Source organism: Urocampus carinirostris, chromosome 16 (assembly GCF_059441175.1).
Source record: "Urocampus carinirostris isolate Australia breed hairy pipefish chromosome 16, RoL_Ucar_1.0, whole genome shotgun sequence".
In the NCBI taxonomy this organism is placed as follows: Eukaryota; Metazoa; Chordata; class Actinopteri; order Syngnathiformes; family Syngnathidae; genus Urocampus; species Urocampus carinirostris.
The window spans coordinates 4,379,454-4,867,040 of NC_142364.1; the positions used below are offsets into that span (position 1 = coordinate 4,379,454).

A 487,587-nucleotide genomic window follows, 5' to 3' on the forward strand; every position below is an offset into this window, starting at 1 on the left:
TATTTAAAAAAATAGGTAAGGGGTTAGTATGTCGAAAAGGGCGAAAAAACACGAAATGAAAAAACATCGAAAAAATTGAAAAAAAAACTCGTAAGGGGTTAGTATGTCGAAAATGTCGAAAAAAGACGTAAGGGGTTAATATGTCGAAATTGTTGAAAAAAAATTAGGTAAGGGGTTAGTATGTCGAAAATGGCGAAAAAACACGAAATGATAAAAAATCGAAAAAATTGAAAAAAAAAAAACACGTAAGGGGTTAGTATGTCGAAAATGTCGAAAAAAGACGTAAGGGGTTAATATGTCGAAATTGTTGAAAAAAAAATAGGTAAGGGGTTAGTAAGGCGAAAATGTCCAAATAATTAGGTAAGGGGTTAGTATGGCGAAAATATCTCAAAAAGACGTAAGGGGTTAGTATGTCGAAAATGGCGAAAAAACACAAAATGATAAAACATCGAAACAATTGAAAAAAAAAACACGTAAGGGGTTAGTATGTCGAAAATGTCGAAAAAAGACGTAAAGGGTTAGTATGTCGAAAATGGCGAAAAAACACGAAATGATAAAACATCGAAAAAATTGAAAAAAAAAACACGTAAGGGGTTAGTTAGTATGTCGAAAATGTCGAAAAAAGACGTAAGGGGTTACTATGTCGAAATTGTTGAAAAAAAGACGTATGGGGTTAGCATGCCGAAAATATTTAAAAAAATAGGTAAGGGGTTAGTTAGTATGTCGAAAATGGCGAAAAAACACGAAATGAAAAAACATCGAAAAAATTGAAAAAAAAAACACGTAAGGGGTTAGTATGCCGAAAATATTTAAAAAAATAGGTAAGGGGTTAGTATGTCGAAAATGGCGAAAAAACACGAAATGAAAAAAACATCGAAAAAAATGAAAAAAAAAAACACGTAAGGGGTTAGTATGTCGAAAATGTCGAAAAAAGACGTAAGGGGTTACTATGTCGAAATTGTTGAAAAAAAGACGTATGGGGTTAGTATGCCGAAAATATTTAAAAAAATAGGTAAGGGGTTAGTATGTCGAAAATGGCGAAAAAACACGAAATGAAAAAACATCGAAAAAATTGAAAAAAAAAACACGTAAGGGGTTAGTATGTCGAAAATGTTGAAAAAAGACGTAAGGGGTTAGTATGCCGAAAATATTTAAAAAAATAGGTAAGGGGTTAGTATGTCGAAAATGGCGAAAAAAGACGTAAGGGGTTACTATGTCGAAATTGTTGAAAAAAAGACGTATGGGGTTAGTATGCCGAAAATATTTAAAAAAATAGGTAAGGGGTTAGTATGTCGAAAATGGCGAAAAAACACGAAATGAAAAAAACATCGAAAAAATTGAAAAAAAAAACACGTAAGGGGTTAGTATGTCGAAAATGTTGAAAAAAGACGTAAGGGGTTAATATGTCAAAATTGTTGAAAAAAAAATAGGTAAGGGGTTAGTAAGGCGAAAATGTCCAAATAATTAGGTAAGGGGTTAGTATGGCGAAAATGTCGAAAAAAGACGTAAGGGGTTACTATGTCGAAATTGTTGAAAAAAAAATAGGTAAGGGGTTAGTATGGGGAAAATATCTTAAGAAGACATAAGGGGTTAGTATGCCGAAAATATTTAAAAAAATAGGTAAGGGGTTATGTCGAAAATGGCGAAAAAACACGAAATGAAAAAAACATCGAAAAAATTGAAAAAAAAAACACGTAAGGGGTTAATATGACGAAATTGTTGAAAAAAAAATAGGTAAGGCGAAAATGTCCAAATAATTAGGTAAGGGGTTAGTATGGCGAAAATATCTCAAAAAGACCTAAGGGGTTAGTATGTCGAAAATGGCGAAAAAACACGAAATGATAAAACATCGAAAAAATTGAAAAAAAAAACACGTAAGGGGTTAATATGACGAAATTGTTGAAAAAAAAATAGGTAAGGCGAAAATGTCCAAATAATTAGGTAAGGGGTTAGTATGGCGAAAATATCTCAAAAAGACCTAAGGGGTTAGTATGTCGAAAATGGCGAAAAAACACGAAATGAAAAAAACATCGAAAAATTGAAAAAAAAAACACGTAAGGGGTTAGTATGTCGAAAAAGTTGAAAAAAGACGTAAGGGGTTAATATGTCGAAATTGTTGAAAAAAAGACGTATGGGGTTAGTATGCCGAAAATATTTTAAAAAATAGGTAAGGGGTTAGTATGTCGAAATTGTTGAAAAAAAAATAGGTAAGGGGTTAGTAAGGCGAAAATATCTCAAAAAGACGTAAGGGGTTAGTATGTCGAAAATGGCGAAAAAACACGAAATGATAAAACATCGAAAAAAAAAAAAAAAAAAAACATGTAAGGGGTTAGTATGTCGAAAATGGCGAAAAAAGACGAAATGATAAAACATCGAAAAAATTGGAAAAAAAAACACGTAAGGGGTTAGTATGTCAAAAATGTCGAAAAAAGACGTAAGGGGTTAGTATGTCGAAAATGGCGAAAAAATACGAAATGAAAAAACATCGAAAAAAAAAAAAAAAAAAAACATGTAAGGGGTTAGTATGTCGAAAATGGCGAAAAAAGACGAAGTGATAAAACATCGAAAAAATTGAAAAAAAAAAACACGTAAGGGGTTAGTATGGCGAAAATATCTCAAAAAGACCTAAGGGGTTAGTATGTCGAAAATGGCGAAAAAACACGAAATGAAAAAACATCGAAAAAATTGAAAAAAAAAACACGTAAGGGGTTAGTATGTCGAAAATGTCGAAAAAAGACGTAAGGGGTTACTATGTCGAAATTGTTGAAAAAAAAATAGGTAAGGGGTTAGTAAGGCGAAAATATCTCAAAAAGACGTAAGGGGTTAGTATGTCGAAAATGGCGAAAAAACACGAAATGATAAAACATCGAAAAAAAAAAAAAAAAAAAACATGTAAGGGGTTAGTATGTCGAAAATGGCGAAAAAAGACGAAATGATAAAACATCGAAAAAATTGGAAAAAAAAACACGTAAGGGGTTAGTATGTCAAAAATGTCGAAAAAAGACGTAAGGGGTTAGTATGTCGAAAATGGCGAAAAAATACGAAATGAAAAAACATCGAAAAAAAAAAAAAAAAAAAACATGTAAGGGGTTAGTATGTCGAAAATGGCGAAAAAAGACGAAATGATAAAACATCGAAAAAATTGAAAAAAAAAAACACGTAAGGGGTTAGTATGGCGAAAATATCTCAAAAAGACGTAAGGGGTTAGTATGTCGAAAATGGCGAAAAAACACGAAATGATAAAACATCGAAAAAATTGAAAAAAAAAAACACGTAAGGGGTTAGTATGTCGAAAATGTCGAAAAAAGACGTAAGGGGTTAGTATGTCGAAAATGGCGAAAAAATACGAAATGAAAAAACATCGAAAAAAAAAAAAAAAAAAAACATGTAAGGGGTTAGTATGTCGAAAATGTCGAAAAAAGACGTAAGGGGTTACTATGTCGAAATTGTTGAAAAAAAAATAGGTAAGGGGTTAGTAAGGCGAAAATATCTCAAAAAGACGTAAGGGGTTAGTATGTCGAAAATGGCGAAAAAACACGAAATGATAAAACATCGAAAAAAAAAAAAAAAAAAAACATGTAAGGGGTTAGTATGTCGAAAATGGCGAAAAAAGACGAAATGATAAAACATCGAAAAAATTGGAAAAAAAAACACGTAAGGGGTTAGTATGTCGAAAATGTCGAAAAAAGACGTAAGGGGTTAGTATGTCGAAAATGGCGAAAAAATACGAAATGAAAAAACATCGAAAAAAAAAAAAAAAAAAAACATGTAAGGGGTTAGTATGTCGAAAATGGCGAAAAAAGACGAAATGATAAAACATCGAAAAAATTGAAAAAAAAAAACACGTAAGGGGTTAGTATGGCGAAAATATCTCAAAAAGACGTAAGGGGTTAGTATGTCGAAAATGGCGAAAAAACACGAAATGATAAAACATCGAAAAAATTGAAAAAAAAAACACGTAAGGGGTTAGTATGTCGAAAATGTCGAAAAAAGACGTAAGGGGTTAGTATGTCGAAAATGGCGAAAAAATACGAAATGAAAAAACATCGAAAAAAAAAAAAAAAAAAAACATGTAAGGGGTTAGTATGTCGAGAATGTCGAAAAAAGACGTAAGGGGTTACTATGTCGAAATTGTTGAAAAAAAGACGTATGGGGTTAGTATGCCGAAAATATTTAAAAAAATAGGTAAGGGGTTAGTATGTCGAAAATGGCGAAAAAACACGACATGAAAAAACATCGAAAAAATTGAAAAAAAAAAACACGTAAGGGGTTAGTATGTCGAAAATGTCGAAAAAAGACGTAAGGGGTTACTATGTCGAAATTGTTGAAAAAAAAATAGGTAAGGGGTTAGTAAGGCGAAAATGTCCAAATAATTAGGTAAGGGGTTAGTATGGCGAAAATGTCGAAAAAAGACGTAAGGGGTTACTATGTCGAAATTGTTGAAAAAAAAATAGGTAAGGGGTTAGTATGGGGAAAATATCTTAAGAAGACATAAGGGGTTAGTATGCCGAAAATATTTAAAAAAATAGGTAAGGGGTTATGTCGAAAATGGCGAAAAAACACGAAATGAAAAAACATCGAAAAAATTGAAAAAAAAAACACGTAAGGGGTTAGTATGTCGAAAATGGCGAAAAAACACGAAATGATAAAACATCGAAAAAATTGAAAAAAAAAACACGTAAGGGGTTAGTATGTCGAAAATGTCGAAAAAAGACGTAAGGGGTTACTATGTCGAAATTGTTGAAAAAAAGACGTATGGGGTTAGTATGCCGAAAATATTTTAAAAAATAGGTAAGGGGTTAGTATGTCGAAAATGGCGAAAAAACACGAAATGAAAAAAACATCGAAAAAATTGAAAGAAAAACACGTAAGGGGTTAGTATGTCGAAAATGTCGAAAAAAGACGTATGTCGAAAATGGCGAAAAAACACGAAATGAAAAAACATCGAAAAAATTGAAAAAAAAACACGTAAGGGGTTAATATGTCGAAATTGTTGAAAAAAAGACGTATGGGGTTAGTATGCCGAAAATATTTAAAAAAATAGGTAAGGGGTTAGTATGTCGAAAATGGCGAAAAAACACGAAATGAAAAAAACATCGAAAAAATTGAAAGAAAAACACGTAAGGGGTTAGTATGTCGAAAATGTCGAAAAAAGACGTAAGGGGTTACTATGTCGAAATTGTTGAAAAAAAGACGTATGGGGTTAGTATGCCGAAAATATTTAAAAAAATAGGTAAGGGGTTAGTATGTCGAAAATGGCGAAAAAACACGAAATGAAAAAAACATCGAAAAAATTGAAAGAAAAACACGTAAGGGGTTAGTATGTCGAAAATGTCGAAAAAAGACGTAAGGGGTTACTACGTCGAAATTCTTGAAAAAAAGACGTATGGGGTTAGTATGTCGAAAATGTCGAAAAAAGACGTAAGGGGTTACTATGTCGAAATTGTTAAAAAAAAGACGTATGGGGTTAGTATGCCGAAAATATTTAAAAAAATAGGTAAGGGGTTAGTATGTCGAAAATGGCGAAAAAACACGAAATGAAAAAACATCGAAAAAATTGAAAAAAAAAACACGTAAGGGGTTAGTATGTCGAAAATGTTGAAAAAAGACGTAAGGGGTTAATATGTCGAAATTGTTGAAAAAAAAATAGGTAAGGGGTTAGTAAGGCGAAATTGTCCAAATAATTAGGTAAGGGGTTAGTATGGCGAAAATATCTCAAAAAGACCTAAGGGGTTAGTACGTCGAAAATGGCGAAAAAACACGAAATGAAAAAACATCGAAAAAATTGAAAAAAAAACACGTAAGGGGTTAGTATGTCGAAAATGTCAAAAAAAGACGTAAAGGGTTAGTATGTCGAAACTGTTGAAAAAAAAATAGGTAAGGGGTTAGTAAGGCGAAAATGTCCAAATAATTAGGTAAGGGGTTAGTATGGCGAAAATATCTCAAAAAAACGTAAGGGGTTAGTATGTCGAAAATGGCGAAAAAACACGAAATGAAAAAACATCGAAAAAATTGAAAAAAAAAACACGTAAGGGGTTAGTATGTCGAAAATGGCGAAAAAACACGAAATGAAAAAACATCGAAAAAATTGAAAAAAAAACACGTAAGGGGTTAATATGTCGAAATTGTTGAAAAAAAGACGTATGGGGTTAGTATGCCGAAAATATTTTAAAAAAGACGTAAGGGGTTACTATGTCGAAATTGTTGAAAAAAAGACGTATGGGGTTAGTATGCCGAAAATATTTAAAAAAATAGGTAAGGGGTTAGTATGTCGAAAATGGCGAAAAAACACGAAATGAAAAAACATCGAAAAAATTGAAAAAAAAAACACGTAAGGGGTTAGTATGTCGAAAATGTTGAAAAAAGACGTAAGGGGTTAATATGTCGAAATTGTTGAAAAAAAAATAGGTAAGGGGTTAGTAAGGCGAAATTGTCCAAATAATTAGGTAAGGGGTTAGTATGGCGAAAATATCTCAAAAAGACCTAAGGGGTTAGTACGTCGAAAATGGCGAAAAAACACGAAATGAAAAAACATCGAAAAAATTGAAAAAAAAACACGTAAGGGGTTAGTATGTCGAAAATGTCAAAAAAAGACGTAAAGGGTTAGTATGTCGAAACTGTTGAAAAAAAAATAGGTAAGGGGTTAGTAAGGTGAAAATGTCCAAATAATTAGGTAAGGGGTTAGTATGGCGAAAATATCTCAAAAAGACCTAAGGGGTTAGTATGTCGAAAATGGCGAAAAAACACGAAATGAAAAAAACATCGAAAAAATTGAAAAAAAAAACACGTAAGGGGTTAGTATGTCGAAAATGTCGAAAAAAGACGTAAGGGGTTAATATGTCGAAATTGTTGAAAAAAAAATAGGTAAGGGGTTAGTAAGGCGAAAATGTCCAAATAATTAGGTAAGGGGTTAGTATGGCGAAAATATCTCAAAAAGACCTAAGGGGTTAGTATGTCGAAAATGTCGAAAAAAGACGTAAGGGGTTACTATGTCGAAATTGTTAAAAAAAAGACGTATGGGGTTAGTATGCCGAAAATATTTAAAAAAATAGGTAAGGGGTTAGTATGTCGAAAATGGCGAAAAAACACGAAATGAAAAAACATCGAAAAAAATGAAAAAAAAAAACACGTAAGGGGTTAGTATGTCGAAAATGTCGAAAAAAGACGTAAGGGGTTACTATGTCGAAAATGGCGAAAAAAGACGTAAGGGGTTACTATGTCGAAATTGTTGAAAAAAAAATAGGTAAGGGGTTAGTATGGGGAAAATATCTTAAGAAGACGTAAGGGGTTAGTATGTCGAAAATGGCGAAAAAACACGAAATGATAAAACATCGAAAAAATTGAAAAAAAAAACACGTAAGGGGTTAGTATGTCGAAAATGTCGAAAAAAGACGTAAGGGGTTACTATGTCGAAATTGTTGAAAAAAAGACGTATGGGGTTAGTATGCCGAAAATATTTAAAAAAATAGGTAAGGGGTTAGTATGTCGAAAATGGCGAAAAAACACGAAATGAAAAAACATCGAAAAAATTGAAAAAAAAAACACGTAAGGGGTTAGTATGTCGAAAATGTTGAAAAAAGACGTAAGGGGTTAATATGTCGAAATTGTTGAAAAAAAAATAGGTAAGGGGTTAGTAAGGCGAAATTGTCCAAATAATTAGGTAAGGGGTTAGTATGGCGAAAATATCTCAAAAAGACCTAAGGGGTTAGTACGTCGAAAATGGCGAAAAAACACGAAATGAAAAAACATCGAAAAAATTGAAAAAAAAACACGTAAGGGGTTAGTATGTCGAAAATGTCAAAAAAAGACGTAAAGGGTTAGTATGTCGAAACTGTTGAAAAAAAAATAGGTAAGGGGTTAGTAAGGTGAAAATGTCCAAATAATTAGGTAAGGGGTTAGTATGGCGAAAATATCTCAAAAAGACCTAAGGGGTTAGTATGTCGAAAATGGCGAAAAAACACGAAATGAAAAAAACATCGAAAAAATTGAAAAAAAAAACACGTAAGGGGTTAGTATGTCGAAAAAGTTGAAAAAAGACGTAAGGGGTTAATATGTCGAAATTGTTGAAAAAAAGACGTATGGGGTTAGTATGCCGAAAATATTTTAAAAAAGACGTAAGGGGTTACTATGTCGAAATTGTTGAAAAAAACACGTAAGGGGTTAGTATGTCGAAAATGTCGAAAAAAGACGTAAGGGGTTACTATGTCGAAATTGTTGAAAAAAAGACGTATGGGGTTAGTATGCCGAAAATATTTAAAAAAAATAGGTAAGGGGTTAGTATGTCGAAAATGGCGAAAAAACACGAAATGAAAAAACATCGAAAAAATTGAAAAAAAAAACACGTAAGGGGTTAGTATGTCGAAAATGTCAAAAAAAGACGTAAGGGGTTAGTATGTCGAAAATGGCGAAAAAACACGAAATGATAAAAAATCGAAAAAATTGAAAAAAAAACACGTAAGGGGTTAGTATGTCGAAAATGTCGAAAAAAGACGTAAGGGGTTACTATGTCGAAATTGTTGAAAAAAAGACGTATGGGGTTACTATGTCGAAATTGTTGAAAAAAAAATAGGTAAGGGGTTAGTAAGGCGAAAATATCTCAAAAAGACCTAAGGGGTTAGTACGTCGAAAATGGCGAAAAAACACGAAATGAAAAAACATCGAAAAAATTGAAAAAAAAACACGTAAGGGGTTAGTATGTCGAAAATGTCGAAAAAAGACGTAAGGGGTTACTATGTCGAAATTGTTGAGAAAAAGACGTATGGGGTTAGTATGTCGAAAATGTCGAAAAAAGACGTAAGGGGTTAATATGTCGAAATTGTTGAAAAAAAAATAGGTAAGGGGTTAGTATGTCGAAAATGTCGAAAAAAGACGTAAGGGGTTACTATGTCGAAATTGTTAAAAAAAAGACGTATGGGGTTAGTATGCCGAAAATATTTAAAAAAATAGGTAAGGGGTTAGTATGTCGAAAATGGCGAAAAAACACGAAATGAAAAAAACATCGAAAAAAATGAAAAAAAAAAACACGTAAGGGGTTAGTATGTCGAAAATGTCGAAAAAAGACGTAAGGGGTTACTATGTCGAAATTGTTGAAAAAAAGACGTATGGGGTTAGTATGCCGAAAATATTTAAAAAAATAGGTAAGGGGTTAGTATGTCGAAAAGGGCGAAAAAACACGAAATGAAAAAACATCGAAAAAATTGAAAAAAAAACACGTAAGGGGTTAGTATGTCGAAAATCTCGAAAAAAGACGTAAGGGGTTACTATGTCGAAATTGTTGAAAAAAAGACGTATGGGGTTAGTATGCCGAAAATATTTTAAAAAATAGGTAAGGGGTTAGTATGTCGAAAATGGCGAAAAAACACGAAATGAAAAAACATCGAAAAAATTGAAAAAAAAAACACGTAAGGGGTTAGTATGTCGAAAATATCTCAAAAAGACGTAAGGGGTTAGTATGTCGAAAATGGTAAAAAAACACTAAATGAAAAAACATCGAAAAATTTGAAAAAAAAAACACGTAAGGGGTTAGTATGTCGAAAATGTCGAAAAAAGACGTAAGGGGTTACTATGTCGAAATTGTTGAAAAAAAAATAGGTAAGGGGTTAGTAAGGCGAAAATGTCCAAATAATTAGGTAAGGGGTTAGTATGGCGAAAATATCTCAAAAAGACGTAAGGGGTTAGTATGTCGAAAATGGCGAAAAAACACGAAATGATAAAACATCGAAAAAATTGAAAAAAAAAACACGTAAGGGGTTAGTATGTCGAAAATGTCGAAAAAAGACGTATGGGGTTAGCATGCCGAAAATATTTAAAAAAATAGGTAAGGGGTTAGTATGTCGAAAATGGCGAAAAAACACGAAATGAAAAAACATCGAAAAAATTGAAAAAAAAAACACGTAAGGGGTTAGTATGTCGAAAATGTCGAAAAAAGACGTAAGGGGTTACTATGTCGAAATTGTTGAAAAAAAGACGTATGGGTTAGTATGCCGAAAATATTTAAAAAAATAGGTAAGGGGTTAGTATGTCGAAAATGGCGAAAAAACACGAAATGAAAAAACATCGAAAAAATTGAAAAAAAAAACACGTAAGGGGTTAGTATGTCGAAAATGTCGAAAAAAGACGTAAGGGGTTACTATGTCGAAATTGTTGAAAAAAAGACGTATGGGGTTAGTATGCCGAAAATATTTAAAAAAATAGGTAAGGGGTTAGTATGTCGAAAATGGCGAAAAAACACGAAATGAAAAAACATCGAAAAAATTGAAAAAAAAAACACGTAAGGGGTTAGTATGTCGAAAATGTCAAAAAAAGACGTAAGGGGTTAGTATGTCGAAAATGGCGAAAAAACACGAAATGATAAAACATCGAAAAAATTGAAAAAAAAAACACGTAAGGGGTTAGTATGTCGAAAAAGTCGAAAAAAGACGTAAGGGGTTACTATGTCGAAATTGTTGAAAAAAAGACGTATGGGGTTAGCATGCCGTAAATATTTAAAAAAATAGGTAAGGGGTTAGTATGTCGAAAATGGCGAAAAAACACGAAATGAAAAAACATCGAAAAAATTGAAAAAAAAAACACGTAAGGGGTTAGTATGTCGAAAATGTCGAAAAAAGACGTAAGGGGTTACTATGTCGAAATTGTTGAAAAAAAAATAGGTAAGGGGTTAGTAAGGCGAAAATATCTCAAAAAGACGTAAGGGGTTAGTATGTCGAAAATGGCGAAAAAACACGAAATGAAAAAACATCGAAAAAATTGAAAAAAAAAACACGTAAGGGGTTAGTATGTCGAAAATGTGGAAAAAAGACGTAAGGGGTTAGTATGTCGAAAATGGTGAAAAAACACGAAATGAAAAAATATCGAAAAAATTGAAAAAAAAAACCACGTAAGGGGTTAGTATGTCGAAAATGTCGAAAAAAGACGTAAGGGGTTACTATGTCGAAATTGTTGAAAAAAAGACGTATGGGGTTAGCATGCCGAAAATATTTAAAAAAATAGGTAAGGGGTTAGTATGTCGAAAATGGCGAAAAAACACGAAATGAAAAAACATCGAAAAAATTGAAAAAAAAAACACGTAAGGGGTTAGTATGTCGAAAATGTCGAAAAAAGACGTAAGGGGTTACTATGTCGAAATTGTTGAAAAAAAGACGTATGGGTTAGTATGCCGAAAATATTTAAAAAAATAGGTAAGGGGTTAGTATGTCGAAAATGGCGAAAAAACACGAAATGAAAAAACATCGAAAAAATTGAAAAAAAAAACACGTAAGGGGTTAGTATGTCGAAAATGTCGAAAAAAGACGTAAGGGGTTACTATGTCGAAATTGTTGAAAAAAAGACGTATGGGGTTAGTATGCCGAAAATATTTAAAAAAATAGGTAAGGGGTTAGTATGTCGAAAATGGCGAAAAAACACGAAATGAAAAAACATCGAAAAAATTGAAAAAAAAAACACGTAAGGGGTTAGTATGTCGAAAATGTCAAAAAAAGACGTAAGGGGTTAGTATGTCGAAAATGGCGAAAAAACACGAAATGATAAAACATCGAAAAAATTGAAAAAAAAAACACGTAAGGGGTTAGTATGTCGAAAAAGTCGAAAAAAGACGTAAGGGGTTACTATGTCGAAATTGTTGAAAAAAAGACGTATGGGGTTAGCATGCCGAAAATATTTAAAAAAATAGGTAAGGGGTTAGTATGTCGAAAATGGCGAAAAAACACGAAATGAAAAAACATCGAAAAAATTGAAAAAAAAAACACGTAAGGGGTTAGTATGTCGAAAATGTCGAAAAAAGACGTAAGGGGTTACTATGTCGAAATTGTTGAAAAAAAAATAGGTAAGGGGTTAGTAAGGCGAAAATATCTCAAAAAGACGTAAGGGGTTAGTATGTCGAAAATGGCGAAAAAACACAAAATGATAAAACATCGAAAAAATTGAAAAAAAAAACACGTAAGGGGTTAGTATGTCGAAAATGTCGAAAAAAGACGTAAGGGGTTACTATGTCGAAATTGTTGAAAAAAAAATAGGTAAGGGGTTAGTAAGGCGAAAATATCTCAAAAAGACGTAAGGGGTTAGTATGTCGAAAATGGCGAAAAAACACGAAATGATAAAACATCGAAAAAAAAAAAAAAAAAAAACATGTAAGGGGTTAGTATGTCGAAAATGGCGAAAAAAGACGAAATGATAAAACATCGAAAAAATTGGAAAAAAAAACACGTAAGGGGTTAGTATGTCAAAAATGTCGAAAAAAGACGTAAGGGGTTAGTATGTCGAAAATGGCGAAAAAATACGAAATGAAAAAACATCGAAAAAAAAAAAAAAAAAAAACATGTAAGGGGTTAGTATGTCGAAAATGGCGAAAAAAGACGAAATGATAAAACATCGAAAAAATTGAAAAAAAAAAACACGTAAGGGGTTAGTATGGCGAAAATATCTCAAAAAGACGTAAGGGGTTAGTATGTCGAAAATGGCGAAAAAACACGAAATGATAAAACATCGAAAAAATTGAAAAAAAAAAACACGTAAGGGGTTAGTATGTCGAAAATGTCGAAAAAAGACGTAAGGGGTTAGTATGTCGAAAATGGCGAAAAAATACGAAATGAAAAAACATCGAAAAAAAAAAAAAAAAAAAAACATGTAAGGGGTTAGTATGTCGAGAATGTCGAAAAAAGACGTAAGGGGTTACTATGTCGAAATTGTTGAAAAAAAGACGTATGGGGTTAGTATGCCGAAAATATTTAAAAAAATAGGTAAGGGGTTAGTATGTCGAAAATGGCGAAAAAACACGACATGAAAAAACATCGAAAAAATTGAAAAAAAAAACACGTAAGGGGTTAGTATGTCGAAAATGTCGAAAAAAGACGTAAGGGGTTACTATGTCGAAATTGTTGAAAAAAAAATAGGTAAGGGGTTAGTAAGGCGAAAATGTCCAAATAATTAGGTAAGGGGTTAGTATGGCGAAAATATCTCAAAAAGACGTAAGGGGTTAGTATGTCGAAAATGGCGAAAAAACACAAAATGATAAAACATCGAAAAAATTGAAAAAAAAAACACGTAAGGGGTTAGTATGTCGAAAATGTCGAAAAAAGACGTAAAGGGTTAGTATGTCGAAAATGGCGAAAAAACACGAAATGATAAAACATCGAAAAAATTGAAAAAAAAAACACGTAAGGGGTTAGTATGTCGAAAATGTCGAAAAAAGACGTAAGGGGTTACTATGTCGAAATTGTTGAAAAAAAGACGTATGGGGTTAGCATGCCGAAAATATTTAAAAAAATAGGTAAGGGGTTAGTTAGTATGTCGAAAATGGCGAAAAAACACGAAATGAAAAAACATCGAAAAAATTGAAAAAAAAAACACGTAAGGGGTTAGTATGTCGAAAATGTCGAAAAAAGACGTGAGGGGTTAGTATGTCGAAAATGGCGAAAAAACACGAAATTATAAAACATCGAAAAAATTGAAAAAAAAACACGTAAGGGGTTAGTATGTCGAAAATGTCGAAAAAAGACGTAAGGGGTTACTATGTCGAAATTGTTGAAAAAAAGACGTATGGGGTTAGTATGCCGAAAATATTAAAAAAAATATGTAAGGGGTTAGTATGTCGAAAATGGCGAAAAAACACGAAATGATAAAACATTGAAAAAAATTGAAAAAAAAAACACGTAAGGGGTTAGTATGTCGAAAATGTCGAAAAAAGACGTAAAGGGTTAGTATGTCGAAAATGGCGAAAAAACACGAAATGATAAAACATCGAAAAAAATGAAAAAAAAAACACGTAAGGGGTTAGTATGTCGAAAATGTCGAAAAAAGACGTAAGGGGTTACTATGTCGAAATTGTTGAAAAAAAAATAGATAAGGGGTTAGTAAGGCGAAAATGTCCAAATAATTAGGTAAGGGGTTAGTATGGCGAAAATATCTCAAAAAGACGTAAGGGGTTAGTATGTCGAAAATGGCGAAAAAACACGAAATGATAAAACATCGAAAAAATTGAAAAAAAAAACACGTAAGGGGTTGGTATGTCGAAAATGTCGAAAAAAGACGTAAGGGGTTAGTATGTCGAAAATGGCGAAAAAACACGAAATGAAAAAATATCGAAAAAATTGAAAAAAAAAACACGTAAGGGGTTAGTATGTCGAAAATGTCGAAAAAAGACGTAAGGGGTTACTATGTCGAAATTGTTGAAAAAAAAATAGGTAAGCGGTTAGTAAGGCGAAAATGTCCAAATAATTAGGTAAGGGGTTAGTATGGCGAAAATATCTCAAAAATACGTAAGGGGTTAGTATGTCGAAAATGGCGAAAAAACACGAAATGATAAAACATCGAAAAAATTGAAAAAAAAAACACGTAAGGGGTTAGTATGTCGAAAATGTCGAAAAAAGACGTAAGGGGTTAGTATGTCGAAAATGGCGAAAAAATACGAAATGAAAAAACATCGAAAAAAAAAAAAAAAAAAAAACATGTAAGGGGTTAGTATGTCGAAAATGTCGAAAAAAGACGTAAGGGGTTAGTATGCCGAAAATATTTAAAAAAATAGGTATGTCGAAAATGGCGAAAAAACACGACATGAAAAAACATCGAAAAAATTGAAAAAAAAAACACGTAAGGGGTTAGTATGTCGAAAATGTCGAAAAAAGATGTAAGGGGTTACTATGTCGAAATTGTTGAAAAAAAAATAGGTAAGGGGTTAGTAAGGCGAAAATGTCCAAATAATTAGGTAAGGGGTTAGTATGGCGAAAATATCTCAAAAAGACGTAAGGGGTTAGTATGTCGAAAATGGCGAAAAAACACGAAATGATAAAACATCGAAAAAATTGAAAAAAAAAACACGTAAGGGGTTAGTATGTCGAAAATGTCGAAAAAAGACGTAAGGGGTTACTATGTCGAAATTGTTGAAAAAAAAATAGGTAAGGGGTTAGTAAGGCGAAAATGTCCAAATAATTAGGTAAGGGGTTAGTATGGCGAAAATATCTCAAAAAGACCTAAGGGGTTAGTATGTCGAAAATGGCGAAAAAACACGAAATGAAAAAAACATCGAAAAAATTGAAAAAAAAAACACGTAAGGGGTTAGTATGTCGAAAAAGTTGAAAAAAGACGTAAGGGGTTAATATGTCGAAATTGTTGAAAAAAAAATAGGTAAGGGGTTAGTAAGGCGAAATTGTCCAAATAATTAGGTAAGGGGTTAGTATGACGAAAATATCTCAAAAAGACCTAAGGGGTTAGTACGTTGAAAATGGCGAAAAAACACGAAATGAAAAAACATCGAAAAAATTGAAAAAAAAAACACGTAAGGGGTTAGTATGTCGAAAATGTCGAAAAAAGACGTAAGGGGTTACTATGTCGAAATTGTTGAAAAAAAGACGTATGGGGTTAGCATGCCGAAAATATTTAAAAAAATAGGTAAGGGGTTAGTTAGTATGTCGAAAATGGCGAAAAAACACGAAATGAAAAAACATCGAAAAAATTGAAAAAAAAAACACGTAAGGGGTTAGTATGTCGAAAATGGCGAAAAAACACGAAATTATAAAACATCGAAAAAATTGAAAAAAAAAACACGTAAGGGGTTAGTATGTCGAAAATGTCGAAAAAAGACGTAAGGGGTTACTATGTCGAAATTGTTGAAAAAAAGACGTATGGGGTTAGTATGCCGAAAATATTTAAAAAAATAGGTAAGGGGTTAGTATGTCGAAAATGGCGAAAAAACACGAAATGATAAAACATTGAAAAAAATTGAAAAAAAACACACGTAAGGGGTTAGTATGTCGAAAATGTCGAAAAAAGACGTAAAGGGTTAGTATGTCGAAAATGGCGAAAAAACACGAAATGATAAAACATCGAAAAAATTGAAAAAAAAAACACGTAAGGGGTTAGTATGTCGAAAATGTCGAAAAAAGACGTAAGGGGTTACTATGTCGAAATTGTTGAAAAAAAAATAGATAAGGGGTTAGTAAGGCGAAAATGTCCAAATAATTAGGTAAGGGGTTAGTATGGCGAAAATATCTCAAAAAGACGTAAGGGGTTAGTATGTCGAAAATGGCGAAAAAACACGAAATGATAAAACATCGAAAAAATTGAAAAAAAAAACACGTAAGGGGTTAGTATGTCGAAAATGTCGAAAAAAGACGTAAGGGGTTAGTATGTCGAAAATGGCGAAAAAACACGACATGAAAAAACATCGAAAAAATTGAAAAAAAAAAGACGTAAGGGGTTAGTATGTCGAAAATGTCGAAAAAAGACGTAAGGGGTTACTATGTCGAAATTGTTGAAAAAAAAATAGGTAAGGGGTTAGTAAGGCGAAAATGTCCAAATAATTAGGTAAGGGGTTAGTATGGCGAAAATATCTCAAAAAGACGTAAGGGGTTAGTATGTCGAAAATGTCGAAAAAAGACGAAATGATAAAACATCGAAAAAATTGAAAAAAAAACACGTAAGGGGTTAGTATGTCGAAAATGTCGAAAAAAGACGTAAGGGGTTAGTATGTAGAAAATGGCGAAAAAACACGAAATGATAAAACATCGAAAAAATTGAAAAAAAAAACACGTAAGGGGTTAGTATGTCGAAAATGTCGAAAAAAGACGTAAGGGGTTAGTATGTCGAAAATGGCGAAAAAACACGAAATGATAAAACATCGAAAAAATTGAAAAAAAAAACACGTAAGGGGTTAGTATGTCGAAAATGTCGAAAAAAGACGTAAGGGGTTAGTATTTCGAAAATGTCGAAAAAAGACGTAAGGGGTTACTATGTCGAAATTGTTGAAAAAAAAATAGGTAAGGGGTTAGTAAGGCGAAAATGTCCAAATAATTAGGTAAGGGGTTAGTATGGCGAAAATATCTCAAAAAGACGTAAGGGGTTAGTATGTCGAAAATGTCGAAAAAAGACGAAATGATAAAACATCGAAAAAATTGAAAAAAAAAACACGTAAGGGGTTAGTATGTCGAAAATGTCGAAAAAAGACGTAAGGGGTTAATATGTCGAAATTGTTGAAAAAAAGACGTATGGGGTTAGTATGCCGAAAATATTTAAAAAAATAGGTAAGGGGTTAGTATGTCGAAAATGGCGAAAAAACACGAAATGATAAAACATCGAAAAAATTGAAAAAAAAAACACGTAAGGGGTTAGTATGTCGAAAATGTCGAAAAAAGACGTAAGGGGTTAGTATGTCGAAAATGGCGAAAAAACACGAAATGATAAAACATCGAAAAAATTGAAAAAAAAAACACGTAAGGGGTTAGTATGTCGAAAATGTCGAAAAAAGACGTAAGGGGTTACTATGTCGAAATTGTTGAAAAAAAAATAGGTAAGGGGTTAGTAAGGCGAAAATGTCCAAATAATTAGGTAAGGGGTTAGTATGGCGAAAATATCTCAAAAAGACGTAAGGGGTTAGTATGTCGAAAATGGCGAAAAAACACGAAATGATAAAACATCGAAAAAATTGAAAAAAAAAACACGTAAGGGGTTAGTATGTCGAAAATGTCGAAAAAAGACGTAAGGGGTTACTATGTCGAAATTGTTGAAAAAAAAATAGGTAAGGGGTTAGTAAGGCGAAAATGTCAAAAAAAAAACGTAAAGGGTTAGTTACTATGTCGGAAATATTTAAAAAAATAGGTAAGGGGTTAGTATGTCGAAAATGTCGAAAAAAGACGTAAGGGGTTAGTATGTCGAAAATGGCGAAAAAACACGAAATGATAAAACATCGAAAAAATTGAAAAAAAAACACGTAAGGGGTTAGTATGTCGAAAATGTCGAAAAAAGACGTAAGGGGTTACTATGTCGAAATTGTTGAAAAAAAAATAGGTAAGGGGTTAGTAAGGCGAAAATGTCCAAATAATTAGGTAAGGGGTTAGTATGGCGAAAATATCTCAAAAAGACGTAAGGGGTTAGTATGTCGAAAATGGCGAAAAAACACGAAATGATAAAACATCGAAAAAATTGAAAAAAAAAACACGTAAGGGGTTAGTATGTCGAAAATGTCGAAAAAAGACGTAAGGGGTTACTATGTCGAAATTGTTGAAAAAAAAATAGGTAAGGGGTTAGTAAGGCGAAAATGTCAAAAAAAAAACGTAAAGGGTTAGTTACTATGTCGGAAATATTTAAAAAAATAGGTAAGGGGTTAGTATGGGGAAAATATCTTAAGAAGACGTAAGGGGTTAGTATGTCGAAAATGGCGAAAAAATACGAAATGAAAAAACATCGAAAAAAAAAAAAACATGTAAGGGGTTAGTATGTCGAAAATGTCGAAAAAAGACGTAAGGGGCTAGTATATCAAAATTCTTAAAAAAAAAAAACACGTAAGGGGTTGGTATGGCGAAAATATCTCAAAAAAACATGTAAGGGGTTAGTAAGTCGAAAATGTTGAAAAAAGACGTAAGGGGTTACCATGCAAAAATTGTTGAAAAAACCATGTAATGGGTTAATATGTCGAAAATGGCGAAAAAACACAATGTCGAAATTATTGAAAAAAAAAAACACGCAACGTATTAGTATGTCGAAAATTTCGAAAAAAGACGTAAGGGGTTACTTTGTCGAAAATATTTAAAAAAATAGGTAAGGGGTTAGTATGTCGAAAATATCTAAAAAAGACGTAAGGGGTTAGCATGTCGAAATTGTTGAAAAAAACATGTAATGGTTTAGTATGTCGAAAATGGCGAACAAATACGAATTGGGTTAGTATGTCGAATTTATTGAAAAAAAAAACGTAAGGGGTTATAATGGCGGAAATATTTTAAAAAATAGGTAAGGGGTTAGTATGTCGAAAAAAGACGAAATGGGTTAGTTTGTCGAAATTATTGAAAAAAAACACTTAAGGGGTTAGTTAGTATGTCGAAAATGTCGAAAAAAGACATAAGGGGTTAGTTACTATGTCGTAATAATTGAAAAAAAAAAATACGTAAGGGGTTAGTATGTCGAAAATGGCGAAAAAAGACGAAATGGTTTACAATGTCATAATTATTGAAAAAAAAAGACGTGAGGGGTTAGTATTGTCGAAAATGGTGAAAAAAGACGAATTGGGTTGGTATGTCAACATTATTGACAAAAAAGACGTGAGGGGTAAGTATGTCAAAAAAACATGAAAGGAGTTTGTTTGTCAAAAAAACATTAAAGGGGTCTTTATGACAAAAAAAAACACGAAAAAATTGATTACGTCGAGAACAAACACAAAAGTGTTTAGTATGTCAAAAAAACACAAAAAGAGTTAATATGTTGAGAAAAACACGAAATTTGTTAGTACGCTGTCAAAAAACAAGAAAGGGGTTTATATCTCAATAAAAGAAGCACGAAAGTAGCCTAGCCATTACCAGTAAGCCGGACTAGCGGCACCTCCCTTGCCTTTTCTTAGAAAACCCCCTGAGTCGATTCTGGAACCCGATAATAATCCACGCAACACCCGCTGGTGATTACCATTCTTTGCGCACTTTTGACTATCCTCAGAGTCTAATTTAATTGACGAATTTATTTTCAATGAAACTAGCTGCTAAAAGCTAATGGTCACTATACTTCCCAGTTTCTTTACTAACCAATTTTTTTAAAAATCCACTTAGTGAACCAGCGTTAACTGAAGCGTGAAGTAGTGATGGGTCTCTGTAATAGATTTCCTTTTTTTGTACTGCACCATTTCGTGAAGCTATGCGTTTTGAATAGATTGTAGAATTGTTATTGAAACTGTATACAACGAGATTGGACGTGGCACTCCAGGGTAAACATACAATAACAATTTCAAAGAGAGAAAAAACCATATCAGGATAAAGGCAGAGAAAATTTTAGCAAATTTTCTAGCAAGAATATAAAACAAAAAGTCAGAAAATGGTTTCAGTTTTGTGTGCTCATCTAGGGTTGTGATGGCCCAAGGGAAGAAACTGTCTCCAAGCCGGTTAGCCCCTTTTTAAGGGTCTTGTAGCGTTTTCCAGACTGCAACAGGTCAAAGAAGTGTCCTTTATGTTTGAAAGGCGGCAATGTCCTCGAGACTGGGCAGAGAGCAGCTGATGATCGTTTGGGCTGTGCTGATTACATTTTTTCTACATTTGCTTTGCTGCCTTACCTCCTTTGTTGGCCCGTTTTGCACCCACTAGAACAGGGGTGTCAAACTCATTTTAACTCGGGGGCCACACGATAGAACAAACATTCTGTCGGGGGCCGGGCTAGTAGATTAAAGAGAAAGAAAAAGAGAGATAAAGAAATAAGAGAAAGAGGGAGGGAAAAAGAGCAAGGCCGGGACAAAGAAAGAGAGAGGAAGAGAGCGTGAGAAACAAAAGAGATGAAAAGAGAAGTCGTGAGAGAGGGGGAAAGAAAGGGAGAGGAAGAAAGAAATCCAAAGAGAAATAGAAAGACAGAAGGAGAGAAAAGAGAAAAGAACGCACAAAGGGTAAGAAGAGAGAGAGAGAAAAGAGAGAAAGGGAAAAAAGGAAGTTGGAGCAAAAGAGGTTAAAAGACACACAGAGAGAAAGAGACAAAGAGCAACAAAGGAAGAGAAAAAAGAGAGATACGAAGAGTGAAAAAGACAGACAGGGAGTAAGAGAAAAGGGGTGGAAAAGAGAGAGAGAGAAATATATAAATACAAGTACAGTGTCTTTGTTCGAGGCACCTGGCTTTGGCAACATCAAGTGGACATATTTCAACCTGCAGCTTGTTTTTCTCTTGCGCTTCTCTGAGTGTTGTCTCGCAGGCCGGATTCAATTCCTTAGCAAGCCTGATCTGGCCCGCTGGCCTTCTGTTTGACACCTGTGCACTAGAATGTCAGAAAGTGTCGTTTATCACTACCATGCCAATTTCTATCACTTAAAAACACAGAAAAAGACAAATGGATTTCTTCAAATACTTGAGCCATTTATTACCATGATTATATACATACTGTACATGTACACAAAAACAACCACTTTCTTTTGATTTTCCGAGTTCTTGAAAAAAAAAAAAAAAAAAAAAAAAAACAGAAAACTGCAGCACACGTTACATTATAAAATAAACCGTATTTTCCGCACTATAAGGCGCACCGGGTTATAAGGCGCACCCACAAAAAATAGTTTTTGGTCCTATATTTTCCATACATAAGGCGCACCGGATTATAAGGCGCTACAATGGGAACGTCGACAAAACAGTCAGATAGTTCAGTTAAACTTATTACCCCCTTAACATTCCCAAAGCTTGCAAAGAAGCAAATATGTGTCGTAGACACGTGCGGATGCGGTGTCCGTACGATGTCACTCAAATGCTTCGTTCCAAATATCATTCGGAAGGTTAAAGTCTTGGGATTCAAGAAATGCCAACCATTCCTTAGTTTCCATTTTATTTTTTGCTGGCAACTGTGTGGACAGCAAAGTAGGAATTTTATTGTGCAGGGAAACGGGGTTCTTTACTGTGCATATGACAGTAAACACTTTAAATGGAATTTAGTATGAAAACAGACTCATCACAGAAACATCAAGATCGTTCTAAAACAAGATACCGGGAAAATATAAAGCCGCATAGCTCACCTAAGTTCTCTTGCTGCCATCACCTTCAATAATGATACGTAACCATGGTCTTCTTACAACCGTGAGTGTAGTAAATCCAGGAGACTAAAATATTTACAAATACAGAATAGTAAAACATGTTTTCTCTATGCCGTAGTGCAACCCAACTGTGTGATTCACATTCATATTTTTCGGCCAATTGCAGGCTTTGTTTCGCCCCTTTAGCCTATGCGAGCCTGTAAATGATCAAAAGGATCCGCCCCCTTGACCTCCGAATAACTTTAGCCAATAGTGACTGATTCAAATGATGATTGACACAATGGTTAGGAAATGAAACGCCGGTATATAAACACTAATCGACACACAAATCTAGTAGGCGGCTGCTTGCTTTAGTTGCAAGACTTTGCCACTTAATATTGATCCATATATAAGGCGCACTGTATTATAAGGCGCACGGTCAGCTTTTGAAAAAAATAAAGGCTTTTAGGTGCGCCTTATAGTGCGGAAAATACGGTATGTGCAATTTATTTTTACTCCTTTGTTTACAGTCACCAGTTTGCAGTTAAGTAAAGAGACCTAACGATAATTGAAACCAAAAACCAAGGTTTAGCTTGGGTTCCCTTAACAATTTGGATGCTTAACTCATATAAAAATAAGATAAACGTCGCCTATAGAGAAATCCTCAAAGAGTCAAACTCAATAATCAAATACCCTTAGATGTCATGAAATTCAGATACTAAGTCATCATTCTTTGATCACAGGTCCAAAGAAAATTACAAGCCACTTAATCACAATCAGATTTAAAATACATCTTGTAAAGAGATCCTTTTGGTTAAGTCAACTCAAAACGTAAAACATAAACACAGTTCTCTAAAATATTAGAGAAACTTAGATTAGAAAAAATGTATAAACATAAATTGATTAATGAAAGTCAATATGGTTTTAGAGCAAACAGATCAGCAACAATGGCTATGATTGACTTAATAAACTAAATAAAATACCATTAATTATAATATACCATTAAAAAAAACTGGAAAGATATGGCATCAGGGGCGTGGCTTTGCAATGGAAGTTATTTGACGGGGAAGAAGCAATATGTGAAAATGGGAGAGTTGTCATCTGTTGTGGAGTACCACAGGGTTCTATCCTGGGTCCAAAGTTATTGAATTTATATATTAACGATATTTTTTTAAAGTTTCAAAACTATTAAAGTTAGTAAATTCAAAGTCCCAAAGGTGAGAACTACCAGGAAAAGTATGTGTGTGTCTGTGTGTGGAGTCAAACTTTGGAACAATTTACAAGACGATATCAAGCAATGTCCAACTATTCGCGTGTTCAAATTTAAATACAAAAAAAACATTACTGGAGATTGGAAATACTGCGTTTACAACTATAGTTAACCTTGTTGTTATTGTTACTATTATTATATCATAACTGTTATTATTGCTATTGTTATTATCATTGGTGTCACAATGACATTTAGTGACTAGTAGCATTATAACATTAATAGATGGGTATTACGATGATTAGTGTATATGTGACTCTTGTTTTTATCATAATTAATAACATATGACCAAAGTAATATGTATATCCGTGAGATTTTGTTATATTTAGACACAAAAGAGGAGCTATCTATAAAATATAATTAATAGGAAAGATGAAGGGGTAGGGAAAATAAGCGTCTGCTTCTTACTGCCCCTTTTCGAACATCTTATGTTAACATTATTTTTGTTGTTGAGTCATTGTTTTTGTCCTGTTTTTATTTTAGCCGTTCAAAATAAGGATTACATTCATTCATTCACATTCAGAATGTACTTCAATAGGAATCAATATATGAACATATTGAGGAGACATTGTAGTAATTACTGTTATTATGATTTTTATTTATTTATATTCGATGTATCTTAAATAATTATTCATTATAATGATAAAACGTGTAACACAAAAGTCAAAACAATTGAAAACCTAGCAAAATGACTAGGTTGGGTAAAGTTCCTGACCTCAAGGGTCCACAAATCAGTTCATTCAGTGGTAGCTGTGATTTCTTGAATGTAAATGGAAACTGAGTACATATCAATCAGAGAGATCACTGCTAATCTCCCCAGCACACGTGTGATCCTGAGCTTTAACCTGACTTGAAAATCTTTGACCGCAAACGGAACAAGAAAACGGTTTCTCGACAGTGTGGGTCATTGTGTGTATCTTTAAGTTTGTTCTCCGGTTGAATGTTTTACCACAAACTGAACAGGAAAAAGGTTTTTCACCAGTGTGTATTCGTGTGTGTATTTTTAAACTTCCCCTCTGGGTGAATTTTTCACCACAAACGGAGCAGGAAAACAGTTTTTCACCGGTGTGGGTTGATCTGTGGTTTTTTAAGGCTCCGCTCTCAGTGAATTTTTGACCGCACACTGAGCAGGCAAATGGTTTTTCACCGGTGTGAATTCGTATGTGTTTTTTCAGGTTTCCTTGCTGGCGGAATTCTTTACCACAAATTGAGCAGGGAAAAGGTTTTTCACCAGTGTGTATGATGATGTGGCTTTTCAGGTTTCCTTTCTGACAGAATTTCTGACCACAAAATGGGCAGTCAAAAGGTCTTTCACCAGAGTGGATTACAGTGTGTGTTTTTAAACCCCCGCTCTGGGCGAATTTTTTACCACAAATTGAACAGGTGAAAGCTTTTTCACCAGTGTGGTTTCTTGCGTGGTTCTTTAAGGTCTCGCTCTTAGAGAAGTTTTTACCGCAAATTGAGCAGGCGAAAGGTTTTTCAACAGTGTGGGTTCTTGTGTGGCTAATTAAATGCCCTTTGCAGCTGAAATTTTGACCGCAAACTGAGCAGGCAAAATGTTTTTCAGTTCTTGCATGCTTTTTCAGGTGTGATTTCTGGGTGAATTTTTGACTACAAAATGAGCAGGAAAAAGGTTTTTCACCAGTATGGACCATTATATGGGATTTTAAATGATGCTTCTCTCGGAACGTTTTCCCACACTGAGAACATTTGTGACCACCTTCCGAATGTGTGTCGCCATCAGTTTTTGCAGAATCTGAAGGGTCGTCATCATCTGGTGTCGGCTGTTGACGGGAGCTCCTTGGGGACACCTTTTCGTTGCTCTCCTCTTGTTGACATGAATCCTCAGAGCCTAAAAGGGCCTCATTCACGGGAAATTCTGTGAAATGTTCTTCATCTTTAATGTTGACAGGCTCCACGGGCATCTCTGAGAAATTTTCTTCCTCTTTAACAGGAACAGTCTTTAGATCATCCTTCTCTTTTTTAATGTCAACTATCTCTAAATCCTCATATTCCTTCTTTTTGATGCCCGGCAATGTTGGCTCCAGTTGCCAAAGAAGATGCTCTTCACTGTCATCTGAAGGACACAAGAAAAAAATGGTTTTATAAAATCTCTATTCACAAACAGAAACTGCATTTTTTACAGAAAAAGCATTAGTATAAAAAGCTTTTGGGCATTTTTGCAAAAACCACAACATAAAAACCCTTTAGTTTTAGAGGAAAATGGTCAGCGGCCTGATGTTCTGTATCCCATCTTTCCTGTGGGCATCTCTAATCTTTTTTTTAATTTGCACCAAATGCATATTGCACAAAACCCTTACGATATCAACTGTATGTAACATCCTACATGCGTGTAAATTATAACTATAACCTTATCCTCCTTGCTTTATAACCTTATCTTCTCCGTTCCTTCTCTTTTTGGTTTCTTTACCTCACTGTGAATGTGTGAAACTGGAGTGTCATGCCCAATTTCGTTGGCACAATACGTTAACCCATTTTGTAACAATGACAATAAAGGTATATTCTATTCTTTCATCTCTCGTCTCATCTCATTTAGCTGCACCGTTTATCCTCAGTAGGGTCGCGGGGGTGCTGGAGCCCATCCCAGCTATCTTCAGGCAGTGGGCAGGGGACACCCTGAACTGGTTGCCAGCCAATCGCAGGGCACACAGGGACAGACAACTCACTCGTTCATGCACACCTAGGGGCAATTTGGACCGGCTAATTAACCTGAAATGCATGTCTTTAGAATGTGGGAGGAAACCGGAGTGCCCGGGGAAAACCCACGCAAGCACGGGGAGAACATACAAACTCCGCACAGGAAGTCTGGGGCTGGATTTGAACCCACACAGGAGGTTCTCAAGAACTTAGAACTGTGCTGCACACGCGGTAACCACTGTGCCGCCATGCTATTCTATTCTATCTAATAATTTTAACCTATTACTGACTCACCACTTTTAATGGCAATATAGACTTGAAAGGCTCACTGTCCATTAGAGGTAAAATCTTAAAGACGAACCTGACCCGAAATTCAGGTCGGGTTGGGCCTAAAATGTCCATCATTACGTTCAGATTCTTTTGATCTATCTATCTATCCATCTACCTTGGTCATATCCCTCAAGAGGGGTGACAGCAAGACAAACACATACAATAACAAAGAAAATAAAAAAGGAAAAAAATAGCAAGTCAAGTCATTTTTATTTGTATAGCCTTCACAGATTATTACACTATAGCAAAAAACATCTACCATATAAATATTGTAAGAAGGTCGTTTTTGTTTTTTAATTCACAACAAAAATAATGATTGTTAGGTCCGCAATCTGAGACGTTCCTTGTTTTCTTCCTATTTAGTGTAAACTGTATTTTGGATCTGCGTCCAAGGGTTTGCTGCACATATTTTTGACACATTTCACACCGCATTTTTATTAAAAGCACGATAACTGTTTCCACACTAAGACTGCAACAATTAGTCGACGCTTTAAAAATAAATCAATAATAGAAATACTTGGCAATGAATACCAAAGTTGACTATTATCACCGGACACGTTTTTCCAACAGTGAGGCGTCTCTACCAATGTTCCCTGTAATTTTCCTTACGGGTTCACTCAAAGTCGGTGAGCAATGCTTGAAACAACAGTGAGCAACAGCAATCCCGAGTGTGGCAACTAAGTCATTATCAAACATGTCCAAAACTTGACGTCAAGTTACATTTTGCAAAGCAAAAAATGTTTTCACTTTTGAATGAATTGACTCATGTATTATTGCAAAGGTTGTACGACCTAAAAACGTCTTTTTTTTTTACAATTCTTTCACAAGATTTCCATTTCTTTTTTTTCCTGGTATCTTTTGTCGCATAATACTAACATTTCTGGGGGCTTATTGAGTCGGTTGAACGATACACAACTGTATTTAATCACATTTTTTAGTGGAAGTACAATGTTGGCAATAAGATTGACTTGGTATAATTGGAAATTATTTGAATGAAACACAAACTTTTTCTTCTTTTTCCCGTTTTTTTTTCCCTTTAATTCCTTTTAAAAAAATCTCATTGTGTTTATTTTTTCCTAACTTTTACTTTTTTCTCTGGGTTCTCTACTTACTTTTTTTCCTTTGTTTCTTTCTGGCTTTTTTTCTGAATTTTTCCTTTTTTCTCTTCCTTTTGTTTCTTTTTTTTCTCAACTTTTCACTACTTTTTCATTTTGGTATTTTTTTTCTTTTTTGTTCTATTCCGCTTCCTTTAAGTCATTTTGTGCATAATTTTACATATTATTTGGTCATGTTGGGATGAAAGAAGCAAAAACAACCTGAAGAGCCGTTTAGGACCCGAAAGAGCCGGCTCCAATAAGTGAGCCGAGCCGAAGAAGCCGGTTCTCAAAAAACTCTACTGACTTTACTCAACTTCATTCTACTTCGACCTTGACTTCAAAATACCGCATTCAGAACACAGCGTCAGGGGAACCCGTGTATTTTTACCTTCATGCACTGTAACTTTGACATAATTCGCTTCTTAATGAGCAATTTCGAGCCCCGATTTTTGTGAGCTGGCTAGATTTTCTTGTGCGCGGAAAAGCTCTGGGTAGTGTACAATTGTGCACACACGCAGCTTAGAGGGAACATTGCGCTGGATAAATTTTATTGTGCGCTGAGAATGTGCGGGCAGTGCGCGATTGCGCAGCTTAGAGGGAACATTGATCCCAAGTCAACCGATTTACCTCCTGAGCTATTGCCGCCCAAAACATTAGCCAAATACCAGCTAGCAGCGCACAAAAACATGAAAGCCTAGGGAAACGAAAAATTTTAGGATAATATCTTGTTGGGTTATTTCCAAACACCATGTAAACGTGTGAACTTATGCCAGATTGTGCCTTTCAAACTTATTACGGGTATATGGATACTGTCTGAAGAATAAACGTAGGTTGCTAAAGCGTTTAAAACGACAAACTTTAGTTGGTAAAATGATTTGAAATCAAACCGTTTGGAACTTAATTGTTTTTTTGTTTCCGACTTTGCAGTTGAGCACAGAATGTCATTCCAGAAATGCACATAATATGTTATTTACTGTTCTACTGCTGCTAATAATCCTATTACCGGTTTACAGGGGGGCAGCACAGCGGCGCAGTGGTTTGCACGTGAGCGGCACAGTGCTGAGGTCATGAGATCGAACCTTCCTGTGTGGACTTTGCATGTTCTCCCCGTGCTTGCGTGGGTTTCCTCCGGGAACTCTAGTTTCCTCCCACATTCCAAAAACATGCATGTCGGGTTAATTGCCCGGTCCAAATTGTCCCTAGGTAAGAATAAGTGAGTGAGTGTTCTGTCTCTTTGTAACCTGCCTGGCAACCCACTGCCCGAAGATGGCTCCAGCACCCCCGTGACCCTACTAAGGATAAGCGGTGCAGATAATGGATGGATGGTTTCCAGGGATAAAAAACATGTTACTTGAAAAGGGACAGGGGTTAATTTAGTGATTTGTTTCTATTGACCAACCACTGCACCTTATTGTTTTTAGATAAGGCATTTTTATGTACAATTCTGCAGTATTTTCAATAGAATAGGTATTTGTCATTCTACCAATTTTCATTGTGTTCATTTTTCAGTAAATCAACTTCATGTTAAATTTAAGAAGAAAAAAAGGCATTATTCAATTATTCGACTAATAGTTTTGTCAGTGAGTAGTCGACTATTAAAATAGTAGTTAGTTGCATCCCTATTTGACACCTTTGAACGTGAAGCTTACAAACGACTGATAACCAAATTACGATCTTTAAGTGCGCTGTCTGGTGGAGTCACAAGGTAATACACTTCCATTCTTTATTAGCGCAGCTCATTTGATAGCTCCACATAGGCCGACCCGAAGGCTGACGGGTTATTCAATGGCACAAAAATTGACGTTGGGTTTCGATTTATGTTATTAAATCATGTTTTAAAAAAAATGAACCGGCTAAAATAAATCGTGGTTAAAAACATAGCAACTGTTTTCACCCCCGCTGCCGTTTGAATTATCTTTTTCCAAACGAAAGAGCATTAAATCAGACGGAGGATACAATTATTGTGTCAACTAAAACACCACTTATCTTCAAAATTGTTAACTTAAATTTTGGCAACATGGAGGAATCTGCAACACTAAACTGTGGAAATTTGGAGGCCTGCCTCACTGAGATAAAAGAATGGATATCACTCAACTTCTTGCGCCTTAACTCTGAAAAGACCAAAATGTTAGTTATTGGTCTATCTAAATGCCGTGACTTAATCTCAAAAACTGCTCTGAACATTGACAAATGTGATATCACCCAGAGTGACTCAGTCAAAAATTTAGGTGTCATATTTGACCCCAATCTGTCCTTTCAAACACATGTTAAAAATATTACTAGAACAGCTTTTTTCAATCTTCGCAACATTGCTAAAATTCGCCCTATGCTGTCTCAGTCGGATGCGTAGATTATAATTCACGCGTTTGTTACCTCCCGTCTAGAGGACTGTAATGCACTACTCTCCGGTCTCCCAAGTCCAAAATCAGCCTTCAGCTGGTACAAAATGCTGCAGCGAGGCTTTTAACTAACACAAGAAAGTTTGATGACATGACCCCGATTTTAGCTAACCTGCATTGGATGTGATTTTAAGGTTCTGTTGGTATTATACAAAATCATGCAAGGACTTGCTCCCTCATATCTCTCAGATTTAATTTCCTCCTATGTTCCGGTCCAGAGCCTTCGCTCTGAAAATGCTGGTGTAACAGAGTTGAAATTTTATTGTTTTGAATTCTCACAAAATCTTGTGTTTTAGTTGTATTACTCTTAATGTTCCGGTACCTCATTCAAATGTTAAGTCATGGGCGTCTGCGACTGTCTTTTTCGTTTGGCACTTTATGGGCTTCAGCGCTTGCCGTAGCTTCAGCTAATTTGCATCGCGCTGAAGGTAAGATGTGCCCAATATCAGTCGGATAAAAAATACATATTTTGCTAAATAAAGGAGCTGCTTTCACAAATTATTTTTGTATATAAAGATATTTAAGCTGTGCTAAATGATGTATATTAAAAAAGCACTAAATAAGAAGTAAAGTAATACAGCTTGAAACGATGATGCAACATGTTTTGATGCAAACACACCACGAGGTGTGTTCTGTTGAGTGATGACCCGTTTTTGTATTTCTAATGTTTTAGATTATTGCAGTCGTGAACAGATGCCCTGACTTTTGTATTGTTTTGTTTGTTTGGGGCGGCAGTAGCCCAGGAGGTAGAGCGCCCGTCTTGGGATCAAGGGGTCCCAGTTCGAATCCCGGCTTGTCCGTGGTACATGTCGAAGTGTCCTTGGGTAAGACACTGAACCCCTAACACCCCCAATGAGCAGGCTAGCGCCTTACATGACTGCACGGCCGCTATTGGGAAATGTGAAGCACACTGTAAAGCGCTTTGGGAAGTCCTTGACTTGAAAAGCGCTTAAATGCAGATCATTTCATTTCATTTCATTTACTGAATGCAGGCAATAAACCGAGTGACTGTGAAACCTTGTGTCGCGCATGATTGAGGGTCGTTACACTGGTCTACTAGTGATCCCAAGAGCCAAGAAGAGATCCGCAGGTTCGAGAGCGTTCTCCATTCGGGCCCTGGAGCTGTGGAATGCTCTTCCCTCTGACATTCAATCTGCAACCTCAGTGGAACTGTTTAAGCTTAAAACACACTTCTATTCTATAGCATATGAATAACCTATATTTTATGTTGACAATATCTGTATTATCGCAACTTCCATTGCAGCCTGGTCATCCTGGAAGGGGGATTAACTCATGTGTAACCCTTCTCAAGGTTTCTTCATTTTCCTCATGTTGAGGTATTTGAGCTGTTCCTTGCCCTCGTGTAGGTTTTAGATCAGGGGATGGTGTCATAATAGTCTGTAATAGTCTGTGGTTTGCAATAATATGTGCAGCCCTTTGAGACTTTGTGATTAAGGGCGTCACAGATAATCATGACATAACTTGATTTGGTCTCGAAACCAACAAAAATCGACCCCACCGCTTAAGCAGCCACGCGAAGAATATTAATTTTAAAAGTAAAATATATAGAAAATTGACCTAGGAAGTCGAAAATAAGTTGCAAATGAGGTTATATAAAAATATAATCACCAACCTTCTCCTTTCAACACAACTCGAAGCTGTTTGCTAGCTACCTCAGGCTGTCGGTGTTCTTCCTCCGTCTTTTTTTGCGCTCTCCAAAGCTCCTCTTTGGAATCTCCTTTCTCTATTTCGCACATTTCACCCACGTTTAACGAAAACAATTGTTTTTTAAACAAGTTAAAATAAACTTTCCCATGCAGATGAAGCAGAACGCCACGTAGCCCCCCAAAGCAACATCAGAGAGACAGAAAGAACAATGAAAGTGGAAAGAACTCCAAATAAACTACTTCCGGTTCACGACGGTGATGGCCGAAACAGTTTCATTTTATATTTTTATTGTAGTACATGTATTAGTTTTGTATATTTTATGAAATATTTTTAATGACTGAATATTTTTTCCTTCAACAGTTTTTCGACATCGACTTTAGAAAGGACTACAAAGGGAGTGGGCCATCTTGTGGCGAATTTGGTAATAAACTTCCATTCTATACTGGACTGTCTCAGAAAATTAGAATATTGAGAAAAAGTTCTTTATTTTCTGTAATGCATTTAAAAAAACAAAAATGTCACACCTGTTCTTGATCAGCTCCACCTGACTTAAATCAGGAACCCGGTGTTGAAGGACTGTGCTGACAGCAAAAGCTGTCAGATCGTGTTTGCCGTTGATATGCTTCTGCCTGCGTATACCTGGAAGTCAAGTCATGTTTAATTGTATAGCCCTTAATCACAAGGAGTCTCATAGGGCTGCCCAGACCACCAATTATTGCAAACCACAGACTATTATGACACCACCCCCCGATCTAAAACCTTCATGAGGGCAAGGAAAAACTCAAAAACCTCAACATAAGGAAAATGAAGAAACCCTGAGAAGGGACCGCACATGAGGTCATCTCCCTTCCAGGATGACCAGGCTGCAATAGAGGTTGCAATAACAAATAATACACAGATATTGTCAACGTGAAATAGAGGTAATTCACAAATTAGAGAATAGAAGTGTGTTTAAAGCCGAGACTTAAACAATTCCACTCAGGTTGCATATCGAATCTCGGGGGGCAGAGCATTCCACAGCTCCGGTGCCTGAATGGAGAGCGCTCTACCACCTGCAGATTTCTTCTTGGCTCTTGAGGTCACTAGTAGACCAGCATTTTTTAGAGCGAAGGCTGCGGACCGGAACACAGGGGGAAATTAAATCTGAAAGATATGAGGGAGCAAGTCCATGCATGATTTAGTAAAATACCAACAGAACCTTAAAATCACATCTTAAGCTAACAGAGAGTCAATACAGGTTAGCTAAAATCGGGGTAATATGATCAAACTTTCTTGTCTTAGTTAAAAGGCTCGCTACAGCATTTTGAATCGATCTATATTGGACTGCCTGAACTTTGCCTGCCATGAGTGATTATCAGACTTTGATTTCCTGATAATCATTTTCTCACTCTCTCGTGTGCGTAGGGCCTTTTGTTAATTCCCTTTGTCCCCTAATAAACTGCAGTCAGTCAGCTCATGTGTCAGCACTTGAGTCTGCCTCAACAAAAAAATAACAACAGATTGGTCCTCCTACAGAATAGCATCACAAAAATATATAAATTTCCCTCACCCATCTTTTTCCATTTTCAAACATTTCTGAAAAGCACCAGGGAGCACTGTGGCAGTACTAAAGAGCTACAGCCGGCTCTATAGCTGCACGTTTTCGGCAAAGCCTGCAGGGGGCGTTACTCACTTAAAATTGGAACCAGCATGCCGGCTGCCATGCCCCCTTCAGGGCAAAAAATAGCCATGGTTTGAAAAAAAAAAAAAAGGAAATGCTTGGAGTGCATTTTCCAGAGTGTGACACATTTTTTCTATGCGATCAAATATTCCAGACCTTTCTTTACTCAACTTTTTAATTTTTTTTTAGAACTGACCATTGAGCAACGTGCAGCTGTAAGAAGGATATGATTATAATCGAATCTGATCACCAGATATGACTCATTTGTGTCTTGGGGCCTCATGGTGAATCACCAAAGTAGGGAAAAGGTGAAAATACTCCAAAGTGTAGTTGATGGTTTTTATTTATCCATTCATTCATTAGACTTGGTGTCGATTGATGAACATCTTCTAAAAAATTAAGTGCAAAAAATAAATCCGAACCCCTGAAATTGTAGGAGCTGTTTATTAAGCTTGTGTAAAAACAGCTACATTTGCAGCAATCTTCTATAAAACTGTAACCCCCCCTCCCAGTATACGACATTAATCCATGAGGTGGGGTTTGGAAGGTGAAATTGTTGTATAGTGGGGGATAGATATCAATGGTAATTGCTTCCAATCTCCCCTACATAAACTATTAACATAACAAAACAGTATCTCGTAAGTACTACTTATGCATACATGCCAACCTTTTGACATTGAAAATAAGTAGATTTTATCACGCCCTTAATTTTTACGAGGTAAACATAATCAGTCCCCAGAACACAAAAAATAACGTGCTGTTTTAAAACCGGAAGTGGCAAACTTTACCAAATTTGAAATAATTAAGCGGTTTATTCACTGACACAGATTTAGCCTTGCTTAAAAAAAGCAGCAGTAGACTAAAATACTATTCTCAAGTCAAGATTATTTGTTTTTGTTCAAATTTGAAAAAGTGATCATTATTTTTCTAATCTCTGACGCCATCTTCTGGCTGTGATCATAATTGCCGCTGCTTTTGTCACGCGTGCAAGTATGTGAAATTCTTGGATGTACTCGAATAAAGTCTTTCTTTTTTGTCTCTTTTGGGGTTTGGGTTGGCATTTGGAATGTATTTAAAAGCCCTTTTCTTACTTTCACCATTTTACTCCTACAATTAGAGAAAAACAGGACAACGTGTGTGATATACGCTCTGTGGCAGAAACACCTATGATAACAGTAAGGTAAATGTCATGATTACCGATTTGAAACAACTGGCCCGCTCTTTTGGTGCCAGCCGCTGCGGGCTATCTGATTGGCTCCCTGTCCCTTTTTAAGCCCGGTCATGTCACTCTCCTTTTGTCAGTCCGTCTGCGAACCTCTGTTGATACAAGGCAAGCCTTTTTAACCCTGATTCCCGCCTGTCCCATTTTTGCACCTGTTTTTCTACCTGCCCGTTCCTGATCTCCCTGTTTGTCTCTGGCTACGACCCATTTTTGATCCCGACCACGTCTGCTCTCCCGTCCCGGCTTACGACCCGTTTTCGATCCCGACCACGTCTGCCCTCCCGTCCCGTCTTACGACCCGTTTCTGACCCCGACCAAGTTTTTGCTCTCCTGTCCCGGCTATAGACCCGTTTTACTATCCCTGACACCGATCCACTTTCGTATTTGGATCACAATCCAATTGCGAGAGCGACTTGCTTCCCGCGTTCAGCGAGGACCGGATTGCGGGTGCTGCCCTTCCGCTTTCCTTCAATAAAACTTGTGGTAAACGTTACGCAATTGGGTCCTGATTACGTTCTGATCGTGACAGTAAAAGCAGATAGGCGTGGTGAAGAACAATATATATAAAGGCTCTTTGAACTCAGTCGGACATTGTTAACACATGCGTGATTGAGAAAATATTTAGGTTTTAAACTATTTAAGGCAGCTCGGAGGCCTTAGGGTAGGGCGCCCGCCCTGAGACTGGGAGGTCGCTGGTTCAAGCCTCGGCCGGGTCATACCTAAGACTTATAACATTGGAACTTATTACCTCCCTGCTTGGCGCTCAGCATTAGGGGGTTTGGTCACCTAATGACTCCCAACACATCAGTTGGGTTGGGCGAGGGGGCTGGGAATCCCCTCCTCTGTATCGATTCCCCAGAAAGAGTCTAAAAAGACTCTAGCCACCTACCACTAGGGGGACATGGCTCTGATATATATATATATATAAATATATAAACTATTTAAGGACACCTCAAACTGCGCAGCCCACCTTTGCAAAATAAAAACGAAACTTTAACATTTTATAACAAATGCCGTCTCTCGATACCGACTTTAACTACGGTATAAGTGAATATTAACTTTTTGCTCCCAACATTCCTACTCAGAAGAAGCGCTACATTGTGTAGGAAATGGAAGTCTTGCGGTTTTGGCGGTCTGGTGACTCCAGCAGATGACCACAGAACTCGTGACGGAGCTGAAGGCTCAACTCTTGTACACAACATATATCAACAATGCTGGAGTATTACTGGTTTTAGAGTTTGCGGAAGAAGGCCTTGGGATTACAGTGTGACTCATTAAGTGAAGGTTTATTTCAAGCACATGAACTCTTTACTGGATTACCCTTTATTCTAGGAAATGCGCATGGAATGCTCTAGAACAGGGGTGTCAAACAATAAAACAAACATTTTGTCGGGGGCCAGACGAGTAGATTAAAGAGAAAGAAAAAGAGATAAAGAAATAAGAGAAAGAGGGAGGGAAAATGAGAGAGGGCGGGACAAAGAAATAAAAAGAGAGAGAGCGTGAGAAACAAAAGATAAAAAGTCGTGAGAGAGGGGGAAAAGAAAGGGGAAGAAAGAAATCCAAAGAGAAATGGAAAGACAGAATGAGAGAAAAGAGAAAAGAAAGTGCGAAGGGTTTGAAGAGAGAAAGAGAAATGGAATGACAGAATGAGAGAAAAGAGAAAAAAAAGTGTGAATTGTATGAAGAGAGAAATAAATGGAGAGACAGAATGAGAGAAAAGAGAAAAGAGAGTGCAAAGGGTATGAAGAGAGAAAGAGAAATGGAAAGACAGAATGAGAGAAAAGAGAAAATAAAGTGCAAAAGGTATGAAGAGAGAAAGAAATGGAAAGACAGAATGAGAGAAAAGAGAAAAGAAAGTGCAAAAGGTATGAAGAGAGAAAGAAATGGAAAGACAGAATGAGAGAAAAGAGAAAAGAAAGTGCAAAGGGTATGAAGAGAGAAAGAGAAATGGAAAGACAGAATGAGAGAAAAGAGAAAAGAAAGTGCAAAGGGTATGAAGAGAGAAAGAGAAATGGAAAGACAGAATGAGAGAAAAGAGAAAAGAAAGTGCAAAGGGTATGAAGAGAGAAAGAGAAATGGAAAGACAGAATGAGAGAAAAGAGAAAAGAAAGTGCAAAGGGTATGAAGAGAGAAAGAGAAATGGAAAGACAGAATGAGAGAAAAGAGAAAAGAAAGTGCAAAGGGTATGAAGAGAGAAAGAGAAATGGAAAGACAGAATGAGAGAAAAGAGAAAAGAAAGTGCAAAGGGTATGAAGAGAGAAAGAGAAATGGAAAGACAGAATGAGAGAAAAGAGAAAAGAAAGTGCAAAGGGTATGAAGAGAGAAAGAGAAATGGAAAGACAGAATGAGAGAAAAGAGAAAAGAAAGTGCAAAGGGTATGAAGAGAGAAAGAGAAATGGAAAGACAGAATGAGAGAAAAGAGAAAAGAAAGTGCAAAGGGTATGAAGAGAGAAAGAGAAATGGAAAGACAGAATGAGAGAAAAGAGAAAAGAAAGTGCAAAGGGTATGAAGAGAGAAAGAGAAATGGAAAGACAGAATGAGAGAAAAGAGAAAAGAAAGTGCAAAGGGTATGAAGAGAGAAAGAGAAATGGAAAGACAGAATGAGAGAAAAGAGAAAAGAAAGTGCAAAGGGTATGAAGAGAGAAAGAGAAATGGAAAGACAGAATGAGAGAAAAGAGAAAAGAAAGTGCAAAGGGTATGAAGAGAGAAAGAGAAATGGAAAGACAGAATGAGAGAAAAGAGAAAAGAAAGTGCAAAGGGTATGAAGAGAGAAAGAGAAATGGAAAGACAGAATGAGAGAAAAGAGAAAAGAAAGTGCAAAGGGTATGAAGAGAGAAAGAGAAATGGAAAGACAGAATGAGAGAAAAGAAAAAAGAAAGTGCAAAAGGTATGAAGAGAGAAAGAGAAATGGAAAGACAGAATGAGAGAAAAGAGAAAAGAAAGTGCAAAGGGTATGAAGAGAGAAAGAGAAATGGAAAGACAGAATGAGAGAAAAGAGAAAAGAAAGTGCAAAGGGTATGAAGAGAGAAAGAGAAATGGAAAGACAGAATGAGAGAAAAGAGAAAAGAAAGTGCGAAGGGTATGAAGAGAGAAAGAGAAAAGGAAAAAAGGAAGTTAGAGCAAAAGAGGTTAATAGTCAGAGAGAAAGAGCAACAAAGGAAGAGAAAAAGAGAGACACAGAGAGGGAAAAAAAGGGTGGGAGAGAAAAAGAGAGACACAGAGAGGGAAAAAAGGGGTGGGAGAATGAGAGAGAGAGAGAAATAAATACAAGTACAGTGTCTGTGTGAGAGGCACCATGCTTTGGCAACATCAAGTTGACATATTTCAACCTGCAGCTTGTTTTTCTCTTGCGCTTCTCTGAGTGTTGTCTCGCAGGGCAGATTCAATCCCTTAGCGGGCCTGATCCGGCCCGCGGGCCGCCTGTTTGACACCTGTGCTCTAGAAGTATATCTAGAGTGCTCCAAGTCAACAGTGCTCAGATAATCTTTAAGAAAATTGTATGTACTTGGAAAATAGAATAGAGTTTTCTAGGTTTTGATGGTCGATGGACCCTTGTTGGAGAGGCGGGAACCACAGTACTCAAAACAAGGGATTGTATTTAATGACAAAATACGTTAAGTAGCAAACACAAACATGGATTCACAAAACAAGGAAATGTCCAAACCAGAAACAGAGACTGGAACTGGAAAATACATGGAGCAAAGTAACAAATAAAACCAGAAAGAAACAAACCTGATGAGGAAGTAAAAATGACATCCATGATGAAAATGGCAGTAGAACTGAAAAATGACAATAACTCAAAAACATGCACTGATCAAAATGTCCTATTTAATGGTGTAGGATAATTAAACACAGGTGTGTGGTAATTGGACACGCCCATGCTCAGTTCAAACCTGGGGTTGGGGCTCTCTGGTTGTAGGAGAAATGTCTTTGTTGTCATTGATAACAATGTAGTGTGCATTGTTTAAAATGAGATTAGATGTGTCATTCCCGAATAAACATGTAATTAAAAGATTTTAGAGGAAAAAATAAAATAATAAAGAATATTTAAGAATATTATGATAGATAGGTAGTGTTTTAACACTTTTCTTTCCTGAATTATGTCTCATAAAAATATTAAAACCTTGGATACACTCTTAGAGGGCCACAGTTCAAACCTGTAGTTTCCGCCTTACTTCTGATGATAAAAAAAAAAAACACAATCAAAATGTATATGAACCTCATACATTCAAATAAATACATGAATAATACTATTTAAAATAACAAATATGCTTAAAACGTCTTATTAGCTGCACCGCTTATCCTCAGTAGGGTCGCGGGGGTGCTGGAGCCCATCCCAGCAATCATCGGGCAGTGGGCAGGGGACACCCTGAAATGGTTGCCAGCCAATCGCAGGGCACACAGGGACAGACAACTCGCTCATTCACACCTAGGGACAATTTGGACCGGCCAATCCACCTGAAATGCATGTCTTTGGAATGTGGGAGGAAACCGGAGTGCCCGAAGGAAACCCACACAAGCACGGGGAGAACATACAAACTCCGCACAGGAAGTCCGGTAGCTGGATTTGAACCCACACAGGAGGTTCCCAAGACCTTAGAACTTCGCCGACCAAGACCTTAGAACTTCGCCGCACACGCGCTAACCACTGCGCCGCCGTGCTGCCCCGCTTAAAACGAGTTTTATTTGAATAATAAGCCCAAGAAAATTGTAAATAATCAAAATCAGTACAAAAAAATACATCAAGTTAATAGAACACACACACAAAAAAAACTGTATTTGTAGTCCTCTCAATGTGTATTTATAATAACCTATACGTCTCATTAAAACCTCTTTAGTGAGTGATTATTTTAGGGTTATTTGTATTCTTCAAAATACAAATTTTCAATATGATGAAGACATATTATTATGACTCAAAATTATAAAATTGTCACGACCAGCAAACAGGGTAGAACCAATCGCGTAACGTTTTCTCACAATTTTACTGAAGGAAAGAGGAAGGGCTGCGCCCACGATCCGGTGATCGCTGGACGCGGGAAGCAAGTCGCTCTCGCACTCGGATTGTGATCCGAACATGGAAGTGGATCTTCCATAGCGAGCAATGGCGGTGTAGGGGACAGAAAAACTGGTCGGTAGCCGGGACTAGGAGAGCAAGACGTGTTTGGGGTCGGAAACAAGTCGTAAGCCAGAACGGGAGAGTGGACTTAGTCTGGGACAAAAAAAAGGTCGTAACCCTGGACAGGAGAGAAGACATGGTCAGGATCAAAACAGGTCAAAGCCGGAGACAGACAGGAGCAAAAAACGGGACAGGTGGGAGTCAGGGTCGAAAAAGGCTTGCCTAGTATACACTGAGGTTCGCAGACGGACTGACAACAGGGGATTGACAGGACTGGGTTCAAATAGTGACAGGGAGCCAATCAGAACCCGCAGCGGTTGGCGCCAAATGAGCGGGCACAGGTGATTCACATGGGTAATCATAACAACATTTCAGGGTTGATAAATGCATCAGAATAATTTATTTGAACAAAAAGTCGGTGACTTTTATTTCATGCAAAATAACAATGTGATGGGTTTGCTCAATGTTCTCTGGTTGATGAATGTCAGTCAGCAAATACAGCTACAGTGGGTGCCTTACGAGTTGTGAATGGCTTTGGCGACATCCAGTTTGATGCGGGTTGTCAATCTTTGCCTTATCCTGGCATTCTTTTGTATTTTATTAGTCTTTTATTACACGTTTGTCCTAAAGTGCTCGTCTAACCTTGTTGTAAACAATGTCTAGCATGTTGTCAAGACGTGTGTATTAGGAATACAATCAAGTGTAGAACATTCTTTTAAAATGAATGAGAGAAGTTCTTTCCGGCACAGCACAAAAGTATGTTAATTTAACAAAAGGAAAAGAAAACAATAAGCTATCTGCACACAAACAGCTGTACAATACAACAATACAATATTTAACATGTGCCCAAAGGGAATAGGCTGAAGCAGAATCTTTGAAGTGCCCAATCCTGTTACATTTTTCATCATGTGAGAAAAGACTTAATGCAAATCAAAACAGGAAAAATAAAATTTTACCCCACATAGAAAAAGTTAGAAAACAAGGAAATGACATTTCCAACTACTAATAGTATCACTGGTGACTCGTACATCATATAATACCAAAAGTAAACATTGATACAGTATATTCATCTTCTTTCATGTATTATTCCTAATGCGTTTGAAATATATTTTTTCAAATTGATATGAATCTGGGAATTTTTAAGGGCCAGTATCTAAATCTTTCCGTAAATGAATAGCTTCTTGGGTGACACAATGTCTATTCAATGTTGTGTTAAAATATTGGAGCTTGATGTCTGCTCTGTATAGAAACAACTGTGGAATATGCGCTTGAAGTTGTTGCTTAAGAGCCAAAAAGAAATACACCGGTTCAAGAGTGTACTTCATTCTGGTCTGCTGTGGAATGCTCTACTCTCTGTGGAACTGTTTGAATCCAGGCTTAAAATGGTCATGCGTGGCACCTTCTCAAGGTTTCTTAATTTCTTCATGTTCAGGTTTTTGAGTTTTTCCTTGCCTTCATGTAGGTCTTAGATCAGGGGATGGTGTCATATTAGTTTGTAGTATGTACAGCCCTTTGAGACTTTTTATCTATCTATCTATCTATCTATCTATCCTGGTCATATCTCTCAGGAGGGGTGACCGACAGCAAGACAAACACATACAAAAACAAGGAAAATAAAAAAAGGGGAAAAGTAGCAAAATACACACAAATTTTTTTGGACCATGGCCAACCCAAATGCCCAAACACCCAAAGAAGTTAGGCACCCAAGTTAGTCATGCTTTCATTCCTCTAAATGAAACAGGACACAAGAGAGCGGCCATGTCACTCGGGTCAGGGTGACACAACACACTCCTCTGTTCAGCAGCAGGGCCCGACAGCTTTCACTGGTTTACCCCTGCCGCATCATACGGGTGCCCCGCCCATCCCTTAGAACGTGTCTAAACATCCTATGATCCTTTTAAAAACACCTCTCCACTCATTCCTATCGCCAAAAATTCTATACTAATAACAGGAATTTAAATTTCACTATATCTTCGAGTTTTAACATTTTGGATTTCTTAAACAGTTTGCTTGTATGTTCATTTTTCTAAATATGAATAAAATGATGACTCACAACACGTGGTAAGATTTATCTCCTGGCTTTGATCTCTTTGATCTCCGGCAAAACTAACATAAAATGCGACAGAAACACAATGATAATAAATCAAAACAGCTTGCCAACATCATTTTTGCCGTTCCATGTATTCCGTTACTCCCCAAGCCTGCACAAAATTTAGTAATTGCATTCATATTTAGTTTCTTTTGTCGTTTATTAGCATATTTGGTATTGGAGTAATCCAAAAGTAATTGAAAGTGATCCAGTTAAAGTAACCCTACCCAACCCTGGTCCTTGGGCAAGATACTGAATCCCCAAAGCCCCCAATAAGCAGGTAGGCACCTTGCATGGCTGACTCCCTATTGGTCTGTGGGTGTGTGTGTGAATGGGTAAGTGTGAAGCACATTGTAAAGCGCTTTGGGAGGTCTTCATTGACTTAAAACAGGGGTGTCAAACATGCGGCCCGGGGGCCAGATCAGGCCCACTAAGGGGTTGAATCCGGCCCGCGAAACAACGCTCAGAGAAGCGCAAGAGAAAAACGAGCTGCAGGTCGAAATATGTCCACTTGATGTTGCCAAAGCCAGGTGCCTCGAACAAAGACACTGTACTTGTATGTGTTTCCCTCCCTCTCTCTTCCTCCCTTTCCCTCTCTGTCTTTTCCTCCCTTTTCCTGGCTCTCTCGCTCTCCCTTTTCCTCTCTCTCTCTCTCCCTTTTCCTCCCTTTCTCTCTCTCTTTTCCTTCTTTTTTCTCTCTCTCTCTTTATTTTCCTCCATTTTTCTCTCTCTCTCTCTTTTCCTCCCTTTTTCTCTCTTTTTCGCTTTCATTGTCCCACCCACTCTCTTTTTCTCTCCGCTTTGTCTTATTTCTTTCTCTCTTTTTCTTTCTCTCTAATATACTAGTCCGGCCCCCGACAGAATGTTTGTTCTATCGTGTGGCCCCCGAGCTAAAATGAGTTTGACACCCCTGACTTAAAAAGTGCAATATAAATGCGGACCATTTACCCTTAAGAAAAAAATAAATTTGTACAAACATTCTTATACGCACACAATTTGAAATAATCAAAACACGTTTAAAATACGGTAAAAACGTGTAAATTGACAGGTATGTTATCGCTATAACACTGGTCAACTTGATCGGGGATTTCCACGCTACTAAATCGGTCATCCCTGTCTATTTTGGCGTCAACGGTAAGTGGGCGTGGCTTACCACTCCATATCAGGAAGAGCCTCTGTGACGTCACGGCAGCCAGCGCCCCTCACTGCTCAAGCAACTCACGCACACACTCGCGCGCACAGAGGAAGAACCGGAGACACGAAGAGGACATGGCGAAAGACGAATAAGGAGTCCCAAAACGTAGCGCCTAAACCATACTAAAGGATTTACGTCCGTGTACTATTATTTGTACTATTATTTTTTTCTACCCAAGGCGGCAATTTCTGTTTTTATTCCCCCTTCTCTTTCAACTGATATGCCTCGGTGAGCTTCTGTCTCTACTTCACCTAGCCTACAGAATTAATGTTGAGTAGCCGTCCATATTTCTCGCCCGGAATTGATGTTAAATAGCCTGCGGTAGCGTTCTCACAACCTTACCGACATGTCGGACAACCAGAGCTGGAATTCGTCCGGTTCCGAGGAGGATTCGGAGCCCAAAGAGGAGACTGGCAGCCTGGTGGGCGGCGGCGTGTTCAGAGGGGTACTTAGCAAGGTGAGCGGGTTTTCCTCACGTGACGTCATTTTTGGCGTATGCTTCATTTTTTTTTAAACAAACTTTATTAATGTCATTGTAAATTACAACACAAGTGACTAGTTATTACGCTTGGGATACGATATAAATTCGTTTTAAGACGGGGATTGCAAAGTGCAGGGTTGGGTAGGGTTACTTTAACTTGATTACTTTCAATTACTTTTGGATTGCTATACTCCAATACCAAATATGCTAATAAAAGACAAAATAAACTAAATATGAATAAGATTACTAAATTTTGTGCAGGCTTGGGAAGTAACGGAACACATGGAACGGCAAAAATGATGTTGGCAAGCTGTTTGGATTTATTATCATTTTGTTTCTGTCGCATTTTATGTTAGTTTTGCCGGAGATCAAAGAGATCAAAGCCAGAAGAGAAAACTTACCACGTGTTGTGAGACATCATTTTAGTCATATTTAGTTTCTTTTGTCTTTTATTAGCATATTTGGTATTGGAGTAATCCAAAAGTAATTGAAAGTAATCAAGTTAAAGTAACCCTACCCAACCCTGGCAAAGTGAAATAGCTGTGTAGCGGGAAATAAAAAATGTCTGGTGATTAGACATGGTCTGTACCAAGCTAAAAACATTAAAATAACCAAATAGTATATAGTAAGTACTGTATATGACTAGCATACAAACATATGACTAAATCACGTTATCAACAAATATGCATTAGCTTTCGCTCGGAAAGTGCTAGTCAACTAGCGATCCCAAGAGCCAAGAAGAAATCTGCAGGTTAGAGAGCATTTTCCATTTGGGCCCTGGTGCTGTAGAATGTTCTGCCCTCTGAGATTCGACCTGTTACCTCCGTGGAAGTGATGTCTGTGTATGGTCTGTATAGCCTTTTGAGACCATACAAATTAACATGGCTCGATTTGAAAGTAAACATTTCAATGTTTCTTAAAGGACCCGTACAGATTTTTTTTCAAACTTGTGGCCGCCATCTCCTTGCTTTGTGTTATCATTGCATCCTGAGTGTGCTCGTTCATGACTTGCAGGCCTTTTCTAACTTTCACCCTTTTCATGCTAAACTAGATAGATAGTAACTACCCAATAGAAGAAGAAAAACTTGGGGACAAAAATGGCATTACTCTCCGGCACCCCTGTCTCCGTTCCACTTACCTTATTCGTTCCGCTCCGAACAGTTTTCTCATGCTAATAGGCACAGTGGAAAATAAAGCATGAGGGCTCTTTGAACTCAGTTGAGCATTGTTAACTCATATTTCATAAAGAAAATATTTATATTTAATCTTTTTAAGAACACCTGAAACGACGCACCCCACCTTTAAATTTGGTATGATTCAATATGTGCTGGTCGAGTGGAGTAGCGGGTGGATGGAGTGGGGGGGAGAGAAGACCTCGGACTGAAATGAAAACTTATCTTACATTTTTCAAAATGTTCTTTGACTATTTCCTTGCTTTTATCAGCTCCTTATTTTTAATAAAAGTCCTTGTGGTCGATTAATTGTGGCCATGCAACATATCTGTTTGTATCCCTTCTTTGTATTTCTCAATAATTGCAAGCTTTGTTTCTATGGTGATCATTTTTGCCTATCCCATTAGAATCATTTAAAGCCTTGGGTCCGAATGAGAATACATACAGTACAGAAAATACAGTATTTCATCACCAACTCTGCAAAAAACACGAGATATACATTGACTGACTGACTGACGGGAAAAGCATTGTGGGAGGTAGTTCAGCTTCAAAGCATTTTGACATTTCCATAATGCCATGATGCATTAATCTTTTTAGAAGCTTTTGTTTATTTAATGTGTTGTTAAAAGGTACATCTGTATAAAATTAAAACAAGATATGAATTCAATAAAAGTAAACGGTGGCATGTCTTCTCTGACACATTTGGCGGAAGATTTACTCTTCAGTCACTGTATCAGCGTGTCGGAATAATTAAAAAGCCTTATCACGGAGTTTCAGATTAGTTCTAATCTTTCAAAACCACTCCTTAGTTGGATCGAATTTTATTTCTGCTATTTTTTATGAAAAACTATATAACACATGGTTGATAATGTATTATAAGTGCAAATGTTTGTAAATTTGATGATTTTTTTAAAATGAAATACAAAAATGGTTTCCTCTAGTATCCAATGAAAAAGAGACCATTTTTTGCTGTTGAACATCTTTGATACTCTTAAATAGGATTAAAGTCAAAGCTCATTATTCCCCCTTCCCCTCCATTTGGCCCCTTAGTCTGAGATTTTCCCTGTTGCGCGTTCATAATATTGTCAAACATTTGAGCTCTACGATATGGAGAACATCCCAACACTAGACTGCACTTAAAAGTTGCTATATTTTAAAATAATTCACAATCTTGAATCATCCTGCAATGGTGCAATCCAATTATAATTTTTGGGGGACAATGTGCACTGGAAGATTACCTGCACAGACAGAGAAGCTCACCTGCTCCGTGGTGGGACAGACAAAGTCCACCGTGCGTCACTGAGGCCTCTCCGGGAAGGATTAACTAGCCTGCATCTGACACACATTTATAGGCTCCTCCTTTTAGTTGGCTTGTTGACAACACAGCGATCACAATTAAGAACTTTTCATGATTCTAAATAGTTGTTGTAATAGCTGCAGTTGGTGGAATGGAGTGTGAGGTATTGCACAGAGTGAATCAAGGAAGCAAGGTTTTGGGTGCTCTGAAGAGAGTGATGAACAACAAGAGTATGAGTATGGATGTTAAGAGGGGACTGTATGAGAGTGTGATTGTGCCGACTGTGTTGTATGGTGCAGAGACTTGGAGCCTGAACGCAGATTTAAGAAGGAAGTTGAATGTTTTTGAGATGAAGTGTTTGAGGACTATGTTAGGACTGACAAGATTGGATAGACTGAGAAATGAAATTGTGAGAGACAGAACTGGAGTAGTCGTGGAACTGAGCAAGCGTGTGGGTAAGAGAGTACTCGGTTGGTTTGGACATACGGAGAGGATGGATGAGGAGCGAATGTTGAAGAGGATCTACAGAGCAGAAGTCAATGGAAGGAGACCAAGAGGAAGGCCGCGACTGACGTGGATGGATGGTGTTATGAGTGCACTTCAGGAAAGAGGTCTAAATATAACGGAAGCTAGAGCTCTTGTTGGTGATAGAAAGGTGTTGTGAAAGGATAGTGGGATTGTGGACGCGTTCTTAAGGATGGGTTGGGCACCCGTATGATGCGGCAGTGGTAAACCAGTGAAGCTGGGATGGGCTCCAGCACCCCCGCGACCCTACTGTGGATAAGTGGTGCAGATAATGGATAGATAGACGGCAGTAGCTCAGGAGGTAGAGCGCTCACCTTGGAATTAAGAGGTTGCATGATTGATTCCCAGCTCCTCCCAGTTAATGTTGAAGTGTCATTGGGCAAGATACTGAACCCTGAACACCCCCGAAGGGAAGGTACCCGCCTTGCGTGGTTGACTGCTATCTGTGTGTGAATGGGTAAGCTCGGTAGCCTAGATGGTAGGGCGTCTGCTCCGAGACTGGGAGGTCGCTGGTTCAAGCCTCGGCCGAGTCATACCTAAGACTTACTTGGTATGAAATGAAATGATCTGCATTTATATAGCGCTTTTCAAGTCAAGACTTCCCAAAGCGCTTTGCAGTGCGCTTCACATTTCCCAACAGCGGCCGTACAGCCATGTAAGGCGCTAACCTGCTTGGGGGGCATTAGGGGTTCAGTGTCTTACCCATGGACACTTCCACATGTAACACGGAAGACCCGGGATTCAAACTGACGCCCACTCATTGCCTCCCTGCTCGGCATCAAGGGTTGGAATTGGGGGGTTTGGTCAATGACTCCCAACACAGCAATTGGGTTTAAAATGGCGGCGCCCTGTTTGGCTGCGGCTGCATCGGCTCGCTACAGTTAAACTGTAGATTTCGTTCTGTGTGCATGGTTACAAAGAATGACAATGAAGTAAAATTCTATTCTATTAAAAGCGCTTTGGGAGGTCTTTAGTGACTGGTTCCGTGGTCATTTCTGTATGTCACCGCTCTAGAAAGATGTTATTGCGACTTTCAACAGAGATTATAGTCATGTAAGATGCCCCGCTCTTTCGGAAAAACGTGTCTTGCGACAATAATTGTTCTGTTTTTATTTTGATGTTCGAATAAAGTTTTCATTCATTCATTCAATAATAGACAACGGAATTCTTTGTTCCCAATTATCGATTTTTGACGACAACGCTGACTTAATGTTGAAGCCCTAATATAGCGGTGAGATGGTGTCCCTAACAATTTCATTTTCTCCCTGCAGTGGACCAACTACATCCATGGATGGCAGGACCGTTGGGTGGTGCTGAAGAACAACACACTCAGCTACTATAAGTCGCAGGATGAGACCGAGTACGGTTGCCGTGGCTCCTTATGCCTCAGCAAGGCAGTTATCACGGTGAGCCTTCACGACCACACGCTACGCGATTACCCCACACAAGCTGCTGCTTAGAAGGAGACGCCATCGGCTGGTTGCACAGATTTAAATTCCTCATTTAGGCTTGCTTAGGTCAAAAAGAATAAGGCATGATTAAAAATGTATTATTTATTTTGACCACTAACATATTGTAAAGAAAAAAAATCACATATACATGTGATAAGCATTTGAAATATGACCCTGTGCTCTGAAAGTTCTTGTTACAATTTTTTTAAAAATCCCATGCAGCTACCATATTTTCCGCACTATAAGGCTTTCAATTTTTTCAAAAGCTAACTATGGGCCTTATAGTATGGTGCGCCTCATATATAGACCAATATTGAGTCACAACCGGTCTTGCAACTACGGTAACTAGCCGCTTGGATAAAATTTAATGTATTTTTGTGAAATTGTATGTCTTTCTTTCTCTGGATTATATTTTGCAGGAAAGGCCAAACAATAGAAAAAAATCCAAGTATCTGAGTAAATTATACATAGTCACCAAACGGTTCCCATTTCCCGAATCCCTGTCGGACAATGCTAGTTATTGCTCCAGCGAAGGTCGGGGGGTCCCGTCCCTGTGCGTTGAGCCGACCAGATGAACCAGGTTTTTCCAATGCTGGCGGTCTTGTGCCAGCTGTTCTGCATCCTCTACGGCAACTCCGTGTTGTTGGAGGTCGCCCGCAACGACGTCGAGCCATCGAGTGCGGGGTTTCCCTCGTGGTCGTCTCCAGCCTGCGGCCTTTGGGTCAAACTGGAGAATGGCTCGTGTCGGATGGTCTGGTGGTAGACGAAGGACATGGCCAAACCAGCGGGTGCGGCGTTGTGCGACCAAGGAAGATGCTTGGGGCTGGCACGTGCGGGCTCTGAGCTCTTTATTGGAGACTCGCTGGGGCCACCTGATGTTCTCGATGGTTCTGAGAGCCCTGCTATCAAAACCATCGATTCTTGTGGCCAGGGTGTCGTTCAGGGGCCATGTTTCTGAGCCATAAAGCAGGATAGGGAGTACGGCGAGGTTGTAAATGCGGAGCTTCGTCTTGCGTGCGATGGTCTGGTGCCGCCAGAGTGGTTTCCAGAGAGACTGCAGAGCAGATGCTGCCAGGGCTCTTCTGCGGAGAATCTCTGGTTTTAGGTCCCCATTGTCTGTCACCATGGACCCCAGATATACAAAGCTCTTGACAGGCTCTACAATGTCGCTACCAATTTGGATGGGAGGTGGATCTGGTCCATCACCGACATACATGAACTTGGTTTTCGTCCAACTCACTTGCAGGCCAAGCCGCGCTGCCTCTTCGCTGTAAATGCCCAGAGCGTCTCTCAGCTGGCTGTAGGAAGTGCTGAGAATGATGGTGTCGTCAGCATACTCCAGGTCAGTCAGGTGGTAGTTGCCGAAAGACACTCCGGGGATGCGCTCACTAACCCTGAACATCAGATGGTCGATGATGCAATTAAAAAGGTCGGGAGCAGCCACGCAGCCTTGGCGAACGCCGCTGGAGATAGCAAACCAGTCGGAGTCAATGCCGTTGATACGGACACAGCTCTCTGCGTTGCTGTAGAGCAGCTTGAACAGGGCTATGATCTTGGGTGGTGCTCTGAGAGCTTGGAGGATGTTCCACAGTGAAGAGTGGCAGACAGTGTCAAAGGCGGCCTTCAGATCAATGAATCCGATATATAGATGGCGATCTTTACGGAATTCACGGGTCTTTTCTATCAGCAAACGGACGGCAGAGATGTGGTCCGTTGTGGAGCGGTTGGGCATAAAGCCAGCCTGCTGGGGACGGCGGCAGCTTCTGATTGCTGGAAGGGCACGGCTGAGCAAGATCCTGGTAAAAACCTTGCCCGGGATGGAGAGTAAGGTTATGCCTCTGTGGTTTCCACAGACAAGCCTGTCGCCCTTGCATTTCCAGAAGGGCAAGATGACTCCTCTGGTCCAGTCGGTGGGCAGCTGCTCCGATTCCCACACCTGGTTGAATAGGCGGGTTAGCCACTCCACCATGCCATCACCGCCGGCCTTGAGCATCTCGCCGGTAATGGCACAGATGCCGGGGGCTTTCTTGGTGTTCAGCTTCTTCAGAGCAGCTCTCACTTCCTCGGGTGTTACAGGGTCTGTGCAGCAGGTGTCGTTAGGAGGTGCTGTGCTCGCAGCCCCTAGGAGGGTGGGATCAGCCGGGATGGTGCTGTGCTGCAAGAGGAGGCTAAAGTGCTCCTTCCAGCGCTCGAGGCAGTTGGCTTCTGTCATGATGAGGTTGCCGTCTGAGTCCTTTACCAGGGCTGTCTTTATGTGTGGGCCGCTACGGGCTTGGCGTAGTAGACTGAATACGCGGCTCATGTTGTTGTTGTTGGCCGCGGACTCAAGCTGTTGGGCTTCTGCCTGCCAAAACCTCTCCCTATCTTCAGCAATGGCCACATTGCGCAGGCGATTCAGTCTCCGATACTCTGTGAGGTCGCCTCGGAGTCGGGCCTCACGCCGCTGGTCTATGATGTTTAGTGTCCTCTCTGATATCCAGGGCTTTCTCGGGGAGGATCGCGGGCGTCCGAGGACATTGTGAGCAGACTGGAGGACACTTTCCTTGAAGGCCGCCCAGTCTGTCAGCTTGTCAGGAGCCAGGGTATCAAGAGAGCGGCGGATGGAGCAACTGAAGTCTCTGGCGATGTTGGGGTCGCTGAGTCGGGAGGAGTCGAGGCGAGGCAGAGTCTTGTGCTGGTTGGCTCGGAGCTTTAGCTTGAGCTGGGCCACCAGCAGACGATGGTCTGTGTTGCCAAGCTGTGCTCCTCTGAACACCCGGCAGTTGGTTACAAACGACTTCCAGCGTCGTGATATCAGGATGTGGTCCAATGCCTTCCTGGTTCTGCCATCTGGGCTGTACCACGTCCAGTGATGGATGCATTTCCGGGGAAACCAGGTGTCAGCAACACAAAGGTTGTTTTGGTGGCAGAGGAGGAGGAGGCGGTTGCCATTGTCGTTTGTTGTGCTGTCAACGAAGGTGGTGCCGACAGGTGAGCCGGGGGACCGATCATTGCTGGATAGAGTGGCGTTGGCATCAGTGAGGATGATGGTGACGTCGTGTGGTGGGGCTTGGTTGACAGCCTGGTGGAGTTGGTCAAAGAACGCGTCCTTCGCATCCTCATCAGCGACATCGGTGGGGGCGTAGGCGACGATCACTGTCATCTTGCCGTGATGGTGGAGGAATCGAGCAGACAGTAGTCTGTCGCTTATTGGTGTCAATGCTGACTCAGCTTAATGAGCCAGTCTTAAGACTGTTTCGCCTGTTGTTTCACCGATACACGAGTTCCAAATAAATGTCCCGTGCTCCACCCTAGGCCAACATAATGTCTTCATCACCAAATATCCTGAGAAGGGAGCGTGTTTTCGTTCAGCGATTCTCCCCCTACTAAAACTTTTTGATTCGTCCTTATTTGACACCACCAAGATTCGTGCATTATTTTTACCCTGTCAAATAGGATTGCATCATTTACCAACAACAACTTTAATTAGTCACTGTTGTGAGGTACTAGACAATGGTTTTGTTACCTTTGAGTGTATTTGCAAAGCTGTGACCCTCCCTGAAGTCAATATTAACCCACACAATGTAAGAACGCTCCTCTGCCAGCCCTCATTCCAGCGCAAATACACCCAAGCGGAGATAAGAATGCTCTGCTACCTCTCTGTTATCTGTTCTTGCTCAACTAAACATACTAATCAAGGGTGACATAGTCATGGGTCTCCCTCATCAAAGGCGCTGTTGGTGCAGGCGGAAGGAGTGTTCGAAAGACAATGTTGCCACAGGCAGGAAATGTAACTCGTGCCTTTTTTTTTTAAAGTTCAGTAGACATGAAGCAGGACAAATGATCACATTATCCTTTGCTTCATGTTAACTTCCTTCTCGTTTTCATGGTCAACATGTGCTCTGCGTAGAGTCATTTGGGGTTTGTTGTCTTTTAAACACATTTACTGCCATCTTTTGCATAGACTATAGTGATCTATGGATCATCATCACAGTTTCTAAGGCAGGTAGCTCTCACAAAACACCTGGGTGGTCTGTGAATCAGTTCTGAATGAAGCTCACATGATTTTTCTGCTAAATATAAAAGTAAACCAATCAAAAGATGCATTTAAAATGTCTGATTTTGGTGATCACTGTTTCCTGACTGACTATTCTATCTATCTAGCTATCTACCCTGGTCATATCCCCCAAGAGGGGTGACTGACAGCAAGACAAACACATAAAAAAACAAAGAAAACAAAAAACGGGAAAAGTATCAAAAAACACACACAAATTTTTTTGGGACCATGGCCAACCCAAATGCCCAAAAACCCAAACAAGTTAAGCACCTCGGCACCCAAGTCGGTCATGCTTTCGTCCCTCCAGATAAAACGGGACACAAGAAAGTGGCCATGTCACTCGGGTCAGGGTGGCACAACACACTCTTATGTTCAGCACCAGGGCCCGACAGCTTTCACTGGTTTACCCCTGCCGCATCATACAGGTGCCCTGCCCATCCCCTTCTAAACATCCCACTATCCTTTCACAACACCTCTCCACTCATTCGTATCACCAACAAGAGTGACATAAATCATTAATAGGATCAGCACCTTTACAAAAGAGATTATTTTAATAATCCATCTAAATACAGCTTTTTAGAATCAGCCTATCAATTAGACTCTTATATTTAATCCCCTGGTGCCCGTTTACAATGAAGACGTTCGTGTGGCTGGTCCACCAAGGCTATTTCGTCCTGCTCCTTATGATCCGAACCTAGTATTAACCTGTTAATATAATCATAACTACGTATTAGTGACATTATTTAATTCAGAAATTAACTTATAACTTGTATCAGTGTCATAGTAGTTAAAAAAGTCAGTGACCCGAGTGTTAAGGGTTCAGCTATGGTAAAGAGGTGAGCCATAAATAGATAATGTTTAATAGTCAATGAAAAAAATGCACCGCCGGGTATTAGTTTTATATTTCCAGCTTTAGAAATTTCAGGAGAATATTAAAGCACCAACATATTTCATAATTCTTCTAGTTATTAAATAAAAGTTACAAGCCAAATTTCATAAAGACATCCAAACTTTTGAATTACATTATTTTCTTTATTTCTCAATAATAATTAAAAAGAAATATAATTTATATTTATTTTTAAATACAGTATTACAAATACTCTAAAAGCTTATCAAAGTTGTGTCTTGATCTCACCAACTCAATCTCAGACATTTTGTCTCCTGTGGTTTTGTATCTCCTCTCATTCCTATAAGCACTCTTCCCACTGAATTTATGTATCAGGGTTCACTCCAGCCAGGTTAAGAATGGAAAAATCCATAAAACGCAATCCTAACGCCGTCACTCACTTTGTAAAGATCAATAACACATGCAGTGATTTAAACACCTTTACGTTGAATTATGCACGACATGCAATGTGTTGTGTATGCCGATCTTTTAACACGCACATCCAGAGCAGCTGTATTTCTTCGCGCAGCGATGTGACCGAGCTACGAGCAGGTTGTCACTTCCCCCCACTCACGTGTGTTTATTCAGCTTTTCCTTTCATGTCTGATCATGTGTGCTCTATAACTGATGGTTATCGCAAGCCAGGCAGGAATCACAATATTTTCCTGATTGTTCCTGCAGCCTCACGAGTTTGACGAGTGCAGACTGGACATCAGCGTCAATGACAGCGTGTGGTACCTGAGGGCCCAAGACCCTGAGCGAAGACGCATGTGGATCGACTCGATCGAGATGCACAGGGTCAGTGAAAAAGAAAGCACTTTTTTTTAACTATAGGGCGCACCTGATTATAAGCCGCACCCACCACATTTTAAGAGGATAACTGCTTTTGTACTTACACAAGCCGCACGCGCCCACATTAAAACATGTAACACAATAACAAAAGTAACCCAAACCCGACTTTAAGTCCCGTGATTGTAACTGAATATAAAGTACACAATCCAAAAACCACAGCCGGCAAAATGAACGGAATATGATACCGGTACTTAAGGTTTGATGCAGACCTGCAGAGTCCGGGTCCCGTTGAAAGTAATCCAAGGAAAAAAGTGTATATTTCCAAAGGTAAGGGTGGGAAAAATATATATCCACTATTGTCCGCCGCGTTCACAAACACGTCTCACCTTTACTCCACTTCCCGTCAGCCCGCGTTTGTTCCGCCCCTTCTTTCTCATTTGCCCGTGCAAAGCATATCAAAATAAGTTTCTAAAATAAATAATAATAAATACATTACAAAAATATACAGTTGCAAATACATATTATACATGGTTACACATACTTACAAAGAAAGACGGTACACCGAGCGAGTTTTCAAAGCTTTAATAATAATAATATAACTTTCATCCTAAACGGTGCCTGTGACAGGTAGCAACACGCTACTAGAAACACGCTCGCATGACGGTGAACGGGTCTGTTAAAAAAATACACCGTTCTTGTAAAATTCACGGTAAACCATCCTCATCTTCCTCCATATAACTGACGCCATCAAAGTCGTCTTCCTCAGAATCGGAAAGAAACTTTGTCATATTGACGTCGTCCCACGCCCCCTTATTCCAAAACATGCTCGCAAAGTAAAGTTTACGTGCAATAGCTCTGATTCCTTCTTATCGGATTGCTCGATTGCTTTTAGCTTGAAAGCTGCGTCATGAGCCTTTCTTTCTGCAAGTTGCATGATGAGGGTAAGTTTACGCTAATTTAATTTGTGCACTAGCTAAGAAGTTGCAGTCTTCCTCGGCGCACATATTCCAGCGGTCTAAATCTTACCTTTTGTACTCGAGCGCCACTGGCAGAAAAATTACATAAATTGGCCGCATCACTGAATAAGCCGCAGGCTTGAACGTTTGGGAAAAAAGTAGCGGCTTATAGTCCGGAATTTACGGTTTTGTTTTTGTTAACCCTATGTTGGGAAAAAGGTCAATTATATCAATTTGCACTGCAATCATGGTGGATAATGATGCACGCTAGGAAAAATCTTAAAACAAATCACCCAATTCATTTAACAGGTTATGCATTTGAAACTCAGTGTTTCAAACATGTCAAAGAGAGGACAACCAGGCTATTATTTTCATACTTCCGCAAATGGCTTGTTCAGAAATGTGCGTGGTACTAACACATGGCAGAGTAAAAATGGTTTACCGCGGCTAGTCTTTATGACCTGCTCTTTGAATGTCACAACACTCTGCCACTTAATTTATGCTATCCCAAATGTTTTCAGAATGTGTCCTGCGTTGCCAAAACAATTCAGGCACTACCATAACACTGCTCTTTATGTGCATGCAATTATTTAGTCTGAAGGCGATTGAATTATATACTATTCGTCACTCACAAGGTTCTATAAGTGACATAATTGTCTAAACTGAAATCCATAGTTTTGGAAATTGAATTTGTATATGGCGGCATGGCGGCGCAGTGGTTAGCGCGTCTCCGGCACAGTTCTGAGGTCATGAGATTGAAACTCCTGTGTGGAGTTTGCATGTTCTCCCCGTGCTTGCGTGGGTTTCCTCCGGGCACTCCGGTTTCTTCCCACATTCCAATAACATGCACGTCAGGTTAATTAGCTGGTCCAAATTGTCCCTAGGTGTGAATGAGCAAGTGAGTGGATAGCAACCACTACAGGGTGTCACCTGCCCACTGCCAAAAGATAGCTGGGAATGGCTCCAGCACCCCCGTGACCCTACTGAGGATAAGCGGTGCAGATAATGGATGAATGTATGGAGGAATTTATATATTTTTGTATAAATATTAATTGACTGCAATTGTTAATGCAAAGTGTTTCCTGGCTCAAATGAAGGCACAGGTAGTACCTTCGAAATTTGATATGAACGAGTATCAATACCTGGAATCGTGTCGATAGTGGCCCAATACTCGCAGCCATTGCCAATTTCTGAATTGGAAAAGAAAAAAAGACTGATTTTGTGAAATCTAAAAGATTATTATATGTTTGTATAGTGAGTGAAGTAATATATTATAATACTATCTCTTTTTTTGGTAGGTAATTTATTGCATACATGGTATCAACATTAAGTATCAGTTTTGGTCATCAATCAAGCACTTCTCATTTACATTGACATTGGACCATGTTGAGAATTAGACTGCGACCATGGATGAAATATTACCAGTTATCATGTTTTTACAAGTGTTTTAAATTAAATTGTCTTTATTGTCAATAATAATTACGTCGCAAACTTCGTTTGCAACGAAATTAAACGTAATACTCCAGGTTAAATACTTAATTCAGGAATAAAAGAGAGACATAAGATAATGGACAAGCTAGTGCGAGGAGACTTGCCTACATTGTAATTATAGTGCAACGAAAAAAAATAGTGAATCATAACAATAGTGTAATGAAACATTTAACAGCAACAACAACAAAAAATCCCTAATAAGTTGATCCATAAGAAATGAGAACTCAGTCTTCAATGCAACTAGCAACCTAAATATTTTTCAGTTTTTAGCACTTGTTTAGGGTGGTAATGGCCCTGGGTAGAAAAAATCTGAGTATCTTTTGATGTTTTGGTGTGCACGGTCATTAATTATTTGGAAGACGTCTAAAGGAGGTAATAAACATTTTAAAATGTGTGAGAGTTTTAATTCTAGAACATTTTGGGCAAATGTAAAGATAAAAAAATAAACTGACAAAAATAGGAATTTCTGTACGATAAGAGCCTACAAAAATGTCACATCACTTTCCAAAATTTTGTATAAGTGGAAACTGTTGATTATTATGCATTTTTTTGTCAATTGTAGATATCATAACAATTGTTGTAAAACACATGTTTTTGTGTAAAATTACTTTTTATTATTTTGAAGAACTATTTGCAGATCTTTTTCTTTTTTTTCCGTACTTAAATGTTTAACATTGTATTGTTTACCTTATTTACAATTGACTTAATTGTGCAAATGAAAGATATTGCAGTCGTGGGGTTGACTTGTTACAGTTTTAAGTGTAATATTCCGGTTGTGAATAGTTTTTATACTTAATATTAGAGGTGAAAACTTCATATTTTTCTTGTTGATAGTTTTTATTGTATATTTTTCGCCAACTGGAGTGCAGCTGTAATCCTGTTGTAGCAATACAATGATAATTAAGGGGATTCTGATCCTGGCAATAGCTAGCGAGTGGGTTTTTTCTTCTTTGGAATTTTCGGTGCACTGTAATTGAAACAATGCTCTCAATGGAGCAACACTGAAACCGGCATTTAAAATCGAAAGCTGCCAATAATGAACACAGAACGAGCTGTGCGCTGGTTTGGGCCATCTAGCAATTTGAAGTACGGGTAAAACTCTGACTGTGTTGGCCAATTGCAGGGTTAAATTGGAAGTCTGGGTCAGACATTTTGTACTGAGCAGCCAGGACAGAGGGAAAAACATGTTGATCCATGCACCATGTGACTTCAATTATGGACAAAGTGTGTTGTTGTTTTTTTAATCTCGTTTCGCACTACAACATTTTTGCCCTAGCCTCAAATATTCGACGAATGCTACGGCGATGTAGCAAACGAGTGCGAAAGGGGAGAGTGGATGAGATCCAGAAAAAGCCATATGTGGTTTACTTGAACGGAATTTGGAAAACCCCCTTCAAAGCGCCCCACACCCATCTCTTGAGAGCTTCACAGGGGCGTGACTCACCCTCGTGCTCATCCACTAAACACGCATTTTCGTTGTCATTCCATCCACAATGAGTCACCACCTCCCCCTTCCCCCTTACCCTAAACCAGGGGTATTCACTGTTCTCTTGTTAAAAAATCTCGAGGCACACAGTCCGTTTAAAATGTTTAAAATTGTGTTCCCAGCACTAGCTTTTTTTAAGCTTAACTAAAGAGGTCACCTGAAAATAGAGTTTAAAGGTTTTCCTTGTTTCATTTTGGTTCTCAATTTGACTGTAATATTGGATTTGACTGTGTTTTTTTTACCTTTTTACAACATTTTGAAAAATGGGTGTTTATTTTGTTTTTGTTTTTTTTTTGTGGATAAAAATTGCTACACATCAAATGTATTTTTTTCCGTTTTTGTATCGTAAGTCCTAATATGATATATTTGGATAAGATAGATAGATAGATAGATAGATAATTTATTCATCCCCGTAGGGAAATTCACACTTGCAGTAGTACCCTTGTGTTGAAAAATAAAATAAAAAAATAAAGATATAGAATACAAAAATAGCCAATATAAAGTTTTGCTATAGAGTATTTAAATAGTGCTTTGGAAAATACACACTGTCATATAATAGGGTAATATGCAAATGTGGGGGTGGGGTTTAATGTGGGTTTTTACTCCCCGGGTGGAGTTAAAGAGCCTCATGGCATGAGGAAGAAATGATCTCCTTAGTCTGTCCCTAGGTGTTAGGAAAAGCGTATCTTCCATATTTGCAGGTGTATAGCACATATGTTTATGTAAATTTGTTTACCCTGCCCACTGCCCGAAGATAGCTGGGATGGTCTCCAGCACCCCCGCGGCCCTACTGAGGATAAGTGGTGCAGCTAATGGATGGATGTTTATTGACACTTGTTTTTTTTATTATTTTATAACATAGAATATTCTGTTGTTTTGTGCACTTTCTTTGTCTGTCCAAAACTTCAATATTTTGATAATGAGGACATTAAAAATGTATTTAAGAAATCCGAATAATTGAACTATTAAAAAAAAAAAATCGACCTCTTCGTTTATGAAAATAATCGCTAGGTGCAGCCCTAGAAATCTTTCGCGGTAGTATTCCTGTATTGAAGTGTTTTTGGCCTGGACAGGGATGGGCGCCACCAGGCTGGCAGTGTTCTGGTTTGCCCACGTCCCTGCGTCCTGGACGCATCATTTTTGCTGGGGACGCATCGTCTCAAATCAACGTGCGTCCCCGGGACACAACTTTTTTGACACAAAATTGTCATTCTTACCCGATTACATTTTTTTTTTAAACAAAGATTTACCGCACTCCAAACTTTTCGTCAGGCAGATCCGGCAGATGTTGTTTTGGTCTCGCGGTTCGAGTTTTCGTCTGCACGCCGATCTCGAGTTGTGTAGTGAAAAGTCCGTCTCTTTTTAGAGAACCGGCTTTTTCGGCTCAACTCATTCATGAAAGCCGACTCTCAAACGGCTCACTTGCTTTGATGCATTATAATACGAATGATGATGTTGTATAAAGAAGTTAAGAAACAAAGGAAGTATAAAAGGAGAAAATGAAAAAAAAGACAGGTTTGTGGTTATCAAACCAACAATAATTTGATGCAGAAAATGAATTAATAATTTGATGATTAAAATTAATAATAATAATAATAATAATTTCCTTGTATTGTCATTCTGTGTAACAATGTACACAGAACGAAATGTCGATTGCATCTGACCCGATGCAGCCGCAGCCAAGAGAGGGCGCCGCCGACCACTTTTTAAGTCTTAGGAATGACTCGGCCGGGGCGCGAACCCGAACCTCCCAGTCTCAAAGCGGGCGCCTTACCATCGAATGAATACATAGATTTTTATTATATATTTGTCACCCATTTACAATTTCAACCTGGATAACACAAAATTTTAGGGGACCCATAAATCTCTGTTGGGACCCATAGATTTTTGAGCATGCGAGTCCCCGGGACGCATCACTTTTCAGAGGTAAAATGAACACTGCTGGCTGTACTTGCCCAATACACACCACAGGGAATGGTGCCCCTACGGTTCTAGTTTCACGGCAAACTCGTGTGCCCTGGCAGACTGGCTGAAAAACACTGCCCTAAACTACAGCCTGGATTGCTTTAGTCTCCCTGGAAACACAACACGAGCTTGATGATGTAATTGTTGGGATTCCGCCTGGTGCAGTATATTAGCGCCTCCGTGCCATCAGACGATAAAGTAACACAAGAATCAGTTCTGCAATCGACTTCCCTTTATTTGTGTGTGTTTTCCTTACCCACCCAAAACAGCACGTGAGGCATCTAGGTGCACGAGCACTCGTCACATCTGAGCTGATTAATGGGCGCGTGCACGCCAGGCTCTAGAGACAGAAATCCAACAGCTGAGCTACTTCTGGTCAATGACCGATAGTAACCTTCTTGCCAGACTGGAGGGTACTAGATGTCTGTGTGCTGCCCCCTGGCGGCGATGTGAGAAACTGGGCTATGTTTGATGCCATGGTTACAAAGACATTTTCTTTGGAAAAAATGTAACTAAGACCCCAAAAAAGTACAAAGACTGATTAAAAAACAACATATTCTTAACATGCACGGGATGAGATGGGATTCACTATTATCATTATTTTGAATATGGTCTTGTCCAATCAAGTCATGTTTATTGTACAGTCCTTCATCACAAAAAAAGTCTTAAACGGCTGCACAGACCACCATTACACCAACCCTTGATCTGAAACCTCCATGAGGGCAAGGAAACATGAAAAAGCTCCGCATGAGGAGAATGAAGAAACCCTGAGAATAAGTGCAATAACATTTAGCAGCAGCTATTTAAAAAAACGCAATATAATTCACAAGGTATATATTTTCAGTTTCGAGCAATAGTATATATTTTTGGAATAGAATATAGAATAGATTATACCTTTGTTATTGTTACAAAATGGGTTAACATATTGTGACAACGAAATTGGGCATGACACTCCAGTGTCACACACTCACAGTGAGGTAAAGAAACCAAGAAGATAAGGAACAGAGAAGATACGGTTATAAAACAAGGAGGATAAGGTTCTAGTTATAATTTACACAATATTTACACAAAGAAATGACGGCATGTAGGATGTTACATACAGTTGGTAAGGGTTTGTGCAATATGCATTTGGTGCAAAAATAGTCAACATAGTGCAAAAAAAAAATAGTCAACATTGTGCAAGGTGAGCCGTAAACATTGTGCAAGAAACATAGACATGAGTACCATTTTACGTTCGTATGAGGTAGTGTGTTTGCAAGAGTTTTCAGTTTTTTGTGCGGTGTGTGTTTAGGGTGGTAATGGCTCTGGGGAAGAAACTGTCTCTGAGTCTTGTTTGTTTTTGTTTTGTGTGATCGATTTACTGGAGAGACATGTGAAGCCGCTGCACTCGCGCGCGCCGCCATCTTAGAAATAGACTTTCCATTTAAATTTTCTGTTTCATTTAGCAATAATGAACAATAAATAACAAATCATCATGTAATAACTGCTATTTTTATGATGTCACAACGATGTAATGAACAAAAGTAGTTCCAGTTAACTTCTAAAACATCTGATTGATATACAGCAAATTTATAATGATATAATATAATAATAATAATAATAATAATAATAATTTCCTTGTATTGTCATTCTGTGTAACAATGTACACAGAACGAAATGTCGATTGCATCTGACCCGATGCAGCCGCAGCCAAGAGAGGGCGCCGCCGACCACTTTTTAAGTCTTAGGAATGACTCGGCCGGGGCGCGAACCCGAACCTCCCAGTCTCAAAGCGGGCGCCTTACCTAGTATTTAAAGACATTGACCATTTCAATGACCTCAATCGCTAGCTAGAAATTTCCTAAAAAAATCACATCAGGGAACATGCTTTAGCCTATTTGGAAAAAAACAAATACCTCCATTTGTAGTAAAAATACATCAAAATTAAGTATTTTTGCCCTTTATAACAAAATGGTTGCCTATTATAACAGTATAATAAGCAACCCAATGGACCTGGGCACTAGCGGCCGGAGAACAATAACTATTGGAGCAAATGTATGCAAGACTTTAACGTATTCTCTTCACCAGGCTGATCCTGGCTACGGTTCCGAGTCCAGCCTGCGCCGACATGGATCTATGCTGTCGCTCACTTCGGCCACCAGCGGCTACTCTGCTACCTCCACTTCCTCCTTCAAGGTGATAATTTCAACCATTATTAATTAGCCTTCACTCTTATTTACCGTAGACTTTTTGAGATGAGCACTGTTGGGCACATTACTGACAAACAGTAATTATGTATTTTTACTCGATAAAGCTCAAAACAGTCATTTTTGTTAATATTTTTGCTAGATTCAGCTCATAACAGTCATTTTTGTGTATATTTCTGCATTTTTTTGCTCGATTAAGCTCAAAACAGTCATTTTTGTGTATATTTTTGCTCGATTGGGCTCAAAACAGTCATTTTTGTGTTTATTTCTGCATTTTTTTGCTCGATTAAGCTCAAAACAGTCATTTTTGTGTATATTTTTGCTAGATTGGGCTCAAAACAGTCATTTTTGTGTATATTTCTGCATTTTTTTGCTCGATTAAGCTCAAAACAGTCATTTTTGTGCATTTTTTTGCTCGATTGGGCTCAAAACAGTCATTTTTGTGTATATTTTTGCTCGATTGGGCTCAAAACAGTCATATAGGTAGTACTCCGAAAGTAACTACAGTATCTAGTTACAAATTACCGTGTATACACTCTCATAGAAACCAGCTCCTTAAAATCCTTAAAAATAGCCACATAATAAAAGAAATCGAAGAAAACGTGTTCACCAAACTAGAAGCAGTGAAACCTTATTTTTTTCCTGACTTGTGCAATGTTGAGAGTTTGCAAATGAACTCTTTGCCGAGACACTCCATATCAATTTGTTTGAAGATCTCCTTCTCCATTTCTGGATGTTGGCAAATTCTGTGTACATTGTTACAAAGAATGACAATACAAGTAAATTATTATTATTATTATTATTATAAGTTTTCCTTTTTTTTACCAGGAATTTTGTTTTGCAAAAATAATTTTACAAATTATAAGACCAAAATAAAGCACACTATTACCGTATATTATGTGCTTTTTGTCATATTGATTGAGTTGGTTTGTTGTTGCTGTATGAGCCACGTCTCCCTCCCCACGCCCGGCCTAGAATTTGTTACTGGTGACATAAAACCGAATATGCGCACATAAGATGACCCTTGATTTGAGTATTTTTTTTTTTAGTTGTAATTTTGGCTACTTACGAACAAGATTCGATGATCGTTCGTAAGTTGAATTTGTTGGTAAGTTGCTTCAGTGCGATATTTTGTATGGAATGTTAGTTTAAGGTTTATACAAGTATCTTTAAGGCTTGTATAGGGAACCTGTATTGTTTTTTACTAAAAAAATGAACATTTAATAAAATAAAAAGCTCTATAAAGATAAATGAAGATACCTTTATCTTACTCTTGGAAGATGAGCTTCAAGAGTTAGACGACTTCCGCCTCCGTGGTAGAAAGTAACTGAAAAAAAGCGATCCACCATTTTCTCAACCGCATCAAGCTTTCTTATTCCACTTTCATTTCAAATGAAACGGCTCGCCTCTTCTTTACACTTTACACCAACCATATCGAGTGGATGCAACATAAAAATGTCAAAGTTCTTAGCGCGCTGGAGATACAGTATCGTATGTTTACACACAAACTAGGAAGAGGAAGCCAGATTTCTTCGGGGTGGATTCTGCGTGAGCGCTCACAGCGCCACACGCCGGTAGCAGTGGAAAGAAGCACTACAGTACTATCCTGTACCTGGAAAAAAGGCGCACAATAACAAATCTAACTTAGAGCAATGTCCAAGTATTTTTCGACATCCCGAAAAAAATGTTCGTATCTATGGTTTTTCATAACTCGGATGTTCGTAAGTAGGGTAGCGTCTGTATGTACAGAATGAAGAATATCTGCATGAGAAATTCAGCGTTGTCTTGCTAAGCTTGGGACGGCGCCACCACAACTGTATATAGTTGTACTTTGTAGGTAGATATACACGCCCACCTCTAATAATAATAATATAATAATTTCCTTTGTATTGTCATTCTTTGTAACAATGTACACAGAACGAAATGTCGATACACCTGACCCGTTGTAGCGAGCCGATGCAGCCGCAGCCAACAGAGGGCGCCGCCATTTTACCAATGTTATAAGTCTTAGGTATGACTCGGCCGAGGCGCGAACCAGCGACCTCCCAGTCTCAAAGCGGGCCATCTATGCTACTGAGCTGGTATATAATAATAATTTCCTTTGTATTGTCATTCTTTGTAACAATGTACACAGAACGAAATGTCGATACACCTGACCCGTTGTAGCGAGCCGATGCAGCCGCAGCCAACAGAGGGCGCCGCCATTTACCAATGTTATAAGTCTTAGGTATGACTATGACTCGGCCGAGGCGCGAACCAGCGACCTCCCAGTCTCAAAGCGGGCACACTACCATCTAGGCTACTGAGCTGGTCTGTTTATCCTTGCAGATTGGGAATTTTATGTAGAATATGAGTGATGCAGAGTTATTTGACAGAGAAGATAGTAATTAATTAGCTGCATTTACAAGAATTGAGTTACTACATGTGTTACAGTACTCATTACCGAGAAAAGTGAGTAATTCATTTTTGGCGTGTTAGTTTTAACCCCGGAAATTCATTTTTCGATTCTAAGACGACTGCTTTGTTTCTAGAAGGGTTACAGCCTGAGGGAGAAACTGGCGGAGATGGAAACCTTCCGAGACATCCTTTGCCGGCAGGTGGACACGCTGCAGAGGTACTTTGACGGCTGTGCGGACGGAGTGTCCAAGGACGAACTGCAGAGGGACAAAAGTAAGATGACGTCCATAGAGGTCAACGATCTAAGGCTGAGAAACGATATAAAGCATAGAAATGTTCCAGAACACAAGCTGGGGAACAGTCTTCTGTTTAATTCTGTTTCAAGTCAAATCATGTTTATTTGTATAGCCCTTAATCACAAAGACTCTCATTTCGTGTATTTCTTCTATATTTTTATAAAAAATAAATGCATTCTCTTATTAGAGAAACTAAACTATAGGAAGCTTAACGTATTCTATAGCATATGAATAACCTATATTTTTTTGTTGACAATATAAGGTCAATAAAGTATCTATCTATCTATCTATCTATCTCTATCTATCTATCAAAGGGGATGGTGTCATAATAGTCTGTAGTTTGCAATAGTCTTTGATCTGGTGCAGCCTTTTGAATCTCTTTGTGATTAAGGGCGTCACAAATAAACATGACTTGACTTGACTTGACTGTAGTTGAGATTGTTTCCTATACATAGTTGACCGAACTTCATTTATGTTCAGTGATGTCCCAAATTTCCAAGTGATAGCACGGCGGCGCAGTGGTTAGCGCGTGTGCGGCACAGTTCTAAGGTCTTGGGAACCTCCTGTGTGGGTTCAAATCCAGCTACCGGACTTCCTGTGCGGAGTTTGTATGTTCTCCCCGTGCTTGCGTGGGTTTCCTCCGGGAACTCCGGTTTCCTCCCACATTCCAAATACATGCATTTCAGGTGGATTGGCCGGTCCAAATTGTCCCTAGGTGTGAATGAGCGAGCGAGTTGTCTGTCCCTGGCAACCAGTTCAGGGTGTCCCCTGCCCACTGCCCGATGATTGCTGGGATGGGCCCTAGCACCCCCGCGACCCTACTGAGGATAAGCGGTGCAGCTAATGAGATGAGATAAGATGAGACATTTGGTTTTACATTTAACAATGTAGAAAATAATTGTGCATATTTCTTCTTATCTCTAAACCATATGTACTCATGAAAAGAGCTATTTAAGGCTTGCGAGCCATAGTTTCCAGACCCCTGACTTAAAGCCTGCTAGTATACTTTTTTTGATATTCTAATATTCTGGGAAGGGATATTGGAGTTTTTGCCAATATCAGCCATATCAAAATAATAATAAACAATATTTCTGTTGTTTTTTTAATAATCCAGGATGTACTAAATATTGCATTAAATAGCTATCACAATATTCTAATTTTCTAAGACTGTCCAGAAATATTTGGCAATGTTTTGAGAAACACCTCGTTTATATTCACTATTGTGATACCGCGCACATCCCTGTGAACATTGCCGTATGGTTGCGCCTTTCGTTCCCGTCCCCAAGATAAAACTGCCCCATTGTCGCGTCTGACTGCCAGTCGCCTGTTTGTCTTCCAGTCGTGGAGGACGACGAGGACGATTTTCCCAACACCCGCACCGAAGGCGAGTTTCTTCACAGCAACAGCAACGGCAAAGACAAGTGTAAGTCGGGCAATACCGTCATTTTTTTCTATTTTGATTGTTTCATGATTTTGAATCATTGCGTCTGTGCAGTGTTCCAGAGCTCCAATCCCAAGTGTGTCAACGGCATAGACTTTAAGGGTGAGGCCATCACGTTCAAGGCCACCACTGCCGGCATCTTGGCAACCCTGTCGCACTGCATTGACCTGATGGTGAAAAGGGAGGACAGCTGGCAGAAGAGGCTTGACAAGGTGGGTGCACTACTGGCAGCTCTCTTATACCTAGCCACTCCTTTGCACATCTGTTCTCCTCTGCACTATCGTACTCCATTGTTATTGTTATTGTATAGTGACTTGTTTACCTGACTGCCCATTTTGCACATCTGGTTAGCTGCTCCTCTTGCACTCTTTGCACTACTGTATAATACTATACATAGCTTTAATTATCTAGTATATTATTAGTACTTCAATACTCCAACTCAATACAACATTTTATTGATATCTGTACATTCAAGGAAACTGTGCGGGTCAGATGTATCGACATTTCTTTCTGTGTACACGTGTACAAGAATGACAATTAAGTACATCTATATCTGAATCTGAAAGGAAATCGTCTTTTGAAACATCTTGTCTAGGGCTGCAAAAAGGGATAATGGAAATAGTTGACAAGGAATTCCATTGTCTACTATTATTGCCGGTCACGTTTTTCTAACCAAGTGAGGCATCACTACTTGAATATAATTTCTGCTGAGAGTCGCTCATGAGCAATAGTCTCATACTTGTCAACCTGTACGTTTTTGCCATACAAAGTACGTTTATTATGCATTTTAAGACGTGTACGACGTACGAGAAAATCTGTACGGAAAAACGCACATTTGTCAATTATAAGTACCATCCGGTATACACCAACTATCACGAAACGGCAAATCAATCAAGTCAAACGAGTTTGCCGCGGTAGCCTCTATCTCTGTAGTTTTTTTTCGTTGCAAACAAAGCGAGCGATTTGATGCTACTGTGCGCATACGTCTGCCGCCTGTGGATTTCCCATCATGCATCATTGCGTGAACAAAGCGAAAGCAGAGCAGTAGGCCTACATTACAACATAGTTTTGAATTTTCTTTTGATACAATCATCAAGTCGCAATGGCCGAACCTGAATTAAAACGCCGTAAGTCATTCTGATCTGAAAACAACAGGCGGTGTTGATTGAGTAAATTTGAAATGCATGTGGTCTTAAAAAACATCGGATTTCATGTGGTAGTTGTGTAGTGAAAAGAAGTCCGTCTCTTTTTAGAGAACCGGCTTTTTCGGCTCAACTCATTAAAGAGAGTCGGCTCTTAAACGGCTGACTTACTTTGATGCATTATATTACGAATTGTTATGTTGTATAAAGAAGTTAAGAAAAAAAGGAAGTATAAAAGGAGAAAATGAAAAAAGACAGGTTTGTGGTTATCTCTTTAATCAGTATATTACCCACAATAATTGAATGCAGAAAATGATTTAATAATTTGAATAAGAAAATGTATTTTTCTACTTAATTATATTTGCATGTATTTTTTCCTTCTACAGTGAAGGCCAAGCTACTTAATTTTTTTACTTTTTTTATAATAAACTTCATTCATGTCGAGCATCTCACAACAAAATGTTAATTAACAATATATATGATATAACGAAACACATGTGCGATATAACATGTTAAACTATATAAATAAACCCGTTTGAAAAAAAATATGGTGTAAAATTATTTTGTAAGGAAAAATACGACAGTTTGTAAGGGCATGGAGCAGTAGAGGTTGACAGGTATGTAGTCTCTATGTGTCTACATCAAGTATGCCTACCAACATTTTTAAGTTTAGGAGCATTTTAGCTTGGATACTGCGGATAAAAAGAAAATACCTGCAAAGTTTGAAAAGCAAACCTTGCGTATCATGGCAGTACCTTGGTGATGCACAATTATTGTATGAAAACAGTCGTACGGTTCAACGAAAAGAAGTCGCCTCGCTAAGATTTAAGAAACATTTAAGCCAATACGGTTTTGAAGGGATATAATTTTCTTTGTCATTAATATCAACATTGTCAAGTAAAGTCGAGTCAAGTCATTTTTATTTGTATAGTCCTTAATCACAAAGAGTCTCTAAGGGCTTCACAGGTTATTACACAGACTATTTTTTCAGACTATTATTACACCAGTCCCTGATCTGGAACCAACATGAGGGCAAGGAAATACTCAAAAACCTCAACATGAGGAAAATAAAGAAACCTTGAGAAGGGACCGCACATTTGGTATCCCCTTTCAGGATTACCAGACAGCAAAGGATGTTGCAATCACAAATAATACAGATATATTGTCCACGAAAAGTATAGGTTATTCATATGCATTGTGAAAGATTGTATGCAATGAAATTAGATACGGTACTCCAGGGTCAAGTCGTGTTCATTCGTATAGCCCTTAATCACAAAGAGTCTCAAAGGGCTGCACAAACCACGGATTATTACAAACCATAGACTATTATTACACCATCCCCTGATCTAAAACCTACACGAGGGCAAGGGAAAAACTCAAAAACCTCAAGGGTAAAACATGTTATAAATAATTTGAAGAGAAAAAGTTAAAAGACTATCAGGATAAATAGGCTAAATATAAATGACGATTCCCACCCCATCCACCAATCTTTCACCTGTTACCCTCTGTTTAGTGCTACAGGTCCCTTAAAACTAGGACAAATGGGCTCAGAGATGGCTTCTTTCCCAGGGCCATCACCACCTTAAACTAAGGCACAACACTGGAAACATACTTTTATTTATTTTTTTGTTTTAATTGCTGCTGCTAAATGTTTGTTCAATGTCTAAATGTCTTGTTTTCATTGTACTATTGTTAAGATGCAGGAATCCTCATTGCATTATAACCCATTTTTCTAAGCACTATGTTGTAATTATTTTTTGGGCCTAATTACCCCGATAGTCTTTTATCTCTTTTCTCTTCAAAGTCTCTATATTACATGAATGTTCTCAACATTATAGATAGATAGATAGGTACTTTATTCATCCCCGTAGGGAAATTCACACTTCCAGCAGTATCCTTGTGTTGAAAAAAATAAAATAATAAAATAAAAGATATAGAATATAAAAATATCCAATACAACGTTTTGCTATAGAGTATTTAAATAGTGCTACGGAAAATACGCACTGTAATAAGAATACGGTAATATGCAAATGTGGGGGTGGGGTTTAATATGGGCTTTTACTCCCCCGGGTGGAGTTAAAGAGCCCCATGGCATGAGGAAGACATTATCTCAGTCTGTCCGTGGAACAAGACCGTGACAGCAGCTTATGCTGAATTAAAGAAAAAAATAATAATCATCCAATGATTCGTCTTATTGTTTCATGAGTTGTCGACTCGTCACTTCTGAAAATATTCGTTAGTCGCATCCCCCATCTCAGCCTGACTCAAAGGTTTTAAACTGTGCAGGAAATGGAAAAGAGAAGACGAATCGAGGAGAGCTACAAGTCAGCCCTCAATGATCTGAAGAAGAAGACCCACTTTGGTGGTCCAGATTATGAGGTATATCATCATCAACCTTAAGGGATTAGTTTGGGTTCCAGTTCTGACGCTTTTTCCCGTTACCCACAGGAGGGCCCGAACAGCCTCATCAATGAGGAGGAGTTCTTCGATGCGGTTGAAGCCGCTCTCGACAGACAAGACAAAATCGAACAGGTATGCCAAAATGCCCTGTTTCTGACTATATTTAACCATGATTAAAAACTGTTTCAGGTCACAGTAGCTAGCCTGTGCTAAAGATACCTCAATCTTAAACCTTTTTAATCTTGCTTTGTGCAGTCACAAAGAAAATAAGAGATCATCCAATTCATGTATAATGTGGCTGAGAGCTTCTTTTAGATACTGATTGGCACGAAAGACCAATTTGTTATGCATTTCTAAAAGGAAAACCTTTCATTTTAATACTATGTGGTTACTGTGTTCTTACAAGGTTGTATCTATTAGAAGTTGAGTTAAATAGACTGAGTCAACTACTAAAATACATCATTCCAGGTAGGAATCACATTTCCTGGAAAGTTGCAATGATCCATTACTGGTGAGCACCATGCACCATGTTGGAGACCCCTGATATAAACCTTTGTACATTAAATTTGATTTAAATTTGTAATATGACGAACATATGTTTTTGGTTTTATATTTTATATGAAACCATCATGGTGTTTGTATAATGTGCAAAATACTTTGCTAGAAACAATAATTTATTTTTATACAAGGAAATAGCTTTTTTAACAGAACTGTCCTTGGACTGATCGGAATCTCTGTTTTTAATCCAGCCAATAAAGTACAGGCTAGAGACCTCACTGAGCATGCTCTCTAGGTTCTTATTAATAAGTATACTACTAAATGAGCAACAAATATAAACTTTGTTTTCACGGGTAGATGTTCTGAAGTACAACTTATATGTAATATTATTAAATACCATTATAATTAAGTACACATCTGAAGGAAAAAGTATATCGTATTTACCTTTTGTGTGACATGACTTTAACTGGTCAATTGGAGTAGCAGGTGGATGAAGGTTTCTGATCAGGGGTGTAATAATAGTCTGTGGTTTGCAATAATCTGTGGTCTGTGCAGCCCTTTGAGACACTTTGTGATTAAGGGCGTCACAAATAAACATGACTGACTCTTTCAAAAATGACTCAAAGTCCATAAAATCACTAGACATAGGCATAATTGGAAATTGTTTGTGAAGGAAAAACGAATGAACATTTGGTTGAAGTATTGGAAATGGGGATGGACAATTCCGAATAAAGTGTAATCATTTGGAACAAATTGAAGGGTTTACATCAGTGGTATCAAACAGGCGGCCCGTGAGCCGGATCAGGGATAAGGGATTAAATCCGGCCCGCGAGGCAATGCTGAGGGAAGCACAAGAGAAAAACGAGCTGCAGGTTGAAATATCTCCACTTGATGTTGCCAAATCATATCTATTGCTTTCTAAATCCCCAGTAACCCATACTCAAATATCAAAATCACAAAATAGTATACACACTATATAGAACTTACTGTGATATGTGTGTTTATTAAATCACATTGTAAACAAATGTTAAAGAAAAGAAAAAAAATGAATCTTTATTTACCTCACAAATGCTGTACTTGTATTTCTTCTTTCTCTTTCTCTCACTCTCTCTTCCTCCCTTTTTTTTCTCTCACGCTCTGTTTCACTCGGTTTCTTTTGCTCTCTATTCCTTTTTTCCTTTTCTCTTTCTCTCTCTTGCTTCCCCCTTCTTTATTTCTCCCCTTCTCTCCCTCTCTCCTCTTTTCTCTCCTTCTCTCTATTTCTCTTTTGATTTATTTTTCTCTTTCTTTCCCCCCTTTCACTATTTCTCCTTTTATCTCTTTTGTTTCTCACATTCTCTCTTTCTCCCTTTCTTTCTTTCTTTGTCACACCCTTTCTCTTTTTTTTCTCCCTCTCTTTCTCTTATTTCTTTTTCTTTAATCTACGAGTCCGGCCCCCGAAAGAATGTTTGTTCTATCGCGTGTCCCCCCGAGTTAAAATGAGTTTGACACCCCTGGATTACATGAAACATTTTAATATTCTAAATGTTGAAAAGTATGGAAATCTAGTAAAACATATGGAAGAACATACAGCCAAGCATTAAAAAATAACTCAAGTGTATGCAAATGGTAGTAAAAGTCCTAAAATGTATTAAAACTTACTGAAGTAATGAATAACATGCATAATAGCTGTAAAGTAGTGACAGATAGAGAAGCAAATGGAGAAAAATACTTAAAGGTAATGAAAAAATTGTGAAAAGTATGCAGAAGGTACAGAGAGAGCTAAAATTACTGAAAAATATAAAAAAAAATACTGAAAAATATAGAAAAGTAGTGAAACATTTGGAAAAGGTCCTAAGAAATATGAAAATGACTGAAACGTACGGTAAAGTACCCAAAAGTAGTGAGAAATAGTATATCAAGTTCTAGATAAACTACCGTAAATTCCGGACTATAGAGTGCACCTGATTATAAGCCGCACCCACCACATTTTAAGAGGAAAACCGATTTTGTACTTACACAAGCCACATCTGTGTACAAGCCACATGCGCCCACATTAAAACATGTAACACAAACACAAAGTTAACCCAAGCCCGACTTTGAGTCCCGCGATTGAAACTAAATGTCCTTCATTAAAGTACACAGTCCAAAAATCACAGCCGGCAAAATGAACGAAAAATGATACCGGTACTTAAGGTTTGATGCAGACCTGCAGAGTCCGGGTCCCGTTAAAAGCAATCCAAGGAGAAAAGTGTATATTTCCAAAGGTAAGGGTGGGAAAAATATACATCCACTATTGTCCGCCGCGTCCACAAACAGGTCTGTCTGTTCCTCACCTTTACGAGTCCCCACTTCCCGCTACCACGCGTTTTTTCCGCCCCTCCTTTTTCATTCGCCCGTGCAAAACATATCAGAATAAGTGTCTCAAATAAATACATTACAAAAATATACAGTTGCAAATACATATTATACATGGGTTACACATATTTACAAAGAAAGACTGTACACCGAGAGAGTTTTCAAAGCTTTAATAATAATAATATAACTTTCATCCCAAACGGTGCCTGTGACAGGGCAGTTAATGGTAGCAACACGCTAGCAACACAGTATACGGGTCTGTTAAAAAAACATACCGTACTTGTAAAAATCACGGTAAACCGTTCTCATCTTCCTCCTTAGAACTGAAGCCATCAAAGTCGTCTTCCTCAGTGTCATGTGCCTTTCTTTTTGTATTTTGCATGATGAGGGTATGTTTACGCTAATTTAATTTATGCACAAGCCAAGAAGTTGCAGTCTTCCATATGTTCCAGCGGTCTAAATCTTACCTTTTGTACTCAAGCGCCGCTGGCGGCCGTTTGAAAAATTACATAAATTGGCCGCATCACTGAATAAGCCGCAGGGTTGAAAGTTTGGGGGAAAAGTAGCGGCTTATAGTCCGGAATTTACGGTAACCTAATGTGGATATAAATAGGGTATTTCCACACCAGACATCGTATTTATCGGAGGTCCATAATAGGTTCTCATTCATACTGGTTATATTTTTTGCACACTCAAGTGTCAAACGGAGAAGACCAGAATCAAGAGATCCAGTCCACTTCCACCAGCAGACATCTTCTCCAGCTCTGGTTTTCACAGGTTATCCGAGCAGGTTAGTCTACAAAAACCCACATTTTTCCTGCCTCTTATTAAAACTTGTTTTTTCTTTTCTTAAAGGTGGAGGAGATGGTGCAGAGTCACATGACCTACTCACTCCAGGACGTAGGTGGCGATGCTAACTGGCAGCTGGTGGTAGAGGAAGGAGAGATGAAGGTATGTTCCCTATAGTACTGTTAATGTTAATCAGGTGTTAGTTTATACATAAAAAAGGCCACTGTGATATTAACTGTTTTGTCTTGTGCAGGAATTGGGAAAATTTTAGACCCAAAGAGCCATAAAAGCAATACCACACCATATATTTTAACACAAAACCGCCATACCCGCTCTCTGGACGAAAGCAATTGTCCAGATCATTTATTCAATTGTGTCACATTTGGTGAATTGATACAATTTGTGAAATAATAATGCCAGGGCCAGTGCCCCATATCAATATAAATGTACCACTTAAAATGTGTCTCGCTCCCGCAGTTACTTAAAAGTCTGAGGCTCATTTCGACTGACGTTTTTGTCCTAAATGTCGGTTTCAGAACGAGGTGTGAGAGAAGTTATTTCGTGAGAATGTCACAAAATACTGCAAACGAGGATATGGGGTTAGATCATGGCTCAGATCTAACCTCTAAGATAGGGTTCATTGTGTTAGATATAGTGATATGACCTCTGACCAGTGTTCCCTCTAAGCTGCGCAATTGCGCACTGCTCGCACATTCTCAGCGCACAAGAAAATCCAGGCAGCGCACAAAAATCAGGGCTCAAAATTACTAATTAAGAAGCGACTTAAGTTAAAGTTACAGTGCATGAAGGTAAAAATATACGGGTTCCCCTGACGTTGTGTCCTAAATGCGGTACAGTATTTTGAAGTCAATGTCGAACGAAGTTGAAAAGTAAAGTTAGTAGTTTGTTGAGAACGGCTTCTTCGGCTCGGCTCACTAAAAGGAACCGGCTCTTTTGGGTCCTAAACGGCTCTTCAGGTTGTTTTTCCTTTTTTAATCCCAACATTACCTAATTTTATGTAAAATTATGCACAAAATGACTTAAAGGAAGGCGGGAATAGAACAAAAAAGAAAAAAATACCAAAATGAAAAAAGTAGTGAAAAGCTGAGAAAAAAAGAAACAAAACGATGAGTAAAAAAGAAGGAAAAATTTAGAAAAAAGCCAGAAAAAGAATGAAATGTAGGAAAAAAGTAAATAGAGAACAAAAAGAAAAAAGTAACAGCTCGGAAAAAATAAACAGAGATTTTTTTTAAAGGAATTTAAAAAAAATAGAAAAAAACACGGAAAAAAGAAGAAAACGTTTATGTTGCATTCAAATAATTTCCAATGATATCAAGTGAATCTTGTTGCCAACATTGTACTTCCACTCAAAAATGTGATTAAGTACAGTTCTGTATCTTACAACCGACTAAATAAGCCCCCAAAAATGTTAATATTATGCGACAAAATATATCAGGAAATAAAAAGAAATGGATATCTTGTGAAAGAATTGTAAAAACAAACGATGTATTGCAATAGTACATGAGTCAATTCATTCAAAAGAGAAAATTTTGCATTGCCGGAAACTCAGCAAAATGTAAATTGATGTCAAGTTTTTGACATATTTGATAATTAATGATCTTGCCACACTTGGGATTATGGTTGTTCACTGTTGTTTCAAGCGTTGCTCACCGACTTTGTGTGAACGCTCAGTCTATGTAATATCAGCCAGAGTGACTCGAACTTAAATTTAGCTGTCACATTTAACCTCAATCTGTCCTTTCAGTTACATATTCTGAATACTACTTGAACAGTTTTTTCCATCTTTGCAACATTGCAAAAAATTGCCCTCTGCTGTCCCAGTCTGATGCTGAGATCATACCGTAATGTACATTATTTTGTCTTGCCTTCATGTAGGTTTTAGATCAGGGCATGGTGTAATGGTAGTCCCTACAACCCTTTAAGATTTCTTGTGATCAAGACCCATAGAAATAAACTTGACTTCTATGTAAAGGTGTATAGAAGAGAGGTGGAGGAGAACGGCATCGTCCTGGACCCGCTCAAGGCCACACACTCGGTCAAAGGGGTGACGGGACACGAAGTGTGCCACTACTTCTGGGACACGGCCTATCGCAACGACTGGGAGAGTACGTGCATGTTCTCCACTTTCGGTTTTGCTCACGATTGTCTTTTATTCACCTGGTCCTCGCCCATTCCACAGCCACCATCGAGAGCTTCAACATCGTGGAGACGCTGTCTGAGAACGCCGTCATCGTCTATCAGACGCATAAGGTACGACTGGGATGGTCGGGGTTCGGACGGCTGTTTGAAATCCTTGAACATGCTTGAATTCTAATGTTGTGTTTTCTGGTAAATTGTAATGGGAAGAATGGATAATGTTAACTACCGTAAATTCCGGACTATAGAGCGCACCTGATTATAAGCTGCGCCCACCGCATTTTAAGAGGTAAACCGATTTTGTACATACACAAGCCGCACCTGTATATAAGCCGCATGCGCCCACATTTAAACATGTAACACAAACACAAAATTAACCCGAACCCGACTTCAAGTCCCGCGATTGAAACTAAATGTCCTTCATTAAAGTCCACAGTCCAAAAATCACAGCCGGCAAAATGAATGGAAAATGATACCGGTACTTAAGGTTTGACGCAGACCTGCAGAGTCCGGGTCCCGTTGAAAGTAATCCAAGGAAAAAAGTGTATATTTCCAAAGGTAAGGGTGGGAAAAATGTATCAGATGAACACATTTACTCACGCAACTCCTTTTTATTTAACCAACTTTTTACCCCCTCTTCTTTCCTTGTCCGTCCCTCACCTTTAGCGGTCTCCACTTAAACTCGGCACCCCGCGTTTGTTCCGCCCCTCATTTTTCGTTCACACCTGTAAAACATATCAGAATAAGTCTCATCTCATCTCATTAGCTACACCGCTTATCCTCAGTAGGGTCGCGGGGGTGCTGGAGCCCATCCCAGCAATCATCGGGCAGTGGGCAGGGGACACCCTGAACCGGTTGCCGGCCAATCGCAGGGCACACGGGGACAGACAACTCATTCGCTCATTCACACCTAGGGACAATTTGGACCGGCCAATTCACCTGAAATGCATGTTTTTGGAATGTGGGAGGAAACCGGAGTGCCCGGAGGAAACTCACGCAAGCACGGGGAGAACATACAAACTCCGCACAGGAAGTATGGAGCTGGATTTGAACCCACGACAGGTTCCCATGACATCAACTGTGCCGCACAAGCGCTAACCACTGCGCCGCCGTGCTGCCTATCAGAATAAGTGTCTAAAATAAATACAAATAAATACATTACAAAAATATACAGTTGCTGGCGCCCGTTAGAAAAATTACATAAATTGGCCGCATCACTGAATAAGCCGCAGGGTTGAAAGTTAGGGAAAAAAGTAGCGGCTTATAGTCCGGAATTTACGGTACATATTACTGTCATTTTTTTTCAATTGTACTGGAGAAATTGAAAAACTGGCTTTAAAATTCCTTAAAAGTGCTCGAATTCGGCCATGAAGGAGGTATACGAACTGTAAGGTTTTAACATTTACTAAACTGAAATCTGACTCAGAAGACACTTCACGTGTCTTGTCCAAACCCTTACAGTTGGAGCATGTCCAGAAGCCGGACAAGTTATTGAGCAGAGTATAGTCCACATATTTATTTAGCCGAATCAAAGAGTTAAACAAATCGGGTCTCTGTCTGTGCCAATTACAATCGTGTGCAGGAGATGTGGGGGTTTCCGGGTGTTTCTCTGTTATAATTCATGCAGATGAAATGTTCACGCCCCATGACCAAGCCTCTGGCTGATTGGTCCGCACCGTCATCGATGCAAATTTCCCAACCATGATTGAATAATGGGAGGAGGGGTGCCAGGCACATACTCCCCCACTCCAGGCGAGGTGATAAATCATTGTTATCTGCACAAAATGGAAGAAAAGGCACATTCCAAGGCAAAGTGCGGTTCACCACAAACCTCTCATAGTTTGCCCTCAAACACTGAAGTCAGATTTTAGAACAAGTATATTTAGGTAAGATAAAACGGTGTATAAAATAGTATATAACTTCAGAACCCTGAAATATCTGAAAAAATATGCCTCCGATACAAATAATTAACCAACATACCCCCACAGAGAGTGTGGCCGGCATCCCAGCGTGACGTCCTGTACTTGTCGGCCATGCGAAAGATGGTGGCCAGCAACGAGAGTGACCCCGACACGTGGCTGGTGTGCAACTTCTCCGTGGACCACCCCGATGCGCAGGTGAGTGGGAAAAAAACAAAAATTCCAGGTTTCCTTATTCATCCATGAACTCATTTTATTATTGACTGGTTTAGCAGAGCAGCCGCTGCGTACGGGCAAAGATCAACATCGCCATGATCTGCCAGACCTTGGTCAGTCCACCAGAGGGCGACAAGGAGCTCAGCAGAGACAACGTACTGTGTAAAATCACTTATGTGGCCAATGGTGAGGCACACACACAACTATGTACATGTACTCATGTGTTAAACTCATGGCCCGAAAGGCCAAATGTGGCCCGTCACATCATCTTATGTGGCCCACAATACAATCCTGAGAGAAACACAAGAAAAAAACGAGGTGCATTGCGTCAAACACAGAGAAAAGACTCCCAGCCCTCCAGCTGAGGCACAGTCCTTGGCATCTTAATTTACTAGTCCGGACCCTGTGAGACTGTTTTTATCCAAATCAGGTATTGGTACTTTAGTACCCAGGATATGGCATTAATCCATTCTGATATAGGGATCTTAAATTAAAATTGATGTATGGCGGGGATAGAAACCAATGCTAATGTTTTGCAAACCCTGGTATCCTGGGTAAAAACGTTGAAATATTTCTACTCATTAAACAGTAGTGTAAGAATAGTATTTATTAGGTACTAATATATATATATATATATATATATATATATATGTGTTTGCGAATAAGAAATCAAATTGTATTTACCTTTAGGGTGACGTTACAGTAAAGTTGCTGGGTGGATGCAGGGGGAAATGGAGAATTGAAATTAAAACTGATTTTAAAAAAACTTCTTTCAAGGATTATCATGCCCTTAAAATACTTTGCAACAATATTTTAAAACAAGGGAAAATATTAAAGAAACGATTGGACATGTTCCTTTGCAAGGAGAACAATGCATGTGCCTTCTTCAAATTTCTTGCAAGCTTTATTTCCATGGTTATCATGCGTTTACTTTTTCCTTTTGTATCACTGTGAGTCTTGGGACCCATTGCTAACCAAATTAAAGTTTGTTACATGAGATTCCGAACCGAACAAAGACAAATGGAATGTTGTGGTAGGGAATTATCACCCATTCCGATGAAATGTTCACGCCTCATGACCAAGCCTCTGGCTGATTGGTCCTGCGGTCTTGATGCAAATTTCCCAACCATGATTTGAAGAATGGGAGTAGGGGTGATAGGACGGTGCCAGGCGCATACCCCCAACACCCTAGGCGCGGTGATAAGTCATTGTTATCTGCACAGACTGAAACCAAAGACACATTTCAAAGCAAAGGTGTTTTACGACACCCTTCTCTCTGAGTTTGCCCTCAAACACTGAAGTCAGATTTTAGAACAAGTATATTTGACTTTACGTAAGATAAAACAGCGTATAAAATAGTATATAACTTCATTATCGTAGGGTGGGGGGAATTGTAGTAACGTGAAAATATTGTAAGCAAGGGACACCATAACTCGAGAGGCCTCTACAGTTTTTGGTGCTCATAAAAATAAAATCCCACAACCTGATATCCTGAAAACAACCCACAACAGCAGCTTTGTTTAGTAATCAAACGTTTTGTCTCGTGTGCAGTGAATCCTGGAGGCTGGGCACCGGCCTCGGTGCTGCGAGCGGTGGCCAAGAGGGAGTACCCCAAGTTTTTGAAGCGCTTCACTTCCTACGTGCAGGAGAAGACCGCCGGCAAGCCGATCATGTTCTGAGCCTCTCTTCATGTCACACAGCTTCCTTTTTTTCTATGAAGCTGTGGTTGGGCCACACTGAATAGCATGACAAACTACCCAACTTTATTTGGGTTTACAATTGTGGCACTCATATGTGTAATACCATTTTTTTCTAGGAAAGAAATGTAATGTAATAAAAAGATTTAACTATTGTATATTTGGCCAAATATTACTTCTTGGAAGGTAAAAAAAATCCTAAGTATCTGATTTGAGCTTTTTTTAATTTTATTTTTTTATTTCTTTACAAATGCTCTTTACAAAATATTTCAAAAATGATTTTACCCCTTTAAAACAGTACTACAGAATAATTCTGATCAGATATTGAAATTGAAAACAACAACAAAAAAAACTGAAAACAAATCTGCCCAAACTACAACTCTTTTGATAGAAGCTTTTTCCCTCAAATATTCAACTTTTTCTCTTTTTTTTCTTCTCTTAAATACTATTATTTTCTTTAAAGGTACGGTGTGTATTATTTAACACCTCCTAGTGGTTTAAAAAACTTTTATTCTTTTAAAAAGGAAAAAAATGATTTGAATAATGTGAAAAAAATACAAAAACTGTCATAAATGTGAATTTAAAAAAAATACCCATAGCTCAAAAAATTTGTATTTATTTTACATAATTGTAGCCAACACTACTGTCTGCTATCCTGCAAAAAATAAAAATAAAATTATATATCTCATTGTGAAAGGCAGAGCAGAAAAGCAAAATAAATGGTGCATTTTGGTCACTTTGAGTCGCCGTAGTGTATAATCTTCCTTGTGCTTTGAAACACTTGTATCTGGTTACACTGCACAATACAGCGACATCTAGTGGTCAAATATTACAGTGCCCTTTTAAATCTTTTACCCCAGATTGTTTTTCATATAGTTTTTATACTACACAAAAATGACTTTTCTCAAAGCACAGTGTTTTTCTATTTGACGAAAATATGATATCGTATTGATTACAAAAAACATACGATTCTTGTTGAAAAATCCCTGCTTGGAAGCCATATTATATTTTTAAGTCTATTTCAAAATCTTAAAACCACAGTGTTTTTTTTTGAACTTTTCAGTGTGAGCCTAATACCGTTGGATGTCAAAAACAGGATTCTATCCCAGCTCCGGCAATGGCACTTTGCTAACGCTACATGCTAAGTGCATTGGAACGGCATGAACTGTTTGTGTAAAGAAAGTGTAAAAAGTGGCAATTATTTGCTACAAGACTGTTTTCAACTTGCAGTTTTTAGTATGTGAATTGATTTTTTATTTTTATTTCTTTTTTGGTGGGAAAAAAAAACACTGAGGGGACTTGCGAAAACCATGTCCCCTTTGACGTGATATGCTACCCCTGCTAATGAGCGCTAACCGTTTTTAGCGCAGAGGGCAGGAAGAGCTACTATTGAAATTATAAACGTGTCGCAATGACTTTTTCTTGCTTTGTGTATAGCCCAAATGCCTTAGTGGGGTGGAAGGACTAGAAGAGGTGGTTAGAAACTGCCACTTATGATGTCACTGGACAAATACCCCTTTATTAAGAAATAAAATGTTTACTGCTTTGTTTTTATAATAATTCTCATTTGACTTTTTGATTCAGTTACCCACTTCGATCCTTAATTTACGAATTCATTCGTGTGTTTTTACCAGATGGGAATATTGTGGGTTGCATTGACACACCTCCCACTCCAAATCCATTTTTTCCTTCAAAAAACTCCACAGAAAGGTAATATTTTTTCCCCTTGCTGTTATGATACCCGAAACATAACTAAAATGTGGAAATGTTTTATTTCTGGTTCATCATTTCAACTTGTTGGCTAGCGGTTTAGCTAGTTGTTTGTACTTGAACTACATGTACATTGTTTGGGAATGATATATAAAAAAATATATATAATGTGACTCCATTTCCCAGGAGAAATAAAAAGTATTTGATAAACAATGATCATTCTGTCTTTGATATTTCATAATACACATACCACATATATTTCTTTCAAAAATCAATTTCGGGGCTTTTTCATGCTGGTTACCACGTATATCACCCAACTTCTGGAATAAACACACAATGATGGACAATAAATCCATTTTACATCAGAAGTTGTAAGCGACTTAGAAAATCAGCAGGTCAAAATGATCAATCCACCATAAAAAAATGCAAAACATCCAATTTTGCTCAATGTTTTGTGGATTCTTTGTACATTCATAACAAAAACAAATATTGATTTAAGGGCATTTGAAATGTCCTAATTTGTGTAACTCAATACTGACAAGATTTCTCAGGACAGGCCGAAATTAATATGAGTGGAATGAAACGTTATAGTCAAATTTTGTACTAAATTCAAATTGGGTGTTTTTTTCATGGCTAATGCTCTTGTCCAACAACACAATTGAAATGAATAAGTAACATTGTACTTCTGTACTACACGTTTACTGCATTTGATCTTTAGATGGCAGCCGAGCTCAGACAGTTGAGCCTCTGCGATTTACTGGTAGATCACGATCAACTGGTAGATCATGATCGATGCAATGAGCACCCCTGCTGTAATCACTCATTTACCACCCCTACACTGTAAGAAATGCATCATAAATTTACTCCATTCAAAATTAAATCAAATTCATGAGGTGGGCAAGGTACATTTTTTACTGGTGACAGTTTCATCTGGAAGATAAATAAAGAAAAAAAATCATGCCATTTTTGTCACACTCACAAACATTTATAAAACACTTTTTAGGAAAACAAGGGGAAGTTTTTTTTTTAGGGGGGGGGGGGTTTGTAAAAGCATGACAATAATTATGTTCGGTGTGAAGGTCGGCGTTGTTCACAATAACGAACACATAAGGCAACAAGCATTTAGACTCTCATGCATATGATTTTCTCAGAAATTGAACTAGAGCACCCACTTTTGCGCAGAATTTGCACTTCTTTCGACACAGCGCAACTTTTTGTAAAATTAATTTGTTCATTTTATCTAAAAAGGTATTGTTGCTTAAAAACTAGGTAAATACACTTGTATTAACATGCCAGTCACTGGAAAGCTGAGAACTCGTCGCTGATTGGACAACCGTTTTCCAGTAGCATTGGGCCAATCACAGGGGAGCACAGCTATGTATATATACAGTACGTCTTGGAGGCGTTAGTACTATCGACTGATCATCGAACTAAATAAACATGTCTGGACGTGGTAAAACCGGCGGCAAAGCAAGGGCGAAGGCCAAGACCCGCTCATCTCGTGCCGGCCTTCAGTTCCCCGTCGGCCGTGTCCACAGACTCCTTCGCAAAGGCAACTACGCTCAGCGTGTCGGTGCCGGCGCCCCCGTCTATTTGGCGGCCGTGCTTGAGTATCTAACCGCTGAGATCTTGGAACTCGCCGGCAACGCCGCTCGCGACAACAAGAAGACCAGGATCATCCCCCGTCATCTGCAGCTCGCCGTCCGCAACGACGAAGAGCTCAACAAGCTCCTTGGTGGGGTCACCATCGCCCAGGGCGGAGTGTTGCCCAATATCCAGGCTGTCCTTCTGCCTAAGAAGACCGAGAAGGCCGCTAAATCCAAGTAAACGAGCCTTCACCTCATCCCAAAACGGTTCTTTTAAGAGCCACCCACTATACTCAAAGAGCTTACTTCACATGAGACTACACTACCCAAAGATGCTTTATTAACTATTCGTTCAAATCGAGAAAAACCCTCTCGCCCTGGGACTAAGTTTCCGGATGGGCAGGTGTATGAACAATGCCCAACTGAGTTCAAAAAGCCTTAATTTTTCCACTGCTTGCTTTCATTCAAACCTGTAATCGAGCCATGGGGCATTATTACGGTGGGGGGAGGAGTTGTATGATGTGCGTGGATGCAAATGGTGAAAGTAAGAAAAGGGCTGGTTCAACTACCAAACCAAATAGATGAAGAAAAAAAATGTTCCTACAAGTGAGATTCTTAAGTCTGATCGACTAATCCCAAAGCTACGTTGATTTCACTAGTAGTATTTTGTTAGGACTACTTTTAATGAGGGATGTGACCTTTTTAAAACACTTAGGCTTGGAAATGTCCTGATTATTTGCCCAAAATATTAATATTGATCAATGTTTCCATGTATATACAGTACTTGAATTGGACTGATACCAAGTAACACCCATAATTCATCACATCCACTACACAGCATTATAGTATATCCAGACAGAAGAGCAGCTTCAGCGACAGACCGCTGTCACTGTCTTGTACCACGGACAGACTGAAGAGATATTTTCTTCATCATGCCATGAGGCTCTTTAACTCCACCCGGCAGAGTAAAGGCCCACATTAAACCACACCCCGTACATTGCATGTTACAGTACTATTGCAGTGTGTATTTTATGTAGCACTTTTTAAATACTCTATACAACACGCTACAGTGGGTATTAGCACGTCACATTGGGTATTTGTATATTGTATTTCTTTTGCATTATTATTGTATTGTTCTCAGCGAAAGGATGCTGCTGGAAATATAAATTTCCCTGCGGGGATGGATAAAGTATCTATCTATTTGGACTACATGAGTCCGAATAAATACAACTATTTTAGGACTAATTTTGGTTCAGGTTGGATGGTCCTAAACATAACTTAAATGTGTAATCTTGTACTGAATCATGTTTAAATGGAACATCCATCATGTCCACCGCTTATCCTCAGTAGGGTCGCGGGGGTGCTGGAGCCCATCCCAGCAATCATCGGGCAGTGGGCAGGGGACACCCTGAACCGGTTGCCAGCCAGTCGCAGGGCACACAGGGACAGACAATTCGCTTGATCATTCACACCAGGGGACAATTTTTGACCAGCCAATTAACCTGACATGCATGTTTTTGGAATGTGGGAGGAAACCCACGCAAGCACGGGGAGAACATGCAAACTCCGCACAGGAAGGTTGGTCGCTGGATTTGAACCCATGACCTCAAAACTGTGCCGCACACGCGCTAACCACCGCGTCGCCGTGCTGCCCTCATTTATTATTTTAGGTTATTTTCAAAATCTTGAAACATCATTTTCAACCAAATAAAGTAATGTAAAGTAAATCATCACGATTTGTGCATTGTATTCGAGTATATTTGATTGTGAAATCGGTGGTGCTGGAGTCAAATAAGGTGATTTAAAATTGAAATATATCTTCGTGTCGGGAGTAAATGTCCATTAAATAGAAGTTATGGCTATCCAAAAAGACTTGATTCCAATCGTTTACAACGAAAAGCCTTTCAAAAGATTACAACCGTTGGCAAATAATGCTGGTTGTAATTGTAATGGTTGGAATACAATATTTGTTTTTTTAATCTACATATCTGGAAATATTTCTTACTGTTGATTAGTCTTATGGCCCTTTTCAGACAGTTTACTTAAAGATATACTATGCATTAATTTCATACGTTTGTGTAATAGTTGAAAATAAAATAGAACCCCACAAAGATTTGTTTTTCTTCTATCCATAATTTCCACTTTGTTTTAATGTCAAAATATTTTCAATATCCTAAGGATTCATACAATAAAAAATGACGTTTTTTGTGTTTAATTCAACCACACTGGAGAACTTCTTTACTGTATTGAGTTTCCTTTATTGTAATGATAATGTTTGTAAAAATATTTTGTACAAGCATGATACTTAACATCAGGGTTGGGTAGGATTACTTTGAATTACTCTAATACCAAATATGCTAATAAAAGACAAAAGAAACTAAATATGATTAAAATGATGACCCACAACACGTGGTAAGCTTTCTCGCCTGGCTTTGATCTCTCTGATCTCCGGCAAAACTAACATAAAATGCGACAGAAACAAAATGAAAATAAATCCAAACAGCTTGCCAACATCATTTTTGCCGTTCCATGTATTCCGTTACTCCCCAAGCCTGCACAAAATTTAGTCATTTTATTCATATTTAGTTTCTTATGTCTTTTATTAGCAGTTTTGGTATTGGAGTAATCCAAAAGTAATTGAAAGAAATCAAGTTAAAGTAACCCTACCCAACCCTGCTTAACATTAAGAAAAATATATTTACATTTGCAAACTCAAATATTTCCTGGCGATATCTTCTTTGCCGTTGGAGTCCAGTTAAGCTCCCCCCCCCCTAGAATGCATCAGCGGGAGTTGCTCTTTCAGGTCCGCTCTCTTGTTATAAATACAACAGCCAGTGCATCAAGTTACTCATTCTATACTTTAAGTCCAACAACTCAAATATGTCTGGAAGAGGCAAAGGAGGAAAGGGTCTCGGAAAAGGCGGCGCCAAGCGTCATCGTAAGGTTCTCCGTGATAACATCCAGGGAATCACCAAGCCCGCAATCCGCCGTCTGGCTCGCCGCGGTGGCGTGAAGCGTATCTCCGGCCTGATCTATGAGGAGACCCGCGGTGTCCTCAAGGTCTTCCTGGAGAACGTGATCCGTGACGCTGTCACTTACACCGAGCATGCCAAGAGGAAGACCGTCACCGCCATGGATGTCGTCTATGCCTTGAAACGTCAGGGCCGTACTCTCTACGGCTTCGGCGGATAAACTGCTTCATCACAAAACCCAAACGGCCCTTTTAAGGGCCATTCCCTTTACTCAATGAATTTGATTCACTTTCTGTTCCATCATTTGCTACCATCCTTTATTTTAGTAATAAACACTTTACCGTAATAATGTACACTATACACACTTTGATTGAGGGCGGCAGTAGCTCAAGAGGTAGAGCGCTCGTCTTGGGATCTAGGGATCCCGGGTTGTCCGTCTTGTCAAAGTGTCCTTGGGTAAGACACTGAACCCCCAATAAGCAGGTTAGCGTCTTACATGGCTGCAATACAAGGCCGTTATTGGGAAATGTGAAGCACACTGTAAAGCGCTTTGGGAAGTCATTGACTTGAAATGGCTATGTAAATGTTGATCATTTCATTGTGGAGAGGACAAGGGACCTACGACTTTCCTAAATCTCTGAAGCCATTTTATGTTAATCTTGAGGACTGGCAAACCCCTCAAGACTCGTATGATTCTCGAGCACAATGGTGGGAGATAACAAATTAATGCAGATTTTCTTAAAAAATGCAGGAAAAAAATAAACTTAAAGATGAAATACAAGTTGGGACTACAAAGAAGACTAACGCTATTTTGCCCCAACACAAAACGGGATCGAATTTAATGATGCAATCAGATATCAAACAAGAACTAAAAGCTTTGGCGGAAATAAAGAGCAAAGGCAGAATGTCACACTTTCACTTTACCTCCAGAAACTTAGAATATGATGTGGTGTGAATGTGTTTAATTGCTGTTAAGTGTCAATAAATGTGTTCAAACCAAAAACCATGCAAGGGTAATGAACTGCACTGTATAACTCTTGAAGGGCTTTTGAGTGTATCCACTTTTAACTAACCTTGGTTTGTTGTCTTAAGCTTATAAAATAGTTCATCTCTGAGAAACCTGAACTCTTAACGTTTACTATTTGAACATTATGTATTAAAAACAGTCCTAACGAAAACTAGTTCTACAGCTCAGTGTAGCATCATTTGACAGCAATGCCGTTTAGCGTTTAAATATTAAGTCAAGTTTATTTGTATAGCCCTTAATCACAATGAGTCTCACAGGGCTGCATATTATTGAAAAACCACATACTATTATTACACCATCCCCTGATCTAAAACTATCACGAAAGCCCATCAAAACACACTTTTCAGTCATTTCTGCCAGAAATTCCTGTAGATATGTGTCCAAGCTTAGTGTAGTGTAGTGAGCAACTAGAAAATATTCTAATTTCGATGATATATTACCTGAATAAATGCGATTAAAACAAAGGTCCTAACACAGACCCTTGAGGGACTCCACACCTAATGTTTATAAGACTTATTACGATAAAATTTGGTACAAAATTAAATGAGCAATAACTTAAGTCATCAACATGGGGCATGCTCAAATTTGCCAGTTCTCTGAACTGTTAAGGACATGGCCAACATACTGCAAATTAATGTTTCATGCAATCTGTGGTAGGATTTCGGCTATTTTTAGAGAACCGACCTTTGGCTTTGCTCACTAATATGTAAAGAACTGAAAAAATAGGTGGCAGCCAGGTTTATATATGCTTTTGCATTTTATAGGTTCATCAAATTTATCAACATATTCAACATATTTAAATTTTAAACAAATAAATCAGGGGTCATACACTTTGGGGACCCTCGGATGATGGAGGCCTTCCCACCTTAAAGAAAAAAATTAAAGGGAACCATATGTACTACTAGATGTTGTAGTATTCTGTTTTTCAACAGACATTTCTAGAGGTTGCAAGTGTCAAAAAATAGCATTATAAAAAAAGAAGCATTTTTCATCTTTTTTTTTTTTTTTTTTTCCTACGCCTTTCGCCAGATTTCTATTTTGTTTTTGGTACCTGTTGCAGCCAAATTGCGGACAATTGTCATTTCCCTGTTGGTGATGCTCAAGTTATATAAATCAATTTCTTGAACTATACGAATCAAAAACAAACACATTTTTGTGTATCATTGCATATCGTTTAAATCATGATGGTTGTGTTTTAGTTGATGACATTTTTATTGCCTCTAGTAGTCACTTTCTAATTGATTTACTTTCACGATTTTTTTAAAACCCATTCTTAATTTTATATCTGATTCTGTGTAGGGAATTTTAAAAATAATATTTGAAAACGGTAAAATATTTCATCAAAGGTTTTTGTGTAAAACCTGATTTGGTTTAACGTTACACAGACCTTAGCTCCAGTGGCATCCGGGTAATTTGAGATTCAGACCCCTGGATTAAATCTTCCTACTGCTACAAATATACACTTTTGTGATTCTAACGCTTTAATGTGTGACATGCTTTGAAAATCTGACGAATTATGTATAAATAACATTGGATATCTTAACGCCATTCATATGAATCAACTGGTGTTATCAGGGTTGGGTAGGGTTACTTTAACTTGATTACTTTCAATCACTTTTTGGATAACTCCAATACCAAATATGCTAATAAAAGACAAAAGAAACTCAATATGAATAAAATGACTACATTTTGCTCAGGCTTGGGGAGTAAAGGAATACACAGGACGGCAAAAATGATGTTGGCAAGCTGTTTGGATTTCTTTTAATTTTGTTTCTGTCGCATTTGATGTTCGTTTTGAGATCAAAGCCAGTAGAGAAAGCTCACCACGTGTTGTGAGTCATAATGTTATTCATATTTATTTATTTTTTGTCTTTTATTAGCATATTTGGCATTGGAGTCATCCAAAAGTCATTGAAAGTAATCCAGTTAAAGTAACCCTACCCAACCCTGTGTGTTATATATTTATCTACACGTACAGAAAAACGATTAAAAGGTAAAAACAAATTGAATATAAGAAAAAAAACAAATACATGTTTTATCTCCAAAAAGGAGTGGTAAGAAGCAAATCCGTCACGATTGTTGAATCTTCGCGCCATTTTCACACTTACAACAAACTTGGTTCAAATGGGACGTCAGCCAATCAAAGTACAGCGCTACTGCATAAAAATTTGCATAAAGTTCAAATAAATATCTTGGCTCTCTATCATCCTCTATTCACATTACTCTAATAGTAGTAGGAAACATGCCTGATCCAGCAAAGCCCGTTGCCAAGAAAGGCTCCAAGAAAGCGGTCACTAAGAGCGCAAGCAAAACCGGGAAGAAAAGAAAGAGATCCAGGAAGCAGAGCTATGCCATCTACGTCTACAAGGTCCTCAAACAGGTCCACCCCGACACCGGTATCTCCTCCAAGGCGATGAGCATCATGAACTCCTTCGTCAACGACATCTTCGAACGCATCGCCTCCGAAGCTTCCCGCTTGGCGCACTATAATAAGCGCTCCACCATCTCCTCTCGGGAGATCCAGACCGCCGTGCGTCTCCTTCTCCCCGGCGAGCTCGCTAAGCACGCCGTGTCTGAGGGCACCAAGGCCGTCACTAAGTACACCAGCTCCAAGTAAATTGCCGTGGCGATTTCTCCATCCAACGGCTCTTTTAAGAGCCACTCACTTTATCTTTGAGAGTAATGACTTCGTTTGACTCAAGTACCGAACTAGCGGTGAATTGTCCCATTTGAACACGTGAGAGCGCTAACGCCAGTGGGTGAAAGAAGCTCAGAATTGAAAGAATACTGAACATTGGTTACAGGATTTCTCAATTTTAATACCGAGTAAGTCACGAGTAAGAGCGCTTGTTCTCGTATGACTTCACAACAACAGCCGGGGTATATTCTGACCCAGCGCCATTTAGCTGGCATGTTATCGGCTCTGGGTAGCGAAGAGTAAACCCGGGATTATAAAGTAAAAATGGTTTTCTCTTGATGGATTGGGATTTTTCCAAATAATAGTCATATTATCAGGGTTGGGTAGGGTTACTTTAACTTGATTACTTATAATTACTTTTGGATCACTCCAATACTAAATATGCTAATAAAAAAACTAAACGTGACAACATTTTGTGCAGGCCTGGGGAGTAACGGAATTACATGGAACGGCAAAAATGATGTTGGCAAGCTGTTTGGATTGATTTTCATTTTGTTGCTGTCGCATTTTATGTTCGTTTTGCCGGAGATCAAAGCCAGGAGAGAAAGCTTACCACGTGCTGTGGGTCATCATTTTAATCATTTAGTTTCTTGTCTTTTATTAGCATATTTGGTATTGGAGTAATCCAAAAGTAATCCAGTTAAAGTAACCCCTACCCAAACCAGATGATAAGTATCATGCTTGTACAAAATATTTCGCATTTTATGTTAGTTTTGCCGGAGATCAAAGCCAGCAGAGAAAGCTTACCACGTGTTGAGTCATTTTATTCATATTTAGTTTCTTGTCTTTTATTAGAATATTTTGTATTTGAGTTATCCAAAAGTCATTGAAAGTAAGCAAGTTAAAGTAACCCTACCCAACCCTGCATATGACAAAGCTTTTGTCCGAACAATGGAGTTCGCAAGGATACACAGGAAATGGGGGTTGTCCCCTTTATCCTTTTTCTATTTTTACATATTCATTTTAGCGAACGTACGATTAACTTCATGTTTACGTTCATGGTAAACATTCAGGGTGGGTGTTGGAACGGATTAAAACGATTTACATTACTCTCGATTTCGGTGATTGAACAAATCTGTTTTCGAACAGGGTTCTGGAATGGATTATGGTCGAGAACCGAGGTTCCACTGTATATAGAAAAAATTGATGACATTGTATACAGTCGCTGCCCTACTTAAATTCAACTGATCGTAAGTTGCTTCAGTGCTATATTTTGTACTTTTAAAGTGTACATAAGAATGTTTCAGGCTTGTTCATATAACTGGTTTGGTATTGTACTAAAAATATTTCATAAAATATGCTCTATAAAGATAAAGTTGAGTTTAACTTACTTTTGGAAGTTAGGCATCAACCGCATCATGTTTTCTCATTCCACTTTCGTTTCAAAATAAACAAAACACCTCTTTACGCCACCCTTGTTGAATGGATGCACGTTCGGCATGTTTTGGAGGTTTCTCTGCACCAACACAGGTGATGCCAATTTTCATTATCAAGCTCTCACAGAGCCTGCTAACAAGCTGAAAATTGGAGTCACCTGGGTTGGAGCAGAGAAACCTCCAAAACATGTGGCTCTCCAGGACCGGGTTAGACACCCCTGTGCTAGATATCAAACAATAAGAATATCAAAGTTATTAACGCGCTGGAGATACTGTATAGAATGTTGATACATGAACTAGGTGGAAGCAGATTTCTTCTTCGGGGTCGATGCTGGGTAACCTCTCACAGCGCCACATGCTGGTAGTGGTAGAAAGAAGCACTACAGCAGGGGTGTCAAACTCATTTTAACTCGGGGGCCACACGATAGAACAAACATTCTGTCGGGGGCCGGACTAGTAGATTAAAGAGAAAGAAAGAGGGAGGGGAAAGGAGAGAGGGCGGGACAAAGAAAGCGAGAGCGCGTGAGAAAGAAAAGATAAAAAGTCGTGAGAGAGGGAGAAAAGAAAGGGAGAGGAAGAAAGAAATTCAAAGAGAAATAAAAAGACCGAAGGAGAGAAGAAAGCGTGAAGGGTATAAAGAGACAGAGCAACAAAGGAAGAGAAAAAGAGACGGAGACGGGGTGGAAGAGAAAGAAAGAGAGAAATAAATACAAGTACAGTGTCTTTGTTCGAGGCACCTGGCTTTGACAACATCAAGTTGACAAATTTCAACTTGCAGCTTGTTTTTCTCTTGCGCTTCTCTGAGTGTTGTCTCGCGGGCCGGATTCAATCCCTTAGCGGGCCGCCTGTCTGACACCTGTGGTCTAAATGAATGCGATACCAGTTTTAACAGTAATGCAACAAAAACGCGTTTTGTGATAATTCAAAAACTAAAAACAATCACATTTCAACTCGCAACTTTCTAGAACGTTTTACAATTAGCCTTAAAACGTATTAAATACGCCTAATTTTTTATTTCCTAGTTTGTTTCTGGAGTTGCTTCGATTAGTTTAAATGAGTGACGGTTCATTAAAATTGCATGATATTAAATGACTAATGATTTGTGCCGGGCAGCACGGCGGGGCAGTCGTTGTGTGGCACAGTTCTGAGGTCATGGGTTCAAATCCAGCTACCAGACGACCTGTGCGGAGTTTGTATGTTCTCCCGGTGCTTGCGTGGGTTTCCTCCCACATTCCAAAAACATGCATATCAGGCGAATTGTCTGTCCCTGCGTACCCTGCGATTGGCTGCCAACCAGTTCAGGGTGTTTCCTGCCTACTGCCCGAAGATAGCTGGGATGGGCTCCAGCACTCCAGTTAATGGATAATTTTTGCCACCCGGTGGTAAAAAGTCCATACATCAATTGTTTTTACTAAACAAGATAAAAAATGTGTAGTTGAAATCCTTAACCAGGTCGCCGCAGTTTGTCTGCTAACATGTTAAAATAGTAACATAGCTTCTAAATAAAGGTTTTACATTTATTTTCATGATGCAATATTTGTATTAACTTAGTACTTGTGAATTCTACCCTTGAGTAAAGTGGTTGGCTCTTAAAAGAGCCTTTGCCATTCAAGACAGCCCAAGCAATTTACTTAATCTTCGCCTTCTCAGTCTTCTTGGGCAAGTAGTCTTAACAAAATACTACTAGTATTTTTAACACAGCTTCTTTGTGATTGGTCGATTACATGTAAGAATCTCACTTGTACAAACAATTTTTCCCTTCATCTATTTTGGTTTGGGATGGTAGTTGAACCAGCTCTTTTCTTACTTTCACCATTTGTATCCACGCACAGCATACACCTCTTCCCACCACAGTAATATACTCCATGTCTTGATTACAGGTTTGAATGAAATAAAAAAATATAAGGTTGCGCATTTACATACACCTGCCCATCAGGAAACCTAGTCCCAGGCCAAGAGGGGTTTTCTCGATTTGATCGCATATTTTTGGGTATGTAATCTCATATGAAGTATGCTCTTTGAGTATAGTGGGTGGCTCTTAAAAGAACCGTTTTGGGATGGGGTGGAGGCTCGTTTACTTGGATTTAGCGGCCTTCTCAGTCTTCTTGGGCAGGAGGACAGCCTGGATATTGGGCAAGACTCCGCCCTGGGCGATGGTGACCCCACCGAGGAGCTTGTTGAGCTCTTCGTCGTTGCGGACGGCGAGCTGCAGATGACGGGGGATGATCCTGGTCTTTTTGTTGTCGCGAGCGGCGTTGCCGGCGAGTTCCAAAATTTCAGCGGTTAGGTACTCGAGCACGGCCGCCAAGTAGACGGGGGCGCCGGCACCGACACGCTGAGCGTAGTTGCCTTTGCGAAGGAGTCTGTGGACACGGCCGACGGGGAACTGAAGGCCGGCACGAGATGAGCGGGTCTTGGCCTTCGCCCTTGCTTTGCCGCCGGTTTTACCACGTCCAGACATGTTTATTTAGTTCGATGATCAGTCGATGGTACTAACGCCTCCAAGACGTACTGTATATATACATAGATGTGCTCCCCTGTGATTGGCCCAATGCTACTGGAAAACGGTTGTCCAATCAGCGACGAGTTCTCAGTTTTCCAGTGACTGGCATGTTAATACAAGTACATTTACCTAGTTCTTAAGCAACAATACCTTTTTAGATAAAATGAACAAATTAATTTTACAAAAAGTTGCGCTGTGTCGAAAGAAGTGCAAATTCTGTGCAGAAGTGGGTGCTCTAGTTCTGTTTTTGAGAAAACCATATGCCTGAGGAGGGTGTTAGTCTAAATGCTTGTTGCCTTATGTCACTTGTCCAGAGTCCGGTCCGAGGGCCAGTTACGGCCCGTGAGCACCTTTTCACTGACCGGCGGCCTCTGTCATACAATTAATAATTTGTGGCTTGTCGGTAAACAAAAAAAAAAACAATTCATGGGAATAGTCCTTTGGCCAAACGCCCTCGCCTTTCTATAAGATTTGGCGACTGTTAATAGAAAAAAGGATAGTTGACTGTGAGGGCCGCCACTTCCAGGACAACATAAGAGTATTTTTTCACTGATCTCCGAAACAACAAATCATATGATATCAAGAGTCACTGTCAGGCGTCACATGCCGACTACAAAAAGCCGACTGGAAATGAAAGCTGTGAAAATGTGAAGCAACTGGAAGCTGTTTTAGCACCACAGCAGTGCCTTTTCATGAGACCCTTACGGGTCAAATGAAAATTCTGCAAACTTTTCATAGTGATTTAAAAAAACAAACTGTTCCAAATAACGTCATGCTGAATAATCGACCCTCACACATTTTAGCTAACCAAATCTGGCCCGCTTTCTGAAAAGTTTGGACACCCCTGCCTTATGTGTTCTTATGAACAACCTTTAAAGCGAACATAATTGTTGTCACGCTTTTACAAAATTGACCCCTCACCTCCGAAAAATCCCTTTTTTTCTAAAAAGTGTTTTATAAATGTTTGAGTGTTACAAAAACGGCATGCTTTTTTTCTGACTATTACAGATGGGTATTACCAATTATTTGCTGAATATATATATATATATACATTTTTACATTTAAATATTAAGTGTAATGGACATCCATGGTGTTAGGGTCAGTTTCGACCCATATTAACTTCAAGAAAAAGGCTAAAAGAATCAAGTCGGACAACTGGAGTCTACAATTTTGGACTGCCCTTCATCTGCAACATATCAGTGGGTTGATCAGGTTTATTTTATTTACTGTTGACATAAGTTTCCTCCTCCTTGTTGGAGGTCCTAGCTTGTAAAATAATCTCACACCGATTTTGTGGCCCCGCAGACATCACAGGCTGCCCAGATTTCGATGCCACACTCTGGCTTACTTGGTATATATTGGCGGAAGGGACAATTGTTACAGAAATGAATAAGATACTCGTCAACTGACACCTTTGGTCCTGGTTTGAAGACCAGTTTTGAAAAATGTCTCATTGCCCAACATTTGCAGCTGTTAACAGCCGTGCAGCAGAATGACTGGTGAATTTGAGGGGCCACATCTGAAATGTAGAAAAAAAAAAGCTGCAACGAAGAAGCGAAAGCAAAAGAGTCATCATTTGGATGTCATTTCTTGTTGCATGCACGTGTTCTGAAATGCGAGGATTATTTCATACACATTAAGGTCGTCACTCCAGAGAATTTATATGGTTTTGTTAAACTGTCTTTGAAAGTATTATTTTGATATTGTGCAACCGCAGTGTACCCGTCCCACCAAAGATCCACATTCACACTGGGCTGGATGATGAGGTTTTTATTACAGTTGCTGCAAATGAATGAGTCACGCACAATAAGTGGTTAGCTCCTCTGCTGGCTTTAAACACGTTTTAGAATATCAACCATCACAATACATTTTTACATCCATTTTAACAAGATACTTTTAACAAGAGATCGTATAGTGTTGTTTTTTTAAAGTTTACAATGAACTCAACATATTTTTCTTTAAACTGAATTTTAACTAACATCATCCTTTTTATATATATGAGAAAAATAGAAACAATAACAAGTATAAAACGGGTACAATTTACCTGCAAATGAATGTGACACACACAACACGTGGTTAGCTCCTCTGCTGGCTTTCAACACTGTACGGGGAATTAGCATTTTAGCACAACATGCAACGTCCGGCAAAACTAACATAAATGGCGACAGAAACAAAACAAAAATAAATCCAAACAGCTTGACAACATCAATCACATTACTGTGCATGTTGAGAGATTTGACAGCTGTGGTTTTGTGTTTTTGTATAGTGTTTTTTTTAACGTTTATAACAAATTCAACATACTTTTCTTTAGTCTGCATTTTAACCAAAATCATCCTTTTCATATGAGAAAATAGAAATAATAATGAATATAAACACGGGTACAATTTTCCTGCATATGAATGAGTTGAAACACGTGATAAGCTTCTCTGTTGGCTTTGATTTCTATAAGGGGAATTAGCACAACGTGCAACGTCCGGCAAAACAACATCAATCACATTCCTGTGCATGTTGAGAGATTTGTCAGCTGTGGTTTTAATGTTTAAAATTACCTTTTTTTCGGACCACCAAAAGATCGTGGCAGCACGCGGTTAGACTGCCAACAAACCCCTATACCAGCAGGTGGCACTGTTGCAGGACACTTGCACAAAAACTATACAACACATTTCAGCAGGAATTTCAATTAAAAAAGTTATTGTTACACCTGTTACGCATTGCTTTGCTACCCATCACAAAATACCGTTCAGACATTAATAGCCATAGAAGATTTGACCACAAGATGTAATTGTAATGTAGTTCGACAGTTAACAATTGCTGAATGGAAGAATGGAGTACCAACTATGGACTCTTAGAGGCCAAAATCCACCAGGTTTCTTTTAATACTTTTTAATACACTGTCCCGAAGTCATTGAATCCCTGATAAAGTCAACCGCAATCTCTGACAACGCTGTCCTGACACGGTTTCGTTTACAAGTGACATGTCTAGAGCAACAGACACATTCGAGGCATTGCCACTATCTGCACCGTTTGTACTTATAGGATTTTATTGACACTATTAGCAGCAAATAATGAGGGTTTCGATTTTGGAGCCAGCAATCTTTAGGCGGGGGACGCCTGAACCGGGTCCAGGGACACATACAGTTGATATAGTTGTAACGGGTGTCATAACTTTTATTGAAATTCCTGCTTAAATATGTTAGAGTACCTGTATGAGTGTGCTGCAATGATGTGTCCAACAGTGCCACCTGCCGGTACATGGTAGATTTGTTGATGTATTTTCTTACATCTCGATTTGAGTCATTGATTTAAACCAATCAATATCTTACTAAAGGCGAGAAATCGACTCATTTGAACAAAGTGTGTGGCTCTTAAAAGAGCCGTTGGGTTTATGGATGAGGAATTTAATTAAGCCCTCTCCCCGCGGATACGGCGAGCCAGCTGGATGTCTTTGGGCATGATAGTGACCCGCTTGGCGTGGATGGCGCACAGGTTGGTGTCCTCGAACAGGCCGACCAGATAGGCCTCGCTGGATTCCTGCAGAGCCATGACGGCGGAGCTCTGGAAGCGGAGATCGGTCTTGAAATCCTGAGCGATCTCCCTCACCAGGCGCTGGAAAGGCAACTTGCGGATGAGGAGTTCGGTGGACTTCTGGTAGCGACGGATCTCACGCAGGGCGACTGTGCCGGGCCTGTAGCGATGGGGCTTCTTCACCCCACCGGTGGCTGGTGCACTCTTGCGGGCGGCTTTGGTTGCAAGCTGCTTCCTTGGAGCTTTGCCGCCGGTGGATTTACGGGCTGTTTGCTTAGTTCTTGCCATGATGTAGCACGTTCGGACGAATGTGGAAGCCAGTGTGGACTTCACCTTTTTATGCTTCAGATACGCCTCCCCATTGGTGCGTTTGAAATAAACCCGCGCGATTTCTGTTCAACAATTGGACGGCAGCATTTTGAATGAACCAATCACACTCGAGTCAATATTTTGCCGTTGACAATAATAAGTTGGGGGGAAACACATGTATTAGTCGTTAAAATTCCATTTACATAATTGATTAATGTGTTTGAACGCATTTGCAATATGTTTAAAAATAAAACGCACTATTATGTATTTTAGAAAACGTGCCTGTTAACTTAAATGTTGAGTAAAACAGTATTGCTTCCTCTTTGCATTGCGCAATCATTGAAAATAGGTTTACGATAGGGTCCGCGGGCACCCACGAGCCCCTTAATATCAGCCTGCAGACAAGTTCTAATCATGGGGTCATTGTGATTTTCCAGTCATTTTGATTTCTAAGTGGCATTATGTTTTAGTGGTTGAAAACGAGTTGGAGATAACACATTTAGTTATTGTCAAAAGCCCAGTAAGAGGACATTTACAACGCTTGAATACTAGGTTTAGACGCAATATTTTTAACGATACTACGTACTTTGTGTATTTTAGGAAACATGCCTGGAATATGTAACTGAAATGTTAAATAAAATAGTATAAATTCCATTTTGCATTGCTTTTTATTATATATAGGTCTCAAATGTGGTGCAGGCAGGCACCCGGTGGCGTCTTCAGACATGTTATAATGGGTCATTGGGATTTTCCAGGACATTTGATTTATAACTGGCAAGATGTTTTAGTGGTTGACCTAGCTTATTTTTCAAATTGTGTACACCATATAATTATATTTGAAAGGATCTCATCTTGCCTATTTACTCTCTGGTCCGTATTGTCTCAGTCACTGGTAGCAGATAACTTGTAATGCATGGAACATTTTTTAACATGTTTTGTTTTCATTTATACCGTCATGTGTCTGAAATTGTAACAATTGTAAACTGTACACTATTATAATCCATGACGATATTGTATATTATTTAAACATCCCTTATTAAATTTTGATTTTAATCCCCTGAATAGAATATTATAAAATATTTTATTTGTTTCACTTTAATATGGCGTCATTTGTCTTTTTCTTCCCCAAATTGCAGACTTTAAGGGGGAGTGAGCAATTTGTAGTGCCTCTAGGAGTACAACAAAACAACCTTCATTCATTAAAAACAAACAAACAACAAAAAAAACATTGATTTGGACAATAGGCAAAAATACATGAACGATAATACCAATGTCATTTTTTAAAGTGAATATTCCGAGGTGAAGAAATTGGTCATAGTGGAACTCATACCTAGTCGTCACCGCTGTATTTGTCTGGCATCCTGCTGCTACTCCGTGCTCATCTGGCACTGGTTTTATAATGTACCTTTACCTTATTTTCAGTCACTCAATAAAAAAAAAACTTTAATAACATGTGTACAACAAAGAAAATGTGTATGTCTACGATCATAAATAATACTTACTCTTACATAATTCAAGAAAATTCAAAAATAAATCCCACAAACAATTTGACTATATAAAATGGTGATTGTGCTGTTCACGAACATAACAGCTTTATTTCCTCTTGTTTAAAAATTAGCAATTTGTTGACTTTAAACGCATTACAAAAAAAATAGTATTTAATAACTTATTAGTTGTTACACTAAAAAGTCGATTTTTATAACATACATCTGTTTCCTTTTTTTAGGGTGACTGTTACTCGAGGTTGAAAGTTTAAAATAGAATAAATTCAAAAATAAATAGGCTATAATAATGAAAGAATAGTTAATTGTAATATTAGTACAATAACAGTTAGCTTCAACAAAAATCCCAAACACTGTAATCTGCAAGAAAGTCAGTTTTGCGCCCTTGTTTAGGGTGGTGATGCCCCTGTGTATGAAACGGTGTCTGAACTTTATACATATATTGAAAAATAATTGGATTTCATAAATTTTCACTTAAACACTGTGTAATTCGTATCTTTCTCAATAAGGTGACAGACCCAAAAGGTGTGTGATAATGTGTCGCGTCTTCTAGTAGCGCCTCAAATTGAATTCAAGGCAAGTAATATTTGTTTGTATAGCCCTTAATCACAAGGAGTCTCAAAGGGCTGCACAGATCAAAGACTATTGCAAACTACAGACCATTATGACACCATCCCCTGATCTGAAAACAACATGAGGGCAAGAAAAAACTCAAAAACCTCAACATGAGGAAAATGAAGAAACATTGAGAAGGGACCCTTTCAGGATTACCAGGCAAAGGATGTTGCAATTACAAATAATACAGAGATTAGCTGGAGGGCAACGAGCCGCAGCACCCATGTGCGCCGCCATCTTGCTTTTCGAAATAAAAATAGAACCCAAAAAATAATTCATTAATAAAAGATGAGTAGTGTTCCATAGGTATACAAAAAATACAAAAAAAAAAGCATTTTGTTGGTCCCTTATACCAGTTGAGATGCCCACCGATCTCCACTAAAATCAGCTCACCAGAGCTGGTGCATACTTACGGTCGACTGGGTCTGTGTAATCCAGGGTTGTCAAACTCATTTTAACTTGGGGGCCACACGATAGAACAAACATTCTGTCGGGGGCCGGACTGGTAGAATAAAGAGAAAGAAAAGAGAGAGAAAGAAATAAGAGAAAGAAGGAGGGAAAAAGAGAGAGGCCGGGACAAAGAGAGAGAGGGAGAGAGCGTGAGAAACAAAAGAGATGAAAAGAGAAGTCGTGAGAGAGGGGGAAAGAAAGGGAGAGAAAGAAAGAAATCCAAAGAGAAATAGAAAGACAGAGGGGGAGAAAGAGAAGAGAGAAAAGGAAAAGGAAAAAGGGAGTTAGAGCAAAATAAGTTAAAGACACAGAGAGAAAGAGACAAAGAGCAACAAGGAAAGAGAAAAAGAGAGACAGAGGGTGAAAGAGAGTGGTAGAAAAGGGGTGGAAAAGAGGGAGAGAGAGAAATACTTGTGAGTGGAACTTGGCTTTGGCAACATCAAGTTGACATTTCAACCTGCAGCTTGTTTTTCTCTTGCGCTTCTCTGAGTGTTGTCTCACCGGCCGGATTCAATCCCTTAGCGGGCCTGATGTGGCCCGCGGGCCGCCTGTTGGACACCTGGGGGGTGCAATCCTACTTCACACAATTAAAGTGGCAATTAGTTACAATATGCTCTGTATTATTTATAATTGCAACATCCGTTGCCTGGTTATCCTGAAAGGGGGATACCACATGTGCGGTCCCTTCTCAGTTTCATTTTCCTCATGTTGAGGTTTGAGTTTCCCCTTGCCCTCGTGTGGGTTTCAGATCAGGGGATGCTGGAATTATTATCATTAGTCGTCATCCAAATAATTACTTGAGTAAAAGTAAATGCACAAACAGTGTCCATGCTTGCAGATCCTCCCTGAACAACGAGAGAGAAGCCCGGCCCGGGCCCAAGATCATACCTTTACTCACAATACTTTGTTGGAAGTAAGAAAAAGTAAAAAAATAATGTATGCAGAATTTTGATTAAAAAATAAGTGGTGCACGTTATACATGAATAAATGGGGTACTGTGGTATCACCAGTTTGCATTTTCATATTCCCGTCTATTACCAGACCTTTCTAATAATCCCAACGTACCTATTAAGAATATTCCTAAATTAACTTTGTCATACAAAGGCTGTTTGAAAGTACTAGGGTACCACCAGTAAATTTCTGGTGTTACTTAAAAGTAAAGGGAGTAATTCTCAAGATAGATAGCCTCTTTGACAGTCTCTGTTGGACCCAAGAGACTGTTTTGTTCAGTTTTACGGCATTAAAAGCAACATCCATTGCAGCCTGGTCATCCTGAAATGGGGATTACCACATGTGAAGTCCCTTCTCAAGGTTTCTTAATTTTCCTCATGTTGAGGTTTTTGAGTTTTTCCTTGCCCTCATGTTGGTTCCAGATCAGGGGACGGTGTAATAATAGTCTGAAATAATAGTCTGTGCAATAACCTGTGCAGCCCTTTGAGACTCTTTGTGATTAAGGGCTATACAAATAAAAATGACTTGACCCCTAATGCCCCTGATAAGCAGGTAGTTATCTGTCATGGCTGACACCGCTATCAGTGTGTGTGAATGGGTAAGTGTGAAGCACATTGTAAAGCACTTTGGGAGGTCTTCAGTGACATTCTTTCTCTAAATGTTTGTGTGACACTGTGCTTCTGCCATGATAATTGACATCTGCTTTGCAAGTGTTTTTAGTTGCTGTATTCAAGCTAAAATGCTACCAAACTTTAGAAGTTTTGGTACATGCACTTGATGACGCGATAATTTCTGTATGTGATAGAGGTGCTAATGTGCATTTACTACTCTCGGCAGATTATATTCACGTAGAGACGGTGTAATAATAGTCTGAAATAATAGTCTGTGCAATAACCTGTGCAGCCCTTTGAGACTCTTTGTGATTAAGGGCTATAGACTTGACACTTGACTCCTAATAAGCAGGTAGTTATCTGTCATGGCTGACACCGCTATCAGTGTGTGTGTGTGTGTGTGTGTGAATGGGTAAGTGTGAAGCACATTGTAAAGCGCTTTGGGAGGTCTTCAGTGACTTGAAAAGCGCTATACAGACGCTCCCCCTACTTATGAACTGTCCCACATTCTTTCTCTTTAAATGTTTGTGTGACACTGTGCTTCTGCCATGATACTGCTTTTGCAAGTGTTTTTAGTTGCTGTATTCAAGCTAAAATGCTACCAAACTTTAGAAGTTTTGGTACATGCACTTGATGACGCGATAATTTTTGTATGTTACTGCTCGAGATAGATGTGCTAATGTGCATTTACTACTCTCAGCAGAGATTATATACATGTAGAGACGGTGTAATATTAGTCTGAAATAATAATCTGTACAATAAACTGAGCAGCCCTTTGTGATTAAGGGCCATACAAATTGAAATGACATAACGAGCCGTTTGAGATGACTAATGCAGTTAATAGTTGGTTCCCTAATGTCAACAATGATCATCAAACTCTTAAAAATGTGTGATGGCTCTGAAAAGAGCCTTTGTGGTGGAAGCAAGCGTTGATTCATTCACTTCTTCTTGGATACCTTCTTGCCGGCTTTCGCTTTGGCGGGACTCTTGCGCGCGGGAGCCTTCTTCTTGACGGGAGTCTTCTTCTTGGGCGCCGCTTTTTTGGGACTCTTAGCGGCGGGCTTTTTCTTGGGGGAAGCGGCTGCCTTCTTAGCGGCGGGTTTCTTGGCCGCTTTCTTGGGGGTGGTTTTGGCTTTTTTGGTCGAAGCTGCCTTCTTCGCGGGGGATTTCTTAGCGGGGGCCTTCTTGGCTGGAGCCTTCTTGGCGGGTGCCTTCTTCCCCTCGGTGGTTTTGTTCAGCTTGAAGGAGCCGGAAGCGCCGGTGCCCTTGGTTTGGACCAGGGTCTTCTTGAACACGAGGCTCTTCAAGGCGGTCTTGAAGCGGGCGTTGTTCTTCTCCACGTCGTAGCCTTTGCTGGAGGCATACTTCTTGAGGGCGGCGAGGGAGACGCCGCTGCGCTCCTTGGACGCCGTCACGGCTTCGACGATGAGGTCGCTGACTTTGGGTCCGGCCTTTGTGGGCTTCTTGGCCGCCTTCTTCTTTCCGTCCGACATAGTGTTAACTTATCAAATGACGATCGAGTGAGGAAATCTCGGGAAAGGGGGGATTTATAAACCCGGCGTGAGAACCGGAGAGAGTCAACTATGAGAACCGTATAGAGTCAAGCAGCGCGCCTGCTCGACAAAACCTTCTGACTTGTGTTTTCTGGCCTCGCTTTAATCGATTCAAACTTTTTTATATAAACTGTTTTAACACCAAAAATGAATTCCAGTGATAGAAAACACTTGTTTCTTGTCGTGGAACTTATTTATAGCTCGTCAATTCGTTACAACTTTTAATAATCGACTCGTATATCCACCACTCCACTGACATGAGCGGTGGAACTCGGTGACTTTTCTCACTTGTTGCACCTCTAAAAGATTTAAAATCACGCATAGATTAACTCAAAGTATTTTTCCGAAAACAAAACATGTTGGTTTAGTTATCCCAATTCCCCCAAAACACAGAGTGTCTCTGGTTTTTGCAGGAAGATGACTTTCCTCTATGGTAGCAAACACACTGACCTTCCTCAAATTGCATGACTGTTAGGCCTCAGCAAGTGCAAGGTTCGACCATGTTAAAGGCGACTCATAATGTCTAAAACACAAATTTAGAGTATAAATGAGATAGTTCTCACACGATGCATTAAAATCGCCTTTATTGCCATCAAATACAACATAGTGCAATTTGTTTGATCTGTGTTCACATCGAGTTTAGACATGGAACTCCAGGAAATCGTGTAAGAAAATACTTACTCTCTACCCGAATTATATAGATGATCTGAGTTGTAAGTAGATCATACAATACTTCAATAATTGTGCAATGTCATTTACCCGTCCCATTGTGCAGAAATAAAAAATAGTCATATAAAAATTTAGATATGTGTGCCTATTAGTATATCACTGGGATTAAAACAATGTAAACAAGGCATGAAAATATCCCATATATTGTTTGGTGAATTTTATTAATGCGGGGCGACAGTAGCTCAGGAGATAGAGCGCTCGTCTTGAGATCAAGGGATCCCAGTTCGAATCCCGGCTCGTCCGTGTTACATGTCCAAGTGTCCTTGGGTAAGACACTGAACCCTTAATACCCCCAATAAGCAGGTTAGCGCCTTACATGGCTGCAAGGCCGCTATTGGGAAATGTGGAGCACATTGTAAAGCGCTTTGATAAGTCATTGACTTGAAAAGCGCTATATAAAATGCAGATAATTTAATTTCATTCCAACAAAGTGAGAATACACCACTTGCAGATTATTTAACGTATGTTATAGGACAACCTCACTGTTAAGAAGCTATGCAGCAGAGTTTCTTAACTTCAAATGATAATTTTAGTTTATTTTGAATGATCATTTTCTATATTGAAACATTAACACCTTTGAGGTGGGAAATCCCAAATGATGTCAAAAATGGATTAAAACACTGGTTGGTTGGTTGGGACCGCTAACCACACGGGTCTTCGGAGCTATTTCCTGTGGTGTGTCTTGGGCAAGTAATCCCATCCCTCTCCAGGCCAACTACAAGGAAATTATTATTATTATTATTATTATTACAATGTGACCCAAATAGATGTGTCATAAAATCAAGTTTTTTTTGTTTAATTTTTTAAACAAATTTTTGGTTAATGAAAAGAAACCCCTGAGAAAATAAAGACCCATTCAAGCAAACTTTATAGAATCGAATTTACTTTTATTGTCATTTTTTGTAACCATGCACACAGTACGAAATGTCGATACACCTGACCCGTACAGTTAAACTCCCAGCCATCTCCGGGCAGTGGGCAGGGGACACCCTGAACTGGTTGCCAGCCAATCGCAGGGCACACAGGGACAGACAACTCGCTCGCTCATTTACACCTAGGGACAATTTGGACCGGCCAATTCACCTGAAATGCATGTTTTTGGAGCGTGGGAGGAAACTGGAGTGGCCGGAGGAAACCCACGCAAGCACGGGGAGAACATACAAACTCCGCACAGGAAGTCTGGAGCTGGATTTGAACCCATGACAGGTTCCCATGACATGAACTGTGCCGCACAAGCGTTAACCACTGCGCCGCCGTGCTGCCCACAGTTAAACTGTAGCGAGTAAATTGTGTTTGTGGGTGACTTAGTTCAACATCAGTTTGAGTTTGGTGGTTATTATGAATGGAAAACTCGATTCATTTTGACAAATCGACCAAATTGTTTGTTTTCTTACCTTTTTTTAGTGTGGTCATTTTGATGCATTTATGCAGTCTTTGTAAAATTATACATTTTAATATAGATCATTATTTTTACTCTCCCACTATCCTTTTACAACACCTCTCCACTCATTCCTATCACCAACAAGAGCTCTAGGTTCCACTAGGTTTAGACCTGTGTTTGGACACGTTCTAAGGGATGGTAAAGGGATATGGACGTTTGAATTTGGGTTTGTCTGTTGAACTCTTTGTGTTTTGTGCCAAAGTTTTCTGGAGTAAATTTTGACGAGCTGTCTGGGGGCTGACGCGGAGGAGTCGACCAATGAGACCCAGCAAAAGGGCGAAGGAGATGCTTTGCTGAGCAACTCGGAAGAAGGAGAAGAGTCGGTTTTTGGAAGGAGAAGCGTGCAGAGATGTAGTGATTTGTGTGTTAGAAATAAATCCACCCGCGAGTGAAATGCCGGCTTCTGAGAACTTTCTATGCAGAAAAGAGCGCGCAAATTGTTTGGATGAATGGTGATTGGGAAAGGTCACAAATTGGAGTCAGATGATTCATTTAAGTTTGTGTTGATTTAACATAAAATTCCAACAATAGGCAGGGCACCTGTATGATGCGGCAGGGGTAAACCAGTGAAAGCTGTCAGGCCCTGCCGTTGTACAGAAGAGTGTGTTGTGACAGGGCCGCTTTTTTGTGTCCCGTTTCATCTGGAGGGACGAAAGCATGACCGACTTGGGTGCCGAGGTGTTTCACTTGTTTGGTTGTTTGGGCTGGGCATGGTCACACAAAAAATAATTGTGCGTGTTTTTTTTGCTATTTTTACGCTTTTTTTTTTTTTTTTTTGTAATTGTATGTGTTTGTCTTGCTGTCTGTCACCCCTCTAGAGGGATATGAGACAGATAGACAGATAGATTTTTACTCTCGCTCCCCGCAGTGTCTTTGTCCTGTAAACAGAGAAATTAATGGCCACCTCATTAACAGTGAGAAGCAAATTTCGATTCCGATTGGTTGACTGATTTATAAAATAATCGTGTTTGACGTTGATTACAACGTAGTGTCTATTGTTTACTAGATTATACATGACATTTCGGATATTTAAGTAAATACATACGGAAAGCCACATTGTGTAAGAGTTAGTTACTAGATGGCGCTGTGTTGTCAGGTGTGAGTATGCGCTGATGCCGGACAAACATTACGGCGACTTAAGTGCGGATTCCACTGTGTAAGAAAATAATGCTCAACCTATGATTAAAAAAAAAATAACATTGTTATGACAGTTCATGGGCAGCATGGTGGAGCAGTGGTTACTGTGTGTGCGGCACAGTTCTGAGGTCATGAGATCGAACCTCTTGTGTGGAGTTTGCATGTTCTTCCTGTGCGTGCGTGAGTTGCCTCCGGGCACTCCGGTTTTCTCCCACATTCCAAAAACATGCATGTCAGGTTAATTGGCTGGTCTAAGTTGTCCCTACGTATGAATTAGCGAGGGAGTTGTCTGTCCCTGTGTGCCCTGCGATTAGCTGGTCAACCAGTTCAGGGTGTCCCCTGGCCCACTGCTCGAAGACAGCTGAGATGGGCTCCAGCACCCCCGCGACCCTAATGAGGATAAGCAGTGCAGTGGATGGATGAATGACAGTTCATATATTGTTGCCTAATATTTAAATCAATATTTGTTTTTTGAATAATGGAAGTGTGTTTTACCTCTGGGGCACTATTTACCTACTGTCCTTTTAAAATATTCACAAATAAAAAGATTAGAAACAAGATGTCAGGATCAGCAATAGAGTGGCCTAACCTTTCTGTATTTTAGCTTAGTACCAGGTTAATTTGTTACTGGTGACCATAGGCTTTATTGGCTAGGCATTTATTCCAATAGAGCAGAGGTGTCAAACTCATTTTCACCAAGGGCCACATAATGGCTAATGGGCCTTATCTATGCGTAATTGAATAGGATGCAAAACAATGTAAATGTTAATAACTCACACACATTACAGTTGCATTGAAAAATAATGTTGCTAAACATATCTTAACGAATAAATAAAACAATCTTCACGGATAATGTGGGAAAATTGTATTTTTCTCGTGGAAATTTCTTTTGTACATATATATAATGTAGAGCCATTGGCTGCCATTATATTTGCTTAATTATAAATTCAAATCACAAATAATTTTAAATTTGCCTAGAGTAACTTGATCTAGTGATATTTGTCAATAGCAACTATTATAAAAAAAAAATTGCCATAGCGTTCCTTAGCAAACTAATGGATTGTAAATGTATCTGTGTAAACAGGAAAATCAGTACTTGTGCAGTGTAGCTCAAATAAATGTACCATTTATACACTTTTGACTATAACAAGATCTTTGGAAGATGTCCGCCTAACCGGTTTATTTGCATTTCTTTTAATTCAACTCTTGACTGATGCAAGCATTGATTAACCAGGAAATACTCGTAGTTACAATCTAAAACGGGTTACATTTGTTGCAGGTCTAAAATGAACATAAAACAATGTACTTGTTGATCCAATTACGAATATTCAGTATATCGCTCCATTCATGATCAGGGTTGGGTAGGGTTACTTTAACTGGATTACTTTTGGATTACTCCAATACCAAATATGCTAATAAAAGAAACTAAGTATGAATAAAATGACTAAATTTTGTGCAGGCTTGGGGAGTAACGGAATACATGGAACGGCAAAAATGATGTTGGCAAGCTGTTTGGATTTATTTTCATTTTGTTTCTGTCGCATTTGATGTTCGTTTTGCCAGGGATCAAAGCCAGGAGAGAAAGCTTATCACGTGTTGTGAGTCATAATTGTATTTATATTTAGTTTATTTTGTCTTTTATTAGCATATTTGGTATTGGAGTAATCCAAAAGTAATTGAAAGTGATCAAGTTAAAGTAACCCAACCCTGATTTTATGTTCGTTTTGCCGGAGATCAAAGAGATCAAAGCCAGGAGAGAAAGCTTACCACGTGTTGTGAGTCATCATTTTATTCATATTTAGTTTATTTTGTCTTTTATTAGCATATTTGGTATTGGAGTAATCCAAAAGTAATTGAAAGTAATCCAGTTAAAGTAACCCTACCCAACCCTGTTCATGATACATCAAAACCAGTCACAACATCGCCTGGGGTGTCAAACTCATTGGCAGAGGGCTGAAACTCAAGCTACACTTTTGGTGGCGGGCTGTACAAGATAAACATTTATTGAAAAATGCAAAAACTAGTTTTTTTTAATATAAATATGAATTCAAAACGCACAGGATTATCCTTCCAGTGTAAACAAACTTAAACATTAAATAAATCAACATTTTGTTCTCCATAAATATATACCCTATCAAAACTATATAAATGCAAAATATAAATGTAGAAAATGAGTATTTTTTTACCAGAAATGTTCGCTTTTAACATGAAAATGAATTTAAAAAAAGACAATAATATTAACACATTCTCCATAAAACATGTATTCTGTTAAAACTATACAAATTTATCATCTGCACCGCTTATCCTCATTAGGGTGGCGGGGGTGCTGGAGCCCATTCCAGCCATCTCCGGGCAGTGGGCAGGGGACACCCTGAACTGGTTGCCAGCCAATCGCAGGGCACACGGGGACAGACAACACACTCGCTCATTCACACCTAGGGCCAATTTGGACTGGCCAATTAACCTCTCATGCATGTTTTTGGAATGTGGGAAGAAACCCATGCAGGCACGGGGAGAACATGCAAACTCCACACGGGGAGGCTGCAATTGCCAGACCTGAATCTCTGCATTGTGGAGCTTTGCGCTAACCACCGTGCATGTGTATATGACTATACAAATTCTTAATGTAAAAAAAAAAATATATATATATATATATATATATATATATATATATATATATATATATATATATATATATAATTAGTGCTTTTGAATATAGGCTTCTATTCTATAGATTGTTAATGGCCTATATTCCACATCGACAAAATCTGTGTATTTATTCCTGGTCGTCCTGGAAGGGGGATTACCTCAAGGTTTACTCACAATCGTCATGTTGAGTTTTTCCCTTGCCCTACTGTAGGTTTTAGATCAGGGGATGGTGTCATAATAGTCTGTAGTTTGCTATAAACTGGTCTGTGCAGCTCTTTGAGACTCCTTATGATTAAAGGCTTTACAAATGAGCGTGACTTGACTTGAGGTTTTTGAGTTTTCCCTTGCCCTCATGTAGGTTTTAGATCAGGTGATGGCGTCATTATAATCTGAGTTCTGTGCAGCCCTTTGAAACTTTTTGTTGTTAAGGGCTATACAAATAAACATGACTAGAGGTTTTTGAGTTTTTCCTTGCCCTCATGTAGGTTTCAGATCAGGGGATGGTGTTATAATAGTCTGTAGTTTGCAATAATCTGTGGTCTGTGCAGCCCTTTGAGACTCTTTGCGATTAAGGGCTATACAAATAAACGTGACTTGACTTGAGGTTTTTGAGTTTTCCCTTGCCTTCGTGTAGGTTTTCGATCAGGGGATGGTGTCATAATAATCTGAGTTCTGTGCAGCCCTTTGAGACTTTTTGTGATTAAGGGCTATACAAATAAACATGACTAGAGGTTTTTGAGTTTTTCCTTGCCCTCATGTAGGTTTCAGATCAGGGGATGGTGTTATAATAGTCTGTAGTTTGCAATAATCTGTGGTCTGTGCAGCCCTTTCAGACTCCTTTACAAATGAACATGACTTTTCTTAGTGCCGTTTAACATGATATTCTTGAACTATGCCACCTAGCTCCACAAACAAGACACACTGGTTTATCAGCAATTTTGGTTAACATGTATTCAGCTTCCCATCTGTATTGAAAAGCTGTTTTCGGCGTAATTGTTTTTGGTCATTGTGATGGTTTAATATCCACGCCACCAGAAACGCCACCCAGCTCGTTTCCGTTTAGCCTTCCTTTGCAGTGAGATATACAGTATAGATGGCCAATGCGTTGTTAGTAGTTTAGTTCGTAGTTTAGTTGTGGCTACACTCGTAGGGCTTAAGATAATCGATTGACGCAGAAAAGTTTCTAGGTTTTGCGGCGGCGGCAATGAAGTGGGGGGGATTTTGTAAGGTTTATTGTTCTATCCTCTTTATCATTTATCCATTATCGGTCAATACATATTACGCTACAAAGCCAAGGGCCCGAGACAATTGCTATCAGCCAAGAGGCCAAGTCAAGGTCCTAGCCACAGAGCCATGCAGCGATCAGTGCAAATGCACCGTTCCCGGAGGTACTGCAATACCGGGCCGATGCGTGGAGTGGACAGAGCAAGCTCGTGTTGCATGATGGGATTTGTAGTTTGAAAGTTACCAGCGGTCTATCCGGGCCATTATTGATGTGTATACAGACGTCCCCTACTTACGACAAACGATAGCTACGAAAAATAATCTGGGATTTCGAAAAATATCTGGACATTGCTGCAAGTTAGATTTTGTGCACCTTTTTAGTACAGGACAGTGCTACAGTACTTATTTCACCCGAAAGAATAATATCGCTTCCATGTAAAAAAAAAAATATTAACTATCTCCAGAAACTGTGAATATGCTTAATTGCTGTCGAGAAAAATTGTTCAAACCTCACATTGTTTATTTGCTAAAAACCCAAAAAACCAAACCACTAGTTGTATTTAATTGCTGTTAAAAGTGTCAATAAAGACTCATATTGTTGGGATATGATATAGTGAAATTGTGTGTTTAATTGCTGTTAAAAAAAATTTTTTAACGTCATGTAAAGAAATTGTGAATATGCTTAATTGCTGTTAAGATTGTCGAGAAAAATTGTTCAAACCTCACGTTGTTTATTTGATGTTACTAGTGTCAATAAAATTGTTCAAACCAAACAAAAAAAAAACTATCTCCAGCACACCATGATATTCGACATTTTTATTGTTTAATATCTCGTGCATCAATATGGTTGGTGATAAGAGACGAGCCATTACTATTTAGATGAAAGTGGAATAAGAAAGCTTGATGCGGTTGAGAAAATAGTCTGAACTCTTTTTATTCGTCCACTTTCTACCAGATTCGTCTAAATAGTCTGCATTTATATAGCGCTTTTCAAGTTAACGAAGACCTCCCAAAGCGCTTTTACAATGTGCTTCACACTTACCCACACACACACACTGATAGTGTCAGCCATGCAAGGCAACTACTTGCTCTTCTGGGGCATTAGGAATTCATGGTCTTGCCCAAGGACACTTAGTCATCGAACACGAAGGAACCAGGAAATCAAACCAAAGGCACATCTTGACTAATGTTTCAGGTTGTGAGACTTTACTTCACACTGCAGTGTTACCCGCACTCTATATCGTTTTAAATATACTTGAAGTACAGTGGAATATGTCTACTTGAGTAATTGTCTGGTTAGAGATTGTGATATATTCCATTAAGTGAAACGTTATACCGTTTAAAAGTAATACTTGAAGTACAGTAGCATACGTCTACTTGACCTCGGTTGAATTCATTTAACTCACTTTATATTGTAGTTTATTTTTAATCCAATTGAAGAGTAAAATAAGTCTGTTGCTAGTATTATGAGATGGTTCTTCAAACAAACTTTACTGCTTTTAACTTTTTTTCGCGGGTTGGTTATAAGTCTATACCGAAACGATTTCGTTCATTTGGCAGGTACTTGCTAGTTTTCACCAAGGGAATTAAGTGTCCATTAGTCCTATTTATCTATTGTATTGAGAGGCGTCAGAATTGAACTCAGATAAAGTGTGTGGCTCTTAAAAGAGCCGTTGGATGGAGAAATTGCCACGGCATTTTACTTGGAGCTGGTGTACTTAGTGACGGCCTTGGTGCCCTCAGACACGGCGTGCTTAGCGAGCTCACCGGGGAGAAGGAGACGCACGGCGGTCTGGATCTCCCGAGAGGAGATGGTGGAGCGCTTATTGTAATGCGCCAAGCGGGAAGCTTCGGAGGCGATGCGTTCGAAGATGTCGTTGACGAAGGAGTTCATGATGCTCATCGCCTTGGAGGAGATACCGGTGTCGGGGTGGACCTGTTTGAGGACCTTGTAGACGTAGATGGCATAGCTCTGCTTCCTGGATCTCTTTCTTTTCTTACCGGTTTTGCTGGCGCTCTTGGTGACCGCTTTCTTGGAGCCTTTCTTGGCAACGGGCTTTGCTGGTTCAGGCATTATTGCGATCAATCGATTCTAACTGTAGTAGTGAATGAAATTACTGTGAAGAGACCGTGAGTTTAAAACACCTTACATGCCAATTGTACTGTGCCAGCGCTATGTTTTGATTGGTCACAATTGCCATTCGTCACTCTGAAAGCTATCTGCAAACAAAGCATTTATAACATGAAACTATTTTTTTTCCCAACGTGCCAAAACGTTTTAAAATTATTTTGTGATGTTTTTATCCCCTGTATAGCGGAGTTTCAAGCTCAACGGACTGAATTTAAGGCAGGTTGAAGTTGTGTCTCACCAAAAGCCTTGTTTTCCCCTATTCTCAAATATCGTTTTTAAAGTTCCCAACACAAAATAACCACTAAAATAAAAACAAATAATACATAAAAAATGAAATCAACCATTTCGTCGTAAATCAATCAACGATACAGGATTTGAAGGGACGGTGTAACCTAACAGTATTAGTAAGTGCTTCTTAGTGGTGAAAAAAATAAATAAATCATGAAAAAAATGGGAATATTAGCTAAAATGACATCTAAAAACTATTATATAAATGCACTTTAGCAAAAACTACTCGTAGGTCAAAATATTTCTACTGATTTTACAGGACATATACTGTGGAACCTCGGTTCTCGACCATAATCCGTTCCATTTCTTTGTACGAAAAACGATTTGTACGATCACCGAAGCCGTTTTTTCCCATTAAAAGTAATGTAAAATAGTTTTAATTCGTTCCAACACCTTGAAAGATTGAATATTGAATATCTTGAATATTTAACGTAAAGCCAACCCAGGCTAATCGTACGTTCGCGTTAGCGTAATCTTCCGTACGAAAGATTACGCTAACATGAACGTGTAAAAATAAAAAAATCAGGCCGTTTACACGTCATTTAGCACCCGGGTCTCCACAACAAGTGGTGAGCGGTTAAAGGATAAAGAAAATAACTATGAATAGGATTTCTTACCGGTCGGCAGAACCCATGCTGTATTCCTGAAAGAAGGGAAACTCGCACACCTTCTTCATATTTTGCTATTATTTCTTTCTTAAATGCAATAGTTGTACGCACTACTCCTCTTTTTTCACCTGTAGCAACTTTGCTGCTTGCACCAACCTTCTTCCGAGGCATAATTAGGGGTTAAAACACTCCCTTCACCGCTTTTGAAAAACGAAAACAGAAAAGGAGTGCGCGTTGCCGTGACAACAGTTTTTCACGAGGGGTGGGGGCAATCTACACTCGTACGCCGCTCAGCGTCGCCCCTAGCGTACCGGCGTTCGAACTCCGATTTCTTTGAACGAAAAGCGAAGCAAGAATTTCTCGAAATTTTGGGTCGAGAACCGATTTGTTGGAACTGAGAGGCGTTCGAAAACCGAGGTCCCACTGTATATATTATTTGCGCCATCTTGCTGCTATGGGTAACTGAAAAATTAAGAACATGGCCAAAGGCTTTACAGAGAAAAAAAAAGATGAAAAATGGTGTTTTATGGTCACTTCAACTCTTCGTAGCTTGTATTTACTTTTAACATTTTTTATAGATTGATTTTACAAAATGTAAAATGGGCCTAGCATAAGTTTAGTGTCATCAAAATGCCACAGAGGTGGAAGTAACGTGACCACAGTGTACGTTTACATTTAACTAACTTTAATCCCCTCTATGGACGCTGACAACGGCAAAGTATATTGGAATGTATCGAGTCTATAAGCCAAATAAATTCACTAATACAATATATACGTGTTTATACATCATACTGTAGAGCTATTCACTACAGCAGTGATTTTCAGGTCACACTAGCGTGCCGTGAGACCTTGTCTAGTGTGCCGCAAGGAACTGACCAATTTTATCTTTGTGAAAAAAAGCATGCATCTGTTCAGTATCTTTGATTTTGTCGGATCATCAGCCGATTAACTAACATACATCCATAGCAGTAGGTGGCAGTAGATTGCCATTTTTTCATTCCTTTTATAGACTAATAATATACTCATGGGGTAATGCAGAGAAATGTATTAAATAACTTATAGAATTTTGATTAAAAATAGCTTAAATTTTAGTAGACACCCAAAATAGGGAGAAGAGATCACTGGGTTTTGAACTTACAAAGAAAACAGGGAAAGAAGCCTTCAAATAAAGAAGTCAACCAGCTCTACAAGGCTGCTCAGTCCTTTTTATTAGTTTTAGTTCTGCAGATATGATCGATAATACATCAAATAACGCAAAAAAAATGCGAACGTGATTTTGCCATTTTTTTAATTATCACTTTATAAAACCAAAAAATATAGTAGCAAAGAAATCTAGTATTTTTGTCATTTTTAAAATAGCAAAAAATTTCAAAATGACAGCAAAATATACATCAAAACGAATATGTATTACCACAATAACCGCAGAAGATTAAAACAAAACAAAACAATACTGTCATTTTAAGCAATATCTCATCTCATTAGGTGCACCGCTTATCCTCAGTAGGGTCGCGGGGGTGCTGGAGCCCATCCCAGCAATCATCACGCAGTGGGCAGGGGACACCCTGAACTGGTTGCCAGCCAATCGCAGGGCACACGGGGACAGACAACTCACTCGCTCATTCATAGGGACAATTTGGACCGGCCAATTCACCTGAAATGCATGTTTTTGGAATGTGGGAGGAAACCGGAGTGCCCGGAAGAAACCCACGCAAACACGGGGAGAACATACAAACTCCGCACAGGAAGTCCGGAGCTGGATTTGAACCCACGCAGGAGGTTCCCAAGACATGAACTGTGCCGCACATGCACGAACCACTGCGCCGCCGTGCTGCCCATTTTAAGCAATATGATTATTAAATAAAATAATTGAATGGATGGATGAACTTTATTTCGAAACCTTATAAAATAAAAACAGGACAAAAACAATGACTTAACAAAAATAATGTTAACATAACATGTTCGAAAGGGGCACAGACCCTCGTGGATATACATAATACATAGGTCAGATATCAATAATTATAATAACAATAGTCACATATTTTATTCACTAATCATCATAGTACCCATCTATTAATGTCATTATGCTTCTAGTCACTAAATATCATTGTGATACCAATGATAATAGCGATAAAAGTTATGATTAAATAATAGTAATAAAAACAAATAGTAAACAGTATTTCCAATCTCTAGTATCACTCATACGCCATTTTCTTCATCTCTGTATTCTGCTACTAATGGTTTTTTATTTATTTATTTAAACACATGAACAACAAAGTTAACTAGAGTTTGAAAACGCATTATTCCCCCCATCTCTCGTATCACTCATACCCAATTTTCTTCATCTCTATCATTTTTTGTATCTGGATTTGAACAGGTGAATATTTGAACATTGATCTCGTCTTGTGAAGTGTCCGCACACAGACACACACATACTTTTCCTGGTGGTTCTCCCCTTTGGGATTTTGAATTTACGACAGCCCCTTAAGTTATGACTTTCCTCTTTCCGAGTAAATGATTTTTTTGACGTTTCCTGGCAAGTTTTGGTTGAACTTAACTAGCAGTTATGAAGTGAAAAAAATTCTAATATCACCCATTTTAAATAATTGGCTCTGCATGAATAAATATTTGAATATGTGCAGTACTTTACTGCTCACCTTGCACAATGTCTGACCATTTCTTTTTTCTGCACTATGATGACTGTTTGCACCAATGCATATGTTGACTATTTTTGTTGCACTATGATGACTTTTGCACTAAATGCAATTTTGCACAACCCTTACGATACGGTATCACGATAACAACTGTATATAACAGGGGTCGGGAACCTATGGCTCGCGAGCCATATATGGCTCTTTCTATGAGTATCTGTGGCTCAGAGACAAATTTGATTGCATGCAAAATTTCTCCATCTTGTTTATAACTTGAGTGCTCTGGGGTTTTTAAGGATTATTGTTCTATCTTCATTATTCATTATCCATTATCCGTTATCGGTCAGTTCATAATACGCTACAAAGCCTAGGAGCCAGGACACTTACTCTCAGCCAAAAGGCCAACCTAAGGTCCTAGCCCTAAAGCCTTGCTGCTATCATTGCGAATGCACCGTTCCCGGAGGTACTGCAATACCGGGCCGATGCGTGGAGTGGACAGAGCAAGCTCTTATTCCATCTCCAAGCCTTTAGCCGGAATCAAGGCCAAGCTAAGGGCCAAGCCTAGGAGTCGGGACTCTTACTCTCACCCATCAAACTGAAGAGAAATCTCAATACCGGGGGGTTTGGGGTTTTTAAGGGTTATTGTTCTATCTTCGTTATCCATTATCCATTATCGGTCAGTTCATAATACGCTACAAAGCCTAGGAGCCGGGACACTTACTCTCAGCCAAGAGGCCAGGCTAAGGTCCGAGCCCTAAAGCCTTGCTGCGATCATTGCGAATACACCATTCCCGGAGGTACTGCAATACCGGGCCAGTATATGTCCATCATTAAAGTCCACAGTCCAAAAATCACAGCCAGAAATTTCTGGCCGTGAAGCAGATGCCGTTCAAGCAAAGCCAGACCAAAGCTAAATAATGTAATTTTACTTTGCAGTATATATAGGGCACGTTTTTCACTTTACAGTCAAGGTGTCACACAAAAAAAGGGGGAAAAAAACTCGTTTTGGCTGTACAACGCTAAAGAATCCTTTATATAAAAGTTCACTATATAATCTGTGTACCTTATGATGAATACACAGAACTGTAGATACGCCAAAACACCGGAAGAGAACTTAGTCATTTGATTGGGTGAGTGGGAGGGATGGGTGGAGCTATGCAAAAAGTGCAAGCACTCCCTCCCTCCCATCTCTCGCCCTACGCGTCTGTGCCAAAAGTGAGCGCATCAGGCTCCCTATTTGCAGAATGTTGTGACATTTTTACACAATAACTGCTTGCATCTGGTTTTGAAACCAATATGTATGAAAAAAGGGTCAAAAGGAGTTTAACCGATCTTGAGTAATTGCAAGAAAGAGACAAGTTTAAAGTGGTACGTTTGTTGATTTAGGGACAGGGGCTCTGGCATTATTCCCTTTTCATAATTTGAATCAAATCATCAAAAAATAAATGTGCTGAAGACTAAGCTTTTGTCTGGGGCGCAGGTTTGGCAATTTAGTAAATTTGTCTCATAATATATGGTGTGGCTCTTTCCCAAAATAAAATAAATATTTGCTTTTATGGCTCTTTGAGTCATAAAGGTTCCCGACCCCTGGTATAACATCCCACATGCAATTTTCTTGTGTAAATACCATGTAAATTATAACTATAGCCTTATCCCCCTTCTTTCATAACCTTATCTTCCCTATTCCTTTATCTTCTTGGCTCATACCTCACTGGGAATGTATAAATCTGGAGTGTCATGCCCAATTTCGTTGTCACAATACTTTAACCCATTTTGCAATAAGGACAATAAAGGGATATTCTATAGTATACCCGACGGTCGACAAGGTGTATTACGCATATACAAACTGAAGTTTACCATCCCTAGAGCTTAGTATTTTGACCTGAAATTCCAATTTACGTCTAATTATAGTACTGGTAATCTTGTGTTCTAAGATTTAACAACATGACTGATAGCGATAGAATATTCTCTCCAAGAAGTGGTGAGTGGCCCTTAAAAGGGCCGTTGTTTGAAGTGATGGGACCGGTACAACTTATCCGCCGAAGCCGTAGAGGGTACGGCCCTGTCTTTTCAGGGCATAGACGACATCCATAGCGGTGACAGTCTTCCTCTTAGCGTGCTCAGTGTAAGTAACAGCATCACGGATCACGTTCTCCAGGAAGACCTTGAGGACACCGCGGGTTTCCTCGTAGATCAGGCCGGAGATACGCTTCACACCACCGCGGCGAGCCAGACGTCGAATTGCGGGCTTAGTGATTCCCTGGATGTTATCACGGAGAACCTTACGATGACGCTTGGCGCCTCCTTTTCCGAGACCCTTTCCTCCTTTGCCTCTTCCAGACATGATTATTAGTGTGAGATGATCTGAAGATGAAGTGAAGACCTGAGAGCAAGAACTGCTGACTTAAAAATAAACAGCGGACCTAGAAGAGGACATACAGATGACGTTTTCCTGAAGGGGAGGAGCTTCCCTCAACCGGATACCATACACAAATATGCCGGGAAGGATTACGTCACATCTACGCCTGGTGCCATGTCTTATTTCGCTGAAAATAATGTACACTTATGTTGTTTTATCAATGACAATCAAAATTATTCTATCTAGTCTATTAGATTTTGTTATATTCGTTGATTTTTAGACTGAAAAAGCTTCTATTTGTTGATTTCTGAACTCAATTATATAAAGTGTATTCAGTAATCAGGGTTGGGTAGGGTTACTTTAACTTCATTACTTTCAATTACTTTTGAATTACTCCAATACCAAATGGGCTAATAAAAGACAAAATAAACAAAATATGAATAAAATGATGACTCAACACGTGGTAAGCTTTCTCTCCTGGCTTTGATCTCCGGCAAAACTAACATAAAATGCGACAGAAACAAAATGAAAATAAATCCAAACAGCTTGCCAACATCATTTTTGCCGTTCCATGTATTCTGTTACTCCCCAAGCCTGCACAAAATGTAGTAATTTTATCAATATTTAGTTTCTTAGGTCACGTTCCGAATGCGAATGCTTTGTTTAGTTTTGGTGATAACGGGACTCTGACGGACGGAGGAGGCCAGACGCACAAGGACAGACATCGAGGCGAGGGGGCCACGTGGGGGTTATTTCCTGCCGCGCCCATGGGAGGAGCCGGGGCGCCGGCTTGCGGAAAAAGGCGTGGGCCGGCAGAACTTCAGAAGATCGAGATCGGAGAAGATCGAGGGAGAACGAAAAAAAGGCTCGACGAAGACTCGAGCGACACTAATTCAGCTAATCCGATGGAGTTCACTTAGTTAAAGACTTTAAGAAAATAAATCTGCCCTGTGTGGAAATGCCGGTCTCTTGTCCGTCTTTTCACAAAAAGAAACAAGCGCGGATTGTTCGGTGGTTTTTGGTTAATGGAGTCAGATAACTAATCCGAACAATTTGGTAAACGACACATTTTAAGAGTATATTTCCTAACAGTATAATGAAGCATCCACACTGACTTATAAGAATTCGAATTTTTCAAACTGAGGGCTACTTTTTGGTAATAATCAACGGAAAGGGCACCCAGTTTGATATACATTCCTAAAATGACTTACCATGAGGTACTTTTGTTGTTACTATGCTCTTACCGAGTTAATTATTAAAAGTCAAATTTAATAAACTTTAGTAAACTACAACAAAAGTATACTTTTACCAAAACAAAATCACAATAACCAAGCACTGATGAGCTATTATCAGAACAGGTCCGTAAGCACCTCAACTGTCTCAGAGGGCACCCAGGAGCTTGTGGGCACCACTTTGGAGACTCCTGTTATGGACAATAAGGAGACTCAAAGTTATTTTTACACACAAAAAAATGAACATAAAATAGGTTAGGCCAAAACTTGGATTTGAAAACAACCAAATGATACAGTTCCGACATTCAAATAGACCAGAAAACGAGATATAAGATTCCTTAATAGGGCATGAAATGTAAAATATCACTCTACAAAACAAGCTTAGTTGGCTCTACACCACTTAAGCCTGGTGAGCATCATTAGACGCGACATTAAACTTTTGGATACTAAACCTCAGATTGTTAGAACAATAAAGTAACAGTGTGTCAATAGACCTTGCGATACGTATGACCTTCCCTTTTTTCGCTGCTCTACATTTCTTCCATTTTTCAGCTGCAAAGCTTTTCTTTCAGTCTGATTTTCGTAAGGTTTGGTACTGAACTTTTGTACTATTTTATACACTGTTTTATCTTACGTAAAGTCAAATATACTTGTTCTAAAATCTGACTTCAGTGTTTGAGGGCAAACTCTGAGAGAAGGTTTGTGGTGAACCGCACTTTGCCTTGGAATGTGCCTTTTCTTCCATTCTGTGCAGATAACAATGACTTATCACCTCGCCCGGAGTGGGGGAGTATGTACCTGGCACGTCCTATCACCCCTCCTCCCATTCTTCAATCATGGTTGGGAAATTTGCATCGACGACAGGCGGGGACCAATCAACCAGAGGCTTGGTCATGGGGCGTGAACATTTCATCGGCATGAATTGTAACAAAGGAACACCCGGAAACCCCCTCATCTCCTGCACATGATTGTAATTGGCACAGACAGAGACCTGATTTGTTTAACTCTTTGTTTCGGCTAAATAAATTACTATGTGGACTTTACTCGGTTCAATAATTCCTCCGACTTTTGGGCATGCTCCAACTGTAAGGATTTGGACAAGACACGTGAAGTGCGTGGAAAATCTAGCCAGTTCACAAAAATCAGGGCTCGAAATTGCTAATTAAAAAGTAAATTAAGTCAAAGTTACAGTGGATGAAGGTAAAAATACACGGGTTGCCCTGACTTTGTGTTCTTAATGCGGTATTTTGAAGTCAGTGTCGAAGTAGAACGAAATTGAGTAAAGTCAGTAGAGTTTTTTGAGAAACGGCTTCTTTGGCTCGGGTCACTAAAAAGAACCGGCTCTTTCGGGTCCCAAGCGGCTCTTCAGGTTGTTTTTGCTTCTTTAATCCATACACGACCAAATAGTATGTAAAATTGTGCACAAAATGACTTAAAGGAAGGAGGGGACATAGAACAAAAAAGAAAAAAATACCAAAATGAAAAAGTAGTGAAAAGCTGAGAAAAAAAAGGAGAGAAAAAGAGAAAAAAGAAAATTTCAGAAAAAAAGCCAGAAGAAAAGAAAGAAGCAAATAAAGGGAAAAAAGGTAATAGAGAACAAAAAAGCAAGAAAAAGGTAACAACTAGGAAAAAATAAACACAATAAGATTTTTTTAAAAAGGAATTTAAAAAAGAGGAGAAAAAAACAGGTAAAGCGAGGAAAAAGTTTGTGTTGCATTCAAACAATTTCCAATTATATCAAGTGAATCTTGTTGCCAACATTGTACTTCCACTAAAAAACGTAATTAAATACAGTTGTGTATTGTGCAACCGACTCAATAAGCCCCCAAAAATGTTAATATTATGCGACAAAAGATACCAGGAATAAAAGAAATGGAAATCTTGTGAAATAATTGTAAAAACAAATGACGAAAATGTAACGTGATGTCAAGTTTTGGACATGTTTGATCATGATTTAGTTGCCACACTTGGGATTACTGTTGCTCACTGTTGTTTCAAGCGTTGCTCACCGACTTTGTGTGAACGCTCAGACCCGTAAGGAAAATTACAGGGAACATTGCTCACGATCTCTTTTCATGAGTACATATGTATCAGAGATCCAATTGAATCTTTGATTCATGCAAACCAAAAGCACCACTGACTAGTTTGATGGTTCAGTCCAGCATATGTAGAGCACATTCTCAACTATGATTTACAGTCAGGGTGTCACACTAACAGACCAAGGCTTCAGTTTAACTCACATTTCATTTTGTTCTCGTAAAAACGAAAACTTTGACTCTTGTTTTAACACCAGAAAAGAAGATTATTTCATATTTAAGTATATTTGATGAACAAAAGGTGTTGTTGTTTGTTTTTTCATTGTATCATGCAATATTGAATGCATGCTTATTGCATGTTTTAGATATTGATCCGTGGAAACATGAAGATTGTAGTACAAAGACTGTATGGTGACCAATGTTCCCTGTAATTTTCCTTACGGGTCTAAGCGTTCACATAAAGTCGGTGAGCAGCGCTTGAAACAACAGTGAGCAACGGCAATCCCATGTGTGGCAACTAAATCATTATCAAACATGTCCAAAACTTGACATTTTGCTGAGTTTCCGGAAATGCAAAATGAATTTTCACTTTTGAATGAATTGACTCATGTACGATTGCCTACAAACGTCGTTTGTTCTTACAATTCTTTCACAAGATATCCATTTCTTTTTATTTCCTGATATATTTTGTCGCATAATATTAACATTTTTGGGGGCTTATTGAGTCGGTGGGAAGATACAGAACTGTACTTAATTACATTTTTTAGTGGAAGTACAATCTTGGCAACAAGAATCACTTGATATAATTGGAAATTATTTGAATGCAACACAAACTTCTTCTTTTTTCCGTGTTTTTTTTCTACTTTTTTTTTAAATTCCTTTAAAAAAATCTCATTGTGTTTATTTTTTCCGAGCTGTTACTTTTTTCTTTTTGTTCTCTGTTTACTTTTTTCCTACATTTCTTTCTTTTCTTTTTTTTTGGCTTTTCCTAAATTTTTTCCTTCTTTTTTCTCTTCCTTTTGTTTCTTTTTCTTTCTCAGCTTTTCACTACTTTTTCATTTTGGTATTTTTTCTTTTTTGTTCTATTCTCCCCTTCCTTTAAGTCATTTTGTGCATAACTTTACATAATATTTGGTCATATAGGGATGAAGGAAGCAAAAACAACCTGAAGAGCCGTTCAGGACCCGAAAGAGCCGGTTCCCTTTAGTGAGCCGAGCCGAAGAAGCCGGTTCTCGACAAACTCTACTAACTTTACTCAACTTCGTTCTACTTCGACTCGACTTCAAAATACCGCATTTAGGACACAACGTCAGGGGAACCCGTGTATTTTCACCTTCATGCACTGTAACTGACTTAAGTCGCTTCTTAATTAGTCATTTTGAGCCCTCATTTTTGTGCGCTGGCTAGATTTTCTTGTGCGCTGAGAATGGGCGAGCAGTGCGCAATTGCGCACGAGCGCAGTTTAGATGGAACACTGATGGTGACTTATTTGTTTGTTCTATGTTTGTATCCCCTGGCACACCATTTTCACGGTGCTATGGTGAAAAAGACAAGCAGCAATCGAAATTCTGGGAGGGTTGCTACAATTTGAATAGAATTGTGATAAACACGAGAGCTTTTCGCCTATTAGTATTATGTTATGCGCAGGGTTGGGTAGGGTTACTTTAACTGGATTACTTTCAATTACTTTTGGATTACTCCAAAACCAAATATGCTCATAAAAGACAAAAGAAACTAAATAGGAATAAAATGATGACTCCCAACACTTGGTAAGCTTTCTCTCCTGGCTTTGATCTCTTTGATCTCCGGCAAAAAGAACATAAAATGCGACAGAAACAAATTGAAAATCAATCCAACATCATTTTTGCCGTTCCATGTATTCCGTTACTCCCCGAGCCTGCACAAAATTTAGTCATCTTATTCATATTTAATTAATTTTGTCTTTTATTAGCATATTTGGTATTGGAGTAATCCAAAAGTAATTGAAAGTAATCCAGTTAAAGTAACCCTACCCAACCCTGGTTATGTGTGTTTTACGAGATTTGATACTCGTAATCTTTCAGTTATTATAATAATTCTCCGGATAAAGTGAAAAGGAACCTCATTTTAAGTAAATCGGGTACGGTACAATACGGGTTTCAAACTAAAAAATACAAATCATGTCTGCAGTTACCAGGGTTGGGTAGGGTTACTTTAACTGGATTACTTTCAATGACTTTTGGAATACTTCAATGACAAATATGCTAATAAAAGACAAAATAAACTAAATATGAATACAATGATGACTCGCAACACATGGTAAGCTTTCTCTCCTGGCTTTGATCTCTTTGATCTCCGGCAAAACGAACATAAAATGCGACAGAAACAAAATGAAAATCAATCCAAACAGCTTGCCAACATCATTTTTGCCGTTCCATGTATTCCGTTACTCCCCAAGCCTGCACAAAATTGAGTCATTTTAATCATATTTAGTTTATTTTGTCTTTTATTAGCATATTTGGTATTGGAGTCATCCAAAAGTCATTGAAAGTAATCCAGTTAAAGTAACCCTACCCAACCCTGGCAGTTACATAGTCAACCACTTGGTGGCACTGTTGTACAAAGATATTACTAGGCGTGTGGTCCCTTTTTCACCTCCCCGTGGAGATACTCCAGTCATCCGTTTTTAATTGGAAACACACGAGCAGACAATTGATCCCAAATTCATCTCCACCTTTTTAACATATTATGTAAAGTCTGTGAAGTTTATTTATCTCCCCAGTGGAGTTTCTGGGAGAGCTCACATTGTTATGTGACAAAATTGTCTTTGCTGGTCGTTTTAGTGAGCGGTGCAGTGTTCTGGTTTGCCCGCGTCCCTGCGTCCTAGACGCATCATTTTTTTGCTGGGGACGCTTTTTTGACACAAAATTGTCATTATTAACCGATTACTTTTAAAAAAAAACATATTTACCGCACTCCAAACTTTTCGTCAGGCAGATCCGCCATTGTTGTTTTGGTCTCGCGGTTCAAGTTTTCGTCCGCACGCCGATCTCGGCAAACGAGATGTCGTTGCTTCGAAATGACGTCATTGTTGTGGTGGTTGTCGTCGAGGGAAGGTGAAAATAAACAAAAATGTGGTCATTTCTTCAGTCTCAGTAATAAGTCGAAACATAATGCAGAAAGTGATAACAACGGTAATCATTCCGGTACGAAAAAATGGCAGAGAAATTCTTCGGAAGATCGCGGAGGCAAGGAAAACACGTGTGCTGAAGCGAACGACTCGACGAAAGAAATTAAACAAAAGAATACTCCTAGCAAGAAACGGACTTTTCTGCTAAAATGGACTCAATTATATTCCTGGTGACGCTATGAGGAGGATGATAATGGATTGGACCTTGAAAAGGCATTACAACTGTGGCGGGACAGCAAACCACGAAGAATACATGAACTGAAAAATCTGAAGTTGTCATGTCCTGCCCAGCTGGCCCGCCCCTTGACACCGGCTGAGACGCATTGGATTGATTGCTTTTGGAGTACTTAAACGCTCCTTTTGGGACTGCGTTGTTGGAACCCTGTTCATGCCCGTTTGATCTGAGTAATGCCTAGTTTGTAACTTTGATTGCCTTTGAACCTGTTTTTTTTTTGTTTTTGGTCCGTTTGTGTGTTGGACAACTTTTCTTTCCTAATTAAAGTGACAGATCGTCTGCGCATTTGAGTTCCGACTTTCTGCTTCCCGGTCCGTTACGTGACAGAAGTGATAACTTGCTTTGTATTACCAATCAACTGTGATGATTAAAACTGAATGAATATATAGATTTTTATTATATTATTTGTCACCGAGGGGCAGCACGGCGGCGCAGTGGTTAGCGCTTGTGCGGCACAGTTCATGTCGTGGGAACCTGCGTGGGTTCAAATCCAGCTCCAGACTTTCTGTGCGGAGTTTGTATGTTCTCCCCGTGCTTGCGTGGGTTTCCTCCGGGCACTCCGGTTTCCTCCCACATTCCAAAGACATGCATTTCAGGTGAATTGGCCGGTCCAAATTGTCCCTAGGTGTGAATGAGCGAATGAGTTGTCTGTCCCTGTGTGCCCTGCGATTGGCTGGCAACCAGTTCAGGGTGTCCCCTGCCCACTGCCCGATGATTGCTGGGATGGGCTCCAGCCCCCCGCGACCCTACTGAGGATAAGCGGTACGGCTAATGAGATGAGATGAGATGAGATTTGTCACCGATTTACAATTTCAACCTGGATAAGACTCAATTTTGGGGAGCCATAGATCTCTGTTGGGACCCATAGATTTTTGAGCATGCGAGTCCCCGGCACCCATCACTTTTCACAGTTAAAATGAACACAACTGGTGTAATAAGGAACCGTGTCACTTCTTATATTTATTCCCGATTGTTTAATTTCTTCATTAATAATTTATTTTTTAAACTGTTTATAACTTCCTCATTTATTTAGCCATAATTATTTAACTTGAATTATTCAGATGTGATGACACAACTTTTACTTTATTTCGCGTGTGCTTTATTTTGTAGCCAAAAGCAATGTTCCCTGTAATTTTCCTTACGGGTCTGAGCGTTCACACAAAGTCGGTGAGCTACGCTTGAAACAACAGTGAGCAACCGTAATCCCAAGTGTGGCAAGATCATTAATGATCAAACATGTCCAAAACTTGACATCACGTTACATTTTGCTGAGTTTCCGGCAATGCAAAAGTTGTACGGCATACAAATGTCGTTTGTTCTTACAATTCTTTCACAAGATATTCATTTCTTTTTATTTCCTGACATATTTTGTCGGATAATATTAACATTTTGGGGGGCTTATTTCGTCGGTTGTAAGACTGTACTTAATCATATTTTTTAGTGGAAGTACAATGTTGGCAAAAACATTCACTTGATATAATTGGAAATTATTTGAATGCAACACAAACTTTTTCTTCTTTTTTTCGTGTTTTTTTCCCGAGCTGTTACTTTTTTTCTTTTTGTTCTCTATTTACTTTTTTCCTACATTTCTTTCTTTTCTTTTTTTCTTGCCATTTTCTACATTTTTCCTTCTTTTTTCTCTTCCTTTTGTTTCTTTTTTTCTCAGCTTTTCACTACTTTTTCATTTTGGTATTTTTTTCTATTTTGTTCTATTCCTTGCTTTAAGTCATTTTGTGCATAATTTTACATGATATTTGGTCATGTTGGGATTAAAGAAGCAAAAAAAACCTGAAGAGCTGTTTAGGACCCGAAAGAACCGGTTCCTTTTAGTGAGCCGAGCCGAAGAAGCCGGTTCTCGACAAACTCTACTAACTTTACTCAACTTCGTTCTACTTCGACTCGACTTCAAAATACCGCATTTAGGACACAACTTCAGGGGAACCCGAGTATGTTTACCTTCATGCAGTGTAATTTTGACTTAGGTCGCTTTTTAATGAGTAATTTTGAGCCCTCGTTTTTGTGCGCTGGCTAGATTTTCTTGTGCGCTGAGAATGTGCGAGCAGTGCACAATTGCGCACGCGCGCAGCTTAGAGGGAACACTGGCCATAAGTGTCCTTGAGCGCTATGATATCAACCTTACTAGAGGCAGTTTAGACAAAGGGTCACTGTGCAGGGGTAACATCCATCGCTGGACTTAAGTTTTCCTCTAAGGTTTTATTTCAGCTTATGGGCCACAAAAATGGTATCAGAATGATTGTTAACCAAAGGTCTCCGAACCTTTCAGAAATCAGGACATATTTGGTTAGCCGCTCTTTAAACAACTTCCAGTTGCTTCATTTTGCTTTTCATAGTCAGCGTGTTTTGTCTTACAGCGTCTCTTGATATTATATTCTCTGAAAACAGCCACAGTCTCTTGGCCAATTAGGCAGACGCAGTTGTTTCGGATTTACAGTTGTCCTGGAAGAAGCTGCCCTCACAGTCAACTTTCCTTTTTCATTTACAGTCGCCATGTCGGAAATTGGGTGGGCTAAAATTCTCACAGAATTCCAAGGGCAAGATGGCTGAAAGGGCTAGTGTCATCTAGTGAAATAGTGCTTTTTTTTGTATTCAGATTACTTTTATACTGCGGTCAACGTTACTGGCAGGCCTCATATTATCAATTTTATCACAGAGGCCGCGGCCCAGTAAAGTTTTGGAACAGGCCGTAACTGCCCCAGGCTGGACTTTGAACATGCCTGTTGGTGAACCATTTGTGCTCGGAATATTCTGTTGATAAAACCGTCAAAAGAACTGCTCATCATCTCCAGCCTTTATTTTGATAACCGACTTTTTCGCCACCCTGAATGAAATGAACACGTGGAGGAAGCAAAATAATATGTACACCAGTGGCTAGTGAAGTTATATACTATTTTATACACTATTTTATTTTACTTATACTCAAATATACTTGCCCTAAGTTGGACTTCAGCCTTTGAATGCGAACTCTGGCTGAAGTGTGTTGTAAACCGTGCTTTGCTTTGGAATACTTTCTTGTTCCATTCTGTGCAGATAACGATGACGTATCACCTCTCCTGGAGGGTTGGAGTGTGTGTCTTGCCCCATTCTGTCCGGAGGGCGATGACCTATCACCTTTCCTGCCATTCTTCAAAGGAGGACTGGAAAGTCTGCATCGGCAACAGCGTGGACCAATCGGCAGCAGCTTGGTCATGAGGCGTGAACATTTCATCGCCATGTGTTAGGTGTTGTGAAAGGATAGTGGAATTGTGGACACGTTCTTAAGGATGGGCTGGGCACCCGTATGATGCGGCAGCGGTAAACCAGTGAAAGCTGTCGAGCCCTGCTGTTGAACAAAAGAGTGTGTCGTTTCACCCTGACCCGAGTGACATGGCCGCTTTCTTGTGTCCCATTTCATCTGGAGGGACGAAAGCATGACCAACTTAGGTGCCGAGGCGCCTAAGTCCCAAAAATTTTGTGTGAGTTTGTTTTGTTTTTTTTTTGCTATTTTTTCCCTTTTATTTTTTTTGTTATTGTTTGTGTTTGTCTTGCTGTCGGACACCCCTCTTGAGGGATATGACCAAGGTAGATAGATAGATAGATAGATAGATAGATAGATAGATAGATAGATAGATAGATAGATAGATAGATAGATAGATAGATAGATAGATAGATAGTGTTATAACATGGGCAAACTCTAGAGTCTTCTCCACATGTTATTAGTCTAATAAATGTTTAAACCTTACCCTAGTGTGAATTTGGATTAAAAGTACCGTATTTTCTGCACTATAAGGCGCACCGGGTTATAGGGCGCACCCCGAAAAAATAGTTTTTGGTCCTATATTTGACATACATAAGACGCACCGGATTATAAGGCGCTACAATGGGAACGTGGACAAAACAGTCAGATAGTTCAGTCCAACTTATTACCCCCTTAACATTCCCAAATCTTGCAAAGAAGCAAATACGTGTCGAGAACACGTGCGGATGCGGTGTCCGTACGATGTCACTCAAATGCATCGTTCCAAATATCATTCGGAAGGTTAAAGTCTTGGGATTCAAGAAATCCCAACCATTCCTTAGTTTCTATTTTCTTTTTCGCTCGCAACTTTACTGTGCATATGACAATAAACACTTGGAATTGAGTTTAATATAAAAATAGACACTCCATTCCATCCATTATCTGCACCGCTTATCACAGAAACATCGAGTTCAGTCTGAAACAAGATACAGGGAAAATATATAGCCAGAGTAGCTCACCGAAGTCGTTGTGTTCAATAATAATGTGCAGCCATGGTCCTCTTATATCCGTGAGTTTAGTAAATCCAGGAGAATAAAATATTTACAAATACAGAATAGTAAAAAAATGCTTTCTGTATGCCGTCAACCATGTGCTATACGCATTCATCTTTTTCGGCTAATTGCAGGCTTTATTTTGCCGCTTCAGCCAAAGCCAGCCTGTAAATGATAAAAAGGATCCGCCCCTTGACCTCCGAATAACTTTAGCCAATAGTGATCGAGTCAACTGATGATTGACACATCTTTTTCGGCCAATTGCAGGCTTTGTTTTACAGTTTAAGCCAATGCCAGCCTGTAAATGATAAAAAGGATCCGCCCCTTGACCTCCGAATAACTTTAGCCAATAGCGATCGATTCAAATGATGATTGACACATTGGTTAGCCAATGAAACGCCGGTAAATAAATCCCAGCATACACCGCGGACTACTTGGCGTTCGGGGGAAAATCGAGTCGGCGGCTGCAAGTTAGTTGGAAGACTTTGCGATTTAATATTGATCCATAAATAAGGCGCACTGTATTATAAGGCGCATGGTCAGCTTTTGAAAAAAATCAAGACTTTTAAGTGAGCCTTATAGTGCGGAAAATACGGTAATGAATATTGTCATTCAGTTGGTTCCACCGCATTGTTTTCATTCATAAAAAGACCTTCAAATCAAATGATCGTTTTTTTTTTCTGCGGAACGTGTTTTCATCTCTATATACCTTTCGAAGCATAACGGTATTCAAAGAACGGAATCGGAATTCCTCACAAAACGAGGCTTTTATTATAATTTTCATCAGAAACGGCTTTTGATTGACACCCGATTCCAACGCAAAAGGTCAAGCCAGAGAGGAAGTCCAAATGTCAAACATCCCTCTGTGAAGTTTGAACCTTTGTAAGACCCGGGCAGACTGATCTTCTTCTCCGGGCGAGAAAAAAAAAATGTCACTTTCTTGTCAAAGGCTGCTCCGATAGAGGCTTTTCGTGTCATTCCAGCGAGCGCTTATTTTTCCAAGCAAACAATGGAGACCTTTCGTTGCCCTCCGCGTATTGTCAGAAGAAAGATCAAGCGTCACGCTCGCTAACAACCACCTGCTGCTCTCGGAACATTTTTGAGTGGATTGTTAGGTGGCAAATGTCAAAATTTGCATAATGCCGACTGAGTGTTTGGCTAATAGTTTGCTAAAAATAATACGGTAAACCCATATGGTTGCGCTCTTATGTCCGGATATAACCCCGGAATGCGACTGTCTGACCAACATCCATTGACTCGGTCCTGTTTCCTGTTGGTATTTATTGTCCGGTATTGTTCCTGTTTATTTGGTCCTGTTAAATATCGGTTTCCAGTTTTGTTCCCGTCTATTTTTGTCCTGTTTATTATTCTCTCCAGTTTTCGTTCTTGTCTAGTTTGTCCTGTTTAATTTCGATATCCTGTTTCATTATCAACCCCGGGCAGCACGGCCGCGCAGTGGTTAGCGCGTGTGCGGCACAGTTCTAAGGTCTTGGGAACCTCCTGTGTGGGTTCAAATCCAGCTACCGGTCTTCCTGTGCGGAGTTTGTATGTTCTCCCGTGCTTGCATGGGTTTCCTCCGGGCACTCCGGTTTCCTCCCACATTCCAAAGATATGCATTTCAGGTGGATTGGCCGGTCCAAATTGTCCCTAGGTGTGAATGAGCGAGTGAATTGTCTGTCCCCGTGTGCCCTGCGATTGGCTGGCAACCAGTTCAGGGTGTCCCCTGCCCACTGCCCGATGATTGCTGGGATGGGCTCCAGCACCCCCGCGGCCCTACTGAGGATAAGTGGTGCAGCTAATGAGATGAGAGATGAGATTATCAATCCCGTCTGCCCCGTCCTGTCCGGTATCGACCCCAACTGTCAACCCTTACGATACCAAACTGTATTACGATACCAATTTTATGTAACATCCTACATGCCGACATTTCTTTGAGTAAATATTGTGTAAATTATAACTATAACCTTGTTTTTATAACCTTATGTTTTCTGATCCTTTATCTTCTTAGCTTATTTTATCCTCACTGTGATTATGTGAAACTGGAGTGACATGCCCAATTTCGTTGTCACAATATGTTAACTCATTTTGTAACAATGACAATAAAGGTATATTGTATTGTATTCTATTCTACTCTATTCAATTCTATTCTATTCATGATTACTGATGCGAGGCACCTGAGTCTGCTCCTTTGGGGCCAACTGTCTTGGATGCTGATTGGCTGCTTGACTTTTTTTAAAACCCGTCTTCCTGTCGCCCGTTGTCAATCCGTCTGCAAACCTCAGCTCACGCTAGGAGAGCCCTTTCGACCGTGACTCTCTCCTGTCCTGATTCCCGGCTACGACCCCTTTTCTGAACTTGACTACGTTTTTGCTCCCCCGTCCCAGCCATCGATTTGTTTTTCCCCATTCTCGACACTGCCTTCGCTCGCCACAGAAATACCACTTCGGCGTCTGAGAAACCTGTTCCCCACGATCAACGGATCCTCTATAAGACCCTTTCCCTTCTTCCTAATAAAACTAAGAGAAACACACGCAGGTGGGTCCTGTCTTCGTTCCGGTCCTGACAGCTACACTATTTAAACTGGTTAGCCAAGCACAGGGATTGGGAACCTACGGCTCGTTTCATGAGTGCATCTGGCTCGGAAGCAGAATTATAATTCTTCAAGTTTTCATTGAGTCGTCCTTTCGTGATTTTAAACCGCGCGCATGACATGTTTTGCCGAAACAACACAATGATTGCAGAAGACAAGGTCCAATTGGCTATATGTAGGGCACAATTTTAATTGCTATTTACTGTCAAGGTGTCACAACAACAGATCCTTGTTTTGTTTGTACATCGCTGAGGAAGCCTTATGTGGAAGCTCAAATTATGCAATGATTGTTTACTGTTGAGACACATTAAAAAGAAAACCCACAGAACAAACTGTAAACACAATAAAAACACCAGCAAAGTGTCAGGACCAGAACGGAAACAGGACCCAATTGCGTTACATTTCTCTTAAGTTTTATTACGACCCGGTGTTCGCTAGGCGCGTGAGGCAAGTCTCTCTCATACTCTGATTGTGATCCGAACACGGAATTGGATCTTCCGTCGCAAGCGATGGCAGTGTCAAGGACAGAAAAACAGGTCGATAGCCGGGACAGGAGAGCAAAAACGTGGTCGGGTTCAGAAATGGGTCGTAAGCCGGGACGGGAGAGCAGACGTGGTCAGCGTCAAAAACGGGTCGTAAGCCGAGACGGGAGAGCAGACGTGGTCGGGATAAAAAAAAAACAGGTCATAGCAGGAGACAGACGGGGAGATCATCCCAACTGTGGGATATCAACTCGGGCAATTGGTATCGATCTCGTCAGCCTCTGGCTTCCTATCATTCCACGCCAGACTGCTGCCTCACGTGCATGATTCCCCATTTCCCGTCAAAGGCTTGTGTGAGAAACGTCATGCGTTTGGGTCCTGATCCTGTTTTGGTTCTTGCCAGTAGCGTTTAAAATGTAACAAAAAAAGTAGCGCCTATTATACCGGAATTTACAATAGTTTATTCATAAAGCTAAGGTAGTTGTAGGCTATGGCATATAAAGATTCAAGCTAGCCTTACCTAATCATATCATCTTTTATTATCATTTGCTTCTGATCAATGTTCTCTCTAATTTTTCACGGGTCTGAGGGTTCACACAAAGTCGGTGAGCAACGCTTGAAACAACAGTGAGCAACCATAATCCCAAGTGGGGCAAGATAATTCATTATCAAACATGTCCAAAACTTGACATCAAGTTACATTTTGCTGAGTTTCCGGCAATGCAAAATTATTTTTCTCTTTTGAATGAATTGACTCGTGTACTATAGCAAAGGTTGTAGGGCTTAGAAACATCATTTGTTTTTACAACAATTCTTTCACAAGATATGCATTTCTTTTTATTTCCTGACATATTTTGTCGCATAATATTAATGGTTTTGGGGGCTTATTGAGTCAGTTGTAAGATACAGAACTGTACTTAATCACATTTTTTAGTGGAAGTACAATATTGGCAACAAGATTGACTTGATATCATTGGAAATTATTTGAATGCAACACAACTTTTTTTCTCCTTTTTTCCGTGGTTTTTTTCTACTTTTTTTTAAATTCCTTTAAAAAAATCTCATTGTGTTTATTTTTTCCGAGCTGTTACTTTTTTCTTTTTGTTCTCTAGTTACTTTTTTCCTACATTTCTTTCTTTTCTTTTTTTCTGGCTTTTTTCTAAATTTTTCCTCCTTTTTTTCCTCTTCCTTTTGTTTTTTTTTCTCAGCTTTTCACTACTTTTTCATTTTGGTATTTTTTTCTTTTTTGTTCTATTCCCCCCCTTTTTTTTTAGTCATTTTGTGCATCATTTTACATAATATTTGGTCATGTTGGGATTAAAGAAGAAAAACAACCCAAAGAGCCGTTTAGGACCCGAAAGAGCCAGTTCCTTTTAGTGAGCCGAGCCAAAAAAGCCGGTTCTCGACAAGGTACTAACTTTACTCAATTTCGTTCTACTTCGACTCGACTTCAAAATACCGCATTTAGGACACAACGTCAGGGGAACCCGTGTATTTTTACCTTCATGCATTGTAATTTTGACTTAATTCGCTTCTTATTTAGTCATTTTGAGCCCTGATTTTTGTGCGCCGGCTAGATTTTCTTGTGCGCTGAGAATGTGCGAGCAGTGCGCGCAGCTTAGAGGGAACACTGCTTCTGATTCTATGTAAGCATCACTTGACAATTTTACTGTTGTCATAACCAAATTGACTTTTGTTACTTCCACTGCAGCTAGCGTTCCTTTAATCTCCACATCTTTGGATCATTGATATACAAATAGCACGATTCAGTACATGCTTAAAAATAGCCACAATATTTGGCATTACAAAAATAATAAAAAAAATAATATTCAAGCATCTTCTTCTTTGGCCAAAACATTGGACAGTTTACAAGTTTCTTCTTCATGAACTCCCCAATTCTTCTCTGGTAGTTTTCCATTGTGATGGCATCCGATTGTGAGCTGGTAGACAGTCACTCCTGCCAAGGCACCCAGAAACGGGGCAGTGACTGGCACAACAGACCAATAGGAATTGACTCTGCAAGAGAAAAGGAAGTGTCATTTTATGATAGCTTAGCATCCATCCATCCTCAGTAGGGTCACGGGGGTTCTGGAGCCCATCCCAGCTATCTTCGGGCAGTGGGCAGGGGACACCCTGAACTGGTTGCCAGCCAATCGCAGGGCACACAGGGACAGACAATTCGCTTGTTCATTCACACCTAGGGACAATTTGGTTTGGCCAATTAACCTAACATGCATGTTTTTGGAATGTGGGAGGAAACCGGAGTGCCCGGAGGAAACCCACGCAAGCACGGGGAGAACATGCAAACTCCACACAGGAAGGTTCTGTCATGAGTACTGATTCGGGGCACCTGCGGCTGCCCCGTTGGCGCCAACACCCACGGGACCTGATTGGCTGTTGGACTCTTTTTAAACTCCCGTCTTTCGAAAGGAACCCATCCAGTCCGTCTGCGAACCTATGCTCTCAGCTAGGCAAGCTTTTGTACTCTCCGACACTGTCTTGCCCTGTTTCCTGCCTGATACTTGTTGGCGACCAGTTTTCTGGACCTGTTTCTGTTTTTGCTCCTCTGCCCCGGTCATCGACCTGTTTTTCTCGCTGCCAACGACTACCCTCACTAGGCAAGCTCATTCCGTCCGACATTTTCCTGCCCTGTTTTCTCCTGCCTGATACCTGTTGCCGACCTGTTTCTGGACCCGTTCCTGCCCTGATCTACCATCCCGACCACCGATCTGTTTTGCCCTGTTTCCTGCCTGATACCTGTTGCCAACCTCTTTTCTGAACTCGATACCGCCCATGCTCTCCCGTCCCGGCTAGTGACCAGTATCCCCGCAGTCTACGATTATCCTCGCTCGACACAGAAGTGCCACTTCCGTGTTCCTACTATCTGCTAACCGTGAACGACGATCATCCGATCGTGGATGCAAGCACTGTTCTCTTTCTTAATAAAAACTGAGTAAAACGAACGCTATCGGGTCCCGTCTCCGTTCCTGGTCTGTGACAGGTTCGATATCATGAACTCAGAACTGTGCCGCACACGCGCTAACCATTGCGCCTCCGTGCTGCCCTGATAGCTTAGCATACTTGAAAAAAATCGACTGTGACATGACACTACAATTACACCCAAGATTACAGGTGGGTTGCGGCATTTGATAATTTGGGGCTGCAATCATGACTTTAAGCCAGTAGATGGCGACATCATTGCGTGCATTTATTAGATACGCATCTTTTTGGGGTTTGTTCCGCCCCAAACAGGTCTGATAAAAGTAAGATAAAAACAGGTAGAGGCAATGGAATATAAAGCATAAGGGCTCTTTAAACTCAGTTGGGTATCCTTAACACATACTAAATAGTGCAAACTATTGAAAGATTGTATACATTTGACTATAAAGGATTTTATACAATTGAATACAAGTTACATTTATTGAGTGCAATGAAGATTTTCACCGAGTAGGCTATAGTTCAATGACAGGTCGCGGCGTTCCGAATGCAGAATATTTTGTCTAGTTCTGTTGATAACAGGACTCTGACGGAGGACAACAGGCGATGTTTTGAGAACAAGGCCCTGATGACGTAGAAACGCTTGGTGTTGTTTTGGTTAATTCCAGACATGGCGGCGCTCTTTTCCGAGGTGGTGGAGCCCGGGGGCTTCATTAGCATGCCCATGGGAGGAGTCGGCGCGCCGTTGTAGATAATGGGCAATGAGAGGAAAAGCGGGAGGACTTCAGAGAAGGCTTGCCAGAGACTCGGACGACACTAATTCAGCTAATTCAGGAGTTCACTTAGTTAATATAATAATGAAATTAAATATTTTAACATTTAAAACCCAACACTCTGTACTTTTTAACTTTTGAAGGACACGTCAACTACACACCTCACTTTAATACAATGCATCGTGTATTTGGTCTTTGATTTCACTCTACAGCTTTGTGATTTGCTCTCACGTGAAAACTTCGAGGCCCCATCCGGCTACGGCTGTGAAGAGTCTGGGTCCCAGGTCCCGGGCGGGGTTGATGGCGTATCCTGAGTTGAATCCCATAGCCATTCCGATGACCGTCACAACAAAGCCCACGGGAAATGCTTCCCGTCCAGCCGGGATGGAGTCGTTGTGAGGATCGACGATGGCTAGGACGCATGTGACCAGAGCTGCCGTGGCGATAACCTGGAGCACAACCATTTAATACTACCAAATTCGTAAACATGGCAAATACGAGGAAATAGTACACGTTTTTTATATCATATATTCCTATTATTTCGTGAGACGATTCATTTTAAAGACAGCCTGCACAGCATTCTGAGCTGTGACATCATCGGAGGAACACCAGCACCCCAGCAAGCCAGTCGCCATATTGTTTTACATGTTGAAGAGTCCAAGTGGTTATGAGTGTTTTAAGACATATTTTGGTAGTTTTTGCGGCAACTGAAGTTATATAGAAGCTTGGTTATGGGGCGGGGACATTTCATCGGCATGGATGATAACATGGGAAGATCCTGGAATCTCGTCGTCTTCTGCACATGATCGTTATATTGGCATGGTAGAAAGACCTGATTCGTTCAACTCTTTGATTAGGCTAAATAAATTGGTATGTGGACTATACTCGTCGTTCGGCTGATTGCATTTCTCTGACTGAATGTAAGGGTTGGACAAGACACGTGAAGTGTCCTTGGAGTCAGATTTCAGTATAAGAAATGTTAAAACCTCACACGAATTGTGGAGGCAGTAATGAGAGCGAGGGCAACAAAGGGCGAGCGGCCAAAAAAAGGCGCCAAACGGATCAACGAAAGGTTGCTGCATTTTCAGCGGACAAATGCAAGGCTGGCTGACCAAAAAACATCCAGTGAGCAGCCAGGCTAACCAAGGAACCAACAAGGGACAAGGAAAAAACAGCGCTAATCCTAGGCTAGCCAGCCAAACAAGGTGGACAGCCAATGAGCGCCGACTGGAAGCAAACAAAATAGGAAAGCTCTTGGTAGCCCCAAAGCTAACGGGGAGCTAGACGTACATAATGATTGCAACCGCGACACAGCCGGTGTGAAACACAAATAAAAAGCCACAATCACCAACATCCAAGCAGAGATAATTGGTATGCAATCACGGTTCATCATTATCGGAGTCTGTTTCAGGGCCTGCCTCACATGTTGTGTTAATGGGATTTGTGTTGATTCAATTATCTCACAGCTCGAGAAGAAATAAGCCAGATGAATTTATTTTGAGGCTAATTTTCTCGAACCCTCCGGTGCATGGAAAATTTTGCAACACATTTGCACAAGTGTGGGGAGGAACTTTACACTTTCTGTGTCTGATTAATGTCTTCTCTCCTTATTTTGAGTGTCTACTAATATTTAAAATCTTCAGTAGTGAAAACGTAGAGAAAAAAACAGAAAAATATGGAAAAAATACGACCGAAAAGTTTGAAAAAGTACTGAAAAGTAAAGTATGGAACACTATTGATAAGTATTGTATCAAATATATACCATATACATAAGTATAAGAAAACATCAGAAAAGTATAAAAGTTTGCTGTGTTTTACAAAAACGTGGCTCACGTCTAGCATCCCGAACGCTAACGTGGAGCTACCCGGCTTTAGCGATGTTAGGGCGGACAGAGACAAAAAAGCCTGCGGGAAGCGGAGAGGAGGCAGACTCGCTATCTACGTGAACACGAGGTGGTGTGACCCTGGGCGCAAAGATTTCATCTGCTGTAGGGACGTCGAACTTTTGGCCTAGCGTGTGACGTCATCCACTCCTCTACCTACCTACCTACCTACCTACCTACCTACCTACCTACCTACCTACCTATCTATCTATCTATCTATCTATCTATCTATCTATCTATCTATCTATCTATCTATCTATCTATCTATCTACCTACCTACCTACCTACCTACCTACCTACCTATCTATCTATCTATCTATCTATCTATCTAAAAAGTAGTAAAAAGTGCTGAAAAGTAGTAGGAAGATGCAAAAAAGTAAAAAATATACTTAAGTGTCAAAACATTTTTAAGGTGGTGTAACCCTGGGCACAAAGATTTCCATCTACTGCAGGGACGTCGAACTTTTGGCCTAGCGTGTGACGTCATCCACTCCGCTGTTGCTAAACTACAACACAGCACCCCGATGCCATCCTGTTAATCTGTTAATAATAAACACAAGGATACTGCTGGAAGTTGGAATTTCCCTACGGGGATGAATAAATTATCTATGTATCTATCTATGTCATGTCCTGCAAGGTTGTCATGGCACCCAACTGGCCCCGCCCCTTGTCACCGGCTGACCTGCATTTCCTAATTACTCCTATGGGTACTTAAACGTGCCTTTTGGAACGGCCCTCTGCCAGATCGTTGTTTACCCTTGTTGAAAACCTGTTCATGCCTGTTTGATACCTGTTTATTCTTGTTTTGCGTGTTGGACTCCGATGGAACATTCTGAGAGATTCCTGCAAGTTCTGTTTGATTCTGAGAAATGCCTGGATTGTAATTTTGCCTGCATTTGAGCCTGCTTTGTTTTGTTTTTGGTCCGTTTGTGTGTTGGACAACTTTTCTTTCTCAATTAAAATGACAGATCGTCTACGCAAATGAGTTGCTACTTCCTACTTCCCGACCCGTTTCAAGACAGTCCCGTTCCGTTTCATGACAATCTATCTATCACCATCTATTTATCTATCTATCTATCTATCTAGAGTCTAGACATTTATCTATCTATCTAGACATCAATCCATCCAGACATCTATCTATCTATCTATCTATCTAGACATCTAGACATCTATCTATCTAACTATCTATCTATCTAGACATCTATCTATCTAGACATCTAGACATCTATCTATCTAGACATCTAGACATCTATCTATCTAGACATCTATCTAGACATCTATCCATCTAGACATCTATGTAGACATCTATCTACACATCTATCCATCTATCTAGACATCTATGTAGACATCTATCTATCTATCTAGACATCTATGTAGACATCTATCTAGACATCTATCTATTTATCTAGACATCTATTTAGACATCTATCTAGACATCTATCTATCTATCTAGACATCTATGTAGACATCTATCTAGACATCTAGACATCTATGTAGACATCTATCTATCCATCTATCTAGACATCTATCTATCCATCTATCTATATATCCAGACATCTATCTAGACATTTATCTATCTATCTAGACATCTATCTAGACATTTATCTATCTATGCAGACATTAATCCATCCGGACATCTATCTATCTATCTATCTATCTATACATCTATCTATACATCTATCTAGACATCTATCTAGACATCAATCCATCCAGACATCTATCTATCTATCTATCTATCTATCTATCTAAAAAGTAGTAAAAAGTGCCGAAAAGTACTAAGAAGACGCAAAAATAGTAAGAAATATACTTAAAAGTGTCAAAACATTTTTAAAACGTTAAAACATATTAAAAAGTACTGAAAAGTATGGCGAAGTACTAAAAGTATGAACAAATACTGGAAAGCCTGGGAACTGACAAGTTATCTGGTGCATAAATTTAAAAGTCCTGGTAAATTTTTTACATAAAGAGATTCATTTTTGTGTGTGTTGCTCTCAGCATTCTCGAAGGGATTATGGTCGAGTACTGAGGTATTACTGTACTCAGGATTAAAGTTAGGATTAGTATAGACGGGCTCACCTGGTCCCAAAATCCATTGAGTATAGAGAGATGTTTGGAAGAGTAGGTAGCAAATATCCCAGCAGTCGCGTTCCTCCCAACCACCAGCAACTCCTCATTGCCGAATTCCTGTATCACGTCTGGCAGGTTCCAAAATGTCTTCACTGATGTGGGTGGATTGGTTAAAAATACCGTATTTTCCGCACTATAAGGCACACCTAAAAGTCTTAATTTTTTTCAAAACCTGACCATGCGCCTTATAATACAGTGCGCCTTATTTATGGATCAATATTAAATCGCAAAGTCTTCAAACTAACTTGCAGCCGCCGACTAGATTTTCCCCCGAACGCCAAGTAATCCGCGGTGTGATGCTGGGATTTATTTACCGGTGTTTCATTGGCTAACCAATGTGTCAATCATCATTTGAATCAAACACTATTGGCTAAAGTTATTCGGAGGTCAAGGGGCGGATCCTTTTGATCATTTACAGGCTGGCATTGGCTTAAACTGTAAAACAAAGCCTGCAATTGGCCGAAAAAGATGTGTCAATCATCAGTTGAATCAATCACTATTGGCTAAAATTATTCGGAGGTCAAGGGGCGGATCCTTTTTATCATTTACAGGCTGGCATTGGCTGAAGCGGCAAAACAAAGGCTGCAATTGGCCAAAAAAGATGAATGCGTATAGCACATGGTTGACGGCATACAGAAAGCAATTTTTTACTATTCTGTATTTGTAAATATTTTACTCTCCTGGATTTACTACACTCACGGATATAAGAGGACCACGGCTGCACATTATTATGAACACAACAACTTCGGTGAGCTACCCTGGCTATATATTTTACCAGTATCTTGTTTCAGACTGAACTCTTTTTGTGATAAGCGGTGCAGATAATGGATGGAATGGAGAGTCTATTTTTAAATCCAACTCAATTCCAAGTGTTTATTGTCATATGCACAGTAAAGTTGCGAGCGAAAAAGAAAACAGAAACTAAGGAATGGTTGGCATTTCTTGAATCCCAAGACTTTAACGTTCCGAATGATATTTGAAACGATGCATTTGAGTGACATCGTACGGACACCGCATCCGCACGTGTCTACGACACGTATTTGCTTCTTTGCAAGATTTGGGAATGTTAAGGGGGTAATAAATTGGACTGAACTATCTGACTGTTTTGTCGATGTTCCCATTGTAGCGCCTTATAATCCGGTGCGCCTTATCTATGGAAGTTATAGGACCAAAAACGATTTTTGGGGGGTGCGCCCTATAACCCGGTGCGCCCTATAGTGCGGAAAACACGGTAATCTTAAATCTTACCAAGATAGAGGCAATAAATGATGGCAGCCGCCACGAAGGCGCCGAGCGTCTGGAAGAAGAAGAACCACGGGAACTTCCTCCAAGGCTCTCGGCTAAGTAAACACAATGCAAAGGTCACGGCGGGGTTCAGGTGGCCACCTAGAGGTGTGGAGAGGATTTTAAGTGTTCTGGTGTAGCTGTATTTGTGATAGAGAAGATTGGCCAGGATAGTCCTGGAACTTCTAGAAATTTGGAGATCAGAAGTTGATGGATGAATCCGTTTCATCAGAGTTTTAGGTCCCTCACCTTGCATGTCTGAATACAACGCCCAATGAACGACAATGTCAGAATCAGAATAGGAGGGGGACCCAGATGCGTAACGTTTCTCACACAAGTTATATTTTACGGGAATGGGGAAGTCATGCAAGTTAACACAAATGTCAGTGATTCGGCGATCGCTGGGCGGAAAAGGTAAGGCAGAGGGTCCGGCGTGGAACAACAAGAAGCCAGATGCCGACGACATCGATACCAGATACACGAGCAGGTACCGGACCAACAGGGTCAATACTGGACAGGACGGAACGGACAGGATTGTTACCAGATACACGAGCAGATACCGGACCAACAGGGTCAATACTGGACAGGACGGGACGGACAGGATTGATACCAGATACAAGAGCAGATACGGGACAGACGGGATCGAGTTTTAAGAAAAGAAACACAGGGATGATTACACTCCAGAACAGTAGATGACAACAATAGCCCCCTTGGTTTTTTCTTCCTGTTCAGTCAATCAGCGCTATCCCAATTGTGTTTGGAAGGGACCACATGGCATTATATTGTGATTTTGTCGATTTTTTTCCCTTTTTTCTGCCGCTAGTAAAGGGTCTCAAGAAATTTATTGATAAGGAAAAGAGACAACAATCAAGTCAAAGATGGAAAGTATTGCAAAATACGAAAACGGTTTACGAGTAAATAGTTGAAATGTAATTTTTTTAGCTTCATACCGGTGCATAAATCTGTATTGTGTACATAATTAAATAACCATTGTTGTTTTGGAGAGGACGTCGTTGGCTGTCGCCCCAAAATATACGCAGAGACAGAAATATGGCGGAAAGGGAACGTCCTTTATTTTATTCGTTCAGCAACATTCAAGCCACATTCAAAATTCGTCCGAGAGACGCTGGCATTTATACTGTGTTCAACAAGATCACGTGATAGTTTTCTCTGAATCTAAAGTGTTTTTTTCCTGCCTCGGCTTGCTTAGTCGACAACTTGTGATTTCTTGTATCAACAATTATCTCATAACATCCTGCCAGATGTCTGCACACAACAGGCCACCGTCAGCTGCAAAACTGCTGACTTACAGTTAATCCACAACATTTGTTTTAGTACACTCTTTCCTACTATTGGCTATTTTAAATTAGTTTTAGGGTTGGCATATCTGTTATGTGGACGTAAACCTGAGTATATACTGTACTTGAAGTCATTTTGGTCTAGATGTTTTTTGGAATAAAAAAGAATATATTCCATCCCAGCTTTAAACTGCACAATCCATTTCATCTGACAAATTTGAGAAGTGAATTTTTTCTTGATTTGGGTCGCAGCTTATAATTAGGGTACGACGGTGGGTCCTGACGTCGGACCAGTGACGGAACAAATCATTCGCAGGACATGTTTTTCCTCAGTCTCCTTTCCACATAAACAATGCAACAGAGTAGCGCTAGCTTTTTCACTCTTTCCCTCACACTCTGTAAATCGGACAGGAGTGAAATTCCGTCGTGTTAATTACGAGGCCGCAAACGGGGAAAACAAGTCATTAGAGGACTCGGCCGCGCTAACGAACCTTTCGCGGCGCCGACAGGAGGACCGCTCCGACCGACGAGTTCCTTTCAATTACTCGCCGCCTCGCTTTTTACCGGAAAAGCAATAAGCGACAACTCTTTCCAACTCCTCGCATCTTCTTTCATCAAGAAGAAAATAATTCACTTCGCGTAACTGCTAGCCAGGGTTGGGTAGGGTTACTTTAACTGGATTACTTTCAGTTACTTTTGGATTGCTCCAATACCAAATATGCTAATAAAAGACAAAAGAAACTAAATATGAATAAAATTACTAAAGGCTTGGGGAGTAATGGAATACATGGAACGGCAAAAATGATGTTGGCAAGCTGTTTGGATTGATTTTCATTTTGTTTCTGTCGCATTTGATGTTCGTTTTGCCGGAGATCAAAGAGATCAAAGCCAGGAGAGAAAGCTTACCACGTGTTCTGAGTCATCATTTTATTATTATTTAGTTTCTTTTGTCTTTTATTAGCATATTTGGTATTGGAGTCATCCAAAAGTAATTGAAAGTAATCAAGTCAAAGTAACCCTACCCAACCCTGCACATACGTCTTTTTTTGCCATTTTCGACATACTAACCCCTTACGTCTTTTTTAGATATTTTCGACATACTAACCCCTTACCTAATTATTTCGACTATTTCGCCTTACTTGTCATGTCCAGCATGGTCGCCGTGGCGACCGGCTGGCCCCGCCCCCTTGGCACCGGCTGTAGCAGATTTTCTAATTTGCGTGTGTGCTTCTTAAGGGCGGGTTTTGGGGATTGCCGCTTGCGGGTTCATTGCATTACTTGCATTATTCTGTTCTGTTGGACTTGAGGAAACCTGTACTTGCCCGTTCTGAGTAAAAGCCTGTTTTGTGAGTATTCCTAGTCTGAGTTCCTGTTTGCCTGTAAGCCTGTTTTTGGTTTTGTCCCCGAGTGTTGGACGACTTTTATCTCCTTAATGTCAGGAGGACCAGAACAGAGCAGGAGACCCCAGAGTGTTCGTTACAAGTCTTTTATTTGGGGAAGCGTACAAGGTTAGCGGGAGACGCGATGACCGTCGAACGTCAGCAGCAACGCCGTGAAGACAACTTCGGAACACGTAGCCAATCGTAGCGTGGGACGGAAGCAGGTCGAGTTTACCGGGACTGGAGAGAAGATCGTAGCGTGGGACGGAAGCAGGTCGGATCGGAGGCAGGCAGGCAGGCAGAATCAGGTAAACAAGAAGGCACAGGTAATCGGGAGAGTCATACGGGGTACAGAAGTAATCCTCACACGAAGAGGTCTCCGCGTAGCGTGCTTAAAAAGGGAACATAAACCAATCAGGGAGCGCATTCCAGCGAGTCAGGTGATTACCCCAGGTGGCTCCATTTAGGTAATCATGACACTTAATAAAAGTAACTGATCGTTAACGCGAATGAGTTCTCCCTTCCTGCCTCCTGCCTTCGGTCTGGTCCGGTCTCGTGACATTACTAAACCCTTACCTATTTTTTTGAATATTTCCGACATACTAACCCCATACTCAGGGTTGGGTAGGGTTACTTTAACTGGATTACTTTCAATTACTTTTGGATTACTCCAATACCAAATATGCTAATAAAAGACAAAAGAAACTAAATATGAATAAACTGACTCAATTTTGTGCAGGCTTGGGGAGTAACGGAATACATGGAACGGCAAAAATGATGTTGGCAAGCTGTTTGGATTTATTTTCATTTTGTTTCTGTCGCATTTGATGTTCGTTTTGCCGGAGATCAAAGAGATCAAAGCCAGGCGAGAAAGCTTACCACGTGTTGTGAGTCATCACTTTATTCATATTTAGTTTCTTTTGTCTTTTATTAGCATATTTGGTATTGGAGTCATCCAAAAGTAATTGAAAGTAATCCAGTTAAAGTAACCCTACCCAACCCTGCTGCTAGCTGACCCTTTGCTGATGTTTCTGCTCTGTCAAGCCAAGATGATAATGACTCATGTCGGCAGTGGGGGAGAAGAAGTTGCCTTTGCAAAGTTAGCGATGACAGTCACGTGAAGATGATGCAAATGCATGCCTCGTTTCTTCATAGCCCGCTGCTCCGACAGCTGTTATGCTGCAAGTAACCATGGCAACGGGCTAGGTAACTGCACAAGGAATCAGAACATGAGTACTTTACCCAAGTCACACAAGGTAGTTTTCCTAAACCAATCACTTTTAACTCATCCAGTGCCATGACGTATAGGGTTGGGTAGGGTTACTTTAACTGGATTACTTTCAATTACTTTTGGATGACTCCAATACCAAATATGCTCATACAAGACAAAAGAAACTAAATATGAATAAAATGATGACTCACAACACGTGGTAAGCTTTCTCTCTTGGCTTTGATCTCCGGCAAAACGAACATAAAATGCGACAGAAATAAAATGAAAACAAATCCAAACAGCTTGCCGACATCATTTTTGCCGTTCCATGTATTCCGTTACTACCCAAACCTGCACAAAATTTAGTCATTTTTTTCATATGTAGTTTCATTTGTCTTTTATTAGAATATTTGGTATTGGAGTAATCCAAAAGTAATTGAAAGTAATCAAGTTAAAGTAACCCTACCCAACCCCAACGTATAAATCGGTTTTCAGAAGTCAAGTCACATTTATTTGTGACGCCCTTCATCACAAAATGTCTCCAGGGACTGCACAAGTCGTAATGGCAGCATCCCCTGATCTGAAACCAACAGGCGAGCAAGGGAAAACTCAAAATGTCATGATGACTGATTTGGATCACCTGTGCCCGCTCATTTGGGGCCAGCCGCTGCGGGCTACCTGATTGGTTCCCTGTCCTTTTTAAGCCCAGTCCTTTCACTCTCCTGTTTTCAGTCCGTCAGCAAACCTCTGTTTCTACGAGGCAAGCATTTTAACTCTTACTCCCGTCTGTCCCGCTTTTTGCACCCGCTTTTCCACCCGTCAGTTTCCGATCTTCCCGTTTGTCTCGGCTACGACCTGTTTTCGACCCCGACCACGTTTTCTCTCCTGCTCGACTTACGACCCGTTTTTGATCCCGACCACGTTTTTGCTCTCCTTCTCGGCTAACAACCTGTTTTATTCCGTCCTCAACACCACACTCTCACGCTCCGGAAGATCCACTTGCATATTCGGATCACGATCCGATAGTGTGAGCGGCCAACTTCCTGTGTCCAGCGAGCACCGGATCACGGGCGCTGCCCTTCCTCTTTCTATCAATAAACTTGCGGTTAACGCTACGCATTTGGGTCCTGATTCCGGTCTGGTCGTGACACAAAAACCTTAGCATTAGAAAAATAAGAAACCTTGAGAAGAGGCTTCACAAACTGTTATCCCCTTCCAAGATGACTATTGTGCAATAGATTTAGCATTGAGAAACAACACTCAAAACATACTGAAGATCTACAAAAGAAAAAATAGGTAATATGTTAAAATTTGTCCAGATGTGCAAGAAAGCAACGATGCCTCAAATCTGTAAAAAAATGTTTGCTTTTTGTTTTTAAACTCTTATAAAAGCTCTGGTGCATCCCATCAGTAAGTATCAAACCTCTGGGAATGATTTCAGTACGATAAATCACCATTACATAGCAGGAGTAACTCTGTTCAGATTTTTGTCCTTAATTCAAGGAAGACCCCATTTCCTAGTGTTGCTTCCTGTATCTTGAGATTGAGAGTGTGTTGGCGGTCCATATGGCGAGAAAGTGTAGTGAAGCATTGTGGTCAGAGTAGCAAAGATATCTTGAGGTTTTTTTCTAAAAAATAGAACAAAGTCTCTTCGTCAAAGTCGGGACGGAGAGGGATGACGTTTTGTGAACGTTTGCACGAAAGCGATTGCCATGCTAAACAAAATTGTGTGATGAAGTTCAGTGTTTTTGCAATGAAAGGTTATTTTGCAAGCAAAGTGCCCATGTGTTTTTTTATGAAATGAAATGAAATGATCTGCATTTATATAGCGCTTTTCAAGTCAAGACTTCCCAAAGCGCTTTACAGTTCCGAGTTCAGGAGCGACTTGCTTCCCGCGTCCAGTGAACACCAGATCCTGGGCGGACCCCTTTCTCTTTCCTCCAATAAAACTTGTGAGAAACGTAACGTGATTGGGTCCTGTTTCCGTTCTGGTCCTGACATGTTAAACATAAAAACAAAACCAATTGTCACAAATGATGACTGCGATTTTAGAAAATGCCCACTATTGCCATTGAGCAAGATTAGCTAACCTTTGTTTGAGAAATCATATGTGGTTTTAGAGACCAATTTTGAAATATATCACTGACTTCATTTATAAGTTTATACGCTTATCATTTTACTTATTAATAGCTTCAATTATTTAGTCGTAATTTTATAATGTCATGAACCGGAACAGGATCAGGACCAAAATGCGTGAATGGGGAGTCATGCACGTTAGGCAGCAGTCTGGCGTGGAATGACAGGAAGCCAGAGGCCGACCAGATTGATACCAACTGCCCGAGCAGATATCGGACAGATGGGGTCGATACCGGACAGGACGGGACAGGCAGGATTGATACAAAAACAGGATATCGATATTTAATAGGACAAAATAAACGGGAACAATACCGGACAGGAAATACCAACAGAAAACAAGACAGAGTCAGAACCCACGTCTTGCGGGCAGAGGTTCGTTGACAGACTGACAACGGAAGAGTGAGAGCACTGAGCTTAAATAGACGGAAAGCCAATCTGTCAACGAGCCGCAGCTGGCGCCACACGGGCGGGGCCGATTGGGCGCCATGGCAACCGTGACATATAACCTATAACTTTTATTCACTCATGATCGTACAACTTTTTTATGATTTTAGTTGTGCTTTATTTTGTAGCCAGAAGTGACCTTGAATAACTGACAATAACTGAAGTAGTTGCACTACTGCAGTACTCAATCATTACTCACCATTTCTTTCCATTATGATTCCCGAGTGAACGATGATGACTGTATGACACAATTGCACTTGAACATTGACTGATTTAATTATGCTTTTATTGAGTTTTTATGGTACAATGACTGCATATTTACCTTTAATGTGTAAATTGGGTTATCGATGGGTATTTTTAACAATATATAATCTGAATATGTATGGACCTTTGCTTTTTTTTTTAACTGTGTGTCACGGTCGCCATGGCGCCCAATTGGCTTCGCCCGTGTGGTGCCAGCTGCGGCTCGTTGACAGAATCGGCTTCCGTTCTATTTAAGCTTGGTGCGCACACTCACCCTTTGTCAGTCCGTCAACGAACCTCTGCCTCGCAAGGTGTGGGTTTTCACTTGGTCCTGTTTCCTGTTCGGTATTGTTCCCGTTTATTTTTTCCTGTATAATATCGGTTTCCAGTTTCGTTCCCGTCTAATTTGTCCTGTTTTTTTTTCTTTTCGATAGCCTGATTCATTATCTATCCTGTTTGTCTTGTCCCGTCCGGTATCGACCCCTTCTGTCCGATAACAATTCAGGCCATTTGAATCAATCTCGTTGGTCTCTGGCTTCCTGTCTTTCCACGCCAGACCGCTGCCTAACGTGCATGACTCCCCATTTCCCGTAAAATAAAAGGCTTGTGTGAGAACGTCACGCACTTGGGTTCTGATCCTGTTCTGGTTCTTGACACCTTTCTGGATATTCTGTGAATAAAACATTCGAAGAACCTGCTTTGTATCTTCCAACCCTTGTTTGTATAACCTACCATCCTGATACCCGGAGTCAAACAAACACACAGACAAGAAAAAGTCGATTTACAACACTAGCTTAAAAACAATTTTAAAACCCTAAGCATGATTAGAAACATAATTTTAAACCCCCTGCCCTTACAGCAACACCATTAAATTCCATTGATAGTCTGCCACACCTTGATATCAATATTTTCATACTGTCAGGACTGGAACGAAGACAGGACCCACATGCGTGCGTTTCTCTTGGTTTTATTAGGAAGAAGGGAAAGGGTAGTCTACAGGATCTGTAGATCGTTGATCGTGGGGAGCAGGTGGAAAAACAGATCGATGGCAGGGACGGGGGAGCAAAAACGTAGTCAAGTTCAGAATAGGGGTCGGAACCGGGAATCAAACAGGAATCAGGACAGCAGGGAATTAGGGTCGAAAGGGCTTGCCTAGCGTGAGCTGAGGTTTGCAGACGGACTGGCGAAGGGTGACGGGGGTTTAAAAAGAGACAAGCAGCCAATCAGCGTCCGAGGCAAATGGCACCGAAGGAGCAGACTCAGGTGCCTCGCATCAGTAATGGTGACACATTCTTAATATGCTCCCTATCTTGAATTCATCCGTCATGGTCTGAATTCCATTCGCTCAGACCGATTTCACGCTTTCTACAAACCGCTTTAGTAGTGTTTGCCAGTCATTGACTAATCCAAAAGCTTGTACATGTCAATCAACCCTTAATGCATAGACAAGCAACCTATTGAATGAAAATTTCATTCCCCGACTTCTAGTCTTTCCCAATTAGCCCGACCTCCCGGGTGCCACTCACCACCAGGATTAGCGTCCCGAGGAATTCTGCCAGACCTTGGCGGAGGAGCCGGATTGAAGTCCGGAAGGTCCTGTCCAGTTTCCGCAAAGCTTCTTTTTGTCTACCCATGATTAGAGTAACGCTTTGAAAATGGATCAGGCGATGTGTCGACAGTCCGCTCGGAGAAACATCGTGCATATGCAAAGCACTCTATCCATTAATGGTTGACTATGTTTATGCGCTTATTGAACTTAAGCCTTGACACCCTGCCAGCCTTCTCAACCCCGATCAAGTATGCCTTCCGAAAAAAATTAGTGTTAGGTGAAAATCAACACAAAATTGGTCATTTCTTCAGTGTCAGTAATAAGTCGAAACATAGTGCAGAAAGTGATAACAACGGCAAGAATTCCGGCCCGAAATAACGGCGGAGAAATTCTTCGGAAGATCGCGGAGGCAAGGAAAACACGTGTGTTGAAGCGAACGATTCGATGATAGAAAATAAACAAAAGAATACTCCTAGCAAGAAAAGGACTTTTCTGCCAAAATGGACTCAATTATATTCCTGGTGACGCGGAGGATGATAATGGATTGGACCTTGAGAAGGCATTACAACTGTGGTGGGACAGCAAACCTTGAAGAATATATGAACTGAAAAATCTGAAGTGATAACTCGCTTTGTATTACCAATTAACTAATGGTAAAAACTGCATGAATATATAGACTAATATTTCAGCAATATTATTTTGTGTAATGTACAATATTTTTGTGAACTGAAAAATCTTGAAGTGATAACTGATTTGTATTACAAATAAACTGTGATGATTAAAACTGAATGAAAATATAGATCCATATAATTATTTCAGCAATATTATTTTGAATAATGTGCAATATTGTTGTGAACTGAAAATCTTGAAGTGATAACTGATTTGTATTACAAATAAACTGTGATGATTAAAACGGAATGAATATATAGATTTATATTATATATTTGTCGCCGATTTACAATTTCAATTTAACACAAAATTTTGGGGACCCATAGATCTCTGTTGGGACCAGTGTTCCCTCTAAGCTGCGCGCGTGCGCAATTGCGCACTGCTCGCACATTCTCAGCGCACAAGAAAATCTAGCCAGCGCAAGAAAATTAGGGCTCGAAATTACTAATTAGGAAGCGACTTAAGGGGCCGGTCACACAGACATTTGCGGCTGAATCACGGCCAGAAATTTCTGGCCGTGAAGCAGATGCCGTTGGGCGCTGTTGGACGTTTAGAGACCGCCATATAGACGAGATAGAGCAGTGCTTTACTCGCGGTCGGAAATTTTCACGTGGTTGGCCGCGCTCAAAACTTTTGAGCTGCTCAAAAGTTTGAGCACGTGTTAAACCGCGTGCCGCACACGTGGTCAACACGAGGAAATGACGCGGAAATGACGCGGAACGACGTACTCTGGCCGCGGCCAGGGCGTGCTTACACATGGGTAGGACGGGAAATTTCAGCGGGTAATCGTGGGTGGAGCATGGTAATAGCATGTTCTGCGCCTGTATCGCGGTGTTATTACGTGAAATTAGCGTGTTACGCGTGTGACAGTCAAACGCCTTTCTCCGCGTATAAACAGCGCGAATGCCGAGCACACGTCAGTTGTGCTCGTGACGTCAAGGGGGTGAACATGGATCCCCGTCAGCGTAGTTTCTCTTCATTTCGAATAAATCTTTCGGTGCATACGCAATGATCGTAGCACGGCTTTAATGCTAGGACCTTAGCTTGGCCTTTTAGCTGAGAATAAGAGTCCCGGCTCCTAAGCTTTGTAGCGTATTATGAACTGATCGATAATGGATAATGAATAAAGAAGATAGATCAATAACTCTTGAACTCCATTCCACATGATGGTTTTATTGTTATTGTTTGGTTGGTTGGTGAATGTATAATCCTAATGACCTCATCTGTAGATGTTTAGGTTGATTAGATCAGATGTTTGTTTTGTCAGGGGAGACCGGACCAGAACGGAGGCAGGAGGCAGGAAGGGAGAACTCAACTGCGTTGACGATCAAAACTTTTATTTAACAAAATAAAAGTTGTCCAAAACTCCGGGACGAAACAGAACAAAAACAGGCTTTTACTCAAAACGTGAAAACACAGGTTTCCTCCGAATCAAACAAAACAGGACAGAGCAAAACAGAACGGAAAATGCAGACAGAAAATGCAATGAGCCAGCCCCCGCAAAACCCAAAACCCCCCTTAAGAAGCAAACGCGCAAATGAAGCGATCTGCTTCAGCTGTTTCCCAGGGGGCGGGGCCAGCCGGTTGCCACGGCGACCATGCTGGACACGACATGTTTTTTAACTTAAGCATAGCTTTAGACATTCTTAACTCATTCACTGCAGCGGATGTTTAAATCTGTAATCATTGGGTAGGTTGAAGATGAAGCAAAATAGATTTGCGAGTGTCTTTAAACATTTACAGTTATAGCTAGTTGTGAAAGTTGTCTTTATCCGTGACATTAGGATTGTTATACTGCTCCCGGTGGCCAGGAGTGTAATTCATTCTCAAAATACATAAACTAATACGATTTTCTAAACTATTCAGACCTTATTGTCATGGTTGCCATGGCACCCAATTGGCCCCACTTGTGTATCGCCAGCTGCGGCTCATTGACGGATAGGCTTTCCTTCTATTTAAGATCAGTGCTCTCACTCTTCGTTTGTCGGTCCGTCAATGAACCTCTGCCCCGCCAGACGTGGGTTTTGACTTCTGTTTCTTTTTGGCATTTCCTGTCCGGTATTGTTACCGTTTTTTTTTTCCTGGTGGATGTCGGTTTCCAGTTTTATTCCAGTCTATTTTTGTCCTGTTTATTATTCTCTCCAGTTTTCATTCCCATCTAGTTTGTCCTGGTTTATGTCGATATCCTGTTTCTTTATCATTCCTGTCTGTCCTTTCCTGTCCGGTATCAACCCCATCTGTCTGATATCTGCTCGGGCAATTGGTATCGATCTCATCAGCCTCTGGCTTCCCATTATTTCACGACAGACTGCTGCTTAACGTGCATGACTCCTCTTTTCCCGTAAAACAAAAGGCCACATTAAATTAAATAACAATATCACGGTTGCCATGGCGCCCAAATGGCACCGCCCGTTTGGCGCCAGCTGCGGCTTATTGACAGATTGGCTTTCCGCATATTTAAGATCAGTGCTCTCACTCTTTCTTTGTCGGTCCGTCAATGAACTGGGTTTTGATTCGGTCCTGTTTCTTGTTGGCATTTCCTGTCCAGTATTGTTACCCATTTTTTGTCCTGCTTGATATGGGTTTCCAGTTTTGTTCCAGTCTATTTTTGTCCTGTTTATTATTCTCTCCAGTTTTTGTTCCCATCTAGTTTGTCCTGCTTTATGTCGATATCCTTTTTCTTTATCATTCCTGTCTGTCCTGTCCTGTCCGGTATCGACCCCATCTGTCTGATATCTGCTTGGGCAATTGGTATCGATCTTGTCGGCCTCTGGCTTCCTTTCATTCCACGCCAGACTGCTTTCTAACGTGCATGACTCCCCATTTCCCGTGAAATAAAAGTCTTGTGTGAGAAACGTCAGAACCAACCTACCAACCAGCCATCCAACCAACCATTACCATAGTAATGTTTTCTTTTCATAATAAGAGCAAACTTATTTCTGAGGTCCCTGTTTTAAAGCACTAAATTTGTTACATGTATATAGTTTTGTAGTCATTTTATAATAATTTTGTATTAGTATTTTGTTGTAGACACACACCAGGACTGTCACGGTTGCCATGGCGCCCAATTGGCCCCGCCCGTGTGGCGCCAGCTGCGGCTTGTTGACAGATTGGCTCTCCGTCTATATTAAGCTCAGTGCTCTCATTCTTCCTTCATCAGTCTGTCAACGAACCTCTGCCCCGCAAGACGTGGGGCTTTGACCCGGTCCTGTTTCCTGTTGGTATTTCCTGTCCGGTTTTGTTCCCGTTTATTTTGTTTCATATCGGTTTCCAGTTTCGTTCCCGTCTAGTTTGTCCCGTGTAATTTCTATTTCCTGATTTATTATCTATCCTGTCTGTCCCGTGCTATCCGGTATCGACCCCATCTGTCCGATATCTGTTCCGGTAAAGCTCCTGAAAATATTCTATGAGACAGTAGTGGCAAGCGCCCTCTTCTATGCGGCAGCGTGTTGGGGAGGCAGCGTCAAGAAGAAGGATGCCTCTCGTCTCAATAAACTGGCTAGGAAAGCGAGCTCTGTTGTGGGCAAAGAGCCGGACAGCCTAACAACAGTAGCTGAGAGACGAGCACTGAAAAAGCTGAGGTCAATCATGGACAATCCATCGCATCCACTACACAGCATTATCTCCAGACAGAAGAGCAGTTTCAGCGACAGACTGCTGTCACTGTCTTGTACTACGGACAGACTGAAGAGATCTTTTCTTCCTCATGCCATGAGGCTCTTTAACTCCACCCGGCAGAGTAAAGGCCCACATTAAACCACACCACCTACATTGGATATTACCGAATCTTACTGCAATATGTATTCTGTGTAGCACTATTTAGTTACTCTATATAACACGCTACAGTGGGCATTTGCACGTCACACTGGGTATTTGTATATTGCATTCTTTTGGCTTTATTATTGTACTGTTCTCAGCTCAGGGATGCTGCTGGAAATGTGAATTTCCCTTCGGGGATGAATAAAGTATCTATCTATCTATCTATCTATCTATCTATCTATCTATCTAATTGGTATCAATATCGTCGGACTGTGGCTTCTTTTAATTTCACGCCAGACTGCTGTCTAACGTGCATGACTCCCCATTTACCGTAAAACAAAAGGCCACATGAAATTAAATAACAATGTCACGGTTGCCATGGCGCCCAATTGGCACCGCCTGTGTGGCGCCAGCTGCGGCTTATTGACGGATTGGCTTTCGGTCTATTTAAGCTCGGTGCTCTCAGTCTTCGTTTGTCAGTCCATCAACGAACCTCTGCCCCGCAAGACATGGGTTTTGACTCGGTCCTGTTACCTGTTGGCATTTCCTGTCCCGTTTATTTTTTTTCCTTTTTAATATCGGTTTCCAGTTCCGTTCCCGTCTATTTTTGTCCTGTTTATTATTCTCTCCAGTTTTCGTTCCCGTCTACTTTCTCCTGTTTTATTTCGATATCCTGTTTCATTATCAATCCTGTCTGTCCCCTCCTGTCCGGTATCAACCCCATCCGTCCGATGTCTGTGTGGGCAATTGGTATTGATTTCGTCGGCCTCTGGCTTTTCTTTCATTCTGGCTTTAATCTCTTTGATCTCCGGCAAAACTAACATAAAATCAGGGTCGGGTTACTTTAACTTGATTACTTTCAATTACTTTTGGATGACTCCAATACCAAATATGCTAATAAAAGACAAAAGAAACTAAATATGAATAAAATGATGACTCACAACACGTGGTAAGCTTTCTCTCCTGGCTTTGATCTCTTTGATCTCTGGCAAAACTGACATAAAATCAGGGTTGGGTTACTTTAACTTGATTACTTTCAATCACTTTTGGATGACTCAAATACCAAATATGCTAATAAAAGACAAAATAAACTAAATATGAATAAAATGATGACTCACAACACGCGGTAAGCTTTCTCTCCTGGCTTTGATCTCTTTGATCTCTGGCAAAACTAACATAAAATCAGGGTTGGGTTACTTTAACTTGATTACTTTCAATTACTTTTGGATGACTCCGATACCAAATATGCTAATAAAAGACAAAATAATCTAAATATGAATAAAATGATGACTCACAACATGTGGTAAGCTTTCTCTCCTGGCTTTGATCTCTTTGATCTCTGGCAAAACTAACATAAAATCAGGGTTGGGTTACTTTAACTTGATTACTTTCAATTACTTTTGGATGACTCCGATACCAAATATGCTAATAAAAGACAAAATAATCTAAATATGAATAAAATGATGACTCACAACATGTGGTAAGCTTTCTCTCCTGGCTTTGATCTCTTTGATCTCCGGCAAAACTAACACAAAATCAGGGTTGGGTTACTTTAACTTGATTACTTTCAATTACTTTTGGATGACTCTAATACCAAATATGCTAATAAAAGACAAAAGAAACTAAATATGAATAAAATGATGACTCACAACACGCGGTAAGCTTTCTCTCCTGGCTTTGATCTCTTTGATTTCCGGCAAAACGAACATCAAATGCGACAGAAAGAAATTGAAAATAAATCCAAACAGCTTGCCAACATCATTTTTGCCGTTCCATGTATTCCGTTACTCCCCAAGCCTGCACAAAATTGAGTCAGTTTATTCATATTTAGTTTATTTTGTCTTTTTGAGCATATTTGGTATTGGAGTAATCCAAAAGTCATTGAAAGTAATCCAGTTAAAGTAACCCTACCCAACCCTGCGCATGTGGGGAATGATCTCCGCAGGTTCCGGCACACCTCGCTGATGAATACGTTAATTTGTCAAAAGGGAGCACAAAGAGGTGTAACATTTCACCTTGTTGTAACATTCAAGGTTTTATCGCCGCGTGTGCGCGCGCACACTTGTATAATTCGGCGTTATCGGCGTCTCCGAGGGAGGCGTAATGAAGATGTTCTCATTGTAGCCTATTAGAAACGGGACGGCAGGGGTGTTGATGCTTTATCTTCAAGGTTAGTCGGCAGCGAAACTTACAGTGACAAAAAAAATAAAAATGGAGATGATAAATAAATAATAGAGTCAGCATAGCCTTCATTTGCATATTCATACAGATGCTGATTTATTTACCGATCGAGTCACGCGGCGCGTGGCGAGCTCACCTTGTTGTTGAATGTCACGCCGAGCGAGACGTGTTTAATAGAAGTGACATTTCAACTCGCATTATTATTTAAATTCCTCCTATTTGCCGACGTAGGCGCTCAGACTTTGAGAATGTTCGGGGGAAAAGGAGATTGCATTTTCGTTACTCCTTTCACTCTGATAATTCGTGTCAGATGGGGCTCAGCGATCTTCTTTTCACAGTCTAACCTTTTCTGAAAACTCTACGTGTTGTGTACCGGAACTGGAACAGGACCCAAACGCGTGACGTCCTCACACAAGGCTTTTATTTTAGGGGAAATGGGGAGTCATGCGGGCAGCACGGCGGCGCAGTGGTTAGCACGTGTGCGGCACAGGTCGTGGGAACCTCCTGCGTGGGTTGAAATCCAGCTACCGGTCATACTGTGCGGAGTTTGTATGTTCTCCCCCGGGCACTCTGGTTTCCTCCCACATTCCAAAGACATGCATTTCAGGTGAATTGGCCGGTCCAAATGGTCCCTAGGTGTGAATGACCGAGCCTGAGTCTGTCCCCCTGTGCCATGCGATTGGCTGGCAACCAGTTCAGGGTGCCCGGAAATGGCTGGGATGGGCTCCAGCCCCCCCGCGACCATAATGAGGATAAGCGGTACAGCTAATGAGATGAGGGTTGAGATGGGGAGTCATGCATGTTTGGCAGCGGTCTGGCGCGTGAAGGATTTGATACATTTTACTATAAAGGATTTTATACGATTAAATACAAGTTACATTTATTGAGTGCGATGAAGATTTTCACTGAGTGGGCTTCAGGTCACGGTGATACGATTGCAGAATGTTTTGTCTAGTTCTGTTGATAACAGGACTCAGGACGCAGGACGGCAGGCAGGCATTGTTTGGAGAAGTTGTTTCGTTTGGTCCAGACATCGGGACTGTCATGTCCAACATGGTCGCCGTGGCGACCGGCTGGCCCCGCCCCCTTGGCACCGGCTGTAGCAGATTTTCTAATTTGCGTGTGTGCTTCTTAAGGGCGGGTTTTGGGGATTGCCGGTTGCAGGTTCATTGCATTACTTGCAATATTCTGTTCTGTTTGATTTGAGGAAACTTGTACTTGCCCGTTATGTGTAAATGAGCGAGTAAGATGTCCGTCTCTGTGCCCTGCGACTGGTGTCCCCTGCCCAGAGTTAACTGGGATGGGCTCCAGCACCCTCGCAACCCTACTGAGGATAAGCTGTACAGATAATGGATGACTGGATGGATGGATAAATACAGCTACAATGGGTGCTTTGAGAGTGCTGCAGTCCAACTGATTACCCCCTTAACATTCCCAAAGCTTGCAAAGAAGCAAATACGTGTCGTAGACACGTGCGGATGCGGTGTCCGTACGATGTCACTCAAATACGTCATTTCAAATATCATTCGGAAGGTTAAAGTCTTGGGATTCAAGAAATGCCAACCATTCCTTAGTTTCTATTTTCTTTTTCGCTCGCAACTTTACTGTGCATATGACAATAAACACTTTTAATTCACTCAACTCATCACAGCAACATCAAGATCGTTCTAAAACAAGATACCGGGAAAATATAAAGCCGCATAGCTCACCTAAGTTATTTTGCAGCCATCACGTTCAATAATGATACGCAATCATGGTCTTCTTACAACCGTTAGTGAAGTAAATCCAGGAGAGTAAATTATTTGCAAATACAGACTAATAAAGCATGTTTCTTTATGGTGTACTTTAGCAAGCTTAGCTTGCTACGCCATTGCTAAACTCGGCCAATTGCAGGGTTTGTTTTGGCCATCTAGCCTATTGGAGGCTCTGAATAACTTCAGCCAATAGCATTCGATTTAACTGATGATTGACACATCTTTTTCGGCCAATTGCACGGTTTGTTTTGGCCATCTAGCCAATCCGAGGCTCCGAATAACTTCAGCCAATAGTGATCGATTCAAATGATGATTGACACATTGGTTAGCCAATGAAACGCCGGTATATAAATCCCAGCATACACCGCGGACTACTCCACGTTCGGGGGAAAATCGAGTCGGCGGCTGTTGAGTAAGTTGCGAGACCTTGCGAATTTAATATTGAGCCATATATAAGGCGCACTGTGTTATAAGGCGCATGGTCAGCTTTTGAAAAAAAATAAGACTTTTAGGTGCGCCTTATAGTGCGGAAAATACGGTATTCCGTTACTCCCCAAGACTGCACAAAATTTAGTCATTTTATTAATATTTAGTTTCTTTGTTCTTTTATTAGCATATTTGGTATTGGAGTAATCCAAAAGTCATTGAAAGTAATCAAACTAAAGTAACCCTACCCAACCCTGGTTACAGCCCTCGTTTAATGTCTGTCTTTTCTTCACTGACGCAACCAGTAGGCTTCTTTCAACTATTTGATCGCCCCCTGGTGGCTTCATAAATAACACATTCCCTTTTTCATAAACTCTTCTACATTCAACGCACACGGAACCCGGCCGTAAAATTCCAAGCGCGTCTCGCCAAAGATAAATCGACGAATTGATTTTGCGGAATAAAAAATAAATATAGCGGGCTGCTTCAAGTTAAGGCTGATCATCTTTCCTTTTTAAAAATGAAAGCACGCCCCGCTGATGATTTATATTTCATATTGCTGCGCCGGATGCATAATACATCGAGGCTTGTGGGCCTGTCAGAGGTTACCATTAGTTCAGTATAAACAGGGAACAATGTGTTATTGTGCTCCTTTGAGGAGGCATATATCAATGAAATAATGCAATTACTAAAGTAGGGTTTTAATAATGGAGCTGGCGCAAAGCCACAAAGCTACGAGCTCATTGCGTATGCGCCCGCACGCCCGTGCACTGCATTAAAAGCCTCGGCGTGCGCCCATAAAACCAGCCGAGTGTCGGCCATGATGTCGATGTGTCACTCAGTCATTAACGCTTCTTATTCGCCGTAATAAATTCACGTAATGTGAGGCTGACGTCTTTGTCGGTATCTGCGTTACTGGATTTCGTATTCGTGTGAATCCAACCAGTGCGCAATTGCGCACTGCTCGCACATTCTCAGCGCACAAGAAAATCTAGCCAGCGCACAGAAATCAGGGCACAAAATGACTAATTAAGAAGCGACTTAAGTCAAAGTTACAGTGCATGAAATACACGGGTTCCCCTGACGTTGTGTTCTAAATGCGGTATTTTGAAGTCGAGTCGAAGTAGAACGAAGTTGAGTAAAGTTAGTAGAGTTTGTCGGGAACCGGCTTCTTCGGCTCGGCTCACTAAAAGGAGCCGGCTCTTTCGGGTCCTAAACGGCTCTTCGGGTTGTTTTTAGTTCTTCAATCCCAACATGCCCAAATATTATGTAAAATGATGCACAAAATGACTTAAAGGAAGGGGGGAATAGAACAAAAAAGAAAAAAATACTAAAATGAAAAAGGAGTGAAAAGCTGAGAAAAAAAAGAAACAATAGGAAAAGAAAAAAGAAGGAAACATTTAGAAAAAAGCCATAAAAAAAGAAAAGGAAGAAATGTAGGAAACAGGTAAATGGAGAATAAAAAGAAAAAAATAACAGCTCGGAAAAAATAAACACAATGAGATTTTCTTTAAAGGAATTTTCAAAAAAGTAGAAAAAAAACACGGAAAAAGAAGAAAAAGTTTGTGTTGCATTCAAATAATTTCCAATGATATCAAGTGAATCTTGTTGCCAACATTGTACTTCCACTAAAAAATGTGATTAAGTACAGTTCTGTATCGTACAACCGACTAAATCAGCCCCCAAAAATGTTAATATTAAGCGACAAAATATATCGGGAAATAAAAAGAAATGGATATCTTGTGAAAGAATTGTAAGATTAAACGACGTTTGTAGGCAATCGCACATGAGTCAATTCATTCAAAAGAGAAAAATCATTTTGCATTGCCGGAAACCCAGCAAAATGTAACGTGATGTCAAGTTTTGGACATGTTTGATGATTAATTATCTTGCCACACTTGGGATTATGGTTGCTCACTGTTGTTTCAAGCGCTGCTCACCGACTATGTGTGAACGCTCAGACCCGTGGAAAATTACAAGGAACATTGAATCCAATGCTGTTCGCTTCGTTTTAGAGCTGCGTGTCAGTGAGAGGCCGGTTAGCTTTTTGACAACGAGGTGAGACGTCGGAAATATTTGATTTTAGTAAAGAAAATTTTCATTTTTGTCATTATTGCTTATTCAGGGCACCTGACTGCCCAATTGGTGCCAACAGCCCTGAGCTCTGATTGGTGCCCCCCGTCTTCCAAGAGAATAGAATAGAATAGAATAGAATAGAATATACCTTTATTGTCATAGGAAGCCGTCAGACCGTTTGCCAACCTATGCGCCCAGCTAGGCAAGTTCCATACCTTCCTACATTTTTCTGCCCTGTTTTCTCCTGCCTGATACTTGTTGCCGACCTGTTTCTGGACCCGTTTCTGCCGTGCACTTCCATCCCGACCATCGACCTGTTTTGCCCTGTTTCCTGTGTGATATCCGTTGCCGACCTCTTTTCTGGACTCAATACCGCCCTTGCTCTCCCGTCCAGGCTAGCGACGAGTCCCTGCTGCCTACGATTATCCTCGCTCGACACGGAAGTGCCACTTCCGCGTTCCGCATTGTGTCATGATCACAGATTTGAATCAGCTGTGCCCGCTCATTTGGCAGCAACCACCGCGGGTTCTGATTGGCTGCCTGTCACTAAACAAACCCAGCCCTGTCTGTCTTCCGATGTCAGTCCGTCTGTGAACCACAGTGAACACCAGGCAAGCCTTTTTCGACCCTGAATCCCACCTGTCCCGTGTTTTGCTCCCGTCTGTTCCCGGCTTCGACCCGTTTTTGATCTTGATCACGTCTGCTCTCCCGTCCCGGCTTTCGACCTCATTTTGTCCCCGACTACGTCTTCTTTCCTGTTATGGCTTACGACTCGCTTTCGACCCTGACCAAGTTTTTGCTCTCCTGTCCCGGCTACCTACCCGCTTTTTCCGTCCCTGACATCAGCATCGCTCGCCGCGGAAGTGGATCTTCTGGTACCAGAGCGACTTGCTTCCCGCGTCCAGCGAACACCAATAAAACTTGTGAGAAACGCAACGCAAGTCTCCGTTCTGGTCGTGACACATTGATGTTAAAGGGTATGTTGGAAAGATAATTGTTTTAAGTATGGAAAAATGTACCGTATTTTCCGCACTATGACGCGCACCAGATTATAAGGGAAACTCCTAAAAAAAGAATCGTTTGCTTTATGACGTCTATATATAAGGCATACTAGACTATTAGGCCCATTTAGAGTATTACATTTCTTGCTTTAGTAAAAACTTAATCTAAAGTCTAGTCATTTGTGTCGCACTTAATCATAAGAAGTCTCACAAGGATGCGCTGTCAGGACCAGAACGGAAAACCAACAGAACAAACTGTAAACAAAATAAAAACACCAGCAACGTGTCAGGATCAGAACGGAAACAGGACCCAATTGCGTTACATTTCTCACAAGTTTTATTGAAAGAAAGAGGAGGGGCTGCACCCACGATCCAGTGTTTGCTGGGCACGGGAAGCAAGTCTTTCTCGTACTCAGATTGTGATCCGAACACGGAAGTGGATCTTCCGTAGCGAGCGATGGCGGTGTCAGGGACGAAAAAACGGGTCGGTAGCCGGGACTGTAGAGCAATGCGTGGTCGGAAACGGGTTGTAAGCCGGGACAGGAGAGCAGATGTGGTCAGGATCAAAACGGGTTGTGGCCGGAGACAGACGGGAGCAGAAACGGGACAGGCAGGAGTCAGGGTCGAAAAAGGCTTGCCTAGTATACACGGAGAGTAGCCTACGATGAAACCTTGTACATTATCTTGGTTATGTAGATGACTTTACTTGAAACTCTACTCGTCAACAGTAAATTGGGACCTGACGTTCAGGTATGAGGGGTCCATCTTCTCTTTGATATTTATAAAGTTCTAAAAGTAAATACAAAAGCGTTGATTCCAATTGCCCGAGTTGATATCGAACGGATGGGGTCGATACCGGACACATAGTGTCACGGTTGCCATGGCGCCCAATTGGCCCCGCCCGTGTGGCGCCAGCTGCGGCTATTTAAGCTCAGCGCTGTCACGCTTCATTTGTCAGCCCAGCAACTTCGAAATTATCTTTGTCGAAAAAAAAAGTTTTTTCTGATGAACAACCCAAACAGTTCACGTTTTATCCACTGGGGGGCCAAGGTTTTGACCTCGGCGTGACTCTGCCCGGTCGCTGTCATTGGCGCTAAGTGAAGTCGATTGATTCTTTGTGAGCGGTGAGGAAGACGAGGGATGAAGAGCCCAGCCGGTGTCTGACAGCCGCCATCCATCACTGTCGGGGGTTGACGCCACAACGTTGACGACAACATTTACTTTTCGGAAGTTTTGTTCACAATGTGGAGCGCTCGACATTTTCTTCTGACTTTTGGTTTGGTCCGTAAAACTCAGAAGAAGTTTCAATTGGCCAATCAAGTGATACTACATACTTATTTTGGGGGGATTGCATATTTCACAATAAAAAGGCAAGAATCTGACACCTTCTTCACTTGGCCTGTCTCCTAATCTGTGTTAAATATTCATATCACTTGAAGGTCTACTCCACTTTGTGTGTATAGTATCAGGGGTCTCAAACCTTTTTTCAAACTGAGAGCTACTTTTTGTTACTAATAAGCACAAAGAGCACTAGGTTTGATACGCATTTCTACAATAATAACTTATCATGCAGGGTTAAATAGACTTCTTTAACCACCCCAAAAAAATAGTTTGGCTAGAAATGTCATGATTACCGATTGAGAGCACCTGCGACTGTTTAATTGGCGCCAACCTGATGCTCTCTTTTTAAACCCCCGGCTTCCAAGAGGAAGCCGTCAGATTGTTATGCGAACTGTTGCCACCAGCTCAGTAAGCCTCTACGTCCGACTGCCCTGCTTTTCTCTGCCTGATCTTCGTTGCCAACCTGTTTCCGGACCTGACTTCTCCCTGTTCTGCCTGCCTGTTACCTGACCTGTTTTGCCCCGTTACCTGCCTGCCTCCTGTTGCCGACCTCGTTTCCGAACTTGACACCGCCTTTGCTCTCCAGTCCCGGCCAATGACTTGTAAATCCTGCCTGTCTCCGATCCTCCTCGCCAGACACCTTGTCCGTCAGCCATCGGATCGTGGAAGCAAGCCATGCTCTCCCTCTTGCAAAGAAGTGTTCTGTAGGATCAAGAACGCTCTCCATCCGGGCACCGGTAGTGGAATGCTCTTCCCCCTGAGATCCGATCTGCAACCTCAGTGGAAATGTTAAAACACACTTCTACTCTATAGCATATGAATAACCTATACTTTTTGTGGACAATATCTATGTATTATTTGTAATTGCAACATCCTTTGCTGTCTGGTAATCCTGAAAGGGGGATACAACATGTGCGGTCCCTTCTCAAGGTTTCTTCATTTTCCTCATGTTGAGGTTTTTGAGTTTTTCCTTGCCCTCATGTTGGTTCCAGATCGGGGGATGGTGTAATAATTGTCTGAAATAATAGTCTGTGCAATAACCTGTGCAGCCCTTTGAGACTCTTTGTGATTAAGGGCTATACAAATAAAAATGACTTTAATAATAAAAACTGAGAAAACGAGCGCTATGGGGTCCTGTGTCCGTTTCTGGTCTGTGACAACAAAATCCCAATGACATAGCACCTGTGAGCTATTTTGAGAACAATTCCACGGGCATGTCATCTGTTCCAGGGTCACACTCTGGTTGGAGACCCCTACACTGCATAGAGGCAGAAGGTAAACAAAACGCTCTGCCAATGAGAGCGCTACTGCTCCCCTAGTGCAGTGGAGGTTCAATTGCACTCAAGTAAAACGAGAAAGTCTCCCTCGGTCAAAAGCTATTGAGCTTAGTCCTCAATTTGAGAACCCCTGCCTTAGATGAACCTCAATGAAAACCTTTTTTATGTGTCTGATGTCTTATTTGTGGCAACCACCCCAGCTTCCTGGTAAACAGGGAAGAAGCGTGCGGCATTTGTCATAATCAGCCGTAAATTTAATCTCCGACCGCGTGTCTGGCATTGTCGCTAACGAGCGAATCCTCCAAGAAAGTCGTAAAATCTTCCAATTCGCTCCGCGTTTTCCCGATTTCGCCCGTAAAACGTCTGCTGTTTGCCGACAATTATCCGCAGGAAAGCTTTTCACATCATCCGTCACTCAAGAGAGGTCTGTCGGTCCGCCTGTGAGATGAGGCTCCTCGGCAAAGGCTATTTGTCACCGGCCGTTCAAGAGCGGTTTGATTCCGGGCGAGCTCTCGAATATCGTTAGCTCGTTTGCTCGACGATGAAGGCAATCGGCGAGTTTATATTTGACTGCGTGCTCGAGCAGATGGCGGATATTGTAATTTGGGCGCGCGTGCCTGCCGGTTAGATTTTACCGGCACTTTATGTAAACACCGTAGGACGCAATTTGTACCGAAATTGGATGCCGGAGAGCTGAGGTGCATCTAAAACACCGTTGAATTTATTGAATTGTTGAAATGTAGATGCGTGACTTGAATTTTGAATAAATTCTGGGTAAATACTACCTGGTCTTACAGTCAAACCTAGGCTCTCAAATGACTCTGCAACTTGCAGGGGGGAGGGGCATTTGTGGCCCCTCGCGATAATCGTTTGAGGCCCCTGCCTTATTTTATCAGGATTACTCAGTGTGGTGTTATGGCAAAATACAGAATCACAGCTAGTGCAATGGTTTTTATTCTAAGCCGTGTTCGGCCAATGGAGAATCAGGTATCGAGTCTACAGTATCTTGATCACCAGAGGCAGCATTCATGGTCGAGAAAGGGGGCAAGAAGTACAGTACACTGAAAACAAACAAGGCTCTGACAAGATGACTTGGAACGTGGCAAACGAGACTGGTAACTAGCACTGAACTAAGGAAACAGAGGGGTTAAACAGTGAAAAGAGAGGTGAGATTGGAGAGTAAGCAGGACAAGTGACACTAGGTGTGGGTTGGAAGTTAGAGCCAGGAAGTGAGTGACCGAAAAAGGTATGGACAAACAAATAAGGCTCTGACGAGATGGCTTGGAACGTGGCAAACGTGACTGTTAACTAGCACTGAACTAAGGAAACAGAGGGTTTAAACAGTGAAGAGAGAGGAGAGATTGTAATCAGGACAAGTGACACTAAGTGTGGGTTGGAAGTTAGAGCCAGGAAGTGAGTGACCAAAAGAGGTATGGATAAACAAATAAGGCTCTGACAAGATGGCTTGGAACGTGGCAAACGAGACTGGTAACTAGCACTGAACTAAGGAAACAGAGGGTTTAAACAGTGAAGAGAGAGGAGAGATTGTAGAGTAATCAGGACAAGTGACACTAGGTATGGGTTGGAAGTTAGAGCCAGGAAGTGAGTGACCAAAAAAGGTATGGATAAACAAATAAGGCTCTGACAAGATGGCTAGGAAAGTGGCAAATTAGACTACTAACTAGCACTCAACTAAGGAAACAGAAGGTTTAAACAGTGAAAAGAGAGGTGAGATTGGAGAGTAATCAGGACAAGTGACACTAGGTGTGGGTTGGAAGTTAGAGCCAGGAAGTGAGTGACCAAAAATGGTATGGATAAAAAAACAAGGCTCTGACAAGATGGCTTGGAACGTGGCAAATGAGGCTACTAACTAGCACGGAACTAAGGAAACAGAGGGTTTAAACAGTGAAGAGAAAGGAGAGATTGTAGAGTAATCAGGACAAGTGACACTAGGTGTGGGTTGGAAGTTAGAGCCAAGAAGTGAGTGACCAAAAAAGGTATGGACAAACAAGGCTCTGACAAGATAGCGTGGAACGTGGCAAACGAGGCTGCTAACTAGCACTGAACTAAGGAAACAGAGGGTTTAAACAGTGAAGAGAGAGGTGAGTTTGAAGAGTAATCAGGACAAGTGACACTAGGTGTGGGTTGGAAGTTAGAGCCAGGGAGTGAGTGACCAAAAAAGTTATGGATAAACAAACAAGGCTCTGACAAGACGGCTTGGAACGTGGCAAACGAGACTGCTAACTAGCACTGAACTAAGGAAAAAGAGGGTTTAAACACGGAAAAGAGAGGTGAGATTGGAGAGTAATAAGGACAAGTGACATTGGACGTTAGAAGTGAGGGAACAAAAAAGGTATGGACAAGATATTTTTTGACGTAAAATCGAAAATAATAAAACCAAAACTTGGCAAAACTGTCAAGACCAGAACGGAGACAGGACCCACTTGCGCACGTTTCATTCAGTTTTAATGAGAAGAGGGGAAAGGATTGCACACACGATCTGGTGATCGCTGGTCGAGGGAAGCAGGTCGCTCTGAACGCGAAAGAGGCACTTGAAGCGGTAGCCGGGACAGGAGAGCAAAAAAACCTGGTCGAGATCAGGAACGAGTCGAAAGCCATGAGAAAAACGGATTAAAGCCGGGATACAAACGGGAGCAAAAACAGGAGTGAGTCAGGGTCGAAAAGCTTGCCTAGAGTAACTGAGGTTTGCAGATGGACTGACAACAGGTGACAAATGAACGAGGGTTTATGTAGTGACCGGGAGCTAAGGAGCGGGCGCAGGTAAAGCATACCGGTTATCATGACAAAAACTAACAAAATATTTACTTGGAAAGTGGACTGCATGACCTACTCCACTTTGTTATTGATGACATTTCCAATTTTTGATATTTTATTTATTTTTTCACAGGGAGCTTTCAAGTATGAGCAGCCCATCCCTGCCTAAATAAACAAACCAAAAAATAAAGAAGCGAATCAAATCAAATCCCTAGTAGGCTAACGTGCGAAGGCAATAAGGCGAGCAAGGCCGAGTCGGGCCCTCGCGCTAACCGGCCCGGCACCGAACTCGGCAACTGGCCCAGATAAGCAGGCGGAGGGAGGGATTGAAAGCGGAATATCTGTTACATAAAATATGAGTTTTGCCGCACAGCCTCCTGCTCTAACTTATCAGCCGCAGGGCACTGGACCGTCCTGTCTCATCACTCCCGGGTTCTGGCACAGCGGGCCAAAACGCTAACGCTGCCGACGTAGGGAACGGCGATAAGGGGGATGGGAAAAGTCGGGCTGAGGCGTCATCGGAATATTGCCCGTCTCTCGATAATGTCAGCGTGATTAGAGAGTAATTGCTTCTTAACGCTTTTCGGGTCGCATGCAAATGTCACCTGTTGCCGTGGCTCGCCTTAGTCGAGGGCATGACGGTGAGCGATACGTGTCGTGTTCCGCGCTAATTGTTTTGCTATCTTACACGCGGGACAGTGCAATATGTTACATTGTGACGGTTTGAAACTTTGGAGTTCTGAAATTCCTTCCTACCCGCATTGACGTCCTACCGAAGCCCGGTGCACATGTTGCGCATGCATACGCACAACGCTGATAGCGATTTGTTGCTTCGAAAGCGGTGAGTACTTGGGATTTTCTTATTTGACTCTTTCACTGCTTCAAAATACAGTTGTCTTACGTGTTGTGTTGTTTCTGTAATAGAGTCCTAGAATGTTTTTTGTTGATTACGGCAGAGAAGGGTCGTTGCAAGTGTAAGGTTTTGAAATGAAATGAAATGAAATGATCTGCATTTATATAGCGCTTTTCAAGTCAAAACTTCCCAAAGCGCTTTACAATGTGTTTCACATTTCCCAATAGCGGCCGTGCAGCTACGTGAGGCACTAATTTGATTATTGGGGGTGTTAGGGGTTCAGTGTCTTACCCAAGGACACTTCGACACGTAACACGGAGGAGCCGGGATTCGAACTGCGATCTCTTTTCTTTCTTTCTCTTCTTTTTTTCTCTTCTTGCTTTCTCTTCTTTATTTTTTTTCTCTTCTTTCTCTTGTTTCTCTTCTTTCTCTTGTTTCTCTTCTTTCTCTTGTTTCTCTTCTTTCTCTTCTTTCTCTTCTTTCTCTTCTTTCTCTTCTTTCTCTTCTTTCTCTTCTTTCTCTTCTTTCTTTCTCTTTGTGTGAACGCTCAGACCCCTGGAAAATTACAGGGAACATTGGTATCAACCCAATTTTAGGTCTTCAAGTTTTCTTTCCACAGTGGACTTTAAATGCTTTTTGCGATATTCGAAAAACGAATTTATATTCGAACATAACATTATAAAAAGCTATTTCGAAATGTGAAGGTCGAATCGTTGGGAAGAAAAACGAAGAAAATTAAAAACATTTTCTCTCTATTCAAGTTTGGGAAGAAAGACATCGTTCGTCAATGACGTGGTAGCGCGCTTGTCCTTGTGGCAAAGTGTGTGCGCGTGTGCGTCGCGTACGTGCATACGAGCGCAAATGTGCTGACACGCATCACTCAGGCCGGACGCTCGGCAGAAAGCCGATTAAAGGGGCGAAATTGCGGCAGGCTGCTTTCCAGACGCAATTTCGCCTTCTAATAAGGCCGCTCGGGTTAACGAGGGTTAAATGATAATTAGGAGGGAGTTTAAAAAGAGGTAAACACAGCAAATCCACACAATTTGTCAAGTGCACGACTCCATCATCGCTTTTCCCGTCTCATTTGCGGGGCACGGCCTTCTCATTCGTGTCCATTCAACATTTGATAGATAGATAGATAGATAGATAGATGTCTAGATAGATAGATAGATAGATAGATGTCTAGATAGATAGATAGATAGATAGATAGATAGATAGATATGTGTTTAGATAGATAGATGGATAGATAGATAGATAGATAGATGTCTAGATAGATAGATAGATGTCTAGATAGATAGATATGTGTCTAGATAGATAGATATGTGTCTAGATAGATAGATATGTGTCTAGATAGATGGATAGATGTCTAGATAGATAGATGTCTATCTGATGATAGATAGATAGATAGATAGATAGATAGATGTCTAGCTAGATAGATAGATAGTTGTCTAGAAAGATAGAGAGATAGATAGATAGATAGTTGTCTAGATAGATAGATGTCTAGATAGATAGATAGATGTCTAGATAGATGTCTAGATAGATGTCTAGATAGATAGATGTCTAGATAGATAGATAGATGTCTAGATAGATGTCTAGATAGATGTCTAGATAGATAGATAGATAGATAGATAGATAGATAGATGTCTAGATAGATAGATAGATGTCTAGATAGATAGATATGTGTCTAGATAGATAGATATGTGTCTAGATAGATAGATGTCTATCTGATGATAGATAGATAGATGTCTAGATAGATAGATAGATAGATAGATAGATAGATAGATAGATAGGTAGATAGGTAGATGTCTAGCTAGATAGATAGATAGTTGTCTAGATAGATAGAGAGATAGATAGATAGTTGTCTAGATAGATAGATGTCTAGATAGATAGATAGATAGATGTCTAGATAGATAGATAGATAGATAGATGTCTAGATAGATGTCTAGATAGATAGATAGATAGATAGATGTCTAGATAGATGTCTAGATAGATAGATAGATGTCTAGATAGATGTCTAGATAGATAGATAGATGTCTAGATAGATAGATAGATAGATAGATAGATAGATAGATAGATAGATAGATAGATAGATATGTGTTTAGATAGATAGATAGATAGATAGATAGATATGTGTCTAGATAGATAGATAGATAGATAGATATGTGTCTAGATAGATAGATAGATATGTGTTTAGATAGATAGATAGATGTCTAGATAGATAGATATGTGTCTAGATAGATAGATGTCTAGATAGATAGATAGATAGATAGATAGATAGATAGATAGATGGGTCTTTTTTTAAATCATTTTGCTTCTTCAGCTTCTTTTTTTGTCCCTTCTTCCACTTCTTGCTCTTTTTTCTTCTACTCTGGTTCTGTGTTTCTTTTCCCTGTCAGTATTTATCGACACCTCTGCACCGCCACGCCTCTTACCCTGTCCATCAAAGCCGAATGCGTGGAGCGAGTGCAGTCATTCATATTCCTGGGGGTCCAAATCTCTGATGACTTATCCTGCACGACAGATTTAGTCAAGAAGGTCGATCAGCAACTATAGTTCCTGAGAGTGCTCAAAAAAGAACAGATGAGCAAATGTCTGCTGGTGACCTACCCTGTGTCAGTGTGGCACTCTAAATGCATAGTAGAAGACAGGAAGAGGCTACAGAGGGTGACTGGGACTGCATAAAGCACAGGTGTCAAACAGGCGGCCCGCGGGCCAGATCAGGCCCCTAATTAAATCCGGCCCGCGAGACAACACTCAGAGAAGCGCAAGAGAAAAACAAGCTGCAGCTTGAAATATGTCAACTTGATGTTGCCAAAGCCAGGTGCCTCGACCAAAGACACTGTACTAGTATTTATTTCTCTCTCTCTCTCTCTCTCTCTTTCTTTCTTTCTCTTCTTTATTTTCTTTCTCTTCTTTCTTTCTCTTCTTTCTCTTCTTTCTTTCTCTTTCTTTCTCTTTCTCTTCATTTTTTCTTTTTTTTCTTTCTCTTCTTTCTCTTCTTTCTTTTCTTTCTCTGTCTTTCTCTTTCTTTCTCTTCTTTCCTTCTCTTCTTTCTTTCCCTTCTTTCTTTCTCTTCTTTCTCTTCTTTTTCTTCTTTCTCTTCTTTCTTTCTCTTCTTTCATTCTCTTCTTTCATTCTCTTCTTTCATTCTCTTCTTTCATTTTCTTCTTTCTATTCTTTCTTTTCTTTCTCTTATTTCTTTCTCTTTCTTTCTCTTCTTTCTTTTTCTCTTTCTCTTTCTCTTTCTCTGTCTCTGTCTCTTTCTTTCTCTTTCTTTCTCTTTCTTTCTCTTCTCTTTAATCTACTAGTCCGGCCCCCAACAGAATGTTTGTTCTATCGTGTGGCCCCCGAGTTAAAATGAGTTTGACCCCTGGCATAAAGGATCATTGGAAACCCACTTCCTTCCTAACATGATATTTCTAATACCAGATGCCCGAACAGAGCAAAAGGCATCCTACAGGTCATCACTCACCCCGGTTTCCATCAGTTCAGCCTTCCACCCTCTAGTAGGCGATACCGATCCATTTGAGCCAAAACAAATAGACTCAGAGACAGCTTCTTCCCCAAAACTGTCAAAATTTCTGCTATCTGCTATTTGCACTGTAAATAACCGAATATTTCTAATAAGCAGCTTTCAATTCCATGGACACTTTGTGTAATGACAGTAAATGCATTATATTCTGCTCTATCCCTGCTGGGTTTTTTAAAAAATTGTTGTTTGCTATTTCTTATCATTGTCACAGTTGCCATGGCGCCCAATTGGCCCCGCCCGTGTGACACCAGCTGCAGCTCATTGACAGATTGGCTTTCTGTGTATTTAAGGTCAGTGCTCTCATTTTCCCTTTGTCAGCCCGTCAACGAACTTCTGCCCAGCAAGACGTGGGTTTCGACTCCTGTTCCTGTTGTTATTTCCTGTTTGGTATCGTTCCCCTTTATTTTGTCCCGTTTAATTTCGGTTTCCAGTTTTGTTTCGGCTACTGACCCGTTTTTTGCGTCGTTATTAATTTAGATTTTGGGTAATTGACTGTTACCATGTTCCTTATGATGATCTTAGCACTTGCCATTCCAGTTTCTATGTTTCCAGTGATATTTACAGTTATTATTCTCTATCTGTTTGCTGTTGATGGCTATTCATGCTTATTGTTTCTAGTCCCTTACATTTTTGGTTGCTGGTCAGTTTCTATGACCTCAATGAAGACACTGTTAGTTACTATGGAGTTGCATTTTTTTTTTGGTGTGAGTACAAAAGCTGCTCAGGAGTTATGTCTCCTCTTTTCACAATGTATATTTTACTCTCATTTTCACGGTTGCCATGGCGCCCAATTGGCCCCGCCCGTGTGGCGCCAGCTGCGGCTCGTTGACGGATTGGCTTTCCGTCTTTTTAAGCTCAGTGCTCCCATTTTTCCTTTGTCAGTTCGTCAACAAATCTCTGCCCAGCAAGACGTGGGTTCTGACTTGGTCCTGTTTTCCTGTTGGTATATCCTGTCCGGTATTGTTCCTGTTTATTTCGTCCTGTGAAATAACGGTTTCCAGTTTCGTTCCTGTCTATTTTTGTCCTGTTTATTATTTTCTCCAGTTTTCCTTCCCGTCTAGTTTGTCTTGTTTATAATTTCGATATCCTGTTTCATGATATATCCTGTCTGTCCCGTCCTGTCCGGTATCGACCCCATCTGTCCGGTATCAACTCGGGCAATTGGTATTGATCTCGTCGGCCTCTGGCTTCCTATTATAAGACGCCAGACTGGTGCCTAACGTGCATGGATCCCCATTTCCCATAAAATAAAAGGCTTGTGTGAGTAACGTCACGCGTTTGGGTCCTGATCCTGTTCTGTTTCATTACAATTTTATATTTTTTAAGGTTTTTCTACCACGTATTTTGTCTTTTCTTCTGCTTCTTCACGAGATCTATGAGCCTACAGTTTTAAGGCATATAAACCTTTACTGGGGCCACTGAAATCAAAGGTCTTAGACCTGTACTCAATACTTTTATTTGAAGGTTTATACTTCAGGCTTAGCATTCAATTATCCGTTCATAGCCTTGGACTGCATTTTATAAATGCTTTCTGGTGGTTACTGCATTTTGATGTCGATTTGGCCTTGCAAATTGAGAAGCAAAACCAGTTTCTTTATGTCAAGGCTTATACAACCAGTTTTTTGAAAACCCAACCGCAGCATATCAATGGGATGGCGAGGAGCAGAACGGACGGAGGATAGTCGGGTCGGGAAAGTCACGGCGATGAAAGCCAGGGAGGGTGACAAACTGGAATTGATCGTAGTGTCAGGTCCTGACCCTTGTATCTACGAGACGTTTAGTATTCCGCTGCGGGCACCGCGTCGGAGCGTGAGCCGTATCGATCGGCGCTACTGTTTATTTCTCTTTAGTTTTAATTAATCTTGACGCTGATTGCATCTCTTTATTAACACATGGTGATGAGGGGAGTGGGGGATTCCGTGGGGGGCACCTTGCACTTCTCTTTTACCCCGGTTTCCTTTTTTATTCACGCCCGAAGCAGCAGCGCAATTGACGGGTCGGACGCTCGATAATTATTGATCATCGGTGATTGGATTAGCAAAGTTTGGGCGTTAGGGCTGCACGGCGGATCGTCGGTAAGCACCCTTGTCTCAAGAAAGGGGATGACTTTGCATGCTCTGCCTCAGATTCGTCTTTGACATTTGAAAAAAAAATGGACGCTAGCCTCTACTGAATACTAAACTGTCTTTAATGTTTGCAAGAACACTATCTGTCTCTGATGCTAACAAGAAGGGCCCGACCTATCAGTTGCCTAATCAAGCTAATTAGCTAAAGGGCAAATATTGGGCAATTATCCATACTCATCATTAGCTACACCGCTTGTCCTCAGTAGGGTCGCGGAGGTGCTGGAGCCCATCCCAGCAATCATCGGGCAGTGGGCAGGGGACATTCTGAACTGGTTGCCAGCCAATTGCAGGGCACACGGGGACAGACAACTCACTCGCTCATTCACACCTAGGGACAATTTGGACCGGCCAATTAACCTGACATATATGTTTTGGGAATGTGGGAGGAAACCGGAGTGCCCGGAGGAAACCCACACAAGCACGGGGAGAACATACAAACTCCGCACAGGAAGTCTGGAGCTGGATTTGAACCCACGCAGGAGGTTCCCAAGACATGAACTGTGCCGCACATGCGCTAACCACTGCGCCGCCGTGCTGCCCTAATTATCCATACTGAAGGATCTTATACATTTGACTATGAAGGATTTTATACGATTGACTACAAATTACATTTAATGCAAAAGATATTCACTGACTGGGCGGTAGTTCAATCTCAGGGCACCCTGGTGGAAAATGTTGTTTACAGGAACGGCGGGAACGGGACGTAAGGCTGATAAGATAATCAGCACATCCAGACGCAGAAAGGCCCTGACGATGTAGTAACGCTCGGTGTTGTTTTGTGATAACAACGGGAATAATTCCTGCAAGGAAAACAAATGTTTTGAAGCGAACGATTCGATGAAAGATAAACAAAAGAATACTCCTAGCAAGAAAAGGACTTTTCTGCCAAAATGGACTTGGTTATATTCCTGGTTACGCTATGAAGAGGATGATAATGGAGACTACATGTTCCGTGATGCGTGCACCCAGCGTGACAAAAAAACTGGATTGCATGAATCATTTCGCAATACGAACTTTAAGAAAAGCACATTGGATCGGCACGACAATGAAAACCACAAATTAGCGATGGAAATTCCGTTGCTGCAATTGGACCTTGAGAAGGCATTACAACTGTGGTGGGACAGCAAACCACGAAGAATATATGAACTGAAAAATCTGAAGTGATTAAAACTGCAGGAATATATAGACTAATATTTCAGCAATATTATTTTGTATAATGTACAATATTTTTGTGAACTGAAAAATTGTGATAAATGCTTTGTATTACAATTCTATAGATTTATAGATTTATTTATATATTTATTTATATATTTGTCGCCGATTTACAATTTCAACCTCGATATCACTAAATTTTGGGGACCCATAGATCTCTGTTGGGAACCATAGGTTTTTGAGCATGCGAGTCCCCGGGTGTCATGTCCTGCACGGTTGTCATGGCGCCCAGCTGGCCCCGCACCTTGACACCGGCTGAGACGCATTGGACTGATTGCTTCGGAGTACTTAAACTCTCCTTTTGGGACTGCCCGTTGCCAGACCATTGTTTAACCCTCGTTGAAACCCTGTTCATGCCCGTTTGATCTGAGTAATGCCTAGATTGTAATTTTGATTGCCCTTGAACCTGCTTTGTTTTGTTTCTGGTCCGTTTGTGTGTTGGACAATTTTTATTTCTCAATTAAAGTGACAGATCGGCTACGCAAATGAGTTCCGACTTCCTGCTTCCCGGCCCGTTTCTTAACACCGGGACCCATCACTTTTCACAGGTAAAATGAACACTGTACGATTGAAAATCTGTGAACCAGCGATAACCAAAGCGCAAAGTAGTGAGGGGTCTCTGTTTATCCTTTGCCCGTTGCACCTCGGGAGGCGAGGGTTCTCAAAATGAGGCCCGTAATTCCCGGCTGGCGATAAGATGTCAGATAAACGTAATGGCGTTTGGAGGTGTGAAGTTTTCGTTCCCTTTGAAAGGACGGCGCCGCCTCCCGTTTCGCGCCTCCGCCGCTTATTTTCCCAGCCGAAACGTGGTGGAGAATTTCAACCGGGCTCCTCATTCACCGACAAGTTCTTTTAAGTGCGAGAGCAAGAGTGTGACCTGCATCCGCTAGATGCCTCGACCACCCGGCAGGCGTTATGCCGAGAACCGCATCCCTGCCGAGATTTGCATCCCCTAGCTACTATAACCACTTTTACCTGGTTTTATCTCACTTTTATATCACTTTTCGTGAATGTAATGGCGAACATATAACCAAAACCACTTGCATTTGTTGGGAATGTAATACTCTAATAAGGAACCAAGTACCGTAAATTCCGGACGATAGAGCGCACCTGATTATAAGCCGCACCCACCACATTTTAAGAGGAAAACCGATTTTGTACATACACAAGCCGCACCTGTATATAAGCCGCACGCGCCCACATTTAAACATGTAACACAAACACAAAATTTACCCAAACAAGACTTCAAGTCCCGCGATTGAAACTAAATGTCCTTCATTAAAGTACACAGTCCAAAAATAACAGCCGCAAAATGAACGGAAAATGATACCGGTACTTAAGGTTTGATGCAGAACTGCAGAGTCCAGGTCCCGTTGAGAGTAATCCAAGGAAAAAAGTGTATATTTCCAAAGGTAAGGGTGGGAAAAATATATCAGATGAACACATTTACTCACGCGACTCCTTTTTCTTTGACCAACTTTTTTACCCCCTCTTCTTTCCTTGTCTGTCCCTCACCTTTAGCGGTCCCCTCTTAAACTCGGCACCCCGCGTTTGTTCCGCCCCTCATTTTTCGTTCACCGGTGCAAAACATATCAGAATAAATGTCTAAAATAAATACAAATAAATACATTACAAAAATATACAGTTGCGAATACATATTATACATGGGTTACACATATTTACAAAGAAAGACGGTACACCGAGAGAGTTTTCGAAGCTTTAATAATAATAATATAGCTTTGACAGAACAGTTAATGGTAGCAACACTAAATTGGTCGCATCACTGAATCATAACCGGTATCATTTTCCGTTCATTTTGCCGGCTGTGATTTTTAGACTGTGGACTTTGACGAAGGACATTTAGTTTCAATCGCGGGACATAAAGTCGGGTTTGGGTTAAGTTTGTGTTTGTGTTACATGTTTAAATGTGGGCGCATGCGGCTTATATACAGGTGCGGCTTGTGTATGTACAAAATCGGTTTTCCTCTTAAAATGTGGTGGGTGCGGCTTATAATCAGGTGCGCTCTATAGTCCGGAATTTACGGTATTTTCATTTTGTTTCTGTCGCATTTTATGTTTGTTTTGCCGGAGATCAAAGAGATCAAAGGCAGGAGAGAAAGCTTACCACGTGTTGTGAGTCATCATTTGATTCATATTTAGTTTCTTTTGTCTTTTATTAGCATATTTGGTATTGGAGTCATCCAAAAGTAATTGCAAGTAATCCAGTTAAAGTAACCCTACCCAACCCTGGTTTTGGTTGTATGTTCGCCATTACTTTCCCGAAAAGTGATATAAAAGTGAGATAAAACCAGGTAAAAGTGGTTATAGTAGCTAGGGGCAGTGTTCCCTCTAAGCTGCACGCATGCGCAATTGCGCACTGCTCGCACATTCTCAGCGCACAAGAAAATCTAGCCAGCGCACAAAAATCAGGGCTCAAAATTACTAATTAAGGAGCGACTCAAGTCAAAGTTACAGTGCATGAAGTTAAAAATACATGGGTTCCTCTGACGTTGTGTCCTAAATGCGGTATGTTGAAGTCGAGTCGAAGGAGAACGAAGTTGAGTAAAGTTAGTAGAGTTTGTCGAGAACCGGATTCTTCGGCTCGGCTCACTAAAAGGAACCGGCTCTTTCGGGTCCTAAATGGCTCTTCGGGTTGTTTTTGCTTCTTTCATCCCAACATGACCAAATATTATGTCAAATTATGCACAAAATGACTTAAAGGAAGGGGGGAATAGAACAAAAAAGAAAAAAAATGCCAAAATGAAAAAGTAGTGAAAAGCTGAGAAAAAAAGAAACAAAAGGAAGAGAAAAAAGAAGGAAACATTTAGAAAAAAGCCAGAAAAAAAAGAAAAAACTACACAATGAGATATTTTTTAAAGGAATTTTAAAAAAATTCAGAAAAAATACACGGAAAAAAGAAGAAAAAGTTTGTGTTGCATTCAAATAATTTACAATGATATCAAGTGAATCTTGTTGCCAACATTGTACTTCCACTAAAAAATGTGATTAAGTACAGTTCTGTGTCTTACAACCGACTCAATAAGCCCCCAAAAATGTGAATATTATGCGACAAAATATATCAGGAAATAAAAAGAAATGGAAATCTTGTGAAAGAATTGTAAGAACAAACGACGTTTGTAGGCCGTACAACCTTTGCAATAGTACATGAGTCAATTCATTCAAAAGAGAAAAATAATTCTGCATTGCCGGAAACTCAGCAAAATGTAACTTGATGTCAAGTTTTGGACATGTTTGATAATGGATTAGTTGCCACACTTGGGATTGCTGTTGCTCACTGTTGTTTCAAGCATTGCTCACCGACTTTGTGTGAACGCTCAGACCCGTAAGGAAAATTAGAGGGAACATTGGCTAGGGGATTCAAATCTCGGCAGGGATGCGGTTCTCGGCATAACACAGGCGCCCACACACAAAAGCAGACACTAACTTTCAGATAGGAAGACAATAGATAGCGCCTTGCTTCCTAGCTAGCCGCGTCCTGTGCATGTAAATGCTCCCTCAATCAGGTTCGCGGGTCTGCCAACACTTATCATTGCAAACATTTGCACTTTTTTCACTCCGAGTGACACCCCCGCTCGATTCAGGGGGTGGGAAATTGGCAGTTTTCCCCAGGAGCTTTTCAACCTTTTTGGGAAATATGGTTTAGTCAACATTTACCGGACGACATCTTGGTAATGCCAAGTAGGATGAAAGGAGGAGGGAGGAGTGCACACAGGGTCGACGGAATCAAAATGAAATGGTGAAAAAAATAAGGCTGGAGGTCCATTCACTCGTCCGTATGTCATCCATTCATCTATCTTATCCTATCAATCAATCAGTCGCTTGTCATCCAGTTCATCTATGCTTCCATCCATCCACTCCAATTAGTTCCTTCCATCCATCCACCCATCCATTCACCCACTCTAATCCATCGGTCGATTTAAATCCCATCTTTTCTTCCTGTCAGGGTTGCCATGGCGCCCGATTGGCCCCGCCCGTGTGGCGCCATCCATGACTCATTGACAGATTCTTCTTTTTAGGAACGGCAGTGGGTCAGGAGGTAGGGCGCTCGTCTTGGGATCAAGAGATCCCAGTTCGAATCCCGGCTCCTCCTTGTTACTTGTCGAAGTGTCCTTGGGTAAGATACTGAACCCCCAATACCCCCAATAAGCAGGTTAGCGCCTTACATAGCTGCACGGCCGCTATTGGGAAATGTGAAGCACACTGTAAAGCGCTTTGGGAAGTCTTGACTTGAAAAGCGCTATATAAATGCAGATCATTTCATTTAAGCTCAGTGCGCTCTCTCTTAGTTGTCAGTCCGTCAACGAATTTCTGCCCCGCAAGACGTGGGTTTCGACACGGTCCTGTTCCTGTTGGTATTTCCTGTCTGGTATTGCTCCCGTTTATTTTGTCCTGTGTAATTTTGGTTTCCAGTTTTGTTTCCGTCTTTTTTTGTCCTGTTTATTATTTTCTCCTGTTTTCGTTCCTGTCTAGTTTGTCCTGTTTATTTTGGATATCTTGATTTGTTATCTATCCTGTCTGTCCCGTCCTGTCCAGTATCGACCCCATCTGTCCGATATCAACTCGGGCAATTGGAAACGATCTTGTCGGTCTCTGGCTTCCTGTCTTTCCACGCCAGGCGGGCTGCCTAACGTGCGTGACTCCCCATTTCCCGTAAAATAAAGGGGTTGTGTGAAAACATCACGCGATTGGGTTCTAATCCTGTTCTGGTTCTCGACACTTACCTTTGAATGGAATCCATGCATCCATATTTCCATTATTTGACCCCTTTCATTTGTTGTTTTAAACCCCATCCACACCCTCTAATCGCATCCATGCTTCCATTCACCTCGTTAAAATCTCATCAGTCCATCCATTTGAATTACATCCATTCATTTGTCACTTTAAATTCCGTCTGTCATCCATTATCTATATTTTTGGGGGGTTTAAGTTGGCATTTGGACTGTATTTAACAGTCCTTTTCTTACTTTCACCATTCTAATGTTTCACTCACATAAAAAAACATATCCCCCCACCTTCCACCCATCCTTCCGTCTCCCGTTCTCTGCTTCTTAATATGTTGCAAGTCTTGGACAGTTCTGAAGTAAGTAGGATAAAAGCAGTGGTCGGGGGAAATATAAAGGCTCTTTGAACCCAGTTGGTCATTGTAAACACATACTGTCACTCAGTATGTTTTCCAGCGATATTCATTTCATTCTTTAATCATCGCAGCATTACTTCAATAATGACATGACCCATTTAGTTGTTTATGTTCATCCACGTATTTGAATAAAGTATTTGCTTGTTGTATCCTTTCGTATCAGTACTTTCCCAGCAATGGTCTTCCGCCCTTATCACCTCATGCAACCTTCAAAATACAGCAGCAACCAGTTTTAACAGAGGGCTCTTGTATAGAATGTACTCTTATTTTGTCTTTATTTTGAAACGTTGTTAAAATTGTCTTCAACTGAATTACTTCTTCTCAGCTTTATTTTTTTAAAGTCCGAGTATTCGGTCTGGTTCAGGAAAAGAACCCGCGGAGAGACATCGGACATGTCCTTTCGCCTTCGGTATTTAGGGAAATAATCCCACTTTCAAGTTTTTAAGGACATGTCATGTCCTATGCCGCCAACTGCTTTGGACTCTGATTGGCTCCCGATCAGTACTTGCACCCAGTCCTGTCTGTCCCCTTTTGTCAGTCCGTCTGTGAACCTCAGTGAACACTAGGCAAGCCTTTTTCGACCCTGACTCCGACCTGTCCCGTTTTTTGCTCCCGTCTGTCTCCCGGCTTGTCACAGGCCAGAAACAGAGACAGGACCCAGTAACGTTCGTTTACTCAGTTTTATTGAAAAAAGAGGGAGAGCAGTGCTTGTTTCTATGATCCAATGATGGATGGACACAGGTAGCAGGTGGCTGGAACGCGGAAGTGGCACTTCCGTGTCGAGCGAGGATAATCGTAGACTGCGGAGATACTGGTCACTACACGGGACGGGAGAGCAAGGGCGGTATCGAGTTCAGAAAAGAGGTTGGCAACAGGTATTAGGCAGGAAACAGGGCAAAACAGATCGGTGGTCGGGATGGTAGATCAGGACAGAAACGGGTCCAGAAACAGGTCGGCAACAGGTATCAGGCAGGAGAAAACAGGGCAGGAAAATGTCGGACGGTATGAGCTTGCCTAGCTGGGAGCATAGCTTCGCAACGATCTGACGGCCTCCTCTTGAAAGCGGGGGGTTTAAAAGGAGTTTCTGAACCAATCAGCTCTCAGGGCTGTTTGCGCCAATTGGGCGGTCACAGGTGCAATCATGACACGGCTTCAACCCGTTTATGATCCTGAACACGTCTACTCTCCCGTTCTGGATTACGACCACGTGTTTGCTCTCCTGTCCTGGCTACGAAAATAACTCATTACTAATTTGTTGTTTTGTTTATTACCAGGTTAATTATTGGAAGTTGTCATGATTACTGATCAGACTCAGCTCTGCCCGCTTTTTTGGCGCCAACTGCTGCGGGTTCTGATTGACTCCCGATCAGTATTTAAACCCTGTCCTGTCTGTCCCCGTTGGTCGGTCCGTCTGCGAACCTCAGTTTACACTAGGCAAGCCCTTTTCGACCCTGACTCCCACCTATTTTTGCTCCTGTCTGTCCCCCAGCTTCGACCCGTTTTTGATCCTGACCAGGTCTGCTCTCCCGTCCCTGCTTCCAACCTCTTTTTGTCCCCGACCACGTCTACTCTCCTTTCCTAGCTTTCAACTCACTTACGACCCCAACCACGCCTTAATCTCCCAGTCCCGGCTACCGACCTGATTTTCCGTCCCTGACACCGACTTCCGTTCGCTGAGTTCAAATGTTGGCTGGCTCATTCTGTCACGGAATGGAAGGGGTGACCGGACCAGAACGGAGGCAGGAGGCAGGAAGGGAGAACTCAATTGCGTGACGATCCAAAACTTTTATTTACCAAAATAAAAGTTGTCCATAACTCAGGGACAAGACAGGACAAACAGGTTTTAACAAAACGTGCAAACACAGGCTTCTTCCAACTCAACAAAACAGGACAAGGCATAACAGAACGGACAATGTGTATATAATGAGCCAGCACCCGCAAAACCCACAATCCAGCCTTAAATAGCAGACATGCAATTAGTTGAATTGCTTCAGCTGGTGCCCAGGGGGCGGGGCAGACCGGTCGCCAAGGCGACCATGACAATAATTGGAAATTATTTGAATGCAACACAAACATTTTCTTCTTTTTTCCGTGTTTTTTTTCTACTTTTTTTTAAATTCCTTTAAAAAAAAATCTCATTGTGTTTATTTTTTCCGAGATGTTATTTTTTTCTTTTTTTTTCTCTATTTACTTTTTCCTACATTTCTTTCTTTTCTTTGTTTCTGTCTTTTTTCAAAATGTTTCCTTCTTTTTTTCTCTTCCTTTTTTTTCTCAGCTTTTCACTCCTTTTTCATTTTGGTATTTTTTTCTTTTTTGTTCTATTCCCCCTTCCTTTGAGTCATTCTGTGAATAATTTTACATAATATTTGGTCATGTTGGGATTAAAGAAGCAAAAACAACCCGAAGAGCCGTTTAGGACCCGAAAGAGCCGGTTCTTTTTAGTAAGCCGAGCCGAAGAAGCCGGTTCTCGACAAACTCTACTAACTTTACTCAACTTCGTTCTCCTTCAAATCGACTTCAAAATACCGCATTTAGGACACAACGTCGGGGGAACCCGTGTATTTTGACCTTCATGCACTGTACCTTTGTCTTAAGTCGCTTCTTAATCAGTCATTTTGAGCCCTGATTTTCGTGCGCTGGCTAGATTTTCCTGTGCGCTGAGAATGTGCAAGCATTCTGATTGCAATCCCTTTAACAAATATCCCATCCATGCGCCAATGAGATTATCAAAACATCCGACCGGAAAATTCTTCATTGTCACCAGCCAATGCTCTCCAAAGTCATCCGTCATCTTTTAATTCACTCATCCACACCTCCTAACAATCCCTCCATCCATCCAATCATCATCCTTTTCAACGTGTCCATCCGACCGCCATCGATCCACAGTCTTCATCCCCTTTTGTCTCCTTTCTCTACTCATTCGGACCCAGTCCCGCGTCCGGCCCGCTCTGCTGGGATTCGGCCCGCGGGCCGCGTTCATTCACGGCGCTCCACGCGTATTGATTGAATTAGACGGTAAAGAAAAAGAAGCCGGGCGCGTAGGAACAAGAGAAAGAATGCAATCTTATTCCCATTAGCGACCGCCTCGCTCGCGCTAGTCTTTATTCAACATTAATTACTGTTCATTTCACACTCTGGCTCGTTTCCACTTTCCACCACCTCCGCCAACATTCTTTGCATTAAACCCCGTAAGAAGTATCAGCCAGTACTCAGGAATGAATTAAGCTTTTTTTTATATATGGAGAGGAAGCGCCTGAACTGATATTGTCGAGGTTGAGGTTAATGCAGCGCCTGCTTCCTTTGTTAATGGAGCAGCAAAGAAGGGGAATAAAGAAGATAATGGCATCGGGAAAATATATGGCCGGCTTAAGCATTAAAAAAAATCCAAACATGACACCTCTACCTAAATCCAGAACCTTCATTTTGTAACTTTTTACAGCCAGATTTCCGACAAGTGTTTCAAACTCATAGCTAATGTGTTCATCTGATCTATTTTTCCCACCCTTACCTTTGGAAATATACACTTTTTTCCTTGGATTACTTTCAACGGGACCCGGACTCTGCAGGTCTGCGTCAAACCTTAAGTACCGGTATCATTTTCCGTTCGTTTTGCCGGCTGTGATTTTTGGACTGTGGACTTTAATGAAGGACATTTAGTTTCAAACGCGGGACTTGAAGTCGGGTTTGGGGTAATTTTGTGTTTGTGTTACATGTTTAAATGTGGGCGCGTGCGGCTTATATACAGGTGCGGCTTGTGTGTGTACAAAATCGGTTTTCCCCTTAAAATGAAATGAAATGAAATGAAATGAAATGATCTGCATTTATATAGCGCTTTTCAAGTCAATGACTTCCGGACTTACTGTGCGGAGTTTGTATGTTCTCCCCGTGCTTGTGTGGGTTTGTTCCGGGCACTCCGGTTTCCTCCCACATTCCAAAGACATGCATTTCAGGTGGATTGGCCGGCCCAAATTGTCCCTAGGTGTGAATGAGCGAGCGAGTTGTCTGTCCCTGTGTGCCCTGCGATTGGCTGGCAACCAGTTCAGGGTGTCCCCTGCCCACTGCCCGATGATTGCTGGGATGGGCTCCAGCACCCCCGCGACCCTACTGAGGATAAGCGGTGCAGCTAATGAGATGAGATGAGATGAGACTTCCCAAAGCGCTTTACATTGTGCTTCACATTTCCCATAGCAGCCGTGATCTGTGCAGCCATGTAAGGCGCTAACCTGCTTATTGGGGGTATTGGGGGTTCAGTGTCTTACCCAAGGACACTTCGACATGTAACACGGACAAGCCGGGATTCGAACTGGGATCCCTTAATCTTAAAACGATCGCTCTACCTCCTGAGCTACTGCCGCCCCAAAATGTGGCGGGTGCGGCTTATAATCAGGTGCGCTCTATAGTCCGGAATTTACGGTACATCCATAAAAATAAATACAAAAAGTATTTGATTTTTTTCGATAGCATACCAGGTCAAGTAAAGTCGAAACCATTTGCGTTCAAAGGTGAGACGGGAGCGCTGTTGAAAATGGACTTTTAATACAACAAACTGACACATTTGTTTCCTGTTCTGCAGCCCGAGTCATTTTTTATTTCTATTCCACAGTTTTTTTCTCCTGATTCTTTTTCTTCCCGGCAAAATTACCGGCAATTCTCCCTGCGTTGGCTTTGCCGGTTGCCAGCGACCGGCGTCACGAGTCATTAGGAAGGTGTGACCTTCCGGAGAGAAGGTGGTGGCTAAGCAGTGATAAAGTAGGCTCGGCCCACTCTGGAGATCCGGGCGGCGGCGCTGTAATAGGTGCAGCTCGAGTCCACAGAGCCGACTAATGGTGCTGAACCTGCATGTGCCATTAGCCTCGGATAGAGACTGGGCGGGCGGAAGGGGAAGAGGAGGCCGGCTTGCTGGAAATAAGAAACAGAAGTAACAACGGGGACGACGAGACATACAGTAGTAGGAACTTTTCATGTATTCCCAAATAGAGAACTAGTCTCAAAGTTGACCCATCTGGTTTGTTCTAGAGCTGTGTTGGGAAATTCACCAAATTGTTCGAATTAGTTATCTGACTCCATTTACCAAACACAACCTACATTCGCCCAACAATTTATGCGCATTCGTTTCTCGAGGGAAAAGTGATCAGGAAGCCGATACAACATGTCCTAATAAGGGTACGACAACATCTTCTTTGTTGAGGCGTCAGATCTCCTCCGCCTCTTGGGTTGTACTCAAATTGAAGCTATAAAAGCATTGTTATGTCTGGAGTTCTCTGAGTTTCTTTGGGATGACGAAATAAAGAGCTCCCCCTCATGGCAAGCCCCGGTGTACTTTATTAAATCACGTAAGAAGACTTAAAAGATATCGAACCTGCATTTTCTCCTACACGCGGGGGCAGATTTATTTTCCCTAACAATTTAACTGAGTGTACTCCATCAAAAACGGCCGATATACAGTAATCCCTCGGTTATCGCGGTTAATGTGGACCAAAACCACCCGCGAAAAGTGAAAATCCGCGAAGTAGCGACGCCCCTTCAAAAATGCTTAAAATGTTTTATTTATTTATTTTTATTATTTTATTTTTGGAACCACGAAGTAGCGACGCCCCTTCAAAAATGCTTAAAAAAATAAATAATAATGAGTATTTGATTTTATTTATTTATTTTTTTTTTTAGACTCACGAAGCTCTGAACCCGCGAACGTGAAACCGCGAAGTAGCGAGGGCCCATTATAGTGACGTTCGAGTCTCTGGGAAGCCTTCTTCTGAAGTCCTTTAGCTTTCTCCTATTGGCTTGTGTGAGAACGTCACGCATTTGGGTCCTGATCCTGTCTGGTTCATGACAATTTCCCAACAAAACTTCTTAAAATGTCTATTTTAACACGGTCGACATGTTGTTTACCGGGCAGCACGGCGGCGCAGTGGTTAGGGCGTGTGCGCCACAGTTCTGAGGTCGTGGGAACCTCCTGAGTGGGTTCAAATCCAGCTCCCGGCCTTACTGTGCGGAGTTTGTATGTTCTCCCCGTGCTTGCGTGGGTTTCCTCCGGGCATTCCGGTTTCCTCCCACATTCCAAAAACATGCATTTCAGGTGAATTGGCCGGTCCAAATTGTCCCTGTGACTGAGCGAGTGAGTTGTCTGTCCCCGTGTGCCCTGCGATTGGCTGGCAACCAGTCCAGAGTGTCCCCTGCCCACTGCCCGATGATTGCTGGGATGGGCTCCAGCATCCCCACGACCCTACTGAGGATAAGCGGTGCAGCTGATGAGATGAGATGAGATGTTGTTTACTTAATTATTTTTCACATTCTCCTAGTTTTTCCATTTGCTTATTTTCACCTGGCTATAAACCACATAGTCTTCCTGTTCTTAAAGCCGCAGACTCGCTTTCATCCGCTATTAATCGATAAACCGAATACATGCCGGTGTCCTTGTTTTCAGCGCCGAGGTTCCGAACTCTTGCAATATTCATCGGAGATTGCCGCACTGATGCGAGTATACGCCGGAGCTCAACCTTCGCCGTCGCAGCCCCCCGAAAGGAAGCGTGGCGCTCCATTGTCGGAGCAACTCATTCACATTGATTCCGGCATCACGGCAACAAAAAATCTGGTGCCGCCGAGACATTCAATGGCGAGCAGTGTTCCCTCATTCTCAGCGCACAAGAAAATCTAGCCAGCGCACAAAAATGCGGTATTTTGAAGTCGAGTCGAAGGAGAACGAAGTTGAGTAAAGTTAGTAGAGTTTGTCGAGAACCGGCTTCTTCGGCTCGGCTCACTAAAAGGAAGTGACTGGGTGAAAACATATGTTGTTCTGGAGAGGGATTGGCACTACCAGACTGTAGTTACCCAAGACACACCACAGGAAATGTACAGAATATTGAAATGTGTGTGTGTACCGTCTTTCTTTCTCCCTTGTTATTGCATCATTCGTTGCAGCCTGGTCATCATGGAAGGGGGATTACCTCATCTAAAGGTTTCTTAATTTTCCTCATGTTGAGGTTTTTGAGTTTTTCCTTGCCCTCATGAAGGTTTTAGATCGGGGGATGCTGTGATTATAGTCTGTGGTTTGCAATAATCTCTTGTCTGTTTAGGACTCTTTCGGGTCCTAAACGGCTCTTCGGGTTGTTTTTGGTTCTTTAATCCAAACATGACCAAATATTATGTAAAATGATGCACAAAATGACTTAAAGGAAGGGGGGAATAGAACAAAAATGAAAAAAAAAGACCAAAATGAAAAAGGGGTGAAAAGCTGAGAAAAAAAGAAACAAAAGGAAGAGGAAAAATAGAAGGAAAAATTTAGAAAAAAAGACAGAAAAAAAGAAAAGAAAGAAATGTAGGAAAAAAGTAACTAGAGAACAAAAAGAAAAAAGTAATTATGTAGATTATGTATTGTGTTGTTGTACTGTAGTGCTTCTTTTCGCCACTACCGGCATGTGGCGCTGTGAGAGGTCACCCAGCATCCACCCGGAAGAAGAAATCCGCTTCCTCTTCCTAGTTTGTGTGTGAACATGCTACACTGTATCTCCAGCATGCTAAGAGCTTTGACATTTTTATTGTTTAATATCTCATGCATCCATTCGATATGGTTGGAGTAAAGTGTAAAGAAGAGGCGAGCCGTTTTATTTGAAATGAAAGTGGAATAAGAAAGCTTGATGCGGTTGAGAAAACGGTCTCAACGCTTGTTTTGGGCACTTTTTTATCACGGGGGAAGAATTCGCCTAACTGTTGGAGCTCATCTTCCAAAAGTAAGTTAAACTTAACTATATTCATCTTTATAGAGCCTTTTATTTTATGAAATTTTTAGTTTTTGGTACAAAACAATAAAGGTTACTTAAACAAGCCTTAAATATATTTATATAAATCTTCAACATACATTCTGTCACATCCAGAACAAAGGGTAAATTGAATCGCATAATATTCCTCACAAGTTTATTGAGATAGAAAAAGGGCAGCTCCCGCAATCCGTTCCTTGCTAGAGGCGGGAAGCAAGTCGCTCTCGCGATCAAATTTTGATCGGAATACGGGAAGTGGATCTTCCGTAACGAGCGATGACGGTGTCAGGGACGAAAAACAGGTCGGTAGCCGAGACAGGGAGAACAAAAACGTGGTCGGGGTCGGAAACGAATCGTATGCCAGGACGGGAGAGTAGACTTGTTCGGGATCAAAACAGGACGTAGCCGGAGACAAACGGGAGCAAAAACGGGACAGTCAGGGTCAGAAAAGGCTTGCCTTGTATAAATAGAGGTTCGCAGACGGACTGACAACAGGGGATATACAGAACTGGGTTTGAATAGGGACTGGGAGCCAATCAGAGCCCGCAGCGGTTGGCGTCAAAAGAGCAGGCACAGGTGATTCCCATTGGTAATCATGACAACATTCCATAGCACTGAAGCAACTTACGAACAAATTCAACTTACAAACGATCGTTCGGAACCTTGTTTGTAAGTAGGGCAGCGTCTGTAGATTGTACTGTTCCTTATAGTGTGACCAATTTTGGCCACCAGGGGGTCGTCTAATACAATCTTGGTGTTAGTTTTAATACTTATGTTCTTGTTTTATTATAATTTCTTCTGTTTAGTAAATTAGAAAAAAAAAGAAACGAGCTACTTTGAACAAATTTGGGAAAAAAAAACCTCATCGCAATTTTTCAAAACCTGATCGATTTTGAAAAGAAAAGTACATTTTCTGAGCTAGTTTTGGTGTTTTGAGTACTTACTCATAATGACATGCTTTAACCTTGAGCAAACAGCGCCCTCTTCTGTGGAGCTTTGTTGAGTTTGCTAATAATCTAACTTCTGTCAGAACCAGAACGGAGACAGGACCCACTTGCGTCCAAGTTTTTTATTGGAAGGAAGAGAAAGGGCTGGTGTTCGCTGGACACGGGAAGCAAGTTGCTCTGATACTCGGGTTGGGATCCGAACACGGAATTGGATCTTCCGTGGCGAGCGATGGCGGTGTCAGGGACGGAAAAAAACAGGTCGGTAGCCGGGACTGGGAGATTAAGGCGTGGCCGGGGTCGTAAGCGAGTCGTAAGCCAGGAAAGGAGAGTAGACGTGGTCGGGGACAAAAAGAGGTCGAAAGCCGGGACGGGAGAGTAGACGCGATCAGTATCAAAACGGGTCGAAGCCGGGGGACAGACAGGAGCAAAAACAGGTGGGAGTCAGGGACAAAAAAGGCTTGCCTAGTGTAAACTGAGGTTCGCAGACGGACCGACAAATGGGGACAGACAGGACTGGGTTCAAATACTGATCGGGAGCCAATCAGAACCTGCGGCAGTTGGCGCCAAAAGAGCTGGCACAGTCACATCAGTAATCATGACAACTTCCAATAATTAACCTGGTAATAAACACGACAACAAAATATTAATGAGTTATTTTCGTAGCCAGGACAGGAGAGCAAATATGTGGTCGTAAGCCAGAACGGGAGAGTAGACGTGGTCAGGATCATAAACGGGTTGAAGCCGTGTCATGATTGCTGATTCAGGGCACCTGTGACTGCCCAATTGGCGCCAACAGCCCTGAGAGCTGATCGGTTCAGAGACTCCTTTTAAACCCCCGGCTTTCAAGAGGAAGCCGTCAGATCGTTGCGAACCTTTGCTCCCAACTAGGCGAGCTCATTCCATTTTCCTGCCCTGTTTTCTCCTGCCCGATACCTGTTGCCAACCTCTTTTCTGAACTCGATACCGCCCTTGCTCTCCCGTCCCGGCTAGTGTCCAGTATCCCCGCAGTCTACGATTATCCTCGCTCGACACGGAAGTACCACTTCCGCATTCCCTCCACCTGCTACCCGTGTCCATCGATCATCGGATCGTGGAAGCAAGCACCGCTCTCCCTCTTTTTTCAATAAAACTGAGTAAACGAACGCTACTGGGTCCTGTCTCTGCTTCTGGTCTTTGACAAGCCGGGGGACAGACGGGAGCAAAAAACGGGACAGGTGGGAGTCAGGGTTGAAAAAGGCTTGCCTAGAGATCACTGAGGTTCACAGACTGACTTACAAAAGGGGACAGACAGGACTGGGTGCAAGTACTATTCTCGAGATACCCATCGAACTCATAGCTCTTTGGCTAAATAGTTACAAAACAAGCTCTGAGCTTCAAAAATTTGGGGACCTTGACTTAGATGTAAATGTCTCTATTGAAATCATTTTTGCAAGCAACTGCTTATCCTCAGTAGGGTCGCGGGGGTGCTGGAGCCCATCCCAGCAATCATCGGGCAGTGGGCAGGGGACACCCTGAACTGGTTGCCAGCCAATCGCAGGGCACACGGGGACAGACAACTCACTCGCTCCTAGGGACAATTTGGACTGGCCAATCCACCTGAAATGCATGTCTTTGGAACGTGGGAGGAAACCGGAGTGCCCGGAGGAAACCCACGCAAGCACGGGGAGAACATACAAACTCCGCACAGGAAGTCTGGAGCTGGATTTGAACCCACGCAGGAGGTTCCCAAGACATGAACTGTGCCGCACATGCGCTAACCACTGCTCCGCCGTGCTGCCAGGCCCAGTGTTAATTGCCAAAATTTTTAGCGCTCTACTTCTATGCTTTCTTTGCAGACAATAAAGAATATATCCACGTAATTTTAGATTTATAACCGAAGCTGAAGCAGCACATACTTAAGTAGTTTTATCTGATACGGTTTCCCTCGTTTTTTTCCTAGCTACGTTTTTTCCAGGTCTTTTGAGGGGCGCTTGTTTTGAGGCCGATGAAGAGATAGGGCTAAGCAGGAGGAGGTCTTACTCGACAGGAAAAGCTGCTTGCACAATAGCGCCAGGGAAAATGGCTTAGCAGGCTGGAGTGTGTGTCGATGAGGGCAGATCAGGTGATGCTTTGCAACCTGTTTCATCAGTTCTGTAGCCCGGATGCCCTCCCCAATACCGGACTACACCCAGACCACCCCCTCACAGCCCTGCACCTAGCCTCCACTGCGCTTTTTGCTGGCCCGGAGTCATTCATAAAGCGCTCCCCGATTTCTGTGTTTCTTTTTTTTATATTTATCACTCAAAAACAATGTTCCCTCTAATTTTTCCCGGGTCTGAGCGTTCACACAAAGTTGGTGGGCAACGCTTGAAACAACAGTGAGCAACGGCAATCCCAAGTGTGGCAACTAAGTCATTATCAAACATGTCCAAAACTTGACATCACGTTACATTTTGCTGAGTTTCCGGCAATGCAAAAAACATTTTTCACTTTTGAATGAATTGACTCATGTACAATTGCCTACAGGATATCCATTTCATTTTTTTCCTGATATATTTTGTCGCATAATACTAACATTTTTGGAGGCTTATTTAGTCGGTTGCAAGATACAGACCTATACTTAATCACATTTTTTAGTGGAAGTACAATGTTGGCAACAAGATTCACTTGATATCATTGGAAATGATTTGAATGCAACACAAACTTTTTCCTTTTTTTTTCCCTGTTTTTTTCTACTTTTTATTAAATTCTTTAAAAAAAATCTCATTGTGTTTATTTTTTCCGAGCTGTTACTTCTTTCTTTTTGTTCTCCGTTTACTTTTTTCCTTTGTTTCTTTCTATTCTTTTTTTTCTGGCTTTTTTTTCCAATTTTTTCCTTCTTTTTTCTCTTCCTTTTGTTTCTTTTTTCTTTTTTGTTGTATTCCCCCCTTCCTTTAAGTCATTTTGTGCATCATTTTACATAATATTTGGTCATGTTGGGATTAAAGAAGCAAAAACAACCTGAAGAGCCGTTTAGGACCCGAAAGAGCCAGTTCCTTTTAGTGAGCCGAGCCGAAGAAGCCAGTTCTCGAAAAACTCTACTGACTTTACTCAACTTCGTTCTACTTGGACCTTGACTTCAAACTACCGCATTTAGAACACAGCGTCAGGGGAACCCATGTATTTTTACCTTTACCTTCATGCACTGGCTTCTTAATTAGCAATTTTGAGCCCTAATTTTTGTGAGCTGGCTAGATTTTCTTGTGCGCTGAGAATGTGGGGGCAGTGCACAATTGTGCACGCGCCTAGCTTAGGGGGAACATTGCTCACAAAGCTTTCAGATCATTAAAACAATTTTAATAACACACAGAGAAACCAAGGAAATACAAAATACAACTTTGAAATGTTGATTTCATTTATCTAGGCATTAAAAAAAATAAAAACCTACATGGCCCTAGATGAAAAAGCAATTGCCCCTGAACCTAATTGTCACGGTTGCCATGGCGCCAGATTGGCCCCGCCCGTGTGGCGCCAGCTGCAGCTTGTTGACAGATTGGCTCCCTGTCAGTATTTAAACTCGGTCCTGTCCGTCCCCTTTTGTCGGTCCGTCTGCAAATCTCAACCTTTTTTTGATACTGACCAACTTTACTCTCCCGTCCCGGCTTTCGACCTCTTTTTGTCTCTGACCACGTCTACTCTTCTTTCCTGGCTTACGACTCGCTTCCGCCCCGACCACGTTTTCGCTCTCCGGTTCCGCCTACTGACTCATTTTTCCGTTCCCGACACCGCCATCGCTTGCCACAGAAGATCCACTTTCGCGTTCAGAGCGACCTGCTTCCCGCGTCCAGCAATCACCAGATCTGGGGCGCAACCCGTTCTATTTCTTCCAATAAAACTTGTGAGAAACGCTACGCAAGTGGGCCCTGTTTCCGTTCTGGTCCCGAAATTGTGAGTGATAATGCGAATAACACAGTACTCGGGAATGGGACAAATACTTTCAAGGCAGCTTGGGGAATGGACAAACTGGATTTTGGGCTGGACTCTGTTTCAGACTTTGCGGATGCTTCGTTTTCAGGGCGCAAGTAACGTGCGCACCCAATCTGACAGGCGGCGGCGAGCAATATCTTGTCCATGAGATGACAAGAGCATGTTTTATGCTCTTTCATGTCGTGTGTTCGTGCGCTCGTCTGTCCATGCGTATTTCGGAGAGAAAACATCTCCAGCAGGGAATGCTTGGGCTGTAAGGCTAACCCATCAAAAGAGCCCGAATTTCACACTCGAACGCTGGTTAGAATCCTTAAACCTGATTGACAACAGTTTTATACTTTCTGTCAAGAACCAGAACAGGATCAGGACCCAAAGACTTTATTTTACAGGGAACTGGGAGTCCTGCCCGTTAGGTAGCCGGTCTGGCGTGCGAATACAGGAAACCACAGACCGACGAGATTGATAATGAATCAGGAAGTCAAAAGTAAACAGGAAAACTAGACGGCAACAAAAACTGGAGAAACTAACAAACAGGACAAAAACAGACGGAAACAAAACTGAAACCCGAAATCAAACAGGACAAAAATTAACAGGAACAATACTGGACTTGAAATACCACCAGTAAAAGAGGACTGGGGCCAGGAGAGGAGGAACTTACTCACGCCCGTCTCCTGGCCACGCTCCTTAACTCTGGGGGCCCTTCCCCCACCAAACTGTTTTTTTAAGTAGAATAAAGACAAAGAAAGAAAGAAACCACCAATATTTGAAACAGAAACGTCATACCATCTGGTTTAGAAATAAACACTTTTGAGGAATATCCCAAGCCCACCTTACACAATAAAACTGAGAGAAACGTAACGCAAGTGGGTCCTGTCTCTGTTCTGGTTTTCCAGCCTTGATTACATCATCTCTCTCTTGCAAGGAAAGAGTAACAGTTAAAAGTGTGAAAGAAACTGAAGCCGTTTAGTGACTTGAAAGCCGGTTATTGCCCCTGACTTTGTGGCATTTGTTACAAGGATTCGGCCCAAAGTGACTCGATAGGCCTTGGAAGCCAGAAGGAGGCTCGCCGGCCAAAGCAACACCTCCGATGTGGCGCCTCGTCCTTTCCTACTTCGTTAGCGCAAATATGAGCGCTCGCGACGCGGCGAGCCTCCCGGCTTCGGTGAATCACCGCTTCCTCTCCTGATGCAGTGTCTTTAACTTTGCCTCGTCAGACCACGCCTTTCTGTCGTGTTTTCGGTGGCAAAACGTTCCCGATCCCTGTTTGACCCTCGTGGAATTCAAGTACATATCAGAGATTTTAGGTTCAGAACTTTCAGAGGTTCAGGCTGGATTACTTAAAGTGATTTAGATAGATAGATGTCTAGATAGATGTCTAGATAGATGTCTAGATAGATATCTAGATTGATAGATGTCTAGATAGATAGATAGATAGATAGACAGATAGACAGATAGACATCTATCTATCTGTCTATCTATCTATCTATCTATCTATCTATCTATCTATGTATCTATCCATCTAGACATCTATCAATCTAGACATCTATCTATCCATCTATCAATCTAGACATCTATCTATCCATCTAGACATCTATCAATCTAGATATCTATCTATCTATCTATCTATCTATCTATCTATCTATCTATCTATCTATCTATCTAGACATATATCTATGTATTTATCTATCTAGACATCTATCTATCTATCTATCTAGACATTTATCTAGACATCTATCTATCTCAACACCTATCTATCTATCTATCTATCTATCTATCTATCTATCTATCTATCTATCTATCTATCTATCTATCTATCTATCTATCTATCTATCTATCTATCTATCTATCTATCTATCTATCTAGACACCTATCTATGCTATTCTTTATCTGCTGATAGATAGATAGATAGATGTCTACATAGATGTCTAGATAGGTGTCTATAGATAGATAGATGTCTATCTGCTGATAGATAGATAGATGTCTACATAGATGTCTAGATAGGTGTCTAGATAGATAGATGGATAGATAGATAGATAGATAGATAGATAGATAGATAGATAGATAGATAGATAGATAGATAGATAGATAGATAGATAGATAGATAGATAGATAGATAGATAGATAGATAGATAGATAGATAGATGTCTAGATAGATAAATACATAGATATATGTCTAGATTAATAGATAGATAGATAGGTGTCTAGATAGATAGATGTCTAGATGGATAGATAGATGTCTAGATAGATAGATAGATGTCTAGATGTCTAGATAGATGTCTAGATAGATAGATAGATAGATAGATAGATATATAGATGTCTAGATAGATAAATACATAGATATATGTCTAGATTAATAGATAGATAGATAGATAGATAGATAGATAGATCGATCGATAGATGTCTAGATAGTTGTCTAGATAGATAGATGTCTAGATAAATAGATAGATGTCTAGATAGATGTCTAGATACATACATAGATAGATAGATGTCTAGATAGATGGATAGATACTTTATTCATCCCCGCAGAGAAATTCACACTTCCAGCAGTATCCTTGTGTTGAAAAATAAAATAATAAAACAAAAGATATACAATACAAAAATACCCAATATAACGTTTTAGAATATTTAAATAGTGCTTCGGAAAATACACACTGTCATAAAAATAGGGTAATATGCAAATGTGGGGGTGCGGTTTAATATGGGCTTTTACTCCCCCGAGTGGAGTTAAAGAGCCTCATGGCATGAGGAAGAAATGATCTCCTCAAACTCGCTAAGGCCTTTTTTCACCAGACCGAGAGACAAACTAAAGGCCAAGGTCCAACTCCCACAACTACACATGAAAAGTGGAAGTAACCCATACGGGCATGGCGACCGGCTGTTGACTTTTCCGAGTATGAATACGAAAATGATTATCGCGGCTCAGCAGCGTAGCAACGCGCCGCTTCTGAGGCTTAGCGCGCGCATCTGGGAATTTTCCCATTTGGCGACGCCATCAGGCGCAAAGCCGAGCCCGGCCCGGACGTTTATTAATAGTCGGTCAGAAGCGGGCGCCAAAAGCCGTTCCCCGACCGGGCGCCACCAATCGCCGTGTCGGGGGGAAAGTGGGACGACGGCCTCAGAGACTTGAGGATTACCACTTTGTTTATCAGAGGTCATTGGATGTTATTTATGTTGGATTAGGTATCAGGGGGGTAGGTCGGGGTTCGGGTTTTCGCTCAAGGTTTTGGCACAGGTGGGCAGTCAGGGTCTGCAAGGCCTTCTCTGCTGACCTAAAAATCATCTGAATTATGTGTTGTAATTAGATTTTCTTCCTTTAATACTTAGTGAATAAATCCAAATTGTCTGCGTGATTCCTTTTATTGGCAGCCTGTAGAGAATTTTGCTTTAAATTATCTCATTATTTTGCTCTTTCTTCCTCTTTATTTTGCTCTTCCTTTTTCTGTTTTCTATTTCTTCTTTCTTTCTTTCTTTCTTTCTTTCTTTTGTTTTTCTTTTTTCTTTCTTTCTTTCTTTCTTTCTTTCTCGGTTTCTGCATATCTACCTCTGTTTTTCATTTTTTCTGTCCTTCTCTCTTATTGTCTTTCTTCCTCTCTTTTCTCTCTTTATCTCTCTCTTGCTTTTGCTTTCTTTCTTTCGTTCTTTCTAGTTTTCTTTCCCTCTTTCTTTCTTTATTTCTTTCTCGGTTTCTGTATATCTACCTCTCTGTTTTTCTCTTTTTCTGTCTTTCTCTCTTATTGTCTTTCCTCCTCTCTTTTCTCTCTTTATCTCTCTCTTGCTTTTGCTTTCTTTCTTTTGTTCTTTCTCATTTTCTTTCCCTCTTTCTTTCTGTTTTGTCTCTTCTTTCTCTCTTTTTTCCCTCTCTTTCTGTCTATGTACCTCCCGATCTTTCTCTCTTTTTTTTAATCTTTTTTATCCGTTTCCTTCACTGCCTTTTCCTTCCACTACCCTTCTCTCTCTCCCTTTCTCTCGCTCCTCTCTCTTTATTTAACCTACTAGTTTTGGTCCAGCGAGCAGGTTATTTTTTTCTACCATGTGATCCCTTTAAACATAACTTCGAGACCCTAGCCCTGGCTTAAAACCTTATAACACATTTCCAGTTTCTTATGTTGTTGTTCTTGTATGACATTTGTGTCCCTTGTTGCTACATGCACTTCCAGTTTTGCACCAATCAAATGAGATCTTTGTATGAAATCCAAAATGCATATCGGCAGGAAAGACCGACCGCTGGTGATGCGTTACGGCGTTTAACGCCAAACCCGATGTCGGGTTTTCGGCTGAGCAGACGAAAGCTTATTGGAATCATTTAGCGGGGATTTGGAGTCTTTGGCTTCTCCGGCAGCCTCGCGTGTGGCTAAGCGCGCCGCACGGCTACCGCGAGCTAAATAAACAAACGCACCGCTTCTGCGTTCCGCATCAGAGGACAATCTAATGAGTTGTTTGCACGTGCACACTGATGTGCACGCATCTTGAAGCTCGAGGAGCGACGAAAATGTCTAGTTCAACATCTGGCTTGGTCCTTTCGGCAGGATTTCTGGGCCTCACCTTTTCTTCTATTTTTCTTCCAACTCTTTTTTGTCATTTTCTTTTGTCCTCGTACGTCTCTGCCTCCTTCACTCTCGGTCTTTCACAAACAAACTGTCTCTATGAGCCAGTTCTAGGAAGTGAACGGAGGGAGTCGAATCACCACGAATCAATACTAACGAAATATTATAAAAAATACTAATCCAAATTATACACTGTAGTTTTGTTGTATTGTATAGTATGTCTGTTGTATTGTTTTTGTTGTAGCCACACAAATGAATAATGGGGACCAAGTTGGCACCAAAAACATTTTTTTCCATTATTAGTACTTTATTTACTATAATATATATATATATATATATATATATATATATATATATATATATATATATATATATATATATATATCATTATATTTTGACCATTTTTATTAGAACCAGATGAAAAAGCTGACGGGCCACATTTGGCCTGCGGGATGTAGTTTTCCCACCCCTCGGTTAAAACCTCTCACCAATCCTTTGTATCACCACGAATCATCTGCTGGTTCCCTTTCAAACACAATAGTCAATTTTGTGGGATTTTGTGTTGTTGACTTTACATTTTTTTTTGACCATAAGAAAGGTTAAAATGTATTTGATCCGTTTTTGTAGATTTATAAATGTTTAGATGATACGTTTTCCAATGTTATCGTTTTTATATAAAATACAAAGTTTTATGAGGGTTAGGGTTTTTCTTCAAACCAAACCTGCAATTGGCCGAAAAGTATGTGAATCACTAGTTATGATGGTCCAAGGCCTGGACAAAATAATTTTACTACTTTGTTTATTTGTAAACTGGAATTTTGGAGCTTTTGGCTGATTATTTTTTTTTAATTCGTCAGCATGATCGCGGGTTTTGAAGTACTTAAATATTTTACACAGTTGAATTCACTACACACCCGGATGTAAGGGCACCATGGTTGCGTATTATCATTGAATGTGATGGCTGCAAGAGGACTTTGGTGAGCTACCCCGGCTTTATGTTTTCCCAGAATCTTGTATCAGACTGATCATGATTTGAATATTTTGAAATGGTCAACATATCTTGAATCCCAAGAGTTGAAGCTTTCCAATGATACGTGGCATGACGGATTTCAGTGACTGGTGACATGGTACAGACAACGTATCTCAACGTGTCTGAGACATGTATTAACTTCTTTACAGTTAAGGGATTAATAATGTTTGACTGACATATCTGCCTGTTTTGTTGACGTTGTATACTTTCTATGAAGTAACTATTTTTGCAATTGGGAGATGGAATAAGAGCTTGCTCTGTCCACTCCACGCATCAGCCCGGTATTGCAGTACCTCCGGGAACGGTGCTTTCGCACTGATCGCTGCTTGGCCCTGTGGCTAGGACCTTGACTCAGCCTCTTGGCTGGGAGCAAGTGTCTCGGCCTCTTGGCTTTGTAGTGTATTATGATTTGACTGATAACAGATAATGGATAATAGATAAAGAATATAGAACAATAAACCTCTACTACTTTATTTTTGGCATGATCAGGTTGTTTTTGACAACTTTTCTTGTTTGGATTTGTATCCACTTCCGCAACCATCTTCCCCTCTCTTTCTATCTGTACCTCTTCATCTTTCTCTTTTTTTCTTACTTTTTCCCATTTTCTTCACTGCCTTTTCCTTCCACTACCCTTCTCTCTTTCCTTCTCTCTCACTCCTCTCTCTTTATCTAACCTATTATAGTTTGGTCCAGCTAGCAATTTTTTTTATACCTTGTACCTTATACCTTTATACGTTACGCTATTGGGTTCTAAATTCTGTTTCCTGCCCTGGTTCGTGACATATCATGCAGAAACTATGATACTTTTTTAAAGTAGCGTGACCAACACTACGCACAAGCAGGGTTGGGTAGGGTTACTTTAACTGGATTACTTTCAATTACTTTTGGATTACTCCACTACTAAATATGTTAATAAAAGACAAAAGAAACTAAATATGAATAAAATGACTCAATTTTGTGCAGGCTTGGGGAGTAACGGAATACATGGAACGTCAAAAATGATGTTGGCAAGCTGTTTGGATTTATTTTCATTTTGTTTCTGTCGCATTTTATGTTCGTTTTGCCGGAGATCAAAGAGATCAAAGCCGGGAGAGAAAGCTTACCACGTGTTGTGAGTCGTCATTTTATTCATATTGAGTTTCTTTTGTCTTTTATTAGCACGGCGGCGCAGTGGTTATTGCGTGTGCGGCACATTTCTAAGGTCTTGGGAACCTCCTGTGTGGGTTCGAATCCAGCTACCGGACTTCCTGTGCGGAGTTTGTATGTTCTCCCCGTGCTTGCGTGGGGTTTCCTCCGGGCACTCCGGTTTCCTCCCACATTCCAAAGACATGCATTTCAGGTGGATTGGCCAGTCCAAATTGTCCCTAGGAGCGAGTGAGTTGTCTGTCCCCGTGTGCCCTGCGATTGGCTGGCAACCAGTTCAGGGTGTCCCCTGCCCACTGCCTGATGATTGCTGGGATGGGCTACCGCGACCCTACAGAGGATAAGCGGTGCAGCTAATGAGATGAGATGAGATGAGGCTTCATAGGATAAGATCAACGCTTATCCTGAAAACTACTCCGGCAACACTTAGCTTTGCGCTAAAACCCGAAGCACGGATCTTGAAATGGTTATTTCCTATCCCTACTTCCGGCGCACCAGCCAAGCTAGTCAAGGCTCGGTTTTATCATCTTCCTTTCATGTTCCACAGCGCTGCGCCGATTTCCTTCCACCGCGCCTGAATCGCTTTAATTAAATCGCGGGGGTCTCGAGTATAACGTGCGGCTGAATTTCAAGGAGCGCGGGGGGTGCGGTGGTTAGGCCCCGTCGAACGGCTCCGGCTCGGCATTCGAGCCACGTGCTTAATGTAATATCCGCGCCTTCATCAGCGTGCATGTTAATCACAGATTTGCAATCGCCAAATCTCTCGTTCCTTATTTCCTTTTGCTCTGCTCAGGTGCTGACATGATATGATGTCTCTCATCTCATTAGCTGCACCGCTTATCCTCAGTAGGGTCGCGGGGGTGCTGGAGCCCATCCCAGCCATCTCCGGGCAGTGGGGAGGGGACACCCTGAACTGGTTGCCAGCCAATCGAAGGGGCACACAGGGACAGACAACTCGCTCGCTCATTCACACCTAGGGACAATTTGGACCGGCCAGTCCACCTAAAATGCATGTCTTTGGAATGTGGGAGGAAACCGGAGTGCCCGGAGGAAACCCACGCAAGCACGGGGAGAACATACAAACTCCGCACAGTAAGGCCGGTAGCTGGATTTGAACCCACGCAGGAGGTTCCCACGACCTCAGAACTGTGCCCCACCGTGCTGCCCATGATATGATGTGATGTCTTTTAATTCTGTCACTGTCTAATAAATCTTCAGCCTCAAATGTGAAGGGACTTTTGCATAGGGTCTTTGTCCCGCCCTCTCTCCTTTTCCCACCCTCTTTCTCTTATTTCTTTCTCTCTCTCTCTCTCTCTCTCTCTCTCTCTCTCTCTCTCTCTCTCTCTCTCTCTCTCTCTCTCTCTCTCTCTCTCTCTCTCTCTCTCTCTCTCTCTCTCCTCTCTCTCTCTCTCTCTCTCTCTCTCTCCCTTTTTTACACCCCTTTTCACCCACTCTGTGTCTCTGTCTCTTTCACTCTCTGTGTCTCTCTTTTTCTCTTCCTTTGTTGCTCTCTGTTTCTTTCTCTCTCTGTGTTTTTTAACCTCTTTTGCTCTAACTTCCTCTTTCTTTTTCTCTCTTTTCTCTTTCTCTCTTCATACCCTTCGCGCTTTCTTTTCTCTTTCTTTCTTCCGCTCCCTTTTTTTCCCCCCTCTCTCACGACTTCTCTTTTTATCTCTTTTGTACCTCACGCTCTCTCCCTTTCTTTGCCCCGCCCTCTCTCCTTTTCCGTCCCTCTTTCTTTTATTTCTTTATCTCTCTTTTTCTTTCTCTTTAATCTACTCGTCGGGCCCCCGACAGAATGTTTGTACTATCATGTGGCCCCCGAGTTCAAATGAGTTGGACACCCCTGACTTAGTTAATGTTAAAATCCAAATCAGCACGTTCAGCTATGGATGTCATAAATCAATTTGTAGTGGTCTATTTTGGTTGTAGTCACTGTAAAGCTCTAAAGCCGTTGCGGCATCGTTGTTAAAAAAAACAAATAAAATGAATTGATCATTGACAAACAGGGTTGGGTCGGGTTACTTTAACTGGATTACTTTCAATGACTTTTGGATTACTCCAATACCAAATATGCTGATAAAATACAAAACAAACTAAATATGAATAAAATTACTAAATTTTGTGCAGGCTTGGAATATATGGAACGGCAAAAATGATGTTGGCAAGCTGTTTCATTTTGTTTCCGTCGCATTTGATGTTCGTTTTGCCGGAGATCAAAGAGATCAAAGCCAGGAGAGAAAGCTTACCGCGTGTTGTGAGTCATCATTTTATTCATATTTAGTTTCTTTTGTCTTTTATTAGCATATTTGGTATTGGAGTCATCCAAAAGTAATTGAAAGTAATCTAGTTCAAGTAACCCTACCCAACCCTGATTTTATGTTAGTTTTGCCGGAGATCAAAGAGATCAAAGCCAGGAGAGAAAGCTTACCGCGTGTTGTGAGTCATCATTGTATTCATATTTAGTTTCTTTTGAGTTTTATTAGCATATTTGGTATTGAAGTCATCCAAAAGTAATTGAGAGTAATCCAGTTCAAGAAACCCTACCCAACCCTGATTTTATGTTAGTTTTGCCGGAGATCAAAGAGATCAAAGCCAGGAGAGAAAGCTTACCGCGTGTTGTGAGTCATCATTGTATTCATATTTAGTTTCTTTTGAGTTTTATTAGTATATTTGGTATTGAAGTCATCCAAAAGTAATTGAGAGTAATCCAGTTCAAGAAACCCTACCCAACCCTGATTTTATGTTAGTTTTGCCGGAGATCAAAGAGATCAAAGCCAGGAGAGAAAGCTTACCGCGTGTTGTGAGTCATGATTTTATTCATATTTACTTTCTTTTGTCTTTTATTAGCATATTTGGTATTGGAGTAATCCAAAAGTAATTGAAAGTAATCCAGTTCAAGAAACCCTACCCAACCCTGATTTTATGTTCGTTTTGCCGGAGATCAAAGAGATCAAAGCCAGGAGAGAAAGCTTACCGCGTGTTGTGAGTCATGATTTTATTCATATTTACTTTCTTTTGTCTTTTATTAGCATATTTGGTATTGGAGTAATCCAAAAGTAATTGAAAGTAATCCAGTTCAAGAAACCCTACCCAACCCTGATTTTATGTTCGTTTTGCCGGAGATCAAAGAGATCAAAGCCAGGAGAGAAAGCTTACCGCGTGTTGTGAGTCATCATTGTATTCATATTTAGTTTCTTTTGAGTTTTATTAGCATATTTGGCATTGGAGTAATCCAAAAGTAATTGAAAGTAATCCAGTTCAAGAAACCCTACCCAACCCTGATTTTATGTTCGTTTTGCTGGAGATCAAAGAGATCAAAGCCAGGAGAGAAAGCTTACCGCGTGTTGTGAGTCATCATTGTATTCATATTTAGTTTCTTTTGAGTTTTATTAGCATATTTGGTATTGGAGTTATCCAAAAGTCATTGAAAGTAATCCAGTTAAAGAAACCCTACCCAACCCTGTTGACAAGGGCTCATTTGCATGAGACATTCCAGAAATTCTCTGCACATAAAATAATAAACAAGGAACAAAAGCGCAAGCGCTTGCTGAAGCCTTTTTAGTTTGTTCACAAGGTTTGTTGCAACAACAACATTAGTCACAGACCGCCAAGATGACGAATGTTCCCGGCTTCATCTGACTCAGCTTAGGCTGCCTACCTGGGAGCTTTACCGTCGGGGACAAAAGCCTCCAGACGGGGACAGATTTGCATTCGGGCGTAAACCCCTTCAATGCCGACCTGCCTGCTGAGTGCAGCTAGTGAAGTAAGTTAGGGGGAAAAGTTGATCAAGTCCGGTGTTGGGAATTTGATATTAAAATGTACCGTTTACCAAATTGTTCGAATTGGTTATCTGACTCCATTAACCAAACACAAACTATATTCTCCCAACAATGTATGCGCTCGTTTCTTGAGGGAAAAGATGAACAAGAAAGCCGAGATTTTCACACGGGGGCAGCTTTAATTTCATTAAAATTTAACTACCGTAAATTCCGGACTATACAGCGCACCTGATTATAAGCTGCACCCACCACATTTTAAGAGGAAAACCGATTTTGTACATACACAAGCCGCACCTGTATGTAAGCCGCATGCGCCCACATTTAAACATGTAACACAAACACAAAATTAAACCAAACCCGACTTCGAGTCCCGCAATTGAAACTAAATGTCCTTCATAAAAGTCCACAGTCCAAAAATCCCAGCCGGCAGAATGAACGGAAAATGATACAGGTACTTAAGGTTTGATGCAGACCTGCAGAGTCCGAGTCCCGTTAAAACTAATCCAAGGAAAAAAGTGTATATTTCCAAAGGTAAGGGTGGGAAAAAATTTCAGATGAACACATTTACTCATGCAACTCCTTTTTCTTTGACCGACTTTTTACCCCCTCTTCTTTCCTGGTCTGTCCCTCACCTTTAGCGGTCCCCACTTAAACTCGGCACCCCGCGTTTGTTCCGCCCCTCATTTTTTGTTCACCCGTGCAAAACATATCAGAATAAGTGTCTAAAATAAATACAAATAAATACATTACTAAAATATACAGTTGCAAATACACATTATACTTGGTTACACATAGTTACAAAGAAAGACGGTACACCGAGAGAGTTTTTAAAGCTTTAATAATAATAATAATAATATAGCTTTGACAGGGCAGTTAATGGTAGCAACACTCGAGCGCCGCTAGCGGCCGTTAGAAAAATGACATGAATTGGCCGCATCACTGAATAAGCCGCAGGATTGAAAGTAGCGGCTTATAGTCTGAAATTTACGGTTAGTGACGTTGGAGTCTCTGGGAAGTCCTCTTCTGAAGTCCTTTAGCTTTTTCTTATCGGCCATCTTCTCCCCGCATAATGGTGTGCCAACTCCTCCCATGGGCGTGCCAGGAAAGCCCCCCTCGGGCTTCACCATCTCGTCGAAGAGTGTCGCGGTGTCTGGAATAACCAAAACAACACCAAACGTACGTCATCAGAGCCTTTCTGCGTCTGGATGGGGAACGGCAAAAATGATGTTGGCAAGCTGTTTGGATTTCTTTTCATTTTGTTTCTGTCGCATTTGATGTTCGTTTTGCCGGAGATCAAAGAGATCAAAGCCAGGAGAGAAAGCTTACCACGTGCTGTGAGTCATCATTTGAATCATATTTAGTTTCTTTTGTCTTTTATGAGCATATTTGGTATTGGAGTAATCCAAAAGTAATTGAAAGTAATCCAGTTAAAGTAACCCTATCCAACCCTGCATTTTATGTTCGTTTTGCCGGAGATCAAAGCCAGGAGAGAAAGCTTACCACGTGCTGTGAGTCATCATTTGAATCATATTTAGTTTATTTTGTCTTTTATTAGCATATTTGGTATTGGAGTAATCCAAAAGTAATTGAAAGGAATCCAGTTAAAGTAACCCTATCCAACCCTGCATTTTATGTTCGTTTTGCCGGAGATCAGAGAGATCAAAGCCAGGAGAGAAAGCTTACCACGCGTTGTGAGTCATTTAGTTTCTTTTGTCTTTTATTAGCATATATGGTATTGGAGTAATCCAAAAGTAATTGAAAGTAATCCAGTTAAAGTAACCCTATCCAACCCTGCATTTTATGTTCGTTTTGCCGGAGATCAGAGAGATCAAAGCCAGGAGAGAAAGCTTACTACGCGTTGTGAGTCATTTAGTTTCTTTTGTCTTTTATCAGCATATTTGGTATTGGAGTAATCCAAAAGTAATTGAAAGTAATCCAGTTAAAGTAACCCTATCCAACCCTGCATTTTATGTTCGTTTTGCCGAGGATCAGAGAGATCAAAGCCAGGAGAGAAAGCTTACCACGCGTTGTGAGTCATTATTTTCTTTTGTCTTTTATTAGCATATTTGGTATTGGAGTAATCCAAAAGTAATTGAAAGTAATCCAGTTAAAGTAACCCTATCCAACCCTGCATTTTATGTTAGTTTTGCCGGAGATCAAAGAGATCAAAGCCAGGAGAGAAAGCTTACCACGTGTTGTGAGTCATCATTTGATTCATATTTAGTTTCTTTTGTCTTTTATTAGCATATTTGGTATTGGAGTCATCCAAAAGTCATTGAAAGTAATCCAGTTAAAGTAACCCTATCCAACCCTGCATCTTATGTTCGTTTTGCCGGAGATCAAAGAGATCAAAGCCAGGAGAGAAAGCTTACCACGTGCTGTGAGTCATCATTTGAATCATATTTAGTTTCTTTTGTCTTTTATTAGCATATTTGGTATTGGAGTAATCCAAAAGTAATTGAAAGTAATCCAGTTAAAGTAACCCTATCCAACCCTGCATTTTATGTTAGTTTTGCCGGAGATCAAAGAGATCAAAGCCAGGAGAGAAAGCTTACCACGCGTTGTGAGTCATTTAGTTTCTTTTGTCTTTTATTAGCATATTTGGTATGGGAGTCATCCAAAAGTCGTTGAAAGTAATCCAGTTAAAGTAACCCTAGTCAACCCTGCATTTTATGTTAGTTTTGCCAGAGATCAAAGTGATCAAAGACAGGAGAGAAAGCTTACCACGTGTTGTGAGTCATGATTTTATTCATATTTAGTTTCTTTTGTCTTTTATTAGCATATTTGGTATGGGAGTCATCCAAAAGTCGTTGAAAGTAATCCAGTTAAAGTAACCCTACCCAACCCTGGTCACCGTCGGTGGCAGCGGCTGTGCCGAAGGAGACGGATGAGGGACATATTTGCAGAGGCAATAGGCGGCGCCGCCTCATCTTTGATGGACGCCGGCGTTTACGTGCCTTTCCGAAGCGCTTGTCCGCCTCGCATGGCTTCCCAAGCGGCGGCGATTGTTTCATCGAGCGCCTTTGAGCACTTTTACCGAACGCCTTTGGAAAATGAAAAGGTCGGAGGCTCTTGGCCGGGCGGCTGATGAGAAAGCGCGAAAAAAAAAAAAGGATTGGAAAAGTCAACGTTTCCACGACGTCATGCAAACAGCTCCTCCTTTTCTCATCTTTGTGTGAAGACTTTGATATGATGGATTACTCTGTAAAGCGCAGGTGTCAATAAGGCGGCCCGCGGGCCAGATCAGGCCCGTTAAGGGATTGAATCCGGCCCGCGAGACAAGACTCAGAGAAGCGTAAGAGAAAAACAAGGAGCAGGTTGAAATATGTCAACTTGATGTCGCCAAAGTTAGGTGCCTCGAACAAAGACTCTCTCTCTCTCTCTCTCTCTCTCTCTCTCTCTCTCTCTCTCTCTCTCTCTTTTCCACCATTTTCTCCCACTCTCTGACCCTGTCTCTTTCACTCTCTCTCTCTTTTCCACCCCTTTTCTCCCACTCTCTGTCTCTGTGTCTCTTTTTCTCTTCCCTTGTTGCTCTTTGTCTCTTTCTCTCTCTGTGTCTCTTTAACTTCTTTTGCTCTAACTTCCTTTTTTTCATTTTCCCTCTTTTCTCTTTCACTCTTCCTACCCTTCACGCTTTCTTTTCTCTTTTCTCTCCTTCTGTCTTTCTATTTCTCTTTGGTTTTCATTCTTCCTCTCCCTTTCTTTTCCCCCTCTCTCAGGACTTCTCTTTTTAATTCTTTTGTTTTTCACGCTCTCTCCCACTCTCTCTTTTTCTTTCTTTGTCCCACCCTCTCTCCCTTTACCTCCCTCTTTCTTTTATTTCTTTATCTCTCTTTTTCTTTCTCTTTAATCTACTAGTCCGGCCCCCGACAGGATGTTTGTTCTATCGTGTGGCCCCCGAGTTAAAATGATTTTGACACCCCTGCTGTAAAGTCAGTTGGTATGTTAGTAAGTTTCAGAAGTTTGGGGAGTTACTCTAGTCAACCCATTAAAATTGGAAGTTCTGTTGCCAGCTAATTTCAGCCATTTTGACTCTGTATATAGACACTGTATATCGTCACGAACCAGGACAGGAAACAGGTATGAGAACCCAATCGCATAACGTTACACAGTTTATTGGGGAGAAGAACAATGAGCTCACACTCGATCCGGGGATCGATGGTCGCGGAAGTAGATGAGAATCAGAACTAAGGAGTGGTCAAAATCAAACAGATCGGGCCGAAAATAAAACAGGATCAAAACACAGGAAAAAACAGAGTCACAGGATTTGGCATATCACACAGAGTCTAGCAGGAGTTTCGCAGACCTTCTGACAACAAACGGCTCAAAGGACAGCGTTTAAGTACTCCCAGGGAGCAATCTGTCAACACGTTTCAGCCGGTGTCCATGGGCGGGGCGAATTGGACACCGTGGCAACTGTGACAGAACCTGGCGCCACACGGCTGGGACCAATTGGGCGCCATGGCAACCGTGACATATATAGGCATAGGACATCTAAACAGAAAGCATCTTTCGTTACTATTCTTTACTAGCCATGTCATGTTTTTTGTGACACCCTTAATCACAAGAAGTCTCAAAGACCACAGACTATTAGAGACTACAGCCTATTTTACAGACTATCATTACACCATCCCCTGATCTAGAACCTACATAAAAACAAAATGAACCTTCTGAAGTGGTCAAGTCAAAGTCTGGATTTAAATCCAAGTCAGATGCTGTGGTGTGACCTTAAACAGGCAGTGCGTGCTGGAAACCCATCCAATATGGCAGATTTGAAACAATTTTGCCAGGAAGAGTGGGCCAAAATTCATTCACAGCATTATGAAAGACTCATTACCGATTAATGAGTCCCTCCACACTCTCTCAATCACTGGATAGAGGAAGCAGAGCAATATAAAGAAGTGGGAGATCCTTGATGTGTGGACAATGTCCTGATCAATGCCATTCCTGCCATTTAGTGGGGATTTATCATACTAGAATCAATCCCAGAGGCTTAATACTTACTGTTTAGCAGCGCCAAGGCCTTTGGAATAGTTTTTTGGAAATAAAACAAAAGAGATGTATTTTTTGTGAAAACATATTTACACGTCATGGCACTGAATGAGATAATTGTGAGTCAATTAGCTGTTATATCGGACCGATCCATTGTGGGCACAAGAATGCATTTTCACTTGGTCCTTATAGCAGGATTTTCTTTTCAAGGGAAAATTGATGGATTTAAACTGTAAATATGTTATTCTACTGTTGCATACTATTCTTGCTTAGTGTGCCATTCTCGCCTAGTTCATAGTAGTAATATTGTTGATACGCTAACATGTTGTTGTGAGTTTAAACAGATGTTGATACAATATAATGTTGTTGTGAAAACTGTTTTTTTTGTCACTCCTCCTCCCTTTAGCAGAAGAAACCTTATGCAAACTAGGGCGTTCCTAATACAAAAAAAAGGCAAAGACGAAAGACATTTTCAGAGTGACTTTGGTAGACTGTAAGGGCAGTCTCTGGTCATTTCTCCTTGCAAGTAAAGTTATACTCACGTCTCTGTGTCCTCTTTGAGTGCAGGTTTTTTTAAAAGTGTTAGGGTTACCCTAACAAAAATATATTAGCCTGCGTCGTCAGTTGTGTTATAACGATTCCTAAAGAGAAAATCATCAGTGAACCATTTCTCTTTAATGGTAATTTAAGATGAATTTTAAACAAAACGGAAGCGTTTTGGGATCCCGTTTCCGTGTATATTTTTGCCTTAAACCACCAACTTGAAAGATGATTCCAATAACTGGTAGAGTCAATTCGCTCGCAAATAGCTTAACATCTTCATTATTGTAAATTTCGGACTATAAGCCGCAACTTTTTCCCCTAACTTTCAACCCTGCGGCTTATTCAGTGATGCGGCCAATTTATGTAATTTTTCTAACGGCCGCCAGCGGCGCTCGAGTGTTGCTACCATTTACTGCCCTGTCACGGGCACCGTTTGGGATGAAAGTTATATTATTATTATTAAAGCTTTGAAAACTCTCTCGGTGTACCGTCTTTCTTTGTAAATATGTGTAACCCATGTGTAATATGTATTTGCAACTGTATATTTTCCTAATGTATTTATTTGTATTTATTTTAGACACTTATTCTTATATGTTTTGCACTGGTGAACGAACAATGAGGGGCGGAACAAACGCGTGGTGCCGAGTTTAAGTGGGGACCGCTAAAGGTGAGGGACAGACAAGGAAAGAAGACGGGGTAAAAAGTTGGTTAAAGAAAAAGGAGTTGCTTGAGTAAATGTGTTCATCTGATCTATTTTTCCCACCCTTACCTTTGGAAATATACACTTTTTCCTTGGATTACTTTCAACGGGACCCGGACTCTGCAGGTCTGCATCAAACCTTAAGTACCGGTATCATTTTCCGGTCATTTTGCCAGCTGTGATTTTTGGACTGTGGACTGTAATGAAGGACATTTAGTTTCAATCGCGGGGACTTGAAGTCGGGTTTGGGTTAATTTTGTGTTTGTGCTTGAATGTGGGCGCGTGCGGCTTATATACAGGTGCGGCTTGTGTATGTACAAAATCGGTTTTCTTCTTAAAATGTGGTGGGTGCGGCTTATAATCAGGTGCGCTCTATAGTCTGGAATTGACGGTATTTACGTCCCATGAACATTTATGGGGCCCGCCCGGTTGATTCCCTTCTTCCGCTCAGCTCCACAAGTTGCAAATGGAATCGGCGGGGCGGCTGGTCGTTACGACGGAATCCCGGAGGAGGCGAGCGCATCCATCAGGCGTTTGACTCCCGCCGAGATAGCGGCGTGACGGATGGATCTAATGGATTGATTTAAGCCGGCGTTCACCCGCCGAATAAGTGAGCCGGAGCCGCAAATAACTCGGTGTGACGCTCCTCGCTCTTCTTCCTTGCCGCCGTCCACTTCATCCATCACGCCGCTCCCCGATTGGCCCGCTAATGCCCTTCCCTCCCCTTCCGGCGTAGGCTTTATTATTTCGTATTAGGGCTCGGCCTTGACACCTGCACCCTGCAGCCCATTTGTCCATGTGAGCTCTTGTTATGCTGGCAGATGAAATAAGACGGCGTGTTTGCCTTTGTGTGTGTTGCGTCGGCACGTGTGCTAACAAGCATCCTCCTTATCAATCCTGCTCCCGACAAGCTGCCATGTTGTTGAAGGAGTGCATTGACGCCCACCTCACCGCTATCTTTTCGTGAAGCACGAACTGGAAAGCTACGCTAACCTTACTTGGGTTAACGATACACGGACCATTGTGTTGACCGGTGGTTGGCAACATTTTCTGTACCCATGAGCAATGTTCCCTGTAATTTGCCCCAGGTCTGAGCGTTCACACAAAGTGGGTGAGCAACGCTTGAAACAACAGTGAGCAACCATAATCCCAAGTGTGGCATGTCCAAAATTTGACATCGAGTTACATTTTGCTGAGTTTCCGGCAATGCAAAATGATTTTTCTCTTTTGAATGAATTGACTCGTGTACTATTGCAAAGGTTGTACGGCCTACAAACGTCGTTTGTTCTTACAGTTCTTTTACAAGATATCCATTTCTTTTTATTTCCTGACATATTTTGTCGCATAATATTTACATTTCTGGAGGCTTATTTAGTCGGTTGTAAGATACAGAACTCTACCTAATCACATTTTTTAGTGGAAGTACCATGTTGGCAAAAAGATTCACTTGATATCTTTGGAAATTATTTGAATGCAACACAAATTTTTTCTTCTTTTTTTCCCTGTTTTTTTTCTACTTTTTATTAAATTATTTAAAAAATATCTCATTGTGTTTATTTTTACCGAGCTGTTACTTCTTTCTTTTTGTTCTCTATTTACTTTTTTCCTTTGTTTTTTTCTTTTCTTTTTTTTCTGTTTTTTTTTCTAAATGTGTCCTTCTTTTTTTCTCTTCCTTTTGTTTCTTTTACTGAGAATGAAAAGACTTTTCACTACGTCTTCATTTTGGTATTTTTTTCTCTTTTGTTCTATTCTAATCCCCTTCCTTTAAGTCTTTTTTTGCATACTTTTACATAATATTTGGTCATATAGGGATGAAAGAAGCAAAAACAACCTGAAGAGCCGTTTAGGACCCAAAAGAGACGGTTCCTTTTAGTGAGCCGTGCCGAGGAAGCTGGTTCTCGACAAACTCTACTAACTTTACTCAACTTTGTTCTACTTCGACTTGATTTCAAAATACCGCATTTAGGACACAACGTCAGGGGAACCCGTGTATTTTTCCCTTCATGCACTGTAACTTTGACTTAAGTCGCTTCTTAATTAGTCATTTTGAGCCCTGATTTTTGTGCGCTGGCTAGATTTTCTTGTGCGCTGAGAATGTGCGAGCAGTGCGCAATTGCGCATGCGCACAGCTTAGAGCGAACACTGCCATTGACTATCTTCTCGCGCCTCAGTCCAATAATGACATAAGTAAAAATGACAATAATAATAGTAAAGATGAGCCCAAATCACCTATGTTGTCACAGGAAAACTCTAAATCAGTGATTCTCAACTGGTTTGACTTCAAGACTTTGACATTCAGAGCACTTGGCAGAAGTCACAAAGAGTCATCACCTACTTCATGCCCTTGCGATATTTGTCAGATTCCTTGGTCTGCAGCAGTTTTAAGCCAGCTGCCAGGCTCTAGCCGAAACGACCCAATGGGAGATCAGCAGGAAGTATGTCAAAAGTGCCTGCCAACACCCTTGCAACCCTTTGCCTTGTGAAAAAACAAAGAAGAAAATAAAATTCTCATATGGTAACTGCAGTGTTTAAATTGTAGGAAAAAAATAGCAGCTTGAAGTCAGGTGTTCTGAAATTCCTTCATACCTATCGAGACGTTTTAGCAAGGCCTTGAAAACTAGTACAGTGGAACCTAGATTCTCGACCATAATCCGTTCCAGAACCCTGTTCGAGAACCGATTTGTTCAATCACCGAAATCTTTTTTCCCATTAAAAATAATGTAAATCGTTTTAATCCGTTCCAATACCCTGAATGTTTACCATGATTGTTTAACGTAAACATGAAGCTAACCCAGGCTAATCGTACGTTCGCGTTATCGTAATCTTCCGTACGAAAGATTACGCTAACATGAACATGTAAAAATGAAAAAATAGGTCGTTTACAAGTCATTTAGCACCACAAGTGGCTAGCGTTTCATTGGAAAGGGGGCTCCGTTCCAACACCCTGAATGTTTACCTGAATGTTCAACGTAATCACAGAGCTAACCCAGGCTAATCGTACGTTCGCGTTATCGTAATCTTCCGTACGAAAGATTACGCTAACACGAACGTGTAAAAAAAAAAAAAGATAGAGAGAAAAGAATTATGAATAGGATTTCTTACCTTTGTGGTGGTCAGCAGAAGGCGCATGCTGTATTCCCTAGCAAGATCGGAAACTCGCACACCTCTTTCATATTTAGCTATTATGTCTTTCTTAAAGGCAATAGTTGTACGCACTACTCTTCTTTTTTCACCTGTAGCAACTTTGCTGCTTGCACCAACCTTCTTCCGAGGCATAATTAGGGGTTAAAACACTCCGTTCACCGATATTCAAAACGAAAGAAAAAAGGAGTGCGCGCTCACATGACAACAGTTTTTCACGAGGGGTGGGGGCAATCTACACCCGTACGCCGCTCAGCATCGCCCCTAGCGTACCGGCGTTCAAACTCCGAATTTTTGACCGAACAGCGAAGCAAGAATTTCTCGAAATTTCTGGTCAAACACCGATTTGTTCGAACTGAGAGGCGTTCGAAAACCGAGGTTCCACTGTACATCATCTGAGACAACACACATCCTGGCTTCCATTTGTTCAACCTGCTGCCCTCTGGTAGGCGCTACAGGGCCATACGAGCTAAAACAAATAGACTCAGAGACAGTTTCTTCCCAAGAGCTGTCACCATTCTCAACTCCAGTTTGCACTAAGAAAACTCAACCGGAATTAGTCATCATTTTGCACTGCCTTATGACAGCATATTTGCACCTCTTCAGACACTTTATATATAGTCGACAGTAGCTCAATACTGGTTTTACCGCACACATTTTTCTCACCTTATTTTATTCTATTTTTTATTGTACATATTTTCACTTGTGGTGGAGCTCAAATTTCGTTATACTTGTATAATAACAATAAAGGCATTCGATTCAATTCAATTCAATTCGGCTTCTTGTACTTCGACTTTTGGAACTATCCGTTGTAAGGTTTAACATTTACTAAACTGAAATCTGACTCCGAAGACACTTCACGTGTGTTGTCTAATTCCTTGCATTTGGAGCATGTTCTCAAGTCGGTGAAATTATTGAGCCGAGCGCCGAATATAGTCCACATATCAATTTATTTAGCCCAATCAGAGTTGAACCAATTGGATCTTTCTTCCTTGCCAATTACAATCGTGTGGAGAAGACGACGAGGTTCCGGGGTCTCCCCATCTTATCATCCATGCCGATGAAATGTTTACACCCCATGACAAAGCCTCTGGCTGATTGGTCCGTGCCGTGTCGGTGCAAATTTCCCAATAGTCCTTTGAAGCCTGGGAGAAGGGTGATAGATCATCGCCCTACCCCCTAGGTGAGGTAAAAAGTCAGTTATCTGCACAGACTGAAATCACAGACACATTCCAAAGCAAAGGCGGGTTACGACACCCTTCTGAAAAGTTGCACTCAAGGCTGAGGTCAAACTTAGGACAAGTATTTTTGAGTATAAGTGGAATGAAACAGCGTATAAAATAGTATATAACTTCACTGATCAATAACAAACTGGCGAAAATTATGCAGAAATCATCAAACTTTGTAGGAAAACGTTTTCATGAGGAAGTAGAATTGTGGACTGGGTCAATAACGATTTCCCGGGTTTTTGTCCTACCTATTATACGTGCCTTTGAAAGCGTGTGAAACATTCAGTTAAAAGTTGAGTACCAACGATTAGGGTTTTTATTCAGTCTTATTTGACTCTTACGCCGCTTCAAAATTAGGTTTCGGCAGATAGGGCTGTCAGATCGTCCTACGGTAGGACATCTCAAGGTGGTAGGACGTTTCTGCAGAACAGAGGATTTTACGGTATATAAGGGTTGGAGCTTTTTTAAGGGTCATTGATGTGAGAGAGTCTGTTACCTTTTTCAAGAGTGTGAGTGAGAGAGTTGCTAGGTTTCTTATTCAATTCAGAAGTGGTTTACTCGAGTCTTTTTTGATGTGAGTCAGATAGTGTGATAAACAGCGGCCATGGTTTTTTTTGCCGGGCAAACTTTCTCCGCTCTCGTTTTCTGTCTCTGTTAGCCGATTCCCGCCATCTCTCACACTTGAGTGTTGTTCGCGTCCTTGCCGAAGCTCTCAGCTCATCGTTTGAAGACCGAACGCCGGGCTGATTGTTGGCGACAGGTGACTGCTCCACTTTGGGCGGGAGCCAATCGTCACCCCCCGTCTATAGCGTCTCTCTACCTTTCGGTTCAAGGTCGGCACGGGGAGAGGGACGGTTTTGCCCACCGCAGCCCTACCCCTAAGGTGCAATTCTCAGCAGACAAGCAAAATTGATTTAAAACAATGCTACACTCCCCCGTTAGTTGGCAGAAGCCTTGTTCTTGTTGCTCTTCGGCAGAAAAAGGTGTTTTTATGAAGAAATATCAAGCACAAAAACTTCCTCTAAAAGGTTTTGCAGAAATGAATTAGTGCATAGACAGGAACCTGGTTAAGAACTTCAAAATCTTGTCAAATCAAGTCTTGCACTCTCCTCCAGATGAAACTATTAACTATTAACCTTGTTTCATCCCGCATCTCATCTCATTAGCTGCACCGCTTATCCTCAGTAGGGTCGCGGGGGTGCTGGAGCCCATCCCAGCAATCATCGGGCAGTGGGCAGGGGACACTCTGAACTGGTTGCCAGCCAACCACAGGGAACACAGGGACAGACAACTCGCTCGCTCATTCACACCTAGGGACAATTTGGACCGGCCAATCCACCTGAAATGCATGTCTTTGGAATGTGGGAGGAAACCGGAGTGCCCGGAGGAAACCCACGCAAGCACGGGGAGAACATACAAACTCCGCACAGGAAGTCCGGGAGCTGGATTTGAACCCACACAGGAGGTTAGAATAGAATAGAATAGAATATACCTTTATTGTCATTGCTACAAATGGGCTAACATATTGTGACAACGAAATTGGGCATGACACTCCAGTTTTACACATTCATAGTGAGGTATGAGCAAGAAGATAAAGGAACAGAGAAGATAATGTTATAAGACAAGGGGGATAAGGCTATAGTTATAATTTACATGGTATTTACACAAGAAATGTCGGCATGTGGGATGTTACACACAGGGTTGTCGTGATAACGTTGGTATCGTAACGGTTGTGCAATATTGCATTTGGTGCAAAGTCATCATAGTGCAAAAATAGTCAGCATATGCATTGGTGCAAACATAGACATCATAGTGCAGAAACAGGAAATGGTCAGACATTGTGCAATTTGAGCATTAAAATAGAACTGTGCCGCACACGCGCTAACCACTGCGCCGCCGTGCTGCCCTCATCCCGCATCCCTATTCCTAATTATAACAACTTGTATGATTATTAAAAATAACTTATTTTTGTCATGATTACCGGTTTGGAACAGCTCATTTGGCGCTCATTGGCTCCCTATCCCTTTTCAAACCCAGTCCTGTCAGTCTCTTTTTGTCAGTTCATCTGCAAACCTTTGTTGATACAAGGCAAGCCTTTTTGACCCTGACTCCCGCCTGTCCCGTTTTTGCACCCGTTTTTCCACCTGCCCGTTGCTGATCTCCCCGTTCGTCTCCGGCTACGACCTGCTTTTGATACCAACCACGTTTTTGCTCTCCTGTCCCGGCTATCGATCTGTTTTCCAGTCCCCGACACCGCCATCGCCCGCTACAGGGGACTGGAAAAAAAACTCAAGGCTTTTTTTAGTGAGTAAGCTGCAGTTTGCTTTTGCATTTGTCTTTGTATTCCAAGTCCAGAGTGCTTTGTTGCATAGGACAATTTTGCATGAATTAACAGATTATTTGAAAGGGTGTGCATGAGTAATTGGAAAATGAATGGTAACCTAACTTTTTGATTGGAATAAGACCTTAATCGGATTTCTTACCAAGTTTAAATGGGTTTTGAAGTTATATACTATTTTATACACTGTTTTATCTTGCGTAAAGTCAAATATACTTGTTTTAAAATCTGACTTCAGTGTTTAAGGGCAAACTATGAGAGAAGGATGTCGTAAAACGGCTGTGCTTCGGAATGTTTTCTTTGGTTTACTTATCACCTCACCTGAGGGGTTAGAATGTGTGTGTTGTGCCCCATTCGGTCCGGAGGGCGATGACCTATCAGCCCTCCTCCGATTCTTCCACCAGGATTGGGAAATTTGCATTAAGGACGGCGCGGACCAATCAGCCAGAGGCTTGGTCATGGGGCTGGACATTTGATCACCATGTGTCATAAAGGTGGGCAACTCGGAAGCCCCCGTTGCTCGTTCTCTCTTTCTCACACACACGATTGTAAATGGCAAGGAAGAAAGATGTGTTCAACTAAGTGATTCGAAATTTGACGACTCCAGTTCCACATTTACAGTGAGGATAAGGAAACAAAGAGATAAAGGAACAAATAACTAACTGACTTTGTTGTAAGTAGGCTTTGTTTTCCTCCTTGGGGGGTGCTGATGGGGGTGAGGGTCAAACAGAGTTGCTGCATACAACCGGAATGTTTGATCTTTGATCTTACATTACACATAGTCCAGTGTTTTTCCGAATTGCTCAGTCCACAATTGAATGGATTTGGGAGTACAGTCCATAAACATGCCCGATTAAAGTCGCCGTCGACCATAAAGCTCCGTTGGGGTGTGCAAGCTGCTGTTTATTGATAGCAGCGGGCAGGAGATTTAGCGCTATGCTAACGTTAGCATCCGGTGAAACGGTTAGCGGTGTAAAGTCAGCAGCAAACATAAAGACCACTGTTAACTCTCCCGGTGCATAGAAGTGTCTGCACGATACTGCTAGAAACTCCATATCGAGTGAGCAGTGTGTGTCAATGGTTCGTCTGTTATTGTAGCGCGTAGTCTCCTGTTTTTACCGGAGTCTTCGTCTCGTTCGAGCCGGTGATGTAATGCGGCGTCGGGAAAGCCAAGACTCCGTGATGACAAAAAAAATACTCCAACTCCGGACGTTGTTGGTGGCGATCCGCAGCTCAAATTCACTCATTGTGGACGATGGATCTGAAGGGAAGGGACCGCACATGTGGCATCCCCTTTCAGGATTTCCAGGCAGCAAAGGATGTTGCAATCACGACACGCGTGACAGAGATATTGTCCAGGAAAAATATAGGTTATTCATATGCTATGGAGTAGAAGTGTGTTTTAAGCTTAGATTTAAACATTTCCACTGAGGTTGCAGATCGGATCTCAGGGGGAAGAGCATTCCACAGCACCGGTGCCCGGATGGAGAACGCTCTCGAAACACTTCTTGGCTCTTGGGATCACCAGAAAACCGGCGCTCTCAGAACGAAGGGTTCGGACCGGAACATAGGGGGAAATCAGATCTGAAAGATATGAGGGAGCGAGTCCATGTATGATTTTGTATAATACTAAGAGAACCTTGAAATCACATCTTAGGCGAACAGGGAGCCAATGCAGGTTAGCCAAAATCGGCGAGACGTGATCGGACTTTTTTGTCCTAGTTAAAAGTCTCGCTGCAGCATTTTGTACCAGCTGAAGACTCTTGAGTGTCAATCCAAACAACATAGATGTGAAAAAGTAAAGGTTGCTCTGCTTTAATGAGCGGCGTGAAAGGGGTTGCAGATCATGTATGCCTTCTTTGCGTCTGATTGACGAGCAGCTAATGAGGCCTTTGGAGATGGACCAAGATTCTAACGTGAGAGGCGGCACGCAGTCAGCGAGCGCTCTTTGACACTCGACCACTGCTCTCGAGTGACAGTTTCGGCAGACGTGAACGTTTCCCTTTCTTGGCGCTCTTGATCACGTTCGGTCTTTTGTTTTGCAAAGCGGGCGAAACGGAAGATTTGAGCGTGGATGAAACAAACACATAATTGGTCTCCCAGGACACGACATGCCGTCTGAACTTTGCGGCGGGAGATTTGGCTGTTTTAAGAAGAACGTAGCCTGAGGCGTCCCTGGCACACCGCCCGGGTTTGGATTTGTAACACCCCCTCCGCCCGTACGATACACACGCAGTCCCCACAATGCCAACACATACGCAAATCAAAACAAAAACCTGTAGGGGAGAGCGGGTACAGCGGAAAAACATTTTGCTTTCTCCATCCCCGTTTTATGATTGTTTGTTCTAGTCCTCTCCAATGTTCCCTGTAATTTTCCTTACGGGTCTGAGCGTTCACACAAAGTCGGTGAGCAACGCTTGAAACAACAGTGAGCAACCATAATCCCAAGTGTGGCAAGATAATTAATTATCAAACATGTCCAAAACATCAAGTGACATTTTGCTGAGTTTCCGGCAATGCAAAATGATTTTTCTCTTTGGAATGAATTGACTCATGTACTATTGCAAAGATTGTACGATTGCCTACAAACGTCGTTTGTTCTTGAAGTTCTTTCACAAGATATCCGTTTCTTTTTATTTCCTGATGTATTTTGTCGCATAATATTCACATTTTTGGGGGCTTATTGAGTCGGTTGTACGAGACAGAACTGTACTTAATCACATTTTTTAGTGGAAGTACAATTTTGGCAACAAGATTCACTTGATATCATTGGAAGTTATTTGAATGCAATACAAACTTTTTCTTCTTTTTTCCGTGTTTTTTTCTACTTTTTTTAAAATTCATTTGAAAAAATGTCATTGTGTTTATTTTTTCCGAGCTGTTCCTTTTTTCTTTTTGTTCTCTGATTACTTTTTTTCCTACATTTCTTTCCTGTCTTTTTCAAATGTTTTCCTTCTTTTTTTCTCTTCCTTTTTTTTCTAAGCTTTTCACTACTCTTTCATTTTTGTATTTTTTTCTTAATTTGTTCTACTCCCCCATTCCTTTAAGTCAATGTGTGCATCATTTTACTTAATATTTGGTCATGTTGGGATTAAAGAAGCAAAAACAACCTGAAGAGCCGTTTAGGACCCGAAAGAGCCGGTTCCATTTTAATGAGCCGAGCCGGAGAAGCCGGTTCTCGAGACACACAGGACAGCGTTTAAGTAGTGACAGGTAGCAATCTGTCAACGGGTTTCAGCTGGTGTCAATGGGCGGGGCCAATTGGGCACCCTGGCAACCGTAACAGAAGCTGGCGCCACATGGCAGGGCCAATTGGGCGCCATGGCAACCCTGACATGGTACCCATAATTGACAAATTTGCGTTTTTCCGTACCGATTTTCTTGTACGTCGTACACGTCTTAAAATGCATAATAAACGTACTTTATACAGCAAAAACATACAGGTTGACAGGTATGTATTCCGCCAAAAAGCGACCAAATCGTCCACAGCCCGAATCGTTTACGGCCGGGCGCGTTCAGATCTGGACGCCGTTCCCGGGAGGGCGACACGCAAGCGGCTGGTTTTATTTGCGTGCTCAGCGGGCCAGCACCCCTTAAAGGCCGCTTCCGTCTGTCACTTGTGTTTTATACTCGGCCCGCGTCATTAAACTTACATCTGGGGGCTGTTTCCCGACGCACTCGCCGAACATACAAACAAGCGTCATTTCTATTCCGCGTCTGGCCTCGTGCATGCGTGTCCGGTTCCCCGGGACCACGATCCTGGCCCGCTTCCGTGGACTGCTGATTGGCAGTACCCCTGACCAGTGTTCCCTCTAAGCTGCTCACGTGCGCAATCGCGCACTGCTCGCACATTCTCAGCGCACAAGAAAATCTAGCCAGCTCACAAAAATCAGGGCTCGAAATTACTAATTAAGAAGCGACTTAAGTCAAAGTTACAGTGCATGAAGGTAAAAATACACGGGTTCCCCTGACGTTTTGTTCTAAATGCGGCATTTGGAAGTCAAGGTCGAAGTAGAGCGAAGTCGAGTAAAGTCAGTAGAGTTTTTCGAGAACCGGCTTCTTCGGCTCGGCTCACTAAAAGGAACCGGCTCTTTCGGGTCCTAAACGGCTTTTCAGGTTGTTTTTGCTTCTTTCATCCCTATATGACAAAATATTATGTAAAATTATGCACAAAATGACTTAAAAGAAGGGGGAATAGAACAAAAAAACAAAAAATACCAAAATGAAAAAGTAGTGTAAAGCTGAGAAAAAAAACAAAAGGAAGAAAAACAGAAGGAAAAATTCAGAAAAAAGTCAGAATAAAAGAAAAGAAAGAAACAAAGGAAAAAATTAAATAAGGAGCGAATTAAGTGAAAGTTACAGTGCATGAAGGTAAAAATACACGGGTTCCCCTGACGTTGTGTTCTAAATGCGGTATTTTGAAGTCAAGGTCGAAGTCGAACGAAGTTGAGTAAAGTTAGTAGAGTTTTTCGAGGACCTGCTTCTTCGGCTCGGCTCACTAAAAGGAACCGGCTCTTTCGGGTCCTAAACGGCTCTTCAGGTTGTTTTTGCTTCTTTCATCCCTATATGACAAAATATTATGTAACATTATGCACATAATGACTTAAAGAAAGAGGGAATAGAACAAAAAAACAAAAAATACCAAAATGAAAAAGTAGTGTAAAGCTGAGAAAAAAAACAAAAGGAAGAAAAAAAGAAGGAAAAATTCAGAAAGAAAGCCAGAAAAAAGAAAAGAAAGAAACAAAGGAAAAAATTAAATAGAGAACAAAAAGAAAAAGTCACAGCTAGGAAAAAATAAACACAATGAGATTTTTTTTAAAAGGGATTAAAAAAATGGGAAAAAAAACAGGGTAAAATAAGAAAAAGATAGTGTTGCATTCAAATAGTTTCCAATTATACCAATCTTGTTGCAAAGATTGTACTACCACAAAAAAAATGTGATTAAATACAGTTCTGTATCATGCAAGCGACTAAATAAGCCCCCAAAATGTTAGTATTATGCGACAAAAGATCCCAGGAGAAAAAAAATGAATGAAAATCTTGTGAAAGAAGTGTTGTAAAAACCGCACAACCTTTGCTATAATACATTAGTCAATTCATTCAAAAGTGAAAACTTTATTTGCATTGCCAGAAACTGTAACTTGACGTCAAGTTTTGGACATGTTGTATAATGACTCAGTTGCCACACTTGGGATTGCCGTTGCTCACTGTTGTTTCAAGCGTTGCTCACCGACTTTGTGTGAACGCTCCGACCCGTGGAAAATTACATGGAACATTGCCCCTGACCCCCCGGACCCCCTTGCGCCCCCCGCCGATCGGCGAAAACCCTCGTCTTCTCTCTGCACCTTTACGTGAATGTCAGATGCTTCGGGGCAAGATTAGCTGCGGCGTTTCAGGGGGATTCCGGTAAGTCCATTTTGGCATTTGATTTCCGTAAAGCAGGAGGAGTGCTTCTCTGCGTACTGCACGGGAAAAATGCCTCCGAGCCCATGCAGCAACACAAAACCAGCGACGCGGTGATTTTCTGCACGTATAAAAATGGCCACGTGTAGGTTTTAAAACACAATAAGACTGAATACACTGTTCACGAATGATAAATAGTCTCTATGCACATGCTAACGGCAGCGAGATGAGTATGGAGCGCCTCGTGCGACAATAAAACCTATAGAGGTGTCTATAAACAACCAGAACAGTATATCGTCGCTGTCATGTGAGAAACCCTTGGATGCATGACCTACCTGTCACGGTTGCCATGGCGCCCAATTGGCCCCGCCCGTGTGGCGCCAGCTGACGAGATTCTCTTTCCGTCTATTTAAGCTCAGTGCTCTCATTCTTCCTTTGTCAGCCAGTCAACAAACCTCTGCCCCGTGGGTTTTGACTCGGTCCTGTTTTCCTGTTGGTATTCCCTGTCCGGTATTGTTCCCGTTTGTTTGTCCTGTCTATTATCAGTTTCCAGTTTCGTTCCAGGTCCAGCTCATCACTGAAGATCAAGGTAATGCTGAGCACTGAGAAACAGCGGTGACCAGAAGATGAAGTTGCTGTATCTGAGTCAGATCAGGAGGCTTCTCCTGCTACTGGTAACCATGGAAACATGTACTTTCAGTTTCACATGGGGGAGCAAAACGACCCAAAAGTGGAAACTTTTAATGGTTTTACAACCAGGGAAAACGGTTTTCCGTCTATTTAAGCTCAGTGCTCTCATTCTTCCTTTGTCAGCCCGTCAACGAACTTCTGCCCCGCAAGACGTAGGTTTTGACACGGTCCTGTTTCCTGTTGGTATTCCCTGTCCGGTATTGTTCCCGTTTGTTTGTCCTGTCTATTATCAGTTTCCAGTTTCGTTCCAGGTCCAGCTCATCACTGAAGATCAAGGTAATGCTGAGCACTGAGAAATAACGGTGACTAGAAGATGAAGTTGCTGCATCTGAGTCAGATTGGAGGCTTCTCCTGCTACTGGTAACCATGGAAACATGTACTTTCCGTTTCATGTGGGTGAGCAAAACGACCCAAAAGTGGAAACTTTTAATGGTTTTATTTAATATTTTTTCCTAGCTGTTACTTTTTTTCTTTTTGTTCTCTATTTACTTTTTTCCTTTGTTTCTTTCTTTTCTTTTTTTTCTGGCTTTTTTTCTGAAATTTTCCTTCTTTTTTCTCTTACTTTTGTTCCTTTTTTTCTCAGCTTTTATAATAATAATGCATTTTATTTAAAATCGCCTTTCAGGCCACCCAAGGACACTGTGCAGACAATGAAAAAAATACAATTGAAAAAGTTGTAAGCGAAATAATAAATAAAAACAAGACATAAAATCATAAAAACATAGGAAATGGAGAAGCTATGTGTCGTAGGCAGTCCTGAACAGGTGTGTTTTTAGACGGGACTTAAAAGTGGAGAGAGGTGTGCAGTTTTGGAGGTCCGGAGGTAGATTGTTCCAAAGCTTGGGAGCAGCGCGACTGAAGGCTCTGGCTCCCGTGGTGCTCAGGTGGGCAGGGGGCACTGACAGTCGGAGGGAGGACGAGGATCTGAGGGAGCGAGTGGAGACGTGCACCTGGAGAAGGTCGGACAGGTAAGAAGGAGCCAGGTTGTGAATGGCCATATATGTATATAGGATCAGTTTGTAGCTGATGCGATGCTGAACAGGAAGCCAGTGTAGCTGTTGGAGAACGGGGGTGATGTGCTGCTGGGAAGATGTTTTTGTGATGATGCGAGCAGAGGCGTTTTGAACCAGCTGAATTTTATGGAGGGACTTTTGAGGAAGGCCGAAGAGGAGAGCATTGCAGTAGTCAAGGCGGGATGTGACAAGACTGTGGACGATAATAGCAGTGGTGCGGGGGGTGAGGGAAGGGCGGAGTCTGGTAATATTACGGAGGTGGAAATAAGCAGTGCGGGTGATGGTGTTGATATGTGAGTGGAAGGTAAGCATGCTATCCAGGATGACACCCAGACTTTTGACCTGAGGGGAGGGGGACACTAAGGAGCTGTCGATGTTGAAAGAGAAATTGTTTACTTTGGATAAAGTGGATTTGGTGCCAAATCAGTTTCCCTGTCGAATAACATTTTGGTATTTTTTTCTTTTTTGTTCTATTGCCCCCTTCCTTTAAGTCATTTTGCGCATCATTTTACATAATATTTGGTCATGCTGGGATCAAAGAAGCAAAAACAATCTGAGGAGCCGCTTAGGACCCGAAAGAGCCGGTTCCTTTTAGTGAGCCGAGCCAAAGAAGCCGGTTCTCGACAAACTCTACTAACTTTACTCAACTTCGTTCTCCTTCGACTCGACTTCAAAATACCGCATTAAGGACACAACGTCAGGGGAACCCGTGTATTTTTACCTCCATGCATTGTAACTTTGACTGAAGTCGCTTCTTAATTAGTGATTCTGAGCCCTGATTTTTGTGCGCTGGCTAGATTTTCTTGTGCGCTGAGAACACTGCCCTCAAGGCGACTTTATCCCCTTTTGTCCTCGAGTGCAGTGACGGGAGAATTCGCCACAACAGAAAGTGGCGACGGAGAGCGAGGACTCCCGAGGGTCTGATTAGCTCTGCGGACCCTGACCCTGTCACGAGGATGCTCTAGGAGGCTATGGCTGAAGGCCCATAGCACACACACCAGCACACACCCTCTGGATCCATTACCAGATCGAGTGATACACATTCACACAGACTCACACAAAAAAGCATGATGACGACCTTGAATACAAGCGAGGGTCATTTACACGGTGAAAAGAAGCAGCTAGAACAGAATCATCGGTCCCTTTCAGTTGCGCTCGACTGTAATTGTAAAAAAGATGTTATAAATCACACGAAAAGCCACGACATTTTCCACAAATCTTTGATTAATTCCTTTTTTTTTTACCCCTGAAAGCTGTTTTCTCGTGATTAACATGATCGTTGACCTCCCGGGGGTTAAAGCTCTATTGAATTGGAAAGTGAATCTTGGGAGAAAATTCACAGAAGAAAAAGTTTGAGTGAGCTAACTAATTACGTTTTTTGACGAGAAAAACAGTTCACAAGATGAAGGCAAGGTTATATTTGCTCGTATTGTGTCATTAATGAATTGCGTCGGGCTTCATAAAGCTCCCTTTATGCTATAAAACGACTACCGTAAATTCCGGACTATAGAGCGCACCTGATTATAAGCCGCACCCATCACATGTTAAGAGGATAATGTTGTGGAAAATAGACTTGCATTTGTAGAATAGATTTACATACATTTAGAAATGTAGAAAGATTTGCTTACAGTTGTGAGAGAATGTTGACATCAATTCGGGAAGGTCCTTGGCAGCCTTAAAAGGGCATGGGACCTTCGAGGACTCTCTGAGCAAACTGAGGCGAACAACATGTCCTAATAAGGGTACGACAGCATCTTCCTTGTTGTTACTGAGGACTAGGGCCGCCTTTTGGGTTGTACTCAAATTGAAGCTATAAAAGCGTTGTTATGTCTGGAGTTCTCTGAGTTCTTTGGGATGACGAAATAAAGAGCTCCCCCTCATGACAAGGCCTCCGTGTACTTGATTAAATCACGTAAGAAGACTTAAAAGATATCGAACCTGCATTTTCTCCTACATTCAGTGGCGCCCAACATGATTTGGCTTAAATTGACTTCTCGTCGTGAACGCTGCCCCGACGAGCGGTTGAGGTAAGGACAAGTTTTTTCTCTCACATTAAATGTAATATGTATTCAATCGTATAAAATCCTTTATAGTCAAATGTATAAATTCCTTCAATACCAACGGGGAGCCAATCCATCAACAAGCTGCAGCTCGCACGGGCGGGGCCAATTGGGCGTCATGGCAACCGTGACAACAAATACTTCCTTTATAAGGGACTGCATAGCAAATACAAAGTAACTGGCATGACTCAATCCTAAAGAGTTGGACCACAGCCCAGTCAGTGAATATATTTTGCATAAAATGTAATTTGTATTCAATCGTATAAAATCCTTCATAGTCAAATGTATAAAATCCTTCAATACCGACAGGGAGCCAATCTGTCAACAAGCTGCTGCTCACAGGGCGGGGCCAATCGGGCGTCATGGCAACCGTGACAACAAATACTTCCTTTATAAGGGACTGCATAGCAAATACAAAGTAACTGGCATGACCCATTCCTAAAGAGTTGTACCACAGCCCAGCCAGTGAATATCTTTTGCGTTAAATGTAATTTGTATTCAATCGTATAAAATCCTTTAAATTCAAATGTATAAAATCCTTCATTACCGACAGGGGGAAGGATTTTGTAAGGTTTATTGTTCTGTATTCTTTATCAATTATCCATTATCCGTTATCGGTCAAATCATAATACGCTACAAAGTCAAGGTCCAAGCCACAGAGCCAAGCAGCGATCAGTGCGAATGTGATAGTACACAGGGAGCCAGTCTGTCAACAAGCTGCTGCTCACAGGGCAGGGCCAATTGGGCGTCATGGCAACCATGACAACAAATACTTCCTTTATAAAGGACTAGCGACTGCATAGCTAATACAAAGTAACTGGCATGACTCAATCCCAGTTCGATATTTACCAAATAGCGACAAACCAAGGTGTCCACGAGCGAGACCTCCCACACAGGATCTCGGAGCCCGGCTCCTTTTCTATTATCTCCCCAATGCCGCCGGAGCACGGCAGAGGCGAGGACGCTCCGCCTAAACGCTTCTATTCACATCTTTGTGTGTTTAGAAGGACGGGAGGTGGCCGCCGATGAACCCGGCGTGGGCCCGACGCCTCGCCTTTAAGAATAAACACAAATGTCAGAGATGTTTTATTGGCCGGGAATATTTGCCTTCTTTTGAAAACGACACCGGGGGAGAAGCTCCTGTTTGTTCTTTAAAGCTCTTGTTTGCTTGACGCTTACGTAGTGTATGGACCGGACTCTTAATCGATGCCTGAATCAATCGAAGATGGATCCGGACAGAATCTTAATTAAAAGAGATTTGGGCGATTTGTTTTGGTGTGGGCTACTTATGTGATGCTAAAACAGTGTCAGGACCAGTGTTCCCTCTAAGCTGCGCGCGTGCGCAGCTTGCGCACTGCTCGCACATTCTCAGCGCACAAGAAAATCTAGCCAGCGCACAAAAATCAGGGCTCAAAATTACTCATTAAGAAGCGCCTCAAGTCAATGTTACAGTGTATGAAGGTAAAAATTCACGAGTTCCCCTGATGTTGTGTCCTAAATGCGGTATTTTGAAGTCGAGTCGAAGTAGAACAAAGTTGAGTAAAGTTAGTAGAGTTTGTCGGGGAACCGGCTTCTTCGGCTCGGCTCACTAAAAGGAACCGGCTCTTTCGGGTCCTAAACGGCTCTTCGGGTTGTTTTTGCTTCTTTATTCCCAACATGACCAAGTATTATGTAAAATGATGCACATAATGACTTAAAGGAACGGGGAAATAGAACAAAAAAGAAAAAAATACCAAAATGAAAAAGTAGTAAAACGCTGAGAAAAAAAGAAACAAAAGGAAGAGAAAAAAGAAGGAAAAATGTAGAAAAAAGACAGAAAAAAAGAAAAGAAAGAAATGTAGGAAAAAAGTAAATAGAGAACAAAAAGAAAAAAGTAAACAGCTCGGAAAAAATAAACACAATGATATTTTTTTTAAAGGAATCTGGAAAAAAGTAGAAAAAAAACATGGAAAAAAGAAGAAAAGGTTTGTGTTGCATTCAAATAATTGAATCTTGTTGCCAACATTGTACTTCCACTAAAAATGTGATTAAGTACAGTTCTGTATCTTGCAACCGACTCAATAAGCCCCCCAAAATGTTAATATTATGCGATAAAATATATCAGGAAATAAAAAGAAATGGAAATCTTGTGAAAGAATTGTAAGAACAAAGCGACGTTTGTAGGCAATCGTACATGAGTCAATTCATTCAAAAGAGAAAAATCATTTTGCCTTCCCGGAAACTCAGCAAAATGTAACTTGATGTCAAGTTCTGGACATGTTTGGTAATGATTTAGTTGCCACACTTGGGATTACGGTTGCTCACTGTTGTTTCAAGCGCTGCTCACCGACTTTGTGTGAACGCTCAGACCCGTGGAAAATTACAGGGAACATTGGTCAGGACCAGAACAGAGACCGGACCCATTTGCGTGTGTTTCTCTTAGTTTTATTGGGAAGAAGGGAAAGCATAGTGCACACGATCAGTAGTTTGCTGGTCGCGGGGAGCAGGTTGCTCGGACGCGGAAGTGGTATTTCCCGGGTTGTAAGTCGGGACAGGAGAGCAGACGTGGGATCAAAAAACGGGTCGAAGCACTTCCATGTTCTGATCACAAACTGAGTACGAAGAAGTGGCACTTCCGTGTTGAGCGAGGATGATCGTAGATTTGCAGGAATACTAGTCGTTAGCCCGGACTGGAGAGCAAGGGCGGTATCGAGTTCGGAAACGAGGTCGGCAACAGGTGTCAGGCAGGTAGCGGGGCAAAATAGGCCGGATGTCGTGATGGCAGAACAGGGCAGAATCGGGTCCAGAAACAGGTTGGCAACGGGTATCAGGCAGAGGAAAACGGCAGGAAAAATGTCTGAAAGGGTGAGCTTGCCTAGCTGGGAGCATCGATTCGAAACAATCTGACAGTGTCCTATTGAAAGCTGGGGGTTTAAAAAGAGTCTTTTAGCCAATCAGCTCTCTGGGCTGTTGACGCCAATTGGGCAGTCACGTGTGCTTTGAATCGGCAATCATGACACGCGGAAGTGGCACTTCCGTGGCGAGCGAAGACAGTGTCGAGAGCGGAAAAAACAGGTCAGTAGCCGGAACGGGGGAGCAAAAATCGTGGTTGAGATCAGGAAATGGGTCGTTATTTGGGACGGGAGACCAGACGTGGTCAAGATCAAAACAGGTCATAATTCCGGACGGGAGAGCAGACGTGGTCGAGATCAAACAGATCGTAGCGGGAGGAAGAACAGGTCGAGCAGAAACGTAATCAAGTTCAGAACAGGGGTCGGCACCGGGAATCCAACGGGAAACAGGACAGAATTGACTCAGGGTCGGAAAGTGCTTGCCTAGCGTGGGGCTGAGGTTCGCAGACGGACTGACACCCGTTGACAGGAAGACAGGGGTTTGAAAAGAGATGAGCAAAAGGAGCAGACTAAGGTCAGTAATCATGACATTGTCATCCTGGAAGGGGCGGTCAACACTTGTGTGGCCCTTGTCTTTGTTTTTAATTTTTCTCATGCTGAGGTTTTTGAATTTTTCCTTGCCCGCATATCGGTTCCAGATCAGGGGATGGTGTCACTGTGGCCTGTGCAGTCCTTTGAGACATTTTGTGTCCAAGGGCTATAGCTGACTTGACTTGACACTTTCATTTTTATATTAGGCTTTGGAAAAGTGTTTTCAATCGCCCATGGTTGTCCACAAATAGCTTTACTGGGTCAAGAACGAGTAGAACACCGCACCCAAGTTATTTTCAGCCATTATTTCTCAAACGTCAATCAAGCTGTCACACGACAGACGGGTGCCGTCGGATGATGTCATCAGCGGGACAAACGACATCATCTTCAAGGTGAGCGAGCGCCGGCTGGGCTTCGGCAAGACCATAAAACACCGAACGTCTCGCCACAAAACTCGTTTTGCCGTTCTCGCTCCGTCGGGTCCGCTCGATGGCCTCGAGGACGCCGACGCCCCTAGGCCGCCTCCCCGAATATTAGATGCCCGTTTATGGCTGCAGGCTGAAATATTGTCCCGGGGTTGACCTGGCCTGACTGCACCTTTCTGTTCAATATGCTGATGAGGTTATACGAGGTCGAAATGGCAATTTACCAACTGTTGTGTCGGTGAAAAAAAAAAAGCAATATTAATACATAATGCATTGAAAAAATGTAGTTGCATGAGACTGCTTTTATTACAATCGATAGTCAACTCTTGAAAACTCATGGATACTGACATTAGATACTGTTAAACGAAGCTAATTGTCATGATTACTGACTCGGGGCACCTGCGACTGCCCCGTTGGCGCCGTCTTCCGAAAGAAACCCGTAGGACCGTCTGCGAACCTATGCTCTCAGCTAGGCAAGCTTTTGTACTCTCCGACATTATCCTGCCCTGTTTTTCTGCCTGATACCTGTTGCCGACCTTTTTCTGGACCCGTTTCTGCTTTTGCTCCTCCGTCCCGGCCATCGACCTGTTTTGTCCTCTTTCCTGCCTGATACCTGTTGCTGACCTTTTTCTGGACCCGTTTCTGCTTAGGCTCCCCCGTTCCGGCCATCCACCTGTTTTCCACTGTTTCCTTCCTGATACCTGTTGCCGACCTCTTTTCTGGACCCGTTTCTGTTTTTCTCCCCCGTCCTGGCCATCGACGTGTTTTGCCCTGTTTCCTGCCTGATACCTGTTGCCGACCTTTTTCTGGACTCGTTTCTGCTTAGGCTCCTCCGTCCCGGCCATCGACCTGTTTTGCCCTGTTTCGTGCCTGATACCTGTTGCCGACCTTTTTCTGGACTCGTTTCTGCTTAGGATCCTCCATCCCGGCCATCGACGTGTTTTGCCCTGTTTCGTGCCTGATACCTGTTGCCGACCTTTCTCTGGACCCGTTTCTGCTTTTACTCCTCCGTCCTGGCCATCGACTATCCACGCTCGACACGGAAGCGCCACTTCCGCGTTCCTGCCATCAGCTACCCGGGACCGACGATCATCGGATCGTGGATGCAAGCACTGCTCTTTCTTAATAAAAACGGAGTAAAACAAACGCTATTGGGTCCTGTCTCTGTTCCTGGTTTGTGACACTAATAATGAGTTCCTGATTGTACATAGCTGGTATACTTGCCAGACTACTGGATTTTGTCCCTTAAAAACAACTACCGCTTCTGAATAGATATAAAACCACTTTTTTAAATTTAAACAAACAAAAAAAAATCCTTCATTCGAGACTAGTTTTTCAGTCTACCGCTGTTTAATTTCGAAGTGATGTCAGGACCAGAACGGAGACAGGACCCACTTGCGTACGTTTCTCTTAGTTTTTTTGGGAAGGAGGGAAAGGATTGTACACACGATCTGGAGGACGCTGGTTGCGGGGAGCAGGTTGCTCAGACGCGGAAGTGGTATTCCCGTGGCGAGCGATGGCGGTGTCGAGAGCGTAAAAAACAGGTCAGTAACCGGGTCGGGGGAGCAAAAACCATGGTCGAGATCAGGAAATGGGTTGTTATTCGGGACGGGAGAACAGACGTGGTCAAGATTAAAACAGGTCGTAATTCGGGACGGGAGAGTAGACGTGGTCTAGATCAAACAGTTCGTTGCGGGAGACAAACAGGAGCAAAAACACAGGACAGGCAAAAATGGGCTTGCTGTGTAAAAACTGAGATTCACAGACGGACCAACAAATGGAGATTGACAGGACAGAGTTGAAATACTGACAGGGAGCCAATCCGTCAACAAGCTGCAGCTGGCGCCACACGGGCGGGGCCAATTGGGCGCCATGGCAACTCTGACACACGCGCGGGGCCAATTGGGCGCTATGGCAACCGTGACAAGTGAGGCTAATTCTTTTATGCGTGAATAAACCTCTCCAACAGTCATATTAAGATTTGTGTTTTGCGTGGAAAAATAGAATGCATGATACCATTTTCTGCTTTTTAACGTCATAAGGTTCCCTTTGCATTGCGAGTAAAGGTACAGTAGCTCAAAATAAGGATCAGTACCTGTATCACGCACAGCTTTAAGAAAATATGACTTATTAAAATTGAGGCTGGTGTTGCTAATTTCTAAACTTGTATTATTGCATATAACAAATGATACCAATTGTTAGGATCTGGTCCACCTCCTTCCACCAGGGGGCACCAACTGGGCATAAAATTGGTTGCAGGTGTGTCCAATATGTCACAGTTGCCCATAGCCCTCACCTGTGCCCGCTCGTTTGGTGCCAACAGCTGCTCATTGCCTGATTGGCTCCCCTCCTATTTAAACTCAGTGCTCTCATTCACTCCTGGTCAGTCCGTCAACGAACATCTGTAGTTGCAAGACATGCATTCTGACTCTGTCCGGTATCCTGCTCGTGTATCCAGTATCCAGTATCGATCCCATCCGTCCCGTCCTGTCCGGTATCTTGGTGTTGTATCCAGTATCCGGTATCAATCCCGTCTGTCCCGTCCTGTTCGGTATCTTGCTGTCATATCCTACATCTGGTATTTATCCCGTCTGTCCTGTCCTGTCCATTATCTTGCTTGTGTATCCAGTATCGGGCATTGATTCCGTCTGTCCCGTACTGTCCGGTATCTTGCTCGTGTATCCAGTATCCGGTATTGATCCCATTTGTCCCGTCCTGTCCAGTATCTTGCTCGTGTATCCAGTAACCAGTATCGATCCTGTCTGTCCCGTCCTGTCCAGTATTTTGCTCCTGTATCCAGTATCCGTGTCGATCCAGTCCGTCCCGTCCTCTTCGGTATCTTGCTCGTGTATCCTGTATCCGGTATCGATTCCGTCAGTCCCGTCCTGTCCGGTGTCCTGCTCGTGTATCCGGTATCCGGTATTGATCCCGTCTGTCCCGTCCTGTCCTTTATCTTGCTTTATCTTACTACAGAAATACTACATTTGGTATTACTGCTCAATACATTTCCCGTAAAAAAAAAGGCTTGTGTGAGTAACGTCACGCGTTTGGGTCCTGATCCTGTTCTCGTTCATGACACATATATTGTCCTTTTTAAGGAAAAGGGAATTTTAAAAATACTGTAATATTTGGGGATACTCGGGTTGAATTTGGGGGTGCCTGAGCACCTCCAAAATCGGGCTGGTTACGCCCATGTTTACAACGCTTTGAGCTGAGAACTAGTGAGACAAAGTTTTATAACGATTTTTAATCAAAAAGTAGGAGTGAGCGTCATACACAAATAAATACAGTACGGTAAATGTTTTTTCTATTAATAAAATGAATAAAATCTGATATAACACTGCTTCGTGGTCTCAATCAATAAATTGTATAGCTACAATGACGTATCGCGAGATTCGCGATCATTGGACCAATCAGCGGGCAGATGCTCATTAATTAAAAGGAAAACAACACCACGTGACTTTCTCTCTTTTGCGCGCTTTCTCCCTATCTCTCCTCCACCTAACTCTTCCTCCTCCTTTCTTCTTCTTCTCTTTTTTCTTCTTCTTCTTCTTCTTGTCCGTCTTCTCCTCCGCACTGCGTTACCGGCGGGAGGTAGCGCTTCGGTTCGGACACTTGGACCAGCCGAGACGGTTCTGGAATTAGTAAAACAAGTCAAAAGAAGACGAAGAAAAGAGAAAGAATAATAGTGTTTTATGAAGTGTCTTCCATTCTGGTAGCCCACAAATGCGCGGGTGCCCGTGCGGAGAGCCGCTTCGGACGCAGCCGTGATGGGACCCCGGAGCTCCGGGGGACGCGCGACTTCAGCCGCGCCGCTCCTGCCGCTTCTGGTGCTTCTTCTGCCGGCCGGCGCGCTAGGACGAGGTAAGCCCGTCAGCCTTTCGAGTAACGTCGCCGGGGAAGTTGTGCGTGGGAGTTCGGGTCGCGGGTTCGAGTGATGGCAAGTGGACGCGTGGAGTGTGTGGGCGTGGCTGTGTGTGGTTTTGCACGGTGGTTTTGAGGTTCTTGGGTCGAATCCCGGTGGTGTTGGATCAGCGGTCGGTTGGAAAATGCATGGCTATACCTGTCAAGCTCCAGGGCTCCGTGCCCTTACAAACTGTCGTTTTTTCCCTTACAAAATACAAACTAATCTTACTCCATATTTTTTTCCCAAACGTGTTTATTGATGTAGTTTAACATGCTATATTGTACATGTGTTTCATTATGTCATATATATTGTTAATTAACATTTTGTTGTGAGATACTGAGTTGCTGGTTTATTATACAGAAGTTAAAAAATGAAGTCGCTTGGACGTTCACTGTAGAAGGAAAAATACATGTAAATATAATTAAGTAGAATAATACATTTTCTTATTCAAATGATTAATTCATTTTCTGCATTAACTTATTGTTGGTAGTATACTGATTAAAGGGATAACCACAAACCTGTCTTTTTTCATTTTCTCTTTTTATACTTCCTTTTTTTCTTAACTTCTTTATACCACATCATCATTCGTAATATAATGTATCAAAGCAAGTGAGCCGTTTGAGAGCCGTTTCTCTTTAATGAGTTGAGCCAAAAGAGATGGACTTCCTTTCACTACACAAATAGCACATGAAATCCGATGTTTTTTAAGACCACGCTCGCTTCGTTTGCAAAAAAAAAAAAAACAAAAAAAAAAAACGATACGGAGATAGAGGCTACCGCGGCAAACTCGTTTCGAGATAGTTGGTGTATACTGGATGGTACCCATCTTATCTCATCTCATTAGCCGTACCGCTTATCCTCATTAGGGTCGCGGGGGGGCTGGAGCCCATCCCAGCCATCTCCGGGCAGTGGGCAGGGGACACCCTGAACTGGTTGCCAGCCAATCGCAAGGCACACGGGGACAGACAACTCACTCGCTCGCTCATTCACACCTAGGGACAATTTGGACCGGCAAATTCACCTGAAATGCATGTTTTTGGAACGTGGGAGGAAACCGGAGTGCCCAAAGGAAACCCACGCAAGCACGCGGAGAACATACAAACTCCGCACAGGAAGTCTGGAGCTGGAATAGAACCCACGACAGGTTCCCATGACATGAACTGTGCTGCACAAGCGCTAACCACTGCGCCGCCGTGCTGCCTGGATGGTACCCATCATTGACAAATTTGCGTTTTTCCGTACAGATTTTCTCATACGTCGTACACGTCTTAAAATGCATGATAAACGTACTTTGTACGGCAAAAACGTACAGGTTGACAGGTACGGCATAGGTTTCTGCGGTCGGTTGGAAAATGGATGGCTGAACATTGATTGATCTTTACTCGCCGTTGTATTTGTTTTTTTCTGTATGATACCAGTACATATAAACATATTAAATTCGCTCTAAAATGTATCTAACTTACATTAAAACTCGTATCACAAATGTTTATTCCAGTATCGACGGTAATGATATCGGAATATATACATCAGAAAAAACTAAAAATACACAGCTGTGGAATTCACACATATTCGTCCTATATGCATTGATACTGATTCGATACAAATACAAGTTGATTGAAGCTGTAATCACTGAAAACGGTATCAAAACAAATACAATGAAAAGCATAAAGTTGAGTAGAATATGAGGTATCAAATTTTTAAGTGATATCAGTATTTAATCTAGGTATCATTGACCGTTCAATCAAGCATTAAGACTGGTTTCCGTCTAAAATGTGGTATTGAACATCATCTACTGGCAAAAAAATAAGGGCTGCAATTTATTCGAATTTGGATTGATGAATCTGATTGTCATATGTGTAATTTTTCATGAATTACGGTAGTTTTTGTCAATCTGATTAAAAACTATATCTATTCATGAATTTACTGTAATTGGATGCTATCGGTTGATAACGTTGGTCATTCGATCTGCAGACATGTCGTTTTTGAAAGCAAAAGCTAATATTTGCAAATATTTTATTTTGGAAATCACGAATATAATCAGTTTATTTTTATTGAAATCTTTGAATATCTCCCAGTTCTTTGCGTCACGTCTTTTTGGGATCATGTAGGGGCGGCAGTAGCTCAGGAGGTAGAGCGCTTGTCTTGGGACCAAGGGATCCCAGTTCGAATCCCGGCTCATCCGTGTTACATGTCAAAGTGTCCTTGGGTAAGACACTGAACCCCTAATACCCCCAATTAGCAGGTTAGCGCCTTACATGGCTGCAAGGCCGCTATTGGGAAGTAATTGATTTGAAAAGCGCTATATTAATGCAGATTATTTCATTTCATTTCATGTAACCATTTAAAATAGCTACTATAATATGTTTTGATAACAATTACGTATACAGTATTTACTATTAGAGAAAAGGTGAATTAGAAGGGGGATTACCTCATGTGCAGTCCCTTCTCAAGGTTTTTTCATTTAGCTCATGTTGAGGTTTTGAGTTTTTCCTTGCCCTCATGTCGGTTGTAGATCAGGGGATGATGTCATAATAGTCTGTAGTTTGGAATAATCTGTGGTCTGTGCAGCCCTTTGAGACTCCTTGTGATAAAGGGCCAAACAAATAAACATGACTTGACTTGACACGTTAAGATAAATGAAGATCCAAATACTGTAAATTCCGGACTATAAGCCGCTACTTTTTTCCCTAACTTTCAACCCTGCGGCTTATTCAGTGATGAGGCCAATTTATGTAATTTTTCTAGCGGCGCTCGAGTGTTGCTACCATTAACTGCCCTGTCAAAGCTATATTATTATTATTATTATTAAAGCTTTGAAAACCCTCTCGGTGTACCGTCTTTCTTTGTAAATATGTGTAACCCATGTATAATATGTTTTTGCAACTGTATATTTTTGTAATGTATTTATTTTAGACACTTATTCTGATATGTTTTGAACGGGTGAACGAAAAATGAGGGGCGGAACAAACGCGGGGTGCCGAGTTTAAGTGGGGACCGCTAAAGGTGAGGGACAGACAAGGAAAGAAGAGGGGGTAAAAAGTTGGTAAAAGAAAAAGGAGTTGCGTGAGTCAATGTGTTCATCTGATATATTTTTCCCAACGAGACCTGGACTCTGCAGGTCTACATCAAACCTTAAGTACCGGTATCATTTTCCGTTCATTTTGCTGGCTGTGATTTTTGGACTGTGGACTTTAATGAAGGACATTTAGTTTCAATCGCGGGACTTGAAGTCGGGTTTGGGTTAATTTTGTGTTTGTGTTACATGTTTAAATGTGGGCGCGTGCGGCTTATATACAGGTGCGGCTTGTGTATGTACAAAATCGGTTTTCTTCTTAAAATGTGATGGGTGCGCTCTATAGTCCGGAATTTACGGTAGTCTTTATTCATAGGAACAGTGGGTATTATTTAGCGCTTCCCAGTGGTTAAAGAAATACCTTTATACATTAACTATTACCATAGCTAATGATGTAAAAAGCAAAAATACACTCACTCAATTCAAGCGCTTCTTAAATGTGGTTTTGCATTGTCGGGTTTGAGGTTGTGGGTTCGAATCTCCGCATGGGTTTCTGCGGTCAGTCGGAAAACGGATGGCTGAATATTGATTGATGTTGACTCGCTTTTGTTTTTGGAGTATTTTCTTACTCCTCATGTCCCAAACTTCTTGAAAGAGTTCTTAAAAATCAGATTTAAAAATACACTCTCCTGTTCTTTTCCTCACAAGGGCAAATCAACTGAAAATCCTTTGATTGCTCACTAAGAATGATTTATGCAGGAAATGGGACACACGCAATAGAATCTGGTATCAAAGAGATTGATATAATTAACAATGTGTTGATGCGGAGGTCCGGAACCTTTTTAACTCAAAAGAAATGAAAAATATGATTATTATTGTTGGGAGTTACACCATATGTTTTAAGACAAAATAGATAGATGGATAGATACTTTATTCATCCCCCTAGGGAAATTCACACTTCCAGCAGTATCCTTTTGTTGTTTATTAACAGATTAACAGGATGGCCTCGGGGTGCTGTGTTGTAGTTTAGCAACAGCGGAGTGGATGACGTCACACGCTAGGCCAAAAGTTCGACGTCCCTGCAGCAGATGGAAATCTTTGTGCCCAGGGTCACGCCACCTCGTGTTCACGTAGATAGCGAGTCCGCCTCCTCTCCGCTTCCCGCAGGCTTTTGTGTCTCTGTCTGTCCTAACAGCGCTGAAGCCGGGTAGTTCCACGTTAGCATCCGGGATGCTAGACGTGAGCCACGTTTCCATAAAACACAGCAAACTGCACTCCCTGTATGCTTTGATGTTTTTCACCAGCACAGCCAGTTCGTCGGTCTTAATTGGTAGAGAGTTCACATTTACCATGATTACGGATGATACCGAAGGCTTATAACGCCGCTAGCCGCTTAGCCTTCACCTTAGCTCCGGTTCTGCAGCCACGATAGGACCCCACGACAATTGGCATTTGATGATTTCAGAATATCTATGAAATAATACTAATGCCAGAGCCTGTGTCCCATATGAACTTATATACCACTAAAATGTGTTCCCCCCTGCAGTTGCTTAAGAGAGGTGAGGTTAAATTGGTTCCAAAACGAGGTGCAAGCAGATTTCTCTCATAAAAGTGTAACAAAATACTGCAAACAAGAAGGATACCGATGTAGTTAGGGGAGAGCTGTCACTTAGGCAATCACGACAAGAGCGCAATATGTGCAGCGATCCGCCTGCCCCTACCGCTCACCGGATCATTTTGCTCTGGTTTCTTGGCTGACATTTTCGTGTGTTTACAGTTTGTTCTGTGTGCTTTCATTATTAAGTGTCTTACTGGTGAACATGGGGTTTATTGAGCTTCCATGTAAAATAATTTTTAAGACATATTCAGCCAAAACTGGGACTGTAGGTGTCTCACCGTAGGTGTTAATCGTAATTTAAACTTAGCTGTTTTTATTCTTGACTCGTGGAAAACCGCTACATTCATGACTTTTGTACTTCAATCATTGCGGCGACTGTCACGACCAAAACGGAATCAGGACCCAATTGCGTAACGTTTACCACATGTTTTATTGAAAGGAAGAGGAAGGGCTGCGCCCACGATCCGGTGCTCGCTGGACGCGGGAGGCATGTCGCTCTCACAATCAGATTGTGATCCGAATACGGAAGGGGATCTTCCGTAGCGGGCGATGGCGGTGTCAGGGATGGAAAAACAGTTCGCTAGCCGGGACAGGAAAGCAAAAACATGGTCAAGGTCAGAAATGGGTCGTAAGCCTGGACGGGAGAGCAGACGCAGTCGGGATCAAACCCGGGTCGTAGCCGGAGTCAGGGTCAAAAAGGCTTGCCTTGTATCAACAGAGCTTTCGCAGACAGACTGACAAAAGGAGAGTGACAGGACCGGGCTTAAAAAAGTGGAGGGAGCCAATCAGGTAGCCCACAGCGGCTCGAGCCAAATAAGCGGGCACAGGTGATTCAAATCGGTAATCAAGGCAGGCAACATTTCTGAAATGGCCATTACCCGATGCTAGTTGGCCGCTCTCTAAATCGCTTTCTTACTCTGAAGTTTGGTATTGTAAGAGTTTGTGCAATTATACATTTGGTGCAAAAATGGTCATCATAGTGCAAGAAAATAGTTAACATTGTGCAAGGTGAGCAGTAAACATAGTGCAGTCAACATGTGCAAGAAACATAGACATGAGTACCATTTTACGTTCGTATGAGGTAGTGTTTTTGCAAGAGTTTTTCAGTTTTTTGTGCGGTGTGTGTTTAGGGTGGTAATGGCTCTGGGGAAGAAACTGTCTCTGAGTCTGTTTGTTTTTGTTTTTTGTGACCTGTAGCGCTTGCCGGAAGGCAGCAGGTCGAAGAGGTGGCCGGTGTGAGAAAAGTCCTTGATGATGTTTTCTGCTCTGCTGAGGTAGCGAGAGGAGGCAATGTCCTCCAGACTGGGCAGACAGCAACCGATGATTTTCTGGGCTGTTTTGTTGACCCTCTGGAGCATTTTCCTGTGTGCTGCTGTGCACCCATTATACCACACCGTAATGCAGTACGTTAGAATGCTCTCCACTGTGGCTTTGTAAAAGGACACCTGCAGCTGCTGTTTTAGATGATTTTTCCTGAGCACTCTCAGGAAATGCAGTCGCTGCTGGGCCTTCCTTACCACCGCTCTGGCGTTTGCAGACCAGGAGAGGTCGTCGGAGATGTGCACACCCAGAAAGTAGGTTTTGGATCAGGGGATGGTGTCATAATAGTCTGTAGTTTGTAATCGTCTTTGATCTGTGCAGCCCTTTGAGACTCTTTGTGATTAAGGGCTCTACAAATAAACATGACTTGACGTGACTTGACGTTAGAGATTAAAAATGACACACTGGCCCTTTAATCCATACTAAATGGAGAAAATAGAGACAAGTTTGAACTTTATAAGGACACCTCAAGTGAAGCACCCCACCTTTCAAGTGCCCAATTAAAGAAAAAATCAGACCATCGATCGGTTATCCGAACGTCAGTACGATCCTCAACGTTGGAGCCCGGATTCGGACGTTTCTGAGCAGGGAAGATATACGTATTTAGCCTCCGGCAGATTGCGCAAAAAGCTAGCGGCAGCGAACGCAGCAGGAATAAAAGGCCAGCACGGCCTTGTTTTATGTTTGCCTCGAAATGACTTTTCTCGGCCGGCGACTTTGATTGAAGCCACGTCGGGACGGAGACGAGCCGCTCGGCCGCCGTCGCTCGCCTGCTCGGCGGGAGATTGCGACGAGCTCGCTTTCGCTTCTGCATTATTGAAGGAGAACACATTTCTCGGGCAGGAGACATTGAGGTTGGGGGGGATGTAGGGGTGGGGAAACCCCCCCCCCGGCGCTCGGTTATGCTGATGAAGCGGGCCGGACGATGCTGGAGCCGAATATCCATTGTTGCTTTATTTTGAAAGGGGTCGATAGCCATTGTCTGATTATTTTAGAACGGATCGATATGGAGGAAGCTCGGCCTCCCTGGACGGAGGTTGTCGATCGGAGACAATGCTTTTATTGTGAAGGCGATGTATCGGAGTTTCCTTTGTTCTTACGGGTGATTGATGGTAAAACGGTGACGCTTCATTGGCAGCATCGATATGTATTGCAGTGTTTTCGTTTGCCCGCGTCCCTGCGTCCTAGATGCATTATTTTTGCTGGGGACGCATCGTGTCAAATCAACGTGCGTCCCCGGGACGCAACTTTTTTGACCAGAAATTGTCATTATCATTTTTTAACAAAGATTTACCGCACTCCAAACTTTTCGTGAGGCAGATTTGCCATTGTTTTTTTGGTCTCGCGGTTCGAGTTATCGTATGCACGCCGATCTCCAGTTCAAGTCGTGTAGTGAAAGTCCGTTTCTTTTTAGAGATCCGGCTCTTTCGGCTCAACTCATTAAAGAGAGCCGGCTCTCAAACGGCTCACTTGCTTTGATGCATTATATCACGAATGATTATGTTGTATAAAGAAGTTAAGAAAAAAAGGAAGTATAAAAGGAGGAAATGAAAAAAAGACAGGTTTGTGGTGATCCCTTTAATCGGTATATTACCAACAATAATTTAATGCAGAAAATGAATTCATAATTTGAATAAGAAATTGTATTATTTTACTTAATTACATTTGCATGTATTTTTCCTTCTACAGTGAACATCCAAGCGACTTCATTTTTGAACTTTTTTTATAATAAACCTCATTCATGTCGAGCAACTCAGTATCTCACAACAAAATGTTCATTAACAATATATATGATATAACGAAACACATGTACAATATAACATGTTAAACTACATAAATACGTTTGGAAAAAAAATATGGTGTAAGACTATAGATCAACAAGGGAAAACAGAATACAGAATTGCTGTTGATTTTCATAATACAAAGGTACAACAAAATTGGAGAGCTTCTCCTTTCAGTGCAAGAAAACAATTTAGAGAGCAGCTGGCAAGCTTCAAGCTAGCATCGGGTAACGACGACTTTAGAAAAGTCTCGGCTAATATTAAAATGCATGAGTAACGGATGTAGCGTTTTTTTACGAGTTCTAACTCTACGTCATCTGTTTCATGTGTAATGGATCTGTTGTTGGTGACTAGTGAGGCTTGACAAGAGTGGTTTGTGAGAGTTGTTAGGCTAGCCGTAGCAGTAGGCCAGACCTGCAGCTTTGCAAATGCTTCTTTTTCCCGACGCCAACTCAGTCGAACCCAGGAAGCCATAACAATCCACGCAGCACCCGCTATTTCTTTGCGTTCTCCTGACTTTTCTCAGAGTCCAACTCAATTAATTACTTTCTTTTAAACGTAACGAGATGCTTGAAGCTTCTAGCTGTCGCGTTGCTCCGTTGTTTGTTTTGATGGCCAGTTGTTCGCCCTCAAAACCTAAATGTTTGACTAACTTCATATGCCAGGCCATCACAGTCGCACACAGTTGGTGGCATAGTGTGCTGGTTGCCACCTTTGACTCGCCTTAATTGGATAGTGCCGTTAAATTTTTTCAAATCTTTGGAAAAAACGCAGTGTCTTGCGATTACACAATAGCACTATGTCCAGCGCAATATCGATTCGATTTTAGCGCTCGTTTATGCTGATAAAGCGGGAAGGACAACGCTGAAGCCCATTATCCATTGTTGGATTATTTTAAAACGGATCAATATGAAGGAAGCTTGGCCTTTCGGGACGGGGATCGTCGATTAAAGACGATGCTTTTATTTTGAAAGTGATGCCGGAGTTTCCTTTGCGCTTATGGGTGATTGATAGCGAAACGGTAACGCTTCATCGCCGCAGAGCTATTAATATACGCACGTAATTGTGTTGGATTGTTCGGCACATCTTTTCATTTTCCAAAAATCATTAGACAACACCGGAATCAATATTTATTACCGCAAACCACATTTTTTGCAGTTTTGAAAAGTCGATAAATGGATAAATAATTATTCTTTACCGTATCAAGGTTTTTCTTGGCTCTACAAAAAATGTGTTAGAGTAACTCTTTCCGCTGTAGGATCTGTCGCCGGTTCTTTTAAAGCAGGGGTGTCAAACTAATTTAGCTGGGGGGCCATATAGTAAAAAATACATTATTATGGGGGGCCGGACTAGAAAATGCATGGTAAAAAAGTGTGCCTTAGATGGAGGTCTTTTTGGAGGCTCACAATTTTATTTTTATATTTTTTAGAGGGGATCTCAATTTATTGGTTAAATCGCATAGTGCAAATCAAATCACAGCGTGTTGGAAATTCCCCGAATCATATTGCTCTGGGTTGTTGGCTGACATTTTCGTGTGTTTAGAGTTTGTTCCGTGGGCTTTCATTATTAAGTGTCTGACTGGTGAACAGGGTTGGGTAGGATTACTTTAACTGGATTACTTTCAATGACTTTTGGATTACTCCAATACCAAACATGCTAATAAAAGACAAAAGAAACTAAATATGAATAAAATGATGACTCACAACTCGTGGTAAGCTTTCTCTCCTGGCTTTGATCTCTTTGATCTCCGGCAAAACGAACATAAAATGCGACAGAAACAAAATGAAAATAAATCTAAACAGCTTGCCAACATCATTTTTGCTGTTTCATGTATTCCGTTACTCCCCAAGCCTGCACAAAATTTAGTAATTTTTTTTAAACAAAGGTGCTTAAATTGTTTGGGTGTTAGGGCATTTGGGTTGGCCATGTTCAAAAATTTGTTTTGTGTGTTTGTTTGCCACCTATGGGTGAACATTGCTATTACAAGTTAAAACTGAACTTTGTGCGTTGTAAGGCCTCTCCAAGATTGGATTTGGGCGCGCTGCACTTGAACAGGTTATTAAAGGTGCAGTGTTCATTTTAGCTGTGAAAAGTAATGGGTCCCGGGGACTCGCATGCTCAAAAATCTATGGGTCCCAACAGAGATCTATGGGTCCCAGAGGTTGAAATTGTAAATCGGCAACAAATATATAATAAAAATCTATGTATTCATTCTGTTTTAATCATCAAATTATTAATTCATTTTCTGCATCAATTTATTGTTGGTAATATACCGATTAAAGGGATAACCACAAACCTGTCTTTTTTTCATTTTCTCCTTTTATACTGCCTTTTTTTCTTAACTTCTTCATACAAAATAATAATTCGTAATATAATGCATCAAAGCAATTGAGCCGTTTGAGAGCCGGCTCTCTTGAATGAGTTGAGCCGAAAAAGCCGGTTCTCTAAAAAGAGACGGACTTTTCACCACACAACCCGAGATCGTCGTGCAGACGAAAACTTGAACCGCGAGACCAAAACAACAATGGCGGATCTGCCTGACGAAAAGTTTGGAGGGCGGTAAATTTTTGTTTGAAAAAAAATGTAATCGAGTAATAATGACAATTTGGTGTCGAAAAAGTTGCGTCCCGGGGACGCACGTTAATTTGAGACTATGCGTCCCCAGCAAAAATGATGCGTCTAGGACGCAGGGACGCGGGCAAACCAGAACACTGAAGGTGCTTATTAATGTCAAACCGTATCCCTGGATCACAACGTAAGGCTTTTTTCTGGTATGTAGTTTTTTTTTTTTTTTTACATCTAAGCGGCGATTAAAAATACAACTGGAAACATTCGCCAGTGCTGTTTTTGAATTTACATGATTTCCTGCGGGAAATCTTGCAGCAATATTTCTGTAAAGAGTGTAGAACACGAAGAGCGGCGGACAAGATTTTCTGGCTAATAGGCAAACCTCTGTAGTGGTTCTACTAAAGCTTCAGCCGCCTCCGATCACAAATATACAATTGTTGGCGGTTTCTCGGGACTCGTGGGAATTACTTCGGGTAATGAGCCCGGGTGCGACTTCACCCGGTCGCTATTACGTGCAGCTAGCGTTCCATGTGCCACGCCATGGCACCTAATAAACGGCTCGGAGTTCCGCGGGAATAATGGCTTGCCAGTTTAGCCCTTTGACTTTCACGCCGCCCACAGTGCATGTGTGGCGTATAGGGAAAAGAGGCAGGGTGACGGGGTGAAAGGAGTAGGGGGGGGGGTGACGGAGCTAACGGGGCGTCCACAAAGCCATTCCGAAGCGAGCTCAAGGACGTCGCCTCAATGTCGTGATTCAACGACCATATACGGCGATGACAAATGTCCTGACGCGAGGGTGCAACCAGACGGTGTTCCTGGGGAAAAGTAGAAGGCGGGGAATGAGACGAATGGGGCTTCGTTGTGGGGAATGCTTAAAGCGTCTCTGGTGTTGGCCGGGACTGATCGTTTGTCTACCGCGTCTGCTATCAGATGAATCAACTCGTGCATGAATCACACACGAGCATATATTTAACGCGTTTCTGCCCTACCGAGGCCACTTTAACATGTTGACTCAAGGTTTGAAAGTTTCAAACGTTTTGAAACACAGAAATTCAAATCTCCCAATAAATAAGGTGATCAAATAGCCCTGCGCAGCTACGTACTTACCTAACTTACTCCTTCCTACTAGTACTTTCAAAACCTACCCCCCTACTTTTAGACAGACGAACTGGGCAAACACCCTACCATCCACACCTAACGACAGACCTACTCATTGACAAACAATTAATCCAACCGCCTATTACGTCAACTACAACCTCTACTTACCTACCCACCATCCGACCAATGATACAGTAAACCCACCTGGTTGTCTTCTACCAGACCACCCTCCTCATGACCTACTGTTGGGTCTAAATCGACCACTAAAGTGTGGGAGAGCTCAAAATTTTTTTGGCTAACCGTAGAAGAAAATCTACCAGGCAAAGACTTAAGTTTTGAAACCAGTTGAAACCGGGGAGCTGAGATCTTTCGATAATCTCTCTCTTATTGATATCACAAGACATGGAAAAGTACTGGTATGCTGAGACAAAACGCAAAAGACCACCCTCCCCCCCTGGAAAAATACCAACACCTTCAAACTTAGACAAGGAGACTAAGAGACACAAAAAGGGAACATCAAACTGTTTAGAAATACACACCTTGAGCAAATATGTTTAAGCCTACTTTACACCTACCTACCCAGTACCTTTCTACTAACCAACTGAACCAAGTACTTAACATTGTGATTTCCTACCTATTCAACAACTAGCCAGTCACACTATTGTATGAAACACTAGCTGAAAAACTATATTTTGTGTTGTGTTATTATTTGCCAGGCTATCTACTAATTTATCCCTGCTCCTACCTAACCTTACACACATTTCTACCACCAACCTAGTTTGACCAACCCAAGTACCTACTGTACCTGCTATCCTATTTAATTGAACAAAGTACGTATGTTTTGTCCAAAACTCCCTACCTACTGATCAATCTAGCTACGTACAGTCATACCTACCTACTATCTGATAACGTATCCTTGTCCCTACATACCAACCTAAGTACCTAACAACTACTAGAGGTAAGATCTTTGGCCTAGGCCTGAACCTGGCCTAAAACGACCTGAATTTGGACAGAGTTGGCCAAAATCACCTTTCTTCCTCCCTAATAATCAACCTACCTACCAACTGACTTATTGAGCAACTAATTTTAATACTAGCCTTCGTGGTACCAACTTGCCTAGATACTTATCATTTTACCTTCCTATAACTACTCCCCACCTTTCACTTGTTCTTTTTCCTTGCCTTAACTCTGACCAAACAGGGATTGGCTCCCATACACACACACAAAAACTGTGTACAGTAAATGATGCGACGATAGTTCTTCTCAACCGATGTGTCGCAACACGAGTCGCTGGGAGTCAGAGTTGTGACCAGGACCCCCATTCCAAATCCTAATGCCGAGGGCCAAGCAGGAAGGCTAGGCACCAATGTTGTAAGTCTTAGGTATGACACGGCCGAGGGGCGAATTAGCACCCTCCAAGTCTCGGGCTCTGGGTCTACCCCAAGGCCACCAAGTTAACTATATTAATTACCAACCTGGTCCCAAAGTGGCTAAAACCAGTGTCTGAAACTCATGAGAAAAAGTTAGCGGACACCAGGGCAGACAACTCTGAAAAGTTGCCTTGCCCAGCCATAAAGTTGCCTGCCCCATCTTTCAAAACTTGATTACAATAAGACGACAAATTGCAAAAAAAAACTCATCTTCATTCATGCAATGTTTGCGTTGCCTCGTTTGCTTCAAGCCTCGTGAACTCCTCTTTCCACGATGCTTTTAATGTACGTTTACCTTTTGTAGCAACATACATTTTGTTCGCTTCTTTTGAATCTTTTTTCTGGGGCTGAGGTTTTGGCTTGATTCCTAACCACTTATTTATTTTTCTTGTGTTCAATGTGCGTCTTTTTTGGAAAAGGATATGCAAATGCACTACATTACATTGCTCTGGAAAGTCCGGAAGCTCGAAGTTATTCGATGCAGTCTTCTGATTGGTTGCAGAGTATGCAAATTGCCAAACGAACTGATATTCCAAAATTTTCAAACTGAACGAAGATTTCGAAATCGGAATAAAGCAAATGTTTGATCTGACAAAGTTTTGAGAAAGTTTTCGTCCACTCGGGCGGAGACATTCTGAAAAGTTAGATGCCCGACGTAAAAGATGCACACCCCAGGCCTTTTTTCAGACACTGCTAAAGCAAATATTTAGTTTGCTGTAACTTAAGTTAGGACCGCACAATTTTTTAATAATAAGTTTTATTGAAGTTTAAACTACAATTAAATTACTTTAACCTGCTACCCACTGTTTCCTGTCAAACATTTGGTTGGGTAGGCTTAACGTAAAGCTAGGGTACAATACATTTCAATCCATCCAATATATACCGTAAATTCCAGACTATAGAGCGCACATGATTATAAGCCGCACCCACCACATTTCAGGAGGAAAACCGATTTTGTACATACACAAGCCGCACCTGTATATTAGCCGCATGCGCCCACATTGAAAAAAACGCAATACAAACACGAAATTAACCCATACCCGATACAGTCCAAAAAATGAACGGAAAATAATACTGGTACTTAAGATTTAATGCAGACCTGCAGAGTCCGGGTGCCCGTTGAAAGTAATCCAAGGAAAAAGTGTATATTTCCAAAGGTAAGGGTGGGAAAAATATATATCCACTATTGTCGGCCGCGTCTATAAACAGGTCTACCTTTACTCCACTTCCCGTCAGCCCGCGTTTGCCCCGCCCCTTCTTTCTCATTTGCTCGTGCAGAACATATCAGAATACGTTTCTAAAATAAATACATTACAAAAATATAAACACGCTAGCATCAGCTCTGTTTCCTTCCTTATCGGGCTGCTCGATTGCGTTTAGCTTGAAAGCTGCGTCACGTGCCTTTCTTTTTGCAGTTTGCATGATGAGGATATGTCTACGCTAATTTAATCTGTGCACAAGCTAAGAAGTTGCTTTTGTACTCGAGCGCCGCTGACATAAATTGGCCGCATCACTGGATAAGCCGCAGGGTTGAAAGTTTGGGAAAAAAGTAGCGGCTTATAGTCCGGAATTTACGGTACCTACTGCATATTTTTTCCCTTCAATCCAAGAGCATATGTTAATGTAGCATACTCATTTCGACACGCTCGACGAAATGCATTCCCCCCGACGGTGTTAATGCAGACTTGTTAAAGTTGATGCAGTGCACTTGAAGCCGGCGAAGGCCGTTGTCAAGGCAACCCAAGCAAACATTCACCAGCACCAAGGCAGGGTTTTATTCATCAAGTCGTACTTTTAAGACGTCAGCACTTCAGGCTGAACAACTCTTGAAGGGGGTACGCAACTCGGCGGCCATATCCAGACGCGACAATAGCCGCCATGACAGGACGCCCAAATTGAAATGTCAGCGCCCGACAAATGCGTGCTGAACGAAAACCGACGGCGTTATTAAGATGGATGCTAATCCCCGTCGGTACTCGCCGGTGGCCTGGACTCAAAAAGACAAAAAAAGTCTTATTAACGGACAAGGTTCGGTAGGGTTACTTTAACTGGATTACTTTCAATTACTTTTGGATTACTCCAATACCAAATATGCTAATAAAAGACAAAAAAACCTAAATATGAATAAAATGATGACTCCCAACACGTGGTAAGCTTTCTCTCCTGGCTTTGATCTCTTTGATCTCCGGCAAAAGTAACATAAAATGTGACAGAAACTAAAATGAAAATAAATCCAAACAGCTTGCTAACCCCAACCCTAGCATATTTGGTATTGGAGTAATCCAAAAGGAATTGAAAGTAATCAAGTTAAAGTAACCCTACCCAACCCTGTCCAGAACTACTGCTCAATAGAACGACAGTAATATTACGCAAATACTATTATACAATTACTACAAAAATACTTCTGCAGAAGTAATACAAAAATAAAACAACAGTAATACTACAAAAGTACTACATAAATACTACAAAAATGTGTTTATGGAAATGATTAATAAATACTACAGAAATATCACAAGAAAAATACTACAGATATATTACAGAAATTCTACTGTGGAAATACCACAAAAATAATACTCCAGAACCAGGGTTGGGTAGGGTTACTTTAACTTGATTACTTTCAATTACTTTTACAATCCCAAATATGCTAATAAAAGACAAAGTAAACTAAATATGAATAAAATGATGACTCACAACACGTGGTAAGCTTTCTCTCCTGGCTTTGATCTCTTTGATCTCCGGCAAAACTGACATAAAATGCCAAAGAAACAAAATGAAAATAAATCCAAACAGCTTGCCAACATCATTTTTGCCGTTTCATGTATTCCGTTACCCCCCAAGCCTGCACAAAATTTGGTAATTTTTAGTTTCCTGGCTTCTTCTGAATTTTTCCTTCTTTTTTTTTCTTCCTTTTGTTTTTTTTTCTCAGCTTTTCACTACTTTTTCATGTTGGTGTTTTTTTCTTTTTTGTTCTATTTCCCCCCTTCCTTTAAGTAATTTTTTGCACAATTTTACATAATATTTAGTCGTGTAGGGATTAAAGAAGCAAAAACAACCTGAAGAGCCGTTTGGGACCCGAAAGAGCCGGTTCTCTTTAGTGAGCCGAGCCGAAGAAGCCGGTTCTCGAAAAACTCTACCGACTTTACTCAACTTCGTTCGACTTCGAGATTGACTTCAAAATACCCTATTTAGAAAACAGCGTCAGGGGAAGCCGTGTATTTTTACCTTCACGCACTGTAACTTTGACTTAATTCGCTTAATTAGCAATTTCGAGCCCTGATTTTTGTGAGCTGGCTAGATTTTCGTGTGCGCTGAGAATGTGCGGGCAGTGCGCGATTGCGCTTGGCGCAGTTTAGAGGGAACATTGCTCTTAAGTACCTTAACGTTCCTTCAACACAATTATAAAATATCACGAATAAAGCTTTGTCGGATTCACAGGTTCAGGGCCACACCCCTAATAGGGTCGTTCGTTCCTGGGGCCGTCGCGAACGTAACGTTTAATATCATGTGACTGCTTGGAGCGACATCGATAAGATCGCATTTCTTTCCTAAGTAGTTGAGACATGCGACACCCGTCGGACTGGCAGACTGTGGAAAGGATCCACTCCACTGGGACAAAAGTATCAGCGCTGCTCTGTTCTGAAATTCTGTTACCATAGCAGCCAAGAATCCTGGTAATTCATTTATAGGGGGCCAAAAATTGACAGTCCACACAATTGCTGCAGCGCTTGAAATCTCACTTTGAGACTTTAAGCAAGGACTTTTAAACCTACCTTGAAAATCTCCTACAACACCTTGACTGGAAAATCGAATCGAAAATGAAAACCCTGAAATTTACTTGAAGTCCTCAAAACTCAACTTTGAAACTCTTGAGTTTGACTTGAAACCATAGGAAAACCCTAAGCAGGTTGAAACCAAATTGAAATTTTAAAGGCAGAGAGTGCCACCTAGTGGTAACAATAACTTCATTAATTAAAGAAAAAAAACAACATTGGTCTAAATAATATGCTAAATACAAAATAGCTATATATACTTGTAGGTCATTAAATCTTGAGTCTCATTTAAATGGAGCTCACATCATTGTCTGTCATCTTGCTGCTACACATAAAAAACAAAACCTCTCAAAAAGCTTGGCAGAAAATATAGTGCGTTTTGGTCACTTTGAGTCTCTGTAGTTTGTTTTCTTCTTTATGCTTTTTAGCGCTCATTTTCGGTTGCACTACACCATTTACCAACTTTTAGTGGTCAAATAATAAATACTGTCCCTTTAATACCTAAACTTTTTTCTAACCTGAACTTAGAATACCACCCTAGCCTTAATAAACACAATTCAGGATCAAACCTCTACTTGAAAACAGACTTTTCTTACTTTCGCCATTTTCATGCTTGACTAACAAAATCCTGTGGTGACAAGCATAGAACTAGTTTTTCTCTCACGAACCAGACTAAACATATCTCTTACACAACAGCTAAAATCATCGGTCTACCTATACCCAACCTCTCAAACTTAAACAACTAGGTCCAACTAGCAGAAACAATAGTCCAGGATTGGCCGCATCACTGAATAAGCCGTAGGATTGAAAGTTTGGGGGAAAAGTAGCGACTTATAGTCCGGAATTTACGGTAGTCTGCGCTGATTGTCCCACTGTCATATATTTTTGTCATTCTGCTGTTTTTTTCAATGTAAAACTGGTTGTTTTCCCTGGTATAGTCGGTAGAAGTGAATTTCCCTAAGGGGACCAATAATCAAATCTAATCTAATTAATTATCAAGAATTGGACAAATATGGTAACACATTTCCAAGATGCGCACAAGACCAAACGAGTTTGAGTATCTTTAATCACTCTATCTTTAATCTGACTATAAACCGTGACATTTTTTTATTCTTTATGACGCTTTCAACCCTGCGGCTTATGCAACTATCCGGCTAATATATGCCGGGGGCGAGAGAGCAGTAAAGGTAAGAGTGAGACACGTGGAATATACCTGTATATGAGTTGAGGAAGACGCAAGTTTAATCTAACTGAGCTTTGTCCATGAATCAAACTAGCAAGAATAGAACCTCATCATTGAAAAGGTGTCAATCGAAAGGGGAGTGCAAACTACCACGTCGAGAATATTTATTTGTAAATGGAAATAATGTGGCGGGACGAATGGATTACAAGGAACCTCCTACGATGCAGACATGCTTTTAGGTGTATTTTTTTCCCTATCTATCGGCATTTTCGGGTGTTTTAGAGTCAATATTTTACACGGTTGGATTTTATGGATTGGTTTTGATGTAAATAAAGCCATTTTCACGGACATTCATATAGGTTGAAGATGGTTAGGGGACGTAATAATGAGTTACCTTGGCTTCATAGTTTTTGGGTTTCCTGTTTCAGATTGATGAGTATATTTGAAATGATCTCTTGATTTCCAACTTATTACTTATTTGTCCGAACAATAAGGGATTAAGGTACTGTAAGGTTTTAACATTTATCATACTCAAATCTGACTCCCAAGACACTTCACGTGTCTTGTCTAATCCCTTACAGTTGGAGCATGTCCAGAAGCCGGAGAAATTTAATTAGCCGAACGCCGAATATAGTCCACATATCAATTTATTTAGCCGAATCAAAGAGTTGAACAAATCGGGTCTTTCTTCCTTGCCAATTACAATCATGTGGAAAAAGACGAAGAGGTTCTGGGGTCTCCACCTCTTATCACCCATGCCGATAAAATGTTCACGCCCCATGACCAAGCCGCTGTTATTGGTCCGCATCGTGTCCATGCAAATTTCCCAACACCCCATGCGAGGTGATAAGTCAATGTTCTCTGCACAGACTGAAACCAAAGACACATTCCAAAGCAAAGGTGGTTTACGACACCCTTGCACTCAAGGCTGAGGTTAAACTTAGGACAAGTATTTTTGAGTATAAGTGGAACAAAACAGCGTATGAAATAGTATATAACTTCAGTACCGTATATTATTAAAACTCTTTCTTTCTGTGTACCGTCATGTTTCAATGTGGGCACATGTGGCTTATAGTCAGGTGCGCCTTATGTATGTACAAATTTTTTTTTTCTTTAAAATTGTACTGGGTGCAGCTTATAATCATGTAAGAATTTTAAAAAGACGATGAGGTTCTGGGGTCTCCACCTCTTATCACACATGCCGATGAAATGTTCACGCCCCATGACCAAGCCGCTGTGAGTGGTCCACGCCGTGCCGATGCAAATTTACCAACCATGATTGAAGAATTGGAGTAGGGGTTATATGACGGTGCCAGGCAGATACTCCCAACACCCCAGGCGAGGTGATAAGTCATTGTTATCTGCACAGACTGAAACAAAGACACATTCCAAAGCAAAGGTGGTTTACAACACCCTTGCACTCAAGGCTAAGGTCATACTTAGGACAAGTATTTTTGAGTATAAGTGGAATAAAACAGCGAATGAAATAGTGTGTAACTTCAGTACCGTATATTATTAAAACTCTTTCTTTCTGTGTACCGTCATGTTTCAATGTGGGCACATGCGGCTTATAGTTAGGTGCGGCTTATTGATGTACCTAATGTTTTTTTCCTTTAAAACTGTACTGGGTGCAGCTTATAATCATGTAAGAATTTTACGGTAGTCACGATTGTATGATGTATTTCTGTTCGGTTTTTGGGTGCACCTTGTACCGTATTTTCCGCTCTATAAGGCGCACCGGGTTATAGGGCGCACCCCCCAAAAAAAGTTTTGGGTCCTATATTTTCCATACATAAGGCGCACCGTATTATAAGGCGCTACAATGGGAACGTGGACAAAACAGTCAGATAGTTCAGTCAAACTTATTACCCCCTTAACATTCCCAAAGCTTGCAAAGAAGCAAATACGTGTCGTAGACACGTACGGATGCGGTGTCGGTACGATGTCACCAAACAAACATTTCTTAGTTTCCATTTTATTTTTTTCAACTGTGTGGTCAGCAAAGTAAGAATTTTATTGTGCAGGGAAACGGGGTTCTTTACTGTGCATATGACAATAAACACTTTGAATTGAATTTGAATTTAGCTTAAGAATAGACTCATCACAGAAACGTCAAGATCGTTTCTTAAACAAGATACCAGGAAAATCTAAAGCCGCATAGCTCACCTAAGTTCTCTTGCAGCCATCACGTTCAATAATGATACGTAACCATGGTCTTCTTACAACCGTGAGTGTAGTAAATCCAGGAGAGTAAAATATTTACAAATACAGAATAGTAAATATAGTTTCTCTATGCCGTAGTGCAACCCAACGTGTGATTCACATTCATCTTTTTCGGCCAATTGCAGGCTTTGTTTCGCCCTTTTAGCCTATGCGAGCCTGTAAATGATCAAAAGGATCCGCCCCCTTTACCTCCGAATAACTTTAGCCAATAGTGACTGATTCAAATGATGACTGACACATTGGTTAGGAAATGAAACGCCGGTATAGAAATCCCAGCATATACCGCGGACAAGTTGGCGGCTGCTTGCCTTAGTTGCAAGACTTTGCGACTTAATATTGATCCACATATAAGGCTCACTGTCTTATAAGGCGCATGGTCAGCTTTTGAAAAAAATAAAGGCTTTTAGGTGCGCCTTATAGTGCGGAAAATACGGTCGTCTGGAAAACACGGTGGTACACACCCCGACGTTACCGCGTCGCTGAGGTGACTCGGTCGAGTGTGTAGAAACGAAAGCCGTCAAAGGCCGGCCGAGGTGCCAGCGTCTGGCTCGTCGCGGCATCCGACTCATCTCTTATCCGTCCCCTCCGGCTTTCCAGCTCTTTTTCCGGCCAACTGGATCCTTCCTCGCTCCGCCGCTTTCGTCCCCTCCGCCCTCCTCCGCGTCTTACCGGAAAAGTCATTAGACGTTTCTTTTCATCTTTGGTCACGCCTCCTTTGCGTCTCCCCTCACTTTTGTTGCTTTTCCAGTTCGAGGGCGTGCTTCGCTTTCAAGCTATTTCACAGTCGGACGCGTTTGGGTATAAACTTATCTTAAGTTGACCTCGATTGTGTTCCGTGAGATGAAAAAGTTTTTTTTTTTTTTTTTTCTATCCTTCGGTTCATTCTGAAGACAGTTGGGTCAAAAATAAATAGCATTAAAAGTAACTGGCTTACCGAGTTTGTACTGGTGCTTGACATCCTTGGTAAATTAATTTTAACGTTGTATTTTCAAGGTCAGGAAATTGCTTGAATTTTTGGTGAATTACTTGAAAATGCTTGAAATTGTTGCCATTGCTATGTTTCTTGGCAGTCTGACTATAGACTTCGCAATAAAGAAAACCTTTTAAAAAAGGTGCATGAAAATGACGCCAACACGCCTGCTCTGTTGGCTTGTTATTATGGCGTTGTCATGTGAAGCGTCACTGCCCCCTAATCCTTGCACCCAAGAGAACAGCTCTATTTAGAAAACTCTTTTTTTGGCTCAGCTTGCTGAGAAGAAACAGCTCTTTTGACTCCCAAACGGCTCCTCAGATTTTTTTTATTTCAAAATATTATGTAGTAGTTAGTAGTTTCATATGTTTTGCAAGGGTTACCTGCAAAACACATGAAATATAGATTAAGGTATTTGCAGATATAAATTTGTTTTTGGTTAATACAAAACAATTTGAGCTTTTTACTCATTGAATATATTTAAAGTCAAACAGCAGCACAAAATCCCTGGAAATGCGAAACAAAACAAAAATTAAAAATATTAACTCTTCAGTGGTAAAACTAAACGATGTACGATTTTGGGAAAAAAAAAAAGTAATTTTTTTTTTTTTGTCATTTTTGACCCCACTTATACATCCAAGGGTTAATACTAGTGGCAAAAGCGCCCTCTTCTGGTGAGCCTTTGTTCATTGGCTAACACCATTACTACTTGTCTCTGATTGGCCGGAGCTGAGGGCAGCACGGCGGCGCAGTGGTTAGCGCGTGTGCGGCACAGTTCTGAGGTCACAAGATCGAACCTCCTGTGTGGAATTTGCATGTTCTCTCCATGTTTTTGTGGGTTTTCCTCCAGGCATTCCAAAAACATGCGTGTCGGGTTCACTGGCCGGTCCAAATGGTCCCTTGGTGTGAATGAGCGAGCGAATTGACTGTCTCTGTGTGCCCTGCGACTGGCTGGCAACCGGTTCAGGGTGTCCCCTGCCCACTGCCTGAGGATGGCTGGGATGGGCTCCAGCACCCACCGCCACCCTACTGTGGATAAGCGGTGCAGATAATGGATGGATGGATGGCCACGGGCCAGTAACAATTTTATTCCGGGTTGTAACTGGCCCCCGGGTCGGACTTTGGACATACCTGGCTCATACCAACCCTGAACCTACCGGGTTATAGAGCGCACCCCCAAAAAATAGTTTTTGGTCCTATATCTTCCATAGATAAGGCGCACCGGATTATAAGGCGCTACAATGGGAACGTCGACAAAACAGTCAGATGATTCAGTCCAACTGATTACCCCCTTAACATTCCCAAAGCTTGCAAAGACGCAAATACGTGTCGTAGACACGTGCGGATGCAGTGTCCGTACGATGTCACTCAAATGCACCGTTTCAAATATCATTCGGAAGGTCTTGGGATTCAAGAAATGCCAACCATTCCTTAGTTTCTATTTTCTTTTTCGCTCGCAACTTTACTGTGCATATGACAATAAACACTTGGAATTGAGTTGAATTCACTCAACTCATCACAGCAACATCAAGATCGTTCTAAATCAAGATACCGGGAAAATATAAAGCCGCATAGCTCAACTAAGTTCTCACGTTCAATAATGATACGCAACCATGGTCTTCTTACAACCATGAGTGGAGTAAATCCAGGAGAGTAAAAAATTTACAAATACAGACTAATGAAACATGTTTCTTTATGGCGTCGTTTAGCAATCTTGCTATTCAGTCATCTTTTTCGGCCAATTGCAGGGTTTGTTTCGGCCCTCTAGCCTATCCGAGGCTCCGAATAACTTCAGCCAATAGCGATCGATTTAACGGATCATTGACACATCTTTTTCGGCCAATTGCAGGGTTTGTTTTGGCCCTCTAGCCAATCCGAGGCTCCGAATAACTTCAGCCAATAGCGATCGATTTAACGGATCATTGACACATCTTTTTCGGCCAATTGCAGGGTTTGTTTCGGCCCTATAGCCTATCTGAGGCTCCGAATAACTTTAGCCAATAGCGATCGATTCAAATGATGATTGACGCATTGGTTAGCCAATGAAATGCCGGTATATAAACCCCAGCATACACCGCGGACTACTCCACGTTCGGGGGGAAATCGAGTCGGCGGCTGTTGCGTAAGTTGCGAAACCTTGCGATTTAATATTGAGCCATATATAAGGCGCACTGTATTCTAAGGCGCATGGTCAGCTTTTGAAAAAAATTAAGACTTTTAGGTGCGCCTTATAGTGCGGAAAATACGGTACTTTCCCTGTCATTTGAAAAGCGCCAGCACAAGGATCCATTAAGCAGTGACCCGAACGCAGATGAAAGAAGCACAGGATCACACGTTCTTTCTTATTTTGGCCCATGAAAAAATGGACTTCAATATTTAAAAAAGAGATCAAACACTGGAACCTGAATGTGAAATGTGATATTTGAGGTTTGATCCTCTGTGGTGTGCTAATGAAGGCCCTGGTGTTTGCCATGGGAGGGGGTGCATCGGGGTCCCCAAGTGGTCTCCTCCATCAAAGCCAGACACTTTTTGCCTTTTCACACGGCAAAAAGGGTCTCGGCGGTGGTTTGCGGGTTGACTGGGGTCCCGCTGGGCCGGCCCTCATTTGACAAGGTTTGAGGTGAAAGGGTGAAATGTAGATTTTAGAGCTTTTGAGGGCTTTCACTATTAAAGGAAAAAAAAGTACAATATCTTCTGCACAATTAGGCGCACCAGACTATAAGGCACACCCCCAAATTTTTGTCTTTTGTGACCAGGGTTGGGTAGGGTTACTTTAACTTGATGACTTTCAATTACTTTTAGATTACTCCAATACCAAATATGCTAATAAAAGACCAAAGAAACGAAATATGAATCAAATGATGACTCACAACACGTGGTAAGCTTTCTCTCCTGGCTTTGATCTCTTTGATCTCCGGCAAAACTAACATAAAATGTGACGGAGACAAAATGAAAATAAATCCAAACAGCTTGCCAACATCATTTTTACCGTTCCATGTATTCTGTTACTCCCTAAGCCTGCACAAAATTTAGTAATTTTAGCAATAAATACATGGAAGGGGACCACGTCTGTTCTCCCGTCCCGAATAACAATCCGTTTTTGATCTCGACCATGTCTCCTCTACTCTCCTGGCTTTCGACTTGTTTCCGATCCCGACCACGTTTTTGCTCTTCTTTCCCGGCTACTGACCCGTTTTTTTGTTCCCGACACCGTTATCGCTCGCCAGGGTAGTCCCACTTCCGCGTTCAGAGCGACCTGCTTCCAGCGTCCAGCAATCCCCGGATCGTGGGCTCAACCCCCTCCCTTTCTTCTAATAAAACTTGTGAGAAATGTAACGCAACTGGGTCCTGTTTCCGTTCTGGTCCTGACAGGAAATGATATAGCAATAAATTCATACTGCAATGGAAGGGGACAACGTCTGTTCTCCCGTCCCGAATAACGATCCGTTTTTGATCTCGACCATGTCTCCTCTACTCTCCTGGCTTTCGACTTGTTTCCGATCCCGACCACGTTTTTGCTCTTCTTTCCCGGCTACTGACCCGTAACGCAATTGGGTCCTGTTTACGTTCTGGTCCTGACATTGCCTTTAAAAAATTCTTAAAAAAAAAAAAACTAACATTTTTGTATTAAATATTCAGTGAAATTGGGCTCAAATAAATGACCCATTCTTTTGTCTTGTTCTCTACCAAACCAACCCAGATTTCGAACGTTCGTAATACGGCAAAGTTGGCTTCAGAAGAGCGAAGATGGTGAGTTCAGGTCAGCTGGGAAATGTCAGCTCCCGGTGGAGCCTCCGCGCTGCGATCGCAACGGTTTCTCCGACCCTTCCCTTCGCCGGCTCCTTCCTGGAGGCGTTTCACCTCCCGCCCCTCAACGCCTCTCAGCTCGCTCGTTCCCTTCCAGTTGCGTTTTATTTTGAAAAGCGCCGAGGCCAAAGTTCGCAGCTCGCCTCTCTTTGGCAGTCTTGTCCTCATTCGCCACGCAGAATTGCGAACCGATGTTGCTTTCAAGTTACACTGAAACTCTACTCAAACAGGGTTGGGTAGGGTTACTTTAACTGGATTACTTTCAATTACTTTTGGATACCAAATCTGCTAATAAAAGACAAAAGAAACCAAATATGAATAAAATGATGACTCACAACACGTGGTAAGCTTTCTCTCCTGGCTTTGATCTCTTGGATCTCCGGCAAAACGAACATAAAATGCGACAGAAACAAAATGAAAATAAATCCAAACAGCTTGCCAACATCATTTTTGCCGTTCCATGTATTCCGTTACTCCCAAAGCCTGCACAAAATTTAGTCGTTTTATTCATATTTAGTTTCTTTTGTCTTTTATTAGCATATTTGGTATTGGAGTAATCCAAAAGTCATTGAAACTAATCCAGTTAAAGTAACCCTACCCAACCCTGGAAACCACAGCATTAAAATGAAAACATTTTTAAGGTTTTCAAGCACATGCACGAACCCTGAATCCTGTCCCGAACAATGCATACAACATTGTCACCAATGACCAGGGTTGGGTAGGGTTACTTTAACTGGATTACTTTCAATTACTTTTGGATTACTCCAATACCAAATATGCTAATAAAAGACAAACATAACTAAATATGAATACAATGATGACTCACACCATGTGGTAAGCTTTCTCTCCTGGCTTTGATCTCTTTGATCTCCGGTAAAACTAACATCAAATGTGACAGAAACAAAATGAAAATCAATCCAAACAGCTTGCCAACATCATTTTTGCCGTTCCATGTATTCCGTTACTCCCCAAGCCTGCACAAAATTTAGTATTTTAATTCATATTTATTTTCTTTTGTCTTTTATTAGCATATTTGGTATTGGAGTAATCCAAAAGTCATTGAAAGTAATCCAGTTAAAGTAACCCAACCCTGATTTTATGTTCGTTTTGCCGGAGATCAAAGAGATCAAAGCCAGGAGAGAAAGCTTACCACGTGTTGTGAGTCATCATTTTATTCATATTTAGTTTCTTTTGTCTTTTATTAGAATATTTTGTATTTGAGTTATCCAAAAGTAATTGAAAGTAATCAAGTTAAAGTAACCCTACCCAACCCTGTACTCAAATGCAATTTGATGTTTTGAGATACAATATTTCAAAAAGACAAAATAAGCAAGCAAAACTACCTCGCTGCACTCACCAAGGATGCTTAAGTAGATGCTTAAGCAGTATCCTTGTGTTGAAAAATAAAAAATAAAAAAGTATAGAATACAAAAATACCCAATATAACGTGCTGACATAGAGTATTTAGAATAGAATAGAATAAAATATACCTTTATTGTCATTGTTCCAAAAAAAACATATTGTGACAACGAAATTGGGCGTGGCACTCCAGTTTCACATTTAACAGTGAAGATAAAAGAAAACAAAGAAGATAAAGGAACAAAATTTATAATTTACGCAATATTTACACAAAAAATGTGGGCATGTAGGATGTTAAATACATTTTTGTGCAAAGTGAGCATAGGCATGAATACAATTTGACATCTGTATGAGGTAGTGTGTTTGCAAGAGTTTCAGTTTTTTGTGTGGTGTGTGTTAAGGGTGGTAATGGCTCTGGGGAAGAAACTGCCTCTGTTTGTTTTTGTTTCGTGTGACCTGTAGCGCTTGCCGGAAGGCAGCAGGTCAAAGAGGTGGTGGCCGGGGTGAGAAAAGTCCTTGATGATGTGCTCTGTTGAGGTAGCGAGAGCAGGCAATGTCCTCCAGACTAGGTAGAGAGCAACCAACGATTCTCTGGTCTGTGTTGATGACCCTCTGAAGTGTTTTCCTGTCTGCTGTATGCTCTTCACTGTGGCTTTGTAAAAGGACACCAGCAGCTGCTGTTTCAGATGATTTTTCCTGAGCACTCTCAGGAAATGGAGTCGCTGCTGGGCCTTCCCTACCACCGCTCTGGTGTTTGCAGACCTGGAGAGGTCATCGGAGATGTGCACACCCAGGAATTGGAAATAGTGGACTCTCTCTACACGGTCTCCTTTTATAATGAGTGGTGCTGGGTTCCTGCCTTTCCTCCTGAAGTCCAGTATGAGTTCTTTTGTTTTTGTGGTGTTCAGTATGAGGTGGTTTTTCGAACACCACGTTGTCAGTGACTCCACCTCATCCCTGTACGCCGCCTCGTCCCCTAGATAGTGCTTTGGGAAATACACGCTGTAATAAGAATAGGGTAATATGCAAATGTGGGGGTGGGGTTTAATGTGGGCTTTTACTCCCCCGGGTGGAGTTAAAGAGCCTCGTGGCATGAGGAAGAAATGATCTCCTCAGTCTGTCTGTGGAACAAGACTGTGACAGCAGTCTGTCGCTGAAGCTGCTCTTCTGTTTGGAGATGATGCACTTTAAGCACACTTAAAATAGAAGCATTATTTAATCATTTACATTTGATTTATCTTAAGACATAATAACAAGTTTAAATAGTTTCACTCAGACAAAACTAACAAATTCAAGTACTAATGTGGTATTGTAAACAATACGCTAAAATAACAAAAAAAGGAAAGTGTTCGTTTTTCCCTTTCTATGTTTTTTTTTCCAAGTATTTATCCGGAGAAAAAAGTAAGTGGCACTTACAGCGAGGGAAGCACGGCGGCACTAATGGTGCTGGAAACGCTCGTGAAGCTGAAGAGCCGTGTCGCCCATCAAAGTGTCGAGGCGACGCTAGCGACGGGAGGAGGAAAAAGCTAGCACACGGAATTAGCTCGTGAGGTGTTTGAGGTTTTTTTCCGCAAAGTTTCTCCGGTAATTGGAGTGTCAACGCGATGGGGGGAAGAAAAACCCCAACATGAAACACACGGCGAGTGCCCGGTGTGTGATTACATTTGGCTACCAAAAAGCAGAAGGCGCTTTAAACTCGGAAAACGCGGCGAACTTTCCAAAAAACGAGCTTGCAAATTCCTCGTTGGCCCCCTGTTGGACGGAAGTGTCATGTGCAATTTCGCTGGCCTTCGTTTGTTTAGTGCGTTGTCATGGCGACGCTTCTCTGAAAAGTAAACACAAGTACAATATTACCTCGGTTTTCGCGGTTAATGGTGGGGCAAAACCCCTTGCGAAACTTCCACGAAGTAGCCCCTTTATAACTCACGCCAAGATGACGTCATTACTGACTGAGAGTATACGACGGTAACAAAATAACAAGTATAGATCAACAAATAAGAATAGTCAAATCATTTTTATTTGTACGGCCCTTAATCACAAAGAGTCTCAAAGGGCTTCACAGGTTATTACACAGACTATTATTACACCATCCCCTGATCTGGAACCAACATGAGGGCATGGAAAAACGAAATAAATAATAAATGAATAAATGGTCTTAATTGTCATTATACAAAAGTACAACCAATTAGAAGGCTTTTTCCTTTCAGTGTAAGAAAGGGATTTTTTCACGGTTGCCATGGCGCCAAATTGGCCCCGCCCGTGTGGCGCCAGCTGCAGCTTGTTGACAGATTGGCTCCCTGTCAGTATTTAAACTCTGTCCTGTCAGTCCCCTTTGGTCGGTCCGTCTTCGAATATCTGTTTTTACACGGCAAGCACTTTTTGGCCTGTCCCGTTTTTTACTCATGTTTGTCTCCTGCTACGATCTGTTTTGATCTCGACCACATCTGCTCTCCCGTCCCGAATAACGAACCGTTTTCGATCTCGACCTCATCTTCTCTCCTCTCCTGGCTTTTGACTTGTTTCCGATCCCGACCACGTTTTTGCTCTTCTATCCCGGCTACTGACCTGTTTTTCCGCTCCCGACATCGCTTGCCACGGAAGTGCCACTTCTGCGTTCAGAGCGACCGGCTTCCTGCAACCAGCAATCTGTGGATCGCGGGCGCAATCCTTTCCCTTTCTTCTAAATAAATCTTTGAGAAACGCTATTTGAGTGGGTCCTGTTCCCGACCATGTCTGCTCTCCCGTCCCGGCTTACGACCCGTTTCTGAGCCCGACCACGTTTTTGCTCTCCTGTCCCAGCTATCGACCTGTTTTTCCGTCCTTGACACCGCCATGGATGCTACGGAAGATCCACTTCCGTGTTCAGATCACGTTTTGAGTACGAGAGCGGCTTGCTTCCTGCACCTAGCGAATGCCGGATCGTGGGCGCAGCACTTCCTCTTTCCTTTAATAAAACTTGTGAGAAACGTAACACAATTGGGTCCTGTTTCCGTTCTGGTCCTGACATATAGCGCACTTTTAGTTGGATTTCAGTGTCATAAAAGTGCTTTTTAAATTAATTTGGATTTGGTTCCAAAACAGTCTGGTGCATCAAAATGATATGGCGCCCCTGCGGGACCAAGCGAGTACTACGAGCATGCACTCTCATTTGCATTGTATTGAAGTGCTGAGAGACTCATAAATCGACGATCTAAGTCGTTGCCAACCAGTGTTCCCTCTAAGCTGCGCGAGTGCGCAATTGCGCACTGCCTGCACATTCTCAGCGAGTTTTTCAAGAACCGGCTTCTTTGCTTTTTGTTTTGTGGGATATGTTTAAATGTAATATGATCATTGGATAAAGTAGTATGAAGGGTATCCTACACATTTCCAGGTGTTGAAGTTAAGTACTATTATATACGCTGTTTTATTCCACTTATACTCAAAAATACTTGTCCTAAGTTTGATCTCAGCCTTGAGTGCAACTCTTCAGAAGGGTGTCGTAAACCGCATTTGTTTTGTAATGTGTCTTCGGTTTCGGTCTGTGTAGATAACAATGACTTATCACCCCGCTTGGGCTTCTTTCATCGCTATATGACCAAAAATGATGTAAAATTATGCACAAAATGAAGAGGAAAAGGAAGAAAAAAATACCAAAATGAAAAAGTAGTGAAAAGCTGAGAAAAAAAGAAACAAAAGCAAGATTACGTAAGGAAGATTACAGGGAACATTAGCTAATCAATTCAAATCGGTTATCGATTCGTTGTTGCAGCCCTACTCAAGTCATTTGTGTTTAAGACCCCTGTTCTAATTTCTGACTGTTTTTCAAATAAAGAAAGGTAAATATCTGCTTCTGAAGCTTTCCGTCTTTTTCATTCGGAGAATCAACGGTCCGTGTCTTCTCGGAGGCTTTTACCTCGCTGAGCGCTTTCATTCATCGACATCCGGATGCCTCTTGCCGCCTCCTCCGGGGAGCGTTTAGCGCTCGAATAAAAGGCGCCACCGCCGCGTTTTTATGCGTGGCCGAGGAGGCATAAGGCGGTAAAAACGTATTTGCGTGATGCTCATTATGTTCTGGAGAGTCGGGCTGCTGTGATTATGTTCATTAAAGAGATGCAATTAAAGCTCGTTATTACCTGTGTTCACGACTAAAGGATCCTGAAAAACCTGCTAATAACTCATACTGGCTATTTTGCCTCATTGATTAAGTTACAATTGACTATCCATCCATCCATTATGCACACCGCTTATCCTCAGTAGGGTCGCGGGGGTGCTGGAGCCCGTCCCAGCCATCTTCGGGCAGTGGGCAGGGGACACCCTGAACTGGTTGCCAGCAATGTTCCCTGTAAATTTCCAGGGCTCTGAGCGTTCACACAAAGTCGGTGAGCGGCGCTTGAAACAACAGTGAGCGACCGTAATCCCAAGTGTGGCAAGGTAATTAATTATCAAACATGTCCAAAACTTGACACCAAGTTACATTTTTGTTTCTGGCAATGCAAAATAATTTTTCTCTTTTGAATGAATTGACTACTATACTATTGCAAAGGTTTGTACGGCCTACAAACGTCGTTTGTTCTTACAATTCTTTCATAAGATATTCGTTTCTTTTTATTTCCTGATATATTTTTATAGTTGCAGTCTTCCTCGGCGCATATATTCCACCGGTCTAAATCTTACCTTTTGTACTCGAGCGCCGCTGGCGGCTGTTAGAAAAGTTACATAAATTGGCCGCATCGCTGAATAAGCCGCAGGGTTGAAGGTTTGGGAATTTACGGTATATAAACCAAAAACAATGCCGGAAATAAATGTATGCTCCGCATTAACTCGTATAAAGATACATCAAAACTTAAATAACTCCCTGATATTTTGGATAATAAATACATCAAGAATCTCCACACAACTAACACGGCGCGTATATTAACTCAAAACAAAAGTGCAGGGAAATTTCAACAAAGCTGCCATATTGAAAAGTCTCTTCTAGAGCCATATTGACGATCTAATGTTATGGTAACATCTAATCACTCAGTCTTCCACTTTAGAGTGCATCTTATGCTCTCTCTCACTCACAAACACACATTGATCAACAAATTAATGTTATGATAAAAGCTAATATATCAGTTCAAACTGAATGTGTTTACCTAAAAAAATGTCACTCCACTTTTTACGACAGCTCTTATTCACACATACTTGACTTTTTCTCAATATTGTCAGCGGTCTTCATTCATAGGCATGTCGGGACTGCAGTTGTTTACTCTGCGCTAACGTTATTCTTCCTGCATCAGTGGCTTCGCCCCCGATCGCGTATCCAATCAAATGGCATGGGGTGGGTAGCGTCCGAGGAGAGGGAGAGAGGAGAGGGAGAGAGGCTCTGCTGCATCTGAGCCTGAATAGCTCAGTTTTAAATATGTTTAATCGGCCCGTCGAATAGGTAAAAATGCAGAAAACAATATCGGTTGAATTCACAAATAACCTCTACGAGACGGTCAAAACGAAAAGCCTTGACTTCTTCTTCTCACGTTAATTGGCGTCCTTCTAAATTTGACCATGAGGCCCCCACTGACTCCAATCGAGGGTAATCATGCGTTCTATTTTTCTCTTTCTCATCAGTGGACCAAATTGGGCCACTCTCTGCCACCACCACTCCTTTTATTTCTTTGTGACCATCGCAAAATGTCAAAGACTGCCATTTTTCTTTTTTTTTCTTTTTTTTTCTTTTTATTTTTTTACGCCTTTAAAATTACAGTGATAATAACATTTTTAAGCCAAAAATAATTTGAATTGTTTTTCTAAAAAAGGGAAGGATTTGTACGGGTGCTTGAAATCCTTGAAAATGCTTTAATTTTATTGTTGTGTATTCAAGGTCTGGAAAATGCTTGCATTTTGGGTGAAGTGCTTGAAAATGCTTGAAATTGTTGCCATTGCCATGTTTCTTCTCAAGGTTTCTTCATTTTCCTCATGTTGAGGTTTTTGAGTTGGATGGTGCCAGGCACATACTCCCAACACCCCAGGTGAGGTGATAAGTCATTGTTATCTGCACAGACTGAAACCAAAGACACATTTCAAAGCAAAGGCGGTTTACGACACCCTTCTGAAGCGTTGCACTCAAGGGTGAGGTCAAACTTAGGACAAGTATTTTTGAGTATTATTGGAATAAAACAGCGTATTAAAAAGTACGTAACTTCAACACCTGGAAATGTGTAGGATACTCTTCTTACTACTTTATCCAATGATCATATTACGTTTAAACATATCCTACTAAACAAAAATAAAGAGAGTGAAATAAATTAAATATTTATATGTAGCAAAATTTATATCCGGCAAAAAATAACAAATACAATAAAAGTATGATACTTTTATGGAAACTGTCTCAAAGCGCCCTCTGCCAAACGAAAGTAGTACTACAACTTTATAACTTCTCAACGAGATCCAATGCACTTATTTGCATTGGTTAGCGTGCCTCGTGGCTCATAATGAATCGATAAGGTAATTAGTCCCCAATGCTTTTAATAATCGATTTGAATCAATTTTATCGATTCGTTGTTGCAGCCCCTAAACTAATTCTTCCCGCCTTTACCCGGCTTCGGCACGGAGCTCCATTATAGCGCAAAGACGTTTCCGAGCGGCACTTTGACCATCTATCAATCCAGCTAAAAGACTTTCAGACAAAACGAGTGCTCTCAAAAGTAAAAAAAAACAAAACAAAAAACATAAAAAACACATCTCGTACGTTCAATCCCCCGCAGACTACACGAGGTCCGTCTCGCACAAGACCGAGAAAATCTCTCGGCTGCCTTTATTGTCGTCCGCGTACTCTTCCCCCGAGGCATCCCGCCAAGACGCGGGTGCGTTCAATAATTAAATAAAAAAAGAAAGCAAAGAAGAAGAAGAAGACTTCATGTTTTATGAATGGCGTTCCCGTTTCGTCTCCTCTGTTTTTAGCGGCCGTTGCTACTAAGAGACACAAAAAACTGACATAAGCCCTGCGCTGTTTCCAATTACGACTTATTCTTCGGAAGTGTAAATCCAGTTTTGTTTTCCGAGATCTTTCAAAACTTTGTGGCCTCTTTCCAACTGGTAATTCTTTTAGGGGAGTGAAAGGAATATTAAATAGCGCCATATTTGTAGATTTCGCTTTCTGTTTAGGACCTCTGTCCTGTTGGAAGGTGAACCCGTCTCCATTCACGTGGCTCTCGTAGACTCCTTCAGATTTTTTGCCAGAATCCCCCAGTATTTGGCTCTATATCTTCTAAGGGTCTTCTCCATTCCCTGCTGAACTAAAGCAACCCCAGGGCATGATACTGCCACCACCATGTTTGACAGTGGGGATGGTGTTTTCGAAGTGGCGTGCAGTGTTACTTTCACACTAATCGTAACACTTTGTATTCAGCCCAAATCATTCAATTTTGATCTAATCTGTTTAGGACTTCTGTCATGTTGGAAGGTGAACCCGTCTCCATTCACGTGGCTCTCGTAGACTCCTTCAGATTTTTTGCCAGAATCCCCCATTATTTGGCTCTATATCTTCTAAGGGTCTTCTCCATTCCCTGCTGAACTAAAGCAACCCCAGGGCATGATACTGCCACCACCATGTTTGACAGTGGGGATGGTGTTTTCGAAGTGGCGTGCAGTGTTACTTTCACACTAATCGTAACACTTTGTATTCAGCCCAAATTATTCAATTTTGATCTCATCTGTTTAGGACCTCTGTCCTGTTCGAAGGTGAACCCGTCTCCATTCACGTGGCTCTCGCAGACTCCTTCAGATTTTTTGCCAGAATCCCCCAGTATTTGGCTCTATATCTTCTAAGGGTCTTCTCCATTCCCTGCTGAACTAAAGCAACCCCAGGGCATGATACTGCCACCACCATGTTTGACAGTGGGGATGGTGTTTTCGAAGTGGCGTGCTGTGTTACTTTCACACTAATCGTAACACTTTGTATTCAGCTCAAATTATTCAATTTTGATCTCATCTGTTTAGGACCTCTGTCCTGTTGGAAGGTGAACCCGTCTCCATTCACGTGGCTCTCGCAGACTCCTTCAGATTTTTTGCCAGAATCCCCCAGTATTTGGCTCTATATCTTCTAAGGGTCTTCTCCATTCCCTGCTGAACTAAAGCAACCCCAGGGCATGATACTGCCACCACCATGTTTGACAGTGGGGATGGTGTTTTCGAAGTGGCGTGCAGTGTTACTTTCACACTAATCGGAACACTTTGTATTCAGCCCAAATTATTCAATTTTGATCTAATCTGTTTAGGACCTCTTTCCTGTTGGAAGGTGAACCCGTCTCCATTCACGTGGCTCTCGCAGACTCCTTCAGATTTTTTGTCAGAATCCCCCAGTATTTGGCTCTATATCTTCTAAGGGTCTTCTCCATTCCCTGCTGAACTAAAGCAACCCCAGGGCATGATACTGCCACCACCATGTTTGACAGTGGGGATGGTGTTTTCGAAGTGGCGTGCAGTGTTACTTTCACACTAATCGTAACACTTTGTATTCAGCCCAAATTAGTCAATTTTGGTCTCATCTGACCAGAGCACCTTGTTCCACATGTTAGTTGTGTCTCCCATGTGGCTTTTTGCAAATGTCAAATGGGCCTTTTTTATGACATTCTCTCAGGAAGGGCTTTCTGCTTGCCACTCTTCCATAAAGGGCACATTTACTAAGAATACAACTGATGGTTGTCTTGTGCACAAATTGTCCCACCTCAGTCTGTATGCCTCCAGGTCATCCAGTGATGATCTCTTGGTCGCCTCTCTGATTAGTTTTTTAGTTTTTTGCAACATCTACTTTGAATTCATTTCCATTGTTAATATAATATAACATGTTGAGATCATTTGGTTCCACTTCAGGAATGTGTCTCACATGTTGTTGATTATTGAAAATATTTTTAGTTTTAAGTTTTATGGCTAAAAGTCCTTTCCTTAGACCCTGCATGTATCGCTAATATCGGCCTTTAGGTTGAAGGTTCAGGTTAGGGGTTCATTGTTCATTTGACCTGTGAAAAGTGATGGGTCCCGGGGACTCGCATGCTCAAAAATCTATGGGTCCCAACAGAGATCTATGGGTCCCCACAATTTAGTGTTGTCGAGTTTGAAAATTTAAATCGGCAACAAATATATAATATGAATCGTTCATTCAGTTTTAATCGTCACAGTTTATTGGTAATACAAATCAGTTATCACTTCAAGATTTTTCAGTTCATATATTCTTCGTGGTTTGCTGTCCCACCACAGTTGTAATGCCTTCTCAAGGTCCAATCCATTATCATCCTCCTAACCAAGAATATAATTTAGTCCATTTTGGCAGAAAAGTCCTTTTCTTGCCTGTAGTATTCTTTTGTTTATTTTCTATCGTCGAATCGTTCGCTTCGACACACGTGTTTTCCTTGCCTTCACGATCTTCCGAAGAATTTCTCCGCCGTTTTTCTTGCCGGAATTATTGCCGTTGTTATCAGTTTCTGCATTATGTTTCGACTTATTATTGACACTGAAGAAATTACCAATTTTGTGTTGATTTTCACCTAATACTCATTTTTTTTTCGGAGGCATACTTAGCCTTCACCTTCCCTCGACGACAAGCACCACAACAATGACGTCATCTCGAAACAACTAGATCTCGTTTGCCGAGATCGGTGTGCAGACAAAAACCGCGAGACCAAAACCACAATGGCGGATACGCCTGACAAAAAGTTTGGAGTGCGGTAATACTTTGTGAAAAAAAAAAAAGGAATCAGGTAATAATGACAATTTTGCGTCATAAAAGTTGCGTCCGGGGGACGCACGATGATTTAAGACGATGCGTCCCCAGCAAAAATGATTCGTCTAGGACAGGGGTGTCAAACTCATTTTAACTCGAGGGCCACACGATAGAACAAACATTCTCTCGGGGGCCGGACCAGTCGATTAGAGGGATAGAAAAAGAGAGAGAAAGAAATAAGAGAAAGAGAGGGAGCAAAAATGAAAGTGGGTGGGACAAAGAAAAAGAGAGAGGGAGAGGGGAAAAAGAGAGAGTGAGAATGTGAGAAACAAGAGATAAAAAGAAATATTGAGAGAGGGGGAAAGAGGGGGGCAAAGAAATCCAAAAAAATTTAGAAAGAGGGGAGAGAAAATAGAAAGAGAGGAGAGAAAGAAGGGGAGAAAAAGAAAAGGGAAAAACAAGAGAGGGAGGAGGAGAGAAAAGGGAAAAAGGAAGAGAGAGCAAAGTAAGGTAAAAAGACAGAGAGAAAGAGACGTAGAGTGAAAGAGAGAGAGATAGAAAGTGAGAGGAAAGAGGAGCGAGAGTGAGTGAGAGAGAGAGGAATACAAGTACAGCGTTTATGAGGGGCACCTGGCTTTGGCAACATCACGTGAACATATTTCAACTTGCAGCTCATTTTTCTCTTGCGCTTCCCTCAGCGTTGCCTCGCGGGCCGGATTCAATCCCTTACCGGGCCTGATCCGGCCCGCGGGCCGCCTGTTTGACACCCGTGGTCTAGGACGTGGGCAAACGAGAACGCTGGGGGTTACGTAAAAAATGTCTCAGTAGTCCGACTAATCCAATGTTTCAAGCAGTTTAGCACGCGGCGCCATCTTCTCCCTCATCTTAGCGCTACTTTGCATCCCCTTCGCCACAGCTACTCGAGTAATGACGACTGATTTCCCCAGCATTTTCTCCGTGGGCATTCAAGACGTGTCGGGGTGCCCCTGCGCTTTAAGAAGAAGGGGAAAAAAACACATCCCATCTCCTATTTTTCTTCGAATGAGATGTTCTCTTCACCACAGGTTATGAAAAAGACATGACCGGGACTGGGTGACAGGATATACTTTCCTCGGTGACACTTTGGGATTCTGTTTTGTTGAAAGCTGTCACTAACTTGAGCTCGGGTTGGCATGGAGTGATTAAATGACACGAACAAAAATCATCATCAGCTGCACCGTTTATCCTCAGTAGGGTCGCGGGGGTGCTGGAGCCCATCCCAGCAATCATCGGACAGTGGGCAGGGGACACCCTGAACTGGTTGCCAGCCAATCGCAGGGCACACGGGGACAGACAACTCACTCGCTCAGTCACACCTAGGGATAATTTGGACCGGCCAATTCACCTGAAATGCATGTTTTTGGAATGTGGGAGGAAACCCACTCAAGCACAGGGAGAACATGCAAACTCCGCACAGTAAGGCCGGGAGCTGGATTTGAACCCACGCAGAAGGTTCCCACGACCTCAGAACTGTGCCGCACACACGCTTACCACTGCGCCGCCGTGCTGCCCACAAACTAAAATAATATTTTAAAAAAAACACATGGAAATGTCATGATTCCAGATTTGACTCACCTGTGCCCGCTCGTTTGCCGCAAACCACTGCAGGTTCTGATTGGCTCCTCCCTATTTAAACCCTGTCCTGTCAATCCCCTATAGTCAGTCTGCAAACCTCAGTGAAATCTAGGCAAGCCTTTTTCGACCCTGACTCCCACCTGTCCTGTTTTTGCCCCTGTCTGTCTCTGGCTACGACCTGTTTTGATCTGCTCTCCCGTCCTGACTTACGACCCGTTTTTTTGATCCCGACCACGCCTAGTCTCCCGTTCTGGCTTACGACCCGTTTTGGTCCCCGACCACATTTTCGCTCTCCAGTCCCGGCAATCAACCATAGTTTTCCGTCCCTGATACCACCATCGCTCGCTACGGAAGAAACACTTCCGTGTTCGGATCACACTTAACTAATAACTAAGAACATATCAAATGTTGACATTCCTGTTTTGGAACCTGATTGACAAACTAATGTTATGGTAACAGCTAATCAACCAGCCACCCTTCTACTTTAGCACAAACACACACGCTTGATTGACCAAATAATGGTATGATAAGAGCTAATCTAGCATTCTCCACCCGAACTTTTTTGCCTCAAACAAGTTCGCATCTACGAATTAAAATTTATTTTTATATGATATTCTTTCAAATAGATTTTCATCAAATTGGTTGTTAAACGTTTAGAATTAAAAAAAATATATTAGGTCATGATGAAGCACTTAATTTGATATTTAGTTTTGTAGAATTTCGGTGGTATTTTTGTACTAATACTGTTGTAATATTTCCATACTATTATTAACTTTGTATTCTCGTCGTAATATTTTTGTAATACTACAGTAGTTGTATTTGTTTGGTGTATTTCTGTCGTAGTATTTCAGTAGTTTTCATTTTTATTTTAAGAATAAAAGTAAAATAATATATTGGGTCCCGGTTATTAAGTACTATATTTGCTATTTAGTTTTAACGCAGTTTTGTAGTTCTAAATGAGTGGTATATTTTGTAGTTCTTCTTTAGTATTGTTTTTGTAGTAGTATTTCTGTCGTAGTATTTTTGTAGATTAGATTTTATTTTTATTTTAAGAATTAAGTAATAATATATATTTAGTCCCTGTTTTAAAGCAGTGCACTTGCTATTTAGTTACATAATAGTTTGTAGTATTTTGGGGGTATTTCTGGAAAAGTATTTTGTATTCCTTGTGATTCAGGGCCACAAAAATGAACTTCTGTTTTTACGCTATCTCTTAATCACAAAATTATGAGCGGTCTTGATTCAAAAGCATTTCGGGACTGAGTTAGCAGAGCTGCCGCCATTTACTCCGCTCTAACGTTACTCTTCCTGCTCAGTGGCTCCGCCCCTGGGCACTTATCCAATCAGAAGGCACGGGGCGGGTAGCATCAGAGACATGAGGCACGAGAGAGGGAAAGAAAGGCTCTGCTGTATCTGAGCCTTAGTAATCGGCCCGTACAAAAAAAAATGCAGATACAGTGGAACCTCAGTTTTCGAACGCCTCTCAGTTCGAACAAATCGGAGTCCGACCAAAAATTTCGCGAAATTCTTGCTTCGCTGTTCGGTCAAAAAATCGGAGTTCGAACGCCGGTTAAGCGTGAGTGCGTACACTAGGGTGCGATGCTGAGCGGCGTACGGGTGTTTTAGCCCCTTATTATGCCTCCGAAGAAAGTCAGTGCAAGCGGCAAAGTTGCTACAGGCGAAAAAAGAAAAGTAGTGCGTACAACTATTGCATTTAAGAAAGAAATAATAGCAAAATATGAAGGTGTGCGAGTGTCTGATCTTGCTAGGGAATACAGCATGGCTAAATCTACGATCAGTACGATACTAAAGAATAAGGAGGCTGTGAAATCTAGTGATGTGGCTAAGGGAGTGAGTGCTATAAGCAAGCAACGGCCGCAAGTTTGGGAAGAGGTTGAAAAACTTTTGACGATTTTCATAAATGAAAAACAGTTAGCGGGAGATAATGCCAGTGAAGAGATGATTTGTTCGAAAGCACTAAAAATGTACAGTGATTTGCTAAAGACCTGCGCCTTCTGCTGACCACCACAAAGGTAAGAAATCCTATTCATAATTCTTTTCTTTATCCTTTTCTTTTATTTTTACACGTTCATGTTAGCGTAATCTTTCATACGAAAGATTACGATAACGCGAACGTACGATTAGCCTGGGTTAGCATTATGTTTACGTTGAACATTCAAGGTAAACATTCAGGATGTTGGAACAGAGCCCCCTTTCCAATGAACCGCTCACCACTTGTTGTGGAGACCCGAGTGCAAAATGACTTGTAAACGACCTGATTTTTTAATTTTTACACGTTCATGTTAGCGTAATCTTTCGTACGGACGATTACGATAACGCGAACGTACGATTAGCCTGGGTTAGCATTATGTTTACGTTGAACATTCAGGTAAACATTCAGGGTGTTGGAACGGATTAAAACGATTTACATTACTTTTAATGGGAAAAATGATTTCGGTGATCGAACAAATCAGTTTTCGAACAAGGTTCTGGAACGGATTATGGTCGAGAACCAAGGTTCCACTGTGTAGGCATAGTTTTTTATCCTTATATATAAGCTGAATGTTCAAAGTTTTATGTTTGTGTACGTCCGATAGAAGAAAACCGTGGCGGAATAATCGTTTTATGTGTTTTTTTTTTTATGTAAATGTGTCTGGAGGCTTTGACTTAATGGCTCCATATTCAAGTCATGTATTTTTATGTATTCATTATCGAATGCGCATCTCACCCGGCGCTTTGACTTTCCCACCCACTCGTGTTTCTTCTCTTTTTGCCAACGTTCCAGACGGGAGAGAGAAAAACAACACAATCCCACCTGCACGAGACCTAGCAGTCCATCACGCCTCCTCTCTTTGCTTCAGGGTTTGGAATACTTAGGTTTTGTTTTGTTGTGTTTGGACAAAGTTTCCTTGGAACCTGCTGTGAGTTGTAATTTTATTTTGGCGGGATTGTTTTTGGTCTTGAGTCGTAGGACTTAAAGTTTGGTGTGGGGCAATGTTCCCTCTAAGCTGCGCACTGCCCGCACATTCTCAGCGCACAAGAAAATCTAGCCAACGCAATGTTCCCTCTAAGCCAGGGGTGTCAAACTCATTTTAACTCGGGGGCCACACGATAGAACAAACATTCTGTCGGGGGCCGGACTAGTAGATTAAAGAGAAAGAAAAAGAGAGATAAAGAAATAAGAGAAAGAGGGAGGGAAAAGGAGAGAGGGCGAGACAAAGAAAGAAAAAGAGAGGGAGAGAGCGTGAGAAACAAAAGATAAAAAGTCGTGAGAGAGGGGGAAAAGAAAGGGAGATGACAAAAGAAATCCAAAGAGAAATAGAAAGACGGAAGGAGAGAAAAGAGAAAAGAAAGCGTGAAGGGTATGAAGAGAGAAAGAGAAAAGGAAAAAAGGAAGTCAAAGCAAAAGAGGTTCAAAGACACAGAGAGAGAAAGAGACAAAGAGCAACAAAGTAAGAGAAAAAGAGACAGAGAGTGAAAGAGACAGAGACAGAGTGGGAGAAAAGGGGTGGAAAGGAAAAAAAGAGAGAGAGAGAGAGAGAAATAAATACAAGTACAGTGTCCTTGTGAGAGGCACCTGGGTTTGGCAACATCAAGTTGACATATTTCAACCTGCAGCTTGTTTTTCTCTTGCGCTTCTCTGAGTGTTGTATCGCGGGCCGGATTCAATCCCTTAGCGGGCCTGTTCTGGCCCGCGGGCCGCCTGTTTGACACATGTGCTCTAAGCTGCGTGTGTGCGCAATTGAGCACTACCCGGAGCTTTTCCGCGCACAAGAAAATCTAGCCAGCTCACAAAAATCAGGGCTCGAAATTGCTAATTAAGAAGCGAATGAAGTCAAAGTTACAGTGCATGAAGGTAAAAATACAAGGGTTCCCCTGGCGTTGTGTCCTAAATGCGGTATTTTGAAGTCGAGTAGAAATAGAACGAAGTTGAGTAAAGTTAGTAGAGTTTGTCGAGAACCGGCTTCTTTGGCTCGGCTCACTAAAAAGAACCGGCTCTTTCGGGTCCCAAACGACGTTTGTAGGCAATCGTACATGAGTCAATTCATTCAAAAGAGAAAAATCATTTAGCATGGCCGGAAACTCAGCAAAATGTAACTTCATGTCAAGTTTTGGACATGTTTGATAATTAATTATCTTGCCACACTTGGGATTGCCTTTGCTCACTGTTGTTTCAAGCGTTGCTCACCAACTTTGTGTGAACGCTCAGACCCATGGAAAATTACAAGGGAACATTGCACAGCACTGTCATTTTTAAGACATTTGAAGGACAGATGGACCGCCTTTTTGCACACTTTTTATTGGCAAATCAACAAGCAACACTTTTCTTCTGGGCGATTTTGCACTCATAAACGGCGGCATTGATTCGAGACGCTATCACACTTTCATTTTAAAAAGCCGAAGAAGAAAAGCGATGATTTTGCAAACCCGGTTAAACGTCGGCCTCGCGTTAACGACCTTATTCTTTCCCCGTCACGCCCGTTGCATCGTTTCGGCCCGAGAGCGTTCTCGACGTCGTTCGGGCGGGGCCGAGAAGCCGGCTAGCAAACAATAGACGCGATGAATAAATAGCATTGACTTCTGATTCTTTTGCTCGCAAGGTCACCGAAAACAGTCGATACACCGCCGTGAAAAAAAATAGCATCGCCGCAAAGTTAAAAAAAAAAACACTCGTGTAATTGCTTCTCGGTTAAGTTCTCTCGCACTGTATGATTGGAAGGAATGTTAAAACGTTGCTGATGAAATATTCAATAGATTTATTCAAGCAAGAAATATCTGGGTTGGTAAAAACGAGATATTACTAATTATTGTATATGTATTTAATGATTATATTAAGTGGGCAGCACGGTGGAGCAGTGGTTAGCGCCTGTGTGGCACAGTTCTAAGGTCTTGGGAACCTCCTGTGTGGGTTCAAATCCAGCTACTGGACTTCCTGTGCAGAGTTTGTATGTTCTCCCCGTGCTTGCGTGGGTTTCTCCCGGGCACTCCGGTTTCCTCCCACATTCCAAAGACATGCATTTCAGGTGGATTGGCCGGTCCAAATTGTCCCTAGATGTGACTGAGCGAGTGAGTTGTCTGTCCCCGTGTGCCCTGCGATTGGCTGGCAACCAGTCCAGGGTGTCCCCTGCCCACTGCCCGATGATTGCTGGGATGGGCTCCAGCACCCCCGCGACCCTACTGAGGATAAGCGGTGCAGCTAAAGAGATGAGATTATATTAAGTTTACAAATAAATGCATACCTACAAACACACACACACACAAATTGGGATTTGTAAAGTAGTATAGATTAGATATATTTAGAGGACATAAATTAAGATTAAATAAAACATAGTTTGTTAGAAGTGTGAGTTGGCGAATTGCTATCAAGCTAATCGTAGCCACGACAACATTAAAATTGTAAGTGTCCAAATCTGCTCAATGGAGGGCCTTATGGAATGGGTTCAACTTTCTTATCTGAAGGATTCGATCTGCAACCTCAGTGGAAATGTTTAAATCCAAGCTGAAAACACACTTCTATTCTATAGCATATGAATAAGCTATATTTTCTGTTGACAATATCTGTGTATTTGTTGCCATCATTTCGGTTTTAGATCAGGGGATTGTGTCATAATAGTCTTAGTTTGCAATAATCAAAGCGGCGCCGCCATCGAGCGGCTGCCTTTCCAACAGCTCCCCTTTTATCTCTCACTTTTTATGATTTTTTGTTTTATTGTCTGCTCCTATCTTCGGTGTTTTTTCTTCCCGTTTTGACAACTACACTATGGATTACTTCTATCTTATGGGACATGGGTTTAGCGCACAAAAATGCGTTTATTCAAAGAATCAACTCCTTGCCCTGAAGAATTCTCGTGCCGGCATGATGAAGGGGCCTATCGTGGAAGAAGAGCCGGAGCTAACTAAGCGGCTAGCGGCGTTATAAGTCTTCTGTACCATCCGTAATCATGGTAAATGCGAACTCACTACCAAATAAGACTAACGAGTGCTGGTGGAAAACATCAAAGCGCACAGGGAGCGTAGTTGCTGTGTTTTGCGGAAACGTGGCTCACGTTTAGCATTCCGGACGCTAACGTGTAGCCACCCGGAGCTACCAAGAGCTATCCGGCTTCAGCGCCGCTATACAGAGACACGAAAGCCTGGGGGAATCGGAGAGGTGGCGGACTCGCTAACACGAGGTGGTGTATCCCTGGACACAAAGAAAAGATTCCATCTGCAGCAGGGATGTCGAACTTTTGGACTGGGGTGTGACGTCATCCACTCCACTCCAAGCACCCCTAAGGCATCATGTTAGTCTGTTAATAAACAACGGGGTAGACTGGGATGAATAAAGTATCTATCTATCTATCTATCTATCTATCTATCTATCTATCTATCTATCTATCTATCTATCTATCTATCTATCTATCTATCTATCTATCTATCTATCTATCTATCTATCTATCTATCTATCTATCTATCTATCTATCTATCTAGACATCTATCTATCTATCTAGACATCTATCTAGACATCTATCTATCTATCTAGACATCTATCTAGACATCTATTTATCTATCTGTCTAGACATCTATCTAGACATCTGTCTAGACATCTGTCTTTACATCTATCTATCTAGACATCTATCTATCTATCTAGACATCTATCTATCTATCTAGACATCTATCTATCTATCTAGACATCTATCTGTCTAGACATCTATCTAGACATCTGTCTAGACATCTGTCTTTACATCTATCTATCTAGACATCTATCTATCTATCTAGACATCTATCTATCTATCTATCTAGACATCTATCTGTCTAGACATCTATCTAGACATCTGTCTAGACATCTGTCTTTACATCTATCTATCTAGACATCTATCTATCTATCTAATCTGTGGTCTGTGCAGCCCTTTGAGACTTTATGATCAAGGGCTATACAAATAAACTTGACTTGACTTCTCTCCCTTTTCTTTGCAAGTTCAATATCCATTGATGTCTTCTCTCCTTATTTTGAGTGTCTATTAAGGTTGAAACTTATTACCACACTAAAAAATTACAGGATATTTTTTCCCTGTGAAAATATGTCCTAATTTTCTAAAAACAGAATCTGCTGAGACAATCATCCAGGAAAAAAAATAGTTATTGTTTTTTTTTTTTTCTCCAAGATAATATTCCAAGGTGGAGTCCGACCTGTCGTTTAGCGATGAAGCACATAAAGCCGGCACGGGTGCACCGGGACGACCGAGGAGGTTATTACATGCGCCGACTGCACTGTGATTGTTTGCGCATAAAGGCAATTACACTTGCTTTGGCTGGCAATATACGCCGGCCGCACTGTAAAAGTAAATTGAACGGACTTGTATTCAATTTTCTCGCTGTAGGACACGTGTACCGGCAGCGAGAAAAACAAAAAAGCAAAAAAAAAAAACGTGTTTGAAGCGGCAACGCCTCGGTAACTTCTCGGCGGGCTACAGGTTGAATTACCTCAAAGTGGTTTTGCTTGAAACGGGCAAGTAAAAAATAGAAATGGAATCAATATTGCGATATGACGTAGTGCGATTGTGTCGTCGCAGGACACTGCGGTTTTTATTCATAGATTTATAAAACCCCATTGTTATTTAAGGGATTGAGCTTTTGGTCAACCACAATCGGGTTTTAACAGCTCCGGCAATCCATCCATCCATTATCTGCAATGCTTATCCTCAGTAGGGTCACGGGGGTGCTGGAGCCCATTCCAACTATCTTCGGGCAGTTGGCAGGGGACACCCTGAACTGGTTGCCAGCCAGTCGCAGGGCACACAGGGACAGACATCTCACTCTCCTAAGAAAAATTTGGACTGGCCAATTAACCTAACATGCATGTTTTTGGAATGTGGGAGGAAACTGGAGTGCCCAGAGGAAACCCACGTAAGCACGGGGAGAACATGCAAACTCCACACAGGAGGTTCGATCTCATGACCTCAGAACTGTGCCGCACACGTGCTAACCACTGCTCCGCCGTGCTGCCCTCAGCTCTGGCCAATCAGAGGCAAGTAGTAATGGTGTTAGCCAATGAAGGCGCGGCAAAGGCTCACCAGAAGAGGGCGCTTTTTACTTAAGTTTAGAGCATGCCACTAGTATTAACCCTTGGATGTATAAGTGGGGTCAAAAATGACCCCATGAGTGGTTATTCTTCAAAACCATAAAAAAATATCAAAAATCTGAAATGTTATAGTCCAGGTATTCCTCATAAAACATATTTATGACATATTTCGATTTGTATTTTCATTTTTTTCCCCACTAATTTTCAACCCCAATCATGGAAGAGTGTATGTTAATTACACACCCCCCCCAAAAAAAAACTAGCAAAGAAAATGCACTTCTCTTTTAAAATTGAAATGTCAGGACCAGAACGGAAACAACCCACTCACGTAACGTGTCTCACAAGTTTTATTAGAAGAAAGGGAGGGGGTTGCGCCCCTGATCCGGGGATTGCTGGACGCGGGAAGCAGGTCGCTCTGAATGCGGAAGTGGGACTTGCGTGGCGAGCGATGGCGGTGTCGGGAACGGAAAACGGGTCAGTAGCCGGGATGGAAGAGCAAAAACATGGTCGGGATGGGAAACAAGTCGAAAGCCAGGAGAGGAGAGTGGACGTGGTCGAGATCAAAAGTGGATCGTTATTCGGGACGGGAGAACAGACATGGTTGAGATCAAAACAGATCGTAGCGGGAGACAAACAGGAGCAAAAAAATAGGACAGGCAAATGGCTTGCCCTTTAAAAACAGAGATTCACAGACGGACAGACAAAAGGGGACTGACAGGACAGAATTTAAATACTGACAGGGAGCCAATCTGTCAACAAGCTGAAGCTGGCGCCACTCAGGCGGGGCCAACTGGGCGCCATGGCAACCGTGACAAGAAAATCAAATCGAAATTGCAATACTGGCCTTTAAATATATCTTTTTTTTTTTTTTTTCAAAATCGTACAGCCCTAGTTACAGTATTAAGGAATAAGTCTTGCGTTGACTAGTATGACTTCAAACGAATAATGTAATGAAAATACCTTATTTGTGTATAAATCACGTTTTTTTTTTTAGCCCAAAAAGACCTCAAAATTTAGTTATGCGTTATACACAAGTATACACGTGTTACTGTATTTGTGCAATGAGTAATTAGTGGAAAACTTATGACTGACCACAATCACCAAACATCGGATGTCAAGACCCAGAACTGGATCAGGACCCAAACGCGTGACGTTCTCATACGAGCCTTTTATTTTACGGTAAATGGGAAGTCATGCACGTTAGGCAGCGGTCTGGCGTGGAAAGACAGGAAGCCAGAGACCGACGAGATCAATTCCAATTGCCCAAGTTGATATTGGACAAATGGGGTCGATACCGGACAGAGCAGGACAGACAGGATAAATAGTAAATCAGGATATTGAAAATAAACCGGAGAAACTAGACGGGAACGAAAACTGGAGAGAAATGATAAACGGGACAAAAATAGATGGAAACAGAACTGGAAACTGAAATTAAACAGGACAAAATAAACGGGAACAATACCGGGCAGGAAATACCAGCAGAACGAGTTGAAGTTCGTTGACGGGCTGACAAAGGAAGAATGAGAGCACTGAACTTAAGTAGACAAGTACCGAGTGTGAAAGCATACTAAATGGTGTATGAGAGTATCATGAAATGTTGGACAGAGTATTGGACAGACAGAGGGACAGAGAGAGCCAATCTGTTAACGAGCAGTAGTTGGCGCCACAGAGGCATTAAATGAAATGAAATGATCTGCATTTATATAGCGCTTTTTAAGTCTATGACTTCCCAAAAGCACTTTACAATGTGCTCCACATTTCCCGATAGCGGCCGTGCAGCCATGTAAGCCTGCTTATTGGGGGTATTAGGGGTTCAGTGTCTTACCCAAGGACACTTCGACATGTAAGACGGACGAGCCGGGATTCGAACTGGGATCCCTTGATCCCAAGACGAGCGCTCTACTTCCTGAGCTACTGCCGCCCCCAGAGGCGGGGCCAGTTGGGAGCCATGGCAACCGTGACATGGCATGCAGATTAGGTAATGCAGCTCTTGACTACCGACCACTCCAAGCAGCCGAGTCCAATCTTCTATTATTTACTTGTATGAAAAAAAACCTGATTCTTTTTGTGTCAAGATGAAACAAAAACATCTTAAAATAATGTCCCCCTGTGTTTTCTTTTTTTGCAAAAAGGAATCCTAATCTTTCGAATTTATTTCCGGTGCATATCTTCGGCCAACGTAATTGTCGGTGCGCGCAAACAATTACAGCGCGGTAGGCGCACGTAATAACCTCTGCTGTCACTTCGGTGCACCCGCTCCAGTTTTATATGCTTCATTGCTGAACCGCCCTTGCTTTGTTTGTATAAACAGGTATTGATCCTGCGGGGGCGACGGCGGGGCAGGGCGGTACCGACACGAGTCAGCAACTTTATCAAGCGCTGAAAAGAAATGAAATTACATTTTTTGATGGATGTTCCTGTCAGACGCAAACAAATGCCATCGGCAGGTGAAACGCGGAACAAGGCGGGGTCGGGAAGGGGATGGGGGGGGGGGCTATCAAAGGCGGTCTTGTTATTCATTGGTCGGGGAGCATCAGCGAAAGGTTACTCCTGTGTGGGTTTCACCTTTTAATGTTAGTCTTGTTAGCACCACTGATCACAAGCTAATCCCCTGAAGCGCAAAAAAAAGCTAATGAGATCCCAGCGAGTCTTTCATTAAGCAACATCTTTGAGGCCAATTGTCCAGCACTAATAATCATATGCTAATAACCGCGGCGTGCGGCGTATCCTCCGTGGGTGATTAAAGTTAAATCGGCTAAAGGACGAGAAGCACGGATGCGTTTTATGGCTTGGGAGGAAAACAGAGAAAGAAAAGTTAAAGGTGGTGTCTGCAACTTTATAAATTGACACTCTCTGCTGCCATCTCATGGCTTGAAGTCTTGATCGCAGCCTCAGTTTGCTTATACCTCAAGTACTAATAACTCAAACATAGAAGAGTGTATTGTGTTGAAGAGTGTTAAATACACACCAAAAAACAAAACTAGCACAGAAAATGCACTTCTCTTTTAAAATTGAAATGTCAGGACCAGAACGGAAACAGAACCCACTCGCGTAACGTGTCTCACAAGTTTTATTAGAAGAAAGGGAGGGGGTTGCGCCCATGATCCGGGGATTCCTGGACGCGGGAAGCATGTTGCTCTGAACGCGGAAGTGGGACTTCTGTGGCGAGCGATGGCGGTGTCGGGAACGGAAAACGGGTCAGTAGCCGGGATAGAAAAGCAAAAACGTGGTCGGGATGGGAAACAAGTCTAAAGCCGGGAGAGGAGAGTGGACGTGGTCGAGATAAAAAACGGATCGTTATTCGGGACGGGAAAACAGACGTGGTCGAGATCAAAACAGGTCGTAATTCAGGACGGGAGAGCAGACGTGGTCGAGATCAAAACAGATCGTAGCGGGAGACAAACAGGAGCAAAAAACAGGACAGGCGAAAATGGGCTTGCCCTTTAAAAACAGATTCGCAGACGGACCGACAAAAGGCGACTGGCAGGATAGAGTTTAAATACTGACAGGGAGCCAATCTGTCAACAAGCTGCATCTGGCGCCACACGGGCGTGGCCAATTGGGTGCCATGGCAACCGTGACACAGAAATCAAATAAAAAATGCAGCTTCTTTTTTCCTCTTTTTGGCATTTGGACATGATTTCAAATGAACTTCTTCTTAGTTTTAGTCATTTTTAGGCTACTCAAACAAAAAACCCAAAACGAGCATTAAATCATTCTCCATCCCGCAGACCTTCTCCCCCTGTTCTTCTTCCCAAATGAAAATGAACATTTCATAAAATATTCTCTAGAAAGATATATGAAGTTGAGTTTAACTTACTCTTGGAAGATGCGCTTCAAAAGATCCTTCTCCGTGGTAAAAAGTGGTCGAAAAAATGCATTCCGACCATTTTCTCAACCGCATCAAGCTTTCTTATTCCACTTTCATTTCAAAAGAAACGGCTCACCTCTTCTTTAGACTTTTCACCGACCATATTGAGTGGATGCACAAGATATTAAACAATGAAAATTTCAAAGTTTTTAGAACACTGGAGATACAGTATAGTATGTTTACACACAAACTAGGAAGAGAAAGCCGGATTTCTTCTTCGGGGTGGACGCTGGGTGACCTCTCACAGCGCCACCACAAACTGGTAGCAAAGTGCACACAAAACAAAATCTAACTTACAGCAATGTCCGGATATTTTTCGACATTCTGAAAAAAACGTTTTCGTATCTACCGTTTTACGTAAGTCGAATGGTCGTAAGTAGTGGAGCATCTGTATATACAAATTTTAGCGTTTTCGCCAAGGTAGCAATGCTTCATATTTGTCAGAAAACAGACAACTCATAAACATTTAGCTTTAGTATGTCCTATGGGGCAGCACGGCGGCGCAGTGGTTAGCGCGTGTGTGGCACAATTCTAAGGTTTTCGGAACTCCTGTGTGGGTTCAAATCCAGCTACCGGACTTCCTGTGCGGAGTTTGTATGTCCTCCCCGTGCTCGCGTGGGTTTCCTTCGGGCACTCCGGTTTCCTCCCACATTCCAAAGACATGCATTTCAGATGGATTGGCTGGTCCAAATTGTCCCTAGGTGTGAATGAGCGAGCGAGTTGTCTGTCCCTGTGCCCTGCGATTGGCTGGCAACCAGTTCAGGGTGTCCCCTGCCCACCGGGATGGGCTCCAGCAACCCCACGGCCCTACTGAGGATAAGCGGTGCAGATAATGAGATGAGATGAGATGGTCTATGGTCTGCATTTCTATAGCGCTTTTCAAGTCAATAAAGACCTCCCAAAGCGCTTTACAATGTGCTTCACACTTACCCATTCACACCCACTCACACACCGATAGCCATGCAAGGCAACTACCTGCTATTGGGGGCATTAGGGATTCAGTGTCTTTCCCAATGACACTTCGACATATAACGGAGGAGCCGGGAATCGAACCTGCGACCTCTTGATCCCAAGACGAGCGCTCTACCTCCTGCCCCCAACAAAGAAAAACATTCCATCCCGCTTCAAACCAAAACGGCAGATTTTCTGTTCCTTCCCTGGCACAAATTCCTCCCTGTCATATTAAAGCGCGTAAGACGCCAAAATGGTTGGAAGGCCCTAGCTAGCTAAACGTGTTTATTAAGCCCAAGAAACAAAGTGTTTTTTTTCGTAAGACATCCTAATTAAAAGTTGAAAGCACAACAATGGACGCGTGCCTTGATGAGAGATCAATTAAGCATCCGCCGCGGGGATCGCTAATGCGCTTGCTAACAAACGAGCCATTCATCATGTCGCCGTCTTCTTTGTGGGCTGGCAGGAGTGCATTAGTGCCGCCGCTGGGACGGGCCTGATGGACAACCGAGAGGAATATGAAAGGATGCTCTCCCGTATCAGCTGCTGCCCGCCACCGAGAGAAAATACAGTGGAACCTCGGTTCTCCACCCTAATCCGTTCCAGAACCCTGTTCGAAAACCGATGTGTTCCATCACTGAAATCATTTTTCCCATTAAAAATAATGTAAATCGTTTTAATCCGTTCCAACACCCTGAATGTTTACCTTGAATGTTTAACGTAAACATGAAGCTAACCCAGGCAATCGTACGTTTGCGTTATCGTAATCTTCCGTACGAAAGATTGCGCGAACTTGAACGTGTAAAAACTCCCTTAGCCACATCACTAGATTTCACAGCCTCCTTATTCTTTAGTATCGTACTGATCGTAGATTTAGCCATGGTGTATTCCCTAGCAAGATCAGACACTCGCACACCTCCTTCATATTTTGCTATTACTGTATTTTCCGCACTATAGGGCGCACCGGGTTATAGGGCGCACCCCCCAAAAAATAGTTTTTGGTGCTATATTTTCCATACATAAGGCGCACCGGATTATAAGGCGCTACAATGGGAACGTGGACAAAACAGTCAGATAGTTCAGTCCAACTTCTTACCCCCTTAACATTCCCAAAGCTTGCAAAGAAGCAAATACGTGTCTCAGACATGTACGGAAACAGTGTCTGTACGATGTCACCAATCACTCAAATGCATCGTTCCAAATTTCATTTCTTAGTTTCCATTTTATTTTTTGCTGGCAACTGTGTGGACAGCAAAGTAAGAATTTTATTGTGCCGGGAAACGGGGTTCTTTACTGTGCATCTGACAATAAACACTCTGAATTAAATTTAGTTTAAAAATAGACTCATCACAGAAACATCAAGATCGTTCTAAAACAAGATACCGGGAAAATATAAATCCGCATAGCTCACCTAAGTTCTCTTGCAGCCGTCACGTTCAATAATGATACGTAACCATGGTCTTCTTACAACCGTGAGTGTAGTAAATCCAGGAGAGTAAAATATTTACAAATACGGAATAAAAAAACATGTTTTCTCTATGCCGTAGTGCAACCCAACGTGTCATTTGCATTCATCTTTTTCGGCCAATTGCAGGCTTTGTTTCGCCCCTTTAGCCTATGCGAGCCTGTAAATGATAAAAAGGATCCGCCCCCTTTACCTCCGAATAACTTTAGCCAATAGTGACTGATTCAAATGATGATTGACACATTGGTTAGCCAATGAAACGCCGGTATATAAATCCCAGGATACACCGCGGACTACTTCGCCTTCGGGGAAAATCGAGTCGGCGGCTGCTTGCCTTAGTTGCAAGACTTTGCCACTTAATATTGATCCATATATAAGGCGCACTGTATTATAAGGCGCATGGTCAGCTTTTGAAAAATAGAAAGGCTTTTAGGTGCGCCTTATAGTGCGGAAAATACTGTAATGTAAATTGTTTTAATCCGTTCCAACACCCCGAATGTTTGCCTTGAATGTTTAACGTAAACATAAAGCTAACCCAGGCTAATCGTACGTTCGCGTTATCGTAATAATAATAATAATTAATAATTTCCTTTGTATTGTCATCTTCCGTACGAAAGATTACGCTAACTTGAACGAAAAGGATAAAGAAAAGAATTATGAATAGGATTTCTTACCTTTGTGGTGGTCAGCAGAAGGCGCAGTTGGACGGTGGGGAGAGGGATGGAGGAGGAAGGAAAATTATTGTTTGGAAGGATGTTCTTTTCTCTTAAAATACCGATCTAATGACACTTGCTTCTGCCTTCTTTTTAGCACTTTTCTAAAGTGACTCATGACAGTGTATTATTCGTTAGTATCGTACTGATCGTAGATTTAGCCATGCTGTATTCCCTAGCAAGATCAGACACTCGCACACCTCCTTCATCTCATCTCATCTCATCTCATTAGCTGCACCGCTTATCCTCAGTAGGGTCGCGGATGGTGCTGGAGCCCATCCCAGCAATCATCGGGCAGTGGGCAGGGGACACCCTGAACTGGTTGCCAGCCAATCGCAGGGCACACAGGGACAGACAACTCACTCGCCCATTTACACCTAGGGACAATTTGGACCGGCCAATCCACCTGAAATGCATGTTTTTGGAATGTGGGAGGAAACTGGAGTGCCCGGAGGAAACCCACGCAAGCACGGGAAGAACATACAAACTCCGCACAGGAAGTCTGGAGCTGGATTTGAACCCACGCAGGAGGTTCCCATGACATGAACTGTGCCGCACAAGCGCTAACCACTGCGCCGCCGTGCTGCCCACCTCCTTCATATTTTGCTATTATTTCTTTCTTAAATGCAATAGTTGTGCGCACTACTTTTCTCGAAAACCGAGGTTCCACTGTACTGTTTTTTGTTCCTTCTCAGCTGAAAAATAACAGTTTTTTGTGTTTTTTTGCTACCGCTAACACTTTGTACCAACGGAGAGTAGGGGGGGAGTAAAATGCGCCGTGATGTCAGGTGAGCGGTTGTGATGAATGGATCCATTTGGGCTGGCGAAAACAACAGACGCAAAGCTGTTCTAAGTTCAGCGAAAAGCCTGAAAAAAATTGGCGAGTCAAAACGAATATTGCAGAAACAGTAGAAAGGTCGTCGACACTTTAGCATGGCGGGGCGGGAGTACCGTAAATTCCGGACTATAAGCCGCTACTTTTTTCCCCAAACGTTCGATATATCATATATATCACAGGTGTCAAACAGGCGGCCCGCGGGCCAGATCAGGCCCGCTAAGGGATTGAATCCGGCCCGCGAGACAACACTCAGAGAAGCGCAAGAGAAAAACGAGCCGCAGGTTGAAATATGTCAACTTGATGTTGGCAAATGTGCCTCCCACAAAGACACTGTACTTGTATTCATTTCTCTCTCTCTCTCTCTCTCTCTCTCTCTCTCTCTCTCTCTCTCTCTCTCTCTCTCTCTCTCTCTCTCTCTCTCTCTCTCTCTCTCTCTCTCTCTCTCTCTCTCTCTCTCTCTCTCTCTCTCTCTTCCACCCCTTTTCTCCCACTCTGTCTCATTCACTCTCTATTTCTCTTTTTCTCTTCCTTTGTTGCTCTTTGTCTCTTTCTCTCTCTGTGTTTTTTTAACTTATTTTGCTCTAACTTCCTTTTTTCCTTCTCTTTCTCTCTTCCTACCTTTCACACTTTCTTTTCTCTTTTCTCTCTCTCTGTCTTTCTATTTCTCTGAGGATTTCTTTCTTTCCCCCTTTCTTTGTCCCGCCCTCTCTCCTTTTCCCTCCCTCCTTGTCTTATTTCTTTATCTCTCTTTTTCTTTCTCTTTGACCTACTAGTCCGGCCCCTGACAGAATGTTTGTTCTATCGTGTGGCCCCCGAGTTCAAATGAGTTTGACACCCCTGATATATATGGTTAATTAACATTTTGTTGTGAGATCCTGAGTTGCTCGACATGAACGAGGTTTATTATAAAAAAAGTTCAAAAATTTAGTAGCTTGGACGTTCACTGTCGAAGGCAAATATACATGCTAATATAATTAAGTAAAATTTTCTTATTCAAATTAATAATTCGTTTTCTTCATTAAATTATTGTTGGGAATACACTGATTAAACCTGTATGTCCTTTTATACTTCCTTTATTTCCTTAACTTATTTATACAACTTAATAATTCGTAAAATAATGCATCAAAGCAAGTGAGCCGTTTGAGAGCCGGCTCCTTTTAATGAGTCGAGCCGAAAAAGCCGGTTCTCTGAAAAGAGGCAGACTTCCTTTCACTACTTAACTATGATGCATGATGGGAAATCCCCAGGCGGCAGACGCATACGCACAGTAGCATCAAACGCTCGCTTCGTTTGCAACGAAAAAAAACGATACTGAGATAGAGGCTACCGCGGCGAACTCGTTTGAATCAAACAAATATATGTTAAAGTAATTCACTCTACACCGTCGTACTGCCGACTCCCCTCTTTCCCACAGCCAGGTTGGGTAGGGTTACTTTAACTGGATTACTTTCAATGACTTTTGGATTACTCCAATACCAAATATGCTAATAGAAGACTAAATAAAGTAAATATGAATACAATGATGACTCACAACACGTGGTAAGGTTTATCTCCTGGCTTTGTTCTCTTTGATCTCCGGCAAAACGAACATCAAATGCGACAGACAGTCTTTTATTAGCATATTTGGTATTGGAGTAATCCAAAAGTAATGGAAAGTAATCAAGTTAAAGTAACCCTACCCAACCCTGGTAATTAGCATGCTGTGTGACTTGCATTGCTTAAAACCAAGGATACTAAAAAGAAATGAATCAGGAAGTATAAAAGGCAAATCTTAAAAACGAATTCATAGACCCTATGTCACGAGTTGTCAGTTGCTCTCACCTGCGCTCTCTGGTTATGCCCCAGCTGCCACTCGTTCCCTAATTAGTCCTCCTCCTATTTAAGCTCGTCATCCTCGTTCACTCCTGATCAGTCCGTCAGCGAACCTCAGCGCATGCAAGGCAAGCACTTTTGACTCGGGCTCCCGTTTTTGATCCCGACTTGTTTCCTGTATCGATCCCCGATCCAAGCTATGTTCTCCTGTCCCGGCTACCCATATCCTGCCTGCTAAATATGAATAAAATGATGACTCACAACACGTGGTAAGCTTTCTCTCCTGGCTTTGATCTCTTTGATCTCCGGCAAAACTAATATCAAATGCGACAGAAACCAGGGTTTGGTAGGGTTACTTTAACTGGATTACTTTCAATTACTTTTGGATTACTCCAATACCAAATATGCTAATAAAAGACAAAATAAACTAAATATGAATAAAATCATGACTCACAACACGTGGTAAGCTTTCTCTCCTGGCTTTGATCTCTTTGATCTCCGGCAAAACTAACATAAAATGCAGGGTTGGATAGGGTTACTTTAACTGGATTACTTTCAATGACTTTTGGATTACTCCAATACCAAATATGCTAATAAAAGACAAAATAAACTCAATATGAATAAAATGATGACTCACAACACGTGGTAAGCTTTCTCTCCTGTCTTTGATCTCCGGCAAAACGAACATAAAATGCGACAGAAACAAAATGAAAATAAATCCAGACAGCTTGCCATCATCATTTTTGCGGTTCCGTGTATTCCGTTACTCCCCAATCCTGCACAAAATTTTTATTCATATTTAGCCATTTCTGCAGAATTTTGACTCCTAGCCGAGTCAGACAGACAGGAAACAGAGGTGAATAGTAGCCGTAGCACCGGGATACCTGTCTCCATCCTCATCAACTCAGCATTCCGAAACTGACGGCGCAAAATAATTGGGGTTGGGGGGCTGGGGTGGCAAGCATGTGGTCTTGCTCAAAATTCTCTTAGATGGTTGCAGCGTGGGGAACTCTCCTTTGAAAACTGCTTGAAACGTAAGGCACAAACAGAGGCGCCAAATTGAGATGCAACTTTCAAAGAAAACCTCAAAAATCAATTTCACATGAAGGAATGAGACAGGGGTGCGCACGATTTGAATACAGTGAAAGAATCAAAGGCGTTTATTGACATCACGGTAAACATCAATGACATACCAAGAACAGTGTATAAGCATTGTGGCATGCAGGTACATGTTACCGTAAATTCCGGACTATAGAGCGCACCTGATTATAAGCCGCACCCACCGCATTTTAAGAGGATAACCGTTTTTGTACTTACATAAGGCGCACCTGTATATAAGCCGCATGCGCCCACAATAAAACATGTAACACAATCACAAATTTAACCCAAACCCGACTGAGTACCGCGATTGTAACTGAATATAAAGTACACAGTCCAAAAACCACAGCCGGCAATATGAACGGAAAATGATACCGGTACTTAAAGTTTGATGCAGACCTGCAGAGTCCGCGTCCTGTTGAAAATAATCCAAGGAAAAAAAAATGTATATTTCCAAAGGTAAGGGTGGGAAAAATATATATCCACTATTGTCCGCTGCGTCCACAAACACGTCTCACCTTTACTCCACTTACCGTCAGCCCCCGTTGTTTTCGCCCCTTCTTTTCGATTCGCCCGTGTAAAACATATCAGAATAAGTCTCTAAAATAAATACATTACAAAAATATACAGTTGCAAATACATATTATACATGGTTACACATATTTACGAAGACGGTACACGGAGAGAGTTTTCAAAGCTTTAATAATAATATTATAACTTTCATCCCAAACCGTGCCTGTGAAGGGTAGCAAAACGCTACTAGGAACACGCTCGCAACACAGTAAACAGGTCTGTTAAAAAAACATACCATACTTATAGTAATCACGGTAAACCATCCTCATCTTCCTCCTCATAACTGACGTCATCAAAGTCGTCTTCCCCAGTATGGGAAAGAGACTATGTCATATAGACGTCGTCCCACGCTCACTTATTCATAAACATGATAACAACACGCTCGCAAAGTAAAGTTTATGCGCAGTCGCTCTGTTTCCTTCCTTATCGGATTGCTCGATTGCATTTAGCTTGAAAGCTGCGTCATGTGCCTTTCTTTTTGCAATTTGCATGATGAGGATATGTCTATGCTAATTTAATTTGTGCACAAGCTAAGAAGTTGCAGTCTTCCTCTGCGCATATATTCCACCGGTCTTAATCTTACCTTTTGTAATTGAGCGCCGCTGGCGGCTGTTAAAAAAATTACATAAATTGGCTGCAGGGTTGAACGTTTGGGGAAAAAAGTAGCGGCTTATAGTCCAGAATTTACGGTAGATAGATAGGTAGATAGATAGATACCATATTCATCCCTGTAGGGAAATTCACACTTCCAGCAGTATCCTTTTGTTGTTTATTAACAGATTAACAGGATGGCCTCAGGGTGCTGTGTTTGTAGTTTAGCAACAGCGGAGTGGATGACGTCACATGCTAGGCCAAAAGTTCGACGTCCCTGCAACAGATGGAAATCTTTGTGCCCAGGGTTACACCGCCTCGTGTTCACGTAGATAGCGAGTCCATCTCCTCTCTGCTTCCTGCAGGCTTTTGTGTCTCTGTCTGTCCTAAGAGCGCTGAAGCCGGCTAGCTCCACATTAGCGTCCGGGATGCTAGACGTGAGCCACGTTTCTGTAAAACACAGCAAACTGCACTCCCTGTACACTTTGATGTTTTTCACCACCACAGGCAGTTCGTCGGTCTTATTTGGTAGAGAGTTCGGACGGTACCGAAGACTTATAACGCCGCTAGCCGCTTAGCCTTAGCTCCGGCTCTGCATCCACGATGGGGCTCCTTCATCACGCCGGCACGAGAATTTTTCAGGGCAAGGAGTTGATTCCTCTATTCATTCATTATCTGCACCGCTTATCCTCAGTTGGGTCGCGGGGGTGCTGGAGCCCATCCCGAGCTATCTTCAGGCATTGGGCAGGGGACACCCTGAACTGGTTGCCAGCCAGTCGCAGGGCACACAGGGACAGACAACACTCGCTCATTCCCACCTAGGGACAACTAGGACCCGACAATTAACCAGACATGCATGTTTTTGGAATGTGGGAGGAAACCAGAGTGCCCGGAGGACACCCAAGCAAGCACTGGGAGAACATGCAAACTCCACACAGGAAGGTTCGATCTTATGACCTCAGAACTGTGCCACACACACGCTAACCACTGCTCCGCCAAACAATGTACGCTGCCCCACTTACGAACGATCCTTCGAATTTGTTGCTTCGGTGCTATATTTTATATTTTTATCGTTTATATACTGTGCGGAGTTTGCATGTTCTCCCCGTGCTTGCGTGGGTTTCCCCCGGGCACTCCGGTTTCCTCCCACATTCCAAAGACATGCATTTCAGGTGAATTGGCCGGTCCAAATTGTCCCTAGGTGTGACTGAGCGAGTAAGTTGTCTGTCCCCGTGTGCCCTGCGATTGGCTGGCAACCAGTTCAGGGTGTCCCCTGCCCACTGCCCGATGATTGCTGGGATGGGCTCCAGCACCCCGCGACCCTACTGAGGATAAGCGGTGCAGCTGATGAGATGAGATCGCTTATATAAGCATGTTTAAGGCTTGTATAAGTAACCTGTATTGTTTTGTACTAAAAAGTAAACATTTTATAAAATAATATGCTCTTTTAAGAAAAATTTGAGTTTAACTTACTCTTGGAAGATGCGCTTAAAGAGGTCCTCCTCCTTTCTCAACCGCTTCAAGCTTTCTTATTAAAGAAAAGGCTTGCCTCTTCTTTACACGTTACACCAACCGAACAGATGCACGAGATATTAAACAATAAAATAAAAAAATGTCTTAGCGCGCTGGATTTACAGTACAGAATGCTTACATACGAAGTAGGAAGAGGAAGCAGATTTCTTCTTCGGGGTGGATGCTGGGTGACCTCTCACAGCCCCTTGTGGCAAAAAGAAGCACTACAGTACTGTCCTATACTCTAAAAAAGGTGCACACAATGCAAAATCTAATTTACAGCAATGTCCGGATATTTTTCGACATTCCGAATTTTTTTTTTCGTATATACCGTTTTTCGTAAGTCGAATGGTCGCAAGTAGGGGAGCGTCTGTACACGAACCATTGCGTTTTCTTTTGTGATACAATGCAAACACACGTACAAAGACCTTGCCTCTGTGATAGCTTTTGCTGTGTGCTGTCTGCTCAGAACACAATCAACTGTATGTTGATATCGATGACAATAAAGACAAATCAACTCAAATCCGTGAAGCAGTAATAACAAAAGTGCGAAGTAGCAAGGGACTATTATCTACCAGGGGCGATTTTAGGACCAGAGCTTTCGGTGTCTGGCTGGTTAAAACACTTTTTTCATTCCACTTTTTATTTTTAAAGTTTTTTATCAATTAAATGTTCATTTTAAGACCGTTTTTATTCATTGAATGTTCCTTTTTTAATTGAATTATGCAACTCTTGGGCTTCCATGATAGCATACTCCCCCTGTAATACACCAGAGCCTCCACAGACTCCACCGCTATGCAATAAGAGACACTAGCTGAGCGAAAGAGGAACAGTGCCAGGAATCAAATGAACCGAACCATTTCAAGGCAGTGGAGTATTTCCGACGCTTGTGACATTTTTGTTTTGTTTTACTTTTTTTATAGTTTAGCTAGGGGTTTTCATTATATTTAACCCTACCCTGCCCTTTATCCAAAAAGAGAGTTTTCTTAATTTTATAGTTGTGGGGGCCAGAATTGGGTTGAATTAAGTGGTGCGTGAGCACCCCCAAAAATGGGCTGGTTACGCCCATGGTCTAGAATAGAATAGAATATACCTTTATTATCTCATCTCATCTCATCAGCCGTACCGCTTATCCTCATTAGGGTCGCGGGGGGGCTGGAGCCCATCCCAGCCATCTCCGGGCAGTGGGCAGGGGACACCCTGAACTGGTTGCCAGCCAATCGCAGGGCACACGGGGACAGACAACTCACTCGCTCATTCACACCTAGGGACAATTTGGACCGGCCAATTCACCTGAAATGCATGTTTTTGGAACGTGGGAGGAAACCGGAGTGCCCAGAGGAAACCCACGCAAGCACGGGGAGAACATACAAACTCCGCACAGGAAGTCTGGAGCTGGATTTGAACCCACGACAGGTTCCCATGACATGAACTGTGCCGCACAAGCGCTAACCACTGCGCCGCCATGCTTGCACCTTTATTATCATTGTTACAAAATGGGTTGAACATATTGTGACAACGAAATTGGACGTGGCACTCCAGTTTCACATTTTGATGTGAGGATTAAAAAAAAACAAAAAAGATAAAAGATAATTTACACAACAAAGTGTGGGCATGTAAATATTTACATTATATTGGGGTCTACATCAAAATCCTAAGAAAAAGAAAAGAGAGAACGGATGTCAGGACCAGAACGGAAACTGGACCCACTCGCGCAACGTTTTTCATAGGTTTTATTAGAAGAAAGGGAGGGGGTTGCGCCCATGATCCGGTGATGGCTGGACGCGGAAGTGGATCTTCCGTAGCGAGCGATAAACTGGAGAGCAAGACGTGGTCGGGGTCAGAAACGAGTCGTAAGCCGGGACGGGAGAGCATAGATGGTCGAGATCAAAAACGGATCGTTATTCGGGACTTGAGAGCAGACGTGGTCGAGATCAAAACAGGTCGAAACGGGAGACAAACAGGAGCAAAAAACGGGACAGGCGTGAGTCAAAAAAGGGCTTGCCGTGTAAAAACAGAGATTCGCAGACGGACTGACAAAAGGCAACACACAGGAGCCAATCAGAGTCCGAGGCAGTTGGCGCCAAAGGAGCGGGCAGAGATGAGTCACCTCAGTAATCATAACAACGGAAACTTCGAAACTTTTCGCATATATTAATATCACGCTAATCAAGCTAACATTTGTGCCCGTTTCCTCGCTAGCAGCAACATAAAAATGATTTGTCTGCCAGGGAACGGAAAGCGTCGAGGTTTGAGTGTTATCGTCTTTGACTTTGAAGAGAGCTGTTTGCTTATCTGAGATTTGTCGGACATCCTCTCATTTGCATAGATCTCTTATCAAAAGAGAGTGTCTCGCACGCATATCTTAAAAAGCGCCCGCTTTGCCGATACGTCCTCGCTTAATCCCTGTATGCTAATTACACTCCCAGTCGAAACAGGCACTCGAAGGAGACTCCTAACGTCGGAAAAAAAGAAATAAACCAAAAATTAGGATTTTATTACAACACTAATATGTGAAACATTAAGAAATACATTGTGGTCAAGCTCAGGGATGGATACAGTTATAACAATAGCTTGTTTTCTTAAACATTGTCCACCCTGCCGTTTCCTAACAAACATGGATAGATAGATAGTTTATTCTTCCCCGTAGGGAAATTCACACTTCCAGCAGTATCCTTTTTGCTGTTTATTAACAGATTAACAGGATGGCCTCGGGGTGCTGTGTTCTAGTTTAGCAACAGCGGAGTGGATGACGTCACACGTTCGGTCAAAAGTTCAACGTCCTTGCAGCAGATGGAAATCTTTGTGCCCAGGGTTACACCGCCTCGTGTTCACGTAGATAGCGAGTCCGCCTCCTCTCCGCTTCCCGCAGGCTTTTGTGTCTCTGTCTGTCCTAACAGCACTGAAGCCGGGTAGCTCCACGTTAGCCACGTTTACGTGAAACACAGCGAACTGTACTCCCTGTACGCTTTGATTTTTTTTCACCAGCACGGCGAGTTTGTCTGTCTTATTTGGAGAGTTTACATTTACCATGCTTACGAACGGTACCGAAGACTGATAACGCCGCTAGCCGCTTAGCTAGCTCTGGCTCTGCAGCCACGGTAGGGCCCCCTCATCACGCCGGCACGAGAATTTTTCAGGGCAAGGAGTTGATTCCTCGAATAAACGCATTTTTGTGCATTAAAACCCATAACGATAGGATAGAAAGTCATCCAAAGTGTAGTTGTCAAACGGGACGAAGAACACCGAAGATAGAAGCAGACACTTAATACAATAAATCACAAAAATGAAAATGTTGTGTTCATAAACACATCTATATTATATAAAGTTATCATTATAACTTTTAAATATAGAATACTGATATTATTATCACTACCTGACCTAATATTCCCGCCTGTTTAGGTCCCTACTCCAACCTGTTTGGTACCACCCCATTAAGTTTATGAACCAACATTGGTAGCATTGTTTCTAACAGCTAATCTAGCATTAGCTCTTTAGCTTACGAGCTAACTTTCTTCAGAACAGCAAAACTTTACGAACTAAATCTAATGTTTATTTTTTAAAACTACTCAATAATGTCACGGTTGCCATGGCGCCCAATTGGCCCCACCCGTGTGGCGCCAGCTGCGGCTCATTGACAGATTGGCTTTGCGTCTTTTTAAGCTCAGTGCTCTCATTTTTCCTTTGTCAGTCCGTCAACGAACCTCTGCCCCGCAAGACGTGGGTTCTGACTCGGTCCTGTTTTCCTTTTGGTACTTCCTGTCCGGTATTGTTCCCGTTTATTTTGTCCTATTAAACATTGGGTTCCAGTTTTCTTTCCCGTCTAGTTTGTCCTGTTTATTTTGATATCCTGTTTCATCATCAATCCTGTCTGTCCCTTCCTGTCCGGTATCTACCCCATCCGTCTGATATCTACTCGGGCAATTGGAGTCGATCTCGTCGTTCTCTGGCTTTCTGTCTTTCCACTTCAAATCGCTGCCTAACGTGCATGACTCCCCATTTCCCGTAAAATAAAAGGCTTGTGTGAGAACGTCACGCGTTTGGGTCTTGATCCCGTTCCGGTTTCTGACAAATAAACATTTTCCATAGGTTTCCATAACAAGGTAGAACTTTAAGAGTGCCTTGTACACCTACAACACATTTGAAATCAAATAAAAAGTAAGGAGAGTCAAAGTTGCCTCTTTATCCACAGTTGAATTTCTGCCAAGATCTAATGATGTCACTTCCTGTAAATGTTTTTTATGGAGTTGTAGTCTTTTGGGGGGTTATTGAGCACATTCTAACAGCATGGAAAATTACTACTGGGGCATGTAACATTTGAACAGAATAGCAAGTAAAAATATGAATTTATAACGATTAATTGTATAATGTAATTAAGTTTAATGTAGTTGAATCAATTATTTTATAATTTTAGGGCCTACACTTCTTGAGGAAGTTGATGACACTGCACTACGGACACAAAAAAATTGTGTGTGTCACCAAAAAGTGATCTAAAATACAAAATGATATCTGAACTGGGGCAGCACGGCGGCGCAGTGGTTAGAGCGTGTGCGGCACAGTTCTAAGGTCTTGGGAACCCCCTGTGTGGGTTCAAATCCAGCTACCAGCCTACTTGTGCTGAGTTTGTATGTTCTCCCCGTGCTTGCGTGGGTTTCCTCCGGGCACTCCGGTTTCCTCCCACATTCCAAAGACATGCATTTCAGGTGGATTTGCCGGTCCAAATCGTCCCTAGGTGTGAATGTCCCTGTGTGCCCTGCGATTGGCTGGCAACCAGTTCAGGGTGTCCCCTGCCCATTGCCCGATGATTGCTGGGATGGGCTCCAGCACCCCCGCGACCCTACTGAGGATGAGCGGTGCAGCTAATGAGATGAGATGAGATATTTGAACTGCATTTCAATTAGGGTTAAACGATTGTATACTCTTAAATTGAGTAATTAAAGTACTTTTTAAACGCATTTTGAAGATTTGAGAGAAAAATCAGGGTCAGAGAAAGATGCAGACATAAAATATCGCTACAAACGGAGAAGCACAAGCGCTAGTCGACGCCGTTTCGTTGTCGAGTCTCTTTGGTTTCAGTCGACGCGCGGTCAAAGAAAACATTAGACTTTGTGTATAACAGTTAAAAGGGAACACGGGTGACAAAGCCGTCAAGTTTGGATGCCTGAGAGTTAAAAGAGAGGGAAGAGTCCCGAACGGGAGAACCTCAAAACCGAGTCGACGTGAAACGCGATCAAACGAGCTGAGAGTCAACAAAGAAGCTAGCATCGCAAACAAGAAGACACGAACAACTGAAACTAAAGGGAAAGAACAAACGGAATTGCTTGTCATAATGAGCCAAAACACACATTTTTCCAAGATAAAATATCCTTTGTTTTTATGTTTGACTTTGACTTGTCAAGTGTTGGCGTAGACCAGGGGTGGGTGTCAAACTCATTTGAACTCGGGGGCCACACGATAACACAAACATTCTATCGGGGGCCGGACGAGTCGATTAAAGAGAAAGAAAAAGAGAGATAAAGAAATAAGAGAGAGGGAGGGACAAAGAAAGAAAAAGAGAGAGAGAGGGAAAGAGCGTGAGAAACAAAAGATAAAAAAGTTGTGAGAGAGGGGGAAAAGAAAGGGAGAGGAAGAAAGAAATCCAAAGAGAAATAGAAAGACAGAGGGAGGGAAAGAGAAAAGAGAGAAAAGGAAAAAAGGAAGTTAGAGCAAAAGAGGTTAAAAGACACAGAGAGAGAAAGAGACAAAGAGCAACAAAGAGAAAAAGAGGGACACAGAGAGTGAAAGAGACAGAGACAGAGTGGGAGAAAAGGGTTGGAAAAGAAAGAAAGAGAAAGAAAGAAATACAAGTACAGTGTCTTTGTCCGAAGCACCTGGCTTTGGCAACATCAAGTTGACATATTTCAACCTGCAGCTTGTTTTTCTCTTGCGCTTCTCTGAGTGTTGTCTCGCGGGCCGGATTCAATCCCTTAGCGGGCCTGATCTGGCCCGCGGGCCGTCTGTTTGACACCTGTGGCGTAGACATTCCTTGTCTCAACTCCCAGGACTAGACCGAGATTTTGGACAAAGAAAAAATAACCTGAAATGATTAGTTCAGGGGGCAGCACGGTGGAGCAGTGGTTAGCGCGTGTGCAGCACAGTTCTGAGGTCATGAGATCGAACTTCCTGTGTGGAGTTTGCACGTTCTCCCCGTGCTTGCGTGGGTTTCCTCCGGGCACTCCGGTGTCCTCCCACAACTAAATATGAATAAAATGATGACTCACAACACGTGGTAAGCTTTCTCTCCTGGCTTTGATCTCTTTGATCTCCGGCAAAACGAACATCAAATGCGACGGAAACAAAATGAAAATAAATCCAACATCATTTTTGCCGTTCCATGTATTCCGTTACTCCCCAAGCCTGCACAAAATTTAGTCATTTTATTCATATTTAGTTGATTTTGTCTTTTATTAGCATACTGTATTTGGTAGTGGAGTAATCCAAAAGTAATTGAAACTAATCAAGTTAAAGTAACCCTACCCAACCCTGGTTATAAGTAATATAGCTGGAAAACTCATGTGAGAGTGACAAAATACTCAGTAACTCATTTTAATGATCTAACACAAGAGAGGCTGGAATGTAGCCAGGTTGACATGACAACATACTTTTGTTTTTGCCAAAATATCTTCATCAGTTATCAGACATTGTTGGGAGTGTGCCTTGTTTTTGCTAGCAGCTCTTGTTAGCTGCTCCAGCACATTCTTGCAGGTCTCTCCGTCTTGTTCTTGCTAGCTTTTCTGAACGGACCCTAAAAATTTTGCTCAAATTCAAGGTCCTGCACTTTCATTTTTGTCTGATTTTTTTTTAGCCTCAGCTGTTAGTGCTACCTGTCAGTCGCTTCAGCTGGTTTTTGCTAGGTACTTATGTTAGCCCCTTTGGTTTATTCTTGCTAGCTGCTCTAAATGGACTTTAAAACGTTTTCTTGAATATGGAATTCTGCACCTAATGTGTTTCTCACTGAATTGTGTTCGCTTCACCCGTTAGCCGCTTTTGTCAGGCTCATTCTTGCTAAATGCTCCAGTTTGTACTTATATCTTATCTGTTTCTCGCTTGATTTTATTTGTCGCACCCGTTAGCCACTATTGTCAGCTGCTTCAGTTCATTCTTATTAGCTGCTTTTGTTAGCCGCTCTAGCTCGTTTTTGCTAGTTGTCCCAACTTGTTCTTGCGAGCTTTTCTAAAGTGACGCTTAAAAGGATTCTTAAATTTGGGTTTCTGCACTTTAACTTGTTATGCCTGAATTTTGTTAGCTTCATTTCAGTTCGTTCCTGCGTTCTGCTTCTGTTAGCTCCGCTAGATTATTCTTGCTCATCGCTCTAGCTTGTACTTGTGAGCTCTTTTAAAGGGAAACAGTTCTGGAATCCGGGCTTCTGCAGTTCATCTTTCCCCACGCTGAATATTGTTACCCTCATCTGTTAGCCACTCCTGTTAGCCGCTTCAGTTATTTATTGCTAACTGCTCTTGTTAGCCTCTCTTGTTCATTCTTAATAGTCACTCCAGCTTATTCTTGACATTAAAATGGTCCTTAAATTGAGGATTCTATATTTTATCGTTGTCCCGCTAAATTGTATTATTCCCACCTGTTAGCCACTCTTGTCAACTGCTTAAGCCCGTTCTTGCTATTGTTGTGGAATGTGGATAAAAACTAATGATAAGTGTGTGGGCGTCTGGCGAAGGTCTTGGGATGACGTTGTTGCAGACGGTCACAAGCTGGTATGCCTAGTGAGCGGGTCCGGGTGACCTTCACGAGATATCACGAGTTGATTTGAGGACACTATAAACGCCAATGTTGAATGTTTCCGAATGCAATAAAGAGTGTTCCCTTTTTGCCATATCTCCTCTCTGCGTATATTTTGGGGCGAAGCCCAACGACGTTCTCTCCAAAACTAACAAATGTTTGCCAATTGCTCAATCTTTTACTTATTAGCTCCCTTAAAGGAACCTTAAAACTGTTTTAGAATTCAGGCTTCTGCCTCTTATCTTTTTCCACGCTATATTGCTAGCCTTTACCATTAGCCACTTCTCTGGAGCTAATAGAAGCAGAAGCTAGTTGCTTCTATTAGCTCCTCCAGCCAATCTTGGAAGTCGCTCCAGCTTGTTCTTAACGTTAAAAGGGTCCTTAAATTGAAGATTCTGCATTTTATCGTCTTCCCGCTAAATTGTATTATTCCCACCTGTTAGCCACTCTTGTCAACTGCTTAAGCCCGTTCTTGCTATTGTTGTGGAATGTGGATAAAAACTAATGATAAGTGTGTGGGCGTCTGGCTAAGGTCTTGGGATGACGTTGTTGCAGAAGGTCACAAGCTGGTATGCTGAGTGAGCCGGTGCAGGCGGCCTTCACGAGATATCACGAGTTGATTTAAGTACACTATAAAGGCCATTGTTAAACGTTTCTGGAACTTTGAACATGTCCCGAAAGCAATACAGAGCGTTCCCTTTTTGCCACATATCGTCTCTGCGTATATTTTTGGGGCGACGCCCGATGACGATCTCTCCAAAACTAGCAGCTTTTGTTAGCCCTTCTAGCTCATTATTGCTAATTGCTCAATCTTTTACTTATTAGATCCCTTAAAGGAACTTTAAAACTGTTTTAGAATTCGGGCTTCTGCCGCTATAATGCTAGCCTTTACCATTAGCCACTTCTCTCAGCGGCCTTAGCTCCTTTTTTTTGCTAGCTGCTCCTATTAACTCCTCCAGCTCAATCTTGGAAGTCGCTCCAGCCTGTTTTCTGGGAACTGCTCTGTTTTTGTTTGTTTTTGAAAATGGATTTATAGCTCTTCTTATTAGCTATCAGAAACGGCAATTTGTGTTTCCATTCCTGCTAGCTTCGCTGGCAAAAAAGTGTCCTCAGACCCAGCAACGTCACCTCCCGAAAGGTGCGAAAGAACCGGGGGCAACATTAAAATCTATTTACGTTGCGGCAGATGACTAAAAGCATCCATAAAGTCAAGTAAAAAGACATCCTAATTAAGTCCATCGGAGAGGCAGCGCATTAGCGAGCGCCGTTAAAGGGCCCTACCTTTAATTGTCTCTATAAAAACGCACTCTGTTTGACACCTTTCCAAACGCAAATAAACACGAGGCTTTATTTCCGGGCTTGCTCGCGTGCCGTCTTGCGTTTGGAGCACAAAAGACGCGTTGGCAGCATATCCTAAACAAGTAGATTGCGCGCATCCCGAGGAGGCCAGCTCATTATAATGTGATAATTGGCTCGCTAGCATCCGACTGCGGCGGGCGCCAACCTTGTTAGCTTCGATTGCGCCTCCATTACGCCGAAACGCGTGCGCGGGAAAGAAAGATGTGCGCCGCCGAGCTCGCGCATATCTTTTTCTTCCGCTTGCTAAGCGACCGAGTTGACAGCGCATTACAATATCTATTTAATTCATTGGCAGGCTGTAATGTGTTCAGTTACACACTCCAGCGTGATCTCGATGACAGCTTGTCAATTCCGGACGGGAACCCGAATTCGGCGATGCTCCAACGTGACTGGCAGTTTAAGAGACATTCCATATCCATTTTGTCTGTGGGCTTCGACCGACTTGAATAATTCCCTTTCAAGTCAAGTCAAGTCATGTTTATTTGAATAGCCCTTAATCACAAAGAGTCTCAAAGTGCTGCACAGATCAAAGACTATTGCAAACTACATTATGACACCATCCCCTTATATTGTCAACATAAAATATAGGTTATTCATATGAAATGAAATGAAATGAATTGCATTTATATAGCGCTTTTCAAGTCAATGACTTCCCAAAGCGCTTTACAATGTGCTCCACATTTCCCAATAGTGGCCTTGTATTTCAGCCATGTAAGACGCTAAACTGCTTATTGGGGGTATTAGGGGTTCAGTGTCTTACCCAAGGACACTTTGACATGTAACAGGGACGAGCCGGGATTCGAACTGGGATCCCTTGATGCCAAGACGAGCGCTCTACCTCCTGAGCTACTGCCGCTAAGCGACCGACTTGACAGCAAATTGCAATATCTATTTAATTCATTGGCAGGCTGTAATGTGTTCAGTTACACACTCCAGCGTGATCTCGATGACAGCTTGTCAATTCCGGACGGGAACCCGAATTCGGCGATGCTCCAACGTGACTGGCAGTTTAAGAGACATTCCATATCCATTTTGTCTGTGAGCTTCGACCGACTTGAATAATTCCCTTTCAAGTCAAGTCATGTTTATTTGTATAGCCCTTAATCACAAAGAGTCTCAAAGGGCTGCACAGATCAAAGACTATTGCAAACTACATTATGACACCATCCCCTTATATTGTCAACATAAAATAGAGGTTATTCATATGCTATAGAAACCAGCTCGGTGGCCTTGGGGGTATGGCGCCCGCCCCGAGACTGGGAGGTTGTGGTTCAAGCCTCGGCCAAGTCATACCTAAGACTTAAACATTGGTACCCGTTGCCTCCCTGCTTGGCGTTCAGCATTAAGGGTTGGAATTGGGGGGTTTGGTCACCTAATGACTCCCAACACCTCAGTTGGGTTGAGCGAGGGAGCTGGGAATCCCCTCCTCTAAATCAATCTCCCAAAAAGAGTCAGAAATGACTCTAGCCACCTCCCACTAGGGAATATGGCTGTGGTATATATATATAATAACATATGCTATAGAATAGAAGTCAAGTCATTTTTATTTGTATAGCCCTTAATCACAAAGAGTCTCAAAGGGCTGCACAGGTTATTGCACAGACTATTATTTCAGACTAATATGACACCATCCCCTGATCTGCAAACAACATGAGGGCAAGGAAAAACTCAAAAACCTCAACATGAGGAAAATGAAGAAACCTTGAGAAGGGACCGCACATGTGGTATCCCCCTTTCAGGATGACCAGGCAAATGATGTTGCAATTACAAAAAAAAAAAGTTATTGTCCCACAAAAGTATAGGTTATTCATATGCTTTAGAGTAGAAGTGTGTTTTAAGCTTAGATTTAAACATTTCCACTGAGGTTGCAGATCGGATCTCAGGGGGAAAAGCATTCCGCAGCACCGGGGCCCGGATGGATAACTCTCTCGAACCTGCGGATTTCTTCTTGGCTCTTGGGATCACTAGTAGACCAGCATTTTCAGAGCGAAGGCTCCGGAATGGGACATAGAGCGAAATCTTAAGCTAACAGGGAGCCAATGCAGGTTAGCTCAAATCGGGGTCATGTGGTCACACTTTCTTGTCTTAGTTAAAAGCCTTGCTGCAGCATTTTGTACTAGCTGAAGTCTCTTGATTTTGGACTTCGGGAGACCGGAGAGTAGCGCATTAGTCATCGAGCCGGGAAGTAACCAACACGTGAATTATAATCTCCGCATCTGATTGAGACAGCATAGGACGAATTTGAGCAATGTTGTGACGATGGAGAAAAGCTCTTCTAGTAATATTCTTAACGTGTATTTGAAAGGACAGATCGGGGTCAAATATGACACCTACATTTTTAACTGAGTCACTCTGTGTGATGTGACATTTGTCAATGTTCAAACCAGTTTTTGAGAACAAGTCACGGCATTTAGATGGACCAATAACTAGCATTTCAGTCTTTTCAGAGTTAAGGCGCAAGAAGTTGAGTGACATCCATTCTTTTATCTCAGTGAGGCAGGCCTCTAACTTTCCATAGTTTGGTGTGGCAGATTCCTCCATCGGGAGACACAGTTGAGTGTCATCTGCGTAGCAATGAAAACTGATATTATACTTGCGAATAATATCACCTCATGGAAGCATGTAAATGCTGAAAAGAAGGGGGCCAAGTACTGAACCCTGCGGAACACCACTGGTAACACTAAAGGGCTCACATGTCATTTCACCATATTTAACACAGTGCGTCCTGTCTGAGAGGTAGGATCTGAACCATAAGAGGACGGTTCCTGAGAGACTAATCCATTTTTCCAACCGTTCTAGTAAGATATTATGATCCACAGTGTCAAAGGCAGCACTAAGGTCCAGCAGCAAGAACTGTTCAAGTTGTTTCTTCTGCACCTTAAAGCCCCAGTGTGTAATATTTGACCACGAGATGGCACTGTATTGTCTGATGTAAATGCTGAAAAGAAGGGGGCCAAGTACTGAACCCTGCGGAACACCACAGGTAACACTAAAGGGCTTCACCATATTTAACACAGTGCGTCCTATCTGAGAGGTAGGATCTGAACCATAAGAGGACGGTTCCTGAGAGACTAATCCATTTGTCTAACTGTTCTAGTAAGATTATGATCCACAGTGTCAAAGGCAGCACTAAGGTCCAGCAGCAAGAACTGTTGTTTCTTCTGCACCTTAAAGCCCCAGTGTGTAATATTTGACCACGAGATGGCACTGTATTGTCTGATGTGAACTAGTACCACAAATTGTGGATACTTGGTACTCCTCCACAGGGGTCAGCATCTCTTATCCAACCTGGAAGGAGCATGCCACCCTTTCCATGGTCTTGGACCAGGAGTTGATGATCTTCATGATGGCTCTTTCAGCTTTCTCTGGAGCGGTTCGCAGCCCCTGGTGTATATCATAACTAATAGCCACTGCTTCTCGAATTTACATTCATAGAATATTTAATACCTTTTTAAAATAATTATGTCAATTTGTAATGCTGTTTTTGTTCCGCTAATTGAGCATATTTGCATCCCATGTGCTAGCATTAGCATAACTTAACGTTCTGTTTGGTTCGACTATCGCCCAGCGCTCTGTTGCGTGACCAACTTTAGCAAGAAGCTATTTTTAGGGGCGAGGTGAGCTGCTAGCTTTATTTAGCTTAATAATAGACGACAAGGGGTTGGGGGAGGGTTGGGAGATCAAAATAAACGCATGTCGAGACACTCGGCAGAGACACGGGGAAGGAATACAAATGGGGTCGGGGTGGTAAGGCCCCCAAGAGTCCTGACGTTTTCTATCTGCGCAACTGACAGCTAGCCACTTTGACAACTGCGAACGGAGTTGTGACGGAGAATTACTGTAGAGGTCTGACAAGGCCAACTGGGTCCTTGTGGGGTTGACAGCAAAAAAGTTGGGGCCTAAAGTAATGTTGGAAATTCAAGTTAGCGTTTTAGCCTGCAACGATGGATGTAACGTGGCCATGTTTGCTGACATTTAACTCATTTGATGACTGCCAGCTAGCGTAATTGGTGAGCTACGCCCGGAGCTGTCGCAATTACGACATATTCGTGTAATTACCGTAAATTCCGGACTATAGAGCGCACCTGATTATAAGCCGCACCCACCACATTTTAAGAGGAAAACCGATTTTGTACATACACAAGCCGCACCTGTATATAAGCCGCATGCGCCCACATTTAAACATGTAACACAAACACACAATTAACCCAAACCCGACTACAAGTCCCGCGATTGAAACTAAATGTCCTTCGTTAAAGTCCACAGTCCAAAAATCACAGCCGGCAAAATGAACGGAAAATGATACCGGTACTTAAGGTTTGACGCAGACCTGCAGAGTCCAGGTCCCGTTGAAAGTAATCCAAGGAAAAAAGTGTATATTTCCAAAGGTAAGGGTGGGAAAAATATATCAGATGATCACATTTACTCACGCAACTCCTTTTTCTGTAACCAACTTTTTACCCCCTCTTCTTTCTTTGTCTGTCCCTCACCTTTAGCGGTCCCCACTTAAACTCGGCACCCCGCGTTTGTTCCGCCCCTCATTTTTTGTTCACCCGTGCAAAACATATCAGAATAAGTGTCTAAAATAAATACAAATAAATACATTACAAAAATATACAGTTAAAAATACATATTATACATGGGTTACACGTATTTACAAAGAAAGACGGTACACCGAGAGAGTTTTTAAAGCTTTAATAATAATAATATAGCTTTGACAGGGCAGTTAATGGTAGCAACACTCGAGCGCCGCTAGCGGTTAGAAAAATTACATAAATTGGCCGCTTCACTGAATAAGCCGCAGGGTTGAAAGTTAGGGGAAAAAGTAGCGGCATATAGTCCGGAATTTACGGTATTCACATATCTTGACACCCTTTTTTTGACCACCCTTGACGGAAATGAATAGACGTCAACGTACCACGGCGCACACCCGGAAGCAGACAACACCGGCACTCTGTATGTGGTCACCATGACAAAACCACACACCACTTCAGTATTTTGGACACATGTGGGGTTTTTACGAAACGACAGTGTTAAGCCCCAAAATACCGTTTTGGAGAGAATATGGTTGGGCGTCGCCCCAAAAAATACGCAGAGAGGAGATATGGCAAAAAGGGAACGCTCTTTATTGCATCCGGGACACTTCAAAATTCCAGACGTTCAACATTGGCTTTTATAGTGTTCTCAAATAAAGTTAAGATATCTCTTGAAGGTCGTGCTCCATCAGAATATCAGCTTGTGATTTCTTGCAACAATGTCCAACGACCTTCACCAGATGTCTACATACTTATCATTAGTTATTATCCACATTCCACAACAACCAAAAAATGGGTCTGCTCACATTAGTCTCAAGAAGGTGACAGTGAAAGGAGCAAATACGAGTGCAGGCGCCCGGTACAATTTGCCGAGCTGGTCAGCAAAGGAAGACTGGCTGAGCAGGGGTTGAAGCTTGTCAATCGGTTTTAATAAAGGGAACAGTATGTTACGAATGATTTCTTTATTAAGCTGTATATTTTACGTCATACAGTGGAACCTCGCTAGTTCGCGGTTCCACTTTTGCGGGTTCAGAGCTTCGCGGGTCTAAATAATATACCTTAACTTCTTAATAAAAGTATTTATTGACTTGATGCCATTGAGCGCGAGCTTATGTCAACTGAGGACACGGTGTGGACACTGTTATTGTGAAGGGGAGGGGGAGGCCCTGACACAATGCTTAGTCATTGCCGCTTCGCTCGGGTGTCTTGTTTCAGACTGATCGGGATGTTTCTGTGATGAGTAGATTTTGAAATATATCTATATCTATATCATATCATATTTTTCCATCTGAGGTCTAAATATAGTGGAAGCTAGAGCTCTTGATGGTGATAGGAATGAGTGGAGAGGTGTTGTAAAAGGATAGCGGGATGTTTGGACGCGTTCTAAGGGATGGGCAGGGCACCTGTATGATGTGGCAGGGGTAAACCAGTGAAAGCTGTCGCGCCCTGCTGTTGAAGAGAAGAGTGTGTTGTGTCACCCGAGTGACATGGCCGCTTTCTTGTGTCCCGTTTCATCTGGAGGGACGAAAGCCTGACCATCTTCGGTGCTGAGCAATGTTCCCTGTAATTTTCCCCGGGTCCGAGCGTTCACACAAAGTCGGTGAGCAACGCTTGAAACAACAGTGAGCAACCGTAATCCCAAGTGTGACAACTAAATCATTATCAAACATGTCCAAAACATGACATTTTGCTGAGTTTCCGGCAATGCAAAATGATTTTTCTCTTTTGAATGAATAGACTAAGTTAGATTGCCAAGGTTGTACGGCCTACAAACGTCGTTTGTTTTTACAATTCTTTCACAATATATCAATTTATTTTTTTTCCTGATATATTTTGTCACATAATATTAAAATTTTTGGGGGCTTATTTAGTCGGTTTATACAAACCTGTACTTAATCACATTTTTTAGTGGAAGTACAATGTTGGCAACAAGATTCACTTGATATCATTGGAAATTATTTGAATGCAACACAAACTTTTTCTCCTTTTTTCCGTGTTTTTTTTCTACTTTTTAAAAAATTCTTTTAAAAAAAGTCTCATTGTGTTTATTTTTTCCGAGCTGTTACGTTTTTCTTTTTGTTCTCCATTTACTTTTTTCCTACGTTTCTTTCTTTTCTTTTTTTCTGTCTTTTTTCTAAATTTTTCCTTCTTTTTTTCTCTTCCTTTTGTTTCTTCTTTTCCCAGCTTTTCACTACTTTTTCATTTTGTTATTTTTTTCTTTTTTGTTCTATTCCCCCCTTCTTTTAAGTCATTTTGTGCATAGTTTTACATAATATTTGGTCATGTTGGGATTAAAGAAGCAAAAACAACCCGAAGAGCCGTTTAGGACCCGAAAGAGCCGTTTCCTTTTAGTGAGCCGAGCCGAAGAAGCCGGTTCTCGACAAACTCTACTAACTTTACTCAACTTCGTTCTCCTTCGACTCGACTTCAAAATACCGCATTTAGGACACAACATCAGGGGAACCCGTATATTTTGACCTTCATGCACTGTAACTTTAACTTAAGTCGCTTCTTAATTAGTAATTTTGAGCCCTGATTTTTGTCCGCTGGCTAGATTTTCTTGTGCGCTGAGAATGTGCGAGCAGTGCGCAATTTTTCCCTTTTCTTTTTTTTTTCGTTCTTGTATACGTGTTTGTCTTGCTGTCGGTCACCCCTCTTGAGGGATAAGACCAAGGTAGATAAATAGATATCTTTCCAATGATATGTGGCACGACCGATTTCAGTGACTGGTGACATCATACAGACTGGTATTCGTTGTATTAAGAGTCTGACGGCTTGCCGTTAAAGGGATTAAAGACGGTGCTGAAATTGCGGTAGAAAATCAAAAAGCATTTAAAAAAAATAACATTTATCTTGGTGCATTGGCGATGCAGAGACATGATGAAACATCCCATAAGATTTCAGCGGAGGCGTGTCGACACCGATGGTTTACTGTAAGGCCAAGAAGCGGCGAGAGGCTCAACTCGGATCTCGTCATATTGCCAACAGCGAGTCCACCGCAAATCCATTAAAAGCCAATTATACGCGAGCGGGTGGCGGCGACCGGCCAATGGAGGCCGTTTTCCCCGTCAACCGCCGCGCTTAATCCATAAAAACCAACTAATAGGAAATTTGAAAATAGAATCCACACCGCCGAGGTTCGGCGGGGATTTGCCGGGATTAGGAAGATGTCCTGACAAGTACCCGGGCGAGGGAACGACACCCGTTGGCCGGAATCAACGAGGCCTTCTTAGCCGGTCCCGATGCGTCTTGCTGGTCGGGTTTGACGTCCTGGCCCTTTAAAACTTGTAAAAAAACCTGGCGCCAGCTTTGTCCAACGACGGGCAAAACCGTCTTTGGGATTTATAGGTCGAGGCTTAAAGGACAGCAAGGAAAAAAATTTCAGATTCAGATTCAGATCTACTTTATTGTCATTCTAGTACACGTGTATACAGAACGAAATGTCGATACATCTGACCCGCACAGTTTCCTTGAATGTACTGATATAAATAAAATGTTGTATTGAGTTGGAGTATTGAAGTACTAATAATATACAAAATAATTATAGCTATGTGTAGTATTATACAGTAGTGCAAAGAGTGCAAGAGGAGCAGCAAACCAGATGTGCAAAATGGGCAGTCAGGTAAAAAAGTCACTATACAGTAACAATAACACTGTAGTACGAACAGATGTGCAAAGGAGTGGCTAGGTATAAAGAACTGCCAATAGTGCAAAAAAAAAAAAAACAACAAACAGATGTACAGATTAGCAGCAGTGTAGACTTACTATGTGTGTGATTGACCATTTAACAGTCTAATGGCCAGGGGGACAAAACTATTTCAGAACCTGGTGGTCCTGCACCGCACACTGCAGTACCTCTTCCCAGAGGCTAGCAGAGTGAACAGTCCATGATGAGGGTGAGAGGGGTCCCTAATGATGTTCTTGGCTCGGGATAGGCAGCGCTTCTAGCCAATGTCCTGAATGGAGGGGAGAGAAGTCCCGATGATTTTCTCTGCTGTCCTCATCACCCTCCTCACACTACCCCAGTCCGAGGCACTGCAGCCTCCACACCACACAGAGATACAGCTGGTCAGGATGCTCTCTATGGTGCCCCTGTAGAATGTGATGAGGGAGGGTGGGGGCAGGTGGGCTCTCCTCATCCTCCGCAGGAAGTACAGGCGCTGCTGTGCCCTCTTCACCAGTGATGCAGTGTTCACAGACCAGGTGAGTTTGTTTGTGATGTGCACCCCTAGGAACTTGGTGCTGCTGACAACCTCCACAGCCTTGTTGTTGATGAGAAGTGGGGCATGGTTGGGCTGGTTTTTCCTGAAGTCGATAATGATCTCTTTAGTGTTGTCAACATTCAGGACCAGGCTGTTGTCTCTGCACCAGCCCACCAACTGCTCCACCTCCTCTCTGTAGGCCAGGTCGTTGTCGTCCCTGATGAGGCCCACCACTGTTGTGTCGTCCGCAAACTTCACGACTGAGGATAAGCGGTACGGCTAATGAGATGAGATGGGAGATGAGACTAAGAGAACCTTGAAATCACATTTTAGGCTAACAGGGAGCCAATGCAGGTTAGCCAAAATCGGCGTGATGTGATCGGACTTTTTTGTCCTAGTGAATAGCCTCCCTGCAGCATTTTGTACCAGCCGAAGACTCTTGATTCTGGACTTCGGGAGACCGGAGAGTAGTGCATTACAGTAGTCAAGACGGGAGGTAACAAACGTGTGAATTATAATCTCCGCATCCGACTGAGACAGCATAGGACGAATTTTAGCAATGTTGCGAAGATGGAAGAAAGCGGTTCTAGTAATTTTCTTCACATGTGTTTGAAAGGACAGATCGGGGTCAAATATGACACCTCAATTTTTAACTCGATAATTGAACCAAAATTCCAATAGTGGTCTGAAAATTGCAACCGTTTTTTTTTTTCACAAAGTCGTGCAGCCGTACCACCTTTTTTTTACTAAAAATGCTTCAAACATGCTTATACTTCATCCCTCCTCATATAAGTGGGCCCACGTGAGCCCGAAGCAGCAAAAGGTCAGCTCGATCTCTTCGGATAGAACTGTCAAGCTCACCGACGATACTTCGCCCACACAGATACACTCAAGCGCACGCTCAGAGACGCTCTGATGGATTGACAGCCTAATTGGATGTAAGCCATACGGCCCTACCTATTCGGGGCAGGGGGTAACAATGGGAGTGGGGGGGCCGTGGCCCTCGGAGGCAATCGAGCATCAAAAACCGGGGGCCCGCCTACCGTCACACTCAAACGCTCTCCGGAGCGAGACGGAAGATGATGAAGACGGAGATGGCGAGGAAGGAAGAGGAGCAATGTCAGCGCACAAGAAAATCTAGCCAGCTCACAAAAATCAGGGCTCGAAATTACTAATTAAGAAGCGACTTAAGTCAAAGTTACAGTGCATGAAGGTCAAAATACACGGGTTCCCCTGACGTTGTGTCCTAAATGCGGTATTTTGAAGTCGAGTCGAAGTAGAATGAAGTTGAGTAAAGTCAGTAGAGTTTGTCGAGAACTGGCTTTTTCGGCTCGGCTCACTAAAGAGAACCGGCTAGTTCGGGTCCTAAACGGCTCTTCGGGTTCTTTTTGCTTCTTTAATCCCAACATGACCAAATATTATGTAAAATGATGCACAAAATGACTTAAAGGAAGGGGGGAATAGAACAAAAAAGAAAAAAATACCAAAATGAAAAAGTAGTGACAAGCTGAGAAAAAAAGAAACAAAAGGAAGAGAAAAAAAAAAAGGAAAAATTCAGAAAAAAGCCAGAAAAGAAAAAAAAGTAGGAAAAAGTAGAGAACAAAAAGAAAAAAGTAAAAGCTCGGAAAAAAATAAACACAATGAGATTTTTTTAAAGGAATTTATAAAAAAAGTAGAAAAAACACGTAAAAAATGAGAAAAAGTTTGTGTCGCATTCAAATAATTTCCAATTATATCAAGTGAATCTTGTTGCCAACATTGTACTTCCACTAAAAAATGTGATTAAGTACAGTTCTGTATCATGCAACCGACGGAATAAGCCCCCCAAAATGTTAGTATTATTCGTCAAAAGATACCAGGAAAAAAAAAAGAACATTTTGTGAAAGAATTGTTGTAAAAACAAAACATTTGTAGGGCGTAGAACATTTTCAATAGTACATGAGTCAATTCATTCAAAAGAGAAAAATAATTTTGCATTGATGCTCCTCAGCAAAATGTAACTTGATGTTTTGTTTGAAAATTAATGATCTTGCCACACTTGGGATTGCCGTTGCTCACTGTTGTTTCAAGCGCTGCTCACCGACTTTGTGTGAACGCTCAGACCCGTAAGGAAAATGACAGGGAACATTGGAAAGGAGTGGGCCGGAGAGGTGATTACGGTGAAGGTTGGCGAGAGAAGGAGGAGATGTGGAAAAATAGCTTTTGTTGCAGAGATGAAAAGCAATAAAGTCTGAAAGGATGTTGATGAGACGCAAAGGCGCTTTTTTATGCGCTTGTAACTCCGAAAAATTGCACAAACAACATAAACGACGTTTGAGCGGCTGCCGACTCCATTTCTTGGAAGCTTTTTGATGGCGGGATTTAATTGTTTATGACTGGTCGGACAATAAAATACAAGAAATCGAAAAAGAAGCTCCGCCCCTCAAATGTGTGTTGCTCACCTATTTTGCATATTTATTTCTAGGGATGAACCGATCCTTTGCTGTAAAACTGAAGTACCAAAGTCCTTAAAAGTAGAGTTTTGACGCCACTTTTGGGCACCTGTTGTCATGACTACTGATGCGGGGCACCTGAGTCCGCTCCTTTGGCGCTCCTTTGTCTATTTTTAACCCCCCATCTTCCTATCACCCGTTGTCAGTCCTTCCACAAACCTCAGCTGCGCTAGGCAAGCCTCCGAGACTGGGAGGTTGCTGTAAAACTGAAGTACCAAAGTCCTTAAAAGTAGAGTTTTGACGCCATTTTGGGGCACCTGTTGTCATGACTACTGATGCGGGGCACCTGAGTCCGCTCCTTTGGCGCTCTTTTGTCTCTTTTTAACCCCCCATCTTCCTATCACCCGTTGTCAGTCCGTCCACGAACCTCAGCTCCGCTAGGCAAGCCTCCGAGACTGGGAGGTTGCTGTAAAACTGAAGTACCAAAGTCCTTAAAAGTAGAGTTTTGACGCCACTTTTGGGCACCTGTTGTCATGACTACCGATGCAGGGCACCTGAGTCCGCTCCTTTGGCGCTCCTTTGTCTATTTTTAACCCCCCGTCTTCCTATCACCCGTTGTCAGTCCGTCCACGAACCTCAGCTCCGCTAGGCAAGTCTCCGAAAATGGGAGGTTGCTGTAAAACTGAAGTACCAAAGTTCTTAAAAGTAGAGTTGTGACGCCATTTTGGGGCACCTGTTGTCATGACTACTGATGCGGGGCACCTGAGTCCGCTCCTTCGGCGCTCCTTTGTCTCTTTTTAACCTGTTGTCAGTCCGTCTGCGAACCTCAGCTCCGCTAGGCAAGCCTCCCGACCCTGACTCTTTCCTGTTCTGATTTCCGTTTGTCTCCTGGCTCCGACCCCTTTTCTGAACTTGACTACGATTTTGCTCCCCGGTCCCGGCCACCGATTTTTTATTTTTTCCGCTCTCGACACTGCCCTCGCTCGCCACAGAATTACCACTTCCGTGTCCGAGCAACCTGCTCCCTGTGACCACGATCTACGGATCGTGTATACCACAGGTGGAAAACAGGTGGCCCGCGGGCCAGATCAGGCCCGCTCAGGGATTGAATCCGGCCCGCGAGACAACACTCAGAGAAGCGCAAGAGAAAAACAAGCTGCTGGTTGAAATATGTCAACTTGATGTTGCCAAAGCCAGGTGCCTCAAACAAAGACACTGTACTTGTATTTATTTCTCTCTCTCTCTCTCTTCCACCCCTTTTCTCCCACTCTCTGTCTCTGTCTCTTTCACTCTCTCTTTTCCTCTTCCTTTGTTGCTCTTTGTCTCTTTCTTTCTCTGTGTCTTGTTTTTCTTCCTTTTCTCTTTCTCTTTTCCTACCCTTCACGCTTTCTTTTCTCTTTTCTCTCCTTCTGTCTTTCTATTTCTCTTTGGATTTCTTTCTTCCTCTCCCTTTCTTTTTCCCCTCACGACTTTTTATCTCTTTTGTTTCTCACGCTCTCTTTTTCTTTCCTTGTCCCACCCTCTCGTTTTCCTTCCTTCTTCCTCTTATTTCTTTATCTCTCACCTGTTGCTCACCGACTTTGTGTGAACGCTCAGACCCGTAAGGAAAATTACAGGGAACATTGCCCGCGACCCTACTGAGGATAATAATGAATGGATGGATGAAGAGAACATCTATTACAGGGGTGTGAAACATGCGGCCCGGGGGCCAGATCAGGCCCACTAAGGGATTGAATCCGGCCCGCGAGACAACACTCAGAGAAGCGCAAGAGGAAAACGAGCAGGTTGAAATATGTCCACTTGATGTTGCCAAAGCCAGGTGCCTCTCACAAAGACGGTGGACTTGTATTTCTCTCACTCTCTCTCTCTCTATCTCACTCTTTTTTTTTCCTCCCTTTGTCTCTCTCGCTGTCTCTCTCTTTCACTTTCTGTGTCTCTCTTTTTCTCTTTCTTTGTCTCTTTCTCTCTCTCTCTCTTTGTCCTTTTACCTTATTTTGCTCTCTCTTACATTTTTCCTTCTCTCTGTCTTGTCTCTTTCTCTCTCTCTTGCTTTTGCATTCTCTCCTTCTCCCATGATCTCTTTCTCTCCTTTTTTTCCTCTCCTTCTCTCTTTCTATTTCTCTTTGGATATCTTTCTTTCTCTCTCTTTCTTTCCCCCTCTCTCATTATTTGTCTTTATCTCTTGTTTCTCACGTTTCACGTTCTCGCTCTCTATTTTTTCTCTCTCTCTCTCTCTCCCTTTCTCTCTTTCTTTGTCCCACCCTCTTACTCTCCTTCGCTTTGTCTTATTTCTTTCTTTCTCTCTAATCTACTCGTCCGGCCCCCGAGAGAATGTTTGTTCTATCCTGTGGCCCCCGAGGTAAATTGAGTTCGACGCCCCTGATCTATCAGGATGGATAGACGGGGCGAAAAAACTGTACGAATCCTGACTCGTTGTGACATGCGTTCGCTTGGAAAATCCTGCTGACTCGTACAAACGCCAACGAGAAACCGAAACTACACAGCGAACGCATCAAACATTTAGCCTAGCATACATTCATACATCACTCGCAGCCCGGTAAGACAAAATACCCCGTCGCCGCATCCTAGAGGGGTCCCCCTCCTCCTTATTAGGTCGGTATTGTGTGCCTGAATATAAAATGTGACAAGTAAATGGGAAAACATGGATCAAGCGTCGAGGAAAATCAATAATAAAGAGTAGCTTTGCACCGGCAGACGATCGCTCTGCTTTTCTTATGGCTTTAATACAAGCGGCGTGTATAGCAGTCAACATTATGGGATCGGGTGGGCTCGTATGTCGCCCCCAGAGCCTGCTACTCATTTTTCATCCGGGTTGGGTAGGGTTACTTTAACTGGATTACTTTCGATGACTTTTGGATGACTCCGATACCAAATATGCTAATAAAAGACAAAAGAAAGTAAATATGAATAAAATGATGACTCACAACACGTGGTAAGCTTTCTCTCCTGGCTTTGATCTCTTTGATCTCTGGCAAAACTATTATAAAATCAGGGTTGGGTAGGGTTACTTTAATTGGATTACTTTCAATTTTGGATGACTCCAATACCAAATATGCTAATGAAAGACAAAAGAAACTAAATATGAATAAAATGATGACTCGCAACACGTGGTAAGCTTTCTCTCCCTGGCTTTGATCTCTTTGATCTCTGGCAAAACTATTATAAAATCAGGATTGGGTAGGGTTACTTTAACTGGATTACTTTCAATTTTGGGTGACTCCAACACCAAATATGCTAATGAAAGACAAAAGAAACTAAATAGGAATAAAATGATGACTCACAACATGTGGTAAGCTTTCTCTCCTGGCTTTGATCTCAAATGCGACAGAAACAAAATGAAAATAAATACAAACAGCTTGCCGACATCATTTTTGCCGTTCCATGTATTCCGTTACTCCCCAAGCCTGCACAAAATGGAGTCATTTTATTCCTATTTAGTTTCTTTTGTCTTTTATTACCACATTTGGTATTGAAGTAATCCAAAAGTAATTGAAAGTAATCCAGTTAAAGTAACCCTACCCAACCCTGATGGCACATCAGTCGAAGATTGTAGTAGTAACAAAAACTTACTACTAGAAACTCGCTTCAAAAGTAAGATGTTTTATTGGTTTTCTACTTCTTCACTCTGTTAGCATAGGACTGCTAGCCTGACGAGCTAACGATAACATACTGACAATACCGTTACTTTAACTGGATTACTTTCAATTACTTTTGGTTGACTCCAATACCAAATATGCTAATGAAAGACAAAATAAACTAAATATGAATAAAATGATGACTCACAACACGTGGTAAGCTTTCTCTCCTGGCTTTGATCTCAAATGCGACAGAAAACAAAATGAAAATAAATCCAAACAGCTTGCCAACAGGGGGCAGCACGGCGGCGCAGTGGTTAGCGCATGTGCGGCACAGTTCATGTTTGGGAACCTCCTGCGTGGGTTCAAATCCAGCTCCAGACTTTCTGTGCGGAGTTTGTATGTTCTTCCCGTGCTTGCGTGGGTTTCCTCTGGGCACTCCGGTTTCCTTCCACATTCCAAAAAACATGCATTTCAGGTGGATTGGCCGGTCGAGATTGTCCCTAGGTGTGAATGAGCGAGCGTGTATCCGGCAAATAAGTGTATGTAGGCGCCCCCATGTGGCGAGTAGGTATAGTCAAGCACTGTGGTGAGAGTCGAGCGATAGATACCCCCAGTTAACTCTTCAACTGAACTTATTCCTTTCAAAACTCCCATTTTTGCACTATGATGACTTTGCACCAAATGCAATATTGCACAACCGTTACGATACCGACGTTATCACGACAACCCTGTATGTAACATCCCACATGCCGACATTTCTTGTGTAAATACCATGTAAATTATAACTATAGCCTTATCCCCCTTGTTTTATAACATTATCTTCTCTGTTCCTTTATCTTCTTGCTCATACCTCACTATGAATGTGTAAAACTGGAGTGTCATGCCCAATTTCGTTGTCACAATATGTTAGCCCATTTGTAACAATGACAATAAAGGTATATTCTATTCTATTCTATTCTATTCTATTCTATTGTAATTGTCTGGTCAGAGAGGGAGTCGGGCGTCGACGTGTTCTTGCAAAGCTCGTGCTCCGGGTCTCCCAATTTGAGAAAAACCTTCCACATTGAATGCGTTCAAAAGAATTCCAATCAGTTTGATTCAGAAACGTGTCAATCTTGAGTACACTAATGAAAACTGTTGAGGAAACATGCCAGTTAAGCTAGATGACAGCTGCCATTTTAGTTTCCACCCAAAACTGCTCCCTGATTGGCTGACTTACAGTCCAATTTTACTTAGCGGCGTGTGAGCTGTCCATCAAAAGTGGACTTACTATCTAGTGTGAAGCTTTAAAAATAGAAATTTGAAATACTTTTACAGGATAAGGACGCAATGTTGGCTCATTAACAACATCCAGAGTTAACTTTTTCGCCCATTTTTACTTATCCATCCATTATCTGCATTGCATATCCTCAGTAGGGTTGCGGGGGTGCTGGAGCCCATCCCAGCTATCTTCGGGCAAACGCCAAACTGGTTGCCAGCCAGTCGCAGGGCACACTGGGACAGACACCTGGGAACAATTAACGCGGACGAAACCCACGCAGGCCTGGGGAGAACATGCAAACTCCACACCGGGAGGATGCGGTAGCTAGACTTGAACCCTGAACCTTTGCACCATGAAGCTGCGTGCTAACCACCCATTCCCAGTGTCGCCCCTAGAGACAGAGAACTCACTCGCTTAATCACACCCAGGGACAACCCAGGGATTAATCTGACATGCATGTTTTTGGAATGTGGGAGGAAACCAACGCAGGCACTGGGGAGAACATGCAAACTCCACACTGGAAGGCTGGTAGGTAGCTGGCTCTGAACCCATGACCTCAGAACTGTGCCACGGCAAGCTAATCACTGTCCTACCGTGCTGCCTTCCACTTTTACCCATTTAAATTAGCCATTCAAGCTATTAGCATTCGATTTGTTAAAAGCTAAGATAACACACAACATACTTTCTATGCGAAGCGTTTGCTGAATAGAACACATTTATTTGGTACGATGCACGGTAAGCCGATTAAAGATAGAGAAATTTTGAATAATCATGGGATGTGATTGCAGCATGCCAGCAAGTGGCGGTATCTTGTTCTTCTCTGAGAACTAGCATAGTCTTATGTTGCATGCAGTGTTGGGTAGGGTTACTTTAACTTGATTACTTTTCAATTACTAAATTAAAATACTAAATTTTGTGCAGGCTTGGGGAGCAACGGAATACATGGAAGGGCAAAAATGATGTTGGCAAGCTGTTTGGATCTTGTTTCAGTCGGATGAGTCACAACATTAGCTTTTCTGCTGGCTTTGATCTCTTTGATCTCTACAAGGGGAAATTGCACGTCACATTGGGTATTTGTATTTTGTATTCTTTTTGCTTTATTATTGTATTGTTCTCAGCTCAGGGATGCTGCTGGAAATGTGAATTTCCCTTCGGGGATGAATAAAGTATCTATCTATCTCTATCTAGACATCTATCTATCTAGACATCTATCTAGACATCTATCTATCTATCTAGACATCTATCTAGACATCTATCTATCTAGACATCTATCTATCTAGACATCTATCTATCTAGACATCTAGACATCTATCTATCTATCTAGACATCTATGTAGACATCTATCTATCTAGACATCTATCTAGACATCTATCTATCTATCTAGACATCTATCTAGACATCTATCTATCTAGACATCTATCTATCTAGACATCTATCTAGACATCTATCTATCTAGACATCTATCTATCTAGACATCTAGACATCTATCTATCTATCTAGACATCTATGTAGACATCTATCTAGACATCTATGTAGACATCTATCTATCTAGACATCTATCTATCCATCTATCTATCTATCTATACATCTATCTAGACATTTATATATCTATCTATACATCTATCTAGACATTTATATATCTATCTAGACATCAATCCATCCAGACATCTATCTATCTATCTATCTATCTATCTATCTATCTATCTATCTATCTATCTATCTATCTATCTATCTATCTATCTATCTATCTATCTATCTATCTATCTATCTATCTATCTATCTATCTATCTATCTATCTATCTATCTATCTATCTATCTATCTATCTATCTATCTATCTATCTATCTATCTATCTATCTATCTATCTATCTATCTATCTATCTATCTATCTATCTATCTATCTATCTATCTATCTATCTATCTTATGTTCGTTTTGCCAGAGATCAAAGCCAGGAGAGAAAGCTTACCACGTGTTGTGAGTCATCATTTTATTCATATTTAGTCTCTTTTGTCTTTTATTAGCATATTTGGTATTGGAGTAATCGTAAAGTAATTGAAAGTAATCAAGTTAAAGTAACCCTACCCAACCCTGGTTGCATGGTAAGGAAGCATTGTTGTCTTCTCCGCAAAAATAATCAATAATTTAGCCACTTTGTTACATAACCTGCAATTAGTGGAACTCCATTATGAAGACTTAAGTAGCTGTTTTGACTGTTTGGTGTTAATGGTATAACCAGTGTTCTGGTTTGCCCGCGTCCCTGCGTCCTAGACGCATCATTTTTGCTGGGGACGCATAGTCTCAAATCAACGTGCGTCCCCGGGACGCAACGTTTTTGACACCAAATTGTCATTATTACCCGATTACTTTTTTTTTTTTTTAACAAAGATTTACCGCACTCCAAACTCTTCGTCAGTCAAATCCGCCATTGTTGTTTTGGTCTCGCGCCGATCTTGGCAAACGAGATCTCGTTGCTTGAAGATGACGTTATTGTTTTGGTGGTTGTCGAGTGAAAGAGAAGTATGCCTCCGTAAAAACAGTTGGTATTAGGTGCAAATCAACAAAAAATTGGTCATTTCTACAGTGTCGGTAATAAGTCGAAACATAATGGAGAAAGTGGTAACAACGGCAATAATTCCGGCACGGAAAAACGGCGGAGAAATTCTTCAGAAGACCGCGAAGGCAAGGAAAACACGTGTTTTGAAGCGAACAATTCGACGAAAGATAAACAAAAGAATACTCCTGGCAAGAAAAGGACTTTTCTGCCAAAATGGACTCAATTATATTCCTGGTTATGCTATGAGGAGGATGATAATGGAGGCTACATGTTCTGTGATGCGTGCACCCAGCGTGACAAAAAAACTGGATTGCATAAATCATTTCGCAATACTAACTTTCAGAAAAGCACCTTGGATCGGCACCACGACAATGAAAACCACAAATTAGCTATGGAAATTCCGTTGCTGCAATTGGACCTTGAGAAGGCATTACAACTGTGGCGGGACAGCAAACCACGAAGAATATATGAACTGAAAAATCTGAAGTGATTAAAACTGCAGGAATATATAAACCAATATTTCAGCAATATTATTTTGTATAATGTACAGTATTTTTTTGAACTGAAAAATCTGAAGTGATAACTGCTTTGTATAACCAATCAACTGTGATGATTAAAACTGAATGAATATATAGATTTTTATTATATTATTTGTCGCCGATTTACAATTTCAACCTCGATAAGACTAAATTTTGGGGACCCATAGATCTCTGTTGGGACCCATAGATTTTTGTGCATGCGAGTCCCCGGGACCCATGACTTTTCACAGGTAAAATGAACACTGTATAACCTGATTTATTTTGGTGAGAGTTCCCAAATCAAAACCTTTTATTATTATATGACAGGAACCAGTGCTTCTGCCAATGTTTTTTTTTCTAATCATCCAGAAAGCAAAACAAATTAGTTTCATTGTGTTCCTCCCTTCAGGAACGGCAAATCGAAATTTAGGGGCGGCAGTAGCTCAGGAGGTAGAGCGCTCGTCTCGGGATCAAGGGATCCCAGTTCGAATCCCGGCTCGTCCGTGTTACATGTCGAAGTGTCCTTGGGTAAGACACTGAACCCCTAATACCCCCAATAAGCAGGTTAGCGCCTTACATGGCTGCAAGGCCGCTATTGGGAAATGTAGAGCACACTGTAAAGCGCTTTGGGAAGTCATTGACTTGAAAAGCGCTATATACAATGCAGATCATAAATCTATTCTCCGGCTATCGACGAAATAATTCCATTTAACAAAGATGAGCGACCCCGAGTTTTGCATCCTAATGAAATCAAACGGAAACCACGTCACTCCTTAAAAATCCGATAAACATTTTCAAGAATGCCAAACGTTGCCCCACCAGGGACTCCGACTGGGTGGCGCGATATTTCCGACGAGGCGATAGCGAATCGCAGACAAGTCCATTCGTTTCGGTATTAACGGCGGGACAGAGTAAAGCCTGATGGATGCGGTCATTACCACGGGCGGGCCGCGAGGCGACTGCCGGAAAGCCGTTTAATCTTGATGAAAAGACGTCGCGGGAGGACCCGGCTAAAGGTGCTGAAGACTTCCCCTGTCAGGACGCATCATGAGCGTTGGCGGTAGATCATGGAGACTATGCGAAGGCGGGCTTTCTGGGGAGGATTCATCCCCACCGCCGGGTAAATATGAAACACGATCCCCGTCAACACAGTGTAAGCCGATTAGCCGCGACGGGTCACCGTTAAGGAGCGTCCGACGGCTCGTTAAAGGATCTTTTCAGGCTAACGCTAACAAATCGTAAGCTAACGTCATACAGAGAGTTCTCAAGGATGTTTTAGGGTTTCAGAATAGAATAGAATAGAATATACCTTTATTGTCATTGTTACAAGATGGGTTAACATATTGTGAGAATGAAATTGGGCATGACACTCCAGTGTCACACATTCACAGTAAGGTAAAAAACCCAAGAAGATAAAGGAACAGAGAAGATAAGGTTATAAAACAAGGAGGATAAGGTTATAGTTATCTCATCTCATCAGCTGCACCGCTTATCCTCAGTAGGGTCGCGGGGGTGCTGGAGCCCGTCCCAGCAATCATCGGGCATTGGGCAGGGGACACCCTGAACTGGTTGCCAGCCAGTCGCAGGGCACACGGGGACAGACAACTCGGTCACTCATTCACACCTAGGGACAATTTGGACCGGCCAATCCACCTGAAATGCATGTCTTTGGAATGTGGGAGGAAACCGGACAGTCCGCACAGTAAGGCCACGCAGGAGGTTCCCACAACCTTCCCAAAATAGTCATCATAGTGCAAAAAAAGATGGTCAACATTGTGCAAGGTGAGCAGTAAACATAGTGCAGTCAACATTGTGCAAGAAACATAGACATGAGTACCATTTACGTTCGTATGAGGTAGTGTTTTTGCAAGAGTTTTTCAGGTTTTTTTGCAGTGTCTATTTAGGGTGGTAATGGCTCTGGGGAAGAAACTGTCTCTGAGTCTGTTTGTTTTTGTTTTGTGAGACCTGTAGCGCTTGCCGGAAGGCCGGAGTGAGAAAAGTCCTTGATGATGTTTTCTGCTCTGCTGAGGTAGCGAGAGCAGGCAATGTCCTCCAAACTGGGCAGAGAGCAACCGACGATTTTCTGGGCTGTTTTTATGACCCTCTGGAGCGTTTTCCTGTCTGCTGCTGTGCACCCAGCATACCATACCGTAATGCAGTACGTTAGAATGCTCTCCATTGTGGCTTTGTAAAAGGACACCTGCAGCTGCTGTTTTAGATGATTTTTCCTGAGCACTCTCAGGAAATGCAGTCGCTGCTGGGCCTTCCCTACCACCGCTGTGGTGTTTGCAGCCAGGAGAGGTTGTCGGAGATGTGCACACCCAGAAATTTGAAGGAGTGGACTCTCTCTACACAGTCTCCTTTTTGATGAGTGGTGCTGGATTCCTGCCATTCCTTCTGAAATCCTTTGTTGCCGTTTTGAAGTTACAGTGAGAATTGCTCAGCTTGGACTTGGGTTTCTAATTAGCTTTTGAATCCTGGGTGGCAATTTTAAACTGGATCGTGTCACATAGTTTGACAGTTGTTATGGTAATGAAGTTGAAAGCATTAATCCCTTGCCTACCGTTTTGCTCCATATTTTGGCAATGCGTCTTCAAGAGGAGACAAAGAGTGTCCCGTTACTTGATAATGTCAATAATTATTATAAAAAAGAAAAAAGAAACCATACCTGTAGCATAGTGTGGGTGTCAACGTGGGGCTGCTGCTAGGACACGTTTACTTCCGGGTTGTTTAATTTTTGTACACAGTTTTTTTTCGTTCCAAACAGTCAGGTTTATTTATTTTTGGGTGTGAGTATTTTGGATATTCTAAATTTTATGTTGATTTAATGAAGTGCTTTAATTTCATTTACTTGAGTTGTATTAAAGTATATAAAAAACATCTACTTCCTGGTTGTGTTGCCTTCAGGATGAATCAAATAGCATAGACAGTAATGTGTATGAGTAGGGGGGAAGTCCATGGTTTGGGTTTCTAAATTAAAGATTCGAGATCGTCTTTATCGTTGACAGGTTCAAAATGATGTCAAGGCAAAATAAACGACTATTTTGAGTTACAAACAAACTTATTCATGAAAAGCTTCGTACAAGGCAAAAATACTCTTTGTTTGCTATGAAATATTTTCCACGGACTGAAGCGTGAACGTCGTTCTTATAGTTACATGGATTTTGATTGGAGGATAGAATAAACCACGTGCACGTAAAATGATTCTGATGGCCGACAAAGGGCACCCAACCTTATAATAAACATGGAAAGAATTTAATATACTCTTCCACTGGAGGGCAAGCTAATGTAACGATATACTTGAAGGTTGTACTTTTTCTGACAAATTATTTTGAATGATTCATGTGATACATTACAACAGTTCATTGTTAGAAAACAGATAGGAGCCTTGAGAAAATTGCCAGTGGCCTTCAAGTTGTAGACGGGTTAGCAAAAGGAGTTAGGTGAACCTGTTTGATAATATAGTCTACCAGTGAGTTTCCGAATTGTAGCTTTTAATTTGAGAAATATATAAACGTATAAAGAGATAAAAGTACAAAGTATATACTGGGTGTAAAATATAGAATAGAGTATAAAAGGCATACCTGGTATTGTTGTATTCATCGTGTTCAGGTTCACAATGATGTCAGGACAAAATAAAATACTTTTTTGAGTTACAAACAAACTTATTTATGAAAAGCTTCGGACAAGGCAAAAATACTCTTTGTTTGCTATGAAATATTTCCCACGGACTGAAGCGTCTTTCTTATACAGTTACATGGATTTTGATTGGAGGATAGAATAAACCACGTGCACATAAAATGATTCTGATGGCCGCCAAAGGGCACCCAACCTTATAATAAACATGGAAAGAATTTGATATACTCTTCCACTGGAGGGCAAGCTAACATAACAATATATTTGAAGGCTGTTTGATAACAGAGTCTACCAGTGAGTTTCCGAATTATAGCTTTTAATTAGAGACAGATTATTATGGCTTAGGAAAATTATTGTCTTGACCTTGAAGGTGCTTGCTCCTGAAAACAACTTGAAGTGGTAACTGGTTTTGAGTACACTAAAGAAATATATAGACATATAAAGATATAAAAGTACAAAGTATATACTGGGTGTAAAATATAGAATATAGTATAAAAGGCACACCTAAATCATAATTTCCCCCACAATCATCACTAACCTAAAATGCGAATACAATTTTCTTTGCATCCTTCGTGTACAGTGTTGACTCAAGTACCGTATTTTCCGCACTATTAGGCGCACCTAAAAGCCTTTATTTTAATTTTTTTTCCCCCGAACGCCAAGTAGTCCGCGGTGTATGCTGGGATTTATTTACCGGCGTTTCATTGGCTAACCAATGTGTCAATCATCATTTGAATCGATCACTATTGGCTAAAAATATTCGGAGGTCAAGGGGGCGGATCCTTTTTATCATTTACAGGCTCGCATAGGCTTGAACGGCAAAACAAAGCCTGCAATTGGCCAAAAAAGATGTGTCAATCATCAGTTGAATCGATCACTATTGGCTAAAGTTATTCGGTGGTCAAGGGGGCGGATCCTTTTTTATCATTTACAGGCTGGCATTGGCTTAAACGGCAAAACAAAGCCTGCAATTGGCCGAAAAAGATGAATGTGTATAGCACGTGATCGACGGCATACAGAAAGCATTTTTTACTATACTGTATTTGTAAATATTTTATTCTCCTGGATTTACTACACTCACGGATATAAGACGACATTGGCTGCACATTATTATGAACACAACGACTTCGGTGAGCTACTCCGGCTATATATTATCCCTGTATCTTGTTTCAGACTGAACTGTTTCTGTGATAAGCGGTGCAGATAATGGATGGGATGAAGTGTCTATTTTTAAATTGAACTCAATTCCAAGTGTTTATTGTCATATGCACAGTAAAGTTGCGAGTGAAAAAGAAAATAGAAACTAAGGAATGGTTGGCATTTCTTGAATCCCAAGACTTTAACCTTCCGAATGATGGAACGATGCATTTGAGTGACATCGTACGGACACCGCATCCGCACCTGTTCTCGACACGTATTTGCGTCTTTGCAAGCTTTTCGGAATGTTAAGGGGGTCAGAAGTTTGACTGAACTATCTGACTGTTTTGTCGATGTTCCCATTGTAGCACCTTATAATCCGGTGCGCCTTATGTATGTCAAAAATAGGACCAAAAACTATTTTTTCGGGGTGCGCCCTATAACCCGGTGTGCCTTATAGTGCGGAAAATACGGTAGTTCAATTTTACAAAATAAGTTCAGATTTTCAGAGGGAAGTAGTGACAGGATCGAATGAAATCAGATGTATATGTTTAAAAAGGAAAGATGGTGTGCATCTACTCTATGTACATATCTTTTTTCAAGATAACTCCTGGGAATTTAAGATCTTAAAGTAGGATTTTTTCTTTGGTCAGATTCTGAAAACTGTGACAATTTTGAAACAGGATTTTTGGTCAAATAGATTCACAGTTGTTACAGTGATAGAGGTGTAAGCATCAATCCCATTACTTCCCCTTCCCCTTCCCCTTCCACTTTGCTCCTTACTTTAGCAATGTGCTTTAACAAGGAAACGAAGACTGTCCCATTACTTGCAATGCGTAGGGGTAAGGGGAAGGGTGAGGGATAAGATAGCCGATTAGCCGATTAGCCGCAACGGGGTGCCGTTGAGGAGTGTCCGATGGCTTTTCAGGTTGCCTCATTTTAGACTAACGCTAACAAATCGTAATCTAAAGTCGTACATAGAGGAGTTCTAAAGATGGTTTTAGGGTTTCAGAATAACCCCTTGATGCTGATTTCAAAGTACGGCGAGCTTCTCATCTTGGACTTGGGTTTCTAATTAGCTTTTGAATCCTGGGTGAGAATTTTAAACTGGATCGTGTCACATAGTTTCACAGTTGTTATGGTAATAGGGTTGTAAGCATTAATCCCATTACTTCCCCTTCCCTACCATTTTGCTCCATACTTTGGCAATGTGCCTTCAAGAGGAGATGAACAGTGTCCCATTACTTCATAATGCGTAGGAGTAGAGGGGAAAGTAAGGGACAAAAGCCTTTTTTCACAAAGATAGGAGTCCATTAGCTGCAACGGGGCGCCCTCCGGTCGAGTCTTTCTAGACTAACGCTAACACTTTGTAAGCTAATGTTTGACTGAGAGGAGTTTTCAAGGCATTTCAGGGTTTCAGAATAACCCCTTGATCTCAATTTAAAGGTACGGTGTATGGTTTCTGAGCCCAGATCTAGGTTTCTAAAAATGCTATCTTGACAATTTAAGGTTTTTAAGTAGGATTTTTCTTGGTCGGATTTTGAAACCTGGGTGACGATTTTGAAACAACGATTTCTGGTCACATAGTATCAGAGGTGTATGACTAAACCCATTACTCTCCCTCGCCATATGGCTCCTTACTTTGGCGGTATGCTTTTTCGAGGAAACGAAGGCAGTCCCATTCAGTGTTCCCTCTAAGCTGCGCAATTGCGCACTGCTCGCACAATCTCCGCGCACAAGAAAATCTAGCTAGCGCACAAAAATCAGGGCTGAAAATTACTAATTAAGAAGCGACTTAAGTTAAAGTTACAGTGCATGAAGGTCAAAATACAAGGGTTCCCCTGACGTCGTGTCCTAAATGCGGTATTTTGAAGTCGAGTCGAAGTAGAACGAAGTTGAGTAAAGTTAGTAGAGAACCGGATTTTTCGGCTCGGCTCACTAAAAGGAACCTCTTTCGGGTCCTAAACGGCTCTTCAGGTTGTTTTTGCTTCTTTCATCCCAACATGACCAAATATTAAGTAAAATTATGCACAAAATGACTTAAAAGAAGTGGGAATAGAACAAAAAAGAAAAAATAACCCAAATGAAAAAGTAGTGAAAAGCTGAGAAAAAAAGAAACAAAAGGAAGAGAAAAAAGAAGGAAACATTCAGAAAAAAAAAACAAAAGAAAAGAAAAGAACGAAACAAAGGAAAAAAGTAAATAGAGAGCAAAAAGAAAAAAGTAACAGCTGGGAAAAAATAAACACAATGAGATTTTTTTTTAAAGGAATTAAAAAAAAGTAGAAAAAAAGGAAAAAGAATAAAAAGTTTGTGTTGCATTCAAATAATTTCCAATTATATCAAGTCAATCTTGTTGCCAGCATTGTACTTCCACTAAAAAAATGTGATTAAATACAGTTCTGTATCTGTATTAATTTGATCTGATACGGCTCAGTTCAATGGACTGATGGACTGTTTTAGTTATTAAATGGATCATTTTAGTCAGGTTTTAAGCCACTCAACACGATCAGCTATTTTGCGGACTTTTGTCATGAAGTGGATGTATCAGTACATTCTTATGCTTGAATTTCCTTTATTTGTCATGAAACCTTCTGGGTTCGGTCCTCTCTAAGTGATTTTTTGGAAGGGTTGTGAATGTGAAAATTGCCTCCCGAGTGTGTGCCCGTTCCCCGCATAGCCCAAATGTATAATGGATTGGAAATAAGTGCGCCTTTAGTCTCAAAGTCGCATTGTGGAGCCTCCTGAGAAGCCTTTTATCCCGATACATAATTCAATTACCTGAATAAAACATCCTCCACCTGCGGATAACTTATTCCCCAGGTTGCCAGACATGGTTTGGGTTTCAAAGTAGGGTTTTGAATCAAGGCTAAGGTTTAACAGATACTGGTTGATGCTCGAGTTAGGGGATTTCATTTATGAAGTAGGGTTTGCAACGGGGTTGGGTTTCAAATATTAGTGGAATTACGGTTTGGATGTTTTTAAATGTTGGTAGGGTTTTCAATGTTTAAGTAAGGGAATAGGGTTTCGGCCTTTGACTTGTTTTTGTTGGGATTTTAGGTCAGGGATACATTTGAAATATTATTTTTACCTAAACTAGGGAGTCAATGCGAATTAAGGTTTCAAATTTCCTTTTAGACTTGGGTCGATATGGATTGCATTTCAAAGTAAGGTTTTGAATCAGGGCTAATGTTTGAGAACAGTTATTGATTGATGCTCAAGTTAGTGGTCTTCATTCTTAAATTAGGGTTGGAACTGGTTTAAGGTTTTAAATTCTGGTTGTTTTTCACATTTTAATCTTCAAGTAAAGAGTAGGGTTTCAACTCTGTAGTTGTTTCTAATTGAGATTTAAGGTCAGGGAAAACTATATTTTAACTTTTAAATTCATTAAATCAATTATAAGTCAAGTCAAGTCAAGTCAAGTCATTTTTATTTGTATAGCCCTAAATCACGAAGAGTCTCAAAGGGCTTCACAGATTGTTACACTATATTACACAAACTATTTTCAACCACTTCTTTTTCACACATGGGTTATGATTTTATTATAGTTGGGAGCTTTTTTCAGGGCCGGGGGTCGGCAACCATCGGCTATGTGGCCACGTGCGACTCTTAAGTGCTACTTAGTGGCTCCCTGGTGATTTTTTTAGAAAATGTGATAATCGAAGACAATATTTTTTTCTGTTGAAAGACAAATATGAAACCACGTTCTTAAAATTTTACAATGAGAATAATATATATGTTAGGTTGCCATGGCGCCCAATTGGCCCCGCCCGTGTGGCGCCGGCTGCAGCTTGTTGACGGATTGGCTTCCCCACTATTTAAACCCTGTCCTGTCAGTCCCCTTTTTCAGTCCGTCTGCGAATCTGTGTGTTCAAGGCAAGCTTTTTTCGACCCTGACCCCCGCCTGTCCCGTTTTGCTCCCGTCTGTCTCCGGCTACAACCGGTTTTGGTACCGATCACGTCTGCTCTCCCGTCTTTGCTTACGACTCGTTTCCGACCCCGATCACGTCTGCTCTCCCGTTCTGGCATACGACTCGCTTGCGACCCCGACCACGTTTTTGCTCTCCTATCCTGGCTACCGACCGTTTTTTTCTTCCCCTACACCGCCATCGCTCGCCACGGAAAATTCACTTCCGTGTTCTGATCACGAACTGAGTGCGTGAGCGACCCGCTTCCTGCGTCCAGCGTACTTCGGAGCGTGGGCGCACCCCTTCCTCGTTCCTTCAATAAAACTTGTGGTAAACGTTACGCGAGTGGGTCCCATTTCCGTTCTGGTCCTGACAATATACAGTATAAAAAGCTGAGATAAAGCTTTTTGCGTCTCCAAACATGTTTGTTTTTTCTGGCCCTATATGGCTCTTTCAACATTTTGAGTCGCCAACGCTAAGTTTAAATCTAATTTTTAATCTAGTATCATCACTGAGTTAGGGTTTCAACTCGCAGTTCAATCTTTGTTAGCGTTGCGTGGGATTAAACTGTCTTTCAAGGTTCCAAGGAAGCGTTTTAACTACTTGTGCTTTTCTATTTTTGAATTAGGGTTTCAAGATTGGATTCCATAGTAGGGTTCGAAGTAATGAATAGAAAATATGTTTTCATTCCATGATGAGTTAAAATGTTTTCAAGTCAGGTTTAAGATTTAAAAATTGTGACTTTGGCTTTAAATTATGGTTGAGAATCAAGTAAAAAATATCAAGAGTTGGGGCTTAAAGATAGGGTTTTAAATCTAGGGACTGTTTCAAATACCATACAACTCAATATTTTCGCATTTTAATTTGTTAGGTTTTAAGTCTCCATTAGGTTTTCAAGTCTGTGTGAGGGTTTCAATCCCATACCATACCATTTCAAATTAGGGTTACAAACCTTGACCGCGGTTTCAATCGACTTTTCCTCCCGATCCGTAATTTTACGAGGCTTGTAAAACATCCTGCACCTGCGACTAATTCATCCTTCTGCTTTCCGTGGCGTCTTCTGTCCTTGTCACGGTTGAGCAAAGCAGTGCGGTGTCAAGCCGCCGCCCGACCCGGCCCGTATATCACATATTGCATCCGACCGGCGGACGTACGGCCTTATGAATCTCTCTGTAATATGTGAGAGGAAGGGGGAAGGGGGTGTTTCGGGCGGGTGCATCCCAGCAGCTGTGGTCAGAGATCATCACGCCGCCATCCGTCTCCATCCGGTCGGCGTCTCTGTTTATTCTTTGTCCTCCTCGCCGCCGTCGCTTGACTGGCACGCCGGCAATTTGTTCCTCCGTTCTCATTTCCCAACAATAACACGGCTTGTGAATTATACCCCTTTCCCTCCTACTAAACTCGTGTTTCTTCTGGGACAAAGGCTTTAAGGCCGTTTTTGAGAAAGGTTTCTGTATCAGAATACCGTAAATTCTGGACTATAAGGCGCACCTGATTATAAGCCGCACCCCCCACATTTCGGGAGGAAAACCGATTTATTACATACACAAGCCGTACTGGTTAATTAGCCGCATGCACCCACACTAAGAAAATAAGTTATTTTAAATTGCGCAACTTCAATGGGGTGGGTTAGTATAAATTTATTGTTTCTCCGTCATTTATTCATTCTCAGTCATGACTTATTACATCTTTGAGCTACTAGGCTGAGACACTTATTTTCAGCGATGAGACTGAGTCAAGGTCCGACCTATCTGGCACATGTCGTCACAGTTTGAGTCCCACACCTGGCGTATTGAATGGAAAATGATACCGGTGGTTATCATTTGATGCAGACCTGCAAAGTCCGGGTGCCCGTTGAAAGTAATCCAAGGAAAAAAAAGTGTATATTTCCAAAGGTAAGGGTGGGAAAAATATATATCCACCTTTGTCTGCCGTGTCCACAAACACTCACCTTTACTGGTCCTTACTTCCCATAATCCCCCGCGTCTGTTACGCCCCTTCTTTTGAATTGGTCAGTGCAAGACTTATCAGAATAAGTGTCGAAAATAAATACATGACAAAAATATCCAGTTGCAAATACATATTATACATGGTTACACATATATACAAAGAAAGATTGTACACCGAGAGAGTTTTCAAAGCTTTAATAATAATAATATAACTTTCATCCCAAACCGTGCCTGTGAAAGGTACCACCACGCTACTGATAACACGCTCGCAAAGCCCTGAGCGTAGCCGTTATAAAAATCCATGCTGCAATTATAAAGTTTACGGTAAACCGTCCTCGTCTTTCTCCTCGTGATTGGCGTTTTCAAGGGCGTCTCCCTCACATTAGAAACGAACCTCTATTCCCTGTCACATGGACAATTCAATCATAGTCAAAGAGGCGCACAATTCCACCGGTCTAAATTTTACCTTTTGTACTCGAGTGACGCTGGTGGTCGGCACTCGTTAGAAAAATTACTTAAATAAGCCGCTTCACTGAATAAGCCGCAGGGCTGAACATTTGGGAAAAAAAGTAGCGGCTTATAGTCCGGAATTTACGGTAGATGGTTTCAAAATCCTCAAACTGAAACCATCATAGCCGAAGAACAAGCAAGTTTCAGGAAGAGAAGGAGCACCACAGAACATTTGAGAAGTTTCAACAGCACCAGAGAAAGCTCCATCACGTTTTGGTTGATTTTGAGAAGGTGTTTAACAGAGTATGGCGAGCCGCCTTATGAACCAAAGTGAATAGAAATAGAATAGAATAGAATTTACTTTTACTGTCATTCTTTCTAACCATGCACACAGAACCTGACCCGTACAGTTAAACCGTAGCGAGCCGATGCAGCCGCAGCCAAACAGGGCGCCGCCATTTTAGACCCAACTGCTGTGTTGGGAGTCATTAGGTGACCAAACCCCCCAATTCCAACCCTTAATGCCGAGCCCCAAGCAGGGTGGTAATGAGTACCAATGTTGTAAGTCTTAGGTATGACTCGGCCGAGGCTTGAACCAGCGACCTCCAGAAGTACAACATGGACCAGAACCTAGTTCAGAACATTGAACTACTGGATGCCAATGACAACAGTGTGGTACTCATCAATGGTACCATTGGACCGTGGTTTCAAACCACAGTCGGTGTGAGACAAGTCTTCATTCTCTCTCCAACGCAGTTCATCATCTTCCTTGAAAGAATCATGTCCGAAGCTCTGAAGCAACTTAAAGGTACAGTCTGTGTTGGGGGACAGCACTCACCTCCGTCTGATGATATTGCCAGACTGGTAGGAGATGAACAGGAACTCAAAGATCTGGTCAATCGCCTGGACAAAGCATCTATATCCAGTATGGACTGTGGACCATAATATCTTACTAGAATGGTTGGAAAAAATGGATTGGTCTCTTAGGAACCGTCCTCTTATGGTTCAGATCCTGCCTCTCAGGACGCACTGTGTTGAATATGGTGAAATGACATCTGGGACCTTTAGTGTTACCTGTGGTGTTCCGCAGGGTTCAGTACTTGGTCCCCTTATTTTCAGCATTTACATACTTATTCACAAGTATAATATCAGTTTTCATTGCTACGCAGATGACACTCAACTATATCATTTGATGGAGGAATCTGCCACACCAAACTGTGGAAATTTAGAGGCCTGCCTCACTTTCTTTTTTTGTTTTGTTTTCCGTATTGGACTTCATTCTTACCCAACACCTATACTTTGTAATAAAGCGTGACATAGACAAGCTGCATGTGCATTGTTAAAGCAGAATGACAGAATTTATATCAGTTTATAGCAGCCCATTGACACAACCAAAACATAGATAGGAACTGCTCAAAATGGCACAAATTATGTCACGGTTGCCATGGCGCCCAATTGGCCCCGCCCATGTGGCACCAGCTTCTGTCATGGTTGCCATGGCGCCCAATCGCCCCCGCCCACGTGGCACTAGCTGCAGCTTTTTGACGGATTGGCTCCCTGTCAGTATTTAAACTCTGTCCTGTTAGTACCCTTTTGTCGGTCCGTCTGCGAATCTCAGTTTTTACACGGCATGCCCTTTTTCGCCTGTCCTGTGTTTTTGCTCCTGTTTGTTGGTTTCGGATCAGGGGATGGTGTAATAATAGTCTGAAATAATAGTCTGTGCAATAACCTGTGCAGCTCTTTGAGACTCTTTGTGATTCTATACAAATAAAAACGACTTGACTTGACTTGACTTTTCTCCCGCTACGATCTGTTTGATCTCGACCACGTCTGTTCTCCCGTCCCGAATAACGACCCATTTTCTGATATCAACCACATTTTTGCTCTTCTGTCCTGGCTACTGACTCGTTTTTTTTTCCGTTCCCGACACCGCCATCGCTCGCCACGGAAGTCCCACTGACCAGCGATCTCCGGATCGTGTGTGCGCTCCTTTCCCTTCTCCCCAACAAATTCGTGAGTAGCGTTACGCGAGTGGGTCCTGTTTCCTCTTCTGGTCATGACAAAGTATATCAGGATAATTACTTTATTTGAGTCATCAAAGTAAAAAATAAGGTTTTTTTTTGATTGACACTGGATTTTTTTTCTCTTTGAAGGTCCTGGAAAAACTAGTTCTAAGTGTGTTTGAAAAGTGATTGAATTTGGCCATGAAAAAGGTCTTCAAAGCCTGGTTCAAGTTAATGTTTCAAGGAAGTTAAGGTTTTCAAATTGGAAAGTCCATTTAGCATTTCATGGTTTAGCCTGTAGGGGGCAGTCAAGCGGAACTTTTTCATTGTATTTATTTTTTTTTGTCCACGCGGAACGATTCCCGCGATCGATTCGAAGCAGACGACAAAGGTGTCGGCCCGCAGGCGGACGTCTTTTGTCTCGTCCAATTCGAAGCCGTGATCGAACGGGAACGCCCGCAAGACATCCGTGACGGGATAAAGGAGCATTGATCGGTCGCCGCCCGGACAAAAACTGACTCGTTAGGGATGACAAGTCAACAGGCACAAACAACTTTTGGCGGTCACCGAAACCAAAACTGTGAAAAATGTGTCACGGTTTTAAGTAAGGGTCAATGAGAAGAGTCCAGGTTTCAACTTTGGAGTTTTTTAAGTAGGGTTTCGAACGTAAGTTCTTTTTTTTTTTTTTTGGAACTTATTATGGATGTATGCCCTGCGATTGGCTGGCAACCAGTTCAGGGTGTCCCCTGCCCACTGCCCGAATATTGCTGGGATGGGCTCCAGCACCCCCGCGACCCTACTGAGGAGAAGCGGTGCAGCTAATGAGATGAGATGAGATTGTGGATTTAAGGCTAGGGTTTTATGTGAATTTGAAATTGGGACTCTAAGATTGACGTATAGTATTTGTTCAGAAGCAGATTTTAAATTTTTAGTGGGGTTTTTAAGAAACGTGTGTTTTTTTTTTATTGGGTTTGATTTAGAATTAGAATTAAGATTGTCTTAATTGTCATTGATATCAACGTTGGATGCAACACGATTAGACATGGCACTAATATAGACTGAAGAGAAACAAGGTAGAATACTATGTTTGGGTTTAAAGTAAAGGTTTTATGCCACAGTTCTAAAATAGGGTTTTAAGTTTTAAGCCTGGGTTTCCTATGATATCCAAGCACAATGAGTTTTAATTCTGGGTTTTAATCCAGGATAGGTTTACATTTCTGGGGTTAGAATCAGGGACTCTGAAGCAAGTTTTCCATATTTGGTAAGGATTTTAAGAGAAGTGTCGTTTTCAGTTTGGGTTTGGAATGAATATTTCATGCCACAGATTTAAAATAGGGTTTCAAGTTTATAGCCTGGGTTTTGTGTTTTAAAATCTATGTTGCACGCCTCTGTAAAATATGTTGTAAGCACAAATTTGGGTTTTAAACCCTGGATAGGGTTACAAGGGGTTGAGAATTGAGATTCTAAATGCTGAGAATTTTTTTTCAAAGGAGGTTTTTAGTTTGTGGTAAGGGTTTAAAGAAAGGTACGGCTTTTAAATGATTATAATATTTCATGGAACAGTTCAAAATTAAGTTCTGAAGTTGGGTTTGCGTTTAAAGTTTTAAAATCCAGGTTTTATGTATCTGTAAAATGTGATTTCATGTTTTTAAAATTATGTTTTAAATCCAGAATACGGTCTCAATTTTTGATTTCCAGGGTTGCAAATTGGGATTCTTAAGGTTGTTTGTTTTAAAGCAGGTATTTAATTTTTGGTGAGGATTCAAAGAACTCTACCGTTTACATTGGGTATGGTTTTGAAATAAAGGTTTCATGCCACAGTTCTAAATTAGGGTTTTAAGTTTATTTGCATGGTTTTGTTTTTGAGGTTTTTAAAATCTTTATTTCATGCCCTCTGTACTTATTAAGCACAATGTTTTTTCATTTGTCTTTTAAACCCTGAGTAGGGTTTCATGTTTTGATTTCAAGGGGTTAGGGTAAGGGTTAGAGATTCTAAATCATAAGGATTTGTTTTTAATTTGTGGTAAGGATTTAAAGAAAGGTAGGGTTTTTAAATTGTGGTTAATTTTAAAACAAAGATTTAACGCCACAGTTAAAAACAAACGTCAGAAGTTTCTAGCTCGGGTTTGCTTTTGAAGTTTATATTGAAGCACAATGCTTTTTAATTTGTCTTATAAATCCCTGAATAGGGTTTCAAATTTTGACTTCAAGGGTTGGAAATCGGGACTTTAAAGGATAAGAATATGTTCTGAATGTCCTAAATGTAAATTTTAATGTTCGAAATAAGGGATGCCAACAGGCTCTGGGATTAGGGTTTAAATTTAGGGTTGGAACTGTTTTGTGGTTTTTAAATTGGCGTTTTAATCCTTAAAGCTCCTAAAATTGGATTTTGAAACCGTATTGAGACATCGAATGACTCCGCCAAAGGGAAAGGAAATTTGATAGACGGTGCCGAGTGATTGGGCGACAAGTAAAGTGATGTCACGGCTCGCTGGTGCAAGCCCTACTCTCTTTCTATTGGACGCGAGATGACATCAACCCCCGGGAGGGCTTTGCATGACACACTCTCACATTGCATTCGTGCGCAGTGAGCAAAATGGCCGCCGGCCTTCAAACCCAACAATTTACCCGCCATCCTCAGGGGAATTTTTCCTCTTTTTTTTCCTTGACGTGTCAGAAAAATAGGAACGCTGAAAGGAAAGTCTAAGCGGAGATGGGTTCTGGTTTGTGATGCGGGTTTTTAAGCATTTGGCGCTGTCACGGTTGCCATGGCGCCCAATTGGCCCCGCCCGTGTGGCACCAGCTGTGGCTCATTGACAGATTGGCTTTCTGTCTATTTAAGATCAGTGCTCTCATTTTTCCTGTGTCAGTCCGTCCACGAACTTCTGCCCCGCAAGACGTGGGTTTCGACTCGGTCCTGTTCCTGTTGGTATTTCCTGGCCGGTATTGTTCCCGTTTATTTTGTCCTGTTTAATTTCGGTTTCCAGTTTTGTTTCAGTCTATTTTTGTCCTGTTTATTATTTTCTCCAGTTTTCGTTCCCGTCTAGTTTTTCCAGTTTATTTTCGATATCTTGTTTCATGATCTATCCTGTCTGTCCCGTCCTGTCCGGTATCGACCCTATCTGTCAGATATCAACTCGGGCAATTGGTATCGCCTAAAATCTGCCTGCAAACTTGATTCGCATTTGTATATCCCAGCATGCTCTTCGTGTCACCGCCACAGAGTTCAGAGACATGGAGGAGGAGGGGTTCGGGAATGTAGGAGAACACAGCCATCATTCAAGCACAAATGAAGGAGATTTTAGCTAAACGCTATGAAGAATTTGTGGAAATATCGCTCATTATAATGTATGCCTCGCGCATTTCCGATGGATTGGCAAAAGCAGACGTCATTGGATCAGTTTACTTAAGAAACTTGAAGCAAAAAGGTTTATTTTTTTATTCATCCTTTGTTCATTTACATTATATGCCTCTTGTTTTGCGTTTATTGCGCAGTAATTTCATTTAACATGTCTGTGTTTCATGTTCTGATGCTCTTTTATGATTCATTCATTCATTCGGGGCTTGGATTAGCACATTTACTTTCAACATTCGTCTCAGAGTTTTCATGTTCCGAAGCTATTCCCAGAACAAATCGAATTCGTAAGTAGAGGTACCACTGTATTTGGCTTGGTTCGGCTTCAAGATAGGGTATGGTTTTCAGAAATACCCATATTGTGGTTTAATCTTTGGTTAGGGTTCTGAAAAAGAACAGGGTTTCAAGCCAAGATTGGTTAAGTGATCTTGCGTCAGCATCGTCGTGGTGAGCTTCTCTCCAGCTCGTCGTCTCTTAACAGGAAATTAAAGGTGACGTGCGACGATCGTGCCGAGACTAAAAATGCGGAAACGCAATCAAACGCACACACATGTTCTATTACATGTTACATATTGTCATGTGAAAACAAACATGTCTCCATGTTGAAATGTTTGTTTGGTGACATCGTACGGACACCGCATCCGCACGTGTCTACGACACGTATTTGCTTCTTTGCAAGCTTTGGGAATGTTAAGGGGGTAATCAGTTTGACTGAACCATCTGACTGTTTTGTCGACGTTCCCATTGTAGCGCCTTATAATCCGGTGCGCCTTATGTATGGAAAATATAGGACCAAAAACTATTTTTGGGGGGTGCGCCCTATAACCGAGTGCGCCCTATAGTGCCGAAAATACGGTATATATATAATAGTTATGAATAATTAAAAGTATAATAATGCATAAATCTGATTCATTGATTCATTGAAAGAATAATCGGGTTAGGGTTAGAACGATCCTCCATGTCTCTGAACTGTGGCGGTGACACGAAGAGCATGCTGGGATATAAACATGCGCATCAAGTCAGCAGGCAGATTTTAAGCGATAGTCAATTTGTCTAACGCTAACCCTTAGTTATGATCAATTATTAAAATAATTTTTAGTTGTGGCCAATGTTCCCTGTAATTTGCCCCGGGTCTGAGCTTTCACACAAAGTCGGTGAGCAACGCTTGAAACAACAGTGAGCAACCATAATCCCAAGTGTGGCAACTGAGTCATTATCAAACATGGCCAAAACTTGACATCACGTTACATTTTGCTGAGTGTCCGGCAATGCAAAATTATTTTTCTCTTTTGAATGAATTGACTCATGTACTATAGCAAATACCAGCTCAGTAGCCTAGATGGTAGTGTGCCCGCTTTGAGACTGGGAGGTCGCTGGTTCGCGCCTCGACCGAGACATACCTAATTGGTATAATGGTGGCGCCCTCTGGCTGCGGCTGCACCGACTCGCTACAACGGGTCAGGTGTATCGACATTTCGTTCTGTGTACATTGTTACAAAGAATAACAATACAAAGGAAATTATTATTATTATATTATTAAAGGTTGTACGGCCTATAAACATCATTTGTTTTTACAACAATTCTTTCACAAGATATGCATTTCTTTTTATTTCCTGACATATTTTGTCGCATAATATTAACATTTTTGGGGGCTTATTGAGTCGGTTGTAAGATACAGAACTGTACTTAATCACATTTTTGAGTGGAAGTACAATGTTGGCAACAAGATCAACTTGATATAATTGGAAATTATTTGAATGCAACACAAACTGTTTTTTTTTTTTAATTTTTTTAAATTCCTTTAAAAAAATCTCATTGTGTTAATTTTTTCCGAGCTGTTACTTTTTTCTTTTTGTTCTCTATTTACTTTTTTCCTACATTTCTTTATTTTCTTTTTTTCTGTCTTTTTCTAAATGGTTCCTTCTTTTCTTCTCTTCCTTTTGTTTCTTTTTTCCCCAGCTTTTCACTACTTTTTCATTTTGGTATTTTTTTCTTTTTTGTTCTATTCCCCCCTTCCTTTAAGTCAGTTTGTGCATCATTTTACATCATATTTGGTCATGTTGGGATTAAAGAAGCAAAAACAACCCGAAGAGCCGTTTAGGACCCGAAAGAGCCGGTTCCTTTTAGTGAGCCGAGCCGAAGAAGCCGGTTCTTGACAAACTCTACTAACTTTACTCAACTTCGTTCTCCTTCGACTCGACTTCAAAATACCGCATTTAGGACACAACGCCAGGGGAACCCTTGTATTTTTACCGTCATGCACTGTAACTTTGATTAAGGTCGCTTCTTAATTAGTAATTTGTGCCCTCATTTTTGTGCGCTGGCTAGATTTTAGAATGTGCGAGCAGTGCGCAATCGCGCACGCGTGCAGCTTAGAGGGAACACTGGTTGCGGCCCTACTCAAAATACACAGTATGTATGAATTATTTGGACTGAATTACCTCGCTCGTCCTCCGGAAACCTTCCGGTTAATTGACGTCGATCTTGACAGTATTATCGGAATCGGTCGGAGAGTCGGGCGCAGAGAGCGCACGAATTGATCCCGTCCGCCTTGACCTTTCTGAGACGCGGACGAGTAAACGGGCGCCGGCTTTTTAGCGCCGGTCGACATCGATCGGCCGAAAGGGTTCGCGAGAGTGACTCGCGGACGTCCTGAATGCTCAGCGCTGACATTTGGAGCAGTAAATAACGCGGTAAGAAGTCCCGGTTGCGTTTTAAGGGGCGCTCAGACACTTGGAGAGTGGGCCAAGTATCGGGCGACGCGGTTGAAGGTCGTATCGTTAGCTCTCAATTATGAGGCCACTCGAAAACCATTTGAGACGATTGCTAACCCTGCCAGATGGTTTCCTTTAAACTACAAAACATATTTAAAATACAATTACCAAATTTTTCCGCACTATAAGGCGCACATAAAATCTTTTTTTGCGTGTTGACTAAATGGAGGAAAAGTAAAATGTTATGCCTTGCTGTTGTTCAAAGATGTTTAACATGTGTCACGAAAATGCTTTACCTCAGAAAAAAATTATAAAACGGCTGTTTATTCATTTTAGGAGTGAATGGAGTTGTGGAAAGCTTGTTTGTTATCTATTAATAAAGTTTGACTGACCTATCTGACTGTTTTGTTGACATTCCCTTTAGCGCGGCACCATCTACTGGTTGCATAACGTAACTACATCCTCTACTGTAGCCAAGTCAAGTTAAGTCACATTTATTTATGACGCCCTTAATCACAAAAATGTTTCGAAGGACTGCACCGGATTACAATTACAAAATTTCACAATTGCCTGATCTTAAACCAGCATGCACTTATAGCGCCTTATAATGGGGTGCGCCTTATGTATGGAAAAAGTTTAAAAATATATCATTCATTGAAGGTGCGCCTCATAACACGGTGCGCCTTATAGTGCGGAAAATACGGTAATAAACTCCTTATGGTCAGTCACTGAAATCCATCGGAAGATATGAATGTTTGCAAGAACCATATCATTTTCCATTATCAAACATTTTGGAAAAAAATATCCACTTCTCAAATGTATCAATTGAAATAAATCATGCAGTTTAAAGCAGATATTTCAAAATAAATTTCCTTTTTTTTTCTTTTAAACAAAATGAACAGCAAACCAAAATGACTTCAAATAATGTATATACTCGCATAAGTCTACATACAAACGACCCCTTAAAATTGCTTTAAAATAGCCAAAAACTAAAAAAAGATTGTACCCAATATATTAATAAAACATATACCTAAACAACAATTTCTACTTAGTTGTGTAGATAGCTTGGCCCATAGGGGGCAATGTATTGCTTACATAACGTGTGGTCGCCATCTTGTGTAAAAAAACATTTCTAAAATGGATTTCTATTTATCATCTAAACCACCTTTACTAACCCTTTAAACTACAATATATATATAAAATACAATTAATGAACTCCTTATGGTAAGTCACTGAAATTAGTCATGCCAAATATCATTGGAAAGCTTCAACTCTTGGATTCAAGATATATCATCTCATCTCATTAGCTGCACCGCTTATCCTCAGTAGGGCCGCGGGGGTGCTGGAGCCCATCCCAGCAATCATCGGGCAGGGGACACCCTGAACTGGTTACCAGCCAACCGCAGGGCACACAGGGACAGACAACTCGCTCGCTCATTCACACCTAGGGACAATTTGGACCGGCTATTTAACCTGAAATGCATGTCTTTGGAATGTGGGAGGAAACCGGAGTGCCCGGAGGAAACCCACGCAAGCACGGGGTGAACATACAAACTCCACACAGTAAGGCCGGTAGCTGGATTTGAACCCACGCAGGAGGTTCCCACGACCTCAGAACTGTGCCGCACACGCGCTAACCACTGCGCCACCGTGCTGCCCGGATTCAAGATGATTTTTCAAAATGTACTCATCAAAGAAACATCACGATCAGTCTGGAACAAGATACTAGAACGGGACAGGTCACTCAAAACTAGTCGTGACACAAGTTCCCGCAAATATGGTGAAGTTACATTCCAGAAAGTCCAGCAAATCCAACTCTTACTCCAAAAAACACGATAATGCCTACGGATTAAAAAAAAAAATACGCCTAAAAGTATGTCTGCATCGTTTGACGATCTTTGTTGTAATCCGTCTGTTTGGCTCCCCAGATTATTTCCAATAATTCCGTTAGTCCAAGGGTCAGGAACCTTTTTGACCCAAAGAGCCATAAAAGCAAAAAAATGTTTTAAAAAGAAAATGAGAGAGCCACATCATATATTTTCAGACAAAATTGAAAAAAACTGCCAAACACGCTCTCTAGACAAAAGCTAATTCTTCAGCACATTGATTTCACTGTGTGTCTTTTGATGATTTCATCAAATATAAGAAATGATAATAATGCCAAATCCTGTGTCCCAAATCAATGTCAATATGCCATTTACAATTTGTCTTCCACCTTCAGTTAAGAGTGTTGAGGCCATTTTTTTCCATAAAATTTCTCCTTAATAACGGTTTCAAAACAATGTGCATGCAAAGTTCTTTTGTAAAAATGTCACAAATGACTGCAAACCATAAGCATATCGTCATGTTCACTGCGCTGTGTGCAGGGATCCGCCCACTTGTACTGCTCACCCAATCAAAGTCAGCGTTTTTATTTATCTGTTGAAATTGATTCTTATCGGATTCCTGCATTAAGTTGCTTCGGCTTTATACGGACCAAAATCGGGATTATAATCACTCGATTTTGGAACGCCCCGGAGAGATGTGCAATAGTTACATTTTCTTTCGGAGCCATATGTACTCATGAAAAGAGCCATATATGGCTCCCGAGCCATAGGTTCCCTACCCCTGCCTTAGTCTCTGACCTTTTGATTGACACTACTATTTTCTATTGTTTTCTATTACTTTGTTTTGTGGTTTATGTTGCTTCCTCAGTTTCTTTTTTACATGTTTTCATTTTTTTATTTTTTTTCGACAATGATCAATATATACACATTTACGGTGTGTATTCAAATTCGAGTAGAAAGTAAATGTGCGCAAAGCCAATCGTGATTCATTTTTACGCACCATTGTGATGCTCAAGTAGGCACAATCATTGATACACTTCTGGATAGAGAAGTCAAACATTTACAACTCTTTCACAAGGTCTAAAATTTGGTAAATTCACCAAGTTTTAAGGGCTGTGAACTGGTCGTCTCCAAATGGCCACTTTTGGAAATAATGTTTAATTTTTCTGATTATGACCAATTTTGATATCGAACAAGGTAAGGCTTTAAGCTATTGTCTCACCTTACCAGCTACGATGTCTATGCTACACTCAATTGCAGGCATCCAATTTCAAGAAAAAGAGAATAAATAACCCAGGCCAATAGAAGATTGGATTCAGCTGCTTAGAGTGGTCGGTGATCCGGAGCTGCAGTACCCAATTTGGCCACCAAAGATCGATAGAGACCACACGAAAGCAGATGTTTATGGATTTTGTCGGTATTTTTCAGTGGTGTCTTGACACTGATGAAGATAAGACCAATTTGTTGAATCGTCTCATACGTGTTCAAAGAAATGCAGGAATCAAATGACGTAAGAGGGAGTTCTTTTTTATTGATACACAATTTCAACAAGAAAACTCAGCGAATCTCAGATATGCGTGGGTCTTTATAGTTTTCAACATAGCACGTGTACCCGGTTTGGCCCCGTCCCTTTTCACGCCTGAAGGCGTACATGCCCAGGGTTCCGTCCTTATTTGGAAGTGTTTTTAAGTTTATGCCAGTTTATGTCACCTTGCCCTTTGCCGTTATCTCTTGTCCTCCCTTAAGGAGGATTGTTTATACTAATTCGTCCGCCGAGACCTTCCCGAGATGTAAGCAACATTTCTCCCAACTGTAAGCAAGTCTTTCTATATTTCTTTCTAAATGTATGCAAATCTATTCTACAAATGCAAGTTTATTTTCTACAACAACACGAAACCTAGTAAAACTGAAAAACATTTTAAAAATCCGTCCCTTACAAACACTCACACCAATCGGGATTTCTAAAGTAGTTTGGATTTAGTTAGATGAAGTTGATCCATATAATCTTAAAATTAATAGTTGTATCCATTACATCCGTGACATGTCATTTTAAAGTGCTGAGATTTTCTTAAGATTTGCCTTAAGCATTCTTCTTAACAAAAGTCAGAATGTTCCCAGTTTCTCATCTATTGTTTTAATCAATTATCTCATTCAAATAATGAATGTATTTTTTAAGAAACAAAATTGAACTATAACTTTAAGAATACTTAGTCCACTTATTTGACAACGATTCCTCTGAGGTGAGACACCATTTCGTTTTGTTTTGGGGAGCCTGACCCAAGCGCAGACACATGAGCGAAATGAAAAATATTTATTTTAAGCAAAGGAAAATACCAAAAAGAGCTCCGCACATAGGAGGAGAGGAAGAAACAAAATACACAGTCCTGAAAAAAATCACAGCTGGCTAAGTTCAGGATGTCCAGAGTTGATCAAAAGCATATACAGGCTTGAACATCAAAATGGCAAGCAACGGTCTTGCAGCTTCTGCTATCTGCACAGTCCTGTAATAAATATTTTCCTCGTTAGAGTCAGGTGAGGTTAATGGGTGACAGAATATCACTTAATGAGGTTAGTTATGTAACAGATTAACCTCTGAATTTGAGGAAACACTGTATCGTTGCTTTCATATTTACATTTTTTTGAGGAATAAGGGTTTTTCGTATGATGTGACTTTGACATTCTCCTATATTCTGAACGGATAGGTTCATTTCTACAACAGCTAGAAAACAATGCACAACCTTTTAAATCACCTAAATTGCTTTCATTTGGATGTTTTTTTCCCCTTGTTGGTTTTGTACGGCCACAATTTCCAGGCCACACAAAGCTTCCATTGTAACCTGGACGGGAGATAAATTGTTCCCAGGAGGGCGTGAGAACAATTTTTTTTTCCGCCTACGCAAGCATTTAACTCCTGCCGTGCAGTCTTTCTAGCGTGACGGCTCATTTAATATCGTCACCCTGTAACAATACTCATCCAAAGGATTTTTTGGGTCTCGGTTCTGTTGAGGTTTTAGGGGTGATGGACCCATGTGGGGGAAACAGGAACTGGAGGCTGGGGTGCCTGAAGGCAGGGATGGCATTCAATAACGAAAAAAACTAGCATGGGTTCACAAAGCAAAAAAAACAAACTAAACCAGGCAAAGTCCAAACCGGAAACATACACCGGTTAATAACGTCACCGTGTAACAACACTCACACGAAGGTTTTTTTATGGTCTCAGTTCTGTTAAGGTTTTAGGGTTGATGGACCCATGTGGGGGAGGCAAGAACTGGAGGCTGGGGTGCTCAAAAGCAGGGATTGCATTCAATAACGAAAAGAACAGACAAGCATGGGTTCACAAAGCAAAAGAAATAAATAACAATAACTAAACCAGACAAAGTCCGAACCGGAAACATACACCGGAACAGTAAGTGAAAAATGCAAGAGCATAGTAATAAAGAAACAGAAACAATGACAAACAAACTTGGCGTGGTGGTGGAAATGAAAATGAAAATACAAAGGAAATGATGTCCCATTATGTCCCAGTTCCTGCTTCCCCCACATGGGTCCTTCACCTTTGAAAACAGAATGTCCCGGCATTTACAAACACACTCAGCGCCCCCTGGTGGAAGGAGGCGCACCAGATCCTAGCATAACCTCCCCATAAGGGTCAGATACCAGATGGCTCGAAAGAAAAAAAAAATACAGAAGGTCTTTGCCCCGCCAGGACAGGAAACCTACTGGTGCCGAGGGGCTTTCCCCTCAACGCCAGGACAGGAAACCAGGGGCGGCCGAGGGGCTTCGCCTCTCTGCCGAGACAGGAAACCAGGTGTTGGCCATGGGTCTTTGCCCCTTGCTGCCAGGACAGGAAACCTACTGGTGCCGAGGGGCTTTCCCCTCAACGCCAGGACAGGAAATCAGGGCGGCCAAGGGGCTTACGCCTCCCTGCCAGGACAGGAAATCAGGGGCGGCCAAGGGGCTTACGCCTCCCTGCCAAGATGGGAAACCAGGCGTGGCTGAAGGGCATTTTCCTCGCCGACAGGGCAGGGAACCAAGCACTGCTGAGGGTCTCTCTCTTCGCCGCCGAGACAGGAACCAAAAGCTGCCACCGGGACAGGGTTGTAGGATTTTCCCTTCGGGTCCTTTCGTGGTTCTGTCATGATTACTGATGTGAGGCACCTGTGGTCGCTCCTTAGCCAACTGCCCCAGACTCCGATTGGCTGCCTGTCACTATTTAAACCCTCGTCTATCTGTCACCTGTTGTCAGTCCGTCTGCGAACCTCAGTTTACTCAAGGCAAGCTTTTCGACCTTGACTCACTCCTGTTTTGGCTCCCGTCTGTTTCCCGGCTTTGACCAGTTTTCTGATCTCCACCACATTTTTTTTGCTCTCCTGTACCGGCTACTGACCTGTTTTTATCGCCACTTCTGCGACCCGAGCGACCTGCTCCCCGCGACCAGTGATCACCTGATCGTATGCTCAATCCTTTCCCTTATTCCCAATAAAACTGAGAGAAACGTACATCAGTGGGTCTTGTCTCTGTTCTGGTCCTGACAGGTTTGGATCATTCTTGTAATTTTGTAAGCCACCCCCTGGTTTCTTAGCGGTCAGGTCATTTTCATTCCACTGCCACCCTAGGTCTTTTTTCTTTTTTGTTTGGACATTTTGTTACTGGTTTACAGTGTTCATTTTACCTGTGAAAAGTCAAGGGTCCCAGGGACTCACATGCTCAAAAATCTGTGGGTCCCAACAGAGATCTATGGGTCCCCAAAACTTAGTGTTATCGCGGTTGAAATTGTAAATCGGCGACAAATATATAATATAAATCTATATATTCATTCAGTTTTAACCATCACAGTTAATTGGTAATACAAAGCAGTTATCACTTCAAATTTTTCAGTTCATATATTCTTCGTGGTTTGCTGTCCCGCCACAGTTGTAATGCCTTCTCAAAGTCCAATCCATTATCATCCTCCTCATAGCGTAACCAGGAATATAATTGAGTCCATTTTGGCAGAAAAGTCCTTTTCTTGCTAGGAGTATTCTTTTGTTTATTTTCTCGTTCGCTTCAACACACGTGTTTTCCTTGCCTCCGCGATCTTCCGAAGAATTTCTGCGACGTTTTTTCGTGCCGGAATTATTGCTGTTGTTATCACTTTCTGCATTATCTTTTGACTTATTACTGACACTGAAGAAATAACCCATTTTTTGTTGTTTTGCACCTAATACCAACTGTTTTTACGAATGCATACTTCTCTTTCACTCGACAATGAAATGAAATGAAATGATCTGCATTTATATAGCGCTTTTCAAGTCAGTGACTTCCCAAAGCGCTTTACAGTGTGCTTCACATTTCCCAATAGCGGCCTTGTATTGCAACCTGCTTATTGGGGGTATTAGGGGTTCAGTGTCTTACCCAAGGACACTTCGACATGTAACACGGACAAGCCGGGATTCGAACTGGGATCCCTTGATCCCAAGACGAGCGCTCTACTTCCTGAGCTACTGCCGCCCCACCACCAAAACAATGACGTCATCTCAAAGCAAAGAGATCTCGTTTGCCGAGATCGGCGCGAGACCAAAACAACAATGGCGGATCTGGCTGACGAAAAGTTTGGAGTACGGTAAATCTTTGTTAAAAAAAAAAAAAAAAAAAGTAAGCGGGTAATAATGACAATTTGGTGTCAAAAACGTTGCGTCCCCAGCAAAAATGATGCGTCTAGGACGCAGGGACGCGGGCAAACCAGAACACTGGGTTTACTTGTTACTTTATTCCTTGCATTTTCCATTTACGGGTTTGGCCATTGTTTCTGGTTTGTCAGGTTCGGTTTTGTTTGGACATTTTGTCGTTTTCTGAACCCTTGTTTGTTTGCTACTTTGTACAACATTTTGTTATTGAATCTCCTTCTTTTTGAGCACCCCTGTGTCCTAGTTCCTGCTTCCCCCGCATGGGTCTATCACCCACAAAAACTCTCCGTTTGCACGTAGGGAAGACATCGTCGGTCAATCCAAACAAAGCCCGCAGCGGCTTAATCCCAGCAGGTGTGCGTTCATCCACCGGTAAACCAGGAAGTCATTAGGATGTTTGGCGAATCGACAAGATCGCACTTCATTCAGACCGAGCGCTGATGAGTCTCCTGGCGGAAAAAACAGAGACAGGATGTTAGAGCTCAGTGCCACCAAATGAGAAATCAATCTTTCAAAAGGGAGGAGGGAAGTTTTATGGAAATGCGACGAGCGTACGACGGCGGATCGGTGATCAGGACGCCGCCTCCGCCAGCGATAATGCGACGGAATCTCTACGGACGGCAAAATGTGATTACATTTCGGGTAGCCCGGCGTACAAATGCGGGCGATAATGCGATGGAGTCTCCGCGGAGGCTCGGCTAGAGTTTCCGGGGCTTTGCGATGAAATGAAAACTTCCCGTTTTTGTAAGCACCTCATGAAACCCACGAAGGTTTAGACCGGTTTCAGGCATTTTCGCACGTGAGTTACTTAGAAAATGGCGGAGTGAGAACGATCTACTCCAGGGCCATTTGGAGACGACCAGTTCACGGCCCTTAAAACTACCAAATTTTAGACATTGTGAAAGAGTTGTAAATGTTTGACTCTTCTATCCAGAAGTGTATCAGTGATTGTGCACACTTGAGCATCGCAATGGTGCGTAAAAATGAATCACAATTGGCTTTGCGCACATTTACTTTCTGCTCAGATTTGAATAAACACCGTAAATGTATATATATTGACGTTGGGAATTTCATTGGCTAACCAATGTGTCGATCGACATTTGAATCGGTAACTATTGGCTAAAGATTTTATAAGCTGAATTGGTCATGGTGTTTTTTTTTTTTTTTTTTTTTAAATACAGGCCTTCGTAGGTTGTCATGGGCTAAATGACTCAATTTTGTGCAGGCTTGGGGAGTAACGGAATACATGGAACGGCAAAAATGATGTCGGCAAGCTGTTTGGATTTCTTTTCATTTTGTTTCTGTCGCATTTTATGTTCGTTTTGCCGGAGATCAAAGAGATCAAAGCCAGGAGAGAAAGCTTACCACGTGTTGTGAGTCATCATTTCATTCAAATTTAGTTTCTTTTGTGTTTTATTAGCATGTTTGGTATTGGAGTCATCCAAAAGTCATTGAAAGTAATCAAGTTAAAGTAACCCTACCCAACCCTGCTCCCAATTGACCAATACTTTGCGATCAACCAGTAGTACTCTTTACTCTAGTATCTAGTATCAAAGCGGCGCTGCCACGAGCGGCTGCCTTTTCCAGCAGCTGCCCTATTGTTTTATTGTCTGCTCCTATCTTCGGTGTTTTTCTTCCCGTTTTGACAACTACACTATGGATTACTTCTATCCTATGGACATGGGTTTTAGCGCACAAAAATGTGTTTATTCAAGGAATCAACTCCTTGCCCTGAAGAATTCTCGTGCCGGCGTGATGAAGGGGCCTATCGTGGAAGAAGAGCCGGAGCTAGCTAAGCGGCTAGCGGCGTTATAAGTCTTCGGTACCATCCGTAATCATGGTAAATGCGAACTCACGACCAAATAAGATCATCGAGTGCGGGTGGAAAACATCAAAGCGCACAGGGAGCGGAGTTGCTGTGTTTTGCGGAAACGTGGCTCACGTTTAGCATTCCGAACGCTAACGTGTAGCCACCCGGAGCTACCCGGAGCTACCCGGCTTCAACGCCGCTATACAGAGACACGAAAGCCGGGGGGGAATCGGAGAGGAGGCGGACTTGCTAACACGAGGTGGTGTATCCCTGGACACAAAGAAAAAGATTTCCATCTGCCGCAGGGATGTCGAACTTTTGGACTGGCGTGTGACGTCATCCACTCCGCTACAAGCACCCCTAGGGCATCATGTTCATCTGTTACTAAACAGCCAGTCCCTGGCAAACTTTTTAATTTTATTTTCCTTTTTACGGTTTGACGGATTAAGACGGAAAATTGCTCATTAAAAAATGAAAACAGTGAATCGCGGCTTGTCAAGGTGGTGCCAATAAGAAAGTAGCTCAGTGCCACTTGAGCTAATAAAGTATTTATTTTGAGGGTAATACACACGGTGATACGCGCATACTGTTTGTTATTGCCGCGGTTACATAAAAGAATGGCGGCGCGGGCAACCTAATTGGCTCTGTCGATGCAGACCAAATGTCATTAAAAACAAATCCGTGTGGGAAGGATTAACACGCTCGCAAATTATTCTTTAATGAAGAGAAATGATGAATTAAAAATAAATCTATAAAAACAAAATGCTAGCATTAACGTAGCCATTATACAATTTCAAGAAAATGATGTAGGACTGTATGCAATGTTCCCTGTCATTTTCCTTACGGGGCCGAGCGTTCACACAAAGTCGGTGAGCAACGCTTGAAACAACAGTGAGCAACCGTAATCCCAAGTGTGGCAAGATCATTAATGATCAAACATGTCCAAAACTTGACTTTGTTTGTTTGTTTGTTGACGTTGTTTGTTCTTACAATTCTTTCACAAGATATCCATTTCTTTATTTTTCCTGATTTTGTCGCATAATTTTAACATTTTTGGGGGCTAATTTTGTCAGTTGTAAGATACAGAAATGTACTTAATCACATTTTTTGGTGGAAATGTACAATGTTGGCAACAAGATTCACTTGATATCATTGGAAATTATTTGAATGCACACAAACTTTTTCTTCTTTTTTCCGTGTTTTTTTTTCTACTTTTTTTTTTAATTCCTTTAAAAAAAATCTCATTGTGTTAATTTTTCCGAGCTATTGCTTTTTTCTTTTTGTTCTCTATTTACTTTTTTCCTACATTTCTTTCTTTTCTTTTTTCTGGCTTTTTTTCTCAATTTTTCCTTCTTTTTTTTCTCTTCCTTTTGTTTCTTTTTTTCCTCAGCTTTTCCCTATTTTTTCATTTTGGTATTTTTTTCTTTTTTGTTCTATTCCCCCCTTCCTTTAAGTCATTTTGTGCATCATTTTACTTAATATTTGGTCATGTTGGGATTAAAGAAGCAAAAACAACCCGAAGAGCCGTTTAGGACCCGAAAGAGCCGGTTCCTTTTAGTGAGCCGAGCCAAAGAAGCCGGTTCTCGACAAACTATACTAACTTTACTCAACTTCGTTCGACTTCGACTCGACTTCAAAATACCGCATTCAAGACACAACGTCAGGGGAACCCGTGTATTTTTACCTTCATGCATTGTAACTTTGACTTAAGTCGCTTCTTAATTAGTAATTTTGAGCCCTGATTTTTGTGCGCCGGCTAGATTTTCTTGTGCGCTGAGAATGTGCGAGCAGTGCTTAATTGCGCACGTGCGCAGCTTAGAGGGAACACTGACTGTATGTTGTCGCTTTCATGTAAGAGGTCTAGAAAATTGTTACCTTTCGAAAAACTGATTACGGACAAACAAGATGTCTACTATGCTGTTCACTGTAATCCCTTGTTTATGAAGGATAATGGGGACCAGAACCCGTGCTAAAATCTGCAAAGTAGCCGGCCACCATTAATCGACCTGGGATAACGGATCACGGCTGCACGGGTGCTGTTCATTTTATTCAGAAAGAATGGAGAGAAGAAAAACAAGAGCCACCACGCATGACACCAACTTGCTCTCTTGAAGCCCGCATTAGGCATTGGTTAACTAGGGATAATGGATCGTGACCGAAACAGTGCAGTTCATTTCGGGCAGGCCATAATGGCATGCTTCAGCAGCCCAGACCGGGGGAAAAAATGTCCTTTGCCAGCCACCGCTCTCAGGAATAAACAACCTTGGGTTAATGGATTGCGACCCAGACTACTACTAAATACTACACTAATACATCCACAGTGATATTAGAAAAGTACAACAAAATACAACAAAATCCTACAGAGATACTACACGAATACCTCTACAATGATATTTGAAAAGTACAACATAATACAACAAAAATGCTACAGAAATACTACAAGATTACCACTACAGAAATAGTACAAAAACACATAGACAGTAATACTACAAAAATAATATAAATATACGACAAAAAAACTACTACATAAATACTACAAAAATACATCTACGATGATATTAGAAAAGTACAACAAAATACCACATAAATACTACACTAATACATCCACAGTGATATTAGAAAAGTACAACAAAATAGAACAAAATCCTACGGAAATGCTACATTAATACATCTACAGTGATGTTAGAAAAGTACAACAAAATACCAAAGAAATACTCCACTAATACATCTACAATGATTTTCGAAAAGTACAACAAAATACAACAAAAATACCACAGAAATACTACAAGATTACCAATACAGAAATATTACAAAAACACATCAACAGTAATACTACAAAAATAATATAAATCTACGACAAAAAAACTACTACATAAATACTACAAAAATACATCTATAATGATATTAGAAAAGTACAACAAAATACCACAGAAATACTACAAAAATACATCTACAATGATATTAAAAAAGTACAAAAAAACACCACAGAAATACTACACTAATACATCCACAGTGATATTAGAAAAGTACAACAAAATACAACAAAATCCTACAGAAATACTACACGAATACATCTACAGTGATGTTAGAAAAGTACAACAATAATACTACAGAAATACATCCACATTAAAACTCTAAAACTAAACACCAAACGCGGTGCTTAAAACAGGGATTTGATACTATAGTTTTGCTTTAATTGTGATTGTTTGAAAACAACTTCTTATTGCAAATAAATATAATAATATAACATTTATATTTATTCTTAATGACAACATGAAATCCATCTTTGCTAATTACCGTATTTTCCGCACTATAAGGCGCACATAAAATCGGATTTTTTTTTAAAAAGCTGACTATGCGCCTTATAATCCGGTGCGCCTTATGTATGGATCCATATTGAATTACAAGGTCTCACAACTTACGGTAAGCAGCCAGAGACTCAATTTTTCGCGTAGAAGAAGAAGTGCGCTGTGCATACTGGGAAATGATAAACAACGATTCTCTTTTATTTGTGCGTTTGTATAAAGACCCTGAAATGGCTCCTATTAAGAGACACGCTTACAACCCAGAGTTTAAACTCAAGGCGATCAGTCACGCAGTAGAACACGGGAATAGAGCGGCAGCGAGAGAGTCCCCCTAGGAACTCGCTAACTGAACAATGGTTCCATGGGTGAATTATGTAAAACCCACTACAACGTTTTACATTTTACAGTTATTATGTTATTGCTTTACTGTTATTGTTTTGCACTTGTGGATTTTGCGCATTACGAGTGTCACTATATTGCGATTGCACTAACGTTTAATTTACCATAACAGTATCAGACGTTCTTTTGCGTGTTGACTAAATGGAGGAAAAGTAAAATGTTATGCCTTGCTGTTGTTTAAAGATGTGTCACGAAAATGCTTTACCTCAGAGAAAATAATAAAACGGCTGTTTATTCATTTTGGGAGCGAATGGAGTTGTGGAAAGCTTGTTTGTTATCTATTAATCAAGTTTGACTGACCTATCTGACTCTTTTGTTGACATTCTCTTTAGCGCGGCACCATCTAATGGTTTCATAACGTAACTACATCCTTTACTGTAGCCAAGTCAAGTTAAGTCACATTTATTTATGACGCCCTTAATCACAAAAATGTCTCGAAGGACTGCACAGGATTACAATTACAAAATTGCACAATTACCTGATCTTAAACCAGCATGCACGTATAGCGCCTTATAATGGGGTGCGCCTTATGTATGGAAAAAGTTTAAAAATATATTATTCCTTGAAGGTGCGCCTTATAACACGGTGCGCCTTATAGTGTGGAAAATACGGTACTTTAAGTATGTTGAATATAGAATTTGGCTTTACTATATGGCTAGCTGCTACCCCCAAATCTTCAGTTTTATTCTTTTTAGTTTTCCTTCTTTGTTTGTGATCGTGTTTTGTCGCAAACACCGGTCGCCATATGCCGCACACCCCCTCCTCCCCGATTGTAAGAGTTGACGTTCGAGGTAAACAAAAATAAAATACGCTCTCGAGATTAATTTTCCGACGAGCTACGTGAAGACGCTAATCATTTATTCATCTTCGAGGGCCCGCGGCCAGGATTTTCTCATCGTTGTTTTGATTTACAGGTCGTTTGAATTTATTTGGAGCGTGCGAGGCAGGATGCTCGACGTTTATGAAATATTCAGCTGCGGAATTAGCGTGGCCGTGTAGAGGAAACCTTCAACTCCATTAGCAAATGTAGCCGTAATCGTCTTAGTTGGTGCTAATGTAACCCCGAGTTGTCTCCGCCCGCCGATGTGCACCTGGGCTTTTAAACAAGTGTGCCCTCTTCTAACATCTCTGCCATACATTGAAAAAGGAATACTTTTAGTTCACACTCAAAACGTTAATGTTCGTTGTGAGCATTTTGAAATTACCGTATTTACCGCACTATAAGGTGGGATGATTTTGCCGTGAACTCCACTCTCTGTCTCTCTCTCCTTCTCTCTCTCTATCTGCCTCTCTCTCTCTATCTCTCTGCCTCTCTCTCTCTCTGCTTCTCTCTCTCTGCCTCTCTCTCTCTCTCTCTACCTCTCTCTCTATCTTTCTGTCTTCCTGTCTCTGTCCCTCTCTCTGTCTCTCTCTCTCTGTCTGTCTCTCTGTCTGTCTCTCTGTCTCTCTCTCTACCTCTCTCCCTCTCTCCTTCAGCCTGTCTCTCTCTCTCTCTGCCTCTCTCTCTCTATCTCTCTGCCTCTCTCTCTCTCTCTGCTTCTCTCTCTCTCTGCCTCTCTCTCTCTCTACCTCTCTCTTTGTCTCTCTCTGTATTTCTGTCTTTCTGTCTTCCTGTCTCTGTCCCTCTCTCTTTCTCTCTCTGTCTCTCTGTTTGTCTCTCTGTCTGTCTCTCTGTCTCTCGCTCTGCCTCTCTCTCTCTCTCTCTCCTTCTGCCTGTCTGTGTCTCTCTCTCTCTCTCTCTCTGCCTCTCTCTCTTTCTCGCTCTCTCTGCCTGTCTCTCTGTCTCTCTCTCTGCCTCTCTCTCTCTCTCTCCTTCTGCCTGTCTCTGTCTCTCTCTGTCTCTCTCTCTCTGTCTCTCTCTCTCTCCTTCTATCTCTCTGCCTCTCTCTCTCTCTCTCTCTGCTTCTCTCTCTCTCTGCCGCACTCTCTCTCTCTCTACCTGTCTCTCTGTCTCTCTCTGTATTTCTGTCTTCCTGTCTCTGTCCCTCTCTCTGTCTCTCTTTCTTTCTCTGTCTCTCTGTTTGTCTCTCTGTCTGTCTCTCTGTCTGTCTCTCTGCCTCTCTCTCTCTCCTTCTGCCTGTCTCTGTCTCTCTCTCTGTCTCTCTCTCTCTTTCTTGCTCTCTGTGTGTGTGTGTGAGCAAGTCCACTATGATGAGGGAATGCCGAAAAAAAATAAATATAGACAAATTTAAATTACTGTTTACATTAAAATAAAACTGTTTTTATGTATTCTCTTTCTCTCTCTCAGTAAAAAAGGACATTTATCTAACTTCCTCGACCGAATTGCGGTCCGAGGTGCTACCTTCTTGATCCAACCTCTCCTGACCTTCTTCGGCAAAAATTTGAAACTCTGCGTGAAAAAGGTTCGGCGTCGTCTTCCCCGGCGAGTCCTCTAACAAGGAAGCTCCTTCGGCAGCCATCATGCTCCTCCCCCGGGATTCAAACGGGGACCGAACCTTTCGCCGGTCGGGATAATTGGCCCGGTTGGGCACGGAGACGCTCATTAATCGCATTCGGTGTCGTCTCGGTAGCCGGCGATTGTCGGCGAGGCTCTTTATACAGTCCTCCAGGTTGCTCGGGGTCAACGGCGCCATCACGAGGAGCATCGTAAAGGTCCTTGTAAATAAAGCCGGCGCTTCCTCAGAAACGGAGCTTCTCAGGGTTTGTACGGATGCTTGAAATCCTGAAAAAGGCTTGAATTTTACGTACCTGTCAACCTGTACGTTTTTGCCGTTCAAAGTACGTTTATTATGCTTTTTAAGACGTGTACGACGTACAAGAAAATCTGTACGGAAAAACGCAAATTTGTCAATGATGGGTACCATCCGGTACACACCGACTATCACGAAACAAGTTCGCCGCGGTAGCCTCTATCTCGGTATCATTTTTTTTTTTGCGTTGCAAACGAAGCGAGCGGTTTGATGCTACTGTGCGCATGCGTCTGCCGCCTCGGATTACATGTGGTAGTTGTGTAGTGAAAGGAAGTCCGTCTCTTTTTAGAGAACCGGCTTTTTCGGCTCAACTCATTAGAGAGTGCCGGCTCTCAAACGGCTCACTTGCTTTGATGAAATGATCTGCATTTCTATAACGGTTTTCAAGTCGATGACTTCCCAAAGCGCTTTACAATGTGCTTCACATTTCCCAATAGCGGCCTTTGCAGCCATTTAAGGCGCTAACCTGCTTATTGGGGGTATTAGGGGTTCAGTGTCTTACCCAAGGACACTTCGACATGTAACATGGACTCGAACTGGGATCCTTTGATCCCAAGACGAGCGCTCTACCTCCTGAGCTACTGCCGCCCCTAATGCATTATATCACGAATTATTATGTTGTATAAAGAAGTTAAGAAAAAACATTTTTGTAAGGGCATGGAGCCGGGTTTGTACGGATGCTTGAAATCCTGAAAAAGGCTTGAATTTTAATGATTTCATTCAGTGGATTGCAAATCAATTTGATACGCTACGACTTTTTTACTTACTACTGTAATCCCTCGTTTTTCACAGGAGTTCCGTTTCAAAACGGTTCCCCGATAGTTTCAACCTACTATAGTTTGCTTACCCGTATTCTTAAATATAAAAAATGGGGTTCCCCCAAATTGTGATGTCGGCACCACTTGTACGCTAAATAATGCGGTATTCCGATAAAACAGACGTACTCTCCACATCGTGTTTATTTCCAGGTCTTCTCTAAACGCGGCCTTGTAATTGCGAGCCATCCAGGCGCGGCAGAGAATAATTAGGAAAAGTCCGTCAGCGAGCGGCAAAGGAAATGAAAACCCGCTCTCATTTTGTCTGGCTTTCAATTCTCATTTCAAAGGACGAGGCGCTAACGCCGACGACTCGGGGCTAACACGAGCGACTCAGCACATTTTCATACTTCACATGACAAACTGCGACGGTGATGATCGCCGGCGACAAATGACTTGTGAAAACGGCACCGCCTTTGGTTTTTACGAGCAGCTCCGGGGCGCGTTAAGGTTTTAAATGAGGGATCTGAGACAGGTTCAAGTCGGGGGCAATTTTGAACCGAGAAGGATGATTAGGAACTTTTGTCGCTTGTTAATGATGTCTGTGTCATGTTAGGATATTCATATGACTAGCTAACGAGCGATCCGGACGATCGTTCGTAAGTTGAATTTGTTCGTAAGTTGAATTTGTTCGTAAGTTGAATTTGTTCGTAAGTTGCTTCAGTGCTATATTTCGTATGTTTAAGGCTTTATTTGTAAACACTATAAAGACCAATGTTGAACGTCTGGAACTTTGAACGTGTCCCGAATGCACTAAAGCGTGTTCCCTTTTTGTCATAGCTCCTCTCTGCGTATTTTTTGGGGTAACGCACAACGACATTCTCTCCAAAAGTATAAGTAACCTGTATTGTTTTGTACTCAAAAATAAATATTTCTTAAAACGATATGCTCTATGAGCACGGCGGCGCAGTGGTTAGCGCGTGTGAGGCACAGTTCTACGGTCTTGGGAACCTCCTGTGTGGGTTCAAATCCAGCTACCGGACTTCCTGTGCGGAGTTTGTATGTTCTCCCCGTGCTTACGTGGGTTTCCTCCGGGCACTCCGGTTTCCTCCCACATTCCAAAGACATGCATTTCGGGTGGATTGGCCGGTCCAAGTTGTCCCTAGTTGTGAATGAGCGAGCGAGTTGTCTGTCCCTGTGTGCCCTGCGATTGGCTGGCAACCAGTTCTGGGTGTCCCCTGCCCACCGCTGATTGCTCGGATGGGCTCCAGCACCCCCGCGACCCTACTGAGGATAAGCGGTGCAGCTAATGAGATAAGATGAGATATGCTCTATAAAGATAAATAAAGTTAAGTTTGACTTACTTTTGGAAGATGCGCTTCAAGAGCGTGGCGACTTCCTTCTCCGTGGTCGAAAGTGGCATAAAAAAAGGACTGAAAAGATGACTCTGGGGTATAAATTTGTTCAACAGTAGACAATTTTAACACAATAATTATTTGGGGACTAAATGTGGTCAAAATTGGCAGCGCGGTGTGAGGGTGGTGAGCTCGCAGCCCCACGGTGCAGTGGTTCAGGGTTCAAGTCCAGTTACCGTTCCGGAGCAGGACGTATATCGGCCCCGCCCCAAAACATAAACAAGAGAGCAGAGAGAGTCGAAATGAGAGGGGACACGTTGTTTATTTCCAAACATTCAGTCGTGTTCCAAAGATGTCCGTGTGACAGTGGCATTTATACTGCGTTCGGTCAGCAATGACATGTTGTTTTTCTCTAGTCGGGCGCTTGATTCGAGTTGCCCTGACCCAGACAAATGCTTATCAGTTAAGCAAATAGTTGGACTCGCCCTGACCCGGCCAAAGTCCTGTCAGTCACGCACCTTCCAAATGTTTCTACCCTTATTCCACAATAACCACAGCCTCCCGTGTGGAGTTTGCATGTTCTCCCTATGCTTACTTTCACCTCTCAACCAAATAAAGACTCATTTTCGATAAAACGTTAGCATATTTTTTTATATAAGACCCATGTAAATGGGTGCATGAGGTGAATGAATGTAAGTTGAATGGATGCTAGAAAGAGGGAACACCCCCAGTTATGTACTGTGGAACCTCTGTTTTCGAACGCCTCTCAGTTGGAACAAATCGGAGTCCGACCAAAAATTTCGAGAAATTCTTGCTTCGCTGTTTGGTCAAAAAATCGGAGTTGGAACGCCGGTAATGCGTGAGTGCGTACGCTAGGGGGCGATGCTGAGCAGCGTACGGGTGTTTTAGCCCCTTATTATGCCTCCGCAGAAAGTCAGTGCAAGCAGCAAAGTTGCTACAGGCGAAAAAAGAAAAGTAGTGCGTACAACTATTGCATTTAAGAAATAAATAATAGCACCCCCGTCCATCTGCGCCTTCTGCTGACCATCACAAAGATAAGAAATCCTATTCATAATTCTTTTCTTTATCCTTTTTTTATTTTTATACTTTCATGTTAGCGTAATCTTTCGTACGGAAGATGACGATAACGCGAACGTACGATTAGCCTAGGTTAGCTTTATGATTCGAGGTAAACATTCAGGGTGTTGGAACTGAGCCCAAAATTTAGGGTGTTGGAACGGAGCCCCCTTTCCAATGAACCGCTCACTACTTGTTGTGGAGACCCGGGTGCTAAATGACTAGAAAACGACCTGATTTTTTTTTTTTTTTTTTACACGTTCACGTTAGCGTAATCTTTCGTACGGAAGATTACGATAACGCGGACGTACGATTAGCCTGCGTTAGCTTTATGTTAATGTTAAACATTCAAGGTAAACATTCAGGGTGTTGGAACGGATTAAAACGATTTACATTATTTTTAATGGGAAAAATGATTCCGGTGATCGAACAAATCGGTTTTCGAACAGGGTTCTGGAACTGATTATGGTCGAGAACCGAGGTTCCACTCTAATTGCCTTATTACACAAGCATCTAAAAAACGTGCACGTTTATGTGATCATTGATATATTTGTGCTTATTTATGAATTCAGTCTTGTATTTTTGTAAATGAAGGATAAAAAACACAACCTGTTCATAAATTGAGGACTCTGTAAGCGGTTTTAGGTCAAAACCGGCCCTCAAGTCAAATCTAAGATTTAGGAATCCAAACTTTAAAATACGATTTCAAACGCATCCTCGTTTTGCTCTCTAATCTTTTCCTTGTTTTTTTTTTCTCCCCTCCAACAACAAAACGTCTTACCTCCTTGAGCTTTTCTATTCCGGGCACGTCATCTCGCGCATGGGAAAACGATCCCCGCCCGCCCAAATGCAAATCACAAAACCTGACTCATCACGGGTGGATGATGCGAGGCATGGGGGGGGCAGCATCATTTGGGGACACGGCGAAATAAACACGAGGGGGGTACGGCATCAAGACTGCGTGAGATTTGTGACGGCGAGGCTCTTCTTGCTGGAAAATGATTGAGAAAGATGGATGATGAGGGACGAGAGGGGCCGTTGATTTACGCACCGTGCCAAGCTGGCAAAATAGAGCCGACGTCTTTAAAAAAAAAGTAGAAGAAGAAGAGGCGTTAGACAGGAATAGTGTCGCGGGTGTCAGCGTGGAATGTGTCGCGACCCCGGTGCTGTAAAACATGTTTTATCAGCCCGTCACGGTGAAGGAGTTGGAGCACTCGGGTTTATTTACTCACTCTGTGATTTCGGATGGGCCAATCGGAGGAGTTCTACAGAAGGGGTTGCCGGGCACTAGTCATTCAATCCAATTTGATTTGGATTTTCACTGTCTATACCAGGGGGGTACAGTCAGTGCTGTCACAGTAGACCGTGCGCCAAATGACCTACTTACAGCACCTGGCATTTCCAGGCAGTCTTACAAGTATTAACCAGGCCTGACCCTGTTAATCTTCCCTAGATCGGTTGATGTCGGGGCGGTGTTGCGTTGGTTTCCTCCCACATTCCAAAAACATGCATGTCAGATGAATCGGCTGGTCTAGGTTGTCCCTGGGTGTGATTAAGCGAGTGAGTTCTCTGTCTCTAGGGGTGACACTGGGGATGGGTGGTTAGCATGCAGCTCCATGGTGCAGAGGTTCAGGGTTCAAGTCCAGCTACCGCATCCTCCTGGTGTGGAGTTTGCATGTTCTCCGCAGGCAGGGTTGGGTAGGGTTACTTTAACTGGAATACTTTAAATTACTTTTGGATGACTCTAATACCAAATATGCTAATAAAAGACATAAGAAACTAAATTTGAATAAAATGATGACTGACAACACGTGGTAAGCTTTCTCTCCTGGCTTTGATCTCTTTGATCCCCGGCAAAACGAACATAAAATGCGACAGAAACAAAATGAAAATAAATCCAAACAGCTTGCCGACATCATTTTTGCCGTTCCATGTGTTCCGTTACTCCCCAAGCCTACACAAAATTGAGTCATTTTATTCATATTTAGTTTATTTTGTCTTTTATTAGCATATTTGGAATTGGAGTAATCCAAAAGTAATTGAAAGTAATCCAGTTAAATTAACCCTACCCAACCCTGCCCCAATGAACCGTGAAGGGCACCAGGTAGTTCCCTTAAAACTGCTAAGTAGTTTGCAGACCTTTTCTGGAAATAGCTCACTTTTGGTGTCTTTCGATTTATGATTCATTCTTCAAGAATTACTTTTAATACTAGCTGAAGATTCTTTTGCAGTTTTTCTACGGCCCTAAAAGCCCTAGAGTGTAATATTTGACCAGTAGATGGTACTGTTGTCTCATGTGAACACAAACTAGTGCCGAGAGCACAGCACAGCTGTAAAAGATGCCAAACAATTTTGGCGGCGACTACTAGGTATTGTTAGGAATTAAATATCAAAAGGTACCGTTTACCAAATTGTTCGAATTAGTTATTTGACTCCATTAACCAAACACAACCTACAAGGGAAAAGCCAATATTTTCACACAGCGGCAGATTTAAGTTCATTAACAATTTAACTAAGTATACTCTATCAAAAACGGCCGAATTACTGACGTTGGAGTCTCTGAGGAGCCTTCTTCTGAAGTCATTTAGGTTTCTCCTATTGGCCATCTTCTCCCCGCATAATGGTATGCCGGCTCCTCCCATGGGCGTGCCAAGGAAGCCCCCCCCTGGGCTTCACCATCTCATCGAAGAGCGTCGCAATGTCTGGAATACTCAAAACAACACTGAGCGGCCTTTCTGCGTCTGGATGTGCTGATTATCTTATCAGCCTTACGTCCCGTTCCCGCCGTTCCTGTAAACAACATTATCTACCATGGTGCCCAGACCTCGCACCACAGCCCAGCCAGTGATATCTTTTGTATTAAATGTAATTTGTTTTCGATCGTAAAAAATCCTTTAGAGTCAAATGTATAAAATCCTTCAGTATGGATTCCACTATTTAAAAAAACTACTTGACCTATGATTTGCTTGTATTAATAGGTATTGTCCCCCTGTTGAACCTGAATGAACCGAAAACCCCAACTAACGCTGGACTCGAAGGTGGGGACTGAATCTATCGCGCGGATCTTCCACGAAGAAAATGAAACAGAACAATACCGGGTAGATAGTTAAAAAAGAAAAAAGTCAGTAAGAGAGAAGCCTGACCCGAACCCAAACTTAATGATTGTCATTAATGATTTTTGCATTGATAAACTTTCACACCGCTCCACCGAGAGGCGAACGAATAAGAGCATGGCGAAATGGCGGCAGAACAAGGTTAGCCCGCCGTCATCTAAAAAACATGAGAGAGACCTGCCGGATGCTGCGACCCGGCCTCCTGTTTATGCGGCTCGGAGCACGTACCGTATGAACCCTGACCCGGGCATCAGGGCGAATACCAAATCGGGACGTTTGGCGCCGAAGGAATCCGAGCCGGGCGCGTATCGGGGATTACGGCTAATCCCGGTACAAGGCGCGATCTGGAGGACTGGAAATTAGCGTCGAGACAAATGAGTTTGTAATCACTTTGAGCGACGGCGGCGAGAATGAGATCAATAGGAGTTAATCGCCGTGATGCGTAAACACAGCGAAGCCCCTTAATCCTGCCAATGCTTTATTAGAATCTATCGGAAAGACGTCTAGACCCCCTCGTGTCATGTGACCGCTTTTCGAATATTCATCCTCCATGATTTGATTTATAGAGATCCCTGGGTTTTCGTCGTTATTGGGGACAAGAACCAGCCACAAAGTGAAAATCCGCAGAGTAGCGCCTTCATAAAAGAGTTCATCTTACCTCAAGATGATGTCATTATCTATCTTTCTAGACATCTATCTATCTAGACATCTATCTAGACATCTAGACATCTATCTATCTAGACATATATCTATCGAGACATCTATCTATCCATCTAGACATCTATCTAGGCATCTTTCTAGACATCTATCTAGACATGTATCCATCTATCTAGACATCTATCCATCGAGACATCTATCTATCCATCTAGACATCTATTCATCTATCTATCTAGACATCTATCTATCTAGACATCTATCTATCTAGACATCTAGACATCTATCTAGACATCCATCTATCTAGACATCTATCTATCTATCTATCTATCTAGACATCTATCTAGACATCTATCTATCTGTCTAGACATCTATCTAGACATCTATCTATCTGTCTAGACATCTATCTAGACATCTATCTATCTGTCTAGACATGTATCTAGACATCTATCTATACATATAGACATCTAGACATCTATCTATCTATCTAGACATCTATCTAGACATGTATCCATCTATCTAGACATCTATCTATCGAGACATCTATCTTTCTATCCATCTATCTATCTATCTATCTATCTATCTATCTAGACATCTATCTAGACATGTATCCATCTATCTAGACATCTATCTAGACATGTATCCATCTATCTAGACATCTATCTATCGAGACATCTATCTATCAATCTATCTAGACATCCATCTATCTAGACTGACATCTATCTATTTATCTAGACATCTATCCATCTATCTATCTAGACATCTATCCATCTATCTATCTAGACATCTATCTAGACATCTATCTCTCTATTCATCTATCTAGACATCTCTCTATCTATCTAGACATCTATCTATCTATACATACAGACATCTATCCATCTAGACATCTATCTATCTAGACATCTATCTAGACATCTATCTATCTATCTATCGAGACATGTATCCATTTATCTATCTATCTAGACATCATTTTATCTAGACATCTATCTATTTAGACATGTATCTATCTCGCTAGACATCTATCTATCAAGACATCTATCTAGACATCCATCTATCTATCTATCTATCTATCTAGACATCCATCCATCTATCTATCTATCTATCTATCTATCTATCTAGACATCTATCTATCGAGACATCTATCTATCTATCTATCTATCTATCTATCTATCTATCTATCTATCTATCTAGACATCTAGACATCTAGACATCTATCTAGACATCCATCTATCTAGACATCTATCTAGACATCAATCAATCTAGACATCAATCAATCTAGACATCAATCTATCTAGACATCTATCTATATCTCATTACTTTATAAAGGTAACGTATCCGACACTGAAATTGAAGTGAAGAGGAAAAACATGACACAAACATTCTTAAAGGTGGGGGGGCTTGTTTTTATTTCCTGTACAACAATCTAGTTCTATGTATGCTTTTACCACTTTATTTCTTATAGTTCTGGTCTACAATATGCACCTGATTATGAGGTGCATTTTCTAATTTCTTGCAAATTCTGGGTTTTTAAATGAGGCTTATTATCTAGATTTATTAAATATATATGAATCTGGTAGCTAAAAAATACAGTAGTACCCCCTGCTTAGATTGACGGTCTGACAAAAACGAAAAAAATAGAAAAAAAACTACCAAGTCCAGGGTCTCGAGAGTATTTTCATCCTTCCATTTAAGTACATAGTGTGAGAGCTTTTATGACCTCGGTTTATTATCCGAATGATCCGTGTAATACGACACACCTGTCAGTCACGCCTTTCAGTACTTAACCGCATCCACTCGGAGTTTTTTTTCCGTCCAATCAGGACACGGACGCTCGAAATTGATGTCGGAGGGTGCACGCCTGGCGCCCCTCCAGGCCCCTTTCCCTCCTCGCCGACATTCATCACGGGGCTTCTTCTGCTCCTTTGACTCCGAAGGATCCGGGTCCCGAGAGGGCATCCAAGCCCAGTTCATAACACGCCAGCAAACGGGTCGACGGTGGTACCCTAGGTAAAAAAAAAAAAAAAAGTAATTTCAAGCCGCCCCACAGGTCAGCGGAGTAGACGATCCATCAGATAAATCAGCTTTAAGGCCAAAGCAATCCACTTAGTGGCTGCGCCTGCTGACACCGCTGGCTTCCATTGTTCTACAAACAAACATGGCGGACGGTCGGCTGTGGTCTTTCCCTGCGTGGGATGATGTTGTTAATTTGTCAGTGGCTTTTAAAATGGATTCTTTTGATATTGTTTTGATCTGGTCACACTATTAGACAGCACTTGATTTAGTAACAGTTGTTTAAGGTAGGGCCCCCTATCCTAGCCCAAACCAAGACACTTGATCCTTGAAACCAAGGATCACACATTTCGACAGCATTATTTAACTTAGTTTTATAGCTGGTAGATATTGTGCCAGAGGAAAAGGATCAGAAAATAAAACAGAAGTTGGGATCTGAAGTTTTATACTATTTTATACACTGTTTTATCTCACGTAAAGTCAAATATACTTGTTCTAAAATCTGACTTCAGTGTTTGAGGGCAAACTATGAGAGAAGGTTTGTCGTGAACCACACTTTGCCTTGGAATGCGCCTTTTCTTACCGTTTGTGTAGATAACAATGACTTCATCACCATGCATCAGGGGCGAGGGCGATGACCTATCACCCTTCTCCCAATGCTTCAAAGGACAATTGGGAAAATTGCATCAACACGGCGCACACTAATCAGCCAGAGGCTTGATCATGGGGCGTGGACAATTGATCCCATGCGGCATGAAAGGGGGCAACCCAGAAGCCCCCGATGTCTCCTGCACACGACTGTAATTTTGGCACGGCAGAAAAGATCTGATTTGTTTAACTATTTGATTCGGCTAAATAAATTGATATGTGGACTACATCCGGCGCTCGGCTCAATAAATTCCCTGACTTTAGAACATGCTCCAACTGTAAGGGTTTGGACAAGATACGTGAAGTGTCTAATGGAGTCAGATTTCAGTTTAAGAAATGTTAAAACCTTACAGATCCTGAAAAACTATAGTGGTTGGTTTAATTTTTACGGTAGATAGAACTCATAGCAACTGAGTATTGGAATTTGATAGAATTCCCCTAAAGACACACCAACCGATACCTGGCATCATTAGATGAACCTTGGTTTTGATGTGATGCTATTGGAGGCTTGTTCTGGCCAGCACGGCGGCGCAGTGGTTAGCGCGTGTGCGGCACAGTTTTGAGGTCATGGGTTCAAATCCAGCTACCAACCTTCCTGTGCGGAGTTTGCATGTTCTCCCCGTGTTTGCGTGGGTTTCCTCCAGGCACTCCGGTTTCCTCCCACATTCCAAAAACATGCATGTCAGGTTAATTGGCCGGTCCAAATTGTCCCTAGGTGTGAATGAGCGAGCGAGTTGTCTGTCCCTGTGTGCCCTGGGACTGGCTGGCAACCAGTTCAGGGAGTCCTCTGCCCACTGCCCGAAGATGGCTAGGATGGGCTCCAGCACCCCCGCGACCCTACTGAGAATAAGCGGTGAAGATAATGGATGGATGGATGGATGGATGGAGGCTTGTTCTGATGTTCTAGATGGGAGAACTGCAGTCATTGAGGCCAGGTCTGGACCAGAATCACTGGGTGCAGGGTGTTGACACTGTGGCTCTCTGCTGGTCATTTCTTTGTGTCGAGGGGCGCATTTAGATCTCTGGCCGAATCCAACCAACTTTGCCGATAGCTCGATCAGGACTTGGACCTTGGCTAAACCAGACGTTCTTGTCTCTTGTTTACAGGACTTGCTCAGAACGATTTTGGTTGCTTGCTGGACAAGACGTGGTCCTATGCTCATGGCATCTCTCTTGCCCTCTAGAACTAAATGGTCTCTTGTTAAGCTGGGACCTTTTGCCCACTTAGTGGCTTCGATAGACATAACTTGCAGTGTGTGTAGTGTTCCACGGCTCCCGGGGGGATTGTCAGGGCAACCCAGAATGTATTTCGTTCCCACAGACAGTAGACAGGCTCAGACCAACCCTCATTCAGATGCTAATGCACAATACAAATCAATCACTTAAAATAGTTTAATATGCCGTAAATTCCGGACTAGAGAGCGCACCTGATTATAAGCCGCACCCACCACATTTTAAGAGGAAAACCGATTTTGTACTTACACAAGCCGCACCTGTATATAAGCCGCATTCTTCAGGGCAAGGAGTTGATTCCTTGAATTAACGCATTTTTGTGCGCTAAAACCCATGTCCATAGGATAGAAGTAATCCATAGTGTAGTTGTCAAAACGGGAAGAAAAACACCAAAGATTGAAGCAGACAATAAAACAAAAAATCACAAAAAGTGAGAGATAACAGGGGAGCTACTGGAAAGGCAGCCGCTCATGGCAGCGCCGCTTTGATCTTATAGTCCGGAATTTACGGTAAGCTTCATTTTTTCACGTGTTGTTTCTCCAATTTTTGAAAAACAGAATGCCGAATGTCCTCCACAATACTAGAATCCAGTTTCCGATTTCCCGTCCCTTTCTTAAAAGCTAAAAGCTAGCGCGATGACACCTGAAACCGGTCTTACTTACGTTAGCTCGGCCCGCTAATGATCTTACACAATCTTCAATCTGGGCCACGGTGTGCTCTGAACTCGCCGCGGGACGCTTAGCCTAGCGCCTCTCAGCCTGAAAAGATCTCGATTCTTGTCGTATGGATGATTTTTTTTTCCTCGGTCGACTTAAATTATTCATCAGGAATCCGCTGCGCCGCATGCCGCGCCTTTTAATAAGTCATTAAGGGCTATCAAGGGAAAAGCTGATTAGCAACGCACAATGATTTAGCTAAGCTCGGCTGCGGGGCTTCCTTGTATCAACGCTACTGTTAAGACTTGTTATCTGAACTTTGGATTTTTGAGACTACGCTACAATATATGTGGTATTTTTACGGCCTTTATGTACCGTATTTTCCGCACTATAAGGCGCACCTAAAAGTCTTATTTTTTTTCCAAAAGCTGACCATGCGCCTTATAATACAGTGCGCCTTATATATGGATCAATATTAAATCGCAAAGACTTCCAACTAACTTGCAGCCGTCGACTCGATTTTCCCCCTAACGCCAAGTAGTCCGCGGTGTATGCTGGGATTTCTTTACCGGCGTTTCATTGGCTAACCAATGTGTCAATCATCATTTGAATCGATCACTATTGGCTAAAGTTATTCGGAGGTCAAGGAGCGGATCCTTTTTATCGTTTACAGGCTGGCATAGGCTTAAGCGGTAAAACAAAGCCTGCAATTGGCCGAATAAGATGTGTCAATCATCAGTTGAATCGATCACTATTGGCTGAAATTATTCGGAGTTCAAGGGGCGGATCCTTTTTATCATTTACAGGCTGACATAGGCTTAACCTGTAAACCAAAGCCTGCAATTGGCCGAAAAGGATGTGTCAATCATCATTTGAATCGATCACTATTGGCTAAAGTTATTCGGAGGTCAAGGGGCGGATCCTTTTTATCATGTACAGGCTGGCATTGGCTGAAGCGGCAAAACAAAGCCTGCGATTGGCCGAAAAAGATGAATGCGTATAGCACATGGTTGACGGCATACAGAAAGCATTTATTTTACTATTCTGTCTTTGTAAATATTTTATTCTCCTGGATTTACTAAACTCACGGATATAAGAGGACCATGGCTGCACATTATTACTGAACACAACGACTTCGGTGAGCTACTCCGGGTTTTATATTGTCCCTGTATCTTGTTTAAGACTGAACTCGATGTTTCTGTGATAAGCGGTGCAGCCAATGGATGGAATGGAGTGTCTATTTTTAAATTAAACTCAATTCCAAGTGTTTATTGTCATATGCACAGTAAAGTTGCGAGCGAAAAAGAAAATAGATACTAAGGAATGGTTGGCATTTCTTGAATCCCAAGACTTTAACCTTCCGAATGATGGAACGATGCATTTGAGTGACATCGTACGGACACCGCATCCGCACGTGTTCTCAACACGTATTTGCGTCTTTGCAAGCTTTGGGAATGTTAAGGGGGTAATAAATTGGACTGAACTATCTGACTGTTTTGTCGACGTTCCCATTGTAGCGCCTTATATTCCGGTGCGCCTTATGTATGGAAAATATAGGACCAAAAACTATTTTTTGGGGGTGCGCCCTATAACCCGGTGCGCCTTATAGTGCGGAAAATACGGTACATTTTTGTGTGTTTTATGTAAGTAAATGTTCCCTGTATTATATATGTTCACTCCATTTGGACTCCTCTGCATTTTTCAGGCACCATTAGCAACCTTTTGGCACACAGAAAAGCACTGCTCGACAATCATGAATTTTCAATGCCTCTGCCCGGACAACATTTTCCGCGGTTACATTACGTATTCCGTTACTTTTTAATCCGCCCGCAGAAAAACTCTTCAGGAATTTTATCGGCAAAGAGGTCCCTGCTCCGGGATTACGGGCGCGACCGCCATTATCGTTAGAAGGTTGAAAAACGGAGTTAACTCCTTCGCCCACAGGTTTTAAAGTTGGATTTTAGATTGTTTGGAGTTAGCTAACTTTTCCTTTAGCATCGAATGCCTGCATCACCCACTGTTTAGTGTGAAAAAATGTACAAATATGGATCTACAGTGAATTTCACATTTACAGGAAGCTAATTCTTCACAGGTATGTTTGACACATCGCGAACGTGATCCTACTAGCGTGTTGGTACCTTTCACAGGCACGGTTTGGGATGAAAGTTGTATTATTATTATTAAAGCTTTGAAAACTCTCTTGGTGTCCCGTCTTTCTTCGTAAATATGTGTAACCATGCATAATATGTATTTGCAACTGTAATGTATTTATTTTAGAGATTTATTTTCTTTTATGTTCTACGGACGAATCAAAAATAAGGGGCGGAGCAAACGCGAGCTGATGGGAAATGTGGTAAAGCCGAGTTACCGGTAGACCTGTCTGTTGTCGCAGCGGACAATAGTGGATATATATTTGTCCCACCCTTAACTTTGGAAATATACATTTTGTTTCCTTGGATTACTTTCAACGGGACCCCGACTTTACAAGTCTGCATCATACCTTAATTACGGATATGATTTTCTATTTGTGATGTTACTGTGATTCTGATTTTGTGTACCATCTATGAAGAGAGTAAGAGTCCCGGCTCCTAGGCTTTGTGGCGTATTATGAACTGACCGATAACGGATAATGGATAATGACTAACGAAGATAGAACAATAACCCTTAAAAACCCCAAAACCCCAGTTACAATTGTGGAACTTATATTCTGGCCTGGGTTAAACTTGCGGTTGTGTCACAAGCTTTACTACAGGCGTCCGCGGCTAATACTTGGGTGCGGCATCTGTAAGTACAATAGAGTCAAATCACTCAAAAAGTAGTAGGTGCGGCTTATACTCGGGTGTGTTCAATAGTCCGAAATTTACGGTGTATATGTATATATATACATGCTACATCCATTGTTTTTAAGCTTTTCTGTGTTTTTCGTTTCTTAACTGCCACCGGTTTTGTTTTTTTTAATTTTTGTGTATCTTCTGTTTTTTTGAGCCATTAAACAAATTCCTCTGTAGCTACTTAGCTTATGCCTACAGTTTTTGCTGTTTAGGTGTGTCGTTTATCTGTCAAACTTCTTCCGCTAACCGCAAAAATCAAATTTTGTTGCTTAGCCGTTAGCGCTTCTAGTAGTTCAGCTGTTACATGATTTCCTCTGTAGTAATGTAGGTTAGCTTGCTGCTTCTCTGCTATAGCTGTCAAGAAGTCTTTAGCCCTCAAGATGCTTCTACCTGTAGTTAGGGTTTTAAACTGCTTCACCGCTAGCTTCCAGAATCCAATTGTGTTGCTTCGCCATTAGCCTGCTAACTGTTTTTTTTTCTTGCTTTTAAACTATTCGTTCAGTAAATCAGCGGTCTCATGATTTACGGTGTAGTTACTTAGCTTAGCTTGCCGCTTCTCTTGTATAGCTGTCAAGAAGTCTTTAGCCCTCAAGATGCTTCTTTACCTGTAGTCAGGTTGTCAAACTGCTTCTTCCGCTAGCTTCCAGAATCCAACTGTGTTGCTTCGCCATTAGCCTGCTAACTGTTTTTTTTTGTTGTTGCTTTTAAAGTATTCGTCTAGTAGTTTAGCTGCCACATGATTTGCCGAGGAGTTGCTTAGGTTAGCTTGCGGCTTTTCTCGTGTAGCTGTCCTAATGTCTTTAGCCCTCAAGATGCTTCTTTACCTGTAGTCAAGTTTTCAAACTGCTTCTTCTGCTAGCTTCCAGAATCTAATGTTGTTAGCCTGCTAGCTGTTTTTAATTATAGATTTTTAGTAGTCCACAAATGTTTCTGTTGATCAAGCTTGAAACCCTCCAACATTCATTTTTGCTTTTAGTTTTTTTGTTGTTGTTGTTGCTTTGGCTTAAGAATTCTGATTTAGTTGTTTGGCCGTTACGTTGCTAACTCTAGGGTCTGCTTATATTTTCCCTTTCAAGCCAGGTCTTTGGTTGTTTTTTGTCTGTTTCAAGAAACTGATTATGTTGTTTAGCCATCAGCCAGCCTTCTAATTCTGTGGTTGTTTCCCCAAGTTTCCAATCTTCTGCTTCTTTTGTTTAGCATCTTAACTTGTTTTCCAGGCCACAAAATGTTCCTCTGCTTATTTTATTTCTTACCCGTCAATGAGGACAGTTCCTCGTTTGTCTTCATTCTGATTTAGTTGTTTAGCCATTAGCCTGCTAATTATTTCCTCATTTAGCTAAGTTTCCAAACTGCTGCTTCTTTTGTTAGCATTGTTACTGGGTTTTGTTGTTTTGCCGCTAGCCAGCTAATGTTGATGTCCGAATTCTTATTTTTGTTGCTGATACTACTGCCTTAAAATTATTGTTTCCTTGTAAGGTAGACCTCAAACTTCTACTTTTGACAGTTAGGCTTCAAACTACTGCTGTTTTTGTTTAAATATAAAATAATCGTATTATTTTGTTTATAGTTGATACCGCTGCTATTTTTGTTTAATTTTGGCTACTATGTCTTGCTCATCCAGCCTGAAGTAGTTTGAAGTAGTTTGGTGTTGAACTACTTCATTGGTTTATTATCTTAAACATATCTCTTTTTAGGGCAGCACAGCGGCGCAGTGGTTAGCGCTTGTGCGGCACAGTTCATGTCATGGGAACCTGTCGTGGGTTCAAATCCAGCTCCAGACTTCCTGTGCGGAGTTTGTATGTTCTCCCCGTGCTTGCGTGGGTTTCCTCCGGGCACTCCGGTCGTCCCTAGGTGTGAATGAGCGAGTGAGTTGTCTGTCCCCTGTGCCCTGCGATTGGCTGGCAACCGCTGCCCGGAGATGGCTGGGATGGGCTCCAGCCCCCCCGCGACCCTAATGAGGATAAGCGGTGCAGCTAATGATGATGATGATGATGATATCTATTTTTATAATTTAGGACCAGGGTTGGGTAGGGTTACTTTAACTGGATTACTTTCAATGACTTTTGGATGACTCCAATACCAAATATGTTAATAAAAGACAGAAGAAACTAAATATGAACAAAATGATGACTCACAACACGTGGTAAGCTTTCTCTCCTGGCTTTGATCTCTTTGATCTCCGGCAAAACTAACATAAAATCAGGGTTGGGTAGGGTTACTTTAACTGGATTACTTTCAATGACTTTTGGATGACTCCAATACCAAATATGTTAATAAAAGACAGAAGAAACTAAATATGAACAAAATGATGACTCACAACACGTGGTAAGCTTTCTCTCCTGGCTTTGATCTCTTTGATCTCCGGCAAAACTAACATAAAATCAGGGTTGGGTAGGGTTACTTTAACTGGATTACTTTCAATGACTTTTGGATGACTCCAATACCAAATATGTTAATAAAAGACAGAAGAAACTAAATATGAACAAAATGATGACTCACAACACGTGGTAAGCTTTCTCTCCTGGCTTTGATCTCTTTGATCTCCGGCAAAACTAACATAAAATCAGGGTTGGGTAGGGTTACTTTAACTGGATTACTTTCAATGACTTTTGGATGACTCCAATACCAAATATGTTAATAAAAGACAGAAGAAACTAAATATGAACAAAATGATGACTCACAACACGTGGTAAGCTTTCTCTCCTGGCTTTGATCTCTTTGATCTCCGGCAAAACTAACATAAAATCAGGGTTGGGTAGGGTTACTTTAACTGGATTACTTTCAATGACTTTTGGATGACTCCAATACCAAATATGTTAATAAAAGACAGAAGAAACTAAATATGAACAAAATGATGACTCACAACACGTGGTAAGCTTTCTCTCCTGGCTTTGATCTCTTTGATCTCCGGCAAAACTAACATAAAATCAGGGTTGGGTAGGGTTACTTTAACTGGATTACTTTCAATGACTTTTGGATGACTCCAATACCAAATATGTTAATAAAAGACAGAAGAAACTAAATATGAACAAAATGATGACTCACAACACGTGGTAAGCTTTCTCTCCTGGCTTTGATCTCTTTGATCTCCGGCAAAACTAACATAAAATCAGGGTTGGGTAGGGTTACTTTAACTGGATTACTTTCAATGACTTTTGGATGACTCCAATACCAAATATGTTAATAAAAGACAGAAGAAACTAAATATGAACAAAATGATGACTCACAACACGTGGTAAGCTTTCTCTCCTGGCTTTGATCTCTTTGATCTCCGGCAAAACTAACATGAAATCAGGGTTGGGTAGGGTTACTTTAGCTGGATTACTTTCAATGACTTTTGTATAACACCAATACCAAATATGCTAATGAAAGACAAAATAAACTAAATATGAATAAAATGATGACTCACAACACGTGGTAAGCTTTCTCTCCTGGCTTTGATCTCTTTGATCTCCGGCAAAACTAACATGAAATCAGGGTTGGGTAGGGTTACTTTAACTGGATTACTTTCAATGACTTTTGGAATAATCCAATACCAAATATGCTAATGAAAGACAAAAGAAACTAAATATGAATAAAATGATGACTCACAACACGTGGTAAGCTTTCTCTCCTGGCTTTGATCTTTTTGATCTCCGGCAAAACTAACATGAAATCAGGGTTGGGTAGGGTTACTTTAGCTGGATTACTTTCAATGACTTTTGTATAACACCAATACCAAATATGCTAATGAAAGACAAAAGAAACTAAATATGAATAAAATGATGACTCACAACACGTGGTAAGCTTTCTCTCCTGGCTTTGATCTCTTTGATCTCCGGCAAAACTAACATGAAATCAGGGTTGGGTAGGGTTACTTTAGCTGGATTACTTTCAATGACTTTTGTATAACACCAATACCAAATATGCTAATGAAAGACAAAAGAAACTAAATATGAATAAAATGATGACTTACAACACGTGGTAAGCTTTCTCTCCTGGCTTTGATCTCTTTGATCTCCGGCAAAACTAACATGAAATCAGGGTTGGGTAGGGTTACTTTAACTGGATTACTTTCAATGACTTTTGGAATAATCCAATACCAAATATGCTAATGAAAGACAAAAGAAACTAAATATGAATAAAATGATGACTCACAACACGTGGTAAGCTTTCTCTCCTGGCTTTGATCTCTTTGATCTCCGGCAAAACTAACATGAAATCAGGGTTGGGTAGGGTTACTTTAGCTGGATTACTTTCAATGACTTTTGTATAACACCAATACCAAATATGCTAATGAAAGACAAAAGAAACTAAATATGAATAAAATGATGACTCACAACACGTGGTAAGCTTTCTCTCCTGGCTTTGATCTCTTTGATCTCCGGCAAAACTAACATGAAATCAGGGTTGGGTAGGGTTACTTTAGCTGGATTACTTTCAATGACTTTTGTATAACACCAATACCAAATATGCTAATGAAAGACAAAAGAAACTAAATATGAATAAAATGATGACTTACAACACGTGGTAAGCTTTCTCTCCTGGCTTTGATCTCTTTGATCTCCGGCAAAACTAACATGAAATCAGGGTTGGGTAGGGTTACTTTAACTGGATTACTTTCAATGACTTTTGGAATAATCCAATACCAAATATGCTAATGAAAGACAAAAGAAACTAAATATGAATAAAATGATGACTCACAACACGTGGTAAGCTTTCTCTCCTGGCTTTGATCTCTTTGATCTCCGGCAAAACTAACATGAAATCAGGGTTGGGTAGGGTTACTTTAGCTGGATTACTTTCAATGACTTTTGTATAACACCAATACCAAATATGCTAATGAAAGACAAAAGAAACTAAATATGAATAAAATGATGACTCACAACACGTGGTAAGCTTTCTCTCCTGGCTTTGATCTCTTTGATCTCCGGCAAAACTAACATCAAATCCGACAGAAACAAAATGAAAATAAATCCAAACAGCTTGCAACATAATTTTTGCCGCTCTATGTATTCCGTTACTCCCCAAGCCTGCACAAAATTTACTCATTTTATTCATATTTAGTTTATTTTGTCTTTAGCATATTTGGTATTGGAGTCATCCAAAAGTAATTGAAAGTAATCCAGTTAAAGTAACTCTACCCAACCCTGCCTTTCGTCATCATCAAAACCAGTTTTGTGTTATCAAAGCTAAATTCTATTTCTGTATACCGTATTTTCCGAAATATAAGTTGCAGTTTTTTCATAGTTTGGTCGGGAGGTGACTTATACGCCGGTGTGACTTGTTTTTTCCATCTTAATTAAGCATTGTTTTTGTAATTTGGATTTATAGTCCGGAAAATAGGGTACATAAAATTAGGGTCACTTGTCAAGTCATGTTTATTTGTGACACCCTTAATCACAAAGAGTCTCAAAAGGGCTGCACAGACCACAGATTATTGCAAACCACAGACTATAACTACACCAACCCCTGATCTAAAACCTACATGAGGGCGAAGGAAACTCAAAAACCGCAACATCAAGAAAATGAAGATACCTTGAGAAGGGACCGCACTACACCACAGATTATTGCAAACCACAGACTCTAACTACACCATCCCCTGATCTAAAACCTACATGAGGGCAAGGGGAACTCAAAAACCGCAACATCAAGAAAATGAAGATACCTTGAGAAGGGACCGCACTACACCACAGATTATTGCAAACCACAGACTATAACTACAACATCACCTGATCTAAAACCTACATGAGGGCAAGGGAAACTCAAAAACCGCAATATCAAGAAAATGAAGATACCTTGAGAAGGGACCGCACTACACCACAGATTATTGCAAACCACAGACTATAACTACACCATCCCCTGATCTAAAACCTACATGAGGGCAAGGGAAACTCAAAAACCGCAACATCAAGAAAATGAAGATACCTGGAGAAGGGACCGCACAATATAAATCAGAAATAATCAAATAAATCTAACTCTCACAACCTGAGACAACTGGTCAAGTAGGCATAGCCTACTGTTCTTCAAGCATTTTAAAGTGTCTCAACAATGAACATAGATTGTCTAATGAGCTTCCTAATAAAGGATTAATAGGACAGTTCATTAAATTATCTTACTTTTTATCACCAATACAACACAAGTATGAGTCATTCTTTGCAGATGATAAAGAATAAGACTGTCTTTACGTATCATTGCTTGTCAGAGCTACCAGTGCCACAAATGTTCCTTAGTTTACATCTCCAATCTAAAGCAATTTATGAAGTACGCATTTTATATGAAAACTACAATAGCTTAATAAAGAAAGTATACAATTACAATTAATTTTAGTGATAAAAATGTTTTTTTTTTTTCATATACATTGGTTGTCAGGAATATTAAAGACTTGCACATACCGTATTTTCTGCACTATAAGGCGCACCGGGTTATAGGGCGCACCCCCAAAAAATAGTTTTTGGTCCTATATTTTCCATACATAAGGCGCACCGGATTATAAGGCGCTACAATGGGAACGTCGACAAAACAGTCAAAAAGTTCAGTCAAACTTATTACCCCCTTAACATTCCCAAAGCTTGCAAAGAAGCAAATAATAATCTTAATCAACCCGAGACAACTGGTCAAGTAGACATAACATATTCGGAATTGGAGTAATCCAAAAGTAATTGAAAGTAATCCAGTTAAAGCAACCCTACCCAACCCTGTTTAGGACATACAAGTTTTTTAACAATGCGCTCATTTCGTCGGATTCTTCGATCAAGAAACAAACAATTCCTTAAGGCCACGCGACTATGGACCACAGTTACAATCTAAGAATAAGATGCCAACTCTTATAAATGAAACGGCGTTTGTTACTTTGTTCAACATAAGTCTACATTTGTCACGGCGGCCATGCTAACAAAAGAAAAGTAATTGCTCATTGTTGCTTCCTCTCGTTTTCCATCCGGCCTTTGATCCAGGTGACAAGGAAGAGACGGCAACATAATTAAAGATTTTGCAGCATGACTCCGACATGGCCGACAGCTCTCCCTAATGAAAGTCCTTGGCGGGGGGTCTCGATAAATAAGTCAGAAAAATCGTCACGCTTTGAACACAAATAAAGCCACGTTATGAATAAATGAAAGTGTAGTTTGGCTTTTAACGTGAGGAAAACTGCAGTTTTTTGCCACTTGCAAGCAATGTTCCCTGTCATTTTTCTTACGGGTCTGAGCGTTCACACAAAGTCGGTGAGCAACGCTTGAAACAACAGTGAGCAACCGTAATCCCAAGTGTGGCAAGATCATTAATGATCAAACATGTCCAAAACGTGACATCAAGTTACATTTTGCTGAGTTTCCGGCAATGCAAAATGATTTTTCTCTTTTGAATGAATTGACTCATGTACGATTGCCTACAAACGTCGTTTGTTCTTACAATTCTTTCACAAGATATCCATTTCTTTTTATTTCCTGATATATTTTGTCGCATAATATTCACATTTTTGGAGGCTTATTTAGTCGGTTGTAAGATACAGAACTGTACTTAATCACATTTTTTAGTGGAAATACAATGTTGTCAACAAGATTCACTTGATATACAGTAATTGGAAATTATTTGAATGCAACACAAACTTTTTATTCTTTTTTCAGTGTTTTTTTTTTCAAAAAACAATTTTTAATTCCTTTAAAAAAAATCTCATTGTGTTTATTTTTTTCCGAGCTGTTACTTTTTTCTTTTTGTTCTCTATTTTTACTTTTTTCCTACATTTCTTTCTTTTTCTAAATGTTCCCTTCTTTTTTTCTCTTCCTTTTGTTTCTTTTTTTCTCAGCTTTTCACTACTTTTTCATGTTGGTATTTTTTTTCTTTTTTTGTTCCATTCCCCCCTTCCTTTAAGTCAATTTGTGCATAATTTTACTTAATATTCGGTCATGTTGGGATTAAAGAAGCAAAAACTACCTGAAGAACCGTTTAGGACCCGAAAGAGCTGGTTCCTTTTAGTGAGTCGAGCCAAAGAAGCCGGTTCTCGACAAACTCTACTAACTTTACTCAACTTCGTTCTCCTTTGACTCGACTTCAAAATACCGCATTTAGGACACAACGTCAGAGCAACCCGTGAATTTTTACCTTCACGCACTGTAACTTTGACTCAAGTCGCTTCTTAATTAGTCATTTTGAGCCCTGATTTTTGTGCGCTGGCTAGATTTTCTTGTGCGCTGAGAATGGGCGAGCAGTGCGCAATTGCGCACGCGCGCAGCTTAGAGGGAACACTGCTTGCAAGGCGGAAACGAGATGCAATAAAAAAAAAGACGATATCCTAAAAAAATAGATTAAGGTCATTAATCAACGACACACACATTAGATTAGCTTTTTTAAGATATATATATTTATATACAATTCATCTGCCGTCATCATTTTTGTTTTGGTCGACTTCACAACTTTTCACGGGTTTGATTTTATTTTCGCTTCCGAAGATATTTCAGTCCGGAGATTATTTTTCCGCATCATTCGTTCTGGGGACCAACGGTGCTGATGTGACTATAAATGTGATTTTGCATCAATAATTTGGCATTCAATCCAGAACGATGATGCCACAACTAATATAAATTTAAACTTCACGTTAAAGTTGGGCAATATTTATTGTAAATTTTGTAAAGAACTCAAGAAAGATCGTGATTTAAGTTATATATCGTTAGATCATCTCTTGGGCCTATTCTATTCTGTTCCAATAGTCTTGGGTCTATATTTAGTGCAAATAATTGCTAACATAACCGCTACCTGTATTAGTAAACAACATAGCTTTGTTGGTTAGCGTTGCTTTATGGATTACTATCACTTTAGCAGTTCATGAAAATTTGTTTCACAAATGTTAACTACCGTATTTTCCACACTATAAGGCGCACCTAAAAGCCTTTATTTTTTTTCCAAAGCTGACCATGCGCCTTATAATACAGTGCGCCTTATATAGGGACCAATATTACGTCGCAAAGTCTTGCAACTAAGGCAACTAGGTTTCCCCCCGAAGGCCAAGTAGTCCGCGGTGTATGCTGGGATTTATATACCGGCGTTTCATTGGCTAACCAATGTGTCAATCATTATTTGAATCAGTCACTATTGGCTAAAGTTATTCGGAGGTAAAGGGGGCGGATCCTTTTTATCATTTACAGGCTCGCAGAGGCTAAAGGGGCGAAACAAAGCCTGCAGTTGGCCGAAAAAGATGAACGTGAATCACACGTTGGGTTGCACTACGGCATAGAGAAAACATTTTTTACTACTCTGTATTTGTAAATATTTTACTCTACTGGATTTACTACACTCACGGTTGTAAGAAGACCATGGTTACGTATCATTATTGAACGTGACGGCTGCAAGAGAACTTAGGCGAGCTATGCGGCTTTATATTTTCCCGGTATCTTGTTTTAGAACGATCTTGATGTTTCTGTGATGAGTCTATTTTTAAACTAAATTCAATTCATAGTGTTTATTGTCATATGCACAGTAAAGACTAAACTATCTGACTGTTTTGTCAACATTCCCATTGTAGCGCCTTATAATCCGGTGCGCCTTATGTATGGAAAATATAGGACCAAAAACTATTTTTGGGGGGTGCGCCCTATAACCCGGTGCGCCTTATAGTGCGGAAAATAACGGTATTAATGTTAGCATGAGTTAGTTTAGCTAGTTTAATGCTAGTGTACTTGCATTGACAGCCTATTTGTAATCTTAAAAATGTCAGTCAGAAAAATCCAAGACAGTGATACTTCGCTTCTTGACTTGAGTCAATTCATGCTCATCCTTGCTGTTTTCCTTTCTTTTTATTTGTCAGTGTCGCATGAAAATTGTGAAAGTAAGAAAAGGACTGTCTTTAAGACTGTACAGTCCAAATCCCCCAAAATATGAAAAAAGAAGTTAATCCGAGCGTGTCTAAGAAATGCCCGCACTTGCACCCGCATCATGAATGAGCTGACTACGGCTGCAATAATGTCATAAGCCAGGAGATGGCAGGAAGGAGTAAAACATTCCAAATTCCATACAGCTCCTCTATGTATTATACGTCGAAGTGTCCTTGAGCAATACACTGAATCCCTAATGTCCCCAATAAGCAGGTAGGCGCCTTGCATGGCTGACATTTATATGTTGATACGTACCTAAACTGATACGTAGATAGATACGTTGATACTTCGATAGATTATAAGATTCGTAGATAGATACGCTGATACTTCGATTCATAGATACTTTGATACGTAGATAGATAGATATGTTGACCAGCAGCTAGATACTTTAATATGTAGACAGAGAAATACTTTGATAGGTAGATCTGCAGATAGATACATACAGTAGATAGGTAGAAATGCAGATAGATACATAGATAGGTAAATATACAGATAGATACATAGATAGGTAGATCTGCAAATAGATATGTAGATAGGTAGATATGAAGATAGATAGTTTGATATGTAGATAGATACGTAGATATGTAAATCTGCAGATAGATACGCAGATAGGTGGATCTGCAAATAGATACGTAGATAGGTAGTTATGCAAATAGATACGTAGTTAGGTAGGTACGCAGATAGATAGTTTGATATGTAGATAGATACGTAGGTATGTAAATCTGCAAATAGATACGTAGATAGGTAGTTATGCAGATAGATAAGTAGATTGGTAAATATACAGATAGGTACGTAGATAGGTAGATCTGCAAATAGATATGTAGATAGGTAGATATGAAGATAGATAGTTTGATATGTAGATAGATACGTAGATATGTAAATCTGCAGATAGATACGTAGATAGGTAGATCTGCAAATAAATATGTAGATAGGTAGTTATGCAAATAGATACGTAGTTAGGTAGATACGCAGATAGATAGTTTGATATGTAGATAGATACGTAGGTATGTAAATCTGCAAATAGATACGTAGATAGGTAGTTATGCAGATATATACGTAGATAGGTAGATACGTAGATAGGTAAATATGCAGATAGGTACGTAGATAGGTAGATCTGCAAATAGATAAATAGTTAGGTAGATACGCAGATAGATAGTTTGATATGTAGATAGATACGTAGATATGTAAATCTGCAAATAGATACGTAGATAGGTAGTTATGCAGATAGATACGTAGATAGGTAGATACGCAGATAGATACATAGATAGGTAAATATACAGATAGATACGTAGATAGGTAGATCTGCAAATAGATACGTAGATAGGTAGATACGCAGATAGATAGTTTGATATCTAGATAGATACGTAGATATGTAAATCTGCAGATAGATACGCAGATAGGTGGATCTGCAAATAGATACGTAGATAGGTAGTTATGCAAATAGATACGTAGTTAGGTAGGTACGCAGATAGATAGTTTGATATGTAGATAGATACGTAGGTATGTAAATCTGCAAATAGATACGTAGATAGGTAGTTATGCAGATAGATAAGTAGATTGGTAAATATACAGATAGGTACGTAGATAGGTAGATCTGCAAATAGATATGTAGATAGGTAGATATGAAGATAGATAGTTTGATATGTAGATAGATACGTAGATATGTAAATCTGCAGATAGATACGTAGATAGGTAGATCTGCAAATAAATATGTAGATAGGTAGTTATGCAAATAGATACGTAGTTAGGTAGATACGCAGATAGATAGTTTGATATGTAGATAGATACGTAGGTATGTAAATCTGCAAATAAATACGTAGATAGGTAGTTATGCAGATAGATACGTAGATAGGTAGATACGTAGATAGGTAAATATGCAGATAGGTACGTAGATAGGTAGATCTGCAAATAGATAGTTAGGTAGATACGCAGATAGATAGTTTGATATGTAGATAGATACGTAGATATGTAAATCTGCAAATAGATACGTAGATAGGTAGTTATGCAGATAGATACGTAGATAGGTAGATACGCAGATAGATACATAGATAGGTAAATATACAGATAGATACGTAGATAGGTAGATCTGCAAATAGATACGTAGATAGGTAGATACGCAGATAGATAGTTTGATATCTAGATAGATACGTAGATATGTAAATCTGCAGATAGATACGCAGATAGGTAGATACACAGATATATACATAGATAGGAAAATATACAGATAGATACGTAGATAGGGAGATCTGCAAATAGATACGTAGATAGGTAGATACACAGATAGATACATAGATAGGTAAATATACAGATAGATACGTAGATAGGTAGATCTGCAAATAGATACGTAGATAGGTAGATACGCAGATAGATAGTTTGATATCTAGATAGATACGTAGATATGTAAATCTGCAGATAGATACGCAGATAGGTAGATCTGCAAATAGATACATAGATAGGTAGATACGCAGATAGTTTGATATCTAGATAGATACATAGATATGTAAATCTGCAGATAGATACGCAGATAGGTAGATCTGCAAAAAGATACGTAGATAGGTAGTTATGCAGATAGATACATAGATAAGTAGATACTAAGATAGATGGGTAGATACGCAGATAGATGTGTAGATAGGTAGATACGTAGACAGCCACGTAGATAGGTAGATACATAGACAGATAGTTTGATGTGCAGATACATAGACAAATGCGTAGATCGATAGAAACATAGACATATATGTAGATAGGCAATTATGTATATAAATACATAGATTGGTAGAAACATAGACCGTTAAGTATATAGATATTTAGAATGGTAGATACTAAGATAAATACATGGATAGAACCTTAGATAGACACATAGCAACATAGATAGATAGAAAGGTAGGTCTATAGCTGTGTGAATAGATATTTAGATGTAGAGTCATTTAAGTACTTAGGTATCAGTGTACTCGAATTTGATCATGTTTAGAGAGTAAAAACATTTTCTAGATTCCTAGAATGTCAGAAATCTACAAACGAAATGCAATTTGTGAAGAATCGTGATTAAACAGAGATTGCGATTCATTTGATCTGTGATCTACTTTATTATATTATTGCAAAGAAACAACTGAGTTTGCATTTGTGACGTTGATGGAAACTAACATTAGCCCTGTCGCTACCTCTTTTATTTTGACGAGCATACGAAGGAAGTGTCATGTTCCATAAGAAGGCAAAACAAACACGTACAGATCGATGATTCGCCGCTCGGCACCTGACCCATTTCTGCCGGAGAGCTTCGTCTCTTTGAAGGCGACGGGCGCCGAGGGAAGCCGCGTCTGCCACCCGCAGGTTGGCAAGCTGTCGCCGAAAGGACGCGCGGCGCCACCTGGGGGTTCGGAGGCAGGGCAGGTACGGCGCACACACTCTTATTTCTGACGTGTTTTTGTAAACAATTTAGTCTTGGATGAACTTTAAGTGCGTGTTATTTTTGCTAACATCAAATAGGTTTTGTCAGACGCATTGACGAGACTTTTTAACCTTTTGTCACCTGTTTTGTGTTATCAAAGCTGAATTCTATTTCTGTATACCGTATACAGATATATATATAAATGTCTGCAGCACAGCGGCGCAGTGGTTAGCGCTTGTGCGGCACAGTTCATGTCATGGGAACCTGTCGTGGGTTCAAATCCAGCTCCAGACTTTCTGTGCGGAGTTTGTATGTTCTCCCCGTGCTTGCGTGGGTTTCCTCCGGGCACTCCGGTTTCCTCCCACGTTCCAAAGACATGCATTTCAGGTGAATTGGCCGGTCCAAATTGTCCCTAGGTGTGAATGAGCGAATGAGTTGTCTGTCCCTGTGTGCCCTGCGATTGGCTGGCAACCAGTTCAGGGTGTCCCCTGCCCACTGCCCGATGATTGCTGGGATGGGCTCCAGCCCCCCCCGCGACCCTACTGAGGATATGCGGTACGGCTAATGAGATGAGATGAAATATAAATGTCTAGATGTCTAGATAGATAGATAGATAATGTCTAAATAGATTAGATACATGTCTAGATAGTTTTTTTTCATAGTTTGGTCAGGGGGGTGACTTATACGCAGGTGTCTTTTTCGGCCAATTGCAGACTTTGTTTCGCCCCTTTAGCCTATGCGAGCCTGTAAATCACAGGTGTCAAAGAGGCGGCCCGCGGGCCAAATCAGGCTTGCTAAGGGATTGAATCCGGCCCGCGAGACAAGACTCAGAGAAGCACAAGAGAAAAACAAGTTGCAGGTTGAAATAGGTCAACTTGATGTTGCCAAAGCCAGCTGCCTCGAACAAAGACACTGTACTTTCTTTCTCTGTCTCTCTCTCTCTCTCTCTCTCACACTCTCTCTCACTCTCTCTCCCTCTCTCTCTTCCACCCCTTTTCTCCCACTCTGTCTCTTTCCCTCTCTGTCTCTCTTTTTCTTTTCCTTTGTTGCTTTTTGTCTCTTTCTCTCTCTGTGTCTTTTAACATCTTTTGCTTTAACTTCATTTTTTTCCTTTTCTCTCTTTTCTCTTTCTCTCTTCGTACCCTTCGTGATTTCTTTTCTCTTTTCTCTCCTTCTGTCTTTCTATTTCTCTCTGGGTTTATTTCTTCCTCTCCCTTTCTCTTCCCGCTCTCTCACGACTTTTTATCTTCTGTTTCTCACGCTCTCTCCCTCTCTCTCTTTTTCTTTCTTTGTCCCACCCTCTCTCCTTTTCTCTCCCTCTTTTTCTTATTTCTTTATCTCTCTTTTTCTTTCTCTTTCATCTACTAGTCCGGCCCCCGACAGAATGTTTGTTCTATCGTGTGGCCCCCGAGTTCAAATGAGTTTGACACCCCTGCTGTAAATGATCAAAAGGATCCGCCCCTTTTACCTCCGAATAACTTTAGCCAATAGTGACTGATTCGAATGATGATTGACACATTGGTTAGGAAATGAAACGGCGGTATATAAATCCCAGCATACACCGCGGACTACTTCGCCTTCGGGGGAAAATCTAGTCGGGGGCTGCTTGCCTTAGTTGCAAGATTTTGCGACTTAATATTGATCCATATATAAGGCGCACTGTATGATAAGGCGCATGGTCAGCTTTTGAAAAAAATAAAGGCTTTTAGGTGCGCCTTATACTGCGTAAAATACGGTATGTGCTTTTTTTCATCTGTAAAAATCCGGTTGATGACCCGTTTCATGCCGTAAGTCACAGGTGTCAAACAGGCGGCCCGCGGGCCAGATCAGGCCCGCTAGGGGATTGAATACGGCCCGCGAGACAACACTCAGAGAAGCACAAGAGAAGAACAAGCTGCAGGTTGAAATATGTCAACTTGATGTTGCCAAAGCCAGGTGCCTCTCACAAAGACACTGTACTTGTATTTATTTATCTCTCTTTCTCTTTCTCTTTCTTTCTCTCCATACCCTTCGTTCTCTCTCTCTCTCTCTCTCTCTCTCTCTCTCTCTCTCTCTCTCTCCATACCCTTCGTTCTTTCTCTCTCTCTCTCCATACCCTTCGTTCTTTCTCTCTCTCTCTCCCGCTCCATACCCTTCGTTCTTTCTCTTTCTCTCTCTCTCTCTCTCTCTCTCTCTCTCTCTCTCTCTCTCTCTCTCTCTCTCTCTCTCTCCATACCCTTCGTGCTTTCTCTCTCTTTCTCTCTCTCTCCATACCCTTCGTGCTTTCTCTTTCTCTCCTTCTGTCTTTCTATTTCTCTTTGGATTTCTTTCTTTTCCCCGTCTCTCACAACTTTTTATCTTTTGTTTCTCACGCTCTCTCCTTTTACCTCCCTCTTTTTCTTTCTCTTTAATCTACTAGTCCGGCCCCCGACAGAATGTTTGTCCCATCGTCTGGCCCCCGAGTTAAAATGAGTTTGACACCCCTGCCGTAAGTGAACCCGCATGGATGGGAAAAGTCTAAAAATCTTCCAAGTGTGTGTGAGAAGAAAGATGAGACATCAATATTTGAACAAAGCTCTGCAGCGAGATCATCGCCACAGACTCCGTTGCCGTTCCTACATTAGCGTCCTGACGATTCGCTAGGAAAATAAAGTTTCTTGAAACAATATGGAGTCAAATCTCGCTTGGATTTTCTCCTGCTGTACTTAGACGCAAATAGTTTGCCCACCCACAGCGCGCCTGTTTCAAAAAAAATGTAAAAGATTTGGGCTTCTGTTTGATTATTCGAAGCGACTCCCGGCAGGGGTTGCCGCTAAACCGGGATATGGCACCATCCCAAAAACATGACGAGTTACACATGAACTTTTTTTTCCATTATCTAGTATGTGTTATAATTAGCCTATTGTACACATGTTTGTCAACATCCAAAGATACAGTCCTAGCCTAAACTAGCCTAGCATGGAAAACTGGTTCGAACTGAATAATTAATTGAAAACTGATAAAGTTTCCTCAGTCAACTTCATGTTTATTCTCCATATTATTTAATTTACTTAATTTACCCAGGCTAGCTAACAAATTTCAGGGTTGGGTAGGGTTGCTTTAACTGGATTACTTTCAATTACTTTTGGATGACTCCAATACCAAATATGCTAATAAAAGACAAAATAAACTAAATATGAATAAAATGATGACTCACAACACGTGGTAAGCTTTCTCTCCTGGCTTTGATCTCTTTGATCTCCGGCAAACAGGGTTGGGTAGGGTTACTTTAACTGGATTACTTTCAATGACTTTTGGATTACTCCAATACCAAATACGCTAATAAAAGACAAAATAGACTAAATATGAATAAAATGATGACTCACAACACGTGGTAAGGTTTTTCTCCTGGCTTTGATCTCTTTGATCTCCGGCAACAGGGTTGGGTAGGGTTGCTTTAACTGGATTACTTTCAATGACTTTTGGATTACTCCAATACCAAATATGCTAATAAAAGACAAAAGAAACTAAATATGAATAAAATGATGACTCACAACACGTGGTAAGCTTTCTCTCCTGGCTTTGATCTCCGGTAAAACTAACATAAAATGCGACAGAAACAAAATGAAAATACCGTAAATTTCGGACTATAGAGCGCACCTGTTTATAAGCTGCACCCACCACATTTTAAGAGGATAACCGCTTTTGTACTTACACAAGCTGCACCTGCATATAAGCCACATGCGCCCACTTTAAAACATGTAACATAATCACAAAATTAACCCAAACCCTACTTTGAGGCCCGCGATTTTTTTTTGGTTTGAACAAATTTATTGACACTAAAAACAGAAAACAATCATGACAATCTCAACAGCAATTAAGCACATTCACAATATTATAACTGAATATAAAGTATGCAGTTCCAAAACCACAGCCAGCAAACTAACGGAAAATGATACCGGCAGTTAACATTGGTTGGAGTCCTGCAGAGTCCGGGTCCCGTTAAAAGTAATCCAAGGAAAAAAAGTGTATATTTCCAAAGGTAAGGGTGGGAAAAATATATATCCACTATTGTCTGCCGTGTCCACAAACACTCACCTTTACCGGTCCCCACTTCCCATCATCCCCGCGTCTGTTACGCCCCTTCTTTTTAATTGGTCAGTGCAAGTCTGATAAAATTACTAAATTTTTTGCAGGCTTGGGGAGAAACAGAATACATGAAACTGCAAAAATGATGTTGGCAAGCTGTTTGGATTTCTTTCCATTTTGTTTCTGTCGCATTTCATGTCAGTTTTGCCGGAGATCAAAGAGATCAAAGCCAGGAGAGAAAGCTTATCACGTGTTGCGAGTCATAATTGTATTCATATTTAGTTTATTTTGTCTTTTATCAGCATATTTGGTATTGGAGTCATCCAAAAGTAATTGAAAGTAATCAAGTTAAAGTAACCCTAACCAACCCTGATTGTCAGCCATAACAGTTAAATTTGTATTCAGAGCCTGTTTGTCACTCTGAGCATACACACGCGCACTTACAAGACTTTTTGAGTTTTTTCGGAAAGGGTTGTTTGTTTGCGACATAGTCGTAGCAGATGCTCACCACCTCCGCCGCCCACCGCATCCATCTGCCCGGCATAAGCAGCGTTTAATGAATGCAGCTTTGACAAACAGCATCCCGTTTGCCGCCTGTTAGCGCTGGCGTTGGACTGTGACCTGACGTCTCTGCAGGGGGAACCGCGTGACGCTAACGGAGAGACTGGAGAACAAGTGAACTGTTTTAGTGAGGATGTTTTCTTAGCAAGTTATTTGTGGTTTTACGACACAATTCTCCGTCTTGAACAGAACAGTTGATTTGTAAATAAGTTGTTAGCAAAACTGGCTAGCTTAGATAGAAAGATAGGGAGGTAGGTAGTTAGGTAAATATGGATGAAGGGATGGAGAAAAACAAACAGACCCAGAGATAGTTTCTTCCCCAGAGCCATCACCACCCTTTACACACACCGCACAAAAAAACTGAAACTCTTGCAAACACACTACCTCATACAGATATAAAATTCTATTCATGCCTTTGCTCATTTTGCACAATGTTGACTATTTTGCACCACCGCATATTGCACTGATACGATCACAAAACTATGTAACATCCTACATGCCCACACTTTCTTGTGTAAATATTGTGTAAATTATAACCTTTATCTTCTCTGTTCCTTCATTTTCTTTGTTTTCTTTTATCCTCACAGTAAAATGTGAAACTGGAGTGCCACGTCCAATTTTGTTGTCACAATATGTTCAACCCATTTTGTGACAATGACAATAAAAGTATATTTTATTCTATTTTATTCAATTCTATTCTATTCTATTGGAAGACAGGTACATAAGAAGTTAGATCCATACGTACATAGGTGGAAATGTATGTAAATATATACATTCAAAGGTGTATATATATATATATATATATATATATATATATATATATATATGACTTAAATCAGTAGTTATTTACATAGATACTTTCATAAATAGATATGTACAGATATGTACATACAGCTCTGGTAGATATATAGAATGATAGGTACATACATAGGTAGATTTATATGTAGATACAGTAAATACGATCAGGTGTAGACATAAACGGTATGTAAATTGATGCATTCATGGACAAATGTATACATATATGTAGGTTAAGATTGACTTACTCTATTACATAGGTAGATGGATAGAGAGATACACTGTATATACTGTGTGTGTATGTATATATGTATGAATAAAACTACATATGTACATAAGTACTTATATATGTAGATAAGTAGATATATATGTATATAAGTAGATATATGAAGATACATATGTAGATAGATATATACATAGGTGGATATATATATATATATATATATATATATATATATATATATATATAGATGGGTTTGTAGATAGATGTGGAGATGAGTACATTTATGGCTTTATATATGCAGCACATAGATATATATGTAGAAAAACTTGTGCATACGTGGATACATACATAGAAATGTTTTAGATAGGTAGATACATACGTAGTAGAATGCAAACAAAGGTGGATATATGTGTAGCTAGAATTGCAAATAAGTGGATACATACGTAGTTGTATACGTTTTCTCCGGTATATACTTAACTAGATAGGTGTATAGGTAAATATATACTTAGATGGGTTGGTAGATAGATGCACATATCTACTCTACAAGATAGTGTTGGGATTTGACTATCAAGATGTACCATTTACCATATTGTTCCAATTAGTTATCTGACTCCCTTAATCAAACACGACCTACATTAATCCAACAATTATGCGCGCTCGTTTCTTGAGAGAAAATGACCTGGAGCCGGCAATTCCACACGGGGGCGGATGTTTATTATTCCTAACAGCCGATCTATGTGTAGCCAATAGGAGACGGCGACCATCCAAGTTGCCCCGGATCATTTATACATTTCAACAAACAAAGCAAAGACATCCTACTATTCCCCTATTTGCTATGTGCCATCTGCAGTTAACGTTAGCTTTCTCTTATCGGTTCTCTTCTCCCCGCATGATGGCGTGTCGGCTGGGCTCCACAATCTCACACAACAGCGGCACCTCGACATCTGACCTTCTGCGTCTGACCTTCTGCGTCTTCACTCCCAGGCATTCTGTTATCAGAAGTGTCCTAAACAAAACAACTGCCATTTATGTATTCCACACAGCCTGCCCTGACCTTTTATTGGACATTAAACTAAAGCACAGTCAGTGAATAGCTTAATTGCATTAAACTGAATACATGTAACTTGTAGTCAATCGTATAAAATCCTTTATAGTCAAATGTATAAAATCCTTTCATAGGTAGATAGGTAACTTTATTGATGTTACTTATCCAGATGCTTCCATATAACTTAGGCATAGATTGTCGGTATTTTTTGACACACACCTGCCTTATGAGTCACATAACCTCCTCAGGGAGTTGGCGAGCTCTTGCTAATTAAAGCACGCTGAGTGTTAATGAGCGAACCGGTTATCATCACATCCCAAGCAAACATCTGTCTTTCAGGGTAACATCCTCGTAATAGTACACGGGTTCCTCCACTATGGCTCAGCCTGATGATGTTTATTTTCAAGAGTTTGATGGCGTCCGGTGCTGCCATCACTCCCTCTGAGACAAATCTACCGCTGCGAGTTTGCCGGTTTGGCATAAATGAATCATGCAAGTGGATGCAGCTTGTGGCATGATAGTGTCGCTTGTTGTGGGTGGGGGAAATTTTTGGTGAGAGTTTAGTGTGTCTATTTCGTGGTTGTGTCTGTGGAGATGACGAAATACAGCAATAGCCCGGTTATCGCAGTTAATAGGGACCAGAACCCCTCGCGAAAAGTCAAAACCCGCGACGTAGCGTTGCGCCTTCATACAAACCCCCAAGGGTCAGACTTACCTCAAGACTGAGAGTATACGACTGTGACAAAATAACAACTATAGATAGACTAATAAAATCAAGTCAAGTCATTTTTATTTGTATAGCCCTAAATCACGAAGAGTCTCAAAGGGCTTCACAGATTATTACACTATATTACACAGACTATTTTTCTGAATATTATCATACATTCCCCTGCTCTGGAGCCGACGAAAAGAGTAGGTTATTGTTAGGTTCAAGTCTCCAACATTTATAATAAAACGCTCTGAAATAAAAGACAAAGAGAATCGGTTCTTTAGAATTGGTTATTTTATTAATCATCATTATGAGAGCCGCGGAGACCAAGCTGTTAGAATCTCCTCCTCGCTCGCTCGCTCGCTCGCTCTGAAGACGTCTCCGAACCCTCCCTTCTAATATTAAGGTTCTTGGAGAAAAACAACTTGAGTTATGGCATGCACAGGTCAGGGTGCACCCACTGGAATGTGAAAGAGACAGAAACAAAAACTCACGGCCTTGAGAAACAGCTTAGGCTGAAAACTATACAAAAAGGGCTGAGAACACTTATAACATATTTGTGTCAACTGTAGGATAAATATACGTATATAATCCCAACAGTTATTCGTATGCTAAAGAGTAGAAGTGAGTTTTAAGCTTAGATTTAAACATTTCCACTGAGGTTGCAGATCGGATCTCAGGGGGAAGAGCATTCCACAGCACCGGTGCCCGGATGGAGAACGCTCTCGAACCAGCAGAACCCTTCTTTGCTCTTGGGATCACCAGAAGACCGGCACTCTCAGAACGTAGGCTTCGGACCGGGACATAGGGGGAAATCAGATCTGAAAGATAAGAGGGAGCAAGTCCATGCATGATTTTGTATAATACTAAAAGAACCTTGAAATCACATCTAAGGCTAACTGGGAGCCAATGCAGGTTAGCCAAAATCGGTGTGATGTGATCGGACTTTTTTGTCCTAGTTAAAAGCCTCGCTGCGGCATTTTGTACCAGCTGAAGAGACTTGATTCTAGACTTCGGGAGACCAGAGAGTAGTGCATTACAGTCATCGAGACGGGAGGTAACAAACGCATGAATTATAATTTCCGCATCCGACTGAGACAGTATAGAACGAATTTTAGCAATGTTACGAAGATGGAAGAAAGCGGTTCTAGTCATTTTCTTTACATGCGTTTCAAAGGATAGATCAGGGTCAAATATGACACCTAAATTTTTAACTGAGTCACTCTGTGTGATGTGACATTTGTCAATGTTCACAGCAGTTTTTGAGAATAAGTCACGGCATTTAGATGGACCAATGACTAACATTTCGGTCTTTTCAGAGTTAAGACGCAAGAAATTGAGTGACATCCACTCTTTTATCTCAATGAGGCAGGCCTCCAAATTTCCACAGTTTAGTGTGACAGATTCCTCCAACGGAAGATATAGTTGAGTGTCATCTGCGTAGCAGTGGAAACTGATATTCTACTTGCGAATAATATCACCTAATGGCTTATCTTTTCAGAGTAAAAAATGATTTAGTAGCTGCACGGTAGCATTGGGTAACCTCGGGTTGAGCCAGGTCTCCTTGACCATTGAAATACAACTGTCCTGACTGTATCTCTGGTTCATTCGTTTCATGGAAAATAAATCTGGCGTTAATGAGATACATGCTCGACAGGGTGGCTTAAGATAGTTGTTAGCCTAGCTGTAGCACTTGGTCAGACTACAGCCTTGCCATTTGTTTCTCGCCTGACACTGCCACAGTCTCTTACCAAACTTGATAATCCACGGAGCACCTTCTTGTGATCACCATTTCTTTGCACTCTTCTGACTTTTTCAGCGTCAGATTGAATTCATACATTTATTTTCAATGCAACAAGCCGATAAAAGCTATCTGGTGCCGTACTTCCCTGTTTGTTTTTTGTAGCCACTTGTGCCTCTGGCCCGCTGTTCGGCTGGTGTATGCTGTCAGTCAATTACAGTCATGCACACATACAGTCACGCCCATCCAACACACAAAGTTCTCCCTAATCTACTCCAGTGATCGCATTTGCTGTATGCTGTCTGCTCAGAACACATCACACGATACATTGATATCAATGACAATGAAACAATTCAAAATCTGCGGAGTATTGAGTGGTTTCTGTTTTTGACTCCGATTAAATTTCCATGCTAAAGTTTTGGTTACTTCCTAGAAGAATCGAAATATATTCTGCTGACCCGTTTCTGTTTGGCTCATAAGAAGCTGCATGTCCCCCTGATGTTTTTTTCTTATTGAACTTCTCATTGAACTATCCTATTGATTTTTAATGTCCTAGTGATTTCCCCTCCAGTAGCGGAGATCATTGGTGTCTTTAATGCGTTTCCTGACACTTTACCATCCGTCTTCATCAACAAGTGCAAATAATTGCTCCGGGGTTGACAGAATCCTATTGATTTTCAAAATAAGAACTCATTCATGACATCCTTGTGAAAGACCTTGTTGTAATTACAACGTTTGTAGCAAAGGAGAGTTTTTTTTTTAAAGTCAATGCAAAGTGCATTGACTATGTTTACATGCAGAAGAAAGTCCGACAGGGATAAACAGAGCGATCGGAATGAATTGTTTACATAGCTAAATAAAGGCAAAAGAATAACCCCAAAGGGCAAAGTACACTCACCAAATTCAATTACCGTAAATTCCGGACTATAGAGCGTACCTGATTATAAGCCGCACCCACCACATTCTAAGAGGAAAATCGATTTTGTACTTACACAAGCCGCACCTGTATATAAGCCGCATGCGCCCACATTAAAAAATGTAACACAAACACAAAATTAACCCAAACCCGACTTTAAGTCCCGCGATTGAAACTAAATGTCCTTCATTAAAGTACACAGTCCAAAAATCACAGCCGGCAAAATGAACAGAAAATGATACTTAAGGTTTGATGCAGACCTGCAGAGTCCAGGTCCCGTTGAAAGTAATCCAAGGAAAAAAAGTGTATATTTCCAAAGGTAAGGGTGGGAAAAATATATATCCACTATTGTCCGCCGCGTCCACAAAAAGGTCTCACCTTTACTCCACTTCACGTCATCCCGCGTTTGTTCCGCCCCTTCATTTTCATTCGCCCGTGCAAAACATATCAGAATAAGTGTTTAAAATAAAAACAAATAAATACATTACAAAAATTTACAGTTGCAAATATATATTATACATGGTTACACATATTTACAAAGAAAGACGGTACACCGAGAGAGTTTTCAAAGCTTTAATAATAATTATATAACTTTCATCACAAACGGTGCCTGTGACAGGGGAGTTAATGGTAGCAACACGCTCGCAACACAGTAGACGGGTCTGTTAAAAATACATACCGTACTTGTAAAAATCACAGTAAACCGTCCTCATATTCCTCCTTAGAACTGAAGCCATCAAAGTCGTCTTCCTCAGTATCGGAAAGAAACAGTGTCATATAGGCGTCGTCCCACGCTCCGCAGCCTGTTTCCTTCTTTATTGGACTGCTCGATTGCTTTTAGCTTGAAAGCTGCAGGTATGTTTACGCTAATTTAATTCATGCATAAGCCAAGAAGTTGCAGTCTTCCTCGGCGCATATATTCCACCGGTCTAAATCTTAACTTTTGTACTCGAGCGCCGCTGGCGGCCGTTAGAAAAATGACATAAATTGGCCGCATCACTGAATAAGCCGCAGGGTTGAAAGTTAGGGGGAAAAGTAGCGGCTTATAGTCCGGAATTTACGGTAAGTACCATAATTGTTTCCTCCACGGTCCTAAAGTGAGCTCCATTGCTGTGTCCCTTGTTTACATGATGGTGGTTTGCCAAAAGCATCGATTTAAACTGTATATGTGTAACTGCGGTGTACCCGTCCCACCATGGATCCACATTGAGGCTGGACTGGATGATGAGGCTTTTATTTCAGTTACGTTAGCAACGCGCTGGAGACTGTAATGAACGACACAACATACACACACCATGTGGTTAGCACCTCCGCTGGTTTTCAACATCGTTAGCAGCGCGCAGGAGACTGCTCAAAGCATATCAAATATATTTTTTTTACAGTTGACAACCAATACAGTTCAGAAAATCAACCATTACAATCATTTTGACATACATTTTCACAAGATACTTTTAACAAGTGATGGTATCGTGGTTTTAACTTTTACAATGAATACAACTCGAGATATTTTTTAATCTGAATTTTAACCAACATCATCCTTTTTATATATTTGTGAAAATAGAAATAATTACCGTAGTTTCCGCACTATAAGGCGCACCTAAAAGTCTTAATTTTTTTCAAAAGCTGACCATGCGCCTTATAATACAGTGCGCCTTATATGTGGCTCAATATTAAATCGCAAGGTCTCGCAACTTATGCAACAGCCGCCGACTCGATTTCCCCCCAAACGTGGAGTAGTCCGCGGTGTATGCTGGGATTTATATACCGGCGTTTCATTAGCTGACCGATGTGTCAATCATCATTTGAATCGATCGCTATTGGCTAAAGTTATTCGGAGCCTCGGATAGGCTAGAGGGCCAAAACAAACTCTGCAATTGGCCGAAAAAGATGTGTCAATCATCAGTTAAATCGATCGCTATTGGCTGAAGTTATTCGGAGCTTCGGATTGGCTAGAGGGCCAAAACAAACCCTGCAATTGGCCGAAAAAGATAACTGAATAGCAAGCTTGCTAAACTACGCCATAAAGAAACATGTTTCATTAGTCTGTATTTGTAAATATTCTACTCTCCTGGATTTACTTCACTCACGGTTGTAAGAAGACCATGATTGCGTATCATTATTGAACGTGAGAACTTAGGTGAGTTATGTGGCTTTATATTTTCCTGGTATCTTGTTTTAGAACGATCTTTTTGTTGCTGTGATGAGTTGAGTGAATTCAACTCAATTCCAAGTGTTTATTGTCATATGCACAGTAAAGTTGCGCGTGAAAAACAAAAAAGAAACTAAGGAATGGTTGGCATTTCTTGGATCCCAAGACTTTAACCTTCCGAATGATATTTGAAACGATGCATTTGAGTGACATCGTACGGACACCGCATCCGCACGTGTCTACGACACGTATTTGCTTCTTTGCAAGATTTGGGAATGTTAAGGGGGTAATAAATTGGACTGAACTATCTGACTGTTTTGTCCACGTTCCCATTGTAGCGCCTTATAATCCGGTGCGCCTTATCTATGGAAGATATAGAACCAAAAACTATTTTTTGGGGGTGCGCCCTATAACCCGGTGCGCCCTATAGTGCGGAAAATACGGTACAATAACGAGTGTAAAAACAGGAACAATTTACCTGCAATGAGCGACACAACTCACACACACCATGTGGTTAGCACCTCCGCCGGTTTTCAACATCTATGAGGGAAATTAGCATCTCTGTCGAGTACAACCTACGGCAAAACTAACCAAAATGGCCACAGAAACAAAACGAAAATAAATCCAAACAGCTTGACAACATCGATTACATTATTGTGTATGTTGCAAGATTGGTCAGTTGTGGTTTTAATGTTGTCAATTAACTTTTTTGCGGAGCACCAAAAGATCGTGGCTTACCGTTAGCAGCACGCTGGATACTGCTAACACTATCCGCCTTCCGGTCATAAAATCAGAGGCTAAACTAAACCTTACTCCATACCAGCAGGTGGCACTGTTGGACTTGTCATTGCAGGACACTTATACACAAACTATACAAACATATTTCAGCAGGAATTTCAACAAAACAAAAGTTAATAATGCACCCGTTACATATCGATGGATATAAATGTTATATTCACTATATATTAAAGGATACACTTGTTGAATTTTCTCTCTGAGGGCAGGAAATGGAAGTGTCTCAGAAAAATCAACAAATACCTCAGATGAGGGATTACTCGGGTGTGTACTGTATATATATCGGAAAATGACAGGAGTTATCACCCATCAATCATCATCCCATCAATCATCTTTACGTTGAGCTGAACGTGAGAGCAACAGCATGCCTTTATCCACTTCAAACATTTCTCCAAGTTAGTTTTTGGTTTAGAAAATGGGACCAACCTCACCCCTACCAATTGTTACAGATACCTCTGATCAACTTTACAAGTGCCCCAGACACATTGTCCAACCATTTTTGATACAAAATACTCTACTTACAAATGTTTCAGGTTACAAAGCCAGAATGAAATAAATACAAATACAAAGATGGACGACAAGCCCTGCCGGATCTAATAATCGGAATACAGACAGTCGCCAACAGGTGGTTGGCGCTAATGCTAAATGCTATCTTAGCTGTCGATGACAAATATTTTTAGCAGTAGTCCAAAAGATAGTTGGATACTAGTAAATAAATTCTCTTTGGACCAATTATGTGAACATTTCCTGCAAGACAGTGGTTGAGGATTACCGTACTACACAGATAAATGATGCTAAATAGTCAAGATTGGCTCCTTAACTGAGGTAATATGGAATTTGTGTGTATTATTTGTCTCTGTACTTCAAACCCCATAGTGCTTTAGTGTATAAAAACATTCCGGATGAGGGAAACTAAGATTTTGCACAAAAAAATGGGATTACTTGAATGCATATACATGGGAAAATGAAAGGACTAGCCCACGCACGTCAAACATACAGCCCATGGGCCGGATCCGGCTCATTGAATGATTTCATCCTACATTTCTGAGTGTGTCGAAAAAGACGCTATCATCTTTAGGTAATTTTTATCAAACATTATGATTTTTTTTTTATATACCGTATTTTCCGCACTATAAGGCGCACATAAAATCTGATTTTTTTTTAAAAAGCTGACTATGCGCCTTATAATCCGGTGCGCCTTATATATGGATCAATATTGAATTTCAAGGTCTCGCCACTTACAGTAAGCAGCCACCGACTCCATTTTTCGCGTAGAAGAAGAAGCGCGTTGTGCATACTGGGAAATATTAAACAACGATTCTCTTTTATTTGTGTGTTTGTATAAAGACCCTGAAATGGCTCATATTAAGAGACACGCTTACAATGCAAGGCGATCAGTCACGCAGTAGAACACGGGAATAGAGCAGCAGCGAGAGAGTTCAACATTAATGAATCGATGGCCAAGTAAGGAAGACTAAACAAAGTTTCCGTGGCAATAAAGTGAGATGTCCACAGTTAGAGGACACACTTGAACAGTGGGTTGTTGAACAAAGAGCAGCAAGTAGAAGTAGCAGTACAATAACTATTCGAATGAAGGCAACAGCGCTGGCACGGGAACTAAACATTAAAGAATTCAGAGGTGGTCCTACTTGGTGTGTGTTTACATTTTACAGTTATTATGCTATTGCTTTATTGTTATTGTTTTGCACTTGTTGTTTTTGCACATAACGAGTGTCACTATATTACGATTGCACTAAAGTTTAATTTACCATAACAGTATCAGACGTTTTTTTGCGTGTTGACTAAATGGAGGAAAAGTAAAATGTTATGCCTTGCTGTTGTTCAAAGATGTTAAAGATGTGTCACGAAAATGCTTTACCTCAGAGAAAATAATAAAACAGCTGTTGATTCATTTTGGGAGTGAATGAAGATTGTGGAAAGCTTGTTTGTTATCTATTAATAAAGTTTGACTGACCTATCTGACTGTTTTGTTGACATTCCCTTTAGCGCGGCACCATCTAACGGTTGCATAACGTAACTACATCCTCTACTGTAGCCAAGTCAGGTTAAGTCACATTTATTCATGACGCCCTTAATCACAAAAATGTCTCGAAGGACTGCATAGGATTACAATTACAAAATTGCACAATTACCTGATCTTAAACCAGCATGCACTTATAGCGCCTTATAATGGGGTGCGTCTTATGTATGGAAAAAGTTTAAAAATACATCATTCATTGAAGGTGCGCCTTATAGTGCGGAAAATACGGTAAATGTAAACCCAATGCTCTCTTTGACTGCTGGAGTTTGAGTTTGTATAACGTGGTGGGTTGGTTCAGGTGCAAAACTGGTCAAATAAACCAGTTAAAGCATTCCATGCCAAACATGAAATTCTTTTTTTTCCCTTTGTCAGCTGAATGTAGGCCGAATAACTAAGTTTAATAGTTAAAAACAATGCTAAAAAATTTGGAGTTGGCATTCTTTTACTGATCCAGCCTCCTTCAGAATAGAAAGTCTGGATCCAGTCTGTGTTTGACATCCATTACCCAATTATTGCAATTTTGACTACTCACAGTCGCCGTCAGGTTGCTAATGCTAAATGCTATCTTGGCTAACAATGCCCCAAAAATGTGGCCATATTCCAAAATACACTTGGCTACTGGGTGTAAATAATTGCTGGACCGATTACGTGATAGTGGTTGATAATTACCGTACTAGACGGATGAGTGATGCTAAATAGTCAAGATTGGCTCCCTAACTAAGCTAGTACACCTCGGGTGAAGGTTCGGGTTTCGTTTTGTTGATTTTCCATGACAATGTGAGGGTGAGGGCCAGTTAAGGTCATTAGATGGCAGCCGGTTGGTCACAGAGAAGAAAAATGTGACGGCGACGGATTCGGGATGACTGGAATTTGACGAATGGGGACGTTTAACGCGTTGACAATGCGGAGGCAGTTTGACAGACTCGTGTCAAAAGCCTTCGAGTCACTCCATGCCGTGCGAAGCTATTCCGCCGAGCCTGACCGTGATTCCATCTGATCTTGTGCAGGCGTCCGAGGAGAAAGCCAGCAGCATGGTCCTTCCAGCACGCTGCCCCGTTTCGTGGAGGAGCCCGCGGACGCGTATATCATCAAGAGCAACCCGGTCAAGCTGCGTTGCCAGGCCCGGCCCGCCCTGCAGATCTTCTTCAAGTGCAATGGAGAATGGGTCCATCAGAGCCAGCACGAATCCCGTGAGCACACGGACTTGGGAACAGGTACGACTCTCTTTCTGTGGTCTCGGAACCATGTCAAAGACTTAGCAAGTTGAGGGCTTTTGCTGTACAGTAGACCCGCAGGAGACCACATGAACCCTTCTAAGTTCGGAGATTGCAAAGGGAAATTGACGTGCAGCTAGAGACAGATAATTTATTGAAGCTTTCCAAACCCCCAGTACCCCAGATAAATACAGTGGAACCTCGGTTCTCGACCAGAACCCTGTTCGAAAACCGATTTGTTCGATCACCGAAATCATTTTTCCCATTAGAAATAATGTAAATTGTTTTAATCCGTTCCAACACCCTGAATGTTTACCTTGAATGTTTAACGTAAACATAAAGCTAACCCAGGCTAATCGTACGTCCGCGTTATCGTAATCTTCCGTACGAAAGATTACGCTAACATGAACGTGTAAAAATAACAAAATCAGGTTGTTTACAAGTCATTTAGCACCCGGGTCTCCACAACAAGTGGTGAGCGGTTCATTGGAAAGGGGGCTCCGTTCCAACACCCTGAATGTTGGGCTCCGTTGCAACACCCTCAATGTTTAACGTAAACTTAAAGCTAACCCAGGCTAATCGTTCGTTCGCGTTATCGTAATCTTATGAATAGGATTTCTTACCTTTGTGGTGGTCAGCAGAAGGCGCTCGCACACCTCCTTCATATTTGGCTATTATTTCTTTCTTAGATGCAATAGTTGTACGCACTACTTTTCTTTTTTCACCTGTAGCAACTTTGCTTCTTGCTTTCTTCTGAGGCATAATAAGGGGCTAAAACACCCGTACGCCGCTCAGCATCGCACCCTAGCGTACGCACTCACGCATTACTGGCGTTCGAACTCCGATTTTTTGACCGAACAGCGAAGCAAGAATATTTCGAAATTTTTGGCCGGACACCGATTTGTTCGAACTGAGAGGCGTTTGAAAACCGAGGTTCCACTGTATATTAAAATAACAAGTCATGTTTATTTGTGACGCCCTTAATCACAAGTTGTCTCAAAGGGCTGCACAGACCACAGACTATTGCCAACTATAGACTATTATGACACCATCCCCTGATCTAAAACCTACATGAGGGCAAAAGACAAACTCAAACCCTCAGCATGATGAACATGAAGAAACCTTGCATTTTGTACTAGCTGAAGGCTCTTGTTTTTGGAATTCGGGAGACCGGAGAGTAGTACATACTTGACAGTAATCAAGACGGGGGTAAAAAACGCATGAATTGTAATCTCAGCATCAAATTGGGACAGCTTATGGCGAATTTAAGCAATATCACGAAGGTGAAGAAATCTGTTCTAGTAATATTTTTAACTTGTAACTGGAAGGACAGATTACGGTCAAATCGTGTGTCGTTTAAATTGCATTAAATAAATAAGATTGTTCTTAAATGGTCTGACTTCAAGGACCCAGCATTCCACACGACTGACAAGCTGTAACCTAAATCAAGATAAAATATCAAGTTCCTAATTTCATCCAAAGGGTTTGTCATGATTAATGATTCGGGGCACCTGCGGCTGCCACCTCCTCGCCAAAAGACGCCGCCATGTCTAAAGGACTCACAACAAGAAAGCTTATCAGAAACCTTGTCTCCTTTTCCCGCGTCAACCCTTGTCCCCGTTCTTGTTTTTCTGTAAACATCATTCTTGTGAAAAATCCCCACTGCATTAAGCAAATGCAATTTGTATTATATTAAATCCCTTATAGTCAAATAAATACAAAAAAAAATCCTTCATCTCTGACATTTTTGCAATCCATTATTATGGGCAGAAAAGGGAAATAAAACTAACAAAATCACAATAAAATTGAATATGGTCCCCCTTGAACGCGCTGACCCACTGAACAGGTAGAAGAGATCAAGCAGGGCATTGTCGCCATCTACTGTAAAGTAGTGTAATTGTTTTTTTTTTCTTCTTCTTCGCATTGCTTTGCTAAGGTGAATGAAATGAAATGATCTGCATTCATATAGCGCTTTTCAAGTCAAGACTTCCCAAAGCGCTTTACATTGTGCTTCACATTTCCCAATAGCGGCCGTGCAGCCATGTAAGGCTCTAACCTGCTTATTGGGGGCATTAGGGGTTCAGTGTCTTACCCAAGGACACTTCGACATGTAACACGGAGGAGCCGGGATTCGAACTGCGATCTCTTGATCCCAAGACGGGCACTCTACCTCCTGAGCCACTGCCGCCCCAAGGCTGGAAAACACTGGAAAATGGGTGCACAACCTACCAGCTGAGAAACACGGTTTTAGGCTAACTTGAGCCGAACAGTTAAATCAACGTACTCCATTCTATGCTTCAGGCTTGCCAAATTGGGTTTGGAGGTTCTCCCTGGCTCTCATTTCATAACGAGGCTGTTTTTCTCCTTGTTTTGGGGATGCAGCCCCCGCCCGCCTCATTAAGTAACGATGCGGTAGAGCTAATTGGAGCTGAAGAAATCCACTCGCCTCCACGTACTCTTCACCAGAACCCCCAACCCCCTTTAAAAAATGCTGTGAGTTCGAAATGCCCGAGGCGTCCGTTTCTCGGAGCTGCCCGAGACGCTCCAGCAGAGCGGACGCTCGCAAATTAAAGCCAAATTAATGACATCGATTCTTAAGAGCCTTGGTCCACAACACACGATTTGATTCAGACTCAATTGTCCCGAGATCAATTATTTGTCCTTTTAAGTTGTATCGGGCGTCCTTCTCAAGACGCGCTCTTGCGGATCCTTATTTCAAAGATTGCGCTAGTGTCTATTTCAATTGTGTAAGGTCTTTGAGCATGAAAATCTCAGGACTGGGGAGCTACCCAGGGTGCATTTCTGTCCCATTAATCTTCTGACGCGTCAACGTCTGTTCGTTCTGATTGTGCCGTGTACCGTATTTTCCGCACTATAGGGCGCACCGGGTTATTGGGCGCACCCCCAAAAAATAGTTTTTGGTCCTATATCTTCCATAGATAAGGCGCACTGGATTATAAGGCGCTACAATGGGAACGTGGACAAAACAGTCAGATGGTTCAGTCCAACTGATTACCCCCTTAACATTCCCAAAGCTTGCAAAGACGCAAATACGTGTCGAGAACACGTGCGGATGCGGTGTCCGTACGATGTCACTCAAATGCATCATTTCAAATATCATTCGGAAGGTTAAAGTCTTGGGATTCAAGAAATGCCAACCATTCCTTAGTTTCTATTTTGTTTTTCGCTCGCAACTTTACTGTGCATATGACAATAAACACTTGGAATTGAGTTTAATTCACTCAACTCATCACAGCAACATCAAGATCGTTCTAAAACAAGATAGCGGGAAAATATAAAGCCGCATAGCTCACCTAAGTTCTCACGTTCAATAATGATACGCAACCATGGTTTTCGTGAGTGTAGTAAATCCAGGAGAGGAAAATATTTACAAATACAGACTAATGAAACATGTTTCTTTATGGCATAGTTTAGCAAGCTTGCTATTCAGTCATCTTTTTCGGCCAATTGCAGGGTTTGTTTTGGCCCTCTAGCCTATCCGAGGCTCCGAATAACTTCAGCCAATAACGATCGATTTAACTGATGATTGACACATCTTTTTCGGCCAATTGCAGGGTTTATTTCGGCCCTCTAGCTTATCCGAGGCTCCGAATAACTTAAGCCAATAGCGATCGTTTCAAATGATGATTGACAAATTGGTTAGCCAATGAAACGCCGGTATATAAATCCCAGCATACACCGCGGACTACTCCACGTTCGGGGGAAAATCGAGTCGGCGGCTGTTGAGTAAGTTGCGAGACCTTGTGATTTAATATTGAGCCATATATAAGGCGCACTGTATTATAAGGCGCATGGTCAGCTTTTGAAAAAAATTAAGACTTTCAGGTGCGCCTTATAGTGCGGAAAATACGGTACTTTCTTCAGCAGTAATCATCAATACTTGCGTTATGCTAACTTAGAGCTATGCAATAACTTTTGCATTTGTAGCTTTTACTTTTTAAAAATCCATTGAGTCAAGTCATGTCAAGTCATGTTTATTTGTGACGCCCTTAATCACAAAGAGTCTCAAAGGGCTGCACAGATCAAAGACTATTGCAAACTACAGACTACCGTAAAATCCGGACTATAGAGCGCACCTGATTATAAGCCACACGCACCACATTTAGCGGATATTTTTTGATTTTTTTTCCTTACACAAGCCGCACCAGTATATAAGCCGCATGCGCCCACATTTTAACATGTAACACAGTTACAGGTTTATCCCAAACCTGACTTTAGGTGCCGCGATCGTGACTGCGGGGATTTTGTAGAGGTTTATTGTTCTATATTCTTTATCAATTATCCATTATCGGTCAAATCATAATGCACTACACAGCCAAGAGGCCGAGACACTTGCTCTCAGCCAAGAGGCTGAGTCAAGGTCCGAGCCAGTGAACACAAAGTTCACAGTTCAAAAGGGGGAAGGGATTTTGTAAGGTTTATTGTTCTATATTCTTTATCATTAATCCATTATCCGTTATTGGTCAAATCATAAAACGCTACAAAGCCCAGGGGCCGAGACACTTGCTCTCAGCCAAGAGGCTGAGTCAAGGTCCTAGCCACAGAGCCAAGCAGCGATCAGTGCGAATGCACCATTCCCGGAGGTACTGCAATACCGGGCCAATGCGTGGAGTGGACAGAGCAAGCTCTTATTCCATCTCCCGATTGCAAAAATCACTACCTCACATGCCGGAACAGTTGGAATTAGTACACAATCCATCCACCACAATCGGCAACATGAACGGAAAATGATACCGGTACTTAGAATTTAATGCAAACCTTTAAAGTCGAGGTCTCGTTGAAAGTAATCCAATGAAAAAAATGTATATTTCCAAAGTTAAGGGTGGGAAAAATATATATCCACTATTGTCCGCTGCAACAACAAACAGATTTAACTTAGCTTTACCCCACTTCCCGTCAGCCCGCGTTTGCTCTGCCCCTTCTTTTTGATTCGCTCGTAGAAAACATATCACAATAAGTCTCTAAAATAAATACATTACAAAGATATACAATTGCAAATACATATTATACATGGTTACACATATTTACAAAGTAAGACGGTACACCGAAAGAGTTTTCAAAGCTTTAATAATAATAATACAACTTTCATCCCAAACCGTGACTGTGACAGGTAGAAACACGCTACGAGCAACACGCTCGCAACGCATAAAGCATAGCTGACAAAAAAAAAGCCGTACCACATCTGCGAAATTCTCGGTAAACTGTCCTCATCTTTCACCTTGTAACTGTCGCCATCAAGGGCGTCTTCCTAATGATCGGAAAGAACTGGACTGGAACATAGGGGGTGATTAAATCTGAAAGATATGAGGGAGCAAATCCATGCATGATTTTGTATAATACCATTAGAACCTTTAAATCACATCTTAAGCTAACAGGGAGCCAATGCAGGTTAGCTAAAATCGGGGTCATGTGATCAAACTTTGCCTTAGTTAAAAGCCTTGCAGCAGCATTTTTCCTTTGTCATTCCGTCAACGAACCTCTGCCCTGCAAGACATGGGTTCTGACTCGGTCCTGTTTTCCTGTTGGTATTTCCTGTCCGGTATTGTTCCCGTTTATTTTGTCGTATTTAAAATCGGTTTCCAGCTTCGTTTCCGTCTCTTTTTGTCCTGTTCATCATTTTCTACAGTTTTTCATTCCCGTCTAGTTTGTCCTGTTTGATTTCGATATCCAGTTTTGATAACAATCCTGTCTGTCCCGTCCTGTCCAGTATCGACCCCATCTGTCCGATATATGCTCGTACAATCAGTATCAATCTCGTCGGCCTCTGGCTTGCTGTCATTCCACGCCAGACTGCCGCCTTACGTCTTCCGCCCAACAATCGCAGAATCACTGGCGTTTGGGTTAACGTGCATGACTTCCCCATTTCCCGACAGATTGGCTTCCCTTCTATTTAAGCTCAGTGCTCTCACTAACCCTTTGTCAGTCCGTCAACAAACCTCTGACGTGGGTTTAGACTCTGTTCACTCTTCTGCTTGTATTACTGTCTGGCATTGTTACTGTCTATTTGGTCCTGTTTAATTTTTGATATCCAGTTTTGATAACAATCCTGTCCGTCCCGTCCTGTCCGGTATCGACCCCATCTGTCCGATATCAACTCGGGCACTTGGAATCAATCTCGTCGGTCTCTGGATGCTGTCTTTCCACGCCAGACTGCCGCCTTACGTCTTCCGCCCAACAATCGCAGAATCACTGGCGTTTGGGTTAACGTGCATGACTTCCCCATTTCCCGACAGATTGGCTTCCCTTCTATTTAAGCTCAGTGCTCTCACTAACCCTTTGTCAGTCCGTCAACAAACCTCTGACGTGGGTTTAGACTCTGTTCAGTTTCCTGCTTGTATTACTGTCTGGCATTGTTACTGTCTATTTGGTCCTGTTTAATTTTTGATATCCAGTTTTGATAACAATCCTGTCTGTCCCGTCCTGTCCGGTATCGACCCCATCTGTCCGATATCAACTCGGGCACTTGGAATCAATCTCGTCGGTCTCTGGCTTCCGGTCTTTCCACGCTAGACCGCTACCTAACGTGCATGACTTCCCATTTCCTGTAAAATAAAAAGCTTGTGTGAGAACGTCACGCGTTTGGGTCCTGATCCTGTTTCGGTTCATGAGATACTCTTTCGACCGGATGTTTTTTTTTGTTTTTTTTACCAGCGCATACTTTTTATATTTTGTCGCGATGAAACGGGCCACGGCGTAGAGACTCATAACAGGTCCAGCCGAGCGGGCCAGAAATCGGATTCCTGAGAGTCGACTGCAGAAAACACGAGACCTCAACGGAGAACATTTTCACGAGCGACGGCAGCTGTCACAGTTTGAGTCCGACGATCTCTTGTAACGCGTGTCGCTTTGAATATTTCATACCTCCGAGACATGAACGCGGTCTCTCCATGTGCTCACCGAGATTCCGAAGCACCTCAGGGACCACTTGCGAGGCCCCTTGTCTTTACGAGCGGCGGGTCCCTAAAAATGTGGACGCCGAGGGCCTTCTGGTGGCGCCCATGTAGAACGGGAGCCTGTTTATTATGGGATGTTTTTGTTTTTTGTTTTTAGATTGTATAGGTATATGAATAAGAGATGAGCAGTGAGGGAGCTGCAATGTTTTGGCCAGGGGGGAAGAACACAATTATGCACCCGCCAAAATAAAAATACCACTGTCTGTGTGTGGTCCAGAATGATGCTTTGATGGTGTGTGTGTGTGTGTGTTTTTTTTTCCTTTTCTCTTTTTCTTTTTGGGTGTGATGTAAGAAAGACTATGCGACCATCGAGGCTCGCAACTAGCAGTTTGTCCCAGTTTATTCCCGTTTATTTGATGATTCGGTCGATTATTTTTTTCTAGTAATCGATGAATCGGATTTCTTTGTTAATTTCCTACTTTTTATCCAAATACAGGTGAACAGGAGGTAGAGCGCTCGTCTTGGGATCAAGGGATCCCAGTTCGAATCCTGGCTCATACGTGTTACGTGTCGAAGTGTCCTTGGGTAAGACACTGAACCCCCAATACCCCCAATAAGCAGGTTAGCGCCTTACATGGCTGCAAGGCCGCTATTGGGAAATGTGGAGCACATTGTAGAGCGCTTTGGGAAGTCATTGACTTGAAAAGCGCTATAGAAATGCAGATCATTTCATTTTTTCATTTTAACCTCGGTTCTCGACCATAATCCGTTCCAGAACCCTGTTCGAAAACCGATTTGTTTGATCACCGAAATCATTTTTCCCATTAAAAATAATGTAAATCGTTTTAATCCGTTCCAACACCCTGAATGTTTACCTTGAATGTCTAACGTAAACATAAAGCTAACCCAGGCTAATCGTACGTTCGCGTTATCGTCATCTTCCGTACAAAAGATTACGCTAACATGAACGTGTAAAAATAAAAAAAATCAGGTCGTTTACAAGTCATTTAGCACCCGGGTCTCCACAACAAGTGGTGAGCGGTTCATTGGAAAGGGGGCTCCGTTCCAACACCCTGATAGTTGGGCTCCGTTCCAACACCCTGAATGTTTACCTGAATGTTTAACGTAAACATAAAGCTAACCCAGGCTAATCGTACGTTCGCGTTATCGTAATCTTCCGTACGAAAGGTTACGCTAACATGAACGTGTAAAATTTAAAAAAAAAGGATAAACAAAAGAATTATGAATGGGATTTCTTACCTTTGTGGTGGGCAGCAGAAGGCGCAGGTGGACAGTGGGGTATTCCCTAGCAAGACTTCATAGTCTGCTATTATTTATTTCTTAAATGCAATAGTTGTACGCACTACTTTTCCTTTTTCACCTGTAGCAACTTTGCTGCTTGCACTGACTTTCTTCGGAGGCATAATAAGGGGCTTTAACACCCGTACGCCGCTCAGCATCGCACCCTAGCGTACGCACTCACGCATTACCGGCGTTCAAACATTTTTTGACCGAACAGCGAAGCAAGAATTTCTCGAAATTTTTGGTCGGACTCCGATTTGTTCCAACTGAGTGGCCTTCGAAAACCGAGGTTCCACTGTATAGAATTTTTGGGACGGATAGAAAAATAATGCATTAAATCACAGAATACCCTTTAGTGTTTGTCAATTAACTTGACAATAAACGAAAATACAGACACATGCTTGCTATACACCTCCAAATATGTAAGAAACAGACGCTGCCCTACTTACGAACGAGGCTTGTACTGTTGTGGAATGTGGATAATAACTAATGAAAAGTATGTAGGCATCTGGTGAAGGTTGTGGGATGACGTTGTTGAGAGTTCACAAGCTGATATGCTAAGGATGCCGGGGCGGACGAGATATCATAACTTTATTTGAGAACACTATAAAGACCAATGTTGAACGTCTGGAACTTTGAATATGTCCCAAATGCAATAAAGCACGTTCCCTTTTTGTCATATCTCCTCTCTGCGTATTTTTGGGGACGACGCCCAACGACGTTCTCTCCAAAAGTGTAAGTAACCTGTATTGTTTTGTACTAAAAAAATAAACATTTCGTAAAATAATACGCCCTATAAAGATAAATAAAGTTAAGTTTAACTTACTTTTGGAAGATGAGCTTCAAGAGTTAGGCGACTTCCTCCTCCGTGGTAAAAAGTGGCATAAAAAAAATTACCATTCCGACTATTTTCTCAACCGCATCAAGCTTTCTTATTCCACTTTCATTTCAAATAAAATGGTTCACCTCTTCTCTACACTTTACAGCAACCATATTGAACGGAGGAGAGGAGAGGAGAGGAGAGGAGAAATTTAACTTGTGCAAAATGTTCTTCCGAGGGATCATTCCCCTGTAACGTACACCCAACAGGGGCTCACGGAATTCTATGGGAAACACTCTAAATACTATACAATCAAATATTAATTTTCTCTCATCAAATTGTAATCCGTAATATGAACTCAAAGCAGATTGACCGTTTAGCCAATCAGAAAGAACCAAAAACGTGAAAAGTCAATGACGTAAAAGTATTGGATTAAATGTATCTTGTCCACACAACAAAGAACCCCATGGTCACAAAAGTAATGTCATTTCGGGTGTAATGCAAATATATCATCTTGAAAACCAAAATCATCGTACGTTGCGCTGTTGCTAATGCTAACATCGAACGGAACGTAAGAACATCTGAGCTGAGGAAGTCCGTGAAGGACAAAGCGTTCCGGCAGGAAGGAGAAAGTGATACCCCGATGGGATGAGATAAGATCTAGAGGATGGAGAAGAGATAATGGAAATGGATACAAGGGAAATTGGAGAACGGCACATGTTCAAATTAGGATGATGATGAAGAAGTTGTGTCTTTCCCTTCAGAAATAAAATCATTTAATTCAATAAATATAGAAGTATATTATAACTAGAGGTCAAAAAATAATCGGGCAGGCCGATTTTCGGCACCGATATTTGACAATTTGATGGATATCATTATCAAAATGTTGATTTATTCAATGCGCCGATTATTAAGGCTCAGATACAGCAGAGCCTTTCCATCCCTTTTTTCTGCCTCATGTCTCACCCTGCCCCGTCTGATTGGATAGCCGACCGGGGGCGGAACCACTGAAGCAGAAAGATAAATGTTAAAGTGAAGTAAAAAGCGGCATCTCTGCTAACCCCTACGTCCCAACATTAGCTCTTATCATCATCACGTATTTAAATCATATTGGTCGGATTCACAAAATAGTATTTTTTTAACTGTAAAACAAAAATAATCAAGGAACTATTTCAGTTTTTATTTACCTTTATCCGAGTTGCTGCCAAGCCCAATTTTATTTCTGTCAGAACCAGAACGGAAACAGGACCCACTTGCGTGACGTTTACCACAAGTTTTATTTAAAAAGAGAGGAAGGGCTGCGCCCACGATCCGGTGTTCGCTGGGCGCGGGAAGCAAGTTGCTCTCGTACTCGGATTGTTATACGAACACGGAAGTGGATCCTCCGTAGCGAACGATGGCGGTGTCAGGGGCGGAAAACTGGTCGGTAGCCGGGATTGGGAGAGCAGCACGTGGTCGGAGACGGAAACGAGTTGTAAGCCGTGACGGGAGAGCAGACGTGGTCGGGATCAAAAACGGGTCGTAAGTCGGAACGGGAGAGCAGATGTGGTCGGGATCAAAACAGGTCGTAGTGGGAGACAAACAGGAGCAAAAAACAGGACAGGCAAGCGTCAGGGTCAAAAAAGGCTTGCCTAGTATACACGAAGATTCGCAGACGGACTGACCACAGGGGATTGACAGGACTGAGTATAAATAGGGACAGGGAACCAATCAGAGCCCGCGGCAGGTGGCGCCAAATGAACGGGCAGAGCTGAGTCACATCAGTAATCATGACAATTTTCTGTGTTTGTTTTTACCGTAAATTCCGGACTATATTATTAAAGTTTGAAAACTCTCTCTGTGTACTGACTTTCTTTGTAAATATGTGTAACCATGTATAATATGTATTTGCAACTGTATGTTTTTGTAATGTATTTATTTCAGACACTTATTCTGATATGTTTTGCACGGGCGAACAAAAAACGCGGGCTGACGGGAAGTGGGGACTGGCAAAGGTTAGTGTTTGTGGACGCAGCGTACAATAGTGGATATATATTCTTCCCACCCTTACCTTTGGAAATATACACTCTCCCCTGGATTACTTTCAACGGGACCCGGACTCTCCAGGTCTGCATCAAACTTTAAGTACCGGTATCATTTTCCGTTCATTTTGCCGGCTGTAATTTTTGGACCGTGTACTTTAAAGAAGGACATTCAGTTTCAATTGCGGGTCTTAAAATTGGGTTTGGGTTAATTTTGTGTTTGTGTAACATTTTTTAATGTGGGGGCATGCGGCTTATATACAGGTGCGGCTTGTGTAAGTACAAAATCGGTTTTCTTCTTAAAATGCGGTGGGTGCGGCTTATAATCAGGTGCGCTCTATAGTCTGGAATTTACGGTAGTTTAGGTTAAAGATTAGCTTTTTAGTTAGGTTGAAATTCTAATGTATTTACTGTAAAATATTTCAGAGAGCTGTTAAATATCTAGTTGAATTTATAACAAATATTCCTTGTTTGTTTTTGCATTATTAAAATTATCTTGCCTTATTTTTTAAAATAATAGTGGCTCTAAATATCGGTTATTGGCCCCCTTTTAATGCTAAAACGGGTATCAATATCGGCCCTTAAAAACTCATATCGGTCGATCCTTAATCATAATCCTTATTTCAATAATAGTTCATCCGAAAGCCATGTTTTTGAGAGTCTGCGTTCCACTTTTAATAGCTCAGTGTGCGCTTCAAGGTATGTTAGCGTGTTAGCGAGCTAGCCTGTTAGCATATGAATAAACAAGTGAGGCGATCCGCTCCTCAGTGAGCATTTAGTGCTTCTTAATCAGGACACGCTCCCTTTTTCGCACATTAACAAGGCAAATGAGCACTTGAGGCATTTTAATGACAGAATTGGGGGAATTTTTTGTGTGTTTTTGGTGTTGGGAGTCTTTCTTCAAACACAAACTGCTTTAGAAGAAGTTTTCCTAGTCAGTGTGTCATCGTTTTCAAACACAAAGCACAAATAAAAAGCAATGCTATGCTAACAGCTAACGCTACAGTTTGACATCAATGAAAATACTTGATGCTAACGCTAACACGTTGTACTTTTCTGAGAGTCATTATTTTGACTGTGGTACAGTGTTATGTGTTTCTGTAGTGCAGTGGTAAGCACATTTGCCTAACACAGGATATGTCCCAGGTTCGAGACCAGGCAGAAACATATGGAGAGAGTGATGGGGGCCACCAGGCTGTACTTGCCCAGGACACGGTGCCCCTATCGCCCTAGTGGTTAAAGGATCCAATGTCTTACATAGTGTAGTGGTTAGTACATTTGCCTAACACAGGATATGTCCCAGGTTCGAGACCAGGCAGAAACATATGGAGAGAGTGATGGGGGCCACCAGGCTGTACTTGCCCAGGACGGTGCCCCTATCGCCCTAGTGGTTAAAGGATCCAATGTCTTATGTAGTGCAGTGGTTAGCACATTTGCCTAACACGTGAAATGTCCCAGGTTCGAAACCGGGCAGACACATATGGATAGAGGGATGGGTGCCACCAGGCTGTACTTGCCCAGGACATGGTGCCCCTACCACCCTAGTGGTTAAAAGTTTCAATGTCTCTCTGTAGCGCAGTAGTTAGCACATTTGCCTGACACGTGAAATGTCCCAGGTTCGAGACCGGGCAGACACATATGGATAGAGGGATGGGTGCCACCAGGCTGTACTTGCCCAGGACATGGTGCCCCTACCACCCTAGTGGTTAAAAGTTTCAATGTCTCTCTGTAGCGCAGTAGTTAGCACATTTGCCTGACACATGAAATGTCCCAGGTTTGAGACCAGGCAGAAACATATGGAGAGAGTGATGGGTGCCACCAGACTGTACTTGCCCAGGACATGGTGCCCCTACGACCCTAGTGGTTAAAGGATCCAATGTCTTATGTAGTGCAGTGGTTAGCACATTTGCCTAACACGTGAAATGTCCCAGGTTCGAGACCGGGCAGACACATATGGATAGAGGGATGGGCGCCACCAGGATGTACTTGCCCAGGACATGGTCCCCCTACGACCCTAGTGGATCCAATGTCTTATGTAGTGCAGTGGTTAGCACATTTGCCTAACACGTGAAATGTCCCAGGTTCGAGACCGGGCAGACACATATGGATAGAGGGATGGGTGCCACCAGGCTGTACTTGCCCAGGACATGGTCCCCCTACGACCCTAGTGGATCCAATGTCTTATGTAGTGCAGTGGTTAGCACATTTGCCTAAAACAGGAAATGAGCCTCACCGTTGCTCATGTTGCAGTAACAAATTGGAGAACTCCAAATCGAAGTGCTAAAGGTAAGAGTAAACGTGTTAAAATGACCCAGTAATTTCGTTTGGTACCACTTAGCATCTTTTAGTAAAAATACTTGTTGGAAGAGTTGCTACATGCTAAAGCTAATAAATGAGCATGGTACAATGCTCTCTCTTTCGGTAAAAATACAAAAAAAAAATGAAAATGTACTGCTAATTCACGTCTTTTAAAGCAAAGTTTGTGTGTTTTTTGTTTGTGCTGGCCGCGGGCTGTGCGAGTCACCTTATGTGCCTGCAGCGTGACGTGCTACATCATCATCATCTTGGGTGTTGTTGTTTATTCATCAGTTCCATTAATAAAGATGAAGCGGCCGAGGAGGTGAGGTTGGGGCCTGCCTGCCCGCATTGCCTCCCAGCATGCTTTGGCTCCCGGCTCTTGTCACAACGGGGTCACGGAGCGAGCGTAGATGTTTTAGCTGGCTAATGTTCTGCTAGCAATGCTAATAAGTTAGTGCTAGGTTGTCTGCCTCAAAACCCAAAGTGGTCATTGATCCATGTCGACGTAGCGAGATATTGTTTTGAGATATACGATGCCGTGAAAAGGTATTTGTTGCTTTTTCCTGTTTTCTGTGTTTTTGTCACTCACAAAGGTTTCAGATCATCAAATTAATTCAGGCGTAACAAGGGCCTGAAACAACATCTTTAAGCGGGGACGCCTTATCCGGGGAAAGAACTCTCCTTATATTGCTAACTTTCAAAGTCTTAATGATTTGAAATGGAATAGAGAACGAAGGAAGGCATAGTGGGAGGTAGTTCAGCCATTGGAGCATTTTAAAGTACTAAAAAATAATAATAATAATGAAATAAAATAATTTTAAAAAAATAATAAATTATATATATATATATATATATATATATATATATATATATATATATATATATATATTTTTATTATTATTTTTTTTTTAAAATTTTATTTTATTTATTTATTTTTTTAAGCAGATTTTCACTTTTCGCGGGTGGTTTTGGTCCCCACTAACCGCAATAACCGAGGGATTACTGTACTTTAAAGTTTGAATTTCCTTTGTTTTGTGGCATGTTGTTGTATAGTGGGGAAAATACCCCGAAAAACATAGTATTCCACATCGTAACTTGACAAAATCGTGAGTTGGGTGCGGTGAGGTTAGGTTTATTCCAAGAGTCAACTTTGTTTCATTTTCACACTGGATGTGTGTGAAATAACATCCAATAAAAAGTCATCTTCTCCCATAAAACATCTTTAATCTGCGACCTTAAAAAAATGCATATGAATACATGTCCTTTAAGTTCAGTCCGTATTAAAAGGTTTCTTTCATCAGCGAGAAGTCGAAAAAAAGGCGATTAAACGAGGACGGAAATGAAATATGAAATCATCACATCCCGGCGCATTCAAAAGCATAATTGTCAGAGGAACTCCGGACATTTAAAAGCCTTCAATTACGCCTCACAATAGCTGACGAGCTTATTGCACTCGCAGGAAATTGCAGCTTGGGGGCGCCGCGGGATGATGAGCGTCTGGCTGGTGAATACATTGGCGGCGATAATGGAACTTCTTTGACGGTCTTGTCACAATGACTGAGCTTGCCGGCCTGACCCCGGAGTTGAAGTCCTGAATTTTGAGGCTTCGAAGTCTGAAAATACTCAAATTCCTTGAATGTAGCATTTTCTTCCTTGCTGTTGGTTGGTTCGGTTGGTTGGTTGGTTGGTTGGTTGGTTGGTTGGTTGGTTGGTTGGTTGGTTGGTTGGTTGGTTCGTTCGTTGGTTCGTTTATTGGTTCGTTTGTTGGTTCGTTTGTTGGTTCGTTTGTTGGTTCGTTTGTTGGTTCGTTTGTTGGTTCGTTTGTTGGTTCGTTTGTCGGTTGGTTGGTCGGTTGGTTGGTCGGTTGGTCGGTTGGTCGGTTGGTTCTCTGGTTGGTTGGTTCTCTGGTTGGTTGGTTGGTTCTCTGGTTGGTTGGTTGGTTCTCTGGTTGGTTGGTTGGTTCTCTGGTTGGTTGGTTGGTTGGTTGGTTGGTTGGTTGGTTGGTTGGTTGGTTGGTTGGTTCGTTGGTTCGTTTGTTGGTTCGTTTGTTGGTTCGTTTGTTGGTTCGTTTGTTGGTTCATTTGTCGGTTGGTTGGTTCTCTGGTTGGTTGGTTCTCTGGTTGGTTGGTTCTCTGGTTGGTTGGTTCTCTGGTTGGTTGGTTCTCTGGTTGGTTGGTTGGTTCTCTGGTTGGTTGGTTGGTTGGTTGGTTGGTTGGTTGGTTGGTTGGTTGGTTGGTTGGTTGGTTCGTTGGTTCGTTTGTTGGTTCGTTGGTTCGTTTGTTGGTTCATTTGTTGGTTCGTTTGTTGGTTCATTTGTCGGTTGGTTGGTTCTCTGGTTGGTTGGTTCTCTGGTTGGTTGGTTCTCTGGTTGGTTGGTTGGTTCTCTGGTTGGTTGGTTGGTTGGTTGGTTGGTTGGTTGGTTGGTTGGTTGGTTGGTTGGTTGGTTGGTTGGTTGGTTGGTTGGTTGGTTGGTTGGTTGGTTGGTTGGTTGGTTTGTCAATCTGTTGGTTCGTTGGTTGGTTAGTTGGTTGGTTCGTTGGTTGGTTCGTTGGTTGGTTCTCTGGTTGATTGGTTGGTAGGTTGGTTTGTTTGTTTGCTGGTTCGTTGGTTGGTTGGTTCGTTGGTTGGTTGGTTCGTCGGTTTGTTGGTTCGTTGGTTGGTTCGATAGTTTTCTTCGTTGGTTCGTTGGTTGGTTCGTTAGTTCGTTCGTTGGTTTGTTGGTTCGTTCGTTGGACCATTCGTTCGTTGGTTCGTTCGTTTCTGAAAAAAATTCTGTGGCAGCAAAACTAAAACGGTCACATCACCCTGAGAATGCCCAACCTCGGTACAATAAGCAGGGTCAGGCTTGTTTAGTCCTCGGATGGGAATACCAGGTTTGTAAATCGGTCATTTGGCACACGCTCTGCTGCGACAGCACCGACTGCAGCCCCCAGGAAAGTTAGTGAAAATGAATTGGACATAATAAATTGAATTTTTATTATACAAGTGCTGAGTCAACTTTTTGAGGCATGTTTTTCACATATGCTGTCCTGGGACAGTCAAATGTCTTTCTGGAAGAACTGATGAGAGAGCAAAATTAAATGTGCTGAGTCAGGGTTCTTTTAGAGGGGGTTCACTAGCGTGGCTTACCTGATTGCTTGTCAACAATTGTGATCCTGTCCAAATTTATTTCTGCCTGAGAGAGTAGAATGTCTTTATAGGAAAGGTTCTGAGTCAGCAAAACCAAAAATGCAGAGCGAGTTTTTATTTGGTTTCACATTTGTGGTAACCTACCTGACTGCCTGTTAGTGATGGTTTTGATATTCAATGTTATTCTGTCCTGGAACAGTCAAATGTCTTTCTGGAAGAACTGACGAGAGAGCTAAACCTTATGTGCTGAGTCAGGTTTATTTTTGAGGTGGTTCACTAGCGTGGACTACCTGATTTCTTGTGAACAATTGTGAAACTATCCAAATTTCTCTCTGTCTGAGAGAGCAGAATTTCTTTTTAGGAAAGGTTCTGAGTCACCAAAACAAAAAATGCCAAGATTTTATTTGGATTGAAATTTGTGGTAACCTACATGACTGCCTGTAAGTGATGGTTTTGATATTCAATGTTATTCTGTCCCGGGACAGTTGAATGTCTTTCTGGAAAAAATGCTGAGTCAGCAGAACCAAAAGGTCTAAGTCCAACTTTTTTGAGGATTTTTTTTTCCAGATCTAGGTTGACGCTTCTTACTGTTCGACATTGTATTGAAATCGAATGTTGTTCTGGCCTAAATCATGGGATTGTCTTTCTGGAAAAAGTAGACAATACAGTCCTAGACCAGAATAATGCTAACCGTTAGCCATGTGTCTACCACAGGGTTGAAGATCCGCGAGGTGATGATCAACGTCTCGCGCCAGCAAGTAGAAGACTTTCACGGTCCTGAGGACTACTGGTGCCTCTGCGTTGCCTGGAGCCACCTAGGGACAGCCAAAAGTCGTAAGGCGTCCGTGCGGATTGCCTGTAAGACCAAACTTTTGTTGTTGTGGTATGTTTTCGTCCTTTTTTCGTGACAGTCTGAGCTTTTGAATCGTCTCTTTTTTTTCCCTAGATTTAAGAAAGAACTTCGAACAAGACCCTCAAGGCTTGGAGGTGTCTCTGAGCGGCATGATAGTGTTGCACTGTCGACCACCAGATGGCGTACCCGCAGCCGAGGTAATTGCACGGTTAAAATTATTTTAATAAATGACAAAACGTTTTTTAAACACACAGTTGACACGTGGAGTATGACATTCTGAGGTAGGGATCACAAAATGGTATATAGTTTGTACTAGTTACCGTATTTATTACGTTTTTTTGCATTCGTTTATATCTTTCAGGACAACTTTATGTTTGTTTTCTCCATTCTCTTTCATTGGTCTCTGGCACCATGAATAAAAATAGTGAGATAATGGGATAAAATTAAATACCTTTTTGTATGTTTGTTTATATGTTTTGTGGCTAGTATTCGGCGCTCTCACTGCCGGGTCCCTGGTTCCATTCCCGTTGTATCCAATGTTTTACGATTTTGGTCAGCAATTTTTTTCGACTAGTATACTACTGTGTGTATAACATGCACACAAGCCTTGATTTTTTTTCAAGATTAAAAAAAACGCTCTTTTTACTAGGATAAATACGGTGAGTTTAATATCTGTATTAATGATTGAAAGTATTCTTAATTTTCAGGACCAGAACGGAAACAGGACCCACTCGCGTAACGTTTCTCACAAGTTTTATTAGAAGAAAGGGAGGGGGTTGCGCCCATGATCCGGGGATTGCTGGACGCGGGAAGCAGGTCGTTCTGAACGCGGAAGTGGGACTTCCGTGGCGAGCGATGGCGGTGTCGGGAACGGAAAAAAAACGGGTCAATAGCCGGGAGAGAAGAGCAAAAACGTGGTCGGGATAGGAAACAAGTCAAAAACCTGGAGAGGAGATTAGGTGTGGTCGAGATCAAAAACGGATCGTTATTCGGGACGGGAGAACAGACATGGTCGAGATCAAGACAGCTCGTGATTCGGGAAGGGAGAGCAGACGTGGTCGAAATCAAAACAGATCGTAGTGGGAGACAAACGGGAGCAAAAAAACGGGACAGGCGAAAAAGGGCTTGCCGTGTAAAAACAGAGATACGCAGACGGACCGACAAAAGGGGACTGACAGGACAGAGTTTATATACTGACAGGGAGCCAATCTGTCAACAAGCTGCAGCTGGCGCCACACGGGCGGGGGCCAATTGGGCACCATGGCAACCGTGACATTAATTAATATACATCTAAAGGAGAAAAAAAAGTATATACCTTTGGTGTGATGATTTAAACTGGTACAGTGGAGTCAGAGGGTGGATGCAGAGGGGGTGAGGACACCAGATTAATATTGGATTTTAAAACATTGTTTCTTTAATTGCCTCTTTATTCGTAATTATTCTCCTGGCTATTGATCAGTCATGGCCGAATTCCTTAGCAAGGCTACCGCTGCGTATCTTTGTATTTCTCAAGCTTTATTTCCATTGTCATCCATTTCTCCGTCTCACTGTGGCATTACTGCAACCTATTAACTTGTAGTAAACAAACACAGTACAAAAAAATACAGAATTGCATCGAAAAGTGGGAAAATACTGAACAATGAAAAGGGCATTGTGGGTGGGAGTTCAGCCAATAGCATATCAGCTTTTCATGATCCAGTGAAGCAAGCCAATAGCAAACGAGCATTTTATATGAGCTCAACCAATAGCAGACAGGCATTTTAAAAATGTAACTACGTATGCTAATGTTGCATTCCGGCCTGCGAAGCAATGTTCCCTCTAATTTTCCTTAGGGGTCTGAGCGTTCACAAGAAGTCGGTGAGCATCGCTTGAAACAACAGTGAGCAACGGCAATCCCAAGTGTGGCAACTAAGTCGTTATCAAACATGTCCAAAACTGGACATCACGATACATTTTGCTGGGTTTCCGGCAATGCAAAATTATTTTTCATTTTTGGAGGCTTATTTCGTCGGTTGAACGATACACAACTGTATTTAATCACATTTTTTAGTGGAAGTACAATGTTGGCAACAAGATTCACTTGGTATGATTAGAAATTATTTGAATGCAACACAAACTTTTTCTTCGTTTTCCCTGTTTTTTTTTTCAATTTTTTTTTCAATTCCTTTGAAAAAGATCTCATAGTGTTTATTTTTTCCTAGCTGTTACTTTTTTCTTTTGTTCTCTATTTACTTTTTTTCGCTTTGTTTCTTTCTTTGCTTTTCTTTCTGGCTTTTTTCTGAATTTTTACTTCTTTTTTCTCTTCCTTTTGTTTCTTTTTTTCTCAGCTTCTCACTACTTTTTCATTTGGGTATTTTTTTCTTTTTTGTTCTATTCCCTCCTTCCTTTAGGTCATTTTGTGCCTAATTTTACATAATATTTGGTCATGTAGGGATGAAAGAAGCAAAAACCACCCGAAGAGCCGTTTAGGACCCGAAAGAGCCGGTTCCTTTTAGTGAGCCGAGCCGAAGAAGCCGGTTCTCTACTAACTTTACTCAACTTCGTTCTACTTGGACTCGACTTCAAAATACCGCATTTAGGACACAACGTCAGGGGAACCAGTGTATTTTGACCTTCATGCACTATAACTTTGACTTAATTCGCTTCTTAATTAGCAATTTCAAGCCCTGATTTTTGTGAGCTGGCTAGATTTTCTTGTGCGCGGAAAAGCTCCGGGTAGTGCGCAGTTGCGCACACACGCAGCTTAGAGGGAACATTGATGCGAATTCATTTGTTGTCACTGTTAGGGGCGGCAGTAGCTCAGGAGGTAGAGCGCTCGTCTTGGGATCAAGGGATCCCAGTTCGAATCCCGGCTCCTCCGTGTTACATGTTGAAGTGTCCTTGGGTAAGACACTGAACTTAATACCCCCAGTAAGCAGGTTAGCGCCTTACATGGCTGCACGGCCGCTATTGGGAAATGTGAAGCACACTGTAAAGCGCTTTGGGAAGTCATTGACTTGAAAAGCGCTATAGAAATGCAATTCATTTCATTTCACTGTAAATATTGTAAGGTGGGGTTTCCGTATCCCGGGGTCTACTATCATATGTGGTAAATGTTTACAAGTTATCACCGTGGGGATTCAAATAACCCGACAATAGTAAAAAAAAATATACAAAAATAAGAAAAATCAGATGAAACGGTCCCACCGTGACGTATTCAGGCGTCGAGCATGTGTTGTTGTGTTTGACACGCTGCCTTTTTAAATTTCCCCCTCATGAATATCAAAATGAATTTCAATGAGGACAACAATGAGAATAGAAACTAACTCTCGGTCCCGGCGTCACGCTGAGCAGCGCGGCGTCACGCCGAGGCGGCCGTATGCGCCGTATCGATGTCAAAGTCGGTAGTTTGCGCAAAAGTCAGGCCTGCTGTTTCCCTATTGATTGGCGGCGACACGCTGGCGACCGGATGTAAACAGGGTCCGTACGGGTGCTTGAAATCCTGGAATTCTAAGGTTGAATTATGGGGGTTTGAAAACAGGTACAGAACAAGATTATTGATTGACATATGCAGTCAAAATGGCTGACTATCACTTTTATCCAAAGAGGGGATGCTATGATTGCATACCTGTCAACCTCCACGGCTCCATGCCCTTACAAAATGTTGTATTTTCTTTTAAAAAATACAAAATAACCTTACACTATTTTTTTTTCAAACGTGTTTATTCATGTAGTTTAACGTTATATTGTACATGTGTTTTGTTATATCATATATATTGTTAATGAACATTTTGTGAGTTGCTCGACATGAATGAGGTTTATTATAACAAAAGTTCGAAAATAAAGTCGCTTGGACGTTCACTGTAGAAGGAAAAATACATGTAAATATAATTAAGTAGAATAATACATTTTCTTATTCAAATTATTCATTTTTGGCATTAAACTATTGTTATATAATGTACTGATTAAAGGGATAACCACAAACCTGTCTTTTTTCCTTTTCTACTTTTCTACTTCCTTTTTTTCTTAACTTCTTTTTACAACAATAACGATTCATAATATAATGCATCAAAGCAAGTGAGCCGTTTGAGAGCCGGCTCTCTTTAATGAGTCGAGCCGAAAAATCCCGTTCTCTAAAAAGAGACGGACTTCCTTTCACTACATAACTACCACATGAAATCCGAGGCGGCAGACGCATGCGCATGGTAGCATCAAACCGCTCGCTTCGTTTGAGAGCCGGCTCTCTTTAATGAGTCGAGCCGAAAAATCCCGTTCTCTAAAAAGAGACGGACTTCCTTTCACTACATAACTACCACATGAATTCCGAGGCGGCAGACGCATGCGCACGGTAGCATCAAACCGCTCGCTTCGTTTGAGAGCCGGCTCTCTTTAATGAGTCGAGCCGAAAAAGCCGGTTCGCTAAAAATGGACGGACTTCCTTGCACTACATAACTACCACATGAAATCCGAGGCGGCAGACGCATGCGCACGGTAGCATCAAACCGCTCGCTTCGTTTGAGAGCCGGCTCTCTTTAATGAGTCGAGCCGAAAAAGCCGGTTCGCTAAAAAGAGACGGACTTCCTTTCACTACATAACTACCACATGAAATCCGAGGCGGCAGACGCATGCGCACGGTAGCATCAAACCGCTCGCTTCGTTTGAGAGCCGGCTCTCTTTAATGAGTCGGGCCGAAAAATTCGGTTCTCTAAAAAGAGACGGACTTCCTTTCACTACATAACTACCACATGAAATCTGAGGCAGCAGACGCATGCGCACGGTAGCATCAAACCGCTCGCTCCGTTTGAGAGCCGGCTCTCTTTAATGAGTCGAGCCGAAAAAGCCGGTTCGCTAAAAAGAGACGGACTTCCTTTCACTACACAAACTACCACATGAAATCCGAGGCGGCAGACGCATGCGCACGGTAGCATCAAACCGCTCGCTTCGTTTGCAACGAAAAAACGATACCGAGATAGAGGCCACTGCGGCGAACTCGTTTGACTCGATTGATTTACCGTTTTACGATAGTCGGTGTATACCGGATGGTACCCATAATTAACAAATTTGCGTTTTTCCGTACGGATTTTTTTGTACATCGTACACGTCTTAAAATGCACAATAAACATACTTTTTATGGTAAAAACGTACAGCTTGACAGGTATGCCATCTGTGCCGTGTTTCTCGGTAGTCTGACTCAGACTGTGCATTAAACGAATGGATCCGACAGCGCTTGTTTTCATCCAATCAGAACGTGAGGATGGCGATAGCCAATGGCTGCTCATTGAGGTCGTCCAAATTTGTATTTGTCTATCTATCTATCTACCTTGGTTATATCCCTCAAGAGGAGACAGAAGGAGAGAAAGAGAAAAGGAAAAAAGGAAGTTAGAGGAAAAGGGGTTAAAAGACACAGAGAGAAAGAGACAAAGAGCAACAAAGGAAGAGAAAAAGACACAGAGAGTGGGAGAAAAGGGTGGAAAAGAGAGAGAGAGAGGGAAAAAGGAAGAAAGAGAGAGAGTGAGAAACAAAAGAGATAAAAAGTCATTAGAGAGGGGAAAAAGAAAGGGAGAGGAGTAAAGGAATCCAATGAGAAATAGAGAGACAGAAGAAGAGAAAAGAGAAAAGAAAGCACGTAGGGTAGGAAGAGAGAAAGAGAAAAGGAAAAAAGGAAGTTAGAGCAAAAGAAGTTAAAAAGACACAGAGAGAGAAAGAGACAAAGAGGAATAAAGAAAAAGAGACAGAGTTAAAGGGAGAGAGATAGAGAGTGAGAGAAAAAGGAAGAAAGAGAGAGAGGGAGAGAGAGAAGGGGTGGAAAAGAGAGAGAGAGAGAGAGAGAAACAAAAGAGATAAAAAGTTGAAGAGACAAAGAGGAATAAAGAAAAAGAAACAGAGTGAAAGGGAGAGAGATAAAGAGTGAGCGAAAAAGGAAGAGAGAGAGAGAGAGAGAGAGAGAGACAGAGACAGAGACAGAGAGAGAGAAATACAAGTACAGCGTTTGTGAGAGATAAAAGAGATAAAAAAAATAAGAGAAAGAGGGAGGGAAAAGGAGAGAGGGCGGGACAAAGAAAGAAAAAGAGAGAAAGGGAGAGAGAATGAGAAACAAAAGAGATAAAAAGTCGTGAGAGAGGGAAAAGAAAGGAGGAGTTAAGGAATCCAAAGAGAAATAGAGAGACAGAAGAAGAGAAAAGAGAAAAGAAAGCGCGTAGGGTAGTAAGAGAGAAAGGGAAAAGGAAAAAAGGAAGTTAGAGCAAAATAAGTTTAAAAGACACAGAGAGAGAAAGAGACAAAGAGGAATAAAGAAAAAGAGACAGAGTGAAAGAGAGAGAGAGAGTGAGAGAAAAAGGAAGAAAGAGAGAGAGAGAGAGAGAGAGAGAAAGAAAGAAACAAAAGAGATAAAAAGTCGTGAGAGAGGGGAAAAAGAAAGGGAGAGGAGTAAAGGAATCCAATGAGAAATAGAGAGACAGAAGAAGAGAGAAGAGAAAAGAGAAAAGAAAGCGCGTAGGGTAGGAAGAGAGAAAGAGAAAAGGAAAAAAGGAAGTTAGAGCAAAAGAAGTTAAAAAGACACAGAGAGAGGAAGAGACAAAGAGGAATAAAGAAAAAGAGACAGAGTGAAAGGGAGAGAGAGAGAGAGAGTGAGAGAAAAAGGAAGAAAAAGAGAGAGAGAGAGAGACAGAGAGAGAGAGAGAGAGAGAGAGAGAGAGGGAGGGAGAGAAAGAAAGAAAAATACAAGTACAGCTTTTGTGAGAGGCACCTAGCTTTAGCAACATCAAGTTGCCATATTTCAACCTGCAGATCGTTTTTCTCTTGCGTTTCCCTCAGCGTTGTCCGGCGGGCCGGATTCAATCCCTTAGTGGGCCTGATCCGGCCCGCGGGCCGCCTGTTTGACACCGCCGTATTACAGGAACAAAAAGAGATAATAGAAAAAAAGAGGGGTGTCTCGTCCTCGGCGTAACTAAAGCAGACGTAAGCTGTTTTTGCTATCGGGCCTGCTAAGCTTATTGCTGCTATCACAGCAGGGCAGCAGATAAACATGGCCGCCTCTTCTTTCCATTAACAGCAACCATAACATTCCGGGTGGCTTCCTTGCTGTCTTATTTTTTCTTCTCTTTTCTTTTTAAGTAGCTACACGACACGTTTGTGTCTTAAGTTCTGGCACGTCAGCAAAAAGGTACAGAAAACGTAGCTCGCGGCGGCTAAAAGCAGGGGTGAAAAACTAATCTAAAGTTTAAAACCACAGCTTAGTATTCGGGCTCTACTTGAATGGTAGCGCTAACACGTATGCTAACATCAGGGTTGGGTAGGGTTACTTTAACTGGATTTACTTTCAATGACTTTTGGATGACTCCATTACCAAATATGCTAATAAAAGACAAAAGAAACTACCGTAAATTCCGGACTATAAGCCGCTACTTTTTTCCCTGACTTTCAACCCTGCGGCTTATTCAGTGATGCGGCCAATTTATGTCATTTTTCTAGCGGCGCTCGAGTGTTGCTACCATGAACTGCCCTGTCAAAGCTATATTATTATTATTAAAGCTTCGAAAACTCTCTCGGTGTACCGTCTTTCTTTGTAAATATGTGTCACCCATGTTTAATATATATTTGCAACTGTATATTTTCCTAATATATTTATTTGTATTTATCTTAGACACTTATTCTGATTTGTTTTGCACGGGTGAACGAAAAAGGAGGGGTGGAACAAACGCGGGGTGCCGAGTTTAAGTGGGGACCGCTAAAGGTGAGGGACAGACAAGGAAAGAAGAGGGGGTAAAAAGTTGGTTCAAGAAAAAGGAGTTGCATGAGTAAATGTGTTCATCTGATATATTTTTCCCACCCTTACCTTTTGGAAATATACACTTTTTTTCCATGGATTACTTTTAACGGGACCCGGACTCTGCAGGTCTGCATCAAAGTACCGGTATCATTTTCCGTTCATTTTGCCGGCTGTGATTTTTGGACTGTGGACTTTAACGAAGGACATTTAGTTTCAGTCGCGGGACTTGAAGTCGGGTTTGGGTTAATTTTGTGTTTGTGTTACTTGTTTAAATGTGGGCGCGTGCGGCTTATATACAGGTGCGGCTTGTGTATGTACAAAATCGGTTTTCCTCTTAAAATGTGGTGGGTGCGGCTTATAATCAGGTGCGCTCTATAGTCCGGAATTTACGGTAAATATGAATAAAATGATGACTCACAACACGTGGTAAGCTTTCTCTCCTGGCAAGACTGAATTTACTCCAAAGTGGAAAAGAACTAAAAGAGATGCTGAAAGAAGTGTTTGTTATTTATTTGGGAAATAAAATAAACACGTTTAGACAAATAATCTTTGTTTTTAGTTTACATTTTGTTCTATACTCGCAGCCCGGAAGATGATTTTGTGAGGCACCAACCTTGAAGATGGGGTGCAAAGTTTGAGGTTTCCCCTAAAAAGTTTACAATTAAATATTTTCTCTATTAAGTATGTGTTCACTGAGTTCAAAGAGCCTTTATATGTTTTATCATCCGTGTTCTGCCAACGGAGTGCATTAGGCTGGAGGAAAGGAGGCGGAGGAGATGGCGGGGCTGAATGATTTCACGAGCATTAACTTTTCATTCTAGAATGAAAATGGTGAAAGTAAGAAACAAACAGGGTTGGGTAGGGTTACTTTAACTGGATTACTTTCAATGACTTTTGGATGACTCCAATACCAAATACGCTAATAAAAGACATAAGAAACTAAATATGAATAAAATGATGACTCACAACACGTGGTAAGCTTTCTCTCCTGGCTTTGATCTCTTTGATCTCCGGCAAACAGGGTTGGGTAGGGTTACTTTAACTGGATTACTTTCAATGACTTTTGGATTACTCCAATACCATTTATGCTAATAAAAGACAAAATAAACTAAATATGAATAAAAGGATGACTCACAACACGTGGTAAGCTTTCTCTCCTGGCTTTGATCTCTTTGATCTCCGACACTAACATAAAATGCAGGGTTGGGTAGGGTCACTTGAACTTGATTACTTTCAATGACTTTTGGATGACTCCAATACCAAATATGCTAATAAAAGACAAAAAAACCTAAATATGAATGAAATGTTGACTCACAACACGTGGTAAGCTTTCTCTCCTGGCTTTGATCTCTTTGATCTCCGGCAAAACGAACATAAAATGCGACAGAAACAAAATGAAAAGAAATCCAAACAGCTTGCCAAGATCAGTTTTGCCGTTCCATGTATTCCGTTACTCCCCAAGCCTGCACAAAATGTTGTCATTTTATTCCTATTTAGTTTATTTTGTCTTTTATTAGTATATTTGGTATTGGAGTAATCCAAAAGTCATTGAAAGTAATCCAGTTAAAGTAACCCTACCCATCCCTGTTCCTTTTGAGATGGGTAAAACGATTGCTGGTGTTAAGGAGTTCCATTGAGTTTTTTCATACCGAAGATTCTGGGCACATATGAGGTACAGAACAAGATTTTTGATTCACGTTTGCAGTCAAAATGGCTGACTATCACTTTTATCCAAAGAGGGGATGCTATGATTGCATACCTGTCGCGCTCCAGGGCTCCATGTCATTTTATTCATATTTAGTTTCTTTTTTCTTTTGTTAGCATATTTGGTATTGGAGTAATCCAAAAGTAATTGAAAGTAATCCAGTTAAAGTAACCCTACCCAACCCTGTGTAATGGCTAGAAAGTATGCTAGCTAACTGTACACTAAGTACATGCTAATTGCTAGCCATGTGTGGTAGCAATGGACACTACCATTTTTGCAGTTCATGCAGTGAGGTACCAAAAAATAATCAAAGATATTCTCATACTTCCCAAAGCGCTTTACAGTGTGCTTCACATTTCCCAATAGCGGCCGTGCAGCCATGAAAGGCGCTAACCTGCTTATTGGGGGTATTAGGGGTTCAGTGTCTTACCCAAGGACACTTTGTCATGTAACACGGAGGAGCCGGGAATCGAACCTGCGATCTCTTGATCCCAAGACGAGCTCTCTACCTCCTGAGCCACTGCCGTGGGTTCAAATCCAGCTCCAGACTTCCTGTGCGGAGTTTGTATGTTCTCCCCGCGCTTGCGTGGGTTTCCTCCGGGCGCTCCGGTTTCCTCCCACGTTCCAAAACCATGCATTTAAGGTGAATTGGCCGGTCCAAATTGTCCCTAGGTGTGAATGAGCGAATGAGTTGTCTGTCCCCGTGTGCCCTGCGATTGGCTGGCAACCAGTTCAGGGTGTCCCCTGCCCACTGCCCGGAGATGGCTGGGATGGGCTCCAGCCCCCCCGCGACCCTAATGAGGATAAGCGGTACGGCTGATGAGATGAGATTCTTATACTTGAAATCTGTAGATCGTATTTGCTAAAAGGGGCAGTGTGTTTGCGCCCGGTCCCGCTCCCGGGACCTTGAAAATGAAAAAAAGCTTTCCCGAACTGGAGCTATCTCCCGCTGTTGGGATTTACTCGACTTTATGGATTATTTACTTGCACTCTGCTCTTTGTGGCTCGCTTCAGTGCGTCGACACGGCTTATGACCACTGAGAGCTAACTTGATGCCATGCTATTGCTAGCTGCTCGGGGCTGAACTTGTAATCACGTAGCACGAGCATGCTCTCTCGCACACGCATGGTACAACACACATTCACACATGCCAATGAGTCTTCATTAGTTTGCTTTTTTTTCTCTCTTGCGCAGTCTGTTCCTCTATTTTTTTCATTTCTTTCTCTCCCTCTCTCTCTTTCTTACTCTGTTTCTTTCTCTTTCTTTTTTTTCTCTCTTTCACACGATTTCTCGATCTCCTTTTTTCTCAATTTCTGTCTTTCTTAGTCTCTTCTCTCTCCCTTTCTCTTTCTATCATTCTCATCTCATTAGCTACACCGCTTATCCTCAGTAGGGTCGCGGGGGTGCTAGAGCCCATTCCAGCAATCATCGGGCAGTGGGCAGGGGACACCCTGGACTGGTTGCCAGCCCATCGCAGGGCACACGGGGACAGACAACTCGCTCGCTCATTCACACCTAGGGACAATTTGGACCGGCCAATTCACCTGAAATGCATGTTTTTGGAACGTTGGAGGAAACCCACGCAAGCACGGGGAGAACATACAAACTCCGCACAGAAAGTCTGGAGCTGGATTTGAACCCACGCAGGAGGTTCCCAAGACATGAACTGTGCCGCACATGCGCTAGCCACTGCGCCGCCGTGCTGCCCCTTTCTATCATTCTATCTATCTTTTTTATTCCCTCTCTTTCTCTCTTTCCTCTCTCTTTCATTCTTTTATTTGATCTCTTTCTCGATTTTACTCTTTGACTCTCTTTGTCTCTCACATTCTCTTCTCTCCTAGTATTCCTCTTTATTTCACTTTCTCTCTGTTTCCCTCTTTCTTTCTTTCACTCGCTCTCTCTTTCTCTCTTCCTCTCTTATATTCTTTTTATCTGTGTGTCTTGCTCTTCTTCTTGCATCTTTCTTTTTGTCTCTTTGCCTCTTTTAATGTTTGTCCCTCTTTGTCTCTTTTTCTCTGCTCTCCTTCTCTTTCTCTCTCTCTGTTCATCCCTTTCTCTCACTCTTTCTTTCTCTCTTTATTTGTCTCTTTTATCAATTACGTTTTGCTCTATCTTCTTTGTGTCTCTTCTTTCCTGTCTCTCTCTGTCTCTTTTTCTCTCTCTTTTTATATTCCTCTCTCACTTTCTCTTTCTCTCTGTCTGCTTATTTCTCTCTCCTTCTTTTTATTTCTATCTATCTTGCTGTTTTGTCTCTCTTTTCATCTTACTTTCTCTTCTCTCCATCTCTTTCTCTCACCTTCTTTGCTTATCTTTATTTCTCTTTGTTTTAATCCTTCTCTCTTCTTCCTCTAATCTCTCTCCCCCTCTCTCCCTCTCTTTATTTTTCTCTCCTTTTTTCTTTCTTTCTTTCTCTCTCTCTCTCTCTTTTGCCCCTTTGTCTCTTTTCCTCTTTCTTTCATGGTCTCTCTGTCTTTTTATCTCAATTTCTTTTCTTATCTTTATTTGCCTTTGTTTTAATCTTTATTTTTCTCTTTTTTATTCTCTGATATCTCTCTCTGTTTGCTTATTTTTCCCTCCTTCTTTTTCTTTCTCTCTTTACCACTTTTGCTCTTATGTCTCTCTTTTCCTCTTACTTTATCTTCATCATCTCTCTCTTTCTTTCTCTGCTTATTTCTCCTTTTTTCTTTCTTTCTCTTTCTCTTTTTCTCTTTTTCTTTTTTGGTTCTCTTTTCCTCTTACTTTATCTTCTATCTGTTTCTTTATCTCACTTTCTTTGCTTATCTTTATTTGTCTTTATCTTTCTCTCTTTTTCCTCTGATATCTCTCTCTGTCTGCTTAGTTTTCCCACCTTCTTTTTCTTTCTCTCTCTCTCTCTCTCGCTCTCTTTCTCTCTCTCTCTCCTTTGCTCTTTTGTCTCTCTTTCCCTCTTACTTTCTCTTCCTCTTCTCTCTCTTTGTCTCTTTCTCTCTCTTCTGCCTTTTTGTCTCTCTTTCCCTCTTACTTTCTCTTCCTCTTCTCTCTCTCTCTCTCTCTCCCTCTCTGTCATCTTCTAGTCTGGCCAGTGTGAGAGTGTTTTTTTTTTCTACCATGTGGCCCCCGAGCTATGATGAGCCGGACACCCCTGCATTAGCACATGCTAATATACATATTCTGGAAAAATAAAGACATTCAAGGATAAAAAGTACATGCTATATATGCACGGAATACGGATTCAAAGGCTTCAACCTCTATACACGCGCTAACCAAAAAATTGCGCATGCTAACAGTGCAGCAAAGGGAAAAGTAATAGCCTTTCCATTGTTAGAGGATGACATTTTTTGTCCTATTGTTCCGAGATTGAACTTCATTGCCAATTTTCTCGCGCATTTAAATGCGAAATTTTTTACTGGCAAAAAAAAAAGTACGACATTTCTATAGCTCTAAATAATAAATGAGAAAAGTAATAGCGTTCCCATCCGGTAAAAGTGGCACGTTTTGTCCTTGGCCAGCGTTCGAATCCTCTCGGTATAATTGCCAATATTACCCGCCGTTTAAAAATCCCGTTTCCGTATTGTCACGCGGATTCCTGTTGTGTTGCCGCGTTTACCCTTTTATCGCGGCAGAAGCTGTTGACCTTCGTCTCCGTGGCAACATATCACGCTTGTTTTCCTTTCCCCCTCATCGTTGTCACGGTCACAAAGCGTCTGACGGACCCAAATGCAGGACAACAAGGAAATGGAATGCGAGGGATGACCCAAACCCCAATAGCAGTGTTCATTTTAGCTGTGAAAAGTGATTGGTCCCGGGGACTCGCATGCTCAAAAATCTATGGGTCCCAACAGAGATCTAGGGGTCCCCAAAATTTAGTCTTATCCAGGTTGAAATTATAAATCGGCGACAAGTATATAATATAAATCTATATATTCATTCAGGGGCAGCACGGTGGCGCTGTGGTTAGCGCGTGTGAGGCACAGTTCTGAGGTCGTGGGAACCTCCTGCGTGGGTTCAAATCCAGCTCCCGGCCTTACTGTGCGGAGTTTGTATGTTCTCCTCTCGCTTGCGTGGGTTTCCTCCGGGCACTCCGGTTTCCTCCCACATTCCAAAAACATGCATTTCAGGTGAATTGGCCGGTCCAAATTGTCCCTAGGTGTGAATGAGTTGTCTGTCCCCGTGTTTCTGCGATTGGCTGGAAACCAGTTCAGGGTGTCCCCTGCCCACTGCCCGATGATTGCTGGGATGGGCTCCAGCACCCCCGCGACCCTACTGAGGATAAGCGGTGCAGCTAATAAGATAAGATGAGATGAGATATTCATTCAGTTTTAATCATCACAGTTTATTGGTAATACAAATCAGTTATCACTTCAGATTTTTCAGTTCACAATATTGTACATAATACAAACTAATATTGCTGGACTATAAGCCGCTACTTTTTTCCCAAACCTTCAACCCTGCGGCTTATTCAGTGATGCGGCCAATTTATGTCATTTTTCTAACAGCCGCCAGTACAAAAGGTAAGATTTAGACCGGTGGAATATATGCGCCGAGGAAGACCGCAACTTCTTAGCTTGTGCACAATTTAAATTAGCGTAGACACATCCTCACCATGCAAATTGCAAAAAGAAAGGCACGTGACGCAGCTTTCAAGCTAAACGCAATCGAGCAGTCCGATAAAGAAGGAAACAGAGCTACTGCGCGTAAACTTTACTTTGTTAGCGTGTTGCTAGCGTGTTTTTGAATAAGGGAGCGTGGGACGACGTCTCTTTCCCTTACTGGGGAAGACGACGTTGATGACGTCAGTTGTAAGGAGGAAGATGAGGACAGTTCACCGTGTTTTCTACAAGTACGGTATGCTGAGTTGCGAGCGTGTTGCCAGTAGCATTTTGCTACCCTTCGCAGGCACGGTTTGGGATGAAAGTTATAATATTATAATTAAAGCTTTGAAAACTCTCTCGGTGTACCGTCTTTCTTTGTAAATATGTGTAACCAATGTCCAAAGACATGCATTTCAGGTGAATTGGCCGGTCCAAATTGTCCCTAAGTGTGAATGAGCGAATGCGTTGTCTGTCCCTGTGTGCCCTGCGATTGGCTGGCAACCAGTTCAGGGTGTCCCCTGCCCACTGCCCGATGATTGCTGGGATGGGCTCCAGCCCCCCGCGACCCTACTGAGGATAAGCGGTACGGCTAATGAGATGAGATGAGAATGTATAATATGTATTTGCACCTGTATATTTTTGTAATGTATTTATTTGAGACACTTATTCTGATATGTTTTGCGAATTAAAAAAAGAGGGGCGGAGCAAACGCGGGCTGAGGGGAAGTGGGGTAAAGGTGAGTGAGACCTGTTGTCGCGGCGGACAATAGTGGATATATATTTTTCCCACCCTTACCTTTGGAAGTATAGACTTTTTTTCCTTGGATTAGTTTCAACGGGTACCCGGACTCTGCAGGTCTGCATCAAACGTTAAGTACCGGTATCATTTCGCCGGCTGTGGTTTTTTTGACTGTGTATGTACTTTATATTCAGTTACAATCGCGGGACTCAAAGCCGGCTAAATTTGTGATTGCGTTACATGTTTTAATGTGGGCGCATGCGGCTTATATACAGGTGCGGCTTATGTAAGTACAAAATCGGTTTTCCTCTTAAAATGTGGTGGGTGCGGCTTATAATCGGGTGCGCTCTATCGTCCGGAATTTACGGTATATTAATCTATATTTTCATTCAGTTTTAATCATCACGGTTAATTGGTAATACAAAGCAGTTATCGCGTCAGATTTTTCAGTTCACAATATTGTACATTATACAAAATACTGAAAATACTGCCATCCACTTAACTATCTTTAGCAGTGAAAGCATGGCCAAGTCTTCTTTTTGATGTCGTATCCGTTCTTACTTGCCTCTCTCTTCCTGCAGCAACAGAATTTCCATAGCTAATTTGTGGTTTTCATTGTCGTTGTCCCGATCCAATGTGCTTTTCTGAATGTTCGTATTGCGAAATGATTTATGCAATCCAGTTTTTTTGTCACGCTGGGTGCACGCATCACAGAACATGTAGCCTCCATTATCATCCTCCTCATAGCGTAACCAGGAATATAATTGAGTCCATTTTGGCAGGAAAGTCCTTTTCTTGCTAGGAGAATTCTTTTATTTTCTTTCGTCGAATCGTTCACTTCAACACACGTGTTTTCCTTGCCTCCGCGATCTTCCGAAGAATTTCTCTGCCGTTTTTTCAAGCCGGAATTATTGCCGTTGTTGTCACTTTCTGCATTATGTTTCGACTTATTATTGACACTGAAGAAATGACCAATTTTGTTGATTTTCACCTTAACTTGACGACAAGCACCACAACAATGACGTCATCTCGAAGCAACAAGTTTTCGTTGGCCGAGATCGGCGTGCAGACAAAAACTCGAACCGCGAGACCAAAACAACAATGGCGGATCTGCCTGACGAAAAGTTTGGAGTGCGGTAAATCTTAAATAATTAAAAATAATCGAGACACTAGCAAACCAGAACACTGCAATAGTGGCACGTTTATTAGCAGCAACCAAAAAGCTACTAGGGAGAGGAACTGAAACCAGAGAAGGTGCCTTGGTAGAAGAAAATCTTGAGGGGATGTGCTCCTCTGCTCGAATCCATGAAGCTTGTGCCAATTTGCAGAAAATTGATCATGTTGAAGGATTTTATACATTCGACTATAAAAGATTTTATACGATTGAATACAAGTTACATTTATTGAGTGCAATGAAGATTTTCACTGAGTAGGCTTAAGTTCAATGAGCAGTGAAAGTTCAGGGCACCTTGACGTGAGGCTGATAAGATAATCAGCGCATCTAGACACGGAGGGCCGCTGATGACGGAGGACGGCAGGCATTGTTTTGATAAACGCTCTGCTGTTATGAAACTAAATGATCTGCATTTCTATAGCGCTTTTCAAGTCAATGACTTCCCAAAGCGCTTTACATTGTGCTTCACATTTCCCAATAGCGGCCGTGATCTGTGCAGCCATGTAAGGCGCTAACCTGCTTATTGGGGGTATTGGGGGTTCAGTGTCTTACCCAAGGACACTTCGGCATGTAACACAGACAAGCCGTGATTCGAACTGGGATCCCTTAATCCTAAAACGATCGCTCTACCTCCTGAGCTACTGCCGTTATGAGTTTTTCAGACGTCGGGACGCTCTTCTCCGAGATGATGGAGCCCACGTGGGGGGCTTCCCTGGCACGCCCATGGGAGGAGCCGGCACATCAGCTTGCATAAAAAACGTGGGCCGAGAGAAGGAAGCAGGAGATCGAGAGAGGAGGCTTGACACTAATTCGGCTAATTCGGCCATATTGGATGGAGTTCACTTAGCTAAATTGTTTAAGAAATTAAATCCCCTTAAATTCCCCCCGTGTGGAAATGCCGGTCTCTTGGTCATTTTCCCATCAAGAAGCGAGCGCAGATTCATTCATCATGAAATAATTGACCGGGTGCTACAACTCATGGGACACCACTTCATTTGGGACTATTTTAATCAGCATGGAGACTTGGCTCAAATCGAGGACACCCGATTTTAGGGCGCAGCTAGCCAGCCGCTCTCCAAATTGCTTTATTACTCTGAAAGGAGAAGCGATCTCATTTTGTTTTACTTTTGTATAATGACAAAAAAGTCAAGTCAAGTCATGTTTATTTGTGACGCCCTTAATCACAAGGAGTCTCAAAGGGCTGCACAGACCAAAGATTATTGCAAACCACTGATTATTATGACACCATCCCCTGATCTAAAACTTACATGAGGGCAAGGAAAAACTCAAAAACCTCAACATGAGGAAAATGAAGAAACCTTGAGAAGGGACCACAACCATCCTTTCAACTGCAATTGTGCGTTGTATGTTATTATTTGTTGATCTATAGTTGTCATTTTGTTACAGTCGTATACTCTCAGTCGGTAATGACATCATCTCGAGGTAAGACGATTTGGGAGCTTCGTGGATTTTCACTTTTTGCAGGTGGTTCTGGTCCCCATTAACTGCGAAAAAGTTGAGACTGTGCCGAATAGATACTGAATCAAACCTTGAGTTTGGTCAGTGTTTTCCTACATGTGCTACATTCGGCTACGCACGTAACAGTAAATTGATTCAGTAAATAAAGTAAATGTTATGGTTGCCGTGGCGCCCAATTGGCCCCGCCTGTGGGGAACCAGCTGCGGCTCATTGAGAGATTGGATTTCTGTCTGTATAAAGCTCAGCGCTCTCTTGCTTCGGTTGTCAGCCCGTCAAACGAACTTCTTCCCCACAAGACGTGGGTTCTGACTCGGTCCTGTTTTCCTGTTTCCAGTCCGGTATTGTTCCTGTTCATTTTGGTCCTGTTTAATTTCGGGTTCCAGTTTTGTTTCCGTCTGTTTTTGTGCTGTTGTTATTTTCTCCAGTTTTTGTTCCCGTCTAGTTTCTCCTGTTTATTTTCGATATCCTGTTTCGTTATCCATCCTGTCTGGCCCTTTCCGTTATCACCCCAATCTGTCTGATATCAACTCGGGCAATTGGAATCGGTCTCGTCGGTCTCTGGCTTCCTGTCCTTCCACGCCAGACTGGCTTCCGAACGTGCATGACTCCCCATTTCCTGTAAAATAAAAGGCTTGTGTGAGAGCGTCACGCGATTGGGTCCTGATCCTGTTCTGGTTCTGACAGTAAAACGTTACATTTTATCGTTATTGTTCATGAAGAGTCATACATGGCTGGTGAACCATAGGTTCCTGACCCCTGCTCCTACCTGTACCTTTATAGAAGGACACCAACTGCTTCTGTTCCAGGTAGTTCCTCTGTGAGTTGAATGCAAAACTCCACTCTTCTTCTCACCTCCAGGTGGTTTGGCACAAAAACGACGAGGTTTTGAGCACGTTTGGCGGCGTTACCGAGAACAAAGGCGACCACCGTCTGGTCATCCCTCAGGCGCACTTGTTCGATTCCGGGAACTACACCTGCGTCGCCAGCAACATCGTGGCCAAGCGGCGAAGCTCCACAGCCGTCGTCGTCGTCTTCGGTGAGATATGAAAGACCCTAACCAATGTTCCCTCTAATTTCTAATTAAGAAGCGAATTAAGTCAAAGTTACAGTGCATGAAGGTAGAAATACACGGATTCCCCTGACGTTGTGTCCTAAATGCGGTATTTTGATGTCGAGTCGAAGTATAACGAAGTTGAGTAAAGTCAGTAGAGTTTTTCGAGAACCGGCTTCTTCGGCTCAGCTCACTAAAAGGAACCAGCTCTTTTGGGTCCTAAACGGCTCTTCAGGTTGTGTTTGCTTCTTTCATCCCTATATCACCAAATATTATGTAAAATTGTGCACAAAATGACTTAAAGGAAGGGGGGAATCGGACAAAAAAGAAAAAAATACCATAATGAAAAAGTAGTGAAAAGCTGAGGAAAAAAAGGAAACAAAAGGAAGAGAAAAAAGAAGGAAAAATTCAGAAAAAAGCCAGAAAGAAAAGAAAAGAAACAAACAAAGGAAAACAAAAAGAAAAAAGTAACAGCTAGGAAAAAATAAACACAATGAGAAAAAGAAGAAAAAGTTTGTGTTGCATTCAAAAAATTATTCCAATTATACAAAGTCAATCTTGTTGCCAACATTGTAAATTGATTCACTTTGAAATTGATTCACTTTCTTTCCACCTGGTGTCATGAGAGTAATCTGTTATTGAATATAGGTAAAACTAAGGAGATGATAATAGATTTCCGTACTAAGCCTCCCCCGCATGTGCCACTGTCAATTAATAGTAGTGAGGTGGAACTGGTCCATTCATTCAAGTTTCTGGGTACTTACTTGTCAGCTGACCTCACATGGACTGCCAATGCTACTGATATTCTAAAGTCAAACAGACAAAGGCTCTACTTCCTTCGTCAACTCAAATCATTCGGTTAAATTTACCCTTCCGCTATCCGTATGTTCAACGGGATTTGATTTAGGTTATTATGTATAGTATTATGCCAACGGCGTTCCTCCGACCTATTCTACTCTAGTCCTGTTATTTACATATTCTTTCTTTTTAAACTATTCTATATAATTACCTTGTATTATACACTACAATATATTTTTTACTCTATTCTTTTTATTCTTTTAAATCTATTATTTTATCATTATTGAGTGTTCGCTTGTCAAATGATTTCTTGTATATATCATGTTTATGGTTAATACTGGCTGAATAAAATAATTACAATACAATAGTACTTCCACTAAAAAATGTGATTAAATACAGTTCTGTATCATGCAACCGACTAAATAAGCCCCCCGAAATGTTAGTACCGTATTTTCCGCACTACAAGGCGCATCGGGTTATAGGGCGCACCCCGAAAAATTAGTTTTTGGTCCTATATTTGACATACATAAGACGCACCGGATGATAAGGCGCTACAATGGGAACGTCGACAAAACAGTCAGATGATTCAGTCCAACTGATTACCCCCTTAACATTCCCAAAGCTTGCAAAGACGCAAATACGTGTCGTAGAGACGTGCGGATGCGGTGTCCGTACGATGTCACTCAAATGCATCGTTCCATCATTCGGAAGGTTAAAGTCTTGCGATTCAAGAAATGCCAACCATTCCTTAGTTTCTATTTTCTTTTTCGCTCTCAACTTTACTGTGCATATGACAATAAACACTTGGAATTGAGTTTAATTTAAAAATAGACACTCCATTCATTATCTGCACCGCTTATCACTGAAACAAGATACAGGGATAATATATATAGCCAGAGTAGCTCACCAAAGTCGTTGTGTTCATAAAAATGTGCAGCCGTGGTCCTCTTATATCCGTGAGTTTAGTAAATCCAGGAGAATAAAATACTCACAAATACAAAATAGTAAAAAAATGCTTTCTGTATGCCGTCAGCCACGTGCTATACGCATTCATCTTTTTCGGCCAATTGCAGGCTTTGTTTTGCCGTTCAAGCCAATGCCAGCCTGTAAATGATAAAAAGGATCCGCCCCCTTGACCTCCGAATAACTTTAGCCAATAGTGATCCATTCAAATGATGATTGACACATTGGTTAGCCAATGAAACGCCGGTAAATAAATCCCATCATATACCGCGGACTACTTCGCCTTCGGGGGAAAATCTAGTCGGCGGCTGCTTGCTTTAGTGTCAAGACTTTGCGACTTAATATTGATCCATATGTAAGGCGCACTGTATTATAAGGCGCATGGTCAGCTTTTGAAAAAAATAAAGGCTTTTAGGTGCGCCTTATAGTGCGGAAAATACGGTATTATGCGATAAAAGATACAAGGAAAAAAAAGAAATTGGAATCTTGTGCAAGAATTTTCTCCCTTTCTAAAGATTCCTTTTCCAGTCATTTGTACTTTATGGCTTTTCCAAGTGATTTAGTCGATAGAGACCCGTCGCCGATCCGCCTGAGGAATTAATCGGGTTCTCTTTTTTTCGCAGAGACCATCGATCAGTCATTTCCATAATGATCACGATGGCCCGACGAGTCGTTTTTTTTACCGTCCGGTGACAAGCCGTGAGCTGACGCGTCGTTCCGGTGTCCGCAAATCATCATTATCGTTTTCCAGACAAACTCTAGGAGGCGCCGAGATGTGATTTATACGGCTGCTTTTTTTACCGCTTTAGCGCTTATATCATTTTTATTTTTCAGCGGATATATTTCTGAAACAAGGACTCATTAGAAATGAAGTAAACAAACTGCTCATGAAAAATTTTGCATTAGGAATTGACCGATATCGTTTATTAGTATTAAGAGGAAGCCGATAACCGATATCGTTGCCATTGCCATGTTTCTTGGCAGTGTGACTACCGTAAATTCCGGGCTATAGAGCGCACCTGATTATAAGCCGCACCCACCACATTTTAAGAGGAAAACCGATTTTGTACTTACACAAGCCGCACCTGTACATAAGCCGCATGCGCCCACATTAAAAAATGTAACACAATCACAAAATTAACCCAAACCCGACTTTAAGTCCCGCGATTAAAACTGAATGTCCTTCATTAAAGTACACAGCCGGCAAAATGAACGGAAAATGATACCGGTACTTAAGGTTTGATGCAGACCTGCAGAGTCCGGGTCCCGTTGAAAGTAATCCGAGGAAAAAAGTGTATATTTCCAAAGGTAAGGGTGGGAAAAATATATATATCCACTATTGTTCTCCGCGTCCACAAACACGTCTCACGTTTACTCCACTTCCCGTCACCCCCCGTTGTTTTCGCCCCTTCTTTTTGATTTCTCTCATCTCTCATCTCATCAGCCGTACCGCTTATCCTCATTAGGGTCGCGGGGGGGCTGGAGCCCATCCCAGCCATCTCCGTGCAGTAGGCAGGGGACACCCTGAACTGGTTGCCAGCCAATCTATATATATATATATATATATATTATTTTTAATTTATCAGAATAAGTCTCTAAATTAAATACATTACAAAAATATACAGTTGCAAATACCTATTATACATGGTCGCACATATTTACAAAGAAAGACGGTACCCCGAGAGAGTTTTCAAAGCTTTAATAATAATATTATAACTTTCATCCCAAACCGTGCCTGTGAAGGGTAGCAAAACGCTACTGGGAACACGCTCGCAACGCAGTAAATGGGTCTGTTAATAAAATTATACGGTACTTGTAGAAATCACGGTAAGTCGTCCTCATCTTCCTCCTTATAACTGACGTTATCAAAGTCGTCTTCCCCAGTATGGGAAAGAGACTTTGTCATATAGACGTCGTCCCACGCTCCCTTACTCCAAAACACGCTAGCTAGCAACACACTCGCAAATTAAAGTTTAAGTGCAGTTGCTCTGTTTCCTTCTTGATCGGACTGCTCGATTGCTTTTAGCTTGAAAGCTGCGTCATGTGCCTTTCTTATTGCAATTTGCATGGTGAGGGAGGATATGTCTACGCTAATTTAAATTGTGCACAAGCTAAGAAGTTGCAGTCTTCCTCGGCGCATATATTCCACCGGTCTAAATCTTTTGTACTCCAGCGCCGCTGGCGGCTGTTGGAAAAATCACATAAATTGGCCGCATCACAGAATAAGCCGCAGGGTGTAACGTTTGGGAAAAAAGTAGCGGCTTATAGTCCGGAATTTACGGTATATCATTTTTATTTTTCAGCGCATATATTTCTGAAACGAGGACTCATTAGAAATGAAGTAAACAAACTGCTCATGAAAAATTTTGCATTAGGAATTGACCGATAAGGTTTATTAGTATTAAGAGGAGGCCGATAACCGATATCGTTGCCATTGCCATGTTTCTCTGCAGTGTGACTCAATACCGCACGCAATAAATGAATGAATGAATATGTGGTTTGAACAATTTTATTGACACTATTAACAGCAAATAAACAATGTGAGGTTTGAACAATTTTTCTCGACAATCTTAACAGAAATTAAGCATATTCACAATTTCGTCATATCTGACAATATGACATTTTAACAATTTTTTCGACATTTTTAACAGCAGTTAAACAGACAATTTCATCATATCATATCCCAACAATATGAGTAAACTTTATTCGAACATCAAAATTTAATCGGAGCCAGCGACTTTAATCGGGAATGTTTAAGGACTACACTTCCCAAATCCATTCAACACGTGGACTGAGCAATTAGGGAAAAAACTCTGGACTGTGTGTACAGTAAGATCAAACATCTAGTTGGATCCGCCCATCTCTGTCTGTCCCTCACCCCCTCATACACCCCCCTCCGGAGGAAAACAAAGCCTATACCACAAAGATAGTTATAACATCTTCTTTGTTCCTTTATCTCTTTGTTTTCCTTACCCTCACTGTAAAATGTGGGACTGGAGTGCCACGTCCAATTTCGTCGTCACAATACATCCCTTGTTGTGACAATGACAATAAAGGTATATTATATTCTATTCTAAAATAAAAACAGAACAAAAACAATAACTCTACAACAAAAAAACGTTACATAATACAGTGGGACCTTGCTACTTCGCGGTTCCACGTTCGCAGGTTTAGAGCTTCGCGGGTCTAAAAATAATAATAATAAAATAAAATAATAATTAAAAAAAAAAAAAAATATATATATATATATATATATATATATTTTATTTTATTTTTTAATTTTTGTTTTTTTTTAAGGGGCGTCGCTACTTCGCAGATTTTTACTTTTCGCGGATGGTTTTGGTCCCCATGAACCGGGTCTAAAAAATAATAATAAAAAAATAATATAATAAAAAAGAAAAAAAAAAGGGTTTGGTCCCCATTAACCGCGATAACCGAGGGATTACTGTATGTTCGAAAGGTGTAGTAAGAAACAAATGCTTATATTACCTACCCCTTCTTCTTCCCCACCAAATATACCAATGATATAACAACAATTGTAATGATATTAATAATAACAGTTTTGATATAAGAATAGCAACAATAACACAAAGTTAACTAGACGCACTATTCCTAATCTCCCGCACCACTCATATCCCACCCTCCTCATCTCTGTATTTCGCCAGGAATGTTTCTTTGTATTTAAACCTGAACAAGTGAATAGTTGGACACCGTGTTACATGTCGAAGTGTCCTTGGGTAAGACACTGAACCCCTAATACCCCCAATAAGCAGGTTAGCGCCTTACATGGGGTAGAGCGCTCGTCTTAAGATCAAGAGATTGCAGTTCGTATCCCGGCTCCTTCGTGTTACATGTCGAAGTGTCCTTGGGTAAGACACTGAACCCCTAATACCCCCAATAAGCATGGCTGCAAGGCCACTATTGGGAAATGTGGAGCACATTGTAAAGCGCTTTGGGAAGTCATTGACTTGAAAAGCGCTATAGAAATGCAGATCATTTCATTTCATCAAAGCAAGTGAGCCGTTTGAGAGCCGGCTCTCTTTAATGAGTTGAGCCGAAACAGCCGGTTCTCTAAAAAGAAACGGACTTTCACTACACAACTCGACCTGAGGCGTGTTCAGGAGAGTGATCAAACATGTAGTCGCTTGTTAATCGCTTGCCGCGCACTGCTGAACGTTTTGTAATCGCTCGCTGTGATTGCCTTACTGATCCAAAATGGCCGACGACAGTACAATGGATTTCGTTCTACAGCTTGCTTTGAGCGAGTTGGCTGATATGAGCGACAGTTCGCATATTGACACAGTTAAGGTTATCCTAAACGCAGTGGAAGGGTCATACCTGTCTTGCATTGTTCACAAACATTACCAGGCAATGTAAGACGATATATTACATCGCCAACAGCACTCGTCAGGGTGAGATCCTCCATCTTCTGCACTGTCGACGCCATGTTGGAAATCAAAGTAAGCGGTCTTTCTCCCGTGATTACTCGGGCACGCGAGCGCTCAATAATCACTGGCCGTTCAGAAGCTAGCGATAGCTCGCGATAGCAATCACTCACTCTCCTGAACACGCCTCTGGAGATCGGCGTGCAGACGAAAACTCGAATCGCGAGACCAAAACAACAATGGCGGGTCTGCCTCACGAAAGGTTTGGAGTGCGGTAAATCTTTGTTAAAAAATGATCATGACAATTTCGTGTCAAAAAAAGTTGCGTCTCCAGCAAAAGTAATGCGTCTAGGACACAGGGACGCGGGCAAACCAGAACACTGGTTGAGGGGTATAAAATATGCCTGAATTTGGCCATAAAAAGGTGTACAGACCCTGTATTTAGTCTTTCTGTTCTATTTTCATTGGTTTGTAGTGAACGGGGGCTGGTCAACCTGGAGCGATTGGTCGGCCTGCAACGTGCTTTGCGGCCGCGGGATTCACAAGCGCTCCCGCACGTGCACCAACCCGGCGCCGCTCAATGGCGGTTCCTTCTGTGATGGTGCATCGGTGCAAAAGAACACCTGTACCTCTCCGTGTCCCGGTGAGTGTCAAAGGATCGGATACTTGTTCTGGCTTAGCTTGGAAGCTAACTTGGTTTTGATCAGTGGACGGCGGTTGGGGCGATTGGACCGATTGGTCGGCGTGCAGCGGAGACTGCGAGAGGAGGCGGAGCCGCGAGTGCACGGCGCCCGAACCCAAAAATGGCGGACGACTGTGCGACGGAGTGGCTTTGGCTACTGAGAACTGCACCGGAGACCTTTGCACACAAAGTAAGTCCATGTCTATATATATGGTATATACACACACACTACCGTTTAAAAGTTTAGGGGTCACCCAGACAATTTTGTGTTTTCCATGGCTTTTTCCTTTGCCACTCTGCCTTGAAGTCCATCATCTCGGATTTTCCGATGTTAAAGTTGGTGTTTTGCGGGTAGTATTTATCGAGGCTGCTAGTTGAAAACCTGCAATGCATCTATTTCTTAAACAAGACAATCTAATAAACATGTCCATCTTGCTTGGTTGTGCTTCTCACTTACCTTTCTCCTCTGGTTAGAGCCTGTTTGTGCTTTTCTCTAAAGGGAGTAGTACATGCTGTAGTGGGAGAGCTTCAGTTTTTTGGCCTTTTTTTGCCTGGAATTGTTTCCATTTCTTCAAACAATAATAGACTGTTAAGTTTTACATGAGGGTTCCCTTGGTGCTGGCAAATACTCTTGGCAACTCCAGAAAACGAACATGGCACCACCCAGATGGAATCTTTAACAGTTTGGTTTACTACATTATGATTCCACAACGTTTCAAAAGTGGAATCAAGACAGTAAGCACGTGCACATATCTATGATGTGGGAAGTGATCACGACATGGTCATGTTGAACAAGGATGACGTTTTTCCTTGAACCACTCAAAGACCCACAGGTGGTGGAGAAGTTCCAGACCTTCATCGGCAAGGAAGATTTCTCCTTTGCTTGCCTTAGCTGAAGATATTGACCACTAAGTTCTCAGTAACAATGACTGACGCAGCAAAATAAATTGTAGGAAAACACCAGAAGAAGATAAAGCAGTGGTTACAAATGAAATACTCCAAAAATGGGACACGAGGCAAGACCTTAAGAAGACAAGATAAAAGCCTGGCGGAGAAGTTAGGTATAGAGCAGCCAACAAGAAAATTAGAAAAAGCTTGAGAAAAGCAAAGCAGAATGGATAAGGAGACCCTTGCTCGTAATTAGAAGAGTGCCTCAACAAGAACAATTCCAAGAGAGCCTTCCAGATTGTTAAAGACCTCACACAAACAAAACAGGCAAAGGTCAGCAGCTTTCAAAATGAGGCAGGGAATGAATACATGGACCAGAAACTAGTTCAGACCATTGAACAACTGTAAGCAAATGCCAACAGTTCAGTACTTGAGACAAGGCTGCCTTCTCTCTCCAACTTGGAGAGGATCATGTCCAAAGCTCTGGAGCAACCTGAAGCTACAGTCGGCATTGGAGTACCCAACATCTCTAATCTCTGTTTTGCTGATGAGTTTTCCAGATTGGCAGAAAAAGTAATGACCAACAATACCTAAGGTATCACCACAAACATCATCTACCACAGAAAGCTAGAACCTGGCACCAAATGTAAATATCTTGGAGCTTTCATATCAGAAAAGGAGTCAGAACCAGAAATCATGGCCAGGAAACCATTCAAACCACAGTTTCACTTTCCAGACTTAAACCTATCTGGAGGGACAAGAACATAGCAGTGGAATCAAAGATCAGACTCGTGCAAGCGCTGGTTACTTCCATCATCCATGGTCTGTCAAACCTGAAAAGAAAATCCAGGCTATAGAGATGTGATGCCAAAGGAAACTTCTAGGCATCAGCTCCTTAGTCCATGTGACATTGGACCCTACAAAGAACTGTTGTCAACTGTGCTGGGACGGAAAATTCAGTGGTATGGTTACGTCACAAGATCATCAGCATTGACCAAGAGAATTCTCCAGGACACAGTCCAAGGGGGCAGAAGAAGAACAATGGACTGGTGCCAATTTTGCCACGACCCCAAAACAGGCCAGGAACCTTCAACAGTGGAGAAAGATGTCCAGACTTGCGTCTTCATTAGTGACCCATGCACTTAAGGGGTCCATAAACAGAGATATTGCAGCTAAAATAGCATATAAAATAGCCATTTGCTAGGTAATCAACATATTTGGTGTATCTCCGATGAGTTTAATGCTATCTTCTCTGAGAAAACAGTACTTCTCCTTTTAAAATAGGACATTTCTAAGTGACTCCAAACTTTTGAAGGGTAGTGTGTGTAAATATATAAATCCTGCACGATAATCAACTTGTAAACAATTGCCGTCTGTGTTTTTAGACGGAAAACTGCTACGTGACGCCAAACCGCAAGGTGAGCTTGCTACTTCCAGTCCGTCACTAGTCTCTTTCAGTCAGAAGTAGTCATTTTTTTGGGACGGATAGCCAAAACTTATCATCGATACCGATACCCCATACCGATACCATTAGAGCATGATATTCCCTTCTGTCAGCGAAAAATGACTACCGTACATTCCGGACTATAGAGCGCACCTGATTATAAGCCGCACCCACCACATTTTAAGAGGAAAACCGATTTTGTACTTACACAAGCCGCACCTGTATATAAGCCGCATGCGCCCACATTAAAACGTGTAACACAATCACAAAATTAGCCCAAACCCGGCTTTGAGTCCCGCGATTGAAACTGAATAAAGTACACGTTCCAAAAACCACAGCCAGCAAACTGAACAGAAAATGTTACCGGTACTTAAAGTTTAATGCAGACCTGCAGAGTCCGGGTACCCGTTGAAACTAATCCAAGGAAAAAAAGTAAGGTAAGGGTGGGAAAAATATATATCCACTATTGTCCGCCGCAACAACAGGTCTCACTCACCTTTACCCCGCTTCCCGCCAGCCCGCGTTTGCTCCGCCCCTCTTTTTTAATTCGCAAAACATATCAGAATAAGTGTCTCAAATAAATACATTACAAAAATATACAGGTGCAAATACATATTATACGTCGGTTACACATATTTACAAAGAAAGACGGCTGCTCTATACCAAGCTTTAATTATAATATTATAACTTTCATCCCAAACCGTGCCTGCGAAGGGTAGCAAAACGCTACTAGCAACACGCTCGCAACACAGCAAATGGGTCTGTTAAAAAAAACATACCGTACTTGTAGAAACCACAGTAAACCATCCTCATCTTCTTCCTTATAACTGACGTCATCAAAGTCGTCTTCCCCAGTATGGGAAAGAGTCTTTGTCATATAGACGTCGTCCCACGCTCCCTTACTCCAAAACACGCTAGCTAGCAACACACTCGCAAATTAAAGTTTAAGTGCAGTTGCTCTGTTTCCTTCTTTATCGGACTGCTCGATTGCTTTTAGCTTGAAAGCTACGTCATGTGCCTTTCATTTTGCAATTTGCATGATGAGGATATGTCTACGCTAATTTAATTTGTGCACAAGCTAAGAAGTTGCAGTCTTCCTCAGCGCATATATTCCACCGGTCTAAATCTTTTCTAACAGCCGCTGGCGCCTGTTAGAAAAATGACATAAATTGGCCGCATCACTGAATAAGCCGCAGGGTTGAACGTTCGGGAAAAAAGTAGCGGCTTATAGTCCGGAATTTACGGTAATATGTTTTTCAAGAAAATCCCAACACAATGACATTGCATTTATTGTTTTGGTTTCTTTCCTCCAGAACACACCCAATACTAGTATTGGTAACCACTGCGAGTACCGATACCTTAAAAATGTCCATAATGTCAGGACCAGAACAGGAAACAGAACCCACTCGCGTAACGTTACTCACAGTTTTATTGGGGAAAAAGATAGGAGCGCACACTCAATCCGGAGATCGTTGGTCGCGGGGAGTAGGTTGCTCAGCCGCGGAAGTCGGACTTCCGTGGTGAGCGATGACGATGTCGCGAACGAAAAAAGTCGAAATCAAACAGATCTTGGCGGGAGAAAAATCAAGAGCAAAAACACAGGACAGGGGAAAAAGGGCTTGCTGTGTGAAAACGGAGATTCGCAGACGGACCGACAAAAGGCGACTGTCAGGACAGCGTTTAAATACTGACAGGGAGCCAATCTGTCAACGAGCTTTAGCTAGTGCCCACGGGGCCGGGCCAATTGGGCGCCATGGCAACCGTGACAGAAGCTGGCGCCACACGGCAGGGGCCTATTGGGCGCCATGGCAACCGTGACATATAAAGATTATAAGGCGCACCTGATTACAAGCCGCTTCCAGTATATTTTAAAGGAAAAAACACGTTGTACATATATAAGCCGCACCTGACTATAAGCCGCATGTGGCCACATTGAAACATGAGATATTTACAAAGAAAGACGGCACACAGAAAGAGTTTTGATAATATACGGTACCTTAACCCCTTCATGTTCCGACAAATACGTATCTGTACGATGTCAACAGTCACTGAAATACCTCATGTCACATATCATTGTAAAGCTTAAACTCTTGTGATTAAAAATATAATGACCAGAGAAACACCACCATCAGTCTGAAACACGATACCCAGAAATTATAAAGCCGAAGTAACTCACCATTACGTCCCCTGTCCGTCTTCAACTTCTTTAAATGTCCGTGATAATGGCTTCCTTACATCAAGGACAATCCATAGGATCTAACCGTATTTACTCCAAAACACACAATAGTGCCGACAGAAAAAATACACCTAAAAGCATTTCTGCATCATAAGAGATTCCTTGTAATACGTTCGTCTCGCCACATGTAAACAGACTCGTAAAATAATTCCCAATATAGTAGTTAGCCCTCCCCTTTCGATTGACACCTTTTCCATGATAAGGGTCTGTTCGTGCTAGTTTTATTCATGCACCAAGCTCGAAGTTACATGAACTCAAGTTTTCCTTAACACTTATATTCCACCTTTCTCACGCTTACCCTTAGTGCTTGGGCGCCCCTGGCGGCCATTTGAAAAAAAAAGCATAAATTAGCCGCATCATTGCACAGTCTGAAGTTTACGATACTATGTTGATACTATGTTATTACAATGCAATTACCATGTTAATTATTAGAGGCAGGATTATGTAGACGAAGAAAATAGTTTAACTAGAAAATCACAATGACAGTGCTGGCAGTGTTCTCGTTTGCCCGCGTCCCTGCGTCCTAAACCCATCATTTTTGCTGGGTACGCTTTGGGTCGAATCAACGCGCGTCCCCGGGACGCGACTTTTTTGACACCAAATTGTCATTATTACCCGATTACTTTTTTTTTAACAAAGATTTACCGCACTCCAAACTTTTCGTCAGGCAGATCCGCCATTGTTGTTTTGGTCCCGCGTCGATCTCGGCAAACGAGATCTGGTTGCTTCGAGATGACGTCCTTGTTTTGGTGGTTGTCGAGTGAAAGAGAAGTATGCCTCCGTAAAAAACAGTTGGTATTCGGTGTAAATCAACAAAAAATTGGTCATTTCTTCAGTGTCGGTAATAAGTCGAAACATAATACAGAAAGTGGTAACAACGGCAATAATTCCGGCACGAAAAAATGTTGGAGAAATTCTTCAGAAGACCGCGATGGCAAGGAAAACACGTGTTTTGAAGCGAACGATTCGACAAAAGAATACTCCTAGCAAGAAAAGGACTTTTCTGCCAAAATGGACTCAATTACAGTATATTCCTAGTTACGCTATGAGGAAGATGATAATGGAGGCTACATGTTCTGTGATGCGTGCACCCAGCGTGACAAAAAAACTGGATTGCATAAATCATTTCGCAATACGAACATTCAGAAAAGCACATTGGATCGGCACAATGACAATGAAAACCACAAATTAGCGATGGAAATTCCGTTGCTGCAATTGGACCTTGAGAAGGCATTACAATTGTGGCGGGACAGCAAACCACGAAGAATATATGAACTGAAAAATCTGAAGTGATAACTGCTTTGTATTACCAATTAAGTGTGATGATTAAAACTGAATGAATATATAGATTTATATTATATATTTGTCGCCGATTTATAATTTCAACCTCGATAAGACTAAATTTTGGGGAGCCATAGCTCTCTGTTGGGACCCATAGATTTTTGAGCATGCGAGTCCCCGGGACCCATCACTTTTCACAGCTAAAATGAACCCTGCACTTATATTCCACCATTCTCACGCTTACCTTTAGTACTGACCATGCGCCTTATAATACAGTGCGCCTTATATATGGATCAATATTAAATCGCAAAGACTTCCAACTAACTTGCAGCCGTCGACTAGATTTTCCCCCTAACGCCCAGTAGTCCGCGGTGTATGCTGGGATTTATTTACCGGCGTTTCATTGGCTAACCAATGTGTCAATTATAATTTGAATCGATCACTATTGGCTAAGTTTGGAGGTAAAGGGGGTGAATCCTTTTTATCATTTACAGGCTCGCATAGGCTAAAGGGGCGAAACAAAGCCTGCAATTGGCCGAAAAAGATGAATGTGAATAGCATGTTGGGTTGATGGCATAGAGTAAACAGTATTTTACTATTGTAAATATTTTACTCTCCTGGATTTACTACACTCACGGATATAAGAGGACCATGCACATTATTATTGAACACAATGACTTTGGTGAGCTACTCCCGCTATATATTTCCCCAGTATCTGGTTTCAGACTGAACTTGATGTTTCTATGATAAGCGGTGCAGATAATGGATGGAATGGAGTGTCTATTTTTAAATTAAACTCAATTCCAAGTGTTTATTGTCATATGCACAGTAAAGTTGCGAGCGAAAAAGAAAATAGAAACTAAGGAATGGTTGGGATTTCTTGAATCCCAAGACTTTAACCTTCCGAATGATATTTGGAACGATGCATTTGAGTGACATCGTACGGACACCGCATCCGCACGTGTCTACTACACGTATTTGCTTCTTTGCAAGATTTGGGAATGTTAAGGGGGTAATAAGTTGGACTGAACTATCTGACTGTTTTGTCCACGTTCCCATTGTAGCGCCTTATAATCCGGTGCGCCTTATGTATGGAAAATATAGGACCAAGAACTATTTTTTGAGGGTGCGCCCTATAACCCGGTGCGCCTTATAGTGCGGAAAACACGGTATATATTCAATACTGAATACCCAATTTAGGAATTTCAGTGTACTCTTCTCTTAGTTCCAGGAACTGCATCTACCGGGAGTTTATTTTCTCGTATTGCATAAAAAAAAATGAAACAAGGGTAAAAAGTTCCACTTCTCACTTTGTCTTCAGCTTAGCTCGCTCGTCCCATACTTTGCAAGCCCCCAATTAACCTACACGTGCAAAAAACTTAATGAGCTTTCTTTCATTTTTTTCCCCATTTTACTCTCGAGAGGATTTATGGCAATGTTGTTCTTGGATCTTGTTATCTCTGTGTAACAAGGCCCAAAATTTATCAAATACAAACAAAGCGTGTTGTACACAGAAAAAAACTTCACTTTTCTTAATAATTATGTGAATTATGAAGTGGAACAACGGGCAGCACGGCGGTACAGTGGTTAGCGCGTGTGCGGCACAGTTCTTAGGTCTTGGAAACCTCCTGTGTGGGTTCAAATCCAGCTACCGGACTTACTGTGCGGAGTTTGTATGTTCTCCCCGTGCTTGCGTGGGTTTCCTCCCACATTCCAAAGACATGCATTTCAGGTGGATTGGCCGGTCCAAATTGTCCCTAGGTGTGAATGAGCGAGCGAGTTGTCTGTCCCCGTGTGCCCTGCGATTGGCTGGCAACCAGTCCAGGGTGTCCCCTGCCCACTGCCCAATGATCGCTGGGATGGGCTCCGGCACCCCCGCGACCCTACTGAGGATAAGCGGTGCAGCTAATGAGATGAGATGAGATGAAATGGAACGACTTCTTCCTCAGCAGGGTTGGGTAGGGTTACTTGAACTGGATTACTTTCAATTACTTTTGGTTTACTCCAATACCAAATATGCTAATACAAGACAAAAGAAACTAAATATGAATCAAATGATGACTCACAACACGTGGTAAGCTTTCTCTCCTGGCTTTGATCTCTTTGATCTCCGGCCAAACGAACATCAAATGCGACAGAAACAAAATGAAAATAAATCCAAACAGCTTGCCAACATCATTTTTGCCGTTCCATGTGTTCCGTTACTCCCTAAGCCTGCACAAAATGTTTATTTTGTTTTTTATTAGCATATTTGGTGTTGGAGTAATCCAAAAGTAATTGAAAGTAATCCAGTTAAAGTAACCCTACCCATCCCTGTTCCTTTTGAGATGGGTAAAACGAATGCTGGTGTTAAGGACTTCCATTGAGTTTTTCATACCGAATATTCTGGGCACATATGAGGTACAGAACAAGATTTTTGATTCACATATGCAGTCAAAATGGCTGACTATCACTTTTATCCAAAGAGGGGATGCTATGATTGGATACCTGTCGCGCTCCAGGGCTCCATGCCCTTACAAACTGTCGTATTTTCCCTTACAAAATACAAAATAATCTTATACCGTTTTTTTTTTCCAAACGTGTTTATTCATGTAGTGTAACATGTTATATTGTACATGTGTTTCGTTATATCATATGTATTGTTAATTAACGAAGAAGCGCAAGAGACAAATGAGCTGCAGGTTGAAAGATGTCAACTTGATGTTTCCAAAGCCAGGTGCCTCGAACAAAAACACCTCATCTCATCTCATCTCATTAGCCGTACCGCTTATCCTCAGTAGGGTCGCGGGAGCCCATCCCAGCCATCTCCGGGCAGTGGGCAGGGGACACCCTGAACTGGTTGCCAGCCAATCGCAGGGCACACGGGGACAGACAACTCACTCGCTCATTCACACCTAGGGACAATTTGGACCGGCCAATTCACCTGAAATGCATGTTTTGGGAATGTGGGAGGAAACCGGAGTGCCCGGAGGAAACCCACGCAAGCACGGGGAGAACATACAAACTCCGCACAGGAAGTCTGGAGCTGGATTTGAACCCACGACAGGTTCCCATGACATGAACTGTGCCGCACAAGCGCTAACCACTGCGCCGCCGTGCTGCCCGAACAAAGACACTGTATTTGTATTTCTTTTTCACTCTCTCTCTCTCTTTTTCTTTTTTTCTCTTTTCTCTTTCTCTTTTCATACCCTTTGCGCTTTCTTTTTTCTTTTCTCTCCTGTCTTTCTATTTTGCTTTGGATATCTTTACTCCTGTCCCTTTTTTTTCACCCTCTCTCACGACTTTTTATCTTTTGTTTCTCACGCTCTCTCCCTCTTTTTCTTTCTTTGTTTCTTTGTCCCGCCCTCTCTCTTTTCCCCTCCCTCTTTCTCTTATTACTTTATCTCTCTTTTTATTTCTCTTTAATCTACTAGTCCGGCCCCCGACAGAATGTTTGTTGTATCATGTGGCCCCCGAGTTAAAATGAGTTTGACACCCCTGCTCTAAGCACTATGTTGTGAACAGGGTTGGGTAGGGTTACTTTAACTTGATTACTTTCAATGACTTTTGGATTACTCTAATACCAAATATGCTAATAAAAGACAAAATAAACTAAATCTGACCCACCCCACCCTGGTTGTGAATATGTTAGCTTTTTTTACCCTGACTGTTGTGTTTACTTGGACCCAAACGCAGTAAAATACGCGCATTGCTCATAGCCACTCCTAACTAAATTAATTGCAATAATTGTAAATGATAACTATAACCTTATCCTCCTTGTTTTATCACCTTATCTTCTCTGTTCCTTTATCTTCTTGGGTTTTTTACCTCACTGTGAATGTGTGAAACTGGAGTGTCATGCCCAATTTCGTTGTCACAATACGTTAACCCATTTTGTAACAATGACAATAAAGGTATATTCTATTCTATCCTATTCTAACTTTTAGCTAGCACAGTGTGATTAAAGTTACCGTCGTGTTCTTCAGGCGTGCTGGAGAGCGGAGTCGGCGGCTCCGGGGCCGATGTGGCCCTTTACTCGGGTTTGGCGGCCGGCGTGGCGACGGTAGCGCTTCTCATCGTGGGCGTTACGGTATACCGCCGCAGCCGCAGCGATTACGGCGTGGACGTCATCGACTCGTCCGCCCTCGCCGGAGGATTCCAGTCCTTCAACTTCAAGACGTCTCGACAAGGTGACAGCAGCAAGACGTGTATTTAAAAACCCTGGCATGATATCATGGACGCGGATCCTCATGAAGAATGGATTGACTTGAAGTTTCGGTGTACGCAGCAAAGTAGGCGTAAATAAATCATAAAGGCGTGCTAGCATGAATAATTGAGCCGTCATTTCATGTTTTATTGTATGATGCTTACTACGCACGAAGTCGATAGCCGGGACAGGAGAACAAAAACGTGGTCGGAGTCAGAAACGGGTCGTAAGTTGAGACGGGAGAGCAGACGTGGTCGGGATCAAAAATGGGTCGTAAGTTGGGACGGGTGAGCAGACGTGGTCGGGATAAAAAACGGGTCGAAGCCAGGGGACGGACGGGAGCAATAAATGGGACAGGTGAGAGTCAGGGTCGAAAAAGGCTTGCCTAGTATACACTGAGGTTCGCAGACGGACTGACAAAAGGGGACAGATAGGAGAGGGTATAAATAGGGACAGGGAGCCAATCAGAGTCCGAGGCAGTTGGCGCCAAAGGAGCGGGCACAGGTGATACCAGAACGGAAACAAGACCCAATTGCGTTACGTTTCTCACAAGTTTTATTAAAGGAATGAGGAAGGGCTGCGCGGGAAGCAAGTCGCTCTCGTACTCGGATTGTGATCCGAACACAGAAGTGGATCTTCCGTAGCGAGCGATGGCGGTGTCAAGGACGGAAAAACAGATCGATAGCCGGGACAGGAGAGCAAAAACGTGGTCGGAGTCAGAAACGGTCGTAAGTTGGGACGGGAGAGCAGACGTGGTCGGAATAAAAAATGGGTCGTAAGTTGGGACGGGTGAGCAGACGTGGTCAGGATCAAAAACAGGTCGAAGCTGGGGGGACAGGCGGGAGCAAAAAACAGGACAGGTGGGAGTCAGGGTCGAAAAAGGCTTGCTTAGTGTACACTGAGGTTCGCAGACGGACTGACACCCTGGGATTGACGAGTTCAAATTGTGACAGGGAGCCAATCAGAGTTCCAGGCAGTTGGCGCCAAAGGAGCGGGCATAGGTGATTCACATCGGTAATCATGACAATCCATGCTAGTCTACTTAGTTATTTATCCGGACTATAAGTAGGGTTCCTACAAGTGCTTGAAATCCTTGAAAATGCTTGAATTTTAACGTTTTCAAGTTAAGGAAAATACTTTATTTTGGGTGAAGCGCTTGAAAATGCTTGAAATTGTTGCCCCTGCCATGTTTCTTGGCAGTCTGACTTATAGACCACACAATAAATGAAAAACATTTTTAAAAAGTGAAAAGAATGCTGAGACGCCTGCTCTGGTGGTTTGTCATTATGTCGTTGTCTTGTGAAGCGTCACCGCCCCCTACTGGTCGCACCCAAGAGGACAGCTCTACTTGGGAAACCTGTTCTTTTGGCTCGGCTCCCAGACGGCTCATCGGATTTTTTGTCTTTTTTAATGAAATAAAACTGTTAACCTTGGTGTGAGTGATTTGACCTGGTTGAGTAAAGTAGCGGGTGGATGCAGAGGAGTTAGGGGACGGTGACAATGGATTGAAAGTAGAACTTGCTTCAATCGTCATTTTAAATACTAATTTTGCTTGTCGATTGGTTTTGCCCATGAAATGCATCAAGGGTAGCAATTTGTGTGCCTTCTTTGTATTTCTTTCTAATCTCAATCTTCACTTTAATGGTTATCATGTTTTTGCCTCTCCCTTGAGCAGGACTGCAATCCTTGCGAATAACGGAAGCACAAAAATACAGTGTCGTATCACCGTATCATCTTTATGAACATTTCCAACATATTCTATGGAAAATGCTGTAATGAGGGGTTGAAAAACATCTTAAAGTGAAAATGTCATATGGCGGGGTTGCTGTATCCCGGGGGTCTACTGTAATATAATAATGGCAATAAATACTCGTCTTTCCACAGGCAACCCTCTGTTGATCCACTCGTCTCTACAGCCCGACTTGAGTGTGTCTCGCACCTACACAAGCCCCATGTGCTTTCAAGACGCCATGGACAAGGAGCTCCTTGACCCCTTGCCCGATCTCAAGGTCAAAGGTAACTACTAACTACTTGGGTACTTACAGGTGAGAAACAGACACTACAAAGTACTACAACTGCTCAGTAGTACGGTAAATTCCGGACTCCAAGCTCGTCAGGACCCTGCGGGTAAAAACCAAAAATCAGCGGGGAAATGTCTGGTACAGAAAAGTATCACATTGTGCCGCAATTGAGAAACTAGCGCAGCAGTCAATAATAACAAAAAATTTCTCCAACATATACGCAGCAGTACGACGAAAACATTCTTAAAACAAAGCTCAATGTACTCTACTCTCTAGAATTCAAAAGCCTGTACAATTCACACTAACTGAGCCATGCGACTGATCTTAAGCTCTCCCATCCTTTGCACAAATGACAAAGACATAGAGAGAGAACCCAAGTATTGCTACTACTGCAGCTACTATTGCAGCAGTCAATATTAACAAAAAAATTATTTAACATATACGCAGCAGTACGACAAAAACATTCTTATAACAAAGCTTAATGTACTCTACTCTCTAGAATTCAAAAGCCTGTACAATTCACACTAACTGAGCCATGCGACTGATCTTAAGCTCTCCCATCCTTTGCACAAATGACAAAGAGAAAGAGAGAGAAACCAAGTATTGCTACTACTACATAGAAAAGTACTATACATGCCAACAAGTTACTTAGAGGGAGTACGATAATTATCGGGCTTACAGGATGGGAGAGCTTAAGATCAGTCGCATGGCTCAGTTAGTGTTAATTGTACGGGCTTTTGAATTCTAGACAGTAGAGTACATTGAACTTTGTTTTAAGAATATTTTTGTCGTACTCCTGCGTATACGTTAGAAATATTTTTTTGTTAATATTGACTGCTGCAGTAGTAGCTGCAGTAGTAGCAATACTTGGTTTCCTCTCTATCACTTTGTTGCGTTTGCAAGGGATGGGAAATCTTAAGATGAGGCTCATGGTGTCACGGTTGCCAGGGCGCCCAATTGGCCCCGCCCGTGTGGCGCCAGCTGCAGCTGGTTGACAGATTGGCTCACTGTCAGTATTTAAACTGTCCTGTCACTCCCCTTTTGTCGTTCCGTCTGCGAATCTCTGTTTTTACACGGCAAGCCGTTTTTCGCCTGTCCCGTTTTTTGTTCCTGTTTGTCTCCCACTACGATCTGTTTTGATCTCAACCACGTCTGGTCTCCCGTCCTGAATTACGACCTGTTTTGATCTCGACCACGTCTACTCTCCTCTCCTCTCCTGGCTTTCGACTTGTTTCTGATCCCGACCACGTTTTTTGCTCTTCTATCCCAGCTACTGAATCGGAAGCGGTTTGTACAAAAACAATGTTTAGTCTGCAAGGTGTCCTTTTCATTGTAGGGATGGCAGAACGTCCAGACTTCCACCCTCAAACATTCCCAAGAGGTCTGTCCCCGGATTACCGGGGAGTGGTGGCGGGCGCCACGCTAGGCCGAGGAGAGCGGAAGCTGTTTGTCCCCAAGGGGGCGCCACCGCCCGCCGTCAGACCGCGGCACAAAGCTACTGCCATCTTGGGCCACGCCGGTGGACGCCTGGTGGTGCCAAACACAGGTTATTCCTTCCATACTTCTTCACTATGTCTGTGTTTTCCTTCATGGTTCACGGATCACTTAACCTCCTCGGCTGTAGGGGGCGCCACCTTCTGTGGTGTGTCTTGGACAGGTACCGCCTGGCAAGTCAAGTCAAGTCCAGTGTTCCCTCTAAGCTGCACATTCTCAGCGCACAAAAAAATCTAGCCAGTGCACAAAAATCAGGGCTCAAAATTACTAAATAAGAAGCGACTCAAGTCAAAGTTACAGTTTATGAAGTTTAAAATACACGGGTTCCCCCGACGTTGCGTCCTAAATGCCATTTTTGAAGTCGAGTCGAAGGAGAACGAAGTTGAGTAAAGTTAGTAGAGTTTGTCGAGAACCGGCTTCTTCGGCTCGGCTCACTAAAAGGAACTGGCTCTTTCGTGTCCTAAACGGCTCTTCGGGTTGTTTTTCTTCTTTAATCCCAACATGACCAAATAGTATGTAAAATGATGCACAAAATGACTTAAAGGAAGGGGGGAATAGAACAAAAAAGAAAAAAATACCAAAATGAAAAAGTAGTGAAAAGGTGAGAAAAAAAGAAACAAAAGGAAGAGAAAAAAAGGAAACATTTAGAAAAAAAGAAAAAGAAATGTAGGAAAAAAGTAAATAGGAAACAAAAAGGAAAAAGTAACAGCTTGGAAAAAAATAAACACAATGAGTTTTTTTTTAAAGGAATTTAAAAAAAAAAGTAGAAAAAAACACGGAAAAAAGAATAAAAAGTTTGTGTTGCATTCAAATAATTTCCAATTACTTTATATCAAGTGAATCTTTTTGACAACATTGTACTTCCACTAAAAATGTGATTAAGTACAGTTCTGTATCTTACAACCGACTCAATAAGCCCCCAAAATGTTAGTATTATGCGACAAAAGATATCAGGAAATAAAAAGAAAAGAAACATAATTTTGCATTGCCTGAAACTCAGCAAAATGTAACTTAATGTCAAGTTTTGCACACGTTTGATAATGACTTAGTTGCCACACTTGGGATTGCCGTTGCTCACTGTCGTTTCAAGCGTTGCTCACTGACATTGTGTGAACGCTCAGACCCGCAAGGACAATTACAGGGAACATTGTTACTTACCCTACTTTTTGTCCTTACCTCTTTCCATAATTCTACTTTCCACTATCCTTTTGGTTGAATCGCCTCCTCCTTCGCCAACTTCTCGCTTTTTTTCCTTTCCTCCAGGCCTTTACAAAAAAAAAATCACACAGACACTTAGCGAGCAAGGGGGCGCCGTTTCGGGAAATGTTTGACCTTGTCGTTCTTGGCCCCACAGCGAGAATGAGAAAATGTCATCCCTTCATTTTTCATTCACTCTGCAGATGAAGGCCGACAGCTTTGGCCTTCTCGCCAACGCCTCGGTTGGCCTCCGCTGTTTTTAAAGCCGACAAAGACTCCAAACGGCTGCAATTTGCAATAAATTGCAAGGGGGGGGAGTCATTAGGAATGCCAAGGAAGGTTTTTAAGAAATTGGTCAATACAGAGGCTCCATCCATCCATTATCTGCACCGCTTATCCTCAGTAGGGTCGCGGGGGTGCTGGAGCCCATCTCAGCCATTGTCGGGCATTGGGCAGGGGACATCCTGAACTGGTTGCCAATCGCAGGGCACACAGGGACAGACAATTCGCTCGCTCATTCACACCTAGGGACAATTTGAACTGGCCAATTAACCTGACATGCATGTTTTTAGAATGTGGGTGGAAACCGGAGTGCGGAAACCCACGCAAGCACGAGGAGAACATGCAAGCTCCACACAGGAGGTTTGATCTCACGACCTCAGAACTGTGCCGCACCCGCGCTAATCAACTTACGAACATTTGAGTTACAAAAAACGGTAGATACAAACATTTTTTTCGGGATGTTGAAAATTCTTCAAAAATAGATTTTGTACTGTGTGCACCTTTTTCCGAGTAGTGCCTCTCTCCGCCACTACCGGCGTGTGGCGCTGTGAGAGCTTACCCAGCATCCGCCCCGAAGAAGAAATCCACCTCCTCTTTCTAGTTCAATATATTTAAAAACATAATATATATAATATAGTTGAAGAGGCGAAACGAAAGTGGAATAAGAAAGCTTGATGCGGTTGAGAAAACGGTCAGATTGCTTTTTTTTCGTCCACTTTCTGCCACGGATGAGGAAATAGCGTAACTCTTGAAGCCCATCTTCCAAAAGTAAGTTCAACTTCACGTGCCCAAACCAGTTTACCACCCCGGTATCTGGGAATCCGGTCTCACAACTTGAATGGACAGAGTCATTCATAAATGGTTACTGTATGAGGAAGCATTTCATTAAAATTCAGCAAACACCTGAGTCGCCCACGGACTTGTTCTGAAGATAGCTCACCAGTGATGGGTCATTGGGATTTTCTAGGAAATTTGATTTTTAACTGGCCTGATGTTTTAGTGGTTGAGGCTATTTTGATCATACTGCTAATGAATATAACCTAATAACGTAAAAATACACAAGAACTTGTTATTTTAGAAATGTATACGAAACTGGTAGTACTGAAAACACTCTTGGCTTAGAACAGGGGTCTCAAACTTAGGGTGAGGTTGGGCTTTTCCATAAAAACAGCGATGATAAAAACATTCCGCTGTTCTTAAAGGAATATTGTTTTATATTTGTCCACTAGATGTCGCTGTAATGTTTAGCTCAACCAAATATAAGTCCAAGGAAGACTACAAACTACGGAGACTGAAAGAGAGCAAAAACGCGTCTTCCACTTTTTGGCCAGCTTTTCTCAAAATAAGACAAAAAGAAGCGTGTATATTTTTTAAATCAATAAAAACGAAATCGGGAAAAAATGCAATAAAGGAAAACGGGAATAAAAAGAAAGGTAGGGGAAAAGAAAGCAAAAAAAAAGTCAAATGGAGACAAAGAAAGAAAGGAAGAAAAGAAAGGAATTATAGAGAAAAAAATAACTCAGTCTTTGGCTGTCCACTGGTCATTCTGGAGGGACAGTTCATATTTTCATTTTTTCTTTTTATTGTTTCCCTTTTGCTTGTCTTTTCTTTCATTTTTCCCTTTTCTTTTCCTTTTTTTTTATTAATCTTCATATTTTTATTTATTTGATTTGTGAGTCCCCTTCTCAAGGTTTCTTATTTTCCTTGTGCTGAGGTTTTGAGTTTTCCCTTGCCCACCTGTTGGTTTAAGATCAGGGGATGGTGTCATTGTAACCTGTGCAGTCATTTGAGATATTTTTTGATTGAGGGCGTCTCAAATAAACGGAACCTGACTTGACTTGACTTTTCAAAAGTAATATGTTGCGTTTCGGTCACTTTGAGTATTTTCTCTTCTCCCGTCGTGCTTCTAGCACTTGTTTGACGGAATGCTGGGACATCTAGTGAGCAAGTGCAGCGGGACCTCGGTTATCGCGGTTAATGGGGACCAAAACCACCCGCGAATACGGTTAGAGAGAGAGATTCTTGTTAAACAATCAAACAATAAAACAAATTTGAACTTACGTCTTACAATAAGTTCTTTTAACCTCGGATTAGGTTTGCATCCAGGCTGATTTTCTTCGCCCTACAATCGTGGATCCAAATAACCGGTGCATTTTCCATTCGCACCGTGGTCTTATTCTGGGTGTTTACAACCCTTTTGGCCTCTTTCGTGAAAGATATCGCAGCAGTTTTGCGGATGTTCTTCTCTTCCTTCTTTATGTATCTAACAGTGGATTCGTTAAGGCTATATTGTCAGGCTACGCTAGCGTAGCTATTTCCTGCTTTCAACTCACTACGCTCACTACGTTTAATGCTCAAATTGCACAATGTCTGACCATTTCCTGTTTCATGCTGACTATTTTTGCACTATGATGACTTTGCACCAAATGCAATATTGCACAACCGTTACGATACCAACGTTATCACGACAACCCTGTATGTAACATCCCACATGCCGACATTTCTTGTGTAAATACCATGTAAATTATAACTATAGCCTTATCCCCCTTGTCTTATAACATTATCTTCTCTGTTCCTTTATCTTCTTGCTCATACCTCACTATGAATGTGTAAAACTGGAGTGTCATGCCCAATTTCGTTGTCACAATATGTTAGCCCATTTGTAACAATGACAATAAAGGTATATTCTATTCTATTCTATTCTAACTTGTCCAATAAACTCACTTTTCTGTTAATCGTTGACATCTTTCGCTTTTTCTTCGGTTCACTAAATGAACGAAGGGCTTCAAAAAACGTTTAGACTTCAAAATTCACCGCGAGAAAAAGGCTAACTAACTGCGAGCTATGGCGAGAAGCGTACAGTACTGTACTGTATACGAGGTAAGCGTGGTCTACTGTAGTGAATGGGCCAATGGGGAGTCGAGTATTCAGCGAGTGCTGGCCAATGAGCTTGCGTTTATGGCCGTGACACTTTGTGTTTTGAAATTTTGTAAAATGATGCAATTACTAATTCTAATTGAATATTTTGTTTTCAAATTTTGTCAAATCATTTTAATGTAATATTTTTAATTATTATTATTTTTATTTTTTTAATTGATATATATATATATATATCTCATCTCATCTCATTAGCTGCACCGCTTATCCTCAGTAGGGTCGCAGGGGTGCTAGAGCCCATCCCAGCAATCATCGGGCAGTGGGCAGGGGACACCCTGAACTGGTTGCCAGCCAATCGCAGGGCACACAGGGACAGACAACTCGCTTGCTCATTCACACCTAGGGACAATTTGGACCGGCCAATCCACCTGAAATGCATGTCTTTGGAATGTGGGAGGAAACCGGAGTGCCCGGAGGAAACCCACGCAAGCACGGGGAGAACATACAAACTCCGTACAGGAAGTCCGGTAGCTGGATTTGAACCCACACAAGAGGTTCCCAAGACCTTAAAACTGTGCCTGCACACACGCTAACCACTCCAGCTGTGTAAAATATTTACTCTAAAACACATGACTAAAAAAATACACCTAAAAGCATTTCTGCATCATATCAGGTTCGTCTTGCCAGATAACTTACCTTTACAAAAAAACAGACTCGTAAAATATTTTCAATGCGGTAGTTAGCATTCTCTTTTCGATGGACACCTTTCCTATGATGAATGTCTGTTCATGCTAGTTTTATTCTTGCACAAAACTGCACGAATTAGCCGCATCATTACTTAGAAAAAAAGAAAAAAAAAAAAAAACGCGTATATATTTATTTATTTATTTATTTATTAATTTTTTTATTTTTTTCCTATTATTATTTTTTTAGGCCCGCGAAGCTCTGAACCCGCGAACGTCGAACCGCGAAGTAGCGAGGTCCCACTGTAATACACAATGTCTCTCTAGCTTTTATATGAAGGCAGGGTCTTCAAACTATCATCCTGGGGGCCGCAATTGCCACCCGGGCCGTGGGTTTGGGACCCTCGGCTAAGAAGCTCCTTGCTTTATTGATGTGTTGTCCTATTTCCTAAATGATTTGATGTTTTCATCTTGTGCAGGGGTGAGTCTGCTGGTGCCCGTCGGGGGGATCGCTCCGGACACCACGTGGGAGACAACGGTCATCGTCGGCCAGGAGGACAGCAGGTATAAAACGGGTTGGTTAGTTGGTTATGTACAGGGTTGGGTAGGGTTACATTAACTGGATTACTTTCAATGACTTTTGGATGACTCCAATAGCAAATATGCTAATAAAAGACAAAAGAAACTAAATTTGAATAAAATGATGACTCACAACACGTGATAAGCTTTCCCTCCTGGCTTTGATCTCTTTGATCTCCGGCAAAACTGTCGTATTTTCCCTTACAAAATACAAAATAATCTTACACCGTTTGTTTTTTTTTCAAACGTGTTTATTGATCTAGTTTAACATGTTATATTGTACATGTGTTTCGTTATATCATATGTATTGTTAATTAACGAAGAAGCGCAAGAGACAAATGAGCTGCAGGTTGAAATATGTCAACTTGATGTTTCCAAAGCCAGGTGCCTCGAACAAAGACACTGTACTTGTATTTCTTTTTCACTCTCTCTCTCTCTTTTTCTTTTTTTCTCTTTTCTCTTTCTCTTTTCATACCCTTTGCGCTTTCTTTTCTCTTTTCTCTCCTTCTGTCTTTCTATTTCTCTTTGGATTTCTTTCTTCCTCTCCTTTTCTTTTCCCCCTCTCTCATGACTTTTTATCTCTTTTGTTACTCACGCTCTCTCCCTCTCTCTCTTTTTCTTTCTTTGTCCCGCCCACTCTCCTTTCCCCTCCCTCTTTCTCTTCTTTCTTTATCTTTCTTTTTCTTTCTCTTCAATCTACCAGTCCGGCCCCCGACAGAATGTTTGTTCTATCTATTGTTGCCTTTCCATGTATTCCGTTACTCCCCAAGCCAGCACAAAATTTAGTCATTTTATTCATATTTAGTTTCTTTTGTCTTTTATTAGCATATGTGGTATTGGAGTAATCCAAAGGTAATTGAAAGTAATCAAGTTAAAGTAATCCAACCCTGATTTTATGTTAGTTTTGCCGAGATCAAAGCCAGGAGAGAAAGCTTACCACGTGTTGTGAGTCATCATTTTATTCATATTTAGTTTCTTTTGTCTTTTATCAGCATATTTGCTAGTGGAGTAATCTAAAAGTAATTGAAAGTAATCCAGTTAAAGTAACCCTACCCAACCCTGGTTATGTAGTTGTCAATAGGCGAATAGGAGTGACTTTGTTGGTACAGTGTCCGATAGGCGATCAGTGAGCATGTCTTGTTCTTTAAGTGGTTGGTCACTTATTAGTTAGTAGGTTCGTTCCTAATATTGTTGATGGTAAACTAATAGTTACTAGGTTAGCAGGTCAACAACTCTATTGGTTTGCCTGTTATTTACAGTATTATATTGTTTGGTTATATAGTATGGTCAATAGGCCAATTAGTTATCATCAGTCGATGAGTTGATCAGTTTTTTAAGTCATCTCATCAGTGTGTCATATAGTTAGTGGTACTAATTTAATTATGTGTTAGTTTTTGTTTAGGTTGGATTAGTTTTAGGTTGATCTGATTAGTAAGTCAGTTACGTACAATAGTATGTCCATGATTTAGTTCAGGGGTGTCAAACTGGTTTTAGCTGGGGGCCACAAATGCTATAAAAAAAATCTCACCGGGGCCGGACTAGTAAGTTTAAGAGAAAGAGAGAAAAAGAGAGAGAAAGAGAGGAGGAGGGAAAGAGAGAGCGATAAACAGATAGGGAGAAAGAGTAACAGTGAGAGAAAACGAGAGCAGAATTGAGATATAATACTTGGGAAATAAAGAGAGAAAAAAAGAAAGAAATGAAGAGAGACAGAAAAAGAGAAAGACGAAAAGAATGAGAGAAGTGAAACGACAGAGAAAGAAAGAGTGAGCAGGGGAAAAAGAGACAAAGTGAGGTGAGAGAGGGATCAAAAAAAGGGAGAGAAAGAGAGGGTGAGAAGGAAAGAGAAAAAAAGAAAGAAGGAAAGAAAGAAAGAAAATTACAGCATAAGTCACAAAGAGAGGAAATAGAAAGAGTTGAAGAGTGAGAGAGAAATAGAGAAAAGAGAGAAAAAAAGAGAGTGAACAGGAGAGAGGGAGAGAAAAAATATAAAAGAAGAGAGTTGGAGAGAAATAGAGAAATACTACCACAGCTGTTTTGCAAGTGTTAACTGGCTTGTGTAACATCAGGTGGACATATTTGAAACTGCAGCTCATTTTTCTCTTGCGCTTCTCTCACTGTTGTCTTGCGGGCCAGATTTAAACCACTGCTGGGCCTGATCTGGCCCCCGGGCCACCTGTTTGACACCTGTGATTTAGTTGGTTAGTTGGTTTCAATTGATTAAGCAGTCGATCGGTGGGATAGCTAATGAGACGATGAGTTGGAAGGTTCTAGTGGTTGGTTAGGAAAGTTGGTTGATCAGTTTGTTGCTTGATTATTTATTTTGTTTCTTGGTTAGTTAGTTGGTTAGTAAAGATAACAGTCAGTTGGAAGGTATATTTTTAATTACTGATTTACTGAAGTTAGTTTATTTTGGGGCCGGCGCAGTGGTTAGCACGTGTGCGGCACAGTTCTGAGGTCATGAGATTGAACCTCCTGTGTGGAGTTTGCATGTTCTCCCAGTCCTTGCGTGGGTTTCCTCCGGGCACTCCGGTTCCTCCCACATTCTAAAGACATGCTAGTCAGGTTAATTGGCCGGTCCAAATTGTCCCTAGGAGTGAATGTGTCATGGTCGCCTTGGCGACCGGTCTGCCCCACCCCCTGGGCACCAGCTGAAGCAGTTCAACTAATTGCGTGTCTGCTATTTAAGGCTGGATTGTGGGTTTTGCGGGTGCTGGCTCATTATATACACATTGTCCGTTCTGTTATGCCTTGTCCTGTTTAGTTGAGTTGGAAGAAGCCTGTGTTTGCATGTTTTTGTTAAAGCCTGTTTGTTCTGTCTTGTCCCTGAGTTATGGACAACTTTTATTTTGGTAAATAAAAGTTTTGGATCGTCACGCAATTGAGTTCTCCCTTCCTGCCTCCTGCCTCCGTTCTGGTCCGGTCACCCCTTCCACCTCGTGACAGAATGAGCGAGCAAATTGTCTGTCCCTGCGACTGTCTGGCAACCAGTTCAGGGTGTCCCCTGCCCACTGTCCGAAGATGGCTGGGATGGGCTCCAGCACCCCCGTGACCCTACTGAAGATAAGCGGTGCAGATAATGGATGGAATGGATGGTTTATTCTGTTTTTAATATTAGACGGGTGTAAAGGAGATTTAATAGGAGTCCAGTTCCTTATTTTGACTATAATTGCGCTCTGTTGTTCGTTATTTTAAAATTACTGTCGCCACCAGCCATTCGTATTTGCATTCTTTGATATCCACGTCCCTCTTTTTTTAACCATGAATCTTTCATAATTATTTTAATATAGAATAATTTGAGTGTCTACTAAAGTTTAATCTTTAAGGGACAGTGTTTAATATTTAGTGCCTACTAGTGGTACTTAAAAAAACCAACACCATTGATTTCAATAATAATAATCAATCAAAAATAATACCAATGTTATTTTTAAAAATATTCATTAATAATTTGTATTTATTTTACATTGCGGAATCCATACCTTGTAGTCGCCGCTATGTTTGTCTGGCATCCTGCTGCTATGCTGTGCTCATTTGGCACTGGTTGTCCTTCGCATTAGACAATACAATTGTGGTCACATATTACACAATGTCCCTGTAGCAATTATTTAGTCAGTTTCAAAGTTGGTATATAAGTGGGGTTGTTTATCTGGGTTGGTTGGTTGGTTGGTTGGTTGGTTGGTTGGCTGGCTGGTTGGTTGGTTGGTTGGCTGGTTAGTTGGTTGGTTAGCTTGTTGGTTAGTTGGCTGGTTGGTTAGTTGGTTGGTTAGCTTGTTGGTTGGCTGGTTAGCTTGTTGGTTGGTTAGCTGGTTAGTTGGTTGGTTAGCTTGTTGGTTGGGTAGTTAGCTGGTTGGTTAGCTGGTTGGTTGGTTAGTTGGTTGGTTAGCTGGTTAGTTGGTTGGTTAGCTTGTTGGTTGGTTGGTTGGTTGGTTAGTTGGTTGGTTAGCTTGTTGGTTGGGTAGCTAGCTGGTTGGTTAGCTGGTTGGTTGGTTGGCTGGTTAGTTGGTTGGTTAGCTTGTTGGTTGGTTGGTTAGCTTGTTGGTTGGGTAGTTCGCTGGTTGGTTGGTTGGTTGGTTGGTTGGTTGGTTGGTTGGTTGGTTAGTTAGCTGGTTGGTTAGCTGGTTGGTTAACTGGTTGATTAGCTGGTTGGTTAGCTGGTTGGTTGGTCGGCCGGTTTGTTGGCCGGTCGGTTGGTTGGTCAGCCGGTTGGTTGGTCGGCCGGTTGGTTGGTCGGTCGGTCGGTTGGTCGGCCGGTTGGTTGGTCGGCCGGTTGGTTGGCCAGCCGGTTGGTTGGTTGGCCGGCCAGGTAGCCGGTTGGCTGGCCAATTGGTTGGTTGGCCAGCTGGCTGGCCGGTTGGCTGGTAGGCCGATTGGCTGGTTTGCCGGTTTGCTGGTTGGCCGGCTGACTGGCCGTTTGGCCGGTTGGTCAGTTGTTGTTTTTTTCGTTGGTAGAAATCATATAAAATTTCTATTTATGTATTAGTTTGCCAATTTTGGGGTTTAACTTTTCTAAACAAATCTGTGTTTATATTTTTAGGGAGTCATTTAGTAGTTGGTTGGCTCCTTGCTTCTTGTTATTGATCCAGAAAAAAATGTCAGGGTGATTTGAAGGTCAAAGTTAACCCAGAGAGGACTATAAGCTCTTCTAGTTTCAGCCACCGCTGAGCTTGGGCTCTCAGCTCATCTGCGCGACTCCGGCTGCACTGTGCAACGGCGTGATAAGACGTACGCAGTTTCCCTGCTTAAAGGAGCTGCCGCAGTAGCACGACCGAGCTGTCAATCAACCGCTATCAGCCCAAAGGCGGGAGAAAGTCCGACAGGGCAGGGAAATGGGATTTCCTTTCTTTTCTTGCCATCAAATTGGACTTCCCAGCTCACTTTCACACACTACAGAGAGCCTGCTATATTTTAGTCACGCCGCTATCAACCTGGATACTATCTTTGCCAATTGACAGGAAGACAAATGATAACCCTTTGCTTTTGTTGCCTGTCCAGCTCCACGGCTTCCCTTACAAAATACAAAATAATCTTCCACCTTTTTTTATTTATTTTCGGAATGATGCATGATGGGAAATCCCCAGGCGGCAGACGCATGCGCACAGTAGCATCAAACCGCTGGCTTCGTTTGCAACGGAAAAAAAAACGATACCGAGATAGAGGCTACCGCGGCGAACTCGTTAGACTTGATTGATTTGCCGTTTCAGGATTGTCGGTGTTTACCGGATGGTACCCATAATTGACAAATTTGTGTTTTTCCGTACAGATTTTCTTGTACGTCGTACACGTCTTAAAGTGCATAATAAAAGTACTTTGTATGGCAAAAACGTACGGGTTGACAGGTATGGAATTGTAACAAAACAAGGACAGAAAAATGAAATACAGTGGTACCTCTTCATACGAGCGACTCTAAACGAGAGAATTTCGATATACGAGTTTTATTTGGAAAAAGAATCTTGCAGATTCGTAGAGGCTACCACTACAGACCGATCGTAGCTGCTGACCCCCAGCATCAGTTTGTTAAAGTTTGCGCATGTAAACTACCACAGGCAAAAAAATCTAAATCGTGCTGTCAAAAACGTTTGTGTGTACATCCATTTAAAGTTACAGTAATGTTAATTTTAAGTGCACTGTAAGAGCTTACTTATTACATCTCTCCATCTCTATAACTGTCAACCTCAGGCTCTTATTATCCATCCATCCATTATCTGCACCGCTTATCCTCAGTAGGGTCGCGGGGGTGCTGGAGCCCATCTCAGCCGTCCTCGGGCACACAGGGACAGACAACTCGCTCGCTCATTCACACCTAGGGACAATTTGGACCGCCCACTTAACCTAACATGCATGTTTTTGGAATGTGGGAGGAAACCGGAGCGCCCGGAGGAAACCCACGAAAGCGCGGGGAGAACATGCAAACTCCACACAGAAGGTCCGATCTCATGACTCTGAACTGTGCCGCACACGCGCTAACCACTGCGCCGCCGTGCTGCCCCTGCTCCTATTAATGGTTGCAATTTCCCTTATTAAGCGATTATGAATCTTACCAACACAATGCTTAACATTTTTACTCACAGCAAGATAGATTTTGTAGAATCCCGGGACAGTATTAGCAATCTACAAAGACGTTGTCCTCTGTTCCGGATTAGAGCCGAAATGGGCCGGATGAGATTGGCTCTTGTCTAAAAAAATTGTTATACGGCGTACACTATTTGAAATGATCAAAAAAAACGTAAAAATTACCGGGAAGACATAGAAGTTGACAGGTATGTGATCTCTATCACTCCTTTTATTTCGGTGACTGCTTTCATAGTAAGTGCTCATAATAATCTCACATTTTATTTAGTTAATATCATTTTATTTATCTTATGACTGTTTTTTTCTACATTTAATTACTATTTGAAAGTGTATTTAGTGATCAAGAAGATGTGTTAAAGGTTTATTTGGATGTTTTAGGAGGATGACTACCGTAAATTCCGGACTATAGGGCGCACCTGATTATAAGCCGCACCCACCACATTTTAAGAGGAAAAACGATTTTGTACATACACAAGCCGCACCTGTATATAAGCCGCATGCGCCCACATTTAAACATGTAACACAAACACAAAATTAACCCAAACCCGACTTCGAGTCCCGCGATTGAAACTAAATGTCCTTCATTAAAGTCCACAGTCCAAAAATCACAGCCGGAAAATGATACCGGTACTTAAGGTTTGACGCAGACCTGCAGAGTCCGGGTCCCGTTGAAAGTAATCCAAGGTAAAAAGTGTATATTTCCAAAGGTAAGGATGGGAAAAATAGATCAGATGAACACATTTACTCACGCAACTCCTTTTTCTTTAACCAACTTTTTATCCCCTCTTCTTTCCTTATCTGTCCCTCACCTTTAGCGGTCCCCACTTAAACTCGGCACCCCGCGTTTGTTCCGCCCCTCCTTTTTCGTTCACCCGTATCAGAAGAAGTGTCTAAAAGAAATACAAATAAATACATTACAAAAATATACAGTTGCAAATACATATTATACATGGGTTACACATATTTACAAAGAAAGACGGTACACCGAGAGAGTTTTCAAAGCTTTAGTAATAATAATATAGCTTTGACAGAACAGTTAATGGTAGCAACACTCGAGCGCCGCTGGCGGCCGTTAGAAAAATTACATAAATTGGCCGCATCACTGAATAAGCCGCAGGGTTGAAAGTTAGGGAAAAAAGTAGCGGCTTATAGTAAAATTCGCGCAATACACGAGCAATTCGAGCTACAATCCTGGAATGAATTAAGATCGTATGAAGAGGTACCACTGTATAGAAATTGACGAGTAGGACTCTTTCTGTCAATGTCGTATCCCCGCAGCTCCGCGTTGGGCGAAGGATCGGAAATTTTCCTGAGTCCCGCCGTGACGTACGGCCCGCCGGGTCTGGAACTGTCCTGCCCCGTCGTCCTGACCCTGCCGCACTGCGCCCATGCGGCGTCCGACCACTGGATCACACGACTCAAGAGGCAGACGCAGGACCGCAAGTGGGAGGTCAGTCCTCCGAACCCTCCGTCTGGGTTCCCTCAGGTTCTACCGATCCTTTCGTATCATCACATTATTAGTATTGATGGGATTTCTGAGGGGTCACAGAAGGACTTCGAGTTCTACTGAATGGAGTCAGATAGTGGAGCCTAGAGTTCCCAGCAAAAATAGTCAAGCTCATTTCAGATGCTATATTGAAGGTAAACTTAGTAAACCTCCAATGGTGGAGTCAGCCATGAATGTAAAACTACGTCGAGTGATACTTTGTCAAATTATCGGGTTACTTCTTTAAAAAATATAGCTCCGATACCAGGTATCAGTATTGGGCCAATGCATATCAACTATTGATACTGGTATCAGTGGTTACTTAAAACGTTACGCTCATGAATAACTGCTTATCAAGATTTGTACTATATTGTGTATTTTATCCAAAAATACATAAAAAAATTAATTCATTTTGTATACATTTTATATATTATATCACGAGGCTGCTGAGTTTGATTGGTTAAACATTGTAGAGCCTTAGCGGGGACAGACAGAGGCGTATTTACGTGGAGAGGATGTATTAAGTAACCAAGTACAGACTTAAAAGTAACGGAGTAAAAGTACCCATTTTTCTTCACAAATTTACTCAAGTAAAAATAAAAGTTTAGAATCTAAAAATACTCTTAGAAGTACAAAATCCTAAAACTTACTCAAGTAAATGTAACAGAGTATATGTACTCTGTTACTACCCACCTCTGGTTTGGTTTTATTATCTTGTTACCAGGTTGTAAGTATTGAAGTTATGTCTATTTTATACGCTGTTTTATTCCACTTATACTGAAAACTACTTGTCCTAAGTTTGACCTCAGCCTTGAGTGCATTTCTTAAGAAGGGCGTCGTAAACCACTTTGCTTTGGAATGTGTCTTTGGTTTCAGTCCGTGCAGATAACAATGACCTGGGGGGTTAGAATGTGTGTCGTGCCCCATTCTGTCTGGAGGGCGATGACCTATCACCCTTCTCCCAAGCTTCAAAGGACTATTGGGAAATTTGCATCGACGACGGCGCGGACCAATCAGCCAGCGGCTTGGTCATGGGGCGTGAACATTTCATCGCCATTTGTCATAAAAGTGGGCAACCCTGGAAGCCCCCGTTGTCCCCTGCACACGATTGTAAAATTGGCACAGGCAGAGACCTGATTTGTTCAACTATTTGATTCGGCTAAATTAACGTGAAGTGTCGTCGGAGTCAGATTTCAGTATAGTAAATGTTAAAACCTCACAGCAGGGTTGGGTAGGCTTACTTTAACTGGATTACTTTCAATTACTTTTGGATTACTCCAATACCAAATATGCTAATAAAAGACAAAAGAAACTAAATGTGAATAAAAATACAAAATTTTGTGCAGGCTTTGGGAGTAACGGAATACATGGAACGGCAAAAATGATGTGTTTGGATTTCTGTCGCATTTTATGTTAGATTTGCCAGAGATCAAAGAGATCAAAGCCAGGAGAGAAAGCTTACCACGTGTTGCGAGTCCTCATTTGATTCGTATTTGGTTTCTTTTGTCTTTTATTAGCATATTTGGTATTGGAGTCATCCAAAAGTCATTGAAAGTAATCCAGTTAAAGTAACCCTACCCAACCCTAATTAAAAGTAAGGTTAAAATAGGCTCAGTCAACCACTAAAACATCATCTCAGTTAGTTATCACAATTCCTAGAAAATCACAATGATTAGATAGGTTGGGTACCATTACGTGGGCTACCCGAGTGTTCTTAGGGGGCTGCCTTGTGCCAAGGGACACCCAATGCAACATCCGCAAGTATAAAAAAGTCAAGTATCAATATAAGTCTGCGAAAATAACATTTTTAATCAAGTGGCTGGGATTCTAAAATAGCATGATTGGGACAGTCCGAATCCCATCATGGGCGGCAGTGGCTCAGGAGGTAGAGCGCTCGTCTTGGGATCAAGAGATCGCAGTTCGAATCCCGGCTCCTTCGTGTTACATGTCGAAGTGTCCTTGGGTAAGACACTGAACCCCCAATACCCCCAATAAGCAGGTTAGCGCCTTACATAGGGTAGAGCGCTCGTCTTAAGATCAAGAGTTCGCAGTTCGAATCCCGGCTCCTTCGTGTTACATGTCGAAGTGTCCTTGGGTAAGACACTGAACCCCTAATACCCCCAATAAGCAGGTTAGCGCCTTACATGGGGTAGAGCGCTCGTCTTGAGATCAAGAGATCGCATTTCGAATCCCGGCTCCTCCGTGTTACATGTCGAAGTGTCCTTGGGTAAGACACTGAACCCCCAATACCCCCAATAAGCAGGTTAGCGCCTTACATGGGGTAGAGCGCTCGTCTTAAGATCAAGAGATCGCAGTTCGAATCCCGGCTCCTTTGTGTTACATGTCGAAGTGTCCTTGGGTAAGACACTGAACCCCCAATACCCCCAATAAGCAGGTTAGCGCCTTACATGGGGTAGAGCGCTCATCTTAAGATCAAGAGATCGCAGTTCGAATCCCGGCTCCTCCGTGTTACATGTCGAAGTGTCCTTGGGTAAGACACTGAACCCCTAATACCCCCAATAAGCAGGTTAGCGCCTTACATGGGGTAGAGCGCTCGTCTTAAGATCAAGAGATCGCATTTCAAATCCCGGCTCCTCCGTGTTACATGTCGAAGTGTCCTTGGGTAAGACACTGAACCCCTAATACCCCCAATAAGCAGGTTAGCGCCTTACATGGCTGCACGGCCGCTATTGGGAAGTGTGAAGCACACTGTAAAGCACTTTGGGAAGTCTTGACTTGAAAAGCGCTATAGAAATGCAGATCATTTTATCTGGGGCGGCAGTGGCTCAGGAGGTAGAGCGCTCGTCTCGGGATCAAGAGATCGCAGTTCGAATCCCGGCTCCTCCGTGTTACATGTCGAAGTATCCTAGGGTAAGACACTGAACCCCCAATACCCCCAATAAGCAGGTTAGCACCCCACATGGGGTAGAGCGCTCGTCTTAAGATCAAGAGATCGCAGTTCGAATCCCGGCTCCTCCGTGTTACATGTCGAAGTGTCCTTGGGTAAGACACTGAACCCCTAATACCCCCAATAAGCAGATTAGCGCCTTACATGGGGTAAAGCGCTCGTCTTAAGATCAAGAGATCGCAGTTCGAATCCCGGCTCCTTCGTGTTACATGTCGAAGTGTCCTAGGGTAAGACACTGAACCCCCAATACCCCCAATAAGCAGGTTAGCGCCTTACATGGCTGCACGCCCGCTATTGGCAAATGTGAAGCACACTGTAAAGCGCTATAAAAAATGCAGCTCATTTCATCATCTAACACCTTTCTCGACACCGTCTGTCTCCATACTTTCCGTTTCGACACTTTCTATCGGTCCGTACGCCGAATATATCCTTTTAATGGGCTGGCGACCTCCTGCAGGGAGAAAGGACGGAGGAGGGGCTTTGTAGGCGCCTTTAAAGGAGAATGGCGTCCAGACACACAAATGGAAACTATCAAAAGAGTCAGGCGCGACCGTATATGAGGTGGGAACTGACCGCTGTGAGATAACGAGAAAGTCGTGTGATGTAACCCCAAAAATTTCACGGAATTAGCGTTGCAAACACCACTGGGGGTCCCGGGCGGCCATTAAAGCTCCATCACAGACACCAGTCCCCCGCTGTATATTCATTTCAGTGGCTCGGTGGCAGAGATATGTAGATTTCTCATTAATATCCAAGCTAGAAATTATTCTAAAATATCGGTTTTTTTTGGACTCTCCCCGGTGGATTATTTTACTTTTTGTCGGCTTGGTTGTTATAGTTTGGTTTTTACACACACAAAAAAAGCTATTACCGTATTTATTCATGCATAAAAACGATTGAGTGGACGTTATACGGTTTCTAATGCGAAAAAGACAGAATGCAATGGGAATTGAACCCGGGTCTCGGCGGTAAGAGAGCTGAGTCTTAACCATTAGAGCACCAGTCATATAGATAAGACATGAAAAAGCATTTGATTTTATCTCGTTATCGCACTATTTTTTTCACGGTACCAGAGACCAATGTTGTTTTTACACACACAAAAAAAGCTATTACCGTATTTATTCATGCATAAAAACGATTGAGTGGATGTTATACGGTTTCTAATGCGAAAAAGACAGAATGCAATGGGAATTGAACCCGGGTCTCGGCGGTAAGAGAGCTGAGTCTTAACCATTAGAGCACCAGTCATATAGATAAGACATGAAAAAGCATTTGATTTTATCTCGTTATCGCACTATTTTTTTCACGGTACCAGAGACCAATGTTGTTTTTACACACACAAAAAAAGCTATTACCGTATTTATTCATGCATAAAAACGATTGAGTGGATGTTATACAGTTTCTAATGCGAAAAAGACAGAATGCAATGGGAATTGAACCCGGGTCTCGGCGGTAAGAGAGCTGAGTCTTAACCATTAGAGCACCAGTCATATAGATAAGACATGAAAAAGCATTTGATTTTATCTCGTTATCGCACTATTTTTTTCACGGTACCAGAGACCAATGTTGTTTTTACACACACAAAAAAAGCTATTACCCTATTTATTCATGCATAAAAACGATTGAGTGGATGTTATACGGTTTCTAATGCGAAAAAGACAGAATGCAATGGGAATTGAACCCGGGTCTCGGCGGTAAGAGAGCTGAGTCTTAAGCATTAGAGCACCAGTCATATAGATAAGACACGGTACGGTACCAGAGACCAATGTTGTTTTTACACACACAAAAAAAGCTATTACCGCATTTATTCATGCATAAAAACGATTGAGTGGATGTTATACGGTTTCTATTGCGAAAAAGACAGAATGCAATGGGAATTGAACCCGGTAAAGATAAGGAGAAATAACAATAAAGAGTGAGAGAGCAATAACAGTAAAGAGATAAAGAGAGAAATAACGGGAAAGACAGAGAGAGAGAGGGAGAGAAAGAGAGAGCGTGAGAAGGGGCAGAAAGTGAGAGAGAGGAGAGAAAGAGAGAGAGAAAAGAGGAAAAGAGTGAGAGTGAGACAGAGAGGGGGAGAAAAAAAAGGAGAAAGAAATAGAAAGAGCAAAAGAAAAACTGATGGAGAAAGAATGAAAGAGAGAGAGAACAAAATCTACAAAGAATCCCCCCATTTATATATAACATGTGTTCTCCCAACCCCCACTCGCAGCAATAGTGAACTGGGATAATGGAACGCGGCCGAATGTTCATTTTAAGCCAAAAAAACGGAAGAAGAGCCACTCCGGATGACATAAATTTGCTCTCTCACGGCCTCTGCTATCAGAAATAGTCCACTGGGGATAATGGCTCACGACCTAAACAGTGCAGTTCATGTTAAGCAGGCCACAAAAGCACACTTCAGCGGCCCAAACCGAAACAAATGTGCCCTCAGCAAAGTCAACTGGAGATAGTGTAACGCAGCCAAACGTGTAATGTTCATTTTAGTCAGAAATATTTTTTCCTTAAACGAGCTGCTACACATGACACAAATTTGCTCTTTCAGCTTTCATTCTTAGCAATAGTTGACTGGGGATATTGGATAGCGGCCAAAAACAGTGCAGTTCATTTCGGGCGGGCCAAACATTCAAAAAACATAAACTTATAACTTAGTTCAGTCTCTAAGGACTATGTTGTGAATATGTTTGTTTTTTTTAATCCTGACTGTTGTGTTTTGCTGTGGACCCAAACACAATTTTTCCTCCTTTTTTCTCTTCCTTTTGTTTCTTTTTTTCCTCAGCTTTTCACTATTTTTCCATTTTGGTATTTTTTTTCTTTTTTCTTCTATTCCCCCTTCGTTTAAGTCATTTTGTGCATCATTTTACATAATATTTGGTCGTGTAGGGATTAAGGAAGCAAAAACAACCCGAAGAGTCGTTTAGGACCCGAAAGAGCCGGTTCCTTTTAGTGAGCCGAGCCGAAGAAGCCGGTTCTCAAAAAACTCTACTGACTTTACTCGACTTCTTTCAACTTCGACCTTGACTTCCAAATACCGCATTTAGGACACAACGTCAGGGGAACCCTTGTATTTTTACCTTCATGCACTGTAACTTTAACTTAATTCGCTTTTTAATTAGCAATTTTGAACCTTGATTTTTGTGAGCTGGCTAGATTTTCTTGTGCGCGGAAAAGCTCTGGGCAGTGCGCACACATGCAGCTCAGAGCGAACATTGCCCGCGTGCCGCCTGTTTGACACCTGTGGCTTAAGACGTCCGTTTCCCCTAAAACGAAAGACCTCATAAAATCCGTACGTCTTTAATATATGCGCAGCTCATCTTTTTCCCTGGAAGCTGTCAGCGATAGTCACCCAATCCCGTTTTCATTATTTCTCCCCGTAGGAGGTAATAGAAGTTCAAGTCGGAATGGCGACAGTTTGACACAAAAACATCTCCTTGTGTTTGCCGACAGGAAGTCATGTGCGTGGAGGAGGAATGCACTTCCTGCTACTGCCTGATGGAGGCGCAACGCTGCCACCTGCTGCTGGAGCGACCCGGTCGCTACGCCCTGGTGGGCGAGCCCACCCGGCCCGAATCCGCCAAGCGCCTGAGGTTGGCCACCTTCGGGGGTCCGGACAACGCCAACCCGAAGGGCTTCGTCCTCAGGGTCTACTGCGTGGATGATACGCCGCACGCTTTCCAGGTCTATGCAGTGTTCATTTGACCTCTAGTGATGGATCCCGGGGAATAGCATGCTCAAAAATCAAACAACCTGAAGAGCCGTTTAGGACCCGAAAGAGCCGGTTCCTTTTAGTGAGCCGAGCCGAAGAAGCCGGTTCTCGACAAACTCTACTAACTTGACTCAACTTCGTTCTACTTTGACTCGACTTCAAAATACCGCATTTAGGACACAACGTCGGGGGAACCCGTGTATTCTTACCTTCATGCACTGTAACTTTGACTCAAGTCGCTTCTTAATTAGCAATTTCGAGCCCTGATTTTTGTGCGCCGGCTAGATTTTCTTGTGCGCTGAGAATGTGCGAGCAGTGCGCAATCTATATATTCAATTAGTTTTAATCATCACACTTAATTGGTAATACAAAGCAATTATCACTTCAGATTTTTCAGTTCACAAAAATACTGTACGTTAAACAAAATAATATTGCTGAAATATTAGTCTACCGTAAACTCCGGACTATAGAGCGCACCTGATTATAAGCCGCACCCACCACATTTCGGGAGGTAAACCGATTTTGTACATACACAAGCCGCACCTGTATATCAGCCGCATGCACCCACATTGAAAAAACGCAATACAAACACGAAATTAACCCATACCCGATACAGTCCAAAAAACACAGCTGGCAATATGAACTGAAAATGATACCGGTAGTTAAGATTTAATGCAGACCTGCAGAGTCCGGGTGCCCGTTGAAGTAATCCAAGGAAAAAAGTGTATATTTTCAAAGGTAAGGGTGGGAAAAATATATATCCACTATTGTCGGCCGCGTCCACAAACACGTCTCACCTTTACTCCACTTCCCATCAACCCGAGTTTGCCCCGCCCCTTCTTTCTCATTTGCTCGTACAAAACATATCAGAATAAGTTTCTAATATAAATACATTACAAAAATATACAGTTGCAAATACATATTATACATGGTTACACATATTTACGAAGAAAGACGGTACACCGAGACAGTTTTCAAAGCTTTAATAATAATATTATAACTTTCATCCCAAACCGTGCCTGTGAAGGGTAGCAAAACGCTACTAGCAACACGCTCGCAACACAGCAAACGGGTCTGTTAAAAAAAACATACCGTACATATAGAAATCACGGTAAACCGTTCTCATCTTCCTCCCTATAACTGACGTCACCAAGGTCGTCCTCCTTTAGTGTGGGAAAGAGACTTTGTCTTATGGATGTCGTCCTACGCTCCCTTATTCAAAAACACGCTAGCGACACGCTCGCAAAGTGAAGATTACGTGCAGTAGCTCTGTTTCCTTCTTTATCGGACTGCTCGTTTGCTTTAGCTTGTAAGCTACGTCATGTGCCTTTCTTTTTGCAATTTGCATGATGAGGATATGTCTACGCTAATTTAATTTGTGCACAAGCTAAGAAGTTGCTTTTGTACTCGAGCGCCGCTGGCGGCCGTTAGAAAAATGACATAAATTGGCCGCATCACTGAATAAGCCGCAGGCTTGAAAGTTTGGGAAAAAAGTAGCGGCTTATAGTCCGGAATTTACGGTATATATTCCTGCAGTTTTAATCACTTCAGATTTTTCAGTTCATATATTCTTCGTGGTTTGCTGTCCCGCCACAATTATAATGCCTTCTCAAGGTCCAATTGCAGCAACGGAATTTCCATCGCTAATTTGTGGTTTTCATTGTCGTTGTGCCGATCCAATATGCTTTTCTGAAAGTTCGTATTGCGAAAGGATTTATGCAATCCAGTTCTGAAATTACCATCGTAGGTGCGTCCACTGTGAGAGAGATAAACTAAAAAGAAAAATCCAGAAATCACAATGATTTTTTTAATGATTTATTTGTGTGATATAGCTGCAAATAAGGGTGTTCAGATATTTATTTTCCTCAATGTTTTTTGTCAAGGCGTTTGCGTACCTATCTCTATGATATTCACACTCTCTCTGGCGCCCTCAGGAGGTGACAGCGGGTGAGCGCATTCGAGGCGGGCGCCTGCTGGAGGAGCCCAAAGTGTTGAAATTCTCCGGGAACGCCTTCAGCCTGCAAGTCAACATCCAGGACGTCCCGCAGATGCTGTGGAACATCAAGCCTTTCACTACCTGCCAGGTAAAAAAAACTCCTGATATCATTTCTCATGCTTAACTTATCAAGTCTAGTCCCATTCCCCTGATCTAAAACCAACAGGCGAGCAAGGAAAAACTCAAAAAACCTCAACACGAGTCAAGTAAAGTCAAAACATATATGAGACTACTAATTAGGAAATGATTTGGTGCATATTTTTTATTATTATTGATAATTTATCCAAAAAAAAAAAAAAACATCAGAAGAGCCGTTTGGAAACAAATAATCCGGCTCTTCTAAGTGAGCCAAGCCAAAAGAGCCGCTTCTCGAAAAAAGAGCCGAAAATCCGATGACTACTTCGATCAAGCTGTCCTTTAGTAGTGGACAGTAACCAGGGTTGGGTAGGTTACCTTTAACTGGATTACTTTCAATTACTTTTGGATTACTCCGATACCAAATATGCTAATAAAAGACAAAGGAAACTAAATATGAATAAAATGACTCAATTTTGTGCAGGCTTGGGGAGTACCCGAATACATGGAACGGGAAAAATGAGGTTGGCAAGCTGTTTGGATTTATTTCCATTTTGTTTCTGTCGCGTTTTATGTTCGTTTTGCCGGAGATCAAAGAGATCATATCCAGGAGAGAAAGCTTACCACGTGTTGTGAGTCATCATTTTATTCGTATTTAGTATCTTTTGTCTTTTATTAGCATATTTGGTATTGGAGTAATCCAAAAGTCATTGAAAGTAATCCAGTTAAAGTAACCCTACCCAACCCTGACAGTAACGCTTCACAAAAAAACTCGATAATGAGAACTGGAGCCACCATCTGCGTCATTTTTACACATATTTTAAATGTTTCTTCATTTATTTCGTGGTCTATTGAGTCAGACTGCCAGGAAACATGGCAATGTCAACAATTTCAAGCCCTTTCAAGCACTTCACCCAAAATTCAAGCATTTTCCTGACCTTGAAAACATAATCATAAAATTCAAGCCTTTTCAAGGATTTCAAGCACTGGTATAAACCCTGTGGGATTGTAGTTTGTCTCTTTCAGCGGTGACATGAAAAGACTACAAACATGGCTGACAATAACAATAATCCAGCCTATAAAATCGTTTAAAAGTGCATGACAGCAAGTGCATTCTCTTCCTTTGTTTTCTTTCTCCTCTGCAGGAATTCTCCTTCTGCCAGGTGTGGTGGGGCAAACAGCGCCCCCTGCAGTGTGCCTTCTCCCTGGAGCGTCACTCCACCTCCTCCTCTACTTGCTCCTCAACACCTCTCTCCTGTAAAATCAGCGTGCGTCAGGTTCAAGGTGAAGAGCGAATCCTGCAAATCTACACCACGGTCCAGCCCGAGGTGAGTGTCCTGCCTCTAGACACAGGTCATGGGCGTAACCGGCCCGTTTTGGGAGGTGCTCGTACCCACCCCCAAAAATAAAAGCATTTTTAAACCTCTCTTTTCCTTAATGAAGAAGAAGATAAACTTGAATAAGATGAAAAAATACAGGAAAAAAATAGAAAATCTGACATACTCTACTGCAGGGGTGTCAAACTCATTTTAACTCGGGGGCCACACGATAGAACAAACCTTCTGTCAGGCGCCGGACTAGTGGATTAAAGAGAAAGAAAAAGAGAGATAAAGAAATAAGAGAAGGAGAGAGGGAAAAGGAGAGAGAGGGAGGGACAAAGAAAGAAAAAGAGAGAGAGGGAGAGAGAGGGAGAAACAAAAGAGATAAAAAGTCGTGAGAGAGGGTGAAAAGAAAGGGAGAGGAAGAAAGAAATCCAAAGAGAAGGAGAGAAAAGAGAAAAGAAAGCATGAAGGGTAGGAAGAGAGAAAGAGAAAAAAGAGAAAAGGAAAAAAAGTTAGAGCAAAAGAAGTTAAAAAGGCACAGAGAGAGAAAGAGACAAAGAGCAACAATGGAAAAGAAAAAGAGAGGCACAGAGAGTGAAAGAGACAAAGACAGAGAGTGGGAGAAAAGGGGTGGAAAAGAAAGAGAAAATGAGAGAGAAATACAAGTACAGTGTCTTTGTTCGAGGCACCTGGCTTTGGCAACATCAAGTTGACGTATTTCAACCTGCAGCTTGTTTTTCTCTTGCGCTTCTCTGAGTGTTGTCTCGCGGGCCGGATTCAATCCCTTAGCGGGCCTGATCTGGCCCGCGGGCCGCCTCTTTGACACCTGTGCCTTTACTGATTCCTAGCAGCGCTTTCCTCCCCTATCCTTCCCTCTTTTGCTCAGCTAGTGCAGTGCTTATTTTCTGTCCTGCCCCCCGTCGGAAGAAGAAATCCTCTCGCGCCCCCCAACAAGTCTGTCTCCTTATCCGGGTTAGTAATTTTTTCCGCGGGGTCTCTTGCGCCACTGCTCCCTAGTGTAGTGGAGGTGCAATTGCTCTTGGTTCTTCGGAAAGTAAAAAAAAATAATAAAAATTGTTGGGTCAAACACGCCACTATTTGAGAACATCTGGGTTAGGGTCACTTGCGGCATAGCGGAGGAGTCTGTGGAGGCTCTGGTGTATTATGAGGAGAGTATGTGACACAATAACGATCTTACCACCCAATATCATGACTTTGTTATCATCAACGGATACTAGCCCTTGTTTTAGCTGCATTGAATTCCAGAAATAGTGTTTGCGCTAACCACAAATTTTAATGTGATGTTCACAAAGGGAAGTAACACTCCTAAACAATGTTGAATGATCCTAAATCACATCAAAACATAATCAACCAGCCAGACACTCTAGGTGCTCATGTTGTGGATTAACTGTAAGTTGGCTTCAAGCTGACAACAGACATCTGGCAGGATGTTATAAGACAATGTTGATACAAGAAATCACAAGTTGCTGACTAAGCAAGTCGATTGGGAGAAAAAACACTTTAGATTCAGAGAAAAACATCACGTGATCTGGTTTAACACAGTATAAATGCCAGCGTCTCTCGAACGTGGCTTGAACGCGGATGAATGAACGGATGCAATAAAGAGCGTTCCCTCTCTGCCATATTTCGTCTCTGCGTATATTTTGGGGTGACGCCAAACGACGTCCTCACCAAAACTCAGTGCCCCCGAAGTTCTCAATCAAAAACCGCCCCTGATACAGATCCTGATAATTGATATTATATAGCTGAGTAGGCGTAGGTCTATACAATGGTACCTCTTCATACGGAATTTAGTAGTTCCAGAATTGCTCCTATAATGAGCAAATTTTCCCAATGAAATCATCAAAAACTAATTGGCCCGCTCCTGACTTCCCAAAAGCATCTTCCTGATCACTAAAAACACATACATTCGGTGATTTAATTTGAAAAATACAGTAATAAAATGAGATTAACAAAATAAAATGTGAGTTTATTATGAGCATCGAGTTAATGGTTGATAATGTAGGTAGCAGGAGTAGTGGGAAGGGGCGATGAAGTAGCACAAAAGACGTGCACACAAACATTATAGAGCATACTGTTTTTACTTATTTTTTATTTCAATGAAGCAAGTTGTGCAAACGCTCTTTGGCGGCTTTGTAACCTGAACTCACTGCTCCAAGATGCCAAATCACAGTCACAGAACTTGTCCCATTCTTGAATTTCTACTGGCCGTCTTCAACTTATTTGAATCCCTGCGAAAATGGCCTTGTCACATCCAGAACAATGCATAGAATCCCCATCTCATCTCATTAGCTGCACCGCTTATCCTCAGTAGGGTCGCGGGGGTGCTGGAGCCCATTCCAGCAATCATCAGGCAGTGGGCAGGGGACACCCTGAACTGGTTGCCAGCCAATCGCAGGGCACACGAAGACAGACAATGTTCTTGCCCATTCACACCTAGGGACAATTTGGACCGGCCAATCCACCTGAAATGCATGTCTTTAGAATGTGGGAGGAAACCCACGCTAGCACGGGGAGAACATACAAACTCCGTACAGGAAGTCCGGTAGCTGGATTTGAACCCACACAAGAGGTTCCCAAGACCTTAAAACTGTGCCTGCACACACGCTAACCACTCCAACTGTGTAAAATATTTACTCTAAAACACATGACTAAAAAAATACACCTAAAAGCATTTCTGCATCATATGAGGTTCGTCTTGCCAGATAACTTACCTTTACAAAAAAAACAGACTCGTAAAATATTTTCAATGCGGTAGTTAGCATTCCCCTTTCGATGGACACCTTTTCCATGATGAATGTCTGTTCATGCTAGTTTTATTCATGCACAAAACTGCACGAATTAGCCGCATCATTACTTAGAGAAAAAAAAATCGCGGTTTATAGTGCGAATTTTTCAGTACATTTGACATTTACATTCAAACATAGTATCGCATTTTCTTCCCTGCTCCCACGCCAGAACCCAAAGCTCCCGGTCCCGTTTTCCTCGGAATCCGACTGTTCCATCGGTTCCCAGACGGGATCTGGGGCCTTCAAGATCCCCCTTTCCATCCGACAGAGGATCAGCGCTACGTTTGACGACGCCAAGGGCAAGGACTGGCGCCTCTTAGCCCAGAAGCTTCACGTGGACAGGTGGGAAACCTCTCCTTGAAATTCCGGACAGCGGGCTCCACAGAATTCCCAAACGCTTATTTAGAACGCGGGATAGGAGCGGAACGGTCGGGACTAATCTACCATCAGCCACCAAAGCCTGCAGTGGCGCCCACGCGGCCGATTTCATTATAGATGCCGAGGCGTTTGGGGAAAAGCGGCCGGCGTTACGGTTGACGGGACAGATTCCCATCGGGAAAGGGTCTCGGACCGTCGGCTTGCTCTATGATTTCCCATGATCTCCGAAGTGGGAAGCCTGGAGGAAGAATAACCAGGGTTGGGTAGGGTTACTTGAACTGGATTACTTTCAATTACTTTTGGATGACTCCAATACCAAATATGCTAATAAAAGACAAAAGAAACTAAATATGAATATAATGATGACTCACAACACGTGGTAAGCTTTCTCTCCTGGCTTTGATCTCTTTGATCTCCGGCAAAACTAACATGAAATCAGGGTTGGGTAGGGTTACTTTAACTGGATTACTTTCAATTACTTTTGGATTACTCCCATACCAAATATGCTAATAAAAGACAAAAGAAACTAAATAGGAATAAAATGATGACTCACAACACGTGGTAAGCTTTCTCTCCTGGCTTTGATCTCTTTGATCTCTGGCAAAACTATTATAAAATCAGGATTGGGTAGGGTTACTTTAACTGGATTACTTTCAATGACTTTTGGATGACTCCAATAACAAATATGCTAATAAAAGACAAAAGAAACTAAAATGAATAAAATGATGACTCACAACACGTGGTAAGCTTTCTCTCCTGTCTTTGATCTCCGGCAAAACTAACATGAAATCAGGGTTGGGTAGGGTTACTTGAACTGGATTACTTTCAATGACTTTTGGATTACTCCAATACCAAATATGCTAATAAAAGACAAAAGAAACTAAATATGAATAAAATCATGACTCACAACACGTGGTAAGCTTTCTCTCCTGGCTTTGATCTCTTTGATCTCCGGCAAAACTAACATGAAACCAGGGTTGGGTAGGGTTACTTTAACTTGATTACTTTCAATTACTTTTGGATGACTCCAATACCAAATAGGCTAATAAAAGACAAACTAAATATGAATAAAATGATGACTCACTACACGTGGTAAGCTTTCTCTCATGGCTTTGATCTCTTTGATCGCCGGCAAAACGAACATAAAATGCGACGTCAAGTCAAGTCATTTTTATTTGTATAGCCCTTAATCACAAAGAGTCTCAAAGGGCTTCCCAGGTTATTACACAGACTATATTACACAGCCTATTTTTCAGACTATTATGACACCATCCCCTGCTCTGGAACCAACATGAGGGTAAGGAAAAACTCAAAAATCCTCAACATGAGGAAAGTGAAGATACCTTGGAGCTAGGGTTGCAGTTTGAAACAGGTTTAGGGCTAAGAACTAGGACTTGAGATCCATGTCCGGGATTTTAACTGAATGTCGAATTCCAGAATAGGTTTGGAGCTAGGGTTACAGTTTGAAACGGGGTTAGAGCAAGGAAGTAGGGTTTGAGATGCATTTTAGGGGTTTTAACTGAATGTAGGATTCCAGGATAGGTTTGGAACTAGGGTTACGATTTGAAACGGGGTTAGGGCTAGGCACTAGGGTTTGAGATCCATGCTCGAGGTTTTGATGGAATGTAGGATTCCAGAAAAGGTTTGGAGCTAGGAATACAGTTTGAAACAGGGTTAGGGCTAGGAACTAGGGTTTTAGATCCATGTTTGGGGTTTTAACTGAATGTCGAATTCCAGAATAGGTTTGGAACTAGGGTTACGATTTGAAACAGGGTTAGGGCTAGGAACTAGGGTTTGAGATCCATGTTAGGGGTTTTAATGGAATGTAGGATTCCAGAATAGGTTTGGAGCTAGGGTTATAGTTTGAAACAGGGTTAGGGCTAGGAACTAGGGTTTTAGATCCATGTTTGGGGTTTTAACTGAATGTAGGATTCCAGAATAGGTTTGGAGCTAGGAATACAAATTGAAACAGGTTTAGGGCTAAGAACTAGGACTTGAGATCCATGTCCGGGGTTTTAACTGAATGTCGAATTCCAGAATAGGTTTGGAACTAGGGTTACGATTTGAAACAGGGTTAGGGCTAGGAACTAGGGTTTGAGATCCATGTTAGGGGTTTTAATGGAATGTAGGATTCCAGAATAGGTTTGGAGCTAGGGTTATAGTTTGAAACAGGGTTAGGGCTAGGAACTAGGGTTTTAGATCCATGTTTGGGGTTTTAACTGAATGTAGGATTCCAGAATAGGTTTGGAGCTAGGAATACAAATTGAAACAGGGTTAGGGCTAGGAACTAGGGTTTGAGATCCATGTTTGGGGTTTTAACTGAATGTAGGATTCCAGAATAGGTTTGGAGGTAGAGTTATGATTTGAAGGAGGGTTAGGGCTAGGAACTAGGGTTTGAGATCCATGTTTGGGGTTTTAACTGAATGTCGAATTCCAGATTAGGTTTGGAGCTAGGGTTACAGTTTGAAACAGGGTTAGGGCTAGGCACTAGGGTTTGAGATCCATGTTAAGGTTCTAAACTAAATATAGCATTCCGAAATAGTTTTAGAGCTAGGGTTACAATTTGAAACAGGGTAAGGACTAGGAACTAGAGTTTGAGATCCATGTTAAGGTTCTATACTAAATATAGGGTTGCAAAATAGTTTTAGAGCTAGGGTTACAATTTGAAACAGGGTAAGGACTAGGAACTAGAGTTTGAGATCCATGTTAAGGTTCTATACTAAATATAGGGTTGCAAAATAGTTTTAGAGCTAGGGTTACAATTTGAAACAGCGTTAGGGTTATAGTTAGGGTTAGATTTAGAGCTTGGGTTAGAAGACAGGGTTTGGGCTCCTAGTTAGGGTTTTAAGCCGATTTTAGCTTTCTAAAATAAGGTTTGGACTAGAGTTGGGTTTTGAAATTAAGATTAGGGTACTAGTTCTTTTTAAAAGCACTGGGGGAAAAATGGGAAATTGGGTTTGAAAGTCCCTGAAAAGTGCTTGAATTTGGCCATGAAAAGGGTGTACTGTAGAGACCCCGATTCATGCACATTCTGTCTCGCTTCAAAATAAAGGGGCAGTAAACTAAAACACTCGTCTCAAGTCAAGATGTTTTGGGTTTTTTTTTTTTACATTCATGTTGGCAGGTACAGTGTTCTCGTTTGCCCGCGTCCCTGCGTCCTAGACGCATCATTTTTTGCTGGGGACGCATCGTCTCAAATCGGGACGCAACTTTTTTGACACCAAATTGTCATTATCAGGCAGCACGGCGGCGCAGTGGTTAGCGCGTGTGCGGCACAGTTCATGTCATGGGAACCTGTCGTGGGTTCAAATCCAGCTCCAGACTTCCTGTGCGGAGTTTGTATGTTCTCCCCGTGCTTGCGTGGGTTTCCTCCGGGCACTCCGGTTTCCTCCCACATTCCAAAAACATGCATTTCAGGTGAATTGGCCGGTCAAATTGTCCCTAGGTGTGAATGAGCGAGTGAGTTGTCTGTCCCCGTGTGCCCTGCAATTGGCTGGCAACCAGTTCAGGGTGTCCCCTGCCCACTGCCCAATGATTGCTGGGATGGGCTCCAGCCCCCCCGCGACCCTAATGAGGATAAGCGGTACGGCTAATGAGATGAGATGAGATTTTTTTAACAAAGATTTACTGCACTCCAAACTTTTCGTCAGCCATTGTTGTTTTGGTCTCGCGGTTCGAGTTGTGTGGTGGAACGTTCGTCTCTTTTTAGAGAAGCGGCTTTTTCGGCTCAACTCATTCAGGAGAGCCGGCTCTCCAACGGCTCACTTGCTTTGATGCATTATATTCCGAGTGATGTTGTATAAAGAAGTTAAGAAAAAAAGGAAGTATAAAAAGAGAAAATGAAAAAAGACAGGTTTGTGGTGATCCCTTTGATCGGTATACCAGCTCAGTAGCCTAGATGGTAGTGTGCCCGCTTTGAGACTGGGAGGTCGCTGGTTCGCGCCTCGGCCGAGACATACCTGGTATAATGGCGGCGCCCTCTGTTGGCTGCGGCTGCATCGACTCGCTACAACGGGTCAGGTGTATCGACATTTTGTTCTGTGTACATTGTTACAAAGAATGACAATACAAAGGAAATTATTATTATTATTATTATTATATTACCAACAATAATTTGATGCAGAAAGTGAATTCATAATTTGATGATTAAAACTGAAAGAATATATAGATTTATATTTTATATTTCAATATAAGACTAAATTTTGGGGAGCCATAGATATCTGTTGGGGCCCATAGATTTTTGAGCATGCGAGTCCCCTGGACCCATCACTTTTCGGAGCTAAAATGAACACTGCAGGAATGGAATAACACTAGAGGAGTTGTGGTTGTGGTCTCTTGGGTTCGTTAAGCGGATGTATGCAATTATTTCTGCAAATATTTGCAGACGGTCACTGCGAGGGGGGCGGGAGATGACCTCCTTTCATTCAACTGTAGTCCAACACTGCCCTCTAGTGGACGGCAGAATCCCAACCAATCCCTATGCGGGGCCGCCATGCTTTAAACGAGGGGTGGGCACATTTTGGAATAGAGCAGGGGTGTCAAACTCATTTTAACTCTGGGGCCACACGATAGAACAAACATTCTGTCGGGGGCCGGACTAGTAGATTAAAGAGAAAGAAAAAGAGATAGAAATAAGAGAAAGAGGGAGGGAAAAGGAGAGAGGGCGGGACAAAGAAAGAAAAAGAGAGGGAGAGAGCGTGAGAAACAAAAGATAAAAAGTCGTGAGAGATGGGGAAAAGAAAGGGAGAGGAAGAAAGAACTCCAAAGAGAAATAGAAAGACAGAAGGAGAGAAAAGAGAAAAGAAAGTGCAAAGGGTATGAAGAGAGAAAGAGAAAAGGAAAAAAGGAAGTTAGAGCAAAAGAAGTTAAAAAGACACAGAGAGAGAAAGAAACAAAGAGCAACAAAGGAAGAGAAAAAGAGAGACACGGAGAGTGAAAGAGACGGAGACAGAGTCGGGGAAAAGGGGTGGAAAAGAGAGAGAGAAAGAGAGAGAGAGAGAAATAAAAAAATACAAGTACAGTGTCTTTGTGAGAGGCTCCTTTCTTTGGCAACATCAAGTTGACATATTTCAACCTGCAGCTTGTTTTTCTCTTGCGCTTCTCTGAGTGTTGTCTCGCGGGCCGGATTCAATCCCTCAGCGGGCCTGATCTGGCCCGCGGGCCGCCTGTTTGACACCTGTGGAATAGAGATTGCAAAATTTGGACATTGGGCCGGGGTCTCGAGACTTATGCAACTTCCCTCAATCATAAATGAGTATACATGCGGAAATATACGTTTTATATTCCCTTTTATATTTGTTTTGAAACAGATTATTTTCATGAAATTGGTTTTGAAACGCTCTCAATTTAAGACAAAGAATATGCTACGTCCCTGTTTTAAACACTTATCTTGATATTTATAGTATTTCTGTCGTGTTCTTGTTTTATTTCTCTCATATTACTGTCGAAGTAATTTTGTAGTGTTTCTGTAGAAATCATTTTTTTTCCATAGTAGTATTTTTGTAATATTCTCTTTGAAGTAGGCAGCACGGCGGCGCAGTGGTTAGCGCTTGTCACGGGAACCTGTCGTGGGTTCAAATCCAGCTCCAGACTTCCTGTGCGGAGTTTGTATGTTCTCACCGTGCTTGCGTGGGTCCAAATTGTCCCTAGGTGTGAATGAGCGAATGAGTTGTCTGTCCCTGTGTGCCCTGCGATTGGCTGGCAACCAGTTCGGGGTGTCCCCTGCCCACTGCCCGGAGATGGCTGGGATGGGCTCCAGCCCCCCGCGACCCTACTGAGGATAAGCGGTACAGCTAATGAGATGAGATGAGATTCTCTTTGAAGTATTTCTGGAGTATTTTTGTTGTATTTCCATAGTAGCATTTTTGTAATATTCCCTTGGTAGTATTTCTGTAGTATTTTTGTCATATTTCCAAAGTAGCATTTTTGTAATATTCCCTTGTAGTATTTCTGTATTATTGTTGTAATATTCCCCTTGTAGTATTTCTTTAGTATTTTTGTTGTAATATTGTAGTTGTAGTTTTTAAAGTATTTCTGTAGTAGTTTTTCTTTATAGAACTTTTGTAGTATTTTTTAGTTGTACTTTTTTGTTTTTGTATTATTAAGATGGTTGTATTTACTGTAGTATTTCCTGAGTAGTATTTCTTAAGAAATGTTTTGTATTTCTGTTGTTGGATTTTGGTCGTATTGCTGTAAATTTTGTTGTTTTTCTGTAGGATTTTTGGACGACTGTAGTTGTATATTTTTTTTTGTATTACTGTAGTAATATATCAGTATTTCTGTAGTATTATTGTGGTCTATTTTTGTAGTATAATTGTAGTTGGGGTTTTTTGTAATGTTATTGTAGTTGTATTTCCGTAGTACATTTGTTGTATTTCCATTGTAGTATTTTTGTAGTATTTTGTCGTATTTTATAGTTGTATTTGCATAGTATTTTTGTGGTAGTATTTTTCCAGTATTATTGTAGTTGTATTTTTGTAGTATTATTGTATATATATATATATATATATATATATATATATATATATATATATATATATATATATATATATATTGGTAGTAATATTTTAGTATTTACTCAGTAGTATTAATAATAATAATAATAATTTCCTTGTATTGTCATTCTGTGTAACAATGTACACAGAACGAAATGTCGATTGCATCTGACCCGATGCAGCCGCAGTATTTTGAAGTATTTCCATCCTATATCTGTATAGTACTTCTTAAGTATTTTTAAATATGACTGTAGTTGTATTTTAATAGTATTTCTATAGTATTTCTTAAGGGGAACCTGTCCCTGTTTTTAATCACTAATTTTTGTAGTATTTTTGAAGTACTCTTGTTGAAAACAAATAAAAGTACTTTTGGGACAAAGTAAGCACCAAATTAAAATAAAAAATATGACTAGTATTATATTTGCTATTATAAATAACTTCATTATATTTTGACCATTTTAGTTTGGCTGATTGGCCGCATGTGGCCCGCGGGCCACAGTCTGCCCCGCTTTTAATCATTTTTTTCTCGCCTCGCAGGAATTTAGGATACTTCGCCCGCCATCAAAGTCCCGCGTCCGTGATCTTAAGCCTGTGGGAGGCGCAGCAGCAAGACGTCGCCGACTTGGACTCGCTGGCTAGCGCCCTGGAGGAAATCGGACGGCTGCAGTCGCCCCCTGGTGGTGAGAGTGAAAACAAGCCGGCTTCTATCCATTCGACGAGGACTGTGGATTGAAAGGATGAATAAATGTTAAAAAAGAGACTTCCTAGGATCGATTGGAAGCTCGTTTTAAGAACCAGGAAAGAAATATTAAGGTTTGTGTTGCCCAGAGAGGACGACAAACTGGGAGAGAGGAGAAACTGGGAAAGACGACGAGAAATTGGGAAAGACGACGAGGAACTGGGAAAGACGACTTCCGGTTTCTCTTCCGGTCAGCCGTTAGTGTGACGTCATGTTGTCATTTTTTTTATGCTCCGTGTCAAACTTGTGTAAAGGGTAACAAACGCAAAATGTTGGCGACTTTATACTATTACACCTGCTAAACAAACAAAAAAAAAACAGAATAGCATGAGGATTTTTTTTTCTTTTTTTGTGGTAAGAAGGAACTTTGGACTGTGACCTGCTACACTCGCTCCCAACAAAATAAATTTGCTTCGTGTTCATCTCTGTGTCGCTTTTTGGTCTTTTTTCTTTCTTTCTTTCTTTCTTTCTTTCTTTCTTTCTTTCTTTCTATCTATATTTTAATCTTCTTTATTTCTTCTTCTTCTTCTATCTTTCTTTCTATCTGTATTTCCATTACCTTTGGTTATTTAGAACCATCCATCCATCTTTTTTATCTTTATATCCACCTTTATTTCTTTCTTTCTTTCTTTCTATCTTTCTTTCTTACTTTCTTTCTATCTATCTTTTTTAATCTTTCTTTCTTTCTTCTATCTATCTTTCTATCTTTTAATCTTCTTTATTTCTTCTTCTTCTTCTTCTATCTTTCTTTCTATCTGTATTTCTATTACCTTTGGTTATTGAGATCCATCTATCCAT

At 41.4% G+C, this 487,587-nt stretch overlaps 11 protein-coding genes and 4 pseudogenes across 16 annotated transcripts; 6 read left to right on the forward strand and 9 right to left on the reverse strand.

Moving 5' to 3' along the window:
* Positions 1-20,883: 20,883 nt before the first annotated feature.
* On the reverse strand, positions 20,884-89,537 carry LOC148350009 (uncharacterized). Of its 4 annotated transcripts, none has more exons than XM_088320288.1 (2): positions 89,482-89,537; positions 20,884-24,787 (listed from the first exon to the last, which is right to left on the reverse strand). In XM_088320288.1, the coding sequence occupies exon 2, from the start codon at positions 24,633-24,635 to the stop codon at positions 23,499-23,501; it is 1,137 nt and encodes a 378-aa protein (XP_088176414.1). In that variant the 5' UTR covers positions 24,636-24,787; positions 89,482-89,537; the 3' UTR covers positions 20,884-23,498. The 4 variants fall into 4 exon arrangements, with proteins under 4 accessions (XP_088176414.1, XP_088176413.1, XP_088176412.1 ...); XM_088320287.1 differs by lacking the exon at positions 89,482-89,537 and adding an exon at positions 31,387-31,476; XM_088320286.1 differs by lacking the exon at positions 89,482-89,537 and adding an exon at positions 30,828-31,057.
* Positions 42,151-80,083, forward strand: LOC148350010 (ceramide transfer protein-like). 3 transcript variants are annotated; one of them, XM_088320283.1, is made up of 16 exons: positions 42,151-42,601; positions 46,891-47,025; positions 52,674-52,790; positions 60,750-60,857; positions 63,400-63,538; positions 64,901-64,984; positions 65,057-65,214; positions 68,431-68,523; positions 68,593-68,676; positions 72,077-72,169; positions 72,235-72,330; positions 74,162-74,294; positions 74,369-74,439; positions 76,314-76,442; positions 76,517-76,646; positions 78,012-80,083. In XM_088320283.1, exons 1-16 carry the CDS (start codon positions 42,491-42,493, stop codon positions 78,137-78,139), a joined length of 1,809 nt encoding a protein of 602 aa, XP_088176409.1. In that variant the 5' UTR covers positions 42,151-42,490; the 3' UTR covers positions 78,140-80,083. The 3 variants fall into 3 exon arrangements, with proteins under 3 accessions (XP_088176409.1, XP_088176410.1, XP_088176411.1); XM_088320284.1 differs by having other exon boundaries at positions 76,520-76,646; XM_088320285.1 differs by having other exon boundaries at positions 63,403-63,538.
* LOC148350011 (histone H2A-like) lies at positions 81,306-81,746 on the forward strand. Its single transcript, XM_088320291.1, has one exon. The coding sequence runs from the start codon at positions 81,308-81,310 to the stop codon at positions 81,692-81,694; it is 387 nt and encodes a 128-aa protein (XP_088176417.1). The 5' UTR covers positions 81,306-81,307; the 3' UTR covers positions 81,695-81,746.
* Positions 84,331-84,655, forward strand: LOC148350012 (histone H4). The gene has a single exon (XM_088356170.1). It carries the CDS (start codon positions 84,334-84,336, stop codon positions 84,643-84,645), a length of 312 nt encoding a protein of 103 aa, XP_088212296.1. The 5' UTR covers positions 84,331-84,333; the 3' UTR covers positions 84,646-84,655.
* Positions 87,695-88,083, forward strand: LOC148350013 (histone H2B-like). Its single transcript, XM_088320293.1, has one exon. It carries the CDS (start codon positions 87,695-87,697, stop codon positions 88,067-88,069), a length of 375 nt encoding a protein of 124 aa, XP_088176419.1. The 3' UTR covers positions 88,070-88,083.
* A 2,063-nt stretch (positions 89,538-91,600) lies between the features above and the next one.
* Positions 91,601-91,989, reverse strand: LOC148350014 (histone H2A-like). Its single transcript, XM_088320292.1, has one exon. The coding sequence runs from the start codon at positions 91,985-91,987 to the stop codon at positions 91,601-91,603; it is 387 nt and encodes a 128-aa protein (XP_088176418.1). The 5' UTR covers positions 91,988-91,989.
* A 3,413-nt stretch (positions 91,990-95,402) lies between these two features.
* Positions 95,403-95,851, reverse strand: LOC148350015 (histone H3). The gene has a single exon (XM_088355919.1). It carries the CDS (start codon positions 95,840-95,842, stop codon positions 95,432-95,434), a length of 411 nt encoding a protein of 136 aa, XP_088212045.1. The 5' UTR covers positions 95,843-95,851; the 3' UTR covers positions 95,403-95,431.
* Positions 95,852-100,914: 5,063 nt separating this feature from the next.
* LOC148350016 (histone H1 pseudogene) lies at positions 100,915-101,489 on the reverse strand (annotated as a pseudogene).
* Positions 101,490-110,424: 8,935 nt separating this feature from the next.
* On the reverse strand, positions 110,425-110,799 carry LOC148350017 (histone H2B-like). Its single transcript, XM_088355780.1, has one exon. The coding sequence runs from the start codon at positions 110,797-110,799 to the stop codon at positions 110,425-110,427; it is 375 nt and encodes a 124-aa protein (XP_088211906.1).
* Positions 110,800-114,848: 4,049 nt separating this feature from the next.
* Positions 114,849-114,924, reverse strand: LOC148350018 (U2 spliceosomal RNA; annotated as a pseudogene).
* A 1,424-nt stretch (positions 114,925-116,348) lies between these two features.
* LOC148350019 (histone H4) lies at positions 116,349-116,744 on the reverse strand. The gene has a single exon (XM_088356216.1). The coding sequence runs from the start codon at positions 116,742-116,744 to the stop codon at positions 116,433-116,435; it is 312 nt and encodes a 103-aa protein (XP_088212342.1). The 3' UTR covers positions 116,349-116,432.
* A 15,875-nt stretch (positions 116,745-132,619) lies between these two features.
* Positions 132,620-140,050, reverse strand: LOC148350020 (aquaporin-3-like). Its single transcript, XM_088319983.1, has 4 exons — positions 139,759-140,050; positions 138,460-138,578; positions 134,732-134,949; positions 132,620-132,806 (listed from the first exon to the last, which is right to left on the reverse strand). Exons 1-4 carry the CDS (start codon positions 140,048-140,050, stop codon positions 132,620-132,622), a joined length of 816 nt encoding a protein of 271 aa, XP_088176109.1.
* Positions 140,051-196,589: 56,539 nt separating this feature from the next.
* LOC148350021 (U2 spliceosomal RNA) lies at positions 196,590-196,728 on the forward strand (annotated as a pseudogene).
* A 34,141-nt stretch (positions 196,729-230,869) lies between these two features.
* Positions 230,870-487,117, forward strand: LOC148350022 (netrin receptor UNC5D-like). Its single transcript, XM_088320282.1, has 18 exons — positions 230,870-231,158; positions 396,805-397,011; positions 414,210-414,353; positions 414,442-414,545; positions 432,621-432,798; positions 439,435-439,602; positions 439,667-439,831; positions 441,915-441,947; positions 449,456-449,659; positions 451,561-451,692; positions 453,034-453,243; positions 458,710-458,794; positions 466,154-466,325; positions 472,717-472,947; positions 474,910-475,059; positions 476,192-476,374; positions 479,348-479,520; positions 486,588-487,117. Exons 1-18 carry the CDS (start codon positions 231,065-231,067, stop codon positions 486,781-486,783), a joined length of 2,829 nt encoding a protein of 942 aa, XP_088176408.1. The 5' UTR covers positions 230,870-231,064; the 3' UTR covers positions 486,784-487,117.
* Positions 401,601-401,688, reverse strand: LOC148350023 (U2 spliceosomal RNA; annotated as a pseudogene).
* Positions 487,118-487,587: the final 470 nt, after the last annotated feature.

What these genes read in the sequence shown, in the direction of transcription:
- LOC148350022 (XM_088320282.1), top strand. Translation starts at nt 231,065, where the DNA reads ATGGGACCCCGGAGCTCCGGGGGACGCGCGACTTCAGCCGCGCCGCTC. An exon ending in GCCCGATCTCAAGGTCAAAG is followed by an intron (nt 451,693 to 453,033) that starts GTAACTACTAAC and finishes TTTTCATTGTAG; the next exon opens with GGATGGCAGAACGTCCAGAC. An exon ending in GTCGGCCAGGAGGACAGCAG is followed by an intron (nt 458,795 to 466,153) that starts GTATAAAACGGG and finishes GTATCCCCGCAG; the next exon opens with CTCCGCGTTGGGCGAAGGAT.
- LOC148350015 (XM_088355919.1), bottom strand. Translation starts at nt 95,842, where the DNA reads ATGGCAAGAACTAAGCAAACAGCCCGTAAATCCACCGGCGGCAAAGCT.
- LOC148350009 (XM_088320286.1), bottom strand. Translation starts at nt 30,951, where the DNA reads ATGTGCGAAATAGAGAAAGGAGATTCCAAAGAGGAGCTTTGGAGAGCG. An exon ending in AGTTGTGTTGAAAGGAGAAG is followed by an intron (nt 24,788 to 30,827) that starts GTTGGTGATTAT and finishes TGTGTCCTTCAG; the next exon opens with ATGACAGTGAAGAGCATCTT.
- LOC148350013 (XM_088320293.1), top strand. Translation starts at nt 87,695, where the DNA reads ATGCCTGATCCAGCAAAGCCCGTTGCCAAGAAAGGCTCCAAGAAAGCG.
- LOC148350014 (XM_088320292.1), bottom strand. Translation starts at nt 91,987, where the DNA reads ATGTCTGGACGTGGTAAAACCGGCGGCAAAGCAAGGGCGAAGGCCAAG.
- LOC148350017 (XM_088355780.1), bottom strand. Translation starts at nt 110,799, where the DNA reads ATGCCTGAACCAGCAAAGCCCGTTGCCAAGAAAGGCTCCAAGAAAGCG.
- LOC148350020 (XM_088319983.1), bottom strand. Translation starts at nt 140,050, where the DNA reads ATGCAAGGTGAGGGACCTAAAACTCTGATGAAACGGATTCATCCATCA. An exon ending in CATTTATTGCCTCTATCTTG is followed by an intron (nt 138,579 to 139,758) that starts GTAAGATTTAAG and finishes GGAACCTGCCAG; the next exon opens with ACGTGATACAGGAATTCGGC. An exon ending in TGGGGCCTCGAAGTTTTCAC is followed by an intron (nt 132,807 to 134,731) that starts GTGAGAGCAAAT and finishes TTTCTCTTGCAG; the next exon opens with AGTCAATTCCTATTGGTCTG.
- LOC148350010 (XM_088320283.1), top strand. Translation starts at nt 42,491, where the DNA reads ATGTCGGACAACCAGAGCTGGAATTCGTCCGGTTCCGAGGAGGATTCG. An exon ending in CTATCGCAACGACTGGGAGA is followed by an intron (nt 74,295 to 74,368) that starts GTACGTGCATGT and finishes CCCATTCCACAG; the next exon opens with CCACCATCGAGAGCTTCAAC. An exon ending in TCGTCTATCAGACGCATAAG is followed by an intron (nt 74,440 to 76,313) that starts GTACGACTGGGA and finishes ATACCCCCACAG; the next exon opens with AGAGTGTGGCCGGCATCCCA.
- LOC148350012 (XM_088356170.1), top strand. Translation starts at nt 84,334, where the DNA reads ATGTCTGGAAGAGGCAAAGGAGGAAAGGGTCTCGGAAAAGGCGGCGCC.
- LOC148350019 (XM_088356216.1), bottom strand. Translation starts at nt 116,744, where the DNA reads ATGTCTGGAAGAGGCAAAGGAGGAAAGGGTCTCGGAAAAGGAGGCGCC.
- LOC148350011 (XM_088320291.1), top strand. Translation starts at nt 81,308, where the DNA reads ATGTCTGGACGTGGTAAAACCGGCGGCAAAGCAAGGGCGAAGGCCAAG.